Raw genomic sequence first — 576,716 nt, forward strand, 5'->3', positions numbered from 1 at the left:
AGATCTAGTCAAGGAAACAGAAAACATACTAAGTCTTTTATAAACAGAGAGTTCATTTTTTAAATTTTTTCTTACATATATAATGAAAGTGCCCAGAAAGGAGTTTGAAATTTGGGCAGGTCATATCAATCCTCTGCCAGAAACCTGAATTTTCTCCCAATTTTACACGAAGAAAGCCAGAATCTATACATATGTTAAAATTACCTTCAAGGTCTGGCTCTGCATTATCACTATGATTTCACTATTTATTTTCTTCCATCACTTACTCTGCTACAACCACACATATTTTTCTTTCTCCTTTGCTGTTTCTATAACACTCCTTTCCCTCTCCCACTTTACAGTTTCGGCACTAGCTATCTGCATCATCAAGAATGTTCTTCACTCGAAAAAATAAATTTTTTTTCATATTTCACTTTTCTGATGATGTCTAACCTAACGCCGTATTTAAAATTACAATCTACCACTCTCAACATTCTCTCTTCCTCTTAACCCTGTTTCTTTCTCTCTTTCGTATCATTTATAACGTAAAATATAATTTACTTACTCACCGTAGGTATTATTTATTGTCTATTTTGATTTATTGCTTATCACTGCAATGTAAGCCACATGTAGGCAAGAAACTTTATCTCTATTGTTCACTAATGTATCCTAGTACCAAGAACAATGTTTTGCATGTATGTTATCAATAAATATTAATTGAGGCAAAAAATGAGTAAATGAATTTTCTGCATAGAAATTCTCCTGTTCTTCAAAATTACTTTAAAACATTTTTTCTTTCATGTCCTATACAATCCAAGACAGTATTTTTAAATCTGAATTTCAGTGAAAAACAGAAGCATCCACATTAGCTTCACTAACAATAGACTTAATTTTTCCTCAATGTAGTATACTCAGGATTGCTTGGATTTCTGTGTTATTTTGTCAACAGTTTATAGAAATGTTGGAAGTTTTAATACCTGAAGTTTCGAAAGAAGCCTTTCTGATGTGCATTCCATTTCTAGAAAGGAGATATTTCTCTTTTAAAGAAAGATTTTTTAGCTGTGGAAGCATAATTAAGTTTCATCAATAACTATGTAAGTAGAAATCCACTTCACTTTGTATGTCAATTTTAAATCATAATGTTCTACTGGTAGAACTTAAATCATCCAAAAGCATTATTTTCCCTAACCTAAATACCAAAGTATTTTATTCATTCATTCAACAAAACCTCAGAAAACATTTATTGAGATAGTACAATACTATACTAGTTACTCGTCTAACCCATGAGGATAGATCACTTTTAAAAAATGGGTCCTTTTAGACATAGAATTGGATAATGGCATTACTGAAGAATAATATACAGAAATTCAAGATGATTGGGTATGAATGGTACAGGAGTATGAGATTCCTCTCTGCAACTGTAAAGATATGAAGCTATTTACCAAGGAGATATCAAGTGTGGAAGAGGTTTCATTGAAACGATAAAGTTCCGTTTGGGGATGTTACCCTTGTTGCTGTGAGACACTTAGGTAGAGAATTTGGAGTGGAAATGTAGGTTCAGAGCTCAGGTAAGAGTCTGGGATAGAAACATAATGTTGAGTTATTATCAGACCAGGAGGAAATTCAATGATGTATGCCAGAAAGAATCTAGGGAGAGAGAATAGCCACTGAGTCTTAAGGAACACTAAATTTAAACTATAGAGAGAAGAAAACAGTAGAGGAGAACAATATCATGATCAGAGAGTAGGAGCAGAATGAGGAGATACATATACCCCTTTAAGTTCATTCAGGATAAGTGCTGTGTTTGTACATTTTTGGTGCTTGAAAAAAAGAGAGATGCAATAAATCTTTATTGAATTCAAAACTTCCTTCGTTATATGGCACTGTGTTAAGTATCTTTTAATAATATTGGACTTATTTTTTCAAATTTTGCCAAAAGTCATAAATATTTATAGGGATTTCTGGTTATCTCTTATGATATATTCTAATAAATAAAATGTCACAGTCAAGTGGTATAAACAATTTGAAGATTGTGTTTTATACATATTTCCAAAATTTTTTTACTAATTTATATCCCCACTATCGTTTACAGGAGCATTACAAACATTGATTATAATAATTTTTTTTTTGTTTTTAATTTAGCTAATTTGGGGGGTAAGTCAATTCTTATTACTCCTGTTGTTATAATTTAATTTCTTGAACTTCTCAAGGTGGTAGAAATTTTTTTTCATCTGTCACTATCTATAAACATTTTATTTTTTAAAGAATTATCTATTCATGTCCTTTCATTCAGGGAATATTCCTATTGTGAAAAAGATTAAGAAATGTAATACAACTTTCAAATTAAGAAAATGTTCAGCTAGATTTTTAGTTGAATAAATTATTAGGGTTGTCATAGTAAACCTTGATGTGGAAAAACACAAAATCTCTTGCATGAATATTATGAAATTTTAAGAGTAAAATTAAAGTACCCTAATATATTTTAATATTTTTAAAATTTTCAATGTTACACTTTTTATTCTCTGAAAATAGAATTAATATATTTCATGATCTATATATATTTGTTTAGAGTGTTTTATATGCTTTTAGTGTAATCTAGCAATGATACTTCCTTGTTTATCATCCTTTCTAAATGTAAATGACTAATGTAAACAGTACAATTTAAAATGTAACCAGAAAAATTAGTTGAAATTAAATCTACTTAGTCATTTCTGCCTAAAAGATGTAATAATATGCAATGGTTTTAGGTGTTGCCTCAATCTTCTACCTTGCTGTATCATAGTCATGTTTTCTGAATATATTATGTGTCGTTGATTCTATGTGCCACCAGTGATTTCTCCATCATATATAGAACCTAATTCACTTACAATATGGATTCTGTTCCATTAATTTTGGTATTTTCATAAATATTTATTCCCTAGTCATTATTATTTATGTAATTTTTCTTCTTTGAGGTACAATATTCTACAGAGGATAATCACAAGTACTATTATTTCACATATTTTCTGATACATTTGGTAGGTAGGTCTAAAAATCAAACCAAAAAAAAATCACATTTTTATTGATATTACCAGTCGTCTTTTTTTAATACAAATATTTTTTTCTTGTATTTTTTGTCTTTGTTTTTATTCTGATTTCTTGCCTTGCCAAGTCAAATTTCACCCCATGACGGGCTTATTCGATGAATCTAAATTCAAGTAATAGAAAATGTACTCTCCAGTCACCTTCTGTTTATTTGTTCTCCATTCTCACACTTGATTCCCCAGAAAAAGGGAATTTAAGCAAAGAAAATTACATGACTTGAAAAAGGTTTGAGGAACCAGGCTGAGGCTTTCAGCGATACTGTATGTATGTGTGTGTATGTGTATGTATTTAGGTGTGTACAGATATGTGTGTGTGTATGTGACTGTGTGGATAGGTAGGTTGTTCAATAAATAGATTTGCTTTTTTACTGGACATTTACTCTTTGTAATTCCACCCATTCTCCTGATTCATGTTTTGACTCTCACCAATTTCTTTGTCATGGTTTACAATCAGCATAGCCAAAATATGGTCAGACCAAAATTATAATTTAATTTCAACTCTGTAATGTAACTATAAGAGTGATGTCTTTGACCATTTATCTACTAATGTCTGTCTATAGTCATTCAAGGGAAGTTTAAAAAGTGGCATAAATTCTTCACAAGGAATGCTACCTTTTCTGTTTTTCTTACCACTTTAATTTTGGTGTCCATTGCAGTACTAAACACAGCAAGTATTTATTCAATAAGTAAAATGAATATTTTTTTTCTGAGTTGATGAGTTATGATGAGAAATTTATTTCCAAGGTGATCTTTTTGAAAACCTTCAAGATGATGCTTCTTGAAGCATATCATTCTTATTGTGGATATATTATATATCTCCTAGGGAATCTTTTATGCTATTAAACAATATTCTTTTTCTGCAAAATTCTGACCTTTTCTACAGTTCATCATCAAACCTCATAGGAAACAATGTCTAACTCAAGCCCAAGTAATTCAACTGCCAAAAAAAAAATTTAGAGTTCCTTTCTCCAGCATATTATTCTTCAACTGGCAAAATTCTTGGTAGGTATTTATTTAGTTATGTCATTCTCATTTGTTGTTGATTAGAGCACTTATAAAAGGGGAGCAACTGTAGGATCTATATTATATCAATAATTGATAGTGCTGTATAGACAGTATGAACGATTTTTGTCTGCAGCTAGAAGCACCTGGAGAAAAGCAGCTCCGGATCAAAGTAGGCTCATTCAGATCTTAACTAAGTTAACAAATAAAAGGGAGATAAGAGACTGGGAAAAGACTGATCTGAACTAAGCAGCTTTAGCAAAATGATAGTAGTTCCAATCAGAGATTGTAAATTTCTGAATGATACCTTTAGAATTCCATGGGTATAGCTCTGTATTTATCAGATAGAAAATAATTCTAGCTAAAAAACCATTTTTAGGATTAATTATTTTTGCATATCAAAAATAAAGTACAGTTGCGTGATATGTTATGGTGTGAATATAGCACAGTTTATTTATCCAAATCCATTTTTTTTTTATCTTGTAGGCATTTGACTTGCTTCTAGTGTGTTTGTTTGTTGCTGTTATGTCCAATGCTGCAATAAACAATTCTGTACATTTCTACTATTGAACATAAACAAGTTCCCCCCCCCCCATGGTATATATCTAAGAGAAAAACTGCTGAGACATAGATTTTGTATATGTTCAATTTTACAAGATAATGTGTACAAGAACATGAGTTAACAACATGGATGACTCATAGAAATATAATATTGTGATGAAAAAAGCAAATTTCAGAATAATACACACAAACCTTTAATACAAAAAGCTACATAGAACAGTGTATTATTTACAAGCACATACATGAGTTTAAACTATTGTAAAAAGTTTTGGAATTATAAAAATAAAATTCCCAATAATGATGACTTGTGGGGAGAGGCAGAGAGAAGAAATGGGGACGATTGCACAGGAAAGATATTGGCAAAATTCTAGTTGCTAGGTTAGGTAGTTGGATCAGGAGTAATCATTTTATTACATTTTATAGCCATCACATTATATGTACAAATACATGTATTATTAAAAAATTAAAGTTATGATTTCACAATGATTTTTTTGAAATACAAATAATTTTATTCCACTGTTGGTAGACTGAGGACACCTATAAATGGAATCAGAAAAGCTCTATGGATAGATGTATAAAATAACGTTAATAATAGTGATGTATATGAAATGATGAATTAATAAAACTTGAAGAGCTGTCGTGACCACAGGAATGTTTGATAATGTTACTTAGAAAGTATGGTGTTGTCTATATTTTTGTGAACAATGAAGAATCTATTTTGAGAATGGACAGAAACAAAGCATAAAGCCCTGTTAAAACTGCTTTTTTGTGGATCCACAGGAGGTAGAAGAGAGTGCTCAGGAAGGAAAGATTGATAAAGTTCTCTTCCCCCATAGGATTGATCGCTCCAAACACAGAGCCACCAAGAATGCCGTAGGATAAATCCTAAGACCAGCCAGACAGCAGTTTACTATATGAGGTGGCTAAACACCAGGAACAGCAAAGCTGGAGAGGGAGTTCAAATGAAACATTTGAGGGAGTATTCTAGAGTGTTTACCTTTTGCAATAGTGATTTCTAAATACTAAAAAGTTTTATGTCGTGTAATATCTGAATAATAGTTTTTATTGCATTCAAATTTCACTTTATAAAACTGATGCTTGATTGTCCCAATACGTTTTGAATATTTCATGTACTAAATAAATCTTTAAGAGAGTAGAGTTCCTTCTACTCTTGAACTGTAAATGAAATAATTAACTACATATTAATCTTGATCTGATAATCTCTATTTTTGTTTTTTAAAGATTGGCACCTGATCTAACAACTGTTGCCAATCTTTTTTTTTTTTGCTTTTTCTCCCCAAATCCCCCCAGTACATAGTTGTATATTTCAGTTGTGGGTCCTTCTAGTTGTGGTATGTGGGATGCTGCCTCAACATGGCCTAACGAGTGGTGCCATGTCCGTGCCAGGATCCGAACCGAAGCAGAGCAGGCGAACTTAACCACTCAACCACGGGGTGGCCCCAGAGAGTCTCTATTTTTTACATTAAGTATCTTTGTCAAGTGATTCTTTTGTAGTTCTTTTATATAAGAAAAATTTTTAAAAAGAAAGTCAAAACTTCGCTGAGAGTCTTGGAGGTCTATGAAACACACACGCTCTCTCTCTCTCACACACATACACACCCCAAGTGGCTCTACCAATCAGAAGAACATAATAATGGTAGGTTCAGCTTATAGAAAAGATAAAACTCAGCCTTCACGGCTGGAAATTGCCATATATCCTATTAAGAATTTTCTCTCAGTGTTTTTATGGCTCTCCTCTGATGGAAAAAATGAGAATTACTGCCAAAGAGCAAAACTCACCGAATTTTTATGGTCCTCACTGTGTTGCCTGTTGTTTTAATATCTATAAAATTGCAAAATCTATCCACAAGAATGTAAAATAGGAAAAATATAAAACTAAGACCATCTATGCTGGGTGGGGGAGAATTGTTCAGTTTTAAACAAACACTATATTAAGATATATAAGAGAAAAGCAAATGCTTCAAGACTTTAGATATTACTGGCAAAACTATTGCATGATCCCTTTGTCCCCTATGATTTGGACAATGAAAATGATAACTGAGTCTAGCCAAGTTGTATTTTTTCTCTTTATGCAATTTTAGAGTATAGTGATATTGTAGAATTATTGTATCTTATTTATTTACCATTTGACTTGTTCTCTTTTGCCAATGATTTGTACCATTTAGCTCCAACTATTAACTTCCAAAATCAGATTCTAGTATAAAACTGAGTTTGAAACAGTTGCCTCATTACCAATGAATATAGGACACCTATGTGCTGCAAGGGAAGGAAGGAGGGTGGAAAACAATCCTAGTAGAAAAAGATATGTGTATATTCAATGTACTAGACAAGGATTGCCAAATATTTTATTAGATTTTTTTGATGTAATTACAGATTGAAAGATATTAGTACAATCCTTATTCTCTTCCAGAACCTCAAATATAAGAATAGTAAACATTTGAAATTTTAAGCAAACTTTCACACTGAAGGATGTAGAGAAGAACTTATTTTGTGGGGTCGTTAAAGTCAAGAACAGGACAAGACACCAGCATTCTCTATATTATTCCAAAATAATGGAATGTCATAATGTATTATATTGTCTTCATTTTTCTTTTCTTTAGCACAGAACACAGACTTCATAGAAATTAGAGGAAATTTTTCCACCATCTACCTAGATTTTCTCCCAAGGCATTCCCTAGGGGACATCAAAGCAACTGTTACATTCATTCCTAGTTACAGCCAGCTGAGACTCGACAGGAATAATCTACTTGAAGTGATTTTTCTCTGCTAACATTTTATACTTATCACTGTCAAGTAGTTATTATCATTGACACCTGGCAGAATTTCAGAATTCTTCATGTTGTCTAACATCTGCCAAGGTTTATACTTAAGACTCAGAAGTTTATTAGGAACTGCTCAAATTAATTACTGTTTCATTAATGATTTTATAGTAGTCTTATATACCGATACTCTATTTTAATGGCCACATATCTTAACACTTAATATATTTTTCCATGAAATAAAAACCAAAATCTACACTATATTTACCATTGTTGAATGGTAACATATTTATTAGTCCCATTCTTATGTAACTAGTTCAGATTTCTGGTCTTCTTATATTTGCTTTCATTACCAAAAGAGTTAGAGGAAAAAAGTCATTAGGAAATTACTCATAAATTATAAAACTTAATTCATATATGTTGATATCTAAATCTTTTCTCATGCAGTGCCCTTTATGGTATAAAATGTATTACTAAAAAATCAAATGAAGAGTGTGGCTAAAATATAATCTGAATTATGTACCAGTTCTTCTTAATTTAGTATTTTATCTACAATATAACCATTAGTTTTATATTTACAACTTTTCATTCTCTACTGAAACTGGGAATTCACACTACATTTCATCCTCTTCTCCATATGAAAATTCAACATATACTGAGTAGTCTTTTGAGGACTGCCAAAAATATATATCTTCCTTAACTTTGCCATCACTAGGGATTATTACAAGATTTTGGTAGCCTTGGCTTTTGCCCAGATGGAAAGCCAAAATTATTCCCATATGCCACTGTTGGCTACAGTGATTATTATATCTCTAACAATCAGGAAAGTTTTTAGTTAGTTGATTTTAATTTCTATGATTTAAAGGTTTTTGCCCCAAATCTATCAATTCATAAGAATGAAGAGTATTGGCTATTTGGGATAATTTGTGTTTGCATACAAATTTTAGGATTGTTTTTTCTAGTTCTGTGAAAAACACCTTTGGAATTTTATAGGGATTCCATTGAATCAATATATGATTTTGGGTAACAGGGATATTTTAACAATATTAATTCTCCCAGTCCATGAACATAGGATGTCTTTCCATTTCTTTGTGTCTTCTTTAATTTCTTTTATCAAAGTTTTTTACCTTTCATTGTATGTATCTTTCACTTCTTTGGCTAAATTTATTCCTAAGTAGTTCATTGTTTTTGATGCTATTGTGAATGGCATAGTTTTCATTTTTTCTTTTTCATTGTTACTGTTTGGGAAAGCAATTGATTCTGTTTATGGATTTTATATCCTGCAGCTTTACTGAATTCTTTGATTAGTTTCAATAGTTTTATGGTTAAATCTTTAGGATTTTCCATATATAAGATCATATCATCTGCAAGTGACATTTTTACTTCTTCCTTTCCAATTTGGATGCCTTTTGTTTCTTTGTCTTGCCTAATCCTTCTAGCTGGGACTTCCAGTCCTATGTTGAATAAGAATAGTCAGTGTAGGCAACTTTTTCTTTGTCTTGTTCATGATCTTAGAGGAAAAGCTTTCAACCTTTCACTTTTGAGTATGATATTAACTGTAGGTTTGTCACTTAGGACCTCAAATAGTCAAAGCAATCCTGAGAAAGAACAAAGCTGGAAACATCACACTTCCTGATTTCAAACTATACTGCACAGCTATAGTAACTAAAACAGTATGATTCTGGCATAAAAATAGACACATAGGCCAATGGAACAGAATACCAAGCCCAGAAATAACCCCCTGCATATGTGGTCAAATACTATTTGACAAGAAAGACGATAATACTTAATGGGGAAAGAATAGTCCATTTAATAAATGGTTTTGGGAAAATTGGATAACTATATGCAGGAAAATGAAATTGGCCTCCTATCTTATACTGCTCACAAAGGTTAACTTGAAATGAATTAAAGACTAAGACCTAATACCATAAAACTGCTGGAAGAAAACATAGGAAAGAAGCTCCTTGACACTGGTCTTGACAATGATTTTTTGGATATGCCATCAAAAGCACAAGCAACAGAAGCAAAAATCAGTTAGTGGGCCTACATCAAACTAAAAAGCTTCTGAACAGTAAAAGAAGCAATCAATGAAACGAAAAGGCAACCTGCAGAATGGGAGAAAATATTTGCAAACCATATATCAGATAAGGGGTTAATATCCAAAATACATAAAGAACTCATACTACTCAATAACAGAAAATCTAATTAAAAAATTGGGAGAAGAACTGAATGGATATTTTTTCAAAGAAGATATCCAAGAGGTACATGAAAAGATACTCAATGTCATTACTTATAAGGGAGATGCAAATTAAAACCACAGTGAGATATCACCTCACACCTGTTAGAATGGCTATCATCAAAAAGACAAGAGGTCACAAATGTTGGTGAGGATGTGGAGGAAAGGGAACACATGTTCTGATGGTGGGAATATAACCTGGTTGAGTCACTATAGAAAACAGTATAAAGATGCCTTAAAAAGTTAAAAATAGAACTACCACATGATCCAGCAATCCCACTTCTGGGTATATATCCAAAGAAAATAACAACAAGATATTGAAACGATATCTGCACTCCCTTGTTTATTGCAGCATATTCGTAAGATATGGAAACAACCTAAGTGTCTGTCAACAGATGAATGGGTAAAGAAGGTGTAGTATATATACAGAATGGAATAGTATTTATCAACAGAATTTCCAGATGTATCGAATGAGAGCAGAGGGAGAAAAGGAAAATTCAAGGACAGCACCAAGTTTTTTGGCCTGAGCAATCAGAGGGATGGGCTGTCATCAACTGATGACAGGCTGAGGCTGGATGAGATTTTGAGAAGTTTCAGGAGTTCAATTATAGACGTGTCAGGTTTAAGATGTTAGTTACATATCCAATTAGAGGCATTGTGGAGAAAGTTGGCAAAATAAGCTAGAGATATGAATGCAAAAGTTTTAAACGTGTAGATAGTATTTAAATACATAAGACTAGATGTAACTATCTAGACAGTGAACGTAGATAGAAAAGATATCCTGGAGCACTGCAATATTAATATGTGAAGAAGAAGAGAAAGAGCCATCAAAAGATACTGTTTGAGGGGCCGGCTCAGTGGTGCAGTGGTTAAGTTCACACGGTCCGCTTCTAAGCAGCCCGGGGTTCTCTGGTTCGGATCCTGGGTGCGGACATGGCACTGCTTGGCACGCCATGCTGTGGTAGGTGTCCCATGTATAAAGTAGAGGAATATGGGCATGGATCTTAGCTCAGGGCCAGGCTTCCTCAGCAAAAAGAGGAGGACTGGCAGTAGTTAGCTCAGGGCTAATCTTCCTCAAAAAAAAAAAAGATACTGTTTCACTTGGCTACATGTGAAGTGATGCTAATTTATGTGTCAGAGATATGTCTTCAGCCACAAAGTAAATAGCAGGCTAATAAGAAAAGTAATGTTAATCCATGATATATATTCTCATTAAATTATCTCAGTAACCCTATTTATGAATTGTAATTGCCCCCACTCTATAGAAGTTTGTACAAAAGCATACATTGATTGAGTGACTGTCAGGTGTTACCAAGTTTTTAACTGCTAGATAGTATTATAGCTTGTATTGCTCTTGGATACAACTCTTCTTTACAAAAAGAAACAAAGAAAGAAAGAGAGAGAGAAAACAGCTTCCTACCAAATTATGCATTGATTGGGCATTCACATTGTATTTGTTCAATGAATAAACCACACAGTACATTTTGTTTGGGAATTTAAAAGGACAGCCTATAACTATTTGGATCAAGTCTCAGAACTTCTAATCACCTTTCAGATCCCATTAACTACTATTATTCATTCAGTATTACTTTTCATTATGTTTTCCTTTGACTATTCTTCACTAAATAATAGCTGCTGATTTCCATCTTAGTTTTTTATGCTTTCTCTTTTCCTCTAGAGCCCTTCCTATTCTTGAGATTAAATAATTTCCAATACTCTTTCTAAAGTCTCAATTATATTAATTATTGTTTGTTTCTATTCCTTCATCAGTTTTATACACATTTTGTAGTATATTAAAATAGATTCTAGGACAGACTAGGGAAATAAACAAATAAACAAGCTAAATTAGGAATGGAGCCATACATGAGTGAGACCAACAGAGAAAGGTAAGATACTGTGCATTTAACCCTAAATAAGAAATTAATTAGATAACAAGGGAGCATTCAAAGAAAATTCTGCTAGAAAATGAATAAATAGAAGGCTACAGAATGTGAGATATGATAAATCTCTCCTAAGTGGATCACAAGTGAGAATATTTATTTTTTGGTAAGGAAGATTCACCCTGAGCTAACATCTGTGCCAATCCTCCTCTACTTTGTTTTGTGGGATGCCTCCGCAGCATGGCTGACAAGTGGAGCAGTTCAGCACCCAGGATCCGAACTGTGAACCTGGGCCGCTGAAGCAGAGCACACAGAACTTTAACTACTCGGCCGTGGGGCCAGCCCACAGAGTATTTTTGATCATGTGTATCTATAAGTTTAACTCTTGAGAATGTTAATTATGTGGAAGTCTTACGTTCTCATACAAAGAATACAATATTATATACTTAATGTTATTTTATTTATTAATGATTTTATTTGTGACCCAACACAGCAGTGTTTTGAATATCATTTGTATGTTATTCAAAATGAATATATGACCCTTTTTTGCCACCAATAGTTTATAATCTAATTAATTGAGATAATATATATAAGCACTTCCTGCATTGCAAGAATATAGTAGATCAAAAGATATTAGCATCCTTTCCTCCTCAGTCATGTTATGTATAATATGTTATATGGTTTTCAGTTTATGAGGGGAGAACATTGGTATTTTTCATTCTTACTCAATGAAACGAGTAAAGATAAATTAAAATTTATTCTGTCAGCTCTCTGTTCATATGACTTATTGTAAGGAGGCACTGAATAACTTTGCCTGCTTAGAAAGACTCTAATTGAACCTATGAAGTATCAGGCCTCCAGATGAACCAGGCCACTTTGTCTTCTATGAGAAGACAATGGAACCAGGGAATTCTTTCTTGCTTCTATCTAGTCCAGGGAGGTGAGTTCCATTTTTGTGTCTGACCAGCAGTGACTCTCATCTTCCACATTTTGGGATCATGAGGATAGCTTAACACCATTTTTTCTAGAATGCTGATAAAGACTGCAGACTGCTGACTAGGACAGATTGACAACTGACAACCTTTTTAAGTCTCAGTCTCTTCCTAAAATTCCACCTCTATCTCCTGGGATCTTAAGGCCAGCTAATCATACCCTGTCGTTCATCAAAAATAATTTTAGTTTAATAACAACAACAGCAAATCTTGTCATCTGTCGTCTCACATGCACTGTCTAAACTGGACCCACAATTATTTTTCAACTTTTAAACTCTATTATTATACATTAATGACTTCAGTATCCATATAGATGATCATCTCAGTGGCCTAGCAACAAAGTTCTAGTCAATCTGATGAGGTAGAACTATCATGTGGCAGCTTCTGGTAAACTCCTTGTCAGAGACAAATTGTACCAAACAAAGTTAAACAAGCTAGGAAGACTTTATTCAGCACTGTTGCAATATGGGAGAGAGATTGAACTCAACTCTGCTGAAACAAAAGGCAGGAGAGTGTTTAAACACTGGCGTGAGTAGTGGAGGTCAGGACAGTAATGAGGGCAGGTTGGTGATTGGGAAGTGTTGAGTACATTGAGTTATTCCTGAGTGTACCAATCTTTTTCTCTGTGATTAAACCATGTTTCCTAATTGAGATTCATCAAAGTTAGGCTCTCATAAAAACTGGGAGATAGAAGCACTACCTTTCTTGATGATTACATTTCAAAAGGATGGCTCTAGGACTTTCTTGGGTTGTAAAATTGGCTAGAAGCTGGGAGATGACTTATATACATTTAAAAGGGGCAAAGGAAGAATTTGCAATGATAAGTTTTCTAATGTAAATGCCCTAACAAAAGAGACATCAGGGACCTACAGTGAGAAAGAAATCTGTAGAAATTTTGATCAAGCTAAGAGGAACGTTAAAGTAGTCTTGGTTATTCCTTAACAGCAACAAAAAAGATATGTTACCTTTGTCCCTTATTCATTCAGTCCTCCATCCTAATATCTAGAATATAGATTATTCTTTGGACTATGAGGTTAAGGGCTGTACCTTAGGGATAGCAGAGTAGTGAACTGAAGAGATCTGGTCTGGGAGGCCATTGTGAAGCAGAGAGTGCCGTATCAACCCTGACCTGCAGACTTCCAGATATTTTGAGTGTTTAAACCATTGGGGGGTTGTGATCTCTGTTACTCTCAGTTGAACATAATCCTAACTTTTACTGCTATTTATTGAATTGCAATGAATCCAAATAGATTCCGTAATAGCTTCTCAGACCTTCACCAACACATATGAGTGCCCTTTGCCTTGAAATTCCTACGTTTGTTTACTCTCTATTCTCATTTGTTATGTTTTATATACAAATATATGTATATATATTTTAAAGATTGACACCTGAGCTAACAACTGTTGCCAATCTTCTTTTTTTTTTTCTGCTTTTTTTTTCCCCAAATCCCCCCAGTATATAGTTGCATATTTTAGTTGTGGGTCCTTCTAGTTGTGGCATGTAGGACACCACCTCACCATGGCCTAACGAGCGGTGCCATGTCCGCACCCAGGATCTGAACCCTGGGCCGCCGCAGCAGAGCGTGCAGACTTAACCACTCAGCCACAGGGCCAGCCCCATATATATAAATATTTTACTTGCCAACTTAGTTCAAAGCTATATCTCATATTTTGTACACTTCTTAGAGGATAACATGGTAAATACCACATTAATTTACCCTCAAGTATTATTTGTTTGAACAATTATTTTAATAACTTCTGTATTTCAAAATAGTGCAGAATTTCTAATAGATGTTTTTGTGTGATCGTGGGACTATATCAGAGAACATGGAGGCTTGTGAATACGTAATTGTCTTTGCAACATATTATTCTAAAAAGTGAAACCATTCTCCTAGCGTGGGAGAATGGAGACTAGTATCTATTGCTGATTGATTTGATTACTGAGTGATTTGGAATAATATCAAAGTAAAACACAAAAAGTATACAAGAGAATTTTTCACATTTTAGAAAAAGTCATAGTTTACTCAGCTTTTCTGGCACCATTTTTCAAATAAAATTTTAGCTAATTCAGAATATAGAGAACCTCAAGTTTAAAAATAATGGTCTTTCAAGCTCAAGCAAATAGAACATTTTCTCATTTTTATTACAGGTATTTTACTGAGACCTTTAAAACTGAAATAAATAACGTCAAAGCTCAGTGAAGAAATATGGTCCACAATAAATATTAAACAACAAGATAATAATGATAATGATTTTTTCATTGAGGACAGCTTTGAATTTTTGATTCATGCAAACTATTAGCTTGAAGCCCTAATAGAGTATTGATTGCATATACTCTAAATAACAATAAAGAGATCCTCACAATTGAAAAATATCACATGAGAGTTTCTAATTAAAGTTGTAATTTATTATTATAAAAAATAAATGTTATTGCTATAATTTATGATCACTATACCTGAATAACTAACTCTGGTTGTGATCAATACATACTGACTAATAGAACCGAGTTGGTTGTAATTTTTTCCAAGCACGAAAACCAAGACACATTTGTAAACACCAAAATTGTCTTTCTTTAAGCAATGCATTCTGTCAGCAGTAATAAGGTAAACATGTAAATAAAAAGAAGCCAGTTTAACTATTGGTTTTATTTTAGATGGAATTAAATTAAATTAAAATTGTGACATATATTTGAATATCCAAGAGTCAATTGATATATTCAAATAAGTTTAGAAGAGTAGAGTGGGGAAAATATGTTTGAAAAGTGGTATCTCAAAATAGAAAGTACGTTTTAAACATGATCTTGGTGGGTGATGAAAAAAAGAATAACCACTTCCTATTGCTAGATAACGATCAAAGTTGAGACAGTCACTTTTACATTCAATCCTAGTATGGAATTTATTCATTTGTAAATAGAGTAAACACTGTTCTAATTATACTTACATCACTAATTTTGTCCACAAGCATTTATTGAGTGCTCCCTATGTGCTGAGCATTGTTCTAGTGTGTTTAGGATTCTGTATTTATCTCGGTCTTAAGAAGGAACTCAGGGCTGAATAAACAAGAGAATAGTGGAACAGTGCTGTCTTTGGACTCTAACTGATCAAATTTCATCTATCAGGGCCACTGCATGAACTTTGTCTGTTATTTAATTTGGATGTGTCTCTGTTTCTTCCTCTGAAACATAAAGAAAGTAATAACTAATTTGCTGGGTTGTTGTAAGGGCTAAATGAGATGATATGAAAAGTGCTGGTAAATTATAGAACTCAACAGATAGCAGCTTACTATAATTAAATAATAATTGAGTAATAATTATAAACCGTTATGTGCATCAACAAACATATTACTGGTGGTCAAGATTTCAAGTATGAGATCACGATATCTAAATACTCACTTTGGATGGTTCTTGCCTCATTTGAATACAAAACATGAGCTACATCCAACATTCATAAAAAATGTATATGTTGTATCTCATATATGTTCACAAATATTTCCTAATCAGATTCCATCTGGTAGCATCCGGGGACTGCCACTGGTAATCCAACATAGACAGCCTCAGAAACAGGTAACCATCATATTTGGGGGACAGCTTTGTTGCTTCTAGAGAGTGTCACTGTATTGGCATGGCGCTACCACTTCTTCTAATGAGACCACAGAACAATTGTTCTACTTTCGGTTAATGATTTTTCTTTTCAGCTAACAATGCCAACTACTGGAATCCTTTGGATGCTAAAGCTGCATGGTAGTCTGTGACTAAATTAGAAAGAATATTGCTTTGCATTCAGATTGTATTCTATTAGAAATAATCAAAATCCTGCCATTTTGTGCCTTAAAATTTTAGAATTTTCAGTGAATCAGTTCTTTTAATTTACAATTATCACCCTCACTATGAAATTGTATGATTTTCGAATCCACTGTTTAACTTACCTGCCTGAATTTGCAAATGATATTTATGATTATTGTTCTTTTATCTTCTAATATTATTAATTGCATGTATTGAATGGCATTATTTCTTGAATATAAATTCTCAAAGTGGCATCAAATAAATAGTCTCGAGGTCTCTGTTAACAAAATATTTAAATCCACAGTATTAGCCCACTTCACACACGTGTTACCTATTATCCTATTTAAATTCTGAAACAATATGTATTTTTATCAGAATTTTTCAAGGACTGCTACAGAGAACGTTAGACTCACAAAATGCTCAGTTAGAATGCACAATCTACCAAGGTAGGAAGTTTTGTCTGTTTCACTCATTGCTATATTCCTGGCGCCCAGAACAGTGCCTGATACTTGGAAGACACTAAAAGAAAGTTTTGCTGAGTGAGTGAACGAATGAATGAATGAATGAGACAAAAAGAGAAATTATTGAGGAAATACTGAAAACTGTATTCTAATCTTACACATTTATAGTACATATTAGTATATTAGAGCCTGTGAGAGATCTTGCATCAAATAAAACTGTTTATCTAAATTTTTATACTCAGTTTCCTACAGAATCTTTTCAACACCTGTAAAAATCAATTGGAATACAAGTTCCAATGGCTATATTTTGGAAAACCAAATTGTTTACACAATTCAGTTTATGGTAGTCCCCTCTTATCCACTGGGATAAACCCTCAGAGGATGCCTGAAACCCCAGATAATACTGAACCCTTATATATACTATGTTTTTAGTATACATACTTACCTTTGATAAAGTTTGATTTATGTTAGGCACAGTAAGAGATTAACAACAATAACTAATAATAAAATAGAACAGTTATAGCAATATACTGTAATAAAAGTTACTGTAGATCTTAGCTACCTCAGCATTTTTTTTCTTTCCTTGTTATGTCTAGAACTTTCACCTTTTCACTTAAAGGAAGCACTTTATGGCTTCTCTTTGCCAGCATCACTGCTCTTGCACTTTGGGGCCATTGTTAAGTGAAATGAGGGCTACTTGAACACAAGCACTGTCATACACAACAGTGGATCTGGTGATGGAGATGGCTACTAAGTGAGAAATGAGCGGACAAGGGATGATTCACATCCCAGTTAGGATGGAGTAGGGGCAGCACAAGATTTCATCACTCTATTCAGAATGGTGTACAATTTAAAACATAAATTGTTTATTTCTGGAACTTTCCATTTAATATTTTCGGACCATGGTTGACTGCGGATAACTGAAACTGCAGAAAGCAAAACCATGAATAAAGGTGGATTACTGTACATAAGGTCATCAAATTAACTAAAATTGATTTTTAAAAATGTTATTAATTTTGTTTTTTATCAGTTAGAATGTCAAATTTCAATCTTAATATGGATACATTCAACAGTGATATTTTTTCACCCTGAAAAATCAGTATTTTCAGATGGATGAAATAATTTGCTTCTCCTTGGCTCCTTTCCTGTCATCCTTACTTTAAACTGACAAGCTAATCTGAATTTCTTCCTTTCTGATCCCAATTTATTTATCCAGAATTAATTGCCTGATTATTTGCTCTTCAAGAAATGCTGTTTCTGTTTCCACAAAGGGATCCATTAACGTTCGTTTAATATTCAGTTTACTAAAGGCTTCTCCTCTGCTTAGTACCCACCGAAGACAGTAAAAGGCACACAACTCTTTTCATCTGAAACATCATTTAAAGAGCAAGTCTTGGCTCCCAGTTCCCATGCTGTTCTTTTCTCTGATTCCTTAGAACATAACTGGAAATGTTGCCCACAAATTGCCATTGACTGGCTACTCTGTTAGGCTTTATAATGGACTGCAAAAGAGAAGCACGATCTCTAATTCAACTGCTTCCATCTAGAAAAAAAAGAAGATTCATTGATCCTACAGAGACAAAGCATCAGGCACTCAGAAATCCAATTCACTTAAAAAATTAAGCCTGTATCGTTTGTCAGTCAAATCTTCATTTTATTCTGAGAGAAGACTTAGTATTGTACAACTACTTTGCAAGCACTTTAGCAAAAAGATTTGTACATTGACAAATTAAGTAATGCTTTCTCTTTCTATTCTATGTCTTTATTTTCCTTTCACTTGTTTTTTTATTAAAAACTGTAATGAGAATAATGACCACAGTTGGAGGTAAATGTTTTACTTCAACAATGCATACAAAAACTTCACAGTCAATTAGGGGCCTGCCGGTGAGGCAGCGGTTAAGTTCACACTTTTCGCTTTGGCAGCCCGGCCTGGGGTTTGCCAGCCCAGGGCTCCCCGGCCCAGATCCTGGGTGCGGACATGGCACTGCTTGGCAAGCCATGCTGTGGCAGGTGTCCCACATATAAAATAGAAGAAGATGTGCACGGGTGTTAGCTCAGGGCCAGTCTTCCTCAGCAAAAATGGAAGGATTGGCAGCAGATGTTAGCTCAGGGTTAATCTTCCTCAAAACAAAAACAAAAATGAAAACAAAAAACTTCACAGTCAATCAAAAATTGTTTTTTAAATAAAAAATATTTCCCTCAATAATTTATCAATAATTTCCTCGTATGTCAAAAATTCAAGTCCATTGATTATATGGGCTACTGTATAGGTAAGATGGTTACAAGAACTAAGTCTTGAATATGAACAGATTTAGCTGCTAACTGACTGTATGATTTTGATCAAAGTATTTACTCTTTGAGCCTTGTTTTGTGTACAGAAATGGCAACATTAAACTCTTTACTGAAGAAGACAATAGGTCATGCTAATTTAACTTCTGTAGCCTTTTTTTCTTTAAACAGGATCTTGTGACTGAGCTTTTATTCTATAGTTTATGCTCTATATACTTTGTAATAAAATGGGTTTTTAAATTATGTTAATAGCACAATTAATATAATAAATTAATAACACCAATTTATTTGTCTTTACCAATAAATCATATCCTTCATTGATTCTCTTAAGCCTATTTCTACAATAAATAATGTGTGAGATACAAGCAGAAAGGGAGTTATCAACAGTTTCTATCATGCAACACGTAATATATGACCTAACCAATTATTGTACGTCTGCTTCTGCCTGTTAGTATAGAAGCCAATTTACAGTAATGTCATTAAGATGATTCACTGAAAAACAGTTTCCCTTTTAACTCCCTTACCTCAAATGGTATTCTCATTTGGCAATTTAGGTAACTAAATTTCTAGATAATTAACACACAGTGTCAAAATACTAGACTTAGGTAATGTTTCAAATTAGAGATATTTATATATATAGATATATCGACAGTTTGCTTTTGTAAGCCTCCTGTTTGTGTACTGAATATTTTTAATTCAATGTCTTTCAGTTAATGTGATGCTAAGGGTAACTAAATTACTTATAAAGTTGGATAACGTATTTTGAAATATGTTAAAGTATGTTAAAATTTGGGGTAATTATAATGATTAGAAATTATTATAATTTCAAAACAGTCTAATATTTTGGCTCATCCTTCTTCATATTTATCTTTCGCGGATTGTTTTCATGCTGTACTTCATTTAAAGGACAGCCATGATCATAAACATATAGTTGTCAAGCCTTTGAGATCTCCGGGAAATACATCTTCCTATACAATGCACTAACAAAATGGTCAGGATTTTCCTAGTGTGCCACCCAAAAGGGAGCCATGCTATTGCTATCTTCATTGATGGGAGAACTTCCAACTTACCTTTGAGAAGAACTGAAAAGATTGAACTGGGGACACTTTTTTTTCTTCTGAAAAAGAATAGTAATATTTTTAATACTATTAAAAATAAAATAAAAATAATATTTTTCTTCTGGAATAATACTAATATTTCTGTGCAATGTAATAAATGCCTTTAACTCAAGAGATATATAGGTACTTTATATAGTATTTATAAATATATTTTTCATTCAATCAACTAACTGTGTTAGCGCAATTCTCAAACTTGTGAATGGATTACAGGAATTTTAAAATTTTACGTATAGATGTATATGTGTATTTTTTCTATTGTACATATGTATATAGTCCTATCCATAAATGAATGAAGATTCATCAGAATGAATGAATGAGCTTTTATTCATTCATTTAAGTGAATGTGTGTGTGTATATACAAGTTTATATATACATATATAAGCGTATGTATATATATAAAACACACACACAGGTACATATATATATATATATATATATATATATACATACACACACACAGAGGTTTATACACATAAGTTTATACGGGTTTTTACATATATGTGTATGTATATATACAGGTATATGAAATGTATGAATTGTTCAGCTAAGTATAAGTATACAAAAATCAATGGGGAAATAGTTTTTCTGAGATTTTTTGCTAGTTATAATATAAACATATAAGCATACATATGTGTTTATATATATAGCATATAGCTAGCCATCTTTTTCTTCTATGTAATACTGGTAAAATAAATGAACTTTATTTACATATCAAAATTATGCTTTTTTATATTATATTTAGTAACTAAAACTTTATTCTGATATTTAAAAATTTAGGAAAAGTCTACGGACATCTGGTAAAAAAGTTATATTGCATGTAGAGATTACAAATACAATTCGTGACAAAATGATTGACCACGCAGACCAATTTAATTGCCAACCACGATGATTTCTCTATGTTTTAATATATTGGATCTAGAGTTTTCAAGCCACTTATTTTCAGCTTAGAAAATATTTAAGACTGCTTAGAAACCATTTAGGTGAGATGTTATGCATTGTACTGACATGAGGTTAATCTGGAGAGGACAATATTCAGATGAGAGCATTAATTTAACCTACGACTGAACAACTGGACCCACCCCCAATTACACTATGTGTTCGAACATCTTCAAATCAACCTGATTGGAAAAATATCCTCAAAATTGTTGTTTATTTAATTTTGATATATCTCCAAAATTCATATTAAAGATTCATGAACAATTGTAGTTTCATATCAGTGTATTTTTGTTTAGCCATGACTAACCTTTCTCATCAAAGCTTTGACCAAAATCTTATCCTAATTTAACAATAAAGTTAGGAATTCTGGGACACAGGGATAATGGTTTGTCAAGAGCCATTCAAGAAAAAGGCTTTAACCAATTATATCACACACGCAATTTTTCCCCTACTATGTAACAAACTATCAAAAATGTAGGGGCTTACAACAACACCCGTGTATTATCTCCGAGTTTTTGTGAGTCAGGAGTCTGGGCATAGATTAGCTGGATCTTCTTCTCAGTTCTCAGCAGGGTGAAATCAACGTATTGGCTGGAGCTGAGAATGTGATCTGGAGCTGGAGTCTTCTTTTAGACTCATTCAGGTTATTGGAAGAATTAGTTCCTTTTGATTGCAGCCCCACTTTCCCACTGCCTAAGTCGGGGCTCTTCTCAGCTCCCAGGTGACGCTCTCAGGTCTTTGATTTGTGGCTTCCTCCATTGCTCCTTCACATTAAAATCTTCCTAAATTCAGGGGCCGGTCCCGTGGCCGAGTGGTTAAGTGCTCACTCTCCGCTTCAGCAGCCCGGGGTTTCATCAGTTCGGAACCTGGGGGCTGACATGACACTGCTCCTCAGGACACATTGAGGTGGTGTCCCACACGCCACAACTAGAAAGACCCACAGCTAAAATATACAACTATGGATTGGGGTGACTTGGGGAGAAAAAGCAGAAAAAAAAGATTGGCAAGAGTAGTTAGCTCAGGGGCCAATCTTTAAAATAAAATAAAATAAAATCTTCCTGAATTCAGGAGGATGCAGACACTTTAAGGGACACACTTGATTAGTGTAGGCCCACAAAAATAATCTTCCTTTTGATTAGGTCAAGTGATTAGTAACCTAATCAGGGAAGTCATACCCCATCGCAGTCACAAATTATTCCCAACTTCAAGAGGAGAGTCTTGTTCGGAGCACCACAGTCAGGATCAAGCATCTGCAGGCCATTCTAGAACTCTGCCTATCATAATATATCTGCGGCATCATGGGTCATGAAATACTAGTTACGTGTGAAGTCTGCACCCTACTTTTTACTGTGCTGTGGGGTATACTTTGCTTGAATTGATACTGAGAGACGCTTTCATATTGACAGTCAGGTCTACTTTTGTTTTGATAAATAGCAGCCATAATTATCTTTTGAAAATGCATATCAAATCACCATAGTCTTTCTCCCACTAAAAACACCTCCATGGCTCCTTATTTATTAAGATGAATAAGACCAATTGGCCCTAAAAGACTGAGAAGTCCCTATCACAGCAGTATCTTCTCACACCAGCATCCCACCTGCTCTCCTCCGTCCCTTTGCTCTGGGCTGTGAAAAGACTATGTTTCCACCATGGGGCACTGCGCGTGCCACTCTCTCTCTTTGGAGTGTCTTCACTTCCCAGTTCTCCTAGATGAACTATATTCAGCCTTCATTCAGCAGTATCAGTGCCTCAGAGAATCTTTCTCTGATCTCTGTAACTGTCAGTTCTATTGGCAGCCCTTTTCATAGTTGCAATTTTCTGTCTATTTGTGTGATTATACATTGTGTTCAACACTAGACTGTGAGTTCCCTGAGGGAAGTGACCTTGCATAATTTTGTTCATTATTATATCATTAGAGCTTAATAATACCTTAACTGAATGAAATAGTGTAGAAAATTAAGAAATCTTAGAGTCTCAAAAAATGAAAAATCTTCCCTGGAAAATTTTAAGTTTATAATTTTCAAACATTTCTTAATTAATTCTAGTATAAACATCATGCCAGGAGACAGTTCTCTCTGGATTTCTCTGTTTCTCTGCACATTTCAGGCCTTTTTAGGAAGGGAATTATCAGCTGTGATAAAGACAGAGAACATATCAATCACTCTCTGGAAACATTTCAGGACAGTAAAAATTCTCCTCATCTTTCTGAAGATTTGCTTACATTCTAGAGTAATAATAAACTTAGACACACCTTCCCCAGAGAGACATTTGATTAAATTTCAAGGTAATAAACTGGAGACCTTCCCCTCTTCATATCTAGAGAAGATTCTTTGACATTCCTAGTTAAAGATGAAGTCTCCTTCTTTCTCCAGCAAGGAGGATGAGCAGATGTGCCAGCTGCCCTATATAAGCAGTACGTGTTATGATCATGCGGTTCTTCTCCTGTGATGTGAACTCACTGCATGTTAATACCAGATATTCACTGTGTGCGATGGCCTGAATGTTTGTGTCCCCCCGCCAAATTCACACATTGAAATCTTAACCCCAATGTGTTTATATTTGGAGATGGGGCCTTTGGAGGTGAGAAGGTCATGAGCGGGAAACCCTAGTGAATGGGATTAGTGTCCTTATAAAAGAGACCTCGGAGAGCTTCCTCCACACTTCAATCCATGTAAGGACACAGCAAGAAGACAGCCATCCATGGACCAGGAAGAAGGCTCCCACCAGATGCTGAATCTGCTGATACTTTGGTCCTGGACTTCCCAGCCTCCAAAACTGTGAGAAATAAATTTATGCTGTTTATAAGCCACCCAGTCTACTGTATTCCATTATTGCAGCCTCGAACGAACAAAGGCATTGTGTTACCCGGTGAGGATTTGGGCTCAATGAACTGGCACTAAGATGCTACCCTGGCTGGCGTTTTTGATGTAATACATGGTCTATTTCTCTGTTGCAGAAATCTGATATTTCTGTCAGAATACATGAAACTGTGTAGACCGACTTGTTAAAAAAACTTACAAGTAGGGCAAAATCTTAGACTCTTTCTGGCTTAACATATATTACATAAAATATTCTACAGAAACAAATAGTAGTACCTGTTCTCAAAACAGAATTAATCACATCACTCCAAATAATATACTTAGTATTTAGATAAGTTTAGTTTTTCCCAAGATCTTGGAGTCCATGGCTTTTAGTTTATGATATTGTCCAAAAGACAAGCAAGCATCTATGACTGGTGTAAAAATCAACAAAATGTAATTAACTTGAAAGGGCATAAACTATGACGTGTATAATAATCATGTATGTATGCAATGACTTTGACCACAAATTTGGGGAATCAATCTACCTTCAATAATGACCAGGTGGCTATAAATTTGGGAGTACCCACTAACTCCCCAGGTGGGACACTTTGCTAGAATAGCTCAAAGGATTCAGGAAAGTGCAGTACTTACAATTTCAGTTTTATTTTAGCAAATGGATACAAGTCATAAGCATCCAAAGGGAGAAACTCACTGGGAGAGGTCTGGAAGGGAACCAAAGGGAAAGCTTCCCTCATCTACAGAGACACATTATGCACTTGGCTCTTTGATATGTGGCAATATGTAGAGTATTGCCAACTAGGGAAGCTCATCCAAGCTGCAGTGTCCAGAGTTCTTATTGGGATTTCATTAAGTAGGCATGGTTGATTGAATCATTGACCAAGTGGTTGAACTCATTCTCCAGCTATCTTCCCCTCCTAAGAGATCAATCTGCCCCTCTAACCACATGATTGGCCTTTCTGGCATGACCACCATCCTGAGTCATCGTGTTAGCATAAACTATGAGTCACCATGAGTCCATGAGTCCCTTATTAGCAGAATGACCTGAAGGGCACTCCATGAACAACAAAGATACTCTGATCATTTGAGAAATTCCAAAAATTTAGGAATTTCCAGGAACTGAGGACAAAATCCAGCCATTTTTTTATTACACTGTGTATATTATTAATAAGAAATAAGCATGTGGAATAAATAAATTCTTTAATAGTCTGTTTTTAATAAATATTTCAATGAGAAATGTCAAGATCTCTTGAACAGGTAGAGCAAGTCCTTAGACTTCTACTTTACTTCCAGAGTTGTTACTACTTTCTACGAAGAGGCAGATGTTAGCATACAATAAAAAGAATGTCAAAAGAATGATGCCTATTTTAAAAACTCTTATTCTGTGTTTATAAAACCAAGAGAATATTATCACTTGAAACTTCCTAGCAGAAACAGTATAGCTATCATCAGTTAAGATGCTGGATTAGATAACTTCTAAAATATTTTCCTATTCTAAGAACATATTATTTTGTAATTTGTGACATAATAGTGCTGTATTGTGTCCATTCTGAAATTGTGTACAACATTGATTTCAAAATGTGGTCCTTTTTTCAGTTCTCCATATCTCAGTGAACGGCAGGAATATTCATTCAGTTTCACCAGCTTAGAAGCCCAGGCACCACTCTTTTTCACCTCTCACCTATACATGGAATCCACCATTAAGATCTTTGATGAATGTGCCAAAAATAACCCCAATTAATTCACATCTGTTCATCTTCACCATCACTAACTTCATACAAGATATAATCATCTCTTTACCTAGACCACCAAATGACTTCTTTCTGAACTCCAAACATGATTCGCCTTGGGTCACCATGTGATAAAATGCATGTTTTAAAGCACTAATACGAATCTTAGAAAAATAGACATGCTATAAAGCCTCATTTCTTTTAGTACATGCATATTTATATTTATACCACTTACAAATGTAATTGAAATAGTGCTGTCTAATATGTCCTAGTCCAAGCCACCATTTTTTCTTTCTTTTTTTTTTTTTTTTTTTTGAGCTGTGCACTGGGGAAGAAAGAGAAATTTGGGGAGAGAAGCAGAAATGATTGTGTGACTTCTTACCCAAAGTCCAACAGGATTAAATATCTCTCTTTTTCTATAATCTTAATGTTCACATATTTTAAAATTAATATTAGTATTCTGTTTTTCACAGTGGCCCATTTGAGTTTGTAAATTCCACTGATAATGACTTTAGGCAACTGCAACTTCATAAATTTTATTAGGCAAAAGGTCCTCCAGGTGCGTTTAAGCACTATCCTTTTGTATTAGTTCTTCAAAGGGCATATGTATAAAAATTCATCCTGAAATATCAAAAGTGGCTGTGAAATCTGCCACTTAATTTATCCCAGAAGTCATATTGTTTTGTCAAGTTAAAATGGTAATAGTGTATCCTCCTTTTGTCTCTTCATAAAGGACACTATCGAGGAAATGATTGTCCAGTGATGTCAAAGTCACTGAGGCAGTGAAATGAACTTCATCACTCATATCTAACAGAGAGAGTCATTGAACTGTATTAAAATTAAACCTATATTTTATTTCTCGGACTAGACAGACTATGAGCAGGAACTGAGCTCTAATAATTCTGCTTTTGGGAAAAAAATAGTTACTTCTCTACTATTTCAAAAAGTTTTGGAGGGCAAATACACTTTAGGTAGAATTTTTTGAAATAATGAATCAAATGCATAATTGCTGGGAACTCTTTTAAACACTAAATTGCATTTGTGCAAGGAGGTAGCAGGAATGGCTTACAGTTTCTTCTTCACTTTTTTGAATTAATCAAATTCTTCAGGATGAGGATTTCATTTCAAAGACTCTCATGTAGTTAGGTATGGCCATGTAACTAAACTTTAGCTAATAGCATAAAAACAGAAGTGCTGTAGGTCAGCTGCTTGGAATTTCTTCCATAGACAGTTGACACAAGTGCTTTCCTGCTTTCTTTTGTCCTTTCCTGGCTCCTGCTGCCTTTGTACAGATGTACTGACAAGTGCTGAAGTTCCCATATACTCCAAAGGGAAAATCAATAAAGTCTATTAACGATGGACTAGAAGGGTCCTGGGTGTCTAGGGACTTTCTGAAGCAGCGTTGCCATACCAGCCCCGGCTTGCAGACCTTCAGACTTTATATGAAATGGAAATATACTCTTACCATCTCTTATTTATGACAGTTTGATTTTGGTGCTTCCAGTAAATTCTAATCCCAATAGATATGGGATTAGATTTATCTTTTCCATGAAATTAAAGATATTCCAGTCAGTGTAATATGCTATAAATTGTGTATTACAGGTCTTTGGCAAGGAAGTACAGAAATAGAAAATAAACATTTAGAAACTTTAAGAGTAATTAACGTTGACATGCTATTTTTATTGTATCGTACAAAAGTATTCATCTGCAATAAATTGGGAAAAAATTTTAACAGGGATTCTAACCACAGATAATTTGAGAGTGTTTAGGCAACATGTATTGTGTGTGTATGTGTGTGTGTTTGTGTGTGTGATTTTTATTTCCCTTCATGACCAAATGTCTGATGGAGGACAGGCTTTATCTAGAGAGCCTAAAATTGCTAAACAGATATGAAGTCACTCTGTGTCTGTTCTCAGTTTCTATTGGCCCTGAAAAATGATCAGGAACTCACTGTAACTACTCTTGGAATTATATTTCTTGCACCAAATATATTCCAAAACCCAGATATGAGAAGAGTGCGAAGCATCTATGGGAGTCTCGAGATTCCAGTGGAGATTGTGAGAGTATCTCTCTGCTGAAACTTTGGTCCTAGATGATCCAAGTTCATGTTGTGAGTGTATAATGATAACCCCAACTGTGGAGAAATATCTACCACCAAATGATTTATCTTGGCCAAGAAAAAGGTCAATACAAATGACAGTTCTTGAATAACACAAATGGATGGAGTTAAAGGTAAAACGTTTTTCTAGAAGAAGTGGAATGCTATTGCTGAAGAACGGAGAGAAGAGGGTGGGGGAAGGAAAGCAAGACAGGAGGGAGGGAGAAAAAGAAGATGGAATGTAATTTGTTCTATTTCTTGTAACCTCTGTGTATGTAGGGTGATAGTGAGATGTTACAGGAAGAAGTTTCAACGGGGCAATGGTTAATTTGTTAAATTATTGCATCATCCCTTAGCAAAGAGGAAAATAAAACTTGAAAAAGATGATTATTGTTTTTCTGCAGAAAGTAATATTTCCCCCAAACAGCCTTTACAAAACAAAAAAGAAAAGAAGAGCAAGCCATACATGTTTCACAAACAACAGAATTTTCTTTTTCCTTGTCTTGATGATTTTCCAGGCAATATGCAATTCATTTCAACTTAGTTGCTTTATTTATTGCTCAATTTTGCTTCTTCCTTATTTTCTATTGCAGATTGCTTTATAAAGTCTATCAAATATACAACTTAATGAGTACTCCAGCCTCTCGTTTTACTGCCGACCATGAACAATGCAGAAAAAAAGAGAAAGAAACAGCTTTATTATTACCTACTGCCACTTAAAGATAAACTATGGCTCTGTTATTAGAGGGAATTGGATGCCTTTTGCAATCAGATATGGAGAGAATGTAATTCTTGAGGGTAAATAACATTTAACTAAGAAAGAGGTACAAGTATAATTAAATTACAATTCTCAAAACAAAACAGTGATGTTTCTTATGTAAATAAAATAGACACTGAAACAGCAGTGGTGTGTAGCTGAGATGTTTTTAGGAGTAAAAATAAATCAAATTGTATTAAAATTTAAGTAATATACTTACTGTACTTACTGAACGTATCTTTTACAGGTAATGACTAAACTTTATTATGTACTTACTTTGTTCCAGGTACTGAATTAAATCATATTAAAGGCTAAGAACCCCATTTCACAGATAGGAGCTTGCATCTATTTTTATATGGCTTTTGCGTAAACAAGTTTATGTTAGAACAGAAAAAAAAAAGGAAGAGAAATAAAACAAAATTATAATAAAATAATAATAACAATGATAATAAACAAAAGCAAGAACAACAGGAAAAATATTTTAAGTACTTAGAAATGAAAATGTAGGGGAGGAAAAGGTTTTTCTCGACCCTATTAGGGTCCCTGGCTGGATCTAAAAATTAAACTGGCAAAGACTGATTAACAGGAGAAAAGTATACAAATATATGCATGTAAGTTTTGTGCAACACGGGAGCCTTCATAAGGAAAGGAAGAGCCAAAGAAACAGACTGATGTATTTTCATTCTAAATTTAATGAAGAGTAGATAGCCGTGGAGGAATATGACAGGTTAAGGAGTATGAGGTGGTTGCAGCAAACTGGGGGAAACACTGCAAGTCCTGTTTGTTAGGATTCTTCTTGACATCACTTGTCTACAGAAATAAGGGCTATTCCTTTCCTCTGGGCATAGGAAAGGCAGCTATCCCTGGAGGGTTTTGTGACCTGTTTCAGGAAAGAAGACCAAGGAGTAGCGAGAAGGGCCCCGAGTGGTCTTGCTGCTTCTGCAGTTTTCTCAGACTCCTTCAGCTTAAACTATTCAATATGCCAGGGTGCCATATTTTGGGGTAATGTGTCCTGAACCCCTTCAAAAACTATTTTTCCTAGTGGCAGGTACACGTTGAACACTGGGAGATGTAACTGGGAGTTTTTTTTTTAATTGAAATACAGCTATAATCTTGACAGGCATTAAAACTTCAATTACTCTCTTTACTCTTGTTATTATGCCTTTTTACAAAAGAACTGTAGGAATCTGAACAGATGATGAGTTCCTTAATAAACATTATGCCACTAATTTATATTTTAACAAATTGAAAATGTTAACGCACCTCCTTAAATACCAACATCACAATTTGTAACAGGGATATCAAGCTTACTACTGAGAAGAAAGACAATCTTTGAGAAATATCAGGATAAAAAAATTGCAAATAATGTAAGAACTTAGGAAACCCACAGTATTCAAAAATAGAAAATTTGGAAAATGCTGTTACATCTTGCCTGTAAATATTATGGCTCTTTCCATAAGACTGCTGTTAGAATTTAAAATATGAGACCATGTTTAATGCCTTAATAATTTAGGACAATCATTTTGACTTTTTCTTCTCTTTTTTCTCTACTGTATTAAAAAAGAGATTTGAATAGAGGAAATCTTATTGTGAATTCAATACTAGAAGGAAGATTGTAAAGGGATGAATTTAATTTGCTTGTTATTTTTTTCTTTTCTTCTCCCCACAGCCCCCCAGTACATAGTCATGTATTCTAGTTGTAGGTCCTTCTGGCTTTGCCTTGTGGGACACCGTCTCAGCATGGCTTGATGAGCAGTGCGAGGTCCCCTCCCAGGATCAGAACCGGAGAAACCCCAGGCCACAGAAGCCCAGCGTGGGAATTGAGCCAGTTGGCCACAAGCCAGCCCCCTAATTTGCTTGTTAATTAGTGGTAATTAACAAATGAAAGTTAGAAATGGGCTTTCACTGGTCAAATTCAATGTGTTTAAATTCTGTGGATTAGCTAAAATATTTTAGAGACAATGCCCACACTTGCAAAAAAAAAAAAACAATAAAGAACCTACTGAGACCTGTAGACTGTACTTTAAAGATAGTATATGAGGTTTGAGCCTTATGATCCTGTGTCCATCCATTGGTATAGGAATAATTCTGTTTGTCTGATGTTGACTGCAAATGTACTGCATTCCTTCCTGTGGAAGTTTGTCTTATCTGTTCCAGTTAACCTTTCATACAAGGGAGTGTTCGCAGCTACTAAAAGGACAGATTGCTGGGTTTTACTGGGGCAACACCACCAAGACTCTTCAAAAAACCACTTCTTAAATTTTGTTTCGCTCCACTCAGGAGATGTAGGATTGTCTCTGAGTTGTTCAGTATTGAATGATACTCATTTTGAACAAACACGGTACTGACTATGTTGAATTTATCTTAACCTTATCTTCCCAGAAAGAAGGTTGAGAAACACACCCCTCCTCTTTGGTGTTCTGAGAAATGGGTAATTGCAAAGGATCATCCTTTCCTGGCACACTCCAAGAATTAAGCACCTCTACCCTTCGGATAAGGCTTTCTGTCATCCTTCTTCATGACTGTCTTGTTCACTTAACTCTATGAAACCCTTCATTTTCTCCCTGGTCTCTTACCATGTCTTCATTAATGATCCTGCCTCTATTACAATAGCCTGAATAAAATCATCTCTGTAATTGTCCAGTGAATTTTGTCTTTCACAAGACTAGTTTATTAACAAAGTGAATGCAATTTGGTAAATAATTGGACATCAGGTAAGGTTTGAGTAAGACAGGGAGAAGTAATTTTTATATATTTATAACTGTATTTTAATTTTTGACAATTTAATTTTACCTTTTTGGGTTAGAAAGTTTTTCCTTTTTTCAACTGTCAAATATTTATTTTTCCATGACCCTACTACAAACAAGATTATTTTCATAATGTATGAAATTACTTGATAATATCGTTATTTGCTTAGTTTATATTTAAAAAAACACAAACATTTTTTTTCTAATTTAGACCTAATGTTCATATTAACTTGGGCTCTGTTAAGAGGCATGTGTTTATCAGAAAAAATAAATACAATTTATAAAAAATTTATTTGCACAATTGCTTCTTTTCGTTGGTTATCTAGTAGTAGTAAACAATCTCTTACGTGTGAGCCCCTTTGAGTTTCTCTGTGAACAATTATCATGCATAGCTGCTGCCACAGTTCAAAGGGCCTTTTTATTTGTTTTACTTTATTTTTTAATATTTATCAAGGATCTTCTAAGGGCTAGGCACTGGGCTAAGTGGTTTAAATAATTTTACAGTTAAGCCTCTTGACATACTTATAGAGAGGAACTCAGGAAGTAAGATGTTAAGCAATCTACCCTTCCCGCATACTTGGAAAAAGGCAGAGCCTGGACACAAGCCTGTGTGATCTGATTCAAATTATAACCTCTTAGCCACTAAGAATACTTCCTAGGTGTGTAAGAAAGTGTTTTTTATATTATCAAACTTCCTACCAACGTAAGGAAAAAATCCATATACCTGAAGTAAACTAGTAAAATTGAAGTTCATTCAGTAATTCCTGCTACTTGAATTCTGATCTTAGCAAATTCTTTTTTGGAACTTATAGTTCTAAAAAAAGGAAAGAAGATTGATAAATACATACAATGTCATCTCCCCCACCCCCAGGCCTTACAGAAGAGAGAAAGACACCCTAAAATTTTCCTGATCAGAGCTACTTAGCACTTAACATAAGAATTCACGGATGTTAATTGCGTTTCCTAAGGATTCATCAGAAAACAGTTTAGGATTTATTTCTGAGCCTCTAAAGAGAGAACCTAGCAGAAACACCTTCCTCCTACCAAGATTTAACAGTGGTAGGTTTGCAGGGGTGAGTGGGAGGTGGTTAGAGAAAGAATATAATTGCTTTCTACTTCTTTCTCCAAGCCTCCTTCAGATCCCTCCTCCAGACTTTTCTGTCCTTATAAATAAGAGTTCCTTTGGTAAATCCTTCTTCATCTCCCCAAGCAATTTGATATTCCCTCATCAACTTCTTTTACATCTGGCACTTTAAATCTATCACAGCCTTTTTTCAGGGTACAGCAATCATTTGCTTACAAATGCCTTTCTTCCCACTCTTCTGGATGTAAAGACCCACTTGTTTAAAATTATGCTTCCAACATCGATTTGGGTTCCCGGAATTATAAAAGGTATTCAGTGAATATTTGACAGGTGAATATGTTGCATTATGAATATATTGACTTTAATTTGTCTTTATCCTACAAATTCTAGAAAATCATTGATTCATTTCAACTTGAACCTGTAATTTCTACATGCTTATATAATTTTAAGCCAATAGAACTGAGTTTTTTCCTGAAAATTCTTGAATTGTTATGATGTGGTCTGTGTAAATTTATATATGAATAATTCATATATATTCATAATGTATGAATAATAGTATTAGTCCAAAAAAAGTTTTTTGATCACTAAAATAATGTCTTTTGTGGCCATCGATCTAATTAGTTCATATTGTGAATGTATATCTAGGAATGTGATATGTTCGTTAAAGGTATGTACTTACATAAGCTAAATCAACCAACATGTAACAACAAACATGGAGAAAATTAGAGACTAGCCATCAAAACGTAAACATTTCATTGACTGGTTAATCTACTTCTCTGTTTCTACTCTTCCTGATAGTAGGTGGGTACTGTTGACTTCCTGGGATGTAGAAAAATTAATGTAGCAGATTTATTTGCTAAAAGAGACACCTCTGAAATCACCTCAGCTTTCCTTTTACTGTATTCTTTGGTAGTTGCTGGTTCAACTCAGTAGTCAAGCTTTTAGTCTCCATGGTTACTTTTGCAAATATAATTTGGTGAGAAGATCAGAGCAAAAATCAATCAAGGCAGCACTTGCACAGGCAATTTAGCTATTCTCCTTAATGTGGACACTTCATGACCCATTTCCTAGAGTCCTGTAGGAATTGTTTTAATTTTTAACTGACATGAAGCTAGTTTTAATGTAATTCCCCTTTTTGAAGATTTAAATTAAAAATAAATTCCCTGTAAGCATCTTCTATACCAGTTAATATCTAAATATGTCATTTGCATCAGCTAATTCTTGCACATCTTTTATGTTTGGTAATAGAAGTGAGGGAAAGGAGGAGGTTTTGGATATTTGAAACAACATAGGCATTCAAAATATAATATCTTTAAAAAGACTTCAATGTTTTTGTGTGTGAGCATGGGGATAGAAGATATGTCCGTGGTGAATTTCCAAACAGTCATCCTCAACTCTCTGAATTACCAATAAGAAGAAATAGACATTTAAAATTACGTACAAATATCTTAACTAACGAAGATGATCTATCTTAAGGTGGGGAAAAATGCGGTAGAATACAAATATGTTTATATTAGGCACAGATACCAAGTTATAATGAGAATAACATTATCTATATACAATAAAAATACTTTATGTTTTTTACCGTAAAGAAATTAGTATTCATAATTTAGTTGGATAATTTGAGCCAATATTAAACATTTTTCTTCATAATTATATTTAATAAAATGGAATTTCAGATCTGTATCGTGAAATTCTATTCTTAGTTCTATAAAGGGTAGAGTGTAACTCTGAAGAAATTGTTATTTTGAATATGGAAGTACAAATCATTCTAAACTTGATGTGGGGTCAGCAAGCTGAAGAGTCGAAAGAAAGATTTCTTGGACTCTCAAGGTCTGGCAGTAGTGCTCTTTTACTTAGAGAATAGTGTGGAATAGCATGGGGACAGGGCCCATGGGCAGTAAAGAGCTGCTGCAAACATGGGTTGAGGGTAGGGCTAAATTTAAGCCATAGGTGTGTGAGTTATCTCTTTACAAGACAAAGGAAAGAATATGTAACAAAAGTTGTTAAAATGGTATCAGTGCAGGTGGGGTCTGGTTATTGGGTGGTCCTATAACTTTAGATAAGAATCAGACTGGTTTAAATCAGGATGTCCTATACGTTCCCGAGGACGTTGGTGGTGGGGGGAGTGAGCTACATGAGGTTACCAGATAAGCACAGTAAAGACTTAAGTCCTTACCGTCCCCATTAAGAGTTTCTAGAGATAAGGTCATTGCCCTTTCCTCCTGATGCAGAGAGGGAGACACCCCCAACAGATGGAAACTTCCTTCACAAATGCAAATGTCTCTCATCAAAGAGCAAGCAAATTCCACTCCTCAGATCCTCCCTCCCATCTGCAGTTTTTAAAAGTAACCAGCCTAAAATAATCCTCATCAAACTTACAGTGAAGTTACCTCCAGATAAACCCATTGTAAGTTGAAAACATCATTGTCATAAAGTGCATTTCATACACCTAAGCTACTGAACATCCTAGCTTAGCCTAGCCTACCTTAAACGTGCTCAGAACACTTACATTAGCCTACAGTTGGGAGATTGAAAATTAATAATTATTGTCTACCTCTATGCTTGCTCTGGAATCTGTGTCACACAAAAGCCAGAGCCAGCACATTTAAAATGAGAAACACAAATAACATGCGTACTTTTTATAACTCTAATTTAGTTTCTAAACCGAAAGCAAATAGCATGTTTTCAGGACATGTGAACATTGGTGTACTGTGAGGATATCATTACTTTCTTTGCTTCTGTACCTTCTCTGTATAAGTCTTTCCCCTGCTTTCTGAAAACAGAGCACTCCCAGCCATTTCCGGTTTGGCACTGCCTGAGTCCAATTGACTTTTTCTCAAATAGACTCTTAAAAATTTTAACATGCCTCAGTTTATAGACATACCTCAAAGATATTGCAGGTTCAGTTCCAGACCACCAAAATAAAGCAGATGTCACAATAAAGCAAGTCAAGCAAATATTTTTCCAGTGTGTAGGGATCAGAATTGCCCACCTCAATAGGTGTCTCTTTGGTTAAGGATGAGAGACTCTGAAAGAAACTTTGACCTTCCCCCTTACTGCCTAAAAGAATTTAAGACAGAAGTTCTGTCCCCAGGACAGGCCATCATGATAGATAACTCTGCGTATCTATTGGTAGACTGGGAGGGTCCTTGCTAAGCCCATTCTTATCAAAGTTCTGTCTACCGAACATTTGTTTTTTCATTTCCATGTAAATTGCCTTCCTCCCCTTTGAAGTCCCAAACCACTATCCCTAACATCCTCTTTTGTCTTTAGCTGAAGATGATATTTAAGGTGGTGACTTTTGCTGTTCTGGTGAGTTACTCAGTTTTTCTGAGTGTCTCCCATGTACACATGTCATTAAACTTTGTTTGATTTTCTCCTGTTAGTCTGTCTCATGTCAATCTAATTCTTAGACCAACCAGAAGGACCTAGAGGGTACAGAAATTGTCTTCCTCCCCTACAAGTGCATATAAAAGTTATGTTTACACTATTCTCTAGTCTGCTATGGGTGCAATAGCATTATGTCTGAAAACAATGTACATCCTTAATTAAAAAATACTTTATTGCTAAAAAGTGCTAACCATCATCTGAGCCTTCAGCAAGTCATAATCTTTTTGCTGCTGGAGGTCTTATAAAAAATGCAATATCTGCAAAGTAAAACACAATAAAACGAGGTATCCCTGTATCTTTTAATAATAAAAGCATTTTAACTGTCTCTCAGTTTAATACCAAAAACATTTCTGCTGTGGGTTTGATTTTCTTCATCATCTATATATCAATTCTTAATCTTCCCGATTTTGAAAATACAAGTTCTTCACTAGGCAGGAAACAGGTTTATCCTTCTAAGCAAGCTGAGATTCCCCTCCCAAGCAAACTCAAGAAAATTGAGCTTAGTGAGAAGCACTCTGATTATGCATAAACCAGAAATTTGGCTATGTAAGACCAGGGATTACTTCTGAACTCTCTAGTCTCAGTAAGGCTGAAATAGATTATTTCAAGATAATGGGTATAGTGTGAACATTTGATATACTTTCTCTTGAACCTTCCTTTTAAAAATTATAGCTTTTTATAATTGAGACTCCCTGATTACCATATACCCTATTTCACCTAGCTAACATCTATTTCTCTCCTGGGATTTGGGAGGAATCCAATAAGTAACACCCTTCTTCCCCATCTAGTTTCTGAACCAAATAAAAAAAATTAGAGAAAGCAAAAGCAGATGAGAACTAAAATATTACTTTTATTCCTGATAAAGCTTATAATGGAGTACATGGACTAAATGTGAGAACTAAGCAGGATTCCTAACTCCCTACTTGATGCCTTAATTGAGAAAAACAGAGAAGGAAATAGAGTTTGCTGAGAAATAATTACTGAAATTTGCATTTGTCAAAGGTTAACAAGTCACTTTAGGTATTTTGTTAAAAGCAGGATCTCATTTAGCAGCTCTGGGTGGGCCCCAGATTTAGCATTTCTCACAAGCTCCTAAGTGATAGTAAAGTCCTTGTCTAGGGACTATACTCTGATTAGTAAGGACCTAGACGAGGTGTCAGTGAACTTTTTCTGTAAAGGGCCAGAGAGTAAATATTTTAGCCTCTGTGGCCACGTGGTCTCTGTTGCAACTCTTCAACTCTGCTAGTGTAGATAGAAAGTAGCCACAGACAATACGTAAAGGAGTAAGCATGTCTATGTTTAAATAACACTTTATTTGTAGACATCAGAATTTGAATTTCGTGTAATTTTCATGTGTCATGAAATATTATTCTTCTTTTGATATTTTTTGAATCATTTAAAGAGGTGGAAACCATTCTTGGCTCATAGACTATAAGAAAACAAGCAGTGAGCTGCATCTGGCCTGCAGCCCAGAATGCAGACCCCTGACCTAGACCGTTGACTCATCCTGGCCCCAATAGAGAAAGAAAGAGAAAAAAGAGCAAATCTCCTGAAATTAGATAGAGAAAGAGCTGTAGGAAAATATACAGCAGTGTCAATTGTAAGGGCAAATACAAATGAGAAATAGGAGGCTTAATTCTCCCTGTTGAGAATAAGGGAAGATGTTTTCTACCTCGTTTTTCTCAGAGCATTTATCTCAGAAAACTTGTAATTCTGAGTACTTTCTCCTCTCTTTGAAAGGTGTATAAACGCTTTCAAAAACTAGGTAGACCTTCATCAGCTTATGACCTAAAAATGTCCTCTCAAGCACATAGGAGCCATCGCTTTGAAATGTAATCAATGAAGATAGCAGCCCTGTTCCCCAGTTCCCGTAGGAGGATAGCAGCCTAACTTTGGTGGGACCCTTGTTCCAAGTTACAGAATTACCTGCTGTCATAAAATTTTGAGAAGTGTGCTTTTCCTTTAACACTAATTAGCTAACACAGATGGCCACTGCAACCGCTGTGCAAAGTTAGGATGAACTATGTGTGACAAATGCTGCTATCCAGTCCTTTTACTTGAGAACTAGTCATTGTTCATCTTGAAAATATGTGGGTAACGGGTTGTATCTGCTTGAGTGTATAGAAGGGTGAGATTTCTTTCTGTCTTTGCAATCTCTTAGTGGGTTGCCTGTGATGTGCATTACATCAGGTAATGGGCACTGAGCACAGTCCCTGCACATGTAGGGTTTGATACTTGGTCATGGGAATAATAAGCAAATAAAGTAAAATAAGTGATTTCACTTTCACAATGTGTTTTTTATATATTGTGAATAAATATTTTTGTGTATAGTAGCTTGTGTTAATTTTCACTCATTTTCAAGCATAAGATTTTTTTTTCTTTTTTCCCCAAAACCCCAGTACATAGTTGTATATCCTAGTTGTAGGTAAGCATAAGAAATTTAAATGTCAATAATTTTTCAATCACCAAAACCACAAATTAATCTAAAAATGATAAGTTTAAAATATTCCAACTATATCCATTTATATATTATATAAATGCATATACATTTCTGATTTAGAATCTGTGTATATATGAAGTGTCTAATTATTGTGACTATCAAATTATAGGAACTTAGAGCAAAAACAATATGCACAATTTATATAGTCACAAAATGTTGATTTTACAGATGGGACAACCATAATCCATAAGATGATGTATCATTAGGCCTTTTGATATTATCTAGTAGAGTATTAGTGGACTACTTATAAGAAAGAATCCTGTTAAACCTTTGTAGGGAACAAATTAATAAAGTTGCCCATAGTGGAGGAAAAATCATTTACCCTTCGAGCTTCTTGCTGAGAGCCTCCTATAATTAAAATACAGATTAGCAGGAGAAAAACCAACAGAATTTAATAACATGTATACCTCCTGTATATATGGGAAACACCCAGGAAAACTGAGTAACTCTCTGGAATGGTCCAAGCCATCATCTTAAATACCATTTCCAGCTAGAGATAAAAGATTTTAGGGAGTGGAGGAGCCAGATATGGGAGAATATCAGGAAAATCACAGTAAACAAGGGTAAGTCTGTTATTCAGATTTAGATGTTGACTTTCCCCATTATTGAGTTTCTAGAAATTTAGCCATCTTCCTCTTCCTGTTACAGAGGGATACACACAAATGGAGATTTCTCTTATAAATTTAAATGTCCCAAACAAAAGGGTAACTTCTACTAGGTTTTCTGAGCTTTTCTTATGTCTGCTGTTTCTTAAAAAATAACCAGCTCAATGATTTAGCTGATTAGTTGCAGATTTTTACTTTATCAATGAACTTTCTGGTTTCTTCAAACCATACATTTAAAAAATTTGCAACTGATCAGCTAAAATCTGTGTTAAAGTGATAACTCTAAAAAATTAATATTTAAAAATAGGCTAAAATATAATACTGAAATGTCTACAGACTTATACTTCTAGATTGAAATGTTTCTATTAAAAAAATTTAAGATTTTGCAGTTTGGGAGAATTCTTCTTTTAAACATATCCATGGCACTCAGTCATTAAAACCCTACATAGTGCTTTTAGTATTTTAAAAGAGGTGAAAATTGCAGGACAAATAATAAGAGATATGAGAATTAAAATGAACCTTTTAGGCAGGAAGGGGAGCAGAATTTACCACCTCCCTTAACAAAAAACAGGCTATTCAAATAAAACAATACATTAAAAAGATTGTATACCATGATCAAGTAGGATTTATTCCAGGGATGCAGGGATGGTTCAACATCCACAAATCAATCAACGTGATACACCATCTTAACACAATGAAGAATAAAAATCACATGATCATCTCAATAGATGCAGAGAAAGCATTTGACGAGATACGGCATCCATTTATGAGAAAAACTCTGAGTAAAGTAGGTATAGAAGGAAAGTACCTCAACATAATGAAGGTCGTATATGACAAACCCACAGCTAATATCATTCTCAATGGAGAAAAACTGAAAGCTATTCCTCTAAGAACAGAAACCAGATAAGGATGCCCACTTTCACCACTCTTATTTGACGTAGTATTGGAAGTCCTAGCCAGAGCAATCAGGCAAGAAAAAGAAATAAAAGAGATTCAAATTGGAAAGGAAGAAGTGAAAGTGTCATTATTTGTAGTGATGTGATTTTATATACAGGAAACACTAAGGAATCCATCAAAAACCTTTTAGAAATAATAAATGACTATGGTAAAGTTGTGGGATACAAAATCAACATACAAAAATCAGCTGTGTTTCTATACACTAACAAAGAAGTAGCAGAAAGAAAAATTAAGAATACAATCCAATTTACAATTGCAACAAAAAGAATAAAACACCTAGAAATAAATTTAACCAAAGAGGTGAAGAGCTTACACTGAAAACTTTAAAACATTTTTGAAAGAAATTGAGGAAGACACAAAGAATTTGAAAGATATCCCATGCTCTTGGATTGGAAGAATTAACATAGTCAAAACGTCCATACTTCCTAAAGCAATCTACAGATTCAATGCAATCTCTATGAAAGTTACAATGACACTTTTCACAGAACCAGAACAAGGAATCCCAAAATTTATATTGAGCAACAACAGATCCCGAACAGCTAAAGGAATCCTGAGGAAAAAAAACAGCTAGAGTTATCACACTCCCTGATTTCAAAATATACTGCAAAGCTATAGTAACTAAAACAGCATGGTACTGGCACAAAAACAGACACACAAATCAATGGAACACAACTGAGAGCCCAGAAATAAACCCACACATCTATGGAAGGCTAATTTTTGACAAGGGAGCCAAGAACATATAATAGAGAAAGGAAAGTCTCTTCAATAAATGGTGTTGGGAAAACTGGAAAGCCAAATGCAAAAGAATGAAAGTAGACAATTATCTTATACCCTACACAAGAATTAACTCAAAATGGATTAAAGACTTGAATGTAAGACCTGAAACCATGAAAATTCTAGAAGAAAACATAGGCAGTACGCTCTTTGACATCGGTCTGAGAAACATATTTTCAAATACCGTGTCTGACTGGGAAGGGGAAACAATAAAAAAATAAACAAATGGAACTATCTCAAACTAAAAAGTTTCTGCACAGCAAAGGAAGTCATCAACATAATGAAGAGACAACCTTACAACTGGGAGAAGATATCTGCAAACCATATATCTAATAACGGGTTAATATCCAAAATACGTGAAGAACCCACACATCTCAACAACAAAAAGACTAACAACCCAATTAAAAATGTGTAAAAGATCTGAACAGACATTTCTCCACAGAAGATATACAGATGGCCAACAGGCACATGAAAAGATGTTCAACATCACTAACTATCAGGGAAATGCAAATCAAAACTACAATGAGATATCACCTCATGCCTGGCAGAATGACTATAATTAGCAAGACAGGAAATAACAAGTGTTGGAGAGGATGTGGAGAAAAGGGAATTCTCATTCACTGCTGGTGGGAGTGTAAATTGGTGCATCCACTATGGAAAACAGTATGGAGATTCCTCAAAAAATTAAGAATAGAAATACCATATGATCCAGGTGTTCTACGTACTGGGTATTTATTCAAAGAACAGGAAAACATGAATGTGTAAACATATATGCCGCCCTATGTCATTGCATCATTATGCACAATAGCCAAGACTTGGAAACAATCTAAGTGCCCACCAAAGGATGAGTGGGTAAAGAAGGTGTGGTATATATACACAATGCACTACTACTCAGCCATAAAAAGGGATGAAATCTTGCCATTTGTGACAACATGATGGACGTTGAGAATATTATACTAAGTGAAATAAGTCAGAGGGAGAAAGTCAAATACCACATGATCTCACTCAAAAGTAGAAGATGAAAACAAAAACAAGCAAAAACATAGAGACAGAAATTGGATTGGTGGTTACCAGGGGGGACAGGAGGACAGAAGAGGGCAAAAGGGGTGATCAGACACATGTGTATTTGGATGGATTATAATTAGTCTTTGGGTGGTGAAAATGATGTAATCTACACATAAATTGAATTATAATGGTGTACATCTGAAATTTATATAATGGTATAAACCAATGTTACCGAATAAAAAAAATAAAATTAATAAAAAAAAGAAACCATAAAAAATAAATAAAAGAACTTGCCACCCCAAAATATTCCTCTTTGGCATAAGATTATCTTGAGCTGATTATCTCCCTTTGAGGGGAAATTTCAGCTAAAGACAAGATCCACTATTTGGCTATTTAATTAATAGGGCATATCTAAATAAAGGAAGTATAGACAATAGGCTAATTCATCAATGAGGCTAATTTTCCTAATATATTGTCCAGTTTTTTTGTTACATTGATAACCCTAGAGTATAAATTATTCCTATTAATAGCACTATGCAATTTTATAATGTTCTGCAAATATTTTCAATTTTAATGCTGACAGTTAATTATAATAGAAATATATAATATAGTTCAAACTTATTTATAAAGTATGCAATCACTTCCAAACCTCCAAACAAGGTAGTACTGAATTTTTTTTTGTTGTACCTTAAAAGCCAAAAAAATACAATCAATCTTACAGTTAAAATCAAAGAGACACTATTTGTTAAGTTTCTCCTGTATGCTAGAGCAATAGACAGAAGGAGAGTAGAAGCATTAATGCATTCTCTTGAGAAATACTGGTTACTCCTAAGGAGTTCAAGTTAAATAAAACTCTAGCTTCACTCAAAGTGGGATCCTTAGTGTAGCTGAATTATCAATTGACAGAGTCACATTTCAAGAATCCTGGATTGGAGTCATGGCAGGGTAGGCAGTAAGACCTGGCGCACATTTAGAATGTGGCCTTAGTGGACAATTTTCTCTTCAGTAAATTGTGCAATGATATCTGTTTTCTCCATTTCATACAAGCTTTGAATTTGATGGAATAAATGAAAAGCAATAAGGAAAATTAATATATTGATGTATATGAGGAAGCCATTTTGGTTTAAAATTGATTTGGTCTGACCTTGTTTTTCCAGAATGACCTGACATGGCCTGTGAAGCATGCATTGTACATCTGCTGTAAACATTTACAGTATCCCAAAGCAAAAAAGACTGCCTTTAAGGGTAGGGATGGATGCCTCCTCTTATACCAGCATTTCTTTAAAGATAAGCTTTCCTTCCAAGAAACCAGTGTCAGGTTGACCTGCTATACACAGCAAAACATCTTGTGATTGTAGTAAAAAGAAAAGAGAGTATTCCTGTCACATTTGATGTATGTTCCTTGCTCCAAAACAGTATATAGCCATGCTGTACTCCTCACTACTCAGCAGTGCTTCCTTCCCTGGTGGAGACTGTTCTGCCGGGCTATAGTCCTCAGAATTGTCTCATCTATTAAACTTACCTCAATTTTGATGTATAGGTTGATTATTGCTTATTTGCATTGATAAGTTCATTGTTCAAACTGCTCTTTGATGTCCTTATAAGGTAAATTGGGTGCACATACTTATTGTATGTAACATAAGCACTAGTAGGCTAATATGATCTACATGTGGAAAATAGCTGGTTGAAAGCAGCAAATTTGTTTGGGGAAAATTCTCTCTCAGGAAACAAAATTACTCATTTTTTAAAATGTTGATAAATTTATTAACCAAGTTTTAAATATGAGATCACTACAAAATTTTACTGGTTAAAAAATAGATGTGCACCACTTGATCTTCTTCTCTATTCTTTAAAGTTTCAAAAATAAGTTGTCCACTCCAGTTAGCTAATATCATCTGTAGGTTCTATGTAGTGGAGAAAATATGTGGGCAGAAGAAATTGAATATACTTAACACTACTAAACTGTGTATTTAGAAATAGTTAGGATGATAAATTTCATGTTACATACTTTTAAACTACAATTAAAAGATTATTGATATTTCCTTAGCATCTTATAATGACATCGTTTTTTTGAAATAAAATGTAATTAATAAACTTTACTGCAAGTACGTGTTGGGAAATTTCAGATTTCCTAGTATTTCCTTGACCCAAATTATCTATCAGTATTTTCCTCGGTTATTAGATTTCAAACATTTTTCATCACCCAACAATAAAATTCCATAGTTTATTTTGACTCAAAATAGGGATTTTCTTGTCTTTTCTAGCTCCTGCACAATTATGTGCACTCTCCTTATGGGATGTGTATTTTCTAAGCACTAATGCTAACTGTCTCAAGTAAGTCACTATAGAAAAAAACAATCATTAAAGATTGCATTTGATGTCAGAATAGTATTTAGGAGAAAATAAACTTATGTGTTGATGAAGATATATATTTCTTGATTTTTGAAAAGTGAACCAAAAAATTTTCCTATCTCTGCGTTGTGTTTTGTCAATGTTTTACTCAGATCTGAATTAAAATTTATTGAAGAAAGATACACTGATAAAAGCAAATTTTCTAACATTTATTAATTGTATTTGAAATTTACATGGGTCTATTAAGGACATTGTGTAATGTTTCCACTTTATGCTTTAAACAATTACAAACATTTGGCATAAAATAATGCGCATATCAGTGTAACAAGTTTGAAAAGTGGAGAATGAGAATTTGAAATCTGCCTTTCTTCTAACAATGATAATTAACACTCCAAATGAATGGACTTTAGATCTTTCTTTCAAATTTCTAAGTTCTGTTTTCTTATGAACAAAATTCTAAAGGACTTCAACATGCAATGGAGATATATATAACATTCAGATAACTAGCTTCCATGCTTGCACTGAACTCAACATAAGGCAAAAGCCCATTGTACTGATTCTTTGGCTCAGTGTGTTCAAAAAGCAAAGCAATGTGGTAAGCCTAATCAGAATGAGCCTTTGTGTTTGCCAGCTTCAGATTGCTAACACATTTGAGATAAAATTCAACCATCGTCTCTGATGATATATGCAGCTTTGATAAGCAGGACAGTTTGTTTTCTGAATGCAAGAGACAAGCATGAATCTTTTGCTCTAATTGTCCTCGTAGCTTAGGAAAATGATGAAGAAGCATGTTTGTTTTAATAAAACATCATTCTGCTTCCTGGTAAGACCACATCTGATTAGTAAGCCAATCAGATTCTCTCAGATGAAATATCACGTCTTTTACTCGTGGCAACCTCTTGGATATTGCCACAGATTATAAACAATCAAATGAGTCGTAGTCATGAAAGTATTCATGTCACAAATAGCTATCTCTCCTTTTAATTGGTCAAGAAAAACAAGCCTTTGGTAACTCTAGTTATTGTATGCTACACTACAAAACAAATGACCAGTAACCACTCCTGGACTAACTAATGCACGGCCAGATATTGTTCCTGTAGCAACTGGATGTTTTCTTGTTTCCTGTAATTCTCTTTGATCTTCTCCCTCTTTTGACATCAGTAGGTAAATCTGCAGAAATCCTTGTTCTTAAAGAGTTTTCTTTTTGCCCTCTGATACAAAAATAACCACTCCAGCAAATAAAATCTCTCCAAATAAAAATAAATCAAGGTTGCTTGATGACTACCACACAGGCACCTGCTCTCCCAATATTCAAGGAAGCCATCTGTTGAAAAAGAGGAAACACAATTTAAGACAAATTCTACTGTCATAGAAAAATATAAACATTATAATATATTTAAAACACTCAAAATCATAAATAAATGTACTTATATTTTCCCAATTTAGCCACAAGCAGTACAATTTTATCCACAATAAAAATGGGAATAATGGAAATGGCATTTACAAAAAAGCAATAATTTGTGTATTGAAATTTTTAAAACCTGTAATCACTTATGGAATTTTTAATAAAAGCAATGCAATATTTAAGGATTTTAAGTGAAATGAAGCTTCTGTAGAAAAGTGTGCAGCAAAGGTTTATTCTGGAGTTTGCGTGGACACATTTGTGATGATATTTTGTAGTGATAGCTTGGAGTATATTTTAGATGAAATAGCTATTACACTTATTGAAATAATTTTGAAGTTATTTCCCCAGATATTATACTGAATTAAATGTATTATTCATTCATTCTAAACAGAGATGTACAATGAAGTAACTTCAATATTTTCTCATAAATAGGCCATAATTACAATTGCAATAGGGCTTATTAAAAAAAAACTCACCTTATAGCAGTCACTGAAATGAGAACTGAGATTTTTTTTTAATAATCCTGAATGTGAAATTGGCTAGAAATATATTAAAAACAATAATTTTTACAGAGTTTGTAATGAAAATTTATTCCATGGAGGTAAGCCAAGATTTTAATAATTCAAGCTTTTTGATATCAATGATTTTTATTACAGTTTTCTGAAAGTAATTTATGCATATAAAAATATGAGGGTAGACTAGAAATTACAGGATATTATTTCAAACTGAAAAGAATTGAATAAAATTTAAGAAATAAAGTAGCTTAGAGCAAAATAACTCAGATCACATACATTATCTTATTTATTAAGAAAGGGCATAGCATCATTCTCTAAATATGAAAATTACCACTGTTATCTACTAGTTCTGTTAAATATACTTATTGTTACCTGCCATCCCTCTGCAGGTTAAAAAAAATAAAAAACAAAAACTTCCCACGTATTTTTTATTCTGTTCAATTAATACCTTAATTTTTAAAAAGCTAACAATGCACTTTCTCTTGTCTTTCCCATAGATAACTGCTCAAAATGATAGGAGGAAAGGGGCGTGTGAATATATTGGTAGCATACTGTACGCTAAGAATAATTTTTATAGATCACCACAGTGACCTTCATAATCCCATCGTCTATTGTCATCTCCGTATGACAGGTGTGTGAATGGAGTGTCAAGAGACAACATATAAATCTCCTAACGTCAGTCTATACAAACTGAAATAGATCTGACTCCAAAGGCATGCACTTTCCATTGTCTCTCTTCTAGTTTCCAATGATTTTCAAGCGTTGTTTCACATCAGAGTCATCTAAGGAACTTTTACAAAGGGTATGTGCTCAAGCCCCACCCCTCGCGAGGAACGGAATGAGTATTGGGTAGCTGTATTTTGAAGTTTTCCAAACACCCTCTGATGTTCATTCAATACTGAGAAGTACTGTGCAGATTTTCTAGGTGAAGCGTGGGGTGAATAGCCTCACTTTACGGCTACACCTCCATCTCCATCTATATCTCTGTACATGCTTGTATGTGTGTGTAAAAATTAATCTCTGCTCTCTTTTCCAAAAATGTACTATTCCTCTCGTGTTTCCTGTCTCAGTGAATAACACCACTCTCTACCCAGATGCTCAAGACAGGAACCTAGGCCACATCCATGACCGTTAATTTTACTCACTCAACCCTACATCTGAATAATCATCAAGCCTTCTAAGTAGATCTCCAGCCAATTTAATTATCCCCATTCCTACTGTCTTTAATCTAGCTCAGATTACAATTTTACCTTGAGTGGATTAGTATAATATCCTCCTAAAACATTTCTCTGACTCCAGTCTTGCTTTCTACTAACCATTTTTCACATCCTACCAAGTGCAACCATTTTAAAAGACATTTCTGATTATTTACTTTCCCTGCTTAAAATCCTTCATTAGCTCCACTTCAGTCTTACATAAAGCTAAGACTCTGTAACATGGTATCTGACCCTACATACTATAGACTTTGTTTCTCTTTCCAAATTCATGGCTTACCACTTTATTTCTTACCCAGTGAAACATGCCATGTGTTCTTCCTGCAGTTCTTTACAAATTGTGTTCTTAAACCAAAGCATCCCCATATTTTCATCTGGGTAACTATTACTCATCTCTCAGGCCCCATTCTACTTCTCATTTCCTGAAGGAATATATCTCTGCCCAACACACTTAAATTGTGTCATAGTGCTAAGTATTTCCCTTACCACAGAATTTCTCGTGCTATTTTAACTATTTAATATATTCTATAAAAATACATTTTGAAAATTGAAGAGAGCGTTTCTTCTTTCCCCCCTTGATCCAACTTTATTTTCTTTAATATATATTTTTAAAATCCTGCCCTGCCCTACCTCCAGAGTTATACCTTTTGGCCTTAGTATGATACCCTAAAAAGGTTGGCAACAGAACCAATTGGAAAAATGCACCTGAGTATGCGGATATCTCACCTGGCTTCCCTGGAGCTCATTCTCAACATCTTACGTATCTAATGTGCACACATAAACTAAACCCATGCACAACAGAGCAAACTGAATTACAACAATAATTCTCAATTAATTTATTTAATAAACATTCACATATCTCTTACTCCATGCCAGCAACTAAGCTAGTCTTTGGAGACATGACAGTAAATGACACATTATCTTTGTTTCTTTACAGCTGCAGGTGGATGCAGCATAACAGCACTATGACAGTATAGCAAGAGAGCACATGAAAGGCTCATTTTACTCAGGCAATGGGAAATGGAATAAAGTTCTTCTTTTAGGACTTGAAGCACACATATTGTTCTTTCAAGTCAAATGCAAGAAATAAACCCAATGTTGAATAACAAAGTCAGCTTTATTTAAAACACGCATATACACGCACACATGCATGCATGTGTTCTCAGTAAAACTATCTGAGGCATGAATCTCGCAATTGCTCCATAATCTATTTCCATTATCTCCAATTCTAGCTAGCTTGGGGAGTTTTCCAAGTACATATCCTTGGATATTTTAATATTGTTTGCTTATTTATTCTAATGCTTAGTCATATGGAGGTGCTAATGATAAATGGGATAACCAATTGATTTTGTCCATTTATGGGGTAAATAGAGGGAAAGTGACATATCTTATCCAACAAATACAGGAATCTTTTCTAGTGGCCTGGAATCCTGAAAATTTTCAGAGGGATTCCGTGTGTGTCTGCTAATAGTCCCTCAAGAGTCTTAAAAATATAAATAATGAAAAGATATGGACGTAAAATCTTAAAGTAATTTAAGAGCTTTAAAATGAATGTTTATTGTACTAAAATAAAATTGTTATAAAGCATTTTAAATACCACTTTGCTGTTTGTAAGGTGCTATATGATCCAAAAGAGTGTAATAAAATACAGATGAGGGAAAGTGGTCTTTAGCAGGCTTTTACCTGTTATTACTACATACATTATTTTGATTTCAATTTTAGAGGAATGATAAGTATAATGGCTCATTATTATAAATATGTAATGAATATATTATATATTTTATATGCCCATAAACTTTCTTTATGTAATGTTTATTTGTAAAAGTAGCATATTTAAAATACATGCCATTGAACTGGTACATTTCCTTAGCAAATCAACAATCATTAATCCATGCAGTGTTCCCTTTGTAAACACTAGGGATTCAGAGAGGTAAGAATTTAAAATATATACTCTAAAATGTTAGTGCAATAATTACTAGCTTCTTTTATATTTGCTGCTGTTTGGATAAAGAATGCTTCTTCTCTCACAATTAAAGTAAAACAGAAAATCACACGACCTGGTTCTCCAAATACTTCCCCTTTCTTCCATTCTACTTTCTTTCTTCCTCCTTAGCCAAATTCATCTATCTTTACTAGAATCAAAGGGTTTTCCCTTGGGGAAGAGTAAGATTCATAAGGCAGGTACCTTAGCCTGGCCATTTGGAATTTGGTTTTGTACTTCAAAGATAGCCTATGTAAATATTGTGCTTGAACACATATCGTCAAAACTGACACAATCAAGGAATTTATATATCTTTAAAAGAAATTTACTTCAATCAGTGTTCAAGTTCTTCAGACAAGTTTTAGTCAGTTTTTGTGATGAAAAATAAAACTCTCTACCCACTGAGGAATACGAGGAGATAAGGTTGCTACATTGCTTCAACTCAAAAAGTCTGGAATTTTACTGCATTCATTGCTGGAAATGGTTTGTTTCTTTGTTTATTTCAACAGTACTGTGTTTTTAGTTTTATGATAAAGGAGAGGAATAACAGAAATAATGAGAGATTTGGAAAAGAAAGAAGGAAAGTAGGGAGAAATTAAATGTAAGGATATAAGTCTGAGAATATATCCATTCCCTCCGTTACAAGCAAGGCCATGGTAGCTGCCCTTCATAAGGTATTTTCCACTATAGTTAAGTATCCCTGCCCCTGTCTTCTGCCAACACTCACACACGCACCTACAGAAGTCCTCTAGATACAGGCCAGAATGGGAGGGGCTATATTCCAGCATGATCCTGAGTCTCTGACTAAAGTGAATATTCAAGGAAGAACACCTCACCTAAGATCAGCCAATTATTTCACTCCATCTTTCTGGACAAAGTGATTGTCCAGGAGCAAGCACTTTATACATGACAGACTATTCAGAGCCCTTTGCTGTTTGTTTGTTGTTTGTTTGCTAAGGAAGATTGGCCCTGAGCTAAAATCTGTGCCAATCTTCCTCTATTTTTTTTAGTATGTGGGCCTCCAGCACAGCATGGCCACTAACAGACTGGTGTAGGTCCCCACCAGGGAGCCAAACCTGGGCCAAAAAAGTGGAGTGCACCAAACTTAACCACCAGGTCACTGGGACTGGCCTTACTTTTTGTTTTTTTAATTGAACAAAGCCTTCTTTTATTTTCTGTTTATGGCTGTGAGGATTACTACTTGGAGCTTCCAGCAGCATTACTCTGTGGAAAATTCTTTTTGCAGTAGGTAACAACGGACCTAACAAAGATAGCCAAGCAAAACTGGGAGATAGAAAATTTATTTCGGCAGCCTTCCATCCCCTTATTCCAGTTATCTCTAAAACTAAGTATTCTAAAGTTAGGATTTTGTGAAGCAAGATATTCTACTTTTATTTTTTGCTTCAGCTAATTATAATTCCATTCCTATCCCTTGTTATTACTTATAACAAAGTGGAAATCCCATTGAAGCATGAATGCCACTTTTTAACATAAATTTCATTAAAGTATAGAATATATAACAGAAAAATTCACACAAGCATTTGGTTTAATGAACTTTTTACAAAATGAACATGACAGTGGACTAAAATAAACCACTTTGGGTTCAGGGTAATTTGACTGGCTAGATTATCATATATACCCCTCTTTTCCTAAGGAAGTAAATGAAATAAATACTCATATTTGAAGTCAGTTATGCTGGCAACAATCTTACCTGTGTCCATTCATTAGTTTGTGGATCATAGGATTCCATAGTGTTAAGGTATGTCTGCCCATCGTAGCCACCAACGGCATATAATCTGTCACCAAGCAGACAGACTCCAACAGCATCTCTGGGCATACTCAAAGGAGCCACCATGGTCCACGTGTCTGTTTTGGGATCATATCTAAAATGTAAGAATAATAGGACATAACATATTCTAATCACATTCAATTTTTACTATATAAATGATACCCTTTCAAAAGCATGCCATGAAAAAGAAAACTAAGTTTTTTCTAAAAGCTCAATCATTTGAGCAAGTGATCAAGAGCTCATATCCACAATGTCTGGCTTTCTAAACTTTAAGACATTTAAAAAATATACCTAGACTCTTACCTAGATGGATGCAGAATCATTTAACAAAGATGAATATCATGATTTCTTTCCATGAGGAGGTCAGACATGTAAATAGCTATTTTCCACAGTAGAATGAAGGTCTTTAAAACAGACGTAAACAAAGCACTATAGCAATGAAACAGCAGGAATGATTAAAAATCTGGAAGGATTATGGAATACTCCACAGATGAAGTCTCCTTTAAATCAGGTCTGAAAGTCCAGTCTAAGTTTGTCAGAAAGAAAAGGAGAAGTGTGTGCAAAGGAACTGGGGTGTTTAAAAAATGTATGGCCAGCTTTGAGGAAAGCAGCTGTGTAGTGTGGCTAATTTCAGGGGTTTATGAAGGAGCAGAGACCCTAAAAAGGTAGTTTTTGATCATCTGTAGATTGTCTGATTCGCAGAGTAAGATAGTGTTTTGTATGTACTCACTAGGAAAACAGGGAAGCTTTGAAACTTGGGAAAAGAATTACAGCATAAACAGAACTGTGTTTTAGTGACATTATTCAGGATTCACTGCAAGGGAGAGATTGGCAAATCAAGAAATTGAAGCAGGGGGCCCAAGTTGTTATTATTGAATTTAAACCAAAAATAATTTCATTTTCAGAAAGTCTGATTACCATACATTATAGTTGGATATTTTATATTTTGAGCGGCAAAAATCTGAAGAATACTTTGGTGAATATGTTTCATTTTAGCTAAGAATGACTCTTAAACTGCCCCTTTGCCTTTAACCTGCAATTGCAGGTTCAGATACAAAAATGAAAAATCTAGTAAGAACCCAGTAGAATAAATATAAAATAAGAATGGATGGAAGTATTTTTTTGACAAGCACAACAAATATATTCTTCGTTTGTTTTTCTTCTCTAGCCTTTTTTTTTTTTTTTTAGCCAACTGAAACTTTCAACCTACAGACTCCTAAGACAAAGAGAAATAAACACAAACAAGCCAAAAAAAATCACTATAGTTTATGAAAATAAACAATGTTGTTACAAAAGAAATGGTTGGGAGGACTCCAAGGATCTGGAATTTATATTTGAGAGAGAACATTCATGTTACCCAAGATGTTACATGCATTTACACAGCATTAGTTGGAGGAGTTTTGACTGCCAAAATGACATGTATGAAATGAGAGATTGGATGAATGCCTGCAAAACCAGGGCTACCTTAAAGCATAAGCTGTCCAGTAAAGAAAAATTTAATTTTACATGCTGTAGTTAATAAATGCAAAACATCACAGACACAAGCACATATAGACACACAAACACACAATCTATGCCCTCAAAATCTTCCTTAAAATATTTAAACTTTTACTATGAACATTTTAAAATATGTAAAGATAAAAGCAATTAGGATTAAAAATAAAAAAGAAAGAAGAAAAGAAAAAAGACATTACAAGGAATCAAATAGTATAATCCAGAATGTGGAATGTTTTATAAGATAACTGACTGAATGTTTAAGTTAACAAAAACCAATAATAATAAATAACTAGGAAAAGGTAATTGTTCTAAATTAAACGTGACTTAAAAACATAACAAAATGAAGTGAGTGGGCCTTACTGAGATCTGTAGGGCAGCAGAATTTGCTACACTAAAATATATCTCTTTGGCTTGATTTTTTTTAAGAACAAAAGACTTAAGAAAAAACTTTGACCTCTCCCTAACTTCCTAAAAGAATTTAACATAAAAGCCTTGTTGCAGAAAGGGGCTAATACCATAGGTAACTATTGACATGAACTAGGTGTAGTAGACAGGCAGGAACCTAGCAAGGCCCATTCGATCAAAGTCTTCTCCATGTCTCATTGTCTTTACAGACATGGTAAACACTTGTTTACCAAACATTTGGTTTCCATCTCCATGTAAATCATCTTCCTCCTGTTCGAAGTTCGAAGTCCCAAATCACTACCGCCACTCCCTCCTTTGTCTTTAGCTAAAGATGGTATTTAAGGTGGTGGCTTTGGCCATTTAGTGAGTTACTCAACTTTCCTTGATTTCTCCCATGTATACATGTTTGATTTTCCCCTGTTGCTCTGTCTCATGTCAGTTTCATTCTTAGACCAACCAGAAGGACCTAGAGGGTAGAGGAATATTTCTTCCTCCCCTACAGATCCCAATTCAAACAGATCAACTATTAAAAGATATTTGAGGCATTTTGGAAATTTTCATGTAACTCGGGCATCAGATTTTAATAAGGAATTACTGGGAAGTTTTTGTAAGTTGTGATAATGGCAGTGTGATTATGTTAAAAAAATAAAGTCCTAATCATTTTTCATTGTTTGTTTGTGGAATGAATTTAGAAATATTTTGAGCTAAAATGACATGTTTGAGAGTTTCTTTAAAGTATTTCAGGACAAAAAAAGACAGTGAAGGTGAATGGATGAAACAAGAATGACAAATTGTGATGGTTGTTGAAGCTGGGTAATGAGTACAGGCGAGTTTATTGTATTGTTTACTTTTTTGCTTGTCAGAAAAATGTTTGTAGTTAAAGTAACTCTAAAAAGAAGAATGTATAATGCACTTTAATTTCAGTGAGAAGTGAATGTTCTTTATATTTTATTCATTCTTCAGTAGAATCCAGTCTGGCTTTTGTCACAATCACTTCACTAAAATAGCTTTTTCTGAAGTCATATTTTATTCCTTATTTAATTGTTATTCAGCTCTATGGATTTTTTTTCAATGACTGTCTACAAAGCAGACTTTGTTTATCACTTTGCAAAAAGGCAGAACAACTGAGAAAACAGCTAACACCAGTGCACTAAGCAATAATAAATGAATTTCTGAAGGCTTATGAAATGTCAAGTGAAACTCAAATATTGAAACAATTCTCAAATACTCTTATTGCCGGGAAAAATAAGAAACCACTAGTATGCCCCATATTTAGATACACATTTAGAAGTAATATCCTACAATTAGAAATAGATACGATTTCTTTCATGTTTTACAAAATTCATGAAGGGAATTTTAAAAATTTAATGCATTCTTCAGAAAATCCAAATCGTTGAATTAAAAGTATCTGTTTTCAGTGGTGGGTAACATTTTATATGTGCAATAACAATCTTTTAATTCATATCTGACAATGGTGATAACATTTAAATTTATATACTATATTGCCAGGAAAATCAAACCAAACCAAAGTAAAAACTGAGTCCAACCATACCCGTCCCACACACCTACTCTCTCCCAGATATTTAGGAAGTAAGCACACAAATTCAAAATTACCACTAATGATTATCCTTATTCTCACATTAATGATTCTAAATTGATTTTTCTGTATTCAAGAACTCTATGAACTCACCTCTCAGCCTGGGGATATACAAAATCGTTACCCCAAAATGAAATGAACAGCCTTTTTTAGCTTAGGAGAGGATCCACAGATGCATAAGCATTTCCAAACAATTAGTCCAGTGAACTGTCAGTTCACGTTTTTGACAAAATTTAGTTCTAAGCATTCTTTTTGGCCTCTAGTTACCTGTTTATAAAAAAAGTTGAGGGGGCTGTACTTTTGTATTTAGGCTGTCTGCCTTTCCCACGTCTCGCCTTGGCCTCCACGGTCAGGGTGTGAGCTCTGTATCAGACACTCTATTAAAGTTTATAGTCCTCAGGCAAGAGAAGCGCCAATATATAGTGGCTAAAATTGGCTGTAAAATGAAAACTTGCTGAAGGCATATAATAGTCACAGAACAAAAGTTATTTTCTCATTGAAAATCCCCATTGAAGTTTTTGAAGTACCATTAATTTTTCAAGCATTGTCATTTCCATAATTTAAGGATAAAAATCCATCTTAAAATATTTAAAGGGGAACTGTTTTAAATATAAAAGCATTGCTTTGGTAACACATAGACTTGAGAATGCCATTTTCCTAAATTTGTACATGCAATGTTCATCTATAGCAAATTAAACAGCATAGAAGTGATTGATAGCCAGGTACGTTTGCCTGTAAAGCAAGTTGACAAATAAGAAAACAAAGAAGCAAAAGAAAAAAATGAAGATCTATGCTGTGAAATGGATAAACAGCTCTGAAAGAGTGGTTTTCAGATTTCTAGTAAATGAACTACACAATCTATATTTGAATTGATTTTAATAAATTATTTGTGAATTAAGCAACTGAGTGACAATAATGCTGGTCAAAAATAAATAATTTTATTTTTTCTGTAGTGAAAATCAACATCCAGATATCATGAGATTATCAAAAGAAATGTACCTTAACTCTGGAAATATTTACATCATAGGAATGGAAAACTAATAATTCCAATAAAATTAACTTTTAAAAATGATGGAATGACTATAATAATGCTCCTATAGACATCCTTGATCAGAAGTTTTCATATATATGCATTCCCAATGGGTGTTTTGGAATGGAATTTCTAAGTCAAACAGAATGCATATTTTGGAATGTGGTAGATACTGCCAATTGGTATTAAAAGAGGCTGCACCAATTTACATCCCCACCATCAGTGTAATGAGAGTTCCACTTTCTGTGCATCCTCTCCAACGTGTGATATTAACTGCTATTTTCATTTTAGCCTTTCTGCTGGATAGGTCATGGTATGACATTGTAATTTTAATTTGCATTTCCCTAATGACTAGTGACATCAAACGTTTTCCCCAATAGTCATTGCTTATTTGGATGTCATCTTTTGAAGAGTTCTTGTTCAAGCTCTCTACCAGTTTTTTCTATGTTTTTTAGGTTCTCTTTAAAATTATTTTTAGAATTTCTTTACTTACAGGAAACAAAGTCTTTGTTGGTGACACACATTGCAAATATTTTTTCCACTCTTTGGCTTAAATTTTTACTCTCTTAATGCTATCTTTTGAATAAAGACATTTTAACAGTAATATTTTTCTTTATGGATGATTCTTTCCAGATCCAGTCTAAGAAATCTTTCCTACCTCTGTATTGTGAAGGTAGTTTCCTAACTAAAAGCTTTGTTGTTTCATGTGTAGGGTCCCTGAGCAGCCCACCCCAAAATATTCCGCAATAGCATATTGATTATTTTGAAGTAAAGTTAATTGAGAAGCAAAAAGGGCATTTAGACTCTCCTGTCTCTGTTCCCCCTGAAAGCTGGAAAGTATATCTTAAAACACAGAAAACGAGTCAAATGTAGACATCAGTTTGCATAAATAAATTTGAGTGGCAAAGTTACTACTGAAATTGCTTTCTTTTATAATTTTTCTCCTGACTTTCCATATCATATATAACAAACGCTATTAAATTAAGAAAATAAAAACTTTAAAATAGTTTAAAGATCAAGCTGCAACCATCCAAAACAGGATTTCTTAGTTCAAATTCAGTCTCAAAATATAAATTATCCTCTGATCAAAGTATATTCCTCAGCACTGATCTTTCACACATTCATTCTGAGGGACGTCTTCCCTGGTTTGATTCAGTTGCAGTAGTCCTCTTCCTTACGACAAATGTGGAGTGAAATGGTCTTGAGGTCACTGTCAATTTCAACCCCATGACAGAGGGGGAAAACTCAGCACAGTGTTAGGAAAAAACCACATTCTCAACATTCTTTGCGTGTTTCAGACCCTCATGTTGATTATGTGCTTCATATTTATTTTTAAGATACAGTCTTTTAAAAAGTATTGATATTCTCTCAATCTTCCCTAATACTTCTCTTAAATATACAATAGGCACAGAGAGATTGAGAAAAGAAGACAGGGTAAGTAGATTTCTGTTCTCCTTTTCAGTATCCCTTGCTTATTTTTTACATAAAAATGTTTTAAGAAGTTATTTTGATTTCAACTTCTCTATGAAAGTGTATGAAAAATTCTATTTTGACTTAGGTCATATTTTATTACATCTACTCTTCAAGGTTGAGGAAAAGAGAAATGAGTTGTTGACAGCCAGAGAAAGCAAGGACACGCTAAGCAGCCCTTCGACTCCTCTCGGGTGTAGTTTTCTCAGTAGAGCTTTAAAAGTTATAGACTATGGTCAATCACCAGAACACGGAGCATACCCAAGAGATCTGAATGCTGGTTAAAACTCACTTTTAAAAATAAATGCCTTTTAACAGTTCAAAACCAAGGGGCAATAGATTATTTATATGATCACTTTCTCTACTAATATAACAGAAAACTATTATTAGCTCTGTAAAACCAAATTGTTTATTTTTAACTAGCCTATCTCAATATGAAAATGAATTTTGCAGTTTGATACCAGGGCTGATGTCCTTCCATCGATACAGGACATGACATGTTTTATCTATTCATGCATATCTACCTTTCCACAGAATTGTTCTTCTCTTTCCTTCAAAGCATGCAGATAAATAACCACGATGTTAGCATTCCAGGCGGAAGATCCAAGCACAATGAACTATTCTGTTACTCTCTGTCTCCAGCTGACCACTTCAAAGATATCATTTGCCTCATAAGCCGTTGAAGCAAATATCTAATCACACATCTAAATTAGCTTAACTGTGGTATTAGTTAATAATTGTTGCATCCACTTGTAAAGCAGTGCCCCTACATACATAGGCTGTCACAGCACCTCCATCTTTTGTATATGTGTCTACCAGAAATCTGAGCATAATTCGTTATGAAAGAAATAGCAGAGATTATGCATGTACAATAATAGGAAAACAATATCAACAACAAACTAGTCTTTTCACACTACACTCGTTTGGCTAGCTCCAGCAATAAGATCTTAAGAAGAAAAAGAAAAATATACTTTATTATAAAGTTCAAAAGCTCCTACCTAACATTTCAAGTTTCAACTATTCATGTAATTAATGTCTTGGAGAAAATTTAAGATCTCTCATATATCAAAATAAGAGTTAATATATTAATATGCTATACAAGGCCTAGAATAAGCACCCATAATTTAAATAAAAAGTCTCTTCTTTATCTCTCTTCACTGTTTAGAAATGCTACAATTCTTGGATTATGTCTAAACCAAAAAGATGAAATGAGAAATTGAGAAAAATGAAAGAATCCAAAATTCTATTCTTACTTTATATATTAATGTTTATGGTAAGTTTTAAAAGAATTGTTTAATTAAATTAATAATGTATTTATCCCTGTATGTCTGACAGAAAATCTTAACTTTCATTATTTCAATTTTTGTAAAAGATCTAAAGATGATAAAAATATTGAGCCATATCTTGACAGAAATAAATGCTATTATTTGTCACCTTCTCATGTGACAGGAGTAGATTTTGAACAAAAGTTTTATATTTATTTTAAGTAATACATAAAAATTTTGATACTTAGTCTTTGGATGAGAAGATACAAAGATATAATTTTTAATTAACACATGAAAAGTTGCTTAATATTCTAGACGTTGTCGAAAATTTCTGTTGAATAAATACCTAAAATATATGTAGATAATTGATATTCAGCCTATGATGATGGAAATGGAGATTCACGTGCCAATTGAGAAAGAACAGACAAAAACCTAGCTATCTATGTCTTTCCATCAGTCCATCCAAACATCCATGTATCCTTCCATTCTTCCATCCATCTATCCATCCATCCATCCATCACTTTCTATCTATCCATCTATTAATCTATTTATCTGTGTGTTAATCTATATAACTACCTATTTCAAGATGCTTTTCTCTATGGGAAATTTGAGGCCTGTTTTTCTTAGCATCCATCTGATTCATTAAATGCTTGTTGAGTGCTTACTCTGTGCCAATAATTGTGCCAAGTGGACAGGTACAAGCGTGAACAAGCTGATCTTGGTCATCACCACACATGGAACCTAATTTCTTGGGAAAATTGACGTAAAACAAATAATTTTTTCATTATACTATTGATTGTTGGTACAAAGGAAAACTCTATTGTGCTTTCAGGTCGAATTGGCATTATGAAAAGATGCCTCTGGCTAGTCTAAGGAGACTAAATTGGAAAAAGCAGAGCGAAAATTATAAGGGCAGGTTTTGAAGGTTCCTATTGTCTTGATACGCCCTTCCTGTCAAGCCTTATTACTGGGATACAGATTTGAAGGCAAGGGTGGTCTTTATCTATTATTAGCCTGTAGTGGTGCTGATGCCTTTGAGCATATTTTCTGATCTATTGCCTGGTTTCTAGTTTCATTTGTGATCTTAAAGTTTTATTTATTTATTTATCTCTTTCTCCTAATATATTTTAAACTTTATAGAGCACAGTGAAAACCATATGCAAAACAATAGTTATTGAATAATAGATGGATTAATGTGATTTTTCTAATGGATTTTACTTCTGGGCATACATTTGGAAACTGATTTTGTCCCCAAGATGCTTTCTCTAGAATGAGGCTTGGCTTCAAAATTAGTTTTCATCTGTTCCATCAGCTATTGTAAACTTCCTGTTCTTGTTAATTCCCTGCCACCTTCTTACCTGCTCTGATTTGAGGTGTCAATGATCTTTGTGTTTAAGATAGCCTAACTGTTCGCAATTTTGATAAGTATTATATAACTGTATTTTAACACCATTATATAATACATTTACATTTTCATAAGAAATCATTGTCATGTAATAAAATTTGTTCTATCTATAAAGCATAACATTGTACACTACTTCTTGCTATTTCTAATGATTTGTTTACCTATGACCATATACTAAAACAATTCTTTACATTATATGTGCAAAATAGTTCTACAGAGGTATCATTGTGTATCGTGATTTATTGATAATTTACATGTGAAATCATCAATATAAAATGTACATTATAGAAAGTGCAAAAATACATTATGAACATTAATCTGGCACATAGTATGAGCTGGAATAAGAATCATGATAATGCTGCGTGCTTCTGCATTACTTAAGCTGCTCATACCCACTGCACTCCTATAACTTAAAATAGCTATGCTTATTTAAATCTAATTTTGCATCATAAATGTATTCCTAGACTGAATTATTTATGCCTCTGTTCACAAACAACATTTCAATACATTATACAGTAAAATTAGAAGAGAATATCTGTATGAAATATCATTTCATTAGTAGCATTTATATAAGATATTCACAGTAAAAGTCGGAGCCTCAACATATTCATCTTCTCTGTCATCTTTCCGCAGAATTTAGCACAGGAAAATGTGAATGAGCTGTCAGTCTATTAGCAGTACTTTTTAAATAAATGATGGCATGTTAGTGTGTATAAAACTATACATCTATTTATTTGAACTCTGACCACTGTCCTCACTGTAATACCTGTAGTTCCAAACTTCACTGGACAAGAGAATGTTGGAATGAAACTCTGGTGAGCTTAACGCTCTTCTCTATGTGGATATAGCCATAAATCTACAGTCCATTTCACAGAGTAGCATTGTAGCTAAACATGTTTCTGTATTTTCTCCAAGAAGTAGCTTAGGTTTGAACAGAATCTGTTCACTAAGAGCTATCTCTTGCCGCTGGCCTTATTCTCAGTAAAAATAATCATATATCCTTAGGAAAAAATGTCATAAATAAGAGAGAGCACCTTTCTTCCACTGACTGTACCTCTTACAAGCATGAGTATAAAGGATGTGATTTCCTAATATTAAGAGGAAAATTGTTATAGTCATCAGTGCAATTCACAAAAGAGTTCTTGTTTTTCTCCCAGGTACAAGTTAGGATACTGTCCTCCTACCCTTATGAAGTTTTCTGTGGCCATGTAACTGGTTTGTAATCAATGTATAAACAAAGGAGAATTATAATACTTGAAAGTGGAATCTTTAAGAACAAGTGAATAATGTACCACTCTCTGGCTTTTCTCTTCTGACATGGAGACCAGAAGTACTCATATTGTAGCTTAGATATCATTCTGAGTACCAGAGTAATAGTATCATAGAGTTGCCATAGACAGGTAGCATGAGTAAGAAAAAAGGATTATGGTATTAAGTCACCGAGAGTTTTGAAGTTATTCATTACAGTAGAATTACTTACCTTGTTCCAATTGATAAAAGCAATTAACCTCAATATTCCCTATTCTCATTTACTCATATATCAGCATGTACCCTCATGTAATAGGAAATATCATCATGAGTTTCTCTAACTCTGATCTTTACTGCACACTATGTAATAGTTCTAAGTGATGCACAGCCATTAAAGAGAACTCAGCTATAACCATTCCAGGAAGTGTCTGGGTGGTTGGACCAAGCCTGAAGCCAAGGTGCCCTTTCACTCTAGCCTCTGCGCACCTGCCATTTTTAGGAAGAGTTAAAAGAGGATCTATGTTTCTTCCAAACACCAGGATTATAGATAATATAGTTCTAATAAGTCTATCTTACATTAAGAAAACTATGGCATAACACAAAGCCCATAGTTCACCTTTGAGAATTTGCAGGAAGTAGAACAACAAACAAGACAGGATGAACAGAACAAAGAAATGAAATATCCAGTTTTTTAAAAAGAATTAACAAACATTCATAAATTTAATAAATTATTAAAACTGTATTTTAACAAATCTTTTAAAATATATTAAGGAGAAATTTAAAGATTACTCTAGGATCTTGTAAAAAAAGAATTGTAGGGCTTTTAATAAGTGTTAGTTGAAGAAGGAAAGAGGGAAGAAAAGATGAAGGAGGGAGGGAGAGAGAGAGAGAGAAAGAAAAAAACAAAACAAGAAAGAATGTGTGTGTGTGTGTGTGTGTGTGTGTGTGTGTGTATGAGAGAGAGAGAAAGAGAGGGAGAGAAAGAGACTAAAAATCAACTCTAGGAGTTGAATTTACTTTCCCTAAATTATGCAGTTTTTATAATCACTTGAATCAGATACTGATATAATTTGCATTGTCTCTTTCATTATAATCATGTCCTTTGGGCCTTACCTTTCTACATAATCTAGTAGCCGGGAACAGTGATTTGAAGCAGGAGCATCATGACCTCCTACGGCATAAAGAAAACCATCGCATGTGGCCACTCCAACGCCCCCTCTCCTCTTACACATTGGAGCGCACATGTTCCACTTATTTGTATGAGGATCATAATATTCCATTGAACTCAAACAGGAACTTCCATCACGACCTCCAACTGAATACAGCCTAAAAACACAATTGGAAAAACATGATTTAATATTACAGTCTGTATGAAAAAGGTAGAAAAGGAAAAGTCCTTTAAAACTAAATTTTCTTTCACACTATGAGCCTCAGATGTGTTAAAAATATATTACTTCTCGAGGAAATTTTTGTTAAAGGTTCTCTACAAATAATTACATCATTCTAATATGCAATATACTAGATGAAATTAAAGCAACTATAATTTTCTAACCCCTATTATTTCTAAAATGTTAGATAGATTTAAACTGCTTCTTGCAAAGATAATTAAATCGTGTTAATGCATTATTTTAATAAATACTGAGGAATGGCTACTTAAAATATAGAATAAGATATATTTATGTACAAATCTTCTTGAAAATGACCATAATCAGAAGAAAACTGATTATTTCACTTGTTGGTCAGCAAGTGATTTTCCAGTACATAAATCGTGCCTACCCCTAGTGTTCTCTCCTCACAGTTTAGAACACTCAATAAATGGAATAGTCTAAACAGATATTGTCATAATACCAGCTTCCTTAATCAGTGTCTATACTAAAACTAATGTGTTACATGGATAGGCAGACTTTATAGGAAAAAAGGGTACAACGATGCTAGTCTGACTCAATATTGCTTTAAAACTTACTTTATGTACTCATTTCGCTATTTCATTAATAAGAAGAATGCGAGGAACCCAGGACAACAAGTATTACAGCATAGATAGTACTTAACTGATTAGAAATACATTGTCTATTCCTAATAAAATAGTTCTTGCCTGTTTGATCATAGTCATGAAGTTTCATCATAGTAAGGTAGAGTTGCATTGATTTATTTACTCATTTATTTAACATATATTTTTGAATGCCTCGTATGTGTCACACCTTACCCAAAGTTTTGTGAATATATCCATGAACAAAACAGGAAAAAAATCGCTGCACTCAATTCTACTGGAGGAGGGTGTAGACATAACATGCACAATAAACACACATATTGTAGACTACTTTAGAAGATGCTGAGGACCGTAAACAGAGACAGAGCAGGGAAGTGGAGTCAGGAGTGCAACTGGTGGGATCTGGGGTTGTGGTTACAATTTTAAATATATGATCAGGAAGGGTCTTACTGAGAAGACATTGCTTGCACCAAAACTTGAAGAAAATGGAGGTGAGTTCAGGAATATCTAGGGGGAGAAGATTCATGGCAGACTGAACAGTCAGTGCAAAGTTCCAGAAGCAGCAAAGAAGCCAGATGGGCTGGAGCAGAGACTGTGGGCAGTGTGGCAGATGAGGGCAGATGTGGGGGTGCAGGGTGAATCTCACACAAGTGTCGGCAGACATTTGCTCTGAAAGCCATAAGATGATTTTGAGTAGAGGAGCGGTATGACCTGCATATGTTTGTTCTTGTTTTTTTTTTTTTTTCTGCCCAAAGCCCCAGTACATAGCTGTACATTCTGGTAGTAAGTCCTAGTTCTGCTATGTGAGCTGCTGCCACGGAATAGCTACTGACAGACGAGTGGTGTGGTTCCATGCCCAGGAACTCATCCTGAGCCGCCGAAGCAGAGTGTGCTGAACTTTAACCACGAGGCCACCAGGGCTGGCTCTGCATACACTCTAATAAGATTAGATGTGAAATTTTTGCTTCACTAGTGGACATTATGTTTAATATATTGGTAAATAGACAATTCTACACGTTTCAGTTTCTAAGTAAATGCATAGAAAGACATTACTTAGTACATAAAATATTCAGGTCTTAGATTTACAAATTCATGCTAATATCCTTTAATAACTCTAAAATATGATGTTTAAACTGATTTCAAATCCTGGAGACATTTCTTTTAAAGCTGTTTATGTTTCTCTTAATACCCAGCATGATAAAATATCTCTGATTGCACAAGTGTTCCCTTTATGAACTCAATGCCTCTTGGCTTGATCACTCACAATTTGCCTGCCAGCTCTCAATCTTGCAATATGTTGAAATTAACCAATAGAAGCAATTTAAAGGACAAGCATTGGACAATTTAGCTTCCAAAAGCACCCAGAAGTGAAATAATTATTCACTCAGAAGTTTTATATCATCCTAAACAATTCATGAAATCTGAACTTCATTTATTTCTATGTTTCATTAAATTGAAGATCTAACAAAAGAAGCATGCTGTAATGAGGGATTGTTATTAAATTTTAACTAAATATTTTTTTGCACGGGTTTTACTTATTAGGTAAGTATCTCCATGTGGGGCACCTAGCTCAGTCCCTGGTACATAGTTTATATACAATAAAAATATCCCCCTCTTTCTTCCTATTGTTTTAAGGGAATGGATGACTTCAAGCTGCTCTATTTATTTATACATATTACCGTGATAAATTATACTATTGATTTATCTGAACCCAGCATTGCTGATACTAAAATATTTCTATCCAGCAATATATCACACACTTTTTTCTGAAATGATTAAAGAATGCTAAGATATACAAATACATAGCTAAAATGTGTATAAAAAGTATGAATAATTAAACATATTGCTTACATTACAGAAGTCAAATATTGAGCCTATTGGCAACCTTTTTATTTGGAAATAAAATGTTCCTGCAAACTTCACAAGTTACAACATCATTGATTTCTTTAATATAATTCTGTACATTATAAACCACCATTCATTCAGTCTCTCTTTTTTCTGTGTGAACTCTCCCCTAAGAAAATCCAGTAACTCAAGGGTTTATACAAGAAAGAAATTTATGTAATGCCTCAATAAAAATGACATAATATTTGACAGTTCCTGTTGTAAAATAAACGTTTGATATATAGGAGCTGTTATTTTATAAATTATTTACTAAAGCCTAAGCTAGGTTTCTTTCATTTGGTATATGTCCCTGTTAATGTCGTTCATAGTATTATATAGTCTACAGATTAACAACGAAATTATTGTAATTTTCATAATATAATATAAATTATTGATTAAAACTAGGCAAAATTAGTTGAAAAGTGTAAGTTCACTGAATTTTTCATCAAGAACAAGCTTTGAAAAAGAAATAGGAAAATTGCAATTTGTGTAGAAGAGACAATGATGTCCTTGAGTGGATCCATTATTAAGACCAATAGATGTATTGTAATACTTGAAACAGTTTTGAAAATTATGTGCTTGACGAATATATGCTATCAACCAATGTTGTCAATAATCCACTTATTTTGAAACATAAATTTGCTAAGTGTCTAAGAACTAGAATGTAAAAATAAATATCAATAAATATTACTATAATTATTGTTAAAGTTATAAAAATAACCAAGAAATACAAACAATGTACTCTAAGCAGCTACAATGTACACACACAACTTCATGGGCAATTATCAAAGATTATCTTTTCAGATCTCCCCTTGCAATCTATTTAATCATGGTTTAGACTGATTCCCTGCTTTCTTTCACTACAATGACAAATTAGATGTTGAGAATCAGAAGAGCAGAGAAGAATCTGATGGTAGAAGTAAATGCACTGATAGTATAGGAAGTGACAGCTGACAGTTTCATAGCAAGAAAGGAAATGTGACATTTTAACTTAGAGTTGAAAGATGAGTGGAAATTTGTAAGATGAAATAGGGGGAAGGCATTACATACAGAGAAAGCGTTATGTGTAAGGACAAGGGGCATGAAAGTTCAGGGCGGGTGATAAATAAAGAGTGGCAGGTATGTCGTATTGATGGGAGGGTGGTAGCGAAGGAGGAGAGAGAGATGCAGCTGGTAGGATAAAAGGTTAGACTGAGAATGAAGGGGGTTGTATGTCATGCTATGGACTCGGGATTTCATTCTGAGGAAGTGAGAAAAGGATAGAAAAATAATGCTCTTAGGGATCATCAAGTTCATAGTTCAATTTGCTAAGAACATTGACCAGACCATCTCTTGCATGCCAAAAAATTGGCAAGAGATCAGAAATATCCCTGACTTTAGTAAACTTTTCTATAATTTTGCTGAGAATGGCAAGATTCTGAGTCTGCCCTTACTACTTTCCCTAGCTTATGTGTCTATTCAGCACACAAATGAGTTTTACCTCGTATTTAGCAAGAAAGTCTCCATGTTTTGAGACCTAGTTGCCAGGTGCCCATCTATGTTAGTGCCACATATTTTATATTCTAGTACATACTAGATAGGAGTTGGAGGAAACACATTCTGTATTAGTTAGGATTTGGGTTCAAATGTGTGTAAAGTGGCTTTGCAGTGAGACTCAGGATGTATCCCACTTTTAACGTATCATCTGTAGAGTATGGCTCTTCATCAAGAACTGTGAGGAGTGAAATTTTACCCTACTTGGAAGCTAACAAATTAGCCTACCACAGTCTCACAGATGACTGGCAGAAGACAGAAGCCTCCTGGATGAGAGAGAACTGACTTTATTTCTCATAGCACAATAGGCAGCATGAGCTTCCTGTTCACCTTGATTCTCCTTGTCCCCTCAAGTCCCACCAGGGTGATACAGAGAGACTCAGGTGAATGCTGCACACATAGCCGGCTATTCTCACATCTGAAAAACCTTGAGTTTAAGAACTGTTCATCCTTTAAAGGGGGTTGCTAACAAACCTGCCCAATCTTAGCTATAATGGGAGATATTACATTTATTATTCTGGTCAAAGAACAAATCTGCTCTCTGCCCCAAAGAAAGACACCATCACTGTCTTCCAAAGCTGTTTGATTTACAAATATCCTTGAAAAGACAGTGTGAAAACAAGTTGCCAATACTTCTTGCTTGCAAAATGTGCAGTAATGCTAAAACCCCATGGAGAATTGTCTACGAACCCTCTTGCCCTGATGTCCCGAGGTGGAGTCCTAGCTATCACAACCAGAGTTCAAGCAGCAAGGTGAGGGAAAAGTGGAAGAAGGAGCCCATGCTCTCCTTGTAAGAATCCATCTTGTAAATTGCGTTCATCTCATTCATCTCTCATTAATCAATTCAGGTGTGTCTCCACCAGAAAGTCTCTCTTGATCCCACTTTGTCTTTTCCCAGAAATTTAACGTTATTTATAATCTGTATCCTAGGTAAAGTTATTTAATATTTGTCATATGTTATTAATAGTGCATACTTCAGGGATAGCTACAGAAAGTGCTTCCAATACCATTATCTAAATATTTGAAGATTTTGCTGACTGGTTTGTGATAGTAGATATAATTTTCGTTCTCTCTGTATGGTTACCCAGAAAGAATGTTCTGGTATCCCTTCCCTTGCATAATAAAATTATAAGAATTCCACAACCCCAACGGTATAACACCTTTGGAGCAACTCCCTAGATCCAGAACTGAGTTTGATCCTTTGTTGCCCAGTTGATGGAGAACTCTTTAATCTGATCCCATGAGAAGGCTTGTCTATTCTGCTGTCAGAATACTCCTGCATGCGCCTTTTAGGGAAGCTTTTCATGAGAAGTACTTGCTGGAGGGCCTTACAGGACAGTGAGCAGGATTTCATTAAACTTACAACAACCAGTTGTATGACTGCTTTTGTTCCTGCTTACTAAGAAATTTTGATACATGTGGCAAGTGCAGTCTGAGACTTGCTGACATTATAACACGTGGCTGATAAGCAAGGTTGTGGATTGAAGCCTGGCAGAACCCACTTACCTTTATTTATTAGAACATGCTCATGTTTCCTAAAAGGATTTGACAACGGCAAGCATGCAAATTAATTTAGATCAATTAACCATATCCCAAACTTGGTAGAATTCACCAACCGAAAACCTGGTAGAAAAGGTCATTTCAATCTCAGTGCCTCCAGGTTTCCCTGCTAATGCCACTCTGTCCCTATTACATCTGCATTTCCTTCTCTGTTTCCTATTTTCCTGTAATATAATGTGAGCTCTCTGAAGACAGATCTTATTTATTTTGTTTGATATATCACCATGGCCAGTATACATTTGTAAAATTTTTAAAAAAAATGAATGAAGCACTTGTTTCCAATTCGTTAAAAAGGGTGATTCGTTTATGGAACTTGTCAAAGAAAAAGCACCTGTTTAAGTTCCACTGAAATAAGCTTTTGACGAATGGCAGGGAAAAGTATTAATTATGTGTCTTGGGAACACAAAAGAAGAAAATATTACTTTTAAATGAGTGAATTAAAAATAGGTTAATAGAAAAGGTACAGCTTAAACTAGGCTATGATGAGGGAAAATATTATAAATGATCTAATTTAGCTTTTATTTGGGTAAAATAAAAATCTTAATGTATTTTTAATACCTCCTGACACTTGTTCTCGAGTGTAATACACTCGATCCTGTTGGCGCTGATCTTGTCACATGGAACTTAATGCACATGGGGAAGTAAATTTGTGTTAGGCTCTCACTCTAGCGAGTTTTCAAATGTATCCAAAAATCAGGGGGAAATCCGAGGAGAGAACCTAAGTGGATAGTCATGAGTTATTAAGAAAAAAACACCAGAAAGGAAATGAAGGCAGAGAGATGGGTGTGTGAAAAGGCAAAGGTGTGTAAATAATCAAGGCATGTTCAGAGAATCTGAGCAATTCAATAGGGCTGGGACATAGGGTGGCTAGAAGGCAGGTGCTAAGAGTGGAGACTAGAAGGGAGGAGAGGTCTAAATCACAAAAGATACTGTATTCCAGACTGAGGAGCCTGGCAGTGGCTCTGCTCAAATAGAGAGCCATAATGAATTGTCTGCTGTTGCTATACATTCTAGTTCTGAGGCATGATTTATCAAATGATTGCTTCGAACCATTGGAATATATCATAGCCAGTCTACTACAGTCTTGTGTTGCTTAATGACAGGGATGCATTATGAGAGATGTGTTGTTAGGCTGTTTCGTCATTGTGCAAACATCATAGTGTACTTAAAAAAACCTAGATGGTACAGCCTACTACACATCTAGGCTGTACGGTACTAATCTTGTGGGACCATCATCGTATAAGCACTCTGTCCTTAACTGAAACATCATTATATGGTGCATGAATGTACTGTGATGGAATTCTAATAATTTTATAGTTTCCTTGCATGATTATAAATTATTCTTCATCCAGAGTGAGGATTTTCCTCCTTTTGTTTGCGTTTCACACTCAGGGACTTGACACAAATTGTTCCATCTCATTGCAATGTTTCCCACTTTCTGGAAATCAGCTAAAGCAATCAAGCCCCAGCTTAAAAGTTATTTTTTCCAGGAGGCAAATTACAAACATCTGAGCCTATTAGTGGCCCTGCGTGAGACTCAGCAAACAAGAAGTTTTTTTCAAATGTGAATCTAAGACAATACAATTTTAATACAAACTGCTTAATATACAAAAGCTTATCAAAATCTTTCTCGACTTATGATCGGGTTGTTTCCCAATAAACTCATCATAAGTTGAAAGTATCATAAGTTGAAAATACATTTAATATATCCAAGCTACCAAACATCATGCCTTAGCCTGGCCTACCTTAAACTTGCTCAGAACACTTACATTAGCCTACAGTTGGGAAAATCATCTAACACAGAGCCTATTTTATAATAAAGTGTTGACTATCTCATGTAACTTATTGAATACTGTACTGAAAGTCAAAAACAGAATGGTTGTCTGGGTACGGAATGGTTCTAAGTGTATCAGTTGTTTACCCTCATGATCGCATGGCTGACTGGGAGCTGTGGCTCACTGCCACTGCCAGCATCACGAGAGTACCATACTGCATATTATTTGCCCAGGAAATGATCAAAATTCAAAATATGAAGTACACTTTCTACTGAATGTGTATTGCTTTTGCACCATCGTAATGTCAAAAAATTGCACGTTGAACCATTGCAAGTTGGGGACCATCTGTTCAATTTGTGGTTCCACCTTTAAGATAAAGAATGCTAAGATTTTAACACCAACATAGAAACAGGGTCTTGGAGGCACCATGCAAGCTACAGGCCTTGAGGCTTAAGGTGCTGTGCTACATATTGGGACATACTGGAGAAAACAGCAGATATTGACTCCTATTCTCATTATCCATCAAGCTGTATGTGCTTCAGGCTGCACAGCCTACAATTGCCTCATGAGTATTAATAACATTTGGTTTTGAATGAATGAGTGAATCAGCTTTGCTATGGTGAATCATGAAACAAACTTAGTTGTTTTTGTCTGTTTTGCAGATTCTCTAAGGGCTGTCGCATACATTTATTAAAATTCAAGTCGATTTATGGATGTGCTCAGGCAGTTAAGTATCTGCTGTGTGAGCTAACTCAGAAAATAAAAAGAAACAAACCAGAAACACTTTTTAGCTATAAAGTTGGAAAGAACCAAGCTAAGGCAGAAAGAAAAGAAACAAAAAGAATCACTAGTGCAGATATTATTTGAGGATTCTGAGGTTTTATATGACCGACTACCACACCAGAATGTCTATTCACTGTTTTGTTATATTTCCTTTATTCATCAAATAAGCCTATGGCTGTGCTGGCATAGGATGACATATCTACCACTTAGCTTAATCTGTCTTATTAGAAGACTGAGCACAATGTTTCATGAAATTGATATAATTTTGCTCTTGAACCCATCAGAATACACTCATTAATTTTAAGCTATGAACCAATGTCTCATTTTTCCACAGCAAATGGTATCGTAAATAATCTAAACTCAAGAGTGCTGTTCACTGGCTTTTATTAGTCTTAATTGAGAAAATTATTCAAAATAATATTCAGAGAAGCAACAGTCAGGTTAGAATGGCACATTAGTGAGGTGTGAAAATGAAACAAGAGGGAAAAAAATCACATCAGTAGAGATGAGAGAAAAATAAACAACTGTCAGAAGGTGACATTGGAACAGTTTTCTGCTCTGGGTCTGAAGTGAAAGGTGACTTTCTAGTGATTATGTTTCTCTCTGAGTAAAACAGAAAAAGCAACTAGACATTAATAGACAGTAATCAAAGCATAGAATTTTAAGGCCATTTAATCACACCTGGGGAAAAAAGGATACTCAGATGAGAGCTGTACTATTTTGATTTGGAGGAGAAAGATTATTTGAAGTAAAAAATGAAATCATTCAAAACATTTTTGTAGAATAAGATTAAAATTTGGAAAAATGTACTTAGCTAAAATGTAAACAATTTCAAGAATAAAGACTTTCAATACTATCAGACTTTGATATTTGGTATGAAGAATGGTATTAGAGTAATACAGAATTTCTTAAGATGTTAAATATCATAGCTGCCCAGAAAATATAAGGACAAGAAAAATAGCTGAAGAATGAATTTTATGTATAGCCACTTTAAAAGGAGCATTAGAAGCAATTGGACAGACAATTCAGTTATAACAGTGTGTGGAAAATTTGCTAAAGACTGTCCTTTACATATTTTACTTATTAGACTTTTATCCTGCTTATTTCTGTCTAGATTTGGAGAAGATTTATGACAAAACACACATATATTAAGATATTTCAAAGTAAGAAATTAAGGAAGGAACACACAACTATAAGGCAAGGTAGTTATAAAAAATCTAGAATAAGACAAGTGATGTATTAAAACTTTAATATAATTTGTATGTGTGTGTGTATGTGCTCTCCTTACAGAATAATGTAGCAAATGAATCAGATAATGAAGGAGTAAGGATATTTCTCATCCCTGTTGAGCAAATTAGCTGTGTCAGTGAGATCCATTTTCTAAAGAAGGCGAGACATGAATCATTAGCATCAATGTAAGTGGTAAGAAAAAGTCACAAAATATATATATGAACTATTGCTTATATATAAATACTGGAAAAAGTGAAAAAGGCAAAAAAGACCTATGCTTTCCTGTACAGGAATTATGAAATTTAACATCTAAGAGAAACACCCATTCTATTATTGTTAAGTTTTACCACCCATGAATAGAGATGCCTGCAGGACAGGTTTTCTAAAATGTGCAATATAAAAGAATGTGAAATTTGCCATTAATTTCCAAATTGATTATTTTAAGAAAATATTGTAATGCTTAAGGAAAAATAGATCTTCTTTCAAGAGAAAAGACAAAATCGGTAGAAAATGCTATTAATATATTCTCTATTGAATAAAATGATATTAATACAATGAAACTATATTTTCTATGGTTGCTATTAAAAGGTATAACAGAATTTTTAAAATGTATTGAGAGAAATGGAAAACGGGATATACCTAATTCATGTAGGAACAATTCCAAGAAATTTCTTTTTGATGACTTGCAGAGGAGATCAGACTGAGAGTTGGTAATGTTTCAATTCCCTCTTCAGACAAATCTCCATCTAATTAGGAAGTCATTGGAAGAAGACCCTTAACCAAGTTTTATGCAGCACTTCATCTCGATGGGATCATTTGGGTATATACATAATTTTAACTCCTTTTCACTTCTACACATTAGTTTTCCTAAACAGCAATGATAGGATTCTGGATTTTTCTCAACAACTATAGCCAAATGCAATCTAGTAGGAATGTGTACAGATATTATTTGATAATGAAGACGATACTAGTGGAAAGTTTGATAGATAAAACTATGCTGCTGAAAAGTAGTTTTACCAAACACAAAAATGAAACTAAATTGACAGGAAGTAATTTGCTTTGCCTTTCTATGATTCTGCTCAACCTTTTCTTGCTCATCTAACAGAGTTTTGAAATAATGATAGATATAATATTAATTAAACTTTTAGCAAAATATTTGAGTAGAATTTTGAGAGGAATTAAAAGTACTGTGAGAGAAATTAAGAGACTTAAATGCTCTGTGATGAGACAAGTCATAAGAAGGGTGTTGAAAAACAAAAAAAGACACAACAAAGCCTGGGTAAGAGGCTTTCCATAACATAAGTGAAGAAAGTGTACACTTTATACTTGTGTGTTATGGGAAAAATAAGCAAAATGTACTTTCAAAAAAGTTTAGGAGAATATATGTTTGGAGAGATTTTATACATTTGAAGATAAATATAAATTTAAGAGATTTTAAAGATAACATGGTAAGATAGCATACACCTGAAATAAGATGGATATGAAGTAGATCAAATGGCAAAAAAAGGATATCATATAAAGAAAATTAAAATGCAAAAATCTTGTCTACATTGGATATTAAAAGTTTATAAACAAAATGGCAATGATTGACTCTACAAGGTAGAAGCAAAAATTTCCAAGGTTAAGTGGAAAAGAAAGAAAATTCTTTGGGAGAAAAATAATTTATGGAAAAGAAGTCAGTGTTCAAACACACACAGAACCCTTAACATGAATAAATACTATGATATATATTCCAAAACTAAAAGACTAGAATGATGGGTAAGGGAATAAATAAAAAACAATTCTCAGTAGATAAAAACCTTCCTAAGTAGAAGAAAACTATGTCTGAGATTGTTAAAATGAATTTCCAAATATTAGGTTTAAAGAATGGAAAGTAACCAGCAGATTGTACCCTGGTAACTACTTTGCATTTCAAGAAGATTGTGCCAGTTTTTATGCTGTTGTCTCACAGCTCCACATTCTCTCTTCTCTACTCTGCTTTTTCTTGTAGGGGCTGCTACTCTGCAAACCATTTTTCTGCTTTGCCACCTGGTTCCCTGTTTTAGGATGTGACATTAATGGATGCTAAAGGGAGACTGAAAGCCTAGAGGAGGGGAAGTGTTTTGTTCTTTTTTGTTTGTTTCCGGTTCTGTGGGTGTGACCCTAGCCTTTCTTCTTGCATCCTGTTGCATCCAATCAGCAGTTTTCAGAACTTGCAAAATTGGCATCATGGAGACCCCTCAGAGCTATCAGCACCAGCCAACTGACACCCCCTCCTCAGAGTTCTGGGTCCCAGGTCAAGGGACCCTCTTCTGAATTCAGAAACACCAGCTCCAGCTAAGAAGTGGCCCAATTGTCAGCACTAATTGCCCTGAGGAACTCAAGAGTGGGTTTGGAAGCATTTAATTGTTTTTCCAAAGTGTTTTTCTTTCCTTTTGTTATGTTAAGGAAATGCAATGAGCAACCATCCTGAACCAGACCAAGCCTCATCACAAGAGCTACACCTATCACCTTTGACTTATTTTTAATGCTAAGATCTCTCCAGGAGGAGCTTAGGCCTTATTATGGTAACCTGCAGTGTATGTGGAAGTATATTTTACAACTGAGCCTGCGCAAGTGAATACTACACTTCTCCACTTAGAATATTCATTCCCCATCTTAAATAAAAGTCCCTGCTTCCCTTTGTTCCGGGATCCCATGACTTTGGAAATGATTTGCTTGGTCTCCTATTTGCTGCAAATATACTTTACTTTGTGAGACAACTACTTCTGGTGGAGAGCCTTATTTAACTCACCAGGAGGTGAACCCACTTTGGTTTTGGTAGCACATTCACAGACCTCTGGGTTTCAACAGCACAGAGCCCCTCATCCAAGCTTCTAAATCTTAGTAATTACAGTCTCTTCTTTTTGTTTTCCAGCACTAGGCATTGTAGCTTGCTCTTTTAGTTGAACATTTATGTTAAAATGTTCTCTTATTGACTTTTTGGTTAACCAGTTAATTTTTTACCTACTTAACAAATCTTGATATTAAACTATCTTTGTTTAGAATAACTGGTAAGTGACTGGTATGATTTCTGTCTCTTGACTGAACCCTGACTGACACAAATATAGCTAAAACATCAGCTAGAATTAAGGTCTGGGTTTTAAAAACACATATTAAAGATGAAAGATTACAGGACTTATACATCTTCTAAAGAAAATGTCAAAAGATGAGTGAGTAATATCCACTAAATTTTAATAATATAAGGTTGTAACATTAAACTAGTCAAGCCAATTTGCAATCGACGTGTGAAGACAAAGGAAAGTCCATTTTTAGACATAAATTCTAATTAATTATATAATCAACATATCCTTCCTGGAAAGTAATATTATTAATAATAAAGTGAGATACATTTATCTGGAAATAATTTCCAGAATATATGAAGAACTGCACAAATCAAAATGAAAAAGATGGGAAAACCAAAGACTTGAACGTATACTTCAAAAAGAAGATGTACAAATGGTTAATAAGCATATAAAAAGGTGCTCAATTTCATTAGTCATTAACTGGAGGTGATAGCATTATCCACTAGAATGGATAAACAACATAAAAGATAAAAGACTGTCATTATCAAGTCAGTAGGGTATGGAGTATCCAGAATCCTAATACACTGTTAATGTGTGGATAAATTAGGAAAACCACTTTCAAAATCTTTTGGTCATTATTTGCTAAAGCTGAACACAAGAATACTGTGTAGCCTAGCAATTTCAGTTCTAGGTCTACACCTACCTAAAATTCGTACACGTGCTCACAAAGGATGATGTAGGGATGTTCATAGCAGCACTATTCTTAATAACCAAGAAGTGGAAACTATTAAAATGCCCACTTAGAGAAGGGTGAATAAATGAAATTTTGATATATTAAAGAAGAATAAACCACAAAGACTTTTACTAATACTATCTTTTGTTAAATTCTAAATTTCAAGACATAGTCAATAAGACTAAGTCAAGCACAAATTAATGAATAAGAAAACAATTGTAGCTTCTGTGTATGCACAAGTTTGACTAAAAACAAAAACAAAACCAAATAATGACACTGACAAATCTAAGACAAGACGAAATTAGTAATAAGACTAACACATAAAAACACCAAATTAGGAGGATAATAATAATACAAAAGGAAGATATAAGAATACAAATATATTATTATTAATAGCCATAGAATTAGAAACAATGTACAACTGCCTTCTGCTGAATTTTAGAGTCTCAGTAAAATAGAACTTTCGAAGGGACTATATAAGATAATGTCCATATAATTTCTTCTATCATTTTCTTCTCATGCTCAAGAAAATATACTCATGTTTAAAGACAGTTATAGCAGATAAATTGTAGAAAGCTTCTCAATTCATGTTATGATGTTGTTATGCTAAGATAAGCTTCATATCATAATGGAAAATGTTGTGAAATGTTTTTTCAAAAGATATGTAGAACAAACAGATGTAAAATCATAAAATATGCAATACAACAAAACATTAAAGCAATGGTGCAACATGAATGAGTTGGTTTTATTTTAGGTATGTAATGATGATTTGCAATTAGAATATTTATGTAAATTACCACGTGAATAGATCAAATAAGAAAACATATTTTTATAAATTCTTACAAAGAATTTAATAAAACATAAAACCAATGTTAATTTTCTAAAATAAAATCTCCATTAAGGACACTACAGCCAATAATAAGATCTTGCCCTTAACACCACACAGTATATGTGTCTCAAATAACAACTAACATCACAGACCATAAAGCACTGGCATCTTCCAATTAGAGGACACAGACAAGGACTCCCAATATCACTACTACTTATGCCATTATTCTAAAAATAAAAGCAAAACAATAAAAATGGAAATAAATATTAAGAAGGAAGAGAGAATGTTTCATTATTAGTGTACTGCATGTTTATCTTCCTAGGAAATCAGTCATTATACAGCAAAAAATTAATAGCACTAAGATATGCATTTATTAAGATGGGTGTTATAAACACATATACAACTATCTTCTCCAGTGCACTGTAAATATATATTATTAATATATACATATAAATTAACCAATATATAATAAAAAATGTTTGAAAATATAAACAAATGTTAATAAATCTCAGAAAGAAAATATTAAACCTATATCATAATTAAATACCCCTGGGGCTGGCCTGCTGGTGTAGTGGTTGAGTTTGCGCACTCTGCTTCGGCGGCATGGGGTTTGCAGGTTTGGATCCCGGGCACAGACCTAGCATCATTGGTCAGGCCACGCTGTGGTGGCATCCCACATAAAACAGAGGACAGATTGGCACAGATGTTAACTCAGTGTCAATCTTCCTCAAGCAAAAATAGGAAGATTGGTAACAGATGTTAGCTCAAGGCCAATCTTCCTCAAAAAAAAATCACAAAATACATAGAGGCTGATTTTAAGAGATAAAAGTATGACCATCTTATCAGATGAAAAGATTTCAAATGTAAAGATATCACATCTTTTTCTAATCAATTTGTATATTTTTATTTTCAGGAAAAATTCTAAAGGGATTTTGAGAAGTATATATGATATTAAAATGCAACTTTGAGCTTAAAATAAAACAATGAATCTTGAAGAAGCCTAAACTTGGGGAAACCATAAATAAAAATAGAGTGATATAAATACATAAACATGAAATTTGTGTTAAAAATATATACAATTAAAAGAATAAATGGACACAATATATTAATATTGATGCAAGTAGGAAATGTTTCTATATGTTTCACAACAATAGAAATATAGAAATGTACCAAGTAGAAGGAGCACTATGCTCAACTTTAATCTCACTGTTAATAAAACAATTTTCTTTTAAACAAAATAGTTTTCAAAATAAATTTTTTTTGTGAAATGATAACAAATGACAACACAAAGTACTGAGCAGAATGTATTTAGAAAGGCATTTTTCATGCAATACTATTAAGAAAGCTTTTGGTCAATCCTACCAAAGAAAAAGTTTAAATTAAAATATTTATTTTAAGCATGAAAATAAGTCAGTCCCACTTTTCCTGTAATTCACTTTCTAGGAATTCTTCCTAAGAGAACAATCAGAAATGTGCCAAAATTTGTATCTAATAGCGTTCAATGTAGTTTGTTTATAATATCAAAATTTGGGAAATATTTTAGACATATATCATTTTATATGTAAATATTTTAGATATATTTAGGTACCTTAGCTGTCAAAAATCAGAGACTAGTTACTTAAATTTGGGTTCTTTTTTTTCATAAAGTGGATTACTGCATAACTATTAAAATTTAAATTTCTAAGAGTTTTTAATGCCATGGAAAATGCTTAGTTGCTATCTAGGAGAGAGAAGCTGGTTATTTATGTTTTAACAACAGGCTATAATAATAACTTTGTAAATAAACACACACACACATATTTGGAAAAAACATTTAAATTGTCGAAGGTTATTAAGAGTAACCAAATTGGATACAGCAATTCATTCAATGTTTACAATAAAAACAGTGAATGTGTATTAAGCCCAAGGATATGACAATGAATGATGCAAATAAAATCTCAACATTTACTGAACATACATGCTAGACAAAACAGAAAAGAATAATGTGTGTAATTCCAAGAACAGTAAATAAAGAATTTGAGATAGTGTAGAGGGTGGTCTGTCTTAAGTAGGATGGACAGGGACTGGCCCAGTGGCGTAATGGTTAGGTTCGCATGCTCCACTTCAGTGGTCAGGGTTTGCAGGTCCCCATCCTGGGCACAGACCTAGCACTGCTCATCAAGCCATGCTGTGGCAGCATCCCACATAAAATAGAGGAAAGACTGGCAAAGATGTTAGCTCAGTGTCAATCTTCCTCAAGCAAAAAGAAGAAGATTGGCAGCAGATGTTCCTCAGGGCCAATCTTCCTAACAACAAAAAACAAATAAATAAAAAAAAAAATACATAGGATGGATAGTAACACTCTGTGTGGACAAATTTTTTGAGATGAAATCTGAACAATGAGAAGGACCTGGGCGCATGAGGATTGGTAGGAAAGCATCTCAAAGAAAAGAGCAAATGCAAAGGGAATGAGTTGGGTTAGAGTTGCCATATTTGATTTATAGATAAAAGGGCAATTTCACTGATGTATAGAGAAAAAAAGTAGACTAGGCAGAGCCAAGACCCAGTGGGTCCCTTTAGGTAGAGATAAACATTGTACTCTAACTGCAGAGAAGTCCTGGAAGAGGAAGGACATATTATTTGCATTTGTAAAAGGATTGTTCTGGTTGCTTTAGCAAATTGACAGTAGGGGAAAGAGAAGTTGCCAGACCAGGTTGGCAGGCTTTGTAATTGTCTTAGGTGTTATTAACTCTGTTTAGGGCATGGGTTCTCACGGGAGTGAGAGGGAGTGTATTGTGCCATCCCCAGAGGATATTAGGAAATGTCTGGAGACTTTTTTGGTTGTCACATTGGGGTTGGGGGTATAGCTGGCTTCTAGTGGATGGAAGTCTGGGATGCTGCCAGATGCCCACTGCATAGATCCCCACCCCCAACAAAGAATTATCTGGCCCAATATATCAACAGTGCTGAGGCTGAGAATTCCTGATTCAGGGTAATAGGAATGGAAATGGTGAACAGAGGACAGACTGGTGTAATTATGAAAAAAAATAGCATATATTGAGCACCACTCTTTCAGCAGCTTCCAGAGGCTTCTCAGACTATTTTACCAGAAAAGGTAAAAATATGTACATCCTTAGTAAACATAATTCTCATGAAATATATTTGATATTTCTTTAACCAGCAATTAATGTAAAGAAGTTTTGGATTCTATTTTATATGCAGAAGCATCTGGAAAAATATGCAGTCTTGATCGGTCAATTATCCATGAAGACAAGATTTTAAAAAACATCAAAAATTTAAAATATTTAAAATAATTTTTATCAAACCAGCTTACTAAAAGTCATTTTAAAAAGAATATCCACTCCAAAAAAATTTTTTTTCTGATAAAAAAATAAAAATCTACTCACTTGCCGTTCAATGCTGCTACTCCAACTGTGCTTCGGGCAATTGACATACTGGCCACAAATGTCCATTGCTGACTCTGAGGATCCCACCTCTCCACTGTGTTCAGATAGCTCCAACCATCATGGCCTCCCACTGCATAAATAGGGCCTTCGAGTACTGTCACACCTAAAACAAGGGAAAAATGAAAACTGAATGGATTTATTTCACAGTGAAATTTTAAAAATCAAATAGTAAAAACTATGATGCCATTCACTATAAGCTCTAGCCGTTAAGAAACAATTACAGGGGCTGGTCCGGTGGTGCAGTAGTTAAGTTCGCACATTCCACTTCGGCAGCTTGGGGTTCACCGGTTTGGATCCCAGGTACGGACCTATGCACCACTTGTCAAGGCGTGCTGTGGCAAGTGTCCCACATATAAAGTAGATGAAGATGGGCACAGATGTTAGCTCAGGGCCAATCTTCCTCAGCAAAAAAAAGGAGGATTGGTGGCAGATGTTAGTTTAGGGATAATCTTCCTCAAAAAAAAAAAAAGGAATTGCAATGAGGTAGAAACTATTTACTACTAATTGGATCATTCATTAAAGTGAAAAAAATTAGAACCAAAAATAAATAATATCATCTAGATGCTTTATAAAAGAAAACTAATTTCCTTATTTATGTCCATGCAAAGAAGCAAATTCTAAAAATCAGAGATGATAATATCTTATGCCTCTACTTTAGAAGAATGTTTCTACACTGCAAAGTACTTTGTTGCTTCAAGCAATGTTGCATTAAGCAGTGTTATATTATCAATTTGAACTTCAGGGTAGAGGTCTCTGTGCTTTGGCTTCTCAATAACTTCAAAATAAACTTATCTAAAGCTTAGAAAATATGATACTTTTCATTTCATAACCTGCAATCACTAAATACAAGCAATTAAAACAAATTAACAGTGAGCTATCAATGGGAGGATATATATAACTCCTAAACACTGCTTTTCCAGTAAATTTGTTTCTTCACAGATGAACTTTCTTAAGTGCTAAACAGTTGCTAAATATTTAAACGTCATGTTAATATTGGCTGAAATCAGCCCATTATCTAGAGAGATTCTGATGAATTTTTTCCCAAAGTTTAAAAATCAATGTCTGATTGTCAGAAGCTCTGAAGCATCTGTAATTTTACCCTACGTGCTAGCTGATGAGTTAGACAGTCACAAACATACGTATGTTAATAGAGGACATAAGACTCCTGGGTCAAAGAGGATAGGTAGTTATTACTCATAACAACAACAATAGTCAGAATATCACCATTTTTAACTTTTTTTCTTTTGCTGGTTCTCCAAGCCCCAATTCCCACAGTGACTCAAAGAGGATGACCAAGATGGCCTTGATGTTTCCCTCATCTTGACCAACGTTAGACAGGAGTCTTGCTGTCCCTATGGCCTTGACCTCTGTTCCTTTAGAGCATTTACTTAGGAACCTTGTGATTGCAAATTGTTCTGTTCTTTTGAGATATAAATCTTTTAAAAAGTCTCTTGCCAGTGTTACAACCCCAAACTGTCTTTCTCAAGAAGCTGGGAACCATCTCTTTTAAATGTATTTATCAAAAAAGGACAGTACGCAAGTCTCCTAGTCTCTCTGGGAGGGCAGGAGCCTAACTTCAGTTGTCGCCTTTATTCAAGTTGTAAAACTACCCCTTGTCATGAAGATAGAAAATTTTCTTTACCTTTGGGTAAGGCAAATTAGCAAACATAGATTGCCCATGGCCCCCCTCACCCACCTCAGCTCTTAAAAAGTCTCCCACCTTTGTTTTAATGAAGTTGAGTTCAACCTTAGTTCTGACCTCTCTTCCCTATTGCAACTGTCTCAAATAAAGTCTTCCTTATCTGTTTAAGTTTTTCTAATGCAATTTTTGCATTGACAGTGGTGAGTTGGAACCTGTATATGCAGTGGGCTGCATTACAAGACAGGAAATTAATTTATAATGGTCAATAAACATCCATGCCCATTATTCCAGAAGGAGACATTATCTTTGTGCTTTTAAGCATGACTGCCTTTCACTTTGGACATGGAAACTATCTCTATCTTCCTAGTATTTCTGCTTTAATAGCATCATTTTGGGCAGTCAAGGCCTTGCTCAAAAGTTGTGCGGAAATGTGAGAGATCTAGGGAGATTTGTCTCGCAACAGGGATGTGACAGTAAAAGATGACACCTGATTTATTCATTCATTTAACTATTATTCATTGAATGTCTATTATGTGTCAGGAATTGTTCTTGGCACCAAAGACACAGTGCCAGGAACACAGAGGTGAACAGAGCAAACAGTATCCCTGCCCTCATTGAGCTCATATTTATTAGTCAACGAATATTTAACTAAAATGCAATAAGTACATTATTCACAGTAAGCAAGTCCACTTCACACATATTATGCAATTATAGTTTAGTAAAGGGTAAAGTAACTGATTAGAATATCAAGTTGCTCTCATACATACATTTAACTTAGGGAGGCTATTTTACATATGCCAGTAACGTATGCATATGGATGAGCAGGGTTCTGATGCAGAGATAGTTGAAATCAAGAGGCATAAACTCCGAATGTTGTTCTTCTTTAGGCTGCTCAAAGTAAGAGATAGGGATTAGAAAGGATGAGTAAATGTGAAGTTTGGGGCAATTTCCAAAGGATATGGAGATATGTCATGGGCTTTTTACAGAAGTACCTGCAGTTATTCACAAGTCTCCACGATTAAACATATGAAGATAAAGCTTAAACATCTGTGAAGTTTTTAAGGAGATGCTAGAATTAACTTTTTTTTTTTTCTGAGGAAGATTCACCTTGAGCTAACGTCTGTGCCAATCTTCCGCTATTTCGTATGTGGGTCACTGCCTCAGCATGGCCAGTGATGAATGGTGTAGGTCCACGCCCCAAGAACTGAACCTAGGCCACTGAAGCAGAGGGTGCTGAATTTAACCACTAGGCCATGGGGCCAGCCCCTGAATCAACATTTTACTGAGTATCAGTTAGAAATATACTTTGGAGTAGCTTGTGTGCTTTGGATTGAGTAGACTATATTTTGGTTGGTTTATGCTCTTTCTTCGTTAAGATATGATATCCATCAAAAAGGGATGGATCATTAGTATGAAACTAATGAATTTGGATTTTATTCTAAGAGCAAAGGGAAATCACAGAAGTGTTTCTCAATGAAAGATATGATCACTCTAGTATTGATTCTGTGGTCTGGATAAGTTTCTGCGAGACACACTAGAGTCCCGTGGTAAGAATCAGAAAAAAGCAAATCCAAGAAAACAGTTTATGTCATAGATGTTGATCACCAAAGAGAAGGTTGCATTAATTTAAAATAACTTTTTGAATTTCTCTGACTTTGGCTTCCCAAGAAGCCAAAAGAGTATAGAACACGTGGTTTCCATCTTCTCAGGTTGGGACAGTACAGAGAATGTACACAACACAGAGCCGCTGCCTGTGAAGAAATCTTAACAGAAAGCTGAGGGTTTCACTGCTCCTTCACGACAGACCCAAGGGGCATACTCTTTTTTACCATCTGTCAGATTCCCCTCAATTAGGATACCCAATCACTTAAACGTGAAGCACAATGAGCTTATAGAGAGTAGTTTTTAAATGAATCAAAGAAAACTTACATATATATATATTTACTTGAACTCCACCTCAAAAGGTTGTCATCAAATTTGCTTCGGTTGGGGCTCAGTATCCATAATTTAAAAGATGCCAAGGTAATTTGAATGTGCAGCCAGCACTGAGAATTGAGAATTATTGCCAAAGGAAAAAAGACACAACTCTGGTCCAGCTGGGAGAGGAAAGTAGAATAATCTATAAACCTACCCATCTAAATAGAATTTCAGGGAAACTGCCAAATGGCTTAAAAATAAAGAAACTCTAGGGGGTTTCAACTGCAGCCACAAAAGGAAATTTACAGAGATTTAAAAAAGTGTGTGTATTTATATATTTATTTTTAAAATGTATTATTTTCTACTAAATAATTCTGGAAATAAAGTTGGAAGAGTGGTTGGTATTGAGATCCAAATGAGAGGCCTTGAGAGATAATAAGGAAAAAATAGCTTAAAGCATAGAACAAAGATTAAATAGATGGGTATCTGGAAGAAAATAGACTGGAAGAAAGATCCAGGAGAATGAATATGTGAATAATAGCAGTACCTGGAAATAAAAGGAGACATCCAGATGTTGTAAGTTTACGTATGTTGAAAGGAAAATTTCCAGAACTGAAGAAAAATCTTCATATATAGATTGAAACATCCTTGAGTTGAAGGCAGGTTTAATAAGAAAATAAAATCATACTTTGACATATCCTTGTAAAATTCCTGAATTTATAAATATGTTATTTTATTGGAGTTGGAGAGGAAGGAGAGGGATAATCAAATATGGTATTTAGAAAAAGCGTCTTGCTCAAAAAAATACTTGGTTTAAAATAGCAGAATCAAATACTTCTGATCAAAAGAGTCTTTAGTGATAGATTGAAAATTCCAAGTAACAAGAGTTGAGAATGAAAAATAAATAGCATGCTCTAAATCGATGGAATTAAGGGAAGGGTAAGATGGAACACAGTAAGATAAATAAAAAAATAAAAAAGAAGAAAGATGAAAATCAATGTGTTGGCCTTGATACTAACATGAAAGGACATTTCTTGAAATAAAACAAAGAGATTTTCAGATTGGACTAACAAACAAAACTCATATCTTACTACTGGAGAGATAGAGTAGAAAAATAGAAATGTCTGAAGAATTGAATAATCAATTAATTAACTTGACGATTAGTATAAAACTGTGCATTATTTAAGTAGAAAATGCACAATTTTTGAAGAGAGAAAATAAAGATTTAATATCTTTCCAATTAGAAAGTGAAATGAACTGATGCCACTAGAGAAACATCATTAATAAAAACAAAATAGATTCTATTGTTTAAGCCACCAAATGTACGGTATTTTGTTTTGGCAGCCTGAGCTGACTAAGACAATAAAGTAAAAATTAGATTAACGATATTGCAACTACATGATATAATAGTATGCAATACTTAAAGAGACAGTTACGTACTGACACTTGTCCACACTAAGTGAGAAAAGAAAAAGCTGCTAATCATATATGGTTTGATAGCACTGATGTAAGCGATACAAATACATGTATACAATAGAGTAAAGGAGTCACAGGCCCATTCCTCCCTCAAAACCCCCAGGACCTTAGGCACTTAGCTCACTTGGTCCGATACCAAGTCTACCTTGTTCTCTGAGGGTATTTTATGCTGGGGCCTCGTTGCTTTCCTTTGCCATTGGGCCTCAAATTGGAAATTCCTTAGTTCCTCTCAACCGATTCCCCTTCCTTCAGACCTGGAGGATCTCCACCCCTTTTCTTCAGAAAGATCCAGAGCAGCTTACGCAAATTGATTCACACCCTTCCCAGGAACCAACTTTTGCCAAGTGAGGCAGTAGTAACGCTGTTAGTCTAAATTACTTTTTTGAAAAACCAGCCATACACTGATACCAATTTGGTTATTAGCTATAAATTGACAATTGACAACTTAGAAAATTTTTGTTATCTGCTATATATTATCCATATGAAAGGGGCAATTGATATTTTTGTAAGTTTTTTCTCTACGTTTTCAGAAAATAAACAAGAAAGAGAATAGATACGGACATATCTAGTTTAAATTAATTATAGCTACATTTATTAATGACTAAATTATTAAGAAGTAATTATAGAAATGAAAAAAATATATCTGTGACTTTTTGTTTCAGGTTTAACCTAGAATTGTTTGCTTAAGGCAAAAACTATTTTAATCAATACAAAATCCAGATTTTTATTTTGCTTTATCATGTAAATAAGTTTTGTGTACCATAGGAAACATGTTTATTATACGTGATTAACACTTTAACAAATTTTATACACTTACAAACCCAAACTCTGTTTTAGAAATCCATCTTCTACTTTTTCCAGAAATATCAATCTACACTAGTATAATCGCTATCATCAATCCTTATATTAAAATTAATTCCACAGAATTTTAATAGGTTAATCATTCACATACTGATAATTTCAATAGGAGATTCTACTTTTTGGGGTTTTTTGAGGAAAATTAGCCCTGAGCTAACATCTGCTGCCAATCCTCCTCTTTTTGCTGAGGGAGACTGGCCCTGAGCTAACATCTGTGCCCATCTTCCTCTACTTTATGTGTAGGATGCCTACCACAGCATGGCTTGCCAATCTGTGCCATGTCCACACCCGGGATCCGAACCAGTGAACCCTGGGCTGTGGAAGCAGACCGTGAGCACCTAACTGCTGTGCTACTGGGCTGGCCCCAGGAGATTCTACTTTTAAAATATTTCTTACAACATATTCTTCCCTTTTGTTTTCTCTATAATTTGTCTTAATTTTGACATCATATATTTCAGTAGCCTTCTAACTCAGTTTACTACTTGCGTGTCTGTGTTCTTCAACTGATTTTTGACGTTTCTATGAGAATGAGATTAATCTCCCAGTAGCATAGACTATCCTCAAAAGCTCCAAGAATTGTCCACTGTTGAGAAAATATTAAAGAGAAAACTTTATCATATGACATAACATGTTGATCAATATCTGGCCTTAACCTTTTTAAATTCTATCTACCACTAGTATGTTCATACATTATTCAAAACAGTCAAATGCAAAACTTGGTGTTTCATCTCTGTTCCCTGTATCCTATCCTTCATGACATTTCTTGTATTGTACCCTATACTGCAAAAGATCTTCTGCTATGGTAACCTATCAAAATTCTGCCCACCATTCAAATCTCCTAGTCTCTAGAGATAAAACTTTCTCTTACTGACCAAGCTACAAAGAATGCAACCATGGTTTGACAATTGTTTATAAAGTTTATATTCCTTTCTAGATTGTAATAAGGTAATTTAGAGTCTGTGTCTTCCAAGAAATTGCAGTCTCTGTGAAAGTGAGATTTCTTTTTCTGATAATTATTGCATCTCATAAAGCATCCGTAATTGTGATTTAGATCAGTGGACACTCAGTAAACGGCTGTTCACAAGGGACATGAGTACGCCAACCATGAAGGAATAAAGAGAAAATGACAGAATGGATTAACCAGGCAAACTAAAGCTTAGAATAACAAATTAGTCTTCTTCAGAGGTTTGAAATGCAGTATATGATGTTATAGAATCTCTAAAGAAGTGGAAAGAGAATTAAAAGATAAAGTTTTAAGAAAATTTCCTCCATGAGAAAATTATGCTGATTCTTGATCATACTTAATTTTTAAGGTAGACCATAGTGTTGAATTAATATTAATTATTTAATAGATGCTTACAGAAAAAATTTCCAAATTATAAAGAAAAATCACTACAAATAAGAAATTAGATGTTTTATTTAAGATATTGTTCTGATTGTGAATAATAAAGAGAAACAATTCTACTTTTAGAACTGAAAAATTTCTTCTTTTATTATTTCATATAGAGTAATCTGACTTTTTAATTAGCAGAGAAAAGGAGGAATTTCCATATTGTAAACCAAAAAGTAGTTAGATAGCAATTTTTCTAAACTGATATATTTTGAATTATACTTGGGATTTTTCCTGGGTGATCTTTATAAGGTTTTTAAAAGTAAAGAATTAAATACTTTTCATTTTCTAAGAAAACTTTCTATCAGAACAGCAGATGAAAAGAAAATTGTACTGGTATCTTGAGTAAAACAAGTGTCTAAAGATTTAAAGGAGATATTTTATCAAGTATGAAGTCAAAAATGACATGTCAAGTGATTTGCAGCCATCTAACACACTTCAGTGCTAAAAAAAACATTTTCTACTTGACTCTCTCTTAGAGATTAATTTTTCCCACATTTGAGCACCATTTATGTTTCTGTTATACATTGACCTTCAAGTGATATAACTAAAAACCTAGTAATTATTAATAACTTCATTAGTTATGATCCTGTTTATGCTTTCCTTAATTATTAATTATTTCTTCGTTGAACTGATTTTTACTGAGGTTCTATTGACTAAAAGAAAAAATATATACCTGAACTTCAAGTGTATATAGAAATTGAACAAGCGTGGTTCTTAATAGGGAACTAACTTTTTAAAAAAATGATTTAGTGATTTTCTGCAATCAATGATGGTGCCTTACATTCATTTTACAGAGTTCTAAAATGAGCTAGTATTGTTTTAAGCACTGTGGACAGTTAAATAAAAATGAATTTTACATAGAGTTATTCTAGCAGCTAATAGACTAAGCGTAAAAATTAAATAAGTATGACCCACCATCATAGTTGCTATAATATATCCTCTATGTACCAAGAACACAGAGGGGAGGATAACTAGCATTGCAAAGGGTATTAAAGGAAGACCTTACCTAGGAAATGGCATTTGACCCAACTATTAGGGATGAATAAGAATTCTCTAGGCAGGAAACAGAGGAAGGGTCAGTCTGGGTTGAGGCAACAGCTTGTGCAAAGTAGGCTGTAAAGCAGCTTTGCATGTTTCCAGCTTGGTAAGATATTCAGTATTTACATCTCAGGCTGTAGTAGCAGAGGGAAGCAGCAGAGCTTAAGATAGCATTAGTCAAACAGTAAATATTGATGAACTGTGAATATCCCATTAAGGAGTTTATTCTTTCTATACAGAAATATAGACAATCGGATTTGTGTTTTAGAAAGTTAATTTTGGTATTGGGGGAAATAATTGAAGGAGAGAGACTAAGGTGATAAATATTGCTCCTATACAACTGAACACGAGACCTAATTATTTTATTTATTATTAATGGATCCTAGCCTAAGTTTGTTGTTTAGATATTGTAAGTGTGTATGGCATAAGCAAATGTAAAACAAATATATAATTTTCATATATTTTAAATATAACATCTTCAGGGCGTTCTTTAGGAAGCTGTGATTGACTTATCTCACTACCGTAATATCTGGTCACAAGACAGTGGACAATGCTGATATGCTGCCATATACATTCGCTGCTTTACCAGCCTCTTCCTCTGTGCCCCGTAAGTCTGCATCTACTCCTCTGACTAATCAACACGGTCTGCACATTAATCCACCTCTATACTTCTTCTCTACCTTGCAGACTCCTATTCTGTGTTGCATGCTTGGCCATTCCAGCCTGTTCTTTCTGTCTAAGTTATTATTTAATATTGTGTACCTTTAGCAACTTTCAAAGATAAAAGAAAACAAACAAACAAAAGGTAGGGCTCCTTTGATCTTTTATAATCTTGGCAACTTTTTTCACCCATTGTCTTCAAAATTGTCTTAAGCAATGAGAATTAACTGCCTTAACTTACTTTTTTTTTTTTTTTTTTTTTTTTTTTAAAGATTTTCTTTTTTCCTTTTTCTCCCCAAAGCCCCCCGGTACATAGTTGTGTATTCCTCTAGTTGTGGCATGTGGGACGCTGCCTCAGCGTGGTCTGACGAGCAGTGCCATGTCCGCGCCCAGGATTCGAACCGACGAAACACTGGGCCGCCTGCAGCGGAGCGCGCGAACTTAACCACTCGGCCACGGGGCCAGCCCCCTTAACTTACTTTTAATGAACCACTTATCTTTACCTTTCCATCTTAAATCTTTTAGGAGATGCAGATAGGTTAATATAGCTTCTATAAATTTCCACGTGTAAGGGCCAAGGTTAGAGACCCATACAATAGACTTTTCTACTAATCTCTTGTCTATCATTTCTTGCTTACTTATATTCCAGCAGCAAGTGACTTCTGTAGGTGCAGGTTCATATGAGCTGCTTCCAGTCAAAAGCAATTACGAAAGCCTGAAGTGAGAAGCAGATATACTTTCTTTGCCAAGAGGGCTAACAGTGAAGGAATTCAGGAGCACAGCTTTAGATCCTAAAGTTTCCTAAATGTTGAGATTGAGGGGTTATATATTATAAAATAATTTTGAGTGAATTTTACTTAGCAACAATAGTGCTGTAACTTGTTTCTTTTGATCTTTGACAAAATGATCACAATAGGGAGATGCGAATCAAAATGTGGAGATATGATTTTGAAACAACAAATTCTGCTAAGCTATATTTTTCTGATTTGTATTCTTTTTAGTATTGCAAGACATAAATAAATAATATAAATTAAATAAAAATAATGGCATTAAGACTAGGTTTGCTGGACTCCATCATTTTATTGTGACGGACTTATATAGTTCTTAGCTGACACTAGGAAATGCTACTTTAAGAGGCAGCAGAGAAAAGCATGTTGATTTACTAATCCCAGCCCTATACTTATGCAGCTGTATTTAATTAAATGGAAACAAATACAAATAAAAATAAACAAAATAAGCAACTGTAAAAGTTGGAAATCACTGCTTACAAGTCCCTGAAATTTCTTCTTGTTGAGTCCTCTTTTTTTCATTCTAGCTGGAGACACATCATTCCATTAGAAAGTCTTAGGGGTTTGCCCATTGCCTGGAAGTAACGGACTGACATGGAGGTGTTTCCTAAGCTAGAATCTGAGCAGAATATTAATAAAAATAACTATTAAAGCATGGAATTGAATGCAAAAATGTTGAGTATCCTTATTAACGGTAAGTCAACTGCTTCAACATTTTAAGTTTCAGTTTTCCAACTTGTAAAACTGTGATAATAATCGTATCTACCTTAAGGGGCTGTTGTGAGAATTAAATGAGAAAATGTACTTAAAGTGCTTGAGAGAGTTTTTAGCACCTGGCTTTTTCTTTTTTTAAAAATTATCTCTTCATTTAACGTGATTTCAGGTACCAGGGTCAAAAATAAGGTCGAGGTCAAAACTTTGTCTAGGAAGGAACAAAGAAATGGTCTTCATTCACATAAGTCCAATTGCTTCTTGCACCATTTTTCTTATCATTATCCCCTTATTCTCCTTAGTTATAACTTCTAATTATGATATTGACATTTTACACTTATTTCTAACGTTTGGCAATTATTGAGATGAGTATCAAGTTACTGCTTGTGGATGTTGGATAATCAATATGTTTTTATTCATACTTCTTTATGGAATACGCAACTATTTATATTTGTCATGATCACAATAAGAAAAATGGACCCATTAATTAATATTTGAATTATCCTCATCTGAAATAGCAGTTGGGAAAGGAGCTGCTGCAAAGAATGGTGAGTCCGCATTTAGACAACTCTAATCAGAAGCTCAGATTCAGGTGTGAACTATTACAAGAACTTTGGCTATTTTAATCCTATATTGTTTTTTCATATAATTGATGATAGAAATTTTCTGTCCCTTAGCAAAATGAGTGGTCTTTAAGGTATGTGGAATAAGGAGAAATATTTTAAAAGCACCTCTGCCCTCATATCAACAGGTTATATGATTATAGAAGTTTACGAATTATAACAGGTTGTTCAGTAGCCTGTTCAAGCTCAAGGGCTTTTTCAAGTATGGCTGCGATGGGGATTCTATTGCCTAATCTTAACTATAATTTCAGCTGTACTTCACTACGAAGAGCTGTACTTTGTTTCTCTTACAAATCAAGTAGAGTGTCTACCTTTCCTTGGTTCTGCCTGATTTGCAAATAAGTATTTTTATGTGCATCAGAATTTGATCTGACACTTTTTCATTGACATAGACAGTAAGTCTGTGGGGAGAAGAATTATACTCCACAATTACCTACAGCTACTGAGGCTATAAATATCTACCAAGATTAGCACACATTTGGTTCTGTCCAAAATGTCCTTGGAGACAGTGGGTCTAAACCAAAAGGTCCTTGATATTTGGTTCTGTCCAAAACCATTTGGTGTGGACCAAATGTGCTTACAGACATTTTGGACAGGACCAAATGTCTAAGACCTTTTGGTCTGGACCAAGTATCTTATGGACCAAATGTGTTATGGACATTTTAGACAGGACCAAATGTCTTACAAGGTCTGAAAGAAACTCCAATACTTATATTCTAAAGTTAGTATATTTACATAAAAACATTTATCATATATATATTAATGTATATATAAAATTAATTTGTATCCCCTCAGAGGCACTCATCATTTTGTGTTATTAGCATGCACATATATTATGTAACACAGCTTTTATATCAAAGTAAATTTATTGTTTCTTTTTTAATTTGATAGTGTAAAACAAATATCTTTCTTATACAAAAGTTTTGAAAGCTTCAATAGTGTGGTATATCTATTATAATGATGTACACATTTTATTTATAAGTATAATATTTTCTCTTAAGTAAACACAAAGAGAAATTGTCCTAGAATCAAAGGTCAACAGCTACCGAATAAATGGTTTTCTGTTAGCTTACTAAACCCAAAGTAATATGAGAAAAGGATCATGTTTGTTCACAATTTTCTTTCTGGCACCCAGAGAATTCCTTAACAATATATTCATTGAGTGAATAAAAGTTAGTCTGAAAGTTTCAATCTAATATAATAAAATATCAACTTAATTTATCTGTAAGTGCCATAGCAGACTCAATATTAAAAACTAATTATTTTCCAAGAATACAAATGAGGCAAATAGTTTTATTGCAAAAATAGCAAAAATGTCAACCTTCTCACAGGAGTCTATACCATATAAAGAAAAAACTAGTTGAGCATTCAAAAGAATAGTAACAAGGCAGCATTACTCTTTTTTCTTTCTCTTTTGGTGAGGAAGATTGGCCCTGAGCTAACATCTGTGCCAGGTTCCTCTATTTTGTATGTGGGACACCGACACAGCATGGCTTGATGAATGGTGTATAGGCCCCTGCCCAGGATCCGAATCTGCAAAGGTGAGGCTGCCACATGGCAACTTAACCACCATGCTTCTGGGTAGCTACTCTTTTTAACATATGTAGAATCCTAGTAATTAAGCCTTTCAGACTAAGGACTAATACTACAGTTTATGCTGGGAAGGAGTGTTTCAGACTAAAGACTAATCATAATGTACTATTTTTTGCAAAAATATACAAACTTATTGACATACCTGGTTGCAAGATGCATTAAAATGCTAATTCAAAAAGGCTTTAATCAAATTTTCACATGAAAGTACAAATATATAGTTGCACAAGTGTATGTATGGATATATAAATACTGTGATCTGCTTTTACTTCTTAAAATTTAATATATTGGGTTTTTGGATATTATATTATAACGATATTAATTATTCTGCATTTTTGCCATCCTTTAAGCAAAAAGTACAGTCTGGCAAAATAATGGAGATTATTTTTGCCTTATTCTCTGCCTCCTCCCCAGCATAAAATGTAGTGTAGGTTAATTTTTGCATCATTCTTTCCTTTTCTCCCAAAGTTTAAAACACAGTGTGACTCTAACTGATAAAAAGAGTATCAATAGCCTATATCATTCTATTCAATTGTAACATATTAGTGCTATAGTATTTTCCTGTATATTAACTTCTTGGAAGCTTCTACCCCTCAGGAATCATGTAACTGAGTACCTGTGAGTTACCTTTCGTTGTACAGTTACCATTAAAGCTGCTTCTGAATTCTATTTGAACTTCTACATTTAAAACTATCTTTTAACTGAAAAGATCAGGCAAGAAAAAGTTGCTAGGACATCATTTTTCATCTTTATTGTCTCTCGAGCAGGGCCTTCATGTCCTGTGAAAAGCCGAAGTGTTTTTGCAGTGAACTTTTGTCTACATTAAATCTGACAACTAATCTCTTTTTCTGGGCAAAGAAAAAAAGCACAATAGATTTTTGTTTAAATCTTTTTCTGGGAGTGCTGAATGATGAAATCATCTAATGCAACTAATAGATAAGTCACTAATAAAGGCAGGACTAGCTCCCTATACATGGCATTGCTAATACACTCAAGTCTAAGTGTTTGGTGTCTTGGAGTGTTCGCTATGTTACACAAATGACATTTAAAGGGGCAGAGTCAGGCTACACTGTTGGTCAGATGTCATAAAAAGAGGTACAAAAGTCTGAACACAAATAAAAGATTTATATTGTACATGCCTTGTAAAATAAACATTACTACAAAATATTGACAGAAATAATTAGCAACTATCAATATCAATACCATCAACTTTAAGGGCATACTCTTTTAATTAAAAATATTACTTCATTAAAAAATATTTGGTTTCTTATATGTGTTGAGGGCTTAAGACATCAGATCACGAAAGCCAAGAACTATGTCCTGTTGGGGCTTACATTCCAGCAAGAGTGATATGGGTAAAGACATGAAAAATCAAAATCAAAATCAAAATCAAAAATATCGTCTTGTCTTTTACTTTCATAAGGAGATATTGTTTGGGTAGTTTACATGAAATATACTTTTGTGGATGCCTAAAAGTTTACAGGACAGAAATTCATGATATTACATTAATAAAATAACAAGAGCACTTTCGTAGGGTCATAACGTTGACCATGATAAAGTTATTTATTAATGTTTGGTCTCATGGTAGCTGCGAGTAATTCACAAATCTCTAGACTTATATGAACAATGGTTCTAGCGATTTAGAAATATTTTATCAAATAAGTCACTCTAATAAACATCATAAGCATGCATAACTACAGATTTTCAGTTAGATATTTATCTATTTATTTAAAATATTCTAAGACTTAGTAAATTTATATCTGGAATGTATAGGCCACTATATACATTACACAAAAAAAGAGAACAATTTTTAGAAAATTATAAACTGTACATACTCTTGAATGCAATATGAATTTACATGTAATATAATCTAATCAGTAATTCTCATGAATAGAAAAGCATCAAATTAATTAATTTATTGACTAAAACAAAAATGCAGTGTTACAGTAAATGATAATTCTGTCCACTGAGAAAGGACTTCTTGTAAGATTGATGAAGCTTAAAGTTCAGGGCCCCTCACTCACCAGGCCTCTTCTGGGGTCCGTGTAGGTGTCCTAACGATGTGTTCACGTGGGAAGTGCATTTCTCTTTCTCAAGGAGAGTCTCACCTTTTATTAGAATATATTAGAAATTCTAACATATTCTGAAACTAAACAATATATTCTAGTAATACACAAATAATTAGACTGAGGTAGAAAATCAATACCAAAAGCAAAGCAAAACAAAACAAACCTCAAATCTGTGGAGAATTCCAAACCAAGGTTTGCCACTAATGAGCTGTATGAACTTCAACAAGCTACTTAATCTTTCTGGTCCCCAGTTTTTTCATTTGTAAAATTAAGATTTTGGAGTAAGAATTTTCTCTGATACTCTCTAGGTTTAAATATCTATTAGTATACATAATTATTTGTTTTAATTACTTTAGCATCCCATTACCACCTGCACATTGAGACAGAAATTATTAGGACTGAAGGAATTTTTCCATTAAATATAGTTTTAACATGCATTTTAAATTGAGACATGAAAGATTTGCATAGTCATTCAGGTTGAAGACATCCACGAAAAAAGCTAAAATATAAAATAAAATCATCTCTCCAGAAAAACCTACAAAAGCCATAGCAAGCAATAAATTAGCAGTCAAAACCAGAACAGCAGGACGTGAAGTGGTAAGCTTTCGGTAGTTGACTTAATATTTTTCCTTCTCTGTTAATAGCTCTTTCTCTGCGATTCACTTGAGTGACCAGATTGCCCTCATATTTTCTAAAAATCGAATCTCATTTGTTTTCTATTCAATACAGAAAGGATCTCAGGTGAATTTATACATTTAATATTTGAAATTTGGGCTAAATTCAAATATAAAAGGCCAATTATGGACAGAAATTACCTTAAAGTAAATATTTCATTAGTAAATTAAGAATTCCACTTGAAATAGTATCATAAAGTGGGATTATTATCAAAGTGTGGAATTATAGAAATCATATTATGTATTCTCCTGCATCACTTGTACTGAAGATTAAACACGAAAAAGGATATTTGTCAGATTTTAAAATATTCTCATGAGCTAATCCAACATCATTGAGACTAATTTGTTTTTCAATAACCTGGTGGTGTGCTACCCAAATATTCCATGCTTCTTTCACTTTTTTTTTTTTTTTACATATTTTGCTTCATTGGCTGAATTGTATTTTTCTTCTTCAATTTGCCTGGCTATTAACCTTTATGATTCAGTTTAAGCATCACCTCTCTTTAGAAACCTTTCCTAATTATCCATTCTGATTTAAAACTGTGATCATGGCACCCTTACTTACCGGTACTTACAGTACTTCATTTTAATTGTCTATTAACTTTTCCGATCTCCCTACTTAGGTGTGAGATCTTTGGAGTACATCCTTGTTCATCTTTTTATTCTAACATGAATATTACAGTATGTAGTAGTGCAATTTTAATCCTACTTGAACAATGGAATGATATAACCCATGAACATTCTTATGCAAATCCTCCTTATATTTAACTTGACTAATTCTGCTAGCCTTATCTTTAACTTAATAATATTTATACTCCATCTTATTATTGAAAAATTAGTGATTTAAGAAACACATAAAACAGAGATAGATATATTTTATTCAAACGAGATGCTAAAGAAGATAATAAAACAAGCAAAGAGATATAAAATAGAACCAAGTGTGAGACTCATACGAAAAAGCACGCATATTTGTTACTATTAGACTGCAAATTTAATTCTAGACTCCATAACAGAAGAAAAACTAGTTACATCATCTACAATATTCTTGGGATAAAAACTGACTAATTGCTGAGGAAGAGAAAATTAATACTGTAACTCTTAGATCAAACAGGTATTCTTTTTTAAGGTATCTCATGAAGAGAAAACTTAATATTCAGAACTAAATCCTCGTTTCAACAGCCAGTGTTCTAGAAGATCTCCTATGAGCATTTGCATTTCATCAAAGCACAGTGTGGTAAAAGGAATTCTTTCTACTCAGTTCACCAATTCTTAACCCCATTGCAGAATTCAACGTTTTATATTCCTTAGGAGAATACCTCGTAGAAGGATAAACTATAGTTCTTGACTGTTTAAGACATGGGCCATCCAGATCGCAGAGGAATCATGTTGAGGATCAATCACACATTTTGTGATATGAAATTTTACTTGTGAAAATGAATAATGGAGCAAAAGATTATTACGTAACACGGCACAGAAGCTCTGTGGCTGGATAAATAATGGATACACGTCTGTATCTGTATCACATCGGCATGAGTAATAAGAAAGGTGACCTTATTATGATTTTCTGTTTATTCAAATATTAAGGATTCAAATGAAAATGGTGACGTCATCTGCTCTAAAAACTTGTTTTTATGTCCCATATCCTGTTCAGAAGTTTTTCTATTTTATCAATCAGACATGCATAAGTACCGAATATTATGGGTCTGTGTATATTTTTGTATATGTATATTCGAGTCTATGTGTATGAGTGTATATTATCAAAACAATTAAATCTTTTATTTTCATCCCCAAGCTACCCCATTACATTTTTTTTTTCACTATATTATATTTTAAAAATCTGATACATAAAACTGAGTGGGCGGTTTTGTATTTTGTTTCCTTGTGAAAACTTGAGAAACTTTGAGGGGAGAACACTTTTAAAGAAACACAGGCCCTCTCGGTCTTGTGAGAAATGCTATTTAATTATGGAAAAGGGACATGAAGAGGACAAACATTCATTGATATAATTAAAGAAACAGGCTAAACTGAAGCAAGTGTTCCTTTTAAGACAATGGAAACTGACTGCTTAAAATGAAATTTTCTTGTCTAATGGGTTATATCACAAGAAATGCAAGGTTTTATTACGCGGATATTTTCTTCAGTCCATTCATTGCTTGTTGTTATAAGTATGGTTTCTAAAAGCCAGGGGAAAGACTGATAATAAATGTCACTTTGGGTTCTCTTTCTTTGTACATACATTCCAGAGACTTTATTCATTTAAATACTTAATATTGCTTTGAAAATATTCTTTAATATTTTAATTTTAACATCAAATTTTCCCCAGTCAGCGTCTGGAACCTCATTTGTTTTGTTTTCCTGGCACGTGAGAGTTTCTGGATGAAGATAAGCTGGTCCCATCCTCCCGCCCCACCCTCATTCTGAGTGAAGCATCCTCAGATTGCTTTAGTAATTTTCCTCCAGTCTGGTTTAACAGATCCGAAGTGGAATCAGACTTCTTTCAAGCAACAAGAAGGAGGGCAATTCAGCGACACATTGAGACTGCCCAAATCTTTGCAGGTGGGAAACTGTCCTGTGTTTGCTTTTGGCAGAGAGACCATCTGATGGCCTATTGCTCCCTCGAGGTTTAGAACTTTGTGAAAGTACAACCATTTATCCTCTACCTTTCCTGCCGGTGAGAGACAGCTTCGAATTCCGACACCAAAATATTTGTTCTTCTTGAGATGCTCCTTCTTTTCCAATCTCAAGTTTGTGAGAACCGATTTTGAGGTTCACGTCCTTGTTGAGCTCAGCAGGCCCACCTATGTCTGAAGATGCATTTTTTTCTCCCTTCATGCTTGAGTTTGATTTGATGTAAGTTGAGAACTTTGCCCATCAGAAGCTTGAAGTAGACTTTCATTATTTTCTGGCATCTAGGATTCATGCTGAAAAGCCTGATACCAGTCTGACTATCATTCCTTTGTCGTTGACTCAGGTATTTTATTGTAGTTATTTCCTTGCTGTTCATTCACGGTTATCCTCTTCAGCTTAGGTTTGTTTTTTTTTCCTCTTTGGAAGATATTGCAATTATTTTGAAGTTTGATACAGACAGACTGAACTTGCTCTTTCTTCAATCATTTTTCTGGTTGCTTTCTGGGCTACTCATTTTAGAGGCCATGCATTATACTGCCCAGAAATTCTCTCAGATTGCTTCTTATTTTCTCTCTCACTTTCCTAGTACTCTTCTTCCAAAACTACCATCAGTGGAATATCATACTTTCTGATTGTTTATTTTTAGCTCATCTATTTTCCCATAATTTTAATATATTTTTCTCTTTTGATTTAAGAGTCGACACCAATATTTTCCCCGGAGTTTCATTTGATACTTAATTTCAGCAAACATTTTAAATTTGAAGATATTTCTTATATTTTTCTTTCCTCTTGTTTTAAATTGCTTGTTACAGGAGTGAATATCTTATGGCATCCAATAAAGGATACTAAATACATTTGTGTTCTTTTTATGTTTTAAGCTTTTTATTGGAACTGAACTCTGATTTTTCAGAGAACATTGCATATACATACACCTTTACCTCTCTATATCCCTAAAATATCCCAGGAATCTTGATAGTTTGTATATCCATAATATTAGGTAATAAGTTCCTGGAGCTCTATATGCATAGTTTCCTGTTAGAAAGATTGGATGGGAGACCAGCCTATAAAATGGGTAATCCTTAAGCACCAGAATATAGAGGTCTTTTTTCCTGATTTATTAGTTCTAAACTGTACTACTCCAATAGTATCAAAGTCACTGATATTATGATAACAAACATAGTTCTATCAGTATTTTCCTGTTTTTCACTCTCAGTGGACTTCAGAGGAATATATGTGAGCAGTGAAATAGCACAGAACATATCTATCTATCATCTCTCTGTCCAGTCTATTTATCTACTTACTTACCTACTTATCCATCTTTCTGTATCTATATCTAAATCTATATTTATCCTTCAAATCTAAAATACTTTGATGAATCATTCCTCAAGATCATCCTACAGGATCTTCACAATCGGTCAGCCATGCTATAAGTTTCATTCAGACACTCAAATTTGGAATGAATATTTTTGTGTATATGTCTCTTGTTTTGTATGGATAAGGTGATAGAATTAGTTTAATTGATAAATTAAAATGAAAACATAGAAAATCTATTTAAAAGTAAATATATTTATTATCGTTATTTACTTATTGGCAATAACATGTTATATTAAAAGGATATGATTTTGGCGTTGAAGAAGCTTAGGTTAAAATTTCAGTTCTTACTTGTAAGATGATGTGACTTTGAGAAAGTTAATTGACTACTTTGTTCATCATTTTTTATTTTTAAAATGGCAATAATATATTTGTATTATAGGATGGATATGAGTGTTTAATCAGTTTACAAATGTACAGTAGATACTGGCCATTTTTTTTACATTGCCTCAGCATCTGAATGTCCTTCTTACTTTGCAAATATTCACCCTGTGAATGCTTATGGAAAGCAGGATTGTCTTCAACTAAGGACGCCAATAAGTTGAGTTACTTCTTTTTCCTAACTCTGAAAAACTAAGGCCTATACCTACAAACTAAGCTTGCCCAATAAAGTGCTCCAAGAGGAACTTTAAACCTAGAATGAGCAAAGTAAAGAAAGAAAGTAAGATTTTGTTTTCTTTCTGTTTTGAATTGGCAAAATCTGCAGCAGTATCTAATTTCCAGGACAATGTGATTCAGAGCTATCTCACAGATCTAGCTTAGGTAGAGGCAGAAGTGCCTTCTGGGGCATCTGGTGTCTTTCATGGAAGCATCTTTGTCCTCATTAGACTTTAAAAGCATGTCATTTTCATCTTGAATTAACTACCAAGTCTGTCTTGGCTTTAGCCAGGTTCCAGGATATCCAATCAATTTTCTAAGCTAATCATTATGGTTTTTTTGTTTATTTGTTTGTTTTTTGGTTAAAGTGTACAGTTTAGGAGTTCATACATTATTTTTGTTATGCATATATTCTTTTTGCTCAAGAGTGGCTAACCTCACTATCTAAGGGAAGAAGTCAGAATTTATCAGCTTTATTGACAAAAGGCTAACCTAAGTGTTACTCTCATTGCTTTGAAAATGTTTTCCTCTTGCTGATGGCTAGATCATGTATGCTATTTCTAAGGTCTTAATAGCCATTATGTTTTCAAGAGATTCCTTTTGTTCATGGATCAGTCAGTTTCTGTTTACTGTACCCATGGAAAAACAATCCCTAATGTTGACCTTGGCAAGAATGGCAGAGTAAGGACCTCCAAAGATCCACTACTCCATAAAAGTAACGAGAACACTGGCAAAAAGTGTCAAAATCAGAATTCTGGAAAATAAATAAAGGCTTAACATTATCTGAGAAGCATTTATTCATGACACAGCTGAATCTAGATAAGAACAATGAGCTCTGTGATGTTTTAACATGCCCTATTTCCATCACCTTCTCCCTAGCTCTGCAGAAGCCTTGAAAGCCAACAATCTCACAATCAAGGTGGTCATGAAATCCAGCAGCTTAGCAGCCCCCGGAGGACACTGGACAGATTTGGAGATTCCTCAAAAGTCTCATCCTCAGGGAAATATTTTCTCACCTGGCTGGAGTTCTCTGGAAACCTCACTTGCAGGGTTTATTCTTCTTCCACTTTCTAAGGTTTCCTCTTACTAAGAATGCTCCAGAGTGTGTCAAGAAAAAAATCAGTGGCAATTATTTAACATCACGGCTGCCTGAGTTGGTGAAAACAGTTGGGACAAACAAGAAACTGACTAAAAAACCTAAAACAAGAGCTGGGAGTGAGAGGCCCATACGGGTATTTGAAAAGATTGACTATTCCTGGTACTCTTGAAGGTCATGTGCATTTTCAGGACTGTGCACATGCTCAGGTGAAATCTGAGAGGGTCCTAAGCTCTCATCTCTGGGTGACCTTGAGGACTTGTACAAGCAGGAAGTGATGGTCAAGGCATGAGGGGTCCAGGTCCTGGTAAAAATCTACGTGTCACTTTTCAGATTTGACCATAGCCCATTATAGAGGCTTTACGAGGCAGGCCTCCTAGAAGAAAGCTGCTCTCCTCACACCAGTCTCGGTGCACAGCCAAAGCAGTGCAGTCTCTCAAGGAAGTTACAATCAAGGACTCAGGCCCCCCCTGGCTGCTCATGCTTTTCACACATTTGCATCTCTAGCCCAGGCACCTTTATTCCCAGGTCTCCTTGTTTGAGGTCTTGGAAAGAGGTCATCTTCAGCCACCTCTGCCAAGGCCTTCTCATGGGGGAGGAGGAGGAAAACTTGCCTTTGCTGAGGGCCTCCGTGTGCATGTTGGGGCATTCCTTCAACACTCCAGTAGGCAGTTTACAACTCTGCCTTGTCAGGAACTCAGCTGAGAGACACAGAGCTGAGCTCGGGTAACTACAAGCAGGATCAACTTAAAGATATGGAGTAGCAACTTATGTACAAATGAGCCGTGGTAAGATTAACAGAGCATTTCTCATCAGCTAACAAGGAGGCCAGAAAACAATGCAATGGCATATTCAAAACGCTAAAAGAAAAAGACTGTTAAGAATGTTATATCCTTCAAAATTAAAGGAGAAATGACCACACACTCAGATTAAAAAAAACGAACAAACATGTAAATGAAACATTGAAGGAATTTGTTGCTAGTAGACATGCCCTACAGAAAATACTAAAAGGAATCCTTTGGGCCAAAATGTAGACATTTCTAGACAGAAACATGCATCCACACGAAGAATAAATATATTTTATATATTTTACAATTTTTTATATTTACACTAGTAAGGTAAATGTAAAAAAAGTATAAATGTATTTTTTGTTCATGTCTTTATTTTCTCTTATCTTATTTAAAAGAGAACTGCATAAAGCAATAATTTTAAAATGTGTTGATGGATGGATAATGTGTAAACATGTATTTAGTATGACAATCCTAATGAATATGTGAAAGTGAAAAACACTCCTACATAACCAGTAGATCAAAGAAGATGAAAAAATAATTAAAAATACTTTGAGATGAATGAAAATGAAGACACAAAAATAGAAAAAATTATGGAGTATAACTAGAACAGTGCTTCTGTGGAAATGTATAGCTGTAAAAACTTAAATTAGAAAGTATCTCAAATCAATAATCTAACTTTCCAATTAAGAATTAGAGAAAAAATGCAAACTGAAAGAAGAGACTATAAAAGAATAGAGTAGATATAAATAAAATAAATGTAAAACAAAAAATAAAATGATAAAGTTAGCAGTTGTTCTTTGAAAAGATCAAGAAAATTGACAAACCTTCACCTAGACTGAATAAGATAAAAAGAGAGAAATGTTAAATAACTAAAATTGGGAATTAAGTAGGGAACATTACTACCAACCTTATAAATGGTTGAAATAAAATGAAGAAATAAAATGGATTATAAGGGAACACTATAAAGAACAGAATGTCAACAATACAGGTAACCTAGATGAGATGGACAAATTCTTAGAAAGTCACCAGCTATAGAAACTGACTCAAGAAGAAATGGAAAATCTGAATAGACCAATAAAAAGTAAAGAGTGATTAGTAATTTTAAAACTTCCCACAAAATAAAGCCCAGGATCCCTTGGTTTTACTGATGAATTCCACTAAATGTTTAGAGAAGAATTAACACCGATCATTCACAAACTATTGCACAAGATAGAGATCAGCAAACGCTTCCCAACGCATTCCATGAAGCCAGTATTAGCTTGATACTCAAGCCAGACAAAGACATCACAAGAAAAGAAAACTACAGACCAATATCCCTTATGAATAGAGACGAAAAGTCTTCTAAAAAATATTAGCAAACCAAATACAGCAACATATAAAAAGGTTTATAGACCATGACCAAGTGAGATTTAGCTAAAGAAGATAAGGTGGATTAACATCTGAAAATTAATTAATGTAATACACTATGCTAATAGAATAAAGGAAAAGTTATGTGTTCATTCCAATAGATGCAGGAAAAGCGCTTGAGAAAATCCAATACCCATTCATGATGCAGCATGCAACTAACTGGGACTATAAGGGGCTTCTTTAACCTGACAAAGAGCATCTACAAAAAAAAAAAATTGATAACATCATGTTATGGTGAAAGACTGAAATCTTCCGCCCTAATTTAAGGACAAGGCAACAATATCCTCTCTTGCCAGTTGTATTCAATATTGTGCTGGAGGTTCTAGCCAGAGCCAATAGACAAGAAAGAAAAATAAAAATCATGTGATTTTTAAAGAGAGATGTAAAACCATTTCTCTTTGAAGATAACAAGATTTTATATATATAAAATTCTAAGAAATCCGCAGAAGATCTACTAATCTAATAAAAATGTTCAGCGGGGCTTCAGGATACAATTTCAATGTACAAATATAAATTGTATTTCTATGAACTAGCAATGAAAGATCTGAGAATGAACATGAGAAGTCACTGCATTTACAATAACACCAAATATAATAAACTATTTAGCAATAACTTTAGCAAAGGAAGTACAAGAAAGTAGACCTAAGTAAGAGACCACATGCAAAAGATGATTTTGAAGTGCTACCTCACACCGTATAAGAAAATTAACTCAAAGTGGTTCACATTCTTTCATTTAAGACCTAAAAATACAAAATTTCTAAAAGAAAATATAGGCACAAATCTTCATGAACATAGAATAGATAATATTTTCTCAAATATGCCACAGAAAGCACAAGCAACAAAAGAAAAAATATTAAATTGGACTTTATCAATTTAGTAATTTTTGTGCTTCAAAAGACACCACGAAGAAAGTTAAAATAGAACACACAGAATGCGAGAAGATATTAGCAAATCTTATATCTGACAGAGGACTTATATACAGAATATAAAATGAGCAATTATAACTCAGCAAGAAAGAGAACCCAAACAAAAAATGGGCAAAATATTTGAATAGAGATTTATCCAAAGAAGATGCATAAGTGGCTAGTAAGCAAAGGAAAAGTTTCTCAAAATTATTCATTGGAGAAATACCTATAAACAACAATGAGTTGGCACTTCATAAACACTAGCATCATCATAATAAAAAAGAACAAATAATAATGTGTTGACAAGGACATGGAGAAATTGGCACTCTCATACATCGCTGAGGAGACAGAAAATGGTGCAGCCATTCTGGAAAACAGCTTGGCAGTTCTTCCAAAAGTTAAACATAGAGTTACCATATGACTCAACAATTCCACTTTGATGGATATAGCCAACAGAATTGAAAACATATATTCACACAAAAACGCATACACTAACGTTCATAGCAGTTTTATTCATAATAGCCAAAATGTGGAAACAACCCAAATGTCTTTCTGTTGATGATGTATAAACAAAACATGGTAAATTTTATCAGTGGACTATTATTCAGCCATAAAAAGAATGAAGTACTGATATACACCATGAAATAGTTGAAACTTGAAAATATCATGCTGTGTGGAAGAAGTCATACACAAGAGGATGCAAGTTATGTGATTCTATTTATATGAAATTTCCAAAATTGGCAATTCCATAGAAACAGAGAGTGGATTAATTGTTGCTAGGGGCTAGAGAGATGGGGCAATGAAAAGCAACTCAACTGTCAGGTACTGGGTACACTATTAGGTACAAGATTTCTATTTAGGATGACAACGTTTTGGAATTTGATAGTTGAGATGGCTGCACAACCCTGTGAATATACTCCAAAGTATTCAATTCTACACTTTTACACAATTTTAGGGTATGTGAATTTTATCTCAACTGAAAACTAAACAAACAAAACCAAAAACAACCCCTACCATATATTTAACATACATCATGGTACCTGACATATAGAAAATCCATTATAAATGGTAGCTGTATTACTCTTTATCAATATCTCCTAAAAAGACTTCATTGCAAACAGTGTATTGTAGTAATGTCTTATTCAATTTTATGTGTTATAAAATGTGGTGAAAAAAAGACTTTATATAGAGAGCTATGCACTTCAAAGACATAAATGCTAAAATAAAAACTCTTAGCATATTGGAAGAAGTGTGGTCTTAATTAGTTTAATTCTCTAGGCAGCTGCATTGCTCCCTTGATGGCATAGACTTAATATGAACATAATTTTTATATGCTATTTTATCCAGGAGAAGGGGTCTTCTTCATTTACTGATAGCTATGAATCACTTTTGACCATATAATCATCTTTAGCAGCCAAAGGACCCATGTGACTTTCTTTTAAAATCACATAAAGATTTTTTTCATAAGATTGGAGTGGGGGAGGAGCTTTATAGGTCAAAGAAAATATTTCGAGTTTTTATTATATATTTTTAAATTTTGCTTGAGCCTCCAGCCCCTTGTCATTTGAATGTATAATATGGGATTCCATAGTCGATTTTGTACCCTCACTGCATACCACAGACGAGGTACTGGTTGACTCTGTGAAAAACAAAATGGGACATTCTAGTTTCTGAACAAATAGAAAACTAGTGCAGGTGGCTATTGGTTTACACTCAAACCTAATCCTGGTGCTTATACCAAAAGGAGAGTCATAGTATGTGTTTGGAAAACTAACATCAAACCTGCAAAAAACAATTAGAGAAACAAGTCAGTTGTCACTTCCTGAGTAGACAAAAATCCATGTCATTCCCCTGGGAGAATATCTTGGAGGAGAACTTGGTTTGTGCTCTTTTTACTACACCATATTGTTCTCTTCTGAAGAGCCACTGCATCTTCCACACTGCTAGGCAGTGAAACAGCAGTCCCCATGCAGAGCTTGTCATAATTGGTTAGGTAGTATCAGGATATCATCACACCCAGCTTGGATGAGGAATTGCTAATAGAAGAAGCAAACAGACTTGCGGGTCCAGAACCTTCTCTTCCCATCCCAGCTCCCAGCCCCGTGGTTAGGGCATTACAGATAAGGAAGAAAGGCCCAAGGGGATTAATGTGCAAATGGGGGTGAATAGATGTGTCCCTGAGGGCTACATGTGGGGGATAACAGCAGACGGTTTGGGCAAAGTCAGCTTGCAGGGTCAGGGCTCCATGCCCCAGATCTAATTCCCCTACCCACAAAGGACACAAACATTGGCACATACCTTTAGCCCTTTATACAATTAGCCAAAGTAACTGCTATGCCCATATGGGTGCACAGTTTAAAAATTATATTTTTCAGTAGTCACAATTGCTATTAAAAAGAATTAGAAGAGACTGAGAAATAAGAGGTGGAAGAAGAAATGGAGGGAGATGAGGAAGAGGAGAAAAAGAAGAGGAGGAGGAAGATGATCACCTATAATAAACAAAAGAGAATTAAAGAGGCAGATAAGAATTTGAAATAAGCATAATAGATAGCCTCACAGAGATGAGAGGATATTAATATCATTAAGAAGAAAGCAGTTGGGGCCAGCCCCATGGCCGAATGATTAAGTTTGCATGCTCTGCTTTGGCGGTCTGGGATTTCGCCAGTTCGGATCCCGGGAGCAGACGTGGCACTGCTCATCAGGCCATGCTGAGGTGACGTCCCACACAGCACAACCAGAGGCTCTCACAACTAAGATATACAACTATGTACTGGGGGGCTTTGGGGAGAAGAAGAAAAAAAATGAAGAAGATTGGCAACAGTTGTTAGCTCAGGAGCCAATCTTTAAAAAAAAAAAAAAAGCAATTATAATGAATTACCAAGTAGAGATAGTGAGAATGTAAAAAACAAAATTAACTGAGATTAAGACATCAATATATGGAATAAATGTCATCATGCGCACAGATTAAGAACAATTTGGGCTGGATATTAAATTTGCCTATCAGGAAGGGATAGAGAAAAATATGTATAATTAAATTTCAAATATATGATGGATTAAATTAGAAATATCAACGTCTATGTAGTAGAAGGCCGTGGAAGAGAAGAGAAAGTAAATCAAAGACTGATATGTTATACTAAAGGACCAAGAATCTTAGGCCAAGGATGTTTATTGTATCTGGGTATGACTCATAATGCTGAACTTTCTGAGCTTCAGCTGACCATAAGGAGCGATCGTAAAGGAAGCACTCTGCTCCCTCAGAGAACACAGATGTGTCTTGTGCTGCTGTCAATCTGGCTTCAGCTGATTGGACCTTGGATTGACATCTAAATCAAAGGCAGTTTTCTATGTACTGGGCCTTGTTTGCAATCTGTGAATCACTTTGAAACGAGACTCATGCCCATAAATGTTGCCCCATGCTATGATTTTACTTACTAACTCCACCAGGTTGGATCTTGGGAAGTAGTGTAGCTGAGAATTTTTAAAAATCTGACAGGCAGCAATAACCACTAGGACAAAGGAAGAGAAGGGCATGAGATGTGGAGGAGAGGTGATCCACTTGATAATAGAAATGAAGCCAAACAAAAAACACTAAACAGGAGAGGCTTGGGCATGAAAAGAGTGGACTACTAGAGTTGCCATTGGGTCGCTAAAACTTGTGGAAAACACTGCATTACATTTCCGATGTCTGTGATACCTGGCTCATATGATTTTCTGTGCAATCTTACTTCCACATGCACCTTTACAATGAATTCTTTAACAAATAAGACAAACTAAAAGACATTATCCAAGATTACCACCCTGCTCAGCACTGGTGCCCATGTGATAGGATTTGAGGCAAATCATTACCTCATACATTTTAACACCTGAAATGATACCACTTATGGTGCATTGTTGGTGAAAATTTTTACATGTTCTCTTGACATGCAAATATGGTACATAATTTACTTTAGTATACCTTAATAGAAAGGAATTGAATTGACTAACAAAAAGGGAGAAAGAGACATTAAATTCCAAAAATTCCAATTGAGTGCTTATTCTCTATATTTCCTCCAAACAGGAACATAGGTAGTTAGCTAGCTAGCTAATAGAAACAACACATAGGATTTTAAATGGACATGAAACCCAAAATCCTCCAATATATTTGAAAGAAAAACCATATAAGAAATTTTTTATATTCACGAATATTACCTGAGAAAAATCACTTGCTTTTCATCTTTTCCACATAATTGGGTTCTATGTGATTTAAAGAATTTATATGACTTTGTTTAAAACACAGAATTTTAGAACCTGAAAAGGTTCTCAGACATTTACTACTATTCCTTAATTTTATTAATGAGCAAACTGAAGAAAAGGGAGGTAACCCAAAAGATCAAAAAGGTAAGTTGCTTTAGTTCAGAGTTATTTTATTTACTTTTTATTTTTGATTAGATTAATGGTAGAGTAGATAAGAATGGGAAATGCAGTGCCTGAGATCTCAAAGAACTATCATTAATGTTTGTTTTTAAAATTCCCTTTAATTTTGCTTGCCTATGAATGTCTAAATCAGTGGATTTATGGTTAAACCCTGATATCTCTCTACTGTGTATATTCTAAATATATGAAAGGCACATAGTTGCCTATCTGGCATATTTCAGGTCTTCAAAAAAAGTAATCTGACTTCTCCTTACAATCCCCATGACACAAAGTGCAAATTCAAGAACTGCTAGTCTTTATTAAATTCCTCTTTTTCAAACATTTGTGTAGAACTTTACAATTTACAAAGTGATTTCACATTCATTATCATCATTAGATTTTTATCTACTTAATAATCTTGAATTGGTGGCAAATCTAGAGGCTCATAGTTTAACGCTGTCCCCAAATCATACCAACACTAAGTGTAGACTCAAGGCTCACACCTAGATCTTCTGAATCCAAATATAGTTCACCCCATCTGCAGCTTACTCCATAGAGGAAATCAATTGAATCCTAGCATATTGACCCCTGGTGCCAGTTGATGTGTCAGTCTTTCTCTAAACCTGTATTGCCTTCTCCCCATAGATTTTTCACGGTGGAATCAAATAAGTGCAAAGATATAGCTAGAATTGTCTATCCAGTAATGTGGTAGTGAGCCACCTTAATTAAATTTTCCTTAATCCACATTAACTATTTCTTCTTCTTGACTGCATTACTCTAGCCTCTCCATGATAGTTCTGCATTTTTTTTTCATATTGAATTTTACAAGTATTGCATGAATGTCAGATTGTGAAAACTTTGAGGACAGTTCGAGGTATAGTTATTTTGGTGTTTTCAACATCTCTCTGCCTAGTTTAATGCACATTGGTCAACACGTGAAAACATCAAGAGCTTTAAAAAATATATGCTCCAAATAGGCCCACAATTTACCTAAAGTTAAAGATAATCAATGGCGGTAATATTATATTTTAACATACATCTTCACTATTTCTAAAAATATTTCTAAAAATAATATCAATAAAGTAAGAGATCTTACCTAGACCATGTCTATGTGTTGACATTGGTGGTAAGACAGTCCAAGTCTTGGTTTTGGGATTGTAACATTCAACAGTGTTCAATGTCTTTAAGCCATCTCGACCTCCAATTACAAAGAGTTTGTCATCAATAACAGCCACACCAAACTGCAACCTCCTGCCGTTCATCATCCCTGCCTGGATCCACAAATTTGTTCTGAGGTCATATTTCTCTATGGTTGTAGCTCCTGATAAAACATAAAATCAAAGAGTCACCATTTGCTACTAACCCAACATACAACCTACCCAAGGCAGTGTGCAAATTAGAATGTGAAAACACTCTTGTCACATTCAGTTTTCTTAGAGAAAAAGTGATCGAGAAAACAAAAGAGAGTAACAATTTAACTACTTTATTTTCTCTTCTTGGCAGACACTAGTGATCAAAATAGACACAAATGTTCAATTTGTTTGAATTATACAATTATCTCATGCTACACTATTGATTCAATGGAATCATTGTTGGGCATGACAGTCCTGTCAGCAGATTTTACAACTTCCCTCTAGGACTGCTTGCCATTTTCAAAAAAGTAACATAATCCTAGCCTGAAAAACATTTATGAAAGCTCTTTTAAATAACTAAGCTATGTATATTAACTTATAATTTCTGAAAGTGAAGTTAATTTAAAAAAGTTTTTACCATATTTCTCTTTAAATTTATCTTACACCTTAAGTAACAGGAGGTTTCCAAAGTCAATGTTAAGATATTAAACAAATGTCTGTTATGCTCTTTTTAACCTGCATTTGGGGAATAGCTTAATAGAATTTAGATATGTAAAACGATTTTCTATCCTTATCAATCATGTTCTAATCTCTAAATAAAATATCTTATCTTTCCTAAAAGCTTTTTATATATACATTTGAGAAATGCAGTAAATCTGACTAGTAAAATAGAAATTGAAGAAGAAATAAACTAAATCGCTGATGAGATATGTTTTAATAGAGTTAAACATTTCACATTAAAATGTCTGCCTCAAACAAGTTCACAAATGTTTACATGATAAAATATAAGCTAACAAACACCCATATTGCTTAAGCGTTTGATCTTAATGTTGAGATTCACATTCACCAATGTTTCATCTTCAGTGATTAAATATGCCTACAAAGAGAGTCAACATTCTTATGTACTTTCACTTAAACACTGAAGATCTATTTTACTTGTAGTGTACTAAAGGGACGAAAACCAGGGAAAACATTCCTCGGGGGACTAATTTCCTCTTTAGAATCTAACCAGCAATGAACTATACAAATATAAACAACTTGATAGGAGTTTTGCTAATTGAAGTAAAAATGATATAATTTATTCTCAATTTTTATTCAAAGGTAACAAAGCAGCAATAACATAGATACTGAGTTAGATGCATAATAACTGTTTTCTGACCTTATTAAAAATATGAGTTAATTTCCATACAACTAAATATGAAGTATTATAAAATTATTATTTTTAGAATAACAATAAATTGTAATGTTCATTAAAAGTCATTTGATACTGTTTAGTAACATAAGCTGTATTATTTAAACAAATGCCCTTATTTTATGCTTAAATATATTTTTATATTTTTATTTTGAATGTTTTATTCAATTCTATACAGATCGAAATTCTAAGGTGAATTAAATTGTTGAATAATTTCAAGATCATCTCAATTCTCAAAGTTTAGCAGCATTTGGAATTTCATGAAGGCCTAACTAAAAATTAAGAGTTATATGCAAGTATTTCTCTCTGATGACTAAGTCTTGACAAATGATGATAGAAGAAATAGCGTAACCTAATCCTAATTAAGCCAGTTCCATGAGACCCATGTTTTGCAGATACGGGTAGATGAGGAAGTAAGTATTTGAACAACTGCACTTTCTTTAATCTCCAAAATGTTTGCAGAGAATTGAGGTCGAGTCATCCTTCTAAGATGAAATAGTTGGGACTGGGTAAAGTTAATGGCTTCTGAGCAACCAAAGTTGTTGTTATTCAAAGGGGAACGTGAGGACCTGATTTGAGTTTCAAAGTCCCATCTAAACAAGCTACATGTGTCTCAAATCGCAACACATGGCAGGATATTTTACTTTTACAGTGTTCTTCCTCTAATTGCAGTCTTCAAAGGTGACCTATACTTTTCATCCTAAAGTTGCTACATCAGAAATAGGAGCACATCCCTGTCTTCCTTTGTCAAATTAGAAGCTGTGTTAATTTCCTACAACTGGTGTGGAAAAAATTATCTCAAATTTAGTGACTTAAAAACACACATTTATTATCTTCCAGTTTTGGAGGTCAGATTTTCTAACTCCGTCTTACTGCACTAAAATCACGGTGTTGGCAGAGCTTTGTTCCTTTCAGGGGGCTCGAGGAGACCACTTATTTTCTTGCCTTTTCCATCTTCTAGAGGCCACACCTGTTCCTTAGGGTCCTGTCCTCCAGCTTCAAAGCCAGCAACATTGCATCTCTCTGACACGATCCTTGTGATTACGTTGGGCTCATTCTGATTTAATCTGATTTAATGTAGAATAATCTGCTTAAGTTCAGCTGATTAGCAACCTAATTCCCTTCACAACCTTAAGCTCCCGACCCTCAACCTTGCCGTGTAAACTGACATATTCATAGATTCTGAGGATTGGGGGGGTCATTATTCGCCAACACCAGAAGCCAAGGCTTATTTTCACTCCACTCTTCAATTTTGCTTAGTTATAAAAGTCTAGTAACACAAAACAAAGAACGATCTCTTGATTTGTAGAGTTTACATACAGCAGCCAATGTGATTATTTTCTCATTCAGTCAGTATGTAATATAAATGTTTTCTCTGCCTTTTAATGATCACAAAGGTAAGTATGTGCTTTCCCTTTCTCTAATGAGAGTTATTAATAATAATATTCTTTAATTTCCTTGCCATATACTTCACTATGTCTGTATAAACTTCTCAATTCTATTATTATTATTATTCTTTTTTAATTTATCAATTTGTGTATGAGTTCTGTTGTCTTCATTTTCTTCTAAGAGTATATGTATTCCCTCAGTGGTTTCCTGAGACAGGGGAAGAAAGACAGAGCCATTCTCTCTGAGAAAGTTTACCCTGTGTTGTTCCTTAAAGGCAATATTTGTCATTACATAAATTAAAAACAGAATATGAATAAAAACGGAGTGCTGCGGTTGTAAGCAATAAGTTTGAAAGAGATTAAAAAGGAAAGTTTATTTTAAGACATAGTTACATGGAGGTTACTCTGTTAATGAAAACATCCGTGGTTATCTCAGATGCCTACGGGTTGTGGGCACGACTTCAAAATGTGTTACTGCAGCACAGTAGAGTCCTGACAACTTTCATAAACTGGAGAGTGCCCGCTGTGAGATTCCAAACGGTAGATCTAAGCAACTAATTTAAAATGATGTTTAGGTTCCTTAAACCAGGTATAATGTGCACATCTGGCTGTAGAGGACTATTGTGAGGGCTGGTTAGATCCCTATCATTTTGCATCTTAAACGGTTGACCACTGCTCTTAAAGCAGTTGAAGTTTGCGTTAACTTTTATAGAGACTTTTGCTGTTATTCTGTGAGCTATCATTTTGTACAGTAGCAATATTATTTTATAAAATGTGTAGCATAACAGTAGAATCTAAAGCAATTTGTAAAACTTCCTAACTTAATGTAGTTGTGTGATTCAAAGATGAATCTCATTCTTGGTCTATTTTTGAGACTAAGACTACATATGATATTTTTCTATACATTTTTTATACTTCATAATTTATTTATCACAGACCTATGTGCCAGGGCTGGGTGTTTAGCATGTATAGTAATATAAAGTTTTGATGTTGCTTTATTTGAAAAGACTCCTGAAATGATAGTTTTCTGTAAAAAGTAACATCATGGGAAATCATGACACATATCTTATTCAGGATTATGTAACATATTATGCATGTCTTTTGTTGAAATATGGTTGTTAAACATTGAGTAAAGGTGTCCTGAATGTAGAGTTTACAAACAAGATATTAATATTAATAGATAATATTTAGTGAATACTTCCAATGCTCTAATCTTAAAAGATTTACATATGTTAGTACATTTAATTTTTGTAAAAACCTGATGAATAGGTATTATGATTATGCCAATTTTGCAGAAAAGAAGCCAAATCAGAGAAAGCTTTAGTAACTTGCTCAGTGTCTCTTGGATGATAACTGGTGGATCTGCAATATTATCCTGGCTCTAGATCCCACTCTGATTAACACTTCTTTTTACCATCTAACCGTAGTTATAGATGAAGTTAATTGCAATTAATATATGTGGTAGGCAGAATTTTATAAATGCCCCTCCCTGAGATTTGATGGCCTATTTTCTGGAACCCATGGATATGACGAGAAATCACTCATTGAGTCGTGTGCTATCTGGCACAGCTGACCTTAATATAGGGAGATAACCTGGGTGGCCCTGATCACATGACCCCTTGAGAATGGAGAGATTTCTCCAGCTAGCAGTAGAAACGGAAGTGAGAGAGCTTTGAAGCACAAGCAGAATTTGACTTGCTGGTTTGAAGATGGAAGGGACCACAAGAGAAGGAATGTGCCTGGTCTCTAGGAACCGAGACTGTGTCTCACCTCATAGCTAGTAAGGAATCAGTCCCTCAGTTCTGCAACCGCAAGCAACAGATTGTATCAACAATCTGAATAAGCTTGGAAGATGACCTTGAGCTGCAGATGAGAACACAGCCTAGCCAACATCTTGATTTCAGTCTTTTGAGACCTCAAGCAGAGAATCCAGACATGTCACCTTACTTCTGACCTATAACACTGTGAGCTAAAAGACAACAGTTGTTTTAAACCACTCTTTACGGTAATTTGTTGCAGCAGCAATAGAGTGTAGTTTAATTTGCATTTTAGAAATTTATAAAGTATTTGTTTTCCTAGTTCACTAACATAACTAGAGGATATCCGATACAACACGAATACGAAAGCATTGTCCTGATGACAAAACAAATAGAAGGCTCCTTTCTCAAAATGTAAAACTCAGAAAAAGTGCTCAAGATCTTATCAAAATGTGGTTTTAGGTCTCTTTGGAGCTGTTTATTCATACAGCCAAATATGATTATTTTAGGGGGAACAGTAGGAATTACTACTTTTACATTCTGTTTTGGTATTACAGATGGTGGGACTTATTCCACTATCCATAATTCAAATATTTAGCAACCTTACTTATCTTGCACATGGAACAGCATAAAACGATAAAAAGTTTTCTGAACTGACAAAATACATGTCACAAAAAGCTCCTATAAAGAAGATAAAGCTCTTATGTTCAACTCACGAAAAAGACTTCCAGCTCTTCTCACAAAGTCTTTTTACTACAATTGAAATGCAATTTTTATAAGCTCAGATACCTGACTTCCACGACTTTTTACGAAGCCACAAATGAGAATGATCTGGGGCAGCTGAAAGTAGCAATCACCGACAGTAAGGGAGTAGCCGGAAAAAAATTACATTCTCTTAACTCAAATAGAGCAGTCATTTACAGCTATTAAACAAAGAAACAAACATGTTATATAACGCCTAAAGAACATTTTGGCCCAACATTGATGGGATCTTGATGCCATCAAACCATTAGGGAAAGGTGAAATTATGTTAGACGTATTCTCTTTAAGAAAGCAGTAAATATCAAGAAGCATTTTGGAAAAATTTAAAAGCAAAGTGTTTTTCATGATACTTAAAATATAAGACCTAAACCTTTAAAGAAATATCATTATAAGGAATGACTTATTTCTTGAATCTTTTGCAGAATAAGATTTTCATTGACTTTCATATATTTACATAATTATGAAAAATACAGCTCTGGGATAACATTCTTACACTTATGTAAAAGGTATTATTGCAGGGAAAATATTTTTCAAGAACAAATAAAAGTCTTTAGATAATTTGTTATGTTTTATAAGGATGGCATTGTAAACATTTCATAATCATCAAAATAATTTCATATGTGCCAAATTACCCACAAAATTCCATATTTCTCTCTGCTATAAATATAAACCATTTGTAAAATGGTAATAGACTGATATACAGCTATGTATAGAGATATAAATGTAAATATATCATTAAGCTTGATGCTGGATTTTGAAGTAGATACATAAATCTGAAAAATACATCATTATGTTTAGTTTAAACCAATTCACTAACATCAGGAAATACAAAAGGATGCCAACTTCTTGGCTCACAGCCAAGGGAAACAAAAGTATAAAACATAATTTTAATCATTTGTATTTTATGTGGTTGTTAACCTTAACAAACATTATTATCTTTAAAACCTTAGAAAAAAAATAAGAGCTTTCTGGAAGTTGGAAAATCAGATAAGCAAAACAGAAAAACCAATGCAATTTCTTTATGAAAATAAAAATCACTAAGATTGTATGGGGGCTGTCCCCGTGGCCAAGTGGTTAAGTTCGTACTCTCCGCTGCAGGCCGCCCAGTGTTTCATTGGTTCGAATCCTGGGCGTGGACATGGCACTGCTCATCAAACCACGCTGAGGCAGCGTCCCACATGCCACAATTAGAAGGATCCGCAATGAAGAATATACAACTCTGTACCGGAAGGGCTTTGGGGAGAAAAAGGAAAAAATAAAATCTTTAAAAAAAAAAAATTATTAAAAAAAAAAATCACCAAGATTGTATAAAGAACAGAAGAACCTATTTAAAATAAAAATAGCACTTCTATAAGCACATTATCTAAAAATAAAATTAGCAAGATAGGTGCCTGTTCTAGATAAAGAAATTTAAAACTCTATTGAAAGATGTCAATTCTAATGAATGGAAAGAATCATACTTTTTTTTTTTTTGAGGAAGATTAGCCCTGAACTAACATCTGCCACCAATCCTCCTCTTTTTGCTGAGGAAGTCTGGCCCTGAGCTACCATCCGTGCCCATCTTCCTCCACTTCATATTCGGGACACCTACCACAGCATGGCTTGCCAAGCAGTGCCATGTCCACACCCAGGATCTGAACCGGTGAACCCCGGGCCGCAGAAGCAGAACGTACACACTTAACCACTACACCACCAGGCTTTCCCCGAGAATCATACTAATTTTGAATGAGATGATTTATTGCAGAAATGATTATCTTACATAATCATAATTAATATAATAACAACATTTGTATAAGGTATTCATAAAATTATACTTGTGTGTCTCTGGAAATTCAAATGTAAAATATTAGGAAATACATTTTGACAGGCCAGACAATCTCTAATACAAACGAGTCCTGAGGGAAAAATGGCCTACCCGATGCTAAAAAGTATCATATAACTATAGAGATTTTTAAAAAATTGCTTTATGATGAAGTAAAATAACTATGTTAATGCATCTGAAAAGAAAGCCAGAAATAACCCTGATACATATAAGTATTTATAAGCTAATAAAAGTGGCTGTTCAAATCAATGCAAAAATATTTTATTATTAAAAAAATAGTGCTAAGATAACTAGTTATCCTCTGGAGAAAAATAAATAAATAAACTCGGATTTTGCCTTACTCTCTATGCCAGAATGCATTTTAGATGAACCAATGACTAAAGCACAACACACACGGCCACAGAACTTGCTAAGTGATTCTTTTTTCATTAACAGAAATAGAGAGACTTTAAGTAAACTGCCCCCACTCACACTCTACCAAAACCTCAAATGTTCTGGAAGATGAAAAAGTAGGTTATTAATTTTTACTTCTAGGTGGGTTTAAGAGCAAACGGCCATGAGCGACAGCCACAAGACCCATAAATTATAAAGTAAATATTAATATATATGTGTATATATGATCACCAACCATCTAAATATAAAATATAGTTACATCAAAAATACACAAAAAAAACAAACAAAAAACCAAAGACTGAGAACATTAACAAAAACTTTTTTTTTTTTTTTTGGTGAGGAAGATTGGCCCTGAGCTAACATCTGTTGCCATTCTTCCTCTTTTTGCTTGAGGAAGATTGTCACTGAGTTAGATCTGTGCCAATCTTCCTCTATTTTATACATGGGATGCCACCACAGCATGGCTTGATGAGCAGTGTGTAGGTCTGCACCTGGGATCCGAACCTGCAAACCATGGGCCTTTGAAGCAGAGTGTGCAAACATACCCACTATGCCACCGAACAGGCTCCAACAACAAAAGCTTTTCATAAATATAACAAAGGGTGAATTTCCTTGATATATAAAGATTTTATAAATCAAAAAGTAAACTTGAAACATTAAAACAAATATGCTAATGGCATTAGCAGGCAATTAATGGGAAAGCAATATGAATAGCATGTAAACATTGGAAAATTTACTTAAGCCTTCCTAATAATTAAATAATTTTATTAGGTTTTCCAACAAATTTAGGAAATGTGTAATTTTGATCTTGACATCAAAACCAGCTTCTTGACATTATATCAGTGCAACTTTTTTGGGAGACGTGGAGTGTCTGTGTGTGTGTGTGTGTGTGTGTGTGTGTGTGTATGTAGCAAAATACATAGGAAATTTAGGAAATAGGAGGAGTTGAATTTTGATTTGTAACTTCCTATTTTAAATATTTTACCATACAAATGTCTTAGTTCTATAATTGAAATACCAATTCATTATTTTGAAAGCAGCTTTTGGTGTTGCTAATGATGTCATAGGAAAGAGACTTTCAAAAGGTAAGCCAAAGCTTATCGTTATTATTTTTATCATTAATACTCAGAAACCATTTTACAGCAAAGAGCTCATATATTAAAATAAATTTACAGCAAAAGAACACACATAGTAAAGCATTATTACAAGTATATTTTATGTTTTCATTTTCTTAATAAATGTTCACTGAACATAAACTTACACCACTTGACATTTTCAAATCAAATATTTATTTTCATAACTAACATTTGCGAAAAATGAACCAAGCCCTCGCTATTTATATTATTATTAAAATGCTTTATGCCCCAATAAACACTTTCCATATACGATTTATTAGAATTTTTCTAGCTTCTGTTGAAAATGTGGGCACTGGGCAATGAAAGGAAAGTGGGGTCTAGTCTAGCATTCCTGACTGTATGGCAGGAATACAGGTCACTGAAACGCCTTTTCACAAGTGTGCTAAAAGAAAACGCGGTCTCATTGATCTTCACCTAAACTCTAAACTCTTGGAAAACACATTTTTGCCTTTTTCATAAACAAGTACCCACCCTTACTAGAATTAGATATATTAATTGCAGGCTCTCTATCTACTGACATTTACTCATGTCAAAGTGAAGTCTTACATTAGTACCACATTAGGTGAAAGTGTAGTGATTTCTACTTATTTCTAAGTATTTTACTTCTCATTCGCTCTGATGTCCATCACAGAAGTAATTTAAGGTAGCCCGGAGGAGTCTCCTTTTCTTTGCCAGGGAAGAGCCACACATTGGAGGATTAGGATCTGGTAAGTATGAAACATTTGCACAAACACTCACAGACTTACTCCCCTGTGGGTCTGCAAAAGGAGACTTAATTTAGAGATAGAATGTCATTTATTATCATTACTGTACATTCACAGGGTGACTGATAAAAAGAATGTACTGAGTACTCAAGAATTTATAATTATGGTAGGCATTTTATCATAACTCACTAATTTATTATTCAATTTATATTAATTGAAAGACCTACCAGATGTACACTGATGTGGCTCAAATCCTTTTGCTACCAAGAGGCTAAATAAAGTTATTATTAGAATATATATATTTTTTTTTGGTGAGGAAGATTGGCCCTGAGCTAACATCTGTGCCCATCTTTCTCTATTTTGTATGTGGGATGTCACTACAGCATGGCTTAATGAGTGGTGTATAGGTCCGTGCCTGCAATCCAAACCTGCAAACCCTGGGCTGCTGAAGCGGAGCACAGGAACCTAACCGCTATGCCACTGGGCCAGCCCCTAGAATAAATTTTGAAGGATTTGACTTATAATTTTAACTCTGATCCATCCTTAGAAGAGTCACCAGAAATGGTTGCTGCCAAGATAGTCACTAGGCTTTGTGTCTTTCTAGTGAAGATGAGGCTATGAAAGGAAACTTCACTGGCAAGTGAATCACTTTTCACCTGAGAGACCCTTCTTTCACTCTTGAATAAAAAAACATGGCTTCCAGGAGCTGACCTGCCTTTGTCTGAAGACTGGGCATGATATAAATAACCAGAATTTAACTTAACACATGAGCATCTTTTGAGATTCTAAAGATTGTTAAGGAAGCAGATATCTTGACTTGACTTAGTTCTTCCCCTGAGAACTTGGGGAAGTATCGTTCTCCCTTAAAATATCTCTTAGCAGCCCAGTAAGTAGACACGTATTCCAGAAGAAAATTCTTTGTGTCTGAAAAAAAAATACTGGGCTTAGGCTGACATGATGTTATTCATGGTTTTGAGTTGTTTCTATAGCTTGGTGCAAACTGATGACCTTGCACTGGTAATCTCCAATGATACACTTCAAGTTCAAAGAAAATGCACTGAAGTGGAACCAAAGTGACTGAATGGAGTTACTGAGGCAGACATCAAGTAGGGCAGTACTCAAAAGGGCAAAGATGGGAGAATAAGCTTTCTTTTATTATATTGCTTTTCTTCAGAAAAGGTCATACAGTATTTTAAAGTTATTTCCTTCACCTAATTGCAAATGCTCAGGTTTCTCTGACACACAATTGTAAGTGAATCATTTTTTTAAAGCCATATGATGATAACTATTGAGTTAAATGCTTTAAAAATTATCCAGTTGTAGAATTGCAGTAAGAAAAGCTGTTCTGTAAAAGTTCTTGATAATGCTGCGTGTCCAGTTCAAGCCAAGGTAGTGAAAATAAGGTCAAGATGGTTAATTCCACCTATCTATTTCACTTTCCCTTTTTGCCTTTTAACAATACTGATAGTGATGCAAAGACTGATGAGACAAATTTAAGATAAAACAATCTAACCAAGTCCTTTGAACAGAAAAAGAAAAATATCAGAGGTTTACCCCTAAAGTTAGATAATGTTTAAATTTTAAATATAATCCAAAGCACACATTAAATATTAGAATACCATAATATATTCTCTATAAGAAAATGATTCAATAAAAAATCTCTAGGAAATTGTTTTTAATTTATAGTTAAGAATTAATGCTCTCCTTTCCTTTATGTTTTTTCATCAATATTTTTCTTAGCTATATTAAGAAAATTTGCTTTGAGTTCACATGAATGTTGTTGGGCTGTCCGATCATACACCCAGATGCTAATGAAAATCAGTAATTGACCTGTGGCTGAAATGAGGCCATCAACAAGGAGGCAAGGCAAATATATAGGAAGAAAGGATGGTTTTAATTCTCCTTCTCCTGTCCACTCGATCAATCACCATCTAAGGGAAGGGTGGCTGCCATGCCATCAGCATGCTTGGTATAGCTTTAACTAGGCTGCATTTAGGGTTCACAGCTAGCATGCATGAGATGATAAACAGAACAACGTAATATTGCAATTTTCTTATTACTGTCTCTCTTTTACCTCCAATGAATATCAATTTTAAAGATTTTCTTCTTTTAACTCTTTGCTTATTCTTTCTTTGGAACTAAATAGTCTTATAAATGCTTTACTGCAAGCCAGGGGCCCTCTGCTTGCCCACTGCCATACTGCATGTAGGAAAGTGCATTGTGGCCACTTTGTGTCAAGACAGCAGTGCCTCTCCAACCAAATCTCAATTCCCCTTCAGCCAAAGCAGAGGAGGGCTGCTTTTTCATAGGCTTATGCCTATAAGCAGGACCTTGCAGCTGCTGTAGCCTCTCATACTAACATTCTAGTCCTACTTTTCTATATCAAGCAGCATAATTTTACAATGTTCCTCAAATACAGGCAGTCCTTGCTTTGGGTGGTTCTGATATGCATGAATTTCAGTTACCTTGGTTTAGTTAAATAACACCAGTCCCCCAACAAATTTCAGTTACCGCAAAACACTAACTGTGAGTAACTGCACAAAGTACAAACTTTGCTACTAGCTCTTCAGTCCACAAGTCGCTACTTAAATGACAGACGTAAGTCATGATCAGTGACCAATCACGTCACTTCATTCAAAGTCTCCAGGTGAATGGTCATTGCACAACTCTTATGGAGTTCATACACAGGCTATTGGGCTGCCTTTTTGTCTCCTAATGATAAACCCACTGTCATTTTACCAAAAAAAGAATAATTGAAGAGCAAATTGGTCAACAAAGATGTAAGTAGAACATAAAAAGGAAAAGTGATAATGCTGGAAGTGAAATGATAATAGAGTCACAGACTTCTATACTTGGTTGGTTGAGGGTGGCCTCTGGAGCTTTAACCCCCATCCTTATCTTGCATTATTGGGCTTTCTGTGCAGGGGCCATGCAGTCTGAGCTTGTTCTCAATATCTCAAAGGATGCTCTTAGGCAGATGAGCAGGGGGACCAGCAGGTGGCTTGTAGTGGGCCAAAAACGTGCACAGAAACTGCTCACTGCATTGGCCAATAAGTTAGAGTTGGGTCAAAGGAATGTGACACCACATGTTTTTTAGAAATATGCTATAAAGGGTTATTTTCTTCTATAATGGGTTGGAAAACTTTTTCTATGAAGGGCCAGATAGTGAAAAATGTAGTCTTTATGGGTCTCCTTATGGGTCTCTTTGTTGCAACCATATGGTCATTATAGAGTGAAGGCAGCTATAAACAATAGGTAAACAAATGAGTGAATCTCAATAAAACTTTATGGACATTGAAATTTGAATTTCACAAAATGTAAATATTCACTGAATACATCATGACATACTATTCTTTATTTGATTTTTCTCAACCGTTATAATAGAAAAACTAAAGCTGTACAAAACAGATGGTGGACTAGATTTGGCCTGTGGGCCGTAGTTTGCCAACCCTTGGTCTTAAAATATCAATAAAATATAAATATTCAGAGAAAATGGCACTTAGCAAATGTTTATCGGTCACTATAAATCAAAGAAACCTTCATTTTAGAAAGAAACTGAATTTCCAGAGAGCAATTTGTATATCAGATTTAACTTATTTGGGTGACCTTCCCCAGCCAACCTTCACAAAATAGCAACACTCCCCTCATTCTGTGCTCCCCATGCCCCTTTCTTTATATGTCTCTATAACTAGTCATCACATCAACTGTACTAACTAGTATGTTTGTTTATAGACTCCTGAGTATAATTTAAGCTACAAGAGGCCAGGGACATTTACTGTTAGTTTACCAGCACTAAGAGCAGTGACTGGAAATTAGTAGGTACTCAACAAACATTTGTAGCAGAATTAGATAATCCAAGAAGAGCGAGTTTGTAATCGAGGAACCCAAGAAATACTGTGGAACCAGCCCCAGAAGGGATACAATTATAATCCAATAATACTTTCCAATTATTGGGGCAGAGATTTTTTAAAAGTCTATTTTTTCCTAATTTGGGAGAAAACGCAATATTAGCAGAATTTTCAGAAACTCATATTCTCTTCAGCATGTGAGCACCTATAAAAAAATTTTAATCTAATAGAATTGTAATTAGTAAGACTGCCAAATATATCAAACAGTTATTTATTCCTACCCATGCTTCAAAGGTAGACATTGGCAATGCTCACCTGTAGAGATTCCTATAAAGAAGTCCCTTAAAAGGAAATTATCATTATGTACAACAAAAACACCTCTAACTAGAACCTTCTGATTATAGACCAAGTAAATATTAAGAACAGTATAAATCATTCATTTATATAACTGCTATAAAATACACTTAATTTAATTATTCTTATAATAAAGAATAATAGCTGTTTAAAATCCTTATCTGAAAAAGATTAAATTAATGTTTACATTGAAATTTTGACGTATATAAAATTAGAAAACAATGGCTAATATAAAGGGTTAGAAATACATACATGCAAATCACATGGGCAAAAGCATAACTGTATGTTTTTGTAAGTAAACTCATGTGGTTCATATACTTCCTGTCAAAAGGAACTTTGTCTAGAAGTCAAAAGCTTACTACTGAGACCTTTCTTCTTAGCTGGGTTTGTTCCGTGAACCACAAAAGCCTCTATCCCAACGACTAGAGGCTTAAATGTGAACAAAAATTGCCAGCAGAGAATAATATATAACATTTCAAAATCTTAGGTCCACCATCATTTACTGAATCAGCATTCAGTTAAGTGTTTACATATGTTCTTGTCTTGATATTTCTCACAACGTCTCAAGAAGATATGTAACATTGTTCTCATTATGTATACGAAGAGTACTTACATTTGGAATACTTAATTATCTTGCTAAAGATTACAAGGCTCACACAGCTCTAATTGTTTCAATTTTACTAAAATGAGTAAATGTCGTGCACCAAGAAGTATTGGGGGTTGTTGGTAAGGATTTAGGCCTAAAGTATGTAATTTAGCCAAAAGTCCTGAAATAATTAAAATTGTTTTCTTAAAAATCACTTATGTTTCTACTAAATGCACATCCATGTGGACTTAGATAAATATACACATACATACATAGCTATATTTTCAGAAGTTTAAATCTAGTATGGAAATTTATTTTTGGCTTGGTATTTTGTTGTTGATACAAAATGGAATACTTAGTTTTCTTTTGTATAATTTGCTTTTAGATAAAATAAAAAGTAGGTAATTAATTGTATGACTATACTCCCCATATAACACAGATCCTGGGACTTTCTGAAGTATCAGCATTTTCACTCCTCCCATGTCTTGCTTACCAGGAAAACTGAGGTGGGCATCAATATGGAAATGATTCTCTCCCCCTCTCTCAGCAAGTATGGTTGGATTCCTTGAATAATATGTATAGTTAATATGACTCCAGTGTAATAGACTAAGTTAAATATATTTATCCCTTTTGGTGTTTATTCATGCACTTTGCTCTCATTATTGTCATCTCTTGGTGGGTATATCATTATGTGTATAGATCATTATCTACAAGTGTACATTTGTATTTCTGAACCACATTCATGCTGCATGCTCTTAAAAGAATTCTTTAAAATTCAAGCATCAAGACCACCGGAGTGTGAAACAGAACTAACAAAAAATTCTTCAAAAGCTTTGACATTAAATAAAAATACGTCCTAAAGTTCTGGTATATCAAAGAATATTTCATACGCATAAAAAATGCCAAAATCTAGGTTGTTAGCCAACATGTGAAATGTTATTACTAGTAGAACAAAAACTGTGAAAAAGCAAAAGCAAGTAGGTTTAGTAATAACTAGCCATAGTGAAAACAGCTTTTTTGTGATTTATTTCGTCATACATTTGTACAGTTTTCAGGAAGTAAGGAAATATTTTCTGTCATGTTTTCCACACATACTTTTTTGCAAGTTCTGTGTCTTATAACATCAGCTTATATATCTCTTAAACATAAATATGCAGTGGCCACAAAAAATACCTATATATGACTGTTCACAGTCGCTTTATTCAGAATAGCTTAAATGGGAACCATCCCAGTTGTTTGTTAACAGGAAAATGGACAAACAGATGACTATGTAAGCAATTAAAAAGAATGAACTATTGACATACACAACAACATGGATGAATCACCAAAATATTATGCTGATTAACAGAAACCTTAGATAAAAGAGTACAAAATCTGTGATTAAATTCCTATGAAATTCAAGAATAGGCCAAATTAATCTAAATTGAGAAAAGTTTAGAGGAGTGATTGTCTTTGGAGATGTGGAAACTGGGGATTGACTAGGAAGGAATATGAGAGAACTTTCTGCAGTAATGGTAATGTTCTCGATCTTGTTAGGGTTTTGAGGTATATAGGTGTACGTATTTGTCAAAACTCACTAAAAACTACATGTAAGATTTGTGCATTTCACTGTAGGTTAATTTTGCCTAAAGGCTCTAAAAAGATGTTGAAATCTAGTTAATAATATGCATGTTGATGTATTTAGGATGAAATTATTTATGTCTACAACTTTGAAATGTATTAAAAAAATTTGATGGGGGTCAGTCCCTTGACTGAGTGGTTAAGTTCATGCTCTGCTTTGGCGACCCAGGGTTCGCTGGTTCAGATCCTGGGCACAGACCTATACACCGTGGTCATCAAGCCATGCTGTAGTGGCATCCCACATAGAAGAGCTATAAAGACTTACAACTAGAACATACAACTATGTATTGGGGCTTTGAGAAGAAAAAAAATTGAAGGATGAGTAGAGGGATGGTAGATAATTAGGTGATAAAGCAAATGTAGCATGATATTAACTATAAAATCTAGCTGAATATATAGATGTTTACTATATGATTCTTTTAACTCTTTACGTGTTTAAGAATTTTATAATATTTTGGGATAATAAAAAATGTTAAAAACATGTTTTCAATAGAACTGAATTGATGTAATGAAAGTTGTAAGCACAGAATGCTAAGCTATAGAAGAAGCACATGTAAGGCTAACTGAGGAGCCAAGGGTGAGAGAATATTACAGTAGGGTTAGACCAGCAGAGAAAGGGGGATAAAATGAGAAAGACACTGAAGCATATGACAATGTATGCGTAAGGATAGTACTGCAACTAGTGTGGCGCTTGGAATCTGAGGAAGCGAGTGGTGAAAGCTGATAAAGATTAGAGGTCTCTTACCAAGACATTTTTGATGGAGACAAAATAGGAAAAATCTGCTGGTTAAATTTGGAATGCTAGATGGTGAAGGATAGACATTACACTGGTGAAAAATCGTGGGCTCTACCTGGGGGATGAGGCACTAATGAAGGTTTTTAATTTTATTTTACTATTTTATTTATATTTTTGTGTTTTAATGATCTGCTAAAAGTTGTGATAAATTGATTTGCATTAGTGAGCTGGATGAATGGGATTAGAGAGAGACTGGATGTAGGGAGATCGTTATCTGGCTAATTTATGAGCTGTAAGAAAAAATACATCTATTTGAGAAACATATGCATTATCCCAGGCCTGCAGGCGTAGGTGATAAAACTTCAACTAAGGCAGTGGAAATGCTGATGTAAATCAGATGGTCCTTGATAACGGATTAACTGTGGAGGGCAGAGCAATTCTGAAGACTGAAGTTGAAAGCCAAGTTAGACGGAAATATTGCTGATAGGGTATATTCCAGACAGTATATTAAGAGTTTTTTTATAATAGGAAATGATCTTGTGTTGAATCATAGAACTTTTATTTAATAATTATACCATGTATTTCAGCCTAGATATACTTACTCACCGAAAAATAGGATTTTTATATTTCATATCTGAAAGTTGCTTTTCTTTGTTCTTTGAGGAAATAATACACACATGAAAGTTAAATGAAAAAAGTGAGTGTTTTGGAATATTTGTAATAAGATTTTTAACTTCAAAAGTACATATTGAATGTGATCTTTATAAATTTTTATTCACATACATAAGTTTTCTGGAGATTTAAGCATACGCATTTCTTGGCATTTAAAAATACTAATTTAATAGTTCTTCATACCTATCCTAAGAATAAAAATTTTAAACACAGGCTGAATTTTAATGCAATGTCTGTTATGTTACATTTTGAAGATATGTTATTAAAAGGTAAAGCTCATGAGAAATTGATCAAATAGAGAATTTTAAATTGGGGGAAATAGTTAAAATATTTATAATTCTACATGCAAAAATTAATTTACAAAACATGAAACAGAAATAAATATAATAGAGCATATTTAATTTTTTCAATTATCTACTTTCTTATGTTCCCAACCTGTTCTTTAAAATCATCAAATAAGGTTTATTTACCTGGCCAGGTATTTTTTGTTCATCCATTACACTAGAGAACTAGTTCTAAACTTCTGTAAAATATTAAAGAAAAATCAGATATTAAGAATTAAGAGTATGTCAGGCTGTTATGGTGGCATTTAAAAAAGTCACTCTCAGCACATCTCATCACAAATAGGTTAACTATGGGCAATAGCGTAGAAGAAATAACACAAATTTTGGAATTACACAGAACCCTAGATTTAAACTCTACCTTAATTTCTACTAAATGGTAGAAATTAAGAATGTTTTTTAACCTCTGTCAGAATCAAAATGATCAAGAATATACTCTCAGCATGAGCTGGTTGTACAAAGTAAATGAAATTTTGTACGTGATAGTGTTTGGAAGTAGGTATTTAAAATATATGTCACTGATGAAATAATTTTATCATTCCCAAATGATCAGGTACTAAGGACAAATATCCTAGATTCATAATATATTTTCTGCTTGAAATGTCCTAATTGGAAAATTATTTAGGTAACGCTAATCTTCTATTTATAATATGCCTTTCAAATCTTCACAAGATTATAAATAAAGGAGAATTTTATATTAATATAAAATTCACATCGATAAATAGTATATTATACTTCAAAGCTAATCCTTCATATCTAGATAAAGAGAACTAGTTCTATAGTAGATATATAGTTATGTATATCTACTATATATAAAATAGACATATAGATTCTATATCTGTATCTATATAAGATTTGTTCATTTTGGGCACCCACTAAGATCACTTAAATAAGTTGTAATTTACATATAGCAAATATTTGCTGCAAGCCTACTATAAGTAACAAGTGTTTCTGAAATTATAACTGTAAAGTTCTTCTTTCCAAGTTGCTTATAATTTAGAAAAGGGAATTAACCTATTACATTAGAACAAATATACTTGTGAATTTATACTTGTAGTTCTGAATATTTGCTAATGATCTTTCAGATCCAAGACATCTATAAATTTCTATTTAAGCTCAGCTATGAATTTAAATTACATTTACTATCAGAAGAACGTGTGGGAATTCGATCAAATTGTTGGTGAGTCATCATCTACATTGTAATCAGAGCTATTCTAATTTATTACGCAACATAATCTAATACTCTGAAATAGCATCATTAACTCCATTTTAGAGTGGAATTTATATCTGAATATAGTATACCAAATTAGTGAATACTCAAAAATTATTTAACCATGGAAATGTCGGTGGTCTCTTTATAAACGCTATGTGAAAAATGGGAACAAACCAGGTTATCAATAGCTTAATTCTAAACAAAATACCTCCTCTCCAAAAAGTGTAGAACATAAAACTAAAACAAGTAATCTGTGGAGAAAATTCAGAATGGAGAAGGAAATGGACGCTTCTGCTTGTTAGAGCAGAAGACATGCTGAAGTGCCCTCTAATTATACCAGTACATCTGGGCAAATTGCAACAATAACACTTTTTTTTTTTTTTTGGCATTGCTGGACTTAAACGAAAATAAGGAAGATGTTCAAGAGCACAACCAAATAGCTGAAGAAAAGTGAGGGGAAACCTGAGAGAGCTAACTGAGTACAAAAGCCAGCATTTCCTTGGGGCAGATGTTTACACCTATGATAGGATCTGAAACGTCTGCCTTGGGTCTAACATAAAGTGGGAGAAAGATCCAGAGACTTTGCATTAAGCCTGGAGCATTGAAGAGGACTGACAAACCTGCAGGTCAGTGGTGGCCCTAGTTCCTGGTTGAAGCCAACGCATATTCACTGGAGGGAAGCATGAAAGAATTTTAATCTAAAATGGAACTGGGGGATATGAAAGAAGAATCTGATGCATGTGTCCTCAGGAAAATAAAGTTTAAGAAACTAGAGACTGATTTCTTGTAAATGCCTGCTTTGGAGATGACAGAAACTTATCTCCTGACCAATGAAAATCCGCCAAGGATCTCTCCCCATCCTGAGCCAATTAACTTACTTCTTGGACTCTGGTTGGACTCCCCATCTTTGCACTCCTTGCTCATAAATACAGCCCACCCCAAACTCTCAACGGATTTGCCTGTAGCTTGCTACAGATTGTGTTTCTGAATTGCAATTCCTTTGCTATTCCAGAACAAACAATTTCTGGTAATTACAGCTTGCCTCAGTTTACCTCTGTATTTAGGTTGATTTATGAATCCTGAATTTAGGCCCCCCAAATCCCCACAGAGTAAATGAAATTTACTATGATTTCAAAATAATGTCATCCAACACAGAAGGAATGAAACTAACACAAATGAGGCTTGTCAAAAACAACAAGCAACAGACTTAGACCATCAAGCTTTTAGATGTTAGAATTATTAGCTACAGGATATAAAATAAGTATGTGAAATAATTAAAGAAATAATAGATAAAAAAATAATCAAGTAAGATGAGAACATCAACAATTATCATATAAATCTCAAAAAAATTCAAAGAGAAGTTTTAGAAACAGCCAATGTTGAAATTACAGATTCACGGGGCCTCTGCTTTTAACTATGATGGATTAGCTTGCATCAGACAAACTATCTCCACAAGAGTAACTATAAAGCGACAGTTTTAAAACACAAAAATTAGCTGTTTAAAGACATTAGAGACTAAAAAAGACAGCTAGCACTTAAGAGGACAAAGTCCCAGATAGAAGGGATGTGAAGTGAAATGAGCCTAACATTCTTTGCCATTTTCCCCTGGAGAAACGGCTGATTGACAAGCAGCGCGGCTGAGAGCCCTGAAGTACTTTATGGCTAGGCCTTCTTGGCAGACACATGGGACGAGGAAGACAGACACAAAGCTGCAGTTCAGAGCCACCAAGGTAGACAGGGCTTTAAACTCAGCAAAGAGCACAGCAGGACAACATTGCTTATCCTCTCTGGGCATTTCCTGATTTCTAGGACATACACAACAAGAGGCAGAAATGCAGGCAGAAGATGGCAACTTAGATGCTAAAAATTAGTAGAGTTAGTTCTTCTGAGATGAAAATAAAATGGCATTTGGGGCCCACCAAGGATGAACGGTCCTGACATAAATATTGAAGGCAAACGCGGAATAGGGCAGCCCTCACAAACACTCCATCTGAGTATCGAATCATCCAATCCTTGCTTGGAAGCAGGTGTTTTGCTCTTAAGTGTCTGTCTAAAAGAAAGTGAACTGTCGCTGAGAGAACTGAATGTTATTCATAGCCTCTATCTGTTTTCATATACAGTATTCATCATCCTTTCAGGAATTGCCACGTATGGTGTGCTACCTACTAGATATTTACAGCAAGCTTGTAAAATATTAGAATTATTCTCTTTAAAATAAAGAAAATGAGAGGAGTACTCCATAAGCTGTTTCTATTGAACTTTAGACTATATGGTGTAGGCAATTTAGCTCAAGCAACTAAAATAAAATATGTAATAACTGGAAAAGAAGGAAGTAATATGTCATGCTTCTTCATTTTATACATGATTATGCATATAAAAAATTCAAAATACAAAAAAGTTCAATCTCTCTAGTGAGGAGGGAAATATAAATGTAATGACAAGAGAAATCTAAATGCAGTGACTTGGGGGTTCATTATACAGTTCTTTCTACTTTCGTTATGATAGAAAATTTCATAGTAAAAATTTTTTTAACACAGAAAATTTGTTGACAAGGCACTGAAACTGGCACTATTGTATTTCTTTTTTACTTATAATTTCTTATAAACTTTCTATAAAGAAATAGGCTCATATGTCACAAAAGCTTTAACTTCCTACCCAGTAATTTATCATCTAGTAATCTGTGCAAGGAAATGCTCAAAGGTTGGGAAAAACTCTTAATGTGTGCAGATGCTAATGATGGCATGATTACAGAAAAAGAATTAGATACCACCAAACGTTTAATAGTAGGTCTAAGCTCAAACAAACTGTGACATTTCCATGTGAATAAGAATTAGTCAATTACTTGAATGATGTATTTAAAAAATTAATGAAATGTAAATTCACACATGTAAATGAATAAAAGCAACAAAAATAACAATTTTAAGTAAGCTAAGAAATCTAAATAGACCTATATTTGGATACCTGTCTAGATCATCACAGAGACAGATAAAGATAAATGTAAATAGTTATATTTCTATATAAATGCAGATATATAGTTATGGCTGTATACAAACACATACACACGCATACTTCGAAATTTGGGGAAAGGAATACACTATCTCTTAATAATGGTAACAATGATTGTATTTAAGTTATAAGCTCATAGTTTTTCTTTTCTTACCTATGCTATTGTACATTTACCAGATTTTCAACACATGTTTGTAATTAGAATGAAATAGCTATCTTCGAAAAAACACTATTTCTATGAGTATGAAACCAAACTATTTCTATTTCCACGGAATTGCCTAGTCAACATCATGATATAAATCTAATAGAGATATTTTGCTCCAAATATTTTCCATTAACCACTAGCATCAAATTTTATTTCCTAGTTTATAGGAATCACACGTTACATATAAGTCAATGCAAGAACTTGAGAGTAAGAAATTAGTGTTTTACCTCTAAGCCAACCTTCTAGAGGATTTATGATGATTCCTATGTGATTTGTAATAAAATTCTTACCAAAACAACAGCAAATTTATTGATACAATTTACCACATTGATTTAAATCTGCATATGATTTCAATTGACACCATTTAAAAAAGTTGTTCTCCTTATAAAAACAGATTTTGTTATTTATTGCCTTTTAAAAAACTATATTTAATTTTATATGTCCCCTCATTTCTCATTCATAATAGAAAAAATATGAATAAATATATGAATGTTTTTAATTGGCCTTAAATTATGCTATAAATTATCGCATTCTTGAAGATTTATTTTTCAGTAATTTCCTGTTATAGCAGTGAATTAAATCATACTTTCTAAAACACACTACAAACTTCCATTTATAGCTTGATTCTTTTTTCTCCTTTGATTCCCCTTTCTTGAATGTTGTTTGCATTGGCAGAAAAGGCATTTACCTTATACATCATAATATTCATATAAATGCCATTTATATAAATTGCAATTTATATGAATATCTTATTGTCTTATCCCCTTTCCTGAGTCACATCACTATTATTTCGTAGAACTCCTATCATCTCATGCCTCCAAAGTTCCTAGCCCGCTTGGCCTTAAGTCATAATGTGATTAGGAAGGTCAGCCTGAGTTCCTGCTGAGTCCTTTTGTAGTCTGTTTGGTAACAAACATGTTGGAATGGCTTTTATTAGTTTAACCTCTTTACACACTCCATCTCATGTAATCATTACATCTTTTATAGAAACAGAATATAACGCTGAGAAAGAGTAAAACGGACTAGAGATTTCAAGTGACAGTACTGAATTGGAGCAGGCACCTCTCTGATTTCAAAGCTGACTGTCTCCACTAGGAACATCATCTGCCTTCTAAGACCCCTGGAGTTTCAATCAGAATCGATCCTGTTAAGCCTTTCACTGAAGTCTTCTGTGTCTTTGCTCCACTCCCACACTTTCATTTCCCTGCTGGCTATATTCCAGTGATACAGGATTTCTCTCCATATTTTGAACATCTCACATTCCTTCAGCTGTAAACCTTCACATCTGAGGGCCCTGCAGTCTAGAACTTACCACCACGATCACCTTCCTACTCCAACAACTTGATAAATTACTATCTAATTATTCTTTAGATTTTGGCTAGAACAACAACAACAACAACAACAAGAAACAATGTTTCTGTACTGCTTTACTCTTCTAGACTACACCAGGTTTGTTCCCCAAGCATTGTACTCACTGTACTGCCATTCCCTCCTTGTAACATTCATTCTGTGTGTAACTATTTTGTTTATGATGTGTTTTCCCAGATTACCTTGGTAGCTCTTTGAAGTAGGGGTCATAATTCATAATGTTCACCATGATGTACAAGTTCTTAACACAGAGCCTGACACAAAATAGATGTGCAAAAAATGCTTGTCGTGATTGAATGCATACATATGTGGATACAAGACGAACACCAGAGGGGAGAATGGTGCTCTTAATTTTCATAATATCTACAGAAAATCTTCAAGGGTCATACCTGTAATTTATTGATCCTATGAGATATCATCTGAATCCTAGTAATTATGAAGCTGAAGAGGAATTCAATGAAATGTTTACATAGCCCTTTTTAAGGCACGAAATAAATATGTAAATAATTCCAAAAAAACTCACTGAGCACTGTATATTGTATTGTATTATTTTTTAAATTAGTTACTCAAAATAAATTTCCATTTTTTGCTATATTTTTCCTTTTTTTTTACATTTTTATTCTTTCTTCGTTACCTTTCAAGAAAAGGAGACATAATTTTATGATAAAATCTTAAGGCTTATTTAGAGATGACACAAGGTAATAAGGTGTAGAAAATACTCTCTAAGCAGTAAAAGCATAATGCAAATACAAGGGATTACCTTGAAAATATCCTAGTTGCTCTTTAAATCCCTTGAAACATGGGCGTCTATAAGTTTCTGCTTCACCAGGAAACTAGGTTCTCTGAGGTTTGGTATTAAGTGTTAGACTTTTATCTTAAGTTAATTGGATACATTTAATGTCCAATTCCTATAGAGCTAAGGACACAGCAAGAATTCCTAAAGTTTCCTTCAAATAATTTTTTGTTTTATTACTGATTTAATAAGGAATTTTTTTATTGAAATAAAATTGGTATATAACATTATATAAGTTTCAGGTGTGCAACATTATAATTCAACATCTGTATACACTACAAAGTCATCACCACCAAAAGTCTAGTTACCATCCATCAACACACAATTCACCCTCTTCACCCATTTTGCCAACCACTTAACCCCCTTCCCCTCTGGTAACCACTATTCTCTGTTCTATCTATGAGTCTGGTTTTTTGTTGTTGTTCTTCTTCATTTTTTTGTTTTATTTACATTCCACATATGAAATCATACAGTATTTGTCTTCTCCGTCTGACTTAATTCACTTAGCATAATACCCTCAAAGTCTGTCTATATTGTTGCAAATGGCAAGATTTCATTCTTTTTTGTGGCTGAATAGTATTATGCTGCATATACGTATACCATGTCTTCTTTATCCATTCATCTTGGCTATCGTACATAATGCTGTAATGAACATAAGGTTGCATATATCTTTTCAAATTAGTGTTTTTGTATTCTTCTGATAAATATCCAGAAGTAGAATAGCTGGATCATATGATAGTTCTATTCTTAATTTTTTGAGGAATCTCCATATTGTTTTCCATAGTGGCTAAACCAGTTTACATTCCCACCAACAGCATATGAGAGTTCCCTTTTCTCCACATCCTCTCCAACACTTGTTATTTCTTGTCTTTTTGGTAACAGCCATTTTAACAGGTGTGATATCTCACTGTAGTTTTGATTTGTATTTCCCTAATAATGAAGTATGTTGACCATCTTTTCACATGCCTGTGGGCCTTCTTTGGAAAAATGTCAATGTAGATCCTCTGCCCATTTTTTAATTGGGTTGTTTGTTTTTCGTTGTTAAGTAGGAATATCTTTTTAAACTCCCTGTCTTGTCATACTCTTTTAAGCCTCTACTTCCTGGAGAAGTGTAAAAATAACTAAATCATGGTATTACCCAATTCGAAAACGAAAGAGATTCAGAATCTCTAAGAAAGTTCAATTTTTAAAGAATTTCTTCAATCTCATAAGACTGTTGTGTAAGATTAGAGGAATTCAAATGCTGGCAAATGCTGGCAGTTTAACTCAATAGACTCCATATTCTCATATTATTTTGGGGATAGCAATTAAAAGTCATCAGATTTAAAATTTCAAATTAGTCATATCCTTTGGTTCTTTAATAGTATAGAGATTTTTGTATTAATTTTAATTTTTTGTTTATTGTCCAATTCTAGTCAAAGGCTGACCAGATTCAATTAATCTTCCCCTTCTCCGCCTACTCCTCCTCCTCCTCTTTTCCCTCCTCCTCGTCTTCCTCCTCCTCCCCTCCATCCTTCTTCTTCTTTTAAAGAAAAAATGTTGTCATGTACAGATTTACAAATGGAATTGATCTTGTATGGGCATTCTTTTTGTAGAATAGTGTTCTTTAAAAACAAATGCCACTCACTGACCTCAAAATTTGATAAACACATATAAAACTACTGTCCATTTATGAAATCTGAGACTTGGATGAATTCATTTATTGAAAGTCATTGGAAATCAGGGTATTTACTTTTATGAGCAAAATCAACCTACTCCAATGTTGCAATAAAGTTGAGTGCTTCTGCTACAAAAGATGAGCCTTTGTATCTTGTGTTGCATGTTATTTGGTATTCCTTACTTTCATAAGGACAACATAAATAGAGGTTAATAGGTTTGTTTTCTTAGCTTGAAAAAAATTCTTTGGCATTTTAGTATAATTTCTGACTATGTTTTGTTCAGATTTTTATCTGAAAGATGTTTTCTGTTTCACCACTTTAAAAAAGAGGTTTTTAAACCACTATCTCTTTTCTTAAAATAAAAAACTTCTGACATGTTCTCTTATGTAATAACATATATTAAAGAAGGAGTGAGGAATGGAGGGAGACAGACAGGGAGAGAAGGAGGGAGGGAGGGAGAGAGATTAATGCCATTTCCCTAGTTCTTAAAGCAAAAAGCTATTTACTCTTTTTAACTGATATGCTTTCTTTTTATGTTAATACTCTAGTGCTTACTTAATGTGATAATTACTAGAAATCAACATCTTAGTAAACAGCACTTAAATTTTTTGCAAAATTAAACTGGCAAAAACTAATAGCCATGAGATATCTTCTTGACAGACAAAAAGTGGGAATCTGTGTCGTTCTCCGTTGATTACATAAATTGATTCCCTTTTGCTGCTGTCTTGGGTCTCACTTCGCAGTGGTTGAAGTACATTTCGTTGCTTCCTTCTGATTCTTTAATAAAAATTTCCTTTAGTAGAAGTTGAATATGTGACCACACTCTCTTGTTGCCAACTGTATTTTTACATGTATATTAAATATACTATGGATAATTATATCACTTATTAAACACAAACATATGATAGTTATATTACTCGTCTTTTGTACTTGTGCAAGACACTTAAGGCCCACATAAGAAAGGCTGAAGAGAACAAATATTTATGGAAATTTTTTTTCTACTAGCTATAGAAAAAGTAAGAAGAAAATCTTCAAATGTGTATGTGCAATTTTTAGACAAATCGTGCACTTCCTTTAGAAGCGCAAAATTGATAAACAATTAAATTTGTAAATAACTGCCACAGTTATTACACTCGTTTATAATTGTCTACTTAATTGTCCGACTTCTGTGGGAGATTCTAAACTCCTCAAAAGCAGGAGCTCTCTTGTTCATAAGATTACTTTCAGCAAGCATGTGCCTGGCACACTGCATTTCCTTAGAATTGAAATATATTTCCCAATATATCCCGCAAGTTATTTGGCCTGTATTTTCTCATTAATTGCTTTAAATCACTTTTCCTTTTCGTATGAGATCTTGTACATAACGCTCAAGAGACAAAGGATTTTAGGATGAACAAGAAGCAGAATCAGCAATTACAAACTGAAGAGATGTTCTTTCAATTACTCCCTTAGTATTAAATCTTAATAGATGTAAAGTTAATATGAGGTTTGTTTGTGTTATACAGATTACAATATTAAAATCGTGTCATGATGTGATACCGGGTGCCTATTATATACAGATCTAGAATTATATACCTTTGTTGTTATCCATGCCTCCTACAGCATACAGAGTTCCAACTGTAGATTTTCGAGGTTTAGTTCTTGGACTTTGCATTAAAGTTCTTCTTTCTGGCAATAGGTGATATTTCATTGCTTCCAGAATCAGCTTTTGACATTCCAGATCGTTCTTAAATAATGCATGATTTTCTAGGTCAGCCAATATCTGTGAATAATACACAATTACTGTTAATAATGCTTTTTAAAGGAATGAGCAAATGACACCAGTAGTTAAAATTAGAGGCTTAATGGGGCAAGCTTGGTGGCACAGCCGTTAAGTTTGCACATTCTGCTTCGGCAGCCTGGGGTTTGTGGGTTCAGATCCCGGGCACAGACCTGCAGACTGCTTATCAAGCCATGGTGTAACAGGTGTCAGACATATAAAATAGATGAAGATGGGCAGGGATGTTAGCTCAGGGACAATCTTCCTCAGCTAAAAAAAAAAAAAAAAGAGGAGGATTGGCAGCGGATGTTAGCTCAGAGCTAATCTTCCTCAAAAAAAAAAAAAAAAATTAGAGGCTTGATGCTTATGCTGTTACCACTATATTGAGAGTGATGCAGAATGTAATAAGAATTAAATACATTGACAAATGAATATGAGTAAAATTCATGGCTTCCAAGAGAAAAAGAATGGATATTACTTTTGATTCAATATTATTTATTATCATTTTACTACACAGATTATAAAAGAACTTTTAGAGAGATTTTTTTTCCATTACCTTTTTTCTATGAAAGCTGTCTATAAATCAAATAAAGTTGCCTATGTTGACCATAAACATGTCTGGAGAAGGAAATTAAAAATAACTTTCAACAAATTGGGTCATAACAAGCTTATCATAAATATTCATACATTTACTTTAAAATATTCCAGGTATAGTTTAAACCCTTTTCAAATTAAAAAGAAATTCAATAAAAATGGAAACAATTATCCTCATCACATCTCTTTAAGTACGCAAGCAATTGAAGAGCTGTATATCAGGCAAAGTAATAGTTTCCAGCAGTAAAACTAAGAAATTTTATACCAAATATCCAGCACCTGGGGGAACAACAGAGTGAGACCCTCAGTGTTAGGTGACATTATGTCTCTCTTTGATACACCAGGTTTTCATCCGCACAAATTCTTCTGTGTACATTTCTTTGAACACATTCAAAGTATCTTTTACTTTCCTCTTTTTCTGTTGCTATTTAGATTCTCTTTTTCCTTGATTCTTTCAGTGTCACCCTCTCTTTCATAACGAATCAGTTTCATTCCGAGTGACTGTTAAATCTGTCACATAGATTTAGAAAATTACTAAGTAGGAAATTTAACGTTGACTCACTGACTCTTCTTCTACACTGATAAGAAGCTGTACCATGCCTGTACACAAATATTTATTGAGTGAATAAGTTAATGCATGATGGCAGCATATAATTAAATGGTTAAAGTTAGTTATAATTTTAACTTTAATTAAGTAAATTTATTTAGCCAATGTAATACATAAACTTCTATTGGAGGTGACAGGAAGAATCTAAAAACGGAAGATACCGTATATGAGATGTGAGAAAGACAACAGGATAGCTCTGAGGCTGAATAAGAAGGGTAATGTATTAGAGTTACTAGATGCTTTGGAATATAGAAGAGAAGGTGTTTAATTAAGTTCTTGGCTTTGTTTCCCTTCTTGTACACTAAAACCTTAATTGCCTTCCTACCTACTTTCATTCTGAACACTAAATACGAAAAAAAAAAAAAGGGAACAAAAATCGTATGGAATAAGATAAGAGATCTCCAATGGCATTTTTAAGGGACTACTTTTTCACTCTTTTAGTAAAATTTTTATTTTTAAACACCAAAGAGAATACGTATTTCTAACAAGATCTCAGTGATCTTTATAAGCTGAGGAAGAAAGACACTTTAATATGACTTTCGGTCATCTGTGTGTCAAAATATGTTTTTCCTGCATCTAAGCCTTTTCCTTTCCTTAAAAGAAAAGATAATTAGCCTTTACGGTGGTAAATTGATATATGGCTGAAGTTGGCTTCCGTCAATTCTTTTTTCTCTCCTTCTCTCCCTTTTTTTCACCTTTTGGGGGAAACTTTGGGATTAGTTGATCATAAAAAACTCTTCTTTCATTACGAGCACACTCTTCGAATATTTTATCCAGATAAACAGTTCCAGAAAAAAGGGAGAAAAATTTTCAAAAGATATGTGCTTCTTTTCTATATTCTTCTCTGGAAAACCGTAACTCATAATCAAAGAGTTTAACTGGGAGTTTAGATAATGGCTTAGATTTGAGATAAACAGATTCATCACTTAGATGTAAATATCTTTAAATTTTCACAACACAGAGGATCATTTCTATTAAAAAGGGTTCATATACTATTCCTGATATTTAGAGGATGCTTTTAACTAGAGTAGATTAGTTTTAGCTTAAAAGTAACTCTATGCCTTCTTCTCAATTTTACCACCATGTAAAAATAATGCTAGCACAATATTTTAATGAATACATGATGGGTTAAATGTCTCCATTTTAAATTTTAAAAAATTTCTACATTAGTATTATGAGTCCAGTAAGTTATAATTAATTTAATAAATAGTTCAGGATTACTGAAATACAAAATAGTTTAAATGAAATTTCACAAGTTATATCTTCTATAAAAGTTTAATCTTGTGAATTCTTGTAATCCTATGTATCAAAAATGACCTATGGTACTGGCTTACATTATAATTTTTATTTTTTTGGGCAACTTTAAGACAGTAGGCTAATATTAAATTGATTAATTATTGATAGTTTTTGTATAACTGTTTAATTTTTTCCCCTCTTTTCTTTCTCCCCAAAGCCCCAGTACACAGTTGTATATCCTAGTTGTAAGTCATTCCAGTTCTTCTATGTGGGATGCCACCACAGCATGGCTTGGTGAGCGGTGAGTAGGTCCGTGCCCAGGATCTGAACTGGAGAACCCCAGGCTACATGAATTTAACCATTTGGCCACGAGACCAGCCTCATCTTTTTGATTTTTAAGTAAGAAAAGTTGCAGATATTGGCCACTGAAATATTTCTAATAATTCTTCTAATAAATATTTCTAATTTTCCTAGTTCCTTATTTTATATATATATAAAGTGAACATAGATGAACAGATTGTGCAACATGTTTTAAATGTTAGTTTATATGGTAAAATTTGTTAAAATGAAATAAAATGTATGCTCTTGAAAAAAATGTTAGACAGGTCTTGTTTTCCTTTTTTTGGTTTCCTTGAGTCTGAAAATCAAAACTTGGTTATTCAAGTTATTAACACAAAAGACTACAGAAAAATAAGAATATGCATACAAAGTAAGATATTGTTCATTTGTTTCTTAAGGGAAATATTGTAGTTCATACAATTTGATACCACAACATGTACATTGATGATAAACAAAGCTAAAAACAATTTTATCATCTATTTGAATAGCTAAATATTTATATATTCCTACACACACACATATGCAAAGATATATAAAGATCACTTCAAAATTTTTATAAATAATAAATAATTATAAAAGAAAATTTGAGGAATTCTGTAAAAATGCAGTGTCAGAGGACAACCAACTTCAAGTACCTAGGTTTGTAGTACTTTTAAGTAATAATTTTTAAAAGGAAATGAATTGCTCAATGTCCATAGATGTATGCATAAAGAAAATATATTATAAATTATTTATTTCAAAGTATGATATAGAAGATACATAAAATTAAAATTTGTATTTTATTTCTATAAAATAATCAAGGTATTCTGTAGTTAAATAATATTTTGCATTTCATTAACAAAACACTGTGTAAAATTTCTTAACTTTGGCATACCCAAATCATTTGACAAAGTTCTTTAATTCTAAAGAAATTGAACTCTTCATAATCACTGTTACTCATTATTGTTTGTTTTCAAATTATTACTTGTAAGTATTTCTCGCTTTTAGACACTATGACTTGTGCCTGTGTTTCATCTCTTCTGATGACACTTTTTAGGATTATTGTTCTGTCTCAAATTCAGGCACAAATTGAAAATAATAAAATGGTAAAGCTGTCTTTTAAACTTGAACTATCCTTAGATTTCCGGCAACCATCCAAAATTAACACGATTATTGCTTCTCCCTATAAAATGAAAGATTGTTTTATTTTTTGCATTCTTCAGTTTTTAATGAAAGCTTAAGTGTTGTGGCATCTCTTTGCTTATCAAATTTAGGAAAAATATCAAAATGTTTCAATAATTGTACACTACTTAGAAACACGCTCTTGTTTACGTACGAGAATTTGTACAATAATTGTCTACAAATTAAATTTTGTTGTTAGAACATTGCACACCAATACCCTTTCCAAACAGGGAAAATCATAGAATAATTTATTTTATAAAAGCAAAAAAGCCCATGAAGTTTAGTATGTTCTTACACTTAGAGTAATCACCGACTACATCATTATAAATTAACTGCATATTAAAACTCAAGAAAAGGTCCCACTATCTACGAATCAATAATGTTTCAGAATATTTTGCCACCTAGAAGATAAAACAGAAATAAAAATACCCAGAGGCTCAGTATTAAGGATAGCATAGAGTATTCTTACAATTAACATTATGTAATATTCTAAGAGGTTGATTCTTGAATCTATGTCAGCTAGGCAGTCACTTCACAAACATGCGCTATCTCCCTATAACCTTGGTAGGTTTTCTTTGTAACTAATAGTGACCAGCCAGTTAAAGGGTAAACCTGTAGCTGCAGAATAGAACATAGTCGAGAAATGTATATGAGAACCCCATGTATGATATTCATAATTGGAATTGACTAATATGAAAAATCAGAATAATTTATTCATTAGCAGCTAGAACTTTCAACAGCAGCCTTGTTAGAGCATTCCAGTTGCCAGAAATGTCATGAACTTTTGGTTAGAATAAATATGTTCTTTACAATTGTGTGTATTAAAACGTTATTCTCTTTGTACTCAAAGTTTCATTGGCTTTATCACCAACTTAACGTTGATTAGGAAAAAAAAATAACAAGAAATGCAATTAGTAAGACAATATGTCTTAGAAAACATCATTATGTTTGTTATTAACATACAAATAATTTGATTGTTGATGGTTTGAGAAATTGAACCACATGCTTAAAATAGCCACATGTTTAGCAACATGGAAATACTGATGAGTGTTTTAATCCTGCATGTTTACACATGGATACTCCTCAAACTGCAGTTTTCCAAGAATATTTATATGAATTTATTTCAAAAGCTTGTAAAACATTGAAAATTATAACTCTGAAAGTGTTGCTTCATGAAAATGGGATGCATTATTCAAGCAGCTAGATTTTACATTGTTTTTCCAAACTCCAAGTACAAAAAGAGAATAAATTTTCATGTCATCCAAAAAATCGTCCTCTTTCTGTATAATTTACCTTAATGTGTCAAAGAAACAAATACTCTCTGGGCTAGACTCTTTGTCATGATTCTCTGTACCAACTTCCATGTAACATTGTAAATAACTTTCTCTTTTCGTAAGCAAACAAAATCAAATGCATGGATTTATTTGTGCTGCACAACCTACTCTTATTACACAAGGGGCATACAACTCTAATTTTATAGTAAAAGTCTGGAGATATTTACATTATAAAATTTACATTATAGATAACCTTAAAATATCACAAAGTAATGCTATTAAAAAATTGTTACAGCAACATATTCCTATAATGTTAGTGGCTAGAAATAAGAAAATATCTGGATTGTAAGCTATTTCTTAAGCAAGAGTAATACTGAACGAATGAAGACAAAATTTGAAAGGCAAGGTAACTAACAGAATCTGTACAAAGCATAGCAAACACACCTATACTTTTCATTTCTCCAGTAGTCCATTGGAAAGTGCAATGCAATATTGAACAAACATTTAAAGAAGGATAAATTTAAACTTACTATGGAATAAAGAAAGTATTAACTCTTTTAACACTATATCTTTGGGCTATCCAGTTTATGAAATTCTCACATTCATAACAGTGTGACAAAATTTCATATACTTCATACTATTTCACAGTATTTCAAACTTTTGTTTTGCTACTGGGTGTTATGCTAAAAACATCAACTTACAGAATTTGAATCTATAAAACAAAATTGATTCCTCTTAGAAGGGACAGTCCTTAGAGAGTAAGTGACAGTCTCATACACCGTCTTTCAAGTTTTCTGCTGACAAAATGAATAAGATGCATGATAAAATTTTATCATATGCATATTCAGTAAGCTTCAGGAATAAATAACTTTCTACTTCAATGTCTTATAAATCGGTCTGATACAAATAAAAAATTTCCAGGTATATATATTAAGCAGTTTCTAGGACATTTCACAGAGAAACAATGATTTATTTATTTTTCTTTTGAGGAAAATTAGCTGAGCTAACATTTGCTGCCAATCCTCCTCTTTTTTGCTGAGGAAGACTGGTGCTGAGCTAACATCTGTGCCGATCTTCCTTTACTTTCTATGTGGGACGCCTCCCACAGCATTGCTTACGAAGCCGTGCCACGTCTGCACCCGGGACCGAACCGGAGAACTGGGCCGCCCAAGTGGAACATGCGCACTTAACTGCTGCGCCACTGGGCCGGCCCCCAGGAAACAATGATTTAATGGTCACCCTAAGTGCTAAATAAAGCATGAGACTGTTTAATAGAGTCAGGTGATGGTGGAGGGAGAGAGTTCAGTTATCACAGGACTTTGCAGCAACATAATAAATGGTAAGCTTGTAGGTAGGACTGTCCTACCTTGCAAAGGAAAACCTAAACTGCCTTTTGCCTGGAGAGGTCTTCTGTCTATTTCCTCCCTTTCAGATAGATTTTCAAAGACATAGAGAGAGGAAAATGGACACTTATGCTGAAAACTTGGCAACATAAGTCAGTTGGTTCACTCAAGCTCACAGCAATTCATCGGTTGTTATTTGAGTATCTGCTGTGCCTGGAACAGCCTAAGCTTGCACAGGAGGAATAGCTCAACCGCAGCCAGAATGTCAATCAGAAGCCTGAAAGAAACTCATTGATACGAGTAGATAGATCCTCATATTACACTTAAAATCCCATTAACATCAGTTGAAAAGAATTTTGGCAAAAGTTAAAATCCTGAAATTTTAAGAGACTGAAATATCTTTTCCTATTTTCTACTGGCATAATTGCTATTCTGGCTAAACTGCTTAAGGTTGTTATTTATATTTTTAAGTAAATGAGAAAAGTAGATACAGTAGAGCTTTCTATGATCTCTTCCTATGCTATCATTTCAAAAGGAAAACATGAATTCCTGACATGCTACAGCTTACATTAGATACATCTGAACGATTCCTGCTCAAGTATTTGAAGAAACAGGAAGAAAGAATCTACGAAGTAAGGAGCAGGTCCATTAATTTTATTCTGAATACAGAAATATTTGATTGCTTTAAGATGAAAAATAATTGCCTAAGCTGAGAGTACCAATAGAGAAGAATAATGACATAATCAAAATGAATAAAACTCATAAAAATTAATTGAAATGATAGCTCTTATTAATGACAAGTGACATGGGTTTTATGCTGCTATAATTTATGATTAACTTTTACTTATTTAACATGGGTTTGCTGTTCCATAGGTAGTTTGAAAGCCCAAAATTTCTAAAACTGAAGTAAGTGATCCTCAAAATTTCATTGCCTCCTAAGCAGGCTCTGGAACTTGCATGCATGTGTGCCTTCATTAATCCATTTATTTAGCAAATATTTTGTGCACCTATTTTGTGCCAGGTGCTATAATAGGTCCTGGATACCTCAGCAGTTCTCATTACTATTCTACTCAAGCCCACCCTCCCCACCACCCCTTAGAATGCCTTTGTTAATTTATTCATGTCCAGCTATATTCAAAACCATGCATTAGTTTCTTTATTGTTTGCAAAACATTATCATCCTCAGACTAGCATGCCAAAAATCAGTTACTACAGCTCCATTTTAGCTATTCAGTCACTTTCCGCAGTACCCTCTGCATATTTTCCTGTATTTCATATTTTAGCTCTTCAGATCTCTTTCCTCTCATCTAAATAGATCACGTCTTTAGAAAAAAAAAAAGTAATATTGGTAATGACTTTTTTCTACAGGGCTTCTATTGAAATACAACTCAATTTTCAGAGTTCGCTTGAAGTTCTATTACTTCCATGAGGACTTAGCTAATTGCTCACGCCACAGTCGACAGTTTGTTTTTATCTGTCATATCAGACTTTAGTTGGTTGTCATGTGTGCAGTCACTTAAGAACTTCATATGCATGCTAAGTCGTCAACTTGTAGGAAGTCGGGAAAAATGCCTTGCACTTCTTGTTGGGTACCACTAACATGGTGATAGACTCCTGGAATTACACAATAACTATTTAAGTGGTTGATCGTTTACTATGATTAAAGTATCTATTAATTTATTTTACATAATGTATTCAGTATTGAAGATTGAAAATATATAACACATAGGCAGAAATATATTCAATATCACATCTCAAATTATATGCATAAATTAATCTTTATAAAGATTTATGTTCTTTCAGAAACGTCTTTGCTTAAAAACTGACAAAATATCTATATTTCTAAACGATTTATCCTGGACTCAGCTGATGGCATGCTTATTTCCAGTCATAGTCAACAGCAAAATTCCATTATACAAGTAATTGCTGCTCTTGGACACTGCTATAAGGTGATTTGACTCTTAACTAAGAAGCTCTAAGCTTGGCTGTTCCACTGACAATTCAAACTCACACTTCAAATCTGAACTTATTCTTTCTTATTACAATTCTCCCTCCTGTGTTGACTTATGCCTTCGATTTTTTATTGATAGTTTGGGGTATTTACTTACTTATACTTCTATTTTAAGCTACTTCTATTTAATCTGATTCAAAGTATTTTGGAAAGTATTGTATATGAATAAATAAGTATTCCTAAAATGTGCCTTCATTTCTGAGATTCCTCAATAATTCAATCACCCTTTAATCCATCGATAATCTATTTAGCAGAGTTTATCTACTCAGTCAAGCCCACATCCAAAGAATTATCAAATATTCTTTAAATATAATATTGCCTAAGACCCCTCCATTCTACTATTCCCTTTTCTTTCCAAAAGTTGCTTCACTGGTTGATATTCTTTTTTTCTTTCTTTCTTTCTTTTTTTTTTTTTTTGCTGAGGAAGATTTGCCCTGAGCTAACATCTGTGCCAATCTTCCTCTATTTTTTTTGTATGTGGGACACCTCCACAGTGTGTCTGGTGAGTGGAATAGGTCTGCACTTGAGATCGGAACCTGTGAACTGGGCCACCGAAGTGGAACACGTGGATCTTTAACTACTCAGCCACAGGGTTGGCCCACTGGTTGATATTAACTTTTTCCTGAATTTTTGAGAAAGATCTGTAATTTGAATTCTTGTGTGTGGTACAAGCAATCATATGCAGAATTCAAACTACTCCCACATGGTGTCATAAAGCATATATTGTCTTCATTTACTGTCCTGCTGTCTTGTGTTAATTCCTTGCATTACAATTGAAAGTGGTTCCTGGTATATCTTAAAACACTTCAGGCTCATTTCTCACCGTACCTCCAGACCAACCTTTTACTTTGACAAGGCTGTTTTATTTACTCTTCCCCACGTGAACAATTTCTTCGTTGTATCTTTAATGTGATTTTTAAATCTTTGAACTATTTGACTCTTAGCTGAGTATACTTGTTTTACTCTGTGTTTTCAACGAATTTTTAAATGTTATCTATCTTTTCATATACAAATCAGTATCTTTAGGACTTAGACTTGATCTATCATTTCCTTAATTCGTGATTTAGTACTGTATTGCTTGCACTTAATAGTTACCAATGGAAAAATGTACTGTTTTTACTTGCTTTTATGGTTTTATATGTAGCTATCTTAGTCCCAAATATTAATTGTATTCATTTGAATTTTAAAGGTGAAACCTGGAGGAGTATATCTTTATAAATTCTGTTATTTGTAATCTTATTTTGTAAGAGGATAATTGGAAAAGAACGTGTTCAAGTGTGCACAGATTTATCATTAGAAACCATTATTTGTGTCTATGCTTCCTTTAGCTCTTTCACAGAAACATTTCTGATTGGGAAGCACCGATCATAGTTATTGGTGAGCCATCTTTGCCGACTGAGGGAGGACTGAACACAGACTCAAACTGAAAAGAATATCAATCGCACATTTGTGCTTTTTGAGGACACTGTGAGATTTATGAAGAGATATTGCTTAATCTGTAGTGCTGGATTAATTGAAGGCCCTCTTAACCTTCGAGATGCACGCCATAATAACTTTCAACACATTAAATACGTATTGGGCTATGACTGTGTTATAGCCTGCATAAGAGAGATGCCTAAGAGCCAGTATTTATCTTCAGAGATATTATACCTGAAAACATTATCATAGTGGTTCATAAATCCTTTTTGACACATTAATAAAATTTATCTTTTTAGAATAAAATTATTAATAGATATTTGTATTTGCTTTGTCACTTCCTTTTTCTAAACTCTCCCTTCCTTTCTAAAGGTGTCTAACATGCTCTTATGTGCCTAGTCTCTATTATACACCTGCCCTGGCATGGACAATCTCCCAAGTTATAATTTTCACTAATTTTCTGGATCACTTTTCTTGCAGGACTCATGTATCTGCTAGTCACCAAGACTAAGAAGATCAATTTCCTAATGGAAAATAAAAATCTTACAACATTTAATTATTACTAGTTGGATAGTTTTTCTAATATTTTTGTAGGAATAATTGTATTTAAATAATAGGTATTATTGCCTTAAATTGATGAACTGTATTATAGCCAAACAGGGTACTCAAATCATAACCCGAATTCAAACCATCTTGTGATAAGTAAAATGCTCCTGAAACAATAAAATATAATTGCGACATTCAGTGTTATCCTGCACTTATGTAAGTTTTTCTTACAGCAAGAAATTTCTCTGTAAGAAATTTCTCTTACTTACTGTAAGAAATTTCTCTGAGTTAAGAGGTAACTCAGCGCCCACAGACTAACCAGAGCTAACAAGCGCAGTGTGCCAAGTGTCAGGGTTATTCTTGAGGATGCCTTCTTTGAGAGGGATATGTCTGTAGGTGGCCTACACACTATATGCAGAAGAGGTAACTATCTTAAGCATGTGAAGAACATCTGCTGCTACAAGAAAGACTGAGAATTCTTCCTCTGCTTCTTTCATATTTTATCTCAGAGAAGTTAATTCTGATGGTAAGAAGCAAATGATGCTCCTAGACGTTCTTTGATACAAATCTACAGGAAAGCAATTGAAGAAACTACGTTCCTTTACTATTTGAAAAATTGGGTTCTCCAATTTTGATAATAATGTGGACCTACTATTAAATTTTGTTTTGCTTTAGCCCTATCTCAGTTATCTTTAAATTAAAAACTTTTAATTTCTCTCACACTAATTATAAGGTATCAGTCAGTATTTCACTTCCCTCATTTCACTAAGAGAAGATGGAGAAAGAATTTTAATCACCGCATATTTGCAGATTTCCAGCTTTCTTTAGATTTACCCTGATCAAAGCCCAACATACCTCTTTTGATCATCATCAGTGAAATGAGTTCCTGTGAAAACATCAAGGTGGATGCATCTTGCAAGTCAATAAGGGATTAAAATAATTCTCCCAAGTAAAACTAATTCCACTGGGCATACATTCTGTCTGTAGAGTTTCTAAAGTTTGGGTATGAAATGAATTGTTCAAACATCTTGACTGAACAAAATTCAGGGATAAGGGAAAATATAAGCTTATTAATCTTAATACTAAAGGCACTAAAATAATTGGAATGTGTCAAATCCTATGCCAGACATTTTGGGGTATCCAAAAAGTAATGTATCAGTTTTTAACTTAAATTATTTATAATAGAATTTATGTTATAATGGAATAACCTATAATGTAAAGTAATTCATAATATAATGGAGCATATGGTTATTGTTTTCTAATACTTATAGTTAAGCAGAAGTATGTTAAGCTGTGTTGAGAAGCCTGATATATTTTTATCCAACAGCCCAGTTTTCAGTTGGCTGACTTTTTCAAAACAAGAGTAATTAAACTTTCCACTCTTCTGTTCTTTACATATAACCGTTCTGGTCTTGCATAACAGTTGAAAGTCATTGGATGAAGCTACATTAATCAATTTAATGTGTATATACATGCTGGAAGATAATTGTTTAAAATGGTATTCACCAGATCCAGCAATTCCACTTGGGGGTATTTACCTGAAGAAAATGAAAACACGAGCTCAAAAAGATATCTGCACCCCATGTTCACTGCAACATTATTTACAATAGCCAAGACATGAAAACAACTAAATGTTCATTAATGGATGAACGGATACAGGAAAAGGTGGTGTGTGTATATATGTATATATACACACAGACACACACACATATATATATACACACACACAAGATTATCTTTCAGCCTTAAAAAAGAAGGCAATCCTGTCATTTGCGACAACATGGATGACCTTGAGGGCATTATGCTAAGTGAAATAAGTCAGACAGAGAAAGACAAATACCATATGATCTCACTTGCATGTGGACTTAAAAAAAAAACTGAACTCATAGATACAGAGAACAGATTGGTGGTTACCAGAGGCGAGGGGTGTGGGGAGGTGGGCAAAATTGGTGAAGGTAGTCAAAAGGTACACACATCCAGTTATGAAATAAATAAGTCTTGGGGATGTACAGCATAGTGACTATAGTTAGTAATACTCTATTGTATAATTGAAAGCTGAGAGTCCATCAGGACCCAGAGCACATTGTGTGGGAGAGAAGCATCTCTACCATTGGGTAGACATATAAGCATCCTCCTTCAACAGACACCATCTTAGGAAAGATGAAGATTGGGATGCAATCCCTTGAGAGGGAAGAGCCAGCCCCAACAGGGACTTTGAACTTCCAGTTTACTGAATAGTTACCTGAAAGTCATAGTTGTGAACCATATAATTTTTTCTAATTTTCAAATTTTTCTAACTCAAGTATAAATTATTCCATTATCGGGAAGAGAAGCTTAGAAACAAGATGATATCAGTTATAAAAATTAAATGACTTTTCTCTTTGTAGAAATATGAATTAAAATACTTACTTCTTACATGCAGGAGAGTGCATTTAATTAACTGGTGCAGTAGACATTTATCATGTGCATACTGTATTAGAGGTACTGTCTTAGGAACATAAACATAAATAGAATTCTTTTCTGAATTTCAAGGCCTCATCATTTACTAAGAAAAAGAGGCATAACTGTAAGAATAGAAGTAAAACTGTTTGACTATTAGAATAGATGATTATTACCATATGATCCAGCTATCCCACTGCTGGGTATTTATCCAAAGAACTTGAAAATGCAAAGACATAAAGATACATGCACCCCTATGTTTATTGCAACATTATACACAACAGCCAAGACTTGGAAGCAACCTAGGTGCCCATCAAGGGACGAATGGATAAAGAAGATGTGGTATATATACACGATGGAATACTACTCAGCCATAAGAAACGATGAAATCTGGCCATTTGTGACAACATGCATGGACCTTGAGGGTATTATGCTGAGTGAAACAAGTCAGAGGGAGAAAGCCAAATACCGTATGATCTCACTCATAAGTAGAAGATAGAAACAACGACAAACAAACACATAGCGATGGAGATTGGATTCGTGGTTACCATAGGGGAAGAGGGGGAGGGCAAAAGGGGTGATTAGGCTCCCTTGTGAGGAGATGGAGTATAATTAGTTTTTGGGTGGTGAACATGATGTAATCTACACAGAATTCAAAATATATTACAATGTACATCTGAAAGCTATATATTGTTATAATCCAATGTTACTGCAATTAAAAAAATAAAAAATTTTAAAAAAGCAAGAATAGATGACTATTAATAGAGATATGGGCAAAGTGTTCTAGAAACAGGAGGATGTGCTTAACTGGTTGTTATGTGGTAAAGAAATACTTACAACTGAGGGTCTTCCTTAAACTGCATCAATAAGGATAAATACCTGTTTGCCAGGCATGGAAAAGAGTAAAGGATATTTGAAGAAGAAAGATCTTAGGTTCAGAGGAATGCGAGGAAATTAAGTAGAATCCAAAGTAATGATATTTATTCAAAATACACCTTGTTTAGTGAGATTCTATTCTTAATAAAACCTCTGTCTCTCTGTCTTTCTCTCTCATCTCCGTGTCTCTTTCTCTTTCTATTTCTCTCTCATCTCCATTCATCTAACAATTCATTCATCCATTCAAATTTCCATCCTTATATATGAAATCATATAAACATAAAACCCTAATGTCCTTATCGAGTCCTCTTTTCTCTCATGCAAAACCTCAAGTCCATTGGCTAATACTTGCAGTTTGACCTTCAAAATATGTCAAGGATATCTTTACTATGACAACCCTGGGATAAGCTAACATCATCATTACCTGGAGTGTTGTAATACCTCCTAACTACTATATCTGCTTCCAGCCTTTCCAATCAGTGCTGGCTATTTTTCGTTTGCTTCTCCATTATTCATTTTGCACAATCCTCTGTCCTGTTCAGTTTCTTGTGAGACTGAACCTTCTGGAATTGCATCACCTGGCTCCCTTGCTGACTTGCTTGTAGCAGGGTCCAGCCAATGGGATTTATAACCAGAAAGTCAGAGAGTGGAAGTGAAGATAAGAATATTTCTTCCCTGCTCCCTGCATAATGTGGTTGTAGTGGCGTCTCTTTATGACTACAGCTCAAGTAGAGCCTTTCTGCCCTTGCTCCAGTCTTTCTGGACTGTATAAGCTTTCCTCCATTGTACCCTCAGTTCAGAGTCTCTGAGTCCTCAACACTCCTTGTTCATTTCCTTAACAGTGGCCACACCTATGTAAGTAATACCTTTATTAACATCTCTTCGGATTAATCATTTTTGGTGAATTTTGTCTCCTGCTAGAATCTTAGCTATTGCACTACCTTATAGTTTATTTATCACACATTAGCTAGAAAAATCCTTTTAAGATACAGTTATTCTCCACTTTTGAATATAGTTGAATATTTCCATAATAAAAAATAAGAAAAAATCTTATAAGTTATGTCTCTTCTCTGCTCAAAATCTTCCAGTGACTTCCTATATCAATTGGAATAGAAGCTAAAGTCCCTGTGACCATCTCTAAGCCCTATATTATCTACTTCCCGATCACTTCTCACCTTATCTTCCACACCTCTGCTACCTTGTCCAAAGAACTCTAGTTACCTTGGTGTCTTTGTTGTTCCTCAAACATGCCACGTATGTCTCTTCTCAGAGTGTTTGCATTTGCATTCTCCTGGAACACTCTTTTGCCTGATATCCATTTCGTTTTCCCCTCATATCCTTTACGTCTCTTCTGAAAGTCACTACTTCATAGAGGCCTTTCCTGGTCAGCCGACCTAAAAGCCCAATCACTCTCTTATTTTGTCCCATTTACTTTAATTCATAACTCTTTCTACCATCTGAATCACAATGACTGCATGGTTTGCTTGATATCTGTTACCACCCATCCACCCTGTCCTCCCCTTCCTGCTAACATATAAGCTACATTACAGTAGGGACCAGTCTGTTTGATTCAATGTTAAACACACAGGACATACTCCTGCCACATAGGTAGTGCTTAGAACATCTTTGTGAAATGAGTGAGTGAATGAATGAATGAAGAGATTTCTGAAATGATTTTCACCAAATGACTGATTCTGGTATTTTATTAATGATAGCATTTTGGATTTTCATTGCTTTCCTTGTGTATCTAAGATTGATTTGCATTTTAACCAATATAATGTACCCATGAAATTAATATAGATTTCAAGTTGAAAATATCTATCTGAAAATATTTATATGAAGCTTAATATATAGGCTCATGTAATGACTTTATACAATAAGAATAGGTATCAGAAGAATCAGGGATGAAGACACTGATTATGGATTTTTACATCTGGATAGAATATTAATAGTCAGTGGAAGAGATGAAAAGACAGAAAGAATTTGAATAGAGGAAAACAATGAACCACAGTCTCAACCTTAGTGAATACCTACGATTATGAGAAGGGCAATAGAGAATGAAAATGTGAGGGAGACCAAGACTTAGAGAGAAATATGTATGTATGTCATATAGGGCTCAAAGAGAAGGAAAAAAGTATTAAAGAGGGGAGGTCTATAATACCAAATGTAGCAGAAAGACTAAGGAAAAAAATAATTTGAGCAATTCCATTTGGATACTAGGAAATCTCCATGAACCTTTGAGGACACTGATCAACCACATTGGGTGGTTTTAAAGAATGCTTGATGAAAAATGGGGACAACTGGCATTATCCTCCTATATGAGAAATTTGGAAACAGCCTTATGAAACTTTTGTCCTTTTCTTCCAAATAAAATTTGTTTGATATTCATAAATAATTATAAAATTATATGTTAATACATGCTACAAAAACTTTGCATCTACCTATCTATCTATTAATCAATCACCTATCTTTTGATCTAACTACCTTTCAGGTTTCTATGTTGTTGAATTATCATACACAAGAAATAATATCTGAGAAGGGAGAAGCTTAATAAATCTATCTAAAAGTGATGCTTTTATAGTTTAGTACCCTCAGAAATTTTTAAGAAATAATAAAAACAGCAATCAATTAGATATTCAACAGAGATTCTTAGATAAATTTAACCAGATAAAAGAGCAGGTAAATGCCAACAAACCATCCACATATCAGTAGAATGTGTCTTGTGTCAGAAAAATCTAGTTTCAATTTCAAGTAAGCTCATGCTAAGTGATCGTTAGCACATTGTAAGTGAAAAAGCAAAGATTAATCCTCGGAATAATAGCAGAAATAACAACAGAAAAGCTCAATTTAATCTGAAGGCTTAACCAGTCCCTACTTAGCATACTACCATCCCTGATTCATTCACTCATTACTCATTCACTCAACTATTTGGTTGAGATCAGAAATAATCCATTCATTGGTTTCAAGTTATTTGGTACATTTATATGTGAGATATGTTTTGACTTAAATTAATGAGAGGTTCAGCCACCAATAGTAGTCAGAAATATGACCCAAAGTGTTTATCAAGAAACATATGGTGTCTATTAATATTCAGTACTACACTAGGAATCACTGAGGATATGCAGTGGTAGAAGATATAGTTTCTATGTGAGGGATTTGAAAAATCTCCCTGGACAAAAATGCATTTTTAGAACAAACAAGCAGAAAACAAACATATAAGAACATGTCAAGTTTCATTTTATCTAACACAGGCCATTGATTAAATTTTTAAGATCAGCATTCTCCAAAAAAAGGGAGCGTTAGTGACACTAATATTTTGTCTTCTTTCAAAAACAAATGAACAAATTTACCTGCATATCTATGGATAATATGGCATAAAATTTTAGCACAGACTTAAAAATGAATAAATTTAATGGAATGTTTATAGATTCAGGAGTCCAAAGTTATAGATATAAGTCCTGACTGTGACTCTTTCAAGCTTTATGAAAATAAGCAAGTCAGTCAAATTCATGAAATTTAATCCTTTATATATAGCTATAAAAGACATTGACAAGCAATTGTTTTAAAAAAATTTTCACATTGAAAGAGACAGTTACTTATTAGTTGCCCAATGTGTGCCAGACATTGGAGATAAGATCTTGAGGAATATACGATTTACTGGGCTAAGTAGACACATAACCGTAAGTAAGCTAAATAAAATATTACCAGCACTGGGAATGGAGAGTTAACAGGGTGCAATGGGGACACCAAGAGGGAGCATCCCTCTCTGAAAATGAGTAGAAGTGATCAAGGAAGTTCCTCTTGGAAAAATCAATACGGAGATGAGTTTTTAACGGTGAACCAGATAGTTAATTAAGCGTGCTCATGTCTGAGTACAAGGTTCAGGATTTGGAAGTAAAAAGAGAAAGGTTTGCCACGTGCTCAAGCAGGAGAAAATTTTTAAAAGACAGTGTTACGTTCTACAAGTAGATTAATAACTATAGGAAAGAAGGTTGTAACAAAGAATAATATGTACAATGCTAAGGATATGGTACGGTGCATCAATATATGAGGTGTACCGTTGAACATTATAATTAAATTTGTGTTTTAAAAAATTCACTCTGGAGGCATTGTGAAAAATGGGTACAGGTGGGGAAAGATGTCCCTGGAGTAAGGCAATTATCATGGAGTTCACTGCAACAAAGGAAAAGGCCTAATGTAAAAATAACAATAATATACACAGAAAGAGGAGATTTAGGACATTTTAAAAAATTACACTTACAAAACAAAGCTTGGTGACACATGAAGTAAGAAGACAGCTGTTGAGAAGGACATTATTTAAAGAGAAAACACATCAGCTTCGTTTCTGGGCATAGGATCAGGAGAAAATGCCATTTTATTCTCTTAAAAAACTGACCAAAGTGATGAAATGGATATTTACCATTTAAATAGATCTTTACTTTACATTTCAGGCATAACCTATTTATCTGCCCAATTTTATACAATTTTGGCATATACTGAGAATAACGAAAATTAGCATGAATGTATATTAGCATGAGGTGAAATCTATTGGTCAGGATAAAATTCCACCTTTTATTTTTATTTTATAATAGATGAATATTATGAGTAACTATTCACTGAAACCAGATTCTGGTGTTCATTGTGATTAAGTACTCATCATTCCCTAAATTCTTACCATATATTTGCCATCTCTTATTCTCAGCCTTTTTTTGAAAAGAGTACAGCACTTATGCTGACTTGTAGCAAATTGGGAAGTTGTTTAATGATTTGGAAAATCCCCACAGTTGACTGAATCGAGAATAACACGCTCATTATTATTTATGACTCTATTTCCAGGTCTTTATAGGTCAGCTTATTGAATTCACTGAATATGCTGCTTTTCCAGTTCAGCAAAGCCAATTTCACAGGCTACTTTGTGGTAGATAGTCTCATAGAAGGGGCAGAAAGCCAACTTCTTTAAATACAAACACACCTAGAACAGCCATAATTTAGGATAGTTTACTCTAAATGAAAATCCATTGTTTATTAACCTTTACCATTAGGAATTCCAAAATATTTAAAAATAGAATCACCCAGAAGAGTGCTTCCCTAGTGGGTTCTGTAGAGCATTCCTTTCATTGCTTGAAATGTGTTCTCCAGAAAAGCTAGGAATTCCATAAGTTAGAAGTAAGTGAGTTTCTTTCTTTCTTTCTTTGTTTTTCTGGTCAGGAAGATTGGCCTGGAGCTAACATCTGTGCTGATCTTCCTCTGTTTTGCATGTGGGTCGCAGCCACAGCATGGCTTGATGTGTGGTGTAAGTCTGGTCCTGATATCCCTGCGAACCCTGGGCAACTGAAGTAGTGTGTGAATTTAACCACTACACCATCAGAACAGCCCCATTAAGTGAGTTTCTTTATCTGGAGATTTGACAGACTTTATTGTGACAATCTCTATTATGAAATTTCAAAAGGGGGATATATAGCATAATGAGTTTCTTGGTTTATAAACTTTTTTTTTAACACTTTTGTGATGAATACCATCAAATAAAGTCTGTCTAGGGACAAAGTGTTGGGAAATGCTAATCTAGAACAAATCATTGAAAGTATTTCAGAGACCAAATGTAGAGATAAAAAGAAGGCTTAAGAATACAAGACACAGCAGGTATTACTAAATAATTTATAATCTCTGCATCAACATTTATCACTTTATCCTGTGGGAAATATGGGATATTTTGGTTTTAAAAATCACATATTTAATCCTGATACACATGTTTAATGTGTATTTAATCTGCCCCAGTATTGAATCATATATAACTCTAAGCTGCCTGAAGAGAAAAAAGACAGAGGTAAACCATAGAATTGTGAGGGATTTGAATTTTGCAGAAACACCACAATAGGAACATCATTTTATCGAAACCTAGGTGGAAATAAAAAACAAATCATTAAAGGGCTCCTTAAGATAGTTTACAAAACATTTTTTATGTGAAATAATATTTAAAATATTTCGAGTCAATAACATACAGCTTTAAATATGGATTTACTGGCCATGGATCCTACAGTACAATGCATGCCAATTTTAAAATAAATCATGAAAATATTACCTTTTAATCTATATTCTCCCTTGTTTTTACTTTCTGCCTGTCGCTGACTGACTCTCCCCCATGCACAGTCCTGATTGGTTTGTTATTGCACCTCCTCATTGCACCAGGCAAAGAAGAAACACATACGTAGCCATGTGTTTTAAACTACACCAGAAAAGAGTTCGGTGATAGAATGTGATTTATATACTATGTATTTTTAAAAGCTATTTTTTAGTCAGTTGACATATTTATTTGTTAAATGTTCTTCAGAAAAATAAATATTTTGCTTTAAAATTAATAATCAACTTTGATTCTGTAAACATCTATTTATTAAATAATTATTCCATGCCAAGTAAAAATAAATTTTCTTTAGTGAAAGAACGAGTCCTTAGAAGTATACCTGAAATATTTCAGAGTTTTACAATAGCACTTTTAGATTGTAATTCTGTAATTCATTTATTGTCAAAGAAATAAAGAGCATGTGTAACCATGATTAAAAAAAAACTGATAGTGGGCTGGCCCTGGTGGCCTAGTGCTTAAGTTCTGCATGCTCCACTTTGGTGGTCTGGATTCAGTTCCCAGGCATGGACCTACACTGTTCTGTTAGCAGCTGTGCTGTGCTGGCAGCACATATACTAAAAAATAGAGCACAATTGGCAGTGGATATTAGCTCAGGCTGAATCTTCTTCAGCAAAGAAAAAAAGAAGACCTACCAAACTGATAGTGTTTTGATGATCAAAATTTAAATGCATTTTTGAAAAGAATTATTAAATATTTTGCACGTAGTATTCTGTTTAATCTTTTTTCTACAATATTTGACTTTGGATAAATTAACTAAGTCTCCATTTCCTCATGTGTAAACTAAATATCCATTCAACAATAGGTATATAGTGAAACATTTAACAACATAATGTGTAAAGAATTTAGCATTATATCAGCATATTGCACTGCTAAATAAATCATAAAATAGACATCATGACTATTGAAAACGTTAATAAATATAGACATACACAGATATGTATTTTAAATGTACAACTGGTAGTTGAAAAATATAAACACTGAGATATTCATCTTCATCAATGATGCAATAAAAATACATCTAAAGACAGTATTAATGTAGAGAAATAGAAGATGTGGATATTTATTTATTAAAATGATGATAAATGTTGAGAAACAGTAAGTGACAATTATGTGATTATAAATTTCAAAGGAAACATTCATAGATAACTAAATTTTACTAAGTTGTTCAGGAAAAATTTTCCTTTGAATTACAACAAAATTGGACTTTGTGGTTTAAATTATCTAGCTTTCCATTTGAGATGAAACCTGGAAAACTGAGCTGCTCAGTGGCTGTGTTGTCCTTTCTGTTTAAGGTGTCGTCATGACCCTTTATACTTTAACATGTGCTAAATACTAAGACATAAGGGTCAAAAGATAATTTTTTTGTTTGAAAGCTTGTTCTCAGAGGTGGAAAAAAATTCTTGAAAGTTAAGATTCCTAAATTCCATTTTACATGTATCAATGAGTTATTAAATCAAAAATGTTACCTAAGATAGCCTGCTTTAGATCTCAGAGCCTCAATTTCTAGCCTGCAAGATATTAGGGGGTTGGTTTTGAAGGTCTTTTCTGCAATAAAAATCTGTGAAAGTAAGGTAGATACACATTTTAGTATGACATTATGTTATCATTCACATATTTTCCCTGGCAATTATAGAAAAATAAATTCTAAGCTGATCTGAATTGGCCTGATAAGGAAGCTAACAGTGGGTAAAGATATGCAGTAAACATAACTCCAAACTAACAAGGGTCAAAAAATTACAGTAATGTTTCATAAATTATTGTTTGGATAAAAAAAGACAAAAGAAAAAAATGTAATATACTCACTTAATGAATTCTACTTGATGAAGTTAAGTAACAGAAGACAAGAATTTCTGATAATAGCAAAGTCCAAATTGTTTTCATTAACTTAAAATTGATCACAAGGAAAGTAAATAAAATTTATTCTAATTTATCAGGAATATTGAATTGGAAAGTTTTACATATCTGTGAGAAATATTAAATTAACATGTGCACCATTTTCCGAATGGTTAAAATATGAAACTGTGTGATACTCAGCACCAATAAGACTATTCTAAGAGAATTTTCTTTTATACTTTGAAAAAAAGTATCGCTCCAATAAATTTTGAATATTTATGCAAAATAACAAACAATTATTTATCATTTTTTAAACTTTAGCAGTGTACTGTTGCTTTTTGGGTATTATTAATATAAACACTTTTATTTTGGGTGACATATAGATATTTTCCATTTAATTAGAATGGAAAAGAGTACACATGCCTGATTCTCTGGATAGTCATCAATGTTAAATAACTCTTCTCTGAGGGTATTTTTTTCTGTTTTCAGAGTCATTAGAATAATAAACTGCTTTATTTGTTTGATACTCTTGGAAATTAAACTCCCAGTAGTAGTTGCTTCAATACGTGTGTGATAAAATTCAATTCACTTGTGGTTCCTTCACAAAGCTTCTAGTTTATTTCCTTTCCTCTTAGGAATGTTTTAAATTATAGAAGTTTACAAAGTAATTTTAAAGTTTGTTTATTTTTTAAGTTGTAACTTTTTTTCATTTAAAAGTTGTGAATGATGATTATTAGGAGGAAATGACTACAACGGAAGGGATCTATATTTCCCTAAAGACAATTTATTCAGTGAGCAAAAAGGGAGTTCTACAAATTGTTTTTTGTTTTCCTTTAGCATATTTTGAATGAATGAAAGTTTCATGAGAGGTTTGAGACATTATGAAAACTATTTTTTAATTAATTTTATTTTTATTATGAAAATTACTTTTTTCACATATGTGTCTTAATTCTTTACAAAATTATGTGCCACCTAATTTGTAACAGGAACCAATTCTCAAGAAATTAAAACCTATTTTCACTCATACAATGTTACTGGCAGAAGGAATATTTCCTTCTTTTCCTTACCCTGATGTGGAAACTGAGACCCAGTGAAATTAAATACAATTGCCATGATCAAAAGTTGAATTAATGTCAGAGTCAAAAGTATGATGCAAGTAAACACACTCAAACCATTGCATCTTGTTCACCTGCTAACATCTGTACACACATACTGTTGCTTTTCACTTGTTGACATAGATAATTTTTCAATTTTCTTTTCTAAAGCCACACTATCTACTTGTGCATGAAATCCCTCTTACTGTAGTGCATTCAAAGAAAATATTTCCGCAATTCTTCCCTCTCTATCTCACATCATGAAATTTTCCCTCTTCTGGATCATACCTACGAGTATACAAACATGATTGACTCCACTCCCACAGTTTGCCATTTATCAATTTATTAGCTCTCAGCTGCAAAATCATCCTTTTCAACTGTTTTATGTAAATAGATCTGGGACCTGTAAATATTTTTTCTCTGCCAGTTGGCACCATGTTAAGCTTTGTCAGTAGAGGGCGCTAGAGAGACACTGCAGGAGGGAAGATTTTGTTTCCTGGTTTATGCGTCTACTCACCAGGTTCCTGCAGTGAAGCAGTTTCTCTAGTGACTGCCTCCTGCAGTGCATGCTGGCCAGAAGAACCTAGAAGCTTTCTCCAGAAGGCCCCTCAAGTGATTTTTTTAGGAGAGTGTCTCTTTTGGGACACCTAGAGAAAAGATTTCTAGAAAGTTCAAGAGGACAAGTTTCTAGCAAGTTCTGCCACTGCTGCGCCACAGTGACTTCTCTGCCATCCAGTGAGCAAGGGCTGTGCTGTCTTCAGGAAGGTGTGGTTCTCAGCTCTAGGGGTTGGTAGTGATGATGGGGTGCTTCCTTGGGTGCTCTGTTTCAGCCTTGTAGGTGGTAGCTGCTTCTTATATCTGATATTTCTGTATTCTTTACAGTTCTCATAACGTCTTACTTTCCAATCCTTTCTTACTGCAAATCTTTGTTATGAATAATGATTCTTTATTTAAATTTTCCATGTTGAAATTTCGATGTGTTTTTGTTTCTCTTCAATGGACCCAGGCTAATAAACTCGGCTACCTACAGACAAATTTTTCTGTTTAATTTTGCAGTTTTAAAGATTCTATGTATTTACTCTTTTAAATTCCGGGTTTCCCACATTTGCTTAGCTCTATTCCATGGAAACCAATCTTGTCAAAGTCACCAATGACCTTCATGTTGTTAAATTCAAAAATCAATTCTTGGGCATCATTCTATTTGAACTCTCAGCAGCATTTATCACTCACACCTCTGTGATGGTTTATTTCCTGAAATCCCAGGACATGACGCTCCCTTGGTTTTTATTCTATTTGGCTAGTTTCTCCATTTCAGTCACTAGGTTCTTCCTTCTTTTCATCTCTAACTTTGTAATGTTTCAATGCTCCACAGCATCATTCTTAGTCCTCTTCCCTTATTTATCTATACTCACTTCTTTGGTGATACCATCTTATATCATGTCTTTAAATTCGATCTATATCCCAACAGCTTCCTAATATATATCTCATGGCCATACCTCCACAACTCCTGAAAGGTACATTCAATGCCTCATCAACATCTCTACTGAATGGCCTCATAGAAATCTTGAAGTCAAAGCTCGAAAGCATCCTTCCTCATCAGGGCTCAAGCCAAAAATCCTGCAATATCTCTGATTCCTCTCTTTCACTCATTCCCCCATCCAACCAGGTCTACTTTAAAATTTATCTAGAATGAAAACACTTCTCAACATCTTCCTTGCTCCTACCTCATTATCCTCATGTGACTTCTTCAAAAGTCTCTCAACTCTAACATTACTATCACTTACTGACTTCCATCTTCTCCTTCTTTCTCTCCAGTATACTCTCAATACAGCAACTAGAGAGTCCGTTTAATTGTGTTCACTAGATCAAACTCTTCTCTGCTCAAAGCCCTAGAATGGCTCCCATTACATCCCGACAAAATGCCAAAGTTTTTACAGTGATTTACCAGACAGTTCATGATCTGCATCTTCACCTTCTCTGAATTTTAACACTCACTCCTTGGCTCACTCTGCCCCAGCCCCACAGGCCGCCTTCCTGTTTCTCTCAGAGTAACAAGCAAAAATATTTCATAAAAGTAGCAACGTGGACAAGAGGATGAAGGAACATATGTTTTTATGTATATCCCAAATAAATCATTTATCAAAATAAAAGAATAATTCTATAATTTAATCAATGTAGGTACCCTCTACTCAGGCTTTAGGTTTGAGATTTGCCCAAAGATTGAGTATTCTTAAGTGTAAGGATCCTATTTTAATCTCCAGATTTCATCTCTATAAACGCCACTTACTAAAATATTAAAGTGGCTTCAAGTGTTATGTCAAATTTCTCTAAAGCCTAAAGTAAAATCATCGGAAAAGGTTTAATGATTTAAATGGCTTTCACTATGTTACAAACGTTCCACAATCTTTCTTAGTCCTCTTACAAATCATTATATCCTATTTTAATTTTATCATTCTTATATAAAAAAGGCATGAATAAAAAATGAAATTCTCTTTAATGTTTGAGAAAAATAATTGTTCTTGCACTATGTGGCCTCTTCGTAAATGCTGTGTATATTATTTAATATGTACAAAAATGCTTATGAACTAGTTTAAGTTCGGTTTTCTTTTCTTCATGAAATGGACTTTGTTTTCTGATTTATAATGCTAGTAATGAAAAGAAAACATTTTTTGTAGCCAACTTGTTTTTAAATGCACCACTGATTTCTGTATTAGAGTGGTTTTGAAAAATTTATCTTTAATGAATGTATCTCATAGAACAAAGAGATGAGAGATGATACCCTATTAAGGTTTGCTTTCCATTGTCTTTTTAAATAAAGGATTTTTAGTAAAGTCTAAATCAATGTGATCCTCTCCGTCTTTATGACAGGGTTCCTAGGACCAACTGTTAGCTCCATAGCAACACACTATTGTAGAACTTTCTCTCACCTTCCGGACAAACCATATATCAACAGATTATTAAAATAAATGATGCTAGAATTCCTAAGACCTAGCATAAACTTTTCATTTGTTGATTCAGCAAATACTTATTCAGTACTGGCTAAGTCAGGAACTTTGTGAACCAGAACTTCAAGTCTGGTTTTCTGAAAAATATAGTCATAAGGAAGGATATAAAAAGAAATAAACTGCAACTAAGCAAGAAAATAGTAGGTGAAAGTACTAAAAATAAGACACATTTAAGATGGGACATATTTAAGAAAAAAGAGCCAGTCATTCTGTGATGAGAGGGAACACCCTCCAGGCAGTGGAGAACCAGAAAATGGCTGTGGTGGGGTAGTTCTGCTCAGCAAGTAGACTGTGTCATCACTGACGTGGTTTACAATTGCCAAGGTATAGTAACAATAAAAGCCGACCGACTTTGTGTCAGTTATATTATTGTCTTCAATTCTCTATAGACTATGCCTCCGCCTTCATTGCTTGCCCCTGAGAAAACTGTTCCTATCACCACCACCCTCTTCTCTTGGCGTGCCACCCTTCCCAGTCCCCAGAATCAGTGGTACAAATGTCCTGTAGAAGAATTAAACCTGACTCACTCAAAAAACAGAAAGAATATCGGTGTACCTGTAGGATCCTGAGAGCTGGTAGGAAATGAGGTCAGAGGAATAGTCATTGGACAGTTGTAGGACCTTGTAGGATAGGAATATTAGGATTTTGTCCTAAGTGCATAAATCTTAAGTTTGAGATGAATTGTTTCATACTGCAAAAACTCTGCCTGGGTGCTAAATGGAAATTATTGCAGTGGTCAAGCATAAAAGTTAGAATAATAGATAGGAGGCTCTTTCAATAGTGCAAGAGAGAGATGGTGGCTTGTTTTAGTATGTGACTGTAGAGATGTTGAAAAAAAAGAACAGATTCAGAATATGGTTTGGAGTACAGTCAAAAGCACTTCCTAAGAAAATGAATGTTAAATGCAATGCAACGTGGAGAATTAAAAATGATTCTAGGATTTAGGCCTGAGCAACAAGATGGGTGGTAGTGATAGTTACTGAGAATGGCAGAAAAGAAGTCTTGGGACGTTTTTTTTTGGTGAGGAAGACTAGCCCTGAGCTAACATCTGTTGGCAATTTTCCTCCTTTTGCTTGAGGAAGATTGTCACTGAGCTAAGATCTGTGCCAATCTTCCTCTGTTTAATGTGGGATGCTGCCACAGTGTGGCTTGAGGAGTGGTGCTAGGTCTGCATCCAGGATCCGAACCTGCAAACTCTGGGCTGTTGAAGCAGAGCAAGTATGCCACTAGGCTGGGTGCAAAAATGTCTTGGGACTTTGAAACCTTCCATTTTGGACATGTGAAGTTTTGAAGAGCTATTGGATATCCAATTAGAGAAGTCAAGTAGTTAATTAGGTTTTTAAATCTATCTTTTGGCAAATTTTAGGGCTAGAGATATAAAGTCAGAATTTATAATTGACTCATATAGTATTTAAAAGTATAGAAGTAAAGACTATTGTCTATGCAGAAAATATAGTGTCCTGGAGCATTGCAACAACAAAGAGTAGAAAGAATTAGTCATGACGATTGAGTAAGAGGGACCAGATCAATTGCATCAGATGTTGGTGAGATGAAAACAAGTGAGATACAGAAAAATATGACAGCGTGGAGGTTTGATTAGTTCAAAGAACTGATTTTAGTGAATGAAGAGAGAATGATGATTATGAATAAGTAGATGTAATAAGTACAAACAATACTTACATATTTTGCCGGAAAAGGGAGCAGAGAATTGCAGCAGTTGGTAGAAAGGAATATGAGGAGCTCATTTTGTCTTAATATGTCTTAAACAACACATTTTTGTAAGTTAATTGGAAAGATCCAATATAGAATAATATTGATAATATAAAATATGGAAGGGGCCATTGCAGTAGAGGAATTTCAGTGTCAAGCAAGAAGGGATACGAACCAAAAAAAAGTGGTGGGATGGACCCTTGATTAAAGCACAGAAACGATATATTGTAGCAAAAATAAAGGACTTGAGATTGGGTTCCAACTTCTCTACTCTCTTTACTTTACCAAAGAGAGTAATGTGCATAAGTATGAGTCTGTGCATGTGCCCTTCTTTTTTTCATGTTAATACATCTTTGGTTTGACTTAAAATGTGTTGAAATCAGAAGCTTCTGTATTTTCTTAGTGTTGCAACTTTGTGAATGTAACAGCGGGTTAAATGATTATGAATCTAAATAATTTTAGAAGCAGATATTGTCTATTTCTGTTTTAAAAACAATTTTTAAGGTTTATTTTAGAGAAGAATAACGTTATTCCACAATTATTTTTTGACTCTTATAGTCTAGCGTTGTGGAGAGGACTCTCTCTTTGATGATGGCCTGGTGTAATCATTAATTAATCAGACAACAAGCTATCAGACAACAATCAGACAACAAATTCAGAACAAAAGCAAAATGAAAAAGTAACAAAGACTAGTAATGGATTGTGTTAATATGTTTGATTAATTCTTACTCTTTGGTAAGAGTTTTCTTTTGTAAACATAAAATATGTAATACACTAACCAGTGAATCTTTATGCTGACAAACTTGGAGAACTGTTGGATTTTTCAGGGAGTAGTTCACCTACGCTTGCTTTGGGGAAGTAAAATTAAACAAAACATATAAATTACTTGAGTGAAATCTACTCTGTATATCTTACACTGTGATTTATGCATGCTCTTTGTCACTTAGCTTGCTTTTCATTAGGTTTTTTAGTTGTGGCTATAATTTTTATAGACAACAGTCTTTATGTCACTGGTATCTGATCAACTGTCACATTTCCAGTGGCGTAAAAGGTTGAAGACCTCTCTTTTCTCATATTGCTATCACCACCATAAAGAATCTTTTGGAGTAAATTTATTACAGCTTTGCACAGAAAGAATTAATTACTGTAGAATAGAGTTGGCATCTGTTTCCATAAGTTAAACTCTCCAGTCTACTTGTTATTTTGTTATTTTGATTATTAGATTAAATCATATTCCTCTAAACCCAGGCAACATTTTGTTATCCATTGCAAATTTTTTTCCTCTCACATTTTGTTACAGAAAATAAATGTTCATCAGCATAAACACACACACACATTCCTATGTATTTCTCTTAAGAGTGAGTAGATATACTTGTTAGAAAGCTGTGAGAAATCTTTCTCCTTGTTGTCTCAAAAGAGATAAACAATACCAGTTCGAAGACATGAAGCAAAATTTATCTGTATATTTCCAATCTTTCAAATAGTCCCTGGCGGTGATAAAACTGAATTTCCCTGAAGACCATTGGCTTGATTATATATTGGATTGTATTCTCTTGATTTTTAGAGCAGCATGCTTCTACTTTCTAGGCCCATCATTAGAAAATAATGCGGCAAAAGTACGTACTTACGTATACTTTTAAAATACATATATAATAAATAAATATTTAAGGATCTATTACAAAGATACCTCTTATAACAGCAGTTAAAACCAGTGGAAACTACACAAAATGTTAAAGCATGTTGTTTATTGCATAGCAACATGTTCTTTTGTTGCATCTTTGAAAGACGAAATAAAGTGAGTAAATCAAATTTGAGCAGCCTCCTTGTAATATATATGTATATATACTTATGTTTATAATCATTCACTCTCTAAAATGAAATTTCCAGTTTTTTCCAGATCTGTAGAAATTTTTAAACCTCTGGCTCTGGGTATTGAGGAAAACCATGGAAACTACTATGCAAAATTCTATTCCTCGTTCATTTAAAAAATTCATAGAAGTCATTCACCGTTTCTTAGATTATAACTAAATTATGTATTTCTTTCATTTTGCCTTTTCCATTGGTCTATTCTATATCAAAGTCAATTGAATTTATTTCAGCATTAGCTATTAAATTTCAGTAGAGGATAAAATAGACATTGTTGCCTCTGAGTCTTTTTATGTCTTTACTTCTATTCTTTTCTGAAGCTCATTTTGTGTACCACTGTTCTCAACTGAAAGCCATATTCCAAACCAAATCCAACTAAATCCATAATGCAAAACAAAATTTACATCTTCATTATGTTTTTCTATACCAAATTACCATAATTTATACTTCATTGTAACATATGTTAATTTATAAATAATAGAGAATATCAGGATAGATTTTCTCTAATGAACTTAAGAAATAACTAAACACAGATACACATAATAGGCCTTGTAAGAAAAAACATGAGAATGCAGATTGTGAGAAATGATTAAACTGAAATCTGCCTAAATTAAGTTTGTCACTTGGCTCCCGATTATAGAGAAGACTCTCACTGTAATCTAAATTTATTCTTTGGCCCTAATTAATCTTTTAACATATTTTCTTTGTTGACAGAGTGTCATCTTTATTTTTCTTTTTTTTGCTCTAAAATTTTTTCCATACCTTTACTAAATAGAAACATAGAAACTCATAGCTGTAAAAGTACTTATGAGTTAATTAATTTAACTTAATTTTGGAAGCATATATTTTCTGTATATTAATATTTTTGTCTTAAACATCTCGAAATCTTCTTTGCCTTTTCTCCCTGGCTTGATCAGTACTTTGCTGTGTTTCACTTAACAATATTATAAGTAGCTTACAACCGCTTTTCCAAACGTTGTTCTCTTACTCACCCAAAATCTGTCATTTACCTGTGTAGGAATTAGCTTACAAAAACACAAACTAAATTCTTCTCTCAAGTCTCCTTAGAAAAATGTAGACCCTCCTTTAAATATTGGGAGTACTTTAAAATATAATATTGTGTTTTGTTGCATGACAATTAAACATCAGGTAGTTATATATTATATGCAACATATTATATAAAACATTATATATTGCATGTAATTTATTACATATATAGTATAATTACACACACACAGACAGTGTATATCCACAAATCACTTAAAAGTTATAAAAGACCTAGACATTAAGCACCATAAGAATTAGGGACAAAAATCTATATTTAATGGCTCTGTGGGTCAAGGAAAAAGTGTTTCCTGATCATAATAATGGCTTCTCTTACGGACCCTAACATGCTTAGCAGCTTGAAAGTTCATATAAAAGGCTGGAAAATCCCAGATTCTATTAAACTCTTTTTAAACTCTGGTTGGACATTGAGGTAAATATGAAACCAACTGCAGAAATAAATTTTGCACTCATTTCCCCTGTGGAAGAGGAACCACATTAGTGTGAGATATGACTAGAGTAAAATCTGAGCTCTACAGCTTAATAGAAAGATGACTATTGTGCTGATTCTCTATTAGCTCATTTGTCAAATGGTAGTAATATTTACTACATAGGGCTATTGTAGAAATTAAATGAGATAAGATGTATTATGTTTGGTAACTAAAGAAAGAAATAAATGCATCTTAGTTCTTATTCCCTACTCTTCTTTCTTTCTCAGTGTTTTTATCAGAACCTTCATAATTGCTGTATTCAGGACATTTTAATGATCTTCCAGTTTAGAGAGCAAACAATGAAATAACGCAGACTCATAGTAGAAATTACTCTGTGTATGTTCATATCTGGCGAGCCCAGATTTGCAGGAAAACTGGAGTTTTCATTAGTTCTATGACTTTTGAAAAATCAATTAACCTCTTTGAACCTGTTTTTCCCTCTTTATAATATAATTGATAATTCCTACCTTGCAGCTGTGTTTTTAAGATTAGAAATATTTTATGGAACATGCTTATAATGACATGTGCTTCATTAATATTAGTTCTGGAAGTAACAGCCCCTCCTATATCCAAAGACATTTTATGAAAGGAAAATGTGTTTTACTCTTTCCTCCTGTACCTGTGTTGCTTGAAAGTATATACAAAATTATGCTTGTAATGCTCCCAGTTTGAGAGATGAGGAATGGAGAATAGAGACATGCTGTATTTATGTCTATTGGACACGGTAATGAGAGTTAACTTAAAAGCATTTCTCTGGTTAGTTACACCAAAGGAAAATAATATTTTACTTTCTAATGTTAATAAATATTGTTTCACTAAGCAAGATGAAGCAGCTGAACCAATAAGAATTAAAAACCCATGTGTAATGTGTAGCCTTAGGAACAAATAAGCCAATAGAATGTACATCTCTGTTCTGACATAACAGTTTAGATGAGATGTACAGTTAAGAGCATCTCCTATTTTTGATGACAGAAGAGTAGGGTAAGAGGGCATGAAGGAAAGGCATATCATGAAAAGATGGAGCCCTAGTCACATACCTGGTATGTGTCCTCCTATTTATGGAGATTTTTATGCACCAGTTTAACTCCAAGCTCCCCACATTTCAACAATCAGTTGAAATGAGTGGTCAGAGTCAAAGAGACCAGTTGCCACAGCATCTGTCATTGGCTAATGTCTACCTACATATTATTGGCTAATAATGATCATTGGCCATTTATATCTTGAGAGAGGATCCCCAGGTTCTGAGAATATCTGGCAACAGAACTTAGGGTAGAAAATTCAGGAAAATCCAGTGCTTGGCTTCACCATTTATTCTTTGTCAAGTTACCTAAATGCATGTTTCCCTTCCTTTTGTAAGAGCGTGGTGTTAAGATAAGCTTGTATAATTTGTTTAGGCAGGACTTCATAAATTCTTCCTCTCTGCTTTTACTCTTGTATTCATTTGAGCAGCCAAATGAAACACAATTGTTACTTTATTTATAAAGCTTCATTCATTTCCCAATTTTAGTATAGTTTTTTTAACTTTCCAATTTTAATATATGACCATAACTCTCATTTCTTCACTTGTTATTAACATGTCATAACTTGCTTATCATTCTCTCCTGATATTCTAACTTTCTTTCTTACCTTCTTAGTCATATATGCATTAGGGGAAGTGTTGATGGTGGTTTGGATCGAAAAGAAGGATCAGGTGAATGTTATAGGGCTCCCGCATCTCCCCATGCAAAATGTATGCACACACATTTGAATCTATCTTTTCACAGATCAGAGCCAATTTGAAGGTTCTTTTTGTATAGCCTGAAAAGCCAGCAAGCCCAGGCTCACCATGCTGTGCATGCATAAGTTTACAACATTACTAATTTGTTTAAAGACACAAGACTCCAAATCAGGGAAAAATAGTTACTCTCCTTCTTACAAGCCGAGAGAATCTGGTGTTTTTATCAATTCACTTGTGTCCTACATAACTCATCGACAAAATGAAGTGGTTGGTTCACTTGGTGTCTGGATTCTCTGTAGCATCAATTATCAACGATTCCATAATTCCAATTTCTAAATGCTATTACTTCCTAACTATATACCATTCAGCAATATATCTTATCCCTCTGTAGAAGTTTGACATTCCATTCATTGAGCCTTAAAAAATACCCTAGGGTTGGCCACAGAGTATGTATTTGCATCAGAGAATGATCATCTTATTGTATATTCCGATAGATAGATAGATAGATAGATAGATAGATAGATAGATCAATCTCAAAAGTAGGGAATTAATAACTGCAACATTTAAAAAATCTTCCAGATACTCTATTGAGATTAAGTACTTTACATATATTATCTAATTTGATCCTCACAAAACTTTTGCATCGTAGTACAAATTTATTTGATAGACAAAGAAATTGAATATCAGGGAAATTTAGCGACATTCTCCTAGTCAAATGACCTTGAGTCCATAAGTGGCAGAGATGTGATTCAGATCCCTGACTCAACACCCATCATTTCTCCACCATCAAATTTACCTTAAAAAGAGTATTTGACTAAAAGTAAAAGCAGAAATGTGAGCAGATAATAAGTGGGTTGTGATGTTACTTTTAATATAAGATTTTTCAGCACCTTGGAGCATTTAAAACAGCATCATGTGTAATTACCTGTGGTGGAAGCAGTGGCAGTCGTATAAAGGCAAGAAGCATGCTCAAGTCATTGCATCTCCTCTGCATGTCATACTTGACCCACATCATCAGTGCATGGAAGATGGTTTCTTCATCGGGGACATTTACATCATCACTGGCCAGGAGTTTATGGAGCTCCTCAGCTGGAAGCAGTAAAAACTCTTGATTTCTTATAACTTCCATTATGTTTTCCTGTGGGGAGAAAACATGTTGGCATAAAGTCGGCTTCACTTTTATTTAGCTAGCAAAGCATCTCGGAAAGATATGAGAAAAGTAGTCAATAACCTTTGTTCTCATTATAACATAATCCTTGAGACTTAATCCTTCAGAAACTAGAAGCTGTTAAGATGAAAGCATTGTAATTGTAATTGAAGTGTAAATGTATCCCAGACAGCACAGATCTTGTAATAACTGGAGGATTATAATGTTGAGCTTTGTTATGCAGGCAGAATATACTAAGTGATTAAATGTTCAAGTTTCGAGTGGACTGCTATGTAAGATTTGGTGAATATGAAAAGAATAGCATTTCAAATCTTTTAAAGCTTGACTATATATACATGAATCAGAAAGTGGGAATAAAATTATACAGAGAAATAGAACACTGTAAGATACATCGTTGTTTATTCAGAAGGGAAAAAATAAGACAGGTAAGCTAAAGAAGTCACACAATCCCATATGTGCCACCCTTTCATTCTCTCTCATACCTCCCTCCCTTTGTGACAATTTCTCTGGCTTAATTCAGGTTTCCATTTATTTTCTTCCAGATTGCTGCCATAATCTCCTAATTACTCTGCCTGACTAAACTGCGCTTCTCTAGTGTACCTCTATCATAATGCTACGATGATATTTCTAAAACATAAACGTGCTCATGGTATTACTCTGAAGTTTTCATTATGTTTTATTTGTTTATTTTTTTGGTCCCCCCCCCCTTGTCTTTTGGTTCAAATCTCTTGGTTAAGCATTCGGTCTTCATGTTCTGACCTCTTCCTGACTTTAATACTTCATTTCCTACCTTATTTGCATTCCAATCACTTACTTTGCTTTCAATTGGCCATGCTGTTTGACATGTCCTCCCTCACACACTCCATGGCCTAAAATGAATTTTGCCCATCTTGTTCTCCTAATTTCTGTCATTTTTCCAGACTCAATGCAAAAACCACCTGTTATATATGGGCTTCTTGAGCCCTGTTTTCCCTCTCATTTGATCTGGCTGCCCCATCCACTATACGTACACAGTGCATGTTATTCATATCTCCAAGACAGCAGTTAACAAATTGCAGCCTAATCTTTGGTGCACTTAAGGGTCTCCTTACAAACTTTAAGCCCCTTGAGACAAAGACTTTGACATTTGACTATGCATATCTAAATACTGCAACATAGCAGGTGAATAGTATATATTCAGGATCTTTGTAGGGAAAAATAAAATTTTGGCAATAGTATATAGAGCAGCGCAATGTTTTTCAAGCACATTTGAAAAACTGTTTGTCAAAATCCTTCTCCTATTTTAGCAGAAAGCCTTCTGCAGTTGATGCATAGTTAGAGAAGACAAAGGTCCGACTGTTTGGCTTCTCTTTTGTTCCACCTCCTCTCAGGTCTCCTGAGACAACTTCAAGGAAGATATAACTAAGGCTTCTTAGATCACAGTTTTAAAGCCACGGTTTTGATAGACATCTCAATAGAATGTTTATTTTAGGATAAAACCTGAAGTAGGGTGGCAGTAGACCTCTTCCCCAAAAGGCATTGAGACTATGCTAAAACAGAGTAGAATATTCAGCAAGTGCCCATTAATCAGCAGGTCACAGCAGATGCAAACCTGTTTTCTGAGAGAGACCTGACCCATGTTATGAGCGTATCCTTGGAACTGAATCCCAAGCTTGAATTGCCTTCAGCTTTCACAACAGAATGTCAATTTTACTTTTTTTGAGATCATCTGTCATATTTATTTACCTTTAATTGCCATCACAGAATAGTTGATTTCCTGGAAATTGTTTTGTCCCCTGTGCCTAATATAGTGCTGTCCAATACCTATTTACTGAATGAACCAATCGAGCGTTCTGAGATTTATTGTCACCAAATTTCTCTAAGGAGCCACAGTGAGATAAAGATGTTTTTTGAAGAATCTTTGAAAGGCTTTTTTTTCCATCTGCTTTTCTATTTGTCATGTACTTTAATCAAAAATCTATGCCTGTACTAAACTACACACAGAATTGTATAGGTAGACCATCAGGATATAGGGAGGGGTACTATAAAAAAGCAGCTCTATGAAACTTTTAGGGTTGTCCATCATAAAGATATTGTTCAACACATATTTCACTATATTTTACAGTGCCCTCTTTATAATGACCCTTGGGAGAAATTTCTTTCAGGTTTTAGTGGCAGGAATAATTGCACTTCTCCTGAGTAAATTGGTTTGCTTTTCTCATGGATGCTGTAAATTATGAAATTGATCAGATTTCTCTTTTAATTTGGTCTCTAGAAAACTTAGAGTCAAATTGAAATCTATCTGAGAGGAAGCTAGAGCCTTTTATAGTTTGATTTCTTTTTCAGACAGCTTTGATAATAGTTTCATTTAATAAAGCTACAGTAGATATTCTTTTTTTTCTTTTATTCCTGCATCTAGTTTAGAGCATATTCTTATGATTTTGTATCTTTGTAACTCATACTACATTCTTGGTTAACAAGCACAGTTGTTTATGAACACTGATATAAATAAACTGGACATTAGGAACTAGTATCAGATAGTACTGTACCCATCATACTGGCCCATATATTATGTTCTTTATTACTATTATTATCATTAATACTATGTATTTTGAAGTTCTGAAGTTCTCTTTGCTCTTTTTTTTCCTCCATTAAGTCTCCTTTTAATGATACCCTGCCTACTATTTTCCTATGTTTCTTTCCATGTAGATGCTGGAAATTAATTTAGTTTCATTATGTTTTATTCACCAAAGAAGAAAAAAAATACCAATTCAGCCTCTTTTCCTGACACAGCTTGTGCACCCCAGCTAACTCCTTGTCATCTGAGAAGATCAAGTAATGAGAGGCATCTAAACTCTTTGGCCTGTGTATCTTTTGTATGATACTTTTTTTTAAGTTTATTCAATCATTTACTCTACATAGATTTATTGGAAACCTAACATATAGTCCTGGATAATTATAGTGAAGAGAACAAAAGGGATATGTGTCAAAAAGCTTGCCATACATGGGCCACCTACAAAATGTGCAGTGGCTAGAAAATGACTGTTGTCAGCTCTGTAGAGGCAAGTTTTTCAAACAGACCTAAAATATTAGGTAGGAATGTAAATTAGAAAATGGGAAATGGAAAGATATCTTATTTTGGCCAGGAGAAATCATATAAACAAGGACATAATAGCAGGTAATATAGTATGAAGTGCCACATTTGGTACGTCAACTTGATTGAGAATGAACACAGAAAAATTCTGGGAAATGACATTGAAAGGGTCATTTAGACCATATAATGGCACAGATTTATTCTAAAACTTTGAGAATCTCTCCATTAAATGGGAGTATATGTATACATGCATCTTTTACACATAGATTGAAATATTTATTATAAAGAAAGATTTTAGAATCAAATTTAAGTTGCCACTACGTAAGACACAATAATCCTTGTGAATTACGTAAAGACTAAATTCTACTATCTACTTTTGTTGCTTTGTAATATTTTAAAATAATTTTTATAGCTATAAAAATTTACAGTTTTGTCTTATTCTAAATAGAATTTTCTTACCATTTTTAAAAATTATTTCCTGAATTTGACATAAACATATTTTCTAGTATTCATTTCTCCCTCTCTCTTAATTCTATTATTGTTTTTCCCTCATCTTATTATTGGTAATATATCAATAAGTAGTAATTCATTTGAAATTCCATTAGAAATTCATTTCTCTACATCATTTTAAAAGTTAGCTAACAATTGATGGTAACATCCTGTTAAGCAGAATATAAATAAATCTCTTCAATTATCGCATTTTAGTTATTGATTTAGTTTAAAATATGAATATTAGGCTGTAGTAAAATATTTTACTAATATTTAAATAACTTTACCATGAACTGTAACGCTGTTTACTTCATTAACAGCTACTACCAAAGCAACACATTGTACACTAGTGCGGTTGACTCAAGGAAACCTGTCTGTGGAAGGCTACTGAGTTGAGACCTATGTCTCACCATCTTGTACTTTGTGACCAGCGGTGACAGGAACCTCCTAATCACTGTTTTAAGTGTTATGATGGGAATGTCATTCTTTTGCCAGACCACCACCAAATCCGTGGCTTCATTCCAAATCACCAGAGGATATAGAATGTGTTTAACTGCCCATTTAAACTGTTACCGGTTAGAAAGATGAACACTTAGGTGGCTCATACTGTCAAATAAATGGAAAACTGAAAGGTAAGCCTGGGAATTGGCTACATGCTCTGGTTGAGGCTCATTATGGAAATATGAAAAATATAAACTTTTGGTCTAACTCATAGAATTATAAAATATGATTCCTTAAGCATCCTTTGCAAGTAAGATTTGAGAGATTCTGATCTATGCATGATTCTACTATTGTCAGGAGCAAGTTTGAAACCTGCATCTCTGGACCTCTGAAGCAGAGTCTTTTCTGTTACATCATGTACTGGATTGAATAGCATCTCCCCAAACTTCATGTCCATTTGGAACCTCAGAATGTGACCTTATTTGGAAATAGGGTCATTGCAGATGTAACTAGTTAAGCCAAGGTCATACTAGATTAGAGTGAGTCCTAATCCAATGAGTGGTGTGCTTATAAGAGAAAAATTTGGAGGGACAGACACGCAGAGAGGAGAAGTTCATGTGAAGACAGTGGTGACACAGAGAGAAGAAGGCCTCATGAAGGTGGAGGGACAGAGACAAAAGTTATGCTGCTACAAACCAGTAAATGCCAAGGATTGCCAAGAACCACCAGAAGCTGGAAAAGGCGAGGAAGGATTCCTTTCCTAGAAACTTCCAAGAGAACATGGCCCTGCTGACATCTTGATTTCAGACTTTTAAGCTCCAGAATTGTAGGAGAATAAATTTCTGTTGTTTTAAGCTATTGAGTTTTTGGTACTTTGTTATGGCCACCTCAGGAAAATAATATGCATCATAAGAGGAATTAAAATAATAGATATGTTAAAAAACTTTCACATAAACCTACAAAAGTATGACAATTATTCCCAATCTTTTAAATGATAATTTCTAGCTTCTTTATTTTATAGAATGATGCCTTTAAGAAATATTAGATTTCCATGACCCAAAGAAGTGTTGGGGCCAGAAAAAAAGTGGTCTAATCTCAGGATCAACACCCCTTTATATTTTTTCCTATTGCCTCTAGAATTTAAACTTTCTAAAAATGCAGGGTGGGGAAAAGCACCTCTCTGAGTTATCAAGGGCTTCTTGGAAAACTTCACCTTAAAGGTGCTACACTGACATATTTCTGTCAAGACTCTAACCTTTTCAGGGTAAAAGCAATTTTCCTAGGCTTTTGATTATTTGCCCTGCCTGAATTTTTAATTCCTGTTTCTAAGTTGCTGCTGAACACCACCTCAGAGTTCAAAGGGAACAGAGACTCATTAAGAGATAGTCACACCTTGTTATTGTACAGACAAGAATGCTGAGGCTCAGAGGGGCTCATGTATGGTCATACTGTTAGTCAAGAGGAGGCTGGGATCAGGAGTTCAGCTTCTTGTCCTTAAATTTATGACACTTCCTATTACACTTCCTGGGCTAGCTATACTTCGGTTAATTTCCTTCTGGTTCTCCTCTGCCTCACTAGTTTGGACTGACTTTGACCTATGCAACATGCACGCACTCTGATTCTTGAGCGCTCACCTGGATCTTGTTTCTACTTCTTTCTTGATATATCTACTTCTTTCACGTGGCATGGTGATTACAGGAATTGACTTGGGAGAGGTGGCCAGGATTTAGATCCCAACCCAGCTACTCACTGGCTGTGTGACATTAGGAAGTTGGGCCCCTTATTTGTAAATGAGGATAAAAATAATATCCAGCGTAAAGCACTGTTGTGAAGATTAAATTAAATGTACTGTTCTTAGAGAAGTATCTGACACCTAGCAAGTTTATTTGAATGTTAGACTTTACTATTCTGTGTCTGACTCTACCTTTCACTTTAGCATCCTCTTGCTAGCCGTATTGTTTACATTCACACTTCATTATTATTTATATTTTCTTTCCTGATTATTCAGCCAATGCAATTTTATTGATTTTTCTTCTTTTTTATGCTTAGCATGTACTAAGCATGCCAGGGATACAAAGACAAAAAAAAAAAAAGAGGTTTTGGCCCCTAAGAAATTCACTTTCTAATGAGGGGGACAATATGATGTTATAAGAGTAATACATTTTGTGATAAGAGAGAAAAATGAGGGATTTAATGGAGTCCAAGGGCTGAGACTACAAGTAGAAAAAAGGAGGCCCAGGAGGAGTTTTATTTAGGAGATATATGCCTTTTCTCTCCGGAACAACAATTCTCAAGACAAGGAAACATTGCTCATAGAATCATAGATTCGGAGAGTACTGAAGAAATGTTGATGTCATCTGGTTCAATTCTCATATTATCACCTAGCAGGATTATAAAATGAGAATTTCTGCGACTTCACATAATCTCGAATAGCAAATGATCTTTGAAGTCACTTAATTTAATATATACCATATTTACTTTTTCTGTGCAATGCTTACCCAGTGATTATTTTCACTGATGGGGAACCCATGACCCCATAAGAAAGCCCATATCATTGCTGAATAGCTGTCAGAAAATAGTCCTTATTTTGAAGTAAAATTTGCCTTCTTATAATTTTCTTACATTAATTGCAGGGAAATATCTTGTTATTCTATTGATCAGCTTTACAAATACTTGAAGATTAATCTTTTTTTTCACTTACGTGCTATGTTTCAAAGGTTAAAAGAATTACCATTCTTCAATCTCTATAAAGGATCTTAGTCTTCAAAACCAGAAAAGGATGCTACAGTAGAAGATACAATTTTCACTGAATTTCCCTGAAATATTTTCTTTCTTTTCCTTACTTCTTCAGTAATGAAAACAAATTGTTTAAAAGTAACCATTTTCACAAACTCTCTGTTGCTTATTCACATACATCTTTTTATCTTTCCCAAGACATTTTCTTTTTTTTAAGATTTTATTTTTCCTTTTTCTCCCAAAGCCCCCCAGTACATAGTTGTATATTTTCAGTTGTGGGTGCTTCTAGTTGTGGCATGTGGGACGCCGCCTCAGCATGGCTGGATGAGCAGTGCCATGCCTGCGCCCTGGATTTGAACTGGCGAAACCCTGGGCTGCTGAAGCGGAGCACGTGAACTTCACCACTGGGCCAAGGGGAGGGCCCCAGACATTTTCTAAATAAAGGCAGGAAAAACAAATATGAAGCAATCACTCTATAGAAACCTCATTATACTGATGATCTAGTTGTACAATTCCGTGTGAGGTTTAATACAGGCAGTACACAAAATGGATATCGCGTGTGTTTTGATATCATATGTATATATATCTTCTTCTGAGTTTTCCTCAGCTACAGAAGAACAACTTAGGTTCAAATCTGCCAGACAAAAGTGAATGACTGCCAGTATTCTTTATTAATTCTTCACCATTCACTAAGTGTAGTTACTTGATTGGTAGAAACTTTTTTCTTTCAAAATATTAGAGTGTAAGCTTTAAAAAGAAGCATTTTATAATATCATAAAACTGTATCCAGTACCAGAAATAATATCTGATGATCATCTTTCAAGATTTTCATATGGGAGGAAAGATAATTTTGTTATTTTAGGTGCCTTAAAAAATATATGAGTCTATGACTGGAAGAGTTTTCTGAGAAAACGTTGCTAAAGAGTTAAGATGAGTTAGAAATTATAGTGGAAAGATTTCTTCTTATTTTTCAGTGAAAAGGTTTGGAAAAATATCCCAATTCTAATACTTCCTGTTCATGATTCCCCAGTAAAGTCACTTTACTCTAAGCTATCGTCTCCTCATCTTGAAAATGGGCTCTATAACAACACTTAGCCTACAAACTTTTTCTGATTTGTTCTCAAGCACAACTGAGGTTAGAAGAAAATAATTCCTACACTTCACAGTGTTATTCAAAGTATATGCAATTATGTTGGGGCAGTTCTTTAAGCCTTGTCATAATTTGATCTGCTTCTGACACTGGAGATGTATTTTTCCAAAGTTTTAATACGTGATACATATTATCTACTAATGTAGGAAAAAGGAGCACACAAAAATCATTTATGCCGTTTGCTACCAAGAAAAATGGCTGGTCAGGTAAATAGTTCTACTTCCACTTTTTGGTTTAACAGAAAATTAACTATTCTCAAACATGTAATTGCCTTGCAAACTGTGTAACACTATGCATGTGTAAATTATCATAGTAGTAGTATTGATTTTTATAATTATTAATATTAGGCACACTTTCTCCTCTCTAGAGCCCAAACCTATCCCTTCCCCCTTCTTTCATAAGTTGTTCCACATCAGCATTTGCCAGGCTTCTTTTAGGTGTCTTATAGAAATCATTGAGAATGGCAGCAGCTGGAAAAGTTAGGAGGAAAGTGAAAACCTCTGCACAGTCTTTATGAAAGCCACATGTTTGTGCCAGCCCCTGGGAGAAATGGTATGAGTGCCAATGAAATCAGGCGACGATAGCATAACTAGGTATTCAAAGTTGTTTCTTTTCATTACAGCAAAGAGTCTGAGACACCTGACCACATGCACTTTTTCTTAAAGGAGTTACAATCCTTGATGAAAGCACAAAAATAACGATCCTCCACAACTTTATGAGAAAAAGAAGATTTTAATGCAAGATAATATTTCTGTCTTCCCTGCAGAAAATTGACTTTTAGAATCTACTTTGATGTGTAAAAATGTATATTTTATCAGGTAGCTCTCATTCTGTACTCACAGGAAATTGTAAGACAGTTTATCCCTTATGTTAACAGAAAACAATTTTTTTTCAGAACCAAAAAGATTGTTTTGTTAACCTAGATTTATATAGTCTTTTGTTCTTAAGCTTGTAAGCATAAGTGATATATCAGGGAAGTCTGTATATGCATGATCTGAAAAAGCCAGACAGCTGGGGTAAAGAGTATGTGTAGAAAAGAAAGGAGGCGTGACTATGGAAGTTGCTTAGGTAACCACATTGATTATTTTGCAGCAAAAAACAGCATTAGCATTCTCCAACAAAGAATACCTTACAACTTTACAATCTTAAACGCTAAATGGTCTCTAAAGAAGCATGTACAATTTTAATTATAATTTTGCATTCACTTATTGTTTAATAAAAGGATTTAGACTATTTCTTTTCTGGGGTGGACTAATTTACTACTTACTTATAACCAATGTTAAAAAACCACAGCACAGTATATTCTCTTGTATTAAACCTATTTTAAAACTTTTTCAACAGCAGACATAATTTTAATCAATGTCAAAAAATGAAGGAAAAATTAAAAGCAAGCTATAAAAGTTCTTCACCCTAAAAAACCGTAAAATTGAAATTAATAGAAGAGTGTATTTTGCTTTTTTGTAAAACAATTAGAACAAAGAGGAATAATCCTCTTAATACTTATACAAATATGTAATAACTATTTCTTGAGTTTGCCACATAATAATTTTGTGCATATCATTAATTTATCTCTCAGCAAATAAAAGAACCTTTAGCTACATCACAACATATATTGTTAGATACAATGCATTAAAGGTGACAGTTGGTACCAAACATAATTACATGGAACATTGTTATACTTTATAAATAAGATGCAGTAGAAAGAAACAGGGATTATTGTGAGAAAATAAAAGTTCCTACCTGACACAGGCCATGTACATTGCCATTCCAGAGAGTTTCAGTTTGAAAATGGCTATTTGTTATTTCTAAAAATACGCTAAATACATATTTTTACACAATAAATCTCTTAAATAACTATTTTTTGTGGTTATTGAATGTAAAAAGAATGATTAGTTTGTATATTTGTTTCCTATTGCTTCTGTAACAAGTCACCACAAATTTTGTGGCTTAAAAAAATCTCTATTTAGGGATCAGCTCTGTGGCCGAGTGGTTAAATTCACACACTCCACTTCGGCAGCCCAGGGTTTCACTGGTTCACATCCTGGGCGTGGACCTAGCACTGCTCATCAGGCCATGCTGTGGCAGCATCCTACATAGCATGACCAGAAGCAACTCCAACTAGAATACACAACTCTGCACTGGGAGGCTTTTGGGAGAAGGAAAAAAGTAGATTGGCAACACATGTTAGGTTAGGGCCAATCTCCAAAACAACCCCACAACAACCTCTATTTATTATCTCATAGTTCTGGAGGTCAGAAGTCCAGGTAAAATGTGGCTTAGCTGGGTTTCTGCTCCAACTTCCATAAGGTCAAAATTAAAATATTGGCAAACCTCTTTCATTTTGGGGGTATTTGAGAATGAATCTGTTTTGAGGCTCATTCAGATTGTTGGGATAATTCTGTTCTATGTGGTTGTCGGACTGAGGTCCCATTTCCTTGTTGGCTGTTGGCTGAAGGTCATTCTCAGCTTCCTGCATTACTTAGCTTGTCCCCCTTCCTCCATCTTTAAATACAGTCATGTGTGGCTTAATGACGGATATACTTTCTGAGAGAGGTGTCAGTTAGGTGATTTTGTCATTGTGCAAACATCATAGAGTATATACTTACACAAACCTACGTGGTATAACCTGCTATACACCTAGGCTAATGGTATTAATCTTATGGGACCACAATCATATACGCCGTCTGTCATTGACTGAAACATCGTTATGTGGCCTGTGACTATATAGCAAAGGCAGGTTGAATCCTCACCCTTCAAATCCCTCCTTCCACCCCTTCCACCTCATCACTCCTCTTTGCTAGTCTGCCACATCTCTCTCAATGACTCTTCTGGCTTCCTCTTCTGCATTTAGACACTCATGTCATCACACTTAAATAATCCCAGGTAATCACTATGTCTTAAAGTTGGTTGATTAGTCACCTCAATTCCATCTGTAAAGTGCCTTCACAGCAATACCTTTGATTGAATAACCAGGGCATTTTAGCAGAGAGAGGAATCTTTAGAATTTTGCCTACCACAGTTTGCCTGACTTTCAAGTTTATCAATTTTTCATACTTGTTATTCTGAAACTTGGTGGGTAAAGGTGATGGATGAAGCATAATTCTCACCAAGTTTGTCATTCAACTAAAATTTATCACACATCTAAATATACTAAGCACTCTATTAGGGAATGTACATATAAAGATGAAAAGACATAGCCCTACCCTCAAGGAGCTCAAAATATTTTTGAGGCTTTATATAACTGAAGGAATGAGAAGGCAAATTTGATTATTTGATCAATAGAATACTAATATTATCTAGTCGAGTTTAAGTCCCTCAGAAATGATGCTCCATTGATAATTAACTTATTTAGAATCAAACAATAAGATGTTATTTTAAAAATGGTTCACAGAAACCTTTTCGTTTAGGGGGACCACTGGTCCTTCCCTCTGGTTAGTCCCCCAACTCCCTCACCTGTGGGTAAAATTAGAATCCTCAACTGTCTTGACTGGTGACTGACAAATTCCTTGGCATGGAAAAAGGAGTCACGGACAAATCAGCAAAGATAGGGAGCAGAAAGAACAGCGTAAGAGTGGTAAGTGGGCGCCCTCTCCTGGGCAACCTGGGAAAGGGCTTTCTTCAAGAGATCTAGTCTGGTTATTCCATGACAGGGCCTCAAAGGAGGAGATTGAAGTGCTCCCAACCCAAGACCTCATGGCCAGGTGGCCCAATAGAATCTGCTTCATGATGGCCCCCGTGAATGACACAAGCACTATCCCTTCCTCTCTTCCCAATGAGTCTGGAGTTGAAATGGGGAGACCTGACAACTTTTACAAGGACCTCCAGGCTGGTTTTCAAAAATGAACAAGACTCAGGTTATGATGAGGTTCCTTTCTCCCCAGAGGGGAGCAGAGGCTCTATGTTAAGCTGATAGTTTAATGGGGAGATGAGGAGAATACACTTCTTGGGCCTTTTGGATACCAGGGCACAGGTGACTTTGATACCTGCAATACCTGGCACCAGGAGAGGGGAAACAAACAATGCTCTTTGGTTTGAGTCTGACACCACAACCAGTGGGACCCTTGCTCAGGACTGGCTATGAGTGGGTCCTTTTGGGCCCCTACGACTTTGATTGTTATGGTCCTCACTACTAAATGTACTATTGGTGTGGGTGTATTCTCTATGTGTACTCCTGTTCATCTTCACTCCCAATCCCTAATGGGAATTGCTTTAGTTAGGGCTCTGTTAGTGGGGCATGTTGAAGACTATAAACCAATCCAACTACCAGTGCCTAGTGCCATTGTCTCCCTAAAGCAATGTCAGCTGCATGAGGTTGTGGGGAGAAGTTAACTACCCTTACTGTTGAGCTTAAGGAAACCAAAGTACTCTGCAAGACTATTTCTCCATTCAATAGCCATGACTGGCCTGTATGCAAGGCCTCAAGACTCACCGTTGGTTGTAGGTGGCTCAATGCTGCCTTTAGCACCAGCAGTACCTCACATGGTGAAAGTCATAGAAGCTATTGCCTAAGCTGAAGGAACTTGGTATGCAGTAATTGATATTGAAAGTGCCTTTTTCAGCATCCCTCTCCACTTGGATGATCAGGTTCAATTTACCTTTATGTGGAATGGGTTGCAAGACAACTTTAAAGTCTTTCCACAAGGCTACCTAAATTTCCTGGATACCTCCATCTGTTGGTAGGTCATGATATAAAAAAATTTTTGCTCTGAGATGGAGAACTAGCTTTCCACTATATTGATGACATCCTCCTGGTGGGCTGAGACAAAGGCACTACTCAACAAGGACTGGAAGCCTTGTTGACCCACATGTGGCAAAATGGCTGAACCATTAACCCAGATGAGTTACAAGGATTTACAACACAAGTAAAACACCTGGGTGAAATCAGGTAAGAGACATAATACCTCATTCCCCAGGAGAGGATTGCCACGCTTTTGATCCTTCTGCCCTGGAGGCCCAGCGACTGGTGGGTCTATTGGGCTCCTAGGGCTCTCACATTCACCATGAAGGAATTCAGATGGTACCTATCTGCTGGGTTACCAGAAAGGCCACTGCCTTTGAGTAGGGCCCTGACTAGTAGGACACACTGGAGGCTCTATTTTGGGCCACATAGTCAGTGCTTTCCCTAGGCCCCACAATCCACCTTTGATGTTAGACTTACAGATCTCAGCAACCTCTCAGTTTGCCAGTTGGAGCCTATTGCCAACTGGAAATTGCCATAGGCCAGTGGCACTGATTGGGCTTTTGAATCCGTAAGCTCCTAGAGTCAGCTGAAAGGTAAACATCCTTTGAGAGTTAATTATTGGTCTCAGGAATACCCCTCTCCTTCCCAGTTTTATCAAGAGAGGAGCTGCTGTCACCAATGGCCCAATGGGGACTCAGCGAGAGAGACCTCCTGGACCATCAGGAGCCTTGGCTGACGCACTATTATCCGCTTTGACTCTAAGACTTCCCACTCCCAGCCCTTCCCCACTCCTTCTTTTCAACCCAGTCTTCCATAAAGTAACAGGCGTCTTCTGCTCAAGGCATCTTGGCAGTGAAATGAGTTCCCTCACCAGCACTGATCTAGCTGAGCCTCACCTCGTGCCATTCCGTGAGGAAAAGTGGGATACTGGGGAGCCAGCACCACTTTTTGTCTCTTGCTTGCACTGTCACAGCAAGTGAATAAAGGCTTGCTTATTACTTTCAGTTTGGCTTATTATCCTAATTGGACACCTTGACATCCAGTTGTTTGATACTGGGTTTACAGTCTCCCACAAACCCAATGTTTCTCATTTATAATTTAGTCTCTTTATTTTCTTTTAATCCCCTTTAGCTACTATGTATAAGGAGACCAGCCATAAACAGAACTCAGAATCCTGTGACCACTCTTATAATAGGTCTAGTTTATGCAATATAGCATATTTTATGAAAACATTATATATGTTTCTATCAAGCATTTTTATATAAAGGACCACATTTTCGCTGCTTCACATGCCCTAGAGCTCTTAATACACAATGGTGAATTTAGATCTTTCCTCAATAATTACCTATAACTTTACTGTTATTGCAAATTAAAAAATAATTGCAACCCAAGTGGTCATATTAGGAATTTGCAGCAATGTAGAATGCTTTTGGTTGAATTGCTACATCTAAACATATTACCATTGACCTTCTGGTAATTTTTATCAGATTCCATTAAAATTCAGTGTAATACCTGGGTATTACACCAGATAAGGAAAAAGAGAAGGAGAGAGAAAGAAGGAGAGAGTGTAACTTATCATAGGCTAGTAAGTAAGGGATGAAATTTACATATATTATAATATCTAATCTCTACAGATGAAGAAACTGAAACTAACTAGGGTGAAAGTGAAGTGTTGAAGGTCCTACAATTATAATTAGTAGATAAATGACTAAAAATCTGTCTATCTGGCTTCCAAAAATCCCCCCATAACTGACAGGGAAAGAGTGGGATCCTGTCAACTGAGATAAGGATATTGGGAGGCAAGGCTGAAAATCCTGAACCCCAAATTCCTTCAGACTCTTCGCTCTAGATTGCAGAAAAGTCCCTTCTCCCTTGCTCCAAAACAAACAAAAAAATAAGAACTATACCAAACCAAAACAAAAACAATTACAACAAAGACGTTTTATTCACCTGTCACTTTCCTTACCAACATCATTTCCTCCACATTAAATACGAGAGTCAAATCTCAGTGTCATCTGGATAGAGAAGTAAGAACTCTGAGGCAGGAAGAAATAACATTCATATCAAAGCAATTTCAGGATCTGGCTAATGGTATGAATGAAACGAGGAAGGAAAATGTGTAAGAATTGATTCTGAGGGTGTTAGGCTAGGATGGAGGAATATAAGAATGAGGATATGAGCATTTATTTGTGTAGGCCACTCACTCAAATTTTGGATTCAGCATACTGGCTACAATCTGATTTTAATAGTGGACATGAATGCTACACTGAAGCCTAGTGTAGATAACTATGCCCTAGTGTAGATGAGTTGGAGATGCCAGGACTTCATCACATATTATTGAAGAAACAACAGAAGTCAGAGGGAAGTGGAAATATTAGAATGGATTACTTTGAAAGAACCAAAAATCCTTTCATTATAGCTCCCTGGGAAGGCCCAAAGAATGATCCTGAACAGAGCACCATAATTTTAAGAAGGCCAGAATAGGGGTGAAAGATTCTGCCATCTTCCTGGGGTCTACTATCACTAGAAATATTGATATTCTAGAATGGAAGAATCTAGATGACAGCAGGTAATCATCAGAGGCAAGATGGATATAACAAAAATAAAGATCAGGGAGGCCTGAGTGGCTTATAGGTTACCTAGATCCATGAGGATGTACGGAATTGATCTTGAAGTATCTTGGGGTAAAAGTGATGGGCTTCTACTCAGGGTATTGTTTCCTTTGAATAATAAGAAAGCTGATATTAGCCACTGCAATGGCAAGATCTAGTCCTTCATACAATTCCTAGATCAAAATTGGTTCACAGAATCAGAATAAATTTAAGGGGGAGACTGGGATCCCTGGAGAAGTACACCACCACAAGTATACACAATAAGTTTCCCTCTCATCCTTCCCCAAAGGGATCTGCAGCCTTTGCTACGGCAGATGTGTACTGAGAAAAGGAAACTTGAAATCTTTGGAGACCGTTTGAGAAGGGGTTTGTGGTGACACTGAAAAGCCATGATGGTTCTGTAGTTATTGTGGGGCCTGTAGGAGCTGCACAATAAAGGAGGTTTTGTCTCAGTGTGGGTACCATGGTTCCACGGACCTTCTCTCTGATTATCTTCTTAGACATAAATGTGTAATGAGATATATTAACAGCTGGCAGAGCTCTCTCATTGATCTCCTGATGTGTTAGAAGAGTGGTTCTCAAATTTTTGCATGTATCAGAATTTCTTGGAGGCAGAGCTGGCTACATAATTTGTGAGGCAAAATGCAAAGTGAAGATGTAGAGCCTTTTGATCAAAGAGTGTAGGAAAAAAAGGGTGTTAAAGGTAGAGACAAAGCTTTTGCTTTTCTTCCACAGTCTCTCTTTTGATTAGTCATGGTGTTTTTTATTTGATATTTAATGTCATTCTAAATAAAGAAAAATTAAAATTTTAAACTACTAGCATGAATTTTACTATTCATCTTTATGTTGTGCAATGCTAACTTTAAATGCCAATAGCAGACAATTTAAGTCATATGCAGAACCACCAAAATTACACAATTTGTATTTCATGGCTCAACTCTGAAGGGTGCCTAAAGTTGGCCAGAAGAAATAAACACAAGCCAGACTCCGGAAGGTTGGAAGGAAGAAGAATATATCCCCTCAGGCTTGTAGCCAGCTCCTATTACTTGAGTGTCCTAACATTCCACAAAGCATCTGAGGTATCCACTCTGTTGATGATATCATCATGCTAATTGGACTCGGTGAGTTGAGAATGGCAAGTATTGTAGATAACCTAATAAGACACAGGTATGCCAGAAGGTGAGGGGTAAATCCCATGAGATTTCAAGAATCTGCTGCATCTGTAGAATTTTCAGTAATCTTATAGTCTGGAGTATAGCAGGAGAACTTTTCTAGATAGACAGTAAGTCATTGCCCCTCATATATCCAACCAGTGAAAATGAAACACAAAATTTATTAGGTTCCTTTGAATTGTTAAGGCACGTGGGAATATGATTCAAAACTATTTGCTGGGTGGGTGGTTCATCAGGTTACCAGTTTCTGATGGAGCTAGGGTATGCCATTTGCCCCATATGACCAGAAATTCAGTTCTGGAAGTATCCACGGTAGATAGGAGTATTGGGAAGAGAGTCTAGCAAGTCTCAGTGATAAAATCATGGTTCAAACTTCTAAAGTTCTTGTAGAAAGACCATCCTCTGCAAACAAGAACTGCTTTCTGTTTGAAAGCACAGCTCTTGAAAGACTATTGGGCTCAAGTGATAACTGAGGATTGTGCCATGGAACATTCAGTGACTATAAAAATTGTTTCAGTGTTATTAAATTCATTGGATAGTAATGTAAAGTAGGTATAGCAACCATCCATTGTAAAGTGCAATTTTTTTTCCTTTTGGTGAGGAAGATTGACCCTGAGCTAACATCTGTTGCCAGTCTTCCTTATTTTTTTTCTCCCCAAAGCCCCAGTACATAGTTGTATATCCTAGTTGTAGGTCATTCTAGTTCTTCTATGTGGGATGCCTCCAGAGCATGGCTTGATGAGCAGTGCTAGGTTTGTGCCCAGGATCCAAACTGGTGAACCCCAGGCTGCAGAAGAGGAGTGGGCAAATTTAACCGTTCAGCCACTGGGCTGGCACCCGGGGTGCAATTTTATAATGGAAGCAGTGCATTCAGACCAGGCTCAAGTGGGTCCAAAAGGCACTAATAAGCACACACTTACTCTTCAACTCGAATGGCCTCAAGTGGGTTCTTTACAATAAATTTACGGAAAAGAAAAGGATTCACTCCTCATTTAGAAAAGCATTGGCATGGTATACTGGTGCTAGCCAGGACAGTAATGAAAGGAAATTCTTCTCATAGGCAAAGTTGCAAACAGTATGCTTGGATACCCACTTTGTATGAAGAGACAAAGATGGTCTAAGTTATACACGGACTTCTGTGCACTAGCAAGTAGCTTGACTGGCTGATGAGAAGCGTGAAAGGAATGATAGAGAAAGATCAGCGACAAGGAGATCTGGAGTAATCTTATGTCAATAGATCCACTGGAGCGATCATAAACTGAGAATCTTTCTTGAAGGCTCAGCAGATAGCATTCATTACAGTGGAAACTCTCAACAATCAGGTAGATAGAGTAACCTATTCCATGGACATCAGCTCTCTTCTTTCCTTAGCTATCTCAGTGTTTCTACAATGGACCCATAAAAAGATGACCATGATAGTGAGGATGGAAGCTATGCATGGGCCTCAAAATATGAGCTCCCCCTCAACAAGACTGATCCAGCTGATATCACTGTTAATTTCTAATGCAGCACAATTATTTGGGGAAAACAAGCTAGCCAGATGGTGGAAAGGTCCCCTTCTACATTGCAGGAGGCAGAAATCTATCTTTTATGGCATAGATATGTACTCTGGATATAAGTTTTCTTGCTTTGCCCCTCAACACCATCCACTGACCTAGAGAATTCCTGGTCCATTGATACTGTATGATTGACAAAAATTTCCTTGGAAAAAGAAATCTATTTTATGGCAAAGGCAATAAAAGAATGGGTTTATGAACATGAGATTCATTGATCATACCATATACCTAATCACTTATAAACATCTGGCCTGAAGAATGGTGGAACAATATGTTGAAGACTTGGATAAAACACCAGCTTTGGGCATAGTACCATGCACTGTTGGGGTATGGTCCTCCAAGATACAGTATATGCAGTGAATCAATGCTGATATTTAATTTTGCATCCCCAATTCTTAGAATTCATCACTTAGGGAAACAAGATGTAGATTTACGATTATCTTCTCTCACTATTACTCCCAGTAATTCACTTATGAATGTATGCTCTACTTCTCTATAACATTAGGATTTGTTGAGCAAGAGATTCTGGGTTCTAGTGGAAGGGACACTTTTGCTAGTACACACGGTAAGAATTTCACTATACTGGAGTGTGGGAGTACTAAGTGGTTGAGCAGAGTTGGTTAACACAATTCTGAAGAGAGAGAGAAATAATGTACAGTGGTACAAACTTTGATAGAGACCAAAGACAAGATGTGTTAACAGACAGTTCCTTTCCTTTTATCCCCTTAATGGATAGTCCTGCATCACAAGAGCTCCACATGGCCTGTTTGGAAGACATTTCTCATTATTAAGCTACCAATTGTGTTTTATTTCTAAGCTGTGGACAGCTTAGAAATGCACAACCTTGTATTTGCTTTCCCTTCTTCCTAGCCGACTTTCCCTTTTCCCCTCGATTTTGCAACCCTTGGACCGTATATCTCAATAAAACCTTGGTCCATTATCTTTGTGTTGGGTTCTGTTTTCTAAGGAAATCACAGATCTTTCCCTTTTGAAGTGAAGTAATTAAGCAGTAATCCAATTACCACCATAAACACAAACAAGAAACTCATGGAATGTTTATAAGACCCTGTGAATACAAATAGTGAATAGAAGGGAAATAACATTTATGAAGTATTAATTACATGTGGAGACTTCTTTAGTTACTTTATATTCTAGTGTTTTTCTTCAGATATTTTAATACCTAATTGTGAAGACAGAAAAAATAAATGAAAAAAAAAACCCCACATCACTAGAAAAATGTCAATAGTAATATAAATAATATAAATGCAACTAATATTTATTTTGCTGTGAAAGGCATTTTACTCATATTATCTTATTTGATCTTCTCTGTGCAATGAGTAATGGGGCTCATCAGTAGTAACAAGTATTGAGGCTCATAGAGATTAGGAAATTTGTCCAAGTTTACAAACCTAGGCAAGTGGTTAATTCAAACCTAGATTAATATATCTTTAAACCATTCCTCTTTGCACTTTACTTTGTTTCTTGAAATGGATTTATACAATCAAAGGCTAAGGTAGGTAGGTAAACTTCCATAAATGATTTGGCTACTAAATTAAACTTAGTAATGAAGGAAGCATTGCAGAAAATTTGAGATGGAAATGAGTATAGCATGCTTGGGGGACAATGACAATCCTGATCAGGGGTAAACATATGACATATTTTGGGAAAGCAAGAGAAAACAAAGTAGACTGATTGGGATCAGGTGACTGTGAATCCCAAGCTATATTTTGACACCAATTTGCGGTCTGGTTGCCAGATAAATTGATTATACTTTTGGCAGAAAGGGAGACATTCAGGAAAGACTTAACATCTGGTAAAATACAATGAGATTTTACAGACTCGTTGCTTTTGAAGTGATAAGATATGGGAATATATGGGAAATATTTCCCATAACAATATACAGGAAATATTTAGCAGGAAGCTAGAAATGTAAGTTCATGAAGAGGGAAGTCTTGGACAGACAGGATCTGGAGTCATTTTAATTGGTGGAGAGTTGAAGTCCCTTTATGGTTTGGCCAACATTGCTGATCTAAGGAAAAGGAAGAAAAGGAGATATCTATGAGACAGAGAAGGCAAGCAAAGGAAAATTTTAAGAAAGCGTTTAATTAACAAGACTGAAAAATACAAAAGTTCGAGGAGAATGAAAAGAAGAAGCCCATAGATTTGCCATCAGTATCCTTAAAGAGCACTTTCAGTCAAGTGGTGGGTAGAGAAGCCTGAGTGTGAGAATTTAAAGGCTGAATGGTGAAGATAGTGCTAGGAGAAGCAGAATACTCTTCGGAGAACTACAGTGCAAGAAGGAGAGAAAACAAAACTATAGTTTTATCACGATATCTTTTATTTTTTTAAAGATAAGCCCCTTCTACTTGACTAAATCCCCAATAATTATCTCAAAGCCTGAAACAACATAAGCTCTCAAAATGTTTTTTAGAATAAATGTATGTTCTGAGCCTGTTCCAAAGTAGATCGGAGGAGCCAGCTGGGGAGAAATTAATACAATCTCGAGAAGAGAACCAAAATGGGGTAAGGAAAAGGCAGAAGCAAATGAGAGGTCATAAAACAAAAAAATCCTTCCTAGGTAAGAAGGAGTCATAGCGACAATTTTAACCCAAACTTCAAAAAACGAATTTAATGTTTTTAAGTGGATCCCTGGACTTTAGCTCTGAGAATTTATTACTGGATACATACAGAATTCCAAAGGATGGAAGGGAGAGAAATATGAAAGCACACAGACTAACAGAAAAAAATTGACAGAGCAGCTATAGCCCAAGGAACTCGCGATAAGGAGAATATAGATTACATATAAAAAATCCAAATAACCATAGTGGGCTTGTATCAATGATCATAATATTATTTTTTCAATTTTTCATGTTCACTGAATGGAATGCTTACTGTATGCTCTATGTATTTAAAGAAGCACACTCAAAATTACCAGGAAATACCATTTTTAGTTTAGCTGTAATAAAAGAAATGTAACTGCTATATAGATATGTAGAACAGAGAGATTTGCTACTTTTTAAATTGAACTCTAAAAATAGTCTTAGAAAAGATTTATGATAATAATTTTATATTTATTATTTCATGAGAAAAATGCATTAAGTTTAGAGGTTTAAACTTTGCTGAAGTCAAGAAATATGAAAGTAGAAGAATTCCTGACAAAGTTACCTTGTTTAAATTTTATGGGTCTCAACCAGGGTATTATTAGGTAGAGATGAAATTATCATTATGGAGATTCTCAAACTGAAAATAATAGAATATGGATATTAGAAGAAATGTATATGTATTTCAGCTAGGTTTCTATTAAGCAAACCACTCTTCAAAAATCCTTATGAATCTCCAACATTACTCATTCTTCCCATCAAAGGGAACTTTTTACCAATTGAAGGAGCTGACACTGACTATTAAAAAAATCTTTATACTGAATTCAAATCATTATTCTTGCATCTTATTCCCATTGGCTCTGGTGCCAGACAAGGACAGAACCCCGATCCGATAATTAAGTAACTCATAGTTTACACATTATTCTCAAAATAGCTCTGAAAAGTAGAAACTTGCTTGGCCATCCATGTTTGCCTTTTGAGAGTTTAAGCCCAGAGAGTTTAAGTAAATATTCCAAGTTTACTCAGCTTGTATGTGGTTGAGAAGGGCTTCAGAGGGTTTCAATTCTGGCTCCAGGATTCACATTTAAATCATTATGTTATGTTGTCTCTCAGTATGGCTTAAATAAAATGCTGCTAAACTATGTTGGGTTTGTATCAATTATCATGAAGAGATTTCCTTAATTTGGGGGGAAGATTTGCCACCATTGGTTTGTAGTTAATCTGTTCTCTGTGTTGGCTCCCATGGCTGCAGTTTCTGTAATAATGGGATGCCTTACTAAAATAACCAGAGAAAATGAAACTGACTGTATCATGGTTATACTGGGAAAAGAAATTGAGAGAGCAATTAAAACCCCTTTTCTTGCATTCCTTCCATTTTGAGTCAATTCAATTTGTTTCCCACTTCTAAACCACAGAGAGCATGTAGAAGCAATTACCTAGGCTGGTTCAATTCCAAGTTTGTATAGATTATGTTTATCAGAAGTCTCCAAGCAATGGTCTTGCCCAGTCCAACAGAATGTGAAAATGATCTAAAGGTTGGTTTTTCTAAGTGCGGTGTGCGGGTCATCTGTCTATACGTAGTAAAAATGCTGATAATATGGGAATGCTGTGTGGCTTTCATAAGTTTATAATTACTACCCTTTAATTTTGAACTCCGTTTTTAAAATCATGTGTGAAGAAGAGCGCCATGCATTGTAACTTTCGGTGATCTTTCCTCTGTTTATGCTCTAAAGTGAACAAATGCTGGGACTGGTTAGATACCATTCATAACTACTGATATTGAAAAGTGGATAGGATGACTTCTCTCCTTCATTCACTTAAAAAATATTTATTGATTATACACTCTGTGACAGACCTTTATATTATGTATGTTGAATTCTGGATATTAAAAATTAAGTAAGCCCCTGACTTCAGTTGGCCCTAGCTTATACAAAAGTCTCGAATTCCTGCCAACTCCAATCATTTGAGATGGTTGCAACTCTGATAAACTTGTGATTTCATACTTTTAGTTTCTAAAATATTAAATATATTATTTAATACTCATAACTCGGTGAGGTGGATAGTATGATTACTCCCTTTTATAGATGAGAAAAGTAACCACAATGAAGTTTCTTGCCTTGAATAGCTTTCCAAAATGGTCATATTAACAATGCAGGCATTCTGCTTCCGAAATCCATGCTCTTAATCACATGTCACACTGTCTTCTTGCCAAAATAATCCCTGATAAATGACTGGGAATAGAACACTGGAATAAATAAGTCAAAGTTTCACAAATGTACACTACGACAGCAAATCAGGAGATCATTTAACGTGATTGCCACACTAATCAATTGATGCCCCCAGATTAACCCAGTGTACCAAACTCTCCCAAGGAGCCAACATAAGTGGCATAAGAATCTTGATTAGTGAAGTGGCCTCACACAGTGAATTTTTAGTAGGCAAATGCACTACATGTTTGCTTTCCTTCTTAGCATCCCATGAGAACTGCCACTTGTTAAGCAGTCACTGAGGTTCCATAGGATTCACCTAATAAGTATTTGACAAGACTGGACATTTTAATTACAGAATGAGGCTATTTCTGTGACTCAAGTTTCCTGGGGGAATTTTCATTAGCTGAAAATCATCAGGAGACTCATGAGGCTTGTCTTTGATTTTATGCAGTCGGGCAAGGAAAAGGGGACTCACAAAGTAGGTTTACAGGATCATTTGTGAGAAAAATCTCCATGCTTTTATTGCCCCTTCAAACCCACTTGATCAAGGATGGGCTGTATTTATAAATTAATATGTAGGAAAACAGAGCTGGACAAAACACTTTAATATTAAAGTCATCTTATAGTGGTGATATTTTGAGTGTTTATCTTTGCTTCTTTTTGCTTGATTTTGGATTTTCTAAATTTTCTGGGATTAGTATTTTTGATAATGAGAAAAAATTATAATCAAAATTATATTTGTATAGTCCTTATTTTATCTTGGATACAAAACCCTTTTAAATATGGTTTAGTTCTCATTCATTCATTCTCTTTGGTACTGGAATAGAATACTAACAAGGAGATAAAAATTTCTATCCTGATTTTCATACATGATACTTTATTTGCAATGAAAATTCATTTGACGGTAGTTATTACACGTAATTTTGACATCTTACTTCATCTTATCAAGTCTACTTAAAACAGTATAACTCTTGATGGACTGGAAAAAATATATTTCATTTGTATTTTAGGATAGATCAACAACTTTCTCAGTTGTTAAGACTATCATCCTATTATCCTACTTTGAAATCATCTAGCTATTCTGCAAGAAATGAGTTTGTATTGTAGTGGCTTAAGTATTCATTTTCATATTCATACTACTATTTGTGATTTTCAAACTTTCCTTTAAATCGCAGAAATATAAAATATCTTTGCAATTTCTTTCACTTATTTCTTCACAAAGCATTGCCGCAATTTTGTCTCATTAAAAAAGAAAACAACAGATGATAGGTTGGCAGTGTAGGTCCATTGGTGGCTTACATTTGAGGGCAAAACTCTAAAACACAATTTGAATATTTGCTCAATTTGCTGTTAATTTTTTAAAATATTTGACTTTTTGAAGAATTAAATGATTATATCATTATATATAGATTCACCATAACTATCAAAGCTACAAATGCGTGTGCTACATCAGCAACTAAAACACCATGAACAGCACTGACATTGGCACTGCAAGTTTCCAAAATGGCAAGCATCTGTGGTCATGTTTTAGACAGAAGCTATTTACAATCTTCCTTCTATTTATATGGTAGTTGCATTCTTTGAAAAATTCCTAGAAAAATTTAATTCATATAAAATATTAATAATATTTTTGTGTCTATATGTACCAGATAATTAGTTTCAGATAATTGGGAATAGCTGTTTCCTTGACATGAATGATTGGCCAGACATTTGAAAGTCATGAGAAGAAATGGGTAACTCTTCTTTTAGAAGACTAGCAATATAGCAAGAAAGTGAATTGCAATGTAGATAATACATAGTCTATGGGAAAAACTGTGGCGGATACAGGAAGTGGATATAACCAGAAATATTCTGGCTAGATGAAAGAGAGTATTGTTAAAGCGTTGTTAAAATGTTATTAAAGTGTTAAAGAGTATTGTTAAAGGCTAAGGGACTTGTAAGGACTTGGGCTGTAAACGGTAGGGAATGAAAAATTAGTTCACAGAACTCCCAGGTTTTTACATAAAAAGAAGATTCTATTTGTAGGATGCAGGATAGATTAGAATGAAGCAAAATGGATATGGGGAAATTTTGAAGCATTTTGGAGTAAGAATTTTCATACATGGAATTTATTTGGATAGCAGGAGTGAAAAAGAGGGAGGAATCGATTTTAGTCATCAGCTTATTAGCCTACAATGGCTATAAACCATTGTTTATATAAACTCATATAAACCATTATATGAGATGTTAAGAGTTGGAGTGAGTTTGTTAGAGAACATAACCAGTTTAATTACAAAATACCAAATATCAGTAATTATATAGAGAGCTTGAGAAGTGAACTCTGGAGCTCAGAATTGACGTCTCATTTGAAGATGTGGTTTCTGAATAATTATTGAAGCCATAGGCCATGGGTATATGAGAGAGAATATAGATTAGTAAAAGAAGAGGGGAGAGACCAGGACCCCAGGAGTGGGGGGTTAGAGAGAGTTGTCAAGAAAACATTGAGAAACATTTTCAGGGAGGCAGGAGATTTAGAAGCTGCAATTAAATTGTAAGGATCAGTTATTACTATTGTAATTTAAGTATGAATATGGTGAAGAAATGGTGTGACAGAAGAGTTGACGTGAGAATTTGCTCCTTGAGGAGTTATCTTTTCTTTCTATGATCTGATGCAAGATTTCAGTCAATTCTACGAACTGGGAAGTATAACAATTACACAGTTTATTTATTCCCTAAATTTAGTATGTAAAGAATTTGAGGAGAAAATGTGAAAGACATTTTCACTAAAATAAAAAAAGATTATTGACAAAATCCGATATATAACATATATAATTTATGAATTATTATAAGTTTTCAAATTGTTTAACTCCTACAAGCTCCTTACACAAGGACCATAAATGATACCTATTCAGTATACTGGCTGATTTAGACATCAATTTCTGAACTGAAAAAGGATGTTGGTTTATATTATTTTTGCTTCCTTTGGTAAATAATGGCTGAGCAGCATAATGATTCCTATTGATGAAAGAATATGAATGAGTTCCTATTTATCAACATTTCTTCTGAATTCGTTAAACAGTGTAGAGTTGATTATATTTTTTCCCTATCATTTTACAACGTTAAAATAGAATATCTGCCCTTTCTTAGACTGTATTTTCATACATATTAAAAATATATTTAAAAATAATCTTCAATATCTAATGTACTATATATGATATATACTGATAATATAAAAGTACTTATTCTTTCTTAAAACATTATTTATTTATTTATTTTTTTGAGGAAGATTAGCCCTGAGCTTACATCAGCCACCCATCCTCCTCTTTTTGCTGAGGAAGACTGGCCCTGAGCTAACATCTGTGCCCATCTTCCTCTACTTTATATGTGGGAAGCTTGCACAGCATGGCTTGACAAGGGGTGCATAGGTCTACACCCAGGATCTGAACTGGCAAACCCCAGACCACCGAAGTGGAATGTGCGAACTTAACCGCTGAGTCACCAGGCTGGCTCCTAAAAGTATTTATTCTACTTAAGGCAAATCCTGGTTTCTAAATGCGGCTTCATGTAAATTATGACAACTTCCAATTATTTACTTGTATTACATATAATTATATATATGTGTATGCATACATACATATATATAATTCTAATACATACTAGTATTCTATATAAAAAGGAGAATTATTCACTGGATGTTCAAGAGAGAGTGAGAGAAGGAAAAGAAAAAGAAAGGGGAATAAAATTGCAAGTTAGATGCTGACTTGTCATATTTTCACCCAGAGGAAATCTTAACTGCCTCTACTTTATGGCAAAACTTGTGCAGAATAAGCACACTTTTAGATGCAGAGAGAATTTATTCCAAGTGGATCTCCACCCACATAAATAATGTTTCCAGAGTGAAAATATGACCCAGTCATAAAATATTTCACATAATATTATTCCAAAAAATTTTCCTTAAAAATCCCAGTACAAAGGAGGCTAAAACAGCAAACATCTAAAGTAAAGAAAGACCACAAAATATAAATAAAACAAATCATTATTGAGCAATCCAAAGCAGAATACTTTGAAGTCATTATTGTTTTTCTGTTATGGGGAATTAAAAAAAGAATCTTATCTTAAGGTCCAGATGTTTTTTCATTACCTTCAAAATACTTTCCATATAGCTTATCAAATAACAATGATATATATCAATAAAATTCTCCTATTCATTGTGTGTATGACTTTTGGGGTTTAGGAAATAACTTTTAGATTTTTTTTAATGGAAAAAAGGGCCATACAGCTGTGTGATGAGGATAATCCTCAAAACTCCATTTTAAACATGGAACTTATGAAAGATATCTTATGAAGCTAGTAAAAACAGAAATTACCAGTAATTAATTTATTACTATATTCTTTATCCATTGCTATTGTTTTTGTTGTTTTCTTTTCCCAAGCCTCAGATCAGGCATAAGTCATCTTCGGTCTCCCCTAAGTTCCTCAGAGTCCTGGCTCCCTTCCTTCACGGTCCCCAAATATTCCGGCAAATCCCACTGCACAGAAAACTTTTTGCAGTGGAAAAATATTGTCATATTCATGATTGTTCACCATCTGTAATAAGACGCCTGGATGGCAAGCTCTTAAAATATATTTACTGGACTTCCCTGGTCTCCAAAATTTAAGACTGTTTCACGAATTTTCAGTGTTTGCACACCACATAGTGAATGTTCAATATATTGCAGATAAAGCATTTTATGCTAATTTAAGAAACACATTAAAAGATCCAGCATGTAATTTAAATAAAAATGAAATATAATATTTAAAGGAATAGTAAAAATAGTGACTTGACACCAGTGAGGAATGACAACATGAATCATGCAGAATTAGGAATTGGAGCCAGCCCAAAGGATGCAAACATGAAAGAGAACTTAATTTCACTTAGTGGATACAGCATTAGGCCATGCCTGAAGTTCGCCTACCCTTGGCCTTTTCAGTTTTATGAACTAACTTTCAGTTAAATTACTTCTCACTTATCAAAGAACTACTTACTTCATTTGGTACAGAAATTGTGCTAGTAGCTTATTCCACTTTCTCCTTGAGATGCTATTTTGCTATTTCTCGTTAACTTTGAAGCTGGACTTATAAACTCCTTGGCAAATAAGGCGACGGGCATCTACTTTTCTATGAATGAGGCATACAGCTTTGAATTATGCTATTTCAATTTTCTTTTTTAAAAGGCAAAATTTTTTATTAAAAAATTCCTGGGGCTGGCCCTGTGGCCGAGTGGTTAAGTTGGCGCGCTCCGCAGCAGGTGGCCCAGTGTTTCGTTGGTTCGAATCCTGGGCGTGGACATGGCACTGCTCATCGAACCACGCTTAGGCAGCTTCCCACATGCCACAACTAGAAGGACCCACAACGAAGAATATACAACTATGTACCAGGGGACTTTGGAGAGAAAAAGGAAAAAAAAAATAAAATCTAAAAAAAAAAAAAAAGAAATTCCTGACTGATTTTCCCACAGTATTTCTATGCCAGTCATGCTCCAGGCTCAGTCATTTTGGGAGATGCCAGACGGCTGGGGCTGAGAGAGCACAGCCGTTATCAGGTCTCCCTGCTCCACAGGGCTGAGTCACTCAACTCTGCTGGGACTCCCTTTTCCTTTTGTCTTGCCTTCCTTTCTTTTAGCTACTATCCACTAGTGCAGAGGGTTCTTTGCTTATTCCTGAAGGAGCCCCACGTCCGTTGGCTCCTGCTGTGAGGCTACCACTTGCTGTCTATAATCTCCCCTCAATTGTCACTCCAAGACAGCATCTTTATCCTTGTGAGGGACAGGACCAGGTGCTGACTGTGGCAGAGGTGAACAAGATGCGATGCCAGTTTGGAGTCTCTTCTTGGTCCCGAATGTTCTTATCATCAATGAGCAAGTCTCCTATGACCAGAAGATAGCCCCTCAACAGCTTAATGCACCCACAAACTGGAGACGTGGGTACTTCATCCCGCTGTGCTTCTGATCCACAGTGGTCATACTTCATCAGAGCTCTGGTGCAGCTGAAGACCTTACTGTCTTTCATGTTGTTTATCTCCCACATGGCTTCTAATATCCCCAGGATAGGTTCCAAGTCTAAAAAAAGCCTGGTGCTTCATGCACACCCTCTACTTTCTTAGCTAGGTCCCCTTGCTGGGCTCAGTACTGCTCATGGGCGAGGAAGCCATGGTGCTTTTCCTGTGGCAAGTGCTGGCCTAGTTGGCCAGCAACCCGCATGCCTGTCTCTTCAGGTGCAAATCAACGTGCAAAACACTACTCATACAAATTCACTTATCCCAGATCATACATATTTATACTGTACGTTTGTATTGGAGTTTTATTCAACAATGCGATACAATTTAATAGCAATAGAATTTAACTCTCTCTTTTAATAAAATATTTTATAGAAAATTTAAAATTTCCCAGACCATAATTTTATTTCAGAGAACATGTGGCTTGCAAAGGATTGTTCACTAAATAGTTACTCATCCTTTCCAGATAGTTCCACATCCATAAAGAGTATTTTCTTGTATGGGGGGTATACAGAGAAATATCTCTCATGGGAAAAAAAATACAAGTTATGAACTTGTTCTAAATTATGATATATAATCTATTGCTCTTATTATAATTCATTTAGTGATTTCCATGGATCCATTTGTCTCAAAATAGGTACACAAGAACTGTCTGTTTACATTTTCTTTTTCTTCAGTGACATACAAGCAATAATTTCTACTGATACATGAGGTAGAATAAAGGGAATTTCCCTCAGCTGAAGTAACAAAACATAAGATTAGAGAGAATAACTTGACAGCAGAATCTGAAGCATCATGGTCCTATTTAAAAGTCTAGTGATGATCATTTATTGATTTTACTAATCATTAAAGATGCCACACTGACAGAGAATTGAACTTCATATCTGCAATGATCAAGCAGGATCACTTCAACCAATCTACATTTTATTATTATGTTTTAGCTTACTGTAATTGAGCTCATTCAGAATTGTCATATATAAATGAGAATATATATATATTCTTAATAAAGAAATATATATTCCCTTTCCTAGAACTTAGGCAATTGTGGATCAATAGTTTAGGAGAGGGGTTCCTTTTTTTTTTGTAATCTGAAATCTATGGTCATGGATTTCAGTCAGTCTATGAATCTTCTAAATTTTCATACAAACTTAAAATGTGTATAAATTTATCTGGATAGACAGTTCATAGTGTTTTTTTATATTATCAAAGAGATATGTAACCCTCACATTTTAATTATATTATTTTAGGATAAATTTTAAATTGATGTCTAATACTATACTCCCTAGATATAAAGAAAATTAAAATGTAAATCTGATATTTGGTTTCCAAGTAGAGCATGGTGCTTATTGGGCATCTTCTGTTTATTTGCTAATTGATTTAGCCATTTTACTATTGTTGATAACACATCAATTCAACATGCATTTATCAAACACCATGTTAAAGCCTGCCGATCTAGAGATAAATATCAAAATCCGTAATATCAACATTAGGGAATAGTGGAAGAGACACATATGCCAAATGGATAATAATGTCAAAGAGCTAATAATAATAAGTTTTTCTTATTATATTGCTGAAATAGAGAATAAAGAGTGTGACAAAATAGCACAGATAGTAAATGTATTAAAATGTTGAAATGGAGTATAAGCAGAATGGCATGGTGTCACAAAGGAGAAAGAAACTAACAGCCTAGAGGAGTGATAGAGAGGATAAAATACTTAAGTTCCATCTTGAAGGATGAGTTAAGAGTTTTCCAGACACTAATGGGGAGAACGCTACAAAGTGTCAAAATATCTTTGTTAGTTTTCACCTGTGGAAAATAAAGAGGGCCTCATCAAATGAAAAGTTGTACTTTATTCACGAGACTCAATATTACAAAAAGGTAAATTCTCCCTAAATTAATTTGCATATTTAATAAGTCCAAATAAAAATATATTTTAAAAAACACCTGGAGATGGAGAATTTGATACTAAAGTTCATTTTGAGAAGTTCCCAAGCAATAACAGACAAAGGGAACCCTTAAAACAAAAGAGCGATGGAGGAGGCCCATTCCTACTGGATATTTAGCAAACTATAAGGGTTCTACAACATAAAAAATGCACAAAAGTCATATAAATAGACAGGCAGGCCAAAGAAACTGAACTGAAAGTCAAGAGACAAGCCCAGGTAAATATAGAAATGTAGTAATAATAAAATTAGCATTTCAAATCACTGGGGAGGCAATAAAATTTGCTAAAAACAAAAAGCCAAATTCCCATTTCAACTTGATAAGGTCCAAATGGATCAAACAGCCAGTCATGTGTTGCTTAATGACGGCAACCCGTTTCAAGAAATGCGTCATTAGGTGATCTCTTCGTTGTGCGAACATCATAGATTGTACTAAAGGGAAACAAAATTTCCCTTCCAAAAATTTGTCTCTTTAACCTGAGGATCATTTTAGGATGATTATTGTTAAGAAACACAAGAACCAGAAAGTTTTTCTTTTTACCTTCCCCTTAACTGTCTAAAAGAATTCAGATAAAAAAACCTGTCTCAGAAAGCATAACATGAACTAGAAGGTAGACAGGGAGGAACCTAGAAAAGCCTGTTTGTTGGCTCCCCTCTGTCTCCTTCTGTTTCTGTGTGGCCAAAAAAAACACTTGTTTTCCAAATGTTTGCTCCTTGCCCTTTTCCTGTGAATTGCCTTCCTTCGCTTTGAAGTCCGTCACCCTCAACATCTTCTTTGGTCTTTAGCTGAGGACAGTATTTAAGATGAGGGCTTTGGCCATTTTGGCGAGGTACTTGGTTTTTCTGGATTTCTCCCATGTAGACCTGTTATTAAACTTTTGTTTGTTTTTCTCCTGTTAAGCTATCTCATGTCAATTTAATTTGTAGACTAACCAGAAGAATACAGAAGGGTAGAGAAAAATTTCTTCCTCCCCTAGAGTACTTACACAAACATAGACGGTATAGCCTACTACACACCTAGGCTATAGGGTACTAATCTTATGGGACCACCATCATATATGTGGTCCCTTGATAGACTGAAATGTCATTATGTGGCACATGACTGTATACATATTTAAAAAAATAAAATCATGCAAGTAATAGAAGAAAATATGGATAAACTCCTATTAACCTGTTAGTGGGAACAGGTTTTCTAGCTTACACTCCAGAAGGAAATGTGAAAAATATTTTTCAACTACATTTCTTTTAATTTTAAATATATTTTAAAAAAATTTAGATGTTTTAATAATTTAAATATTTTATTAATTTGCAAAATTATTTGCTGTCAAAGACAAAATAGAAGAAGCTACTTTATCAATGTCAAAGATAAATAACAAATACAAAAAAAGACAACTTTCATCATAGACGAATTGCTAATATACCTAGTATATAAAGACTTTCTACTGATGGTAAAGAAAAAGATCAAACTTTTGGCAGGAAAGTAGGTAAAAGATGTGAACAGACTTTCTATATTAAAATTAAGTGTGAATGGTACTAAGCATAAGAAAAATCCTCATTATAATTTAAGAGAAATAGACAAACTATACTAACATAATATTTTTCAGTTATCAGAAAGTCATAAATCCAAAAATTTACATGGGAAGCAGGCACTCATGCATTTTTAAGTGAAATGAAAAAATGATATAACACATAATAAATGGATATATTACACCAGAATGAGATGAAATATGCATAAATTAACCTGCTACAAATATATTTTGATAGCAAAATATTGAAAACCCAATAAGCCTGTCAATAGAGAATTGGTATTTATTAGGAGTCATTCACAGAATATAGTGCAAGCAAAAAGGACAAGGTGCAAAAGAGTGTGTAAGCTATTTGTAATAAAAAATTAAGAAAAACATGAAATAGTAATAAACTGTATACATATATGCATATGTGTATATTTGTATATGTGTGTGTGCATTTTTTGTACATATACATAGGCAAGCGTATTTTCTGTATTTATGTATATAAATGCACACACTATATTTGAGGGGGGAACTTGAAAGGAAAGTGAACTAAAAAGAGTTAACAATAGCAAATGGAAGAATTTTAATGGCAAGTAGAGTTATCTGAATACTATTTGTAAGATGTAGTTTTGACTATTAAATAATGCACGTATTATATATTCAATACATAAAACTAAATACCCCAAACCTAAAAGTATTCCTGAAAGTTGAAACTAATATCAACCAACTAACAAAACTATATATGAACCAAGTAACATAAGTATAGAAAATAAAGGATTATTTCAAGTGACCTTAGAAGGCAAATATTTGATTACAAATTCTTAATCATTATGTTCTAAGGACAAAAGAATGGCAAAAACGTCTCACACGTCATTTATTAATTTTATCTTTAGGAGTCCTATTGGTGTTATTTTATAGCTATTTTCCTTATGTTACATGATGAAGTAATTGATTATGTTCATGATGTAAGAATTTGAGATTTTTCTATGTGAGAATGAAAAAGCACATGTACAAAACCAAAATATTCTGTAATACTAAATTTGTAATGAATATATAATTATGAAGTAATGTTTATAAATATCTATATTTTTAAGTTGCCATAAAAATGAGCTAGAATTAAAAATACTCCAGTCCCAATGAACATATTAGGTAACCATATCTTGGTCTCTAAATACCATTACTTAGTAACAAGTGCAACAATCCCTTGGAGAAATGGCTGATTTCATACCTGGGGCAAGAAAATTTCATATGTTTCTTTGGGCCAGCCAGCAAGGAAGTTCTCAAAAGCGTCAAAGACTAATAAAAATATATTAAAAGATACAGAAATCTGCTTAAAATTCTCCCATTGCCAAATTTGGGACATCAAGAAAGTAAAGAACTAAATAGGCTATAAAATATTAAATAACGTAATAATCCAGAAATTCATAGTGATAGGAGAGAGAGAAGAGAAGAAGAGAGGGAGAGAGTTTATGTCAGGTAATTGCAGGTGTTTTTGATAACTGGACATGTTTTATCAATCCACAAACCTAATATAGTTTAGAGTCAACGACAAAAATACAGTGTAATTAAATATCAGGCTCAACTGGACTTAGTTTCCAATCTTCATCAGGTGCTTTCTGACTCTGTCACATTTCCCATATCCTTCTCCTTTCAGAGTCTAAATGTAGCCTTCACGTAAAGTGATTATTGCAATGGGCTGCGGCAATTCTCCCGGTTTCTAGCGCGTATTTCCTCCAATCAAATAACTACATTCTCTTCTCCATCATCTCTGTAAATACAGTTTGTGGAATTCTTGTACCTAAAAGTTTTCCAAGACTCCCATTCAATTACAGGAAAAATATCAAAATTATTTACTATGATAATAGAATCCTTTCAGGATTGATCATTTCCTAATTTTCCAACTTTTTGTTTGGACACTACTTCTCCCATATCCTGTGATCAAACACACAAACTAATCACAATTCTGGGCAGTATTTTGCACCTCGATGATTTTTCGGAAATACGACTTCCATGTCTCAGTAGTATGTGTCTGAAATATGAAATCTGAATACATGGCCCGGCTTGTCTTGTGCCATCATGGACTAAGTTGGCATATTGCCCCAGAAGTAGCAACTACTTGAGAGCTGGCTGTTCTACTCTTTAGTGTTTTACCTAAAGAAAAGACCTCTGGAAACTGTATTCTCTTTTCTATACTAACTAGGATATTCTTTAAAAGTATCTACATATTTTACATGCAATATTTATTTCCTCTATTTACTTGTAGAATCTGTGTTTGTGGTTAACTCTGATGATGATGATGATGATTACTGTTGAATGGAAACATTTGTATCTGGGACTGATTCGTGCCCAGGAAGGATGGATGCTGCAGAATTTCCTTGACTGGATCCTCTGTTTTACGTGACATAGTTTGAATTCTATCCATAGAATATAAATTGGATGCTTAGATTATTAATTTGTGATTTTTTGTTCAGCTGTGAAGTTACTTGAGTGGAAAAGATAAATAAAACAGGTGGTAGGAAAATGCACTTTGGTTATGTTAATGACACCAATTTTCTCTACAAATAGAGGAATCTGCTGTCACACAGGCAGGTCCAGCCCTGCAGGGAGGCCGAACAGTAGTGTCCTAAGGGGTGTCCTAAGATTTCAGCCTTGTCCAGTCTTTGGGTGAGCAAGTCGAGGCAGCCTGAATCAATCTTTAGTGCCACCACTCAAAACAATCTCCTCAGGTCTTTGGCTTTCTGTTCACTCGGCCCTGCCTCACCTTCAAGTTTAGGTTATAATCGGCCAAAAGAAAAAAGTTTGAGTGTGTTTCTTTCAGCTCTGCTCCTTCCATTATTCTAATTTGGCTGTTGGGACAGAAATGGGGCATCCTCATTTCTCTTATGGCCCAGCCGTGTCCTTTCATGCCTTCAAAGTAAAATCCATTTCCTCCCATAGCTCAACTGCTTGTATCAAGATATAAATAAAAGAAGATACATGTCAGCTTGGAGCTTTCCTTTTACAATTGGCCTAATTTTACTTGAGTCAGTAGCTTTCTGTTTTCAGAATTTACATTATTGAGTTATTATCATTCTCTAACTTAAAGGTGGATGAAACTTTCTTCTTTATTTTTGTTTTTCTCCCATTCATTTTGGAGAGTTTTATGGAAGGAGTTATGAAAACAGTGCTTACCATCTTTACTCGAATTCCCGTTCATTTAAAATGTATGCGAGACTGTCAATCCCGATATTTTGGAAAACAATAAGTAATGCCTAGGTTAACTTCATTTTAAAAGAAAATTAGGAAAGTTAATAAATGTTAAAAGATATAAAGCATTAGCCCATTTGTAGCTCACAGTGTTGTTTTAACAGATATTCAGGCAGTACCCAATGAAATGATATAATAAAAGTGACATTCCTGAATTGATGTCACCATAAAGTATTAGGTACAGTTATTTCAAAGATATTAGAAAGGAAAAGAAGATAAAAGATTAATGTAAAACTAGCCATGGATTGAAAAAAATTAAGAAAACTAAATTGATGAGTAATATAGTAAGGCATAAATGGGCTTTCTTGGGTATTTATTTGTGCTTGTTTTGATATGTGCTTAGAAAATATTAAAGTTTGTGTAATTTATGACAGCCTTCAGCTCTTTGCATTATGAAGATGTATACAGATATGCCTTTTCATACGAAAATAGCTACAGAACAAAGGGTAATAATGAATGAAAAAGATTCTTGTTCATTGAATCTTTCATTCACAAATCTTCTTAAGAGAAAAAGAGAGAGGTCAGCAAACATTTGTTTGTTCACATATTATCTCTGACACAAAACGTCTCACAATATTCGTTCTCCTCTGTCTGCACCCAATAAAGTAAAGGTTGCACATGAAATAAACAAAAACTTTAAATATACAAATACATAAATAGCCATAAATGTTAACCCCATCCCATTTTAGCATATTCATAAAGTCTGTTTCTGCATAACAATTAATGACTCATGCTGTTTCAGCACCAACTTGGCGGATAATGAGGAGGCTTCTGTATGTTAATATGTAAATGATCTTACTGACCAAATAACAGGGGACATGTACTTCTTTTCCATAAGAAAATCTAGCCAGTAAAGAACTAAAACAGGGTTGCAACTGCAATAACATTTTCTTTGGAATAAACTAAAAACCTTTTCCTTCAGTAAAAAAAAAAAAAGCATCCTCAAACACTTTACTAGAAATCTGATAATACAAGATCACACAGCAGGACAAGCCACTCCTATTGTCTGCAGTATGATTTATAATGCATGTGTCTTGTAGAAAATCTACTAATGCAGCTATAATCCCTCTCCTTCCATGTAAGTACAATGATGGGGTTCTATTCAGTGGATTTCAGCCTTGCACGGCAATGTCTTAGGGGTTTCAAATGAGCATTTGCTACATAAATGTTGTTATATGTAAACTGAGAGTTGGCATAGTCTAATTAACCTAGGCTTATAAATTATTTCTGAAACTGTTTTATAGGGTTCCAAATCCACGCAACAAATCTCTCTTAAAGTTCTGTCCACCCTATTTGATGAAAATTGGTCACTTCAAACTCAATGTGAAGACGAGTCTCCAAATCCTCACTCTGTTCCTGTTCTCTCCCTTTTTCACTGCTGTGTGGGATTTTGCTCCCCTTTTTCCCTCATTCATCCGCTCACTCTATTATTCACTCATTTATTCAATCATTCAATCAAAATGATACTTTATCAAGTTTTAGGTGAGGTAGACCAATAGCCTCTAGCTTTTAAAAAATAATGTCTAGTGGAAATTAACAATAAATAATACAAAAAATCTGATAATTTCTGCAATTATTACATATGCAGATGTAAGGACAACGTTACATGAAAGTATAGTAAGAAAAGTTTTCGGGGTGGATAGGAGATACATAATGGAACATTTAGGAAGTTATATTTTAGGGTTGAAAATTAAATTAAAATTTCAAGTGCACACAGGGGGAAAAGTAAAAGGCTCTAGGTAGAAGAAGAACAAGGTGTAAGGACACAAAGTGATGAAATCTCACAGACCGGTGTGTTGCTGCAAGTATCTAGTATGGCGGAATAGCAGGAGTTACAAGGAAATCCGATGACATAACTGCAGAAGTAAGTAGGCACCAGATTATAAAAACACTGCATGCTAACAGTTTATACTTATTATAGTTTGTGGGGAACCACTAAACAATGTTTATCTGGAAGTAGAGTTAACCAGATTTGGATTGAAGGAGATTAACCACCTAACGTAAGAAAAGTAAATAATAAAATGCTATTTTACCTCCATTGAAAACTATGATTTAGTAAAATTTTAATAAAACTGCAGATGAAGCAAAAATAAACAATATATTTTTAGGGATGCATACATATATGGTAAATATATTACAAAGAACACAGGTATTAAAAATTCAAATTCTTACTATCTTCAAAGGATAGTGTTTACCATTGAGGGAACAATGGATAGATATGTGTATAGGTAGCAGTGGATAAGTAACAGGTAGAAAGATTTTCTAGGCATGCACAGGTAGAAGTGTACTTAAGATGCTCTAAGTTGGATGGCACTATCATGGAAAGTTATTTGAGTATGATACCTTATAACATTAATATATATTTTGAGTTTCAAATTTTACACAATAAGCCACTTAAAATGAAGAAACATTTGAAAGGAAAATATTGGAAAACATTACAAATGAATTTCAAATATTACATAAAATATTTTAAAATGAGTTAGATGGGGAGAGATAGAAATAGAAACTAATGCAACATCTCAGGTAAGAAAGAATGAGAGATTTAACAAATGAGAGAACTCTAGGCAGAAGGGAAGAAGTCAGGTTCAGTAAATGGTAAGGGAGAAAGGAGAACAGTTACAAAGGCTGTCCCAAAGTTCAAGGTCAGAGGGACCCTAAAGAAGAAAGTGTTCATTAGTGTTAAACACTGCAGAAAATCCAGACAGAAAAGTACAACTGGATCGTTAAACCCTAATGTCATGGGTCAACTTGGCCACAGCTTTTCTGTGTCTTAGTGGAGGCTGAATCCATACTGCAATGGGGGTTCAGAAATTTCTGTTCGAGTTGCTTGGGGGGTGATCTGGGTAGGTCCTAGGGTTTTGTCTTGATGTTGCAATTGTAGGGAAACTTCATGTTTTTGAGTGTCTGTTACAGACCAAGCAAAAAATTACTTTCTTAAGATGCTTTTATTTGTACTTATATTATTTTTTAAATGCCAATTTAAACAGAATCATCATTATTATTATTAATATATTACTCTTTGAGGTGACGTAGGAGGTGCTAATGGGAAGGGAGGTCTCTTTCGGCACAAAAATAGTAGAGGAGGAATCAGGACATAGGAGGAGAGTTAGTGAGACACAGCATGTGCAATGATTAAAATTATAGACTTTGAAGCTGGTTTCCCTAATTTTAACTCTGGCTCCATCACGCTGACTAACTGAGCGCAGTTCAGTGAGTTAATTAACTTTTCTTTGCCTCAGCATCTTTGACTGTAAAGGTACTATCTACCTCATAACACCGTTAAGATTAAAATAGTTAATATACGTAAAACGCTTAGAAGGTTGTCTGGCTTATAGTAATCTATTACAATTATTAATATTATTTTGGTGAAATTACGAAGAAATTATAATTTCTTATCCATCCTTTCTGCTTTCTATATTGCTAAGAAATATTGTGTTACTTGTTAATAAGATACATGGATTCTATAGATCATTTTAATGTCATATTGGAACATTGTCTGATAATCATCATTGGAGAATTATTTAATTTACTAGGAGAATATACCTTTGTTTGATTTACTGTTTCTATTGATTAGGGCTTAAACTCTGTGAAATTACATATTAACTTGCAGAATAATGATAGTCCAAATCATTTCTGCCCTTTGGAAAAGATAAACCAAACATTTAAAGTTTTATTGCCTTGTATAATATTAACCCATTTTGTCATAAACTTTGCAAATTTATTTCAGCATTCTTTTTCTTAGTGTCTTTGGTCTCCTTAAACTCGTTTTACCATCCTACTGATACTCTCATTCATGCGATAAGTAAATAATTTTGGTGCTCTCTATATATTTATGTGAAGCACAGTTATATTGTTTGTATTACAGTCATGTTTTAACTTTTTTGAAAATGAATACCCAGTTGTTTATTAGTCAGTTTTAGCTACTTTCTCATATTGTATAGTAATATTATTCAATCAATATAAAATAAGCCTCAATAAGTAGTTGACTGGTGTTTAAGTGACTAGGTGATCCTTATCTGGATATGGAAATATTATATTAATATTTAGGGAGCTTATTTCTTAATACTCTAAGAATAGTCAGGCTGAGCCTAGTCCTCAGGTAACCATTGTTTCTATATTTTGTTCCAGAATATGAAAGCCTGGAGGACTTATCATGCCTTAAAGCTTAGACATCATTCTGCAGCCTGCTCCACACTTTATGCTTTTTGAAACATTTGAGGGCTCTCACTTTTTCTGTCTCAATCAAAAGGAACTTTATCACTACAGATTTGTTTAGTACTGGTACACAGCAACTTTTCACTTTGGGACTCTGCACAGGCCTGCCTTTCTCCCTCCGGGTAGGATATTTTTGAAGGATGACACCAGATGAGACCCAGATCAAACAAGTCTACTAAATTTCTTTTTGGACTCACTACATGGACTGCCTGTTATCTGTTGGAGAGTATGTCTTAAGCTGTAAGTGCAGGGTGGAGAGAAAGAATGAGGGGTAGGTGGGTAGAGGACAACAAATATTCCCTAAATCCCTTTGAAGTGTAATCTCCAGCAAAAATCGATCTTCTTCTTACTATAAAAAGGCCTTAGGGTCAACTAACTGGACTCATCTCCCATCAGCTGTTTCTCACTGTTAAGCATCACATTAACCCAAAAATCGTACGATAAAGTGGATAGAGATGGAGAATTAGAAAGAGAAAAAACATGTTGGTTAGACTGCATCAGTGCAAACAAGAAGTTGACAATTTAGAAAAGAAGGTATGTAATGGAAAAAAATTTTAATGATAGACGGTTGAGATCAACAAGACAAGTGGAAAAATTGGTCTTGAATACTACAATTGATACCTGCTTTTCCAAGATTAGGAGTAAACACATATGTGTTGATAAAGATATAATAATGTTTTTCATTAGCCTTGCACTTTATACAAGGTACTTTACATATATGGTTCATGTTTGATAATTATTGCATTATCCCATGTTATTTTTCCTTAAATTAAGATTAAAATATCTGCTTTCTCCACTCCTTTATAAAAATCACTTTTGAAAAGTTATCTTCATCTTTGAATAATATGTTTTTTCAATAAAGGAATAATATGATTGAAGTCTTAAGTATAACATAAGGCAATGATACATAGGGGTTAATACTTGTGCTCTAGATTCAAATTCAAGATCTACAATTCATTGGCTGGTGGCTTTGGTCAAGACATTTAAACTTGTGTCTTGGTTTCCTCACCTGTAAAATCAGAATAATAATTTTACCTATCTCATAAAGATGTTGCACTAATGCATGTAAAGCCATTTGTTCCAAGTATGGAGAACATCCCCAATAATTAACTAGTATTATTCTGTGTGATGTCCTTGGCATTTCAGAAATCATGTTAATATTTCCTTTTCCTATAGCGGATCAACAGTTGAAGATATTAGGTACCATAAATATAAATTTAAGCATGTGATTAAAGAAAATGTCTTGTATTATTGGATGCATTATTTCATAAATATAGCTAATGAACTATTTTAATGTCAAAAATCTTATATATGTATGTATATATATATATATATATATATATATGTAGAGTCTGGTACTGTCATGGGGCTAATCATGTTTTATTTGGCTAAAAAAGATGGTAAGAGAGCCTTTTTCTGTTTCATGTTTATTTTGTCATTTTTATCATAAGAAACAATTCTCACTTTTCCTTGACATGTTTTAATAGTAAACAACAGCTCCTGAATGTAAATGTTGTGTTGGTTTTACAGTGAAGTGAATTTGAGTGCTCTATTCTTTCCAAAGACTTGCATTAAAAGAAAGAAGCAAACAAATATAAAAAATATTGGTATTGATGGCCAAATATGGGGACTAATCATAAAATTATTAATTTTGGTAACAATAAAAATAGTCAAATGTAATATGTATTCACTTATTAATAAATGGTGAGCCTCTTTTCAAATCATTATCTATAGAACAAGTTCATTCTCTTTAAATCTACATAATAATCCATAAGTTGTAGATATTATCTCAATGAACATTTGTATTTTTTTACTTTTAAAGCAACCATTAGCCTTAATAATGGCAGATGCTTGGTTTGGTTTGAGGAGATGCCTTCTACCATCTTAGACCGTGTGTTTCCCATGGTGAGAATTGAACTCCAGATTCCAAGGGTGGCATATTTCCCATGTCTAACCAGTCAGAACAGCATTCAAGGAGATATTAAGGGATGAGTATATAGCTCATTATGCATTTATTGAATGTATGGTATGAAAAAGGCATATACTAAATGCCATTAATTTTTTATCAAACAATATGGGAAAACTAATTCTAATTAGGATAATAGTTTAAGTTAGAATAAAATAATTATCATACTAGTATTATGAAAAAACTACTGAGCATCTACAAATCAAGAATCTATATTCCCTTAAAATGTCAGGAAAATTCTTTGCAGACAAAAATGTTGAGATAGGACTTCATAATTTTTATTGAAATTATTGAGAAGGCATTCCTGGTGGAAAAAACAGCAAGCCAAAGAAATGAGTTAGCTAAAGTCTCATTTTGTATAATGAACAAGTGAAAAATACAATTAAGACTACAATTTCATGTATAATAGCATCAAAAAGAATAAAGCATTTACGAATACATTTCACAAAAGTGCAAAACCTATACTCCAAAAATTAAAAACACTGTCAAAAGAAATTAAGGAAGACCTAAATAAATAGAAAGAGATCTCATGCCATGGATTGGAGAAATTTAATATTGTAGTATGGCAATACTCCTCAAATTGATCTATAGATTGAATGCAATCCCTATCAATATTGCATGTGGCTTATTTGCACAAGTTGACAAGCTGTACCTCAATTTCATATGAACATTCAAGAATAGCCAAAAAACCTTGAAAAAGAAAAAAGTTGGAGAACTTACACTTCTCTAAAATTCAACATCCCCGCAATTTCAAAATTTACTACAAAGCTACAATAAAACGACAGTGTGGTACTGGCATAACGATAGACATATAGAATCAATGGAAAATAACTGAGAGTCAAGAAACAAACCCTCTTATTAATAGTCAATTGATTTTGACAATCGTACCAAGAAAATTTAATGGGGAAAGGATAGTCTTTTCAACACTTGATGCTGTGACTTCAGGCTATCCACATAGCAAAGAATAAGGTTAGATGCCTACCTCATACCATTTAAAAAAGTACTCAAAATGAATAAAAAAACTAAATGTAAGAGCTAAATCCATGAAACTTATAGAAGATAACATATGTGAAAATTTTTTTGACCTGGATCAATCAATGGATTCTTAGATATGACACCAAAAGCACAAGCAGCAACAACAAAAAGGTAAATTGGATATCATCAAAATTAAAAATCTTTGTCCTTAAAGAATACTATCAAGAAGTGAAAGGACAGCCCATAGAATGGCAGAAAGTAGTTGCAAATCATTTAGTTGATAAGGAACCTATATCTAGAATGCATAAAGAAGTTTTGCAACTCAACAATGAAAAGATAAAAACCCAACTAAAAAATGGGCAAAACTGCTAAAAAGATATAGAAGATATACAAATGTCCAGTAAGTGCATGAAAAGATGCTCACTTTCATCAGGCATTAAGGAAATGCAAGTCAAAACCATAAGATATCACTTCATACTCACTAGGATGTCTACAATAAATAAGAAAGTTAATAAAAAGTTGTTGGCAAGGAAACAAAAATTGAACGCTGATACACTGTAGTAGGGAAGGTGAAATGGTACAGCTACTCTGAAAAAAAGGCTGGGAGTTCCTCAGAATGTTTAACATAGAATTACCATATAACCATTTCCCTCCTGGTTACACACTCAAAAGAAATAAAAGTATTATGTCCACACAAAAACTTGCATATGAATGTTCATAGTAGTAGTATTCATAATAGTCCCAAAGTGAAAAAAACTCAAATATCCATAAATTGATGAATGGATAAATACAGTGGGGTATATCCGTAAAATGTAACATTATTTGGAAATAAAAAGAAATGAAGTACTGACATATGCTGTAACATGACTGAGTCTTGAAAACATACATACTAAGCGAAAAAAAGCCAATTTCAAAAGACCACATGTTTATACATAATTATATAATTCCATTTCTATGACATGTCCATAATTTTAATCTACATAGACAGAAAGTAGATTATTGTTTGCCTAAGACTGGGAAGCCTGGTGCAGAGTGGAATGGAGAATGACTGTTAATAGGTAGAGGGTTTCTTTTTGAAGTAAAGAAAATGTTCTAAAATTGATTATGGTGAAGGATGCACAATTCTGTGAACACGTTAAAAAAGCATTGAATTGTACGCTTTAAATTGGTGAATTGTATAATAGGTAAATTATATTTCAATAATGCTGCTTTTATAAAACATAAAACATTTGGAAGCAGAACAATGTTCACTTATTCTTCCACAGTCATTTGTTGATCCCTTACTGTTATCAGACAGTGTTCTACATGTGGCTATATTAAGGTTTTATCACTTAATGATAAATGGCACTTATCCACATTATCTAGAAATGCATTTACATGTCGTGGAATTTCAGATTTAACAAGACATTTGGAAAATCATAAGGCTACAAAGGACCACAAGGGACCAGTAAGGTCTCAAACAAACTTCATCATTTTATAGTTAATGAGAGAGATCTCCAGTGAATTGTTCAAAGACACACAGTTTTATTAAACATAGTTAAAAAGCCAAGTCTTAGAATTTTCGATGCAATTTTCTGCTTGTACTTTACCTTCTTTTTCTGCTTAAGAGGTTTTGAAGTCTCAAATGCCTTCAGCAATCAGAAGATAATGGAAAATTTGAAACAAACGCGTTAAAAAATGAGAATGTTGGCCAAAATTAAAGAAACACTGGTGGGAACATATTACAGACAAAACACACAAATCAATAAAAGAGTGTAGACTCGACTTTTCGCCCATGTGTTAAAGAAGGACTGGAGAAACTATTGGGTTTAGTCTATCTAGTTGGAATTACTTCCACAATGCCAAGATCTTGACCATTTTTTCCCTTAAATCTCAGTAGTGTTCTATCTTCTCATAGTTTTAAAAATGAACTTCAGGGAATCTCACAAATTGTAAGATATTATTAATTAAAGTTTAGGTCACAATATTTAATGTTAAGAATATGATATACTTGTATCCTATTTGTACAAAATATTATTAGTCATAGTTTTGGGTTAAAACAATAATAGCAACAAAAATTAATATTTGCTGGGAATCATGTATCTTTCAATATCTAATTCTGATATCTATTATATAGGTTTTTTAAAAATAAGATAAGGAAAACTAGATTACTGTAAGGGTTTTTCTTCTTTGGTCAATAAGATAAATTTATTTTCTACTAACATTTGATACTGGAGAATACCATTGAATGAAAAATTGATGGTTAGCCTGTGTTATCCTGTTCGCAGGATTCTGGGGTTGCTAAGCTTTTCATCTGTTGATCTATCAGAAAAGTCCATTTATTTTGTCTGGGAACCTGAAGCTTCATTGATTCCCGTCTGTATTTTCCAGGCTGCCAAAGGATGCATTTACTGAGAAGTTTATAGATCTTGGTGTTGTTTAGCTTAAGTTATGGTTATTACCAAGTTTTATTTGTACTAGCTGGAATACATCACTCATATTTCTGCCTTCCAGAAATAAAATAAGGCAATGATTCTCAGAACTTTTATGATTTAAAAAATAAAAAAAGAGGGTATCAATTTACTATGCTGGATTTCAAGTGAGTTCATCAAACTGTCCATTTTTGACTTTAAATGCTCAAGTAAAAAAATGTTCTTTCCTATGCCAAGTGATGTTTCAATCTACTGACAACTAAATCATCACAAATCACTAAAGGCTTTTTGCCTGTTGAAGCAGGCTGTTCAAATGCACACCGCATCATGGGCCACTTGCAAACAAAGCTTTAGAGTCTTTGAGAATAGTTTGGATTTTCGAATTTTCATTATCTAATACCCCTTCCTATAATTTTCTGAATAATTAAGAAAATGCAACTTGCCATATTCTTCTTCCAAAGAGGAAGAAATTATGTTACTACACCTTCCGGTGATATCTGTCATCACATGTGACAAAGCAAACGTACTTAATGAAGACAATGCCCTAATTGCTGTTTATATTTTCTTTATGCTTTTGCTAGTCCTGTGTCAAATGTATAAAATTTAAAAATGTAAAGGTTAATCTGATGATGATCATAATACAAGTGTATATGTATATGTGGAAAATGTGAATTTTTGAAACAGTGTAATCTATGGTTACTATAGAGTTTACTACTTAAAAATGCAGCCTTTCTTCTGATTAATATAAGCAGTCTGATTAATATATGCTGATATAGATGTCTATTTGTATATGTAAATGTATGCATTTATGTCTTAATCAGTGACTACATATAATAAACTCTAATTTGAACTTCATCAGTGTTCTTCTAGTTCAATTGCAATATATTTATTCAAAAGTATGTATCTTCTCCTATATTTCATGTTATCCTCTATTTCCTCATCATTTAGCTATAATTAATTCTTATCCATATACTAGAAGTAAAAATAGAAATACTACTTTATAAATTGATAATCAGCTTATTCTCCTTTCAAATAGAAGTGGAGAAGAAAATGAATTCCAACTCTATCCATATATTTGGAAATCTCTTCATGTTCTTTTAACTTTAGAGACAATTACAATGCAAATTATCTTTAACAAATGCTTAGAATAATATATCTAACTTGAAACTTTATTCAATCTTATACAAATCTATTTAGATTTAGTATTGATGAAATTTCATTTTGCTTAAAAAGTGTTTACTCTGCATTATTTTCAAGAAAGTTCTTTTAGTAATTGTAAATTATGTAACACTAATGCAAGTAAAACATCTTTTTATGTTGCTCAAACAAACATTGTCATGTGCACACAAAAAAAGAAGAGTTATGTGTTTATTGGAACAAAGCCCACCACCAGAATTATGCTATTTATTGAATTTACTTAGGGAGGTCAGGATGTGAATCCCATCCTTCAAACCTTTGCTGATTTCTGCTTACTACTATCCAGGAATTTTTAATTATGACGTGTTTTTTAGAATCTTCAATATTACATTAAAATAGGGTATATTTGGCCTAGTACTAATTCTTCTGTTAGTATGTGTCCTTTATATTGGACCACCAGGTTTTATATTTATTCCTTGATAGCATGGTGACCTTCAATAAAAATTAAATTTAAATAAGAATAGCTTTCATTTGAAATAGTCAAAAATATTAAATATAGGGCCAGCCCGGTGGCACAGAGGCTAAGGTCTCACGTTCCGCTTCAGCGACTGGGGGTTCACACATTTGGATCCTGGGTGCGGACATATGCACCGCTTTTCGAGCCATGTTGTGGCAGGCGTCCCACATATATGATAGAGGAAGATGGGCATGCCAGTTAGCTCAGGGCTAATCTTCCTCAAGAAAAAAAACAAAGAAACTAAATTTAGACCTTGAATATGGAACAGATCTACTGAAAATTTAACTTTAAAATACATACATATAGTAGATGGAATATGTATTATCTGTTAAACAGTTTTGAAAGAGCTGATAAAAAAGTTGATAAACTCTAAAGATCATAGGTGCATCCTGTATGAGTTTATTTATAAACATATTTTAATAAAGAGATATGAAAAGTAAAATTAGGCACCATATAAATATTTCAAATTATTGTAGAATAGGGATAATATATTTTACTTCAAATTATTAATATTCATAATGTCATTTAAGTTGATAAAATTTATGATAGCATATGAATATGTAAAAGGATTTATTCATTTATTCTTTCTTTCAAACATCATTTATCATGTATCTATAGCTGCTATAACTAAGAACTAAGGATATAGCAGTGAACAAGTCAGATGTGGTCTGTTAGCTCACAGAACACGTAATCCGGCTATGTGCGTAACCTGAATATATTTAGAGTATCTTGGGGTCTGGAGGGACGTTGGATACTCTATTAGCAGTTATTTTTTCCTTGAATTCTGTCTGGTTGTACAATAAATTTCTGAAAATGTTACTTTAAGGAAATGACCTGCCTCACCCCTACTGTGTGTACAAAGGGCACGCTGGGTTTCCCCTCAAGCAAAGATTGCTTTATCGTGTTTCCTGTGAACTATAATTGATCCTTCTACCTTTCATCCTTCTTTAAAAAATAACTGTTAAAGACCTTTAAGCACAAGTCCAGTCCTTAACCGAGAAATGTCGTTAAAAGAAAAATCTAAAAGGGAAGCATAAAAAGAAATTAGTTTCATAATACGTGATTCATTACCTCATCAGAAAATATAAATATTGCACAACATGAGTTCATGATATGCAAATTATTATAATAAAGTGAGGCTTTCATATGTATAAGAAATCAGAATTGTTTTTCTCATTTGAACAAAAGCAGATCATTAATTTCATTTGTTGAAGAACTGTGCTTTGCAAACTGGAAAGGGCATTGTAGCCAAAAAGTTTCTGGCATTCCTTTCTTCTGACATTACATAGGAGGCCCTTTTTGAATTATTAGTACTAATATTACTTATTACAGAAGGAAATTCTATAGATTAAGCAATTGACATCATTAAACTCTGAGAGATTATTTACAAGTTACTACGAAAATCATTTAGATATATGTTTATAGGATATTTTTAACATTAGTGTCCCTTCTTGCAACTTTATTAGTTTTGTTCTTGCTACAGCATCAACTCATGACATACAGCAGCTCCACAAAAATTTAATCTGCTGGACAATAAAGAAAACCTAATACATTTTCAACAATAAATTTTGCATACGTGTGCATTGCGATTTTATACAGCTGTGAGCTATATCTTTGTGTTTTAGAAACAGCTCAATAGAAGAAATGAAAATAAAAGAATTCTTAAAATAAATGGAAGGTTTTTCAAGTAGGTGAATATTGTTATCTCTTCATCATCATCAACAATAACAAAGCAGAAGGATGCATATCTTAAAATAGAATCTTCTTCACTTTGGATATGAAACCCTGAAATGGAAATATATTCAAAGAGCATCTGAATAGAGGAAATTGACTGTGTCTAAAATGGACCATTAAAAAGCCTATAATTTTCAGAGGATACTCTATGATTATGCTTAATTAGTCTTTGAAACTGTCATATATGCACATTTAATTGTGGTTATTTTGTAGAACCCTAACAATTGCCAAGTTCTATATAGTCAAACTGCAATTACTTGAGTGAATAATTATTTGTTATAATATTACTATTTATTATACATCTCTATCATTTTATCCAGTATAATCTGAATATCCTCTTTGTACATGACACTAAACACAACTAAAAGTCAATTTTTAAAAACTCTTTCACTCAAATCAACTTCCAGTTTTAACCAGGAGACTAGAAATTTACCAATGACTGCAAGTTAGAAGACAAATAAAAACTGCCTGTAGGGAATTGTCAGTTGAATTCAGGGGCAGAGCAAGTAAAGAAAAACAAAAACAAAAACGAGAATAAGAGGAAGATCCTTTCTACCTGGGCTTCCACAGGCTTCCTTCCACATGTGATCATTAAGCATCAATGGCGGTTGTTCTCTGATCCACTCATTGAACTCACACTGACACCTTCATTTCTTATCAATTTACAAAGAAATTCTGGAAGTCAAATTTTTCTAATTTTCAGCTTGACACTTATATACTAATTTAAACTCATTGCTCAGACCATGTATGTATATGAGATGTTGAAAAGGAGTAACAAAAGTAATGAATAAAAAAGACAACATTCCAAACAAATTTTAGTACTCATGTATCACATAATAGGCCCGAGAAAAACATGGATGAAGGGAACTTTATTTTGATGGCAGAGAAAAGCAAAGAAATTTAAAGTTAAATTCCACTGATTCTCCCAAAGGAAACTTTAATTTATGGTTTATTAGAAGGGTTATTGGTAAAGATGAAAAATCATGCTGCTAGCCAGAAAACACGAGAAACGTCAGAATTTTAAAGCTGTGAACAGAAACCACATAAGGAAAGTTTGTTTTTCTCTCCAGCACAGCTCTAATGGCTCTGAAGGACAAGTGAACGGTGTACAGGAGCTTTTAAGAGCACCAGACCCTGAGAGGGCGGCTACTCTTACACTCACTCTGGAAGGCTTATGCCCCAGTTCTGAGGCTTCTACCTTTCAAGCTACTCACTGAACCCGTTGGTCTGTAATTGGTCCTATTGTGTTTGCTTTTGCCTCCAGCATAAACACTGCGAAATGTTGCAAACCATGCTGGTAGCACTGGGCAGAAAGAGAGAGAAGAGAAACAGGGAAATGAAAAAACCAAGGACCGAAGTCTTCACGGAGTTCTTTGGTTTCGTCTAGGTTTTAGGTTTGCAATATCTGTTTGTCTGAAGTAATCTATGTTTTGAAGTGTTTTGGATATCAGAAATCTGACTTGATATTATGCGTAAAGCATAATCACTGTATTTTCATTAGCATCTTAGATAGAGCATGAAATCTGTAGTAAGACAGTACTAAGCTTAAATCCCCATTGTAGCATGTTCTATCTATTGTTCCTGAGTAAATTATTTAACATCCCAGAACTTTAGTTTTATCATTTTTAGGATGGATATAACTCATACCTTGCAAGAGTTTTGAAAGAATTAAATTAAATAAATATGTCTAACACCTAGAACAGTGCCTGATATGTACTATACGCTTACCTTGTGTACCACCGGCACCAGTAGTGGTAAGTATTTCCATCAAGCACAGTGGCAGAAGCTAGAGTTACCTCAGTTTCTCTTTTTTCTTGCTAATTCACCCAATATATGCGTGTGAATATACATATAGGCCTCTAATGAAGTTCTGACCTTTATTCTCGGTCTCTCTTCTTGCCTTCTGCTCTAGTAATCCAATGCCTAGTTTTAAAATTAAATCTTGGCTCTTACTTGCCCAAAAACTCTCAGTGATATATCATTATACTCAATATAAACACCCAAATCCTTAACAAATTCTCCATAACCCTGCAAAATTTAGCTTCACCTTAATCTCCCGCCTTATCATCTACTCCTCTTCCCTTCCCTCCATGTCATCCCATCACACTAGAATTTCCTTAAACAGAGCCAAGTTCCTTCCCACCTCAGATGATTGGCACCACCATTTCCCTCTCACAAACATTTTGTAGCCACTCTTTGCCTGATTAATTCTGCCTCATCCTTTACAACTTAGTATAAGCATCACTTATTTAAAGAGGATTTCCTAGTTTTACTCTCCCATAGTACCTTATAATTTTCCTTTCTAGCATTTACCACATATACAATTGTCATTTATAGAGATAATTTATTTGCATTCAACATATTAACCTTGACTCTAAGGTCAATATATTTGGACTTTGGTCACCATTGTATCCCTAGTGCCACCTACACAGCTCCTGGTACACAGTAGTCAACAGTCACTCACCCTCTCACTGTTTCATTCAACAATTAATGCTAGGTACACACATTTATCTAGGCACTTCGGTTACAGAAGTTTAAAAAAAACGCTACCAAGGAGCTACCACATTAATGATGGACATAGACAACAACAGGAACAAAAATATATATATATATATGACAGAAAAGCCGGGAACTAATAAGTACTCTAAAGGATATAAAGCAGTGTGAGGGAATAGAGTGTTTTGAAGGCAGTGCCACTTTCTATAGACTATTCAAAGAAGAAGTCTGTGGAAAGTGACATTTGAACAGAGATCTGGATGAGACAGAGCAGAGGGATATAAATATTTGAAAGAAGAGTGTTTCTGGCAGAGGGAAGAAAGAACAAGCGCAAAAGTCCTGGGGTACTATCATGCGTGGTGCAGTCAATAAGCAGTAAGAAGGTTGATGTGGCTAGAACTGTGCGAACACGGAAAATAATGGCAGGAAATACCACTGGAAAGAAAGTTAGAGGAAAATCATGTGTAGTCTTGTTGAATTATTGAATTCAGGAGTCAAATACTAAAAGAATACCCAAGGGAACCACAGGAATTAATTACTATATTTCAATGTACTAGACACTTTGTTGCGACAGAACAAATTTCAATGGAAAGACTTGTTCTCTGTCATAAAGGAGTTTGCAACATTGTTGTGAAGGCCAGTCACAGAGACGTAACAGGTAAGTAACAGCATAAGGAAGTTTGTGATAATATCACATAATCTTAAGAAAAGGAATACCAAGATTTCAAATGAGGGAGACAATGGCATGAAAAGGTTTAAAATTTTTCTTACTCATAGATGAACTTAAACTAGAAATTGAGATGTTACTAAGAATTAGATACCATAGATTCCAGACAAGATAAATATGAGTAAAGTACAAGTGATGGGAATTCATGGCACATATTTAGAAAGAGTGAAGTCAATTCCATTTATTTTTGAGGAAAAATGCCCAAGTAGTGGTTCAGAAGCTAGATGTGGAGGATCATGAATTTCAAAATACGGAGTTGAACCTGCTATTCTGGGGTATGTGTTGAAGACAATATTAGATTAGGAAAACAAGTAAGTTTATGTTCTCTGTAAGAAAAATTGTGGATACGGAATTGGAGGATTCAGGAACCACTGAAAGGGCTGTGGAAGCAAAGGTCAGGGAACTTTCTATTAATGATCTGGACCTTCAGTTCAACGTGAACTGTTCTCAAAAGCACTCCACAAAGGCACTGCACTCCTCAGAAACCTCCAGAAGGCTCCCATCAATTGTCTCAGTCTACAGCAGTGAAGTTAATCACTTTCAAGGGCGCATTTAGAAGTTATTTCAACTTTCCCTTAGTGCACATCTCTGCCTGCAACTGCGTGTGAGCTCACGTCTTCCACCTCTTCCCTTTTCCATATCTTGTATGAATGTCTCTTATTGGCAAACTCTAGCTCAGAACCATATGGAGAGGGGATTTCTGGGAAATTCAGTTCCAGGCATCTCCTCTCAAGGCAAAGATGATCTTGGAGGGAAATGGTAGTGATGATCAGCAGAAATACACAACCCAGAAGAGAGAAAGATCAGAGCACTGAAGTAGACTCTGGACTTTGCATCCTTCTTCACACAAAGCAGATCAACGCTAACATCATTCTTTCATGTAATATTTAATTTGAACAGAAGATTACACTATTAAAATGAAAAACAGAATGAGAAACACAAATATTACTGTTTTAGACATAAGTCCATTCTATCAAATACATGAAGACAGCTATTTTCATTCCCTAATATTACTCAGCCATAGAGATCCATAATTTTTTTAACTTTTCTTCATATGACATGATTATAAAATATTTGCTATTCTTGATATTCTCATCTGTTTGTTTGTCACTCTCTAATGCTTCTAAAATGTGATGTCCAGAATTAAGTACAGGTCTCATAATGAACTCCGACTAATAGAGTACAAGAGGATTATTTCTTACAGTTATTTTGTGCTATCTGTATATTCATGTAGCCAAAGTTTAAATTAATGTTTTAGAATTAATTTCACCCTTCTTCCTAATATTGAGCTTTCAATAAAAATTTTCCATTATTTTGCACATGAACTACTGTCAAGCTGGGTTATCTTCCCCGAAAAGATTTTGGAACCATCCACACAAAATCAATAGCCAAAGCCAAATAAATGAGTGAAATTTACAAAAGAAAGATAGCAAATCATATAAATAGCAAAGGCAGATAGACAGTAAGTTAATGTCTGTACATTGAAAATCAAGTTCATATGTAAAAAATTTTAGCAAGGATATTGAAAATTAGAAAGAAAAAAATGTTATTTATGAAATAAAGAAAGAATAAGTAATTAGAACCAATAAAGAAGTTACTTCAGTCTCCAGAGGTAGGAAAACTGGGATAATGTGCTACTCAAGTAGTTAAGAGAAAAACATGATAATATAATAGGTTTCTCTCAAAGTACAGATTGAATAGATTGGATGAGGACATATGCCTAATTAAACAAGGATCGGAAGCAATACGTGGTGAAAAATTATATCAGATGCAAAATACTCATTTTAGTGTCAGAACTGAGAGAAAATAGTGATCTAGGATGACAACTGGTCAGTAAATTTTGTTCACTAAAATAATAAACCCATGAGCATCTGGAGAATACTGGAGTTTCATATTTCCAAAAGAATTCAAAATCATTAAATTTCAATAGACATAACACAACACATAATCTATTCATAGTCTCAAAAATAAATTAAGATAGAGTTGCTTAGAATGTTGAGTGTCTTTGCTAGAACTCTTCTTTATTTCTCTTATAAATATATTTTACTATGGAGTATACATTTTGAAGTGTTTAATGAAAAAAATCTCGTTACTATCGTGTGACAAATTGCAGAACAGTCCAAGCAGCTGCAAGAAAAACATTTTTGTTAGTAAATTAATAATTTCAAACTAGACCAGAAGGGACCATTATCCCTCTGGATATGGAGGCACATTGTTCTCTGGCTTAGCTAAGCCAGGAGCTCCTAATTGTAATGAAATGTGCATAGTTAAATGACTGCAGTTGGACTTTGATATTTTGGTTGATGAAGTACTTGTTTACATTGATTTTATATGGTTCATGTCATTTCAATAGTAGCACTGTGCCCTGTCGTGGAATATTTTGAGAGAAGAATTTGACAGTAGAATTACAAAGCATGTATCTCCTTCTTTGTACTTCTATATTTTCACTTAATTTACTAATCTGCTTAAAGGATTAAAGAAAAAATTAAAATAATATTGAGATTCTGTCTAAGAATAACAATTAGAAGACTTTCAAATGGCTGACTGTCATTAGTGATTTGAAAAGGCATTAAATCTTAAAATAAGAGCTTTTTAATAAATAGCAACTATAAAGTTAATGAGATTTATCTCTTATAAATTCTTTCCTTGAGCTGGAAAGGTAAAGTTCTATACTTTACAATTGATTTTTTCAATAGTAGCAATGAAAACAATAATGTTAATAATAATAACTATAGCAAAAATGGCTGGCATTTTATATAGGGCTTGCAACATGCCAGGCATTGTATTAAGTGCTTTTAGAATGATTATTTCTAGGGTATGAAATATAATGGGTATGAAACTGTTGTAACTGATTATTCTGCTCTAGAATAAAGATAATGTATAAAAAAAAATCCAAACCATGAAGTTCACACATTTAAAGTGTACAGTTCGATGATTTTTAGTATCTTTATAAAACTGTTAAAATTCATACACATATGCATATTTATTTATATAGAAAAAAATCAAGGAGAAAAGTATAAAATAGGCTTAAATTATTTTAGGAGTATTTATTGAGTAATATTCACTCAATTTAAACCCACTGTGAACATGGTACAGAAAGTCAAATTTAAAAAAATTAGATCAATTGGTTTATATATCTAAATATTTTCCCTTAGTATAGAAGTTCCCAGGAGTTCTGAAATCCAATACTCACTATACCAATACTTTGCCATATACACAATAACTATATCTTTTCTCCACAAATTATACACGCAAAGCCATACCAAATATAATATGCTATGATGAAAAGTGTGTTAGCCAGCTCGGGCTGCCATAGCATAATACCATATGCTGGGTGGCTTAAACAACAGGAGTTTGTTTCTCACGGTTCTGGAGGCTGAGAAGTCCCAGATCAAGGTGTAGGTTGATTGGTTCCCTGGTGGGGACTCTCCCTGGCTTGCACATGGCCACCTTCTCACTGTGTCTTCACATAGTCGAGAGAGAGAGGAAGCAAACTCTCTTGTGTTTCTTCTTAAAAGGGCACTAAGACCATCATGAGGGCCATACATCCACGACCTCATCCAAAGCTAATTGCCTTCCAAAGTTCCCATCCAAATACCACCACAGCAGTGCTTAGGACCTCAACATATGCATTTTGTTGAAACAACTCAGTCCATAGGAGAAAGGTTGCAAGAAAAATGCAAAAAAACTATAGGTGTTTGTAGCACAGACTGCTAGCTCTTTACTAGAAAGGAAGGGAAAAAAAGAGAAGCTGTGGAAGCAGATGTAAAAAGATAGATATGCCAGGAACAATTAAGAAAAATTTGTTTAAAAACATTTAAAAATCCCAAATAGTCAATATCTATATCTATATTGCCTATAAAATGTATATAATCCATAAAGCAATAACAAAGTCCATTACGTAATATCTTTTTTACTTTGAGATTAAAAACACTATATGGTACATTGTGTCCCATAATAAAAATGTGGCAAGCATGTAAATCTCATTGTAAACTTAAAAAAGTTGTTCAACGTCATGTCTGTAACTATTTTAACTTCTGACAAAGGACTATGCCTCTATTATTAAAATATTACATTTCCTTACCATTGTGTAGCTGTGGGCCACCTTCATTAACTCAATGCATCCTTGAGCATCTGCAAATGCTCGGATTCCTAGGCAGTTGGATGGATGCAGCAGCTTCATGAGGAAGTGGCAGCACACTTCTACTACTTGAGGAAGCTGCAGAAGGCACGCTGCAGCAAGAAGGTTCTCAATGGTGTCTTCCTTTAACTCCAAGCAACCTAAACATTTAGTGAAGAGAATTATGAAATGCGGCTTAAAACATAAAATAACATGTACCATTGTATGACTCAAAACATTAGGCCAATCTGCTAGAAATGATCTGAACCGAGATCAGTAATCAAGATAAATAGAACTCACTAAAGGCCAGCAAATGTTGTAAGCACTTTGCATCTCTTACTTCATGTAATGTTCAAAATTATCTACTACCTATGCGGTTTCACCTAAAATATCTATATCCACTTCAGCAGGGATTATGGTTGCTCCTTTGCTTGCGAATTAAGAAGCAAAAGAGTAATAAGGTTCAAAATACATGTCTACAAACTTAAGAGAGCAAAGATTCACTAAATTTCTGACAATATATATATATGTGTCTATGAACATGAAATACCTATGTGTGGATAATTAATATGGGTATATTTATATACATTTATGTATACATGTGTTGTAGATTAATAGTATATTCAACTCATTGTACCCATTTTTATAATTTTCTATAACTTTTCTTTCCTTTTGGTCAGTTATTTGACCCACAAAAAATGAGCTTTTTCAGTCTTTCCTCTTTTGTGAAGTATTTTATTAAGGGGATGGAGATGTTTTTGGAATGTTTGTAGAACACATCTGTGAAAGCTTCTGGGCTTAATTATCTGGCATTAGGTTTTATTTAGCAATTAAATTCATCTTTAATAGGTTTAGTCCCATTCAGATTTTCCATCAGTATTGAGTGCGTTTTTCTAAGTAGTACTTTTCCAGAAATGGTTTATTCCATCTTAGTTTTTGTGGCCCAGACTGCTACCGTTCACTAGGAATTCTTTACTCGTTTTTCCTGAACACAAAGCCAGACCACATGTTAATGTCATAACACATGTCAAAGGACTATGAGCAGAGGCATGTGTGTTTCTACCACAAAAAGGCATTTATGATATAAAAGTGCCACATTCATGCTCTATTTCCCCTCTACCAGCTAATTCAAGATGACATAAAACCCTAGCGGATGGAAGATACACAAGAAGTAAGAAGTAAGGTGCCTGGGTCCCAGAATCATCACGCAGAACTATAAGCTTCAGATTGTAATACTCAATATTTAAACTAGTAGTACGGAAATAATAAACTCTAAGTATTCAAGTATATACATAGTTTTATTAGTTCTTATGCCCTAATCTATTCTAAACAGTACAGTTTTAATTTTATTTTAATTAGTCTGTACCTGTACTTATGTAAAAATTTTTATACCATGTGTTTATTTTTTCCTTCTGCCATTTTTTATTTTGGTAAATTAACCAATATTTTCAGTGGATTGTCTAATTGATTAACTAGTTCAGAGAATCAACTCTTTTTGGTTCTTCTTAATGAACAATATAGGGTAATGATAATGGATGTGAGTTTTTTAGGAATATAATTACTTATTGATTTTGTTTAGAAATTATTGGCCTTGGGGCCGGCCGGGTGGCACAGAGATTAAGTGCGCACCTTCCACTTCGGCGGCCCAGGGTTCGCCAGTTCAGATCCCGGTGCGGACATGACACCGCTTGGCACGCCATGCTGTGGTAGGCGTCCCACATACATAGTAGAGGAAGATGGGCATGGATGTTAGCTCAGGGCCAGTCTTCCTAAGCAAAAAAAGGAGGATTGGCAGCAGTTAGCTCAGGGCTAATCTTCCTCAAAAAAAAAAAAAAAAGAAATTATTGTTCTTGCTGAATATGATGATAAAGTCCATCATGAATTCTAGAAAATTTTTGCCCATTTTCATTGAAGTGGTTCTTCCTTCTCACCATTGCTTCCTCAATTTTCTCTTATAGAGTATTCCTAAGAGAAACATATTGGATTGTATTATTCTCTCCTCGATGTCTGCAATTATTTTACATCTTCTATTTATTAATTCTCTCTCCAGAATATCTAATATTTTGTTTAAACCTGATATTTTAAACTGCAATAGCTAGTTTATTTTTACTTCTAGAAGTACTCTTTATGAGAATTATTTGTACCAAAAGTTTATAATATTTTCATATCTACCTTTAAAATCATGGACACGTCTTTGATAAATTAATCTACTGTTTAATCCTGACTTATTAAAGATCTAAATAACCTTTAATTCTAGAAGTTCTACCCATGAAAATTATTCATTTCAGAGAACTTTTAGTTCATAAACATCAATTTTTATTCAGTCTCAAAGAGTTTTTATAATGTTTTCATTTTTCTTTGATTACTGATTTAATTTCTACTGTCTTTATATAACTTTACCACATTAGTTTTAATTTAACTGAAAACAAGGGTGTATGCTTTCAGTTTAATAGGAAAATTTTGAGAATTATAGATGGCTTTCTAAGAAAATAATGTTGCTTTATTCACCTTTCTGAGTCTTTTAAATTTGACTGAGGTTTGAATTATCCAAGCTAGTTTTATTTATATATTTCTTTTACTCTTTGACTCAGTAAGCCCTACTTTGTAGCTTCTAATATTTAATGATAGTGACTAGTCCTTATATAAAAGGGACATATATTTTAATTCATCTTTGAAATTGGAAGATAGGCTGCACTAAATTTGAAACTCAAAGGTGAGGCTATAGGGAAAACATAATTCTGATTAACCTTCATTATTAATGTGCTGTCGTCTAATCAAAATTTAAAAGTGTATTCTTGCCAGTTGGAATATATTTTCTAACTGCTACTATATTATTTTCTTAGACTTCTCCTTTTTTCAACATGAACATTTCTATGACACGTTAGAGAAGTTGTCCACTTTCAAAAATTCATCTTTCAAGGACAGAGTATTTATTAAGAAAGACTTATAAATGAAATGCCTTTATTTTTTTCACACCAAAGATTCTATTCTGGAATTTAAAAAAAATTTGCAGTGACTTGCAAGAATACTGTAATAAATACTCATATACTGTTTATCTAGCTTCACTGAGTGTTAACATTTTAACATATTTGCCTGTGTGTGTGCATAGTATCTATGTTGTAGTTACTGAATTATTTGATAGTTACTTTCAGCCATGATATTTTAACCCCTAAATGTTTTAGAATGTATCTCTAAGAACAAAAGCATTCTCCTACAGAGCTGTAATATAACTATCACACTCATGAAATTGAAATAATAGCATTTGCTATAATGTAAATTTCCCCAAACATCCAACTAATGTGCTTTATAGATTTTATCTTTTAACTCAGGATCCAATCAAGCTTCACATATTACATTTACTTGTTATGTCTCTTTAACGTCCTTTAATCTAGAACAATTTCTCAGCCATTTTGACCTCAGGAAATTTATATTAATCATGTGTCCAGGCTAGTTGTTTTGTAGAATACCTCAATTTGAATAAGTCGTATTATTTCCCCATGATTGGATTTAGCCGAATCCTTTTTAGTGGGGACAATACAGGTGATGTTGTACCCTTTCCAGTGCCTTAGAGAGGGAGACTCATGATGTCAATGCGTCTCGGTGTTGACGGTGTAAGGTTTGGTATCTCGTTTACGGCAGGGTCTGGCAGGTTTCTTCATTTTAAAGAAAATTTTCCTTTATAATTAATAAGTAATCTTTAGGGTGAGGGATCATTTTGCTTTCAAACATGATATTTCACCCATAACTTAACATGTTTAATAGATAAAGAGTATTATGTTTTATTTATGAGTTTCACTGAAAGAATAAGACAGCAAAGGAATCTAAAATATGCTTCTAACTGTAGCAAGGGATTTGATGGGAAAAAAAAGCAGGTAAAGTGGAAACAACAAATTGAAAGGAACAATAAATGATAGCAAAATTAAAATACTTTTTATTATATATTACTTTTCAATTAAATTAGCTACCTAAAGTTGAGTTTTGATATAAAAGAGGAACACTATCAATAATAAAAGTTAGAAATTAAATTTCTAAAATTTTCATAAAGACACAAGGACCCTATTGTTCAGGTATTATCAGCTAAGAGAAAATTGAGAGTCATAGATCACTTCAGCAGAAGAGACATTCGCCAATAGCAATAAAATTCTTTGAGGTGTTTATATTGCATATTATCAATAACATTGTCATCCAATAATAATGTCAAACAAAATCTTCATCTGAAGTTGAAGGATTCACACCAAGTCAAATGATTTTAAGACTAATTATATCAGTACAATTATTGGTATATATTTCAAGGTTTATAAAATATTACAGTAAGCACAGGAAAAAATATTCTACAAATTACAGTAAGCTATTTTTATATCAATTTCAGATGATTTATAAAAGGTGTATCTGCACTTATAAAAAAGTAAACTATAGAGCAGATAATATGAATACATTAAAATCTGTTATTGTTTACAATTAATTATAAGTATAACAATTTTTTATAAATATCTTTAAAATATTGTCATGATTTAAGAGCTTCAGAGGAATTTTGCCTAAAAATTTTTGGCAAGATCATCAAGAACACGGTTGCATGCTTCTTAGCATAGATCTTGTGAAAATAAAAAATGATAAATGTAGATGGCATGGCTTCTATAAATTCTATTTTATTGTGATTTTGGACCATTGGGAGAGTGACTTTCTTTAGTTTTAATTAACTAGTTGTTCTCAATAGCACTTGTCCAGAGAAGAATTAACACAGCAGGCCTGAACTATTCTTGAAAAGGCCTGCATGCAAGATTTGCCCTTGACTCACGTCTGAGAACTTAGATTTCAAGACGGTTCTCACCATTAACTAATACGAATGTCTCACTGTGCTTAAACTGTTTGTATAAACAATATGGTTTATGCTGAACACCTGCTTTCGTTCTGGGAGTCGGGAATTTTGGTACATGTTAAGCAGAGGCTGCGTAGTGATCAGTATTCAATTAAAAAAACCCAGGCACTTAGTCTCTAATGAATTTCCCTGGCTGGCAACCATTCACACACTTTGTGACAACAAATTGCAGAGGAAATTAAGTGTGTCCTATGTGACTCCACTGGAAAGGACCCTTGGTAATTTGCCCCTGGTTTCCCTTAGACTTCACCCTATTCACCATTTCACTTTCTGGTTGTATTTTGTATCCTTTTGCCATAAAAAAATCATAGCCATTGGTATGACTATAGGCTGAGTCCTGTGAGCCAGTCCAGTGAACCATCAACCTGGAGGGATCATCTTGGGGATGTCCCAACACAGCATTCTACTTAGAATATTTGGGGTGTTAGGTGAAGTTTTAGACATACTGTATTCATGGGCTGGAAGATACAATATTGTTAAAGTTTCAATTCACCCTAAATTAATCTACAGATTTCTTACAATCATATTCAAAATCCCAGCAGACTTTTTATTGAAATTGCCAAACTGATTCTAAAATCCATATGTAAACGCAATGGCCTAGAATAACCAAAACAATTTTGGAAAAGGAACAAAGTGGGAGTAATAACACCAGTAGATTTTAAGACTTGTTACAAAGCTGCGGTGATTCAAGCTGATTGGTATAGGTCTAAACATGGGCAAACAGATCAATGGAAAAGAATAGAGTCCAGAAATAGAACCATCCATATGTAAACAACTAGTTTTTTCAAAGGCAATTAATGAGAAAGGACGGTCATTGAACAAGTGGAGCTTGCCCAGTCTGACATCCATGTACAAAAGCTTGTATTTTAATCCATACATCACTCAATACAGTCCTGCACCGCATGTCCAATAGTGGTCCCATAAGGTTAGTACCACGTAGCCCAGGTGTGTAGTAGGCTATACCATCTAAGTTTGTTTAAGTGCACTGTATGATGTCCACACAATGACTAAATCTCCTAATGACACATTTCTCAGAACATATCCCCATGGTTAATTGCAACATGACTGTATACAAAATTTATTCAAAATGGGTCAGAGTCCTAACTGTAAAACCTAAAACTACAGATCTTCTACAAGAAAACATAGGAGAAAATCTTTGTGACCTTAAGCTAATTAAAGATTTCTTAGATAAAACATCAAAAGCATAATCCACCAGAAAAAAATTGTTAAACTGGACTTCATAAAAATCATTGCAAATGACAATATTAAAAGAACGAAAAATAAAGCATAGACTGGGAAAAATTCTTTGCAAAATGATATATCTGATATAGTACTTGTATTTAGAATGCAAAAAAGAACTCTCAAACTCAATAATAAGAGAAAAGTTAAATATGGGCAAATGATTTAAACAAACATTCCACAAAAGAAGATATATGGATGGAAAAATACACAAAATCATCACCATTTAGGAGAAAGCAATTTAAAAGCACGGTGAGATACTACTACACACACATTAGAACTGCTGGTGGGAGCACGAAATGGTATAACATTTTTGGAAAGTAGTTTTGCAGTTACATCTTTCAAATGACTCGGTCATTCCACTCCTAAGTATTTGCCCAACAGAAATGAAAGAATATATTGATATAAAGCCTTGTACATGAATGTTTATAGCAGATTTATTTTATAATGGCCAAACACTGGAAGCAACCCAAATGTTCAAGTGACTGGCTAAAAAAATTGTAATATATATATATATATATATATATATATATATATATCTCCAGTGGAATACTACTCAGTAATAACAAAGAAAGATGTATGCAACATCATGGTTAACTATGCTGAGTGAAAAATAATTAGGCTGAATGAAAGAAATCAGACAAAAAATAAACTCCACGAGCCAATTTAATTGAAATTCTTAAACAACCAAACTAATCTATTGTGATAGAAATCAGATCATCAGTACCTGAGCATGGGGTAAAGGTGAGGAGGAGCAACAAGACAGATAATAAAAGGGCTTAAAAAAACATCTAGGGGTAATGGATATATTCATTATCCTGACAGTAGTCATGGTTTTACGTATCACTTACATTTACATATGTCAAAATATCAAATTGCACATCTTATATACGTACAGTATTATATGCCCACTACTCATCAATAAAGCTTTAAAAATATTCTAATATTAACAAAGATGATTTGAGTTGACTGGTAATTGTAAATACTGTCTGAAGGCTTTAATTCAATCTTTACTCACAAAATCACAAAGATATGATATCACTATTTAGAGACATTGTGGATTATATGTTAATTTTTTTCTTGAAATTTACAATAAATAGAACATAGTATAGTCACGGAAACTTCACATATCCCATTATCATGACCAACATAGTGCTAAAATAATCTTATAAGTGTAAACCTAACGTACAAAATGATGTGCATGGGTGTGTGTACATGGTTGTATCTTTACCCTCCCAGTCAACACTTGAAATGAGTTGACATAATATATATAATAATTAACATAATAATGGCAGTGAAATAAGCTATAGGATATGTAAAATATGTTTGCAAAAGAAAATAATTATTTAGCCCAAATTGCAATACTGAGTTTAGCACTGTACTTCATAATAATTTAGATAAAATTTTAGCAGGGCATCTGTCCATCCTTTCCTGTTAAAAAAACAGAAGAAAACGTTTGAATTCTCTCATGTTATCTGCTGTAAACTAATTTTTAAAGTGGCTTATTGGTAACTTTTGATGTAAATTTGGATGATATAAACATCATTTGTTCCAAAGAGTTAAAAATGTTCTATTTTTTTTATCTTGGATTATATCCAATGAAAGGATTCATTTGTAAAAGCCAGAGGGCGCAAATGGAATATTAGTGAGTGATGAGCCTGAGCGCACACCAATTGAGCTACGTCATGCATGGTATATTTCTTTATATCCGTAACCTGGCCATTTCACTGATGGACTTCAATGGTAAAAAGGCAAAAATCTGCCACATATTTGACTTAAAAGTGCACTTAAAAAAAGACATGAATACTGTTAATGAAAAAAATTATCTACACGTTCATTCAAAGTTAACTTTCAAGACATAATGTTCACAAACGGCTTTCAGTTTACTAAGAGGGAAAATCTACGTGTTTTTCCCTTAGGTGCCATAGAAAATTGGCTTAAAAATATCTGATACCTAGATGAAACGATAGATATCTACGTAGCCTGTGCCTATAGTAACAGAAAACCTTGAGAAAAATTTCTCAAATAATAAGGAAATATTTATAACCTCTTTTGAAAAGTCTACAGGAAGGTTCTCTCCAGAACTGATTAATTGAAAGGCCCAACACATGATCAGGAAACAGCCATCTTCCCAAGTGACTTGCTGTTTCCCTCATGGTTGCCATAGTTTCAAGCTTCACAGTTTCAAACTTTTCAAGCTTTCAAGTTTCAGACAGGAAAACACCCACCAGAAGAGGAATTAGTCCTTCATGTATATTTCTCTTGCACCAGTGAGGAAATCTTTACTAAAATCTCCCCAGAAGTCTTTTCTCCATGTTGCCTCAGTAAAATTGTATCATATCACTATGCCTAACTCGATAATTAGAAATGGGTAAAACCCAAATGATTTATTTTGACCCTATACGAATTAGAATTATAGAATTAGAATCACCCTCCCTTGAGTCAACTGGAGGAGTAAGAAGGGAATGACTCTTGGATAGAGTACCTTCAATGTGTGCTACTACTTATAGTCTCATTGTAAGTAAATACATTACTGAGAGTTCCAAATCTATATTATAGACAAACTCTGATTTTCTATAAGAGAATATCATTAAATTTACACTGTATTAGAATGAAAATGTATAAAATAGAATGGGGAGGAAAAACTGAAGATTATAGAAGAATATAGATCTATACTATTCTATTTTTTTATTTCCTTTTTTCCTTTTTTATTGCAGTAACATTGGTTTATAACATTATATAAATTTCAGGTGTACATCGTTATATTTCAATTTCTGTGTAGATTGCATCATGTTCACCACCCAAAGAGTAATTACAATCCATGACCACACACATGTGTCTAATTACCTCTTTCACCCTCCTCCCTTCCCGCTTCCCCTCTGGCAACCACCTGTCCAATCTCTGTCTCTATGTGATTGTTTGTCGTTGTTGTTATCTTCTACCTATAAGTGAGATCATACAGTATTTGACTTTCTCACTCTGACTTATTTTGCTTTCCATAATACCCTCAAGGAGGCCCATTCATGTTGTCACAAATGGCTGGATTTCATCCTTTCTTATGGCTGAGTAGTTTTCCATTATGTATATATACCACATCTTTATCCATTCATCCCTTGATGGGCGCCTAGGTTGCTTCCAAGTCTTTGCTATTGTGAATGATGCTATAATGAATATGGGATGCATGTATCTTTACGCATTCATGTTTTCACGTTCTTTGGATAAATACCCAGGAGTGGAATAGCTGGATTGTACGGTAGTTCTAGTCTTAATTTTTTGAGGAATCTCCATACTGTTTTCCATAGTGGCTGAGCCAGTTTGCCCTCCCACCAGCAGTGTATGAGGGTTCCCTTCTCTCCACACCCTCTCTAATACTTGTTTCGTGTCTTGTTAATTACAGCCATTCTGACAGGATATACTGCTCTATTTTTTAATAAAGTGGTATCCTATTGACTACTGTGCTGTATTACCATATTTCATCTATAAAATCAATTACATTGAAAAAAGTATGCATTTTACCAGTTGGTGCAAATATCTATCTATCTGTCGTCTATCTTTCATCTACCTACCTATCTATCTATCTTTACTGGAAGGAAAGAGAAAGAATATATTGCCACACTAGAAATTAAAACAAAATGAAAATTGACATTTTAGTAATTCAGAGGAATTAAAAAAAAAATTTTCTTTTTCTTTTTTTTTGGAGGAAGATTGTCACTGAGCTAACATCTGTGCCAATCTTCCTCTATTTTGTATGTGGGATGCCACCACAGCATGGCTTAATGAGCAATGTGTAGGTCTGCACCTGGAATCTGAACCTGGGAACCTGGACTGCCAAAGTGGAGTGTGTGAACCCAACCACTACACCACTGGACCAGCCCCAATAACTTTTTTCTTAGAATATTTTAAGATTTACAGAAAATTTGTAAAGATGGGACAGAGATTTCTCATGTAACACACACTTGTTTTCCCTAGCTATTAACATTCTACATTAGTATAATGCATATGTTAAAATTAGTGGACCAATATTGTTATATTAGTATTAATTAAAGTCCATACTTTACTCACATTTCCTTAGATTTGTTACCTATTGCCTGACCATGATCTGACACAGGATAGAACATTTCATTTAGTCACTATGTCTCCTTAGGCTCCTCTTGGCTGTGACAGTATCTCAGACTTTCCTTGTTTTTGATGATTTTGACAACTTTGAAGAGTGCTGCATAAGTATTTTGTAAAATGTCCTTCAATTAGGATTTTTCCAATTGTGATTACACTGGGATTATGGGCTTTTGGTCTCATCACATAGTATCAAGGTTACATACTATCAACATGACATATCACTGTTGACGTTAATTTTGATCATTTGGTAGACATAGTGTTTGTCAGGTTCCCCCATGGTAAAATTACTCTTTTAGCTCCTTTTCCATACTGTGTTGTCTGGAAGAAGGTCCCTATGCACTGCCACACTTAAGGAGAGGGGCATTATGCTCTATCTCCTTAGGGCAGATTAATTACGTCAATGATTTGGAATTCTACATAGAAGATTTGTATATTCTCTGTCATGTATTACTTAGCAATTTACTTATATCAATAAATTCATAGAATTTTTCTGAATGTTTCCAAAAAAACAGGAAAGTTAAGGCAATTTTGTTTTACATCATTTTATTATTTTTAGTAGGCTTACATTCTTTTTTAATGGTTACCAAGAGAAACTTATTTTTACTGCCATTCAGACTTTTGCTTCCATCAAATTATTCCTTATTCTAATTTGTGACATATTACTGGGACCCTGCTCTCCCCTCACTCTCTTCCTCTCATCTGGAAAAAAAAATCTGGTTGTCCTCTAAAAATTATAGCAAACTAGTTTTAGAAAAGAGAATGACAAGCTATACCTGGGAACTTCTATAAGCTTAGAGTTTATTAATCATTAAACAATGTCTCACATGCCTTGCAGCCACAAGAAAAGCACAGTTTATGTTTTTTTGATACTAAATATATCTCATAGCTCAAGAGCTCACTGTTAGAAAAATCAGGGAAATATCTACACTAGAACCAATAAAAAAGTGGTAGTTGCAACAGCAAAGCCATCATTTTTCCATTCCTACCTGCCCACCTTTTTATTTAGAAAGTCCACTGGGTGTCAGGTCAGAACCAAAAATATCAGCAGTTCCTACTTACTTAAATTGTTTAAAAAGTCTACTATCCTTTCATATCCGTCATTTGGAAAGAACAAGGAATTGTTTGCTGAGTAAAAATCTTGACTTTGTTCAAACATTTCCTTGACCCGCATCTATGCACAGGTGTTTAACTTCCTTAACTTTAAGATAGAATAGACTCCTTTATTTTCAGTTATATAGTAATTTATAACTATCCCTAATCAACTAGGTAGATTTTCCCACTCCCAGTATTTGCTGTAGAGTTTAACCTAAAACGCTTGACACTCAATACTCAAGGAAATTTTGGTTGTGAGAAAAATAAAAAGGATCAACAGATGGTTATACAAGTTATCTGAACTTCCACTGTAAGTAACATAATTTGGCAGCTTGTGTATCAGGCCTACCACAAATATGTTCTTTTGCCCATTACAGAATTAAATACTTTAGCATACCTTAGGCAGAACATGTACTCTCAAATTTACCACAGGTAATACTATTCTATGTAAACTAAATGTATCTTGAACCCAATTGAATTTCATCCCCGGATTTAATATTCTGTTGTTTAATACATGAAATTATTAGTAATCTGTGTGTCTGGACAACATCATTTGAACTCAAATCAGCCAAAAAAAGAAATAGTTCTGTAATTTGTTATGATATTCACTTTGGCATATTAGTGAGGATGTATGAAGTACATAATGTTGTGCCTTAAAAGTATTCAAATATTCAAAAATATTCCTCTAGGATTTTAGGAAATATGCCTTTTAGATTTTAATATCAGAAATTTTTGTTTATATTGAGCAGAATACTTGTTTTTATTTTATAATGTAAATGAGTATGCTTCTTTCTTTGCTTTGGTGACCAAGAAGCTAAAACAAATTGGTATGTCATCTTTATGAATACAAACAGAATCTTTAGACCCTTACTTATGATGCAAACTATACCACTGGTGTCATGAATTTGAATGTGAGTGCCCTTTTCAGGTCTTTTTAATTTGAATTTCAAAGTCTTATAAACCAAGGATACTTAGGAATGAAACTAAGACCAAAGTCATAATCTTATGGCTTCTGTAAATGACTTCTTAGATTTTTTTCTTCCCTTACGCCCTACTTCAATCAGGAAAACAGAGGGAGGGTTGAAAGGAATAAGTACAAGAGAACATAAGTCCTCACTGGATAGATTTTACAGCAACTGTATATAGGAGTATGCTTTCGTAAAACTAGGTTGAATTGAAGTTATCTACAAAGTAGCTCCATCTTGGGGTGCTTAAATATTTTATGCACTAACGTGGATGGATGTGATGTGGAAAGAACAAAGTCAACAGTTTTGATGTATTATCTGATAATCTGCCCAGACTGGGAGTTCTACCATCCCACTTGCCCCGGAGGCCATCCCACCCACTTCCTCTGTTATAGGTCATTTCAGAGATTACTATTTTCATTTTCAGAGGTTTTTCTTGAAATCTTCACATCTAACAATCCATAGTCATAATCAATATTTCTTAGCCCTAATGAAATGGAAATGCAATAACTACAAAGTGTTGTTAAGGGGATATACAGTTAATTCTCCAATAAATATGAAGTTCCCAAAACACTACCCTAGCAATCTACTTAGATATTACTAATACCTTATTTTCCCTCAATTATGTATTTTACTTTGAAGCCACTTTAAGCCATTCTGTGAAATGGCAAATTCAAATTAAATAAATATAAAAAATAAGATTTGTACTTGAGGTCCTAAATATGCTTCTTTAGCTTAACTTGATAAATAATAATTTGTCAAAAAAATTCAAAAATGTACTACTATATAAAAAATGTCCAGTTATCAGAAAGTAGACTATATAGTCCAGGAAAATACATAAAAGTAATTAATGACACATGTTTCAAAATATTGTTTACATTTTGTACACATGGATGTATCAGAAATTAAAATGCTATAAATTAAACAAACTGATTTTTACAATTCTTCTTATGAGACTGAACTTCCTTTACTTGTCTACATTTTCTTTATTGACTTTTTATTCTGCATTATTCCCTTCTCTCTCTACTTCTAAACATTTCTCCAGAAAAGAAGAAAAGATGGGGTGGGATATACACATCAGACTTGTGTGAGCGCCATTTGGCTAAAAGGAATGCCATAGTAGCTACAATGTGCCTGAGAAGCAAGCAGACAGTCTGAAGACATCTTTAGGGTTATCTTGAGTGCATACTCTATTCTGGCCAAAATCTGGTTTCCTTTTGGGTAGCTCTTACCATCCTTTATCTAAGGGAGACAAGGCATTTAAAATCAAATGCTTAGGGTTCTCATTATAAAATTCCTTTCTCAAACATCAGGGGGAAGTAAACTCCTCAATGAAGACATCAAATCAGGTAAATGGTAATTTACAGAAGTCTTAAGAAGGGTGTGGTGATTTTAAACAGAAAGTATTGGGAAGTAGTCAAAATTCAGCTAAAGTAGTATTTTTAAAATATATGTATTATTTAGAAATATATGTGAACTTGGTGCTTCTGTTTTCCCAACTGCAAGATAAAGCTGAATACTGAGATGTAGCTGAGATGTGTGTGAAGCATCCTGAAAATGTTAAATAGGAAACACAAGCAGTATTTTTAATAATTCTTCTTATTTAGATAAAAATATTTTTTAAAAATCAGACAAAATTGCAAAGCTATGAAATTATGAACGTCCAAGCCTGAGAATAATATTTTAAATAGTGCTGTGATCCATCACAAACAATTCTCCTTCTGAATCTATATACTTTCCTCAGGTTACTCATAAGTTTGTGTTAAAGGAAATTAATTAAAAGGAAAAAATTATATTTGATGGCAGTTGGTACTAGGTCAATAGAAAGTCACAATTTTCACTCAATGTGGCGATAGCATAAGTACATGTGAACAACATTCTCTTTCATATTAATCAGACAAAATGTCGAGTAATTTTAGATCTAGTAGGAAGGATGCTGAAATACCATTTGGAAAACTGGACCACGGTTTCAAATTCATGTAATTTGAGGACCTCTATGTTAAAGTGCTTTCATTTCTGTATCTGACGATAAGATTTTACTAACTGCCCATCTCTGAATGTTATTGTGTGGATCAAATGAGATAAGATATGTTAAAATAATGAATGCAATATATGATAAAAACATACCTCAAATATAAAGGGTAGCAAAATTACAAGTCAGTGGTCTAAAAAAGAACACTTACCACTAAAAATGTACACCAAATCACACATAAGAATTAGAAATCATGTGGTAATACTGAAGTATATAATAATTTGGATTCAAAATTGATAAACGTTTGATGAACAAAGTGATGATTCCTTCCCCAATTCTCAGTCTCCATCTTCATTTTTTTTATACCAGATTGTGCAAAGGATTTGAGGAAACTTACAAAAATATCTATTATAATCATCATCATAATTGAGTACTTACAATATGCTAAACATTATAGTAAATCCACTTAATTTTATTGGTTCATTTACTCCTTAAAACATTCCTCTCACTTAAAAATTTTTATTTTCCCTTTGTTATAGTTGAGTAATATTAAGACTCCATAAAGCTAAATAGTTTGACCAAGATCCCTAACTATAAAATGGCAGAGCCCAAGGGATATAATCAAAATATTTAAGAAGTAAGAAATAGGTACACGCCAATTAAAACAAATGCTCAACAATCAGAATGAACGCTGGGCTGCTCACATCTCAATGAATTCTGGCTGAATACCAGTACTGGTGAAGGTCAAAGAAAATCCCAGATATTTCTGATGTTAAATTCTACACACTACACTATACTACATCTCAAATAGGACAGAATCAAGTGTATGGATACTTTTGAATTAGAGGGAAGGTGAAATAACCTTGAGAATATACAGCCAAATAGAAGATTGATGCCTAAATATACAAAGCATCTACTCTGCACAGTTGATATAGTGGCATATTATGCAGTTCCTGCCTTCCTACTACCCAAAGTAGATGAAAATGTAAGCAATTATAAGATTGAGAGCAACAATAAAATGAAATCAAAGCAGATTTTTTAAGGAAGCAAAGTTGACTATAAGATGAGACCTCAGAGATTTTCCTTACTTGAAAACTCAGAAAGTAAATGTGAGTTATAGTACAGAAGAAACATAACCTTTCCTCTATAGCTAGTAAATATTGTTTCACAGAACTATTTCTTTTTCAGTCTGTCTATGAAATCCCATAGCATAAACCCAAAATTCAGTTCAATAACAACAAAAAAATTGTACAATATTCACAAAATGCACATCATTTTTATTAGCTATTTTGATACCGTAATTTTCCCCAAATTAGTTTTATATTATTCATTGTTTCACACAGGCATGGGGATACACACACACACACACACACATAAAAGTTTCTGGGAATAATGAAAAAATTGTAACATACAACTGATTTATTTTATTTTTACTTTTTTTCTTATCTACTATATGGGTTATTTCAACATCCTAAGAAAATTATTAAATCAACACTTTTAATTAACAGGTAATAATAATATAAAAAACCAATCTCTAAGAACTCCATTTCTTAAAGTTAGAACAGAATTTTCCCATCTAGTAAAAGCCCTAAGTTTAAAGCTAATATTCTGCTAATGTGCTTGCATAATTCATGCCACTTGAATTAAACCAGTAATAAAAATGAAACAATAATTTACTTTTAATTACAATAAAAAATTCTGAAGGGAGTTTAGAATATTCAGTCCAGGCTGAAAACATTGATATACTTTTTAATATTAAAGCAGAACATTAAAAATCTCAGCTCCTATGTGCGTGTGTTTATTTCATTCAAATGTTTGGCAGTAAGCAGAAACTATCTTAACATCCCTTAGCATGTGCAAAGACTTTAATTAACTTCATAGCACACAAATCTTTTTTTTTTTTTTTTTTTTTTTACAAAGAAGTTAGCTCTTCAGTATGATTAAAGGTTGACCATTTGGCAGTTTAATTTTCTATCCCTCTTAATACCAGTGCTAGATGGACAGCTCCCTTTATTTAAACCCTGTCCTTATCAGTTCTCTACAGGACCGGACACTTTGCTAGTAACCCTGCAATCCCATCTCCCATGTTTGTTAGAACTCTATTTCCTTACACATCAATGAACAAAGTATATTTTCAAGTATGTCAGGATAGTAGGGACAATGTAAGAGATAAACCAGAAGGAAATTTCTATCAGCCTGAAGCCAACTTTAAAACACAGTGAACCCCAGAGCATCCTTTTCAAGCATATTAAATTTCCTCTTTTATTTTCACAATGTGATCATCAATTTGGGGCTAGAACTAATATATATGTATGTATGCATATCTATATATACATATAGATAGCTATATATATATACATACACGAAAAGAAGTGAGTATAGTAGCCCTCAAAATTTGTTTTGCACCATTCTCTAATGAGGAAATATTAGGCTATGTATATCAAAAAGTATGCTTGTACCAAAAGAAGATAACAAAGGATAGCTATTTTAAACCCTAAATTGGAAAGTCCCTTAAAGGCAGAGAATTTGTGTAATTTAGCATGTTGTTATCCAGAGCCCATCATAGGGCGTACCACTTAGTAAACATTTGTTAAAACTGAGCGGCATTCAATAAGTCACAGAACAAGGACTATAAGGCATTAATGTGCTTAAATTATCAGGCAGCATTGCTACCTGCAGGGAAGCAGCAGTACTTTGGGAGGATCTAACACACCTGCAGCGAGCCACTATACAACAACTCGGGAGTCTGTTTAAGCTACCCAAACTATCGTGAGGGCTAGATGGTCATAAGCCACTCCAAGGAAGGTCGTCATAACAGACGTGCTACTAAAGGACATCGATTCGGTAGAGAAAATACCGTTCAATTTGTATTCTGACATTTTGTTCAGTAATAGATCCAACCTCATACTATTGATCGTTGTCAGGTTATTATCTCACTGTCTGGGCTGCATTAAGAACTTCAGAAGCTCTTAAGCACTGAAAAAGAATTTTGTCCCCACCTGTTAATCAAAGGAGATGAAGAGTTCTGATTTGTTTCATGATGATTTTGTCAATGTTTATTTGAAATATCAAATATATAATTTTACAAAATAAAAAGATCTTAGTGCCTCTGCTTTGCCTCATACTTGGCTTGAGAAAAATGATCACAAGTAAAATTTATAATGTTCAGGATGGAATTTCTAAAGTTCTATACACCTCCAACTTTCTAAGTGATTTGAAAGTAAAATGATGAGAAACTATAAACATTTTTCCTTTTCTTCTCTGATTTCATGCTTCTGCGGATGTTCTGCAGAATGATTCCAAAACAGCCTTGACTTTATCATTCCAAATCACAGGCTTTATTGCAGATTAAACAATAATATACTGAGTTTCATTTCTAGATGAGTAAAATCTCAGAACAGAGGCTCTGTTACACATAGGAAAATGTTTAAAAGCTGTTTTTAAGTTCATCTGACACTATACAACTGAGAATGCCATCAAGTGGATAATGATCTGTGGATTTTACTGCTTTTGAAAACAAAAGAGTTTTTCCACTATGCCCTGCTCCAATAATTCTATTCAATACCAAGTTTGTTTAAAGGTTTATGTCATTTTAATCTGTATCCATCAGTCTCAATCTATATTTTATCTTCTCGTCCCTAGTGTGATCCTCTTCATGTAGTAAATGCTCAAATGTGTTTAACTGAATTATGGTTTAATTTTGAAAAACTGACTGCGATCTTATAATTACATATTCTGTGGATTACAACTAAGTATTCAAACTTTAAATTAGAGACATCAATTGTAAAGGGCACTATTTTATAACACACACTGCTGCTTACATGGGCCTTTGCTCTCTATGAATGCCTAAGAACACACTCAGATTTCCTAACGAAAAAATACAAGGAAAACCCAAGGATAGTTTTAAAAAGAGGAAATTTTGAAACTGTGTTAACAGCTAAATACAAATTTAGAAAAGTGATACGAACCTCTTATTAGATATACAATTATTTCTAACACCAGTGTAAATTTTCATTTCCTTTCCATTCCTGAGCTATTACAATGTGTGAAGAAAGTTGACCTGATGTTGCCTTTTACTTTAAGTAAAGAAGCTAATTTTGATACTGCAATAATTAGTCATCATTTTTATCATTGAATTTTTACCCTTTGTACTTCCAAGAATTTTTCGTTTTGATTTTGTCAACATAAACACCTTACTAGTTTTCTTTATGCTGTTTTGTGTATTGCTAGCATTAACCTTTTCATTATTATATCTTTTTTCCTTAAAACAACTTCTTATTCCCTTTGCTCTATTACCACCACTGCACTCACCCCTTGGTACCCAAATCACTCTTCCCAGTTACCAAAAAAAAAACTCTCTAGGGGCCAGCCCAGTAGTAGTGGTTAATTTTGCGTGCCCCACTTCCGCAGCCCTGGGTCTGCTGGTTCCAATGCCAGGCTCAGACCTATACACTGCTCATCAAGCCATGCTGTGGCAGCATCCCACACGCAAAACAGAGGAAGATTGGCAACAGGTGTTAGCTCGAGGCCAATCTTCCTTGCCCCCCTCCAAAAAAAGTCTCTCCAAGTATTTGCTTTTGCTCTTATTGAAACTCCACCAGGCTACTGATTCTATTCTTTGTCTTTCTAATTTGCTGGAGTAGGAGAAAAGAGGGAAGTATCTCTCGTGTCTTACCATGTACAGACTTTCACTACATAAAATTCTTTAAAGGATGATTCCTCTTTCTTCGAATCAAAGATTATTAAACTCTATACCTATTGAAGCTTATCTCAGTCAAAAATTCATTCTAGGCTACTTTACCCATTCATTGTTATTTTCTAAGTCAACGAAATAAATTAGCCACATATATAAGATTTCTTTCAATCTTAGCAGAATTTGTAGATCTCATGGAAATTTTTATCTGTTTCCACCATTTTAAAGCATTCTTATCCATCTCTATTTAACATGCTAATTCTACAGCTAATAGTTAACTACCAATTCTTGACATAATTGATCTTCCTTAGTTTCTTCAAAGCCTCTCACACCTCAGAATTTAAGACAACATTCCCAAATGGCTAACCTTTACATATCTTACTGCTCATTCATTTGTTCCCCTTTTCTGTGATGTACTTATTTTTAGCCTTCTACAAAGGAAAGTCTTCGAGATCAGCTAGCAAGCTAGCTAAATAGACACATATACACATACCTCCTATTTTTCCCTTTCTATACCATGGCTCACTTGATCTCTTCTATTGTTATAATTTCTTACATTATATATAGCAAAAGACAAGGTTCATATTTTATATTAGCCTAAAATTCCCCCAATATTACCATGTAACTTATTTGCTCATCTACTACATTTCTATAAACTAATAACTGGAAATTTATCAACAAGAGAGATGTGGGTATCAGAGCAGAGCCCAAAGTGGCAGTGGTGGCTGAAAGGCAGCTTCGTATCTCGTCTGCCCTCTACAAAGCAGAGCTAAATCTGGGTCATTCCATTCAGCAGGGAGCCGTGAAACACCTTCCAACTTTGTGCTGCATGATGATGAGTGTCTTTTGACCTAATTTTGCACATGAGAAACGAAAGGCTGCCAGGCGATGGAGGCTGTGAGTGTTGGATCTATGCCTTTATGTTCCTAGAAGGATCCTTAGAATGTAAGCTTAGCTTCTTTCCTTTCCAGGAAACAATAATGTGCTTATGTTTCCTGTCTCTTGGCTGGGAGGCCAATGATCCTTTATATTACTATTCCAGGTTGTATGCAAACTGAAATTGACCACAATGGTCTTAACGTCCCCTCAGTTTGACTAAAATTTAGACAGGCTGCTTCCTGACTTTAGGCCTTTGATGTCCCTTTTCTTAGAGCATTTATTTTAGAAACTTTGCAATTATAAAACCTTTTCTCTATCCCTTTGAGATGTAATTTTTTTTAAAAAAACAATGTTTTAAAAATTGGCCTCTTGCCAGTTTTACAACCGGGGAATGTTTTTCTCAAGGACCTAAAAGCCATCTCTTTGAAATGCCAATATCAATAGCATCCCTGTCTCTCAGTGTTTGTGGGAGGGTAGGAGCATAATTTGAGTGGGCACCTTGTTCCAAGTTGTAAAAGTACCTTCTGTCACAAAGAGAGGAGAAAGTTTCTTTTTCCTTTAGGTATAGCCAATTAGCAAACACAGATGGCCTGTGTTCGCTCTCTCATCCCGGCACTTAAAAATTCCCCTTCTACCTTTGTTTCAGCAGAATTCAGTAACGATGGAGTTCTGATCTCTCTCCCCAGTGGCAAGACTTGAAGAAAAGACTTGAAGAAAGACTTGCTTGCCTGTTTAACTTTGCCCACTGTGATATTTGCTTTGACAAAATATAATTTAAAAATGTTTGAGGTTGGAAAGTATCTAGGTCGTTCCATCACATAGCTGCTTTGAGATGCAAGCACCCAGAGAATGTGCATTTTTCTTTTCAAAGAGGTTTCACTTACTGAGTAAGTGTCATATTCGTGTTAGCAAACTCCTGTCTATGATAAGCTAAATCCTCCAAGAGGAGAGGTTCCCACTAGGTCCATGGCCTTTGGTTCCAGTGGCTGATCTTCACAAAGCCATCTCTTGTTTCCCTGGAACCAAAAATACTGCAAAAATGCAGCTCCTTCAACTAGGGTCCTGCTGCTTTGATAATCGGTCCCCGGCCAACCTTTCTTTATTCCTTTCATTCCATCATCAAGAGTTCAGGCAAAATGAAATACATACCATTTCTAAAACATATTACATCAATCCTTACTATCTACCTTTGCTTCTATCACAAGATTTTAGTATAATGTCTCCCTTTCTCTTACTAATCTTGAAAAGTTATTAAAATGTTTTAAATGAATGTGAACCCTGATAATGCTCTGAGCAGTTTTATGTATTCCGACTCCCTCTTGACGTTTGGCACTATATCATATTTATTCCCCCGTCTAAATCTTTTCTCCACTTGGACTGTAGGTTCTGGAGGGCAGAGGCATGGTTTATTCATTAGTTTATTCTCCAGAGATACAGTTAACACTTGCACACTGAGAAACATTCGACAAATGTTTGCTAAATTGGCACATTATTTGAAGGTGCTAAATATAACATGGTTCAAAGGCCAATAGAAAATGTCGACATAGTAGATCAGAAAAAAAAAAACCCAGCTTCAAACAATAGCCGTTTTCACAACTCTAAGTATCTCCATTGTCCCTTTCAACTAAGTTTGTCAAGTCCATTCTGTGAAGGTTTTAAGGTTAAAACAACACATCGTTAAGGGAAAAAGAGTTATTTGAACACACCCTTTCCAAAAGGAAGGAAAAATTTGAATCCATTTCCCTTCCTAAAGCTCTAAGTATGGACAAAAACACATTCTTATTTGATAATTAATAACCTCTCTGCTCCTCTCCCAAGCTCATTCCATTGACTATTTATTTTCATAAGTCAGTTTAAATCCTTTGTGGAAGAGAGTCAGGCATATGTATACATATATACATGTGTGATTTCCATGACAAATGAAAAAGCAGTCGGAGTTTTCTCTATTAGATAGTCTTTCAACTGAAAAAAATGAAAGATACAAGCTAGGTGGGTTTTTTTAAGCTTTAAATGCTCTATTCAAATACTAAAATTCATAAAGCATCAATATGAGGCTGTAATTGTTTTACTGTACCTGTATATGCAAATTGAACAAGGTCCCAGAGGGCATTGGGGTCTATGCCTTCCATCTTGATCTCCTCTTGCTTGGCTTCACAAACATCACTTGTAAACATGGCGGCAAAATAGTCGGAGACTGAGCTCAGAACAAGCCTGAAAGAGTCACAGAATCTAATTTAGTAATTTAGACCATGAATGTAAAGCATCAGTATGCTAAGTGTCAACAAGAATGCAATGTAGAGGACTCTATCTATGTATCTGTCTATCTATCTATCTATTATCTATCTATTATCTATCTTCTATCTTTCTATCATCTATCATCTATGTACCTATCTATCATCTATCTATCAATCTATTTATTTATTGCTTTAAGGGTTTGCTGTTAAAAACTGATTTAGGAAATTCTGTTCCAACCTTGGATCACAGACCATCATCCTACATTTTCTTCCATCATTTTTAATGCATTTTTCTTTTCATTTTTGATTCTTCCAGCCTTTTAGATAAAAATTCAATTTTAATTCTCTCTACAAACTAACCCACTTTTCACCACACTATCTACTAGAGCATCTGATTTGACCCAGTTGAATAAATAGTGCTGCCTATATCACAAATTTGGGTCCTGAATGTGTAATGATTTATCTCTGAGATTTCTATTCTTTTTTGCTTATTTGCCTGTTCTTGTGCCAATACAATATTTTTTCTAATACAATAATTCTAAATAAGTCTTTATAACCAATAAAGCAAATTCTCCTTCTTTATTTTTATTTTTATTTAACTATCAGTGGAGTTTTATTCTTCATGTAAAGTTTAAAGTAAGTTTGTTAAGATCTTCAAAGAAGTCAAATGGAATTTTAATTAAAAATGAACTGAATTTCTGATTTTATTTGGGGATGGTTGGTATATTTATCATATAAAGTCATCCAATGCAAAAGCATAAAATATCTCTCCATGTACTCAGGATATCTTGTTTGTTTTCAAATATTAAAGTTTTAAAGTTATTCAAGTTTTAAAGTTTTCTCTAAAATTATCTTGTGTATTCTTGGTTGATTTCTACACACATTTCAGTTTTGTTGACATTGTGTACAGTAACTTTCTAAAAAAGTCGATTTTCTTGTTGGTTTAGATTTCATTAGTTGAAACTTTCACAGATCCATCTTTTATCTGGCACATTTGTTGAATCATCTTACTAGCTTTATTGATTCTGCTATTTTTTCCTCTGGGTAGATGAATATATCATCTGCAAATAACCTCATTTTGACTTGTTCCTGCTCATTCTCTATAGCGTCTTTTCTTCCACTTTTCTTAAAACCTCATCCAGGACCTCCAGTGCTATGTTAAACAGTAGCTGTGTCGGGGAGAAAATTTGCGTTTTTCTTTATCTTAAAAAGAACACATCTAAAGATTCTCCCTTCAATAGGCTGCTTGTTGAATGTATTGGTATAGAAGCTTTACCAAGTCAGGAAGGCTCCTTTGATTTCTAGCTTTGCTAAACACTTTTATAATATATGGGTGTTAAAATTCATAAAAGACCTTTTTTCTGAATCAAAATTATCTTTAGGATTTTTCTATTTATAGTCATAAGAGAACTGAACCTATAATTTTCCTGTCTTGTATTTCCTTCTACAACTCTTGAACCAAGATTATAGCAGCCTCATAAAACTAGCTGGCATCTTCAACTCTTTTTTAGTTTTGTGTAATAACTTATAAAAGAAAGCAATTAATTTTTCCTGTAAGATATTCTAGAATTTACCTGAAAAAAACATCTTGGTTTGGTTATTTTGGGAAAAGGTGACTTATCAATCTCATTTCAGTTATTGAATAAGCCACAGGTTTGTTTATGTTGTATTTCTTCTTCATCAGCTTTTGCATATTAGATTTTTCAAAAATTTACCCATTTTATCCAGCTTCTAAAATTTGTTAATTATATATTGTTCATAAAATTATGTTTGGATTAAATTCTACCAATTTACATATGCATTTTATTTGCTCTATTTGTTCTTTTGGGTTAATCTTTCTATTGTCTTTGGTCCACCCCATTTATTAACATTTTAACTACGTCTTTTTCTTGTGTGTATGTATGCATGTGGTTTTTTTAAAAGTGGTTCCTCTTGAGTAGAAACCAGAAATTTTTTCTGTAAGGAGACAGATATTAAGTATCTTAGGCATTGAGAGTCATATGTATAGTCTCTGACATATATTTTCCTTTTTAAAAATATTTTCAATTGATTAAAAATAGGATAATTTTTTTATTCTTTAAATTTTTTTCATTTATTTATTTATTTTTTATTTATTTTTATTTTTATTTTATTTTTATTTTTCTTAAAGATTGGCACCTGGGCTAACAACTGTTGCCAATCTTTTTTTTTTTTTTTTTTCTGCTTTATCTCCCAAACCCCCCCAGTGCATAGCTGTATATCTTAGTTGCAGGTCCTTCTAGTTGTGGGATGTGGGACGCCACCTCAACGTGGCCTGATGAGCGGTGCCATGTCCGCACCCAGGGTCCGAACGCTCCGCCGTTGCAGCGCAGTGTGCGAACTTAACCCCTGGGCCACAGAGCTGGCCCCAGAAGGATAAATTTTAGCTCATGTTCCATATGAAACAACCTGCACACCAGATTTGGCCGTGCACAGAAGTTTACTGACTTGTCTAGAGATTACAATATTGATCTTTAACTAATAACAGTCTTCCATCAAATATAATTATACTACTTCATGACTCTCTCGTAAGAACCTTACAACAGTATAGTTCTACTTACCCCCTCCTGCTCAGTCAAGAATATTTTGAAAGAATATATGTGCAAAATAAGTTTTTATTTTATTTCTTCACCTTTTAAAGGGCTCTTTATTCATTTCTGAAGAAGTGGGCTTCAATCTGGTATCAACATCCTTCAACCAGCATAAATTTCTTTACTATTTCTTGTAGTGCAGATCTGAGGACAATAAATTTTACCAGCTTTCATTTATCTGAATATATCTTTATTAAGCTGCACTGACAATATCTTATAAGTGTTGTTTTCACTTGATATAGAATTCTAGATTGAGAGAATTTTTTCTTTTAGACTAGAAAAATAATGTTCTATTATTATCTAGACTCCATTGTTTCTAATAGAAAATCAGCTTTCATTCTTCTAATTGTTTTACCTGATTTACTATGTCCTTTATCTCTAATTGCTTTTAATTTTTTCCTCTTTTTCAGGATTTTAGCAGTTTGACTATGATATGGCTAGATGTGGTTTGTAGTATTTAGTTTGCTTATAGTTTTATGAGCTTCCCAAAGCAGTAGATGGATCTTTTCGATCAAATTTAGACAATTATCTGTAAAAAAAATCCTAGTTTCTTCACCCAATTCACTCTCTAACTCTTTCTAGGACTCTAATTACATATACGTTTCAATAATTAAGAGTCCTTCACATGGTGCTGAGTCTTAGTTCACTTTACTCTCAACCTTTCTTTTCACTCTGTTTTATTGTAGATTATTTCTAGTGGCTTGAAGTTTTCCAAACCTCTCTTGATATTCCTCTTGCTGTATTCATTATATCATCTTTTCCTATGGATATTTTAAATTATTTTTTGTAGTGGCTTTAATGCCCTTTACTGATAATTTTAACACCTAGACCACCTTTAGGTTGATTTAGATTGACTGATTTTACTCTTGACAATGGATTACATTCTCCTGCCTTTCCCCATGTATTGTAAATTTCAGTTGTATAATGAATATTCTGTCAAAAAAAAGAGTTGAGACTAAGAAGGGAGCATCACTCTAGTTTTTAGAGTTTTTAAAAAAGTGTTTGTTGTTCATGCCACAGCTTTTTGATAGCTTTAAAGAAAAGTATAACTATTTCATTTTTCTGGTGATTTATTGTTGTTTTAATCGGAGTGAAGACGTTTCATGTATTTTAAAATCCTAAGTGGAAACATGAATTAAAAAAATATTGAGTAAAACACTTAATACATTCTGATTCAAAAGAAATAGAGACCTGTAAGAAAGAAGAAAGAGCACTGTAGTTAAGAGATGTGTCTTTCACAGTTGTTTGAATTGGAAATTTTGAAACTTCTTTCTGTTTAGCGTAGATAGAGGAAATTAGTATATTCTTGAGGATCATCAGAGAAAGGTTACCCACTGATGGAAAATAGAGTTACAAATATGGAAAGAGAGAAGAATAAAAAAATTCCATGATGTTGGGTTGAAATTGGAGGTATCAGTGTAAATTTATAGTTCTTAATATTAAAAAAATAGAAATACTTATATTTTGTTTGGGTGTGTATGTGTGCATACATGTGTATGTACATTAAGGGCTCCCTGGAAAAAGAACAGGCCGCAGAGCTGGAACAGAGAAAGTACAAGATGAGCCCGGAACATCTTTTGTTCCAGAAAGTAAGAAAATGCTCAAAAAGTAATGGGGATATGTCGAATGAACTAAATGTGGTACTTATATCTGTAAGCTCAACAACTTAAGTGTCAACTTCGGATGTAGTTTTCTTTCTAAGAACATTGTAAGGGAAAAGAGAGGAAGAAAGTCAATCTTATCTAAAGGGCATTGTTATCTAAAAGTTTTCATGCTTTTCAAATTAGGAAAAAGTCTTTTTCAATTATTTATTTTGAAATTTTATCTGCTATATATTTTATTTCTGTATAAGTGAAGGGCATGGTAAAAACTAACTTCAATAAAGAGAAACATTCCTCTCTTTTAACTGAAAAAAAAAATCCTCCAATACATACTTTATGTGTTTAAGAAGTGCTTTATGGGATCCATGATTTTAGCTATTCTAAATATTAATACCTAGGGTGGAAACATGTTAGAAATATTTAAAATCATCAGTCCATGACACATTTAATCAGGAAGTTAGTAACTAAACATGTCAATTTTTTATATTCTCAAAGATTAACAAAATAAAGACACAAATATCTTTAAATATTTATTATATACCAAATAGATAAATCTGTGTCAAATGCTCAGTTTTATCAAAAGAACTAAATATAACGTTGTATGATATGAAAATAAACTATAATAAACCAGAGGGATATCTATCTTTCCTAGACCATAAGACATATATGGACATAAAGTTAACCAGCTTAGTCTTACACATATAAAACCTTGATTTGCAACTGGGCCACATCCATATAGAGAAAAAGAGTATGAGACCTATAGAATTCAATCTTAAATAATTTACATGAAATCTCCTCAATCAACTTTAACGTATAAAATACTGCTAACTCAGTAAGAGAAGTGCAGAAAAGTTTGTACTGCATTTATGTTTAGTGACACATAAAATTTGAATTAGATTTTAGAAGAGGGATGTAACAAATAACAGAAAGTAATGTCTTTATATGTGCTTATATTGCTTCTATTAATGCAAAGGAAGCGGGAGCAAAAAAATGCATAAATAAGTGAATACATGCAGCCACTCTGGAAAATCTCTTATTGAGGTCACCACAAATGTATTTCCTTCCAAATCTATTAAACTTTTCTAAGTCCCACTCCAATTTATTGCGGTGTTTGACATTGTTGACCTCCTCTTCCTTCTCCAAATCCCCTTTTAAGCTAAGGCAGAACAGACTTCCTTATCTCAGCTTACTTCTGATTCATTGACTTCTCTTCCTACTCTGACTTCTTGACCCTTTCATTGCCCCAGATTCTTTCCTAGGCCTCTGAAGTTTTGCCTTAACACTCACTGTTTCAGAGTCATCCTTGAGCATGGCGTTAATTGTTACTGTGAGGGTAGTTTTAAATCTTGCCTTCTATCTCAAATGCCTATAGAAACTGCTCACCAGATGGCCCAGTAATATTTCAGTGAACCCTAAACTAAACTCAGAGTTTTCCCTGTGAGATTTTCTTTCAATTTTACTTCTATTTTTGGTGCACCACCAATATATTGAAGTTTCAGAGTAGATATTATGAAATCATCTTTTATGTCCCCTTCTTTTCCATTGCCTGTATCAAATGTGACACAAAATCCACCTTTCCTTTTGTGCTGGACTTTGTGGTGGCCCACCCAGAACTCCTTTATGAGGTGTGTCTAAGCCCCCAGGGCCAGTGATGGTAGCACCTAGCTCCTCCCAGCTACCCCTTCTCTAGAATCATACTTGGCCCAACAGGATCTGCTTCCCTGGGAGTTTACACATTCCTGCTCCTTTTACCTCATCCCCCAATCTCGACAACCTCCCCCCACTCTCCATTTGTGGGTGGGCTCGGTGGTGGCAATGACTAACAGAATCAGGGTATTAAATGCGGCCCTTTTCCTCAGGGTATGACTAACTCTGCAGCAAGTGCTACTCCAGAGCTTCTTGAGAGTTACAGATGAAGCAAGGCTGAGGCCACATCCTTGATTTGCTCCTTCTTCTGCTAATCCTGCTCCCTTTCTCCTGAGAACACTCTTTAAATAAACCACACACACCTGAATTCCAGTCTCCAGGTCTATTTCCAAGGAAGCTGACCTACGTCACTGTTCTTCAGAATGTTTCTCAGTTCATCTCTTTCTCTATTTATATAGTCCTCATTTCATGCCTGGATCAACTCTAACGGCTTCCTAGATCATTAACTAGTTTTTGCTGTGCCCATTTTTTGTATATTTTCTAAAGCTGTACCATTTTTCTGACCTATCTTTGTAAATTATGATCAGCAGTCTACTGTAGTTGTTAATGAATTACTTCTGTAGTCAGATTGCCTGGGTTTGAAATCTATTTCCATAATTTATTAAATGCATAACTCAGATGAATGTCTGAATTTCTCCATTTCTCAGTTTTCTATTCTATAAAAAAAAAAAAGAGAGAAGAGGCTGGCCCCGTGGCCTAGTGTTTAAGTTCCGTACACTCTGCTTTAGTGGCCTGGATTGGGTTCCCAGGGTGCAGACCTACACCACTTGTTGGTGGGTGGCCACATTGTGACTGCAACCCATGTACAAAATAGAGGAAGACTGGCACAGATGTTAGCTCACGGTGAATCTTCCTCCAACAAAATAAAGAGGAGGATTGGCACAGATGTTAGCTCAGGGCAAATCTTCCTCAGCAAAAAAAATTGAAAATAAAAAAGTGGAGAAAATAACGATTTTCTTCCCTTACAGACAAAATGGGTTAGTATATGCAAAGCACTTTGAACAGGGCCTGGCATATAATCAACATAGTGAGTGTTAAATAGCACTGTTACTATTATTATTATTGACTTAATTATGTGACTCTTCTCTTCAAGAACCTACTGAGTGTCTAATTATACACCTCATTTCAAATTCAAACTTCTCTACTGATTTTCAAGGTCTATTATAATTACTTTTTTTTTCTTTTTTTTATTAAGATTATGATAGATTACAACCTTGTGAGATTTCAGTTGTACATTATTGTTAGTCATGTTGTGGGTACACCACTTCCCCCTTTGCGCCCTACCCCCACGCCCCCTTTTCCCTGGTAACCACCGATCAGTTCTCCTTGTCTATATGTTAACTCCCACCTATGAGTGGAGTCATATAGAGTTCATCTTTCTCTGTCTGGCTTATTTTGCTTAACATAATACCCTCGAGGTCCATCCATGTTGCTGTGAATGGACCAATTTTGTTCAAATTTATTGGTTGACTTGTTGCTAATCAATTATTCTGGGCCATTTATGAGATGTCTACATTTATTTTAGAATTTCTCTGAGAACCTAAAGCACAGATGAATTCAGAATTTTGGTTATTTTTCATGCTGAAAATGTGTTAATGTATCGTCTTATGTCTTATTAACCTTTCAGAGCTAACCTGCTTAAAAATATTCCTAACAATAACCTAGTGTATCTATACAGATATGGTATTTCATAAATACATTGCTAGTTATGACCTACATCAGGTTAAAAATAGATATACAATACAACTGGCACATAAACAAGGGGTTTTATGAAGAGTTCTTTAAGTTAAGCTCTGTTAACTTGAATAGGAATTTATCTGAAAGTTTTGAATGATGAGATAATTAACAGGAAATTAGATATATATGATCATTATAAATAAATATTTAGTTAGTGCTTATGATATTAGCTTGCAATGCCTTTCCTGAAAGAGCAGATCTTAATGCAAATTATTTCTTTTTTCATTATTTGAAATTATGATAATAGTTCCACATTTTCCAGTGCTAATGATTGCACTATCATATATATTTTGCCCAAAGACAATACTCAACTGTGTTAATCCAAATATAAAAGAATAACTTAAAAATCCACTTATTTGTTACTATTGCTAAGATGATTATTTGTTTAAAGCAAAGAGCTAATTTTGCATTAATTACAATCATTTTTTTGTGCAAAAGTGTAAATAAAGAAGTGCAATGTACCTGCAATTGCTGAAAACAGCGCTGGTTTTATTATTTAATTTTATTGAGATTATATTGGCTCATAATATTGTGTAATTTCAAATGTACATGACTATGTATTAGTTTCTGTATAGGCTGCATCATACTCACCACCAGTAGTCTAGTTTTTATCTGTCACCATAAATAAGTGCCCCTTTACCCCTTTTGCCCATCCCCTGACCCCCTTCCGGTCTGGTAACCACTAATATGGTCTCTTCTTCCATGTGTTTGTTTATCTTCCACGTATGAGTGAACTCATGACATATGTTTAACTTAGAATCATAAGTATGTAAATTACTTGTGAAATAGTACTAAAGTTCTAAATCATGGTGTGAAGAAAATATAAATCCTTATTGGAATTAATTTGGGAGACAGCCTTAAACTAAAATTTTTCTTATCACAGTTAAGGAAAACATAGATGATTGACAATAATATATTTAATTTAATACTTGCCAAATATGCAGAAGATTTAGAATAATATGTATAAAAGTATACATTGCTCAGATGTTTTAGAGTAATCTAAATCGAGAAGCAATTTTACTTCTCAGTCACTTGGATTCTTATAAAACAACTTGCATAATTAAACAAATTATTTAGAAAATAATCTTAACAGTCGAGATAACAAGAGTAATAAAGAAAACAATGTAGAATATAATTAATAGAGGAGAATTACTTAACATATTTGTTAAAATGTTTCAAATGAGAAATATTAAGTTACTATCGATAAAAGGCTATAAAACAAGATCACATAAATTATATGAAGCACTGCTGTTTTGTAAAAAAAAGAGCATTTGATTTGTTTAATATACTTTTGAGTCGTTTGAGTCCCTCTACCTTCTTAAACAAATATACATAATTATTTAACTAATTTGTAAGTTTTATAAAGTAAATTTAGTTACAATGTCAAATTAAGAATATCTCTTACAATAGAATTTTTATCTAAATGTTATTTAGATGACAGCTCAAGATAATTTGCATATTTGCCACACATATTACAACATTGACTGTCTCAATAATAATGACTATTTGTTAATTGCTTTCTTGCCAATGACAACACAATTTCATAGAAATATTTGAAAAATAAGTGTAAATAGTATATTATTAGAATTGTTGCCATAGTTAGCTGGCAGATTGAACTCTACAAGGCCTAGATACTTTAGTCAATGGTAAATGTTCCTTCCCATGCATTTCTAGCATATTGGTTCAAATTCAATGCCCATATTTTAATGTTGCTATAATGGTAAAAATATAGCCTTATTTTTCTGGAATCATTTTAATAGTTCACAACTGGATGCATATATATATATATTATCTAGATAAAATAATTTGAATTTAAAAATATAGGGAAGAAGGGTACATAAAAAACAACTTTTATATGTGGATAATCTACCCTTTTACTTCATGAAATGACATACAGCAAGGTAGTCTAAGGGTATTTGCACATATTCAATTATTTAAAACAATCAGCATCAAAATTAAATTAAAATTCTTTTCTCACTTAAAATTTCCAAAAAAAATTGAAAAACTGTGTAAGAAACTAACATCAAATTTAACAAATTTTCATAAGTAAACTGATAGCAAATCAATATGGCACAAAATAATCAGATACCTAGTTCATGTAACTTGGAATTATCAGTCAGAAATATATAAGGGATGTTCAAAAGTATATTAGCTTTCAGATATATTGGACCTTAAGAATAATATCTCTGTGTCATAAATTAAAGAAGTTTTAACAAGTGCAAAATAAAGATGTCAAGATAAAATACTTTGAATTTCCTAGTTGAAACAAGTAATATATATCTGACTTCTTTTCAATTTTCTTGGAAAGTATATCTCATTTCGGATCTTAGGTACATCTTCCTAACTTAAAATTTATTTCCACTTAGTATGATTGTGTCACATAAAATGGAGTATTTATCAAGCTTAAATAGAGAAAGTTTTATTTTTGAACTAGTTTTACTTGCTTTATTTCATTAAAAGAAGATAACTTAAAATGACATTATAACTCACCCCTAAAAGGAAAGAAACAAGAGTAAAAGAAAAATACCCAAGCTTTCTTCGAAATATGGATTCTTAATTCTCTAATCATAGAATATTTTGCAAGTTACACGCTAGGCTATCACTTTTAAAAATATGAATGCATATTTTCAATAAAGACAGATTACCATACCTATGTGCAGGTATCTTTCGGTTCCCAACAATCAGGATAACATCACAGAGTTGCTGCTGTTTCAGGTAACTTTCCATTTTTCTGAAGGTTTGCTCTGCATGGTGAACAGCCTGATAGAATTCTTCAGAGCTGCTCGAGTCCATATCACTTTGAGGTGTCAGCGAATGGCTAGCTGCTGACAGCCTGCGAATCACACACAAAAAAGATGTGTTTATAAAGTGCCACCAATTGTCCAGAACTACACACAGAGCTTCGGAGTTTTATAGGGAAAATCAATGCATCTCTCCATATGTTCATCATTATTAATATACGTCAGAAAAAAAATGTTTTGAGTTAAATGATTAGCTGTAGGAAGCAATAAATGGATTGTAAATCATCTGTTTTTTCTCATCCTAAAAGATTTAAAAGTTGGTTATCTGCATTTATTAGGACATTAAGTTAGTAAACCCTAAAAAGTCACAGAAATAGTAAATTACAAACATGCTCATTCTAAAATCAATTACTAATGAAATGTTAATTTGATGCATTTGCTATTGAGTAGATCATCTAATTATATTGTTCAAAATTATGATTCTTATTGAATGCTGCTTTACATAAGTAGGTGATTTTATTATGAAAAATCATGAAACATGGATGCAAAAAAGATTGACAATAAATTTGAAAGTTGTTGACTGTTTCATAATGTGTACCCAAATGATTAAACAAAAATATACAGAATGTATAAGCTCAGAACTGAAAAATATTTTAATCATATATTTAATTTACATATAGAAATATATATATATAAATGTAATAAGCTTTATGATTTTGAAGTCTATAATACCTAAGTTTGGCTACTGTATCTGTTAAGATCGTAGAATTAACAACGAAGCTTTTAAAATACCATACTCCATATCGAGAAGATTCTCTATATACATAAATGCATGACAGGCCCAGCAGACCCAATTAAGTGTTCTGATGATAAACCCTTAAAACGATTTAAAAATGCAAACGAATTAGATACACAACAAAAATATGAAATAGCTTATTTCAAGATAGAAAGTAACATGGAGAATTCTGCTTCCAATTACAATGGAATAACTTGTAGCAGACTGAACCCCTCACCAAGAACATGAGACATAAAGTTACATATGATATCAAAATAACTATTTGAATTTAATAATAGCTAATAAGGCAGCCAGGACTTGAAGGACCAAGATCCAAGAATAAAGCTAAACTCATAGACGGCAGCTCAAAATTCTACACTGCTTTTTCTTTTCCTCTCAAGGTTTTTACTAATTATAAGCAGCACAGGGTGAGAGTCTGAGAAGCTTAGTATTAGGTAGCACTAAGCAGAACTTCTGGCAGCATCATGGGGCTTGGGGAAAGAATGAATATTGAAATTAGGGGTTCCTAAGGCAGCCAGAATTTGAGGGGCAAATGAAGAGCCATAAAGGAAAAAAGTTCAGATAAGTCGGTCTTTCCGTACCGCTTTCTCCCTAGAGGTATTTGCTGATTCCTAAGCTAGACAAAGCAGACCATGACTTACAGAAAGTTGAAAAGTTAAACAGAGCTTGAAAGATGAAAATTTGAATTTAAGGACCAGCAAGGCCCAGGGACTCTGGTAAATACCCAGGCTCTAAACTGGACACCATGAAGGGCTGATTCCAGGGGCAAGGGAACTGGAAATAGACAAGATAACACAAAGACTGAAACCTCAATTTGAATCACTGAAATCTCTGATTGCATCGAGGTGAGCTTCTAATCTAAATGTCATCAGACAGTCAAAATAAACTCTCTTTAGAAAAAGAACCTCTTCCAGACTCTACAATTTCTTGTATATGTATATGTAATGCTTGACATTCATAAAAACAAACAGCAAGCTTATAAAGGAACAAGACCCAGGGAGAAAAACAGACAATGGAAACAGATTCTCAGGTGCTAGAGGTATCTCTGAGGAGGTGGATAACAATTAATTATTTAGTAGATATGAAAATAACTGTCATTAATCCGTTTTAATATAGATGACAAGCTGAAGACTTTCACAGAACATTAGACTGTATGAAAAAATCAAATGAAAATAAACAAAGAAATATAATAATTTAGCATAAGATTTTAGTAGATAAACTGAACTTGAAGATTAGATGCAGGTGAAGAAAACATAGTGATCTTAAAAAGCAATAGAAAATATTTAAATTAAAATACTGAGATAAAAGATAAAAAAATAGTTTCAGAAACAAATAAAACATGGTTAGAAATTATAATATTCATGTAATTGTCATCTTAAAAGTAGGAGAGAGAAGTGGAGGGGCAAAAGCCATCTGAAGAAATAATGGACAAGAGTTTTCAAAAATGTGTTAAAGACATCAAGATACAGATTCAAGATTCACTATACTTCTCAGGATAAAACAAAGAAAACTACACATCATAATAAAAGCAGTGCAAACATAAATAAATAAATAAATAAATACTTAGAAGTTGCCAGAGGACAGAAAAAGAGAACATGTCCCCCTACTCATTTAATGAGGCAAATATGACATTGGTACAAAACCTGACAAGGATTTTACAAGGAAGGAAAATTAATACCCTCTCTCTCTTCTATACATATTTGCAAAAATCCTGAGCAAAATATTAGCAACCAATACAGAAATGTATCTTAAAAAAAAGAAATTTATGTAAAAAAATGTATAGAATATGTAGTTGATAGTGCATCAAGACTAAACCGGACCTAATTAAGGAACACATTTTAATCCTATAAAGTCACCTAATTCATTCATATAACAAACGTCATGTTTAACTGAAACCTTTCCTCCTTGAGATTGAAAACGAAATCTATTAGCACTACTTTTATTCAACATTTTTCTGGAAGGCCTTGCCAGTGTAATGTAAGCAAGGAAAAAATAAATAAAGCCCGTTAGTTAGATAAGAAAAAATGTAGCAGATATTATTTCCAGAAGATGTGTTTGTGGACAAAGAAAATCCAAAAAAATCTACAGAGAAGTTTATAAATCTAAATCCATTAAAATTATGTGTGTTCTCTATCTACACTATTTGTCTACACAGCATGGTTATTTTCATCAGACTTTACAAGTTGTCCTTTAAATATTGAGACTAATACAATTTTGTTATGCCATATGTTTGTCTTTTACAAGTTTACAAATTACAAACCCAGAATATGGTCGTTTTCCAGCACATGTTTTAGGAATTCAGGCTCAGGCATATATGGCAATAACAGCAGAATTTGTCCACACATTTACACACTGAACAGAAAAGTCACAAAATACTCTGCAGGATGCATTTTTAAATCTAGAATGAACATATTATCATTGGCTCTCAGGAACTAAGGGGAATTGGTTCAGGACTATAGGCAAAATAGATCAAAACTGCCCCACTGAGATCCTGATGTTTCTGGTCTGGTATATAGGCCACGTAAATAGGGTCTAAAAGTCAAGATATTGGAGACAGTCTGCAGAATGGCTCCAGATTGGTTTAAAGGGGGTTTAGGATAAAGTCTCCTTTCAGAGCCTTATGTTAATTACCTACAAGTTAAACAAAATACTTAAGGCAAAAAGTTTACACCTCACTCAAAATTTCATAACCTGGGAAATGTTATCAAGGAAAGAATTTAATATACTTTATCTTAAAGTCACCCAAGTAGTGATAGATGTATTGTTAGAGCAACTAGTGAAAGAAATAGAATAATACAGTTTTAGAATTTGGTGAGACCATAGCACTAAAATGAAATAGAGCATAGACTTTGATAGGATTTATTCAAAGTCTGAAAGCTAATTACTGTGAAGATAATAACTTCCGTTATGTAATCTAGGTACACCAACAAATCTGGATTATAATGTAGACTTGGGCATTTTCTGAAGAATTTGAAATAAGTCTTACAAGAGCAGAGGGCTAGAAACTTAGGCTCCAAAATTATCTTTTTCAGGGTTCAAGTTCACTCCTAGATTTTTTCCTAAAAATTCTCATGCTTTGAGTTTCTCCATGTTATATCTGAGAACAAGTCACTTTTCCTGAAGGTTGGTTGATCTGTCAGAGAAATGGTTATGGTGGTTTGACTTGATTTTCTCTCTATTAGGTCACTGTTACAGTGCTTGCACATTTTCTCTTAAATCATTTCCTGATCTCAGGCTTGGGTAAGACTTGCGGTCCTTGACTTTTGACTCAGGATTTAAAAAGGAGTTTCCACATCAGAATACTTATGATTTTAAGCTGAGTTTCATTATTTAATCTTCTTCCCATCACAGATCCAGTCTTATTAGGTTAATGAACAAAGCTTTAAAATTTTAGGAAATAGAGATTATGTCTTTACATTGTTTCTCATAAATATTTACTAAAATCTGATATTGGATTATTTCTCTTATTGTGTAATTTCTCTATCTTCAGCCTAAATAAGCTTTACAGTCTTTTTCCCATCTGAGAGTTTCTCAGATGTTATGATCTGGCACTGTAATTTTTGTCATTTTGTGGCCCAACAACATAAAACTTTAAGTTACAATAAATACAATTTAAAAAGTCCAAGATAATGTCTTCCCATTAGAATTTAAGCATACTTAAGACTTCTCCAACCTAACATATATAAAACAATAAAATGAATGAATATTTTTCTTGACCTCTTGACTGAAGTCATGACTCGTGACTGAAGCATGGCTTTTCCTTTCTACTTCCTTTCACAATCCTATGTCTTGAAAGGGTTGTCTGCACTCATTGTCTTAATTCCTGACCCTCCAAACACTCCCCAATCTATTGCAATCTTACTTCCCCAACCATCCATCTAATAAAATTGCTTTTGCCAAGGACACTAGTATCTTTTCTTGTGCCTTTATTTAGTTTCATTTTCATTCCTATCCTAATTGCTGAGAACTACCAAAATACATTCCTGTTCCTCTGCTAAACAATTCATGGCTAAATATTGTCTACTTTCCCTGTACCAAACAACTATGAGAGGAAGCATATTTTCCTATTTTTGTGCTGAGCAATATTGGGATTGGGCAGAAGTAATTTAGGGCTTGCAATCAGGAAATAGTTACTTCTAGAAGAATAGAATGTGAATTAACTACAAGAAAAAGCTCTGAAAACCAATTACTCATCTGTTTTCACTTTAAGACCCTTACCTACATGCTGATCTAAAGCCATTACATCATAAATTCTGCCCATTGCCAACCAGGCTCCAGCCATCAATGCCTCCCTGGTTCAAATTACATATCATGTGTTACGAGTTCCTATATGATCTGATACTTTAATATCCTTCAGCTCAAGCTCTAATGCTAGCCATCCTAAGTAATTCCAGTCTCTGTGATATGTCACACCTCTTTCTTCTATACTTTTCACACACATATTTTTCTTTACCTGAAACTTTCAAAGCACATTGGCATTCTCATTGATAACTTTACTCCTTCAGAGATCAGTTTAAATACCACTTCTTTCAGAAAGACTTTTAATCCTCGTGGCTTGGGGGGTTGTGGTTTACTCTCACATGCTAATTACCTAGTATGGTTTAAATACATTCCTGGCCTGTAGAATGTTTTAGGGGATCAATAACTGTTGAATAAATTAGTGAAGAGTATTTAATGAGAAGATGGCCTTGGCCAAATATCAGTATTAATTTGGTATTTTTTTTGTTTCATAGAACACAAAAATGTGTTTTGGTAAAGGAATTTATATCCCAAAACCCAACAGAGTGCCTGACAAACAGAGTAGTTAGTAAATGCTTGTGTAAATTGCTATTATTGAATTTTGAATAGCTTCTGATGTGGGCTTGGCGAGCCGAGGAGTTGAAAGAAAGATTTCTTGGACTCTCAAGATCTGGTAGTTGTGCCCTTTTATTCAGAGAATAGCAAGGGGACAGGACCGATGGGCAGTAAAGAGCTGCCATGGTTGAGGGTTAGGGCTAAACTTATAAGGCATAGGTATGTGAGTTACTTCTTAACAAGACAAAGGAAAGATCATGTTAAAAAGTCATTAAAATGGTATCAGTGCAGGTGGAGTCTGGTTGTGGAGTGGTCCTATAGGAATTTGGATAGGAATCAGGTCGAATCAGGTCAAGGACATCCTGTACTCCCCAGAGGATGGTAGAGATCGGTTTGTACGCCAGGACGCCTTAGGCTTCTCTCCCAGGGGCAGGCTTGATCTTCATCAGCTTCCAGAGCTCAAGAGGAAAAAAGCATCTATACTACTATAACTGAGACAAGAACCAAACTAAGGAGACAGGACCATCTCAAAGTCCCGGGCCTAACAAGATAGGGTCCTAACAAGTTTGACCCTAACCAATGGGCAAGCTAGGAGAATCAGATAGAGGCCACCAAGATCCACATTCCACAGCCTCTGGACTTTTCTGGGCTTAAGCATGAGCTCTAGTACCCAGGAGTCCACTGAAGGTGACCCTAGGCCTATTAACATAGCAAAAATCATACCCAGGGCTGGAAACTAGCATACTAATGACACGTGTCGCATGAGGTGGCATGCTGAATAGCCCAGGCACAAGCACAACCCTGCCTCTACATGCCACGACAAGGCACTCTTCCTCAGCCTTTGCCTAATCAAAGCCCCACAATCTCGCTCCCCAATGAGCCAGTCACTTGCCCTCTTTCTTTCTGCACTGCCTCCCTTGTGCCTCTCCTGTGCACAAGCTAATAAACTTAACTTTTCTACTCCCATTTGCTGTCTCTCTTGATTTCTATCCTGGGGGACAATAAGAACCCAATGTGCTGGTAACATAACCAGAATATATGCTGTCTTGCATTCTCTGGTAGTGCACTTAGGTACATTGTAAAATACTAAAGAATACACAAAATATACTGTAGAAAATATTTTTAAAAATCCTTTAAACAGATATGATGCATTTATTTTAAACAAAGGTCTCTAAGACTAGATCCCAGCATTATTATTCTTTCTTTAATGTCAGGGAGTAAGAGTAGAACTAAAAGGGCAAAATAAATTTGCAAGCAGTTTTCTGTTTCTCTTGAGTGATGAATTAGTTTTTGTTTTGAGAGAATAATTTAAAAAGCATATCTATAATATAAAATAAAAGAGCTACCCATAGTAGTTCTTAGGTAAGACCTGAATTTAGTGAAAGATGCTTTTATTTAAGTGAAAAAATAACTATTTATTTAGTTCAGATTTAGTGTACATTTCAGGCAATGTATATCTCTTTATATTGTTTCAATTAGAAAAATATTTATTTTAATTTTTAAATTGTTTCTTAGTGAGAAATTAAAAGTTTGCTATTTTCTTCCTTTTTCACACTGCTTAAATAATTTATACGAAGCACACGTTATTCAGTTTTAAAACTGTAGTCATTATTACAAGTCATTATTATAAACAATATCAAAGATCAAAAATTGATCATAAATTCTCAGACAATAAAATACGTTATTACACATCTATTTAACCTTGAAAGTCCTCCACCCAGAGTTAATGTTTTGTTACTTAAAAAAAGAAGAAAAGAAGAAAGAAAAGAAAAAGGGAAAAGATTTTAATAGCTAAATTTTAAAAATCAACTTTGCATTATTATTATATTAAAGAATGAAACATCATGATCATATATTGGCATGGGAGAGTAAACTAGTGTTCAAAATAAATGTCAGCTTATGTTAAACACATTAATTTTCAAATCTTTTAATAACCCCCAAGAGAGAGGTTTGGATCCAGGAAATATTATAATGGATAAAGTTCAAGCACAAGGTGCTACTACTTAAAAACAAGAAAAATGAATATAGTCATTAATGTTGCTTCTGGGTACAATTTTCTTTTATAAGATAATTGGAATTTTAAGTAAGGCTTTTTATCAGAAGTATTGAAACACACACACACACATACATACACATACACATTGGTAAAAGAGAACAATAAAAAAAGAGGACTAACTTATGAGCCAAAGTGTATGTATTCTAGGCTCCATTGATTGCTGCATTCTGAATCTCAATTAGTTTACGTGTAAAACAGAATATCATTAATAAGCCTCCTCATAGAAAGCTCGTAGAAATAAAATAGGTATTTGAAGCTGCCGTGTAACTTAAGCTAAGTGTATTTCCAAAGAAATGCCAGATGTGAAAATAGTTTTTGTGAAATAAAAGGAGTACTTTTATAAATTAGGCACACGTCAGTACAGTGCAACATGTTGCTTGAAAAATTATGTCTACCTTTAACAATAAACAGTCATATAAAACATAAATAATACATTCATTGTTTTCTTCTTTTAAATATTAAAATGCATAATCCACAGATACACCTATTTTGAAGTATTTTTAAATGTTAGAAATTACAAAATTGAAATCTTTTCAAGAACATTAAACTCAAAGAAAATTGTGGTTGAAGGCATGATGAGAATGGTTGACAAATAAACCACATTTACATGTTGAAAATTCTAACAAAAAATGTGAAATCTGGGAAGAAAAACAACTTCTCAGAGGGAGATTCTGGCAATGTAGGAAAAGATTCAGAATTAAGGTTGACCTCGGTCAAATGAATTGATGTGGTTCTACTCACCCAGTGTTCAAAGAAGTGGCTTTAACATCTATCGCAGGCTAAAAGAAGCCTGAATTAACAGGGATCCTAGAATCAGTAATGCCAACATTTCCCGGTCATTCTGTAGAAGAAGAACTAAAAATGCTTAAGGATATGGAAATGATACAGCAAATCTATCATGGCCAACCTGTTTAACCATAACTTCTGGATGGAGTTTAAACAGGAAACAGTTATTTTCTGTTTAACCGTAACTTCTGGGCCTAGTGAACATTCTTCTCACCACTAAGAAATTCATTGGCAAGCAGACAAATAGCATACTTTTAAAGCTCTCTGGTCAGTAAACTTTAGGTTCTGAGGACACAATTAAATTGAGCTTTTTGATGTCAATGGCAATATTGTGCTAAATGATGATGCTTAAGAATTAGAGACAATGTGGGCTCTATTGTCACTATAGACCACTGCCAGTTGTCCAATCAAGCCTGCCACCTGTTCTGGTAAATGTTTGTTGGAACACAGCCACACCTATTTGATTATATATTGTCTATGGCTGCTTTCTTGCCACAACAGCAAAGTCGAGTAGTTGTGACCAAAACTATACGACCCCCAGAGGCAAAAATATTTACTATCTGGCCCTTTGTACAAACAGTTTGCAGTTTGCTAGTCCCTATTATGACTGATTATAGGAATGTAGTAGTGATAAGTGTATTTTAGTTACCTGTAAACAGCTCTGTAAGTAACAAGTTTATCATGAGTTACCTGCATTACATGGACAGTCTGCTAAGTTGTTACTTGGTCTATTTAATCAGAAAGAGTATAGATCTTTCATGTAGGAATCTGAGTTGAGTCAACATGGTGGAACTTTATGTTCTCTCTCTAAGTTACTGTATCTAAATTAATTCAGAGATTCAAAGCTTCTTCACTGATCATAAGACCAGGTTGCTTTAAGAAAGATTGCTGAAAAATTGCTACAAATCTGTAATGGAAATATTTATCCATGTTTTCCCCAGACATTAGTCTCTAGGCACTAGAAAATAAAAAATACCAAAGTATTCCAGCAAGTTATTAAATATTATCTCTGAATTGAAGCAGGTACCTCACAACTCTACAGTGTTACCATATCTGCCAGACAGAGAGGAAGTCGATGAAAGCCAAGCAATAAACTGTATATTTGTCCAAGTCCATATCCTGGTGTGTTCACTGGGCCCACAGATTCAACCTGCAGTCATTTTCTTAGTCCCAGAATGCATAGTTGGGAAAGATGTATTCCGAGACTGCCGCAATTCTCATGTTGGTTTCTTGACCCACAAGTTCAGGTCTATTAAGGAAGAATGTGTCAACTGAACTACCAACACACACTGACCATCGAAGTAAATCCAAAGCTATACTGTATTTGTAAGGAATTTGCAGGTGTTACTGCCACATTGAAAACTTAAAATATATGAAAGGGTAGAGATTCTATTATATCCTAAATTAGTTCATTCATTTGGTAGGTACCAATTCCAGATGGATTTTGAATAATAACTAGCTTATCACAAACATAATCAAGTAGTGATGATAATTGTAGCTGACATTCCAGATGTGATATTTTTAGAGAGAAAAATCAACACAGCCCTGGCACTTAGTATGCAGCTATCAACTGAGCGTAACACTTTTTTTTCTCAATTAACATTATTGAGGAAATCAGAACTTTTTACTTTCTCCTAACAGGAACATCAGCAGCACTTCAACGTCATACCACAGGGAAATGACAACTCTCCTTCTCCCTATGGTTTGCAAGAACTTTGATCACCTGACATCGCAAAAAACATCACAAATTTCCGTGACACCTATGAAATTATGATCATTGGATCTGGTGGGGTGGAAATAACAAGTATGCTAGATGTCTTGCCTGCTGGAGAGTGGGAGAAAAATCCTGTAAAATTTAAAGGGCCAACCACATCAGCGAAAATTCTAGGGGTAGTGCAATTAGAGCATATTAAGAAATCACCTTTAAAGCAAAAGTCCTTAAGTAATGCATCTTGTACTACTTGTTTCTAATACAAAGGCCCAAAGTTTGATTAGACTGTTTGTTGGAGACATAATATGCAAAATTTAGGTAGTCTATACCCACCAATTTTCCAATAAACTCACGAATCTATCAGCTTTGACTGAGGCCCAGAGGGCTCTGCTGCAGGGTTGAGCTGTTGAACAAGCTATTCTGCTCCTTGGGCCTTATGACTCAGAAGATCCAATAACAGTAAGTGTCTGTACCAGATAGAGACGCAATAGGGAGCCTGTGGCCAGTCCAGTCAGAGAATTATAACCTAGAATGACTTTGGGAGCAAAATCATAGGTCTTGTAATAAACATTCTCTATTTGAGAATCACCTCTTGGTTTATTATTGGGTCATAAAAGAGATTGAATGCTGACAAGGAGGCAACTGTGAACTGACCAGATTATTATGATTTACAAAATCATAAAGAAGAATATGTGCATAAGCATTCTATCATTATATGGAAATGGTATATATGAGAATGGGCCTGAGCAGGTCCAGGAGTCAATTGCGCGAACACAGGGCTCAGATTCCCTGGTACCCGTTTCTGCCGCTTTATCACGTCTACCTCAACCAGTACCTAGGCTCTTATATTAGTTTTCCACTGACACTAACAAAGAGGAATAGCTCATATTGATAAAACAGTCTGTCAGGAAGAAATCATAAGTACGAAAACAGCTAAAATAATTTTGAATGTATAACCCCCAAATTGCTAGAAGTTTAAAAACTTTAAGACAAGTCCACAAAGTGGGATATTTGGAAATATTTCTCCCCAAAATGGATAAAACAAGAAGAAAAAAATATAGAGAGACCAGTTGTATTGCATCCTCGGCGAGATTGATTTAACAAATACACAGAGAACTGTGTTTCCAGCAAAGTTACATCTTCTCACGCACATTTGGAATTTTAATAAAAACTGCTTTGTGTCACACAAAATTAAATGACACTAGACACATTTTTTGATCATGGTGCAAAATCACTGGAAATTAAGAAGAAAATGTAGCTAAAATATTTATCCACTAAGAAATTCAAAAGATATTGTTTAAATAATTATTGAAGTAAGAACAAATCACGGATGAAAATTTATTTAGAAATGAATAAAAATAACAGCGTTGCATTTAGAATGACTGCATAGTGAAGTTTAAATGTTACACCGAGAACAATTTACAGCCTTATGTAGATTTATTCAGAAAAGTAATAATAATAAAGAGTGAATATTAATAAATTCTAAGTCTGATAGCAAATAATCGGTAAAAGAATGAGAAAATAAAATGAGAGAAAAAAGGAATAAATATTAGATGATGGCCAGTGGTAAGAGGTATATCTAATTATTTATTGTTTAGTCATTTATTTTAGAGAAGGTTCTTATGAAATGATTCAGATACATTTTAAAATTTGATAAGTGGCTAATTTTCTAAGGAAATGCTAAACAGAAAATATTACTTAAAAGAAAACCTGATTAATCAAGAATAATTGAATAAAAAAAATTTAGTCAAATAATTACCTTATGTGAACATACCAACTCTAAATAATTTGACTTATGAATTTACAAACATTTAAGGACCAAAGAAGTTAAATGTTCTACAATTATTCTCATTTAGGAAAAACAAATACGGAGAACATTATAAGTCTAGTATGACTGGATTCTAACAACAAAAGAGCAGAATAAGAGAAGGAAAGTATAAGCAAAATCTCACTTATACAACTATGCATTTGAAAAAGAATATATCATGCCAAGTATGTTTTATCCCAGAAGTACAAGAATGTTTAACCATTGGGAAATCCATATACGTAACAGGTCACATTAGTAGATTTTAAAACACATATCGCAAAATGATCTCAGTAGGTCCTGAAAAAAATTATTTTATAAAATGCACTGCTCATTAAACTCACTTAATTAACACTTATCAGAAAACTAGAGAACAGATTGTGCTTAAGTTTTAAACATCCAAAATTATAGCTAAAGTAAGCAACAAGGGAAGGATGTGTGTTGAGAGTAATAACAAGGCAGAAATAACAGAAAATCAGAACACTCATAAATGAATATTTTAACCAACTCTATGTAATATATCTGATAACTTGGATGAAAAGAACAATTTTCAAGGATAACGTAATTGATAACACTAACCCTAGAAAACCAATTTACATTGTAGATATAGAGACATTTTCAAAAAAACTATTTCCCACAAATGTTTCTGGTCTAGATAATGTTATGGAGAACTCAACACATTGAAAAATTAAACAAAATCTAGAAATGAAATAAAATATAATTAAAATTATCTTACTCAAAATACTAACAAATATATAAAATAACCAGGAATAAACCTCCCAAGAACTATAAAAAATTTATATATTTAAATACACACCCACACACAGAGACAAACTAAATACAGAAAGAGCTACTCCATGTTCCTGAATGAAAAGTGTAATATTATACTGATGTCAATTCTAAAATTCCAACCTACTGTATTATAGAGTTAAGGTGATTTTCAAGTACATCTGAAAAAAGCCAAGGCAATTTTGAAAAAGAAGAATAAAGGATACACACACAAATATATAAAGAATGTAGTGATGATAAAATAATTAAAATAGCCCCAGGCATAGACAGAAGGATTAGGAGATAGAATAATCGGATAATGTTCACAGGGGAATCTAAGCATAATAAGTTGGCTCTTCACATCAGTAACAGGCTCCAACCATGGAAAAGGAGATGGTACCAGACTTGCCCTCCCTCCATAAACAAGTCTAAGACTGGACCAAATCCTCAAGGTAACTGTTTTCAGATGTTGGACAATAGGAAATGCAGGATTGCAATGTCTTTTAGAAGGGAAACATACAAGATGAGCTGCGCTCCTGTTCTCTGCCTAGGGGCAATTTTTTAACTATGGGACAGAGAGGCGGAGCTTAAGCTGAGCACTTTGATCCTATTAAGCTGACGGGCATAAATTGGAGTTTGCGCTGGTAAAGCGGTAAAATTTACAGAATGGTAGATTGGAAAGGACAGTTCTTTCTGGGTGGAAAGACTGCTCTCTAGAAATATGTGGGATAATTTCCTGCAGGTTCTTGGCCAAGGGTTGGGTTGCACAAGTGCATGGTGAGGCTTCACAAGGCCGGCAGAGAGTGGCTGTTACCAGGCTGAGACAAGAGCAGAGCTACTTGAGGTCACACAGTACTGGGGCATTGGAGATTTGGTTCAACCAGAGTGGGAAATGTTATAACCCTGGTGTTCTACTGAGGTACCATAAAGATCATATCCTGTGAGTAAGAACCACACAATAGAGTAAGAGCTACCTTATGCCCACCCTAACAAAGCGTAAAGTCAACCCTCAATGATATCAAACAGGTTACCAGGAAAATAACCACTTGACAGAACAAAATTCAACACTTCTTAGAAGACAACATAATTCTCACCCCTTGTTACATAATTAAAATGTCCATCAGGCAATTAAAAATTACTAAACATGCAGAGTCGGCCCGGTGGTGTGGTGGTTAAGTTCACATGCTTTGCTTGAGTAGCCTGGTGTTCTCTGATCCTGGGCATGGACCTAGCATTGCTTATCAGGCCTTACTGTGTCAGGCATCCCACATATAAAATAGAGGGAGATGGGCACAGATGTTAGCTCAAGGCCAATCCTCCAAAAAAGAAAAAAAATTACTAAACATGCAGAGAAGAATAAAAATAGACCAAATCATGAAAAAAAGCAGTTGATAGTAAAAGGCTGTAAAGCAACCCAGATGTTTGGATAGTAGAGACCCTAAATAAGTTATTGCAAATGTGTTCAAGGAATTAAAGGAAATTATGGTTTTAATGCAGGAAATTAGGGAAATGGAATCTAACAACAATGAAAAAGCAAATTCTAAAATTGAAAAGCACAAGATCTAAAATAAGAAATTTACTGATGAGGATAATAGCAGATTGGAGTTGTCAGAAGAAATGGTCAGTGAAAAATAAGAAAAAAAAATTGAAAAAATAAACAAATCCCCAGTGAGATGTGGGAAAAATGTCAAATGGTCTTACTGGCCTGTAATTGGAATCTCAGAAGGCAAAGTGAGAGAGAATGGAACAGAGAAAGTATTTAAAGAAACAATGGCTTAAAATGTTCCCAAATTGATGAATAGTTTAGCCTACAGATCCAAAAAATCCCAGTGAACTCTAAGCAGGATAAATACTAAATGAACCCCAACCAGGCACATCAAATCAATGACAAAAAGATAGATTGTTCAACAAATGATCTTGGGACAACTTGCCCTACACTAAAAATAATTTATGTCACTACCGGATATCATAAACCTCAGATATGTTAAAATGACAAGTATATGAAAGGAAAAACTATTAACAGAAGAAAAATTAGTAGGGGGCACACTTTTATAATATTTGAGTGGGATACATTCTTAAGCACACCATAAATTCAAGATTTCTTAAAGGAAAAAGAACAACAGAAATAACTATCTTTGCAAGGTAAAGTACCATAAACACATTTAAGTACTAGCCACACACTCAGAGAAATTTATGTAACTAGTAAAACATACAAAGGCTTAATACATAGATTTTTCAAAGCATTTTTTAAAAAGTATAAAAAAGACAAATAGAACAATAGATGAAAGACATTTTCATTAGATTCAAAAGAGAGCAAACCACAAATGGAAAATGAATATATGAAAATAAGCTCAAACTGAAATAGCAATTAGGATCATACAAGTTACAGATAAACATTTTTGTCCATAATACTGGAAAGATTTTAAAGTATTGACAATGAAGTAATATGCAAACTTTGCTTTAAACCATGGTAAGAACATTTCTTGATGAATAAAGGAATTAACAAAATTTTAAGGGAAAAAATAAGTCAGAGAGAAGTGGATGCTATGTTCAGATACAAGGAAGCAATCAAATGCATTAAGATGCCCATAGAGGTATGTTGAGAGTAGAGGCTGAAAATATTTTGAATGACATATTAAAGAGATTAGAATTTATCTTTTAAGCTGCATCTAATGAGCTGTGTTTCATGGAATACTTTTATCATGAGATCAAAATAGAGAGATGATCAATTTGAAAATTGCTATATTCGCTGCCTCCCTTTAGAGAATCCTGTTGTACTTGGAAATGACAAAGGATATGAAAAGAAATTAAATGAGCTTAATTTTGTTTAGCTCTGTTATCCTAAATACATTTATCTTTGAGACAATATTTAATTTTTATTATATTTGTTTATTTCTCAAGAAGGAGAGTGGCACAGAGGATAACCTCTATTAATATTTCATGAAACTCGTGCACCACAGAACACTTTGGAAGGAGCTATTTTAAGCATTTAACCGTTTAAAAGCAGGGGAGTGAGATAATTGGATATATGGATTAGAAGGAGGCCAGAGATTGCAGACAGGGAGATACATTGGGAGACCATTGTACCCATCAAGGGAGAAGATAACACAGGTCTGGACCAGATCAGATTTAATACAGGGGGTGTTATGAGAATGGGCATGGTTTCAGGAGAAATGCTGGAGGTAAAAATCTACAAAACCTGAAGGTCAATAAATCTTTGCATGTTAAATCACATACAATAGTTCTTATACACGGTTACTAGTTTATTCATACTAGTTATAACTTTTACCTGGGACATAGTTTTAAGGCCAATGAATAGCCAATAAGTGGTGTATGTGAGAGTGTTAAGCTGTTGTTCTAAATAGTAATTTACTAGCCAATGGAAATGGGATACCAGCTGTGAGAGGTTATAAATAGAGCCAAAGTTGGGGAACGCACAAACTATCAACTACTGTGTAGAGCTGACAGGTAGGAAAATGTAGCATCAGGAAATAAATACTCACATGACAGATGACAACAAAAATTAACAACATAAAAACACTTGACTAACAATCCAGGATCTAATATGCAATGTTAGGCATCCAGAATTATGTTCCTTTTGATCTTGTCCTGGCCTTTTTCTGGTCAGAGAAAAGCTCTTAGAGAGCTAATCTTGGCTATATAGTAATTCTGTCCTCATTTGAAGAAATTACAATTATTATCTTTTTATACTGCCATCCTCCTTTACTAGTTCACTTTTTGCTCTCTATTATTCTCTTTGCTGGTGATTTAATGCAATTAATAACTTTAATATTATCAACCTATTCCTGCATCACATTTCTATGTGCACCAAAACCTTACCTGATGTATTCAAAAGTTAACTCATGATTCTTAAAAATAGAATATCTTAGCGTAAAATATGCTTTTGTTAAAATGTTATAATCGTTTTTCCACTTTTTATTATTCTTAAATAATTTGTAGATTAAATAAAATGTTAAGCTAGGGGGGCTGGCCCCGTGGCCGAGTGGTTAAGTTCGCGCACTCCGCTGAAGGCGGCCCAGTGTTTCGTCAGTTCGAATCCTGGGCGCGGACATGGCACTGCTCATCAAACCACGCTGAGGCAGCTGAGGCAGCGTCCCACATGCCACAGCTAGAAGGACCCACAGCTAAGAATATGCAGCTATGTACCTGGGGGCTTTGGGGAGAAGAAGGAAAAAAAATAAAATCTTTAAAAAAAAAAAATGTTAAGCTAGGATAAACAAAATCAAAGCTATTGTACTATATAAAACAGCTACTAGCTAAAAAACACTAAATTGGAATAATTACTTTGATAATTACCTTTATAATAAAAACTGCTACAGAGCTACAGATACATTTTGTTTTATTACTTTTGTAGAGAGATATATACATACATATATATATATATATATATACTCCAAGTATTTTCAATTAAGTAGGTAAAGCAAGTTAACTCAATCTCTTAGAAAATAACTTCCTATTGTGCAGGTTTTTTGAGTGATAATGTGAATTGCAAAAGCCTTTGAAGTTCAGAGGCATATCCATGCCTTAATGTATCTGCAATATAACTTTAAGAAGATGTAAAACTAATTATTAGATCAGAATATCATACAGTGTCTTGGTTATGTTTCCAATATTTTTTGAGAAAATACATCCAGAGAAATTATTTTTACCGAGAAATTTATTAGATAACTGAAGCTAAAAATTCATTTGAGCTCATTTTCTTTTCAGAAATGGAAATAGCGTTCATGTCTAATTCAGAAAGAATGTACATGCTTGTTCTCCAGCATAAGGTAAACGCTAAATACCAATTTAAATTAGATGGTTGCTAAACAGACTTAGAGCAAAATAAATGTTTATTTCTAAAATAAATAGCCAAAATTATTTGGTCAATTTAGAAGGATAAACTCCAAAGAGAATTAGAGAATTTTCATGAACAATAATAAAAAAAATCAAAGATTATTTTCCAAAACCTAAATTTACTAAAATTAACGTATCTCTGTTTAAAATATTTGGATAAAAATTGTTTTAGATATGTTTATCTACTATTACTCATGTACAACATAAAAATTTTATATGTTTTAGTGACTAAAAAGAAATATTTTGCTCAACTTAATTTGATTAAAGCGTTTTACATTTTATATGAAGAAAACAAATACCTGAGAATAGCAACGAAAATTATACAAAAGAAGAATAGTTAAGGGGACATTGTTTTATTGCTATCAGAATATACTCACAAGCCATTCCAATGAAATCAATATAGTATTGACAAAGATTAGTAAAAATAATAGAAACCCATAGATATATGCCAACATTTACTAATATATTAGAAAATTGGGAAATGGAAGGATTATATGTTAAACACCCCAGGCACAAATGGCTAATCACTGGAAGACATCCAGGAAAGGTGTGCATCCTACATTTTACATGGTAATAGATTCTTGATGAGTTAAATTTAAATAAAAGAAGAATACTTAGGAAACTTGAAAAACTACAACAACGATTTAGGATTTGGGAAATCTTCATCAAGACTACAAACACAAAAGAGGAAGAAAATTCTATGCATTGATAGATCCCGTGCATAGATTTTAAGCCACTCCAGGACGTTAAAAGGACTGGTTTCAAAGCAGGAAAACTGACCTTTAAGAATACCATAAATCTAAGAAATTGCAACATATCACAACTATATAGAAAAGGCAGTTCAAAGATAGAATTGTGGCAGATGCTGTGTGTTAATTATTGTTTCTTTGACATGTGTTGTATTTGAAAGTTAGAACAGCAAGTTCAAAGTCAAACATTCTATGACTGTCTTAAAAAAATTTTATGAAGATAATTGTGAAAGAGTTTTCACATATCCCACACCCAGTTTTCTCTATTGTTAACGTCTCTCATTATTATGGTACATTAGTTGTAATTAATGAGCCAATATTGACACATTACTCTAAAGCCCATGATTTATTCAGATGTCCTAGTTTTCAACTAATGTCCTTTGTCTGTTCCAGGGTTGTGGTTATGACAGTCTTTTGGACTTTTCTTGTTTTTGATAACCTTAACAGTTTTGAGGAGTACTTCTCAGGTATTTTGTAAAATGCCCTATTTTGGAATTCGGTTGATCCTTTGCTCATGGATAGACTGAAGTTATCAGTTTTGGGAGGAGATCACAGAGATAAAGTTATATAATATCAAGTCTACATACTAACAACATCACATTTCTGTTGATGTCAACCTGGACCACCTGGCTGAGGTAGTGTTTGTCAGGTTTCTTTATTATACGGTTATTCTTTATTCCTCCCTGATAATTTAATTTTAATTTTGTTTGGCAACTGTGCTCATATTCACAAGCCTGGGTAGACACCAAAAATATAACCACCATTTTGATACAGAGAGTAGGTTTCTCCCCTTGTTGGAGAAAGGGAAAGCATGGCAAGGGTATAAACTTTATTATTCCTTTAGCTTGACTGTCATCTGCAAGTGCATCTCTTCACCATTAGTTAGCATTCAATGATAGGACAATATTATCTGTCACTGATGGGTGAATAAGGCACTATTCTATTTTCTGCCCATTACCATTTTGAGTAGCCCAAATGAACCACTCATGTCCAAAACCATTTAGGAACAAGAGCTCAGTAGCTCTTCTCTCAAGAATTAGTTTAATAAATCCAAATTTTATTTCAAAAATGGGAGAGGTTGTAAAGACTAGGATAGTTGGACTTTTAGTAAGCCAACAAGTTCCATTATATTAAAAAAAATAACGGATGGAACTTCACAATTCAACCTTTAAGCACATCCACTTATAGACGTTCTTTAGTCTAAGAATGTGTTTCGCTTGAATATAGTTTTTTATCTTCATTACACTGCACCTCCTCACTTCTCCCAAGACACATTATTCTTTTAACTTCCTGACTTCCACTCAACATGATCTAACCTCAGTAGTTTTTCTAGAATCTTTACTCCTCTGTTTAAGCATTAGCAAGTCTTACCATTCCCATTGCTAGTTGGAGGCAAGGGGAAAGAGATTTGTTTAAAACTGGAGGTGAGACAGAAAACTTAGAGCAACGTCAACTTCAGAATGTAGTTAGCCCTTTTGCCCCTTTGCCTCCAATTATGTGAAATAACAAACTTAGAGACAGAAGAAGAAAGACAAATAAAAAACAATTGTAATAAACCTAAAAGTCCCCAAAACATTCGATCCTTACTCCTTCTGTACTTCAGTTGAAGAAACAAATCTTCCTTTCTTCTCTTCCCAGAAGGTGAGAAAAGCAGGAGAGAGAATATATTCACTCAGCTGACAATAGGACATCAATAACGATAACATTCATGAAGAGAGTTGGACTTGCTAAATTTTAAAAGAAGGGTAATGGAACAAGAAAAACAAGAGAAATAGGGACTTCAGGAGAAAGAAAGTTCTTAAAATGAGGGTCCTTAAGGGGCTGGTTGTGAGAAAGGGAAGAACAGAAAGAAAGGAGGGGCCAGTCAGGCACAGTTAATCAGATTATTGAACTTCCACAGGTTGACAACTTGATACTTTGGCAGTAAGGCCCATACTCTTAAAAAGTGTAGGTTAAAAAAAAAAGACTAATGGTCATAGGATTATCAAATCTACTCATTCAATATGGAGGGTTTAGATTCACTACTATAGACTTCTATTGAATAGAATTAGTTTAACCTCTTTTCAAGATCATACACATGTATTCAGTGCAGCGTCCAGGAAAATAATTGATTTAGAGAGAAAAAGAGTCCCTTCCCTTGATCAATGGCTAATTTAGGGTGAGCTAAGGCACAGAGAAAGCATCTACTTGAAGATACCAACATAAATGGAGATATTAGGCTAACATCTAAGAAGAGTTACAAACTTAAATGGTTAAAAGGTAAGGAGTCATTGTATGCATTAAGAGTGGTCCTTGAAACTTATGAGTGTGGTCAGGAACAGTGTCCCCTAATTACTTGCAAAGCCAAGTGTGACATTCTTCAGGTTGGGTTAATTCAACCATCAATTGTGGAATACTTACAGTTTTTAGGACACTGGGCTAAATAGCTAGTACAGCAAGATAAAACACGTTTTCCACTTCTCACCACCCCTAATGAAGACACACCAGAGTGTGAAATTATTATTATTCCAAATAAAGTTACACTTCATTCACTCAAAAAAAATCTTATCATTCATTTAACCAATTATTACTTATTGAAATTATATTAAAATGTCTTTTGATTACAGCAGAACATACATTCTTAGAGCTTACTGTCTAGTGAGGGCAAACAGCCATTAAAGAAATAAAACCTGTGGTATTTTGGGGGAATATGAGCTTAGGAATAAAACAAGGGAGAAGAGGTATACAAAATGTCTGATGAAAAGGCTGTCACAATGTTAGCATCAAATATTTTGCCGATAATCATTCCCTCAATGATTAAATGTCTTTTTCTTGGTTAAAAATGAGTTCGTCTTTGACCATGGCACAAAAAAATTCCTCAAGTTTTTTCATTCCCTGATAAAATATTTTCTATGAACATTAGTTATAAAATAGATATTTTAAATGTATATGAAGCTTTCACTGGGTCCGTTAATAGGGAGTTAAAATAAACCTTTTTATCATATTTTGTGGACATTTATCATATTTGAAGGAAATTTATGAGGACAAAAATGAAAAACGGTGACGTGGATAAGGATTAATTTTAAATACATTATAGGAAATTATTTTTGGCAGTTATTCCTAAAGCAGCTTTGATTTTATGGCTATAGTAAATTTTATTTCCAGTAACTTAATAGGCACAAACATTCCTTCAAGCTTTATGTATAATCATTTTCAAGATGTACATTTTTTTCATTATACTTTAAATGCAGTTTTAATCTGGATAAATAACAATTTATTTATGCACTAGTATTCTTCATTAAATTAAATTAAATCACTTATATCCAGGTGTAATAATTTCCTAAATGCCTCCCTCCACTTACCCTTGTGAATTAGCAAGATTTATTGGCCTCCACTGATTTTTTATGTTGAAATTCTGTGATGAACATGGCCAATTTTCAATCTCAACTGTAATTCTAATTGTGCAACTTCAGATACCTATAGCACTATCTGCCACTAAGTGTTAGGACAGATATATTGCTTACATTAAAATTACAGAAACAGAATAATATTTTGCTATAATAACACGAAATTTTAGAGTCAGCTTTGATTTAACATAGCTCAATTTATACCAGAATTAAAAGAGATAAGAATTAAACATTTGGAAACCATATTTTCTTAAAATATGTAAATAAAATAACTGAAGTTCACTAATAGATGCCTGTACAGAGTCCAGTAGAAACATCTAAGACGTGGTCCATGTGATTCATTTTCTGCTATTTGTTTTATTTATGAAAATGAGTTTGACCCAAATGTAAATGCATTATGTACCTTTGACTTTCTGGGATATCTGTAATGCCTGGTGAATTCAGGATAATACTCAAGAAAATAATGAGCCTTGAACTAAGGCTCAAAAGATGTGCAAGTGTGTATGATAGAAGGGATGGAAACAGGGGCTATTTTGGGTAGAGGAATACCCAGAAACAGGGAAGTGTTAATATTATGAACTTTTGAAGGAGAAATAGTAATTAATTGACATACGGGGAACAGCAGCATGCGGTAAGTTCTAAGAGATAGCAGGGTTCAGATCATAAAAAATTTTTGTTTGCTTCTATAGTTATTCTGTGGATGAACTGGAGCCATTCAAGGATTTAATGCTCACACAACCTTCGTGTTAAAACCATCCTAAATATCTGAAAATTCTGTGACGATGAGTTGATTCTGAGTCATGGATCTGTTGCAGTGTCTTCTACTCTGTACTGCATGGAGCCCAGGAGCCATGGATGTAACACCCTTGGAGAAAACAATGCTGTCAAATCCTGTTATTTTTTTTTTTTGATATGTTTTGTACCTGAGTTTGTTGGTACCTAACTTTGAGTCTTGAGTTTCACTTTTTCATTCACATTCTGTTGTTCTCTTTGTATGTTTCCACTTCGTGTTCTCAGTTTCTTGATATGAATGATAGCATGTCAACATTGTGTTTTGCTTAGTTGTTTTAGATCTGTCTTTTTCAACTTTGAGAGTCAGAGACTCTCTTTTACTCATCTTGGTACATTTAGCAATTATTCAAGTAAAGCAACATATAGCCAGTGATTAATATTTTGGATAAATGAATACTTTTACTAGCAACATTTAAATTGCATAACATTGTGTTCTGATTCAATGAAGAGCATTAATTGACTTCATTCCACTCAATATTTATTTTATTAAATGAAAGTTTAAGTTTATACCCTCAATTTTTATCAAAAGATCCTCTAAAGGGCAGTGTTTTGGAAACCGCACTATTTCTATAGTAATACTGTTGAGGATGGTAATTATTTTCTCAGTGTATCTCACGTGAAGCCCCATTTCTTTTATATCAAATAAAAGGATAAACTTTGCCTAACTAAAGAAATTGTATCTTTTTTCTCAAATGAGAACTATTTAACATTTAAATTTTCATGTTATATATAAAGAAGTTTAGAGTCAAATGTGCATTTCAATTACAAAAACTGCAATGGAATTTCTGCATGCTAACTTGCATTCTATTCATTTCTCCTTATCCTTAATATTCTGAGATATTCTGAACTTGTATTTTACTGTTTAATATATTATTTAATTTCAACAAATCTTTTTTCTAACTTTTGTTACTATAACTCTCCAAATAAACAAATCAATACTTTTGAATCATGTAAACTAAAATTTTATAAAATAAATACTGCAAAATTGTGTCACATTTTGTTCCTCTATGATAAAATTTGGATATAATTTTTCCATCATTTTACACTATAATCACATATCTGAAAAATTTATTGTTTTTTTGGTTAATAAATATTTGCCATTTGACAGCAAAAGATTAAAATATGTCACAGCAGTAAAGGATTGATCTCCAGATGGATTTCAAAGGTGCATTTTGCAATCAGAAATGTTGCCTGTTAATTTAGCAAAGTGAAGACGTCTCTTCATTTTAAATTGATCACTCTGGGAGTGGACTACATTGGAACGGCACATTGGCTATTTCCGTGATGTTTTGTTACATGACTTTAGTAAAAGAAGGGTTGAAAGTCACTATTTTAATGAGAAGTTTATTATACATGGATATATTATGTAATGCGGTAATTGTAGCGCATTTTTCAATGTGTGTAAACCGATCTAATTCAAAGATGTAAACAAGCTTCAAGGTCTCTTTTCTCATAACATCAAAAAATTTATCTTAAGTATACTACTGTCAGTACCAAGTGAGAAATTCTAATACTGGTAAAATTCAGGAGAAAGATATTGCAGACTGCCCTACTGCCCTAAGCTACAGGAGGAGCCTAGTGTCTACTAGGTATGATTTGGCAGAGTTCAGTTAAGAAGAGACATGCTTGTACGCAAAATGTGTTTAAAACGAAAAAATATTTTCAAATAATTTAGATGTAAAAGAATCTAGACTGCATGTCTAGGAAATCTTCCTTATTCTAAAAATTTTCTTAATTATTTGCATTAATAATTAGGTTAATAACCAGTCACAAACGATAGTTAATTTTATTATTTAGTAATTTGACATTCATTGTCTAGTAGTGTGAACTTAAAATACATAAATTTCTAGTTTCGACCAGTATATCACTTGTGCTTTAGATGATCCTGGCTGCTCAGGCCTAGAATTATTGTTATCTACCATTAAGTGTTTCTCTTAAAATTGTAGAAGTAGAAAAATAATAGGTGCTCCATGAAATGGTCAACATGTTCAAATATTTTAAAATTTAATTTGTACTCAATTTGTTTTTATTTTGAAATGAAGTTATGTTTATAACAAAAGAACAGTAATTATCAAATATGATGGTTTAAATTACAACTTTCTCTACAAATATAAAGTTGACATTTGCAATATGCTACCAATTTTAACAGCTTATTGTATTAAAGGCTCATATTACAGGATTCCGCAATAATTTACATCACCACACTTCTTATTAATTAGAAGAAAAATAAGAAATCCTAACAAAAAGATGAATGAATAATATTAAATTATTTCCTTGAGAGATTTGTTAGAAGAAAAATATCTTTCATAATCACAAAATCTAAAACTATAATTGATTTCAGATCATTTATATTTGTTTTTTAATTAGAAGGATATAAACAATTTTAAGATGTTTCCAAGTTACTCTTACATATGCACAAATTTCTCTTCTTTTTGTTTTTTAAATCAAAATACATTACCATTATATTAGATTATAGTTAATTAAAATTGCTGGCATTATGGATGATAACCATAAGAGCTATGAAGCTATAGTTAAAATGTAGGTGTTAAGTAAAAAACCTGATCACAATTATGAATCGAGTGTTTTCTAAGATTTCATAGGTATTAGGGGAAATGGTGTTGGTAATTCAATCTAAAAATAATATGAGAATCTATCAACAACACTCTATGATACTAATGAGAACGGAAAAAGTATATTTGAGACTTTTCATACTGCAGTAAATCAAGCATATGCATTTGATTTTGAAAAATATCTACTAAGACACAGTAAAATTTTAGAAGTTAGACTTCGTTGTAAATTTCTTCCAATAATTTATTTCTGCTCAAAAAATAACTTTTCCCAGAAATCAACACAAAATCACATATGCATCTATGTAAGTATATATTGATATACTCATTATTTAAATGAATCTTAGATTTTGAGTTTCTGACATATATGGAAAATAGCTACTTTATAAACAGTATAGCCTAGAATAGATAATGATGGGACCTGAGTTGATATACTTTTGAATAACTTAAAGGAAAATACCAAAGATAGGTATTTGCATCTTTTTATAATTCAGCTAGGGGTGTGGAGATGGGATCTGCCTTTACCTGTAATCTATACATTTAAGCTTTGCTGGTGGACCATTAAATAGCAAAGAATCTCAAACTGCCTAGTACTTCCTAAATTCATATACTGATAATTTAAAAAAAAAATATTGACAAGCCATATCCATTCACCAAAACGCAGAACGAGAAAACAAATACAAACAAAGACACAGAGGTACCCACTCACTATGAGGGTTTGGGGACTTGAAAAGACCACATTGGTTCACTTTATAAAATTTCTTGTTCTATTACTTTACATAGTGCAGCTTCTTATTTGCTCATTCAGCTGCTTCTTATATGGTATAAGAATGCATTTCTAGTCATGAAAAAGGAAGTCTATCCTCTGAACATGTGGCAATTCAAATAATGAACTGAATAAGAGAAAAGAAAGTATGAGAGATGGAAAATAAATAAAATTTGAATAAAACAAGCAAGTAGAGTATTCCACCCAAAGAGTTATATGCCTAAGTACTGAGCAGGAGTTGGAAGGCATAAACATCCTAGTCCCCCAGGTGGTCTCTGTTCATGTTTCTCCCACGGAGAGGAATATCACACAGGGTAATTTTTTGGTCTAAAATACATATTTTTTATTCCACCTGACTCTGAACTATAGATTAGATCACTAATCTGGTGTTGAACAAAAAGAGCCACAACAACAACAAAAGCTAAATTTTCTTTACTGAAGAAAAATCAGACAGTTTTGGACTAATGGAGAAAAGGCAAGCTGATCTCCAGTGTGTTTTCCTAAAACGTGCTGAAATATTTTTTTTTTTAAAGATTTTATTTTTTTCTTATTTCTCCCCAAAGCCCCCCGGTACATAGTCGTATATTCTTCGTTGTAGGTCCTCTGAAACATATTTTTAATGGTACAGAATTCAATGCTTACGTTACTAGTTCAGTTTAAAACTTACCCCGACATAAGTTGCAACTTTCAGCACTCATAGGAAAGTTCTTTGTAATGAGGTATATCTAGCTCCCGTATTTCCCATCACATTCTCCCATCTTATATCACCTAATAAATAGTATTGTCCTAGAAGTCAAAACTCACTGTTTTTACTCAAAATGCTTTTCTTTACTTAATATGATCCTGATAATAAACGTAGTATAATAAAACAATTGGCATTTTTATTGGCAGGAAATATTACCCAAAATTTGATGTTTTTTTCTCAACAACATGCTAGATGATATACAAAATTTATAATGTTTATGATTTCATGTTGAAAGTGAATGTAGTGTGGCATTAATAGGTATTGGTATATTCAGATTTGGTGGCCCTTGCTATTCTGTTTTCCTTAGTATCATAGTATACTCTTCTTGTAAGAGTTCTAGCTTTAAATTTTCCAGCGTTCAAATCTTTGGAAGTATTTATTTTAGAGCAACATTTTCTCAAGTGCTTATTACTTTGCTTAATCATGTTCTAAATTTGTTGCATTGAAAATCAGGTTGTCACGATTGTATTTAGAGATTTTGTTTTAAATATTTAATCAAAAGTAAATATTTTAAGGCTTCTGTGACTCAGAGAGGGAATCCTCATTCTCTTAGGAATAAAGGTTATGAGAAACCTCAGGTGTTTCCTTTATGTGGGAAAATGCCCTTGTATTTCATTGCTAGCTTTCATATCTGAGGTCCTACTTTGCAGGGTCATAAAGATGTTTGCCATCTTGTGGACTTCTAAGAGTGTGAATATCTATTTACCATGTCTAGAGATATGGCCCCCATATTTGGGTACACTTATGTGCCTGGCTGGCTGTGTACTCAAATAAGCGTGTGATACATACATTAAAAACCTACTAGGGAAAACATAATTGGTCATTTGTCCTAATAACTTCCCTATATTTTCCACAGCTCTCTCATCCGTAATTGTGTGGCTCTCATCTAAGATTCACAATTATTCTCCTCACACTACTTACCTCTTTTTGGATAAGAGAAAAGAAAGAAGAGAAAAGAAGATTGGCAACAGATGTTAGCTCAGGTGTCCATCTTTAAAAAAAAAGTTTGACTAATAAATTTGGGTACTATATTTTTTTATTGGTGGTATTTAAAAATGTGCCACTGGGTCAGACCACATAGGTAGTGACTGCATGTGGCAAAGGTAAAATGTCCGAGAACAGAGTCCTGAGAAGAACCAGCAAATGAAGCTAAGAACTTGCCAGTGAGAAATAAAAAAACAAAAAACAAAACTAAAAAACAAGCAATATTGGTATCTTAAACGGGCAATGAAGTGTAGAGAGATAAAGCGCATGAAATACTTTCCATAGATCCATTAAGATAAGGATGGAGACATCAACATGGAATCTGGCGATATATTGAATTGTATGCACGAAATGATTGCCGTCATGCAAAATCCCAAAGGTGAGCTCCAGTCAAACATTTCTTTTTATTCTCTCCCTTATTTTCTGTCACCGACTTCCCACAGACATTTTCATTGACTAAAAAAGATAATTCCAAATGGAAAAAGCTAGTTTCTCAAACACCTCTAAATTATTCTTTTTATGTTTCTCTTTAAAATACTTCTCATAATCATAATATTTATTTAATAAGTTATAGTCTTTTTGGCAACACCTGAAAATTAAGCAATGTGTCTTAAATATTAACTAAGTTATGGTCTTTTCAGCAGTGTGTCTACTAGTCTGAGTGTCAAAAGATACTCTGTGGCAATCCCCTCCCTGGCTAGTCTGGGCTTCCTAACAAAAAAAAAAAAACAAAACTGAAATCCTCATAGTGGGATTGTAGACACAGAATTGCAAAGCCGACCTTACAAAAGAAAATGAAGATTTACAGATCAAGATTTATGCTCAGCCTGAAGACAAATTCAGAGTTAAAGACAGAAATAAACTGAATTGTAAACTTTGAAACACCATTACTTTTTGGTCTTTTAAAATAATTTATGTACCAATTGGAAATAAATTGATTCTTCACTTTTTGTTAGTTTCCTGTGTTTTAAAAGTTATTTCCTTTTCAAAAATTAAGAACATTTTATTGTCCTGTAAGGCTCCAACCAAAATATACAGCACATGCATATGAGATCACCAAGTTTTCTAATCTTAAAGTCATTTCTATTTCTTCATATTTGATGTCTTCTTTGAAGAAAATGAGGAGGAATAGCTCGAAAATAAAGAGCTCATTTTTGTTTCTCTTGCTCTATACTGATGACTTAATTGAATCTTTGTGCATAATTACACCAAAAGAACGTGCATGGTAGGAGAAAGAAAAAAAGTGTGGCAAAAATTACACAAATTGAAGGAAAAGAGGGAGAGCATTTCTAGGACTTTTTTAAAAAGGAAATTTTAAATAAACAAACAAATCAGTTTTCATTGAATTGGTTATGTGTTATTGGAAATGTTTATTTTAGACTACCATTTTCTGTAAGCATGGAAAATGCATATAATCCAAATGCTACCTATAATGTAGCTTAAAATAAAAGTTTATTTTGTATAAATCTTATGACACAAAATGTATTTGGAGTGCCAAATAATTTATCATTTTTGTTCAACTAGTTTAAATAGTATCTTAGATACCACTTACATGCAGTGAAAACATAGATGATTTATAAAAACTCTTGTCTCGGGTCTGCCCCATGGTGTAGTGGTTAAATTTGTGTGCTCCGCTTCTGCAGCCCAGGTTCATGGGTTTGGATCCCAGGTGTGGACCTACACACTGCTCATCAAGCCATGCTGTGGCAGTGTCCCACATACCAAAAAAAAGAGAGAGATTGGCACGGTTGTAAGCTCAGGGGCAATCTTCCGCAAGCAAAAAGAGGAAGATTGGCAATGGATTTAGCTCAGGACCAATCTTCCTCACCAAAAAAAAACCTCTTGTCTATTGAGAGTCAGATGCTTTTCTTGGCTTCACGCACAACATATCTCAATGATAGCATTGAACTGGGCAACATAATTTGAAATCTTGCTTTACTTTTCTATTAACAAATAAGTAATAACTGATTAATTATTTTGGCTGTACTATCTGTAACTAGGCTGAATGAATTAATGTTTGTATACTTTTTGTCTTAAAAGTATTGGGTCTATAACTAAATATGGATGATGACGGTAAAAAAGAGGGCAGGACTACCACTGTCAACTAAATCCCTGAATTATGCCTGACATACAGTACTACTAACATGCATCTTACATATCCTGCATTCATTTATTTTTGGACCTCATGCAGAGTTTGCATGTTTATTAAACATTATCTTGATCGATGCAGACTGCCAGCATCCTTTCGGACTGTGTTTTATAAAATTTTGCAATATTTTCCATCTTACAATCACACAAATTTGAAGCGTATGATTTCTATCCTTTGGCAAAATAATGGATAAAACTATTGAATAATCAAACCCAAGGAGAGAACAATGGAAAACTTCTCATCATTCTATTCTTCAACAGTTTTTTAATGAAATGGTTCAACTAATAACAAATATCCTTTCGTATGTGCTTATTGCTCTACTTTATCTGCATGGAAAAATGAAATGTCTTCCTGAAATAAAGACTTCGTCCATCACCTTAATTCAATTGTCCAAATTAATCTAGAAAATCATGAATAATGATTACTGATTTCTTTTCTAGGATTCACAAAATCTTAAAATTCGCTAGTCCATTTTTCCATCATTAATATCAAGCTCATAGGACTGTAGTCTGAAGAGTCCTTGTCCCCCTCTTTTGGAAAGCAGCTAATTTGCTTTCCTCTAGCCATATGGATTCATTCCTGATTGCTGATATGCTTCAAAAAGTGTAGAGTCTCATTTGTATGCTTACCATTTTAGTATATCTAGACCAGATACTAAACTCATTTTGAGTAGTTATTTATACTCTTCCTTCCCCTGCTCACATTTTAATTGCCTTAGCCAATATCTTTTCTGCCCTTTCCATGTTGAACAGCATCTCTTTGGACAGAAAAGAAAGAAGAAAGAGAAGAATCAAGGAGTTATATTTTCTCTATCAGCCATCACATCAGCTATTGATTCCAAGGGATAGATCAACCCCTGTCTTGAGAATTTTGCTCTGAACCTCACTGTTCTGATATTATTTTTACAGGTGCAGATCCACACTTGAGATTGAGAGGGCCAGGTAGATAATGTGGTATCAGTATTTCTAGGTAAGGAAATCCGGTTCTTAGAAAAGTTTAGGATTAGGACTCATCTTTATCTATTCAAAATATTTGTTACTCTATTCAGGAAACATTTAGTTAAATTTTGTTGCTTCTTATTACTCAAATTGTTTACAGCATCCTCCAAAGTCTGTTTATATTTTTCCAAATGTAGAGAGCAGGTATTTGCCCTTGATAATTACATAATGCATGAAATATTGGTGGAGTCCCCATAAATTTATTAATAATGCGTCCAGAATGATATTTTTAAAATTCTATTAAGCTTGAAAATTTCATAAATAGCCACTGTTTTCCAGGAAATCTGAATGGTTATGAAGGCTTCCATGTTTTGTTTTACTTTGTATCTAGTTGTCCCACTTTGAATAATTCCCCACATTTTCCTTCGTCATTTAAGAGCAAAGGTTTTGCCTCAGTTTAGCATTTGTTTTCCTTCCCATCAGTTTATATTTTTATTATTTTCAATTTTTATTGCTCCTAGTTGATATTCTCTTAATTATTTTCACCCTCTACTTATTTATCTTCTAAACCGGAATTTTGAAATTATATTTGCCTATCTCTTTCACTCTTCATTTTATTAGCCTATTGATGAATTTTTACTTTAACTTATTGACACAAATTTAAATTCTTGGTTCTTGAGGTAGATTTTACCTAAAGAAGCTTCTCCTGCCTGTAAACTTCAGGAGGCGACTTGTTTGGCAAGTCTTTGGAGGGGGAGAAGGAGCCCTGGTGATGCCGTTTGAAGGATAGTACATGTTATTAAACTCATGATTGTACTAGAAACTCATAGAACTTTTAAAAAAATCTCTCTATACCATACTTTTTATATTTTTAACCTATGTAAATTTAGCTCTTATCTTTTTTATTTTTCATTTCAAATATTATTTGCGTGTACATTCTTATATACTCTTTATAATTCTCTTCCATGAAGAACTCTAAACTAGATACTGCAACAAAACATTTAAAAATATCATTAGGAAATAAAGGCCAAGTACACCAAATTCTGGTGTCCTATTAATTCAGAAGGAAATAAAGAGAAAATCCCAATATGAAGAGTAAATATAGTCAAAAACATCTTAAAAAGCAAAGCATCACTTCAAAATATGACATTGAAAGCAATTCTAGACTTTAAAATAATACTTTGAAAGTATTTTTGGCAAAAAGAGAAGAAAGGAAATGGGAGAACCCAGCAGCAAATGCCAATTGTGATTACGTATTGCATTGTTACTCCACTTGATGGTAGAGGAGTTTTTCACAGCTGTTTTAATTAATCTGGGCAGTAATAAAAGTTTCCGTGTCCCACTATAGGTTTCTTTCCTTGTTGGTAACTTAGAGAAAGAGCTAGGTAGTGGTGTAACAACAGTGGCGTATTTCTACCTTAATTTATCAGAGTGGAACATGAATGAATTTGAAGCATTGCTCTGTGTATTGTAGTAGCCTGCAACTGTGTTTTGATTTCTAATATTTTGGTTTTTCTTCTGAATTCGTGCACAAAATGAATCAGGTTACTTAGTTTCCTATGGGAATTCAGTGTTGTATTTACATTGTAGCTGTTATAAAATATTTGAAAGCTGTTAAAAAACAAAATTCTAAGATGTATCATTTTTGCACTGGTAGAGTACAAGTTTGTTATACCACAGATGCCTAGGATGCAGTTTAACTATATTATAGAACACATTCCATACTCGTAAAATATAGGCTTCTGCATGCCGTAAATTCAGATTTAATAAAGCAAGTCATTTTATTGCTACTTGTTATAGACACCAAAAGCACTGACTTAAGCTGAGTTTATGGTATAGACTCTAAGGTTTATAATTACAAAAAAAAAATGCACAGTTCTTTGCATAATAGGTTGCATTTGCTTGTTGGCTAATATAAGAAATACTGGGAAACAAATTTTAGGAGAGAAAATATATTCAATCCCTTGTTTTCTCTAGGGACATATATTCCACAAAATAGAATACTAATAAAAAGTATCGATACAGAATATAAAATAATAAAATATATCTTCATTTTTCAGGTGCTCATGTGGATTAATCTATTTGAATGAGAAAAAGAAATGATTTTTTCCAAAAGAAGTGAGACAAAAATAAGCTGAAATGGATTGATATTTCCAATGTTAACATTAATTTTTTGTTTAAATAGCAGGATATAATCCAGTTTCATAATAACCCAAGTTAATAATAAACAGTGTGAGGAAAATAGAGAGTGAATACTGAAGCTAAAATGAGTGCCCAACTTTATCAAAAATCGATCATTTTATGTGGCTATAAAATTTATTGCTTTTTTGTTTGAAGAATTCAGAACACTTGGGTGCAGTCCATAATAAGAATTCTAATAGCGTCTATCAGATGATAAAAGGTAAAGGGGAAAAAGCATACAAATGTTATGTTTTGAGTGTAACAGCTAAGGAAATCATCATGGAATCTGTCAAATTGAAAGCTAGTGAAAACGATAAGGAAGTGTAAAATAAAGTCTGGATGTTTTCACACTTCTCATATTATTATCCATGCATTTATAATGAGAATCTCTAAGATTCAAAATCTTATTCCAATTGCTTTGGGACCTTTATATAATGTCAGTGTGTTTAAACAATTGTGAAGTCTTATAAAAATGTAGTGTATGAACGATGATAATGATGTTAGTTGTTTATAAATTTTTACTGAGCTTCTGGGGCTGAAATATATGAGAGCTAAAACAAAGGAACAGATAGTCAAAACATATTTGCTTTAGTGGGAAAAAATATGTTGGTAAACATATGTTAGCTCATTTTCCCCTTTAATTGGAATAGATTTCTAGAAGTATATATTGTTGTTCCATAGTATTTTTAACAATTTTAAAACAACACACACAGTATTACAACACATACTGTATTACTTACAAAAAAACTTAAGCAAAACAAAAAAAAATTATAACAAAAATTTTAGAGTGATTTATACTAATAAAAAGTGATTCACAAACACACTCAGAATTCATCATTGAATTGGAAGCAGTAGATTATATATATACATACACACACACACTACTATGACTATAAAATCTTAATGTTAAAAAATCAAAGAAAACAGAATTGCAGGTCTGGAAGTAAAAAATAAATAATGCAAAACATTATACAGCGCTCGAGTGTAATGTCATGGCTTAATCTCAGCATGCTTTCTGGGGAGAACCAAGAGGTAAATGTAATGTTAAAAGAGGGGCTGAAATCATAAAGGACTTTATGTGCAAAGAAAAAAAATGTTTAAAATTTACCTTGAAAGTTATGGTGAGCAATTTAAGGGGAGCTAAAATAGCAACTAATCCTGATATAGCACTTACCATATAGTAGGCAGTATTTTGTCTATGTTAATACAGTTATTACAACAACTCTATGATCTAGGTATTATGACTATCCCCATTTCATAGATTCAGAAGTTGAGAAATGGGAAATAAAGTAAACTACACAATGTCACACCTCTATAAAGTGGCAGAGCCAAGAACAGAAGTCAGAGAGTGGAGATTTAGAGACTGTCCCTTACCCAGCCTGCTGCCTTATTCCTCAAGGCTAATTAGCTGTTACAGCAGTACAAGCCAAAAGTAATGCAGACCTGATCTAAGCAGATGAGAGGTAAAGCTCTATGAAGATTAGTTTCTGATTTTAGAGAATGCTGGAGACAGATAATTTTCAAGTGATTTTGGAGTTTAGCGCTTAGGTGACTTGTGGGATGACTGTGTCATTTATTGGGACTGGAAGCAAAGAAAAGGCTCAGGTTGGAAAAAACACTTAGCTTAGTTGAATTGTGGAGTTGGAGGTACATGTAAGTAATCCAAGCTGAATAAAGGATCTGAAGATTTAAAGCGAGGTCTGGGTAGAAAAAAATACCTGAGACTCAATAGTATATAGTTAGGAGTTGAAACCAATGGTTAGAATAACGTCATTTTAGGATGTTTTATAAAGTGAGAAAAACAGAAGGTCTTTAGGGACACCAATATTAAAAGGACGAGAAAGCCTTGAAGCCAAAAAGACAAGATAGAAACAGAAGAGATTAGTGCCACTAAAGCAACTGGTGAGAGGATAATAATGGAAACTTCAGCTGGTTAAATGCTACAGAAGTGGATGGAACATTTGAAAATAAAATATTTACTGGATTTTTTTTGTGTCATTAATAACTTGATGGCAATCATTTGGATGGAATGTCATGACTTGAAATCAGATTCCAAGAAACGAGACTTCAGTATAGATCACTCTTGCAAGACTCTTAAACCATGAAGCAATGTCCTATTGTAAATAATGCTGTAGTGAACATAAGGGCGCTGGATATAGTGGAACAGCTGCATCATATGGTAGTTTTGTTATTAATTTTTTTAGGAATCTCCATACTATTTCCCATACGGGCTGCACCAGTTTACATTCCCATCAGCAGTGTATGAGTGTTTCGTTTTCTCCACACCCTCTCCAGCACTTGTTATTTCTTGTCTTCTTAATAGTCCTTCATGGGTATGAGATGATATCTCATTGCGGTCTTGATTTGCATTTCCCTAATAATTAATAATAATGAACAGTTTTTCATGAACCTGTTGGCCATATCTTTTTGGAAAAGTGTCTGTTCAGATCCTCTGCCTATTTTTCAATCAGATTGTTAGGGTTTTTTTTTTGTCGTTGTGGATGAATTGTATGAGTTCTTTCTTTATTTTGGATATTAACCTCTCATCAGATATATGAATTGCAAATATTTTCTCCCAATCAGTAGGTTGTCTTTTTGTTTTGTTAATGGTTTCCTTTGCTGTGCAGAAGTTTTTTAGTTTGATGCAGTCCCATTTGTTTATTTTTGCTTTTGTTTCCCTTGCCTGAGGAAACATATCCAAAAATATATTAATGTTCTTTGCAGCACTATTTACAATAGTCAAGACTTGGAAACAACCACAGTGTCCATCAACAGCTGAATGGATAACGAAGATGTAGCATATATACACAATGAAATAGTACTCAGCCATAGAAAAGATAAAATTCCATTTGTAACAACATGGATGACCCTTGTGGGTGTTATGTTAAGTGAAATAAGTCAGACGGAGAAAGGCAAATACAGTATGATTGCACTCATATGTGGAAGACAAAACAACAACTAACAGACATGTGGATACAGAGAACAGATTGGTGGTTACTAGGAGGGTAGAGGATAAGGGGAGGATGATTGAGGTAAACAGCAGAATTTGTATGGTGATGAATGGAAACTAGACTTTTGATGGTGAACACGATGTAGCCTATATAGAAGTCGAAATGTATACAATAATATATACCTGAAATTTATATAATGTTATAAACCAATCTTACTTCAATAAAAAGAAAAAAAGAGAGGAAAAGAAATGCTCTGAGGGCTAGCCAAAGAGAAACATCTAACCCTGGGAAGGTTATTTGTTTTGAGACAGAAGAAACATGAGGTGTTTAAAAGTCCATAGCAGAGAACCAGTACGAAAGGGATGTGTTGAAAATCCAAAACGAAAAATGGAGTAGAGCTGGGAGAGGAATACAAAGGCAGAGATAGGATACACATCCCAAAGGAAGGAGGATCACAGAACTGAGGAGCCCATTCCTAGTTTAAAAAGTCCCCAAACTCAGGCACTCAGCATGTGGGACACAAGAAGAGAAAGCTTCCTCATCAGCTGGTCTCACTTATCTCAGAGACGTTACAGATGTCCTTAACTGCTAAGAGCCGGGGTGTGGAGGAGGAGCAGGAGATTTGGTGAAAGATAAATAATAACAGTTAACACTTATTGAATATTTATACTGGATGATGTGCTAATTACTTTACAAATGTTATCTCTTTAAATTCCACAACTATTTTCAGAATTAGATGCTCATATAACTTCTATTTTACAGTTGATGGAATTGAGCTAAGGAGAGGTAAATAACTTGCCCGAAGTTACAGTTTGTCAATGATGCTGGTGTGAATCCAGGCAATTTGACTTCATGCCTTTAACTACACCATTATACTGTCTCTTGAATATTAAAATTCTTTAATAATTTAAATGGGGAAAAAGATCTGCTTAAACAAAGCTCAAATTATTTCCTAGCAGCATCAACAGCTAAACAGAGGTTCAAGACAAACATTTGTAATGGCACTGACGTGCAAGGCAGTCTGATTTCTCCAGCGTGTTTCACTAGCTGAGGTGGCTTAAAGAAGTATCACGGTTTTTTTCTGCACCTCTTCCTCCACTTCATGTATTTCACATTAGTCCTTCAAGAGTCACAGAATTACACTTCCTTAGAAAGTCTTTTGTAATTCCTATTTTTTGCCCTTAAATTAGAGGTTACTCATTTTTCTCAGAAGGTAGCACCATGGATGTAGATTTATCGCACTTACCTGTGTTCTCATCTTTGGCTAACTGGACTGTCTTACTCCATAGCCTGAGACGACCTGGAGAGCAGTTGTACTTTTTATCTCTGAATTCTAGTGCACAGCTAATCTAGGAACATAAAGGCATGCAACAGAAGTCTGCTGATTGCATTACATGGAAGTACTTTATATATATATTAAAATAATGTTACTGATAAATGAGGAGTAATAGTTAAAATGCTTTATTTTTGTATAGTGTTGTTTTATCCTGATAATGGATTAAGCTGATTCATATCTCTATCTATCTATCTATCTATCTGACTGTTTATTACAACAGTTTTAGGTTCATAGTAAAATTGAGCAGAAGGTACAGAGATTTACTGTGTGCCCTCTGCCCCCAAACATGCATAGCCTCCTCTATTATCTACATCCCCCTCCAGACTGGTACATTTGTAACAATTGCTGAGCCTACATTGACAAATCATTCCCACCAATAGTCCATTGTTTACATTCGGTTTCACTCTTGGTGTTGTAAGTTTTACGGGTTTGCACAAATGTAAAATGACGTATATCCACCATTATAGTAACATGCACAGTCATTTCACTGACCTAAAAATCCTCTGTGCTCCATGTATTCACCCTTTTCTCTCTCCAACCCCTGGCAACCACTGATCTTTTTACTCTTTCCGTAGTTTGGCCTTTTCCAGAGTGCCCTATAGTTGGAATTATAAAGTGTGTAGCTTTTTCAGGTTGGCCTCTTTCACTTAGTGATATGCATTTCAGATTCCTCCATGTCTTTTCGTGGCTTGATAGTTCATTTCTTTTTTCTTTTTCTTTCTTCTTTTTTTATAGTTTTTTTTACTCTCTTCACCCATTTCATTTGGATAACTCATTTCTTTTTAGAACTGAATAATACTGCATTGTCTGGATGTAACACAGTTTACCCCTTCACCTACTGAAGAACATTATCTACTCTGGACATCTTAGTTGTGTCCAAGTATTGGCAATTATAAACAAACTGCTATAAATATCCATATGCAGGTTTTTGAGTGGACATATATTTTGAACTCCCTTGGATAAATACCAAGGAGCACAATTGCTGGATCGTATCATAAGGATATTTTGTAAGAAACTGCCAAACTGTCTTCCAAAGTGGCTGTATAATTTTGCATTTCTGTCGACAATAAATCCAAGTTCCTTTTGCTCCATATCCTGAGAGGCATTTGTTACTGTCAACGCTCAGATTTTGGCCATTCTAATGCGTGTGTAACGGTATCTCTTTGTTTTAATTTGCATTTCTCTGATGACGTACTTTGTGAAAGACCTTTTCATGTACCTATTTGCCATCTGTATATCTTCTTTGGTGAGGGATCTGTTAAGGTCTTGGGCCTACTTTTTAATTGGGTTGTTTGTTTCTTATAGTTGAGTTTTAAATGTTCTTTGTAGGTTTTAGATAATAATCATTTATCAGATTTGTTATTTGCAAATATTAACTCCCAACCTTTGGCTTGTCTTTTCATTCTCTTGACAGTGTCTTTAGAAGGACAGAAAATTTTAATTTTAACAAAATCTAGCTTATCAATTTTTTCTTTCATGGATCATGCCTTTGGTGCTACACCTAAAAAGTCATCTCCACCCCTGAGGTCACCTGGATTTTCTTATGTATTTTCTTCTAGGAGTTTTATGGTTTTGCATTTTACATACATGTTTGTGATACATTTTGAGTTAACTTTTGTTAAGGGTGTAAGGTTCTGTCTTGATTCCTTTTTTGACATGTGGCTGTATAGTTTTTCTAACATCATTTGTTGAAAAGATCATCTTTTTTCCATTGTATTGCCTTTGCTCCTTTCTCAAAGATCAGTTGACTGTATTTATTTGGATCGATTTCTGGGCTCTCTATTCTGTTCCATTGATCTGATTCTTGTATATCTTTTTGTTATCACCCCTGTGACAAATGACTCTCACTTGTTTAATGAGATGAGGTGAAAAACAGAATTTTATGCACAATACATAAAGATATTCTGTGTTGTTGTCTTCATTGTACTCTAAATATTAAAATTAAGAAAAGAAAAATAATGTCTGTAATTAAATATCGTGGACAAACAGGCATATTATGAAAATAATTGATATAAAGAACTGATAAAAATGTCCGTTATTATTTAGAGTAATCCTAAAATTACTATTTAGCTGATCTTAAGGTATAAGACAAGTAAAGAATATAAGCAAAATCCCTTGATGTTTTATGTATGCAAATTAGTGTACTAGACAATGAAGTTAGATGAGTTTGGCAAAACACAGAGCTAGTTATTTTATGTGCTGCCATCTGAAACAGACAGATGTGAAGTTATTCTCTAAGCATATGTTGAAGCTTAAGCCTTTTTATGCCTTAATTTCATGCTTTCCGTGATGCATAGTTTATAAAGCAAGCAATCTGGCACACTGTAACTGTATTAAGAGTTCTCAAGAAAGATAAAATCTCTACTGAGCAAAACTACATCAGAGCCCAGAACCACATCACAGCTTATTTATGTTGAAGTTTGGATTATGTTTTCCAGATGGATAATATGCCTATGCCCTCATAAAGGATTCCTCTGTTTAAAGAGTGTTCTTGAATGGTTTTTGTTCACATACCTTTGTTCAATATACCTTTAGGATGCTGGAAAAGTATACCTTCTTTCATATATTTTTGAGGGCTTACATACAACATTTCACTGGCTTTTTCTTTAGAAAGTGTTGAAATCTATCCGACCTTTCAAACCTATTAAAAAGTTGAAAATACTATACTCATATGCCCTTCACCAGATTCATTGCTAAAATGTTGTCACATATGCTTTATTGCTCTATAGCTCTCCATACACACATGTGCTTACAGCACCCCCCACTCCCACCCTTGCTCAACACACACACATACTTATTATTCCCTGAAACACTAGGAGGTGTATTAAGCGTGTAATGACACTTCACTCCAAAGTAAATTGGGATGAATTTCTTAAGAATAAATACGTTCTATAACATAAACTCAACACTATCTTCACCATCTAGAAAATTACCAATAATTCCATAACAGAATCTCAGTTTATATTCATATTTCCATGACCTAAACATCTTTCATTCTGTTAATATTTTTTATTCTAGGATTCAATCAAGTTCAAAGATTCCACTTGTTTGTTGTATCTGTTTGGACACCTTTAACCTAGAGCCATTTCAGTTCCTCCAAAATTCCCTTTCTTGTTTTTTTCCATGACATTTACTTTGTTGAAGCAACCAGGACAATTCTCCCTAGAACATCTCACAACATGACTTTGTATGATTATTTTCTCATAGTGTTTTCTAAATTGTTTATGTATCCTTTATATGGCCAATAAATGGAAATTTTGGTCTAAAAGTTAAATATTTGTGAGAAGTATGGGTGATGGCTTGCCTCAGTCAGGTTCCACAACATGTCAGGTTGTTCTTTCTTTGTTATACTACGTTTGAAAACCTGCTTAGTGGGTGATTACCAGATACTACCATTATAAAAGTCCATATGTTCCCTTTGGAATTAGCTTTCTCACACATTTTTATTTTGATGTTAAAAATGCTTATCACAAAATCTAATTAGTTGCAAAAGATACATGACGTAGCATTTTAGATATTGTTGATATACTTCATGATGTTTAATTTTATGTTGCAACTTGACTGACCGTGGGGTACCAAGATTAAACGTTACTTCTAGGTGTCTGTGAGGGGTTTTCTGGATGAGATTAGCATTTGAATCTGTGGATTTAGTAAAGTAGATTGATCTCCCAATGTGAGTAAGCATCATCCAGTTGAGGGCCTAAACAGAGCAAAAAACAGAGCAAGGAAGAAGTCACTCCTTTTTCCTGCCTCGCTGCTGAGCTGGGACATCTCACTTCATCTTCTCCTGCCCTCCGACAGGGATTTATACTATTAGCTTCTCTGCTTCTCAGGCCTTTGGACTTGGACTGAATTACATGAACAGCTTTCCTGAGTCTCCAGTTTACAAACAGCAGATCCTGGGATTCTCAGGCTCCCCAATCGCATGAGCCAATTCCTCAAGTAAATATATGTGTATAATTGGTTCTCTTTCTCTGGAGAATGCTGACTAATATGGGCTTTAAATATACATATTTAAAATCTTGTAGCAGCAAATTTAGTTCATTTAATGTACGGAAAATATCTCTCATTAAACTGAATTGGCAAAATACCCAGCTAAATGAGACAATTTTAATTTTAAAAGTCTGACAGTTTTTTTAACGTGAAGAAACGTGGTAATTTCTATTCCCATGATGACCATATCACTTCTGAATTGTAACTCATAGGTCGACAGGGAGATGGAGAGTGAGGAAGTGGGCAGAGACAGAAAAACAGAGAGGTTTGCCATGACTTTTTCATCAAGCTGCAATAAAGAGAGCCCTTGTTGTTATTTTCTTACAGAAGCCCTCTTTTCTTTTCTTTCTGGAGGTTCTCCCTCAACATGAATGTATTCTAGAATTGTCTCTTTATTCAGTTTTCAGGAGTTTTTAACACCCAAAGCTCCACTGCAGGATGTGGATTGGGAGAAAGGATTTCTTCCTCTTTTTCTTCCTTTTTTCCTTTTTCTTCTTTCCTTCCTTTCCTTCTTCCTTTTTTCCTTTTTGTAACTTAGGAGAATGATAATTGTGAAAAGGAGTTAAAAAGGAGAATTTGCACAGCACAGGTGCATTCTTACAAGGATCAGATTTAGGAAGGGGTGCTTCTGAAAGTTGAAGGTATGCCAATTGATTCCCTTAAACAGCATCCAACACTTTTAGCCCCTGAAGAGTCTTCTTGTGCCCCTAAGGGTATGTATACTCCAGTATGAAAACCTCTGGTTTAAAGGACAATCACAGGGATAATAATAGCTAATAGTTTAGGAGTTGCTAATATTGGTCAGGCCTTTTAGGTGTTTTATTTATAAAATTCACAACAGTCCCATGAAGAAAGCATTATATTTCTAATGGAGAATCTGGCATTTGCATACACATGAACTTCATGTGACCCTGCAGAAAACTAACCAAAGCCTCAATATCTCCACTATCTGAAGCTGCCACTCAAATGAATTATAGTCAAGGCCTTTTGACTAATTTTCCCAAATGAGGTCCAGAATTTTATACAATGGTAAACAAGAATTTTTCATGGATGTTTAAATATACTCTACGAGAATGATGTGCTAACAAGACCAAGGCCTCTGTTTACTGGTCACAGCGTAGACCATGATCTAAGAGGTTATCTTCTTTAGTTGATTGCGAGGTGGAATTATTTTATGCATCAATATAGATGCTCAGGTTGATACTTCATTTCTTCTTTATCCTAAAGAATTCTGGTCCCTGCTATGCAATGGGATTTAGTTTTCTTTTATTTTTTATTTGTGCTCTTACTACTGAACAGAACATCAGGAAAAGAACATGCATGAAATATTTAAATAATAGTTTCTGGGATAATTGATTACAGATCTTGAGAACACTGCTCACCCTACATCTGTACACCCAACTCCTATCTATCTATCTAGATATATACACATACATATATGTTAAGTTAATCTGAAAAGATGCCATTTGAATTCAGAATATAACTCCAATTTGTAAATACGTAACTTTCCAAAACTATTTTTAGGTTATTTTTGTTTACTTTTTTCCAATTTAAAAGCATTTTAGGTGCTTAAATTGCCTTACCTATGTAAACTTTCTTTGAACATCTTTATGCTGGCCATAGACTGACTGCCAGTCTGCTAAAATAACAGAGACAGAACTTCCTCAGCGAAAGCTCTAAAGCTAATAAAACATCAGCCTCAAAAGCACTGACTCAGGTGAAATGTTTCGAAGGCTCAGGAAAGGGATAGCAAGCCTCGTCAATTCACATTGACCTTTCTCTTGAAGCCATCCAAAACGCCTGCTCACTGCAGGAGCATCCTGAAGTCAGAGGCAAAGAGGATATCCTTTTGGCTGCGAGTTTTTGTATTGAAAGAGCTCCTTTGTTAAAGCATGACAGGATCAGTAATAAACAGGCAATCTAGATTAATGAATATTTGATAGCATGAAGGGAAGTTATACATAGAAATTTAAAATAGTCACAAATCACTATCGTTTCAACATGTTGCAAGAGATAAATGTATAGCTGAAACTGAAAAAAAAAGGCCCTGGATGATGTAAAATTAATAGAATTTTTTTCCTGCTTTTTCTCCCCAAATCCCCCCAGTATATAGTTGTATATTTCGGTTGAAGGTCCTTCTAGTTGTGGCATGTGGGACGCCGCCCCAGCATGGCCCGATGAGCGGTGCCTTGTCTGTGCCCAGGATCCAGCGAAACCCTGGGCTACCCAAGTGAAGCAAGCGAACTCAATCACTTGGCCACACATTGGGCCCCTGCATGAATTGTTCTTAGACATGACTAATTGAACAGCAAAATAGTACTGCATATAGTTAAGTTAGAAGGGATATGACATTTTTCAGAATTTCAGTTTTAAGTGTCCAGAAATACAGTGTGATTTTGCAAAGTTCTAATTTAGATTTGTGTACTGCATTTATTCATGTACTATGTATAAAGAAACATTGAATTGAGAGTTAGTGTATTTCGATTGTTGTCCCACTATTGCCACTAGATGACTATGATATTGAACAGGGCACTTAGCCAGTTTGGGCTTCTGCTTCCTCATGGGTAAAAATAATACAATACATATTTATAAGGCCCCTAATAAAGGCCAAGAATTGTGCAGTTGTCAGAAATTCAAAGATGTTTAAGAAAGTGCTGCTACCATTTAAGAACTTAAGAGGTGTGTGTGTCTGTGTGTGAGAGAGAGCAAGAGAGGGAGGAGACACCATTTGAGTTGTGCACTGAAGGATGAATTACTGAAAAGGGGGAACCTAAGTGTAAAATAAAAAAAAGATATGGAAGAATGAGAGTGTAGAGTTGTTGGAAAATTATGTCCTTAGACTAGATCTTCAATTTGATCCTTAAAGAGTTCTAAATATCAAGTTATTGAACTCACGCCTGGTTGTGTATGTTTCAGGTAGCTCATAATGTGAATAAAGTTGGTAGTTTAGAGTGACTGTAATGAGGGAATATTCCCAAATACAAGAGTGAATAGGAAAGATTAAATATGGAGAAAGACAACCACGTAGTATAGGATATTTGTTTACATTTTAAAAGACTATTGTAGTATTTTGACTGTTTTTAAAAATGCACTACCTTTAAAAGGTAGAAAAATAAAACTACTTCTCATTTATAAACTTTGTATTCCTGAATGCTGATCTGGAAAAACAGAGACGAAGTAAGAAGGCATAGAGATACAGTGACTGCTTTGGTGAGAAAAAATGCCTAGTGAGAATGGCAGAAGGATCGATAGGATCAATCCCTTTTAGAATCAGTTCAAAGTATATGTTGCTCTTTTCCCTTCCTCCATGGCTCCCAATAAAGCCCCCATTTCTTCAGGATAGAACTTTGCAGTCACAAAGCAAGTCACCAAGGCAAGATATGAATAGCAATATCAGTTCTCTATTGTAGCAGCCCGAAGTGATTGCATCTCATACTGCAGGCAGGGAGAGACCTATACCAAGAAGCAATACTGCACTTCTACCATGACAGTTACTACCCTCACAAATGCCCTTTAATGTCATCTAACAAGGGACATTTTCAAAGTGCACAATATAAAATGTTTTCCTATTAAGTGGCTTTATCACTGCAACAGCTGACTAAAGATAACCTGGAATATTTGGGATTGGGTTTGGAGTGAGGTAGTGAACAGTTAGGAATCTGTTTTTAGAGATTGGAATAATAGTGGCCATGTTATACAGTGGTAAAGCATTTGGTAAACCCACTGTCCTAGAACCTTTGAGAGACAGAACATCTAATTAATGAAGCTATGGCTCTTCCCAAAGAAATTCCTAGAATAATGTTACTTGGGGGAATTGTGTTTTTAACTGCCTTGGGTAAGGTACTAAAGGAGTAGGAGACGTCAGAAAAAAAAATTGCCCTGTTGGGAGAAGTGAAAGGGGAATGAAAGAATCCAGAAATTTCACGATTTAGAGGGATATGAAATGAAACCATTGCCCATCTTTTACCAGTAGAAGATAAAATTCAGTTATACTTTGAATCATAAGACATTTGTTAAAAGTTGTGATTGTATTAATGCCCCAGTAAATCTTTTTAGTTGAATCAAATGACTCAATGAAAGGGAATAAGTTTGAGGTCCGTGGAAGGCTGATAATCTCAAAATACTTGTGACTGAGTTTATGTATAGAGACGTAGGTCGTGGAAAAGATTGTTGGTAAGATTACGGGCAATAGAGCTGTTTGGATTAGACTATTTATTTAATCTTTTTTTTTTTTTATAGGGTGAAAGCCTAGATTTAAAGATAGCACGACAATTCAAAATGTAATGATCCTTAGTTTCTTAATATTTTACAGCCAGGAAGCAGTCTAAGGATTCCACTCAGGTAATAAGAAATGTATATTTCCCAGTTCTATCATTGAAGGTGGCCAAGGAAGATAAAGAGAAAGGAAGCTTGTCCCAGAGGGAAGAGTCAAGAGCCATGGGGGGGGGGGGGGGGTTGGGAAACTTCCTGAGAGCCATAGAGAGCCTAATCAAGGAACACTCACTATGTTGAGTAGGAGAAATATATAATATTTTATTGTAAAATGTAACGTTTTATTACATCTTATTTCAGGAAAAAGCTTGGTAGAAAATACAATGACAGAGCAACTTGAGGAAATGAGTGGAGTGGACTCCAATGTCATAAAAATGGAACAAATATAATGCTATACAATATTTGTATGTTTCTGTGCCAAACAAGCTTATATAAAACTGCCCTGCAAAATTTTAGTATCTTATTCTTATATATTACTTAAGTAAAAAAGAAAAAAATCTTAATACTCCATGACCATTAAGTAGTTGAATGTGTTCTTCATTTTAAAAATGTATAGTTTTTAAAAATTCTTCAAAAGATTAAATGAGTTTTGAAATAATCTTAAATATTGGTTCTGTGCATTTGCAAATGCATCAAATATACGTATTAAGAAATTATTTATCTATATTGATTTGAACTCCACTCAAAATAATGAATAAAATATATTGCTTTGCAAATAAATTGAAATTTTAGATTTTTTAAAATAACTAGCATTCTTTTTTATCATTAAATATCATGAGTATCTTTCAATTTCCTTAAATGTCATTTGTAGCTCTTAGCTTTTGAGCATTCTGAAATAATGAAAAGGATTATACCATATCAGACCCCTTTGTGGACAATTGGCAGGTGGGGACAAATATTCCAAATTCCAAAGTTATTAGCTCTGGAATTCAGTGAGATTGCTTGCTAACTATTAGTACTTATCGCTCTAAATCTACAAATATAATTTTGTAAGCAGATATGTATTAAAATGTGCACTTCACTATATTTTAATTATCTTTATTTTTCCTCAGATACTTTCCATCTAAACTGCTTGTTTCTATTTTTTTGTATTCCTTGCAAAACTTTCACGTCAACCTGTGTTGGAAGAAAAGGTTTTACTCTCCTTTGTCTAAGTGGGCGGTGAGGTTTAATATCATGTAGACCTCCTGCATACTTGAGAGAGACCTAGGAAAACTGAGCAACTCCCTGAAACGGCCCAAGTTCTCACCTTAAATACTATCTCAAGCTAAAGACAAAAGGTGATGTTGTTGGAGCAGGCAGTTATGGGAGGTGATCAGGCAAAGCACAGTAAACAACAGTATGGTTGTTAGGCAGATTTAAGTCTGCTGCCTTCTCCATTAAAAGAATTTGCAGAGATTTGGTCCTTCTGCTCTTCCTTATACACCCTCACAAGTTGAGGTTTCCCTTATAAATGTAAATTTCTCTTACAGAGGGTAACTCCTATTTGGTTTTCAGAATTTTTCCTGTGTCTGCTGTTTTTTTAAAAAAATCCACCTAAAATAACCCTTATGCTAAAGAAGCATATTTTGGGGTGACAAATTCTGCTCCCCTTTACTCTTTCCTTACTCAGATACATCCTACAAATTCCTGTGCATCACAGCACTTCCTTAAAATAAAGAGAGGCAAAAGTACCAGTGCTTCAGTTATTTAGGTATTAAGAATCACCTCAAGTGCTGCAATAATATATGCAGCTTGGTTTTAGAAACTTTCTAGAACTTGTGTATCATTAATTTTTTTAACCATGCATAATTTTACTGTTCTGTTTTAGTCTATGTATATATACAGATTCTAAATGAGTTATTGTTGCTATCTTATTGAACATTTGAACAAATGCTTTACTGCAAAATCTTTTACACATAAAAGACAAAACAGTTTTGAATATATAAAGCAATCTACTACTGACTCTGATTTTTAAAAAAAGCAACCTCTCTTCTGTATGCTGAAATGGATTCTTCAGGTCACAGAAGTCAGAAAAAATGAAGGATATGAACCTGGGATCTCCATCTGGCTGCTGAGCAGGGACTCAGCAGTTAGTATGATATGGGTTTGCCTTAAGTTTGTGGAACAGTTGTCATGGCAACTGCATTTCTATGCATCACTGCTTGTACCAGAGCAGGAGCAGGACTAAGAAAAAAGTTCCCTCGTCAGAAACAGAAAACACAGGAAAGTAAAATTTTGCAGCCGTCTTTGCCAGAAAAAAATGTGTATGTGTGTGTATGTGTCTGTGTTTTGAGGAAGAAGAAAAGTAGCAACCATTTAAAAAATTATAAGCCATTATTTTTTCTTGAGACGCCTACATGTATCTGAATTTCATTAAACAGCCATATAAAGTTTAGAAGGAGATGAATATATTTTACACCTTAATTAACTTACTGAAATTGAACCAGATTACTAAATTAGCCAACGAATTTGAATACACGTCTAATCTTTCTAAGTGTATTTTAGAATAAATGTTATAATAAAGTCATGGAATTATAATGAAGGGATTTATCCTTCACAAAATCCGTTATGCGGTTGAATGGATTGAAGTGTGGTGTGTAGTAACATATTAATATTTGTGGTAATTACAGAATAATGAAGTATGCTCTTTAATATGGCATAGTAACTAAATGAAATAACATTTGCTGGTACTATTAATTTAAGTTAAAATTGTACATTGAATAAAAGGAACCCCCAAATCACTTTTATCGCTAACTCTTTAAGGAGAATCAGTCTTGGTAAATATTAAGTGAAGAATCCTTTATTTCCTGGCAGGTCTGTTTATGGAGATTTGGAGACCTAGGCAGAACCCCTGCTTCACTCTAAAACAGGTGGGAGATTTAGAAAATTAGGGCAAGGAGGCTGGTGTAGTGTGGGAATCTATATGTGAGCCTGAGTTTAGTGAGGGAAGGGCAAAAGCTTTGATGTTAAATCTTAATTTGGGGAAAGAATTGAGATGATGAGGAGTTTCTCAAGCCTGATAAGGAATTAAACAGGGATAATGCTAAAGGAATAGATGTGTCTAATATTTTCATTAGGAGTATTTCTAGTCTATAAATTTTAAGAATACAGAAAAAATATATGTCAAAAATAAAGATTGGTGAAATTTTAATTTTAAATGCTGCTGCTTTAGCTATTATGTAATAGAATATCCTTTAATAATGGTTCAAAACGTAAATGTTTCAGTGATGAATATCAATCTATTAAATAATTGCAGGGATTACAAAGGATCTTATATCTGGAAATAATAGTTACGTTTCTAAAATAGTCATAGCGTAGTTTTTATAATTTTATTTTATTTGAGGATATTATACTGAACTAATTGCCAGCAATGGCACATACCAGTTGTATGTAGGTGGATATAGAAATTTTCTGAAAATGGCTTTATTTACCATCTTTCTTAAAAGATAGCGTCACTGGATATACCCCTAGATTTATTTATTTTTTATCCTTTAAGTTCTTTGAAGGTATAATTCCACAATGTTTTGGATGTTACTGTTGCTGTTGAAAATTTAGTATCAGTGTTGCAATTCTATTGTGTAAATTTCATTGAGTTTAGGCTCTTTTCTCTGTCTTTGGTGTTCTGCCATATAACTATGCTTTATTTCAATGTGGGTTTATTTTCATTTAAATTATTTGTAATTTATTGTCTAAAATCTAAGAATATGTGTCTTTTATTATGTACTTCTAAACAATTCTTAACCTGCATATCTTTGTATTACTCTCTTATTTTCTCTTTTTTCTTTCTGATATTCCAATTAAATATGTTAGAACTTCTCCTTACATCCTCAGCATGTCTTTTTTTTAGCATTTATTTAATATCTTCTATTAGTTTTCTCTTCAGTACAAAATCCTATTTAACACATTAATTGAGTTTTCTAAATTCAATTATTTTCTTCACTTAAACTTCTATTTTCGAGCCAACTCTGATGCCCTAGTGGTTACAGTTCAGCACGCTCCACTTGAGTGGCCTGGGCTTGGTTCCTGAGTGCAGAACCACACCATTTGTCTGTCAGTAGCCACACTGTGGCAGCGGCTCACATAGAAGAACAAGAAAGACCTACAACTAGAATATCCAACTATATACTGGGGCTTTGGAGAGGAAAAGAAAAGAAAGGAAGATCGGCAAGAGTTGTTGGTTCAGGGTAAATCTTTCCCAGCAAAAAAACAAAAACACCAAAGAAAAATTGTACAAATCAAGGTTGTAAGATGTGCTTTAAGAAAAAATTTCTATTTTGTTTCTGCAATAGGTTTGATCTTTTTTTATGGATTCTAACTTCATTATATTTACAATTCCTTTTTATTTCTTTAGACATTCTGAATACACATTTTATATATTTCATCTGATCATTCCAATAGCTGAAATCTGTGTATTTAATTTTACTGTACCTTGATTTTATTACAGAAAGTTTCCTTGTGCTCCATATTTATAGTCAAACCTATCTTACCCTCATTCCCTCCACACCATACCTAACCCTTGACAAACACTAACCTGTTTTGCATGTTTATAATTATGTCATTTTAAGAAAGTTATATACATTTAATCATACAGAAGTGACTTTTTGTTTTTTTTTCTCATTATTATGCCCTTGAGATCCATCCAAGTTGTTGTGTTTGTTAACCGTTTCTTCCTAGACATAGCTGAGTAATATTGCATGGTCTGAAGGTTCCGCAGTTTGTGTAACCATTCCTCTGTTGAAGGATATCTTGATCCTTTCCAGTTTGGGGCTATTACAAATAAGGCTGGTAGAAAAAATCATATACAGATATTTGTGTGTGAATAAGCATTTATTTTCTTCAATAAATGCCTGAGTATAATATCTGTGGTTTGGTTTTTTTTTAAAGAAACTGCCAAATTATTTTCCACGTGGTTATGCCATTTCATATTCCCAACAACACTGTAGGAGAGAGATCCAGTTTCTCTACATCCTTGTTAGGATTTGTTACTGCCATTTTTTAAATGTTAGTTTTTTTAAATAGATCTGTAGAGATATCTCATCATGGTCTTAATTTCTATTTCCCTAATGGATAATAATGTTGAACATCTTTTCATGTGATTGCCATTTGTATAGCCTCTTATGTTAGATATTACTTTGTGTCCTTTGCACATTTTCTAATTGGATTGTTTAGTTTTGTCTTTTTTTTTTTAAGTATTGGCACCTGAGGCAACATCTGTTGCCATGCTTCTGGTTATTTTCTTCTTCTTCTCTCCAAAGCCCCCCAGTACATAGTTGTATATTCTAGTTGTAGGTCCTTCTGGTTGTGCTATGTGGGATGCTGCCTCAGCATGCCTTGATGAGTGGTGCTATCTCCACGCCCAGGATCCAAAACCGTAAAGCCCTGGGCCGTCGAGCAGAGCCTGAGAACTTAAACACTTGGCCATGGGGCCAGCCCCCTGTTTGGGTTTTTTAATGATTGAGACTTAAGAGTTCTTATCATAGATGTGAGTCTTTTGGCAGATATGTAGTAAGCAAGGATTTTATCCCACTTTTAACTTGTTTTATTTTTCATCCTTTTTAGCAGGGTCTTTCAAAGAGCGAAAGTATCTGATTGTCATTTTATTTATGTTTTATGTTTTTCTCTCTGATTTTTATTTCTGTATTTTCTTCTTACTGCTTTCATTAGGGTTTCTTGAACATTTTAAAAACTTTCATTTTTATTTATCTTTAGTGTTTTTTAGTCTATCTCTTTGTATAACATTTTTAGTGCGTTGCTCTAAGTATTCCATTGTATCTAAATAACTTAAACTCTGTGTGTGTCAGCATTTTCTCAAAACTTTATCTCCTTTACATCCCTTTACCCTGCCACATTTATCTACACACATTGGTAACCACATTAGACAATGTTATAATTTTTGCTTTGACCATCAAATATAATTTAAAACCTCAAGAGTCAAAGGAACGTATGTTGTATTTATCAATAATTTTACTCTTTCCATTTTCTTTCTTCCTTCCTGAAATTCAAAAATTTCATCTTTAATCATTTCTTTTATATTTAAAGAACCTCCTTTAGTCATTTTTTTAGAGTAGGTCTGCAGCCGACAAATACACTTGACTTTCCTTCGTCTTACAATGTCTTTTTTCCCCTTCATTCCTGAAGGACATTTTCACTCAATATAGAATTCTAGGTTGACAGTTCTTTTCTCTCAGACTTGAAAAGTACTGTGCCACTTCCTTTTGACCTCCATGATTTCTGATGGGCAATTCAGTGACATCCAAATTGTTTTTCTCTTATAGGCAATGCTTTGTTTCTTTCTGGTGGATTTCAAGAATTTTCATTTGTTTTTAGTTTTCAAAAGTTGCATTATTATGTGTCATGATATGGATTTTTTGAAGTTTGTTCTATTTGGGGTTTACTCACCTTCTTGAATCTGTTGGTTAAAAAAACGATATTATCAATTTTTTTTGTTTTGTGTGCCAAATTTGGGGAGTCTTCAACCATTATTTATATGAAGAGTTTTTGAGTCTCACCCTCTTTTCTGCTCCTTATGGAACTCTAATGACACAAATGTTTGATATTTTATTGTAGTCCACATGTGCCTGAGGCTATGTTCATTTTATTTTTCCAAACTATTTTCTTTCTGTTGTTCAGACTGGGTAATTTCTACTGATTTATCATCGAGTTAAAAAAATTCTTCCTCTGACCTCTTTATTCTGTTATTGAACCCATCAATTGAGTTTTATTTTAATTATTGCATTTATTTTAGTTCTGTAGTTTCCATCTGGTTTTTTATTATACCTACTATGCATTTGCCAAAGACTTTCTATGTTTTATTTCTATCAAGAATGTTTATAGCGTTCCTTAAAACATTTTTATGTTTGCTGCTTTAAATCCGTGTGAGATAATTTAACACCGGTGTCATCTCAGTGTTGGCCTATGTTGTCCTATTTCATTCTGTTTCAGATCCTCCTGACTGTTAGTATAATGTGAGGTTGTCAGTTGTGACTGGACATTTTGGATTTTATATTATAATACTCTGGATATTATCTAAATCTTGTACTTTAGCGTGTCTTCTCTAACACTGCTCTGGTGGATGAATGGGGGCACTGCCTCACTACTTCCATGTTGAGATTTAAATCTAAGATCTCCACTCAGCCTCTGTAGACAGGGTGGTAGAAGGGTGGAGGATGCAAGATGCTCTTTGTTACCACTGGGTAGGGGTGAAGTGGGAAGTCAGGCTTCCCATTAGGTCTCCACTGATACCATTCCAACTGGGATGGGTAGGAACACATTATTACTGCTTCCCATGTAGCTTGCACTGACACCGTAGAGGGGCGGTTTTGTTAATAATGATTGATTGTGAAAATCCTGACTCTCCACTAGTACTCCTTGACCTCATCCTAGCAGGGAGGGGAAGAAGTGTCTTGCTACCACTTAGTGGCTAGAAATCCAGGCTCCTCATACAGACCCCACTGACAGTATGGGAATGGGGTTTAGAAGGGGCTCTTGTTGTTGCCATGTGGGGATGAAACACCAGACTCCCTACTTGGCTTTCTCTGGGGCCACCATAGTGGGACCTTCTTATTCCCTGGTAAGGGTGGATGTCTAGCTTCCCCCATCAGCATGTACTGGCAGGAGTGAGGGTGAGGCTGTACTTTTTTCCTCTTTTATCTGGCTGAAGTAGATTATCATTTAAAAGTTTTCTTTCTAAAACTTTCTGTCTTGCTAGGTTGTCTATTTCTAGAAATTGGCTAGAGAAAGCATATCTTCTTGGAACTTGTTTCTCTGCCTATTGGTATTTCCAGGTTGCCAGCTTCTTCCGTAATCCAATCCGGGCTATATAAGGCAAAATACAACCCTGAGAACTCACCATTGTGTTATTCCTTGGGTCTTGAGGTATCTAACCAGTCTGCTTTCTTCTCTCTACATTCTATCTGCTTAAGTGTTATAGATGGACAGATAGATAGATAGGTTGATAGATTAACAATAGATTAATAATAGATCTATCAATCGATTTATCTATTCTGGGTTTTTAGTTTACTTAGGCAGAGGAATAGGGAAGAATCCATCTTCTCAGAAGCAAGTCTGACTGCATTTTTAAAGACACACTAAGAGTCTCTCAGCACAGCTACCACTCCCACTCTGATTCATTTTCTCTCACGTGGACTTCTGCAATTGCTTCCTGACTGGTATCTGTTCTGTAATTCTTAGTCGCTCTCATGCACACTCTCATCTCACGGCAGCAGCAATCCTATAAAAAGTAAGTCTTTGTCAACCTCTGTTCAACACTCTCCAACAGTTTCTCAGTATACTCTGAATTAACCTAGTTCTTTTCTTCCCTACTCCATTTCTTCTCTTACCACTCTTTCCCAGGGCTCAGTGTGCATTGGTCTTTTGAAGTCTGTTTTTGTTCCTAGAACACTCCACACATTTTCTCCCTCCTAAAAGCATTTTACTTCCTCTTCTCTTTCCTACAACACAACTACCTCAGTTATTGACATGGTTCATTACCTCACTGCATTTAGATCCATGCTGAAATGCAATCTTCTAGAGAAGCTTCTTGTCAATCTGTCTAGTAGCACCATCATTTTGGTTACTTCCTGTCCCCTTACCTTGTTTTATACATAGTACACACTCAATATACATTAGTTGAATTAAGTTAAATTATTTGAATTAAATGAATAAATTCACATTAAAAAAACATAAACCTAGACATTTATATATGTATATATATTTTTTTCTTATGTTTGCTAAAAGTTCATTTTAAAACATCCAGCAGCAAGATATATGCCTAGATGTGACCAATATTATTTTTCTTTTTGGTAAATAACATTCTTATTTCCAAATGTATAAATACATGATCTTCGGATTGGTCTTCATGAAAAAACTGAGCCTCTCACTAATTGTTGGTATTATCTTGAAATATTATGTATTTTCACTTAATTCTCAATTTGGAATTGTATTTTAGGATTAAAGTAAAAGCAGACATCTTATCTCTATTATTAGGAAGAAATGTTACTACATCCTTGAGCCTCTAAACAACACAATCTGTCAGGTTTTAAGTAGTCAGCATGCAAGAGTTATATAACTGAACTAGACTCCTGGGCTCTAGTTCCAGTTTTGATTATAACTCCCTGAGTAACCTTAGGAAAGTCATTTAACCTTCTGGGACCAAGTTTTGTTGCTATAAAAAGGAAATAGCAACATTTAAGTCCCATGGGTCTTATGTACAGTAATTCATATTTGAAGTCATTTTCTAGATATTTACACACACAGAACAGATTGCTTTTTGAACTATAACACCAAAGTCAACACACAACTCAAAGAACGCAACCTTGATTCATATGTCCATCATCTAAAAGCTGTGAGTTCTTTCTCTAGGGTGATCTTTCAAGGGAAAAGTTGGATTAGTTTCTAAAATCATCAAGTCAAACATATTGCAGTCAGGAGCAAAATAATCTATGATAAATCCAATAAATCGAGCACATAGATGCCCTTTTATGCTTTATCTTGATTTTTCAATCCTTAGTTTTTGTTAGTACAATTCCTCAATTGCAAGCAGTCTCCTAACATTTAGTAAATGTACTCTAAAAAAATGGGATTTTTTTCCTATTACACTCTAAAAACAAAATCACACATTTATGGAAGATTTACCATCTGTCAGATAAATTGCAAGAAGTGGGAGATACATACATGACCGCCTCATACTCTGAAAGCAACAGAGTGCGTGAAAAGAGCTAAGACACAAATATCACAATTTGAACTCCATTAAAAAACCCCAAAATAAAAGCAAAACACAAGAAATCCCCTTTGAACTTCTTAAGTTGACTGGGCACAATGTATGTTTAAATGTTTGAAACATTGCTGGATTTACTCTTTATAAATGCATATCTAGTTTAAAGGAGATATTTTTTCTCAATGACTAATGAACATCCCTGTAACACGTCTCCTTACATGGCAAAATCAAATGTTTCACATTAGTTCTTCCAGGTCGGGTGATGCTGTCCTACCTTGTTTCATTCATAAGGACAGGAGCTAATGTTTAGCTTCCAGAGTAGCAGAGAGACTTTCCTCTACCAGATTGTCAAACTTTTAACCAAATTTAAATCCTTTGCCTGAAAACTGCCTCATCCCAAGTAAAGCCTCCTTTCATTCAATCAAACTTTCAATTGATCTCTAAGGAAATACTTTCTAGCTAAGTTGCACTTCTGTGCTTTCTTTCTCTGCTCTCTTTCTCTGCAATGAAGAGGGGGCAAAATGTTGAATCTCTTTTTGGTAGCAGAGCAAGCTCACTATAGAAAGAAAATTTGATTTGGCCAAGAATCCAGCAGAGTGGGGCATTCTTGACTGAGGATATAGCCAATGAGAAGATATGCAAAGCACTGGAAACATTTCTTGTGTTTATCACTGGGACCTTGAGTTTGAGAGAAAAGGTCACAAGGAGTAAAGTGGGGATATAGTCAGGAGGATCACAGTGGCAGACTTTGTGATGATGTTTTACATTAATTATAACATTAACTCCTCACAAAGACTCTGGAAAGTAAGAATAATTGTCCCCATTTTACAAATAAATATGCCTTGCAGAAAATAAATAACACACTAAGATCTCATAGGTATGGAATGACAGAGTCTATACTTACACCCAGTTTCATCTGACTTCACAGCCCATGTTTTGATAGCTTGCTACACCAAGCACTGATGCAGCAATTCTGGATTCTCTTCATCTTCTCTCATCCCAAACATCATGGCAATTGTTTTTTAAGGCATTATTGGTATTAGATCTTTGCATGATAGTTACAAACTTAGGTTACATTGACTGCTTTTAATAAACTCATTCAACAAATACTTATCCTGTGTTAGAGATTATGAAAAGTGCAGTCAATAAAATGCTCGTTCTCTTATGGAGCTTGCAACCGAACCATCCTAACACGTTCACAACAGTGTCAATGTGGATTGACCAATCCAGAACACAAGAATAACTCAGAGTCTGAAGTGTTTGTGCAACACTAAATCTTTTCATAAAAACATAAGAAAAAATTTAAAAATTTAGCTTGACCAGTTTGATTTCAAAGAAAAAAACAAGGTCACAAACTTTTGGTTAATTTTAGAAAATGGAGATTATATTCCAATCTAGAAATTGGTTCATTGTGCACAAATATCCATATTACCCAAATTAGGTTCAAAAGGAAATTAGTTTATATATGTAATAATCATATAGGAACAAAGCTGGCCCCATATAGAGTAGAGTTAATGAAGGCCATGTTCTTTAGAGACACATTACTTCACCCATTACTGTTTCTCAATAGTAATATTGGGAATTCATTCCACATAAAACTCTGATCTTATTGAAAATGAAATTCTTCTAACCTCTAAGCAGTAGTCTTCATGTCATGTTTTAGTGATTTCAATTTAGCAATACAATTTCTGAACACACTGCTTTATAAATATAGCTAAACATTCATGAATTGAAATATCACATTGGAAACAAAATCAAATTTTAACTTCAAAATGTAACTTTCCTCCTTCAATGGCTGTTTGTGACTATATCCTACTTCTTCTCTAGCTGCTTCTAGATTTCCAGTCATAAGCAAAACAATATTCAAAGGTAGCATGGAAAAAGCACCTCATATAAACCCAGGGCTGGTCTTGGTGCTTTCGGTGGTCAACTTTAAAACCTTGCACATGGCCCTTTGTATCTCTGGACCTTAGGTCCTTTCCAGCATAATGGAAATGCTCCAAATATATTACTGATGAGATCGCTTCAAAGTCTGAGACAAGTTTCCATTTCTTTTTTGGGAAAGTCTTCAGCTCTCTATCACTGGCATACATCACCCCACAATTTGGCATGATGTCTCAAGAAAAATCTTAGAAAAAGAAACATGATACTATTGCATAAATTACATTTTCCAGGAATTTAACTCAAATACACACTCCCTAGAGTTTCAATAAGCTGACGGGAAATGGGCACTTTGAAAACTCAGAACTTAATACTGTGTGATTATCTACCTGTCAAAAATGTTGATGTTACGTAGAATGTACAACTATCTAAATTCTGTATATTTTTCAGAACATAATTTAAGATTCAATTTTATCTTGTGATTATCTCTAGATTTATCTTTAAGCATATTTGAATGATAAAAGGTGGATTGGTTCAATTCATATTCTTTGGTAAGCAAGAAGGTTATTAAATAACCATGGGTAGATATTATTAAATCAACTTTATCTGACAAAGCAGTCAACTGGAAAGATTTTGAAGCCTAAAGATGGTACCTTAAAAGAGGCAAATATAGGAAAAATGAAGCCAGGTGTAATGGTAAGGCTATAAAAATCATTTTATCTACTTTTGTTTTGCTTGAAGTTGGTCTGCATCATTGGTGTAAGTACACTTTCTCTTAAAGAGAAATTCATTTGTTACAGCTTGGACATATATTATTGAAGGCAATATCCTTAGTACTGATAATAAATGTTTGGTTAGCAATCTATAGTTTAGAAAGTCCTTCTTACTCATTATTTAATTTATTTCCTATAACATTTTTTTTCGAGAAGGGCAATATTAAAATTTTATAGCTATGGAAAATCGAGACCAAAAAGGTTTAGATGAGGATCCATTATACAGCTGCTAAGCAACAAAACCAATTCTTCTATTGGTAATAAATCCCACTTCTTTTTTTATCTTTTTGTCTCTAAATCTAACTTAAAGAAATATCGTTAGTTCTTGACAAAACTATATTTTTTCTTTTTAAAATTCTCCATCTACATTTTAAAATACTTTGGTAACAATTTATCAGATTTCAGAGTTCTTCTAGAAATCACTACTTGACCTTGGTCTGAAATACTAATAAAAATGTTAATGAGCCCCTAAATTAGCACACAAGTGAACAGCAGCTATGTTACTGGTGCTCTCACCATCTGCTGAAGAGTGTAATCATCATCTCCATAAACACAAGCATTTATAATTTATCACATAGCAATGACACCATGCTAAAGTCTGTAAACTTTTAATACTTTACTTACAGAGGATTTTATGATTTACAGTGTGCTTTGTAATACACGGTTCATTATCCCATTTTAACTTCATAACAAACTTAAAATGAGAAAGGTAGGTATTTTTGTCTCCATTTTCTACTTGAGATAAATGAGGCCAAGATAAATGATGTGGTGTTCCCGGAAGGCAGAGTTAAAAGTACAAATTTAGTATTGCTCACATTTGTTTTGGCTTATCCCAAAACAGAAAAAAAATGATTCTGCTTGTTGTCTTCTGACAGAACATTAATACTGACGACAAACCAAATTATCTAAAACTACAAAGCAGTAAAATGGGAGGAAAAAGTGAAGAATGAAGCACAGTAATAAATAACTTATTTGGAAGTGACAATTTAACAAATATTTTTCCAGAATGTGAAATATAAAATTAAGACTGTAAATAATTTCCTTTCTTAACTTTTGACTGTGAAAATACTGCTACCTTTAAATGATCATTTAAATTGATCAGATGAGACTATATAAACAGCTTCAAATTTTATCACTTTAATATTAGTAATAGAACCCATCCAAAGTTTGAAAGTCATTTTTTAATGCTCTAAATGACGGAAACTGACTTGTGTTCCATGAAATATTCACACATGATTCTGGAGCTTTCTTCCTTCTTAAGAAATCTTTCCATAAAATTCTTCTTCAGAAGTCAGCATCTACCTCTGTATTAAACTTTTATCTAGAGAGTTAAAGTTTTATAAGGTTTAAGACTATAAAATATTAAAATGAAGGTTGAGGTTCTGATATGTTCAGTTAAAGAAACTGAGCAAAGCTTTTCCTTTTTTTCACTCTTACTCTTTTCTTCATAAAGAGCTTAAGAACTGAAATATAGTGCACTTCAGAAATTCCCTAAGGGACAACACTGATTGACTGTTTCTTCTTTCATGTGTCATAACTGGTATTCTAAGACTCAGTTAAAATAAATATTAATCTGGTCAGTTACTATGCTGATTTGAATTACTAATTTATTTTTTATATCTGAGTTTAATTATAGTAATCCAAACTTCCACTTCTCCAGCCTATGCAATCTTCCAAAAACATTTTTATTGATGATCAAAGACAAATATTAATCTGATTTTGATAACTATCAAATTCTAAATATGACACTTTTTCTGAAAGCAATTTCACAAATATCTTCAACATATTATCATCAACATCTCTGTGGCATTTTATCATTTGGAAAGTGTTTTCATATGTACTAACTAACTAAATAACTTTGCATTAATAATTATTATCCCCAGGAAGTTGAATCTCCTATCTTCCATAGGTAGCTGTAGCAGATAAGTAACTCCTTCTCTAACATCGTACTTATAATAGAACTGTAAATAGAAATCAAAACTGGCAAGAATAAGGAGGTCAGTCACTCTTCCAAGCAAAGTTTTGATGGAGTATAACATATGTCACCGGGAAAGACAGTAGACACGTCTAGGTCACAGATTTCTACAAAAATAGACGTGTTGGGTGGGGAGTTAGGATGTCCTATAAAATAATTATTAAGATGGCCCCGTGGCCGAGTGGGTAAGTTCGCGCGCTCCACTGCAGGTGGCCCAGTGTTTCGTTGGTTCGAATCCTGGGCGCGGACATAGCACTGCTCATCAAACCACGCTGAGGCAGCGTCCCACATGCCACAACTAGAAGGACCCACAACGAAGAATATACAACTATGTACTAGGGGGCTTTGGGGAGAAAAAGGAAAAAAATAAAATCTAAAAAAAAAAAGATATTTTCTCATGTAAGAATTTTGGGCCTGGTGAGTGACTCGATGTTGCATAACTAAGCTAATGTAAAAATTTCGTAGCATTTTATTTAATTTAATTAGTAATACTATGATTTTCCTAAAAACAAAATCTCACAAGATGACCATTTGAAGACACTTGTTTTTCTGCCCCAACTTAGAAAATGAAAATGCATAACAGATGGTTACACCCTTTATTGATAGTTGCCTTCAGTTCATCAAGTTTTACTTTTGATTATAGAAAATTTTACCCTAGAGTTCTTTCTATGTAGTGTTGTTAGCCATTACTGTTTATTTTGGGAAAACCAATACAGCAGATACTTGATAGTCACCAGAAAGAACACAGGGATATTTCCTGTTAAAAGGCTAACGTTTCCTGCAGACACTTCATGAGTCAAATTTAACTCAATTATAGGAAGAAATTCCAACACTGACGTTGTCCAAAGGAGGTAGTTGCATATTAATTAAACTATTGAAATGTATGGTAATGAGCACACAATAAAGGTATTGTTGAAGAGCTTCTTGGAATAGATAAATGGATGCCTCACTGATTTTAGGGGCCCTTGCCACCTGTGATTTATGATTCTATCTGCTCTTGTTGACAATAGGGACTGTCTGTCAACTTGTTTACTAACTTTTCAGAGTTGGTGGTAAATTGTTAAGGAAATCTACATCTGTTTTTTTTTTTTTTATGGGCTCCAAAATAAAAATCTTAACTTAACAAAATGGAAGTGAAGGTATTTCTTCCATTTCTGGTTTGGTGGGAAGTTATTTCGATTTGTTAAACTCTATTAAGTTAGATTTTATAGATAAATTTTTATCCTTATGTGTGTGACACATATTTCCAATATTTCAGACACCTAGATTTCATATTATTTATCACTGATCACTACTTTCTTAACAACTGTATAGGGTGCAGAATTTCAATTCAGTTCATACTGGAATCCAAACGCCCAGCAAGTAGCAAAAATTTTGATGCACAGAAAATGTGTTTGCTCCATCAGCAGTGGAATTCAAAGTTAATGAAGCCATAATGAAATATGAGTTATGTCTCTTTTTAATGTAGTATATTTAATATCACTCTTTTATGGCTACAAATTATCCCCTTAACCATGAAAGGTAGGAACAAAATCAATAATACTCTTGCCCTATGGGAAGAGGTGATAAAGGTAAGGTACAATTCTGAAGAACATATAAGTTATTTCTCACACTTCTCCAGTATTTGTGAGGAGTGTTCAGAATAGCTATATTCTAAAGAAAGAGACTTCTTCTGAGATCACAGCTAAACTGTAAGAAAAAAAGCTTAATTATCTTTTATCTTCCAAGTTTAGAAGGCATCATCGAACCGAGGCTTTCCCATATTTGAAGCCACTACTTAAAATTTGAATTTAATAAAAATGTTTTTGCTAAAAATGGTAAAGGTCCTAGACACACACACACACACACACACACACACAACATATTTTAATATATTTTGAATAACTAATCTTGTGTGCCAATATTTAGTAATATAAACTGTTAAAAGATTTGCTAAAAACATAAGAACAGTTTTTCTATTTCCTTTCAAAAAATAAAACAAAATATAACTGGGTTTTTTGGTTTCCTCTGAAATAGGATCTCCTCCTCTCTTCTCATGCACATGTATTAAATTCAGTCCAAAACCACTGAGGGTGGGAGAGGAACCAATCAGGTGCTAAAACCTGTTCTTGAATATGGAAAAATAAGAAGATGAATTACACATGCTGCTTGATCTTCATGAAAATATGCTTGAGTGGGGAAACAGATAAGTACACAACGAACAGAAATGTGTACACGGCAGAAAGGGATTATTGCAATAAATAGACTAAACAACCTGTAATGAGTACACAAAAATAAACTGTTAAATTGAGGAGAAAATAGAAAAGTCATATGTAAAAACTGAAACTTGATTGTAGTTTTGAAGAAAAACATAGAATTTCAAAAGTTAGAATATGATATCAAAAGGATAAAGAGTATTGTCAGTTCTATGAATAAAACATAGAAAGAGATATTTAACTCCAAGATTTTTCCAGGAAGTACACTTACTTAGAGTGGTGGAGCTTTCAATATCTAGTGGGTAATATAAGATGTAGCCAGCCCTGGTGGGCTAAAGGTTAAGATTTGCTGCTCTCACCTCTGTGACTTGGGTTCATTTTCTGGTCAGGGAACCACAACACCCGTCTGTCGGGTGTCATTCCGTGGCAGCTGCATGTTGCTGTGCTGCTGAAAGCTGTGCCACCAGGATTTCAAATACCAGCAGGGTCACCCATGGTGGACAGGCTTTAGTGGAGCTTCCAGACTACACAACTTGGAAGAAGGACCTGTCCACCCACTTCTGAAGCATTGGCCATGAAAACCCTGTGAATAGCAGCGGAGCATTGTCTGATATAGCAGTGGAAGGCGAGAGGATGGCACAAAAAGACCTGGCAGGGTTCTGCTCTGTTGTCCACAGGATCGGTAAGGCATTATATGCAGCATTAAGAATTTTATTCTTTATAGTGTAAGCAATAGGAGATGCTGAAACCTTTATGAAGAAGTGAAAATAAGATATATTTTTTAGAAGTTTAATTCAGAAAATTTTGTCAAGGGTATACTTTAGCAGGGAAAGAAGTTAAAGACGGAAATTAATTATCACACTACTGTCAAAGTCTACTTAAACAGAAGCAATGGAGAACAGAAAAAGAGAGGATTCATATTTGAGAGATAAAAGGGATTAGTGACTAATTTAGTGTGAGAGACAAATGAAGGGAACTAAATAAAGATGCCTCCAGGGTTTCTCTTCTGAGAATATAGGAAATATAGGAAAATAGGTTCTGAGCAGGTTCAAGTGAGAGTTGGGAAAAAATTGACGTTTATTTACTACATGCTACAAACTGTGCTAGTTACTCTGCATACATTATCTTGTTTACTTCGCGTGAGAATGTAATGATAGACATTATCTTCTCTGTTTTTGGTAGAAGAACAAGCATGTCAGGAAAAGTAACTTACCTATTATGGTACAATTTTAACTGATAGAAATGGAATTTTTACAAATTAAATAAACGCATGTTTGTTTTGAACTTTAATTTGATGTAAGTGTACAGTATGTACTATTTTGTGTCTGGATTTTTCTCAGAGTTATGTCTATGAGATTCATCGTGCTGCATGTAGCAGTAATTCAGTTTTTATTGCTTTAAAATAGTCCGGTGTATGAATATACCACACTTTATTCATTCTATTGTTGGCAGATATTTGGTTGTTTCCAGTTTGAGCTATTACCAATAATATTGTTATGAACTTTTACATACGTTTGGGTTTACACATGTGATTATTTTGAGAGTGTGGATGTTTAGGAGTGGAATTGGTGGTTCATAATGTATGTGTGTGTTCACATTCAGTGTATATTGCCAGACAGTTTTCCATACTAGTTCAGAGATTTACATTCACATCAGTAGTTGCACTGCATCTTTGAAAATACTAGCTGTTGAATATTTTCTTTTTCAAAAGTTTAGCCATTCTGATGGATACTTTATTATATTTCATTGTGTTTTTAATTTGCATTGCATTAGTAACTTTTTGAGTGTCTGCTTTTGTAAAGTGGCCTGTTCAAGGTTGCTAATTTCTAAAAAGTTGGTTCTTTGTGTCTTCGTTGCCTATAGAAGTCCTTTATATATTCCAGGTAGAAGTTCATTTTGGGAAGCATATATTGTAAACATCTTCTCTGTGGCTTGTTTTTCACTCTCATAATGGTGTGCGCAGATGAACAGAAGTCTTGCATTCCAATGAAGTCCATTTTATCAATCTTCCTTGGATCTTATTTAAGAAATCTTTGTCACAATACATAACGATATTTCTGCATATTTTGTCTAGATGTTTTATGGTTCTCACCTTTACATTTTGTTATGATAAATCTATAGTTGATTTTGTATATAGTGTGAAAAGGTATCAAGATTTAAAATTGTGTCTTTGCAGGGGCCAACCCTGTGGCCAAGCAGTTAAGTTTACATGCTACCCTTCAGCAGCCTGGGGTTCACAGGTTTGGATCCTGGGCACTGACCTAGCATCTGTCATTAAGCCATGCTGAGGTAGCATGCCACATAGAAGAACTAGAAGAACCCACGACTAGGATATACAGCTGTGTACTGGGGGGTTTGGGGAGAAAAAGAAAGAGGAAGGTTGGCAACAGGTGTTAGCTCAGGGCCAATCTTCCAAAAAAAATTTTTTTTCTTTTCAGATACACAACTGATCCAACGTTATTTACTAAAATCACCATATTTCCCCACTGCACCGCAATGGCAACTTTGTCATATACCAGACATATGTGTTCCATTTCTATTTCAACTAGTTATTCAGCTATCCTAACACAAATAACACAATGTATTTTTCCCTTAGCTTTATAAGTTTCATTATTTTGTAGAGTAGCTCTTTAAGATTGTTTACACTATTTTTGATCCTTAAAAATTCCTTAAAATTAGAGTCAGCTTGGCAATTTCCACCAAAAAATGAAGGAATGTGAATTGGGATATAATTTAATCTGTACATGATTTGGAAAGAATTGATTTCTTTACAAATTGACTCTTCTCATTCTTAAATATGATATATCCTTCCACTCATGTAGTTTTTAAAAAATTTATCTTAGAAATATTCACAGTTTTCAGTGTAGAATCCTTATACATCTTTCATTAAATTTATTGCTTATAATTTGTTAAAGTTTTAAAGTTCTTATAAAAGTCATCTTCTATACATTTCACTTGTTATGGTTTATTCTAATTTAGAGGTGTTAAAGTAACTTTATATAGTGATTTTACATCCAGTAACCTTACTAATTTCATTCATTAATTTAAATTTATCTGAAGATTACTTTTTGAGGGAGAGGCGGGGCTTAATTTTGGTCATTTGATTCTGTTTTTTGGTATGCCTGGCACTTTTTATTCAAGACCAGATATTGTGTATGAAAAATTGTGAAGACTAATGATGACATTATCTTCCACTGAGAGGATGAAATTTTGTTTTGGTAAGAAGATAAAGTACAGGAAAATCACGTTTTTATAGCTGAAGAAAGTCAAATTCTACTTACTTATTGAAACCTACTTACTTACTGGCACTTTCTTGTGGAATATAGCCCACTCAGGGGGCAACAAAAAACCTGGGGTGTTTTCCTTAGCCCCTTCTCCTTGGCAGGCTTGAATTCCAACTTTTGCCTGACCAGTAACATGAGATTTCTTACATTTCTGTTTGGGTTTTAGCCCTAGTGGCCATTTACTGCTTGGTTTATTGGCATCACTTCCAATATCCGCGCAGAGTGTTAATCAGCAATTGCCTTAAGGGAGAAAGCTGTGGGCAGAACGTCCAGCTCTCTCCTTTGCTTCCCTCTCATCCAGGGGCTTGGATTTCCAAGTCTTGTTCGGCTTGGTAGCCCTAAAGTCTTTTCTCCTCATAGTGAGGCTGCAACGTCCTCCAATTCATGATTTTTCGCGAATTGGCTAAGGATTTGAGGGTAAAAATTAGCTGCACATATTGAGCTCATCTCAATTCCTCTCTCTCCTCTCCAGGATCCTGCATCCCCAAATCCTTACTGTCTTGGTTTCTGTTTTTGTTTGTATGTTTGTTTATTTTTAAGCTACTTTTTTTTTCATTCTCGGCTGGAGAGGAATTTGATTCTAGCTTCTGTGACACCGTCAGAAGCATTAATCTTGTGTCCTTCTAAGCATAATAAACTTGGAGGGCAGCATAAAATCTATATAGAACCATCTGTCTTGAACTCATGAGAAATTTGAAGGTACACATGAAATTTTAAATTTCAGATTTATTCACCCAAATTTGCCAGTATAAACCATTTGAGTGACTTAGATGTAAAAGTAAATGTGTGCTTTCCAAATATATTTGTATTACATGCAACCTAAGTAAATTATTTAGGGTATATAAATATGTTGAATCAGAAATCTAGATCAAAACTTCTCAATGCAAGATACACAACTTTATTTGTTCTTAGTCTGTTTAAGTAAAACTGCAATGGTTCACCTTTAATCAGTGCAAGACAAAAATGGATACCCATTAAAGTGAGTATAAATAAATTATTCAACAAATAAGTAAATTAGCATGCCTATCTTATCATAATTTTTATTTGCCTACTTTATTATTTTTAATCTTTTAGTCTTGCCTTTGCAGACAAGCATATTATTCTTACCAGTTTTGATAATTTTATCCAAATTCATATTTCTGTAACAGAGTTATATTCTAGTTATATGAAAACAGTTAATGTTTGTTATAAAAGGAAAAGAATTTAAAAAATTAAATGAATTTGTCTTTTCAATTATCAAATTTTTCTCCTGTTCGAAGGTATGTGATATTTTCCTAGATCTTCTTTTTACCTTAAATTAATAAAGAAATTTATTTTCTCTTCTGAAGCTTCTTTTTCACTTTAGCTTTCTCAATCGCGTCATGGTTACTTGTTGGACATACTTAGTTAGCACTGTTAAATGTGGCCACAGGTTCTAACCTTTCTTAACAACAATCCAGTTTTTTCTAAATGCAACTCAGTTTTAATTCATCAGTAATTCCAAACCTTTACCTAAAACTCTACGAATCCAGGTCATTTCTGATTGCTTCTCTTTAAGTAGACTGTTGTAGGTGGGATACACAAGGCCCTTGAGAGATACAAGGGTTTTCTATATTCCAATATTACATTTTTTTAAGGTCATGGTTTTTTTTCCCAGGGAGCCATTCCACTACAACATTAATAACAAGTGCATAATTTATACCTCTAAGAAGGATGAATCTTATATACTTTTTAAAATCTGCAATCACAGCTTTTACAAATGTAATGCATTTACTAAAATTTTACTGGCATCATCAAATGATTTCTGAATTGATCATTCTAACTAATGAACTGTTATGTACAGTAATGTTTATATAGTCACTTTCACACATACTCTCATTTCCTCATGCCATTTTCTCATTAAAAATTTGTCCCTTAATAAAATTTAAATGAAAAAAATATAAATGAAAAAATAAGGAAATTCAAAATCACAACTTAGCAAGCATGATCATAATTCTCAAATTCCACCCACTTAATAGCATATCTTATCAGAAACTTCAATGCAAGTAAAATAGGATTTTGGTTTTGTGAAATTCCTGATTTTGCAAATGTTGTAACTTCACCCTTTTTTTTTTTCAGGAAGATTAGCCCTGAGCTGACATCTGCTGCCAAGCCTCCTCTTTTTTGCTGAGGAAGACTGGCCCTAAGCTAACATCCATGCCCATCTTCCTCTATTTTATATGTGGGCTGCCTGCCACAGCATGGCCTGACAAGAAGTGTGTAGGTCTGCACCCGGGATCCAAACCCTGGGCCACCAAAGCAGAATGTGTGAACTTAATGGCTGCGCCACTGGGCCGGCCCCTGTAACTTCACCTTTTGCTTCAAAGAAATCCAAGGAAGAAAGAGGAAAACTATTCAGATAATTTTGAATTTGTTCTAATTAACAGCAACAAAAAAGAATATGAAAATATTCATTACTCCACTGCTAATAACACATCCATGCAAGCTACCTCACCACCAACCGTCTTGCATGAGCGCCTTGCTTCCCTACATATGAGACCTGCTGCCTTGGAGATTATATTGATAGGTGGGTTTATGTAACTGGATGGTTTCTTTTTCTTCCTAGGGTCTGAGTTATTCTTAAATGCAACAGAGTTAACTGAAAACAATCCAAAACATCAAAACTATGAAATGTTTTCTTCAAGAAAATATCCATCGAAATACTAAGATAATAATCATAGATTATAAAAAATTCCTTTTGAGAATTGATTGAGTATCAATCTTTAGTTAGAGGACTAATTAAAGGACATGGAGACAGACTGAATAAAGCAATAACTATTTATGAGGACTAATTTACCAGCATGCAAAGAGAATGAACAAAGCAACAATATTTGTTTTTGCCAGTTGGCATCAAAACACTTGATAGGTTTCTTGGACAAAAGATGAAAGAGACAGTACTTGCCCTCAAGTTCAATGTCTGTTACAAGCACAATATCAGCAAAAACCATAGAAAAGGCTTTTAAAAAATGTGTTGGGGCCGGCCCCATGGCATAGGTGTTAAGTTCAGTGTGCTCAGCTTTAGTGGCCCAGGATTACAGGCTTGGATCCTGGGTGCAGACCCTACACCACTTGTCAGTTATGTTGGAGCAGCAACCCACATATAAAGTGTAGGAAGACTGGCACAGATGTTAGCTCAGGGCTAGTCTTCCTCAGCAAAAAGAAAAAAAAAAAGAGTTGTGTTGTAAATATATGTAAGAATCGAGAAATCAAAGGTATGTGTGTACTCAGCTCACCAGAGATTTGGAAAGTTGAGGGTGATGTGAGATGGTCAGCTTTGTAAGAACTAAATATTCTGAATTTAATATTCAGAAGTATGATTCATGTTAGTACGCACAGGGTGTTATCACTCGTCCTTCAGAGGCTGCTGCTCAGCCTTCACCCACACACCTGTTGTGATAATCCCCGCCATGGTTGTAACATTTCATATTTCCAATTGTTTGATTAGTATTCCCTTAACTATAAGCTGTACAAAGTTAGTGGCCATTGCCTACTATTGTGTCTATAATGCCTAACACAGTCTCTAGTAGAGTAAACATATCTTGAATAAATGAAGAAATATAATAATAACTACCTTGACCACCTGCCAGTGCTAGTGCACCACCGACTTGCAGGGCCATCCTTGACTTAGGTCTAAAGCAGGGGGAGAGAAACTGACTCCTAAACATTGGCTCCCTGACATTGCTACCTGGAACTTTCAGCCCTTCAGGTCCCCAGATTATTTACTTTCTTTTAATTAAGGTATAATTTCAATACAATAAAATGCACACATATAAAGTGTACAGTTTGCCCAATTTTGACTAATGTGTACATGTGTGAAACCACCATCCTATCTTAATTACATTCTATTTCCCTCATTCTGGAAGCCTTCATTGTACCCCTTGGCAGTAAAACGCCATCAAACCCTTTGATCAGACAGAGACATCTGATTTCTATCACCATAGGTAATGTTGGCCTGTAGGGACTCCACATGAATAGGGCTATAAAGTATGTACTCCTTTGTATCCAGCTTCTTTCGTCCAGCCTTTTTTTGAAATTTATCTTTTTTTAATTGCTCAGTAGTATTCCATTGTATAAATATAAATCATAATAAAAAATTTATTCATTTCCTTGTTGGACTTTTTCCAGATTTTGACTATTTTGAATAAAGTTGATGGTTTCCTGATTCTTGTCTGTTATCTCATGGAATTCTGACTACCAAATTATCAAATCTATGGTGTCATTATATATCTGAATCTCTGAAAAATTTTTTGTGTGTTCCTATATGTATAGCAGGTAGGGGGAAATAGTTCATAATTTTCATTCTCAAAGAGAGTTGGCCCAATGTAAATCAAAGTTGTTGACTCTGATCCTTTTTTTGTTTTAAAACACATCACAACTTGGCTTAGGACCCTGTCTCCTCGCCTGCTCAATTGTCAATTCTTGGCCCAACTTCAAATCTTTCCACATCAGTTCTTCATGCTGCACAAGAGTCAATCTCTTAACACAAATATATTATGAGAGGGAATGAGGAGGCAAATTAGGGAGAATAAAGTGGCCATAAACATTGATTTTTACATTCCTTGTTGCTTAACTTCTGATATATTTATCTAAAATGATTAATTTATTTAATATTGTTTGAAAAGATACCCAAAGTCAGAGACAGGCTTTTCTATGACTAAAGAGTACCACATGTTTCTTACCTTTAAGAGATTTATATTCTAGCAATATAGACATTATTAAATAACTAAAGCACAGCTGTTATTTAATTGCCATGTGGAAAAGTGTGTTTACAAAAATGAATCAGGGTTTAAAAGGATGGAGAAAGTGATTTTGGCCAGCACCTAGGTCATGACCACAAGATGCTAACTTGACACTCTCTAATGCTTTATTTATCTACGTATTTACAATAAACACTTGTTTATTGACTATAAGACCAAAGCCATGAGGAACAAAGATGCTTGAATGTAGACCTACCAATATTTCTTCTTTCAGTGACTCCTTTCTGATTATAGAAAAATTATTATTAAAATTATTAAATAATAATATAATTAAAATTATTGTTAAAATAATAATCTTTAACCATAGCTGCAGATACTGCTAAAGAACAAATTAAATACCACTTAAGTTACCTCAAGTTACTAAAATTTGGGGGTACTTGTATGCAGGATTTCATATCCTTGGGTGATTCAGGTCAAGCGCTTTGCTTACAAGAGATGAGCACAGCAACGTTGCCAGCCCAGCTTCATAGTCAAATCTCCCTAGATGATAGCATAGTGGTGGATCCTCCCTACACCTTGAGCCATATTAGGGAGAGGACAATAGATTGGGACGAATTGAGAAGCAGCTGACTAAGAGTAGCAGGTTGCATGCTGAGGTGCTTGCCTATTCCCACAATCAAGAAGAAGAAAACAGCTATTCTTTTATTTAATTTTATGGTTCATTAACATGGGGAAACATGTTGCAGCATCAGTTACTGTTTAAAATAAAACTTTAAGAACAGTGGAAGGTTTTAGGGGCCATAACATTTTCCTTTGGATTTTATTCTTTAAATCTGTTTTCAGGAAAATCAGCCATGCAAAGGGGAGCAATGTAAACCCATTTTAACCAGAACTTTTACAGGTTTACTTCAATGCCACAAGCAGCGCCTTTGTTCAATGACACCTGAGCATCAGTTGACGTCAGGGCTTCGGCAGGTGGATCAGACAGATGGTCGTCAGAATTCCCAGGTTCACCACTAACATTCATTGCTTCATCAAAAGCAAGATGAAGCAAAAAATATTTAAAAGAGAAGGCTAAGCATATATCAACTCCTATTATGGATACTAGTGAGCTAAATTTTGCATTCCACAGTGATTATCTGGGGGAAATTAAGGCATTAACTAAAGACATTGATAAATATTTCTATCAATTTGCTCAGACAAAAATGTTTTTCAAACTACAGACTATAGCATAATTATTCAAAATAAACAGTAATTAACTGAACTAAATCAAGCAACACAAGGGTTTGCAAATTTGCCCTGTGGTTTACCAGCTGTGCTTTTTACTGTCTGCACTGTGAATTTACACTCAAGCTTTGAGTTCTCAAGAGGTGGTAGAAAATTGAAGCACGTTCTAGAAGCACATTAAGTAAGGGTAAAATTACTAATTTAGTCAGTCTGAATCATCTGGCCATGAGAAATGTATTTTAAGAAAATCTTTGTGAAGCAAATTAACAAGCTTTTATTGGACTCCCACTATATACTACTATGTGTGAATGAAGCATGAGGATATGGATTTAAATAAGACATTTAGGGCATAAATAGAATAAAAAATAGAGATGATAAGAAAACATTTTGGTGAATAATCTAACTAAATCAGGGAAATGAGAAAAATTCCTCTTTAGAGAAAACAGGTTTGGGAATCAGAAACTCCATGCACGATCTCTTTTTTGGCCTCAGATTCATAATCTTACCTGGGGAGTGAGAAAGGTTTATTCTTGGGCCTGATAACACTGGGAAAGCTTTCTTATACTTGCTTCTTTTTGTCATTGAGATAGGATGCACAAAGCATGCTGCAGAAAAGTTCTTGTCGTTGTCAGGGTTGGAATTACAGTAAGTAATTTGCATAGCACCTTACGGCCTATGCTAAGTTCTTAGATTCCTATTTGTAACCATAATATACATTATACTTCTGCTGAAAGTGGGAAGATTACATTACAACGGAACAAAAAACAATCATTTTTTATAACAGCTCTTAAATATTAATCTCTCTCTCCACATACATAAGCACATTTCTCCACATTCAGAGGGTCATGTTTTCTTTATAATTCCAAAAGCCTAGTTTTCAATGTTTAATTTAAAAAATAATATTTATTGAGCACTCTCTAGGTCCTTGAGAAAGCCCTGGGGACATAGAATCAAGAAAAGCAAGTCTCTGCCTTTAAGGTTCTCACAGTCTAGTTTCCACGAGATTCAGCTTTATAATCTAGCTCAACTGGATAAAACTTTTATGTCATGATCATTCAAACAGTGACTGAACAAGTATTTAAAGTCAACATAAAAAACACACTAGTCAAACCTGAGGAAACATGTCTAAGCATTTTCACATTATACTGTAGAAATAAAAAAGTAATATATAAAAAATACCCTCTATTCAGTGTTTATTCTACATAATACATTTGAAGTAATAGTATTATCTCATTTAATTTTCAAAACGCTTTGTGAAGTAGGTATCATTTTTTCCTATTTCTGTGTTATATTTACTTTAATTTACTCTCTAGTTTATTGGTAGAATATTAGTATCGTGAGAAAGTGATGGTTTGCCACGTGTCAGACAGCCTCCAGGTCTTGGACACTGCCTGTGGGGAACCTGTGAGGAACTAGGGGTAAACTGCCATTCAGACCACCTGCTGCCCAGGCTGTGATCCAACAAGAACAGATCATTCAAGTGGAATTCCTTCTTATAGGCTGAAAAAAGGACAGGCCAGGGCAGGGACCAGAGATGACATATTCCTACATGAGAGGTTCTTGGGGAGGCTCTAGATGTCACAGCTTTTGGAAATAGGTTGAAATACTCCAACAGTGAGACTTTCTAAGAACTGTGGAATACAGAATTTCCATTGGAGCCAGTCAGAGCCGTCATCCTCTATCATTACTTCCATCATAACCATGGTTGCCATCAGGTAACGTGACCTACTAGTGGAGGCAAAATTTTACCCAAAACTAGAAGGAGGTACAGAAGAAATAGGCAACTACAATCACCACTTCAATAAGTCTAGTAAGAAGGAAGACTCCAGAAGCACTGACAAGCCTGCACCATGACTGGTCCCAATACACCAGTCATCTCGAATATTCAGACCATCTCAGACATAGTCATCATCACTTCGCAGCCACCTTTGTGGGGAGGTAGGTGGCAGGTTTAATTATTCTGTTAACTCCAAAGGCTATTTTTAGTGTAAATAAAAATGCTTGAGTTTGTTTTCCTGAGGATCAGTCCAGTGGATGTGCAGACATCCAATCATCATATGAAAATGAAGATAATTTTAATTTAACTTTTTTGAGATATGGGTTCAACCTTATGTTTTTCCAGATGGCTTTTACATGCTATTTCTTTTTTTCCTTTTTATTTTTTCAGCTCTACTAAGGTAAAATTGACAAATAAAATTGTAAGATATTTAAATTGTACATTGTGATGATTGATATATGTATGCAAAGTGAAATGATTCCCTAAATTTAAATAACACATCTATCACCTTACAGATTTATCTTTTTTTTGGTGAGAACACTTAAGTCCTACTTTCTTAGTAAATTTTAATTATATAATACAACGTTATCAACTGTAGTCACCATGTTATACATTATTTCCTCAGAATTTATTGATCTTATAACTGAAAGTTTGTACACTTTTACCAACCTCTCCCTATTTCCCCTACCCAGCCCCTGGCAACCACTTTTGTACTCTGTTTCTGTGAGTTTGACTTTTTTTTAGATTCCACAAATAAGTGATACCACGCAGTATTTGCCTTTCTCTGTCTGGCTTATATCACTAACTATTCGTTTCAAATATTGTCACTGATATTTTGTTAGTTATGATTTATGAGAATTGTATGTGTTTCTAAGTATTCATTTAATTAATATTTCAATTAATATTAGAGTTTTCTTTAAAAGTAGCAGAAAAATGTGTCAACTCTTCTAAACTTAATACAATGCGTAAAGTATAAATAAGTTTTAAAAACTCTGTATCTGTCACAGAGTTATGCTTTTAACAGAAGATGCTGTCCCTTTTCAAACTTTCTTTGATCATGGTAAACCATATATTGTTCACTTAAGTACTGACCATTGGATCTATCAGATGGTGTAAGTGAAAATAATGTTATTTTTCATTTTATTTAAGTGACGTGAGACAACAAATTATTATGATCATGAAAATCTTCTAGAACAAAGTATATATAATGAATGTAACTAATTGTCTTTAGATTCTTTATCTTTATCTTTTATACAGTGACATATATTTGAGTTTTGGACCCCAAGCTAAATTTCACAAATGTCATCTCACCTACAAGGAACTTCCAATATTACATTTGGGGTCATTATATGCAGTGGGTATGCGTAATGTGTAAAAATGTGGCTAATTTGTGAGTGGAAATAGAGAAGATGTGTCTGCTCATCTTTGAAGGAACTAAATAGCTCATGGCTTTATGTAAATTCTGATATAAAAATTTGATAATAAATTCATGTAAATGGTTGAATAGATTTATTAGTTTGCTAAGACTATCAGTTTGTTTCCTCCACATAAAAAGAACCAACATTCAGTTGAAACTTTTAGGAACTTAGTTTGAGAGTTAAAATGTTCTAGAGGCCTAGTCTAAGCGGAGGCTTGTGTTTTCCTGAGTTTTAACTCCAGGAGCCCTCTACCAGAGACTTATTGTGAAGATCTGAGAAAAATCCCCTCTTGCTTCCAGGAGGTCAAGGGGAAAAGAAGTAATCATTTTCAAATAACCCCAGAGCTCTCTGTTCTCTTTAACAAGGCTTGACCTCAAGGAAAACTACTAAACTACTGTACCAGAACCTAACTATTGGGATTTTATCAGAATTTAACCCTTCTGGGGGAAAAGAAATACCCAACTCAGGCTCACTAAAAGCCTGAGACCTAACCATGGGATGATAGAGTGCTTCCACAATCCCACACTCTACTGCTGTAGCAATAATGCTCCTGCATAATAGAAGGGGATTATGGCTAAAAGAGTTGTAGGACTTAGACGCTTTTTAAAGAGTCTATAGGAATACTCAGAGAAAACAGGAGGACAAAAACAAGAGCACCAGAAGTAATTTTAGCCTCTGACACCACAGCTTCAGCAAACAGTAAACAGCCTAACTTCTGGCTAGACAACCATAAAATCTCAGTTCATTTTGCCTGATACATAATGTGTGGCTTTCAACAAAACATTACAAAAAATTTGCCAAAAAGTCAAAAAATATAGTTTGAAGAAACAGAACAAGTATGAGAACCAGACTCAGATTTGGCAGAGAATTTAGAATTATCAAACTGGGAATTTAAAATAACTATGCTAAGGACTTTAATAGGAAACATGATATGCAAAATATAACATGCTAAAGGCTGTAAAGGGAAAAGTAGACAAAATGCAAGAAGAGATAGGTAATATAAGCAGAGAGGTGGAAACTCTAAGAAAGAAACAAAAAGAAATGCTAGAATTCAAAAACATTGTAACAGAAATGAAGAATATCTTTGATGCACTCATCAACAGACCAGACACCACTGAGGAAACAGTGTGAGTTTGAGGATATGGTAATAGTAACTTCCAAAATTGAAATGCAAAGAGAAAAAAACAAAAACTATGAAACAGAACATCCAAGAATGGGGAACAATTACAAAAAGTGTAGCATATGTGTAATGGAAATACCAGACGGAGAAGAACAAGAGAAAGGAACAGAAAAAACAGTTGAAGTAATAATGGCTGAGAATTTTCCAAAATTAATGACAGACACCAAATCACAGATGCAGAAAGCTCAGAGGACACTAAACAGGATGAATACCAACAATTGTTTATGTAGGCAAATCATATTTAAATGGCAGAAAATCAAGTACAAAGAGAAAATCTTAACAGAAGCCAGGAGAAAGGGAAAATAACATGCCTATAGAGGAACAAGAAAAATTACATCAAAATTCTCTTCAGAAATTTCTTTTCTATGCAAGCAAGAAAAGAGTGAAGTAAAACGTTGAAAGTGTTGAAAGAAAAAAATCCCCACCAAACTAAAGTTCTAGTTCCAGTGAAATAATCTTTCAAACATGAAGGAGAAATAAAGATAGTTTCAGACCAACAAAAATAAAGAGAATTTGTCACCAGTAGGCTTGCTTTGTGAGAAATGGTGAAAGAAGTTATTCAGAGAGAAGGAAGCTGATATAGATACAAAATTTGGATCTACATGAAGAAAGGAAGAGTATTGGAGAAGGAATTAGGTAATATAGAAAATTTTATTTTTCTTATTAATTGGTTTAACAATTTATTCAAAATAAGAGCAATGATGAATTTGGTGATTATAGCTTGCGGATAAGTGAAATTAATGATAGCGATATAAGCAAATAAAGGGAGGAATTGAGAATACTGTATTAAAAGCTGCTTGTGCTAACAGTGAAGCTGTAGTGCTATTAGAAAGGTGATTTATATTGCTCATAACTATATATTTCAAACTTGAAGGCAACCACTGAAATCTTTTAGAAATATACTTGATATGCTAAGAGAGGAGAGAAAACTGAACCAAATGAAATTCTCAACTAAAATCAAAGAAAAAGAAAACACAGAAGACAAAAAAGAAACAAAGAGCAATAGCAATACGTAGAAAAGAGTTAAAAATATAGTAGATACAAAAGCAACTATTAATAATCAGTTTAAATGTGAATGGTCTATGTAAAAAAATTAAAAGAGAATCTCAGAGTAGAAAGAAAATAAGACCCATCCATATGTTGTCTACAAGAAATCCACTTTAAAAATAAAGACACAGATAGTTTAGAAGTAAAGGGATGGAGAAAGATATGCCAGACTAACACTACTTAAGAGAAAGCTGGAGTAGCTATGTTACTTTCAGACAGAGCAGACTTCAGAGCAATGAAAATTATAATGAGCAGCATTATAAAAGGATCAATTCTTCATATATCTTTCATATTCTTTACATAATCATAAAAGGATCAATTCTTCAAGAAGATTTAAGAATCCTTACTGCCAATCTGCCTGATAACAGAGAGTCAAAATACGTGAGACAAAAACTGATAGAACTGCAAGGAGAAATAGGTGAATCCACCAATATATTTGATGAGTTCAACACTCACCTACTAGAAGTAGACAGATACAGTAGGCAGAAAATCAGTAAGGATACAATTGAACTAAACAGGACCATCAATCAACTGGATCTAGTTGACATTTATAGACAACTTCATCAAACAACAGCAGAATACACATTCTTCCCAAGCTCACATGGAACATTCACCAAGATAGATGACATTCTGGGCCATAAAACTCACCTTAAGAAATTTAAAAGAAGAACACACATCATACAAAGTATTCTCTCAGACTACAGTGGAATTAAATGAGAAATCAATAACAGATGGATAGCTGGAAATTTCCAGGATATTTGGATATTTTTGAGATTTCTCAATAATACATGGATCAATAAGAAGCTTCAAGAGAAATTTTTAAATATTTTAAACTAAATCAAAACTAAAACACATCCAATCTATATACATGAGATGCACTGAAAGCAGTAGAGTGAAATTAATTGAAAGTACATATTAGAAAAGAAGATCTAAAATCAATAATCTATGCTTAAACCCTCAGAAATTAGGACAAGAACAGCAAATTACATCCAAAGTAAGCAGAAGAAAATAAAAAGTGAAAATGAGAACAGATACCAATATAATCGAAACAAGGAAAACAGAGAAAACAAAGAAATCAAAATCTGGTTCTTTGAAAAGATGAGTAAGATTGATAAAACCCTCCCCAGGCTAACCAAGAAGAAAAAGGAGAAGACACTAATTAATAATATCAAAAATAAAAGAAGGACCATCGCTGTTGACCCCATGGACATTTACAGGATAATTAAGGGATATTATGAATAACTGAATGCTTACACATTTGGTAACGTAAATGAAACGGGTCAAATTGTTGAAAGACACATATACCAAACTCACACAAGGAGAAACAGATAATCTGAATAGCCTTTAAAGAAAATGAATCAAACAACATTTCAAAACAGAAAACACAATGTTCAGATGTTTTACTGGTGAATTCCACTCATCATTTAGGAAAGGAATGATGCTAGTTCTGTTCAATCTGTTCCAGAATATAGAAGCAGGAAGCATCCTTCCTAACTTATTCTGTGAGGCATTACCCTAAAACCAATCCAGACAAAGACACTACAAGAAAGAGAAGCAATAGACCAATATCCTTATGCATGTGAAACATCCTCAACATAATATTAGCAAATCAAATACAATAATTGTAAAAATAATGATATGCCATAACCAAATGGAATTTATCCCAGGTAAGTAAGGCTGGATCTACATTCAAAAATCAATTAATGAAATCTATCACATAGACAACCTAAGGAAGAAAATTCATATGATCATATCAATAGATGCAGAAAAAGCGTTTGACAAAACACAACGCCCATTTATGAGAAAAGTTTTCAGCAGACTAGGAAAAGAGGAGAAGTACCTCAACTTGATAAAGAACATTTACAAAAAAAAAACTATAGCTAATATAACACTATAATGGTGAGAAACTAGATGCTTCCCCCCACTAAGATCAGGAACAAGGAAAGGATGCCACCCCTTACCACTAATATTAAACATCATATGGGAAGTTCTACTTAATGCAATAAGACAAGAAACAAAATAAAAGGTGTAAATATTGAAAAAGAAGAAATAAATCTATTTTTTGCCCAGTGACATGATTGTCTATGAAAAAAATCCCCCAAAACCCAACAAAACAATTCCTGGGACTAGTAAGGAATATTATATATATAGCAAAGGTTCAGTATAAAAAGTTAATAAACAAAAGTCAATTGCTTTCCTATATACCAGTAATGAACAATTGGAATTTGAAATTTAAAATATAACATCATTTACATTAGCATTAAAAAAATGAAATGCTTAGTTAAAACTCTAACAAAATAAATATGAAGTCTATATGAGGAAAAGGACAAGACTCTGATCAAAGAAATCAAAGCTCTAAATTGAGAGATATTCTATATTTACAGATAAGAAGACTCAATATCTTTAAAACGCCAGTTCTTCCCATCTTCATCTACAGATTCAATAGAATCCCAGTCAGAAGCTCAGCAAATCACTTTGTGGAAATGGGCAAACTAACTCTAAAGTTTACATAGAAAAGTAAGACACCCGGAATAGCCAATGCAATATCAAAGAAGAGTGAAATCAGAGGACTGACTACCTACTTCAAGATTTACTGTAAAGCTACAGTAATCAAGAAAGTCTTGGTGAAAGAATAGACATATAAATTAGTGAAATAGGATAGAGTGTCCAGAAACAGATTCACACAAATATAGTCAATTGATCGTCCACAAAGGAGCAAAGGCAAACCAAAGGAGAAAGGATAGTCCTTTCAAAAAGTGATGCTGGAACAACTGGAAAGCCACATGAAAAAATAATTTATCTAAACATTGACCTTATACTTTCACAAAAATTAACCAAAACGGATCATACACTTAAAGTAAATTGTGAAACTGTAAAACTTCTAGAAGATAACAGAAAAGAAAATCTATGTAACCTCCGGGTTGGAGATCAGTTTTTAGACACACCAAAAGCTTGATCTATGAAAGAAAAAATTGGTAAGCTGGACTTCATTAAAATTAAACACTTCTGCTCTGCAAAATATTCTCTTAAGAGAACGAAAACGAAAGCCACAGACTGGGAGAAAAGTTTTGCAAAATTCATATCTAATAAAAAAATTGAATCCAAAAATACACAAGAACTCTCAAAACTCAACAAAAGAAAAAAAAAGCAACTACAAAAGTAGGCAAAAGATCTGAACAGACACCTGACCAAAAAAAAGGTATACAGATGGCAAATAAGCATAGGAAAAGATGTTCAATATCATATGTCACTAGGAAATTACAAATTAAAATAACAATAACATACTACAATACACCTATTAGAATTCCCCAAATCCAAAATACTAGCAACACTGAATGCTGGTGAACACGTGGAACAACAGGTACTATCATTCATTGTTGGTGGGAGAGCAAAACAGTGCAGCCACTTTGGAAGACAGTTCAGCAATTTCTTAAAAAGCTAAATATATTCTTACCCTGTGATATAGCAATTGTGCTTCTAGATATTTAATCAAGTGTATTGAAAACTTATGTGCATGCAAAACTTTGCAAATGAACGTTTATGGCAGCTTTATTCATAATGGCCCAAAACTGGAAGCAATCAAGATGTCATTCAACAGGTGAATGGAAAAAACAAACAGCAGTACATATATCCATAAAATAAAATATTCAGTGATGAAAAAATAAGCTATAGAGCTACAAAAAGACATGGAAGAAGCTTTAATGCATATTGTGAAGTGAATGAGGCCAATCAGAAAAAGATTGTGAGATTCCAGCCATATGACATTCTGAAAAAGGCAAAACTGTAGAGACTGTAAAAAAATCAATTGTTGAAGACTTCAGTTGGAGAATGAATATGTGAAGCATAGGGAATTTTTAGGGCAGCGAAACTATTTTGTATGGTACTAGAAAGGTAAGGACATGACCTTATGATTTGGCAAAATTCATAGACCCATACAACAGAAAGAGTGTACCCTAATGTAAACAATGGACTTTAGTTAAAAGCAGTGTATCACCATTGATTCATCAATTGTAACAGATGTATCACAGTGATGCAAGATGTTAATAATAGGGGAAACTGGACTAGGTTGGAGGTGAAGGAGGTGGTAGGAAGTTTATGGGAACTCTCTGTACTTTCTCTTCAATATTCCTGTAAACTTAAAATACTCTAAAATAAATCCTATTTCATTAAAAAATTGATATAAAGTTAAAATATTAAGAACTACCTTATAAGCACAAACACTTAAGAAAAAATAATATCTTATCCAATAAAATAGAAGTCATGCAAAACCTCTGCGTATGTTCTGTGCCCTTTCTGTGATATTTACCTTGTTAGGTTCTGTGGGTTTTTTTCCCAAAGACTTTCTTCTCATTAAATAAAAGGTCAAGTGGAATTCAGTCCATATTTATTATTCTTTTAAAAATCCTGTACTGGAAAAGATTCTATTAACCTCTTCTTTACAGGTGCCCTTCTAGAGGACCATTCTTAACCTAGCAGCTTCTCTGCTTCTGTTCTGCCTGGTCTGAGCTGAGATAGCGAGGATTTACAGAGCTGGCATAGCTCAGCTCTCTCTGTCTGCCTAGTTTATGCTCCAATGAAGGGAATTAACTCAATCGGGGTAGAGGAGAAAGGAATATATCACAGAAGATTCTTAGACCGCTTAAGCACCAGCCAGCAATCTTCTTACTAAAACGTTCACAGTGAGAAAAGTAGATTCAATTTCATCTACTTATATTTAAAAGGTTATATTAAATAGGCTCCTTATACCCACAAAAAAAAAAGTATTTGGGATTAGGAAAGTAATGATGTTCAAAGAGTTATTTAAATACTCCATTAGGTTTTTAATGACAAATTTAATCATAGAAATCTTTCATTTGTATAACTTCCAAATTTTCTCTCCAAATATTAATAAAACTGCTACAACAACAACTAAAAATTGCAAACTCAGTGATCTGAAGGGCAGAGAGCTTAGTGAAGGCTATTGGCTTTGCAGTCAGGCAAACAGTTTTCTAGGACTTGGAAAGCCACTAATGAGATCTGGGACCTTGTAAAGGTCAATTAACATTTGAGAGCCTTAGCCTCCTCATCTATAAAATGAGAATGTGAGTCCAGCTGGTCGAGATCACTGCCAGCTCTACTGTTCTTTAACTGTCACCACTCCATTCAGTGCACTAGCAAAACGTATTTTGTGAAATTACAAATGTATTTCAACTGGCGTTGTTTCACCAAAAATAAAAATAATTGCATAAGTACACAAGCAAAGTGTATACTTAACATGCTTAATATACTTCATTAAATATTTACCAAAAACTTTAAATGTGGGCGCCAGCCCGGTGGTGTAGTAGTTAAGTTCGGGTTCTCCACTGCAGTGGCCTGGGGTTCAGAGGTTCGGATCTTGGGTGCAGATCTACCATCATCAAGCCATGCCATGGTGGCATCCCACATGCAAAGTGGAGGAAGATTGCCACAGATGTTAGCTCAGTGACAATCTTCCTCAAGCAAAAAGAGGAAGATTGGCAATAGATGTTAGCTCAGGGCCAATCTTCCTCAACAAAACAAACAAACAAAAATCATGACATGAATATTTCTGTTAAAATGAATCAATTTAAACAACCAATTCTCCAAAATAACATTTTCCATCTCAGAATATGCATGTTGGTTTTTTTCATTAGCATCAAATTATGCAATTTAAGTTACTAAAGACAGTACACTCTAGAGTACTTGACAGAAATACAAACAAGACAATTGTCAACCATGTCATACATACTGGAATTGATACACTCTCCAAGGTTTCTTAGAATGTAGACCTGGACCAAGGCGAGGTCTTCAGTAAGCTTCAGTAAATTTCTTCTGTATCAGTGATATCCAGACCAGGTTAACCCTGAGAATCCCTCATAAGCTTCTTAACAATTCCTATTCCCAGAACGCATTCCACAATCACTGAATCAAAATCTCACGAGGTGAGGCTTATCACTGCTTATTGTTCAAAGACTCCCAGGTAATTCTCCTGTAAACCGAAATTTGTAATCCGTGTAATCCATGTATGCTATGGCAGAGACCTAGTAAAGTACAAAGACACATAACTTTCTGTGTTCATGATGCCTATGTAATCTGCGCTACTTAACTTTCCATTTCATCTTATGTAAAAAATTACTTCTCTTTCGGGGATAGGGAAAATGTGTTTTATTTTAGTTTCATCTGTAGTCAGAATAGAGTAATATATTTTATGACTACTTACATACCTTGTACTCTCAACATTTTCAACAGAATAATGAATAATAATAATAGCAAACAGTTATATAATGATTATAATGTGCCAGATGCTGTTCTAAGTGCTTTAAGAATATTAACTCTTTACAGCAACCCAACAAAGCAGGTAATATTATTATCTTCATTTTCTGAGCGAGGAAAAGAGACTTAGAGAGGCTAAGTAATTTGCCTATTGTCACACTTCTAGTTAAGTGGTAGAGCTGGGATGTGAACTCGGAGTTTGAGCTCTTAATCTATAGCTTATATGCTTGATTTAATTTATTTCACTCTTTTAGAAGGTTTTAAGATAGTTCCATAGCAGATCTCCAGTGTAGGTTCACACGAGGACATGATGGTGTATTCTACAGTTCTTGCTAGTTCTTGATTCAATTTCTGGTTCAGTAGGTAAAAAAAGTGGTTTGCGGACAAGTACCAAGATGCATCTTCTTGTGGCAGTTCCTACCACTAATATGGCATGCTGTTCATTAGTCAACATGCAGCCTGGTGTAAGAGTCTGGCAGACTCTGAAAAGATGTCCATTGGCATGGGTCTCAGACTGCCTTTGTGTGTATGCTGGTCTGTGTGCTGTCTGATTGGAACAGGAACTGAATCTGAGGAGTGAGCCAACATGGCTTGGCTCTCATTTCAGACACCTGTCAACACTTGGCAAGGGCTCACAGAGTGCAGCCGTTAAGTGACCACAGGATCATTTATACTTCCCAAAAGGAAATCATAAATGCAGGAAAAGGTGTGATAATTGGAAAAGAAGAGCTTTAAAATGAAATCATTTACAATATATTTTTAAATCACAGTCATTCTGTATCTAGCAGATAAACCTAGAGGTTAATATTGCCTTTTTACTTTGCTGTATCTCTTCTTCTCACTAGAACATCTGCTCACAGCAGTTTTATAAATATGCTGACAGACTGATGTATTGGCCAGCCACAATTATGTTACAATTTAATTTTTAATGTTTAATCATTTTAAAAGATTATTGTCTGGTTTTAATATTACCTTTAGGAATCTAGCATGCTTATGTTTTTTTAATTCTATCACTCCATTCAGGGACTTAGTTTTCCAGAAATAATGCAAAGTACAGATCATGAAAAAAATGATTATTTGTGTCAAAACACTAGATATTTTGCAAAAATTATACCAAGTATCCTTTAAAATGCACATCAGAGTCAACAGGAAAGTAAGGGACGTTTAGAATAACTACCTTGTCCCAGTTCACCGAGGGATTTCCCAGATTTAAAGCTGGAGGTCCCATATCCCGGAGACTACTTCAGCTCTGCATAACTGGCAGTTGGTGCATTAATGTTCTATTGCTATATAACACATTACCACAAATTTAACAGCTTAAAACTATACACGTATTTATTATCTCTCAGTTTTCTTAGGTCAAAATGGAGGAATCATAAGGTTGTAATCAATATGTTATATGGACTGCTTTTTCACCTGGGGCTCAATGGGAGAATAATCTGCTTCCAAGTATATTCTGGTGGTTGGCAGAATTCATTTTCTTGCTGCTAGAGTCTATCACTAGACCCACGCCTGGTGGATCTCTCTGTAGGTCCTCTCACAACATGCATCTCACTTTTTCTAAGCCAGCAAGGAGAGAATCTAGTTTGTATATGCTGCAGAATGTAATCAGATCTATACTTATACCTATACCTATATCATCATTTATATTTATATCATCCCTATCTACATCTCTATCTATCATCCCATTTCCTTTGCCATATAATATAACCTAATCATGGGAGTTAAGGATCATCATCTTTGCGATATTCTCTTAGAAGCAAGCCACGTGCTCCATTCACACTCAAGCAAAGGGGATTAAACACAGGATGGACATGAGATCCATGCCGCAAGTTATCTCTGGGACACTCCACTCTCTGATCTCCAATAATTCATGTCCTCCTACATGCAAAATACATTTAGTCCTGTCTTAAGTTTCCCAAGAGTCTCATGCTGTTATAGGGTCAGCTCAAAGTCTCAAAATCCCATCATTTGAATCAGGTCCAGATGTGGATGAGATTCCTGTGTGTAGTCCATTAAGGACAGCTACTACTGCAGTATTCCGATTCACCGGTGGGTCTGTGAAAGCAGAGACAAAGTATCCACTCCAAAACTCCCTATACATTATAGTAGGACCAGCACAGGATAACAGCTATATATATTCCTGCTCAAAAAGGGAGCAAGTGGAAGGTACAAAGGAGTCACTGGTCCATGGCAGTACTATAATCCAATTGCTGAATCCTAGCTGCCTGCTGCTATTGTATCCTGGTTTGCCCGGAACACTATGGCCAGAACTGCTTCTTGACATCTAGCAATGCTCATATTCTTATGCTAATTTCGGATGATCCCCTAAAGCACTTAGGTGACAACAGTTTGGTTATTGCTGTCATCAGTAGCTTTGTTTTCCTTGTTATTGTTTTGTCTTTGGTTGTTTTTAATGTATTACTAGAAATTCTCCAAAACAGATAGTATTTTAAGACTAGAAAGCATATCTCAGAAAATATTAATGAGATATGTAAGATTCAAAACATGCTGGTTAACATTTTGACCAATCTGTCCAATTCGATTTTGAGCTTATTGGCAAAGACATCAAATACATACCTCCAGATCATTAAAATAGCTTGACCTCATGAAATAAAAACATTAACCTCCATTTTAGATTTGTATTTTATTGATTCTTCATAAAATAATATTTATTATATAAAACATATGTATAGAATACTATATATGATTCTTCATAAAATAACATATATATAAGCATATATCTTCATAATATAATACGTATGCAAATAAAATTTTCATTTCATTGATTCTTCATAAAATGAGATATAAGATAATATATAAATAATAATAGACAACATATAATATACAAATAATACATATTATTATAGTACATAAATAATATATATTATATAGAGAAAATCTAAGTGTATAACTCCATCAATTAACACATTGTTAAAATGTTCACACTTTATCTCTAGCTTTTACAGATTCAACTCATGGTTTTCCAAAACATTAATTTCTGGCTTTTTAAAAAATATTAGGCATATTTCACAAGAGACCATGTTCTTGCCTCACTGTTCTAAGTGATGGAGTAAACAGTAGCAAAGGTGTGTGAAACACACCCCATGATATAGTCTACTTCCTTCTTATAGTTAAGGCAGTACTCTAGGGTTGGTAGGAGAATATGAGAGAGAAATAGCTCATACTTCCATGAGCTATTAATAATTTTGCTAATAGAATGAACTGTCATGCAATCCTAACTATGTTTGTTTTCTATGGGAAATGAATTATGATCTCTAAATAATTAACTTATTGAAGGCATTCAGGAACTAATTCTATTTCCATGTTAGAGTCTTTCCTCCCTTCAGGAAATGACACTGTAACGGAACAGATAAAACACATAAAACAGTAACTAACAATAAAGCCTGAATGTGAGCAGAGCCAAAGTAGCGATCTGCATGGTGAATGTTCTTCAGTTCAGAAGAGTGAGCGTATATAAGTGAGAACAGGCTTTCCAGGAGGGGTGAGATCGATAGCTCTTTAAAGATGGGTAAGAAGACCTGGGACGAAGACACTCCAGCAACAGTACAGAGGTATAAATACATAAATCTATAGGCTCTCTTAAAGCTAATTCAGAAAATTATTATATTTAAGGTTTATTGATAAAACAGAGAAGATGAAGTTAAGAGGATTATATACGGACAGGTCATTATCCTCTCTCTCTTCTCTCACCCTCTGTGGCAGGTTTGAAGCACACAATTTCAAGCCAGCTACAATCCTTGTCTCACAATGATGTAGGGTACAGAAGTCAGGAAGATCTCTAAGTGGGTGAGAGAGAAGTTTTGAAAAGATGTACTTCCTCCTAAGTCAGTCCTGCACCATGCACAGCAACACAAAGCCATCACATAACTGCAATTTAAGCAACTCCTGCAGATGAGTGGGAAACACCCATGCTGAATAGATCAAAGGTCAAGGTTAAGGTGAAAATTCAAACATTTGACTGTGACCTGTGACCATCTTCTATTAAATATAGTAAAGCATAGTTATAGATATTGAAAAGGAATCATTATGGCTTAAAAAAATGCAGCCATTTAACATAATAACGTAAACTTGTAGGGCTATGGGGCCCTTAAAATGATGTCTTTAGAAATCCTCATTTAACAAAATAGAAAATATAGAACTGAGAGGATAAATTACATAGCTTCTAAGACATAAAGAGAGGATTAGAACCCAGGTCTTTTGAGTCCGTTTTCAATTAGGTCCTCTAATACTCAATACTTACCAGAATTCATAAGGGATTTAGAATCTATAAGAGCTACTCATGTGGCTGCATTCTACCTGCTCAACAAGTATTTAACATGGGTAGAAAAATCTACTTAGTACAGGAAAGTTAGATATATAGCAAGTTCAGTAGCCTTCCCAGATAGTCAATTTTCTTTATTTTTCATAGAAACATACATCAATCAGAGAGCCAGGGCATTTCAGGAAAATATATTATCCATTCATTCTGCGATCAACTAAATTAAGACTGGGGCCCTTTTCTTAATGTTTTCTTTGTGAGCCGAAAGTTAAATTGTTATCATTGACTGGATGTATAAATTCTTCTGTGTTCTATTAAAACAGAAATCAAGATTTTGTAAAGCCAAATAGTTGCACAATTATTTGTATACCTTTGTGAATATCAGAATATCTGATTTATAATCTTATCTATGACAAGTATTAGGCTTTGAAATATAACTGTGGCTCAGTTTTCTCATCTGAAAAATGAAAATAACATTATCTATCCTACAGGGGTTAGTCAAGGGTCAAATAAAAAGATTTGTGGGAAAGGTGTAGCATGTGTTGGCACATGGTTAGCATTTGATAAATTATAACTATTTTGATTAGAGACCATATGTGGTTTAGCAATAATGTGGGGTAATGTCTAATTATGGTAGGTCAGATGAGCAAGAATATTGACTGGTATAAATATATTCTACTTCCAATTCAAAATTTAAAAAGCAAAAATTGGAAAATATAGGCCATGTTGTTTCTTCTACCAATAGTCAATTAAACTGAATTCAATGTAAAGTTTATTATTATTATTTTTTTGGCAATGGAAAGTCAGAGCTATTTTATTTTCATTTCTTCACTAAAGGCTAGGAATAGGAGGATTGTAAAAATGGAATTCCGCTTAGTCTGATGCACATGAATCCTAATGTTTAATCCTCTTTTCAAAGTTTAACAAAGAAAACTTGCAATTAAAGACTTAGCAAGCATGGACAGCTAATTTTTGACAAGGGAGCCAACAGCATACAATGGAAAAAGGAGAGTCTCTTCAATAAACAGTGTTGGGAAAACTGGACAGCCACATGCAAAAGAATGAAAGTAGACCATTATCTCACACTGTGCACAAAAATCAACTCAAAATGGATTAAAGACTTGAATGTTAGACCTGAAACCATGAAACTTCTAGATGAAAACATAGGCAGTACGCTCTTCAACATAAGTCCTAGAAGCATTTTTTCACATACCATGTCTGACCGGGCAAGGGAAACAATAGAAAAAATAAACAAACGGGACTACATCAAACTCAAAAGCTTCTGCACAGCAAAGGAAACCATCAACAAAATGAAAAGACAACCTAACAACTGAGAGAAGATATTTGCAAACCATATATCTGATAAGGGATTAATATCCAAAATATACAAAGATCTCATACATCTTAACAAAAATACGAACAACCCAATTAAAAAATGGGCAAAAGATGAGAACAGAGATTTTTCCAAAGAAGATGTACAGATGGCCAATAGGCACATGAAAAGATGTTCAGCATCATTAACTATCAGGGAAATGCAAATCAAAACTACAATGAGATATCACCTCACATCCATCAGAATGGCTATGATTAACAAGACAGGAAACAACAAGTGTTGGCGAGGATGTGGGGAGAAGGAAATCCTCAAATACTGCTGGTAGGAGTGCAAATTGGTGCAGCCACTATGGAAAGCAGTATGGAGATTCCTCAGAAAATTAAGAATAGATCTACTATATGATCCAGCTATGCCACTGCTGGATATTTATGCAAAGAACTTGAAAGCACAAATGCATAAAGATCCATGCACCCCTATGTTCATCGCAGCCTTATTCACAATAGCTAAGATTTGGAAGTAATCTAGGTGCCCATCAAGGGATGAATGGATAAGGAAGATGTTGTATATATACACATTGGAATACTACTCAGCCATAAGTAATGATGAAATCTGGCCATTTGTGACAACATGAATGGACCTTGAGGGTATTATGTTAAGTGAAATAAGTCAGAGGGAGAGAGTCAAGTACCGTATCTCACTCATAAGTAGAAGATAAAAACAACCACAAACACGCATATAACAGAAATTGGATTAGTAGTTACAAGAGGGGAAGGAAGGATGGAGGAGAGTGAAAGGCGTGATTAGGCACATGTGTGTGGTGATGGATCGTAATTAGTCTTTGGGTAGTGAACATGATGTAATCTATACAGAATTCACCTGAAATTTATACCATGTTATAAACCAATGTTACTTAATTAAAAAAAATAAGTTAAAAAAATAAAAGGCTGAGCAAGTTACATGCTTGGATATTTCTTAAAAAGTTATAAAGAAAATAACTATGACCCATGACCTAAGTTTTCAGTGGCCTACGTGCTATTAGCACAAGTTTTGAAATCTGATAGGTCACAACAGTCCTTAATTTTTAACTAAACAAAAACTGACCTTTATACTTTTTCTATGCCACTATGGTTTTCTTCATCTCAGTTTCATGTCGCTCTTAACTTTATACCATTCTCAGTATTCTTTCAAAAATCTTCAAACAGTAGTCATCTATTTGATCTGAGGTCTTACCATGTAAGTTTTAATTGGACCAAGTGTCACCATCAGATTTAATGTCTCCACTGGTCCCATCGACCTTGTTCTTAGTAACACTTTCCTTCAATTCAGTATATCCTCACTCTAATTTCCTGATTACTATACTTCATACTACTTTTTCCCTTTTTCTAGTCATCAGATCCGCTCTTTTCTTCTCCTTAGACTTTCAATCTTATTTTCTGTCCGGACATTTGTTTTTGTGTTCATAGGATTTTCTATTTCTGCTTTTTGATCTCCTTTGATCCTGACTACAGGATCTCTGCTTTCTTTTCTGATCTACAATGGCTTCTGCTACTTCTTCAATCTGCTGAACCATGGTTCTCCACTTCACGGTGTTTTGTGGTTCCAAGATCTGCTGCATCTTCATTCAGAAGTTCAGTTTGAGTGCCTAATTTGTGGAAGACTTATCTTTCGTCTTTCTCTATCACAAGCCTTATATTTTTCTCTTTCTTCTTTTCCTTTCTCTTTCTTTGCTTTTTCTCGCTCATTCCTTTTGTCTCTCTACATTCTTGCTTCTCCTTTTTAAAACACTAATATAGTTAGACTCTTCGGTTCTTTTTCTTTCAGTTTTTTAAAAAAAATCTTCTTCAGTAGCTTTAATTTTGGTATAGCACATGGATTGCTTTCTCATCAAATGGTCATCTACCCAGATTAGGCATCTCCTACTATCAAAAAGTCTTCATCTACTTCACAAGCTTCCATTTGATTTTCTTGGGCAGCTAAATTTTCAGTTATCAAGGTTGTGAATCTAAGCAATTCTCTCTCTTCTTTTAACTATTCAGCTACTTTTTGTCATTCTTTGGACTTCTTCTACCTTCTATTCAGATCGTAATTCTTCAATCTGCTCCTGGAGTACACAAATTTTAGGTGTTAGAACCTGAACTTTTCTTTACTGTTTCATTTCTGCCTATTGGACCAGCTAACTCAGAAGACGGCTGGTTTTTGAGAAAAGGCCAAGCAAATAATGGTCTCGTCTAATTCTATGAGATACTTTTACAAGTAAGTTCGGTAAATATGGCAAAAAAATCTTTCATAGTCAACTTTCATAAAATGACGACTCTTGTTACACTGTTTTTGTACATTTTTATCATAAGTTTTTTTCCAAATTGACTTGTAAATCAGTTATCTGGAACTGTTTATTTTTTCTAGGGAAGAAAATTTCAGCTTGGGCAAAAACATCTAGCTGTATCTTTCTGTACCTCCAAACCCTGAGTGTGACCAGGGTTCTGCTGATCACACACTCAGTTCTGTTCAGTATCTCCTTTTGCAGGTTTTTGGGATACAGGTTTCTCTACTCTGTTGTGGTTGCTCCCACTCCTCTGTCCACTTGTAATCTTTCAAAAATTTGTTGACATCTCTAATGTTTTCCCTTCTTCTATCTACAGCAAGATCATAAGGAGTATTTGTGAACAAGTCCACAGGTCAAAAACTACAGAGAAAATATTAACAAATTCTCTCCTGGTCCCACGGCACATTTATGTGCTTCTTTTCCAGGGCCAGGTTTTAGTCTCGATCCATTAACTCATCCAACAAAGCATGTCTGAAATCACGCTGCTTGCTTTAGGGGTCTGCTCCCACCAGTCCCACCAGCTGCCAAAGAAAACGTGGGCAACACAACCGCCAATCTTTTCAGGCCTGTCTCAGGTCAAAAACACTCCTTCACTGAGGCGTCAGAAAAGCATAACTCCCACCATGGCAGGATCCCTCCCCAGCATGCCGTGCATGAGGGACACACCTAGGCCTGGGTCTACAATTCTTTTTTATTGTTTATATTCATATGGTTTTACCTCTATTCCTTGGTTTTATCCTATGTACTTTTGAACAGTTACTCTTGTAAATCGGGCATACAGGATTAATACAATTTTATTTCCTATTTCACCTATTGCCATGAATTGGCTATTGTCTTGAAAAACCTTGTAACTATAACTGCTAGGATTCAGTATTGTTCTTTGATTAGATGCAAACCTCCCTACTCCTAAAGTTCCATGAATATTTAAAATATCTATACACGAGAAAATTTATAAATACCAATTTTCTTTAATTAAAAATAATTCCTTATTTTTTATATAACAGCTTCATTAAGATATAAATCACATACTATACAATTCACCTAAAGTGTACAAATCGATGTTTTTCTTTATATTCACAGTTCAAACATCACCAGTTTCAATTTTTGTCACCCCAAAGTGAAACTCTGTACCCATTAGCAGTCACTCCCCATTCTCCCAAGCCCACAATTTAGGCAACCACTAGTCTGTTCCTTATTTTTAAATACTTGGAACTATTGATAAGATTCCTTCTTTTGCAAGTTCTTTAACTTTGAAGGATATTGCACCATAGGTATTTTCACCTATTATCTCTGTAAAGATATTCCTTCTCTTTTTCTGTCACTCTTATTTTCTTTGTTAATCTTGCTTTCCTCTCTCTAGTTCCAGATATATGACTGGCATGTCTGACACAGGTGTTCCTGCTCATACTTCTAAAAAAGAGAGAATCATCACCCTCTCTTCTCGTTAGTTTTCCTAGTCACTGCATTAGCTTTCTCAAACTACAGAAGTTGTCACTCCAGTATCAGGCTTCATCACCTCATATGTTTCTGCAGTAGTGCAAGTTATTTTTAAAAATTAATTCTTTGACTTTAGTTCTATTAAACAAAAACATGAATTGATTTCCTCAATTGATGCAAGACTAGGGGACTTGAGACACTGTCCTCTCGATTTTACACTGTAGCTTCTCTTTCCAAAACACTTTTTTGTTGCTCAATTGTCATATGTAGATAGTGTCTATAGTATTGAACAGAGCAGTCATAGAATAGACTCCAACAGGGGTTTGGAGCTACATTAGACCCTCTTCCTAATGCTGTGTAAAATGAGTCCCTGATTCCAATTCTATGTATGTTATTGGGGGGGGGGGGTAGGGGGGTGGGGGTGACGCTCTTCTGTAATCCCCAAGTTGGAATAAAGGCCTTTCCAAGGAGGCGATTGAGTTCTAGTGTAATTAACATCCATTATGGGACTTTTGAGAACTTTTTACCAATGTCCTAGCAGAAAATTCAATATGACCTTTTGGAACAACTCCATTTTGCTAAGTGTCAAGGGTTTCTACTTAAGGAAAATCTTCCAAATGTAAGAATCCTGAAAAACATTTGCTGTAGCAAGAACAGACTTCAAAACAACAACAACAGAAACAAAACTTCAAAGCAGAGGAAAAGTTCCGTGTTCTGTGTACTATTCTATAATTTGACCTCACATTCCAGGTGGGAAAGGGATGTGCGTACCTGTAGATTTATTAGCACAGAATCTCTTCTGAAAGAAGAGGAATAAAGAGAAGAATTGCTTGCCACATTAACTAATCTGAATGAGGACAAAACAATTCAAATTATTAAAGCAATAATTAGCTAAATGAGAATATTCTAGTTGTAATTGCTAGCTTCAGGGAAAGATGCTATTCTGAAAAGTATAGCTAGGGTTAGACTTGCAAACATGTTGCTTCTATAAAGACTTGGAAGGGTTGCTCGTACTGTATTTCAAAAACTGAGAGAAACGTTCAGAGAATTGGTTTAAAGAAGGCCTAGTGTTTGTGTGCTTGCTTTATTTTTCTTTTCCTTTTTTTTTTAGTAATAGCTGATGGATCATTGTGGAAAACATTGTCAGGTTATTATATAATATTGATTGCAAGTTTATATGCTTTACTAATGAAGTTCTATATAAAATTCTCTAGCAAATTACACACGACAATATTAAAGCCTAGGCAAAGCTCTGTCTAATGGGAAAAAGTGACATGCTGCCAGCATTTTCAACCTAATGTCATTAACTTTGGTGTCATGGACCACACTACCAACATTGCTAGCTCAGCTGTTATGGTATAACATGCTAAGTCTCCAAGTGCTTTCAGACCCCGGCCATGATTCCCTCAATAAATATGCATGAGTGATGGTTAACTCAGATGTGGAAACTTCACGTAATTCAGGAAGACACAGACTTCAGAGTAGAAGGCCAATTTGATTTTTTCTTCTAATAATCTAGACTCCATAAATTTGGCTTGCATGATTTAAATGTGTAGTCTTTTTAAAATAGAAAATTCCACTTTTAATATAGGTAGTACTCTTTTCACATTGTCCTTACACATTGTATTTCAATATAATATTAAGTAGTTGAAATTACTGCATTTTATGAGGTAGACACTCAATTCTGTTTCAATATTTTTTGGAAAACATTTAACTACATTTTGATAATACATGTTTCCCCCGCTATCCAGAAGTTTGCTTTATGACACATCGCTTCTAGGAAAGAACTCCATCTGTAATGGTTTTTGCTAATTGAAAGAAATCCAAAGAGAGTTTTCACTTTCACGAGAAAAGGCGAAAAGTGAAAATAGCGTTCAGTATTTGTTTTGCAGTGAGCTGTTATAGAGGCTAAGCAGTCAAGCACACTGTCATATTTTAAGCCTTCTACATCAGCCACAGCAGACAAGCCTCAACCTTCATTCGAGGCAGAAAAACATGGAAGAAGGTGTAGACCATAGTGACCTGCCTCCCCTGATGCATTCAGATGACGATGAGATGTTAAAGGATGACCCCCTTCCTCTCTCTCGTATGTCCCAGTCTCCTGTACCTCCCATCACTCTAACCTCTGATGATTCTGCCTGACGCACCGTCCTCACCACTATCACATCTCAGCCTTCCAGTGGGCTCGCTGTCTTCCCGATTCTGCTAAGTGACACTACACTGCACATACGTTATTTCTACTTTATATTGGTTGTGTATTTATCATATCATTCCGGCTTTTATTACATTAGTGTTATGTTAGGTTTTACTTGTTACTTGGTATGATTTGATAGGTTAATTTTGGAGTCTGGGAATGCTCAAAAACTTTTCCCGTATAAATTAATAGTAACTGCTTCTTCACTTTATGCAATTTCAGCTTATAAAGTTTTCATAGGAATGCTCTACTTTCAGATAGTGGGGGAAACCTGTATGTGAAAAGCTGGAGAGTGACGTTGTCGAGATGGCAACATATGTCACTCCTGACTTCAGTCCCCCTTACAAGAAGACCAACCAACAACTATCCATTGAGAAGATATCGCTGGGATAGACAGAGACTGAGACGGGAGCGGGGATTACAGCAGCCAGAGCTTAGATCTTGGCAGACCCAGTTCCTGCTTACAGCAGTGCCCAAGCAAAGATCCCAGCCAGTGGCTCTGCCCATCTGCAGAGCTGAGCCTGTGGCCCCATCTCGTCAGGGATCTCCGTTGGCAGTTCTGCCTCATTTGGGCTCCCAGCCAGCAGGCTATATTGACCATGAAGCCCCTTCTACAGCCCCACCAAACAGGGAAGAAAGTTTGAAGCTCCGCCTAACTGCTAAGGATAGGAGAACAAATTTTCAGCCCCACTTAACTGCTGAGCATAGGCCCCAGTCTCATCCCACCAGGAAGTCTGGTCAGAGAATCCAGCAAGCGCGAAGCCCATCCCACAGACCTGCTCAGGTGGGGAACCGAGTGAACAGCCCTTCCCAACTGTTGAGCATAGTCCCTAGCCCTGTATAGCCAGGGAGCCTGAACAGTGACCCTGGACAGCCTGGGAGCCCAGCCTACAATACCAACCCCTCTACCAGCACACCCACCAGCAGAGCATAGCCTATGTCCTTGCCCAATTGTTGAACACAGACTGTGGCCTTGGTAAGGCAGGTAGCTCAACTAGTAGCCCAGCTAAATCACAGAACATAAACTTCAGCCCCACCCAAACAACGGCCCAGACAGTGGCCCTGTCAGATCACAGAGCACAGTCTGTAGCCCCTCCCAATTGCAGAGTATAGTTGGAGGCCCTGCCCAACCAGAGAGTACAGACAGTGACCTCGTACAACAAACAGTGGAGCATAGCTAAGGGCCTACCCAATCCTGAAGCCCCGCCTGTGGCCCTGCCCAACTTTGGGGCATAGCCAGTGGCACCATCTGGTTGGGCAGCACAGCCTGAGGCCCAACTTGATCAGGAGCAATTGTGGAGGCCAGCCTGCAGCCCTGGCCAATTGCAGAGTCTAACTAGTGGCATTGCCCTGTCAGGGAACAGAACTAGTGACCCCACCTGTCCAGAGGTGACTGCAGAGCCCAGCTAATGGTCCCACCTGACTGCAGAGCATGATCAGCAGCCCCATCTGACCAAGGAGCCCACCTAGCAACTCCACTTCAATATAGAACCCAACCAGCAGGCCAACAAGGCATGGAGCTCAGCTGGTGATACCACCTCCCGCCAACCTCACAGCATGGGCAATGATCTTGCCCAACTAAGGACAAGTTGATTGATGCCGACAGGCAATACTAGCTGATCCATCCAGTACCCCAACTTGAGCAGAGTGGAGAAAGTCTTTCCCTACCAAAGTGAACCTGTAAAGTCTGGAAGAGGAGACCACTTACTCAAAGGCAGATGCCAACACAAGAATAAAAGGATCATGAAGAATCAGATAAACATGACAACACCAAAGGAAACTCACAGAGTTCCAATAACTGGCCTTAAAGAAATGGAAATCTATGAACTGTATGACAAAGAATTCAGAATAATCCTTTTAAAGGAGTTCAGTAAACTACAGAACATATAGATAGACAACAAAATGAAATCAGGAAAACAATGCATGAACAAAATGAGAAGTTCAACAAAGATATAGAAACTATCAAAAAATCAAAGAGGAGGGAGCAGTCTCAAACTCATTTTGTGAAGCCAGCATTACCCTGATAGTATAGTGCAAATTGAATACAAGGAGTAAGAACAAAATTATTTTGTAGTGAATTTGTTAATATCTTAGGATATTTTGATATCCTTATTTACTCCTATATTATATAGTTTTAACTGCTTGAACATCCCTCCTCCCATTTTTTTCAAGGGACCATGTAGCTTCAATGTGAATAAATGACCAATAGATGGCAGTGTTGCTCCTTTTTGAACATCTCCATAGACATTTTACCAAATTTTGACTCCTATTATATGCGTTATTCTTAAAGTCATATTTAGCAAATTAACTTTTTGCAAACTTTTCTCAGTTTATTAACTTTCAAAATATAATAGCAATAAAGTTCAATGTAACACATCAAGAATATAGAAAATAATCTTACAATCTTTAAGTAACAAATGTAAAAAGTGTGGCACTTGACTTACCATACTATTCTCTCTGGTTTTACAAAGGTATTTACACTTGTAAACACGTATGTGGAGATTTTTGCTTTTAATCTGTACTATAATGTGATCATATCTCATGCATTATTTTACAAATTGCTTTATGCATTGAACACTATTGTCATTCAAGACATTCTACATTTATGCATTCTTTTCTGATCTCCATATATTTTACATGACATATTTTATATGACATATTTTACATGATGGATATAAAATGATTTTTTGTCATTCTTCTATTGTTGAGCAAGCACAGGTATTCCTTACTCCTAGTGCTTTTATTTCTGAAGGACATAGTCTCAAAATTTGTATTCCTGAGTGGAAAGGTTTTTGTATTTTTTTCATACCAATAGATATCATCCCATTGCTTCCCCTCTCACCCCAAACTACAGCAAATTACATTCCCACTACCACTGAAATAGTCTTGATTATTTCTAACCCTGGATATCACAACTATAAATTTAAGAGTATCGTGATGTAATTTCTATTTTAGGTATATTCGCTATTTGAGAGAGATTAAACTTTTCCATCATAAATGCTACAAATACTTATTTCAAGTCTCTCACTTGTATTTTGACAAAACACTAGATCATACAAACATTTTTGTTTATTATTTATTTATTTATTTTTGAAAGATTGGCCTTAACCTAAAAACATCTGTTGCCAATCTTTTTTTCTTTCTTCTTCTCCCCAAATGCCCCCAGTACATAGTTGTATATTCTAGTTGTAGGTCCTTCTAGTTCTGTTATGTGGAATACTGCTTCAACGTGGCTTGATGAGCGACCCTAGGTCTGCGCCAGGGTGCACCTAAGTGGAGCCACCACTGGGCCAACCCCAAAACATTTTTATTTTTTCATGTTCAAATTTGTCAATATTTTCTTCTAAATTTTTCTCTAGTAATTCAATAAGGAATAGTTTTATTCATGTGATCATTTAATTTGGCATGTTTATTTTGAACCAAAGGTCTAACTTCCTGTTGTTCCATATGGCAAGCCAATTATACCAGTACCATTGAATCAATAAAGCATGTTTCCTGTTTTTTTCTTTTTTGGAATGCTCCCCTTGTCATATATTAACTTTCCATGTGTACTTTCATCTATTCTGGACTTTTTATTTTGTATCAGAATCTGTTGATCTAATCATTATCTATATGATACTATTTCATTACATTGACTTTGAAGAAAATTATGATACATGATAAGGCATGGTGCTATTTTCATTCTTGGATATTCTCAGAAATGTATTCTACTACATGTTCTTTAAAATGATTTGTCCATTCTCTTGCAATTTCAGTGATCGCTAGATTGGCTTTCACGTTACAATCTCAATAAGAAATATGTTTTAACTCTGTGATCAAGTTATTAGTTCAGATCCTTTAATAAGACTATATGTTTCTCATTATAAGCTTATGAAGCATTCTTATTATTCTGAGGTATTTTATAGTTTCCAGTACTTTTTGTTTATATTGTTATATTGTCAGTAAGATACTTCGTTTCATCTCTATTAATAAGTGTCTATGTATGGCATAGGGAGATCTAACAATGAAGTGGTATCCATCCTGACACCTCGCTAAGTGTTCTTCTTTATTCTAAGTAATTTTCGGCATTGTTTCACATTATGAATATACTATAAATTTAATATAATGCCTAATATTTATTTATATATTTAATTATTTCATTTAATTTTTATTTTATTAGCTAAATACTATAATAGGCACCATCTTATTTTTTCTTTTTTTTAATGGAAACACTTTAATAATTTCCCAGTATGTGTGCATGTGTGTGTATACTATGCTTCTTAAATATATAAGTAATATTTTTCTCTTTTGTGGTTTCCCTCAATTCTTCTTTTCCGTTTTTTGCTTTGTTTTCTTTCATAAATATTTATTGAATTTAAATATATTGTGATTTTCACATTGTTCTGTATATTTGTCAAATATTATGAATTTTGTACATAGATATCCTCATGTAGAGATACAGCATGTCTTTAATAAATTATTGTTCAAAATGCGCCATTTTAATATACTGTAGATAACTTTCTAATGTATCAAGTAGAATTTTTCTAAGTACATGTATACATTTATGAAATTTGCTTAGTGACAATTTTTATGAAACCACAATTTGTTATTTACAAAGATATTAGGCAACTTCTCAGCATTCTTATAATGATAAATCATTTAAATATCAGAGAGGGGCCAACCAGGTGGTGCAGCAGTTAAGTTCACACGTTCCACTTTGGTGGCCTGGGGTTCGCTGGTTCCGATCCCGGGTGCAGACCTATGAATCGCTTGGCAAGCTATGATGTGTCAGGGATCCCACACATAAAGTAGTGGAAGATGGGCACAGATGTTAGCTCACGGCCAGTCTTCCTCAGAAAAAAAGAGGAGAATTGGCAGCAGATGTCAGCTCAGGGCTAATCTTTCTCAAAAAAAAACAATCACAGAAATTATCTATTTCTCAAAGGCTATGTAGATATATACTGTAAACAAACTGGGGCTGAAGCCTTTATGTATACCTATATATTTTTTTAATCAGTTATAAAGCTATTATAATCTAAAATTTTCAATTTCCCTGAGGATCCACTTGGTACTACATACTTGTTTTATTAGCAGAAATACATTTTAGAAGTTTACTGGCATGTTTTTTCATCTAACATTCTCTCTTGGGTATTTTTTCTTTATTTATGGTTATACAGCTCTTCTTATTTCTAAAGCACACTTTTTTTCTCTTTTTATCATTCAGGCTTGCCAGAAGTTTACATATTAATAATTTTAAATGATCAGGCTATTAGGTATATATTTTTCTTTTTTTTTTGAAGAAGAAGATTAGCCCTGAACTAAAATCTGCCACCAATCCTCCTCTTTTTGTTGTGGAAGATTGGCCCTGAGCGAACATCCATGCCCATCTTCCTCGATTTTATATGAGGGATGCCTGCCATAGCACGGCTTGATATCCAGTGCATAGTTCTGCACCCAGGATCCAAACCAGCGAACCCTGGGCTGCCAAAGCAGGACATGGGAATTTAACCATTGTGCCACCAGTCTGGCTTCTAGGTATATATTTTTTTATGCCATTCCTTTTTTTTAATTAATTTCATCTTCATCCTCCTTATTCTAGGATTTCTTCCCCAATTTTTTTAGACAAAAATAATTCACCTATGTTTTGGTCTTTTTTTCTAAAAAAATCAAGCAATTAATGATTTAGTTTTTCCTAACTTTAGCCCTAAAACTGTATTGTTTCAATTTGAAATGTTTTTAAGTACATTTTAAATAATTATAATTTTTATGTGCTTCAGTATAATCATTATCTAAAATAACACTTTTATTATTTTATTTTTATGGTAAAAGGAATTCAATTATCAGATTCTTTAAAATTGTTGATGTTTAGGTTTGTTGAATTGTGATCACAGAATGTCACTTGTCATAGCTCTATTATTTTTACTTCAGTAAAGGTTTCTATTTGACTCAGTACGTAATCGATTGTTTAAAAATTGGCATAGCTGAGGCCGGCCCAGTAGCGTAGTGGTTGAATTCGCGTGCTTCGCTTCGGCATCCCGGAGTTCTCAAGTTCAGATCCCAGCCCAGACCTAAGCACCACTTACCAAGCCATGCTGTGGCAGGCATCACACATATAAAATAGAGGAAAATGGGCAGGGATGTTAGCTCAGGGCCAATTTTCCTCAGCAAAAAAGAGGAGGATTGGTGGCAGATGTTAGCTCAGGGTTAATCTTCCTCAAAAAAATAAAATTGGCATGACTGCTATGCACACTTCTGAGCTTAATGATGATCTTGAAATCATCTACATATCATTGCTTACTCTGTTTTTTTTTTTATTTTGAAGCATTTAGAAGTTTTCCACAATATTTATTATTTAATCATTTTCTTCTTATATTGTTAGAAATTTTTACCTTAAAATATTTTATATACTATGTGACTTAGCATGCCAAAGTTAGGATGACACATCTTTAGTTTTCAGGGCAAATGTTTCTTCAGTATAAAAGTACTTCTTGTTCTTAATGTTTTTGTTTTATATAACTCATTTTTTTTTGTTAAATTTGCCTAATAGTTTATGTGGTAGATAGATAGATACAGATATATGCCCATCTCTATTTTACTTGTGGTACACTTTGAAATCTTTCTCTCCTGATAAGGAAAAAATGCTGTTGCTATTTCATAACTGGTATAATTAGTTGTCTTTCTCTCTTTTATTGGTTGTTTTATTTTCTCAATTTATTATGAATGGTGGATGCGGGTAAAGAAGCCACTTTCTTGTAGTAACCAAAGGTTTTTTCTACTTTACAATGATGCCTCTTTAACAAGCATATATTCAAATAAGTGACCAATATATAATACAGCAAGTGCTGTAAAGTCCCCTAATGAAATATTAAAATTACAGAGTTGGCAACTGAATAAAATTTAAAGTGATACTAGTGAAATATTGTATTAATCTGGAATCACTCCATAACCTTAGATCCAAGAATTATCAACTAGAAGTATTGCTGAGATGATGTTTTAAGTATTTCAGATTCCTCTTTTGGGATGTTCAAGATTTTGCTGCATTTCCCTCAATTGAACATTGATATCAATGATGGCATTTCATCAGCTTACTCAGGCATACCTCTCATTGGCTAGCTCCTGAACCAATGTAGTTCTGCAGCCTAGTATAAAATTGGATAAAGCTAAGTGAAATATAAAGCTATTTATATATTCACTTTTTTCTGAAGAATTAATGTAGGAATTATTTTTATTCATATATTGAACGCAGAAAATTATAGGCGTGTACGTGAATATTAAAAAACTATTTTGAAGTAAAGCTGACAACACGTACTTACTTTTAAGTTCCCCGAGGCCCAAGCTTTTGATATTACCTTCTTGGTTCCAACATGTTCAGAAGCATTGTACTCTTTTGAGAAGCTATTTACCACCTCAAATAAATAAATTAAAGAAGCACCTTCTAGGAAGTATTTTGTGCACTATATATACATTTTTTGTTGTTGTTAGGGCTGTCAAATCCATTCCGAGTCCTAGCGGCCCTGGGTACAGCAGAGCAGAGCCCTGCCTGGTCTTTCTGCATCATACTTTCACCTTCCAGCGCTGTATCAGACAACGTTCCACTCTATTCATAGCGGTTTTCATGGCCAAGGTTTTTGGAAATGAGTGGCTGAAACCTGTCCACCATGGGTGACCCTGCTGTGAAATACCGGTCTCATAGCTTTCAGCATCATAGCAACACCCAGTCTCCACAGTATGAAAAGTGGCAGACAGATCATGTGGTTCCCTGACCAGGAAACCAGCCCAGCCGGAGGCAAACTTTAACCATGAGACCACCAGGGCTATAACCATGTATAATTTTTATCTGGTGAAACTCATTGCAGATGTAGTTATTAAAGCCGGAAGTGATTTTCCATTTCTTGGCTTTCCAAGATGCATCTTGCTTCTATTGTCATGTAAAAGAGGTCCCTCTACAGATTATGTCAACTTTTTATGTGCTTTAGTCACAATTCTCCTCAAGGCCAGCTTCATCTACGTATACCTGTGCAGTCACACAGCACCCTATGTTCAGAAGGGCTCATGTTCTACTTTGTTTTAAGTCCTTAGTAATTTAAAACAATTAATAATTAATAATTGTTTAATAATTAATAATTTTAATCTTGCATTGGGCCCTACAGATGACATAGACAGTCCTGAGCCCGTTCATAATGAACATAGCCTCTTACTTATGAAACACCTCTCAAATGCTTGGTGAGATATAAACTGGTCATAATCAACCTTTCTGAAAGCATCCTAATAATAGATCCAAATCTACCAACTATTCAGCATAGGTCCCTGTGGAACTACAGTTGGTTCTCTGTATCTGTGGGTTCCACATCTGGAGATTCAACCAACCATAGATCGAAAGGCCTACAGTGGTTGCATCTGGCTGAACGTGCACAGACTTTTTTTTCTTATGATTCCCTAAACAATACAATATAACAACTATTCGCTTAGCATTTACATTGTATTAAGTATTATAAGTAGTCTACAGATGATTTACAGTATACAGGAGGATGTATCTGGGGTTATATGGAAATACTACACCATTTTATATAAGAGACTTGAACATCTGCAGATTTTGGTTTTCAGGCAGGATCCTGGAACCAATCGTCAACAGATACTGAGGGATGACTGCATCCAGTTAAGCTCCTAACCATTACCATCTTTCACCATCTTATGAAATGCAAGCCTCACTACCCATTCTCCTCTTTCATAGTCTCATATACAGAAAGCTATGTACTTTTGCCTGAGCTGATTTCCTGAGATTCTCAGTCTGAAACTTGCATTATCCCTTTCAGAAATGCTTCACCCATCACTTTGCTTCCCTGGTCCGCCTCTCGTTGATAGGTTATTCATATTCCTCACATCTGTATCACCTGGAGGTAGTGTCTGGAAATGTCTAGCACTGCATTTGTGCACCTAGGAGCCTTTCATCTTCATCAAAGTCCTTTCTCTTCTGAAGACTCAAGGGATGATGTCCAGTGTCTTGAAAAATGTTTCATATATTGCTTCTTTCCTTCTTCCTTTCCTTCTTCCTTCTTTTCCTTCTTCCTTTCCTTCTTTCTCTCTTTCTTTCTTTCTCTTGTCTTCCTTTCTCTGTCTTTATTTCTTTCTGTTTCTTTTCTTTACTTCATTTTTTCATTCTTTGTTGTTGTTTCAGGTGAGCAGGTAAGTCCAATTCCTGTCACTCTATCTGAGCCAGAAGTGGGACTTCCACTTCTTCTTTAATCCTGACTTTAATAAAGTGATTAGAATATAATTTGGCCCAGGATTTTATCATCTTAACTGCTTTTTAAACATTTCTAATTTCTAGGCAGATGATATTGGCATATTCACATTGCTGATAACAATTTACTGGTCTAACCAAAACCACTGTAAACCAGAATCATAAAATATTTATAATACAAAAATGCCATGCCTTTTGAGAAAAAAAATTCCACAAGTAAATTTTTAAAAATCATCAGTGGATCACCAAATGCTAAACATCCAGGTAGTAATTTGTGTAAACTTCTCTATTGAAATTACATACAGGTATATCAAATGTAGGATAACTTACAAAAGCAGGAATCATATTTAAATTGTATTGCAAATGGTTAAAATGACTCCAAGTTTATTTTCAAGATAGTAGAGTTCAAAGTTAAGTCTCTAAGCATTAGAAAGTCAGGATGTTTTTATATCTATAAATTCGAAAATATAAATTCAAAGAAGACTTTCCCTCACATAAGAACTATTTTTCCATTTTCTCTGAAGCTCTGATATTTGTGAATACTGACCTGAAGAGACCTCTTGGACCTTTGAATATAATTAAAATCTACCAAGGAAACAAACAAAACAAAACAAAAAACAGATGTCTTATTGTTGATACAAAGACATGCTGGCATTCACCTCTTGAAAAATTATAAAATGGCTGAATTCTTCCCTCCCTTTGTAGTATAAACTCTCCCAATATTCTGATCCCACAACTTAAGTTCCTGCAACATATTTTAGTCAAGATGAGAATGCTGACTTACATGAGCAAACGCCTGTCAATATCCCCAGGAAAAACAGTGCCAGGATGACTTACCAGGACAGTGTCACAAACAAATATGGTAATAAATTGAACTGAAAAATTTCCTATGAGAATCAGTTACCAGAATTGGACTAAGGCTACATAAAGAAAGGAAAAGACTGAACTTAGAATTGACATTGATTGATTCCACTCTTCACTTTTATTGAAGACTCTTGGATCACTTTCAAAAACCACCATTTCTGTGACGTGACGTCCAGTCAAAATGACCTGCTTCTCAGGCTTGCCATTCAAAACAGATTTTTCTCAGGATCCTAAAATCATAGCACACATTCTCTCTGGTCAAGCTAACCTCTATTAAACTTCCATTAGCACTTAGATCATTTTGCTTTCAAATCCTGGCCAGAAAAGTCATCAAAGGTAATTAGCATCAAACCTATATAGAGCAACAGGTTTTTTGCTTAAAGTTGACTTACAAAATCCTCAAAATTGTCTTTAGTTCTGCTGAGATTATACATTGACATCAGACGTCTTCTTCAAAGTTTTGAATTACATTAAGTGCAGAAAGATAAGTTAGTTATTATCTGGCTTAAACTAGTATGTAAATTCCAGAGCATTTGTTTTTATAACTACCACAAAAATACCTACGGCTATTTTGGATGGTAAAATAAAATCAATAAATTCTCATTACTTTCAGACCTCATTTAAAATGTACATTTACATATTCACAAACTTTATTGAACTCTAAAATATGCTGCGGATCTCAGTTTCCTGTAAATTCTATAAGAGCTCTTGGTCAAAACCAATTAAATTTGACTTAACATGTAGTTCTTAGAAGCATATCGTCCTCAGATACACAAATTATCTTCTGCGGTTTGGAAAGAACAAGCCAAGAAGAACAAATATCTGATCAAGATTAAATTCTATATTAACCAAATGTTGATTTCCATTGGATAGGAAAGATTTCTTTATTATTTTTCAATTATTTAAAACAGAACCTTAAAGAGGTTAATATAATAGTTTACAAAGTACTCATTAGACAGTTATCAATGTAAACCAGAATATGGTCCTCCAGTTAGCATGGGTTTTTTGCTTTGTTACAATTAAAATTGTATTTATTTCATTTTGCACTTATATTCACATCTTTCTCTCAGATAACTCTGGAGTTATGGGTGCCTGCAAATCCAGCCCAGTGGTCTCATTTCTTTTTCCTTTATGATCTTCTTAGTTTGCCTGAAGCAAACTTGCTCAGAGGAGAAGGCACCTGAAAATTGTGGGCTTCTCTGCAGAACACCACATAAAATTGATAAATCCATCCTAAAATAAATAAAAGAAGCTTTTTCCAAACAAGGTATTGTCTTTTGCTAGTTCTACTTGAAAGAATAGTAGACTGTATAACACCCAAGCCCAGGATAAACTAGCAAAGAAGACATAAAATTGAGTAAAATCATTCCGTATTCTTTTTTACTGAAAAGTTGGGGCTGCGGGGAAAATATGAACATTATTTCATTTTAGCGTTCCCTAGAAGGATAGTTTGAGAACTACTTTTCTGAAGAAAGAGTACTTACTGTCTTTAAAGTTGTTATCCTCCTTATGATTGAAGCAAGGCTACTTCTTTTTCATTCTAAACAAATATCTGGTTCAGGTCCCATCAGCCTTCATGAGGTTCCAATGGTGTATGCTTTCTTTCTATGACACTTCCCTGTATCAATTGTTCTGACCTTCAGAAGCAGATTTTCTGTAATAAAGCTCTCTTTTGGACTCCAAAATTAAATTATTTTCCCTGCCTAGGTTATTTCCTCATACTTTTGTCTAATTATAAAGCAAAATGCCCTGAATGGACCATATTTCAGGAAATAATTGAGTGTTTTCTAACTTGGGCCAAGAAGTCCTCTTTGACTGAGACTGATCAGGCATTGTCCATCTCTATCATTTTAGGAAGTCTATTAAAAAATTCAAATACAAGCATAATTTCTACCAAAGGAATAAGAGGACTACTTCAGTATAACCTTAGCTGGAGCTTCTTTCCTTCCGTTCTGTTTGTTTGTTCAAGCAGAGAGAAGGAAGAGTTGGCAAGGTGGCCTGGATTATAGTGTCTGGAGTCAGATAGCAAGGATTAAAAGTTCAGCTGTACTACTTATCAATCTATGATTCTGGGCAAATTAATTACCTGTGCATATCTTAGTCTTCTCATCTATGTAATCATTGTACTGAAGGGATGGATAATTGTACCAGAATCATAGGGCTGTTCTGAATATTAAGTTACACAATATAAACGTTCAACATGTTATCTGGCAAATAGCAAGTTCTTAATCAATGTCACTCACTATGATTATGACAAATATTTATTCATTCAACAGTATTTATTGAGTAACTACACGCTCTATGATAGGGCTAAAATGATGAGCAAAGCAGAAAGCCCCTGTTCACTGGGCAATTGCTGTGAGAGATAAACAATAAATTAACAGAGATATTAATATATGGTTACAAGCTACAATAAGAAATTGAAGAAAAAGTAGAAAGCAGTCATTCTAAGAACGTAAAACAAGGGAATAAAATAAATAAAACGTAAAAAATAAATTTGCCTGGAGGATCAATGAATGCCTCTCTGAAAAAGCTACAGAGCTTTTATTCAGAACCTTTCAATTATGAATAGAAATGAACTCAGGAAAGAGTGGGCTGAGGGAAGGAGAGCCACTATACAAGGAGAGGAAACAACTTTATGAGGCCAAAAGGCAGTGAAAAATTATAGAGAAGGACATAGGGTCTGGAAGACAGATGATGAGGGGAAGGCTGGTGAGTGAAGGGCCTAGCCAGCAGACAAAGGGACAGATCGTTCAGGACCTATTCGTTTACAGTATAGACGGTGGTCAGAGAGTGCTGGAAATGCATTGGGGGGGGGAGAGAAGGAGGGATGTGACAAAATAGTGCAGATTTTTATTTCATAATTTTCATTGACTCCAGTGTGGAGAATGAATTATAAGTGGCAAATTTAATGAGGGAAGAGGATACAGATGAGAGTTGCAGAAGTTGAGTTGAAAGAGGACAGTATCTTAGATTTAGCGCAGACAATGGAGATGGAGAGATACGGGACAGATACAGGGGAAATGTTCAAAGTAAAAGTGAGAGGGCTTTGTGGAATATTGAAAATGATGGGAGAGAGGATGTTAACAAATATGATCCTCAATTCTGGCTTGCACAACCTAATGCACGGAGAGCTACTCTTTGAAAGAGAGAAGAAAGAAATCGAGCAAGAGAAAAGGGAGATTATGAGCTCAATTTTGTATACGTTCTACTTATATTGTCTCTGTGATATCCACCAGAGAGGTCAAGTAGAGAGGTAGATGTGTGAGACTAAAGGTCAGGGGGAGGTCTAGATTTTGAGATGCAAATCTAGAAATACAGTTTATGGATGGTAACTGAAACCATGGAATCAGATGACTGTTCCCTGTGAGAATTCAGAAAACTAAAAAAGCAGTTAAGCATGACATCTCTTCGCCCACTCACATCACTACAAACTTCAAGAATATAAATATTTCTCTTTGCTTTCTTAGTATACTACATTTTGGGGAAAAATATCCACACCAAAAATATATAATGATCTGGTAGCTAGAAAAGCATACACTTTTCAACAAGTAAGTTCAGACAGTAAAGTTGAGAAAATAAATGATGAATAACATGGGTCAAGAGCCTATTACTGTAAAAGTTAGAATTCTTAATGGTGTAATGGTTAAGGTAGAGTTCTGAGACTTGGTTATGTACAACCAGTAGCTTGGGAAAGATTAAGGCTAGATTTTGGCCTTTACCTAAAATAAATCAGTTTACCCTTGTCTTCCTCCTACCTTTATGTTTCAAGTCCATGATAACTTGACCTTTCCAGAATTCTGAGCTTTCCTCTGAGCATGCTCCAGTTGCTGGTTGAACAAGTTAAACCAACTGAGCTACTTATATTTGTCTAAAACTATGTTCCTAACCAGTGTGAGACTAAATGAATAAAGAAAAAAATTAGAAAATGAAGAAAGAAACAGAAAAGGGGTCAACTTTTGTTTTATAAGTGAAGACTAATTTGGCATAGAAATAAGAATTGATAAAATGCTAAATATCAAATGTGGCATCACAGTATGGTGATAGAAGGATGACCCAAATAATCAACAATTATAATGGGGGTTTATATAGTTTATGTACTCACAGATTATTATAAACACTATGTAGATTGCCTGTATGTGTTATGATAGAAACAAAAGTAAATCCACATAACTGGTTATTTTGCTCATTATTTTCCATTCAGCATTTAACTCTGGAAATGCTATCTCTTCTGAGAAATGAACTCTATTCATACTGCATATTAAAATAATATATATTGATAATGACTAATTACTAAGTCTAGTAGCCTGGTTTCAATCAATCAAGAGCCTAGAGCCAATGCTCTGTGAAGCTTTAGGAACACATACAATCCATGAGAATACTATCAGTATGAATTGATTTGTCCAGGGAGAAATTCAAATTTACCTGAATAAGAATTTTTAAATAAAATTAGACCCAAGTTTCAATATTTTATATATGCAAGATCTCATAAGAAACCCAATAATAAAGATGATTTGGGCTGGTGCTTGGCTTATTTTCAGAATGCTTTTCATTTACAACTCTTTGTGAATAAAAACACTGATGTACTTTTAAAAGTGAGGGACTAGAAGTTAAATCTGATGGGTGTTTGATCCCTAACTGAGCTATCAGTTATTAGTTTTATTTTTTATTATAATTTTTAAGTTAATATTCCATTAGCAGTTTCAAATTCTCCAACTTACATTAAAGTCCACAGAAATTGCTCAGGTCAAGCATGCCTCATTTACTTAAAAATGTAGTTGTTATAAAGCAAACTGTTTCTTTAATGATCAAACAGTAATATTCCCAGCAGTTGAGATATTTTAAGTTAATTCAAAGACTTTACAAAACTGAAAAAAAAATCTATTCTTTTCCTGAACTGAGTCATAAAAACATCAGTTTCAGTAAAGTAGTAAATAATTAATTTAATTTGTTTTCTTGTAAATATATAAGACAAATTGCTAAATGACTATGAATGATTTTCTAAAAAGAAAAAATCTTTCATATTTATTCCACTAAGGGAGATAAAGCCCAACATAATTTATATATTAAAAAATAGGTCTAAAACTATAGGTAATTAGTGAATACATAAATCAAATAATTTCATTGTATTCATGGTACCCAAAGTTATAACCATTTTGGTAAAATACCTTACTTAATCAAGTAATAGATAAACCTATATTTAGGTTTCCCATAAAAGGGAAAAACTTTGATATACTCGAAAACTGCAAATTAAACTTTTCCCTCTTTAAAATAGCAATCTTACAGTTTATTAAGTGTCTTAACATATTAGATTACGTTCAAAGCTCTTAAAATTCAAATTTAAATCCATATAGTCCATACAATTGAAAATTTTTAAGGATAATTTTTTTATATCTCTAATACCACATTTGTCAACATAATTAAAGAGCACCTATACATATTATTTTGTTTTATGTATACTTTTTGTTATTCATTCAACTCTTTAAGAAGCTGATTCAATCAACCAAAAGTTTAAAAAGTTGCTCCTGTTTCTAATTTGTTACTGAGATATAATTAAATTTTATGAACATATTCATTTTCCTATGTTTCTCTTATATTTCTTCTTCAGTAATGTATTCTGATATCATATGAATTTAAATGCAAATCTTTTCATAGCCTCACTTTATGCCAAAACTAGTAAGGATCTAGTGCAGAATAATAAGGCAATTCTCTAAAAAACGTAAAAGATGGAGTTTTACATTTCTGAAGGTTTTCTATAAGTCTTGAAAGTAGGAGAACTCTACTAAGAGAAGTGTAATCTTAGAAATAAACAAGAAATAAGTGTTGACCTGCTTACTAAGGATCCACAATCCCAAACTGAGCCAACAAACCAGGACAGCTGAATGCACAGAGGCTCAGCAACAGTTTAAATCTAAGACTTTGAACAAGGCAAAAGTGAATACATGGTAGGATAAAAAGGGAAGTTGGGATAGAAAATAATAACACTGTATCTCATGGAAAAAAGAGAAAGATCGTCTTCCTGTCCAGTGGCCTCCTTTTGTCTTCCTCATTACTCCTGGAATATAGATGCAAGCCACAGGGATCCTAGATAACATGCTAAGTCAGTGTCTGGGCTAGTTTATGAGATGCATTTGAATGATGCTTTAAGCAAGTTTCACACCAGGTAACTGGAAGACTGAAGTAATTTAAGGACAGAAGATAACAGAAGATTACTATAACCTCAGAACTATGAGAACCCCTCCACCTAGAGATACACCAAAATGCATAAATGTTCAATTTGTTATTAAACTCTGAAACTTGCAAAAAAGAAAAGCAATATGTATGAGCCAATAGAAATTAATGAGCGAACTTTTAATGAGATTACAACTTGAGTAATAAAAACCAGGCGGGCATCTCTTAACCAAAGTTTTCAACCTGAAACGTTTTAGACTTAACTAACGCCCAGAGCACACGAGGGTGAGGGGAGATGAGTGGAAATTGAGAGATGCTTGGATACCCCATGAAGACTTACTGTACCTGTGTCCAAATCCTTCACCTGTTGCCTGGCTCGAGTTGGCCGGCTCCACTTTGAGCTCTTGCAGGACCAGTCCTTTTTCATGTGCTCCAGGAAAGTCCATGCCTGGCACCTCCTCCTCCTCTAGGGACTCCACGTAGAAGAGGGTCCTGGCCGGCTGTTGAGTGCGCTGCCCTGGCGCCCCTTGCTGCAACCTCGTGGACACGGGCAGCAGGGTGCCATTCAGTGGATTGAAGGAAGAGGAGGAACAGGACGGGGAGGAAGACGAAGAAGAGGACGAAGAGGAAGGCTTCTTCCAGAAAGCGCTCATGCTGCCCTTCTCTTGGCTTTTGAGCAGGCGACTCTGGCTAGGTCCCCAATGCTCAAAGCTGCCGCTGCCGTCCTGTTGCAGGCAGCCGCCCCCCGCTGGGCCGCCAGGGGACGGCGATGGGTGGCTGAAGAGTTTCCAGCGGAGTCGGAGGATGTGCTTCACATCGAAGTCTTTTCGCCCAGAACCTGACATGCTTGACGCAAGGAAGGAAAAGGCACCTCAGTTGGCGCAGGAGTAGACGGACCAGCTGGTAGGGGAGGCCAGCGGAGTCCGGGGTTGGAGGAGGAGGCGGGCTGCGCGCCCTGCAGCCCGGGAGCAGACGGGGCTAGGCAGGCTGCGCGCCCTGCCAGGCGACGACCGAAGCGCGGACGGCAGAGCCGTGAGGCTCAGCCGCGGCCAGGTCCGCAGGACCTGCGTTGGGGAGCCCACCGGCCCGGAGCAGAGCGGGATACTGAGGGTTGAGAATCCTCGATCCCCGCGCGGGGCCCCGTGGTTCTGGCGGGAAGGACGACCCTGGTGCTAGAGATGCGCGAGGGAGGGAGGTCTGCGCTCTCCGAAGCTCGGGAGGCGGCGGAAGCTGGATACACCTCCCTGGGATGCACCCGTGGCACAGCCTCAGTCGGGAAGGAGTCGGCTCTCCTGTCCTTGCAGCTCGGAGTTCAGCGCCTGGAGAGCGCAGAGAGAGATAGAAAGAGCCCCAAGTCGCCAAGAAGCGCACCCCCCAGCCTTCTCCGTGCACCTGCGCCCCTGTCCCCGGTCTCTCCAAGGATACCCTGAGAGCTTGCCGGGTATCTCTGAGAAAGTCAAATGCTTTCTGCAAGGCGAGAAGGGGTGGCTTTGTATAGTAGTTTGTAAAAGAGAAAAATAAATATTCCAGTAAATAGAGGGAGGCAAAAGGAAAAGCCCGCCCGTGAAGCTGTCAAGGTCCTCACGGTACAATTTTCTCTCCGCCTCAGCGCCTCCTCCTCCCCCGTAAGTGACGCAGATGTGCACTGGGGCCTGTACGGAGAGATGGAGGGAGGGAGCGAAGGCTTCAATCTTCTTTATGCAAGTGAGTCTGCTGATCTTATTGTCCCCTTGCGTGGGTCCTGTCACCTTTTGTCATCCTCCTTCCTCACTACATTACTGTGTAGCAATAAAAGTAAAGCAAACAGGCATTATGCTTTAGCATCAGAAAACACCAAACGTGAATCATGGCAGCATAAACTTAATAGGCTGCCATCGGTTTGCAGGTTGCAGGTTAATGACTTGAATTATTTAATAAACCGCATCCTTTAACCTTTAGCCTTAGTTTCTCTGTAGTGAGACACAGAAGAAACAGGGATGGTGGCGTCAAAGTGTGGTGATGCCACCGTTCTGACACTTACATTGTAATTCTGTCATTAATGCACTCAGGCACTGCTTCGCTCTGGGGGCTAGAGGCACACGGTGGAAATTTGAAGATGGGTATCTGAGCGCAGGAGATGAGTTTTGCAAAATCACTGCATTCGGTGTGTAGCTTCAGAATGAAAGCTGTTCTCCGTGTAAACCAAGAACTGGAATCGAATGTTAAAAGAGAATTTCAAGGCATAACCTTCTAGTACATAAATAATGATTCAAAAAATGCATGGAAGAGTTTAGGCAATAAGCAGAAATATCCAAAGGCTACTATCCTGCAAAAATCTCCTGAAGAAGGGAAGATGTTTTTCCCTTATATCTATATTTCGAAAGATGAAGACTAGGATCCCTTCTGAGCTATGACTACTTGGAAATTTTTCATCTTTTTTTTTTAATGAGCCATTAAAATAGAACCCAGTCACCTTTGCTGAAGGCAAAAGGGGGTCAGAGAAGCAGTGGGTTCCCTAACTCAACCAGGAATATGGTGTTGGTCATTCATGAAATTCACAGCTCAGCAACCCCCAGCAGGGCACAGGAATCAAGCATTAAAGTGCACTTATATTACTGTTCTGTTACCCCATTGTTGAGCAGTTAACTTAAACAGAAACCAAAGCTAAATTTGAAGTCCTTCTTAGACAAAGCTGGAGATTTTAATAAAACAAGAAATTAAGCACACAAAACTCCTACTGTTAGGGGAAGAAAAATCACTATTGTGCATTTTAAATATTGATTTATGCCACAACAGCTGGACTGAAATCCCCTGTGCCTTGATTTTTCTTTCAGTATTCAGTGTATTTTTTTTTTTTAAAGCAAAAAGCCCTTTACAGCAAACAATGGTGACAGATCATGTTTATCCAAGAACCGAATCAAGTATGTATTTCCCTGAGGGAAGAAAACAGTGTATGAAATTACACATCACCAACAAAACAGAAAACTTTCCACCAGAGGTAACGTTGAAATTTGAAGTGCATATAATTAAATGATTTCAATAGAAATTGGTGTTTCTTGGGTTTTCTAAACTTGACATAATATTTAATTTCATTAAACAATATAAAATAATATAAATAAAACAAGTCCATTACATCTATATTTTCTGCATTAATTAGTATCTATAACTATTCAAAACTGCAATATAAAAATTATTTTTGTTATGAAATTCCATTCTGCATTTCCCTTTTACTCTGCAATACTAATATTACTATTATACAGATTAAAAGTTATCTGTTTAAACATCAGTAATTTATATAAGTCAAAACAGAGGAAACATTGATTTTTAGAATAAAGGAACATGAATTAAAAATGCTAAGGCATTTTTAACACATGATGACTAGTGTCTATTTGTTGCTCCTGTAGTAATATTTAGTATGCTTAAAACACTGTTGCACTCTATTATTTAAAATAGTTACTTTTCTATAGTTATCAATCTACATACAAAAATCACTCTTGCTGGGGAAGATATTTAAATGTAATTCATTTAAATTATCAAATAAAATATATAGGATTTAGAAAATAAAGTAGGCCTGAAATTATGTTAAAGTGAAATAAATTAAGAAGGTGATTGATTATATTTTTTAACTTCTTTGTTACCATACTGTTATTGGGAAAGAAGGAAGCAGGGAAGAAAGGAGAAAAATGAAGTAATAAAGGAAGGAGGAAAGGCAAGAAAAGGCAGCAGAAAGAAAGAAAGAGAGAGAGAAAGAAAGAAGGAAAGAAAGAAAAAGAAAGAAAGAAAGAAAAAGAAAGAAAAAGAGAAAGAAAGAAAGAGAAAGAAAGGAAGAAAGAAAGAAAGAAAAAGAAAGAAAGAAAGAAAGAAAAAGAGGGAGGGATGGAGGGAGGGAGGAAGGAAGGAAGGAGTTAAGGAAAGAAAATAATTTACTAAGATACCACGAATTAGCTTTACATATTAAAAAAAAGGATGCTGGAAAAAATATGCCTTGTGAAATATTACACTCATTCATTTATTTATCCACTATTCAAAATAAAAATTTTTAATTGAGCACTTACCACACATTAGGTCCAATGCCAAATAGTAGCAAATATAGAAGAATTAAGTTCCTTGCAGCTGGCTGGAAGAGCTAACAAAGGACAATTGTTTAGCCAGTCACAATTTATAATTGACTCATGAGTCAATTAAATTAAGATGTAAGATAACCAAGCTTATAAGGAAGGGGACATTGACATAATAAAGATCGCTTTTTAAGAATCCTAACAATCACATTACACTTTATTTTAAAGACAAAATCAATTCAATTATTCTAATCCTATTGTTTAATTAATTGAATTGTTATTTCATTCAATCCAAGTCTTTCAAATGAGTGTTCATACTACTGCCAGAGTTCCTTGACACAATCTTAGCAAAAAAGCTTAATCAGGATACTGGAAATCTGGAGGATGCTTAAGTATTTGCTACTGTACACGTATATAAAACTCTTCCTGTAGCTATTAAATCCAACACAAATGTTAAATATACCACACTGAAAGTTCCTTCAACTCAAACACTTAAGCATGAACAAAACTGGATTTGGTTCCAAGCATTTTCTTAGCTGTAAACTTTTCTCTTTTAGTAACTGTTTTCTAAACACACTCAATTAGATGTGTGCTTATCCAGGAAAAGTGAATTCTCATTCTCTTGAATCTTTTTGATAGCTAAGAAATGTCTAGTAAGTTACCTCTACATAATAAGACCCAACAAAAGCATTTGAATGGCTAATGATGATCCGATGTGAAAGTTCATGCCCTATGATGGCTCCTGTATTTTTGTTTATCTTTGTTTTATTTTAATAAAACATATCTGTATGCTGTTAAAATGAATGGATACCATTTAAAATAAGTGCACTGCATTGTGGATGTGGAAATTAAATGAAGAGTTTTTTAATGGCATTTTCTTTCCAAAAGTGAGTGAAACATAATACCATATAGCACTAATGTTAAGTGATCTCATGTACAATATCAAGAGCTCCTACTTTCTAAAACTAGTGAACATAACCTGTTTAAAGTCTATTAATCTTCGTTACAGTATAGGTGTAGTTTAGTTTAGTAGCAATTAAGTGACTACTTAATAAACATTTGTAGGTGTTAATTGATCCTCAGGGGCCGTTTTAATCCACTCTACCTCTCCGGTTTATTTGACCTTTTGATTTGAATCAAGCAGTAAATGTATATACTTGTGAAATTCTTATATGTAACTTATTGAGTTACTTTGTTAATGCTTAAGTAATTGTGGATATTAGTATTTATTTGGAAATTATTTGTATATTTAATTAACCTTCACCTTGGTATAGACATAATTTTGGAAATAAGCTTTCAAGAGTCTTGCAACTTTCACAAGCATATTGTAAAAAAATACAACTTACTATACACTTGAGTATTCACAAGATATGATTCCTGCTTAATCACGGTATTGCTGTTCCGGTGACCCAGGAGATTGCAAGTGAGTGACAAAAATTGAACATTAATCTTTTACGCAATTTTATTGTAGGAATAGCCGATATCCATAAATGTCTGTATATAAGGTATATTCTAAAATCACTTCAAGTAGGAGAAATGTTTTATAATTACCTGCTTCAGTTGACAAATCACTTAATTTTACTTTCTTGTGAGTGGGAAGGATAATGAGAAGTAAATGAATAGATAAGGTAATTTAGAGATTACAAAAAATATCATTGGCATTGGACTGTGAGGAATTCAGAGAAATTCTGGCACATTAAATAAGTTTCTGATAGTGTGAGGGAAAGAATAAATTTTCCTAAGGAAACTAGAGGCTATTTTTGTCAGTTATGGAACCTGCCCATTAATATTTATTGAACTGGGTACATGGAATTTATGTATATTAACCACCAGATATGATTCGTTATACAGACAGCATTGTATTTTTATTTGTAGTAAAAATTTAGTCAAATTAAAAATGCATGTGTAGGGGCCGGCCTGGTGGCTCAGCAGTTAAGTGCACACATTCTGCTTTGGCAGCCTGCCGTTTGCTAGTTCAGATGCCAGGTATGGACATGGCACCACTTGGGAAGCCACGCTGTGGTAGGCATCCCACATATAAAGTAGAGGAAGATGGGCATGGATGTTAGCTCAGGGCCAGTCTTCATCAGCAAAAAGAAGATTGGCAGCAAATGCTAGCTCAGGGCTAATCTTCCTTAAAAAGAAAAAAAAATGTATGTGTGGTAGTTAGATGATTGGTTTTGCATAGGAATGTTAGCTGAATTTCATCAAAAAGTTTTTAAAAACTTGATAAAGAAGCAAATTTTCAATAAATGGATATTCCTTCATTTACTAATGTTGTTTGTACACATATAATAGATTGCTAGAATAATTTACATCACGGAATAGACTTTAAATTTCCTGTGACTTTCTAGACTCCTGCCTGGGGAATCTAAGATTGACACTTATATCCAAGAGAACAAACTTACCAGAAGATTCGTTCATTATTTCTGATCTACAACTGCAAATCTATACCTCTCTTTAAGCATTGAAAACCCAGATTATGGATTTCTGACACTCACAAAAATGTCTAGCCATGCAGAGCTAATTGAAACCATGGGCTATTTCAATAAATCCATCAATTAGTATCGAAAATTGCCTGTGTGCGCAGCCCTGTGCACTGAAGATATAGGAACTTATCTTGGTAGAAAACACGCATACAAAGAAAGATTTTAAATTGTGACTAACCTACAACATAAGATGTTTTAAAATGTTTTTCTAATTCTTATAATGTACATACAGCTTTTGCAGCTATTTTTTTCATAGTTATTTCACATACTTGCTTCCCAAACATGCAAAAGGAAACACAGAGAGGCCCAAGATAGCCATCGCACAGCTCTCCAGACTCTCTCGTCAGCCTTGCCTGAGTCTACTTCTTTGGTTAACAAGAGAGAATTTTATAGTTTATAGAGAGTTGTAAAATTTTAATTTTCATATGCAACATAACTCCTAAAGTTGCTACCACCTTTGCATAAGCTTATGTTTCACTAAGCCATTTTAGAGCCTCTTTCCTTTGCTGTGGGTATTATTCTCTAATACAGCCACAGAATATAGCAGTTATTGCAGTGTGAATTAATCATTCCCTATTCAAACATGTATGGCATGTATACATATGTGTGCCTATATATTCATACATAGACACACAGATGAACATACATGGAGCTTGAAAGGGGTTCAAATCACAGGGAACAACAAAGTCAATGACATTAAAGTGAAAACAAATTGTTTGACATTTATTTCTTTCCAACAGAGAGTAGTTTAGTTTATGTGGTAAATATGATTTTTTAGACATTAAAATAAAGTTTCAAAACTTTTGATGGAGTCAAAACTTTAAGTGGAGATATTGAATCCCGCATAATTGCATTTTTTTATTGTTGTTATTTTATGATTGCTACTGAGAGTATGACATTTTAGGGGATGTCTGACACCTCTAATATCTTTTCAATAGGGTATTTCAACAAAATACAAGGGAGAAAGGAATTTTAAATGTAAGTGATAAGCAGTTTCAATGATACCAGAAAGGCCCAGGAGAACTGCAACAAAAAAATAATGAATTTATCAATAAGGAGAGAACCTACTCGTGATCTTCAATAAAATAAGTGATTTAACTAATCTGCCATTTAGTTACATCAAGACTTTCCAACATTCAAATGTTAAATTTCTAATAATAATAGACTGTGAGGTAGAAATGATTAATTATTTGACTTAGGGTCATTAAAGTTTTGGAATCTATTCAATCATGAGCACATATTTGTTGAGCACTTGCTGTGTGGCTGTAATGTGCATTGTGAAGGAGCTTCCCATTGCTCAAGGAAAGCTTACACTTTATGTTGGGAGAAAAGCTATAAAACACTAAACAAATCAAAAACAAAACTAAATATTTTGGTAAATGTTATGAAGTAATCTATTTGACGACACAGCAAATGACATTGCACTGACAGTTCTTCACTTTATATAGAACTTTTAGAGAAGTGCTCCCTTCATCCTGTTAGAGCTGATCTGAAAGATAGCAGGAAGAGACAACAGATGCATGAAGAGAGAGAACAGAAGTAAAGAAGAAAAAGGTGAAATATGACAAATGGAAGAAAACAATCAGCATAAGCGTAGGAGAAAGAGCAAACCAGAGAGAGAATGGCTGCTGAAAGCCCTGAGGTAGCAAAGAGCATGAGACATTGGAAGAACACAAAGGCCACCGTTAGTGAGTATGTGGGGAGGAGAAGGCAAGAAATGGTGACAGAATTCATAGTATAGAGTTTCCATTTAAATTGTACTTATAATGGACAATTAGTGAAGAGTTTTAAGCAGGGAGATAATGTATAATTTAACATTTTTAAAGAGATTACTTTGATTAAGTTGGGGAATTCCAAGAATCCAGAGAAAGACATAATCATTCAAGAATATTTTCTTCTCCAACAGCAAGACTCGATAACGTAGCCAAGGATCATTTAGTAATAAGTTTGGGAATAGAAAGCTGGGTAATATTAATACTTGCTTTCATACAGAGGTGTCATCTTAATTTAATTTAGGAATTTTAGCATAAGAATTGGCATTTATTAAATGGATGTAAATTACAGTGCTGGGTTTTGTATTTTTTAAAGAACTTCAGCATCTGTTATCTCACTCCATAAATTGTGCTGGCTCTCAAGAGGAAAGCAGAGCTATACAGACTGATGGCAAAGCTGAGACCTGAAGGATGAGGAAAAGCAAACCATGGGAAAAGCAGGAAGAAAAAGAAATGTTCTGTGCAAGTACCCTGGATCAGGAAAGAGCTTGGCCTAATGAATGAATTGAAGAGGTATTGTGGGAAGAAGTAATTTTGAAAGACAAGAGAGGCAGTTAATATTCTTTTCTAGATTATTAACCTAATGATTAAAACAATGATGTAACCTGTGCAAATTTAGTAGTTTCTAGCATTTTAAGAATTAGGATCTAGATCTTCTTAAAGTATCATACCGCAATGATCCCTTCCTGAAAATACTGAGGAAACAATCAACATAAGCACTGGAGAGAGAGCCACTTAGGCTGCAAAGAGAAGAGGCCTTTGGAGGCACATAAAGGCCAGTCAGTGAGCGTGTAAAGAGCAGAGGGCAAGGAACAAGATTCATAACCAACAACATCACCATATCTCAAGTAAAATTGTAGATTTTAAATCCACACTGTCAATGTCAAAGGCCAACTGACACATATCCCAGACATTGTATCTGGGTAATCTCTAAAATTTTACTCTTCTACTAGTCTAGCTCCAATTCCCTGAAGATTGATTCAATTTTCTTACCTTCTGCTCATCTAGTATTCTCCATTTAGCCTGAAATTTAATCTTCCTCAATGCAAAGTTTACAGTTTTTCTAACACTAAAGTATTAGTAGCCCATTTTATCCTATAATTTACCTTCAGAGAGTTACACAGCTCTGAATAAAACATGATTGTAAATAACCACAAATTCCTGAGAATTAGCAGAATAAAACATGTATCATCTATTATTCTCTGTTTTTCTTAGACAGAGATCTACATCAAGATTAGTTCAGAGAAAGATTTATAAAGTGAATGTGTATTGCTAAACAATAAGGAAATGGAAACTCTTCGTAAGTCAAAAATGACATTTTTTAACGTGTATAATGAAAACAAAATATGGGTACAGTTTTACGAAACCGGACTATATTTTATTTTGGAGTCTTTCAAAATAGTAAACAGACAAGACAATAAAATTGGAGAAAGTCTAGAAAGAAGAAACTGAAATCTTAAAGGGAGAGAGGAAAGACCTTGAGAGGAGAGATATATTGATGGTCTTCGATCTTGACTAACTGAAAGGAGTGTTATGAAAATTGACCACAAGCTTAAAATGATACAGATAGAGCTTAGTCTGAGGGCAATCAGACTTGGATTTGAGTTCCAGCTCTGGCCTTCATTAATTGTGTAAATTTGAAATAGTTTAAAAACCTCTCAGAGACTTTGTTTCCTAATCCGTACAATAGAAATTATAGTTTATTCAAAAAGTTTTGTGGAAAATAAATTACATCTTTCATCATAGGGGCCAGCATATAGAAGGAATTCAACAAATATTAATCTCTGTCTCTCTATATCCTGTCTCTAAATTGAAATAGTTCACGATAAACTTACTACTACTGAATATGCAAATTATGGAACTCTTAGTTAATAAGTAAATTATGAAAATCCAATATTATAAATAGAAAATTCTACTGCTGTTTAACTATCAAAATAATGCATTGATGTCCATAAGTTGTAAAGAAAAATAGGACTTTTTGAAGTTGACTTTAAAGAATAATTGTGTATTTCAACCATAAAGTCTTTCATAGAAATTTCAGATTATTACATTGATTAATGGTGAATTATAACAAGACGTTATCAAAATCTTTGTTCATTGATAATAGTTATCAGAGTGAGTCTTGAGAGTGATTGTGAAGAATATTCAAAGTTCCATTTACTATTGAAAATATTACCAATTTTTAATGTTGAAGCACTCCCATATTCCTTTTACATGACCTAGGCACACAGGATCACTCTGGGAAGTCGGAGGACAGATGCTGAAGCCTCATAGCATTGTTACTCTCCCGTAGTAGGGAAGGTCCAAAGATGCAACCGATAGTTAACATCCCTGCAATCTGTCAGTAGGAAGCAAATGTCCATCATCTGGGTAACAGAAAAGATTCCAAATACATTATGCTAAATCGGTAAGAATTCATCATTAAGTATTGGGGAATACATATCCAGAAGAGAAGCCCAGGGAGAAAGGAGTTATTTGCACATAGAAAATCCTTCTCATAATAAATATTTAACTCAGTGCCCTGGGGTTGTCACCAAACATCTCACTTTGTTGAATTCTTGTATTTTTTTTAAGATAGCAACATATAAAGGATATATAATTTTAGTGTTATTTGTAATTTGCAGTCAAATTGCTGAAATGTCATCTCAGAGTATGTTAAATACAGGAAGTAGGTCTTTGAAAATAAGATTTCCTTTGATAAAATACAAACAGAACTGAATTTAGTTAATTCAGTTTGTAAGAAATATAGAGACACAATGTTAAATCCAGTAAAAAGCATGTTATTGAATTTCATATGTCATTTTTGTTCATATTCTTTCTTTAGCATTTAAAGAAGATAGAAATAATATATTTTTCCATTGAGATTTTCTGCTTTTGCACACTAGCAAGTAACCATCATTTCCTAAAGAAGTGTTGGTGGGGGGTCTCAGCTCTTTCCTTTCCAAGACACTAAATAATTAATAACGTTTCCTGTTTCATACTAGTGTGAAACTCTGTTCTATATGCTTTAGTGGAGCTTGCATCCTAGTGGGAAAAGACAAACAGGTAAATAAGTAAATAATGTCATGGGGATTGAATTATTATGTGGAAAAATGGAACAAGTGAAGAAGTATTAGAAAATGCTGAGGAAGCTGCAGCAATTATTTTAGATGACATGGGCAGAGAAAGTCTTTCTGATGAAATGACATTTGAGAAGAGGCCTGCATAGAGGTGGGAGGGTGGAAGGGATCCTTGCAGTTACCAGGGCAATAGTCATTGGGGCAGAAGCAAAGCAAGGGAAAAGGCTCTGAGGCATGTGTTTGACATGTTAGAGTGACAATAAATGGAGTAGAAAAATAATTAAATGGATGACTCAATTAACTGTTATCCCAAGGGACTGAAAATCTCAGCAACACTCAGTATCCCTGTATTTTGTTTTTGTTTTTTGTTGTAGTTCTTTTTCCCACTAGAATCTGCTTCTTCCCAACCCTCGCCATCTCATTCATTCTTTTTAACCACTATTGAGCTGAAGATATATAGCTGCCATCTACCTTCTGATACTAATGGTAGTCTAGCTTTAAAACAAAGTTCCCTTGGTTCTTGTTACTCTGCCTTTAGCATCCGATGTGGTTGATGATAAAGCAAGTTCATGTATTTATACACACACACACACACACACATTTTTTGCTTGCATAGCTGATAATCCTTTTCATTCCCTTTAAAATATTTTTGGATTTCTTATTTACTCTCTGCGATGTAAAATTCTTCCACAATGTGCCCATTGGACTTTGTGAGTTTTATTGCATTCATTTTACTTTAACTCAGTGGCATGCTCTGAAGATATGAGATTTTCTTCAGCTCTGTGTTGTACTTTTATTCACACATATTTTATTCCCTCCTCTTAGAACCAATTAGACAAGGTTGTAAGTTATGGATGCTTCATTCACAGCTAAACTTTTAAGGCACTACCTGCCAAATTATCCTATTTCTCTCAAACTATCTTTCTAACTCATTAAATTTTTCCTCATCTTGGTATCCTGTGCTTTTCTGCCAATTTAAGGCGTATGCAAAAATAGAGAGAATAGTATAATAAGGTCTTATGTACCCATCACCCGAATTTCATTATCAATTCATGAATCTTTTTTCATCTCTGGCTTCCACCCACATCACCCACTTATTCTCCTGTGGATTATTTTGAAGCAAATCCCAGATTTTATATCATTTCATGCACAAATAAATTAGTGTACATCTAAAGAATAAGACCTTTTTAAGTTCCTAAGATCCCTATTTTACAAAAGAGTTTGACATTAATTACTTTCATTTACTGCTTTTTTTTATCATCCTATTTGTTCTTTGGTTGAATCTTTTTCTCTTATGTGGTATTAATTTTTCTCAAGTGTTTGATATTTTCTGGTTGTCTGCTCATTTTTGGTATGAGAATCCCTGTTTGTCTCTCTGTCAATCAGTTGCAGATATTGACTCTAGAGATACCCCTACTCATGTGGCATTGGGTTGGGTGCTCTGAGGGACCTCCCTGGACCTCCATTATTTTATCTTTGGAATCTGTGCTTGGAGCATGCCTAGAAGTTCCCCCACCCCACAACTATACACTCCTACGAGTGTAAGATCTGGTTTTCTCTGATCCTTGTGAGCTCATCGTCTTTCTACCTTTTGAGTATTTCCCAAGGTTTATTTCCCATTCGTGGTAATAGTAATTAAGTTTTAGTAATAGATACGTGTACATAAGTACAAAGGCACACATGTTTCATAGCTGCATCTGTATATCTACGTCTACATAGATAATTTTCTGTCATTGTCTTATGGAGCAAGAGAAATACTGCACACATACCTTCCTCTGATTCATGGCAGGACTAAAGGACAGAGTGCTCAGTCTCATCTATTGATTCAATACATTGCTCATTTATTTCCAACCTTAAATTAAATTGTAATGCAAATTGTATATATAAAATCTCTCTCTCTCTCTCTCTCTGTCTATCTAATGGAGAGAGCAAGTTTAAGTTCCCAGATTGAAATTAGAAAGAAAAATAAATCCAAATTCTATAACTTAGTAATTCATCTCCTGCTTTACGTCATCTGATTCTTTCTATCAATTAGATACGAATCAACCCTTAAAATAGCTATGATCTAACGAGACAAAAATTGTTCATGGTAGGAGATTTAGATCCTATTAACTTTGTCATTTAAGCAAAAACATTGCTAGCTGTTCTTTAATAAATGAGGTCAAAACTAAACTCGTAATATGAAGGTCTCCTATCATGGGAAGAAGTTGTTATTATCTTTCAATCTAGTCTTAATTATTAAATATCATGAACAAAAGTACAGAGAAATATGCACGAAAATAGTTGAACTAAATTAGCTTTGGATTCTAAAAATAAACTAATATAGAGAGGTATGTGAATGGTAAGATTTATGTACATGATTTCTATAATCATTGATTTCATAAAAAGAATGTTTTAAATGTAATGGGAATATTGACATTAGGAAACAGATGTGAAAGAGAAAGGTCTGATGTCGCCTCCCCCCAATGCACACTTGCACTAAATATCTGAAGGTCTGTCATGTAAAATTAAATATGATTATTGCCTTGCCTCAAAGAGTAAGTTAAAATTGGGTAGAAGTATTTAAAGAGCACAACTTTCAAGTCCTTAACAGCTAGAACTTCTTAAAAGTCAATATTACCTAATAATGAAAAATTTTTTTAATAAGTAGTGAGTTTTGGTTTTTAGTTATCCAAGCAGAGGGTAAATTATCACCTGTTTATGCCACTGTAGATAAAATTCCTACTTTAGGAGGATGTGTGGTAGGTGGGTGAGTTAGCTATCACTACTCCTTCTCGCTTTAAGACACTGATTTTATTTGGTCGTATTTGATTACATTATATATGTTATGCTAGAGACAAGTTAGCATTGAAAAATATTTAAAAAAGGTTTACATCAATTGAGAAATTGCCTCTTATCATGTTTTTGTTTATATCATTTTACAGACTGAGGCATTTAATAGTTGATTTATCTGACAGCTTTTTCTTTCATTAGATCCATTAATTGCTTTGTTGCCTGTTCTAATGGTCATTAAGTGAAAATGGGCATCTGGAATAGCACAGCTGGGATGCACTTTACCAAGATTCTTCTTAGCAGTTGGATAGCTACATGATGTTCACACCTACTGTTCTCTCTGAACATTAGTGCTCTGTAACTGTCTTTTACAATGTAATTCATTGGCTTCCTTCAGTTGACTCTATTGAAGGAATAAAAAGACTTAATCTTTGTTTATACTAAGGAGAAAAGGGTAGCTGATGGTGGCAGGGAGGAGAAACACCTTACTTTGGAAATAACATTAAGATTTATGGGATCATTGAGTCTGTATTGACTTGAAGATTAAAAAAAAAAAAAGCACGAATCTCAGTAGTAAATTTCAAAGGTTAAGAACTATTAATTCAGATAGAAATTTATAACTCAAAGGGCTAACATTTATACAATACAACAAGTGTTATCAATTGGCATTTCGTTTTCCATGATACAAAATTCACTGCTGTAAATGTTGTTTCTTCACTCTAATATTGAGGTTCTCTTTCCCAATGCTCTAAAGTTCTTTTGTTTTATAAGATATCTAGGGCATTTGGGTATGAAATATCAGTTTAAAATGACAGGTTTGCTCTCCAAAACAGTTTTTAGACCAGTTTAAATATTTTTTCATCAATCAGTATGCTGTGTTTTAGAAATCCAAATTATTATATATGCCAACATAATGGCCAATTATTATAGTTATTTGTTTAGAATATACTAGTGGTTTCCTACATAAAGGTTTACTTGAAGTATTGATATGTTGTTAAAATAATTTTTTTTTAATTTAGCATGCTCAGATTATAAATTGTTAGACTAAAAAATAAAATTAGTGCTTGTAATTTACTGTGTGTGCATGTGTGTGTGTATGTGTATAGTGCACTTTCACTAATGCAGGAAACTTGCCAATGTTTCTCTCTTGGATACAATAGAGTTTTTCTTTCTAATACTATTTCCTCTATGCATACATATCCAAGACAAGTAGCCCCTTTACTGAATGTATCTAATATAAGATAATGGAATATAATTTATTTAATTGATAGGACTTAACTTTTTAAAATTCCTTTATCTGTTAAAATCTATAATTATATGTAATCTTTTATAAGTCAATATGTTTTAAGGGTATTTGATGTTTAAAGTACATTTAGAATATTCTTGAAAATAGAACTCCTTTAGCTATATATTCACATTGGCAAAATATATTCTGTCTTCTTATATCTCTCCCTGAATTTTCCCTCCCCTTTAAACTTGGTAGATTTACAAACACTCCATTAGTGACAAAATTCCTAGAAGGGTGTGTGTATAAAAAATTGAAGTGCTGAGAAGAGAGTAGATCAGAATCCAGGTAGGAATGAGGTGAGAACCTCAAGATGCCATGCTCAGATATAAGGGCAATTCTCGTGGTCATTAGTGCTTGCTTGATGCAAAAAAAAAAAAAAAAAAAAAAAAGATGGAAGATACAGTGCATTAATCACACATCAGTTGACTCATGCTCAGTGATCAAGAGGGTGTGGATAAGATCAGTATATGGACAATGAATTTTCTCCCAATCTACTTGAAGATATCTGAGCTTCACTAAGTACCCAGATGGCATCTTGTAAAGAAAGATAATGACATTCTTAGAGGGGAAAAGATATATCAGACACGATTGCTGAGATATTAAACATATTTTCATTTTTTTTAGTTGTATGTAATTCTAATCTTATTGTGGACTCCCACCTTTGCCAGCTTTGATTTATTACATTCTGTGTAGGGAGGATACTGTCAAGAAGAAATAGGTTTTTCCTCAACTTTGACTTTCAAATTAGAATTTAGTTTGTCTATATGGCAAAATGTTAATCTTGAAATCCAGGTTTTATAGAAATAGGCAAAGGTCTTCTAATACCAAAATTTACATTTACATACCAAGAATAAGCCTTGAAGAGTATAAAGAATACTTAGAGGAAAAAAGTATAAACTTTATTCAAATAGAGCCTTTTTGCAGGAAGCATGGACGATATGAAAATGCATGATATGATGCAGAGAAAGCCCCTTCTTACAAGAAATAGGAAAGATTATGGAGATACTGAGAGTGGATGTGAGTTGGGGGAGATATGGGTAAGCGACATGGAGAAGCAAAAATGTTTAGGAATATAAAAAACAAGCATTCTGGCTTCCTATTTGCAATCCAAACCTCAGAGAAATAGGGAGGAAAATACCGAGAGATCTGGGATAATCCAAGACTGCTGACAGCAAGTGTTCCATTTCCCCAATAATAGAACAGACTTCACCTCAGAGTACAGTCTCCGGAATCCAGTGACCACGCAGAGTGAAGGACAACTTGCCAAAGGTGTAGAGAAGACAGAAAAGTATGCAAACAGTCCTTTCCCCACCAGAGAGGGTGTATCTAGACTTCTCATTTCAGCCGTAGAGGAAAGAAAGGAAGAGAATACACACTGATGGAGGGGAAATATATTTATTTGGAGTTGAACATTGAATTCGCTGAATATCCCAAAGAAAATTAGGAGGTGACACTGAGGTGTACTGAATGAGTATTCATTGGCAAGTTTTCTCTTATTTTGAATCCCAACATTGCTTCCTCCCCCAGTACATGAACAGATGTATGCATAGACATCGGTGTGCCATAAGCAGAAATGGTGTTCTAATGAAAGGCAATGTATAGCATAGGAAATAGTTAAATGTTTTGTATATCTATAGCACAATATATACACGCTACACATCCTAAATCTTTGTCAAATTCATGTACTTCTCTCCATTTCCAAATGCCCTAGTCCAAGCTACAAATATCTCTTACCTGAAATACTACAGTTGTCTCCTAAATTATTTCCCTGAACCAATTATTCCCTCTCCTAATTGCAGACAGAATTATATTTTAAAATTGCAAACATGACCATATTATTTATCTCTCTTCGTATACAGAAGAAAATCCCTTACATGGCTGGCTGCTTCCTGACAGTTCTGGGCCTGACTTTTCTTCAGTCTCATTCCACACATTCTCTCACAAGTTCAAAACTCCTGGAATTAATCGTGCTTTTTTTTTTTCCGGGCCTTTGGATTGCCTCTTTCCTCTGCATAAACCACTTTCTGCCACTCACCTCTTGGTTCAGCTAATTTTTACTCAGCATTAGAAGCTCCGTAAAAGATGTCACTTTCTCATGGAAACATCCTCTGATCAGCTCAGACTAGATCACATTCCTTTGCTCTATGCTTTCATATCTGCCTTTGCATTACATTCTTAACACTTTGGCAGCATATAATTATACACCTATATCATCATCTTCTATTTCCTGTCACTCCCATGTTCTGTAAATTCAGTGCAAGCTGGAACCTGCTTATTTCTTTCACTATGCTACACCTAACTCCAAGCAGAGAGTAGTAAACATAATAGGCACCAAAACGTCTATTAAATTGTTGTGTGAAGGCATAAATGAGTGAACACATAAATATAGATACACTCGTCTAAACGTGTCTATGACACATACGTATACAGGAATTCCTAACAAATAAGATGGAGAATGATAATTGACCATTGCCAGAAACAATGTCTGGCAATATTTTTGCTTTCTAGATATTTAAATATCATATATGTTAATAAATATGCAAATTAGTTCAATTTTATAATGCACTGAAAATAATTGGGAACATAATTATTAATCACAAGTTTCTCTTCATTTTAAAAAATATTGTTCAATGAGATTGATAGTGTATACTCAATCTTGAGAGAAGATTAGCTGTATGAATATAACACAAACTCTGAATTGTGGAAATGAGAGTGTTCTAAAATATATTTTTTGTCCTTTATTTAAGCTATTGTGATAAAGAATTCAATAATGTACATTTAAGAGTAAAACCTTCTCAATATGTATGTGCGTGTTACTCAGGGTGGTCTATCTGCATCTCACTGGCTTAACAATAAAAGTTTATTTCTTGTGTGTGTAAATCACAATGTTAAGATTTGTGGAAACTCTCCCCTAAATGTGATTTTATAACTCAAGCGGACTCTACTGTGTGGAAGCCACATATTCAAAGTGTGGTCTCTAAAGCTCCAAAGTCAAGAGTTGAAATTGCTCTTCAGCCCTTTGACTATCCTTCCATTGACTAGTACTCAACCACCTAGCTGTGTCTCACTTCAAAAGAGCTGAAAAAGGCAGTTTAGGGATGATTCAGAAATAGAAGGAAAGAATATATATTGCAAAATTTATGTCTTGGCTTTTTGTAATAGGATGTTGTTATGAAAAATTGTCTCCCAGAACGATATGTTGAAGTTCTAATCCCTAACACCTGCAAATGTGACATTATTTGGAAATACAGTCTTTACAGATGTAATCAAGTTAAGACGAGGTCACACTGAATTAGGGTGGGCCCTAATCCAATATGACTGGTGTCTTTATAAGAAGAGAAAAAAGAGATCCGTGGAGGAGAAGTCCATACAAAGATATAGACACACATACGAAGAGGGAAGACAGCCACGTGAAGATGGAGGCAGCCTGGAGCGATGCTGCCACAATCAAGGGGCAACTAAGACTATCAGAAGCTGGAATAGGCAAGGAAGGATCCGCACCTAGAGGGTTAGGAAGAACCGTGGCCCTGCTAACACCTTGATTCTGGGCTTCTAGGCTCAACAACTATAAGATGGTAAACTTTTTTTATACCACCCATTTTGTGGTACTTTGTTATGGAAGAGCTGGGAAACGAATAGAGGTTTTTGTTAAAGAGAAGCAAGGAACAAAATAGAAAGTTAATAATATTCTTCAAAAAATAAAATAAATTGAGATATAAGGTGGAATAACATTTTATTTATTGCACTCAGGATAAATCTAGTGGATTTCTTTGCTGTTCTAGATATTTGCAGACAACCACAACAACATTTTTCTTGTCTGACATTGAAAAAGAGAGAAAAATAAACTAAATATCAGGATTATTGTCATTGGGGGTGTGAGTTTAATAACAAAAGTTTATACATTAGAATGGAGCAACAGAAGAGTAACAGATGGTTATTGGCCATCCATATTAGCTAACTCCGTGCATTTTGCAAAACATAAAACATAGTTGGAGGTCAAAGAAGAAATTAAGGATTCAAAGAGCTCTGCATGGTAAGTATTCCTTTACAGCCACCTACTCCGTCCTCCTTACTATGTGAGAGCAACTTCATGTCTTACTTCACAGAAAGTATAGATTTATCTCTAGCAGTGTGCCCTTCTCTTGTTTCACTCTCCCCGGTCTAATCTTTCCTCTCCCTCCACATATCATGTTAATTCATTAGCCTCAATACTAAATAATGTTCTTCAATTTTACTCCTTGTTTAAGTAAATGAACTAGTTTTTCCTTCCCTTGATACTCAACTTCTTCCAAAACTCCACATTTGCTGAAAATTTTCGATAACAAAATGTTATTCCCCAAAGCATTGCAATGTAGTTCCTTTCCAAACCATGTGCTAAATCTCCTTTCATTTAGGAAACCAGTAAACTTCTAATCCTATTACTACTTTTTACATCTTTGTTCTACTTGAAGTTATTGAGCAATAGTGTAGTTAATAAAATGTTATTTTTTTTCTCAGAAAAGAAAAGCAATCCCAATCTCTTTCCTATGTGGAAGAAAAACTGGGTAAAGCATTTATATACATATTTATATATATTTTTTATATATATATTTAGGTTCAGGGGTGATAGCAAGCTGATCAAAGAAGGAACATTGAAGCCTCGGTGCCATGGGAAAGATAATGTGAATACTGCACAGGCTTGTGCATGTCTGCTGTTGGCCATTAACCTGCCTTCACAGAAAGGAACATAAACTAGGGAACCAAGAACAGGCTGCAGGTCCACACAGTCCACTCTCCTCACTTTCCTTTTCTTTGCATGACCTTTCCTTTATTCTCTTTTGAGTACTCCACCAACTTACCATAAATCAGCCCTTTGGTGCAATCCCAAGGGCCCGGAGGGAGGGAAGAATTGTCCCTCCCTTTTCGTGCCCCTGCACAACACACCAGATCTTTGCTTCACGTTTCTCAATACTGTTTCCCTACTTCTTTTGTAAGAACTCACTTCTAACTTGGTTTCCATGACACCAGACTCCTCTTCCTGTCTCATTGGCCACATGGTTACTTCTCTTCTCATTAATTATCATGCCTTTTACATAATGACTCCTTGTGATTTTAACTTCTTGCTATTTTCTTTTTGCATAAAACTATCTATTCCCAAGGCTTCATCTGCCATGTGAATTGTGATAATGTCTATATCTCTACTCTCAATAGTAACTTGTCCCCTGAATATGGACCCATGCTTGCTTTTCCTACTGAGAAGTTCTGGGGACATCTCTAATTTGCCAATATTCTAATTACCAACATTGAACATGTTTTCCCTTATATACCCGACTCTTAGTAACTGGAGTTTTATATGCACTACTACATACAAATTACCTGGTAGGTAATCCAGGACAGAATCTTCTTGGTCGCTCTCATGGGTGTCCTACTATTAATACTTTTCTACCACTTAATTTTCCATGATAAATTTAGTGATCACCCAGATATATATATATATATATATATATATATATATGCAAGACAAAATTGAATCAATTATCTGAAAAGCAAAAGAAAGCAAACAAAACTACCATCGGTAATGGGCTACTCTTAAATACATACGGCATTTCAGACAAAAACATTCTTCCAAGATCCAGATAAAAATTTAAAAATTTTTACACGTGTAGCTCCACCATATCACATTCAAATTTCAATCCATTATTTCTTTACTTTTTCACTTAATAGTGTTCATGTCACCGATTTGCCCAAAATAAACTTTATGATCATTCTAGTGCTTTCTTTTACCTAATCTCTTCATGTTCAGGAAATAATCAAGATCACTGGCAGGAGAATTCCTTTACAGCCCTATCTCTTACCTGTAGACTCCTATTATCAAGGAGAGATAAAGTTTTATTTTTCTCCAACTACAGTTGTTTTGCGTGTTTCTTTTACTTGCAACCGGGACTTAATCCTAGTCAGTGTTTCACAGTATACTTAATTAAAACAAACCATGTTATTCCATTAAAGATAATGAAATAAAATCATTTACATTTACAATAATGTAAAAATGTGAGAACAATGAAACTATTTAAATCAGAAGCATAGGACTATTTGACTAGATTTTGTTCAGTTTAAGAAAAGGATGTTGTTCTATATCACTGAGAAGATTCCAGCATTTAGTTGTCATGTTGACTAGAAGCGGGATCCCATTTGAGACATGATAATTGTCAAAAAAGTGTAATATATTAGATAGATCTGCTAATCTACAAATCCATTGTCAGTCATGCAAAGTTCCTTTTAGCTTGAAGATTCCACCCAGAAAGATTTGAAGCTCTTACAAATTTAGAATACTCACAAGATTTTCAATATAGTAACTAATAAACATCACTATAAAACAGTAATAGTTAGTAATCACTGGCTAACTTCTTTAAAAATTTGGTAACAAAAGAATTCTGTAGTTCAGTGGAATCTCCCCTAACACAATTAAAAGTTTAGCAGCTTTACTGTAAGTGCTTATCTTAATATTCCTTACCCATCTCTGGGGTTAAGTGCCTCAATCATGACTAGATTTTGCATGAAAAGCAACAGTGTGTCTATATGAAACAGCTCTTATTGGTTCAGTTTATTCCAATACATTGTTTCTACTCCATGCTATTATTGTTATGAAGGCATTGATACATCTTTTAAAGATTTTCTTCATTCATATGGATTCTTCTAGCTTGGCAGAGCTAACTAAATTGACTTTTTTATTTATCTTATATCTGACTGACTGGAAAAGATCAGGTGAACAGACATAATCACAATGTGTCTGTTTGCAGCAAATTGTTTTGAATTTGTGTCACTCCGTATAATTTACATTTTCCGAACTCATTTCTAATTCTAAAATGAAGAAGTACCTCATCAATGATATTGGTTATTTGGTCCCAGGATTGAAATATTCATTATTTGTTTTGAAGTGGGTTTAATGAGAACTCTGAGAATTAGCAAAATAGCTGTGACATTTGCAATTAAATATTAGAAAATAACTACCTTAGCTCTCGCATTGTCTTCCCTTGTCGTACTGCACACAGTTATTCAGCGCTGTTGAATTCTTCTGCTTTGCTTTGACAATTCAATATGTTTAACTAGGTTATTTGTTGTGCTTTAAGTTGACAATTCAGTTTGGGTGGCTCTGATCCAACATATGTGATCAGATCCAGGGTCACTTTCATTATCAAGTCATTAAATCTAAATTTAAAATTGTTAGATTGTTTTCACTATGTTTGTGGGACTTTTTTTCATTTGAAGCTGGAAATTTTACAACTCTAAGAGATAATGGTGTGATTTTTTTTCATCTAGATCTTATAAATCTATCTAATGATATTCATTCATTCAGAAAATATTTATTGAGTGTTGCAGGCATAGTTCTGGATGCTAGAGATTCATCAATAAACATAACAGACACAAATATTTGGCAATTTTTTCACAGTCAACAATAATACTCATTATTTCAATATTTATTAATTTGTAAAAAATTACTTATATATTATGAGTTCAAGAGTGAGAGGAGAGAGAGAAAGGAAGCAACTCAGATCTTATTCCAATACCAATTTACACTTTGTATATTTAAATACCTTTTGTACACTACACAATTATCTTGTAGGAGTAACATTTAACCTTTTATTGAAAATAATAATTTGAAGTTCTATTAATAATTCATATAATTGACACCAATTGATAAGTTGCATAGCAAGTATTTCAAAATGTTTATCTTAAATCATATCTCGAACTATAAGAAGTATCTACCATGTTTGGCAAAAAAAAATACTTTTAGTCTGTTACTAGTTTTTGGCTCTAAACTTACTGTCTCAATATGTTGCTCTATTTTCTTATTTCTGAGACACTCTAGACCCTGCTTCTGATACTCTCTACCGGTCCCTCATTTGTCCCTGCATTCGCATGGCTTTCTCTGACTCCCAGCTTTCCCTGAGAGACTCACTATGTTGGTTGCCTGTCTATTCCCACGACCTTAGCTAGATACTGGGCACTTCATTTTATTTTATTTCATTATTTATTATTTATTTTTCTGCTGGCTTCCCATTGCTTCTTTCCTTTTTTCTTTTCTCTTTTTTTGAAGATTGGCCCTGAGCTAACATCTGTTGCCAATCTTCCTTTTTTTTCTTTTGCCTTGCCAAAGCCCCCCAGTACATAGGTGTATATCCTAGCTGTGGCTCCTTCTAGTTCTATGTAGGACAGTGCATCAGCATGGCATGATGAGCTGTGCTAGGTCCATGCCCAGGATCTGAACTGGTGAACCCTGAGCTGCCAAAGCAGAGCATGCAAACTTAACCGCCCAGCTACAGGGCCAGCCCTGGGGACTTCATCTTAGACCATCTGGCCTTACTCCTACTACTACTATTACTGATACTATTATTATTAATTTTACTCACTTCCCTACCCATTTACCTCTTACCAATTTAGGTTTCAGTTTAAGCATTGGTTTTTCAATAAATCTTTTCAAAAATCTTCTTAAGTTGGGTTTCTTTCTCTCTCCCGTGCATTCTCAAGCCTCATGAGCCTTCCGCAGCATGACACACAGCAACCAAAATTGCATCCACCAACACATTTAGAGGATTTTCTCACAACTTTTGAGTATATGAACCAGTATGAACTGTGTGTTAGTCATTTTAATCCCAATTGAAGGAGCTTAATATAAATTATTAAAATGATTGAATGTTTTCTCTTCCTTTTTAAAAGTAGGTTCTTCCTGCTTCCCTAAAAATGATAAACAATTATTGATAGTCAATGAATTTCTTACTCTATTATGTTTTTAATTCTGGAAGATTGTAGATATCTTCAAAGTTTGGGGTATTTTTATGTAGACAAATTATAGATTATTATCTACTGGTGCCTAAACTCATGCAATTCTCCCTGTACAGGGAAAAACATATATTTTAAACTTGGTGCTTAATAATTAGAACTGCAACACTTCATGATGAATTCTCTAATTGCAACAAGAAAAAGTCACAGAACCTAATTATTACTCTGCACTGAGTGTGGGAGTAGTGGTAGAAACTGATAAAATTAGTATATGGCAAATACATACTGACACTATACTATATACTACATACAAACACAGATTGAGTTGACATACAAACTCTATACTATGTGCTTTGAACTTATTTCCACATAGAAACTATATTGATAATGAAGTCATATGACTAAAATGTTCCTCTGTCAAACCATAGCTCTTTGTTTTTGTATTTATAGATCATCTTATACAGTTCCTGGAGTAAGTGTTCAATGAATTTGAAAAATTCATTTTTATTATTTTAATCATAATGTCCATTGAAATTCCTCAGTAGGTAAGCCTGCCTCTGTCTTAAAATACATTCATCTTGCAATATGAATTGACCAATTGTGACAAATAGTATCACAATTTATGGTACATGCTTTGCACAATGTATAGATTTACCCATTTCCCTCAGAATTTGGTTACCAGAACACATGATCAGAAAACTGGGAGGAAATTTCAAAGTCATAAATAGAAATAACGCAACAGTTTATAGCTATGATGCTACATATAGAACGTCTTCATTCAATTACATATAACTCAGAAATCCTGTTGATGCATATTTTAATATCCATGTGCATGACATTTTAGAGAAAAATTTGAACTATTTGAAAGAAATCAAATACAAAGAAATGAAGAAAAGTCTAAGTCTATCTCTGTTTGTAAATAACAGAAACGTATGTTCATTGGTATAAGGGAAAACCTCAATAATGTATTAGATGAATATATGTATTTAAGGGTGGAAAGAACTTCTGGGCTTGATGGACTGGAACTGGAAATCCAATAGTTTCCAAGATAAGTTTGCAACTCTCTCTCTCTCTCTGGCCACATGCTCTTCTCTGGGCACTGCTTCATTCATCTTTCCTTCTGCAGTTTAGCTCTCTTTTTTTTTTATACATTAGTGGAAAATGTCTCCATACCATTTTCCTGATTTAATATCACCTAATATCTAATCCTGTATTAATAATCCCAACTTCAAATTATTTGAAAGAAAGAAAGAAAAAAGAAATAACCCAGTGTCCCAGCTCACTCTATGAACTGGTCTCCCTGGGCCAGTTTTCTATTTTAGATCAAATAAACTATGGTCAATAGAGACAAGGCTATCTACTGTGGGCAGGATTGGAGGGGTCCACTCCTGTTTGGGGGGATTAGTAGTAGATAAACAGAACCTCAGAATGATGAATAGTTCTACTGGATTTCGCAGTCTTGCCATACGAGACATTTAATGGTGGTAGAAAGTTACACAATTAAAGAAATTCATTAGTCTAGGCATTTAAAGACTATATTAAATTAACATATTTAGTGATGAGTTCAGAGACTTAGCCTCCTCTTGCACTGCATCCTCTTACCTTACATCCTCAAGGCTGACCTAGTTCTTTCTTAGGGTACCTTTGTGTGAATGAGAAAAAGCTGAGCCTCTCTCAAGGTTTTTTGCTCCCATCTGTTGAAAGACTATTGTAACAAATAGATCCTTGTTAGTGAAGACACAATCTCCTGGAAATATGTTGTAATAAATATTAAATCTACAATGTTTATGCTGTGAACAGTACCACCTTACATGCTGTGCAATGTTCAACTTGCCTAATTATATACAGCAGCCTAACAGATTCTTACCATAGATTTTTTTATTTAAATGGTATTTGGTATAATAAAAGTATTTATAACTGTGAAATATTTTAATATTTCATATATATTTTTTTTTTCAGGAAGATTAGCCCTGAGCTAACATCCACTGCCAATCCTCCCCTTTTTGCTGAGGAGCCTTGGCCCTGAGCTAATATCCATGCACATCTTCTATTTTATATGTGGGAAGCCTGCTGCAGCCTGGCTTGATAAGTGGTGCTAGGTCCGTGCCCAGGATACAAACTGGCGAAGCCCAGGCCGCCAAAGTGGAGCATGTGAACTTAACCGTTGTGCCACTGGGCCGGCCCCTCAAATATATCTTTGAGACATTAGTATTTTTAAGTCTATGGAACTTATTCCTTGCAGAATGCAAAGAGGATGTAGTGTTCCTTGAAATGAAGAAAACTCATAATGCCTTAACCAATTCTGGAAAAATAATTATATAGATATCACTTCTTTAACTTGACTATTTTATCATTTCCTGCCCTACTCTCAGTCCAAACTGAATAGTAGTTATAATATTTTCATTCATTTATCAAAAAGCTCCTATTATGTTCCAAGTATTGTTCTAGATGTTGGAAATATAGTAGTAAAAATATTAAGCAAACTTTGCTATCTCATGCAAGTTAAAAAAGGAAGAAAGACAATAAACAAATTTAACAATAATTTCGCATAGTGCTAAGTGTAAAAAGTTATATATTATGATAAGTAATGCCAAAAGAGTTGAATTTGGATTGAGCAGTTCCAGGAGTTTGCTGTCAGGAGATACTCTTTAAGCTGAGACGAAGAGAATTTGGAGTTGAGAAGTCTTGTGGAAAGTATCTTCTTTTTATGGGAAATACTAATTATTAAATGGTACTCATACTATATACAGATAGAATGTTTCAGAGGGTCGGTCCGATGAACTCACTGGCAGGATTGAGTTCCCTAAATGTATTTTAGCAACTACAGAGTACGAGTATTTCTTTGTGTGTGTATAGTATGTGTTTGTGTGTGTGTGAGAGAGAGAAATCTGAACAAAATTCTGTGACAAATAAATTTGGTTATAACTTGGGGTTGTGTGTCTGCTGGGCTTTGGGCTGAAAGCCTCCGTTCCACAGTTCTTAACATTTAATTTGCATTTAAGAATGTTAATCACTCACCTTTAAGAGGGCAGGTAAGGTCATAATTTTCTACGCTGTTGAATATCGTCAATTCAAAACCTGTCCCTCAGGAAGAAGGATCTGGAAGATTTTCTTTGTGAAGTCCTCATTAGAGTCATGCTCTAGCCATTGCATAGTAAAATGTTTTTATTATTTTATATGAGTTAACTTGCAAGGTGTGCCTTAAATCTTGTTTGCACATTCATGACTTTATGTCTGCACTTTGTAGTAATCACGATTCGGCAATGTTGTTGACTAATTAGATAGCATAGATCTCAGGAGAAAAGCTCTTTTTTCATGCTGGACCAGATTATCTCATCAATTATGCTTTAAAAGAATGATATCATTTTTAAAGGAAACAAATGCGAATAAATATGAGACTGTAATATAAACTAATAAATCTATATGGTATTTTTAAGTATGTAGAGTATTGTTCATGTTACTGTATCTAATTCAGTCTTAAAAGATAATTTACCAATTTGGTAAGAAGTAATTAAAACAAATACATTTCAAAAATTAGACTCTGTTTTTCTATTTACATACTTCCTTTTGATGTTCTTTGACTTAATCTATAGTTTTTAACATTATCCCTCCCTCTGGCTTTTTCTCCCTCCCTCTCATTCTCCCTCCTACTCCCTCACTCTAGAATATGTCTTCTTCTTTCATGTATCACCCAGAGGATTTTACCTGTTACTCTTGGTGTTCTTTTCAAATTTGAATCATACCAGGAAACAACTTAGGCAGTGAATTTGTTTCAATTAATAAATAGGAAACATGTTAGGCAGTGAATTTGTTTCCATTAATTAATAATTGCAAACTTATTTCTCTTATCTCTGGTGGTGCTCTGTGTTTAAGCCAAATGGGAATTCAGAATTTTTTTTCTTAATGTGTATGCTGTATGCTTCCTGGAAACCTAAACTGAGTTCATGGATGAGATGTGACCAATTTTCTCCTCTCAGGTCCAATGTGTCCACATGCTTAGCCATAGGGAACTTGGATAGAGTTTGGGGTGCCTCATATCTATCTCTTGTCTTCTATGCACACATGTTTTTGGCTATGTATAGCAGCAAATCTACATAATACATACATTCCTGGGACTCTATGAAGATTTTTTATGGCAGAAATTATTTTTAAGGGCTTGATCTCTCTGAAAATAAGTTTATGTATAAGAAGATTTCTAATTAAATTTAGAAATATTGAAATTAGTTACTTTACATAATGAGTTGAAGTGAATCCTTAATAGTTGCATTTTAAACTTGCTTAGAGATACATTGAAAGATTAAAATAATTCTTGTTCCCAATTCTGTTTTTATGTATAACCAATTGGGATGTAAATTAAAAGATTAGATCATTCGATTTCACGCCTCCACTGGTTCTTATAAGGAAATAAAATAGTTGTGTCTCTGATACGTGATTTATAATGTAATCAAATATTAAAAAGCAAATATTCTTACTTTCAGTATTTTATTAGAATGGGATATTTCATTTTATAAAAATATTTCAGTTAATCCTTGATCATTGTTAAACTGCTTGACCTTTCAGTGAAACTGCAAAGGCAATGTAATGTAGTGGTCAGGGGCATAGACGATAATATCAGACAGCCTGGATTCACGTCTCAGCCCTGGGGCTTACTAACTGAGTGACCCCCAATGAACTACCTAACTGTCCGTCTGTCTTCTCATCCACAAAGTACAGATAATAACAATAATAATAACAATAATACCTTCATTTATGAAGTTGATGGGAGGATAAAGTGAGTCTGTCTGGCTGAGAGGAAGTACTTTTTGTTTAATATTTTGTAATCACATACAAACAGATGAGTTTTCTCACCACCGTGCATCCCACTTCCAACTACAAAATAGAGAAGTTCTTCTTTTTTAAACATAAATACTGAATTGCAAAATATATACTCGTGCCCAAGAATACATGACTCTAAGAAAGTAGGTGGATGAGAAGAAACACTTTTTTCCCTTTTTTCATTTAGTCAAGGAAAAGATTTCTGAATTATATGGTCTCTGAATTTTTTTATTATTGTGACTTTGTAACCAAGTCTTCATTAACTTGTTTATTCATTTCTGGACATTTAATATTGTTTCTTTGGTTTTTAGATTTATTTCAAAAGGTCCAAATAAAACTGTGAGGTTTTAGCGGCTGGCCCCATGGCCAAGTGGTTAAGTTTGCACACTCTGCTTTGGCAGCCCAGGGTTTCGTGGGTTCAGATCCTGGGCGTGGACATGGCACTGCTCATGAAGCCATGCTGAGGCAGCATCCCACAAAGCAGAGCCAGAAGGACCTACAACTAGAATATACAACTAGGTACTGGGGGGCTTTGAGGAGAAGAGGAAGAATAAAAAAGATTGGTAACAAATGTTGGTTCAGGTGCCAACCCTTAAAAAAACCCAAAACTCTGAGTTTTTAAAATACCAATTTTATATATATATACATATATAATGATTTTATCTTTAGTATTCAGTGAAATTTCTTTAGTAGATACGAAAAGAAATTTGGACGAAACATGTGTACTCATAGGAACATGCAATAGTACCTCTCCGGCCTACAAAGAAAATAATGCATATGAAAAGTAACTAACCAAGTGCATATAATCACCTGAAAGTTGCTGTTTAGACAGTCTTGGCAGAGTGATCTCAAACATATTTCCATTTCTCTTGAAATAAAATTAGTGCTATTTCCTTGAAGTAAATATATTTAGTTTCTTATCATGTAGACTTCGAATAACTGTGTTAAAAAAAGACTACCTTGTAAATCTTAGAACAGCCTGCAAATTTCCTTTTGTTTTTCTAGAAAACTATGGAGGATGCAAAACCACAAAATCAATTTACAAGTCTCTTAAAGAGTGTATAGTATTGCTTTTTTTTCCTTTGATTAGTTAGTTTTGTAAAGAAAAACTTCCGTGTGTCTAATCTAATTCATTCTATGTGAAAGTGCCATGCCTTGTCAGAAAAAAAAAAAAATGATAGACACAATTTATCGTGACGTTAGCAAGACAAGTTTATTACGTCTGAAACACAGTCTATACAATGATTTGCCAAATAGAATTGAATGTGTTCTGTGTTTTCTTTTGGATGTGTTTCTGATAAGCTACAAAGGGATTCCAAAAGAGTGAAAATTAAAAGGTCAAAATAATGTGAAAGTGATACTGACACTTGACGTCCGAAAAGGATTTCACTTCCAAAAAAATGCACTGTTCAATGTTTTTAAAACTAATATGAGCACATTAATTAAATTCCAAATGACAAGAAATTACGAAGAAATGACACAATCTTAGAGAAAAGAAGTATAATCTGAAATGACTGTGGCTAATTGGAATTTTCGATTTTTCTTCTAGGTCTAAATCTGGATAAAGTGAGAAGGATCTAGAATCTGTTGGAAAATATAATTTTCCCCCATTTACTGGCTCAGCTGGTGTTCATGATATAGACAGTACACTACTTTCCCCAGTGTTTTCTTCTTGCCAATCCTGTCTTACATCTTTTGAGTGATCAAAATTGCTCTAAATGGCTTTTCTAATCAGGAGAAAAGAAGTTGTTGTATATACAGTGTCCACATATCTGAATAAAATAGAATCATTTCCTCACTTATTCTTTCTTATGTTTCAAACATAGAGATATCACTTATCCTGATTTTAAATATAAGAATGTATTATATTATATTTCAGTGAAATTAATTACTAATTATTTTGCCTTTTTCTTTTTGGCTTAAAAATTTTTTTTCTTTTGTTTTATAACTTGAGATTCTAAATCCTGATTTTTGTAAATTAAATTTGACATTTTAGGAGAATGTTCTAGATACATGTTTTCAATTTCCGGCAAAAATATGTAGCTATTTTTATTTAAGAAAATATGTGGTTTTCTAAGTGCCTATGTAACATTTCATTCTACTACTAGAGAAAATAGTTTCAATGAGACCCATACAAAGTAAGCCCTACTAAAAATATATATTCAATGTTAACATGGAAATGTCTTCAAGGAAATTATACCAGGTACAAATTGTTATGTACAAGTAATTGTACACGTGTCAAAAATTTATAGAAAGATAAAAGAGGAAAGATAAAAATAAAATGGCTAACTTTGTTACCAAAAAGTAGGACTGTTTATAAGATTCAGACACACTTATTATGCTTTAATTTTGCGTAATTAAATTTAATTAATTTTAAGATGTATTAAATTTTTTTTTAATTTAACTTAAAATCTGACTTCAGAATTAAGCAGAACTGGTTTTGTATAAAGTATGGTAGGGTACAGGTCTAGAATTTATGTCTCAGAATGACAGAAGTTGGAATAACTTTCGGGAATCTTGTTTCTAAGAGGAACACAATGTAAAATTTAAATGTTCATCTCAACTAATAAAAGAATAAAATGGAATACATTTACACCAGATGCTTTCCTTCAAAAACAGTGTGAAAAATCCTCACACTATTTCCTAGTAGTGACAGTAGATGTAAAACAGTTCAGTTAATCTTGATGCCACTGTGCGAATATTTCAGTTGAATTTAATATTGTTTTGTAACAATTTTAAAATTAAAAAATTATTACATTTTATATGAAAATATAGGTATTGTGATAACATTTAATTAAATATATATTTTGAATCGTTGTATTAAATGAAATTTAGTGAAATTGTTAATCCTTACACTGTGTTTAGGTAGGCATTGATACTAATCAGTTAATTTTAAACATAAACACTAAAATTAGTAGAGCAGGATCACAAAGAAATTGCTTCCTGACATCATTTGTTTACACACACAAAAAACAATAGCTGTACGAATATTGATTTTATAAAATCATGTTAAATGTAGACTAACAGCCACAAGGCATTCCTTTAAGATAAATATTTACTGAATACCACTATTGTCATGACCCATAATGGATTAGCAATACGCATTCTGGAATCACACCAGGATGTCATTGAGGAAAAAGCTGGAACTTGCAACTCTTGGTGCTAGGGGACACTATCTGATTAAAATTTGTCACACAGGGAATGGTCACTCATTTCAATTAAAACAACCACTGTGGGTATCAGTGAAGGTTGAAGGGCACATTAAAATAAAAAACGAAAGCAAAACTCTTCTTTGACTTTTGGAGAATACTGCTTACATCAGTAAAAAATGGACAGAGAAAGAAAGAAAAGAAAGTGCGCAGGAAATGAGAAAGAAAAAACAGGCTCCCTAATAGTATAGAATCCCAGAATTGAACAGAGTGTCTCACCTGCTCACAGGTAGCCTTCTGGGACTGCTACAGGATCACCCAGGTGCCCTTGATATGTAGGAACAGAGAAGAATGAATGTTTCCTGCAGTTAGTTAAGCTTCCAAGAAGGAGAGATGAAAGGAAAGAATCACCCCTGCCTGGCTTCTTTTCCTAAATTAAACTTCAATAAATTCACTCTTTCTATCTCATGAGTAAAGGAAGTGATGGATAGGGTCCAGGACTCCAATGCTAATGGGTAGCTCTGCTCATGGAAGAAAATATCAGGGGTGGAGATTAAATGTTTCCTCCAGTAACTTGTCTGTTTGGGAAGAGTGTGTGGTGGAAAGTTGTGTGGGGGCAGTGATGAACTTGGTTTGGACTATGATGGCAACAATTGGCTAAGGATATATGAAAGGACATGACTAGAAAGGCTCCTTGAACTTTCAAGTATCTGTCTTTGAACAGGTTGGACAGGAAAGAGATTATTGTTTACTCTGGGCAAGGCAGAATACTGCTGGCTGCTGACCATGTCAAGTAGACCCAGCTCCCACAGTCAAGGCGTCTATGCTCCAGAAGTGGTAAGACATGAACAAACATTTCTCCTCTCTGGAATGCCCTTCACTCCTTCTGGCCTAAAAACTTGTTTTCCTTCTTTAAGGCCTACTTAGGCACATGTCTCCTTTGTAAAGCCATCTCTGACTCCTATAGGAAGTATTTAGTGTTTGCCCTTTAAGCTCACATCCATAGTGTATATCTCTACTACAGAAATGATCAAATTACAACCCAGCATGATACACCTTTTACCTGGGTGAAAGGGCAGGTTTCTCTCTCACTATCAGAAAACTTGTCGTATTTATCCTTAAAAAAACAAAAACAAAAACAAAATAGTGCCTACCAGAGTGCCTTCCACATTACAACTCTGAATACATATTTGTCTAATTAACTGATGGATTAAGTAATTATATAAGGAAGAGGGAAGCAGACAACATCTAGCTTCAGTTGGTCAAAGAAGATTTTGGGGGGCCTTAGAAGGGGCATTAGGGTTGCATTTTCATGCACAGAGAGAATCTGAACATAAAGAGAAGAAGAAGAATGGAAGGGCATGGAAAACAGCTTGAAGAAAATGATAGGAAGGGAAAATTGCAAGCGTGTGTAGGAAATATGGAAGAGTTCAAGTTCATTGCTAACTACATTGTAATGTAAAATAGGAGAAGAGACAAAAAATAGAGCACTTTGAATGTCAAGCTAAGGAATAGGGAAACTATACTTTGGCATTAATGAAGGGTCACTGAATAGAAAAGAGATGATCAAAGTTGTACTTCAGCAAGAATTTAAATTTAGAGGTCTTTTAAAATAGTTCAGGTGAGGAGCAATAAGGTCCTGGATTAGAGGATTTATTAGAACTATGGGAGTAGTGGTCACAAGAATGGAGAATATAGAATCATTTTGAGAGATATTATTGAGGGAAAATCAGAAAATCTGACATTGGTTGATCATTTCATTCACCGGTTTAAAACCCTTCAATGACTGTCATCTACTGCTCTTAGCATAAATTTCAGAATCTTTATCTTGACCTACAAAACCTGTAACGATTTGGCCTTTTCTTACTTTTTTTATCTATCATCATTTTGTGTCACTTAACTCTGCCCCTTATAGACTTATTTCATCGCGGTAATTTCCTCATAATTTTTCTAAATCTCCTAGTGCTTTTCCCTAAGTGCTTTCACACGGACAATAAATTCTCTTGGAACGCTCCTACTTCTTTTCACCTGTCTAACTTCTACATACACTTCCAGTTTCAACTGAAACAGTCTTTCCTCAGAGGGGACTCCCCTGGGCCTTCTGATTACCCTGTCTTTTAGCCCCATTATGCTTAATGTATAGCTGTTATCATGATTGTACTGTGCGTGTGTGTGTGTGTGTGTGTGTGTGTGTGTAGTTAATTCTTTTATGGCAGTTGTTTGGGTCTCCCCTCCCTCCTATATCACCATTAAAGTGCAAGTTTTATCCATTTAATTCATTATACATGAATTTCAATTGTGCTCAGGTTAGTCTCCAGAAAAGAAATATTATTTATAATGAAGTTGTCAAAAAGATTCAGAGATTGATCTGTCTATCTATCTATCTATCTATCTATCTATCTATCTACGAAAATAAACAAAGGGAAACCTCATTTAAAATGGAGTGAGGAGTCCCTGAAGGGGGAACTCTCATGCATGTACCACTGGTTGCAGTCTGCATAACCAGCAGGAAGGAGGGAAATAACACAGTCTATTTGTATAGCATTCTTTGTGGTATACAATTTTGTTGGTCTCAACTTCTTGTCCATGATGGTAAGAATGTTACTTTTCCTCTGGTACAAAGGAGGACATTTTTCATATGGGAATTTTATCTCCTGAAGAAGAGAAAAGGAAGAATAGGAAGGAAGATCCCTCCCCACCCCAGCAACAAGGCACTGACTACTGCTTGCGGCTAATAAGAAAGCACCACGACCTCAAACTCTTGTTCTTCTTCAGTGAACATTTATTCAAAATAACTGTCCCCACTTTTCTCCTAAAACCTAATAAAAGCTGACTTTCCTTTGTCTCTTTGGACTTGCCTATGCGTCACCATAGTTTGCTCATCTCAAATTGCAATTCCTCCGCTATTCCCAGATAAACTAATTAGTTTTTGAGTTTCCTCAGTTTACCTCTTTATTTAGGTTGACATAGCTATCTGTTCGTCTTTTCCAAGCACAATAGCCTATTGTATATGGAGTTGAAAGCGAGAGGTTAATAGGTTACTAAGAACATTTAAAGAGACAAAAGGAGGAACTAACTCATATTCACCTTTGTAAAGTAAGATGAGGGAGCCTAAGCAGACACCATAAGAAGGAGAAATAAGGAGAGTTAATAAGCGAATAGGAAAAACCATATATAGCATGAAGAATATTATAAGGCATGTGGTGGTTAGCAGTGGGGGACAAGTGAGTAGGACATCCTCTGGTGATATTTAAGTGGCTTCATTACATCTCCGAGAGCAGAAGACATTACAGGAAATGAATAGCTAAATAGTCAAAAGAGCCAGCAAGTATAAGATACAGATTTTAGCTTGCTTCTTGTCACGAGGGAGCTATAGCTTGAAACCACATTGAAGACCAACCCTACTCAAAATTTGGGAATTATCATAATGTGTTGTCAATATACATGTATTGCTCTTCTAATTGCCCCTTATCTTCCTTTAGTGTCATGCCCAGAAGGTCCCTAGGGTCTCACTTAGCTGTCTCATGGGACACCCCAGGCATTACGCTTGCAACTATATCGAATAAGTGGGTCTCAGTTAAGGGTGAGCAGACTAATTTTATTTTTCCAAAGACTTTTTAAAACCACACTCCAGACTTGAATGAAATTCTTTGCAGGTCTCATCGCTTTTTAGTTCATGTCAATCACAAGTAGAATTTCATTTTAGTAACCAAAGAATCCTTTTTTGTCCAATATTAAAATTTTATTTTTAAATTGTTTAAAATTTCTTTCCAAGTCCAACTCAATTCTGTCTCAGGCCATAAAGCTTTCAATTGAGGAAGACTGTTTCTTTTTCCTTCTTTCCTCCTTTTCCTATCCAACTCTATAACTGCTATTTTGGCCCCTTCGGGGTTGAAACAGGCAGGGGTGAGGAGAGGAAGGACTAATAATTTGCTGATTGGTTCTTATCTGACTGGTAGAGATATCTTTTGATTTTTTTGCCCTCTTAATGGCAAATGTGCAATTGGTGGGTCTTGCTTTTCAATTTCTGATCAACTGCAATTTCCTTGATATTACAATGCTCCCTGTGGCTGGCAACTTTCTGCTATCGCCTTAGCCCTCAGACTTGCAGACATTTGTCCCTCTTGAAATCTGTGGGCAATTCTTTAAGGTGAGCTCTCCTTTAGGCTGATCCCAGATAGATTCTCTTACACAATTCTCTATTTGGTCCACAAGAAACAGACTTGTTATATAATGCAGACGTAACGTCCCGATGCTCTTTCTTCACTCCATTGCCAGAAAATGGCAACCCCATCTACAGCTGCCATATTAAGACTTCTGGCAGGAGTGAAGGAGTATCTCAGTGTCCCTTGAACTTCAGGAAATACATAGCAAGCTGTTAAGCGGTTGTCTTAAAATTTACCTACACGTGTTTTAAGAAAAGGGGGAAGCATCCTTCTCCATTCCTGAAAAGAATACTGAAGCCAGGATTCTGAAATCCTCTCTCCCAGCTGGATTTTTCAACTTCCAATTCTCACGCAGGCCAGAGGCAGGAGAACCCATTTCACAACGTAATATGCCTTTAACAGATGGATCACCTCTTTAGTTTAGAATCTAAGGGTACTTTGTATCTATTAAATTGTCCTTGATGTTTGAGGCATCAGCCAACACTGAGACTAAAAGAAAAAAATCCTATTTTAACTCTCTGTCATATATTCTGCCACCAAGGAAAAAAAAAATCAGGTGTCAGTTCTTGCCACTCCCTATTTTCCTGTTTCTTTCTCTTACGTAAATTGTTACATATGCTATTTCAAATTCCATGTGAGTCTTGCTCTATACCTACTTTTCACGTGCTTTTGATTATCCCCGTCAATGCAATATGTAGGTTGCATGTTATCTATCAGGTTGTCATATTTTAACTACCAATATTGAATTGATTTTCCTAACTTTATACATAGAAAGTGAATCTTTGATATTTATCGTTTCCCTACATATAGCCTGGTTCATTTAATACATAAAATAAAAATAAATTTTCTTGGTGTTTATAACACTTAACTCCTTATTCTTTTACGTCTCGTTCAAGAGCAGCCTTGTGAGAGCACAAGTGTGTGTGCATATGTGTTGAAATTACTTTCTAGGCCCAAGATGGAGTTATTCCTGCCTCGGATGCAAACTAAAACTTAGATAACTTTTCAGTAAACCAAGTGTATATATCTTTGGCGCCCCTATACATGCTCTAAATAAGAAAGAATAGGCAATAAATCAGCTGAAAAAGCTAAATAACTCCCCCATTTGCCCCATAAAAACTCTTTAGTCTGTGAACAGCTTGAAGATCATTGCTTCCATAGCCTTGCGTTTCTAGCGTGCAAGTCAAAACTCTTGCAATAAACTCATCTTTCTGCTTTGTTTTACTCAGTGCTCAGAGTTTAGTTTTTGACAATTCCTGGAAAGGTTCTGGGTCCCAGAAAGATTCTAGAATGGTTATATTGGGAGTCTGCAATGGGAGGCAGTCATTAGGGGACTCATAAAGCCTTGAGGTAAGTCCACAGCCTAAACAATTAAGGGACTTGGGGAAATAAATTAAGACCAGAAATTCAGACTGTTTTTGACCAGTGGCACATCAAAATCTAAGCAAATATCACTGGGACTATTCAAAGCCATCAGGCATCAACACTATAAAGAAATCTTGTGAGAGGAATAATAGTTCTACCGTTAATTGGAATCTCAGGAGCCAAAGCTGCAAATTGGAGAGCATCAGTTGAGCACTTAAAAGCTGTTGGACCACTTACCAGCTAACTCTAAGACTCCTGTGCTAAGATAAGTTGGTCATGGAATGAGTTAGATTGACACTAGGTCACCTGCCAACCTCAATAAAGTTTTTGTGCAGTGAGATACACTACAATACACCACAAAATCCCCAACCCAGAACTACAACCTTCTTAGATATTAATTTGGCTCTGAGAGACAAAAAGCTTAACTAAGGAAATGAGATCCTCAATTTCAAAGAATTAAGGATGTCAACTTCTGGCATACCTGCTTATTTTATGTTTAAGAACTGTGGTCCCGGAAGCTGGAGATACCTGAAAAAATGGCAAGATCTTACTAAGACAACCTAGAATTACAATGACCATTGTGGAGACCATTCAAATTAGACAAGATCATTCATTTAAGATGTGCACTTCAAAGCAAGTGTTCCTAAATCTAGCAAACAAAATAGAATACCTATTTTAATTGGCATGCAGAAGATTCCAAAAGGCTTCAAGCCTCCAAAATAACTTCATTGAAAGATTCATTGCAAAAGTCTAATGAAGATTTAGACACACAAGAGGTACCTAAAACAAAAGACTCTAAGACTGACATGACTCCTACTACCCCCCTCTATACTCCTGTACTGAGTATTCACAGTCTACTAACCCTCTACCTGAATTGCTTTTCAATTTTGAAGAGACCACAGACCATAAGCAAAAGTCCACCAAGTTAGTGGACCTACAGCCACAATAGCTCAAAAGCCAGAAACGCAGGACAACATCCGGGCCACTCCCACTGTACCCTCCTAGAGGGTCAATCATCAAAATACTGGTCTAGAAACTGGTGTCTCATTTATAAACAACTAGGAGACCGAGAAAAATCCCTGAGGATTTTATAAAATCCTTTCACAGCCACTTGAATACCCTCACACACACTCCTAAAGTAGGGCCCCGCCCAGGATTGACTGAACTCAGAGGGATTTTTGGTAAACTACCACCAGTTTCCTTAAACAGCCAAGAGGAAACTAAAATTAAAATTAATGGAAAACTTTGCCAAACTGGTAGATATCAGGACAGCACTCTCTACTTTAAACACCACCTGCTCTGGAGCCTAAGGATGGGATCCTGGGAAAACAGGCAGAAGCCAATGAAGGGTGAGAATTCTTACTGGAGTCAGCTCTCCCCGATCTCCGTAATGCTGTTCCAGAGAGAAAGGTAAAATCTCATGTTGTTCCTTATTGGTTGCCAATGCTTTTCTCTTCCAGGGACAGCTATTCCCTTTTTGTTTGCCTCATCTTGTCTGCTGAGAACTTGACTTGGCTTTTTGCCTGTCTGGGGCATGCAAGTTGTTAGCTTTTAGTATATGTATTATGCAGGCAGCTAAACTGTCAGGTTGGGAGCCCAAAAATAGGGCCAGACTGAAATGTGGATTGCACCCCATTTATGACCAGATATGACTGACAAAAATATGAGTTGCATTCCATTTATGGCTAGGATCCTATCCACTGTTGCCAGCTTGCAGGGGAATTGTTTATATCTCTCTTTCTTTTGGCTATCTTTGAGAGTGGCTGTGGTTTTGGGAGGGTAGTATCTTTTGCACCCTCCTTGGGGATACCTGTTGCATCCATGGGGCCATTCAATACTGCCAGGAATATTTACTGTTTGTCCCAGCTGAACCTGACGTGATATTTGGAAGGATTTTTTTTTTTTTTGAGGAAGATTAGCCCTGAGCTACTACTGCCAGTCCTCCTCTTTTTTGCTGAGGAAGCCTGGCCCGGGCTAACATCTGTGCCCATCTTCCTCTACTTTATATGTGGGATGCCTACCATGGCATGGCATGCCAAGCAGTGCCACATCCACACCCGGGATCTGAACCGGTGAACCTCGGGATGTCGAGAAGCAAAACGTGCGAACTTAACCACTGCGCCACTGGGCGGGCCGGGATTTTTTTTTTTTTTTTTTTTTTTTAAGTGAGCTCTATGGTCAGAAGTTGGCCAAATTGGTAGCTGATATTCAGAGCCTCATAGGAACTTTTTTTGCTTAGGCCTTCTCCCCTAAGCTAAATGAAACTGTGTGCTGAGAGGGAAAGAAAAACATTCCAAAGACAAACAGCTCTAAATCTAAAACTTAGAAATCTTTTGATTTTTATCTTAAATGAATTTATTTTTCCTGTTATAAAGAAGCAAAGTGAAGATAATATAGTTGGATAAGTGGGTCACTCCCTTGATATCTTTCAGGTCGCAACCCAATTTTTTGAGGAATTAAAAACAACTGTCCTAAAAATTAAGGACAACCTGTACAACTTGTCTTACAAACTGAGTCTTTATAGGAGTAGAAAAAGCCCACCTATACTTTTTACCAATCCTCAAACCTCTCCTGTTAATCTCAGACGACTTGTAAGTATTGTAAAAATTCTGGATTTAAGAAACAAGTTGTTTTTGGAGGAACTTGCATTCTTTCTCTGTAACCATGAGATGTAAATGTTTTACCAGGTCTTCTCTAGGAACTGGGGGCCATCACTTTGACATGCAAACTTCAGGGAAATAATTCTCATTAAAAGAATAAAAGAGGAGGAGCCTGATTTAGAAATTAAGCAATGAAAAATCTTAAATGTCTTCTCCACATATATTAGTGAGAAGCTTAAGTCATCTGAGCAGTTACCCTTAACTTATACCATCTGTCAGAAACACAATGAGTATCCAACTGTTCTTTAACAAACAAATGAGTTTTACATTATCATACCCACCCCATGGCTAAAATTTTAAAATAAAAGCTGTAAGATCTTTGCATCTGTCTGCATGTTTATGTCTATCTGTATGTATGTTATAAATGTGCAATGTTTTCCTACCTTCAGATAGTGTTGCCAGAATTAATCCATAAAGAGCTCTATTTAATTGTTTTAAAAATCAAGCATTTATATAAATCAAGTATATTCTAGAAATTTGGAAATTAACCCAAATGTTTCTCAAGTTCATCTTGTTTTTGGAACAAAAGGTAGTGTAAATGTGATAGTTTAATTAAAACAAGCATGTCTTTAAAGTTATCAATATTAATTATGATGCAGACATATAACTTTTATTCTATCTGGGTTTACTAAAAGTCAAGAAGCTCATGTTATCTTTGTTATGAGGAAAGGTAACTTAAGATGATGGATAGCTGTTTAATGACTCATGAAACTTTCACGTATAATCTAAACATAATATTAAGAAGAAGTAAATTAAATAAATGCAAGTAAGGTAAAAGTTTATAAACTAACTTTTCAACGATAATTGTGTTTTATGGTATTACTTAAAAATAGTTTCCAAAATGTTTTTGGTAACTTGAAAGCTTAAAATTATACTGAGATAAGTTAAATGATGGATATTAATTGACTACTAAATAAATTCCAAGTGGTAAAAAATATTAAAACATTAATTACTGACCATAGGTTTATCCCCTTTTGGCTTCCTTTTATAGAAGAACTAAAGATACTCAGGTATATTAGTAAACATGTTTTGTGCCACATTGAAAAATTTACTATGAGGAAGAATATACTTTTAGAAATTATGAAATGTATTTATAAATTTGTCAATCCAAGAATATTAGTTTAACAGACATTCCACAATTGTTTACTTCATAGTTTTCCTTCGGAATTAAAAATTCTAAGAGTTAAGAATTCTAATCAATAAAAACTACTTAGATATAATAAGGGTGGAAGAAAACAACTGTGTATGAAAAGTATATAAAGAAACAGAATGTGTCTTTTGGATAAGGAAATGTATGGTGGGCATGGTTTAGGGTGAGGGCCAAGAGAAAAAACAAAACAATTTTGTCTTAAAGTAAAATGACTGTTTTTTCCAGAATGAAAAAGAGGAAAACATCTTGGGCAAAGTCTGAATAGATGTTGTAGAAGGTTTGTGAAAAAGGAATCTTGGGAAAGGAATTTTATGTATGGTCAAGCTGGCTAAGATTGAATTGATTTATTTAAGTTTGTTTTAAGGATGAGTTTTAATATCAAAAGTACACTGGTGCAAAATTAGAATTTGGTTTTCCCTCTCTTAAAAGGGCAGTTTTCTTAGATTATTGATCTACCCATAAAAAATTGTAAGCAAAGATTTTTCTTTATCTTTTAAGTAATCTGCCTGGAAAGCAAAGATTTTATGTTTTGCCAAAATTAAATTATTTTTTGACTTTTGTTGTTTTTTGTCAGGTGTCTGATTACTTAAGACAACTCAGACTTTTCTGTATTAAATGAGTGAAGAGTTTTTATTTTTTGCAACTATGTGACTTTCCATATTTGTCTTCAAAATCTTTGTCACTTTGATTAAATGGATATTTTTTACAAACTTCCCCAAATAAAGTCTTTTCGACAAAATTGTAATTAAAGTCTTTTTGACCTCAAACTAAATTTGGGATTTTTCAGAGGGCCCCTAGAACATCTCAAAATATTTGTTCTGTATTCATATAAAAAGAGAAAAATTAATTAGGCTGATTTGATATGTTAAATTAGATAGGAAGCATTGTCAAATAAGAAGTGATGTTTAACCTTCTTAGGTTTTATTTGTGTGGATATATTTTATTAACATGTGTTTTATAAATTGCATAAAATTCCTAAAAATCTATTACTTCTTGGTACAATTCTATTAATCATAATTCTAGCTATCATCTTAAAATGCGTGTCACAGAAATAACCAAATTTCCTTGTCAATTCCATTATAATGAACTCCCATATGACAATTAACAATGGGCATTTTTAAGTTCTTTGTCCTTTACATACAGTTATTGTTTTCCTCTGATGCTTTTGCAAAAATGAAATTCGTGGAAAGGACCTTTCTAAGAACTCTTGACCACTGAACTGCTGCCAAATGCCAAGGATCAAACTTTGGGTGCATATTTCACAACCAAAGAAGGCTCCACCTGACATCTGGTACTGTATAAACAAAGGAAACCTAAAAATCAAATAGACTAGGAAGAGAAGTAGTGACGTCAAGTTAGAGTGCTTTCTTGCAAGACATTTAATCAAGAACATATCTTTTCATTCCTCTTTCCCTTTCTGACCATCCTTTTCTTAATTCTTACATCATGTAGGTCTTTATGATTCTTTTGTCCACATTTTTCCTTGCCCTGGTCTGAAAAGATGATGCCAATGTTCACATATCTCAGGCCATTGCAAATGAGGATAATCCAGCTTCCAACTGACTGTTGGATTTGCTACAATGCTGATGATCCGGTAGTTCTTTCTTCTCGTCATCCGCTTCTCCCTGATTTCCAATGCATCAAGTTGCTGGATAAATACTTCTGGGGAAATAAAGACTCAGTTACAGAAAATCCTAGTTGGTTTGGGTCACGAGGACCCTGGTTCAGTAATGTTCTCCAAACCACAAGCGTTGTTTTGTTGCTAAAACTTAGTCTCCCTAATGCACTGTGTTCTCAAAAGTTTTAAATGTGTGTGAGCAGCCATTGACCACACAACAGAAGATCTCTCTCTCACGGCATTGACAAAAAGAGAACAGAAGAACATAACTAGCTCCCAGGAATATGAGGTTGACATCATATCTTGTGAATACTACACTGAGACCCAAAGAGGCAATGGTAATGGAGAGTCACGCTAAGACTGATATTTTTGATCAAACCACTTGAAAGATCAAGAGATGATCCAAAGTGGGGATGGTGGAAATAACTTTCTGGGCTCAAGATGGAGCTGCTTCAGCCTGGGATGCTACATCAGCAAACCAAAATTTAGATGACATTTGTGTTCCTGTAAATGCTCCACTGGACCAGAAATGCAGCCTATTCAGTCAACCAATCCACACATGCCAAGGCAACTCTGGGCTATAAACTTATTTCCTTGTTCCTTCTCACCCCAAACAAGTGTGACTGTGTTGCCCAGTCAGATATTTTCTAGTTTTCTCTCCCTTTTTCTTTATTGTTTATCCTATACAAGCTTTGTACCTGCCATCTCAATTTTCAGTTCTTAGAACCCTTGGGAACAGAGACTGTCTACTTCATGAAGTGTTGAATAAAGTTTGCATCATCTCAATTGTCTTCTTTAACCATTTTTAATGCATGTGTGTGTGTTTTAGTTAAATGAACTTTCCGAATAATTTATTCTATTCTGTGTTTCAAATTCCAGTTAGTATGAGAAGGGATTTGAAAATTGATCACAGAATTTTATGGGGATTTAGCCACTAAACTATTTCATACACTCAAGTTATTTCACTTTTATTCTGTATTGTATGTGATTAAAGCTTTCTGAAGATTTATACTATAAGAAATGATGTATTATTGTATTTTATGAAAATGTCTATATGTAAGGGAGACAAGTTCCAATTTTCTTTATTTTTTTCTGAAAGTTAAATTCCCAAGTACATCTAGTAAAATCGACCTTGATTAGTCATTCATAGCATATGTGTTATTAATTTTCTGAAAACTAGAGTCAGTGAAATAAAGACCATTAGTATTCTGAAAGCATGAGACATTCAAGCCTTCTTATTATGTTTTCTATGAGAAGCATGAGTTCTTATGAACTATCTTGATAAGTAGATCATTATTGAAAAAAGATATACCATGCAGTCAAATTAGCTCCAAATTTCTATTTCCATGGTCTTCAGGATTCTTTGATTTGATTCACCAATGAGCTATCTGTGTTTTAACTTTCAGGTATATACTTAAAGTCTACATAAATTTTCATCACAAGTCATAGAAGTTATGAAACCTGGTTCTTGACATGTTATTATGATGCCCTTTGTATCACCTTTGTTACACCTGCTCTAATTGTTACTTCATGCAACGTGATCTTTAAACTTCCTTTTATATCAGAAAACAATGCACAATAGAAATAAATAATAAAGTAGGGATAAAAAAATCACTTCTATAAGCCCATGCAATCCTTTGGATTGGTCTGTTTTTATAAACGTATTCATGATTTTCTGATTTGAGGCTCACAAGAACACTCAAAATTTTTAGAAACTAGTTTAAATATGTTTTTACTATATTATGAGTGAGGATGGCAGAAAAAAAGGAAAAGCTTTATGTGAACTATATCCATTACTAAATTAGAATGTTGTGCCCCAGGAAACAGTTTTGAGGAATGGATAGGAGTTCCTTTCATTTAAAAATACTTTAAAGAGTATATTTTTTCAATCCAGAACATTATAAAAGGGGTAAAATCCTAAAGGAATAAATTAAAATTTATTATCTATTTTTTTTGGGCAAGGATATATTGTTTATAAGAATCAAAAACCCAAATTAGACAAGATTACACTAAGGAAAAAAGAGAATTAATTGGGCTCTCACAACTTAGACATCCTGTGGTTTGCCTGTTCCAGGAACTTCTCATGTCAGGTGTTTAAACAACAGTATTACTTCTCTCACCTTTTATTTTCCTACTTGGAGCACTTCTCTCTCAATGTGAAGCTCATTCTCTCCTACTAAGCACAGTTAAACATGTACATGGGGAATATCGACACATGGACCACCTTATATTATGCTCAGAACTGAAGGTCCCAGAAAGAAAGAAAAAAATCTTTTCTGAGATGTGGTTGCAACATACTGACTCCAACTGGCCTAAAGTAATCATTGATCATCTGCATGAAATAGGGGAACCATGGCTCCCTAAATAAAGGCTACTGAGAAGACAAGAGAGATGTTTGCCTTAAACAAACTAGGCTATGACAGCAAACTATCTGTGATTTAAATTTGTCAATTAGCGAAGCCCTGAGATAAGCTTGCAAAAATCATTAGAGCCATGAGAATCTCATTCAGCATGCAAAATGCACATTAACCCCAGATGCATTTATTCAGTAAAACAGTCATCGTGTATCATACTGCCGGCTTTTCTAAATGGGAGATTGTGTGTAAAGCCACTAGGAAGAGCCTCAATATAGCTTATTAGACTTTTATTTAAGGTAGAAGAGCAGAAATATGTAATAGGACTCTCAAAATATTGAGTCCTTCTGCTGCCTCAATCCCTTTCAGAACAATATGCCTAGAGAGCAATGGTATCTTCTCCCTGGTATACTATGTGGTGAAAAAGGTTTGTAAACTTTTTCTGTAAAGGGCCAGATAGTAAATACTTTCAGCACTGCAGGCCGTATAGTCTCTGTCTCAACTACTCGACTCAGCTGTGTAGCATGGAAGAAGCCCTACACAACATAGAAACAAATGAGCATGGTTCTGTTCCAACAAAATTTGAATTTCATATACTTTTCACATGTCATGTAATATATTTATGCTTTGATTTTTTTCCTCAACCATTAAAAATGTAAAAATCGGGTCAGCCCTGTTTTTTGGGCTAGTGGTTAAGTTCGGCGCACTCCACTTTGGCAGCCTGGGTTCAGTTCGGGGGCTTGGACATACACCACTCGTCTGTTAATGGCCATGCTGTGGCAGCTGCTCATATACAAAAAGAAGAGGCTTGGCAATGGATGTTAGATCAGGGTGAATGAATCTTCCTCATAAAAAAAAAAGTGAAAACCATTCTTAGCTTGTGGTCTGTGCAATAGGCTGCAGGTCAGACTTGATCCATGGGCCGTAGTTTGCTTATCCCTGTGTTAAAGGACTCAAAATCTCAAGCCTTTGATTTATGAAAGGAAGAAATGGGTTCAAATAGAAGTTTAAATATTTGACTTTGACTTTGATATTTTGCTATGAGTTTCCAGGTATCTTACTACATATCTATATATATGTATTTATTATAAATGTATCTATATATAGCATTTATTATAAAAATATCATCTGTTTGTGTGTTTCCATTTGTTTATCCATAAAGTGATTGTTATGCTATCAAACGTTGTCAGGTTCATATTGGATGGTCAAAAACTATTGTGAATGAAAGTAAGATTTTCCAATAGGAACATTAAGAATAAGCTTATACTGCATCTGTTAACATGTCATCTTTCATAGTGCTATGATTCAAATACAAGACATGGAAGAAACATAGAGCTAAATTTTCAGAATTAAAAACTCATAATGTAAATATATTTTACTAAGCTCTGTCAAATAATCATAGCTAAATCTATTTATACTATTCTTTATTTACCCTAAAGTTTTTAAATCTTATTTCTTACATTCTCTTTTTTAAGCTCTGAGTATTAGACAGTTTTTATAAAAGCTGCCTCTGACTTGAACAACTTTCAATTCTGTCCAATACCAACAGAAATAGTTTTGGTCTCAGCTCTTACTGCCACATGGTATTCCATTAATTCTAGAGACTATTACAAGCTACAATTTTTTCTCTAGTCCATTTAAAGCTCTGTTCATTTCACGTAGGTTTTTTTACCTTTAATCAAATAGATTTGGAAGGGAAACTATGAGTGTGATAAACAAAAATACAATCCTTCATTATTGCGTTTTCCCTTAAGGAGAAAACTCCTATTCTTTCTAACTTCATCCTAGGTGGGTATCCAGTTATTTATTTCATTTACTCAAGATTGAATCTCCTCACTAGATAATACTGTATTTTAGCCTATTTCATACCTCTCTGCAAATTATCGCTTTAAGTTTGTTTCTTTTATCTCTCTCTCTTTCTCTTTCTCTTTCTTTCTTTCAACTTTTTATTGAACATACAAGGTAAAGTTCATATTTAAGATGTAAGACTTTTTCAGTATTTCCTTTGGATTTTCTATATACATGATCATGTCATCTTCAAAAATAAAAGTTTCATTTCCAATGTTTATACATGTTAGAACTTTCAGTAAAATGCTTTACAGAAGTGTACTAGCAGATGCTCTTGTCTCATTGGCGGGGAAAGTTTTCATGAGTTCTTCATTAAATAAGATATTTCTTTCTAATTCTTGTACTCTTTACCAGATCAAAGAAGATTCCTTCTATAGCCAGTCTCCTATTTATGATTAGTGTTAATTTTTATATACATACCATACAATTTACTTTTTCATGTGTTTGGTTCTACTGATTTTAGTATATGTATACATTTGTATAACCACTGCCACAATCAGAATTTGAGAACAGTGCTATAACTCCAAAAATCTTTATTGTCCTGTCTCATTTGTAGTCAAAACTTTCTCCTACCCCAAACCCTGGCAACAACTGATCTGTTCTTAGTTTCTATAGTTTTGCCCTTTCCAGAATGTCATGTAAATGAAATCATATAGTATATAACATTTTGAGATTGGCTTCTTTCTCTCTCATTTGAAATTCATCCATATTGTTGTGTGCATCAGTAGTTTGTTCTTTATTTTCACTAAGTAGTATAAAATTGTATAATATGCATAGTTTGTTATCCATTCATGGATATTTGGGTCTTTCCAGTGCGGTCAATTATGAATGGAGCCCCTATAAATATCCATGTACGGGTTTTTTGTTTGTTTGTTTCTGAGGAATATTTGCCCTGAGCTAACATCCATGCCAATCTCCCTCTATTTTTTAGTATGTGGGCTGCCAGCACAGTGTGGCTGCTAACAGAGCTGTGTAGGTGTGTGCCCAGGAACTGAACCCTGGCCACCGAAGTGGAGTGAGCTGAATTTAACCACTAGGCCACTAGAGTTGGCCCTATGTATGGGTTTTTATGTGAACAAAAGATTTTATTTGTCCAGCATAAAAACCTGGTAGTGGGATAGTAAGTGTATATTTAATCGAATATGAAACTGCTAAACAGAATGACTGCACCATTTTGCATTTCCATCAGCAATGAATGAAATTTCCAGTTGTTTTGCCTCCCTGCTAGCACTTGATAGTAATGATGTATTATATTTTTAATGTATTTTATACATATAATTTTTTTGTTAGAAACTTCTTTTGTGCAAATCTTCTTTTTAAAAATTTTACATAGTTAAGATGTATTTTTCCTTCTAATAGGTGTGTAGCATTATCTCATTGTGGTTCTAATTTGCATTATCCTAATGTTTTATGATATTGAGCATCGAGAAAAGTTTTTGATTTTTGTTTTATAATGTGTTGAATATAATCAAATGATTGATTTACGTCAATGAAGAGAATCTCAATTTTTTGCTACTTCTTTTACTTAATATAGCCAATTGCTTTACAATACTTTTAATGCTAAACCATATTTGTACCCCTAGAACAAGCTTTATTTGGCTGCCTTTTCATATGTTTCTGTATTCCATTTGCTAATCTTTGTTTTGGATTTTTGCCTTTATGATTATGAGAGAGATACGTCCATAATTTTCCTTTTCTTGTAATATTCTTGTCAGGTTTCGGTACCAAAGTTATTCTGGTCTTAGAAAATAGGTTTGGGAGTAGGTGTACTTTCTTATTCTCTAGAGAAATTTGTGTAAGATTGGTGTTATTTCTTTCTCAAAAATTTAAAAGAAAGACTCCAATCTAAATCTGGAGTTTTCTTTAAGGGAAATTTAAGAGAAAAATAGATCAGATTCAATGTCCTCAATATAGAGAGTGAGCTTTCCTATATTCTATTATCTTTTGAATCAGAAATGTGTCCATTGACACTAAATTGATAAATTAATTGCTGTAAAACTGACTATGATAAATTTAAAATATTTTTAATGTTTGCAAAATCTAGAGTGACGTCCCTTTCTTCATACTTTATAATAGTCATTTTTTGCTCCCTCGTAATTTTTCTGGTCAGGATTGTTAGGGTTTTAACATTCTTATTCATCATTGCAAAATACCAACTATTAAGTACAGTTACTAGTTCTACTGTTTATCTTCTTGTTCATTCTTTTCCACTCCTATCATCATTTTATTTTTCCTTTATATTTGTTGTTTTCTCCAAAACCTTGATTTAAATGCATAGGTCATTGATTTCTTTCCAGCACTTTGAAAACGTTATATGCATTTAGAGTTAAAAATTTTCTGGAAAGCACTCTTTTAGCTTGAGTTGGTAAAACTTTTTTAAACAACTTTGTTGAGGTGTTATTAAATTATTACTTGTTCTTTATCTTTAAAGTGTACATTTGAGAAGTTTTGATGTATTGCGTATCTATGATTCCATCACCACAACAGAGATGGTGAGTGTATTTCCAACAAAAGTTTTATCAGGCCTTTTTTTGCCACCTCTTTCTCACCCTTCCAGACCCTTGTCCCCAGGTAACAACTGATCTGCTATCTATCATTACAGTTCAATTTCCATTTTTCTAGAATTTTACATAATTGATATTACACAATGTGTGTTCATTTTTCTCTGGCTTCTTTCATGCAGCATAATTACTTAAAATATCATTTATGTTGTTGTATCAATAGCTTATTTCTTTTTATTTATAAGAATTCCACTGTATGTGTGCGTAAGAATATATTTGTCCATTGATCTGTTGATGGACATTTGGATTGTTTACAGTTATTGGCTATTTCAAATAAAGCTGCTGTGAACATCTGTGTACAAGTCTTTGTATGGACTTATGCTTTTATTCTTTCTATGAAAATACCTAGGAGTTGAGTGGCTGTGTCACATGGTAGGTGTATGTGCAATATTTTAAGAAAACGTCAAAAACATTTTCATCATTATCAATGAAGTATTGTTACAAAAGACATATGGAAGCAAGATATAATTAAGCTATAAGATTCAGCTTAAGATTTATTAGAAAATATTGATAGAAGAGCAATTAAAATAATATCATAAAAAAGTTAACAACGCATTTAGAATATGAGTACTCTGCCAGCCAGTCAAATGAAATACATGGCTCTTATTTAGCTGAAGATTTGAACAAGCAAACTCTAAAAGTCATTTGCAAGACAGCTAAGGAAATTTGAATTTAGATGGACTATTAGAGATACCAAGAAATTATTTTTAACTTTGATAATTGTGAAAATGGTATTATGATTAGGCAAAAAATGCACATATTTTTAGAGTTGTATACTGAATTATGTAGTGATAAAATTAGAAGTCAGCAGTGATTTGCTGAAAATACTTCAGAAAGAAAAAACAGAACCAAAAGGAATAGGAAGAGATGAAGCAATTGTTATAACTATCAGTTAGGGTTCTCTAGAGAAACAGAACTAATAGGAGATATATACATATACATACACATATATAGGATATATATACACACATATGTATATATGTGCATATTTATACACATATGATACGTATATGTATATATAGAGAGATTTATTTCAAAGAATTGGCTTATGTGATTGTGGAGGCTGTGAAGGGTATATGGCAGGCTGGAAACTCTCAGACAGGAGCTGGTTTTGTAAGCTTGAAGCAGAATTTCTTCCTCTTGCCAGAAAGCTCATTTTTCGTTCTTAAGGCTTTCGATTGATTGGAGGAGGCCCATCCATGTTACTGAGGGTGCTGTCTTTCACTTAAAGTTAGCTGAGTATACATGTTAATGCACATCTACAAAATATCTGCATTGTAAGATCCAGATTAGAGTTTGATGAAATAAGTGGGCACATAAGCCAGCCGAATTGACACATAAAACTAAGCATCTCAAATATCCTGCCAACTCTTCTATATATTTGGAAATTCCAAGCTAAAATTTTAAAAAATGATTAATTATTCAAGTTGGCAGTGTCTACTATATTCTCATCTATATTAGTCTCCAAATCTTGTCTTCCATGTACTCCAGATAGAAGCCTTTCTCCTTGCTGAAGAGAACAAGGTCAGAAATCAGAAAATGCAATGTTGGAACAGAGTAATCAAAACCACACTATCTTATCTGACATAACATTGCTTAAGTCACTTTAAAGATATTCTACCGTGCTTAACCCTGCCTGTCCCCACCCCTACAACTCACATCAACTCGGCAATTATTTTGGAATCTCCCTACCTCAACTCTCCTCACCCTTGACATTGGATCCTGTCATTGATCAGCAGCAATCAATATTAGAAGACTGGAGCAATACTTTTAAACTTCCAAAAAAAAAAAACCTGATTTTTGTCTTGAGTCGTATATCTCAAGCAAACAATATCCATCACATATGAGGGTGAAAAAAAAAAGTCTGCCAAAATTAAGAAGTTTCACGTTCCACAATCCTGTTCAAAGGAAATGACTGGAGGTTGGAAACCAAGAATGGAGCCAGCATGGTATATGAGAAATTATGTAGCTCATCCATCAGTTCAGTGAAAAAAATGAAGGAAAGCAGCAAGCCTGAAAGGTAACCAGGCCAAAATTAGAGCAAAATTCATGAGCAAAGTTATGTTCATTTTGGAGATTAGAATGAATTCTAAAAGCCAAATGAAGTTTTGTATATGAAAAAGAAAAATATTTTCCAAATTCTAGCAAGAAATTGGAAAGGCAACCAGAAATCCTAGGAATAAAAACAAAACAAAACAAAAATCCTGTACAAGAGTCGTTATTCAAATATGAATGGAACTAACATGTAACATAACCTTGAGCAATTAGTGAAGTTTAAAAAGAAAATCTACATGACCTCACTTCCAGGAACTTTCTCTTTTGAATGGCACAGTGCATTAACACTAATATCCAGGGAAGAAGATGCAACCTGTCAGATCTCACTAATTGGATTTGCAGTAAACAATACTTACACAAACCTATCATATTAAATGCTATTTATTGATATTCATTTTTTAGATAAAAATTACTAAGCACAGAAAATTCATCATTAAAAATAAAAAATAAATTTTATCAGCCAAATGTAAATAAATGAACATTTGAAGTAATATAGGAGGAGATATATGGAGGAGGAAAGGCAGAAGAATGGGTAAAAATTCTGATAACCTCTTTTTATTATGACAAGGAGAATCAATAGACATTGTTCTATATTGATAAAGCAAGCTATTCCGATTTGTTTATTATTTAAAGTTTAAAAAATAATCAGTAGAGATAATAAAATTAATGATGCAATTTTCAGAAAGGAAGAGCTTATGAGAAGCATGGGAGATGTAAATCAATTAGCTCTCCATCTATCATTAATATTAGGAAAATAATTAATGAGTAAACTCGATTAATCAAGAAATAATAATCTGGGGGCCGGCCCCGTGGCCCAGTGGTTAAGTTCATGCTCTCCGCTTATGCAGCCCAAGGGTTCGCTGGTTCGGATTCTGGGCACAGACTTGGTACTGTTCCTCGGGCCACGCTGTGGAGGCATCCCACATAGCACAACGAGAGGCACTCACGACTAGAGTATACAACTATGTACTGGGGAGCTTTGGGGAGAAGAAGAAGAAGAAGAAGAAGAAAGAAGACTGGCAACATTTGTTAGCTCAGGTACCAATCTTTAAAAATAAATAAAAATTAAAAAAATAATCCAAGCCAATTATTTAGAAATATGAAAATAACTTCCAGAAGATATTAAAGCAGAAGAAGCTAAAAGCAATCATCTCTGGGGAACAGTAATAAAAGAAAAAAGTTAAATATACCTCAATAAAGCTAGAAATAAAAAGTTTTTTAAAACTATTTTCCATTACATCATTTAAATGCATGAAATTTTATGTGATAAAAATAAAATCACGATCATACATGCATAATAACAATGGCAACTACACCACCACCAAAATAACAATAACACCAAAAAATTATTTTCATAATTCCAAAGTAGAGGTGACATTTCTCTGGTGAAAGAAGTTAGGATACCAAGGTCAATGTTAAGAAAACATTGTTTAGACTGAAAGGATCATAATACCCCATTAATTCGTATCCCTTAAGGTAAGTGCATAATAAAAAACATTGGAACATAAAATATTTATGATAAAAATGGAATACACTCACACCTAGACTGAAGGAGCATAGACTTATTTTGTAGTTTTGCATTAATTTATACAGTGTTAACTTGGAAATCTAGTCATTCTTATCAGTGAGGATTGCATTTAAATTATTATGCAGTTCTAGGTAAACATGGATGGGGGTGTGGTATGCGAGGTGTGTGCAACCAGAGACTGGCAGAGGCAGTGAATGGACCGCTTTGGGGTACATGACCCTATATCCACTTATCTCAGACTAGGTCCCAGAAAAAAAAAGGATCCAAAAATAATAGATGCTCCTAGTTCCCTGTGAATTTCTTGTTGGTTAAGATTCTGCAGTTCAAGTCTGTTCTTCATTAGACTTGAATAGTACTATAGTAGATACCTTATCAAAAATACCCCAGACAGCATCTCCAATGAAGGATTTATTTATGAGTTAACTTATAATATTTTTTACAACATAAAACTGCTAATTCCTCACCTTTAATAACTAGCTTTCAAAAACACTCTACAATTAGAAGTAGAATGATCAAGAATCCCTTTTACATTCTCTTTATTCTTACTTTCTGAATCATTTACTTCTCAAAATAATATATTTTAATTTAATAAAAGATTTGTAATTAAAGCTGAATGATACTATTTGTGGTTAGTATTTGCAATAGAAATTTTTTTTCATTAAAAATATTGAAGAAATTGTATAAGACTTGAGAATAAATGTTTTTCAGCAAGTGTCTTTAAAGTTGTGGAATATACTATACTACGTTAAAGGGAATAATTATCCGAGTACAGCATGTTCAAATTATACGGCAGCCAGCATCTTCACGATTAAAGATGCTCTTGGAAGAATTCACAGTGTGGTTTTGTGTATTGATTTGACTTCAGCTGGATCTGAAGTTATTTGGCATTAAATTAGCACACCTCTTGCCACAGTAATTAATTTGGACGAAGGTTATTAGTGTTGAAAGTTGTTATTCTGACATTAAAAAATTGTCATAATTGCATTTTTAATATGGCAATATAATTTTATGCATTAATATTCTTTTTTGACAGGTATCACATTATAAAACTAAAGTTTGGGAATTTTATCAAAAAATGTATAGAAAATGTTTTCGGTAAATGTGCCCTAGGCAACTGATCTAACTGAATTCTAGAAAGCTGAATTAGACTTATGCATATTTACATATATATTTGTATAAAATAAATCAATCTAAATGAATTAGACATAGAATAATTACTATGCTTATTTGAATATTCTTAAATTTCCAGTGGGCTGACATAATTTAGAGCAGTAAGAGATTGTTTTAAAATATTATGACATATAGGGGCTGGCCCGAGGGCGTAGTGGTTAAGTTCATATGCTCTGCTTCAGCGGCCCAGCGTTCTCTGGCCTGGATTCCAGGTGCAGACCTACCACCACTTATCAAGCCATGGTGTGGCAGGTGCCCACTAATAAAAAATAGAGGGAGATGGGCACAGATGTTAGCTCAGGGCCAATCTTCCTCCAAAAAAAAAAAATTTGACATATAAAGATATCTATGCCATTGAAATTTCTAAACATGAATTGTTAAATTAGAAAATGTTTCTAAACCTACTTGTCTTGACTTTTAATGATGTTAAAATTGACTTTTTTAGAGTTGGCCAGGAGAGAATAAATATTTCAAAGCTGAAAATTTTAAATAAGGTTAAGCTGCAAATTGCAAATAAGGTTAAACTGGAAGATAAATCCTCACTTTCATATAAACTGTTTCCATGTAGTTTTATGTGGATCAAAATAATTAGAAAATAAGTATTCGAGGGAATAAAACAGCAAGAATTTTACTGAGTATTTTGGTCCTATTATTTTGTTTCCTGAGAAATTCTGATTTCTGCATCTCATCAGATTAGCATGCAGTGCATCTACCTTGCCTGTAAAGACTGCAAAGAGGATCTCCTGTTCTGTTGACTAAAGTCAGGGCTTTCTCTCTTGCTTCTCCCTTGGCCTGCCACGCTCTTTCCCCAGTCATCTGCACGACTCCTAAGCTCCTCATTTTGCTCTGCATCACTTGTTCCATACTTCTATGTGCCTTTTTCAGAACAGCTTTTTCTCCCTACTTTCTGAAATAGCATAACCCACCAGGCATCCCCAATGTAGCCATTTATCCTGCTTTATTCTTCTCCAAATTTGATACTGTTGCCTAATGTACTAAATAATTATTTGATTTTTTTCTGTCTTGCTCCACTAACGTTAAGAGCCACGAGGGCAGAAGTGGTCTTTCTTTTAGTTACTACCCTCTTGCCATCCCTTGGAATAATATCTAGCATCCAGTCATTACTTTATAAATGTTTTCCAGTGCAAGTAAAAAGAAAGAAGAGAGGGAGGGAGGAAATGAGGAAGGCAGGAGGGAGAGAGGATGAAAGAAAGGGAATGGCCAAGAAAAGTAGGAAGGAAAAAAGGAAGGTAGGGCGGAGAGAGGGAGGGAGGAAGGGAAAAAGGGAGAAAGTAAGGAAAGAAAATGATTTTATTTATTTATTTATTTATTTTGATGAATATAACCTCTGATAAGTACATATACTAGGCTGACATTTGAAGAAGTTTTTGAATCTTTTAGGGTCTTCTCAGGAAGCGGATAGAACACTGAGATTGAAGCTGAAGAGAATTACGTTGAGACCAATTATAAAATGATAAGAAGGGTGTAGGAAAAATGAGAGGCATAGTACAGCACTCCAGGGCCAGTAATGGTGGGATTCTATCACCATGCCTAGGCCTGAAGGACCCTGAAAGGAAGCTGACCAAACCCTCCCAAGCGAAGCAGTCAGCCCCACACCATTGCCACAGGGAGAGTTCAAAGCTAGTAAATAACCTGATTACATTTGATTCTCTCTCCAAACGTTCTTTTGATGCCCCACCTTTATGGAACCCAACCAGAAGCCAGAGAGCTGGGAATTGTTGCTGCAGGCTAGGCTCCTGGTGAATATTGAAGGAGAGATCTGCTGGCTCAGATGATTAATTCACACTTAAGGAACTTTCTTTGCAAATCCTGTGCCTTAATTTGTTGTAAGATATTTAGGCAAAATGTTAGGCTAAACAACCTCAAGTAACAGTTTCTTTTAGTCTCTTCTGATGTTTTGGCCCAAGAATTAGCTTTTTGGATTTGTTCTATGACTTAAGCTCCTTTCTGATTAACTGAATTTCAAATATTGTTGCCTACGTATGATTTTCTGAATGAGCAGCCCTCATAATACTCCATTTTTCCAAATCTGGGACCGTAAATTCTTCTCTGATTAGTCCTCCAAGTACTATAGTCAACTTCTCCCAAATCCCTACCTTGTAGTTCTGAGCCCAGTATTTTGAATCATAGCAAGTCGGTATTGACCACATGCCCAACAGAGTTTTTGTGTACCACTTTCTTCAAGACTCTCTGATACCACATTCTTCCAAGCTTCCTGTTACTGTCTCCTGTTTCCCCTTCCTTTATCATTTTCCTTCTTAAAGTACAATTTTACTACTAATAATAAATGTAGTAACAGTAATATCACTAATGACAAACACATGTATAATAATAATGTATGGGTCATTATTCTAAATGATTTCAAGAATTATCTCTTTTAATAATCCTACTTGCCCTTTGTGGTAGTTTACTGTCGTTATCAGCTATTTACAGATGAGGAAATCAAGACAGAGAGCATGTAAGTACCTTGCAGATTTCACTGCTGGAGGGGTAGAGAAAGGATTTCAACCTCATAGTCTGGTGCTTAAGTCAAGGATCTTCATCATTATGATAAATAAGCTCTCAATAAAATGTCCTAACACTTTGCATGGAATTTCCTTCCACTGCTTATTAGTTCACCCCAAGAGATTGTCATCCCTGTCATACTTAATATTTATTGTAGCTTGGTCCCAATGTTTCCTTTCTGGTCTGCTCCTGCCCCCGTCACTCACTGATCAATTTAAATCAATTTCTGGAAAACTTCAAAATCTTAGAATTAACAATGGTAATTTCAAACAAACTTGAAAAGTAGAGATGTGCAATACTTGCTTTTCATTATTCTTTAATATCTAAGTCAACACAAATGGAGGTGATCAAAACATAATTAAAACCTAGGACTGTCCCCAAATTTTCTGAACTTGTAGAGATTCGATTGGGAATATTTTCCAGAATATGTGGCAGTATGTAATAGAAACATCTTAAGTTAAAATTTATATAAATTTCAAAAATGTCTGTATTTGTATATAAGGGCTTTTTTCCTTACTTCCCATCACTATTCTTGTTATTAAGTACTTCCACAATCAGGAGAAATGATAGTCCTTTCTTCGCATGCTTTGCTTGCTAGAATGAGTATATGGCAGATTTTTTTCCCTATGTCATCTTATTTTTAATACATGAAGTAAGACTGTGCTCAATATGAATGCTTACAGTATTTGATTGAGTTTATTCACTAAATTGTAAGCTTTTTTGGTTCTAAATCTGAGACCAGAATAATAAAAAAAGTTAACCAAAACACAATTCTATCGTCTATTTTCCAATTGCTATTATCATTTTTCTGCTTCCTATTCCAGTTGAATTTTTAGTCTTCTCAAGATTAATTTCTCCTCTGAAAGAAATTCATTCTGATATTGATATTCTATATACAATTTCAAATAAGGATCTCTCTTTCTCCTTCTCTTTTTGCTTTGCAGACAAAGCACACAGTTTCACCACTGGATGGGAATCCACCAGGGGAAAAAGAAATAATGCCATGTTTGGAAGAATCAAATTGGTACCTGTGGTCTGGATGTGAAGTTATATCTGCCTCTCTGGTCTTGGTTTGATATCTCAGAGAGGAAAGAATGAGGGAATCGAAGATAAAAAAGAAAAATCTCAGATATTCCATCTTTGCACAAAACAGTTTAAATTTAAGGCAAGACAAAGGGAAACTATAAGTGGAAAGATATCTGCAGATGCTTTTCTTTGTTATCTAAGGATGAATGAAAGATGAAATGTTACAAATCCTCAAATTTTCCCATGAATATGCCGTGGAATGTTTCTGGTGAACCACGGTAAGTAATTGTTTGGTCTTCACAAAGTATTACCTAAAAGAGAGATTGCCAAAGAGAAAGTGGTAATGGACAGTAGAATGAAACATCAACTTCCTCTCCTATAGGGGCCAGAAGCACTTTACGTGTCTTCTGGCTTTACCCCATCACAATATTTCTGGAAAATGGCTGGTCCAGGATGAGTTTTCCCCTTTCAGTTATGTGGAAACTATATAAAAGTGCTGCACAGCTAAAGGGAAAACAGTGTGATAATGATTTTCATAGAAATAACTTGAAACCAGAAAGACACTGTGAAAACTTTGATGAAGAAACATTGCCTGTGCAATCTAAGAAGCTAAATGCAATATGGCCTTGGTATCTAAAGGCCTCAGAGCAGATCTCCAATGGCTCAAGGAAGAAATGTTATAAATCAATAAAAGATCAAGTTTAACCTGGCAGAGCTTAAGAAATGAATGCAAGAAAAACAAACATTATCCGAGAAATGAAGGTCATATTGTTAATGGAAAGAAAAAAAAAATAAAAGGAAAGGAAAGAACGCCATTGACAATCCAGTTAGTAATATATTGCCCTAGTAGAGAAGAGAGAAAAAAATGAGGTAAAAAAGAAAGAGACGTGAAAATTAGAAAGCAGTCAATAAGTATGAAAGGAGAAAACGATACTGTATTAGCATAACTGCTATTTTCAAGAAGAGAAAAGAACGAACAAAACAAAAATAGATACAGAAGAAGAAAAATTGCTATTAAAGAAAACACAATTTGAATGAAGGGAGTCTTGAATATATGGATTGAAAGAAAACAGCTGGATTACTGCAAAACATGATTCAAATAGATTAATACCAACATAGATTTTTTTAAAATTTGCTAGAAATCATCAGTAAAGAATTGTCTGAGCATCCAGACCAGAAAATAAACTCACATGGTGAAAAACCTAATAAGAGAAAGACCAGGCTAGATTTAGATTTCTCCAAGGCAGCAATCAATAGTAAAACACAGTGGAGCAAATTTTGAAAATCTCAGGTAAAGAAAAGTCACACAGATTTTATTTCTGGCTAACATCCCATTCAAGAGGAAAAGTAACAGAGATGTTCAAATACGCAAACCTGAATGAATTTGACTCACTCCATGGGTTCTTGAGAAAAATTCCCAGAGAAACAATTAGACAACAAAAATAAATGATAGAATAAATAATGGCATTTGTAGCAAACAGTAGAGAAAGAAAAAAATCTAAGCCCATGAATTATTTGCAAACAAAGTGAGAAACTGGACTTCTCTTAACATATTTTTTCTATAACTGTATGTATGTATAATACTCTATTTCATCTTCGTGCGTAAATGGAGAAATAATAAGAATGAGAGAGAAAACTGTCATCATAATTAATGGTGAAACATATAGACCTCTCATTAACATAAGGAACAAGACAAGGTGATGACTATTATTATTATTTAACAGTATAGAAGTGTCAGCCAATTCTCTGAATGAATTTACAATGTTATAAATAATTGGGAAGGATGAAAAATATTATCACAACAGATATAGCCTGAAATATGCCCATTTGACTTGCCAGAATTTGACATTATAGGAAGTTCCTTTCCATATTCTTTTTCTGCTGGGAGGCATTTCTTTGCATGATTGAGCTGATTTGGGTTTCCCAGGGCTTGAGAGCAGCTGAACAGAGCAGAAAGGAGAGTAGTCAGACAGTTCTCTTCCTAGGTAAGTCATTGGCACACTAGCCTTAAGATCTTCTTGCAGACTACCCTAGCTTTGTCAGTGTCCAGGAGTGGCAATTTCATGCATCATTTGCTTTGTTTATATTGATTTATTTTGTTTGTTTTGTTTTTTTTTCATTTTTTTTGCATGAAAGTTTCCATTACATTGACTATCACATGACTGTTTTGTTTGCTAACTACTGAAGAAATTGTAAACCAATGATGTCACTTATCCTTAATGTTCTAATGATGATAATTGACCTAGTTTTGTTTCTCCAGGAACAAATTGCTATTTTAAGTCAGCAGTAGGTTAGGTGCCCATATGGATAATCATATACTTGTGGAACCTAAGATGAAAAAATAAACAAACAATTCAGTAAAATGGTTAGTTACATAATTATTAGACAAAGTCAATAGTTTTATTCTATTAATAATCTTCCAGAAAATACAATGGAGGAAATATTTGTATTAATAACAGTAACAAAAGAATAGCATGTCTAAAAATAAATTTAATATTAATGGGAAACAGTTAACCTTTGAGAGATTATTGTCATGAATAATGTGATGACCTGCCCGGATGCCCCCTTCAAGGCCAACACATCAATTTTCCTTGCTGCTAAAAATAGGAGCAGCTGAGTGTTCACACGTGTGCCTCTCACAGGGCCTTGCCCTAGGCCGTAGGGAAGTGTCTCCCCACGGTTTCACTTCCTTCCAGGGATCTGCCCACAGTCATTGACTGGGCAGGAGAGAAAAAAAGTTTCCCTCTACCCTCTTAGTGGCCCTGGCTGGATCTGAATATTAAAATGACAAAGACAGATTAACAGGAGAAAAGTACACAAAGTTTATTTAATTTTTACATGTACATGGGAGCCTACACAAGAGATTAAAGGCCTAAAGAAGTGACCAGAGCAGAAAGCTTTTATACCTTTTAGACAAAGAAACAATAAATTTGTGAAGAATTGACAGGACAAAGGGGTTTGGGCTAGGAGTAGTAAATGGTGAAGAGGTAACTAGGAGGATAAGGGGTAGTTTAACAAGATTTGTTTATACAGATTTCTTGGCCCCAAATTCCCTCTCTCTGGTGATAACAATGTCTTCCTTTCCCCTGGGACAGGGAGGGAACCTTTTGTATGGGAGTTTTGTCTCTTGTTTTCAGGGAAGAAGGGCAAGAGTGGGGAGAGGTCAGAGAGAAGAACTTCCTACTTCTGCCATTTTCTCAACTCCTTCAGCTTAAACTATTCTATATGCCAAGGAGCCATATTTTGGGGTAGTGTGTTCTGAACACCATCAACTGGCTGATATGAAGAAATGAAAACCTTTGTCCTCTTGCCTAAATTTGGAACAATCATGAAGGGCTGGCTATCTCAGTTCCCTCACACTTCATTGAATAAGCTGGGGCCTTACTTACAAACACATTTGGAATCAGCTTTCCTTCAGCCCAGCCCTGCCTTGCTTTCATGCTTTTCCTCCTCTGTCTTAGGGGTACTCTGGATTGGCATTTCCTTGTACTCTTAGGCTGAGGCTGTGGGTGTAAACAGAGGAAGCAGTGGCTTTACCTAACAGGTGCTCTTTACAAGTGTTCCTGCCTTAGCATCATCTGAGCTTACCAGAAGATTCCTACATTCAGAGGTTATCCCATGCTTGCCTGGACCAATAAAGCCATTTGTTTTTCCTCTTTTGCCATTTATCCTTCAACGGGGAGACCCACATAAGGGAATCCGGGATCCCAAATGCTATCCCGAATTCTCAACGTACATGGATCAGTTTACACAGACAAGTGTAACCCAGGTGTCCTCACATCCTTAAACATTTCAGAGTCTCTGTTCCTTTAATGTCCAAATAAAATAGCTTCCACATGTGTCTAAGAGGATCCAGGAAGTGTTTTTGTGATATACATTTTATAAGCCTGAGTTAAGAATTTTGCTGCTGGAGTATAGATGAGAAACAAATAATTCTGCTTTGAGAAGAGCAAACCACACAAGGAAACACCTAAATTAGAACTTGAAGGAGTGTAGAAAAATAAGCCAAGTTTCAAATTGGCTTTTATGCTTAGAAATTTCAGACAATTTACCATTTTGTGGGCAAATGCAAAACCACATTTTTTTTCAAATTCCAGGAATCTAGTTTTTATAGTATGGTGAAACATAACATAAATTAATTGTGGAAGAAATTTTTAAAGCAACTTTTAGATTCAATCATATATAAAATGATTAAAATATGTGAATAATATTATTTATGAACTATCACTGATTTCATTTTTGTTATATGTAAAAGGGAGATAATATGCAAACTTTCTACATCTTACCATTAATTTATGGATCAAAATAAGAAATAGGGAAATGCATGCAAAATCATTTTGAGAAACGTACAGTCCTTCGAAATTCAAAGTATTACTATTTTTATTGCTTTAAATATTTATTATTATTGACACTATCACTAATCCAAAATATTTGTGACCTGCTGCACAGGATTGAGAACCCAATTGCTTTAAAAAAAAGTAAGAAAAAAATTAAAATACTGCAAGTGACTTGGAGATCAAGACGATCTTATTTCTCTTCATGTTCTCTCTATATTACACCATGGATAGACTATATGAGCCCTTGATTGGTTGCAGTAGTAGTCAGGGTTCTCCAGAGAAGCAGAACCAATGAAATACATATGGAGTTTTATTATGAGGAATTGGGTCACATTTTTACGGAGGCTGAGATTGCAAACTGGAGACCCAGGAAAGCCATTGGTGTAATTCCGTCTGAGTCCAAAGACCTAAGAACCAGGAGAACCAATAGAGAGCAGGAGAAGATGAAATGAGATGTCATGGCTCAATCAGTGAGGCAAGAAAATAGGGATGGATTCCTCCCTGCTCTGCCTTTTGTTCTGTTCAGGCCCTCCGTGGATTGGAGGATGCCCAACCAAATGGGGGGAGAAATGTACTTTACAGAGTCAAATGCTAATCTCTGTAGAAACACTCTCACAGACACACAGAAACAATATTTCATCTGGGCATGAATATTTCATCCATGGCCCAATCAAGTTGCCATGTAAAATTAACTATCACAGTTACAATATTAACAAATCAGATAGATCTTAGATATTTATAGAGAGCTGTATTTTATAATTGATATAATACATAAAGCATAAGGTATTAATATATAACAATGTATCTAGGGTACAATATAATAAAGAAGTTATATAATTATATTTTTAAGATTTTATAAGATATTTTAAGAAAATTATTTTTGAAGCTAATATGAATATATCTAATATGCATATATGGAGGTATATGTTTTTATTTGTACTGCTACATTTAACCTGGATGCTTTCAAGACTAGTTTAGATCTTTAATGCATTGTACTCCATCTGACCACAGTAAACATTGTGATTTATAACATATTTTAAAATGTATTTTAATTAGAGAAACACTGAATGATTGAAAGAACCAGATCAGCCTGCAGTACATTCTTTCATTTCTCTTAATGAAAATGCAGGAATCTGAAAATACTAAGGCTTTAGAAGCAACATTAAATCATACATATTGAATTTACATTGTATAATGAGGCATTAAATAAAATTTGTCTTTGTCTTGTGAAGGCAGATCTTCAAAACGAATGCATTTCTGGATGAGAGCTAGAAACTTTGGGAATAAATTTAAAACTTTCAAGTCCCTGACTTTTTGTATATTATCCTGGTGTTCTACTTAGTGAACACTGTAAATTTATTACAAGGTAGGATTTGAAAGAATAAATGATATCCACTTTTTTTAACAAAAATATATTGAGGATTCACTTCATGTCTGGAACTGTGCTAGACGCTGGGGAGACAACAATTGCAAAAAGTGTAGTTGTAGCATATGCAGTCATGAAGCTTCTATGCCAGTGCAACAGTGTAGTCATCTAAATAACGCAATTCAAATTAATTAGAAATTTGTTTACATATAGAGGAATATGCTGATGGTTATCAGTGTGAGAATAATTTAATTCATAAATCGTTCAACCTATTAAAGTATTCTGTGACACATTTAGGTTGATTTTATCTCTTTGGCCACAGAAAATAATCAGGTAATATTGATTGCTTGCTAACAAAAATATTCCAAAGAATTTGGCTTTGCATCTGTGAAAGACAAATAATTGACCAGGAATATGATTCAGTCTTGCTCATCACCTTTAGATTGACAGCAGTCCAGCTGTTGCTTACGTCATAGCACGAAGTCTGTGTTCAAGGGACCCAATTCGTGGGTCCCTTTATTCTGTGACTTGGTAGGTACATCAGACTTCCAAGTTAACGGCAACTGTTTCTGCAAGGTTTGAGTGCTGGTTATTCAGCTGTTGTTTCTCCCCTACATCCCCACTTCCACGCTTCTTTTGTGGCACTTGGGCTGAGATTTTGCAAGCCATGTTTCTCATTTGGCAGATGACTCCCTGCTGGATTTTGCGAATACAGGTCACTAGAGGAAGACCGAAAGGAAAGAGGAGAGAGAAAGGATTTATTCCTGCTGTTTAACTGTTCCTATCACTGTCATATTAACAGCGATTCTTCACTCTCCTCCAAGCAGCTTGTCTAGTTTTCAGTGTTTTTTCAACTCTTCTCAAACCAGCCTCATGATAGCATTTAGAGACTAGGGAGGCAGCATTCCTACTCAAATACCAGAGTCCCAGTTTCAAAGAAGCCCTGCTCTGAGTTCCTGAGGCACCAACCCCAGGTGGATTGCGTGCCATCTTCAGAGGTCTAAGCTCCCTTCTGCGGGCTGTCCTCCAAGATTCTAGGTTCTAACGAACCCTCACATCTGGCCTTTCTTCATAAAATCCTAGAGTCAGTAGCTGCTTCCTGCATGTACAATTTCTGTTATGCCTCTGTTTTCTCCCTCTGCCTTTACGTCCTCCAATTATTATTAAATTTCTATTATTTTTTCCAATTAAAATAATTAGTATGGTTTCTGTTTTCCTGTCTGGATCCCAACTGATACGGCAGGCCACGGTGAGGATGGAGGTTAGCATACAGTAAGGCAGTTAATTATGCAGCCAAGGAAATGTCTGAGGATTTATTTATTTTTGTGTACTAGAGAAAACATTTTGAAAGTATCTCTTGGCCTAGAAATCAGTCTTCTGCTATATTGCTTAGCTGTGAAAGCAGCTGTACAGGTGATCTAGAGCATGCCTCTTTCTATAAGACGTATATCTGAATTCTTGAATTAGTGATAAATATGAGCAGTAGTGAATCGGAAAAAATAGTTGCCAGAAATAGAGAAATATTTTTGATGACTTTTCTGCATCTTAATGTGTGAACTCTGAGCAATTTTAGATATCGGGAAGTCTCTTAGATGCTACACAAGGAGACGATTGGTCAAATTACATGAGAAAAAGCTGGCCTGAGGTTTTAAAGTCAGCTGTTGACACAAAAACAAATGAAGAAAGTAGATGTTCTAGACTAGGATCAAACAAGAGTTTTAGGTGAGGGATTATTCAATACTTTAAGGACAAATCTTTAAATATTTGTCTAAATTATCTAGTAGCTGTCATTCAGCTATTGTTGCAATTGATTTACAAAGAATAGTGAATTCTACTTCTGGCAGTCACTGTGTAAGTCACTACATTTCTAAAAACAAACATGCACGATTCTTTATCTCAAAATGCTAGTATAAAAAAGATACAGTCATATTCAAGGAGTATGTATACATTTATACAAGGATATAGTATTTAAAATTTAAACAACATATAATCTTCAGAAATATTACAGAGAAGTTGGTGATTAGTTGTGTCTGGTTGGGGAAAAGTGGTCGGTCACGGAGGAGATGAAGCCCCAAACAGAGTAAATGGGTTCAATTAAATTTAGTCTCTTTATTTTAATCCTAGGAGCTTCAGTGAATTGAAAAAGAAGTCTGTCAAGTAGATGAAAGGAAAAGAGCATCCTGGGAAGAGAAAGTTCTAAACAATGTGCCATGTATGCAAACTGCACATTAGTTTGGCATTACTGCAGGATGTAGGGCCAGACAGTGGGTCTAGTTGGGAGGTAGATAATCTAAGGTTAAAATTATGTTAAAGTTGATGAGAAATCATTGAAGGGTGAAAGTACAGGAATAAAGTAATCACAATATTGGCTTTATGGAAGGTAAAGATGGAGGCAGAAAGAGAAGTTATAAAATCAGATCAAGAGTCCAGGTGCAAGATGAGACAGGTTAAGGAGATGTCAACACAGATGGTGAGGGCAGGGCAGTTTAGAGAGGCATTTACCGGTCACCGATGGAAATGACTGCAAAAATGAAATGAAAGAAAAGTATCCAGAAGGCATGAGAGTTCTCTGGTTTGGATAAATGAGTGCCATCAATCAAAGTAGGAAATTTAGTGGAAGGTTCCATTTTGGAGGAATCGTAGGGGAAAGATAATTTTCGTACTTAGTGTACTGGGTTTGTAGGTTGTGTATGTCATAGGCAGAAACACTCTAAGCAATTATGAACTGTTATTCCTATATGGGCATGAAGACTTGCAGCTTGGAATATAGACTGGGGAGTATATTTAGTTGCATGTTAAACTAAGCAGCAAAATGAGAATTCCTAGGAACACACATAAATCCAGGAAAGAGGAGAATTAAAGATAGAAATCTAGGAAATCCTAATTTTAGTATACTGCCCAGAGCACTCACTCTATATTAGGCACCTACTTGACTATCTTTTTGCTTTCTTTATAAAAATCTGAGTTAGAAGAATTTCTTGATTGAGTAAATTGTGCTATATCTATGCAATAAACTTCTAATAGAATTTCAAAATTGTTTTTAAAATGCCTTAAGGTTATGTGTACACTAAAAGAGTAAAAACTTAGGTTGGTCAAAACAGATTCCCAAACCACATATATATTGGATTTCAATTACAATACATAAATATTTATAGAAAAAATGACACAAAGATTTAACATCACAATGTGATCTCTACACAGTAGTAATCTTGGTGTTTTTTTCTTTGTATATTTAGTTATTTATCAAAATATGTAATATATATAATTTCAAACCTCAAAAATGTGAGTATGGGGGCTGGCCCCGTGGCTGAGTGGTTAAGTTTGCGCACTCTGCTGCAGGCGGCCCAGTGTTTCGTTGGTTCGAATCTTGGGCGCGGACATGGCACTGCTCATCAGACCACGCTGAGGCAGCGTCCCACATACCACAACTAGAAGGACCAACAACGAAGAATATATAACTATGTACTATGGCTTTGGGGAGAAAAAGGAAAAAAAATAAAATCTTAAGAAAAAAATTTGAGTATGTTTAAAACTTCATTTCAAATATTGTTGAGGAGGTTTAATAAAAATGTGATTTCAAATAGCATTAGCAACCGAGGTCTTGATGTCCTTAGAGAGTAGAAGATATAAGAAAAGGCCTCCCTTAAAAATATATACGCAATGGAACCATTTTGGGACCTCCACTTCTATCACCTTAATCTAAACCACCAGCATATCTGGCTGGTCTTGTGCCCTCACTACCTAACCAGTCTCCCTCCCTTCATTATTTTCCGTGTCCAGAGCTTATTCTCCATACAGCAGCCAGAGTGTTATTTTAATTATATTGAAGCCAGATTGGTACTCCTTAGCAAAAAACCTAAAGGCCTTATCTTGCATACTTATTCCATTTGTAATTTTGCCATGAACCCCACCTCTGATGTTGACTCGTACCACCCTCCCTCTTGTTGAGTCTCTTTCAGGGATATTGGTCTCTTTGCTGGTCTGTGAGTATTCCAAGCCCACTTCTCTCCAGGCCCTTTTGCTCTTGATGGTTCTTCTTTGTGAATCCTCTTCTTCTATGTATCTGCTAGGAGTTGCTTCCTCAATTTATTTAGATCTCATAATAGTAGTGCTTGTTCACGGATAACCTACCTGACCATCTTATCTTAAATGTTTTCTTCCACTCTGCATCACCTTACCGTGCTTCATTTGCCTGCGTAGACTTTAGCAGCTGAGAGATTATGTATGAACACATTTATGTGTATTTGGATATGTTGCTTCTCCCCCATCAGAATGGAAACTCTATGAGAGAGGGACCATGTTTGTCTTGTTTACTGATGAATTATCAATCCTAAAAGAGCGAATTTCACAATAAATATCTGCTGAATGAGTGGACGGGTGTTTATGGAAGTGCCTGAGTGAGAGCTAGTCCTTTTTGAGTGTATAAGTACTTGATAAAAAAATACTAAAAAATTTACAATAGAAATTGCTGAAAATGCCAAAAAGAAAAATACAGTATCTACAAGCAGGTTACCTGTGAAGCTTAAAAACAATTCCCTTATGCATCCATCCACCTTATCACTGAAGACTTTGATTCATGAAACCTAAGTTGGATAGCTGGGTGGTTTTCTTGTTTGTTTTTGTTTTTTAAACAGTGGTGTTTCACCTCAGAAACTCTTCATCAGATAATATTTTTTGACATGAACACAAATACAATTATTTTTACTTAGTAATTAATTTTAGCATTTTGGTCAGAAAATTAATGTGCAAAGATATGCAAGTAATTTTGAATTACAACTATCAGTAAAAATATGAAATCTTATAAAGTATTTATAATTATGAACTCTAGTACCATATTGGAGAAATGTTTCTGTGGATTTAACATCATGTGTTTTAATTTTCATTTTATATTCATGGAAAATCCTGCTATAGCATATTCATAGCATGTAACAAAGAATTTTAATGAATAATTAGAAATATGGATTCACAAACATTCATTAAAAATGCATGACTATGTTTGAGTGTTATGAAAAGCAGCAACTGTCCAGGCTTACCAGCACGTTTTTTTCGGATTTAGTTCATTGAACTCTTCTAAAGATATCATAACAAAATAATTTTTTAAGATTATGGTCAAGTTTCTTATAAATAAATTTAAATATCACTACATTAAGTTCAAAATCTCTTGTATGTGACAAAATATTAATATACACAAAATCTACTTCATAAGTAAACATTCTGAGTAGGACAGGAAAATATGAACATTTTTCTTTCTTAATCATTTCATGTGATGGAAAGATCTGTAACGTTGATCAGAAATGTGTGGTTCAGATATGGGGTGACTCAAAATAACCTCTGAAATGATTTATCTTGCTTTTCCTTCTCCTGTGAGTGAATAGGGACACTCAGACACTCTCTAAAGAGTGAAGCGAGGTCTCCACTCCCTAAGTGATGAGATAATACAGGTAAGTCCTTATGAAGACACAAACAAGGTGGAATTTTACAACATTGCAGAATTAATGATAGACAAACAATGCCAAAATTTGATTGGCTTGTAATTATCAAGCAGATGGAACTGGATGGGGGGTAAGTGTTCAGCACTTGGCCTACGTAGGATTTACCTCATGACAGCCTGAAAAGGTAGAGGAACTCATGATTCTCCATTCCTTGCTATCATAATTTCCACATCCAGGAAGAGGCAGAAAATTCTAGAAAGAAAATAGATGGGTGAAAGTGGTTAGAAAACAGGTGGAAGCATACTTGCTATAGTCTCCAAGTATCTAACCAGGGTATGAAGAAGAAAAAGTCTGGCAGGAATTTAGTTTGGGTGGGTAGTGTGGTTTATAAAAAATGATTTTTTTAAGAAAAATATCCAAACTTAGATATAAAGCAAAAAGATAAACTAAATGTCTTTTCAATATTTTACTGGAGCGTTATCTAACAGGACCACCCAGGGACGATTTAATTATCAAAAGCCACTCTTGTTTTTTGACTTGCTGTTTACTGTTGGTAAGAACCTAGCCTCTATGTTGTTACATGTTTATCTGTATATTTTTTTCCCAATAAAAATAAAAATGATTTCTGTTTGGTAGAGAAGATAATTTAAAGGTTTCAGTTTTGTCACCCAATAAGATATTCAACAGTGTTGTCTCTAATTTGGCAAAATTATTGTGGCCTGCTGTCCTTGACTGACTGTAAATCTCCCTTGCTCAAATCTTCTTTTTAATTGGCTTTACTATCCTGCCGATTTCCTCATTAAATGAATCTTTACCATGTAGGCCTTATATATTTGTAAATTATACTTTGACACTACCATGGTGGTGAAAGGAGGATACTATCTCCTGCACTCAAGATTCTCCAGCTTTCTGCTATAAATGAGGACATGAGCAGAGAGCTGCATGCCTAAATTTCTCTTTGTTTGAAGATACACTCCAGTCTAGATTTCCCTACCTGTCTCTACAGTCTGGTTTCCAATGACATTTTCCTCCAAAAACTATATCACAATTCCCTTAAAATCTCTTGTTCATTTTTCACCCATTCTAGCAAGAGTGGAATCCTAGACAAACCCAATCATCTACACTTTTGGAGTCTATACCAATGTAGCTGCATGCTGTTGTGTGTCATGAGATCGGTGGTAGTCTGGCACCAATGTAAGTTCATGGTTACCTAGAAAAGTAGAATAGAAATCTTATTATGCATTCTCAAACAGTCTGCTTTCCATATCCTTATCAATCTCAGCAGGTGACCTTGCCTCCTAGTCAGGGAAAGTAGAAACAATGGGATAGAAATCTTCTCTACTTAATATAAAAATCTACAAATATGTAAATCTACTCAAATTTACCTGAAACTTCATCCATCCTTTGATATTCAGCAATAGGTAAATGATTAATATTATTAGGTTTCCATTAAAGATATAAATATAGGGATATATGCTTGAGAAATAGGTATATTTAAAGGCAGGGTATGAAAATGCATAGCGGGAGTCCATTTTGTTAAAAGTTATACAGGAATATTGCATAGAAAATAAGATTTAAAAATACCAAATTATTCAGAATGGCTATTTGTCTGTTGTGGAGTTTTTTAAGTATTTAAATTTTCTTCTTTATATTCTTTGTGCTTCAAGTTCTAGCTCTCTGAATTCTTCAAAAGCTATTTTGGGTCTACTCAGTTAATGATTTGCTTTCTTAGAAAGATGTTATCACGTTTCTTCAAGCTCTGTGTAAAATACTTCCCCTCTTAACTGAAATTTTTTCTCAGTTCAGTGTGGGTTATTTGTTTGTTGCGTTTTGTCATGTTTTGCTTATGAATTTTTTGTTTTACTGAAGGATGAAAAAACTTTTGTGCCCTTTCCACACAGCAGTCCCAAACCCAGCAAAGAAGTTAATCCCTAATAACAGAGAAATTTCTTTCCCAAGGATAAAAAACTTACGATATGTAAAAATTTTCCCTTTTATCAAGAATCTTAATTCAACAATGTATGACATGCAGATTCTACTCAAACTCACATAATAGGTAAGTCAAACTGTGAACTGAGAGATGTTTACTTTTATAACAAAGCTAACTTTCTCCCAAACAATCATTCTTAGGTAGTCATCTCTTAATTTTGCATACAATTTGATTTGGGGGACAAATATTAAACAAATGTGCTAATTTGTGAAGCCTTCTCTGTATTCTGTACTAGGCGGTCAGAGAGATTTTTTAAAGCACGATAAGCTTGGTAGGTAGGGTTTTAAATTATCCACATTCATGAGTTAATAGATTTTCGTAGCAAATAATTATGCCAATGTATCTATTCAAACATTAGTTATACAAAGAACACTTGGCAGGGTTTTTTATTTTAGGGTGTGATGTCTAAATGCTAGCAATAAATATTTTAGTAGTTTATGAATGCTTCAAGAATTAAAGCATATATTTCAGTCTGAAATATAGCTACTCTTCTAACTTCTTCATCTAAATAACGTCATGTAAAAAGAAATGAGACTAAATAGGTAACAATATTTAAATCCACCAGAATTAGTGGAGGGGGAAATAAAAACAAAAGTAGAAGAAAATGTTTTGAGAGTCAGCAAAAGAAAAATCCCCAGGCTTCTGGAGATTAAAGTGAGTTGGGAAGCTATCGTGGCACCTTTCTTCCATTGAATTTAAATGATATATTTCTTCATACGTACTGAATTTAAAAATGCATTACAAAATGGAATTTTAAAATAATGCCAAATTTTATAAAATGAGATTCAAGAAACCCTAAAGATGCTTGACTTATATGTGGAATTGCATTTACTTGAAATTCTTTTCTTATGATCAGAGTACAGAGAGACAGAACCTGTACTTCTTTTATTAATTAATTCAGCTAGCATTTACTAAAACCCCTCTGTGTCAAAGTTGTTATGTAGTCCAAAGGCTGCTTGAATGATAATGCATGAAATCTATAAGACATTGGAAGATGGAAAATGTGCTTTTAAAAAACAAAAGAAAAATAATTTGACAGAAATGAGAACTTTACTAGGACATCTTAAAAATGTGGAATTAGTATAGATATTATTGTCTGATTAGGTAAAAATTGTGTGATGTTAATTTAGAAAGTTAGTAGTCATAAATTAAGTCATAGTTTGCTATATATTGATTGAAATGTTATAAGTACAGATACAATTTCAGCACTGACCTACAACAGAAAACAATAAATTTATCATATGAAGATTCAATATTTCATGTGTAAACATTATTCAATTCATCTTTAATGTATCCAAAATTTTCTTATAGATTTTCATAATCGCTTTTTTAAACAAATCTTTTTGTTTAGTTTGGAATAAAATTAGATTTACAGAAAAGTTGCAAAGATGGTACAGTGAGTTTCCACATGAAGTTTCCAACTAGAATCTTCATCTAGTTTCAATTAACGTTAACACAACTATGGTACGTTTGTCATACCAAGAAATGATCACTGGCATGTTACTATTAAGGAAACACTAGACTTTATTTGGATTTCATTGGTTTTTCTATTAACACCACTCTTCTCCTTCAGGATCCCATTCTAGAAACCATGTTCTGTCTTGATCGTATCTGTCTCCTTAGTCTCCTCTTCTGTGAGTTTCTCAGTATGTGATTTTCATGGCCTTGACAGTTTTGAGGAGTGCTAGTACAGTATTTTATACAGTGCCCCATATTTCGGGTTTATCTGGTGTTTTTCTCATGATTTGAGTGGGGTTATGGGTTTGAGGAAAGGTTGCCGCAAAGGTCAAATACTCTTCTCATCACGTCATGTCAGAGGTACCTGATGTCCACACAACATTATTGACGATGTTAACTCTGATCACTTAGCTAAGGGATTGTGCTCCAGATATCTCTACTGTAAAGTTATTATTTTTTCCCTTTTCCTACTTTATTTTTGAAAGTGAGTCACTAAGTCCAGTTCACACTTAAGGAGGAGAGAAGATTAAGCTCCACCCCTGGAAGGTGGAGTATTTACAGATATTACCTGCAAATCTTCTGATAGTAAGAAACCAGGCTCTCACAATTTATTCATTACTTATTTTTTAAACAGTTGTATATGTGTCGTTTCAGACTTGTTAATCTATACTTCTGTGAGAAATAAATTTGCCAAATGGACCACCATGTTTATGCACAGTGCCTTTTTTGTTAACCTTGACGTTTCCAGTCAAAACACTGTTTTCCAGTGTTACTTAGGTCAGCTCAGGTCAGCTCCTCTTCCACTCCACCCCCTTCAGTAAGGTTATGTTATATATTTGTAATATAGTTAGATTCATTTTTCACAGTTTGTATTCCATCCTGAGACTTCCTAATACCCTGTGATATCCTGGTTAATCTTTTTTCCTTTTTTCATTTTCTTACATTAAAGTTCATGCTTTGTGAAATACATTTCCCCATGTTTGGACAATCACACTGAGTGATGTATCCAGCACCCCAGTATCATGTAGAACAGTTCCATCACCCTAAAATATGCTCTGTATATCTCCTTTGTCATCAAAGCACATTCTACTCCTCCAACCCCTGGTAACCACTAGTCTTTTTATCTGTTCCTACAGATTTGCCTTTCTGGAAGGTTATATGAATGGAATATTATTACAATCAATAGTCTTTTGGGTTCTGCTTTCTTTCACTTGGCAAAATGCACTTACAGTCAACTGTGCTTTTGTATGAATCAATATATTTTCCTTTTTTGTTGTTGACTAGATAAACCATCGTACAGAGGTACCAGTTTGTGTATCCATTCCCCTGTTGGAGGACATCTTAGTTGCTTCCAGTGTTTGGCAATTCTGAATAAAGCTGCTACACACATTCATGTGCAGGTGTTTCTGTGAACATGAGTTTTCAATATACTTAAATAAATATCTATGCACAGGATTCCTGGCTCTATGATGAACCGTATAAAATTTTCTAAACTGTCTTCCAAAGTGGCTATTCTATTTGGTATCTCCACCAGCAACAGATGAGAGTTCTTTTTGCTCTGCATTTGTTTCTGTTTTTTTAAATCATTTTCAACACCAAGATTCTGCCATTTCATCATTCTAATTCAAGAACTCAGCATAGAGTTTGTCATTTGCTAATAATACTAACTACATTACTAATATTAGCAATCATTTGTTGATTATTTACTATATAGTAACACCTTGTTCAATCATAAGATACACAAGTTCAAAAAGTAATTGTGCAAATTACGTGGATTGTGTAGTTTCATCTCAAAACAACTCTACACGTGGGTATTATTATAATTGTTAGTATTGTTATTATTCGTGTTGTACAGGTAAAGCATATGAGGCACAGTTCTGTTAAGCAACCTGCCCACTGTCACAGAAATAAGTGGGGAGCTAGAATTCAAGTGGATTTTCACAAATAATAAAACTATCTGATATTATTAGCTTAACTCAAAGACTACCTTAGAAATAGCCTATCCATAATACCTGCACAGACTATTAGTGAAGTCTGGAGTCCACGGGACTTAGAACAACAGCAGAGGATAGTAGTTAAGATAGAGGTTAAAAAAATAAAAAGAAATCTGCCTAAGTGTGTTTTCTGGCTTTGGATTTGGAGCTTTGCAAACTTGCACACGTTATATAACCTTTCTCCACCTCCGTTTTCTCCACTGGAAAACAGCACTGATAATGGTATTTACTTCATAAGGTCTATAGAACAATGCTTCACACTCAACAGCACACAATAAATTTTACCTCTTCACATGAGTATTTGTTAGCAACTCTTTATTTGATCTTATAGAGGAAAATATAAGTAATTTGCTGATATTGATTTAAAAAAATTATTACTAAGTTTTTATCTGGGTATTAGCAAGATATGGCAGAAATCTAGTAACTCTCAAAGCATATTTCTCTCTTTCTCTCTCATTTGGAGAAAAACAATAATATTTCCTAGTTAGAAGAAGATAATAGTATGTTTCTTTTTCACCTATTACTTTTCGAGGACACAATATTTATGAGGTTAACAGTCTGATACCTGCTTTGAAAAAGTGAAAGGTATTAACGTTCATATGGTTGTTGCTGTAATTTATTAATTATTTTTATTTTTTGTACTTTCCGCAAAATTTATAGAAAGTTGGGGAGCACGGAATGTTGGTGTAATATGGAACTGCTTTGTTTTGAAATATAAACTTTTGCATTTAACTTCACATTTGCATCATTTGTTTGTTTGACATGTAGAATCCAAGTTAAACTCGTAGAGTACTGTAATTTAAATTCATATTACTGACATTTACATGAAAGGGACAGAACATTCTAGATTCAGGAGTCTATGACTTGAAGGCAGGTGACACTTCAATAACGTAGCCCAAATTCCATTAAATCTAGACCTCATACTTATAGTAACATGACTGTCATATTATTTGATTTTATAATGCTTTAGTAATCATCATGTAGGTAACAGAATATCGGTAATAAAATAAATATAAATTTGCACATGATACTATGAAATCCATAGTATGTACTGGGAGACATAATGATATCCAAACTAGTGGAAAATTATGTTTCCAAAAATAAATATCTGAAAAAGAATCCTAAAAGTTAACCTAAAATAAAAACCGTTGTCATGCTATAGCTACCTTCATCTACAGGTGCTCAGACACTTACAGAAGGAGTGAGGATGTTTCAGAATCTCTAATATATTCGTCCCTAGGCGCACTGGAGCATCTGCTCTTTATTCGGGGTTTGATTTTTCTACTTTAAGTTAGTTAAGTTGCTGAATGTGCACTTCTTTGGTACCTCATCAATTTTAACTAGATTTGATTGAGTTGTGGGAGACTGTCATAGTTCATAAGTTGCAAATAACACCAGTGATCAAGTTATGCTCTAAACATTCAAACCTCCTTTTTCTAGAGTTTTTGCCAGTCATTTCCCCCTCTACTCAGAGTCAATCACATGTCAGTCTAAAGAATTGTTGAAAAGACTTTTGTGTTCTACTTGAATAAATAGGCTTTTTATAAATGTAGCCCCCAAAAAGGTAATCCCATCTTATATATATATATGTATAGATATATATATATATATGTGTATATGTATTGCAGTTTTCCAGTATATTTCCTTCTCAGACAACTTTCCTAGAATACCCTGGAGTTTACTGAAAAAAAAGTTATACAAAGATACATGATATTGTGTAAATCTAGCTAGTCCTCTAACTTATTTATTTGTTTTAGACTTGTAACTCTGCGAGTAAAATGAGTTAGAGGCTGACCTAGACATAAGTCCTTTGTCCCCTTTTAGCCTTCTGCTGTCTCCCAGAAGGAGAGCGTTAATAAGCAATTTCATTCTAATATATTTCTCTGCCTCCCGTGACACCCTGATATATTTTCCAATACTTCACATTAATTCAAATGTGTTTTTTCCAAGATAATAAATTTGAAGAAAAAAATCTAGGTAGAACCATAGCACATCACAATTAAAATAATTTTCAGCCAACCATGAATAAGCTTACCATGAAGTCATTACAGAACTTCTGACAGTGTCCATAATTAAGCCTATGGGCACATATAAATCTTTTGCTTGTATACTCACTGTGAATTTAAGAACCTGATTTAAAAAATAAACACCTTCTAAAATTTCTAATTCCTGAATCTTTTTCTGCCAATAGTATAGACTGATGGCTACAAACCTTAGGCTCCTTAAATTACAATATAAGGATAGCTCTATTTTCTATAAATTTTTCTGTGCTGGTTTACTTTTAGCAGGTTCAGCTGCTGCTAAACTTTGAGTTAGCGTTGTATATATTTTCCCCTTTTGTTCTTATTAGTGCAAGTGGCTATGCAAAGAATGTAAGAGTATATTGTATATTTAACAAACTTTGATGGAGAGTATATAATCAGGAATGAATGTGAACAAATTATACAATTTAGTTCCAAATAGAGAAAAATTAAGTAAAATATGCACAATTCTCAATCTGAGATAAATAAATGTAGATTATCCTTACACAAATCTAGAATTATTCATCAATTCCCCAGTTAAAAAACAGACCGTATTTCTAAAGATTTCTTTTCAAGTTTCCTTTTTGGGAAGAGGAAATTACTGTTTCCATAGAAATGCAGTAAGAATTACACTGGTCAGTTTCCTAGGCTATAGTTTAAACTATGGCAGATAAATGAATAGGCTTTTGTGGCCAGGGATAACATTCTATCACTTGAACATTGTCAGTTCTACTTGGGTATTAAAAATTTTAAAATATACAATTCCTTCTGTTGTCTTCTCTCCTCTGCCTGATATTCTGTACCCTATTGTTCCACCTCCCACTATCCATCTGAAAACAAAGATACACACACACACCCCCTTGCCTCTCTAAGGAACTAGAAGAATTGGACTCAGGCTATTCTTTTACTTACTATATGAGTTGAGATTCTCCAGAAAAATACAGCCAACAGGATGTGTACGTGTATGTGTGTGTGTGTGTACACAGAGAGAGAGATATTAGGGAATTGGCTTATCCAATTGCAGAAGCTTAAGTGCAAAAAAAAAAAAATATATATGATGGCGTAGACCAGCTGGAAACACAAGGAAGAGTTGCAGTTCAAGTTCAAAGGCAGATTGCTGGCAGAATTTCTTCTTGTTTGGGGGAAATCAGTAATTTTCTATTAAGGCCTTCAACGGATTGGATGAAGCCCACCCACATTATTATAGAGTAATTTGCTTTGCTCAAAGACCACCAAGGTAAATGCTAATCTCATCCAAAAACATACCTTCACAGAAACATTGGGAATAATGTTTGACCAGTTATCTTAGCACTATGGCCCAGCCACGTTGACACATGAAATTAGCCATCACACTGACCATTATTTAAAACTGGAATTTGGGAATGTTTATTATATAGAACATAGCTATAGACTGTAACCAAGGAATCTAATAGTTGATCTTGATCGGCCATTGGGAATCTCAGGATTAAGTGACTTTAAACTTCCTTTTAATGCTAAGATTGGGAGGATCCTAACATCTCCTTTAAAATAAATTTTACCCTGCGGGCAATGATAGCCTGCATCATGACGTAAGGATTGGAAAATGCATTTAAAGAGAAAGGCAATAATTTTGCTGTGAAATACTGCTATAATAATAATTAACACAATGCCTACCACAATAAAGATATCATCATTGGTATAGGTAGATAGATAAATAGTTAATTTACACTTATAACACATTGTAAATACCTTTGACCATTTCACGTTTATAACAAAGTGTTTTCAACTAACTACAGAGAGTTAACCCCAATGAATTGTAGGAAGTTTATAAGTTGTTAAGTTTTAGTGATAGTATGACTATTCTGAAGAACAAAATAATGGTGTTAACAAGAGCTAAAGAGTACTAAATATAAAGTGGTAGCATAGGATACTAAAATTCTGTGTTCTCAGGGTACTATTCTTTAAAATTTTGATTTAATTATTTAATGTAATAATCTGTCTAGATATAGATATACAATTTGCTTAGCGCCTCTCACATTCTTAGTACATTATTAATGAATATTTTTAAAATTCATACCTTTTACAATTTGATCTCAAGAAAATGAGATCTGGGCATTAACATCTAGATATACTATCAGTGAAGGTATTTAAATTTTATGGTCGAATATAAATTAAAACATAGTATACAATTTAAAAATGTCCCTTTAAGTTGAATATAGACCAATCTAGGCAAAATTGGAAATAAAACATTTTAATAATTTTTTTTTTTTAAGGAAGATTAGCCCTGAGCTACCATCTGCTGCCAATCCTCTTCTTTATGCTGAGGCAGATTGGCCCTAAGCTAACATCTGTGCCCATCTTCCTCTATTTTATATGTGGGATACCTGCCACAGCATGGCTTGATGAGTGGTGCATATGTCCACACCTAGGACGCAAACCGGAGAACCCGGAGCCACCAAAGCAGAGTGTACGAACTTAACCATTCCACCACCAGCCCAGCCCCTGAATTATTTTTAATCCCTCTTTTCTGTTCCTTTTTCTTCTTCAACCCTAGTTTCAGGCACTTACCAATGTGTTCACAAGTCTTTCTATTCTACTAAAAATTATTTTCTAAGAAAATCTTCTTGAAGTATAGGATGCCTAAGGAAAATCATGAACTGTGAATTGGAAGTTAGCCAGGTACAGATGGTGTGAAGGCATTTAAGCCTAGGGAGCAGCATGTGCAAAGGCACAGAGGTGTAAGAAAGCATGACCTAATCAAGTAAAATGCCATTAGTCAGCCTGTCACAGCCTAAGAAAAAAAAAATAGACTTTATCTTCACCGGAGAGTTAATGGCTATGTAACTTAGAGCAACTGTAGCGGCGTGCACTGAGTTGAAATTGTGCTGGTACTAGCGCTGCTGCTGTTATTCTTATTTTGTTTGGGAATATATAATTTAAAAGCAGGGAGTGGTTTTTTATGTGCAACACTTTGTTGTTATTGTTATGGGAAGAAGATCTGAGTGGCTTTATATTTACATTCACAAATCTGTGGTGGACGTGATTTTAAACCTGCATTCCAAGACAGCCAAGAAATAACGAATTTCTTTGCTTCTTTGAAATGAACCACATTCCTAATAAGATAGCCGTTCTGCCCTTCTACAAGTGCTCTCCCCTACCTCCAGTCAATTTGTGTGAAAGTTCTGGGCATCTAATCAATCATTCATTATTGACCAAATAAGCATTTACCTAATATTTACTAGACGTAGTGCTGGGAACTGGTTTCCTGCTGAACATGTAATGCTCAACAAGAAAGCCAAGGGCCTAACCTCATTGGATATATATCTTAATGGCCTAAATTCTGGTGCTTATGACTGAGATGTCCTTTGTCCTGGTCCCTTCAGGTCTGAAAGTTCTGCTTCTTCTTCCATGTTGTGTGCAGGATCAAAGAATTTTTGCCAAAGATAGCACGTACCACCTCCTTGGAACACTCTGCTAGAATAGTGCTGTGTATTCCTATTGCTTAGGGGATCAACAGATATTTCTCTGTCTCTCATTTCATGACACGATTCCTTCCGGTTATGAAGTTCATTGCAGGCACTCATCATCTTTTCCTTCGTACCAGCACCATGCATAACTGAATCAGTCAGTTTAGGTTTAACAAAAGAGGGGAAGAATCCTTGACCTATTTTGCATCTGCTTCTCACCTTATCAAAGCCACTAAAATGAGAAATTACAAAGCTTTTCTACCTGACAAAAACAAATAAAGGAAAAATACATAAGTTGTTATGAAAGTGAATGTCCTCCCAAATTATCCTGCCATAAATGTGAGACAAATAGTTACTTCTTGCTCTGGAACAGTTCCAAGCTGTTGTAATTCTATAATCTAAATTCTTCTTCCAGTGGATTAACATTCTAGTGTGTGGATGTTTTTGGAAGATGGTGGCATGGGAGGATCCCAAGCTCACCTCCTCTCATGGACACAACAAACCTACAACTACCCTTGGAACAATTTTCTCTGAGATAGCTATGGAAACTGGATGAAAAGAATCTCCACAATGAGGGACAACACAGAGAGGAGAAAGAGGCAGAGATGCAGTCCCGCTAAGGGAAAGATCATCCCCTAGCGATAGTACTTCACCATGGTAAGACGGTAAGGAGCTTTTCCCAGAGAAGCAGGGGATTCAAGCCCTACATAAGGCACCCCAGCCCTTAAATCCAGCACAAGAGAGGCAAGACCCCAAAAGATATGGGGCACCCATTTTTGTGAGCTAGTTCAGCTGTTCTGATACAGACACTTGCAGGTGACATTTTGGAATCCTTCCCCTAGCCTGTTAGCACAGGGGCTTGCTCTGCTTACTAGAGTAATTGAGGCAATCGAGTGCAGCCAGGCAGCACAGGGAGCCCACTCCAGGCACCTGCCCTGCCCACCAGTGCCCTTGAGGCAGTAGCATGCCCTTGGGCCAAGAAGGCAGCCTCACCCAGGGACCTGCCCCACTCACCAACACACCCTAGGTAGTTGTGCATCATAGGGACATACAGCTAGCCCATGCCAGACGCCTGCCTTGGCTGCCACTGAACCAGTAACAGCCAAGCACCACTGTGCTGTACACCCATTTGCATTGGGGGCCAGGCTCGCTCACCAGTGAGCTAGCAGCAGTCATGGGCTGTGCAGCCAGCCTCACTGAGGGCTTGCCATGCCAACCAGCATGCCCAAGGCAGTCAAGTGCCACCAGGCCATGCAGCCAGTTGCACTGGGGGCCTTCAGCAGTCCCAGGCCAAGCAACCAGTCACACTAGGGGCCTGCCCTGCCCACAGTGAACCTGCAGGAGTTGTGCTCTGCTGAACTCTGCAACCAGCTACACCAAGGGCCTGACCCACTCATTAACAAATACATAGTATTTATGTGCCACCAGACCTCACAGACAGCCACATCAGGGGCCTACCTTGTCCAGTAGCTTTCCTACAATAGTCACACATGGCCAGGCCTTTCAACCATCCAGGCTGGAGTCATGTCCAGGTTGCCTGTGCACCTGCAGCACTAGCAGAAGGGTCCACGCAGCCCACCCAGAGGACACCCCTGGAGCATTTGGCACAGGTGACAAGAGGGAAGCATGATGCTGGGAAAATAAGACATCTCCTTTTGCTCTAAGAAGTAGCCAAAATTAGGAGAGAGGAATATGTTCCAAAAAGAAGAAGAAAAGAAGAAGAAAAGAAGAAGAAGAAGAAGAAGAAGAAGAAGAAGAAGAAGAAGAAGAAGAAGAAGAATAGGACAAGTCTTCAGAAAAAGAAAAAGAGTATAAAGTAAGGATGCTCACTGAGCTTGGGAGAAGAATAGATGAATACAGTGAGAACTTCAACAAAAACATTAGAAAATATGAAAAAAGAACCATAGCTGAAGAAGAGGCCCACACCAAGACACATTATAATCAAAATGTCAAGAATTAAAGATAAAGAGAGAAACAGCTGAAAGAGAAAAGCAATGCTATATACAAGGGGAAACCCCACGAGGCTGTTAGCTCACTTTTCTGCAGAAATCTTACAGGCTAGAAGGGAGTGGCACAATATATTCAAAGAGCTGAAAGGAAAAATCCTATACCCAAGAATGCTCTGCCCAGTGAGATTTTCATTCAGAATGGAAGGAGAGATGAAGAGTTTTCTAGACAAGTAAAACCAAAGGAGTTCATCACCACTAAACTGACTTTACAAGAAATGTTAAAGAGACTTCTTTACGTGGAAAAGAAAAGGCCATGATTAGAAATAAGAAAATTATCAAAGGAAAAATATCACTGGGAAAGGCAAATATATAGTAAAGAAAGTGGATCAACCACTTATAAAGCTAATATGAATGTCAAAAGACAAAAGTTCTAAAATCATCCATAATAAGAAACTAAGGGATACAGAAAACTTTAAAAAGATGAAATATGACATCAAAATCATAAAACATGGGGAAGAGTGAAAATGTAGGGCTTTTAATATGAAGTTGAACTTAAGAGACCATTAACTTAATATAGATTGCTACATGCTTAAGTTGTTATATACAAACCTTATTTCATGGTAACCATAAAAAATATATAATAAATACACAAAATAAACAGAAAGGAATGCAAACAGAACACTAAAGCAAATCATCAAATTACAAAGGAAGAGAGTAAGAGAATCAAAAAGGAACAGAGAAGAATTACAAAAACATCCAGAAGAAAAGTAACAAAATGGCAAGAACTCTATACCTATCAATAATTACTTTGAGTGTAAATGAACTAAATTCTCCAGTCAAAAGATATAGGGTAGCTGAATGAATCAAAAAACAAGACCGATATATATGATGCATACAAGAGGCACACCAGATCTAAAGACACTTACAGACTGAAAGTGAAGGAATGGAAAGAGATATTTCATGCAAACAGAAATGAAAATAAAGCTGGGGTAACAATACTCATATCTGTCAATGTAGACTTTAAAATAAAACCTATAACACAGGACAAAGAAGGACATTGCATAATGATAAAGACAACAATCCAACCAGAGGATATAACACTTGTAAACATCTATGCAGCCAACATAGGAGCACCTAAATACATAATGCAAATATTAATAGACATAAAAAGCAAATTTGACAGAAACACAACAATAGTAGGGGATTTTAACACTCCACTTACATCAATGGATAGATCATCCACACAGAAGATCAACAAAGAAAAATTGGCCTTAAATGACACATTAGACAAGATGGACTTAATAGGCATATATAAAACATTCCATCCAAAAGCAGCAGAATACGCATTTTTTTCAAATGCACATGGAACCATCCCCAGGATAGATCACATATTAGGCCACAAAACAAGTCTTGATAAATTTAAGAATATTGAAATAATATCAACCATCTTTTCTGACCACAATGGTATGAAACTAGAAATCAACTACAAGAAGAAAACTGGAAAAGTCATAGATATATGGAGATTAAACAAAATGTTACTGAACAACTATTGGGTCAATGAAGAAATCAAAGAAGAAATTTTTTTAAAAACCCAGAGACAAATGAAAACGAAGATACAATTTACCAAAATCTATGGGATATAGCAAAAGCAGTACAAGGAGGGGAGTCTATAGTAATCCAGGACTACCTGAAGAAACAAGAAAAACCTCAAATAAACAATTTAATGTTACACCTAAAGGAACTAGAAAAAGAAGAGCAAAAGAAGCCCAAAATTCGCGGAAGGAAAAACAAATAATAAAAATCAGAAGGAAATAAATGAAATAGAGACTAAAAGAAAATAGAAAAACTCAATGAAACTTAGAGCTGGTTCTTTGAAAATATAAACTAAAACTAAACTGACAAACCTTCCGCTAGACTCACTAAGACAGAAGTTTCAAATAAATAAAATCAGAAATGAAACAGAGGAAATTACAACAGATACCACAGAAATACAAAGGATTATAAGAGAATACTATGCAAAACTATATGCCAACAAATTGGACAACATAAAAGAAATGGATAAATTCTTAGAATCATACAAGCTTTCAAAACTGAGTGAAGAAGAAATACAGAATCTGAATAGACCAATCACTGGTAAGGAGTTCGAAACAATAATCAAAACCTCCCAAAAAACAAAAGTCCAGGACCAGACAGCTTCTCTTGTGACTTCTACCAAACATTTAAAGATTTAATACCTATTCTTCTCAAACTCTTCCAAAAAATTGAAGAAGAAGGGACACTTCCTAACTCATTTTACAAAGCCAACATTACCTTGATACCAAAACCAGACAAGGACAACACAAAAAAGGAAAATTTCAGGCCAATATCACTGATGAATATAGATGCAAAAATCCTCAACAAAATATTAGCAATTTGAATACAACAATACATTACAAGGATCATGCAACATGATCAAGTGGGATTTATTCCAGGGATGTAAGCCTGGTTTAACAACTGGAAACCAATCAATGAGGTACACCACATTAACACAATGAAGAATAAAAATCTCACAATCATCTCAATAGATGCAGAGAAAATATTTGACAAGATTCTGCATTCGTTTATGATAAAACTCTGAGTAAAACAGGTATAGAAGGAAACTGCCTCAACATAATAACTGCCATATATGAAAAACCCACAACTAACATCATACTCAACAGTGAAAAACTGAAAACTATCCCTCCAAGAACAAAAACAAGACAAGGATGTCCACTTTCACCACTCTTATTCAACATGGTATTGGAAGTCCTAGCCACAGCGATCAGGCAAGAAAAAGAAATAAAAGGGATCCAAATTAGAAAGAAACAAGTGAAACTGTCACTATTTGCAGATGACATGATTTTCTATATAATAAACCCTAAAGAGACCACCAAAAAACTATTGGAAATAAGAAACAAATATAGTAAAGTTGCAGGGTACAAACTCAACATACGAAAATCAGTTTGTGTTTTTATACACTGACAACGAACTAGCAAAAAGAGAAATCAAGAACACAATCCCATTTCCAATTGCAAAAGAAGAAATAAAATACCGAGGAATAAATTTATCCAAGGAAGTGAAAGACCTGTACACTGAAAACTATAAAACATTGTTGAAAGAAATCAAAGACACAAAGAAATAGAAAGATATTCTGTGGAATTAATATAGTTAAAATGTCCATGCTACCTAAAACAATCTACAGATTCAATGCAATTCCTATTGAAGTCCCAACAACACTTTTCATTGAAATAGAACAAAGAATATGAAAATTTATATGGAACAATAAAAGATCTCAAATAGACAAAGCAATCCTGAGAAAAAAGAACAAATCTGGAAGCGTCACACTTCCTGATTTCAAAGTATGCTACAAAGCTGTGGTAATCAACACAGCATGGGACCAGCAGAAAAGCAGACACCCAGATCAATGGAACAGAATCGAGAGACTGGAAATAAACCCACACATCTATGAATAGCTAATTTTTGACAAAGGAGCCAAGAACATACAATAGAGAAAGAAAAGCCTCTTTAATAAATGGTGTTGGAAAAACTGGACAGTCACATGTAAAAGAAAGAAAATAGACCACTATCTTACACCATACACAAAAATTAACTCAAAATGGATTAAAGACTTGAATTTAAGACCTGAAACTATAAAACTCCTGGAAGAAAACAATCAGTACACTCTTTTGACATTGGTCTTAGCAGTATCTTTTTGATTATGTTCCCTCAGGCAAGGGAAACAAAAGAAAATATCTGTAAATGGGACTATGTAAAGCTAAAAAGCCAAAAAAACCATCAACAAAATGAAAAGACAACTTAATTGGGAGAAGATGCTAACAAATACATCTGATAAGGGATTAATATCCAAAATCTATAAGGAACTCATACAACTCAATAACAAAAAAAATAAACAACCCAATCAAAAAATGGGCAGGGGATATGAACAGATATTTTTCCAAAGAAGATATACAGGTGGCCAACAGACTCATAAAAAGATGTTTATCATCACTAATTATTAGGGAAATGCAAGTCAGGAGCACAGTGAAATATCACCCATGCCTGTCAGAATGATGTTTTTTAAAAAAGACAAGAAATAACAAGTGTTGGAGAGGAGAAAAGGGAACGCTTGTACACTGCTGTTGGGAATGCAAATTGGTGCAACCATTTTGGAAAACAGTATGAAGAATCTTCAAAATATTAAAAATAGAACCACCATATGATCCAGCTATTCCACTTCTGGATATTTACCCAAAGAACATGAAAACACTAATGCACCTCTGTGTTCGTTACAGCATTATTCACAATAGCTGAGACTTGGAAGCAACAAAAGTGCCCATCAAGGGATGAATGGAGAAAGAAGATGTAGTGTATATACACAGTGGAATACTACTCAGCCATAAGAAATGATGAAATCTTGCCATTTGAGACAACATGAATGGACCTTAACGGTATTATGCTAAGGGAAATAAGTCAGATGAAGAAAGACAAATACTGTATGATTTCACTCATATGTGGAAGATAAAACAGCAACAACAACAAACACATAGATACAGAGAACAGATCAGTGGTTACCAGAGAAGAAGGTGAGTAGGGGGAAGGCAAATGGGGAAAAGGGGCACATTTGTACGGTGACAGACGGCAACTAGACTTTTGGTGGGTGAACACAATGTAATCTACATAGAAGTCAAAATATAATAATGTTCACCTGACATATATATAATGTTATATACCAATGTTCCCTCGATAAAAAGTCTTTAAAAAATACTTAAAAACACATTGTAGTCGTTAAAAGGAAAAGCTTGGAGATTAGGGAGAAAAGCTGGGATTAACGTGTGATCCATGGGAGTTAGTAGAACTTGCCATCATTTGTAGATGCCCGACAACCTCTGTGGGCCATGACAGTGACCGCTCTTGATGGCTGAGTTCAGGCAAGTGGTGAATCTGAATGAGGAAAGAGAGCCACCTACAGGAGCTAGTAGACAGCTCGAGGGGGTGACTGGAGGCCTTTGCAACATTGAGACTAGGTGCACAAGCGACTGGTAGAGTTAATAGGATAGGACAAAGAAGCTGAACTTGATAGGAACATTTCCTCAGGAGTTCCAGGGCTTACTTGTGGAGATGAAAACTGATGAAATAATACTAGCTAACATTTCCACAGCATTTCTGTGTGCTAGGCACTGTTCGAACCACTTCACATGCACTAATTAATTTAACCCTCGTGATAACACTATGAGGATGTAACTGTTATTGTGTCCATGTTTTAGCTGAAGGGGTAAAATACAGATAAGTAAGTATTCTACTGTATGGCAAATAAATGACAAATTCAGTAGTCAACAAATCCAGCAGTGTGGTTCAAGAGTATGTGCCCTTAACCACTGGACTGCCTAGACAGAGGGACTGCTTGGGAGTCACAGCTAGGTAATGATAAAGAGAAAAACAGCCCCTGAAAGCTAGGAGGTGGTCTGGTACTCTCAGCTAGACTATGGTGTTCTTCTGTCAAACATAAGCAATTTCACAGAATATCAACCCCAGATAATGTCACGCTGTGACCATAATGAAATCAAACAAAACAAGACCACTCTGTAATCCTGTCTGAACAGATGAAACACAAACAACGTTTAAGCCACAAAAATGACCAAATATACCCCTCCCCTAGCTAATAAAGGTGACAGCTGCTTCTTTACTAATTATAGCTTTGCTTCTGTCCAGTTACTTCCTTCCAGAGAAGATGGTTAAGAATCAATTACCCTTGCTTCCTGAAAGCATGCAACCAGAGTAAAAGCCTGCTTCCTTAAACTCACCCTAAACTGACCTCACATGAGCCCAAGTTCTCTAACAAGTGTTTTCTAAGACCCTCATACCAGGATACCCCATGGCGTGCATTTTTCCTCTTGCGACAATCATTAAAAACCCATAGGTTCAACTACACATTTATTCCTGGTGGTCTTTGTCTGGAGGGAATTGATAGCAACTTTATTTTTATTTATTTATTTATTTTGAGGAAGATCAGCCCTGAGCTAACATCTGCCACCAATCCTCCACTTTTTGCTGAGGAAGACTGGCCCTGAGCTAACATCCTTGCCCATCTTCCTCTACCCTAGATGTGGGACGCCTGCCACAGCATGGCTTGACAAGCAGTGCATAGGTCCGCATCCAAGATCCGAACTGACGAACCCTGGGCCGTCAAAGAGGAACTTGTGAACTTAACTGCTGAGCCACCTGGCCAGCCCCGAGAGTAGCTTTAAATTGTAATTTGGGCGTTTGATACTAACTAGTGAAGTGGAACAGAGTGATTACACAGACATATAAAAGGCAAAAGAAGAAATAAAAAGAAGAGAAGGATGTATAAAAAGAAGAAAGAAGGAGCAGAGGGGAGAGAAAGAGAGAAAATTCCTCAGGCTCCATTGAAGGCTAGGCGCTGGAGAAAAAATTATTTTGTTGATGATTATAGACTTTACAAATGATTGCTTCCTCAACCTTAATATTGAGAATTATATGTTATATAATCTGCATTGAAGGCAAGGTGCTATCTCCTGCAGTAATGCACTTGAACATTTCTCCCTCGTTGTGGAGTGAAAGATATTTGAGAAGCAGATAAAGGGGGCATATTTGGGGGTGGGAGGTGTTTTCTGGAGCCACGCAAATGTCACACAAACACAGTCAACTCTGCAAACATATGAAGCAAGCCTTAAGGAGTAAAATTCAAGTACTAAGTGAACATAATTTCATCTGTGTTATATTTCTATATATTTCTATCTGTATTATAAATTGTTTAAAAAAACATCATTTCAGAAGTGGCTTAAATGATATGAGTTTAGAATCTTACTTTCACATTGTAATATGTATGCCTATTTCCCAGCAAAATTATGTTGGAAATATCTTAGTTATAGTTCAAGATAACAAGAAAAAGGTTAATCATTATTAACATTTGCATAAATTATATTTATATTATTACTTCACATTATGTATCTTATTGTGGTGCTGGAAAATATATGCCAAAACAGTACACAGTTGCCCGTTCTTCTTCACAAAATAGGGCTAGCACATAGATCTTACTTGAGAGAAATGATCTTGGGGTCATCTCCTAACCCAGCTTTCTCCAGTGATGAAATCATCGGATCAGCTCATTGTCGCCCCAGTTAAAAATCAAACTGAAACCCTGACGGAACGAGATTTACTGCCATTTTCATTAAGAAAAGTCTTTCGCAAATCTCTCTTCATTCTTGTGCATGCTTATTTTAAAAGGTGAGAGGTACAATGTATTGCTCTTTGTTCTTCCAGTTCAATTCATGGGAGAAGATAACCTGAAGCTATCTGAAAATGCATGCATTGATTGCTGATATTATCCAGTTCAAAGGAAAACACTCCAATTAAATCCTAGCCTTTGAAGGTGAAGTCTGCTAAAAATAGCCCACCTGAGCTGGAAAACAAAGCAAAACATTAAAGACCCACTTGTCCTTCCCAAGGTAACACTTGAGGGAAACAAATTCCAGGGAAAGAAAATCGGACTCTTCTCTGTGTTACGCAGATCCTTAGAGGCAGAATGAGAAATAAAACTTTGTTCTTCTAACTCAATTCAGTGCTGCTTCTGCTATTTGTGTGTGTCTGTGCATGTGTATGTGTGTGCAAACATTTTGATTAGATTTTTAAAGAAAGTAATTTGATATTGCTAAATTACATATAGTTGCTATGGAATATGATGCACACTAAAAATACAAATTTGCCAATCACAGTTATAAATTATATTTATTTAAATGATTAGGAAAACTCATGTAAATCTAGAAACATGGATACAATTATAAAACCATATGTAAAGGTAGAAAATATGTAGTGTAACCTAAAGAATTATCTTTTGAGCGATGGTATATTCTAGATAAATAAAAAAGAAGAGTTGAACAAACGTGGGTGATTAAGTGGGAAGGGCACATAGCAAAGATCTGCAATATTTTCATTTCACCTAAAGTAGTTCTTCTTTTATTTTATAATCAGTTTAATACAAAAAAAAAGACATGCATTTCAACAATGTTTAACTGCTTGATGCATTTCAGTATAACTGATATGAGATTCAAATTTAACACAGAAAATGGATTTTACAGGAAACCATGGAGAAGTCAGTTGGCAATCACTTTTGCTGTTCTTTTAAAAGTGATATATTATCTTTTCTGCTTTGAGAGTTTTTCCCATTATCTCTGATTCTAAGTGGTCTTTCTGAATTGCATGAAGTCATTATTAACTTCATAATGTTTTAAAATTTTATATGTTTTTTCATATTTATTCTGTCGAGAATCAACAAACTATCTTCAGTCTGTGGGTCAATGTCTTTTATCAGTTTTGGAAAATTCTCAGCAATCATGTTTTCAAGTATTTTTTTTGACCCATTTTTTCTTTCCTCTCATTCTGGGACTACATTTTCTGGAATTACACATATATTAGATCTTTTTATTATCTCTCTTACATGTCTATGCTCACTCTTTTTTTAGTTTCTCCTATTTTTCTCTGTCTCTCTGCTTAACTTTTGATATTTACTATAAACCTGTTCTTCAAAGTCACTAATCATACCTTCTGCTTTTCTGAATCTTTTAAAACAAACAAGCTGTTAATTTTGCATACTGAGATTTACAAGTCTAGCATTTCCATTTGATTTTTAATAGCTTCAATTCTCTCATCAAATTCTTCATATTTTCATACCTTTAAATTTTTCTAATACAAATTTATTATAGCTAGTTTATAGTCTTATTCAGATAAGTCCAATAGTTGGTAATTTGTGATTTTGTTTCTTTTTTCTCTCTCAGATTTTGTCCATGTTGTCTTTTTGGGGCATGCCTAATATGCATATTTATTATTCAATCTTGAATTATTTTTCTCTGATTGCTGTAAGCGTTTTCTCCACCATCTCGGGTTCTAAGTGTCTCCTGACGTTATTATCTTTCTCCAGTGAGGATCCAACTGTTCCCCTGCTAGTCAGGGAAGACAGCGGCTGCTCACCTTAATTAAACAGAACATGAGCTCACTTGGGTGTGGGATGCAGCCCTGGTAAGATTCAGTCTACTCTGACAGCTGCATGACCCTCCATGGCTTTCAAGTAAGAATTATGTTTTGACAGATGTAAAAGTATGGATTTGTGTGTGTATGTACGTATGTGTTGCAAAGAGAAGAGAGACTTAGAACATGAAAGTGAGAAAGCAAAAGGGTGAAAGAATAGTGACTGGGTATAAGAAAATAATATTAAAAAATTTCGGTTGCTGGGGCCACCCCGTGGCCAAGTGGAATCGTTTGCAGCCTGTGCTTCAGCAGCCCAGGGTTTTGAAGGTTTGGGTCCTGGGCAAGTATCCAGCACCACTCATCAGGCCCTGCTGAGGCAGCATCTCACATAGCAGAGCTAGAAGGACCTTCAGCTAGAATATATAACCATGTATTGAGGTCTTCAGGAAGAAGAAGAAAATTGACAACAGATGTTACTTAGGTGCTAATCTTTTGAAAAAAGTTTCAGCTCCTTTTACATGGAGGTAATTGATCTTCCCCCTTTAGTCTTGCCTGACAGGATGTTTCTTAGGTTTACCGTAGCCCCTGTAAACATAAAATTAAATTGTAACCATTTTGGATAAAATTTGAGCAATGAATATAATTTCTTAAAAATTATAAGAAAGAAAAATATTAATACTTTTATATTAATAATTGGTATTATTTCCCAAACATAAGGAAATGTTGGTCATTTGTTATTTTTAAGTTTTTAATCCACTTAGATTTGCAGGATTATGATTTATACAGATGACTGTTAAAGCAGCTTCCCTTGGAGTACAAGTGCTCTGAAATCCCAAACAAAGCTCCCTGCTATTAATAATGAATAGCAATCTTTTCAAGGTTAATAAAAAAAGTATATAGATAGACTTTTCTGAACTTAAAATTTTTCTAAAATACATTTTCTCTGAAAGCTTTTTTAGCTGAGATAGTTTAGATAGACTGATTTATAACATGTTGAAAATTTGACTAATTGTTTCACTCTGGGTAAATCTTTATGAAAGAGCTCAATTTTGCTTATTCAAACATTGTGAAAGAACTTTGTATCCTATATTTTATGCGTTAATCTCGCGCTAATTTCATTACTTCAAAATTTTGTCATAACCTTAAATGTATTTTTTTCCTTCTATTTACTATTGTTCTCATTTCTTTTTTTTTTTTTTTCACCTCATTTCTGTAGTTTTCTGGGCCTTTTCAGAGTGTCAGTCTGTTCTAGGTAGTTCAAATCCCTTTTTAAATGAAAAGCTTTCATGAAGCTTCTATATTAAAAAAAAGAAGAAGAAGAAGAAAGAAAGAGGTTCATAGAATAAATTTTAAGAAAGTAATTGTTTTAGTTAAATATTTTGGAGTCCAACACCATTTTTATACTACATTTTATTCCATTCAGCTCAACAAAGTATATCAGTGATATCTTCATTCTCCTTTACTTGTATTTTTATTTGATCACCAACGAATGATAATTTGTGAAGCCAGTGGTAAATGTATGTTAAATATTTATGACTCTGTTCAAGAGAAGTCAGTCCTTATTTATGCTTCTAGGGGCTGTGCTTCAATTTATGCTTCTATCACAAAATGAATCATCAACCAGGGGAGTCCATTTGCCAAAATTAGTATTTACCAAATAAGAAAATACATGTTAAGAAGAGAGTGCATTATTTGAGCATGCTATTTTTCTTGCTTTTTAAACTTTTCTTTGTGGCAATGATTTTCTTCAGTGTTTCATACAGTTTTAGATAGCACACATCATGTTTCTCATTTTGCATCATTTACTTAAACATTTCAGCTTATGTGAAAAAAACATTTTAAAATCACTTGTATCATTTCTCCATGTACTATTCTGGATGTCCTCCATGTCCCCAGCACTCTTAGATAGCAGTGTTGGAGAGAAATTCCTATAAAATATATTCAACATAATTTAAAAACTTAAAGCGAAAATTTTATTTGTAACTATGTAAAATAGTCATTTTCAAATGGATATCTGTCAAATTAGGTAGAATAAATTGTTCATACTCAAATTGTAATCATTCTTATTTAAATAAAAGTTTAAAGGTAACCTATATTTTAAGGAGAGGTGAAGAAAAGTAGACACCTAAATTTGGAGGTTAGAGTTAATGCTCCCTTTTTTAGCAGAATTTTCTGTACAAGCTATTTCTTTACTCTTTTATTATAGGTTGGAGTCTCCAGATACATTTTGAATAGTTCATATTATTTCCCATTAAAACTCAGGCAAAAATGCTATAATTTTTTGAGGGCCAAGTGGTTTGCTAAACGATCTGTAAATTATTAAGTTCTATTCAGGAGTGTACCATATTGCATAAAATAAGCATAAAAGGTGGGTAATACAGAAAAAGTGGGTTTTCGATAGTTTTTATGAACACACGAGATGAAAGTTTCATATTAATTTAATAGCAAAAATTCTTTCTGTAATACAGACATAAAGAACTAATTAGTGCATGGAGCAAACGGAGGTGAAGCCAACATTTGTGAGAGTTTTCTGTTAAGCATTCACTGTCAACAATTTTATTTCTCTTATTCCTCTTTTACTACCACAGGGACTTCCCTAGAAGTTTTCTTCTCCATGTGCAATATGCTGAAGAGGATATAAAAAAGAAGTATTGATTTGATTATTTTAACTATTAGACTCTCCTTAAAATGTCATTTCTGATAGTGTGCCAACACTTGTTATCAAGAGTTAAATCAGTTTCTCATCCTCTGCCCCACATGTCTATTTTGTTTTAATTTCATGAAAATATGTACAGGAATCCTGAGTGTATTTGTTTACACCTTATTCCATGGGATATAGCACCACAAGTGAGGGAGGAGATTAAGATATATTCATCTTAGGGTGCTAAAAGTGTATTGCATTAAATCACGGTTTCATAAATTTTTTTCACATCATAATTCTATAAAAATTATTTTTACATTTTGCAAATAATTTGCAAGTGTAAATGTTTATTGATGATTCAAGGCTGAGTTCTCTATAATTTGCTATATTTTTCCCAGAGGTCAGACACTGTGCTCTGTATTTTACTATATATGATACACAATGCCTTCTATAAGGCAAGTACAGCTATCCGCATTTTACATACAGTATACTAGGCTGAGAATGTTATTTTCTTAAGTTACCAAACTAATGATTCACAGAACCAGAATTTAAACTTAAAAGCTTCAGAGTTGTGCTGTATTGAAGCCTATGTTTGTGCAGATTTGGGTTAAACTGAATTTTCTCAAACATGTGAATATGTATTACTTGAACTTAACTACATAGTCGAGTTCTTCTCTTGAAATCAAATTTCAATTCTGACTCTGTAAGTATTTGGGGGGAGTTTGTGATCACTTAATTCTCACTCAGACTAAATGACCAAGAGTTATTTTTACCGTGTTATTATATTCTGTATAGTTATTTAGAGGACTATAAATTTCAATTGTCAGTCATATCACACTACCTTTTACGTGTGTGTTTTATAATAGTTGAGAAAGCAATAATTCGATTAATATATGGTGCCATAATTCACATAATTTATAAAACTATTCTCACATGTCTAATACATCACACTAAAATGAAGCCTTATTGAGAGTTCTATGATGATGTCAGTTTAATCCATTTAATGTTTCTAAGACAAGTAGTCATAAAGTCCAGCAAGTAGATGAGACATGGAGAGTCAGCTAGAATGTTGTTGTACGTTATCCTTCTACATAAAACAAGGGTTTGACATCCAGCACAGGGCATTCCTGGGGCAGGTATTGTAACAGTATATCTTAGAAGGAGTGTGACTCACACACATCTTGGTCCAAGAAAGTGAGATAAATAGAAACGTGTACAATTAAACTAAGTCTCCTTGAGCCTCAAAGACCAACACAAATGGTATGAGTTCACCTCAAACTGAGGTGACAAGAAATTTAAGAGACTGATGAGTAAAGGGAACTTCTCCTGCTATCTTCATAAAAAACTAACAACTTTCTTGCTGCAAGACATGACAAGTGGGCCTTAGATTGTATCTGGATTGTTTTCTGGGGTCCCCTAGTGGGTGATGCTGAGCTCCTATGAATTCACACTGACAAGTAATAGAGTCCTGATCCTGGCAATATGAGAATTTAAAAATGAAAAGAAAAACCCACTAAAAATGCATACAACGAAGAAAAAATATACTAAACATTATTTTAAATAAATAAGTGAAGTTGTTTAAAAAACAACTCTCAGGAGCTGGTAGCAAAAATGGAAATGAAAACAATAGTAATAAGCAAATTATCTGAAACAGGGCTGGCCCTGACTTCATTTAGAGGACCTGAAGTTATAAGGGTATGTAATTAAGGAGTAAAATAAAATTACAAGCAATATGATAAAATATTGATTGTTAGATTGTGTAAACAACTGTTTATAAGGTACACATCTAAAATATGACAAAAGTCTAAAAAGATAAAAAATATCTCAGCTAAAAGCTAATAAAGATACAGTAACATAGATACATACACGTTCACAAATTGAAATATATATATATATATATGCACACGCACATACAAATTGAATTTCATGAGGGATTTATGAAGAATAAAACTAACCAAATGGTCATAAATCAAAGGAAAATATGCTCAAGCTCACTAATAATCAGGAAAATCCAAACTGAAATTGATATGCAATAACATTTTACAAATATCAGACTTGCAAAAACCAGTCTGGAAACAAGGATTGCCGGCAGTGAGGTGGAAAGGTATGCATTCTCACACACTGCTGGTCAGACTATAATTTGGTGTAACTACTTTATAGTGCAATTTGGCTGGTGATACCTAGGAAAGTTGGAAATGTGCATATTCTGTAATTCAGCAATTGCCCTTTCAGGTATAATTGCATGGAGGAAGCTCTCATAGATGCACCTAGGAAAACATGTACAAAATGCTTGTTACAAATATATTTGTATTAGCAAAACATTGGAAGCAGTCTAAATTTATAAGATGTTATGGTGATGATTGAGGAAAATTACTGAAAGTTATTATTGAAATTACTGAAAGTAGAATGATATGCATTGACATACGTAAGGAGTAAAAGAGCATATGTGTACGGTGACGGGTGGTAACTAGTTTTTGGGTGGTGAACACGATGTAGTTGTCACATAAATTGAAATATAATGATGGACACCTGAAAATTATATAATGATATAAACCAATGTTACCTCAAAATGTAAGAAAAAAAACCAAACCAAACAAAAATACATAAATCTTAAGTTCCAAAAAATAAATTGACAATGTTAAGTACAGTATGATGATATGCACACTTACACGTGCAAATATATACATGTGTATATGACAAAGCTATGTACTGTTTATGGATCAATAGTTATTTAATAAAATTATACCACATTATGTACAAATGGTAAACATCAAATTCAGGAGTTTTTTTTTAAAAGATTTTATTTTTTCCGTTTTCTCCCCAAAGCCCCCCAGCACATAGCTGTAAGTTCTTAGTTATGGATCGTTCTAGCTGTGGCATGTGGGACGCTGCCTCAACGTGGCTCGATGAGCAGTGCCATGTTGGCATCCAGGACCTGAACCAACGAAACACTGGGCCTCCCGCAGCGGAGCACAGGAACTTAACCACTCTGCCACGGGGCTAGCCCCTCAAGAGTGTTTTTGCCTGTGCTTTTGGACAACAGATGAGGTTGAGACTGGGAACAAGTACACATGCTAGATTAATTGTAGGTCATATATCTATTTTTTAAAAGAAAACTCAAGATCTGAAACAAACTTGAAAAAATGGAAAATGTGTGATGTTGGCACACAGTTGGTCATTTTATCAGCCTTTATAATTTTCGGTATAGTTGATTATTTTCATAAAGTAAATGATAACAGCACAATAGGATCCTGGAGCCACAGAGTTAAAGAAGAAGAATTTGACCAGATCTCTAAGAAAATAGAGTCCCTGGACCCTCCATCAGGGCATAACTTGAACAAACAAGGAAAAGCAGCACTCGTAATACTTGAGTTCAGTACATTAAAAAGTTCTGTAGAACTTAAAAAAAAAAATCCATCCACATTTTCCAAAGAAGATAGTAACTAGCAAGACTTAAATTAATGGGCTGGAGAAACAAGTGGTAAAAATATTTAAAGTCGCAGAAAAAAATACGAAAATCATGAGGTTTGAAAAGGTAAGTGATAAGTCCAAAGGCTTGACAAATACAGGATAGCAATTCCATGAGGAGACAAGGAAATAGATGGAGAGACAAAAGCTCAGCACATAGTAGAAGAGGCCCCAGAGCTGAAGAAGGACCTGAGTCTGCAGGTTGAAAGTGTTCATCTAATCTCAGAAGGGATTGATGAAAAAAGACACAAATCTTGGCAGATTTTAGAAAGATTCTTGACCTGGAAAAATTTTAAAGTGTGAAAACATCCTCTTGTTGTTGGAGAGTCAGAGTAAAGTGAACTCACATAATGTTGCAGGCTAGGTAAACTGTTGTGGCATTTCTGAAGAGCACTCTGTCAACATCACTTAAAATTAAGACAGACATAGCTATCCTCCTTCCCAGCAGTCTTACACCTGGGAGGTGCTCAAAAAGAATTTTTTTTTTAATGCATGTAACTAAGGATATAAGTAAAATATGCTTATTACAACACTGTTCCTGTGGGATCCTGGTAAATCCATCAATAGAGGAATGATTGAAAAAAATAAGATACAGCTACTTGATGGGATATTATGCGACCATTAAAAAGAATTAGTACAAAATATATCAGTGGACTTCAAGGAATTTCCATGAGATATGATTAAGTTGGAAAAAATAAGATAAAAATAATTTTGTTTAATGTATAATATTTCATTTCTAGAAGGCAAAAAATGACCAATAACATTCTGTATTAGTATATGTGTATATGAATATGTTTATATCTATGTATGTTTAAAAGTATTACAAAAAATATATGGGTACAAAATTCCCATATAAGGACATGATAAAAAGTGGAAGGAAGGTACACTTAAGTTGCTAATGTGGGTTGTGGGTTGTGGGTTTTGACACAATTTGAGGAGAACAGGAAAGCCCAAATGAATTGCCATAATACAGGAAAAAAGGATGCCACTTGGAAAGAAATCATGCATGGTATGATACCTTCAATGTATAATTTTATATGGTGTATAAATCAAGAAATCTTATGTAAAAGAATATAAATAATAACATTTATATAAATGTGACTAAATAAAGGAATCTGAGAAAAATAAACTTAGGTCGAAACTGGTTTCCTTTTAAAAGTATCCATATTAGGGGCCGGCCCTGTGGCCGAGTGGTTAAGTTCGCGTGCTCCGCTATGGCAGCCCAGGGATTTGCTGGTTCGGATCCTGGGCGCGGACATGGCACTGCTCATCAGGCCACGTTGAGGTGGCATCCCACATGCCACAACTAGAAGGACCTGCAACTAAGATATACAACTATGTACCGGGGGGGGGGGGGGGTTGGGGAGATAAAGCAGAAAAAAAAAAAAAGAAAAAGAAAAAAAAAAGAAAAGTATCCATATTAGGTGAAAAAAGCTGATTGTATACATGATGCTTTTATTTCAACAAGATAAGAAACAAACAACGGCAAATATCCGATTTCTGAGAATCATGGTTGTATATATTTGCATTAGCAAGGATCACTCAAGGCACATAAACGTGAATTGCTTCTAGGCTAGATAAGATGGGCCACACACGATTGGGTAGCTCTGTCATTATTCATCTTGTTATTAGGTTGTCAAGTACTGAAACAATTTATCCCTTTTTTAATTTGAAAAACTTTATATAAAAATTTAAAATTACAAATTTTTTGAAAAGCTTTAACTTAAATGTTATCAAATTCCAATGCAAAAATTGGTTCATATTTAGTTCAATAAAAATATAGTTATTTCTGACAAAAAATCCTGGGAGGCTTTATGGAATAATGGTTTTGTGTTCAAGTTTTAGAGTCAAAGAGGCTGGGATCAAATCCTGCCGCTGGCACATCCTTCCTGTGTAATCTTGGAAAATTACCTAATGGCTTCATGGACCAGTTCCCTTACGTGAAAAAATGCAAATAATAGTAGGAAAAATGAGCACAATAATAGATGACTAATAATATTTCTGAAAAAAGTATGTATGAAGCTCTCAGACAGCCTGACACACATTAAATGCCAAATATAGGTTATTATCATAAAGAAAAAAAGTTCTGCAATGAGACTAAGAAAGAAGGACAACTAACATGAGCTTGTAAATATTACGTGTGCTACAAAGTTCAGATTTACAATTGTCCTCTTTATGATTTTCACAACAGCATAGGAAGATTTCCACCTCAAATGTATGTCATTGATTTCATGAGAAAAAAAAATCGTAAAGGCTAACTGATTTAGCTATTGTCACTCAGTTAGATTGTCTACTTCAAAATTTAGATTTTTCCAGTTCTTCATCCCATGATCACATACCTGGGACATCACAAAAACCCTAAGTTACATTACAGATATATATCTGAATATGTGTTATGAATTGTCCTCTGCACATTTGAATAAAACAACATCAAAATGTTTGGCCCTTAATTTCAAGATTCAAAGTATGCATAGTTATGTATTAATTACATGTTCATAGTTCGTTTATCCTTTGTTCATGGTAGATAGATATCAATTTTACACCTTTCAATTTTTTCTCTTTTTGAGGAAGATTAGCCCTAAGCTAACATCTGTGCTCCATCTTCCTCTATTTTATATGTGGAATGCCTGCCACAGCATGGCTTGATAAGCAATGCACAGGTCTGCACCTGGGATCCAAACTGGTGAACCCCGGGCTGCTGAAGCAGAGAGCACAAACCTAACTGCTACACCACCGGGCCAGCTCCAATTCCTGTCAATTTTTCTTGAACGTTTTTATTGATTTTTATATTTATAATCTTCACAAACATGGATTATCTTCAAATATTAATTGTAATAGTAACTTGCCAGTGCAGTTCAGTAAGGATTGTGAAAAGTAAATGTATATTTGGCTTTGTGCATGGTTTCATCTTATCTAGAAATAGACAAACATGGGCTGATTTAATGTTTAATCTTGTGTAAATCTACTCTGGTTATACAGAATGGGTCAGGGTCATGTCCCATGCCCTTAGCTAGCACTTCTGTGGTTGTTCTGTCTCCCTAGTGTCTTTATCCCCACAGCATTTAAACGTCTGATGTAGCATGTTGGAATGTAATTAGAAACTGGTGAGTTTTTATAAGTGTATACAAAGTATTGTATCTTCTCAATTACATAGTGAAATCATTAACATCAGTAATTATTCCTATGATTTCCTTTATATCTCCTCAGTTTGAAACATATAATGTAATCAAATAGTTTTCATTTTATGACTCAAAGGGGAAATAATCGTCCTTTAGAAGCACACATCCTAATTAAATTTAAAACTGGTGCTGGTGCTATGACTATGTCTAAGAAATGTGCTGTTTTTCTTTCATTTTTTTCATTTAGGCAAAAAAACAACTAAGTATTCAGGATTGCTTTTAGAATGTTTTAATAAAGTGGGGCTTATATAAAGAAATTGGAAATACTAGAAGTTCACAGCATGCCCCAGTTTCAGAATACTAGGTGAAAAAAAAAAGACTTAGACTTAAAATTAAATACTTAAGGACTTTGGGGATATGTTACAATTTTCTATGTGGTTCAAAGTCACTAGAAATAGTATTTTATCTGAGGAAAAATTACTACACTTTGACCTGTCTCACACTTTTCAGATACTAGAAAGCCTGGCATAATTAGAGAAGCAAGTTCGAAGTGATTAGCTGGCAATTTGAAACTACCTTTATCATGAGTGCCTTGGATGGCATTATGATAGTATCATTTACAAATCTTGTGTGCACAACAGCTCTGAAATTTAGTTATAGATGGACTTTTTAGAATATTCCTGTCGTCTATGTATCTGGACATATATGGGGATCAATGGACTATTATAAAATCATACTGATGTTAAGTAGCACTTGATGGTCTGTTATTTTCTCTCTCTCTCTCTCAAAATGGAGGCCTTTGCTCTAATCATTCTTAATTCTAAAAGAAATAAATATACTATATGAACAGTAGCTGACTTTTTTTAGTAGTTGCCATTTTAAATGCTATGTATGTATTATACAAACTGCTTATATTTCTATTCCTTTATTTCTGTACTGGATCTCATCATTTAGAATCTATTTCAAGTAATATTCCTTTCTGTCTCTGTGTCATCAGTCTTTCCCGGTCTAACACATCACCACATGAAAATACACGTATGTTACTTCTCTCCTCAAAAGTATTGTTCTCTCGAGCCCATTACCCCCTATATCTGGTGACATGTTTCTCCGTTGTTCTTGACAGCAAAATGCCTTAACAGGTTACACATATCAGACAGTTCTCTGATGCTATTCATAGGGTTTTCATGGCCAAGTTTTTCGGAAGTGGGTGGCCAGGTCCTTCTTCTTAGTCTGTCTAATCTGGAAGCTCCACTGAAAACTGTCCACCACGAGTGACCCTGCTGGTACGTGAAATCCTGGTGCCATAGCTCTTAGCATCACAGCAGCACACAGCTGCTACAGTATGACAACCGACAGATGGGTGGTGTAGTTCGCTTACTGGGAAATGAACCTGGGCCACAGCGGTGAGAGCACCGAATCTTAACCACTAGACCACCAGGGCTGGCTTACATTATTTATCTATTTATTTATTTAACTACACTTTTCCTTTTTTCTCTTTTTGCTCACACAAGCATATCTCAACGAGATCACCAATGGTCTTCATTTTATCTTTAAAAATAATAGAGAATTTTCTTTTTTCTTAACTAAATTCCCATCAGCATTTCCATACTTGCTCATATCCTTTTCCTTGGTGCACATTTTTCACTTGGCTTCTGGGACACCACACTCTGCTGATTGGCCTCCTGCCCATCCGTTTGCTTCTTCTCTGTGTCTTTTGCCAGTTCCTCCTCATCTTCCAGATCAATAAGTGTTAGAGAAACCCAAGGCTCTCTTTCTACAGTTATTCTTTCATCATTTTGTGATCTCTTCCAGGCTTGTGGCTTTAAATAGCATGTATAATACAAGCTTTCAATATTACTCTCAGATCAGGTGTCTTTTTTAAAACCTGGGCTGACTCTATGTGGATTTGATGACTATCAACAAAAGATGGGATTGAAGATATGATAGTGAAAGAGTGACCTAATTAGGCCTCTACTTACCTCCACCAGCACCATCTCATCACTCTCCCCCTTGTCTACCACATTCCAGACTTACTTTAAGGATACGCCTCAGGTGCCTGATGTAGTGGTTTGGTTTGGTGTGTTCTGCTTGTGTCCCAGGTTCAGATCCCAGGTGTGAACCTACAAGACTCATCAGCCATGCTATGGCAGCTATCCGCATATAAAATGGAGGAGGATTGGCATAGATGTTAGCTCAGGGCTAATCTTCCTCAAGCGAAAAAAGAAGAGGACTGGCAATTAGCTCAGGGCTAATCTTCCTCAGCAAAAAGAAAAAAAGGGATACAGCTCAGAACTTTTACAGAATCTTTACTTCTACTTCAGTAGGGTGTAAGCTCCATGAGGGCAGAACATGTGATTGCTTTATTCAGCAAGTGCATCTAGTGCTTGGAATGTAGCAAATGGTCAAAAGATATTTGTTTAATATCTGAATGAACATGAACATAGAGGGATAGATAAAATAGCTTTAACAAAAACAGAGGAGAGGCTAATGAGATAATAGTAAAACCAAGATAATGTGGTATTGTAGAAACTAAAAGAAATGAAATAGTTTTAATAGCAAGCAAGTTGTAAAAAAAATGGCACATGTTGCCTAAAGTAAGGAAAGACAAAAATTGAAAAGTGTCCAAAAGGTATGGTGGCAATGAAGTCAAAGTGCCACCTTCCAGACAACACTTTCAGGTTTTATACTCCAGAGTGTTGAGAAGTTAATGAAAGGTAATGAAGTGGAGAAAGCAATTGAATATAGACAATGCTTCAAGAACTTTTTCTTTTTTTTTCACACGAAGATGAGGAGCAAATTAGAGAAGATAGAACAGCAGCTCGAAAGGGATATGTTGGTCACAAGAGATTTGGTTTTGTTTAAATTGTTTTAAGGTGATATATACTGGCATCACTATTATTCTGAGCTCGATTTATTCCCTTGTGGGTACTATTGTAGCCAGCAGGTAAAGGAGGAGATCTTGCAGAAGCAATTCGGTAATAACTGACATTTAACTCTATTATACAGGCATATTTTAATTAACATCATATTTATAAAACAGCGTAGGTAGAATATCACATTAGTAAAACATAAATTTTCCCAGAAAATTGCATACTGAACTTTTATTTAAGGCTTTAGTTTATAACAGGGCTTTAGAAAAGATTTTTCAGTTATATTAGTTATTAATAATACTTGGTTTTAGTACTAACTTGGAAAATTTAAAGTATGATCTCTGCTTATCTCTGAACAGTGTCTCATAGGGATCTTCTGATACCTTGTCTCAGAATATCTGACATGAGAAATGAGGTTTGCCAACTCTCAAATTCAGAATCACAGAACAAAATATAAATAGAAGTTTAAGGCTGAGAGAAAATAGCTTAATAACTGGCACACTTGCATGTTTGATTTTTTTTTTCTTATCCTGTTGCATCAATTACAATCTCTAGTACATGTTAAATAGAAAAGATCATAGCCAACATCACTTGTTCCTGGGCTGAAGGGTATATTCCTCAATATTTCACAATTAAGTATCGTGTTGCTACAGGTGTTAAGTAGATATCCTTTACCAGTTTCTTTTTACTTCTAGTTTGCAAAATTGGTTTTATTAAACCATATATTTGTTTTATATTTTATTAGTTTACTTTTCTATTTAATGGAAAGAGTGTATGTTTTATTTTTCTCAAAATTTTGTTGAAGCAGTGAACTACATTGATTTTCAAATGTTGATCAAAACTTACATTCCAGGAATAAATAGAAGTTAGCAGTGAGGTATTATACTTTTTCTGTATTGCTAGATTTGATTTGCTAGGATTTTGTTTAGGATATTTGCATCTATGTTCATGAGAATGGCTAGTTGGAAATATCCTTTTTTTATGTTTTGTCAGGTTTTGATATCACAGTTATCTTATCTTCATACAGCAATTTGGGAAATATCTTTCTTCATCTACGCTCTGGAAAAATGTTTGCAGAGAAGGTACTGTTTCTTCCTTAAATTACTAGAATAATTCAATATTAAAGACATCTGGATTGTGAATTTATTTGTGGGAAGTTTTTAATCATCAGTTCAATTTTCAATAAGTATAAGGCCAATTTTTTTAATTTCTTATGTGTATTGTGAAATTTGTGCATTTCAAGGAATTTATAAATTTCATAAAGCTATTAGATTTATTAGAACAAAGTATTTATACTCTTCTGTTATTTTCTTCTTAATAGTTAAAGTTTTTGCAATCTTCCATTTTCATTTTGATGTTGGTTATTGTTGTTTCTTTTTTTTCTTGATAGTCTTTTTGCAGAGTTTATCAATTTTATTAGTTCACTTCCAAGAACCAAGTTTGGTTTTCTGGATTTTATTTTATGTCTACAATCTAATATTTACTTTCTGCTCCTATTATCATTATTATTCTTTTTCTTTCCTTGGGTTAAACTTTCCATTTTTGTAATAAATTGAGACATATACTTAGATCATTGCCTCTTCAACCATTCTGATTTATAATATGCTTCTAAGGCTATAAATTTTCCTCCAAGCACTGCTTTATCAGCATCCCACGAATTTTGATATATCATATTTTGACTATCACTTAGTCCAATATGTTTTCTAGTTTCCATTATGGTTAGTGATTTATTAGATAGATTTCTAAGATGATTGACTAATTTTCAATATTTCTCATAAGTTTTATTGTCTTTTTTTACCTTAATTCCACTCTGAACAGAGAAAAACGTGGGGTTAATTTGAAGGTGGGTTTTATTCCTTGTGAGAGTCATTCTTTCTGCCCTATTACTATTTGGTAGTGTTTCAGGCTGCCTCTCAAACACCTGAGATCTATTTCTAAGTCCCTCCCCACTGGTATGCCCTGGGCTACAATTTTTGTTTCTCCAGCCCTGTGAGACTGTGGAATGCTCTATTCAGCTTCCCCACAGCTTTCAAATTGACAAGTGACTCAATGGAAAAAGCAGTGCTAAATGTCAAGCTCATTTTTCTGGGTTTCTTTCCTCTCTCAGGTCTTTGCATGCAAGTCCTCATGATTTTCTATTTGTTGTTGTTGTTAATGTCATTCAGAAATAGGGCTGATTTAAACAATTGTCAAAATTTGATAATCCATAATTAATTTTTGAACACTGTTCTCCATTTCATGTTTTTCTTTTCCATTACATTTGAACAAAAATTGAAACTGTTTATATCCCAGAATTATTGAATTTATCCTAATACTTAGTGCTTTAGTATCCAAAATTCAGAGTAGTAATAATATATTATCTGCTGCATTTTCACTTATTTTAATGAGATTAAAAGGGCAAAATATTTTATTAATTGGACAAGAAAACCCTTAACAGTTAAAGATGTCTACATTGCCGGAGTGGACCACTATATAATAACTCAAATTTTATTTTTTTTCTGCTTTATCTCCACAAACCAGCACCCCCCGCCCCCCGCCCCATACACAGTTGTATACCTTAGTTGCAGGTCCTTCTAGTTGTGGTATGGGGGACACCACCTCAACGTTGCCTGACAAGTGGTGCCATGTCCATGCCCAGGATCTGAACCCTGGGCTGCCGCAGCGGAGCGTGCGAACTTAACCACTCAGCCACGGAGGCAGCCCCTGGATCAAATTTTATTTTATCAACTTATATAATGATAAAACAAATTTTCCCAGGGGAGAAGCCGTATAAGAATATTAGTAAACAACATATAAACCTTCAGGCTAAATCTGGTGTCAAGATGGCAGCATAAGAGGACTTTGAATTCACCTCCTCCCACTGACATGACAAATTTACAACTACTCTTGGAACAATTACTCCTGAGAGGGAACTGAAAACTGGATAGAAAGGACCCCCACAACAAGGGACAGTGCTGACTAAGGTGGAAGAGGCAGAAATTCCTTTCTATAGAGGAAAAAGTCACCTTCTAGCCGTGACACTTCATGGCCAGCTGGGAGCAATCTTAAAGTATGAAGTTTTTCCTGTAGGAGATGGGTATCTGAGTGGGAGAACTTTACCACAATAAGCAGCTTTTGGACTCAGCGCAACCAAGATAAGTGTCATAATATCTGGCTTTGCTGGCTATTAACAACTACAGGGAATAGCCCTATAAAAGCTATCAAACATCAAGGAAAGAAAAGCATGCTATTAAAGGGCCCATTCACAAATCCACCCATTTTGGAAAGCAACTTAAAATCACCAGAAATAAAGGTGTACTTCCTTTGGTGAAAAGTGACTCACTTGATAGGCTCTTGGCACATGTCATTGAGAAGTGAGACCTCCCTAGGCTGGGACCACCTCCCCAGGGACTGAGACATTGGCAGCAGCCATTATTGTGACCAGGACAGGAGTGCTGACCCAGATGCTAGTAGATGCCATTGGAGTTCTTCCCATGGCCTGTTAGTGCATGGGTCTGTCCCACCCACTAGAGGACCAATTTAGTCCAGCTTAGCCATGGCAGGCAGCCAGGCCTAGGGACTGGCCCCACCCAACAACAAGCTCTTGGACAACTTGCGGGCCCGCATAGGTGGGGTGCCTGGAAAATCTAAAGCCAGGTGAGTGCATCCACCTCTGCAGGGTATGGCATGTGCAAGGGATAGGCCTGTGTTGGTGGAGCATGTGGGGCCTCTGTAGTGGGGTTACTGGGTCAGCTTCAGTGGGATGGGGCATGTGCATGGGACAGGACTGTGTTGATGGGGTCTGTGGCCCTGTGGGCAATGGGGCTTGTCAGCTGCAGCAGACTTGTGTTTCTTAAACAGCCACATAGGGGACTAACCTCACCTTCCAAAGCCTGAAACAGTTGGGTGCTCCCATGCCTGGGGCCATCCCCACTCAGTTGCAGTCCTGTGAGAGCTGACAACAGCCTTGTAGGCCAGAGGCCTACAGCAATTGTAAGCCCCTGAGCTTAGCAACAAGCCATGCTGGGGGCCTACTCACTTAACAGAAAAACTGCAACAGAAATGTGCTATTAGACCTGGCAGCCAGCTGTGCTGGGGCTCCCCATGCCTGATAAAGTCATTGAAAGGACCATACCAGCCACACACAGCTGAGTATTACAACCCACCAGGGGGACAGCCCAGCCTCCCCAGGCACCTGTAGCAAGAGCAATCCTGCCACAACAGAAGGACACACATAGCCCACACAGGCAACACTTCTGGAACACTTGGAACTGGTGACAAGAGGGAAGCACACTGCTGGGCCTCATAAGCCATCACTTACATAAGGCCACCTCTCTACAATCAGGAGAATTAGCTGACCTGTCAAATATGTATATACAAGCACAGAGAAAGAGGAAAAATGAGGAGACAAAGGAATACATTCCAAGTAAGGAAACAAGACAAAACCCAGAAAAATAACTAAATGAAACAGAGAGAAACAATCTACCTGACAAAGAGTACAAACTAATAATCATAAGGATGGTCACTGATCTTGAGAGAAGTTTGGATAAATTCTGTGAGAACTTCAAAAAAGAACTGGAAAATATAAAAAAGAACAAATCAGAAATGAAGGATACAATACTGGAAATGAAAAATTCACCAGAGGGACTCAATAGCAGAGGAGATGATACAGAAGAACAGATTGGAGAGCTGGACGAAAGACTAGAGGAAATCACCCAAGCTGAACAGATAAAAGAAAAAAGAACTAAAAAGAAGGACAGTCTAATGGACCTCTAAGACAACATCAAGTGTACTACCATCCGTCTTATAGGTGTCCCAGAAAGAGAAGAGAGAGACAAAGGGGCAGAGAATCTATTTGAAGAAATAACAGCTGAAAACTTTCCTAACCTAAGGGGGAAAACAGACATCCAGGTATAGGAAGCACAGAGAAGATCAAACAAGATAAACTCAAAGAGCCCAATCCAAGACACGTTATAATTAAAATGTCAAGAATTAAAGATAAAGAGAGAATCCTGAAAGCTGCAAAAGAAAGGCAACAAGTTATATACAAAGGAAACCCCATAAGGCTGTCAGCTGACTTCTCAGTAGAAACCTTACAGGCTAGAAGGGAGTGGCATGATATATTTAAAGGGCTGAAAAGAAAAAAAACCTACAGCCAAGAATACTCTACCTGGAAAGGCTATCTTTCATAGTGGAAGGAGAGATATAGAGTTTCCCAGACAAACAAAAACTAAAGGAGTTTATCACTAAGAAGCCAGCCTTACAAGAGATGCTAAAGGGACTTATTTAAGTCGAATAGAGAAGACTGCAAATAGGAATAAGGAAAGTATCAATCAAAAAAGGAATAAAATCACTGGTAAAAGCAAAAATACAGTAAAGGTAGCAGATCAACCACCTCTGAAGCTAATATGAAGGTCAAAAGACAAAAGTACTAAAATTATATATTTCCATGATAAAAGGGTAACACATACACATACACTAAATAAGAAGTTATATATTATATCAAAAACATAAAATATGGGAGGAGGGGAGTAAAAGATAGAGCTTTTAGCAAGTGGTCAACCTAAAGAGACAATCAACTTAATATATATTTCTATGTACATAGGTTATTATATCTGAACCTCATGGTAATCACAAACCAGAAACCTATAATAAATACAAAAAAAATTAAGAGAAAGGAACCCAAAAAAATACTAAAGAAAGTAATCAAATCACAAGGAATGTGAGCAAGAGGAGAAGAAAGGAACAGAGAAGAACTACTAAAACATCCAAAAAAAGTAACAAAATGACAATAAGTACATTCTTATCAAAAGCTACTTTAAATATCAATGGAATAAATGCTCCAATCGAAAGACATAAGGTGGCTTGTTGGATGAAACAAACAAGAACCATATATATGCTGCATACAAGAGACACACTTCACACCTAAAGACACTCACAAACTGAAGTGAAGGGATGGAAAGACATAATCCATGCAAACAGCAAAGAAAAAAAAGTGGGGGTGGCAATAGTTATATCAGACAAAACAGAATTTAAAAGAAAAACTATAGCAAGAGACAAAGAAGGGCACTACATAATGATAAAAGGAACAATCCAACAAGAGGATATGACCCTTGTAAATATCTATGCACTCAACATAGGAGCACCTAAATATATAAAGCAATTATTATCATAAAAGGAGAAATAGCAACACAATAACAGATCCAAAACTGAATTAACAAGAAACAGAGAATTTGAATAGACCAGTCACCAGTAAGGATATTGAAACAGTACTCAAAAACATTCCAAAAAATAAAAGTCCAGGACCAGATGGCTTCCCTGGTGAATTCTACCAAACATTCAAAGAAGACTTAATACCTATCCTTCTCAAATTTTTCCAAAAAATTAAAAAGAATGGGAAGCTTCCTAATTCATTTTACAAAGCCAAATTTACCCTGATGCCAAAACCAGACAAGGACAACATAGAAAATAAAATTACAGGCCACTATCACTGATGAACACTGATGCAAAACTCCTCAACAAAATATGAGCAAATTGAATACACTAATACATTAAAAAGATGATACACCATGATCAAGTGGGATTTATTCCAGGGATGCAGGGATGGTTCAACATTTGCAAATCAATCAACGTGATACACCACATTAACAAAATGAAGATTAAAAATCACATGATCATCTCAACAGATGCCAAGAAAGCATTTGACAAGATACAGCTTCCATTTAAGATAAAAACTCTGAATAAAATAGGTATAGAAGGAAAGTACCTCAGCATAATAAAGGTCACATATGACAAACCCACAGTTAATATCATTCTCAATGGAGAAAAACTGAAAGCTATCCCTCTAAGAACAGGAACCAGACAAGCATACCCACTCTCCAGGCTCTTATTTAACATAGTATTTGAAGTCCTAGCCAGAGCAATCAGGCAAGAAAAAGAGATAAAAGGGATCCAAATTGGAAAGGAAGAAGTGAAACTGTCACTGTTTGCAGATGACATGATTTTACATATAGCAAACCCTAAAGAATCCACCAAAAAACTATTAGAAATAAAAATGAGGGGCTGGCCCCGTGGCTGAGTGGTTAAGTTCACGTGCTCCGCTGCAGGCGGCCCAGGGTTTCGTCAGTTCGAATGCTGGGCACAGACATGGCACTGCTCATCAAACCATGTTGAGGCAGCATCCCACATGCCACAACTAGAAGGACCCACAATGAAGAATATACAACTATGTACCAGGGGGCTTTGGGGAGAAAAAGGAAAAAAATAAAATCTTTAAAAAAAATGAATACAGTAAAGTTTCAGGATGCAAAATAAACATACAAAAATCAGTTGTGTTTCTATACACTAACAGCGAAGTAGCAGAAAGAGAAATTAAGAATACAATCTCATTTACAATTGCAACAAAAAGAATACAATTTGTTTAGGAATAAATTTAACCAAAGAGGTGAAAGATCTATACACTGAAAACTATAAAACATGGTTGAAAGAAATTGAAGAAGACACAAAGATATGGAAAGATATTCCGTGCTCTTGGATTGGAAGAATTAACATAGTCAAAATATTCATACTTCCTAAAGCAATTTCACAGCTGGATATCTATCAAAAAAACATGAATGCATAAAGATATATGCACCCCTACATTCATTGCAGCATTATACACAATAGCCAAGACTTGGAAGCAACCTGGGTGCCCATCAAGGGACAGATGGATAAAGAAGACGGGGTATATATATGCAATGGAATACTACTCAGCCATAAGAAATGATGAAATCCGGCCATTTGTGACAACGTGGATGGACCTTGAAGGTATTAGGCGAAGTGAAATAAGTCAGAGGGAGAAAGTCAAATACTGTATGATCTCACTCATAAAGAGAAGATAAAAAACAACAACAAACAAACACATAGCAACAGAGATTGGATTGGTGGTTACCAGAGGGGAAGTGGGGAGGGGGAAGGGCGAACAGGGTGGATTGGCACATGTGTGTGGTGATGGATTGTGATTAGTCTTTGGGTGGTGAACATGATGAAATCTGCACAGAAATCGAACTATAATGATGTACAACTGAAATTTATATAATACTATAAACCAATGTTACCTCAATTGAAAAAAAATGGATTTCTATAAGTTGAATTGCTACATCAAAAAAAAAAACCAAAAAACTTCAGGCTATATGAAGGCCAAAACTTCCAAAGCCTTAAATAATCTAACTTTTCATACCATCTTATCTATATGTTGTTTCTTGTAATTCCCCCACCATTTTGTATTAAAAAACAAAGACCTGATATGGTGTATACTGTGCTATAGGGAAGAGATGGCAGGACGGTTTTTTTTGTTTGTTTATAAACCCATGCAAAGGTTTTTAAATAGAGAGTAAAACTACATCAAGTCAAATTAGTCATAACAAGAGTATTAATTTAAAAGTCCCCAAATGTATTTAATCTTAGCAAGAAAATAAAGAGTATGTGCCTTGAAATACAATCTCACTAAGGCATATATTTGGAGTTTTTCAGGCACATTTTTATGAAGGAAGTCAAAACATCCTTACTTTAAAAGTTAGGGATTATATTAACACATTGTTTCAAATGTTGGAATTTAATTGGCTATATCTAAAATCAACTGTATTGATGTTTGGTATTACTAGATCAAGTATACTAATTATAACCTTCTTAAAAATTAGAAATAAATTATATGCCTATCATATAATGGAACCAGATATGCTTATTTTAGGTAATAAGTGAATGAATAAATAAATATAACTTTATTGAGCACCTAGTGTATGCTGGGCAGTATCCTAAGGACTTTAATTTTAATATCCTTTGGTTTATGTTGCCTTGAACTTATTCTCCTAGAACTCAGAATAGTGATTATATAGATTGAGCATTTCCTGCCTACACTGGGTATAATTCCTGGCTTATTCCTAGGAAGCAAATTATTAACAATAAAAGGGAGAAAAAAGGGTGTTAGATCATTAATTATCTGCATTTTCCCACCTACATTTATTGCACTTCTTCCTTTATAGTTATGAAAAATTATTACATACCAGCTAATAGTAAGAAAAAGGAAAATTTGTAATAATATCCTGGAATCTATTTGTAAATTCAAACATGTACATTACACACCTGCTGTGTGAAAATACAGGGCAGACTCCGCTCATTGCAAAGACAGCAAAACTGCCTGTACCTTATCTGGAAGAGATTATGATCTGCCGGATAAGACAGGATTTGAATAAATGAATATATACATAAGTGTGGGTAATGTAAACATTGGCAAAAATGTCTTGGTAGGTATGAGTCTGCTTCGATGCAGCTAAGAATGTAGACAGTTTCAAAACAGGCAAAAGCTGTTTAACTTTTATTGAAGTGAGACTCAAAATCATACTGGAAATGCACTAAGCCAAACTACAGTATTCTGTAGTCAGCTGGAACATTCTTTACAATTTCTTTCTAACCTCATTTCTAAGCTTTACCTCTCACTACTATCATAGTTTTCGTGCCTCTTTAAAACAAGAAGGTGTGTGTGTGTGTGTGTGTGTGTGTGTCTGTGTCTGTGTATGTACTATAGGAAGAGAGTAAAAGAAACACGTTTCTGTTCAATAGCCTAAATTACTTACTTTCATGAATGTTTAGAAGAAACTTTTTGGAAATTTTTACAATTAAAACGTTGCAACCAATTGTGGCACAAAGAACCTTGAAGGCATCATATTTCTTATCACTCAAACCTTCGCCAAGACTCAGGGAGGCATTTTTCTGTTGGGAATAGTTGATGCAAATTTCCTCAGGTTGCAATCACCCTGGGTATAACACACCAAAAAGAACTGTGATTTGTTCAGAAAACGTTTACTAAGCAACAACTCTATACTAGGCAGTGTTCTAAGCCAACACAGTCGAACAGAACATTCTTCTGTGATGTTAGGTGTTAACCACATATGGCTATGGAGCACTTCGAATGAGACTAATATGACCGAAGAACTGAATTTCTAATGGCATTTATTTTTAATTATTTAAATTTTAACTTTAATAGCCAAGTATGGCTACTGGCTATCATATTGGAGAGTACAGTTTTAGGCACTGGGATTTCAACAGTGAACACAAGAGACAAAGTTCTGGCTTGCAGGGTGCCTCCGTTCTCATAGGGTTACTCAGGCAGTAAGCACATACACAATTAAACACGTGTTCGATGATAAGTGCTATCTAAAATGGGGGTTGGGAAGTGCAGGAATTGGAGTGAGAGTAATATTTTAAGTAAGATAGATAGGGTGAAAGCTGAGCAAAAACTTGAAGCATATAAGGGAGTTATGCTGATCTAATTGGGAAAAGTATACACGGCAGAGGGAACAGAAAGTACAAAAGCCTTAGAAAGGAAGGATGCTTCACATAGCAAGGAAGCTACTCTGGCTGCGGAAGATACAGATGGAGAGTCAGGGAAGATGAGGTAGGCCATATCGTCCAGAGCATTGCCAGCTCAGCTAAGAACTTTGATTTTTACAGTAGGTGAGAAGGAAGCCACTGGAGTGTTTTCAGCATAGAAATGGTATAATCTGCGTTACGTACTGAAAAAAAAATACAAAATTCAATATGTATAGTTAGAGAAATCACAGCACTGAAAAATCCTGTTCTGATCATTTTGCAAAGTAATTTCTAGAGACAGGAGAAAGTTTCTTCGTACAGGACATAGAAAATCCCCGCGTGTCTTCCATTAGTAGAACAGGAGTCTTCCTCTTTTGTTGCCCCAATATCTCACATATACAGAAGGATTTTTTTAAACTTATGTAATGTACAATTATTTTATTCATATTTTTTATTGCAGGAAATTTGGAAAATATGAATAACATAGTAATTTGGAAATTCTATACTTCTTGAGAAGACTGTCTACTCTTTTTCTATTTCTTATCATCCCTTAAGCCATGGCAGAGTGACTTCTCAGAAACTGTTCCCATCCAGTCACTAATGACTTTCTAGCTAAATCTAGCATATTTGTTTCTCTCTCTTACTTGGTCTCTTGGAATCATCTGGCACTGTTAGCTCTTTGTGTGTTCCTCTTATAAGGCACTTTGATTTTGGCTTCTGAAATAAAACTCCATCCTGAATTTCCTCCAAAAGGCTCTGACTGTTCACTCACAGTCTCTTTTGTGGAGTCTTGTGCTAATCTTGTGCTCACACCTTCAAAACTAAAGTTCTCTGACTTTCACACTGTGTCCTGCACCTTCCTCAGGTACACGGTTTCCCTGGTTTATTTCACTGCATAGCTTCAGTTGATCTTTATGTGCCAAAGACTTACAAATCTTAATTTAACATCCACTGGTACGCCTCAGTGTTGCCTAAAATAGATATTCCCCCAAAATGCATTTTCATTCCCCTCATTCTTTTTTTTTTAATCTAAGTAAAATAGTACTAACATATATCCTATCATTGAATTCAAAATTTGAGTAAGGTTACTAAGCCCTAGTAATCGCCCTAATTGCTAACTGTGTCTTCAATATATATTTTATAATCATACCTCAGAGCAATTATTATATTTCTAGAAAATATGAATCTCAGACCTCAAAAGCAGGTGTTGAAGTCCAATATTTGACTCTAAACTATTGTATAATTTGATTTAAATTATTATCGGTTCCCTTTAGACTGGATGGTGGAAAATTTTTATGTATTTGCCTCCTTCTTTCCACTGAAGCTTATGGGAGAGGGCTGATTTCTATACTAGCACGGAGTCTGCAGGGAACATCAGGTCTTCACAGAAATAACTGAGATGTTCAACATCCTGTCGGGCAATGGTCGTGGTCTGTGGTACTTCTTTGCTGCTTCTATTTCTCACTTGAGAACAGAAACTCAAAACTCTTTAAGAACTGTCCATGGATCGATCTGGCCAGATACATTCATTTTCTCTCCAAGTTCTTGACATCTCTCAGGTAGCATTGGCAGGCAGTCTAAAAGAGCTCCATCTTTCTCACTCTTCCCTTCTTCCTCTTACACAGGATAGTTACTTTCTGGTAATGAAGTGAGTGGTGTCACATCCACACACTACTTCTGCCACAGACTTTTGTTGTATACCCTGAATCAGCTTTCTTTCATCTATTCAACAAAAACATTAAGCTGCTCTAAGGGTTTACATGTTTAAAATGAAAAGCCAGAAAGATATTAAGGCTATTTCTGTTTTATTTCTTTTCACTCTTTTCTGTCAAAGGCAAAGAAAGCTGATGATCATTGAACACGAGGAAAGGCAAAATTAAGTGAGTAATATAAAAAAACCTTCTCTAAGCATCTCAAAATATTATCTTACCATGCCACATATTTTAATTTCCTATATATTGTCTACAGTCCTTGCATATTCAAAACTCAGTGAAAGCAGGAACCACGCATAACTCCTTTGCCTTTATATCCCTATTGGTGCCAAGGTCAGGAATATTGAAGATGATCATATATTTGTGGATAATATAAACAGATACTTATTGTAGAAAACCTTGTCTGTCTTCTTTATATGTAGACATGATTCCCATGACACATTGTGGCAAAATTGCTTATACCTATGGGCAAATAGAGAATAGAATTCAGATCAAAGATAAAGAGTGTCATTACTCTGATTCAAAATTCTTTTTAAAGATTATCAAATCTCTTGGAGCTACATTTAAAATAAAAACATTATTCAGAGTTCAGATTTAGATCCGAATGAGAATTTTTAGGAAACCAACAATCAAAAGCAGAGTAGGCAGCTATCTTAATATCCTTTGGGGGCCTTTGGCTTATTTTATTGCAGATTTAATCTTTTGGATGTGTTATTGGGCATGAACCAAAGCCAAACATGTTTAACTAGTAAAGCTTTGCAGTTATTTCAGAATTGCTCAGTGGAATGTATTATTGCAGTTACAAAATGATGTTTTAAGTCTGTTAAAGTGAATGCACTTTTCTGAGAAACAATATATGTCTTTAGAATGGTAAAGGAGAGCATTTATTTGAATAAGAAAATTAGATTGCTAGATCTAGCTACTTAGAATATCAGTTCACAGGTTTTTAAACTTTAGTTTGTTTCATGGATCAATTCACGGTTATAAAACACTTGAAAGCTAAACTCTGATTTTTTTTTTGGTGGATAATATTCTGAATTACTTCCATTGAAAATGTATTGATTTATTTCCTACTTTAAATACTAAATATATACTTTTAACACTGATATGATGTCTTTAGTGGTGTGTGATGGACTTTATTTAATAAACAGGTATTGAATGCCTCGTCTGTTCTATGACCTTTTGAATAAAAACCATACTGCGCCTGCTTTCACTATCTGTATTGTTATTATCTAGCCTGTCTCCCATTTGTTTTCCTAAGTGTTAAAGGCTAAAGTAATTAAAATAAATTGATACTGGGTGAGAATTTTTTCTCTTGGCTTGCTTCCTTTTTGTAGTAAACTGCATATGAATAATACAGAGGTGGGCATACTGCAGCCTCTAGGCCAAGTATAGCCTTCACTTGTTTTATTAAAATACGTTTTACTTTACTTTTTATTATATTTTTATTGAGATATAATTGACGATTGAGGCGTGCAATGCGTTGGTTTGATACATTTATTTATTGCAATATGATTACTACAGTAGCTTTAGCTAACCCCTTTATCATGTCACGTAATTATCATTTCTTTTTTGTGTTGAGAACAGTTAAGATCTAGTCTCTTAGCAACTTTGAAGTTTATAATACAGCATTGTTGACTATAATCACTATGTTGTGCTTTAGATCTCCAGACTTATTCATCTACTAGTCGCAAGTTTGTACCCTTAAGCAACATCTCCCAGTTCCCCACTCCCCAGTCCCTCATAAGCACCATTCTACTCTTTGTTTTTACAAGCTCAATTTTTTCAGATTCCACATATAAGTATATCATACAGTATTTGTCTTTCTCTGACTGACATCTCACCCAGCATAATGCCCTCAAGGTCCATCCATGTTGCTGCAAATGGCAGTATGTCCATCGTTCTCATGGCTGAATAATATTCCATTATATATACCATATCTTCTTCATCTATTCAATTGTCGATGGACACTGAGGTTGTTTATATATGTTGGCCAATGTGAATAATGCTGCAATGAACATGAGGGAGCAGGTCTCTTTTCAATTCCTTCAGATATATACCTGAGCGGGATTGCTGGATCATATAATAGCCCAATTTTTAATTTTTATTGGAATAAAACCATGCTTCCTTCTTTATGTGTAGTCTCTGGCAGCTTTTGTGTTACAGTTGTAGAACTGAATTGTTGCAACAGAGATGATATGGCCCATGTACCTAAAATATTCACTAATTGGCTTTTCACAAAGTTTACCGACTTCTGCTCTAATAGAATAATTAACTTAAAAATACAAATTCTTATGTTCCTGTGTAACAATTTTTCTTGCTGTTAAGTATATCAATAAATGTACATTGTCACACATTTTATAGAACAGGGCATGGGAAGACCACAGTATGAAAGGAAGATAAGGATAGGAAGAGTGGCTGCTGGCAAGAGACAATTTCAGGAGGAGGAATCTTGAAGAGAAAATAAGAGCTAGTGCAAATATAGGCAAGGGTTGCACAGTGGAAGCAAGCAGCAGGACGGTTTTATTTGTAGAAATTTGGAAGGAACAGTTCTACAAAAATCTATTGAAATTTAGGTCTATCTCTGTTTTGTGGCCATATCGCAAAGGTGAGGTATATTCTCCCTGCACCAAAATGTGATCTAACATAAAGACTGATGATGCCCACACATATACCAAGAAGGTATGAGCAGGTTTATTACTGACATAATGAGGCTTACAGGAGAAAGCAGGAAGGTCTCTAAAGGTGGTCAAAAAATGGCTTGAGGGAGAGAAGGTAAAGGAGACTGGCTTGGGTTTTACTGTGATTAGGGGGTGTCGCTTGGACGAGCCATGATTTGAACTGTCCCCAGCAGCACCGCAGGAGGGAGCATCAGGGATTTCTTACCGGCTTGCCTGGGTGTGGGGCAGAAAGGGACGGAGTAGTGGGGCTTGAGAGCTGTCCTCAGTGAAACATAAAAAAGGAGTTATCTGAATCTTCCGTGTTTTTCGGGAAATCATACTAGAGTATAAATATGAAGATCTGAGTTTCAGTTTTCTTTACATAATTGGCATTTGGTCAAATCTTTTAACCTCAAGTTCATACTTGAGCAAAATGGGAAGAACAAAACTAGGTTTCCCGTACTTCATAAATGTATTTTGATGCTCAGGAGGCATATTTGTGGGAGAACACCGACAACTAAAATTACAGGGGAACAAAGTGTGCTATTATATGATTGTGTTTTATCTCGTGTGACTTGGGGGCTATTTGCTTTAAATATGTGGCTATATCTGAGTGGGAAAGATAGACTATGATTATTTGAGTGAAATTTTGTAGATATCTCTAAGTATTTTTACATGTAATTGCAAGCCTGCTTTTGTTTCATTTTAGTAACAATTTTTCTGTGAGAAAAAAAAAATGCTATTTTGAAATTACCCGGGTCATGACTTCAGCAGAAAGAAAGAAAGGATAGTGTTGCAACCTTTTGGTTATACTTTGACACTGTTGTATCAAAAAACTCAGGATAAAAATCACAACAACAAGCTATTACTGTATGAGTTACACAATTCAAATAGACACAGTAAAAAAATCCTTCACGTGAATGCCCTGCTGTTTCCGGGTGGAAACATGATAAATATCTTTTAATTGAAACACTTTATAAGTATTCTTACACTTTAATTTATGGCTGAAAATATGCATTCTAACAGCAACCCACTTGACATTTACAAGCTGAGAAAGAATATCCCTTTCTTGATGCTACTGGTTATAGAAATGATAATAATAAGAATGATTAGGAATTTTCTGCAACCAAATGTTGACCTTCAGGCTCACAGAAATGAAGCTAAGGAGATTCTCAGTAGTAAATCACCACAATGAATTTTCTTGCACATATTTAAAAACAAAAAACAATCTGGTTTAAAGAGCAAGATACACTCAAATCTGAAGCAGTTTAATAAGTCTTACTAAATTATCTATTTTCAGACAGCCATTATATCTCATCTTTTTGTTTTCTTTAAGTTGCCAATAACTGACTAGTAGCAACGTCATTTCAGGGGACAAATTTTATATTTAATATCTCTGTTTAGTTGCTTCAGTAGAAGCAAGGCAGGAACAGATCAACTATGCATTTTTAATTCTCAATGAAATCAATACTACTAGATTATATCATCCCAATAATAAAAATAAATTTTAAATATTTCTGTCTCCTAAATTCTCTGATTGAACTCACATCTTGATCTCATTCTTTTCTTGTCAATTATAAATTATTTATGTTTTAATATTCTTGAAAAATATACTTCATTATAGACAGCTACCTTTTCCAGGCATTAAAGTAATATACTATCATAAAAATTATAAAATATAGAAAATCTTAAAGATTTTAAAAACAAAGAAAAATACCTTAAAGATAAGTATTACATTTTCTCCAAAGTTCATCTAATTTTCAGCTTAACCAATTTCAACTCCTATTGTTCTGTATGTCTTAATGGAATATAAGTTGTACAACCACTGATAGGAAATATATTCTAATGTACAAAATTCCTTTGGTCATTATCAATAATGGTCAGTAATTTTGCCCTTTAGCATTTTATCAAAAAAATCAAATACATTCATAACAATTTCTTCTGGTTATATTGCAGACAGAACAAAAGCATGATGTTGTCTCAAGTTTCTAGATGAAGAAATAAATCCATCCATTCATCCTAATCTTAATGCTTTTGGTTAACATATAGAAATAATCAAAATGTCACTGGCTGTAGTTTAATGTGTAGATTTCAGGTAGAGAAATGCAATCTCTGTTTTGTCTGCCACTATTTACTCTGTATAATTGATGGCTGCATTTGAGTGTGATGGAAGTTGCTTCTGTTATCTCTCATGAAGAGGTAGCATACTTCTAAAACAAGGTAAGATTCCACAATCGATAAAGAAGATTCTGTCCTGATACTTCATAACCATACCTCATATCTGTTAAGGTTACAGCATTCATCTCCATGCCTGAGTGCATTTAAGAATAAACTAATATAAGGTGAAACATCTAATTCCAGAGAGATCACTACGTGACCAGAATGTATTAGAAAGGAGGTGGAGTTCTAGAAGCATTTCCATTGCTATCTGCGCAACATGAATATTCATCACATCATATACTTTGCAAGCCATTGACTTTATAACTGTTGCAGCAATAATAAGGTTATATAGGACTATTGCTACAGCTGATGTTAAAAAATTTGATACTGGAAACTTTTGCATCTCACTATAAATGTTAGGATGCTAGCAATTCACACATGACCTTTGAGAATGTTTTATTAGGTCTCAAAGATCTCAGGCATGGCCTTGCAACTTTCCGCACAGTAATCCACGTAGTATTGGTTGATCAAAGGAGTTTCAGTAATCCACGTAGTATTGGTTGATCAAAGGAGTTTGGCGGCAAGTCAGGCTCTTCATACTCTGACCAAATATTTTCACTTGAAGTCCAGAGACGATATTATGTACTTCTTTAAAGAAAAAAAAAAAAAGAGTTCAATTCTCCCCTTTGCCTTTCAGGCATATATTTGTGCCCCTCTGAAATAAGACTCCAACTTGCAGACATAATACCTCTACCTAGCATAGACTACTGTTACATTAGTGTAAATTAATCTTTCAAACCTCAGTTTTCTTTACTCATAAGATGGAGGCAAGAATAGCACCCACCTGACAGGGTTGTCATGAGGAACAAATGAAATAAAGTATGTATTAAAAGCCCAAAGTCTGACTCACAGTAAGTGCATTCTATCAGATGCACTTTTTTTTTAAATTGAGGTATAATTGACTGAACATTATATTAGTTTCAAGTGTACAATGTAATGATTCAATCTTTGTATATATTGCAAAATAATCACCAGAGTAAGTCCAGCTAACATTTGTCAATGGACATGGTTACAAAATTTTTTGTTCTTGTGATGAGAACTTTCAAGATCTACTCTCCTAGCTACTTTTAAATATGCAGTACAGTATTATTAACTATAGACGCCATGCTGTATATTACATCCTCGTGACTTATTCATTTTATAGCTGAGAATTTGTACCTTTTGACCCCCTTCATCTATTTTGCCCACCCACTCCCCCCACCTCAGGCAGCCACCAATCTGTTCTATATATCCATGAGGTCAGATTTTTAATTTTATTTTATAGATGTCAAATATTTTCTAACATTGTGAAATTTCAGTTGTACATTATTATTTGTCAGTCACCATATATATATATACCCCTTTACCCCTTCTGCCCACCCCAGAAACCCCTTCCCCTCTGGTAACCACTAATCTGTTCTCTTTGTCCATGTATTTGTTTATCTTCCATATATGAGTGAAATCATTTGGTGTTTGTTTTTGTCTGGCTTATTTCACTCAACTTAATCCCCTCAAGGTCCATCCAGGTTGTTTCAAGTGGGAAGATTTTGTCTTTTTTATTTTTATTATTTTGAGGAAGATTAGCCCTGAGCTAACATCTGCTACCAATCCTCCTCTTTTTGCTAAGGAAGATTAGCCCTGAGCTAACATCCATGCCCGTCTTCCTCTATTTTATATGTCTGATGCCTGCTACAGCATGACTTGCCAAGCAGAGTGTAGGTTCACACTGGAGATCCAAACTGGCAAACCCTGGGCTGCCGAAGCAGAAGGTGTAAACTTAACCAGTGTGCCACCAGGCTGGCCCCTGATTTTGCCTTTTTTATGGCTGAGTAGTATTTCATTGTATATATATACCACATCTTCTTTATCCATTAATTAGTCAATAGGCACTTAAGTTGCTTCCACGTCTTGTCTCTTGTGAATAATGCTGCAATGAACACAGGGGTGCATAAGTCTCTCTGAATAGCTGATTTCAAGTTCTCTGGGTAAATAACCAGTAGTTGGATAGCTGGGTCATATGGTATTTCTATTTTTAATTTTTTGAGAAATTTCCATACTGTTTTCCTTAGTGGCTGTACCAGTTTGCACCTACCAGTATGAGGGTTCCCTTTTCTCCTTATCCTCTCCAAAATTTGTTGTCTTTTATCTTAGTAATTATAGCCATTCTAACAGGTGTAAGGTGATATGTCATTGTAGTTTTGATTTGCATTTCCTTAGTGATTGGTGACGTTGAACATCTTTGCATGACTGTGTTGGCCATCTCTATATCTTCTTTGGAAAAATGTCTGTTCAGATCCTCTGTCCATTTTCCGATCAAGTTGTTTGTTTATTAATGAGTAGAGAGGATAGTGTGTACAAAGTAACAATGTAGAAAGTTATAATGTAGAAATATATAACAAATACATTTCTCTGAATACAGAATAATATTTCTATAAGATAAAAGTGAAAGATGATACAAAAAAAGCTCTTTCTCCTTCTCTTCCTATTACTACTATTATTTCAAATTAGATTTATGTATTACTGCTTTAGAATATGCATTATTTTGTGAATATAATTTTATTTAAAACTTGCAAAAATATTTAAGAAAATACTTGAGTATTTATTTTGGGGAAAAAATATGCAAGAGTGACTCAATAAATTGCGCAAAGTTGTGTAATTTACAGAATTGTAGGTGAGACTCAGGCTCAAGTCTTCAGTCTCATGATTTCCATCAACAGAAAACCTGATAAAGTTCAGGTTAGAGAAAGATTTGAACACTTGATTTTGTCATTTTGATTTTATCCTTTGAGAAGTTAGAATCTACTATTTTAGAGCTAGGAGTCTGGATTGTGTAAATGTATTTGGAGAGAAATCTGAAATATGGAGTTAAAAAAGTCTTTCAGTAGGCTACTCAAGCTCTCCTGTATCCATTAAAAAGGCTCTCAAAAGGAAATACTAGATGAGTAGTTGAGAGGAATGAAATAAAAAGGAGACTTGATAGAATACTGCATACAATTTATTATTGGGAAAACATTTTGATTGAAATAAAGGATCAAAGGGAAAACTTGGATGACATGGAGAATTGTGCCGTTAACAGGAATAGATCTGTCAAAAAGAGGAAATGTCTTACAGATATCTAGCTGTATTTTTGGAAGTTTGCATGAGAGCAGCAGATGGTTTTTAGCAGTCACAATTATTTTCCATAGGGCATATTAGTACACATTTGGGATGTGTCCAGACATTGAAGACCACTTTTTAAAAAATCCCAATAGTTCATTATGAACCTACTTTTAGAAAGTTAAATATATTTGTCAAAGCAGTAGCTGTATGGTGATCTAAGGTGAAACAAAAGCAGAATAGGCAGGAAAAAGATCATTGAGGACAGGCCAAAACAAAACTTCAGATATGAAGTATCATTGTGGATACCTGGGCACTTGGTCTTTAAGAGATGGGCCACCTGCTCTACCACAGAGGACAATGTCATTACCAGTGCTTGCACTCACCCTCAGATGTAATTCCATATATCTCCGTAGTTTTATTTTCATAAAATAAGGCTGAAGTTGCGGATAGCCAAAGATAGCCCGTCTAAGCACTTCTGTATCACTTTTAGTATCTTATGATTATCTGTTATATATTAGTCAAGAATACTGAGCAATGAGTGCATATATATGGATACATTTTTTCAAATATTTAAAATAATCTGAAAATACTTTATCAAGTATTTTTTTAAATATCAAAATTATTTAAGATAGAATTATTACTGCAGCAGGTAATAGATTTTTCTGCTTTCTTGTGCAGAAAATAGCTAACATATATGCATTTTTTATTGATGACTCAATGTGATCAACATACTATTGTCCTAATAAATATAGTGAGATGTAACTCCTACCTAATTTGTCAACGTCACCCTGTCTGCTACAAACTGTTACTTTCCATGCTGTCACTGTGCCTGGCTCCAAAATCTCCACCATATTCTAATTTATTATTCATTTCTTCTCTAGGAAAATAAGCAGACAACAGCGATAAAACGTATGTATTAAACAATTTTCAATATTTAGCAGAGTGAGTTAAGAGTAAGTTGCAACCTATTCCAGTGTGCATTTTGTTGTTGTTTTTATGTTCAAAGGGGCAAAACCTTATATACACAATGAAAAGTTTTCCTAAAAGACATTCAGTTTAAAATTGGTGTATTTTCAACACTGGAGCAAAACAAAGGGTTAGATTAAGCAGCATTAAAGATTAAACGTGAAGTAAAGAAATCTGTGTTTTTTGTTTTTTATGTGCTTAATCTTGTTCCTAGCATTCATTACATGTTTGTAGACATAGAAACAGACATAGAAAGAAGAACTTATTTTGAATTCCATTTTGAACCTGAGAATTAATCTTTAATCTAATATACATCTTAGTTGTTTCAAAAAAGAGTGTGTTTGTTGTAGAGAATTATTAATCAAGTCAGAAGACATGCTAATCTTTGTTTTAATTAGCTACAGTCTAACAAAGTGAGCCATTTTTAATACAAAATCACCATACCACTATCCATCTGACGGCAGTTTATTAAAGATACAAGCATGAGAGAACATCACAGGACTGCTAGAGCCCTGATACTGCAAACCCATCTACTAATGGATAAATCAATAGTAACAACAACCAATTGTATCATTATTGTTAATGAACCTGAATTTATCTTTAAATGTAGTGAATAGGCATTAGAATTCAACTATAAGTAATAAACAATGCACCTACTTTTTCAAAAGAATTATTTACACAATGTTGTATAATAAATATACTTTAAGCATAGTTCTTCACACAACATAGTAGCAAACACTAAATGATGCTCTACTAACTGAAATATGATACATGCCACGACAGAAGCACAAATAAAGTGCCATAGGAGTGTAAAGTGTGAGAGGTAAATTCCTATGTTAGGGCCTGGTTCTCAGCCAGAGGCAATTTTGCACACAAACACCCTCCCCTACATAATGAGCATTTGGCAATGTCTGGAGACATTTTTGCTTTTCACAACTTGGGGGTGCTATCGCATAGAGAGGGTAGAAGCCTGCGATGCTGGTAAGCATCCTGCAACAAAGGATGGCCCTCACAACCAAGAATTATCTGGCTCAAAATATAAATAGTTCTAAGCTTGAGAAACCCTGTTGCAGAAATTGCGAAAAGCTTCCCCAAAGAGGCCACAAGTAAGTTTACCATTGAAAAATATGTAGGGTTTCAAAAGCCAGAATTGGGGTGGAAATGTAAGGATACTTAGTGAGCAGCATGGGCAAAATCCATTATTTTAAAGGTAAAGGTCATATTTGAGGAATAAAGAATGATTATTTGGTTAATGGCTGGAATGTAATGTACATCCCAGATATACAGGTACAGAAAAGAGGAGGGTGAAAAATTGAGTTAAGGGACAATGGAGGACAAGCCAAGACTTCATATATATATGTATAACATATCTATATATAACACAAACAATGCATTGCATTTAATAATAAACTAGGATGATCTTATAATTCTATTTTGTAATGAGTTCTTGTAATTGTTGTTATTTTGTTTTGTTTTTCTTAACTAGTATTTCCATGTCACTCTGCCAGTTTTTCTCCTAATGAGTGAATTTACTCCACTTTATAGATGTATCAGAACGTACACAACCAGTCCATCACCAACTGGAAGGTAGACTGTTTTACAATATGTTTATACAAACAATGTTGCAATTAACATGTCTGCAAGTATTTGCAAATGTTTCCAATGATATATTTTCTCAAGTGCTTTCGTAGCAAGGAAGGATTTTATGAAAAAATCTTTTAAACACCGATGTTTTTGCAAAGCTGAAGCAGGAGATTACAGGGAATATAAATAGGGAAGAGGCAGTGGGAATGCAAATAAGTACCCCTGTTCAATAATTACTGTAGAGGTAGATTTGATACATTTGGTGTTAATTACAGAGTGGGTGAAATTTGATGGAGCATCCAAATTTTCTAGGATGAGTGCCTGATGGTGACGTAGTAGTGTGATGGTTAATTTTACGTGTCAACATGACTGGATCGCAAGGGGGCCCAGATATTTGTTCAAACATTATTCTGGGTGTGTCTGTAAGGGTGTTTCTCTGAGACTAGGATATGAACTGGTAGAGTGATTAAAGCAGATTGCCCTCCCTAATGTGGGTGGGCCCCATCCTAAGCCTAAATAAAGGCCTAAATAAATGAAGGCCTAAATAAAACAAAAAGGCTGACCCTCCTGTAAGAGGGAATTCCTCCTGACAACTGACTTCCAGCTGGGACCTCGGTTTCTTCCTGCCTTTGGACTTAAACTGAAACATCAGTTCTTCTGAGTTCCAAGCCTATCAGGCTTTGGGTTGGAACTACACCATCGGCTCTCCTGGGTCTCAGGCCTTCAGACTCAAACTGGAACTATACCACCACCTCTCCAGGGTCTCCAGCTTGCCAGCAGATCTTGAAATGTTTCAGCCTTCATAATCATTTGCAACAATCTTTTATAATAAAGCTTTTAAAATACATAAAAACATATATAGAGACATATATATGAATTAATAATATTGATTAATAATAATAATATGTAATAGTATATCTATTTGAACATATGTATAGGTATGCATATATCCTATTGGTTCTGTTTCTCTGGAAAACCCTGACTAATTCAAGTAGTAATTGTGATGAATTCATCTTAACGTGTTGCTTTTGCCTTGTTTCATTTCGACATTGTTTGTTTTAAAAATGAGTTTGTGTGCCAACACAAGTCAAAATGCTTAAAAGCTAGATCATGATTTTTTATTACTCTACTGTATATAGGTAGCAATTGACTTATTCATGGCTTTGAATGACTCTCTCTGTGACAATGGTAGTTCCCATCTTTATCCTGCCTTTGAAATCTCTTGACAATTAATAAATCCCTATTTTTCTCTTTTTTTTGAGAGGAAGATTGGCCCAGAGCAAACATCTGTGTCACTCTTCCTCTATTTCATGCAGGATGCTGCTGCAGCATGGCTTGATGAGCAGTGCTGGGTCCGCATCCAGGATCCAAATTGGAGAACTCCAGGCCACTGAAGCAGACCATCTTAACGTAACCACTACTCCACCAAGCCAGCCCAGATAAATCACTATTTTCTGACAAATTCTCAACTCTTGCTTTCACTATTGGAGCAATCCTCTATTCTTTCTGTGGAATATACAAAGTCATCAGTGCCATGGGTGCTGGTATCATCATGCTGTTTCTACCAAATTTTTCTGTTTTCAAATATTTTTCCTGTATCATATTACGCAAACTACACAGAACTTGAACTCTTTTTCTCAGAGATAGCATTTGTTCTTTATTTAAATTGAAATTCATTTTTATTGATTTACAACTGGAAAATCTATATTCTCACAAGAGCAAATACTTATTTAAAGGACAAATGTTAATGAGAATGTCATGATTTTTGACTATTAAAATATTAACATCACAGGGGGCCAGCCCCATGGTGTAGTGGTTGGGTTCAGCATGCTCTGTTTCGGTGGCTCAGGTTCAGGGGTTTGGATCCCGGGCACAGATTTCTACCACTTGTCAGCCCTGCCATGGTGCTGACCCACATATAAAGTGGTGGAAGATTGGCACAGGTATTAGCTGAGGGCTAATCTTCCTCAAGCAAAAAAAGAGGAAGATTGGCAACAGATGTTAGGTCAAGGTGAAACCTCCTCAGCAAAAACAAAAAATTAACATCGTAGAAATTTTGAGAAAAAGTAATAGGCTTCCAATCTTATCTCTTACAATTGTAATAATGCTTGGAAATTTTATGTATTTATTTACATAGCTTATGAATCTAAGATCAAGTTTCTGAAACCCCAAAGGGAGGGATGACTTGAGAAAAGACGAATATTTATATTTAATGTAAACGTTATTGTTACATGCCTGGTGTTCCAGTCACTGTGGATACAATCTTGGGCGACACTGGACTCCAGCTGCCCTTGACTCAGGTATCAAAGACACCGAAAGAAGCTTCATCTGGTCTGTTAAGGATGGGCTGGTGCTCATCCCTTCGTGTGTTTCAACCTCAGCTCTACATCCACCCCAAAGATCAAAAAGACTTTTTGATATAAGAAAAATTGGAATTTAAACTTTGTCCACAGCTTTCTACCTCTCTCCTTGGAGTGATACTTAAACTGTATAAAACTCAGTTTCCCCATTTCACAAGACAATGTAGGTAAAGCACTTGGAAAACACTAAATGTTAACTATATTATTGGTAAGGGATTGCTGAATTTTAATGAATGTATATACTTAAACTATATAAATGTTTTAAACTCTTTTCGTGGGCAAGCTAGGCTCTAGGCTTTATTTACAGTATCATGTTTTTAGCAATAAAATATATTCTGTTCTAATCCACCACTTTAGAAATGCGGATGTGGCCTAGAACTTGTTCATACTTTGGGAATCTCAGTTTTATGGATTTCATATCAGATTTCTTCTCTGTATTTTACAAGGTAATTGACAACTATGCTCTTCTTACTGTCAACGTATATTCAACAAGTAGTAGTGAATTTATTCTAATTCACGGCTATTAACAGAAACACAGTTAAGATTACAGGACAGAAAACTTTCTGAATGCAGTCCTGAGTCTCTAACATGGAAAACAAATTTATAGCATAGACAATGCACTATTGTCTGATCTTCAAACTGTAGGAAACTAGACATATGCATTTTAATATTAAATATAAATAACGAATTAAAATTGTAACTATTATGTAATACAAATCAGACCCTTTTATTAATGTATACAATTGTGTAGAGTTATTTTAAAAGCACGTTTTTTGTTTGACAAATATCAAGTTCTTATCTCTCTAAGACTAGTGTATAGCCATTTCTTAATGTCAAAATAACTAGAAAGCAAAGAGAAGGATAGTTGTCATTAAGAGGTTGATATCAAAGTAGTATTTAAAGCATAAACACAGATAAAAATCAATATACCTGTTTTATTTGTGAAAACTAAATCACCAACAAAATTAGCTATTAGTCTTAGGGAAAAAAAAGGAGGGGTACTCATATTAGTAAACAACATATTTACTGATCTTATCATTAAAAAGTGAAATTACATGTATATTACATACATGATTTTACTTTTCAAATTTCAAATGTTATTTTAAATATAAATGTACATAAACATATACTGTATATATAATATATATTATAATGTATATAATCTTATAAGTGTATATATAAAGTACTTTGGAATTAGAGTTTAATGTAAATTTAGATAATTGTAATAGAGGCAATAGAAACTCAGAAAACAGACCTTTCAATTAGCTCACGCATTTTTACACAGACTCACCTACAACATACAGTTTGTCAGCCTTGCTTGATCTCTTCTGCCTGTCTCTGTACCCACTCTCTCTTAGACTTAGATGGAATCAGGGAGAAAGAGAAGTTGAATCTACAGGGCGTTTTTGCGAAGCCCTTTAGTGTTCGTTATCCCGGCAGCCCGCCTCCCTTCTCAGAGTCCTGGGGATGCGTTAGTGATTCATTTAGTGGATAACAGTGTGCTCTTTACTAACCCCTTCAGCGCTTGGAGAACCTTCACTGCTAGTCTCACTGGCAACCTCTGAGAGCAATTTTTCAGGTCTATTTCAACTAAAATCCCTTAAAACAATGAAATCTTTATTAAAAAGGCAGATAATTTAGTTTTCTTAAAGCATGTAAAGTATGATATGGGTATGTTTCAAGTCTCACCTCCTTCTTAACCCCATGTACACGTGCCTCAGAGTTCTTAAGAAATTCTCTCTATGGCATATTCCTTTCTCATCTTTGCCAGTGAACAACAGCAAAAACATTGTTAGGTTTAGCCACCTACCACGTTGTACTACCTGGCATTTACACTCCTCAGCACATAGCCAAAGATAAAGGTGCGTATTCCCTGCCCACAACCGTCTTCCCAGAGTAACATCACATAGCATCTTTGAACATATTGATAATGTATTAATCCAATGTCATGAATGATAAGGTTGATCAAGAAGTGCATAAATCACCCTTCGTGTATTCTCTTTTCTTTTTATATAGTCACATGAGCCAACTAGAATGGACCTCTTAACATTCCTGTAGATTCTACATTTCTTCACCAGCAAGAAAAGTGTTAAAAGGGTTAAAAAGTAAGGTTGAAAAGGTTAAACTTACAACATTGATGACTAGCCACCCTGACCCCAAAGAGAAGCACAGAATATAGTGATTACAGTATTATAGTATATTTCTCATTGTAAAAACAAATGTTGATTTCAATGATCAATATTTGTTGAAAATTCCTCTTTGTTTTTTTTTTTTTTTTTTTTTTGGCTTAGTCTGGTACTATGATAAATTATTAAGAATGCCCTTAAACACCATTTTACTGAACAGACTAGAAGGAGGGTATTTTAGAACAGTAATGTTAACAAACACTGTTGCACATTTAGAAATGACTCAGGATTTTCTTTCCTAGAGCTCTACAGTCACCTTTGTTGGAAGTCTCATAAAGAGTGGCAAATTGTCATCTTAAGATTTTTTCTTTTGTTTTGTTGTTTTCTTTTTAGAATTTTCTCCCCAGGAGAGCATTTGATATAAACTGCAGTTAACACTGGTGGGTAGTGATAAAAAGGCTTTGACTCAATGAGTTATTGTGGTTCAAAAGCTCTTTCTTTTCAGGACATTCAAAGATGATAGCTGGAGGTTCACGCGGTGAAACGAATGTTTCAAAGACCTTTGTACTAGCATGCCAGATGTGAACTTTGAGATTGCTTAAAATAGCAGCTTGTAAAAAAAAGACATAAAAACAAACAGACAAAAATCCTATTTCATTGGCCTACTGAATTTTCCAAATTGGGACTAAACACCTGAGTTTTGGAGCTCCTATTCTACCAGTTGACTGAAGCCAACATATAATAGCATTTTCAGCTTTATTTTCCCCATCTGTCACTTTGGAATAATATTCTTTATGCTCTCAGTGATATGATGACATCTCTGAATAGTGGCAAAATGGGAAACGTTAGTGAGGGAGAGAAGAGTGCTAGGCCTCAGCTACCATTGTGATGGCAAGAGTTTATTATGGAGGAGGGAAGTGATGAAATATTTAGAATTCAGGCCAGATAAAGGTAGAAATTAACAGGAAGAACGAGAAACATTTCTCTAAATATGCTGCCTATATTTAGATTACTAAAAATTGTGGTGTCTAGGGGCTGGCCTGGTGGCACAGTGGTTAAGTTCACACATTCCACATCGGTGGCCCAGGGTTTGCCAGTTAGAATCCCAGCTGCAGACCTACTCACCACTTGGCAAGCCATGCTGTGGCAGGCATCCCACATATAAAGTAGAGGAAGATGGGCACGGATGTTAGCTCAGGCTCAGTCTTCCTCAGCCAAAAACAAGAGGAGAATTGGCGGCAGATGTTAGCTAAGGGCTAATCTTTCTCAAAAAAAACTAATAAAATAAATAAAAACAGTGGTGTCTATTGGGGAGAGGGAGTTGTTGCATAGTGCCCTGTTTTGCACTCCATTTCCTTTTGATGACTCAACTATTTGAGGGGCACTGTGGAATTGACCCTAAAACATCACCAGCATCCATGCAAAGAACAATGTTTCCTGAAGCCAGACACACTTTCTTTTATGTTATTGTTTTCTCTTCTGTTGAATAGTTGCTTATCACATACACCCAAAATGAATGGTAACAATCATCAACAATCCCATTCAAGCTACAAAAGCAGAGTTTTAATGACAAATAGAGGTCTACTGGAAATGACCTTCTGTTCTTTAAAGTTGAAAGGTGAGGACTATTAGAAAGATCTTGCTAGATATAAGCCATTCCTTGGAGGCATTAGGAGCAAAGCAATGTCTGAGACAAAACTTAAAAGCTTTTAAAAATAAATCCAATATTTTAAAGTTCACTGACTGGTAAAATAAGCAAGCAACATTTCCAAGATACCTGAATCAGCTCTCTTTGTAGCATGCAATCACCCACACACTCCTCCACATTTATGAGTGAGAAAGAAAGGTATTGTGAATTATTTTTCCCTTTCCTGGCTTAGCTACGAAGCACACATTAACTGTTTATTTTTTTTAAATTTTAAATGGTGAATCTGTTTACCTATCTATGTAAAAGATTTTCAAAACCTGACCTCACCTTTCTCGATTATAGAAAACTCGGTCTTCAAACATAGAACTTTTATTAAAATATTTTGCTCACAATATCTTACGGAAAGGTTTCCTTTGATATAATTTAATGTGCAGCTATATCCCATTCATCACTGTGGTTTTAATGCATTCAGAATATCCAAGGTGATTTTTATTTGTGACAATAATTATTTGTGTCTTCTTTCCATTGCAATGAATACAGAGGCCTGCAGCATGTATTAATGTGTATTATTGTGCTATAATTATTTAGACACTAGTGTTTCATTGTGTTACACTTAAACTCGTAATGTTAATACTAAATAAAAAGTGTATATTTATTTTCAGGGTACTCCTTTTTTTTGAAACATATATTACTAGTGGCTACCTCTGTATATTTAAAGCCAGGCAGATAGTAAGCTAAGAAGCTGACAATCAGGCAAGAGAACAATGGGAAATTGAACACATTCTCCAAGGACAAAGTATTGATAAAAGACTAGGTTTATTAATCTGGAAAATCACATACTGATAAAATTCCTGGATAAAGAATGATCTGCTGTACACAGTAATCAAATTAATGTGTCTTATGAGTGATTAACATTGTTTATATTAAAAATGATACTATTTTACTATAATTTTGATGGAAGACAATATTGAGAGGTTAAATTCTTTATTACGTAAGTCATAGGAAATATTGGTATTTTGGAAAAGGCTTCAAAGGTTAATGATATTAATAAATACTTCATATATGATTATTTATTATTTCATTTTGTTATTAACCAAATTAAAAAAAGAAAACATCAAAGAAAGACAACAGAAGTCCCTGAGGCACTCTGTTATGTATAATAAAAAAACACATATGATCTTTACAATCACAGTTAAGATACATTAATGCAATTCAACACTTTGACACATCCCTTATTATCTTTCCATATGCATAATTGATGATTTTATTTAAAATGATATTTAACAAAATACACACATATAATAATTACATTACTCAAATATAATGCAAAGTATGACATATTTTTTAATCATTTGTCTAGTTTTTAAGTCATTATGTTTCTCAGTACTGGATTAAGTTGACTGAATACAGTTAATTTTGACTGAATATAGCTATTTTTTTAAAAAATGATTTTTCAATTCAAATATTGTTTTTAAACAAAAAAGGCAATGCCTCCAAATTCTGGTAGTCCTATAAAATGAATTATTATTATAATGTATTGTATTGTTGAATGAGAAGTATAGATTAAATGCCAAGATACCAAAAACCAATGAGACAGCCTATTTCTTCTGATTTTGAATGGGCTATTATTTGAGAATTCTTAGTTGTAAGGTACAGATTCTCCCTTAAGATCCATGCGCATAGGGTTCTTAAGTAGAAGCTAGGTATCCTGTTCTTTGCCCATGCCCATGGCTAAGGACATAGTAGGATCTCACAAGACAGGTGGATGAAAACCAATTAATAAATAGCTCAAGTTAGAAGTGACCACCATTTTGGAAGAATTTAGGCCACTGCAGCAGAGTAAATGTACAAATAATCCCTCCATTCTAACCTCATCTACTTCTGTTTATCATTAATTTGAGAAAAAACGAGTGAGTAAAAATGCAGCATTTAACCTGAGGAGGGATAATGTTATGTGCCATCATCTATCAACGAGATATATGTGAGATTTTCACATAGATAAGAAAATTAGAGGATGGAAGGAAGTAAAGGGGGTACTGTATAAGGTAAACAATAAATCAATATATATTCTCAATACTCAAACATTCTATCAAGGGGCTATATCTTAGAAAGATAATCAAAAGTACCTTGAAAGATAACAAGCAATACATCATATTTTAGGGAAAGCCTTTCACGTTCTAATAGTGTTTGATGAGAGCACATACTGGGATGGTTATCTGCTTAGGAACCTCCTGTCTGTGACACAATTCAAATTTTTTTAAAGGCTTTGTCCATAATCTGTTTTTTTTGCAGTCAATTTATCTGAAGATTTCAAATAAACTGGCTTAGAAAATTCCCACAAATTGAGTTAATGGTTTGCTATACACTAAGGTCATGATACTTAAACTTTGGTAATTATAAAGTTTATGTTTTTAACAAGCTCCCTAGTTATTTCCAATGTACCTCAAAGTGTAAAAATCACTGCTCTTGGAGAAACTCTGATTCTCTGACTATTAACACCCAAGCTGTCGGAGATAAATAAGGGCTACCTCTTATGTGGAAGACAGAAAATAAATTTTGAGTGAAAAATGCTGTGGGATATAGAAATGAGTTCTATAACTTTATTCAGTAATACATAGATTGTCTTTTCAAAGATTTCATGAAAATATTCAATTTTCATTATCTCAGTGAGGACTTATCTCCCTTTCTTTCTGAAGTTAATTCTACCATCTGGATATTGGCTAAGCTTCTCTTTTATTTAAATAAGAATTTTGGATTTATCACTCATTTCCTATATTTTCTTACATTAAACCCTAGCTCTTTCTTGATAACATATAAAAATACTCGAAAATCAGTCTGACTTTTTGCATCATGACACTTTTCCTTCATCATTCAAACTTTTAAAATAAATTATCCTCCATTCATTCACTATTTAATATTTGGTTAGTTTCAAAAACACTGGATTATTCCCTAACATTTCTCTGGAAAAAGTCACTAGCCCATCTTAGGTGTGAAACCCAAAGGATCCCTACCAGACGTAAGGAAGTTTCATTATTTATTCAAAACTCCCATGCTTTCTCTCATCGTCAGAACTTAGACTGTTCCCCATACCTGAAATCTATAGTAAATCTCCCCACTGCCCTTCAATTCCCCTTCCTTTTCCTGCCTCTTTACTGAACTAAAAAGCATTCATTTTTTAGTGGTCTGCATAAATATCATTTTCTCTAAAAACTCTTCCCTGCCCTTCCACACTTGGTGAGTTGATCCTATGGCACCATGTAACTATCCTGGCAAAGTATTTGTCCTTCATTGGTAAGTATTTGCTTAGTTGTTATCTTTCCCAACAGTTTGCCAGCTCCTGTAGACTAGGATCCGAGTCTTTCTTGCTCAGAGGCACTCAATAAATATTGTTTGAAAGAATGAATTCCTTCCCCTAATGTTTGCCTTTGATGGCAAGCTCCTTCTTATCATAATGCCCCAAATTTTTGTTTCCACAGTCTTCCTTTACCCTCTAGTGGTTTCTAAACACTATTTGGATGCCCTTCCTATGTCTTACCAATTTCCTACTTTATAAAGCCTGCCATTCTAGTGTAGAAGCTAGAGATATTATTTTCTTTTCTCTCTTACACACAGATGCAGACTTCTGCCCTGGGCTTTACCAATTAGATGCAAGGATTTAGGTTTAACATTAAGCAATTTGAGGAAATGAGCACCACATGGAATCCATTCTTCCTATAAGGCTTTCTAGATCAATAATGCAGAGGTTCTAGAATCTAATTTCCAATGCAAGCAGTGTCCACTAGAAAGTTTCTGTCTCATCGTGACAGGGGATTTTGCAGTGGAGAGCCATCACAGTGTGTTGTGAGTATCCTCCATGCTCTAACTCTGAGCCTAACTCTCAGGCCTTCCCAGAGCTTCCCAGAGGTCCATTGAGCTACTGGATAATATTAAATAAATTTCTTTCTTGCTTAAGCAACTTAAATCAGATGTTGTTTTGTTCAGCTATGAACTCTGATAGATATATTCTGTCATTTTGAGTTGTTTCTTTTCACTCAATTTTGTAGGTTCTTCTTCCTATGCCTCTATCTTAATTGTATTTATTCATTAACTCATTCAGGAAATATCTGCTGTGTACCTATTCATGTTAGGTACTACTGTAGATGCCAGAGATTCTGCAGTGTACAAAAGAGAAATATTTCCAGCTCTTTGTTGCTCATATTCTGGGTTGAGACAGAAAATAATATTTCATGAGTGATAATTGCATTGAAAAATTAAGTAGAGTGAGTGAATAATTAGTAATTGGTGGCATATGGATGCTATTTAAGATATAACATCGGGGAAGGCTTCTCTGATTCAGGACATTTAATGAGAAACCTAGAGATCCCCTACATTAAACTCAATATATATGGGGTTAAAACCAAAGCATCCTTTCTCTGCTTACTCCCTGGTTCCTTGGCTCCAGAATCCACTATCTGCTATGGAGACAGACACAGCTAAGGACAGCCACCTGGATTCCTTATCATCCCAAGGCCAAATGCAGGCTGGTGGGAAAGCTCCGACCAGCAAGACCACTGACTCCCCCGCCTCTCTACGAGCAGCCACCTTCCTCACAAACCTTTAAAACCCCTCGCCTCCCCTCTTTTGGGGAGACAGGATGAAACAAGACAAATTTGAGGGCTCACTCTTGTCTCCTGGCTGATGTCATCAGAAATAAAAACTTTCCTTGCCATAAGCCGGCATCTCAGCTTTTATCTGGCCCTTCTTGTGTGGCGGATAAAGAACCTATGTTTGTAGGTGGTAACAAGACTAGAAGTCTGAAATCACAGCGTCAACGGGGTTACCTCTTTCTGGAGGCTCTGAGGGAGTATCTGTTCTATAATCTCTCTTTTAGCTTCTGGTACTGCTGGCAATTCATGGCGTTCCCTGGCTTGTAGCTGCATTACTCCACTCTCTGTCTCAGTTTTCACGTGGCCGTCTTCTCTGTCGTTCTCCCTCTGTCTTCATATGTTCTTCTCATAAGGATGCCAGTCATTAGATTTAGGGCCCACCCTAATCCAGTATGACCTCATCATAACTAATTACATCTGCAAAATTCCTATTTCTAAAAAAGTGTTCATTCTGAGGTTCCATGTGGACATGAATTTTGGTGGGCACTATTCATCCCAGTATAGATGGATAGATAGATAGATACATAGATAGATAGATAGATAGATAGATAGGTAGGTAGGTAGGTAGGTAAATGATAGATATCAATGTCACAGCTTTAGCAGTCCCAGAGCATTGAAATAGCATGACTCTGCCAGCAAAGGGATTGTTAAGGGTGTTGCTTTTCTATTCCAGCTCATTATTTCTGATGGCCTCAATTTTCAAAGAAGTGCAAATAGGGTATAAACAGAGATTAGTGAGTTTAAAAATCCTTATTCTCAAATAATTTGTTTACATAAACTCTTTGGCTGTGGTTACTTGCATTTGGGACTGGAAGCAAATTAATCAGAAGTCTACTATACGTGGGGGAATAATACCTGTCCATCCCTGTCCTGCAAAAACAGCCTGTGGTAGTGTGGCTATTATACCCTTAAAGAAATTCTGTGTCCTTAAAACTACACCACCAGAAAATGACCTAAGAAATTAGAGTAATCATTAAGAAGGACATAGTCATTACTCACCTCTCTAACAGCGATGGAGAATAGGGGGAAAGATAAAAACCTTAGAGAAGACATAGTGAGAGTGGGGGTCAATGATTCTCTAAAGCTGGGTTTGTTCTTTTGTGCCAAATTCCTAAAGAGCAGGGCTCTAGACATTTATTCCATTTGGTGTTTCCAATCTTTGCATTTTGCAATAAAGGCATACACCTGCAAGGGAAAGTCAGGCTCTAATTCCAGAAATAACTTCAGTGTATCTACTGCTCATGCAAGACAATTGAAATCTAAAACAAGACAGCAGGCCACGTCTTGCACAGTTGAGGGATGCAATTTGATGGGTTTCTTGTGTTGGATTAGATACGGAAGACATTCAATTATGCAAGTGCCCTCATAAACCTGAAACAACCTCTATCTTGTAAAATAGCTAGTAATCACAAGCAAGGTTATTTCCTACGTTAATAATGTTGTCCTTGGTGTATATGTTTACTCAAAAAATATAAATATGAAACAACTCTGACTTACCAAAATAACTGTTAAACAGAAAGATTATTTTCCATGTGGATAACCACATCCTTGGAGTTTTATATATACCTCATAATTTATGATAATTTTACAGTCTAGTGATTATAGCTAAACTCTGTGTCAGATAGTGTGGGGCTAGCATACTATACCATGGACAAAATGGCAAGTGGATCCTGCCAGGGTTAATTGCAAGAAGTACTGGTGTTATGAAACGGTTAATGTCTCTCTTGAAAAAAAAAACTGCCTGACTACTTATATTGTCCATCAACGTTAAATGTTTTATTATATTTAAACTCATGATAATTGTAAGCAAATATTTCAAATCACATTCATTTTATTTTTTAACCATTTTTTTAAATTACAAAATGTAAGGAATTATGGAAAGAAGAAATTAGGAATAATTTCAAAAGCCTAATTATTATGTGACTAATACATAATACTTGAATTTTACACTTAACTTACAAAAAAATGTATAATTGCATTCACAACTCAGAGATGTTCACATATGATTTTTCTCAAATTATAACTTGCGCATCACTTAGTAGCAGAATGTATATATTAGATTAGTGATACATTGAGAAAAAGCCTAGAATACATAATATTGATAAATCCTAAAAATTGTCATTTCTTAAGTTAAATATTGGATATTACAATGTTGTTAGAATTTCTACCTTTAATAAAATAACTAGTGCTTGGATTTCCTATTGCTTGAGCAGAATGCAAAATTAGATATAGAGGCCTCATTGATCCCCCCTCTAACAAGCAAAAATGATATAGACATTCACCACAAATGAGTACCGAAGAGGTCAGGAGGATAGGATGTAGAAGAAATGTATGAATATGTAGCAAGTCCCACAATGGAAAAATAAGGAATATATTGATCAAATAGACTACAAAAAAAGAGATTCTTCAGGGTTTTATGTGATCACCTTTCAGTTCCAACTTGTGGAAATGGGTAGTAAATATGGGTTATCCATAGTCCCCCAGGTACACTTTCAATTATATTAAGGCAAATCTATTAGAAGCCGCAGAGTGTTCCTATAAATTTAAGTAGATTGAAGCAGAATGATTGCTTTTAATTAGGATATGAAACCTTTTCTCATTTTGTCTCTTACAATTTTGTTAAAGGAAACCTATGTTGATAAATTAAAGTATGCGATAGATGTGTTTGTGACCATAAAATTTGAAGTTTACAGAAACCTTTAAGGGAAAAAGAATATATCTATGAGGTAAAGATCAAAGTACGCTAACACACTCATTTAAAAATGAGCCTACTTCAAATGTACCAAGTTCATTCGTCTGGAAGTTACTTTGAATTATAAAAGAATTACTGAGTGACATCACTTAATGAATTTCCTCACATTTCATATTCTAAAATCATTTCAGTTGACACAAATATAAATGAGATTTGTTTTTTCTTTAATAAGAGTTCATTTCTTTTCTTGTCGCAAGATGCTGAAATAGGAAAAACAAAACCAAATCTTGAGTGTGGCAAGGAATGAAAAATAAAGTACTGGAGTGAATGAAGTACCTGAGAGGAGATGCTGACAGTACGGGAAATATGCACTCATGGATTTTGTTTTCTTTTTCAATTTTTTCCATTAGTTGGAAATAAAAAGAAATTTGATGAATTTGTTTTCTTTTATGAGTAAAATTGGTGCACATAATTGTGGACTGCATCTTCAGTTTCTGAAGGCAATCTATAAACATGAATTGGGTACTGCCATCCTACTATAGTAGGTTATGAAGTAGAATATGAGATCTACAGTGCTTAACTTCCTAAGCTCTAAGCAGATATTTTTGTTTTTGTCACTAGCATTTCATTAATTGTATGATTTCAAGGGTAGCAATTATAAGCTACAATTATTTTGTATATCAGACACGTTTGTAGTGAAGTTTATTAACTAATAGTTACCTTATTTAAATATTTAATATATAAGAAAAATGTCATAACTTATTTGAAAATAGTGGGCATTTTAAAATATTTCAGGAGATATTTATGACTCTATAGTAGCTTAAAAGAATTTTTATTAAACAATACACTCACTAAATAAGATTTCTAAAGTTTTATCATGTCCCAATGCAAAATTATCCAAGGTAGAAGTTTATTTGTGTCCATTTATGAGCATATCTATTTCATTCAAGTGTATAAAATATTTCAATAAAAACACACGAATAACAGCATTTGAAAAATATATTCAGATGCAAAGATATTATATGTGTATATATTTAATATATATAATATATAATTTCATGCACATATATGAAGAAACAAAGCAATCAATATATTTCAGAAAGTCATTCACATTTTTGAAACTTTGTTTTTATTTTTTGAACAGTAAAGAAATTAAACCAACTGATATTTAAACTGATTAAGTGACACTGACTTAGTTTTGTTCTGCTGAGAACTATTGCCTCAGATGATTTTGAATTCTCCTGAATAGCTTTTTAAAACGCACAATAATTTAACATATGTACATCTATATATAACAGATGTGATATGGACATATGCATTTGCACAGAAATACTATGAAAAATGATTTACGCATAGGCCTGATGTTGATTCATTGTATTCCTTCTAAAATTTAGAGACCCATTTTACCTCTTTCTTCTTTTCTTTTGTAATTTTTGGTAATATTTTACATAAATAAAAATGTCTACTTTACTTGAATTATAGGCATAGTGAATTCCTGTGGACCCAACACTCAGCTTAAGAACTGGAACGTCCGAAATACTTTGCACCTATCCACACGCTCCTCTTTTATATCATTCTCTGCCTCTCTTACCCTAGAAGTAAGCATTATTGTAAAATCTAGTCCATCAGTCAGCTTTTCTTTAATAAGAAATCACCACAAAATTTGAGTGGAAAATAGTGTTTACTTCTTACTCATAATTCCGTGAAGAGGATGAGTGACTCTTCTTTAAGCTATAAGTCTAGTTCAGGTTCTTTCCATACTTCTCATTTCTAGGGCACATGGAGAAGGTCAGAAGCAAAAATGCGAGATCTCACACTGCCATTTCCACTCACAATCCCACTGGCCAAACAAGCCACAGAGCCAAACCCAACATCACAAGCGTGTACCATGGAGAGAGTGTGTAAGGGGGAGGTGCACATTTGTTGAACAATAATCCCATCTATTACATCTGTGTTTAGCATTTATTTGATTTTTTTCAAATTATAAGCATTTGCTTACGTTATTAAATTCCAAAGGTTGGGAAGAGAGGACCTCATGAGTTTTTGTTACTGTAAACTGGAAGGGTCAACAGTACCTCTCTACTCATTAAATTTATTTAACATTTATTTAGGAAGTGCATACTATGTTCCAGGCACTTCCTTCATTCTCCATTTTTTCCCTTCCATTCATTTCTTTCTTTTAAAATTTTATTTCACTGCATTCAGTGTTCCATTAAGGATATAAAATATTTAGAGAAAATTACACTTCTTTATGGTATAGCTAATTGATCTTATTATGTTTATTTGATAATTATGGTTGACAGCCTGTTAAAATACACAAACAGCGATGATGAATGATATCCAGTGAATTGTAATACATTTAGATTATTTCAGTGAAGTTAAGGCTATGATATTTGATTAATTTTACCATTTAAATAAAAATAATAAAACAATTTACTTTGTTGTTTGTTAGATTATGATTCCTTATGGATACTGCTATGAAAGAAAAAGCTCTGTTAATAAAAAGATTGAATTAATTTATCAGTAGAATGTTGCTCCAAGAGGGCTTTCAAACATATCAGTTTAATTTGGTTACCAATTTATATTGTAAAATGAAATTTAAAATTTGTACTTTCTTCCTTTGTTCTATTTCAGGTGGAATAATTTTTCTTTGAGAAAATAATAAGAGTAAGTAGTTTCTGGGGGAGGTTTGCAAAAAACTTGTAAGTTTTCAGAATATGTCTACAGATGTTGATTCATCATGATATTATTAGATGCCTTCACAATAAGTATCTACATTTAGGTATTTTCATTAATTATATAATGAGATTTGAGAAACTTAATTTTAATTTCCCATTGTCTTTCCAAATTTATTTTACATAAACAAAGAATACTCAATAAGATTTATAAAGAATCACCAAAGTATCTTTGTATATCAATCAGTTCCATGTCTAATACTATAGGTTTCTTAAGCCCTACTGTCACACAATGTTTATGCAATTTCCTCTTATGAGTCTGAACCTTTCGATCATCTAAATAACCCATGTGCAAAACATATACCAATTAGTCTCTTTTGACGCTGTCATCGTAAAATGCCAAAAGAAAAATGGAAGTAGGAGAATTCAGTTTTTACAAAGCAATAAAGTAACTGAACTTGGACCCATTTATTTATCACTGTCTGAGAAAGGAAAAGGAAGGACCAAGAAGCAAAAGGCAAATATCCTTTGTTCGGGTAATTTTCAAGGCCTCTTTAGGGATTTAGGGCTATATTACTGTTTGTAAAATCTTCGATGTAAAAACAGGCACAAAAACCTGCTTTAAATACTTCCATGACATTTAAGCATATCACTAATTCTATGTTGCAATAGATTTTTGTATTGGGCAATATTTTCAATTGAGCATTTAGATATTTAGGGGTCTTTTAAATCTTCTCTCTCTACTCCCTGACCATTGGACAAAAAGAAGAAAATATATTAACACACTAAGTCAGTCATAGGACAAATACTGCATGATTCCACTTATATCAGGAATCTAAAGTAGTCAAACTCCTAGAATCAGAGAGTAGAATGGTGGTTGCCAGGGGCTGAGAGGAGGGGAAAATGGGGAGTTGCTGATCAACGGGCATAAAGTTTCAGATATGCAAGATGAAAAAGTTCTAGAGATCTACTGCACAACATTGTGCTTATAGTTAGCAATATTATACTCAACACTTAAAAACTTAAGAAGGTGCTTCTCATGTTATGTTTTTTTCACCACAATAAGAAAAGGAAAAGAAAGAAAGAAAATGTTTTCCCAAAGCATTCCCAACAGAAATGTATTATAGCAATTATATCATTATTAATGACAGAGCTTTCTTAAATCAAAAATTCTGAGAAAAATAAATGCAGCGTTTTATAAGTTGGTATTATCATCTTTATGATTCCGACACATTACGGGCCATTGCATTATTAAGTGTTTTTATTGAAAGATTCAACTTTCTTATATGGTGAAATAAAACTTTCAGTTATAAAAGGCCCTTCTGAACTCTGCATAATTACATGTTCTTTAAAGCCAGACACCATGGAGACAGCTAGAGAGAGATCCATGCAGGCTTTAAGACAGGCATTTATCTCCAACATAACGTGGGATATGAGGGTGTGAAGGATGTGTAGGTGCAAGAATGGACATATTTTCCCTTTGTTTCTGAATCATTTTTTTCCTTAAAATGAAATCTTTAAGCATCAAATTAACTTCTGTGGAAATATAAAACAAATATCAATATAAATCATTTGAATTCTTTGCACCTTAGCTTGTTACACTTCCTGTTGAGAATAATCAATAACTTGTCACAGTATTAATTATAGTAGGCAAATTTGAAAAATGCAAGTGGGCCTTATCCAACATCACTTATTATCAAAAGAATTTGCAAAACCAATATAATGTGGCTCAATCACATTCAAATTTCATAGCCTAAAGCTAGATATGCTCAATTATTTAGTCATTAACCAATCAAACAAGTCACTTATCCTCATATTCCATAATTTTTATATGATAAAAATGTATGACTCAAAACAAACAACAAATGAGAAAGCAATTAAAACTGTAAAATGAATACACAGAGTTATTAGCATACTTATATAAGTGAACTATGGGTAAATCAGAAAATATTGGAGCTATAGTCAGTCTTAGAATTCATCCTATGTCTGAATATTTTGTCTGTGTCATGGCATGCTTTAAACAAATAGAAATAGCCAGACAAGTTGAGTTTTTAATTTAATGTCCATGATAAGTTTCCACTGAAAAACCTGTCCCTAGAGGCCTAGGCTTCTTGTTCTCTATATTTAGGACTTTGGAGGAGATAAAAAGGTTCCTCTACTTTAATTCTGCTTCTGTTGTCATAACTGTCTTCTCAGAACTCTGCCTGTTGCAACTGCAGAAGAAAAAATCAGAAAGGAGCTCCCCGGTAGCCCACTTCCACTGCTACCTATGCAAGCAACAGCAATGAAATATAAACAGCAACAGGCAGAAAGGGTTTAACATGAAGACCAGTGGGGGTCTTCCAATCTAATGAGTAAATTATGCCACAACAAGATTCAGAAGAGCTCTACTCTTATGTTCAGCCTGGCGACCACATTCCTAGAAGGCTGCACTGAAAAATGGTAGATATAGAGGAACATTGGATTGTTAAGTTTCTGGTTGAAGAAAGGGCTTTTGAAAGAATTAGACATTTTAAAAGTCTACAGCTGATAAATCTATCACATAAAATAAAAGACTTTAAGAGTATTTGTTTAGAAAATAATGAATGTGATAGCTCTGTTTGGTTTATACCGTGGTTTTCGTTCTTTATTTTTTTTTTTAATATTTAAAAGTAGGATAGGGGCCAGACCCAGTTGCCTAATGGTTAGATCCAGTGCTCTCTGCTTCGGTGGCCCGGGTTCAGTTCCCAGGTGTGGACCTACACCACTCATGAGTGGCCATGCTGTGGCAGTGGCTCACATACAAAGAGAGGAAGATTGGCAACAGATGTTAGCTCAAGGTGAATCTTCCTCAGCAAAACAAAAAGAAAGAAAGAAAGAAAAAGAATAAGGTAGAAATCCTGAAACAATGATCAGAATGCATGCATAAGGTAAAATAAAGATTAGTTCTGAAGATGGGACCATCTCCAAAGACAAGTGGGATTGTTTTTTTAATTTAGCTGAATAAAATATTCAAATAAATAAAAATAACCTAACAACTGTGTATGTCTTAAAGATAAGCTTAGCTCTTTCATAAGAAAGTGGTAACATGCTGCTATTTATTTTATGAAATGATGATCAACAATCATGCTGGTAATTGTTATAACTACTTTTTTTAAGGCCCCAATTGCAACTGAGGTTATAAATTTGGACTCCAGAAAACACTGTTTCTTCTAAAGACACAGTAGAAGAACAGTAAATACTGATTGAGTTTTAAATATTTTTAAGTCTTTTGAAAAAATATTGCACTTTGCTATTGTGAATAAAATATATCTGAATTCATTTAAGGTGGCTACGACCTCAAAAAACTTTTTTGAAGCTATGACACAGTTTATAGAACATATCTACCACAATAATGCCTGTCATAGAGTGAATGTTCACTATTTTATGATTATTTCCTTATGAAACTATTGTCGCAGTACTAATATATGAAAACAATGTTTAGAAAACCATTGAGTAGTCAATAGCTCTTTAGACCATAGGTAAAACCAGGTGAAACACCGTGGTAACTCACTGGAAGAGCAACCTGTCATTCAGATGAAGTGATTGATGTGGAAAGGAATTAGCTATTCTAAAACTCAGGTTAGTCACATTGTATAAGTGAATGATGTATGTTCTGAATACCTTTCATGAGAATCGAATTATTTTTCCCCAAAATATTTTTTAATTGTACCTTTCATTAATTTGAATTTGTAATTGTTTATAGATAGTTTCGTACGGTATTTCTCCTGGCAAAATACTCGGTTTCTCTTTATAAAAGAGGAAATTATTTTTTTAAGGCAAATACTAATTCAAAATTAAGTACCACGATACTTTTTCTCCAAAAAGAAACTTACTTATTACAACATGTCGATTTGAGAAACTGTTTGGTTAAAATCATGAGAAAATAGAATTTTCTGTTTGGTACCAAAGCATTCATTCCTTATGTACCCTCTAAATATAAACCTGGCACCAGTAGTAATTATGAAGAAAGAATTAAATTGCAGGGTGCCATATGTAGTGACTTTTATAGTTGCATTCATATTGATTACATGTAATTTCTGGAAGACCTCTTTTAAGTTTATGAGAGAATATGGCAATTAGATGTTTTTACTTTACCACATGATATATTATCTAACAGAAGTGCTATGGGAAAGCTAAATTTAAATGTGTATTTTCACTACATTTAAAAAATAACCTGTTTTGTGTTTTAAGAATTATAGAACAGATAGTCTAACATTGCCGTTAGCTTTTATGATCATCCCTTATTCTGTGGAAACAAATCAACATGATTGAATTGCAAAATTTAAAGGTATGAAATCAAGAAATGTTTCCCATAGATCTACTAATATTATGCTTACTAATTTTTGAAATAATATATGTACTAATGAAGATTGCCATTAACAGCTTTTTAATAAAGTATGATTTTGTGCCTCTGTATATCAGATCATTGTTTAATGCTTACTCTCTTGCTGTTTTATAATGCAAAGATTATAGATGTTATACAATCTCCCATCTGAAAGATATTCCACTTTTAACCCAAAATATACATATATAAGATCCTTACACTGCCACCACAATATCTATATACTTAACTAGTCTAATACTAATCAATTCCCTGGAATTCTAGGAAAAAGTCCAACGTAAAATTTTTAAAACAGTTTAAAGATTTCTAAGATAATATCTATAATTTGTTCAGAATGTGCATTTCCATTATGGGAAAACAAAGTCACTCTTCCCTACACAGCATTTTTGAAAGAGTGTTTTTAATACGCTTTCCATCTTACCCCACTATTTTTCTCTTAAATAACAAATTCATAGTTTTAGTTCTTTCTGTGAAGTTTTCAAGCTACTTCGTATGTAAAATCTTATTATAGATGGTGATTTTATTTTGTTCTACATAAAAGAAAAATATGTTGCCCCTGATGAATAACATTTCTATCTACATAAATAAGAAATTCCCATTCTGATATTCATATTTGAAAATGAACATTTTAATTTCTTTTTTTGTACTCTAGTGGCCAGTACGTGTTCCAGAGACGTGACGGTGTCAACTTGAAAGATGTGAGGAATACCTCTCAAATCTGCGCGTGTAACTTCGCACATCGTAATGGTTCAACATTCAAAATACCGCAGCTCCCCTTCGGAGAATAAACTTCCAATGGTATTCCTTTAACATAAAAGCAATTCATTCTAAATACGATTTGTTTCTGGAACCAAAAATTTGCTCTAAGAGAGATTTTTTTTAAATGTCTGTATAAAGACATCGTCCTAAAAAGAATTAAGGAACTGCACCACCAGCAGCTACAGAACAATACACAATTAATTGGGCCACATGAGGCTCAAGCTTCTGATGTGAGCCACAGTAGCACCTAGACAAAGAACGAAGATTCCCTCTGATGCTTGCACTCAGGGCATGCGGATGGTGCGCTCTACAAACTGCCTTCCCCACTAAGCCAGCGCAAGCATGTTTCTTTCACAGATTCAATAGAAGATGCTGACATGTATTATAGGTTTGGACTTTTTATTCTTAACCCACTAAAAATAGGAAGTGGCATCACACTGTTGTCACAGATGAACATAGAGAAACTTGCAATATATGACGTATTAGAAAAGACTGTGATTGTGGTATACTGGAAAGAGTAAATTGTTTGGATATCTGTGTCTTATTCTGCTTCCAATTCTGCAACCATTGGCTATATAATTAGTGGGTCTTGATTGTTTCCTAAAATAGCAGTGTTGAACTACGTAATCGTTAATATTTCTCCACAATTTCCCATGCTTTTACCTGCATCCGAATTATGTATTAATTTCTTATCAACTTCAACTATATAAAAAATAATTCCTATATGCAAGAAATCATATAGATATATTTGTGAATAACTATTACAAATATACATTTTTATATGGGAGAAAGATATAAATAAATTAGCATTTTCATAGGTTGTTGGTAATCACAGCTAAATATTCACAGATTTGAGTGTTGTTTAGTAAATCAAAGGAGATAATAATATCTACACTATAAATGTTACTGCAAGACTGAAATGAGCTAATGTACATAATATATGTACATCAACGTAAATCACAATTTGATAATTTGATAAGATAAAGATGATTACTTCTTTTTGAATTAGCTTATTAACTCTCTGTATTTGTGTCTAGTGGCATCTGAAAAATTAAGGGTTGTCCAAAACCTTGGGTCTACTCTAGTTTCTATTTTATGACATCAGCAATACAGCACACAGAAACAGCAGCTACAACAACAAAATATTATGTCCATGAATCACCCAAGGAAAATGTGAGATCTATCTAAGGGGTAGATTATTGTTGGAATTTCTTGCTTCCGGTTTGATTCATTCATTTAACAAATGCTTATCGAACACCCACAGTATTCTAGCTTCAGGCAGAACAGTATGAACAAGACAAAGGATCTACTTCATTCTCAGAGTTTACAGGCCAGTTAAGAAGACTGACATTGAATGAATAATTACAACATGAAGTTTCTAAGCCTCCATTGATAACTAACCTTAGAACCTTAGGAAAAGAAACTGCCTCCTGATCAAAAATCAGTGTAAATATGTTTAAAGACTGGCAGTTATTGTAGGGGCTAGATAAGGTCAAGGGACACGCTTATCAGGATTAGTGACTATTTTCATGGGTAATAAAAGTCGGAATGACTAGAGGAGTAATTGTAGGACAGATTCGTGGGAGTTTGTTCCAAATATCCAGAGAAGCTTTGAAACAGAATTGTTTTAGTAGAACCTCAGAAGCCCAGGTGGTCTAAAATATCTTAGGCATATCTGCTTGGTGGAATTGAATGGTGTTTAAATGATACAACATACCCATTCCCTAGGAATGAGGAAATCTTTCTTATAATCATTGCAAAGTCTGAGTGGCTTAAATCAGGCAGAAATATCATGTCTAGTTTCTTTGACATGGAGCTCCATTGGTGATTTCTCTGTCCTCAAAGGATAACAATCATTTGCCAGGTGGAATTATCCTCTTTCCTATTGACTTACTACTTTTGCATGATGCAAATGTGTTCTAGGCGAGGATAGGACAGGGAATTGAATTGTTGCTGAGATATTGATATATCTAAACTATAACTCTCAAGATGTTGTTAAGCATTTGACACCCATTCATGATTTAAAACTAAAAAGGATAGAAGTTTAGATATATTATGATATATTGTCTCATATTACAAGTGACAAAAAGTAGAAAAATTCCACTTAAGTGATTTTTGCCCAAGGTCATACAGCTACTTCATTGGTCTAGCACAGACATTTGAACCCAACTCACGGCTATTACTTCACAACACTAAATCTTATTAACAGCCTTCCTAGAAGCTGCTTCTCAGAATTAATTTTAGAAAATTCATTCATAAAGCATTTGTGTAAAATTATCTTCAAACGAAGAAAATTTGGAAACTATTAAAGTATGTTAATTTGTCTAAGGACATAAACTGTAACAAAATAAATATAACAATTAAGAGGAAATTTCCTATATCTTTAAATTTAACAGTGACATTACATTAAACATAATAGTAATGTTTTCATACCATTTTATCTAGTAAAAAATACCTATAATCAAGCATCTAAGCACACATTTCTTATTATAAAGGTTAATATGTATGCCTGTAGAATAAAATACGGTACTTTTTCTCTCACTACTATAAGATCTACCCATTTCATGATGGTAAAACTTACATCATTTATTTGAAAATATTCAGGGTACTTTTTGCATTTTTATACACATATTCTCTGAATCCTTTTCATGGTTGTCTGAACTTACCTGCCCTCTGTGCACAAGAGCTCTATATAAGAGCTTGATAAATTATTTACACATTTTAATATGACTTGCTGCTTAATGACTGCCACAGCTAAAATAGCAGAAATTAACTTTTTTACTCTGGGCCTGATTAGAACTATTTTAATATCTTATTGATTTCAGATAAGATTCTAATATTACTATTGTGCTATTTATTAAAATACATTTTTTAAAGCAAGTAAGAGTAAAAATCTGTTGTTTGCATACTACCACACGTATCAATTTGATATAAATTTGCAAAAGCTTTCAAGGCTTTGTAAGGTCTGTAACAAAATCTTTTTCCATCTCTACACACTGTGAATTCTTTTCAAGGCCATTCGTCTTTAGGTCTAAATTGAAAATACTTACAAATTTACTTTTTGGTATTGTCCTGTCTAAATGACTTTTCCATTATGTAGATCTCACAGCAGTGTGGAAGCTGTGATTAGAATGCATTCAATTTCTTCCTGTAAATTTACATACATGCAATTTCCAATGAGACACATGTGCAAGTGAGCAAGAATCTGAGATAGAATAAAATGAATTTAAAAAGGAATCATGCTCTGGTGATATTAGATCATTAGTAAAAATTAAAACATCACTTGAAGTGTTATTTTCCTGTGTCATCAAGCTCCTAAATTTCAGTGCTGTCAAATGCATCATCCCAATGATATTTTGCCATGAATATTTGTGAGGAGCTAAAAATAGTTTCCATCTGAATGATTTTTAAGATTCATCAGTGAAGCAAATCATCACTCTGGATTACTAGAAGACTGTGCCTACATAAAGGAGTATTTACTTTCTGGCAATACCGAATACATATGAGCCAATACTCACCAGTACACCTGGATTGTTTCTCATAGTTGATGTCCATTCTGATTGATCAGTGTGTCCATTCCTAATGGTCTCTGCTTTGCAGTATTGGTTATAAAATATTGCTAGTATAATCCCTGAATATATGATATAAAATGACTAAATTTATTAGAATTAAATATTTGTACTCAACATTTTCTTTTTTAAGGAAGATTAGCCCTGAGCTAACTGCTGCCAATCCTCCTCTTTTTGCTGAGGAAGACTGGCCCTGAGCTAACATCTGTGCCCATCTTCCTCTACTTTATATGTGGGGTGCCTACCACAGCATGGTGTGCCAAGCAGTGCCATGTCCGCATGCGGGATCCTAACCAGAGAACCCTGGGCCACCAAAGCGGAATGTGGGCACTTAACCGCTGTGCCACCGGGCCGGCCCCAATATTTGTACTCTTGACCATTGAAATATTGTAAGGAAAATACATAATTGCTCAGTAAAGTTTTGAATATCTATTTGAACCTAACTTCTAACCAAGTCTCTTTTATATGATTGATTGTACTGCTTCAAAAGAAAAATTTTGATGAATTATTTCTCCTCTGAAAAGAAAATCTATATGCTCATATCTCCCTCACTTGTCAAAACATGCTTTTGTTCTTTCCAGCTTTATCATTGGAATATATTTCATATATATATATATATATAACATATATATGGAATATATTATACAGAATATATTATATATAATATATATTATATACATGTATATATACAAAGAAAGAATGCTAAAGAAAAAATGTCAAATCAATCAGAAAATAGCTCATCTCATAAAGCAATATTCATATTACTCATATACCATAAACTGTGAATTCTGCTCTGTGGAAGAGCAGACCATAGACTGCTCTTCCAGTCCAATGAGATGACTCTTGCCATATCATTTTAACCCTTGAAGCTAATCTATGCCATATTTTCAGCTTTCTTGATCATTTGCAGTGTAACAATGGAGTGCCTTTTCTCGTGAGTCACTCAACAATGGGCTGATATTCAAGCTATTCAATCGACTGCTCACATTCTCCAGTCACGATCTATGGACACCCAATATTGTTGAAAGGTCTCCTGAAAAATGCATTCAAAAACATTTCTGACTCCATCTCCATCACATCTTCTTGATATGCACACTTCAGAAAGACAGATTGGGCAGTGAATGTGACTGTATCAAGAAAGAGATGATCTCCTCTTGGTCAATATGTGGTCAGTAATGAAGGCAAAAGGGATGGATGGTTATAAAGAACTTCCCAAAATCTCGGATTCTGCTCTGACCGTTGTGGGCAAGATAATGCTTTTCTCTTTTGCTCAAGACCAAGCCCAAGCCAACCTGGTTGGTATAAACCTTCAAGTGTGGGCAAGGTCCAATGAGAGCCTAGGGGATTCAAACTTAATTCTGGATTAGCTGTCTAAATTATCTTCTTGGATCGACATGGCCCTAATCATAAGGATACTGACCAACAAATTGAGTACTCTGTCAACAAGTCCTGCTACCTTGTACTATGTGGGTTAAATTGTGGGATAGAATGGATTTCTGCATGTTTTGTAAAATATGCATTCATTCCTCTTGCACCTGACCCTTATATATTAAAGATCTAGATCTGAGATTGATTTTTTAAAAACTCGATGTTGTCTTCCCTGCAATGGGACAAATTTTGTGGTAGTATAGAGAAAACAGCAACCTTGGCACGTGGAAAGGGAGCACCATAGAAACTAAATGAAACGTAAGTGTTGGATACAATAATAATCTTTGTTTTCTCGAACAGTCCCGGGAGTCTTCTTAAAGAATAAATACAATGCCCTGCAGTAAATCTCCTCAAATGTTGCAAAACTCTTGAGTTCAGTGGACTGCTGTGTTGGCCATCACTGACAAGACAACTCACCATAATTTGATTGCCATTCCCCTCATCCCTTACTAGAAAGCTATCAGAAATAGCTGCTGGGGACGCCAGATTCTGCACCTCCAACACAAAACACCTATAAGTACTTTAGAATATTTCCAAGCACCATTCCCAAAGACATCTCTCAGACATTCTTTGAGGCTAAAGAATTATATTCAATTGGTAGAAAGCACTAACAGGACAGATTGTACTGTCTGCCTTAAGTCAGTCTCTTCAAAAACAGGCTAGAATCAATTATTCAAGCTGAATTTGAAGCCCTAATGTTGGAGGCAATATCCAGCTTTGCATCTCAATCAATATAGGTCACACTTGGGGACTCCCAACAATTTTAACAACAATTTTTTTCAAGGCTACCATGTATACCTTTGGGACTTGTACTTTTTGTGGGGGATGCCAGGCGTCAACTTACTCCTGAAAACACAATGACATACATTAGATGAGTCCATAAGAGACCTTCAAGTGTTTAAGCATCTCCAGTAAATCATGTAAAACGCAGATAACTATGGCCATTTCCCCAAAATGAGACTACTTTTAGTTACTCAGGGGAATTTACTGGAGGAATAACAGACTCAGTATTTATGTGCATATTTTAGTCAGTTATTCCTAGAATGGCAGTTATGCAAACAGAAAATACGTTATAAAATTTGTCCCTGACTCTACCTGAAAGAATTATTGATACTACCTCTGTCTTGGAGATCATTCATGTCAGCTTCAACTCACTGGCCAGGGCTGTTATGGATGATGGAATTGTCCTTATGTTTTTCTTTGCGAGACCGGGTACAGTCTGTAAAATTACTAATAATTCCTACTCTAACTGTACTAGTTTCTTGACACAAATAGAAAGGTCAATACAGAAATTTAAGGAGAAAGCCACCTGGATTTGTAACGTAGACCCTGATGGTATATTGGATTTATAGAGCTGCTTGATTTTGGAATCCTGGAAAGCATGGTTGAGGTAAATACTATAGGTTGCCGTAATTCTACTGTTTAGTGTCCTGTTGACAGTAGTTTTAATTAAATACTGTAAGAGACAAATGTAATGGTTTTGTCCCAGCCTTTGTCAGTCAGTTAACCAGAGTGGTCAACACAACGGCATACTTATGTGAAAATTCACCAGAAACCAAGAAGCTGTAGATATGAGGGCTTGAATATTATTGGGACATGGTTCTACATAGGTTTTTCATATTTCTATCTTGTGAATAAGAAACAAATAGTCCTTATGTCAGGACCGTCTTCCCCTGAATGCTTAGCCAACAACATTGGAAATTAGAAATATTGTATCCTAATAGAGCAAAGAGCAGGCTTACTTATAATCTTGGAAGCTATGTATTGGAGCAAAGGGCAGGTTTGCTTATTGTCCATTGTAAAAAATTTAGGTTTCCTAAAACCAAGTTTCTTCTAGTTTAGCACAATCCAATGTCTATGCAAGTGCCATCTGGCCCTTTTTGTGTCCCCCAGTGAGCACTGAAGTTTAAGGACCCAGGAAAAACCTAGTGATTGGTTGCTACTAATGCTATGAATAATCATAGGCCCCTCATCTTTGACCTGTAAATCTCATGTCTTCAGCTGACATCCATGAAAATGTGCCAGGCTAACCTGTCAGTTTTCAAGTTAGTTAAAATTTCTTGATTGTAGACTTGTACCATAGAATTATTTGTATTACTGAAGGGAAGTCTTTTGATCCCATTAAAATAAACACTTTCAGTTTGAATTTGCCTTCCATGCCTACAATGCTTTGGCCAAATTTGCCATTCTTGGATTCAGAAATTGCCTTATTTACCATCATGCAGTTCTAGAATTTCTTGTCTAGCTTCTCACATAGTTATGTAAGGTCAAATTCCTATAATAAATCTCTTAATTCAGAGTGCACATAGAGATATGCTTGCCAGATCATACACTAACTCATACTTTACCTAACATCTACCCTCCACCTTCCTTCTTGCTGAGTTTTCTCAGACATCAGGCTGCAATATATTCAGAAAAAAGATTGCCTTATGCCAGGCAGTGGAGGATGAATCTCCAAATATTAACTAGTTTTAAGAATATCACCCCTGGGGCCAGCCCAGTGGTGCAGTGGTTAAGTTCGTGTGCTGCACTTTGGCAGCCCAGGGTCCACCGGTTCAGATCCCGGGCACAGACCTACACACCACTCATCAAACCACGCTGTGGAGCATCCCACATACAATACAGAGGAAAACTGGCATGGATGCTAGCTCAGGGACAATCTCCCTCAAGCAAAAAGAGGAGTGGCAACAGATGTTACCTCAAGGCCCATCTTCCTCAGCAAACAAAACTCCTAAAAACAAAAAACAAAACAAAACAGAAAAGAATATCACTCCTCTTTGACTGTAATTGAATTAGGGATGGTCGTGTGACTAAATTCTCATTAATCAGAAATAAGGAGAAGTCTTTTGAGATGTTACTGCGAAATATAATTTTCTGTAATAGAAACGGGAAGACAGAAGGGGAAAAGCCCTGTCTGTCTTCATGGTTTTTCAATGAAGTTCTAAGAACACATGATGCCTCAAGCTTCTGTAGCCTTCTTATGATGATGGTAATAAAAGCCTGAGGATGAAAACATTTACAGCAGAGATGTCTAAGTAGAAGAATCAAGAGTCTAAATCTTGACCATCTTTCTGATCTGTTACACCAATTTTGGACTATTGCCCTTATGGAAATCTGGTTAACTACATACAAAAATATTCCATTTTGGTTGAGCCATATTTAGCTGGACATGCTGTTTCTTAGACATTAAAATATCTTCAATAAATAATGTAAAGAAATAAGATATCTCTATTATTAGTTGCATCAATTTGCTCAGCTTGTGTTATTTTGTGGATATCCAATTTGTCTTTCCAACGTTTTACTTCTGTTCATCCAAATGTAGTGTGTGTGCATGTGTGTGTAAATGTGTGCACATATATATCATACTGGGTTACAATATTACATCAGCCTATCTATTCATGTACCTGTCTATCTTAATCAATATAAAGCTTTACATCAATATTATGATACTTAAAATTTAAGAACTTCTGATACAATTAAACCTTGTTATAAATGTGTATCTCTATTATCAGTGTTTCAAACAATATAGAATGAAATATCAGTGTGAATATGTTAGAATCGAGTTTTGTATTTATGTTGATTGTAGCCTAATTCTACACCCTAAATAAAATTTTAGACAACTATGTGAGAATCATCTAAATTATTATGTAATTGAAAATAACTTGGGAGGTATGCTGTCACAGAATGGCTAGTGTGTATGATCATGAATAGAGTGTCAATATAGCAAAAGTGCTCTAAGGTACAAAGAAGTCTAAAAAGTGATGTTAAAATTCTTGGTTGGTCTATCCATTTCCATATGTAAATTTAATGTTAACAGTAAAAGACAAAATGTACTTTTACTTTTATGTACCATAATTTATTTTAGTTTCACTTCTCCAGGTCTTAATATGATATCATAATATCAACCAAAGTTAAATTTTTCATCTTTTACAGTATTCTTTTAGAGAATTTGCACTTAGATAGAATTTACTGTTGCTGAATGTAAACTGCAAACTTTATTCTGCCTTCATGGCTTATTTAGCAATGTGTTTAAAACATTGCATTGTTACTTCATTTTTTAGATTGCATATGTAAAATGTTTACTAGTAATTTTATTGTTGTGAGCCAAATATAATGCTCTACTGTTTCACTGTTATGATTCTTGATTTTATTACTAAGCGATATTAATTAATTTATTAAATATTAATGATAGAAAAGTCATTTCAATAAAAAGCAAGCATTACTAATCCTGTATTACTTTATTTTTTAGATATTATCCCAGAAAGATGAAGGTGCTGTCAAACCATGTTACCAATCTTACTAAAGAAATAACAAATATGTAACTGAATCTGTTAAATGAGTCTGAGTAACAGGCTGTTCTCTTCACAAATTGATCTAATATAGACCAGAAGGCTTTCTCTATCATTTAGATAGAAATTTCTTATTTTAAAAAGCCTCGGAATAATTTTATTTTAATCTCATTTTAAGGCAGTGGGAAAATTCAAATACAAGCATTGTTTAAACATCTCCCACACGATTCCCTCAGAAAGTGTATTTTACAAGTGTTTTTAAAATATTTAGTTACGTGAATTAATATATACGTTTGCCCTTTTTTGCCTGTTTGTCACTATTTATTGTAATTCACCAATAGAGCTGTCCTCGCCATTCCTCTAAACTCTTATCGTCTATCTATCTCTATCTAAGTAGCTATCAATAGATCTATAGGCATTATTTTTTATTGCAGTTTTAGAAATATAACCTTTCACTTTTGCTGTATTATTTTTAATGAATGAAGTTTAAGGAAAATAAAACAAAACTACTAGTTGACAACATTTTTACATTATAAAATTTGTCACGTGGAATATGTAATATTGGCTTAATATATAAAATTTCAAGATTTGATGTTTAAAAATGTGTTGTACTTCCTTCGGGTATGATTCTTAAAAAATCAAATGTCTTATTTTTCCAAAAAATGAATATTTCATAAATTAAAATAAAGTAATTGATTGTATATTAATTTCTAATTCTATATCTTCCCGTGGAATTTGAATATATGCACAGAAACAAGAGTATATATGTGTATATATTAATTTCATATATCAACTTATTAGAATAAGTTTATAATAGATAAAACAAATATAGCTAAACATCAGCAGGAGAACTGGATTTTCTTTTTGTTGTTATTGGTTTTTTTTTTAGGAAGATTAGCCCTGAGCTAACATCCATGCCCATCTTCCTCTATTTTATGTGGGACGTCTGCTACAGCATGGCCTAACAAGCAGTGCACAGGTCTGTACCCAGGATCCGAAGGAGCAAACCCCGGGTCACCAAAGGGGAACGTGCAAACTTAACCACTGCATCCCCAGACTGGCCCCTAAACTGTTTTTTAATATTATATACTAAACTATAGTCAGTTATTTTATTAATTTTTTTTAATCCCAAAATTTAGTGGGTTAAATCAACAATTTAAAAATAACTCTCATAGGTGTTCTTATGCATTGACTTGCCTAGAGTGCTTGCTCTGTCTTGAGGTCTCTCATGAGGTTGCAGTCAGATGTTGATTGGGGATTTAGCCTTCAGAAAATGTTCTTGGACAGGAAAATCCTTGGGTTTCTAGGCATACTAACTGGTAAGTAAGAGTGAATGAAGAGGTGGGGGAGGAGAAGAAGCCACCCGTGGCTTATCTTTTCATTTTCTTAATGATGTTTTTTGAAGGAAAAAAACTAATTTGATGAGGTACAATTCATCAAATTTTCTTTTATGGATCATGGTTTTGAATGCAAGGTCACAAAGATTTCCTTCTATCATTTATTCTAAAATACTTCTACTTTCGCTCTTATGTTGAGGTCTATGATCCATTTGGATTTAATTTTTGTGACTGTATGAGGTAATGATGTGAATTTATATTTTGCAATTGAATATTCAATACTATTTCTTGAGAAGACTATCCTTTTTTTCATTAAACTACTTTGCCAATGGCTTATTTTTGTATAAAGGTTGCTTTGCAGTAAAAGAGTAAGGCATTAATTTTGATACAGTTTAATATGAAATATATAAGGTATCACAGTTCTGATTTAAGCTCAGTTGTTTTCTTGGAGAACTGAGGAAATCAACAATGTTTAGTTGCACTTCTATGATTTGTGATTAATAAAAGCATTCAACATCAGCTAAATTGCTAACCCTCTTCCTTCCATCCCCCCTATTTCTTAGTATGCAGGTTAAGATTGAGCCTATATAATTGTCACTTGCATGTAACTTAAGACAGTGATGGAGACAGACATTTGCACCTGAGTTTGTTAGCTGATGTGGAGTGTACTGTGTATAATCACTGAGATTGATTTTCTTTAGAAAATAATGTATAACTCTCAGAGGACAGATTTACAGTGGTTTAAAACAATATTTTATTTAACATATTAAAATTACTTATAAAAGACCTTATATGATTTTCCTTAGCCATTTGTTTTCCTCAGAGCAACCGAATAGCCACTATAACCAACAGAAGCAAGATTTATGATATTAGTATAGAATATCACATGCCGTATCTGTGAAGCACTATTTTAGAAACAAACACGCAAGAATATTTTGGAAATGTATTTTCTACTTTCTGTAGTTACCCCAAACTCAGCCCTCTGATTCCTCAACTAGTAAAGATGACAGCTCTATATCCAGGTTTCAGATTCTCAGAAAGGCTCTTACCAGTACCTGCTCTCAACCAAAATCTGTAATCATGAGAAACTTATCCAGGGTCATCCTTTTCTTCCAAGTACTGATTCCCTTCCTGTTTCCGTCGATTTTGGTCCCTCTCCAGTGTCATCAGATTGTTGTTTTGTAAAAATAGTTGTTGTCAGTATTAATATTTTTTTTTTCAGAAAGGTTGGTCCAATACAACTTATCTCTCTTTACTTGATGCAGAATGTCATATTCACAATTCTTGTGGACACTGCCATTTTTATTAGAGGATAACATCAACTCAAACAGTAATGTGACTACGGTGTTTCCATTTATGCTAGGATGCAATGCTCCTTCTGCTACACACCATATTGCCCACTGTGCAACTCATATCACTCTTGCTAATATGTTTAAACCTTCAAAATGTCAAAATCTTGCTATAATATGTGCTGTAATTGCAGAGAATCTTTCTGTTCCCAATAGTATCAAAATCACTTAGGAGAATTTCAGGGAATTTTTTTTAACATAGCCAAGTTTGACCATCTTTTTAATATTTACAATTTCCATGTTCTCTGCATTGGGGGGATGAACCCAGGAATGATGAGAGTAGGGGAAAATCTGAGTAACAGCAACCATACTAAATTCAGAATGACCACTTTCTCCAAAACTTGGGACTTTGTTATTCAGCAAAACTTGTCTCCCAGTCTTTTTCTTCTGGATCAAATTGCTTCCCAGGTACTTATTCTACAAAGAGATTCCTGCAGGATCTGGACATTTCTGAACCTCGCTTGTGGAGAAAGCTAATGTTAAAGCCAGAGCTATAAAATATACAGAATTGTATTTAAGTAATGATTACAACATTAAAAAAGTTTAAAAACACTAGAAATAAATATACAAATAAATTAATAATGATTTCTTCTGGGTGATAATATTAAAATATTATTTTCTTCTTTAAATGTTCTTCACATTCTCCAGTTTTTATATGATGATTACTATTTCTACAATCATGAAAAGCTCCAAAAAATTTTAATAATTTATGGAAGAAAGTGAACAAGACAGACTTCATTGGGAATTTGTAAAGATCACAGTGTGAGTTAGAGCAAATTCGCATGGTTGAAATGAAAAAAAGGTTTTACTAGCCCCTTCCCAAAAGGTCATGAAGAGGAGAAAAAACATAGTAGTTCTAGTAAGGTCAAATTTTTAAAATCTTTTACCTCATATGTTCAAAAAAATATATTTACTAAATCTGATCCAATCTTTCTTGTAAACTTCCCACAAGGAAACAGGCCTGAGATTTTAAGCTATTGCTAAGTTAACAAGTTAGTCTGTCATGTCCTTGTGGATGCTGCAGAAGACAGGCAATCTTTGGTCATGACACAGCAAGCCGCATGAGCTTTATCTTCACATTACTTTTCCTTGTCCCTCAAGTTCCACAGGGACAATGCAAAACAGTTTGGGTATATGCTGTGCACACAATAGGACTGCATCAAGCTGAGGAACCCCAAATTTAGGAAATCCCAATATTTTATAATGGGCTTCAAACAAACCTTCCAACTTTTGTCCCAGAGGAAAAGCTTTTCTTCATTAAACTGATCAGCAAACAAACCTGCTACCTTCTCTGGAGGGGAACACTGCTTTTCTTTTCCAAGGCTGTTTGCTATACAAACATCCTCAAGAGACAGCCCAGAACAAAAGCCTACCTCTGCCTCTGCCTCTGCAGCCAAGACATGGAGAAATATGAAATACCTATGGAGAACTGTCTCCTAACACCTTTCTGGTTGTCAGGGAAATAAATCAAGAAATTATGTCTTAATACTTACCAGTTCAAATAGTCTCCTTTTGTTCTTTGTTAGATAAATGCTCAAACTTCTAGATTTTCTGCACTTCAAGCAACTTTGCTGTACATTGGATTCTCTGTATAATGGGGTTATGAGGGACTTAAATGAAATCACTGGAATAGGGTTCCTCTGATTTTGATAGCAGTATCATTTTGAGGTTTAACACCAGTTGCCTTGATGTCATCTAGTGTGGAAATATGTGACCAATAAATTTTTGTCCTTCTCTTGCATGGAAAAGGACTTTGGAAACCTGTCTTGCTAGATTGATCTAAGCTTGACCCACACTGGTCCTGTGGATAATCCTTCATGTCAAGTTGTTTTGCTAGTTCATCCACATAATAGTCCAGCAACTCTAACAGATAACGTTATTCTGCCTATTCTTTGAAGGTCCCTTTAGCCACCTTATCAGGTTAGATCATTATCTCCTGAATTCTCAGAGACTCCTGAATCCCATCCATCAAAGAAAGGAGCTGTAAGAGGGTTGAGAGTACAATCTAGGGCTCTTTTTCTACAACACCATGTTGCCAGTTTCATGGCCCTGAATCTGTTACTTGTAGTACTGCATGATGCTGCTCTCTTGTTTCACTCAACCACTTCCATCCACTGAAATTCCTCACTGTGGCCATTAACCTGTCCTTTCTTTCTACTTTTTCTCATATTATCCCTAGGTGAAAAGAGGTAGGCTGTTCCATCTCTGTGCCTGAACAACTTTTGCACCCTATTCTCCTCCCTGGAGAATATAGCCTGATTGCCTAGTTATTATAGTTGAAACATGTACCCTTTTCTGGAAAACAAAAAACAAACAAAACTTGCTTTAGGTTACTGATTCTTGGTTCGTAACATAGGAATTAAGGAAAGCTATAAAACTAGAACAAAAATATAACATTAGTATTCTGAAAATATTATCCCTATTACCCAGTATTTAGTGTTATGATCAAAACTATGGCCCAGAGGGTTAAGTTTTGAGAGACAATAATGAATGTGTAAATTGTAAACAAAACAAGGAGAAGGTTGTGAAGATAAATTTAAAAAAAAAGAAAAACACTGAAAAATACTCTGTGGGACAACGAACATTTTATTAACCTAAAGAACCATAAAGTGAAGATAAGAATTTACCAAAATTGTAAATCAATTAATGTAAAGAAAATGAAAAATCAAAACGATTAGTGAACAAATGAGTACTGAATTCATAAGAAATTGAAGTTCAAAACTGTGTAATTATTGTTTGTTTATGAGAAAAAATTAAGGTATAATCAAAAGCACATCTTCTATAAATATTTATTAAATAAACGATATACAAGTGGTACGATATGTATGAAATAATATTAATCAAAATGCTCTAATTTAGCATTTTAGTTGTCTCAAAATACCTTCTACCATTTATTCATTCAAAAATGATTTATTGAAAGCTAAATGGAATTTTGAAATCTCAGAATATTAAATTAAAATACAATTATCTGAACAGGGGAAAAGCAGTGAGCTTAAACTAGGAAAAGATGTGAGATTGACTTGAATTTTCAAGCAAGTTTCATGATGCTTGATCCTACATAACACTACTGCTACCCTCCATCTTTAACCACATGCTGACAGTGGCGATTTCCCAAGGATGGGTAATGCTCATTCACACTGTTCACTGGAGTAATACCACCCTGAGAAGAATGGACCTTAGTAAGTAGTATAGTTTCTTTTAAACAGTAATCAAACTGACTTTAGTGGGGTTTTTTCTCTTAAAAATTTGCAGACACAAACAAAAGCAATCATGTGTTTGTATTTCAGCTGGTTCAGTGAAAAGAAAAATGCTCCCCGTGAAACATTTATTTTCAATTGGAAGCCATAAAGCATCCATTTGTTTTATTGTGCTGTAGAACTAATACAACATGAAGTTTTGTAGCAGATAAAGATAAATGAGTGAAGTTGAAAGTCCACTAAGAAAGTTACACTGACAGATTGATACAAAATATCATATATTGTGGCTGACAAATGGGACCTGTAACAGTAATTTTTATAGAGTAGGCTTGATTTCTCATCTACCCATTTTCCAAATGTGATTGTAAAAAGTCATATTTAATCTTCATGGATAAATGATGTGTATGAAAGAGTGCACTAGAGTAAAATCGTATGAGAAGCCCTATGCTTATTCTACACATAGCTTTATGTGGATGACATTGATTGTTAGTTAAATGCAAGTTACTCTACGATCTCCTCATCCATCTGTTCCTTTACAGAAAATTAGGACATATGCATGTATTTATATCTCTGACAATGAGAACTTTAATTTCAGTAAATATGAATTGTCAGTCAACTTTTGGAATAGGAGCTTGGTTATAAATAGAAACAGAAATTATGGCATAAGGCTAAGAAAAAGAAGACTTTTCCACTCAAGTTTAGGGAAACAAAGGAAGGATTAACGTTCATATAGAAAATGATATAAATCTTCATAATATTCAATACAAAAAGTCATAAAATGTACAACCACTTATTGAAACAAAGGAAGAATCATCAAAACTTTAGAAGATATCATAAATAAGAAGGTTTGAAAATAAATAATTTACAAGGTAGAGAATAATAATAAAGAACATTATGGGAGAATTGAGGCACCCTGGGACATAATAGTTTTAACTACATAGAAATTTTTAACATGTTGGTTAATTAAATATACTGCAAATGCAGACTTTATTTCAGCAAAACAATAATATCCACTATATTTAATTGACAGCATAAATGTAAATGTTATAAATTAAAAGTTATGTGTCTATTTAATGTGTACATTTCTTTGTAATTCAAGTAACACCAAGATGAAAGTAATGTTAGTAATTACCGGATATCCATTAATTGGTCATGTTTTAGAAACATTGACTTGATAACAGTGACTAGAACATAATAATACGGTAATGTTTCTGGTCCAAACTCTTGCCTAAAGAACTTCACATAGTTCGGTAAATCATATACTATTTAAGGAAAACAATTTAAAAAACTAAAAGCACTTGTCATTTCTAAATATTAGCTATATGATATAAATATACATTAACCTTTATAACTTATAATTGCATTAAACTTTACTCTAAAATTAAAGAATAAGACTAGAAGGAGAGCCATATTGAGTTTATTATTTTTACAACTCAATTTTGTGCTGAAAGATGACAATTACAAAAATCCATAAATAATTACTAATCTTTATCACTTATACTCTTCAGGTCAAGGGATGTATTAATATCAATGTCTTCCAGGTCCGATAGAAACCATCAAGAGGAAGATGTCTGAGGAGATGCAAGTTTGGAAACCACATGATAGACAGCCCTTATAGATTTCAAAATGAAGAGGAGATTCTTTTTTCAATTATCATAAGAGCTATTACACTTTTAAAGACACTAACTGTGAAACCAAGGCCAAAAATTAAGATTTACAAGGCAATAAAAGTGAAGATCTTATAAAGGAACTAAGATTTTGGTAAAGTGGTGTGTGTCCCACTGGATGGTTCCCACACAGCTATGACACCCCCACTCAGATCACATTGGAGAACGTTGTATACAAAGAAGCAACTTGAACTAAATGTTCTTCAGGACTTCTAAAGTTGTACACATTGAATTTCTCCATAAAGAAGAGCTACAGCATATCTAATGGGAAGAAAATAATATAGAGAAGTTAAATGATTGGCAAAGTGTTACTACGCTAATGAGTGAACTGAGGCTAAAATCTTTGTCTTCTATATTTTAACAACCTTACAAACGCTCTTAATGATTTAATATTAAGCCTTAACTCTGTTGCAATGTTATCGGTATTTAAAACTTCAGAAACAATTCTACAGCTCCTTTGAATTAATATTTTTAAAAAGCTTTTGTTAAGAGACACCACTGCTGGCCGTGACTTCCTGCAGCTTTTCCAACACATTTTCTCAACTCAACTGCATCCTCTGTATTCTTTATCATTCATGTGTCCTTTATACACTATTTTGTAATTTTTAACTCCAATTGTGTTTTTCATTCTCCTGTCTTTTTTGCACTTTTCTTGTTCTATTTGCTATGGCTATCTTATATTTTATTCCACTTGGAAAATCATCTCTAATATTTTTCCTTCTAATGCATTAATGTTTATTTCATTCATTTTGCTTGAAATACTTTCTAAAGCAGCCTAAATATCCAATAATGTGAGAAGAGATTAAATATATATATATATATATATTAAACTCCAGGTTAATGGAATAATATGCACTTGTGAAAACAATATTCAAGTAACAAAATTAAAAAATGCCAGTACCCAGTGAAAGTAAAATATCATAATAAATATTTGTGTTTGAACTATGATTATACTAGATAAACTAACATAGCAAATTGATTATTGTCCACTCAATATCATCTCCATCCACACTTTTCCCTGGAAAGAAACCTGAAGTTCCTTTCCCAGAAAAGAGTAGGAGAAGCCATTGTTCTCTGTTGGCAGCTGTGGCCAGTCAGCTGAGGTCAATCGTGGTGGCTTCCTCTGGCTCCTGGAGGTCCTTCAGTGCATTACACTGCAGAGTTGCAGGTGGCTAGGACCACTTGTGGTAGCTTCCAGGTAGGGTTGCTAGATTTAGCAAATAAAAATACAGGGCACTCAGTGAAATGTGAGTTTCAGAGAAACACTGAATAATTTTTACTATAGATATTTCCTATGCAATATTTGTGGCATAGTTATTCTAAAAAAATAAGTTGTATATCTGAAATTCAAGTTTAACTAGACATGCTGTGTTTTAGATGGCAATTGTACTACCAGGGACTCTGAGTGTGTTCCTGAAAATGATTTATTTTGGTTCCCAGAGGCAGCTGGTTTCATTGCTGCCTACTCCCCTGGATCTTTGGGTCCCTGCACTCTCACATTTCCTGAGAACAATAATCCTGAACTTCTTCCCTTCAGCCCTTCTAACTGTTGAATAACCATCTGTGATAAACTGGTAAAAGTCTTTCTTTTTGAAAGAGTCCAGTACTTTGTTTCTTAATAAAATGCAGATATATATTACTTTATAGACACATGATAGGTAGATAGATAGATGGAGATATCTTCTAAATCTAACACTATATTTATTTATTATATATATAAGAAAAGATATGAATTTAGATATGGCTTGTGTGTCATTTGTTTTTCAAAACTGACTTTAATTTTATGGCATTTATACATTATAAAAACACACCAAAATATCCATAAATATGTGGTTTGGGGCTAATTAAACTCTTATGTCATTTACTGATTTTCCTTTCTGTAGAAACAATTTTGATTACTTGATTCAGATAGTCTGCAAAGATGTCATCTTTCCTTTGTTTCTCTGTTTCAGTTCTTGATTCTATTGTAAGAACTAAATCCAAAAGGATTTTATAGGAAGAAACAGTCATGGGTTAAAAGATCTTCACATCACATTGCGTTATGTTTTCAAAAATACCCTACTGACAGTTAAACCCCATCAGAGAGAAATTCCCAATAATTTTATAAACTTGTTTGGTTGATTAGAATGAATGGATCACAATATGAAATGTAATTATTGGTCGATATATAAAAAAGCAAATTATCTCTATAAAGTTAATGCTTAATAAAATTAGTTTCTCTCTCCAAATGTGATAGGGCTTTGTTCTTATCAAATGTTTTAAATTAAACATAATATATGGTGTTTGCATTTTTCTTATAACTGTACTGGAACAATAATCCAAACAATTTAACCATTCATTTTTCTCAAGCAATTGACAGCTCTGGATATAATCCCTTAAAATATTATGATAGCTATAATACAAATGGTGTAGGGCGTATGTTTTGGAATCTGACAGTTTTGGATGCCATTATGGCATTCTTTGTTCTATTACTTAATAGCTGAGTGACCTTGATCATTTCTGAATCTCATTTTCTGTATCTCATTTTTTTCTCTGTAAAAAAAAATGCTAGTACCTATATGTCAGTGTTGTTGTGAACTGTAAATGAAATTATGCATATATATGTATATGCCTGTACATGGTATCTAAAGCATAGAGTTGCTTTTTTTAATGTAACTGACAGTTTTTTCTAGCAGTTGACTGCATATAGTTTTACTATTGTCAGTTATAGGTGGGAAAACCTATTAGCACAACTACAATTTTACGCTATGAACAAAATAACCAAATGATGAAATCTTATACTCACAGTCAGCATTCATACTTTTTAGAAATGGCACCTCATCTCTGGGATCTGTCCATTTTACCAATGTTCCACGGCATTCTACATTCAATGTACCTCAAAGTATTTTTAAAGATCAAAATACTTCTACTGTTATTCTTAAATAATATAATAATATTATTAGGAATTAAAGGGAAATTTTACTCATAATCATACTTAGCACGATAAAATGAACATGCTTTCATTTTTTCCATGTAATCCTTCTTTATGACAGTATATTTTCTCAGTAATATGTCAATTTTATGATATGCTCTCATCATCTAATACACTGTTCATATTTTTCTGACTTCCAAGAAGTCAGTGTTGGAGTGGAAAGGATACAAACACTGTAAGTAAACGTGGATTCAAGTCTCAGTTCTAACTCTTATTAGACTTTTGATTTTAGGTAAACCACTTAACCTCTGTTAAGTTGAACTTTCTTCATTATAAAATATGGATTCGAACAATAACAACTTTGAAGGATTGTATTGAAGGTTAAATACCGAATACCTCAACATGACATACCATGTTGAGCCCTCCCCACAACTCAGGCATATCTGCATTTGGATGGTTTACAATTTTGTAAAGTAAATTAATGTCTATAGGCAATAATCCTAAATGACTGCTAATATCATAAAAAGACAGATGGTCCTAGATATTATGTGAATCTTGATGAAAACATACAACATCTTTTATGTAGTAATGAAAAAATGAATGAGTATAAAACTTCCTATAGAAGAAACCACCAATTTACGTAAGTACAGAGGACAAAGAAGCAAGTTAAATGATATTATAGGATTGCAATCATTACAATCCACAAGGCGAGACACTGCAGTACTAATAACCAGATTTCTTTAATAAATATGGCAAGGAAGAACTAAAAGTGAGAGATAAAAAGAGAGATAGAAAGTGTATTACTTTTCTAGGATTGCCATAACAAATTACCACATTCTGGGTGACTTAAACAACAGAATTTTATTTCCTTACAGTTCTAGAGGCAGCCATATTGGGTTGGTCATGCCCTTGTGACCTCATTTTATTTTAACTACCTCTTCAAAGGCCCTGTCTCCAAATACTGTCACATTATAAGGTACTGGATTTTAGGGTTTCGGCATATGAGAAAAACAAATACTGCATGGCATCATTTACATGTGAAATCATAAAAAGCCAATTCCATAGAAACAGAGAATAGAATGGTGGTTACCACAGGCTGAAAAGGAAGGGGAAATGGAGAGATGTAGGTAAACGGTACATTCAGTTATAAGAATAAGTTCTCAGGATCTAACACAGCACGGTGACTATAGTCGACAATATGGTATTGAATGCTTGAAGGTTGCTGAGAGAGAGATGTTAAGTTCTTCTCACTACACACACACAGAAAAAGAGTTACCTGTGTTAAGTATGTGAAGTGATGGATTTGTTAATTATCTTGACCTTGGTAATAATTCCACAATGTATATGTATATCAAATCATAGCATTGTACTCTTTGTATATATACAGTTATATTTGTCAATTATGCCTCAATAAAGTTGGAATAAAAAAAGAAACTGCCACTGGTCCCATTTTGGTGTAATGTCAAAGAAGAATATCCGCAATTATCTAAAAACGCTATTCAAAGTATTTCTTCCTTCTCCAGCTGCATTATGTGTAGGCGGTCAAATTTCTTCATGTACTTCTATTATACAACAAATAGCAACATAAATAAGATATGAGAACCTAGCAGTCCCCTATTAAGCAAGAAATTGAAGGGTTTGCAAAAATGTAAAGTAATGACATTCTTCTCAACTTTGGGCGTAAATTAATTTTTCATTAAAGATTTATAGTTTGTGTTAAAATAGACTTGATTTTTATTGTTATTTTTAAATGAATGAATAAATAACAAAGTTAATTTCTTAGTTTTAATTTAACAATAAAATAAATATCAATAGATATAACCTCTAAGGCAAAAGATGTTAGAAGACATCACTAATCTTTAAGAGTGTAAAGACGTCTAGAAGACAAATAATTTGAGAACCACAATAGTAGACAATCAGGAATATGTGGAAGTTGACTGAATATTTAACACTATTGAGAAGTTATTGTTGAATATTTTAGGTGAAACAATACTATTGTGGATTTTAAGTTTTGAGCCCCAATCTTTGAGAGATAGATATTAAAATATTCAGATAAAGTAATTTGATACCTGGGATTTGGTTAAAAATAATCTAGAGAATGTTGAGTCTGCAGTGGATGGCACATGGATGAAATAAGACCGTTCATAGGTTTCTAAATATTGAAGTTGGGTAATATATACTTGGCTTTAAATATGATACTCTACTTTTGCTTATTAAAATGTTAAGTATTTTAATTTCTAAGCAAAATATAACTTAGATTCTGACTTTTATTGCCTTGTGACTTTTCCTAATTGGGGCTTGTGTTAACTGACTTCTTTTCTTCTTGATGTCTACTCTCTGGCACAGTTTCTTACATATTCTCAAGAAGTGTTTGTTGAATGTGAAAAAATTTAACGTCACTTCTGGACTGCTATGCAGTATGTGTCTCTCTCTGCCTCACTGTCTGCTCAGCTGCTCTTCATCCATGTCTTACAAACAAAGTCTCTGAGAGAGAATATTCTTGATTTCACCCATTGCAACCCAGCGAACAGTTTACCTGTTGGGAAAAATTCTCATTTGTAACTGTATCAGGCAATGTAAGTTGCCGTCTACTAAGTTGTCCATGCCTGATCTAATCAGCTGTGGGCCGTGGTGGCAGAGTGACTCACACACCAAAAATATCTCAAGAGTAGACTGTTACATGACAGAAAGGTTGCGTCTTCTTGAAAGATAGGCTATGTAACCTGGCAGGGCGTTTGTTTGTCAGTAAGTTGGAGTTAAGCTTCATATTTAGAGAGACAAGGTGGACTTATATGTCTTCAGTATCACTAAGAAAGACTTCCCAATTCCAAAATCTGATGTCTCAGTTTATTTTAACGGGGCTTTTTCATTCTGTAATTAAAGATACAGCTTAATGTACAAACATCCCTAGGAACAGTTAAGTAGCCATTTATATTGAAGAATAAATATCTGTTTGATTCTTTCTTGAAGGCAGATTTGACCAAAGAAAAGAGTAATAAAAAGGTATTGGACAACTGCAAATATGGGGAAATGGAAAGAGTTTTAAAAGACAAGAAGTACAAGAACACATCCACACTCTGACTCAGCACAAACTCTGCTCCTGAAAACAAAGATGACAGAAATCCATAAATATTACGTGTAATAAAATATCTCTGAGAAAGATGCTTATAACTCTTTGGCATTCTGTTCACTTAGCTAGATATTGTTTGTTCTGATAACATGTAGATTTATTTCTATAAAATACTTCAAGAAAAAAGAAATATTCTCATATCACTGACTGTAGGCCCCATCATTCAAAAATCCTATGGACAACCAGTATCATCATTTATCAAGAGCTGTGCTATCTCATATACTTCATTTTTAGCATTGTCAGCAACACAGAGTACATCATCAATCTTCCTTTTTTGTTTTTTTTTGTAAAGCTGGTTCTGTAACATTTTTGAATGAAAAAAATTACTTTCTTATTCAGCAGTGATGAAGAGTAAAAGAATATTTTTTGGTAACTCAGACAAGAGCATTGTGGAATGGATGCTATGCCACTGGAACCCTGCTTTTGCTTTTTTCATTAATTCATTTCCTTATTAAATGTATATTAAGAATTAATTATGCTGTAACATACTGCTTGTATTAGTTTTCTAGGGCTACCAGAACGAAATACCACAGACTGGGTGGGGGGCTTAAACAACATAAATTTACTTTCTCACAGTTTTGGAGGCTAGAATTCCAAGATCAAGGTGTTGGCAGGTTTAGTTTCTCCTGAGGCGTCTCCTTGCCTTGCTGATGGCTGCCTGCTTGCTATGTGGTCTCAAGGTCTTTTCTGTGCATGTGCATCCCTACGTTCGTGTTTCTGTCCAAACTCTCCTTCTTTTATGGGCATCAGTCGTATTCAATTAGACCCCACTCTAATGGCTTGTGTTTAGCTTAATCGCTCTTTAAAGGCCATATCTCCAAATATAGCCACATTCTGAGGTAGTGCAACTTAGGACTTCACACACAAATTTGAGGGGGTGGCACAATTCAGCCCATGAAGGGGATAGTCCCTAAAGATACAGCTAGGAGTAAAATAAGTATAACTCCAGTTTCCATGGTGCTTATATTTTAATGGGGGCAGGGATTTCATATGTCAATGAATATATTAAAAAAATTAGTTTTCGATAAAAATTATTTAAAAAATAAACAAGAACAGAAAGCCATAGGCTTCAGTAGTGTGGTTGGTTAATACCTCTCCCAGGAGATGATGTCCCATTTGGAAGACGAGATAGGATGAGCCCTCCAGTGAACCTGAGAAACCTTTGCTCTCAGATATAATAGTTCATGTGATAAGGCTCTGGGAAGGAAAAAACTGCGAGTACGTCAAAGATGTTATCATAGGCTGTCGTTGCTAGAATATAGTGAACAAGGAGAAGAGAGCTGTGATATAAGTTTGTAAACACTGGCAAAAGCCAAAAGGCACAGGATATTGTAGGCCATAGTGAGTGGAAGGGTTACAATTTAAGTTTAAAAAAAAATCATTGAAGGATTGTAACAACAGGAATAACATAATTGATCTATATTTTAAAAAATTTACATTGCTCTATTCAGTATAAATGGGGCAGTATTAAAGAAGGGATCTTGCAGCAATTTAGAGATGACATGGTGGTTTGGAATATGAAGTAGCAGCAGAGAGGATAAAAGTGAATAAAATTGAAACATACTTTAGAAGAAGATAAGTGGATTTGCAGTTTGGCATCATTCCATGTCAAAAACCATAAAGGATCTGAGATTTTTCTTTCAACCTAGAAGCTAAAAAGCTAGCATGTCACCATTTCATTGATGCTGGCAGAAGACAGGAAGCTCACAGGTCCAAGCTAAGAAGTTAGCCTGTTACAGTTAGTGGATGCTAGTAGAAGACACAAGACTCTTAGGTCAGAGACAAATGGCATCATTACTCCCAACATAATCAGTCAGAGTACAGTAGTCCTCCCTTATCCATGGTTTCACTTTTCCAAGTTTCAGTTACATGAGATCAACTAAGGTCCAAAAGTATTAAATAGAAAATTCCTGAAATAAACAATTCACAAGTTTTAAATTGCATGCCACTTTGAGTAGCATGATGAAATCTTGCACCATCCTGCTCCATCCCACCTGGGACAGGAGTCATCCCCTTATCCAGAGTATTCACACTGTTTACACTACCCACCCATTAGTCACTTAGTCGCCATCTGGGTTATCAGATTTACTGTCATGGTATCCGAGTGCTTGTGTCAAGTAACCCTTATGTACCTAATAATGGCCCCAAAGTGCAAGAGTAGTGATGCTGACAATTCGGATATGCCAAAGAGAAGATGTAAAGTACTTCTTTTAAGTGAAAAGGTGAAAGATCTCAACTTAAGAAGGAAAGAAAAAAATCACATGCTGAGATTGCTAAGACCTACAGTAAATTTTATTCAGTATATTGTTATAATTGCCCTATTTTATCATTAGTTATCGTTGCTAATCTCTTACTGTGCTTACATTATAAATTAAACTCTATCATAGACAGGTACATATAAGAAAAAACATAGGACTGTCTGTGGTTTCAGGCATCCACTGGCGGGTCTTGGGACATATCTCCTGTGGATGAAGGGGGACTCGTGTGTCAGCATTTTCTTGTACCAGTTCACTCACCTTAAATTCCTACAAGGTGACATGAAGGCGGCCAGGTGACACTTGGACAGGGAATGAGGAGTGTTACAGGAAAGGACGCTTGAGATTAGAAAACAGAAAATTTTACAATGAGCGGTAAGCAGACTTGCCTTTGGCTCTGCAGGGAAATACTGTGCAAATTGTCAAAGACTTTAAGCAAATCTACCCTTTGCTCTATTGGAGACATTATTTCTATCTTCTAAGGCTGCGCATAACATAGACATCTTTGAAAAGGTAGACCAGAAGAAAAGACAATCAGTGCCGCTGCTCACAAGATGTGCAGAAAAACGAGATATATATGGAAAACTATTTCCCAACAAAACCTAACTCTTCTTTCTACTCTGTCTCAGCTTCTGGCAAGTTTTCCCATGAGTACACTATTCCATCAGCCACTCTGATTAATCCGACAGGCTGGGAACAAATCTGTTCAATTTGTTTCATACAGGATTTAATTAGGGCCGCTATCAACAGGATTCCAAGCAGCAGGATGAGACTAACCTGCAATATTCGTTTCACCCATACCCCTCAGGGTCCTAGACCAAAAAAACTGAAAAAGATCAAAATAAACCATTTGGTTATTCCCTAGAAAACCAAGTTGCTTTCTACTTAAATTTCTGCAGTGATGTTTTTTCTTGCCTGAGACATTAATCGAGGTAAAGAGGATTTATTAGCAGTTGCTTACAGTTTTTACCGTGGCTGGCAAGAAAGAACTCCATGGCAAGTCTATTATGCATAACAATGCTGGCCAGTGAGTTGAGGCTGACTGAGTACCTTCTTTGTGCTGAAGTGGTATCACTGATCATTTTAGATAAGTTGGGGACAAATTTTATACCACCTTCTCTAACTGGATCTCTTCCATTGTAGGAATAACAGCCTTGAGGGTAGTATAAGTAAGTAAGGTATCCAGGGATCCAGGAAGCTCCTCAGAGTAACCCAGGTGATGACACTTATGAGAGGTCTTTACAGTTGTCCAAGAGTTAATTAATCTTTTGGTGGTATTTTCTTAAACAACTTGGAGGCCTCTAGTGTACACCTCTAATGTGTAAGCCACTGTGAAAGAGTTAAGTCAATGTCTGAACATCCACCCAAGAAGTACAGTCAAGAGAGTGCACATAGTAGGCCTCTACCATGTTTAAAATTGTTGGAGGCCCTCAAGTGGGGTCTACATCAGTCAGTGCCTCCACCATGACTTCCTGACTGGTAGATAATATCTAAGGATTCTCAATTCATTTCGAATAATTGAGTTTAGTCTTTGGTTTTGGAGGGACTACGAAGAGGAATAAGTCTAAACTGTCTTCTTTGTCCATGCCATCCAACCCATGTAATGACTGAGCAATGGGTAGAATGTTGATGGCAAAGATCCAGAGGTGTTGGTAGGTGTTTTGTGAGAAATGTGTTGGAGCTGCGGGAATACCCTGCTATATCTGATAGAATTCACAGTAAAACTAAGGAGAATGGCAATGAAATCATGATCAGAGCATTTTGAGAGGTAGTGGCCAACTCAACAGTTTCTATTTTTCTTGAGGAAGATTAGCCCTGAGCCAACCTCTGCCAATCCTCCTGTTTTTGCTGAGGAAGGCTGGCCCTAAGCTAACATCCATGCCCATCTTCCTCTGCTTTATACGTGGGATGCCTGCCACAGCATGGCCTGTCAAGAGGTGTCATGTCCGGACCCAGCATTGGAACTGGCGAACCCGTGCCGCCAAAGCAGAACGTGCACACTTAAATGCTGCACCACCAGCTGGCCCCTCAACAGTTTCTTAAATTTAAAGCGATTACAAGTCTGGGAAACTTCTACCAAGGCATTTTCTTCTTGAGGCAAGTTCCAAAGGTGACCTTTACAGATAAAGATTATTCATGTCCAGTCATTCCTTGTACTTCCAAGGATGTAAGCTATTCCTTCCACAGGTGCTGGGAGTTTTGCTCATATTCTACCACCCCAAAAATGGTACATTCCATTCCAATAGCTATAACTTCCCCTGCTTTTCAGTCATCTCTTACTCATATTCAAATTTTTAGTTTGAAATGGCTAAGTGAAAGAGGGACAAAGGTATTTTTACAAATTTACATAGAATCATCATGTACCTACTTTTGTCTGTGTGGCTATTCTAAGATGACTGGGCAAGCAGTGACTCAACCAGGTGGTCATTACACTTACGAACTAGGACCACATCAACCCAACAAAAGAATCCAGGTTTCTGAGGTAGATTTTTGTTTGAATCTCCTGGGTCCCCTTTGGGAAGACTGTCACCTGGAGAATGTACTAACTACACTGACACAAGGTGGCTGTTAGGAGAAAGAAAGAAGCATCATGTCTAGTAATGGTTAGGGTTGAAACCCAAATTTTTTTTAAAAAGTAGCCGTGTATTGATTTCATATTGATTATAATTCAGGAAGTGGCTATGAGTAGATGATCTTTTACTCAGAATAGCTACATTCAGTGTGTTTCTTTTCCTGATGGATTCTATAGCAATGGCAGAGGTGGCCATGGTGGAGATTATTTTATTAAGGAGAGCTGTAGACAATACAATTGTCATTTGTAAGTCAGGAGCTGTTTCCATTTGAAAACACCACATAGTATTTGATCTACTCATACGAACGGATTAGAGCACCTCAGGAGAGGATGTTGGAAGGTTCCTTAACATTTTCAAATGTTCAGGAAATAGGTCATGGACAGAGGAGTTCATTGAGGAATGGGTCACAGGAATAATCTGTGTTAGCATATAAAATATATTTATATCTAATAGTATTTCTTGGATGAATAATTTAATGCCCATCTAAATTGTGAATAAGACAGTAAGACATAGTAACCCTGTCTTTCAAACCAAAAATAACACTATATTTCATGTACAGTTAAAATTTAATAAATATTTATTAATTTTGAAAAAGACGTTTAATATGTATGTGGAGAGTCAAGGACAAATACTATTACATCTCTGATCATTTATGGATGAAACTCTGACTTCCAACTACAATAAATGAATAGTGAATACTCTATGTAGTGTTAGATAAGGTAAACTCAAATATAAAGAAGTAGCACCATGTTTAAGCAAGAAAAATCATTGACATTTCATTAATATGTTTGTAGTGTTAAGTAATCAATTAACAAAAATGTACTGTGCTGGGTGTCATTCACATGCAAAAAGCAAACTGTCCAGGGGTGTAGAACACATGACAACCTCTCTATGACAGGATTCTCTGAGAACTGTTTGGTTACCTTTTGTCACTTGTTTCCTGTCATGTTTTCACTATGTAAATCTTGTTTGACACACAGTGTGCCAGTGGAGGTGGAGTGGATGGGTAAGGCAAATATGCTTACCTTGTAGGTTTTCACTAAATCAGAAATAATAAGCAGTTAATTATTAGAGTGGCATCCCTCCAAATGAGATGTGATGTTTCAAACACATCTCAGTGGTTTTCCAAAACTGGGAACAATATTATTTGCCTTACCTCCAACCTAATAATTTTGTTGAGTTAGAATCTAGATAAATTAACCCACAAAGGTAGCTTTAATCAAAGAAAAGCAAAACATATGTGGTCCCAAAGCTTTCAGTCATATAAAAAGAGGGAAAGGAAAGGGAATGAGATGAGGGATGAGATATTGAAACAGAGACCATGTGAATCTAGCGGAAAAAGAGGGAGGTTGTCTGTAAAATTTGTTAGACTTGGTGATCAAAGAAGAAAAAAATATATGTGTGTATATATCTGTGGACAGCACAATACTCTGATGGATTAGTAGAGTGGAATGGAATTACTATAGAGATCTCTGAGGGGATTGGGCAAGAAGTAGCACTTAATCACAGGTATAGTTAAATAAAAAGAAAAGGTAAATGTTAAGGTAATTGTTTTGCTAGAGAATTATTTTCGTTTGAAACAAAACTGACCATGTAAATCCTTCAATTAAAACAACTACAATACTCACAGCAGCAACAATAAAACCTCTGTTAATTCCTCATTGCAGTTAAGTTGCTACTCTGCTTTGTAAGGCCAGGACTGTGTTACAATGCATCTTTACTGAAACTGCTGGGTATCCTGTTGTTGTTTCTTTTAAGCCCTCTACTGGGAAAACTTCTACTCCAACTATAGAATCAGTTTCATGGAAAAGTCCTTGAACTCCTTCAAGCAGAGTTCATTCTTTTTTTTGTCCCCTTAGTAATGGTTTCAGCTGTTATTAGAACACTAACCATATGGTACTATAACTTATTTGCATTTCTCCTCCACCCCTCATAGAAAGTTCCTCCAGAGAAGAGACCATAAATATTTCATCTTTCATTCTTTCCTTCTGTAGCCTAGTGCTTGGTATATCACGTGTATTAGTTAAATGAAAATTATCAAAAGAAGTTTTCCTCCTGAAGTGTTGGATGTGGGGAACTAAATGGATATTTTATAAGGCAGAGCAAGAGTACTCTTGAGAGACAGCATTTGGAACAGCAGAATGTTTTAATGGTATTATTGTGTACTCAGAAATTGTGTTGTGACATCTCTGGGGGTAGAGGAAGAGATATCTCCTGCTCTTAGCCCAGTCTAGTTACTGTTATGGTGTCACTGCAGCAGGATCTTGGTTTACACACAAACATAATTGTCAATTAGAACCAGTGACTGAGTTTGGGGTTCCCCCTGCTGGACCATTTTTTACTCTTTCATCACTGCCTTCATAGACATCAAGAAACCCCGGCCACCTGAATAATTCTTGCCAGAACTTAGCGGCTCTCTAGTTTGTGAATTCCTGATCAGTATTCTTAATTTGGTGATTTCTAAGACTTATTTAATACATTACTACTGATTATGTCACATGCTTAGGAATATAGAAATTGTATAAATGGAGATCGATTGGTAGTATAATTATAAAACTTTAGGTGAAAATGACTTTAGTATTTTAAAATTGGACTTCTTGTTTTCACATAGAAATTTGCACAGCGCCTGTGGACCTCATTAGTCTATTGGCAAATATATTCCATTCTCCTTTTTTTTGGCATGTAGGTGAAGTGTTTCACTTTTTTAGTTCTATGAAGTTAAGCAGAGCTATTTGACTTGCCTTAGTAAATGAAATGGAGGGTGCTGGTCACTTCGGGTGGAAGGCTTTAAATTCCATTGTGTGATTTGCCATCTTCTTTTCCTTCATACTCTCAAGTACCATGCGACCTTCCTTATGGAGGCCAGGTCAGCCTGGTTCACAGAACAGGAATGACGTCAGTCGGGGGCCCTATGTTGCCTACTGCCCTCCATACACATTGACCTGAAATAAATACAAATTGTGAGCAAAGAATAAACCTGTATTGTGTAAATTTACCAAGATTTTTTGGTTTGTTATCCCCGCAACTCAACCTAGGTTATCTGAACTTGCACAGTACCAAATATTAAAATGAAATAGCTACTTTATCTGTGTTACATCTCATTTCTTTATCACAGCCACATATTATTGTGAGGAGTAAATGAGGTTATTAGTCCCCGGGAATTTGAGTGACTATTAGTTTTCATTCATTCTGCCTTCGTCAAATCACGAGTAAACATTACTTCCACCAAGGGAGAAATAATTGGATCTGCACAGAATCAGGAATATTAGTTTATAACACCTTCAGGGAAGAATTTAATAAATTTAGAAGCATATTTTGCTTATATGTGTTATTCAAATGACCCCCTCAAGTATCCCAATGAATTTAGGTGGAAGCTGTGCTTGTGCCAAATGAAATGGTTTGCACTGTTGCTATGTTCTCTGTCCTACTGCCAGGAGTTTCTGCCCGGAATTTTCAAGAAATTTGTTTTATTTGATTATGCTGAGGATGTTAGTGGTAAAATAAACAATAGAAGTATTTTAAAAAATGAGAAAAAATGATAAGAATCTCTGAATGTGACACAATTTGAGCAACCAAAGAGCACCTGAAGAAACTGTCAAAACTAAATAGCTCATTGATGACAGGAGTGGTGGAAGACGGATAAGAAGGAAGCTCACATTGCAAATAAAAATATCCCACCACTGATGACTAGAAACGAAGCAACGATGTGGTAATCAGTAACTTTTCTAATTATCCGTAACCAAGAAAGTTGACAGCTTATGGCTGTGCTCTGCTTCCAAAAAGCACCACATCCATTTCGGGATGCCAGGCCAAGAGGCACCCTTGTGTTCCCTAGAGGTAAAGGTCCCAAGAAACAGGGCCATGGCTAGCCAAGATTTTATGAGAGAGAAAAATAATATTCCCCAAGCTCATGTCTATCCCCAAAACAACCGTTCATTTCCCTTGTCATTATTTAAAATTTCTGCACTTTTCAAAGCTCAATTTCAATAATCTCAAAGAAAAGTAATATGCTATCTAAGGAAAAAGAAATACATTTTCCTTTATAGCTTTTCTTTTTTGAAACATTTTCTGTAGCATTAATGGTAGTTTTAATGGTTAACGGTCATTTTGCAGACCACACATTCCGTTACATGCAAGCAAATGAAGCTGAGTTCAGTAGTTCTTTGATTCACCAGCATAATGCAATCATACTTGTGTATTTGAAAAAATACACAGTTATAGAGAGTTCTTTTTTTTTTTTTTTTTGAGGAAGATTAGCCCTGAGCTAACATCCGTGCCCATCTTCCTCTACTTTATATGCGGGATGCCTACCATAGCATGGCTTAGCCAAGAGGTGCCGTGTCCACACCTGGGATCCGAACCAGCAAACCCAGGACGGCCAAAGCAGAACATGCAAACTTAACTGCTGCGCCACCGGGCCAGCCCCTAGAGGGTCCTTGATTCACCCTCAATCTGAAATGTTTATGTTTACATATACATATATGCACACACACACAGATACACACACACTTATTGGTAAATGAGGAGTTAGATATAGCCCTTTCATTCTTTCTCATATTTTCACCCACACATTTACATAGAAGCAGAGGGGTCTGATGAGGAGAATATTAATACGACCCCTTTAATGTTGCAATTATCTGATGGATTGAGATGGTCCTGCCCAAGGATGTCATTTGAGGACAAATATAGAGAACTCACAATGAGCTCTAGAGAAGGCAAGACCTCTGGCCTCTGCCCTGTTAGGCCAACAGCACATGAGCTCATTGTTTCTGGCTCTGTAAAGCAGCTGGCGTTCAAATTTGTACCACGTCTGGCATCTGAAGGAAATCTTATTCCTTAAGGAGTTTGACTATAAGAAGTGTATCCACAAATGTAATGTTTGGTATCTAGGTCATTATGGTGTGGTTTGTCATTGGTCAAGTCTGATTTTAATGGGAAAATCACCTTTGAGGAACTATTGTGACTGCATGAGTTGGTACAGCTCTAACCCGGAAGCAGTTGAGCAGCAAGTGTGGAGTCAGAAATCACCTGGTTAGGGAAGCCGACTGTGCCTCATCTCTGCTGTCTCTCCAAGCTCAAGCAAGTGGCAGTGCTCAGCCTCCCCATCAATGACAGCAAAGAGAAAGGAATCAGAACAGCAGAGGGCAGTTCTGTAGTCAAGGCCCTTTCTTCACAGGGGATCCTGGGCTCTCAGGATTGCTGAGCACAGGAGTTGTATCACCGTAAATCTGTGATACTTCAGAGACTGAGAACGCTTAATTCTGAACTGTTGACCTCCCACAAAAGTCCAAGCAAAGCTAAATTTATCATGCAAACTGCTTGCTGTAAGGATGGACAACACGATGACAAAGTCTTCGTAGCATTGCAGAAGAAGTTGATGAGAGAAGCATATTTATAAGGTTTTGGTTTCTGAACTCAAGTGATTTAACGCAGGTCTTTAAGGTGGGCAAAGAATACCTGAAGGATAAACCTTTGATGGATTAGCCAGCTGCTACTAGAAATGCCTCATCTAGAAAAAATGGATTTGGGGTAGAATATCCTGTGGACACAGTAGTAATTGACATTTAAAAGTTTTTAAATAATTTTAATTCTACTAGATTTATAGGAAGGTAAAGTTTAAGTCTAGCACGTAATCTCTAATGTGATGTAAAAATTCAGATCAAGGGTTTCTAAATGTTTCTGTTGATAAGAATCACCAGGATTCCCAGACCCTTCCCTTACAGTTTCTTGTTAAGGAGATCTGGGGCCATGCTCTGAAGTCTGACCTTAAGAAGTCTCCCAGGGTCTGGCCTGGTGGCGCAGAGGTTAAGTTCGCACCTTCCGCTTCTCGGAGGCCCGGGTGGGGTTCTCTGATTCGGATCCCGGTTGCAGACATGGCACCGCTTGGCAAAAAGCCATGCTGTGGTAGGCGTCCCACATATAAAGTAGAGGAAGATTGGCACGGATGTTTGCTCAGGGGCAGTCTTCCTCAGCAAAAAGAGGAGGATTGGCAGTAGTTAGCTCAGGGCTAATCTTCCCCCCCAAAAAAGAGAAAAAGCCTCCCAAGTGATACTTGTAATTTGGTAAATTTAGGTAATACTGGCATAGATTTCCAAGTAATTTTCTGATATTACTGAATCTCTTAATAGAGTTTACTTACTACTTTTACTTTTTTTCCATTCTCAGCCAGGATAATAAGAGGAGAGAATAGATATAATCCAAAACATTTTTTTAAGCAAAAACTAAAAACTTAGGAGCTGAGAGGAAGCCAAGCAGATTCTACTACTGCTCCTTCCTCCACTGGCTGGGTTAGCACATGAGATTTTTTAAATCATTTCTTCTACTCTCTGAGGATCTATGAGGATCAAAGGTTAGCAAATATCTGCTATTTTTAAATTATTGGAAAACATTTAGAACGTGGACAGATCACATTTGACCTAGAATCTAATCAGTTTCCAATCTAAAAAGGACAGCTTTTCCAAACCCTTGGAATAATGGATCATGCTAAGAAATGAGATCTGCAACCACAGAGAGACCTATTTTTTTCAGTTCTGCAACATCCTTTCATCTTTGAATGATTTATTTTTTTCAATTCTCCAATGCCCCTATCATAAAGAAAATGCACACTACCCCTGCTTCTTAATGAGCTCCAACATTTGTGACATGGATTCATTGAATAATTAATTGATATATTTGCATATTAGAATGATTAATTGCATGTAGGATAATCATATAATTGTCCTGGAGTTGCTAATAGCAATAAGTGGTTCAGGTATTTAAAGATAGTGACTAAAATAAAGCACATTTATTTATTTATGCAAAATTTGCATTTGGCTTGAGTAACAAGTAATCTTTGGTTCATGCTATCGTTGAGTTAGATTTAAGCATGAAACTCCTGAGCATTATATAAATACAGAAGAGCATTACTAATCCACGCAAACTTCTTATACAAAAAAATACGAGGTAACCTTCAAATTATCTTCTAAGTTAATGATGTGTTTTTCACGTGCATGTCAGTCTCACTAATATCCAATTAAATATATTTCTCATACACCTGATCTGTAATGTATGCTGTGCTTTGTGCAAACACAGCATGAAAGAATATTTACCATCGAGTTAATAGAGATCGTTTAGCTGGCTGTGATACAGAGGTGTTTTCCATTTGTTATCAACACACACTGGAACACATCAGGTGTGAAATCCATAATTTAAATCTCAAGAGTAATTTCAGATAGACATCCATCATACACATTTAATTGTCAGTTTAATATTACATTTCCATAAAGATGAATTATTGATATGGGGTAAAGAAACAAATTGCAGTCAGCAGCGAAAGTTACCTCATATTAGTCTAAACGTATTAGTGTTGAGCTCTCAGTATTTCACTGACGAACAATAAATTCATTAAGTAAATTAAGCAGTAATAATATTACATATACACAACAGCATTTTGTAGCTCGTATATGTAAAGTACTCATATTTTACATGAATTTGGGTTTTTTAAATAAATTTCGTTTTTGATTTACAGAAAAAAATGTAAGGATAGGGAGTTCCCATATATCCTATACCCAATTTCTCTATTATTCTAAATGTAACATCTTATATTAGTATGATGCATTTGTCACAATGACTGAATCAATATTTATAATTGTTATCAACTAAAAATAAACGTGTATGTAATCATGTGTATCTCTATTAACTAACCATGAGTTCTTACTAAAGTCATCATCTCTGATCCCTTTCACATGTGTCCTTCTAACCTTTTCCCCTTGCTTATCTGTGAATTCTCATGGCAACAGCAACAAACCTGACTCCCACCATCCATCATGCATTTGCTTAACTGTTCAATTCCAGCATACACGTCCGGTGGAAGCAGTTGTTACCTCATTCCTCAGTCGGAAACAACTTACCACCCAGAGTACAGTACTTATGCGCACATACATTGCCTGTTAGTATAACAGACTCCATTTACTAAGGTGCTTAGATTAGCACTTGCCCCACCCCATCTGCTTCCATCAGGCTGTTTCAGTCACTTGCCATACAGTTAGTCTCTTGTCACAGTTGACATTCCTTTCAGGAATCAACAACTTGCTAAATGATTTTTGAAAAATTTTCATAGATTAGAGTTCACACTTTGTGTTATAACATTCTATGGATTTAGAGAAATTCATAGAATCATGTATACGCCATTACAGTATCATACAAAATAATTTCAACGCTCTAAAGAATCCCCTGTACTTGACTTATTTAAACCTCTTCCCTCCCCCAAGCCCACAGAAACTGCTGATTAGCTTATCAACTATTTTAGTATTTTATATAACCTCATATAATTGGAATAACATAGTATGTAGCCTGTTCCACTGACTTTTTTCACATGCCAATATGCATATAAGATCCTTCTGTATTTTTTCATGGCTTGATAGCTAATTTTTTTATATTGTTGGATGATATCACACTGTATGACCATACCAATGATTCTTTATCTGTTCACCTCTTGACGAACGTCTTGGTTACTTCCAGTTTTGGGTGGTTATGAATAAAGCTGCCATAAATATTTATATGCAGGTTTTTGTATGGATACAAGTTGTCAAATCAATTGGAAATATCTAGGAGTATAGTTGCTGGATCATATGGTGAGAATGTTGGGCTTTCAAGAATTGCTAAACACTCTTCCAATGTGGCTATAACATTTTGTATTCCCACCAACAATGAATGAGAATTTCTGTTGCTCTGAAAGCATCCCAGAAGTCGTTACTATTAATTTGGGAGATCTTAGCCATTCTAATATGTATGTAGTAGTACTTATTGTTTTAATTCATGATTCCCTAATGACAAATAATGTTGAGCATATGCTCACATACTTATTTGCTATCTGTATATGTTCGTTAGTGAGGATTCTTTTCAGAACTTTTGCCCATTTTTAATTTTATTTTTGAGTTTTAAGGGTTATTTTTGTATTCTGGGTACAGTTCTTTATCAAATGTGTGTTTTGCAAATGATTTCACCCAGCCTGTTCATCGTATTTTATTCTCTTCAGAGTGTATTTGGCAGTGCAGAAGTATTTAATTTTAATAAAGTCCAAATTATCTTTTTTTTTCTTTTATAGATCACATTTTTGGTATTGTGTCTCATACTCATCAGCAAATTCAAAATTTTCTCCTAGAAGTTTACAGTTTTGCATTTTACGTTTAAGTCTATGATCCATTTTGAGTAAATTTTTGTGTAATATATAAGGTCTGTGTCTAGGTCATTTATTGCGCATAAGGACATCCAATTGTTCTAGCATCATGTGTTGAAAAGACTCTCTTTTGTCCTTGGAATTGCCTTGGCTTTTTTGTCAAGGTCAGTGCACTATGTTTTTAAACACTGTTCTGGTCCATTAATGGACTCTGGTCCAATAATCTATGTGTCTGTTCTTTCAACAACACAACACTGTCTTGATTATTGTTGTTTTTTCTTTCTTTCTTTCCTTTTTTTTTTTTTTTTTTCCTGCTGAGGAAGATTCACTCTGAGCTAACATATACTGCCAATCTTCCTCTTTTTGCATGTGAGCTGGCACAGCATGGCCACTGACAGACGAGTGGTATAGATCCATACCCAGGAACTGAACCTGGGACACCGAAGAGGAACATGTCAAACTTAACCACTAGGCCGTCAGGGCAGGCCCTTGATTATTGTTGTCTTGAAACCAGAATGTGTGAGTGCTCTAAATTTATTTTTCTTCTTTATTATCATGTTGCTATTCTAGGTCTTTTGCCTTTCCATATAAATTTTAGAATCAAGTTATTGTCCAAAATTGTGATTTTGATTGACATTGTCTTGAATCTACAGATAAAGTCAAGAAGAATTGACATCTTAACAATATTGTTTCTTGCAGTCCATGAACATGTATATCTCTCCATTTATACAGAACTTTGAGTTCTTTCATCCACATTTAGCAGTCTTCCACATATAGATACTTTGCAAATTTTATTAGATTTGTGCTTAACTATTTCATTTTCTGGTGCTATTGTATACATTTTTTTTTAAATTTAAAGTTCTAGTTATTCATTACTTGTGCATAAGAAAACAATTGACTTCTGCATTTTAATTTTGTATCCTGCCACCTTGTTATACTAGCTTACTAGCTCCTAGAGTTTTTTTGTTGTTATTGATTCCTTGAGATTTTCTATGTAGACAATCATGTTATCAGTCAATAAAGGCTGTTTTTTTTTTTCATTTTCAATTTATACATGCTTTCATTTCCATTTATTATCTTATTTCGCTAACTGTGACTTCTAGCACAGTGATGGACAGGACTTATAAGAAAGGACCTCCCTGCCTTTTCCTGACCTTAGGGGAATGCATCCAGTTTCTCGTTAAGTATGATCTTAGCTCTAGGTTGTTGCAGATTTTTTTTTATCAAGTTTCAAGTTCAGGAAGTTAGTGAAGGGATTCAGACAAGGCCTCCCCAAGATGTGGCACTTTGTCATGTGGATATTTTGAGCTAAAGGCAATCAAGACTCTGCAGACTCAAGAGGAATTTTCACCCCTCCGTTAAAAAACTTAAATTGGGGGCCTTGCCCATAATAGGAGTTATTACCAGAAATAAGTTTTATGACCTATCTGTCTGGCAGGGCAAACCTCTAAATACTGAACATCTGCTCTTCTTAGCCTGTGAATTGCCCTTCTTCCCTCTGAAGCCTCAGGCCCCCATTCCTTAGCTCAAGATGGCATATATACCTCATTTTGCCTTTTCATCCCTGACTTTTTCATGTATGTGGGGTCTCTGACCTTCTCATGTATGTGGTGTTCTCCTATGGACACAATTAAATTCGATTTTCTCCCATTAATCTGTCTCATGTCTTTTAATTCTTAGAACAGCCAGAAGAACCTAAAGGGGTAGAGGAAAATTTCCTCCTCCTCCACGTTAGCCTCTGTTCCTAGTTTACTAATAGTTATTCTTTTTAACCATGAATATGAGTATTGAGTTCTGTCAAATATTTTTTTCTGCATCAATTGATTCTATCAATTGATATGATCATATGACTGCCTTCTTTAGCCCATTGATGTGGCAGATTGCCATGACTGATTTTTGAATATTTAACCAGCCTTGCATACCTAAAATAAATCCCACCTGGCCTGGGGGGATAGTTTTTTTTACACATTAGTAGATTCAATTTGCTAATATTTTGTTGAGGTTTTTGCATCTATGTTCATGAGAGATGTTTGCCTGTAGTTTGTCTCTCTTGGAAGGTCTTCATTTGGTTTTGGTATTAAGGTAATGCTAGTCTCATAGAATGTGTTAGGAAGTGGTACTTCCGCCTATATTTTCAGGAAAAGATTTAGGAGAATTGATGAGATTTCTTCCTTACATGTGTGGTAAAATTTACCAATGAAACAATCTTCCACACAGCTTCTCCTTTATGGAAGGATATTAATTATTGTTTTGATTTCTTTATAGATATAAGCCTATTCAGATTATCTATTTCTCCTTGTGTGAGTTTTGGTTGTTTGTGTCTTTCAAGAAATTGGTCCTGTTCATCAATTTATCAATTTATAGGCAGAGAGTTGTTCATAGTACTCTTTATTATCCTTTCAATGTCCAAAGTATCAGGAGTGACCACTCTTTTTTTATTTCTGGGATTGATAATTTACGTCTTCTCTATGTTTTTTTGGTTAGTCTCACTAGAGGTTTATCAATTTTATCGATCTTATAAAATGATTAGGTTTTGGTTTTGTTAACTCTCTGCATTGTGTTACTTTTTTCAATTTCATTGATTTCTACTCTAATTTTTATCATTTCATTTTTTTTCTGTTTGCTTTAGGCTTAAAGTTCTCTTCTTCTTATAGTTTCCTAAGGTGAAAGCTTAGGTTACTGATTTTGGAGATATCTTCTTTCCTATTATGTGCATTTATTACGACAAACTTCCGCCTAAGCACTGCTTTTACTGCACTCCACAAATGTTAAAAACATTTGTGTGCTGATGATAAGTGAGTCTCAATTAGCCATAATTCAGAAGTTAGTCACAAATACCAGTAAATGAAGCTGGGATGAGAGAAGAAGGGTTGACAAACTATTCTGCAAAAGGTCATACAGTCAATATTTCAGATTTTGGGGCCACACTATTTTTATTGTGTCAACTCTGAAGTAGTAGCACAAAAGCAGTCACAAACAAAACCTAAATGAATGAATGTCCTGTGTCCCAATAAAATTTTACTTATGGACACCTGAATTATATATACTTTTCATCTATCATGAGGTGTTATTCTTGTTTTGATTTCCATTCAAACATATGAAAATGCAAAAATATTCTTAGCTCCTGGGCCGTACAAAACCAGGCAGTAGACCAGATTTGCCAACATCTCTTATGGAAGATCACAGGAATACGGATCAGATGAGTAATGATAAATTCTGACCTAGTCTTTCCTGATTTATGTGATATTAATTCCAAACATTGGTTTAAACTCTCAAATATGATGTTATTTTTATAGTCTTTTAAAAAAAGATTCACCTATATGTCCACTCTTTTATTTTCTTTTTGAGATAATTTTTGTTAGTTTCTTTCTTGGCTCACTTTCTTTTTGAAAGTCTCTTTTGAGAGGATCTCGTGCTAGGAAACCTGTTAGCTTTTGTCAAACCCAAAATCTCTATCCTCTTTCTTAAATGAAGATTTTTTGGTATGCAAAGAGGTTAGCAGCAATTTTTTCCTCAGGACTTTGAAGAAGTTATTACACTCTCTTCTGGTTAAAGTAAGTTTTGACCTTTGCATAGAAGAAAAAATAATCGTCTTTCCCCCCTCTTTCTTTAGAACCATGTATCATGTTGAACTACAAGCTGTGGCCATATGAGAGGATGCAAGAGCTTCTTAAGTAGCCACGTGTGTGGAAAGGGTTTCAGTTGTTCTGTTAAAATGGTGTGAGACATGAGATCTTAGAAAATAAATGGAAAGTTTTAGAAATCCTTAAGCTAAAAGGAGTTTAGTGCCAATTATTAACATGTATAGATCTCCGAAGGCCTTTCTAGAGACTTCTTAAAGGTGCAGATTTAAGCTAAATATAAAAATATGAGGATTTTCTCTTCATAATACTGTGAGAGGAATTATTTTTCATGTAAGTAAATGATAACAATACAGACTGATTCTCACAACCAAAAAGAAAACCCTAGATGTCTAAACTAGCATTGTAAGAAGTCTGCTTGTTATTATCCCTTGACTCCTCCTGCTGCACTGGAGAAAAGATTTTGAAATTTAGATAACATATCTTACTCAGGGGTAAAACTAGCTATAGTGTTTTATGGTCTCACAATCCTGTCTGTGTGTAGTGAGGATTGACATGAGAGACGTGAATATGAAAATATTAGATAAAGTTGAGAACAAGGACCATCAGAAGACAGGCGCTCAAAAGAACAAGTCTACCCATGTTGGTTGTTAGACGGGCAGATCTCTAAAGTACGTATCACATAGTCACACATATCCTAATGCCACTCAAGGGATAGAGAATAAAACCTCAGCTTAACATGTGAAAGATACGTATCATATGGAATCCATGACCTAATTACCAACATGTTCTCCTGAGGTGGATAAATGTGATTACAAGAAACATCACTTTATGCCACTTAGTAAAAAATTATCTTCTTCTGAAGCAAGTGAATTTTTCATTGCTCCCATCCCATCTGTATCAGTTTCACTTACTTTTCCAACTTCATGTACGTTCGAGATTAGTGGTTAAACTTTGCTATTTTAACTGATATTTTCATCTGCCATTTCCACCTGGAAATTTTACTTCTAAGATTCGGCAAAGAGAATATGACAACATATTAAACAATTTGTAAGCTGACTATTGAGGTTTCTGGATGGTGACATTAGTGGTGAGTGGGAAAAATGCCATCTGAACACACCTGTGCCTTAGATCGAGCTCCCTCCTTGTTCAAGGTTTCCGCAGCTGCTGCTCCAGGACGGTTCATTCCTTCTGTGAATCTCTACCTCACGTTCTGCAGAATGAATGTGATGCTGCCTCTTGAATTTTGTCACCTGCAGATGTTTCACTTAAGATTTGTTTAATGCATGCTTCCCTGGACTTGATAGTTTAGAACTTTCCTGGATTTTCTAAAGCCCATCTAGGAGTTTATCAGCAATTTTTTTCCCTATACAACAAGCAAGAGCTAGCCCAATCTATTCTACTGTAGTCTAAAATAGTAAGTAGAGGCCAAACAATGCTACTTAAATTAGTCTGGAAGTGATTAAATCACCAATATAATGCTAAAATTATGTAATTATGCATTAATCTAAATTCATCACAATAGGAGAATTGTTAAATGATATCCGAGGTTACAAAAAGGAAAATTTTATAAACAAAAAATTACATTTAAAGATTAAAATATGGGAAAACGCTATTAGTGGACACTGTGCTGTCCCAGCAAGATGCTCATGGCACCCATCCACTAGCTGCTGCCGATACTGCCTGCCGACTCTCAGCTATGTTCTTCTCTGAGAATTGCTCTTGAACACAGGGAAATATCATGCCCAAGAATATGCCCCTTCTGCAGGGCAGCTTGTGGCCAGCAACTGGCTGATGCAAGGGTCTAAAAAGCAAGCCATCCCTGGCCTCCATTTGAAATAACACTGAAGGCCATTCAGCTCTAGCGCTCCCCGTAAAATTAGCAGAAGCCTCAGTTACAATCATATTGCAAGTCAGATTCTCTCTCTGCCCAATCTTGCTTTCCTCATTTCCTTATGTGATAAAATCCTCAATAAAACTTCTGCAAACAAATCTCGATCTCAGACTAAACCAGTACTCAAGTCAGAGAACTGATTGAGAGAATGACTGTATGAGTTTGAGGGTAAGGAGACTGGTTAGATGAGGGAATACGATGAACAAGTGTTCAAGAAGAAGTGACAAAAAGGAAGGTAAATGACTTAAAATTAACATCATCATTTGAACTTATGTGCAAAGATATGTTGTAGGATACAGGCTGATAAAAATGTAACCAAATAATTACATGGACTCTAATGGGGTGTAAAATCTAATAAAAAAATATAGGGCACATGTTTAGAAAGTTTACCTGAAAAGCTGAAGTTTGTATTATTATGTAGTCAGGGTCTGGAAGGAAGCAGGAGAAACATTCAAAGGGTCTAATGATGAGAATTCAATCAAGTGACTACTTACAAAAGAGTAAAATATTGATTGGGATAAAGGGAAATTGACAAGGATGCTGAGGCACCCAACAGCTAGCAGGAGTGGGAGTCGTTACCCCCACAGGCCTGAGGGAGCAAGGAGAGGGAGGAGTGACTGAGCGGAGTGAGGGAGCCATAGATATAGATCATGATCTCTGCCAGGGTGGAAAGCAGGCAGCCAGCGGAGCAGGAGTGGTGCCCAATTTCTCTCTCTGCCCACCCTCTACTGTCCGCTCATACCTCTGATTGACTAAGTCTAACTAGGGAGCAAGTGAATCTGATTCATGTAGTCCATGGAACTCTGTCTCCTAGCAAGACAAGGGAGGGCAAGGGAAGGTAGAGAATAGATCTAGAAGGTGGGTGAAATCAAAAGAAGAAAAGCTACTTCATCTTAGCTAGAGATAGAGAAATAAGAGTGAGCCTAACATCCCTCTATTTGCAGAAAGTGCTGTATTAAGAAAAAATACTCGTGTTTATAAAAAACGCTTCACACTTAACTAGTGTTAAGAAAAATGCTCTTGTGTAATTTCATTATTAAAAAAATTATATATATTATTAACTTTAATAAATTTTAATTAATTTAGTAAATAAAGCTAATAAAGCAGTTTTGACTACCTTAAAATTTCTCTCAGCTTGGCTAAACTTCAGACAGACTTCTTGACTTAAGGCCATGAACTCTGTTTTCTTTGTTTTAAGGAATTCAGCTCAATTTTTTAAATCTACTTTTATTTTACTTTTTTGCTCAGAAAGAGTTGCCCTGAGCTAACTAACAATCGTTGGCAATCTTCCTCTTTTTCCTTGAGGAAGATTTCCCCTGAGCTAACATCTGTGCCAATCTTCCTCTATTTTGATTGAGGGTTGCTGCCATAGCACGGCTGTGGATGAGTTGTGTAGGTCCCTGCGAGGGAACCGAACCGAAGTGGGAGTGGAGTTTGCTGAACTTAATCACTAGGCTATGGTGCCACCCCACTGAACTTCCTTTTCTTAGAACACTTACTTTAGCAAACCTGTAATTGTAATTTGTTTCTCTGCCCCTTTGATAGGCACATTTTTAAGCCTCTTGTCAATTTTACACACACACAATGGCTTTCTGAAGTATCTGGGAGACATGACTTTTAAATGTAATCATCAAGAAAGCTAGTGGCCCTATTTCCCAGTCTCTTTGGAAGGATAGGAGCCTGACTTCCATGGCAGCCAGGTAGCAAACACAAATGGCCTAACGAGAGAAAAAATTGTAAACACAAGAAAAACTCATGGTGCTTGGCACATTCCATTGATCGATCTGCCCCCTAACATCCTCCAATACTTTTCCTTTTAAAACTCTCCTGCCTTTGTTTCAGAAGAGTTGAGCTCAAATTGCATCTCTCTTCCCATTACTGCAATAGCCTTGAATAAAGTCTTCCTTAACTGTTTAACTTTGCCTAGTACAAATTTTACATACCTATATATATTATATATACTTATATATAATATTTAAATATATAAAATATATTAAAATATTCCACATTTTATAAGAAATATAAAGAGAATTGTGCCAATAAGAAATAAACTTCTACTTGAGATAATGGCCCACTGAGAAACAAGCTTAGATTTATGGTAAAAGAAACTAGTGAAACAGAGAAAAGTGTGAACTCAGAAAATGGGCCGATGGTTGATTTGTGATGTATCCTGCTATCAGAAAATGTCTGGGGTGGTTTAATTGTCTTGCTTCCTCCAGTTGACCCTTAGAACAGGGATGAATTAAATACTAATTAATTCTCAGCTATGGAGAATGTCCAGCCTTACATTCAAGCACATGGCTGGCAGGTCCAGAGCGCCTCTCCTGTGCTTAGCTTCCCCTGACCCTGAGGGAAATACAGACCCAGTAACTTCACTTAGAACTTTCTGTAACATCCACCAACTCCAAAAATAAGCTCCTCTTTAAATATGGGGGAGCACATATAGTTTTAAATGGCCTGCACATCCATCATATCGGGAGGTTAGAGAGTGTATCTACTGCAGGAACAGGCAACACAGTGGACCAAACTGTTTGCTTAGCAACAACCTCGATAAGTGAATCTCATGGCTGATCTAAAGGAGTGACCACAGTGAAAAACTCAATGCATTAGAAAACGAGCTTCTCTCAACCAGTGATCCACTTGGGTAACTAGAGAGCAGTTACATTAGAAATTTGGGTGGCTAGTCTGTGAGTTTTCTTTAGGAATTATGCCATGCACAGCTTCTTTCTTTTTATCAGATAATTTAAATCAAACCTAGGGTTACAAATAACTATATTTTCAAAATATTATAATACAAAGAAGAAAAGATTATAATATCAGTATAAGTAAAATAGGAAAGGAACACTTAGGAAGTAAGGGCGTCCAGAAAGATACCACAGAATAGGTAGAACTGAGCGTGGCCTAGAGAAACAGTCCATTTCTACCACAATGACTTAATTGGAAAGATAAGATATATAAAGTTTCAAATATTTGAATCACAATCACAAATTAATCGTTTTTAAAATCTTTGTATGTGTTTATGTGTCTTTCGCCGTAAGTGTGATGTATCTGTATATCTTTATCTATATCTGTATCTATATATTCTCAATTTTATGTTCAATTTTTCACCATGGGAAACGTCCCTTGTTGACAAAGTTGGGGTCATTGCATAGAACAGACAGATTCATGTTTAAAAATATTTCCTAAAATATCAAACTGAAAAAATTTTAAAAGCTTATCTAAACAAAATCTTAAGAATCAGTTTTGTCTACATATGCCAGTTTTCCCATGAGTAACCTAAAGCTAAGGGTCATAGCTTTCAAAACAAAGAACTGTAAGAATTAATTTCAAATAACATTCTAAGTTGATTGGTTTTTATTATTGTTTATTTTATGTTCTTTACCTTTGAATTATTTTAAACAGGGATAATAATTATATATATAATGGATATAACATGCAATGGATTACATCTTCTTTATCCATTCATCCATTGATGAACACTTATGTTGTTTCCATATCTTTTGGTTATTGTGAAAAATGTTGCAAATGGGAGTGCATGTATCTCTTTGATATCCTATTTTCATTAACTTTGGATATATACCCAGAAGTGGGATTGCTGGATCATATGATAGTTCTATTATTAATTTGTTGAGGGAATTTCATACTGTTTTCCATAGTAGCTGTACAAAATTAAATCCCCACCAACAGTATACAAGCTTAAATCAATAATCTTAACACATGGGAAAACTCAAATAATATGAAATAATGATAAAAGAGTAAGAAATGACATATTGTAGAAATGATTAGATAGAAACATTTTAGAGAAAATAATAGTAGTCATAGAAACAGCAATAATAATATACAATTTACAATGAGCCTGGTACTATAACCCTTTTAGTTACATAGACATTATTTTTTCTAGATGACTCCTACATGACCAAAAGGAGTCAGTATGGGGCAAAACCAGTCTGTTCCTGTCCTCACTAGACCTATATTAAAGGATCAAGTTTAACTTCCATATTTCCCAGATAACTTAAACAGATATCTATTAAATAGAAGAGGAGGAGAAACCAATTGGTAGTGAAATCAAACATTGTTCCCATAACACTTGCACCTTAGTCTCAAAAAAAATAGTTTCATGTTGTAGGTGTCTTCCTTTTAGAGAAATATAGTAAGTGATGAATGTAACGAAGTGTTTAATTATAGACTGTACCTGTATTTTGCCAATATCACAAGTTCATTAAAATTTTCAAGGGATAGATAAAGAGTTGGGCCAGTTTAAGTTTATGATTAGAGTTTAAATAATTTAGAGTTTCTTTCTTCCTTATACTTTTCTGTCAGAAGTAGGGGTTTGATTCTCAAAGGCCCATATTACCCTGTGGCCATACTCTTAATAGATTTTGACTTTCTTAATCCTAAAACATTATAAACTGAAGTCTATTTTTCTTGGTTTAGCTGTGTATCACTTCATTCTTGGTTTTGTCTCATTTTTAGGCAAAGTTAAATGTCACTAAAGAAAGAAGGCAGAATTTCCAAGTAAGTATAAAACTTTACCTATTTTCTTCCAATGGATACTTTCCAAACAGAATCATTTCCAATTCTCATGATTCATGGAGTCAAACTAAGTTACATTGATTGCTTTCTACACCAAAGAGAACGCACTCAGAGAGAAGTATGGGATGTCTCAGTAAGAAGGCATTAGAAAAAATGTGTTATAGGACTTGTGTGCTTGTTAGGTGATTTGGGGGAAAGCTCAAGGAAGCGAGGTTTTGCTTTTGATTGGATGCAGGAAGATGGGTAATTCTATGACTGAACATCTTAATCTATCTGTAAGGTTTGAAGATTAGATGACATTTAAAGCTTTAATTGATAAAGAGGCAACAATGACTCATATTAGCTGATATTCAGGAGTATGATTATTTTTGTGATTTGCACAGTGACCTTGTTCTGTTTTTGTTTCTTGTACTTTTTGTGTCACCTTGTCTTGATCAATTCACCTCCTTCATCTGATCAACAGGAGAATACCACAGCCTAGCTGTGAATGCCAGCTCCTAACAATGACCGAAGGCTAATTGTTAATGTCAAGCCAGTTCCCAGATGTCAGGGACTGTGTTTATCTTTCTTAATCCCTCCCACTCTCCCTATTCTTTTCCTCACCCCCATCCCACCTCACTTTTAGGTCAAGGGCAGATGAAGATGGCACCATAACATTAGTCCGTGATATCCTGGTTTTCACCATTGTCAATTTTTTTCTGATCAGGAGTTTGCTCAGAGAATGTTGTCTGGAGTGGGACTAGGATTAATCTTCCCTGATCCTTTTGTTCCCAGGTGAGTTTTTGAATCCTCTTTTGTGACAATGGCTACACAGTAGCATTTAAGACTCTAGACATAATACACTGGTCACTTGTAACATGCACAGTACTGATGAGGATTTTAGGCTGGTTACTTTTAAAACTGCAGATGAGAAGGGAGCTCTAAGGAGTGGAATTTGCTTGCCCTTTGACGAGAGACATTTGCATTTGTGAAGGAAGTCTCCATCTGTGGGGTGTGTCTTCATCTCTGCACCAGGAGGAAGTCAGGATGACCTTATCTCTGGAAACTCTTAATGGGGAAGGCAAGGACTTAAGTTGTTTACTGTCTGGCAACCTCATGTAACTGACCCACCCCCAGCCCCCCCACCGCCAACATCCTCCTTTGTCTTTAGCTGAAGATAATATTTAAGCTGTGGCTTCTGCTGTTTACTCAATCCCGTTTGATTCTTATCTAAAAGTTATAGGACCACCCAATAACCAGAATCCTACTGGCACTGATACCATTTTAACAACTCTTTTTACATATTCTTTCCTTTGTCTTGTAAAGAGATAACTCACATACCTATGCCTTAAATTTAGCCTTATTCTCTACCTATGCCAGCAGCAGCAGCAGCAGCAGCAGCGGTGGCAGCAGCAGCTCCTCCTGCCCGTGGGTCCTGTCCCCACGCAGCAGCTCTGACTGCCCATGGGTGCTGTCCCCATGCTATTCCACACTATTCTCTAAATAAAAGAGCACTACTGCCAGACGTTGAGAGTCCAAGAAATCTTTCTTTCGACTCCTTGGCTCACCCACCCCGCATCAGTACCAGAAACAAGAAAATGGTTATTAGATTTTGTAAGAAGTGTTGAAGCCAGAGCCCTAGATAATAAAGCTCAGGCAATGAAACTATGGCCTAGAATTTAACAGTCTGTTTTAGAAAATGAAGTTTATTTGTTTGTTTTTTAGCCTACTCATGAACTATTCTAATTGCTTTGTAGTATGTAGATATACCAAGAAGTGTTTACCACAGCAGAAACCACCCCTTGTCCAGCTAAAATGGTTTATTTTTGCCTCATCAAATTTTAATAATGATACAAAATATGTTCATGTGAAATAAAATGCTATTTTTAATTTTCTATCCTCTAGGTTTCAGTTGTGTCTGGAGAAGAGAAATGTTGATTACTTTGGTTAAATGCAGTAATTAATATAAATTGTTAATTATACTAGGTACAATAATTTCATAAAAATATGGATTTAAAAATAAGAAGATTGATGTTCTTTCCCTCTATTTATTAAAACTGCCATTATAGTTGATTCAGATAGAAATTTTAATATGAAATATACATGGTTTTATTTAAGATACTAAGTAAATTATATTTTAAAGCTATATTTAAAAGCTTTACATTATTATAATTTACATACTTATGTACCTTAGTCTGTGTAAATGTACATATAAAGTTACAGTAATAAATAACTTCTTAATGGTAGGTTGTTACATAAATAATGTACTAAAGGAATAAGATTAGAATTTGTTGATTTTTTCTGTTAAATTACTGAATTATTTTATGCTCAGATTACTAGAGTTTTCTTTTGTCACCAAATTATTGCTAACTCTCAGTGTTTTTTAATATGCCTTAAAAAAACACTTAAAAATATGTTTTGCATTAAAAAAGATTACATTTCTAATAACTATTGTTTTTATGTCTTGTTTATTTTTCAGGTTATCTGGAATTATTTCTGTCTTTAGATACTTCTGAGTTATATTTTATTTTCTCTAACACTTATACTTGATTTTGTCTTTCCCAAATTCGGAATAATAAAACTGTTAAGATCTTTTATGCTGGATTTATTTTTGGGTTTCCTAAAGTGGTCATTAGGTAACACAAAGATTTGCTTCATCACCATATTAAAAGGAAGAACAATAGGCATAATTACGTTTATTTAAAAATTATTCAGATTAAAATTAAATGCAAAACTGCTTTGAAGGTGTTTGCCTACCAAACGTGGCATAAAGAACATCTGAAAAAAACAAAAGAGGAATTTGTCTTTCTAGACTAATGGCTAGTATAGTGTAATATGCTAATATAAATATGTTTCAAAGATTTGCATACTTTTCATGCACACTCATACTCGTGTGTAAGTACAAAGACTATTACAATATTTGTCTACTGAAAGATTATTTTTCCAGCATTCTAAATTAGGACACAATGTAAGAACAAAGGTTAAATCAAGGCCATGACTCTTAGGTCTTTTTTTAAAAAGCTTTGATTTGAATAAAGTGATCCTAGTACATCTTTTCAGTTAAATAAAATGGTCCAGGTAGAAGAATCTAAGTGTCATCCACTGAAAATCTAATAAACTCAAAGTATCTCTAATTAAGTGGAGAGAGAGAGAGAGAGAAAGTGAAAGAGATCTTCGAAAGAATTATGGGATTGGCTACTTGCATATGATGCTGAAAGGACTAAAGTAAGCACTAATGTGTTTTAAAAGCCTCTCACATTAAAAACGCCTTCGGTTTGGGTTAAAAGAGACCTTGACTCAATGAGATGTAAAATGACCCTAGAGACCTCACATATCTTTGGCAGGAAGCAGACAGAAGAAACAGCACAGCTGCCAGGGAAGGTATATTCCCAACCCCCTTTTCAAATCTGGCCAGGGAGAATAATGGAAAAGAAGGATTTAATGTGTAGAGCCAAAAATTATGATGAATAAATGACAAAATACCTAACCTAAGGGGGCAAAACTGAGGCCCAATCAAAAATCATATTCTAACCAAAGAATAGGACCAACTTGCAGCATTTGTCCCCCTAGCTGCATTTCAAAATTTTCATGTACCAGAGACTCCCTGTGTGGGCCCCATTATGCACCTTTCTTAATGTGATAATTTATGGCAGTCATCCTATCTCTCTTCTCCATGGTAGGCTGTTGTGTGTGTGTGTGAAGCAGATGATCTGTTTTTGCTTTAGTTCTTGATTTTGGCTTGAGAGACACCAGTTCTAGAAATGAATTAGATCCAGACTTGATTTTATCCACAATCTGGATTTTAAGCTTGATGCTATGTTTAGATAAGAACTTGGAAGGATGATTTGGAAAGGGACAAGTATATATATATATTTGGTTTATGGTGAGGAAGATTAGCCCTGAGCTAACATCTGTTGCCAATCTTCCTCTTTTTCCTTGAGGCGCATTGTCCCTGAGCTAACATCTGTGTCAGTCTTCCTCTATTTTGTATACGGGACACCACCACAGCATGGCTTGTCCAGTGGTGTGCAGGTCTGCACCCAAGATCTGAACCTTTGAACCTAGGGCTGCCAAAGTAGACTGTGTGAACTTAACCACTATGTACCAGGCTGGCCCCAGGGATAAGTATATTTTATGTGCAGGAGAGAGACAAATATTTGAGACCAGTAGACTGTAATGGATTGCAATATTTGCTCACAATTTTCATTTCCTCCCTGTTCTTGGCATGCTTCTCTTAGCCCACTGATTTTGTGCTGGGACATGTGACCTGCTTAGGCCAATAGAAGGTAAGCAGGAGTAACAATGGGAACTCTACTCAGAAGCTGTGAGGGACATTATATATATATATTTGAGCACTCCTTGCTCCTTCTCTTCATTGTAAGAGCAGTGGCAACCAATAAGGTTTTAGTGCCTATATTTATATATATTATCTTGAAAGTAAGCATAAGTTTTCTGGAATAGGGACAGATTACTTATACTTACAGCAGTAACTGCCGTGGTTTACCACGGCAATTTACTGCAATTTCTCTCCCTTCGAGGGCAATATGATGAAAGCCAGATGGTTAGGCTAGCAGGTAGAGATGGGTTTCTTGTACCACAGGAGTTGAGCCCTGAAATTATGAATCTGGCAGTTTAAATAGTAGTGGGACAGCTGTCTCCTCTGTCATTTGTTCCCTAGTCATTTACAATCCTTTGGAATACAGTTAGTCCTCTGATCTGTATTTCTGCATCTGCAGATTCAACCAACCACAAATTGAAGGGCGTCTGATGGCTGTCTGTACTGAACATGTACAGAGTTTTTTTCCTTATCATTATTCCCTAAATAATGGAGTACAACTATTTACACAGCATTTACATTGCATTAGGTATTTTAAGTAATCTAGCAATGATTTAAAGTACACGGGAGGATGTGCATAGGTTATATGCAAATACTGCACCATTTTATACAAGGGACTTGAGCATTCGCAGATTTTTGTATCCATGGGGGTCCTGGAACTAATTCCCCGTGAATACCGAGGGACAACTGTAGAAACAACTGGTTGCATGGCTCTGGGTTTCACCCTCCTCACTTTGAAATATAAACTCACACTTGGAGGGAAGAAATTTTCTCACTATCCATTCAGTCATTTTTTAAGCTCTAAGGCTTGACTTTTAATCTAGATCCCAATCCAGTGCTCTAAAAGGATTAACTGAGCAGAATCATGATTTCTTTTTTTCTCATTTCTCACCTACTCCTGCACCCTGGATTTGAGAATAAGGAGACATGTGAAGCAAAACCAAGCCCAGGTGAGCCCAGCGATCTGAAGTTGTTGGCAAACCTCACGTCACATGCCCAGGAAATAACCATTTGTTGTTTTAAAGACTTGAAATCTTGAGGTTGCTTTACAAGCATCATAAAACTATTGAAGCTGAAAAAGTTCCTTTTCAAACTCTTCCCTCACTCCTGAAAACTCTGACTTGCGGTTGAGTTGTATGAAAGGAAATTAGAGTTAGACAGTGGTAAAAGTGATTAAAAAAACAAGATTCATTCAGAAGTATTGCATAGAGGAAAAGATAACTGGCCTCATTCCTGAGTACAAAAAGGAAAGTAGGGTTTTATAGCTAAAAAGCAGGGTTGAGGAATTGGTGCAAGGAAAATTACTACGAGGGTAGGGTAATTATTTGCTAAACTGACCTAACAAGGTTCCTGCTGAAGCCAGGCCACAGTGATCAGACATCACCTATAGTGGTGGGGGATGAGGAATTTGGTCAGATATTGAAGGCAATGAGACGTAGAGGATGGGGAATTCTGGCTAAACCAACTTAACAATGTTCTTGCTAAAATTGGGCAATGCAGACTGACATGGAATTCCAAAGTTGTGGGCTAGTTGGGAAGGGGCTTCAGAAGAGCCTGAAGTTAGGTGAAAGGGAGACTGTCAGTTGCTGAGATATTTCCATGAATATAGAATCTCTTTCATCTAGTATTGATCTAGAATAATTTATCTCTTGAAGCAGATTGCATCAGAAGTTATATCAAAATATCTAACTGGGCTGAGTGAACAAACATTTGACTGAGTCCAAAATTATGCTATAACACAGTCTTAGATAAAACGTACATAAAAGGCACACACTTTTCATTGTTACTGTCAATAAAAAAAATTTCTTTCTAATTCTTAAATATTTTTAATATGCTTACCTAAGACCTTCAAACAAAGCCTGCTGTGTAGGAAGTAAAAGATAAATGATAAGAAGAGAGAGAAGGAAGGGACTTCTCTGCATTTTTTTCTGCTTGACAGTCCCCTCCCAGCTGACACATTCATGGCATTTTTCATGCAGAAATGATCTGTCATCCCTTGAGGTAATATTTCCTGGGAAGGATCAGTCACAAAGAGGACAGCGGAAAGTCTGCTGGTATTTTAGTGTCAGTGAGTGAATGGTGGAAAGTCTTCATTTAACCTGAGAAAAAAGAACACAATTTAGAAAATAGCGTTCTGAGAAAATAGGAATAAAAGGGAAGGAAACTGGGTAAGCCGCCAACCATCTATAATGAGAAGCATGATGATGCTCAAAAGGAATGAAAAATAAAAATTAAAAAAATATATCTCATGGGTTCAGAGTCACAAATTATGAGTTCAAAATATAACTTACTGCCATAATGATAACAATTTATGTATCTATTCTAAACATTAATTCTATTTCTCCAGAAAGGAGAAACAGTCTATTTTAAAATGTCTTACAAAAGGTGCCAAGTAAGTATTAATTTACTTTTATATTTTTTCTCCAATTAGCACATTCAACATTTTTTAATGTGTTATCTAACTCAATGTTGATTTATTTTAAATTGCATCATATTACCTAACATCACGTACTTTTATATCAACCAGGAGAACAGTATGTGATGGAGACTATATTAATTGAGAGGACAGATTTGCAGGCATGATTTTAGGATTTTCTTTGAGTATTTTTGAGCAATTCACTCAAATTTTCCAAGCTTTAGCCTTCTAACTAGTATGATACTTAGGTGCCATTAAACATTGATACAAAATAAGCTCAAATGTGGATATAGATAAAGTAGGAACGTAGTAATTTGAAAAACTAAAGATTGAAAAACTTTAAAACTTGGAGAAGAAAATTAGATATAACTAACATAATTTAGTGAAGGTGAGGCAGGAAAAAGCAAAGAAATACTATTGTTCAAAAAATATACAAATTTTTTAGTTAATTCTTAATAAAACCTGTTCAAAATTCAGATGAAAATCACAATATTTTTTTGTTATAAGAAATGCATTTTTTTGAAAGAAAGATAAGAAAGATTAAAATTTAGGAAAAGATATGTCCCCAATATTAATAAGTAAAAATTCTGGGCTAGCAATTTTAATGTCAGCCAAAATATAATTTGAAGGATAATCACTACAGGTAAGAAAAGTGAATTTTCTATACTAGTATAAAGACTGATCGAATTTGTTAAAAATATAATAATCTTGAAACATATTTGCACTTAATACTTTTTAAAAAATTAATAGCTTTATTGATATATAATTTACATACTGTAAAATTCACCTAAGTGTACAATTCAATGTTTTTCCTCATAGCTACAGAATTGTGCAGCTTTCCTCAAAATCTAATTTTAGAACATTTTCCCCCTAAAGAAAAGTGAGCCTGACATTATCTAAAATTGCAAAGTAAAAACTGACAGAACTAATATTCCCTCATCTGATATTTCTCTTGATCTAAAACATAAAAGATACAGAACATTTTAAAAATTGATAATTTAGATCAATGTAAAAAAATTAATTCTAAGAATTGAGAGGAATTATATTAAAAAAAATAGTGCAATCTGTAATGACAATCCCAGATGATATCATCAAGCCATTGAAGTAGGATATTGTGAAATGACTTCATCTTTTTTTAAAGCAAATCAGTTCCATTTGTTGGATACCACAAAATCAAAGGCAAAACAATAAAGAGTAGATTACAACATAGTTGTGTACCTTGATAGTTCATGATAGATAAATATTTATTAAAAAGTTTACAAAAAGCACCAACCATAATCAAGCACAGAAACAGTTGATGAGTTAGACTCTACTAAAACTGAGAATTTATCAAAAGACACCAACAGAATAAAAAGCAAGCCAAAGAGTGGCACAAGACATTTGTATGTTGACAATGAATTAAGATCCATAAGATATGTAAAAGAAAGGATAGACAACACAATAAAAAATAAGCAAGTGATTCAACAAGGCACTTCACAAGAGAGGCTATCCATATAGTCAATAAATACATGTAAATTTATTTAAGCTTATTAGTAATCATGGAAATACAGATAAAAACCTCAATAAGATATTACTACACATCTGCAAAAATGACTAAAATTTAAAAACCAATGATATGAAATATCGTCAAAGATTTGGTGTAACCGAAATTCTTGCACACTGCTTATAACAGGGTAAATAGAAAATCACTTTTTAAAATTGTCTGTCACTATCTACTATAGTTGACTATAGGCACAGCCTATGATCCTGCATTTTCACTCCAAGAGGAATTTGGTAAATATGAGCACCAAGTAACATTATAAGATACCCATAACCATGCTATACTTCAAAGCCAGAACATGGAAGCCACACAAATATTCGTCAACATTAGAGTGAATAAACGTAAATAATTTGAGCACTGTTCATACAGTAGAAAACATTATGGCAGTGAAACAAGGACTAATTTCACAAATAAAGATGTTGAGTGAAAGTAGTCAGATATACACTAATACATATGTTATGATCCCATTTATATAAAGTATTGAAACAAGAAAAACTAATTTGGAACTAGAACTCAGAATAGTGGTTACCACTGGGGAAGATTGTGGGAATAGTTACTGGGTTTGCATGAGGAATCTTCCAGAATGCCCATGCTATCTATATGCCTGGATCCTGGTGGAGTTGCTCCAGCATATTTGCTTTAAGATCATTAGTGTATTTCTACATTCATGATTTGTTCTTTCCCTATGTATTTTCGACTTCAACAAAAATTTATTTTAAAAACAAAACTCAAGAAAATTCCCACGGTGTGGTTTACTATGCTCAAAGCAGCAGGTGATTCATGGGGAGTAGATTTTTACCAAGTTTCTGAAGTATTTTAATATCCAGTACAATCATACTGTTGTATATGACTTGAAGAATCATTCTGGCTTTATATGAGGAAATTTATTCAGAGATACCAAATAAAGCTCTAAGCTGGAGTGTAGTACTACCGTAGGCAGGAATAATCAACAAAAGAGTCAAGAAGTCTCTAGCCAGCTCAAAGTTTAAAGAGATATGCAAAAACTCCTAGGGTCTTCCTCACTTCAATCAATATTTCACAGCGAGGCAAATATGTTTCATAATTTTCCCTTCATTTTAGAAGTATTCTATTGTAGTCACAGTTGTTTTACTCTAAGTAAATTTCTAGGAGGTAGTGAGAAAAAAAGTACTCCATTAATACATCCAATTTTCACAATCTGTGCTTGAAAGAGAATCCTTTTAGTACTAGAAAAAAACACTTTGAGTTTTCAGGGTAACATTTTGAATTTTATTTTATCTGTTTCAGAAAACAAGTGACATTTATAATTTTGGTGCTGTATGACTTCCACTTCCATTTTGTCTGAGTAAGATACTACATGGCAAATTATCTTGCCAATAACAACTATGCACTATGAAAAGAATGCAAAGAAAACAACTACTGGACATCACTAGGGAGCAACCAAATGTAAGCATATCCTGAAGCTATTTAACATTTGAAATAAGGAAATAATATTGAATGAATTTCCCACTTTTATAGCCTCTAGCTCGAGGGCAGGCCATGGTCTGCAGTCTGCACCATGCCACATGGTTCAAATTTCAATAGAAAACCCAAGTGTTTCTGCCCTGAAGAACAAGAGGAAAAGATTCAGGTCAACCTCAACCACTGAAAATTGAATGAGTAGAGGCTCTGGAAAGCAGAGACCATGGAAAGTGACTCAAAGTTTACATACAAATTTTGTCCAAATCCCAAAATCCTGAATGACCTCTGGATAATGAATACTTGGTTTCAAGGAGTCCACCCATGAATCCAAGAACTGAAGTGAGATTCCCTACTCCTGACTGTTGGCAGTTTCAGTCCTACCAATCTGGTTGTTTGCTAAAATAAGAAAGGAGAGAGAGAGAAAAAATGGGGAAGAAGTGTCTTTGAAGGACTATCAATAGATTTCAGAATCCACAGTCACCAAATATAACCTAACAACATTCAAGATATAATACAAAATTATTCAACCATCAAAGAAAGAGGAAAATGTGACAACTTCTCAAAAAATTAAAAAAAAGGAGGCACTCTGTGAAGACTGAGCTTGTGATGACTCAGATGTTGACATTAGCAGATCAATAGCTACATCCCTATACTCAAGGCAAAGGAAAATATGCTAATACTAGAAGAAAAGATAATAAATACCAGCAGAGAAATAGAAATTCTTAAAAAATGGAACTTATAGAAAGGAAAACTCCAATTTCTATTATAGAACAGCAGAATGGAGATGACAGTGGAGGAATGAATCAATAAACATGTAGATATATTAATAAAGAATATGGAAAATGTAAACAGCCTTAGGAACTTAATGAAACTGTCAAAAATGTATATATTCATAGATGGATAGCTGAGGAAAGATATTGGGGGGAAATATTTTTTTTTTAAATAAAGCTGAGAGTTTTGCAGTATGTCGAAGACATAATTTTGCAGATTTTTGAAGGTCAGTGAAACCTAAGCAGGATAAGTACAAAGAAAACCACACTTAGGCACATCATGGTCAAACTAGTAAAAACCAAAGATTCAGAGAAAAATATAGAAATGAGCCAGAGAAAGGCTAAAGAATTTTGACCAGTTTGAATTTGTTCTGCTTCCCCAAAATATAGGAAAATGACCCTCATGCTTTTGTAGGGGAGGAAGACATTTCCTCTGTTCAAAGTGGGTTCGTCTGGCCGGAGAATGAATTAAATTCACATGAGACAGAATAGCAAGAGAAAATTAAACAAAGCTTTATGAGGACCATGGCCCGGGGCCTTTCTTCCAGAAGGAAGAAAGGGCACCGAAGAAGTGGGGTGCACAGAGTGGTTATATACCCCCAAACAGGATATTTCACATGTGATTGAAATGTCCCTCCCACAATAGTCACAAGATTACCCTGTAGGCACAGCGCTTGATGGACACAGTAGGTAGTGGGTCTGCCATCTCGGAGGGCGTAGCAGGAGGCAAGTCTATTGTCTTGAGCTGGGTGGTCACAGGTGCGCGCAGCAATCAGTTCCTAGCCTAAGGAAAGATGCTTAATCCTTAAAGAAATGCCAATGTTGGGAGGGGGAGGGAAGTCAGTTACAGCAGGTTACCAGACAAGCACAATAAAATGCAGATTTAAGTCCTTGCCTTTGGTATTGATTAAGAGTTTCTAGAGAGAAGGTCCTCTCCTTTCTTCTTCCTAGTACAGAGAGGGAGGCACCTTTACAGATAGAGATTTACCTTACAATGTAAATGCCTCCTAACAAAGGGTAAGTTCATTCTACTTTTCAGTTGCTTCCTTTCCTGTCCCAGTTTATCAAAAGCAATCAGCCTCAAATAATCCTCATGCCAAAGAGACATATCTTGGGGTGGCCAATTCCAGTCCCCTACACTTTTCATTATTTATGTAGTTCTCATTAAATATTAAAATATATCCTAAATGCAATTAAACTGCTTTTAATAACACTATTCTTCCAATATTAATCTAGATGCATTATTACCAGGGAAGGAACTATATGCTTTTTATATTTGTAGTCTTGTTTTAAAATTAAATCTCTTAAAAAGAGTCTTAGTAGCATGCCCAGTTATCTTTATTGACAAATACAATGTTACTCAATATTGGTCCATTTCAGAGAATCGGGCCGCATGTATCCTCTTACTGCAAAATCTACTTCAAGAACCTGGGAAAAAGGAAAGAAATAGGAAAACTAAAACAATAGGCTAATCAATCTTCTTCGTGTAAAGCATGGATTACTGGCTTCTGTATCATGCATTAATACTTTATTGACTGAATAAAAAGCAGCTATTAATAAAAGGAACCCAAGAATTCTCCAGTTCTTCATGTGCTAATTGCTATCTGGAAGCCATTTTTCTCATGTCACCTGACATTCTTCAACATCCGTTTGCAGATTCCGAAACACTATCCCCACTCAATAGGATGATCGCTATCCTATTTTGATGCCAAATTTCACGACCATGAAACGATCCCAAATCTAGAAATTTCAGTAGAAGAAAGCATAACAGTTTTATTTCCAGTGATTTGTGATTGACAGTTTGTAACTATTTTTTTCTAATTCTATTTAATCAGAAGTAAAATGTCAGTGTGTCTTTCTCTGTGGTGAATGTTTACTCATCAAGGAAGCAGAAATGCCCTGGTTGTAACCTCAAGAGAAAAATGACTTTGGTATCATCTGCGTTGCCTTGCTTATCAAAATGAAAAACTAGACAGATAATAATGTATGGCAGACCAAAAGACAACTATCCAAACTTAGTACATCAAATAATTTATTTACATCCCCTGACTTATTGTAGACAACAGTAACTTTGATAGAAAATGGATGTAAAACTACTCTAATGGCTATATTTCTGTTGATTCCACTACAGACATGAGATAAAATGAAAATAAAATAAATTGGTGTATTTTTCCTCTGAACCCCCCAAAAGCACACATTTAGTATTCTTCTGCAAGGAGAAAAGTGTATTTTATAAATGGAATAATGTATAGTAATAATAGCTAAATGCCAACTGTGACATTCTGCATTACTATTTCAGGAAGAAATTGACAGCACATAGCTACTATAAATATATGCTTTAAAAATAAACTATATGCAGGTTGATAGTAGTAACCTTATCTATGAGATTGTCACGTGCATGTCCTTGGGCTAATAAACAAACTTGCCTTTCACATGTACACAATCTCTCTAGATTATGTATTTTACAACTTCATGACAGAAAAAGTATGCATCTTTTATATAACGAACTGAAAATATTTACATAGTGAACTGAGAGTTATAGCAGTATATCTGGCAGTTAAAAATAAGAACTCTCTTTTTTTCATATTTCATATCAGTTTATTTTGACAGTCGTGGTAACAGATCAAAGGTTTGATCACAGCTGTGTGGGTTGCATCCTCGTGAAGCCCACAGCTTCTACTTCCCAGTGGATTTAGTGTCATTTCAATCAGAAA

General features: G+C 34.5%; 1 protein-coding gene and 1 pseudogene across 2 annotated transcripts; both read right to left on the bottom strand.

Annotated features, from left to right (window-relative positions):
* Positions 1–44,107: 44,107 nt before the first annotated feature.
* Positions 44,108–371,214, bottom strand: KLHL1 (kelch like family member 1). 2 transcript variants are annotated; one of them, XM_008513552.2, is made up of 11 exons: positions 369,926–371,214; positions 258,846–259,028; positions 248,382–248,518; positions 226,440–226,636; positions 170,502–170,714; positions 136,652–136,838; positions 109,267–109,491; positions 79,485–79,647; positions 61,854–62,066; positions 50,746–50,917; positions 44,108–45,243 (listed from the first exon to the last, which is right to left on the bottom strand). In XM_008513552.2, exons 1-11 carry the CDS (start codon positions 370,423–370,425, stop codon positions 45,184–45,186), a joined length of 2,250 nt encoding a protein of 749 aa, XP_008511774.2. In that variant the 5' UTR covers positions 370,426–371,214; the 3' UTR covers positions 44,108–45,183. The 2 variants fall into 2 exon arrangements, with proteins under 2 accessions (XP_008511774.2, XP_070434995.1); XM_070578894.1 differs by lacking the exon at positions 109,267–109,491.
* Positions 348,612–353,147, bottom strand: LOC139076555 (luc7-like protein 3 pseudogene; annotated as a pseudogene).
* Positions 371,215–576,716: the final 205,502 nt, after the last annotated feature.

The sequence above is a fragment of the Equus przewalskii genome, chromosome 16, assembly GCF_037783145.1.
Source record: "Equus przewalskii isolate Varuska chromosome 16, EquPr2, whole genome shotgun sequence".
NCBI lineage: Eukaryota > Metazoa > Chordata > Mammalia > Perissodactyla > Equidae > Equus > Equus przewalskii.

Coding starts and splice junctions, on each gene's coding strand:
- KLHL1 (XM_008513552.2), bottom strand. CDS start 370,425: ATGTCAGGTTCTGGGCGAAAAGACTTCGATGTGAAGCACATCCTCCGA. Junction 170,715..226,439: donor TGGCCCACAGCTACACAATG/GTAAGGAAATGT, acceptor TTCTCCCCACAG/GAAAACATAATGGAAGTTAT. Junction 45,244..50,745: donor AAACTAATGAATGGACACAG/GTAAGATTGTTG, acceptor CTTTTTCAACAG/ATGGCTTCCTTGAATATTGG.